Here is a 576,716-nt window from a genome sequence, read left to right on the forward strand (position 1 = left end):
TCCTATGACCCTGCCAAATCCCCCTCTGTGAGAAACACCCAAGAATGATCAATAAAAAAAAAAAAAAGAAAAAGAAAATATCCCTATCTTTAAGGGACATATGACTGTAATGGTAATAGTTTGCAAATGGCAGGAAAGAACGCAATGGATAAATGTATGCAAAATTATAGACATGCTTAGCTTTGGTAGTATGCAGTATGTAGTATAAGGTGATTTAAAAGGACTCTATTTTGAATCACCTAGTTTCTATTGAGCACCTACCAAGCAAACATCCTTCAGCCTTGTTGGGCTTGCAGTAGCAACCTGGTGGGCAGAGTTGCTGCATTATTAGAGACCCGGTTGCAGGCCAAGCCAGGAGTGAACAGAGGGCCATGGGAGACGGTACAGATGCTCCGGCACTGGTTTTGGTTCTGAGTTCTGTGAGTTTTCAGGGGAGAGTCCACACTGCAGGAGAATGGCTACTTTGTGAAGCTTGTGGTATTTGTAGCAAGTATGAGTATGACTTCACAAATTCATTTTCTTTAATTCAAATTAAACCAGGCTCTGAACCCTCCTCCCCTGCCTCCATCCTGAGATGGATTTATTCTAAGGTATCATTGGTGCATTCCTCCCCACCCCCAATACCATGGCCACCATCATGACCACCCACCCACCCACACCACTGCCACCATGAGTGGGGGTTGAACGACAATCCAGCAGGCCTAGAAGGTGCCTAAAAAGGGGCCAGGCCTCTGATAATCAGTTCCTAAGTTTTCTGCCAATACCTGTATCATCCAAATACGCATAGACACTTGAGGCTTTGCATCCTCACAAAGTTCTTTGAGGAACTTAGCCAGTGCAGGGCACCCTGGTACTGGGGCAGCCTCCTGGAAGTACCATGAATCATCAAGTCCCTCTGAGCTTTAGTCACCTCCCCGGGCTGCTGCATGGGGAGGCCTGAATGTTCAGTCCTCACCCAATGCTCGGCTGCACTCCTCTTCCTCCCCATCGTCTCCCAGCATCACCTCTTACCAGTGAGAACAAGGCAGGATCTCAAAAGGCAAGATAAAGCATGCCAGCAGCTTCCATCCTGTGCTTAGAGGATGGATAGGCGGGAACCCTAAAGGGCCTCACTAACTTCTTGAAATCCAGGAGAGGAGCAGGTGGAAGAAAAATACAGAGAACTCAATGCAAATTAATATATCAATCAATCATCCTGCTACTGATCATGGTGTCATTTACAGGCCATGCAGAGAGCAGCAGAGCATGGTAATGAAATTCTTGGAATCTTGGTTCTACCTCTTGCTAACCATGTGACCTTGCCCCAGTTTCCTAATAAGTAAACCAAAGATGGTAATCACAGAACACAGGCCCAGTGTTGCTGAAGGATCAGAGGAGTTAATACATATACAGCACTCAGTACAATATTGAGACACAGTGACACTCGGCCAATGTTAGCTCTTATTATTATTATACTTTTTTTTTTGAGACAGGATTTCTCTCTGTTTCCCAGGCTGGAGTGCAGTGGTATGATCATAGCTCACTGTTGCCTCAACATCCTGGGCTCAAGCAATCTTCCTGTCTCAGTTTCCCAAGTAGCTAGGACTACAGGTATGCACCACCACACCTGGCTAATTTTTTTACTTTCTATTTTGTAAAGATGGGGTCTCACTATGTTGCCCAAGCTGTGTTATTGTTACTATATCTCTATTTCACTGGAGCAAATATTGACCCCCCTCATAGCACACATTCAATACATTACTTCCACAAACAATATCTTCTCTTTTCTCAAGGATGTCAATACACCCTTCTCCACAATCAGTAAGATAGGAAGATAAGGAAAGAGGGGATGAGGAAAGGAAGACTCATACTGTACTAAGCTTGCTGACCACAGGCATGAGCTCCAAACACTGCCTGCCCGGACGGCTGGTACTCCCAGGAGAAGGGACTATTCTAGCTGTGATGACGCTCCTAACAGAACGATTTTAGGAATCTTACGGGAAAGGAGTGGGGTGTGCTCTGTGCGGGGGAGCTCACCACCATTAGAGGTGTGCATCTTGCCAGTGGAAGGAGTCCTGGACTGGCAGTTGTCTCCCGACTCTTCATCTAGCTTCATCTCTTGACTAAGTATCACTTCCTCAGATGTCCTCTCTGCCCCCAATCTAAATTAGCTCTCACCTGTCATTCTCTCTTATAATTTCTTCTTTGCTCTTATTAGCCTTTATTCAACTTTCAATGACGGACATTTTGTGTGTTTATTTGTTCAGCGTCTTCTCTCCCAGTAGATTATTTAGCTGTAGAGGGCAGAGATTAAGTGTGTTTTATTGACCAAGTATAATCGCTTAGCTTTCACTTTTTAATCTGTTAAATGAGGTTGGTAATACTGCTTTTGCCCACCTCACTGAGCTGTGAAATTAAAAATGTAATACACAGGAAACTTCTTTGTAAATCATAGAACATGGTGCACATTGAATTATGCTTAGCGCCATGTCTATTGGAACGTACATCACAAACTGAACACTTGTGAAATGAGCTCCTAGACAGATTAGCATTCTGTTAAATGAGATAATAGGGAAACATGCTCAGAACAGGACACACACTGTGAAAGCTCTTATTGTGTAAGGTCAAAAATAGCAGCCCCGACCTCTAAAACTACCATATCCATGGAGTCCACACACAGTCGGCTGGAAAGAGTTAAATAGGAGCTCCCACAGCCAAAGATGTCTAAACACATGTGGGAGTGAGTAACCCAGCGCCAGTGTGTTCTGGAGCTGGGGGAGGTTTTGCAGGTCACTTTTCAAGCAAGATGTTCCTTTCCTACCAAGAGGCAAGGATGGTCAACATCTATCTTCCCCTGCTCCACGTCAGTGAGACTGCAGAGGGATGGAAGACGATTCCAGAAAAATGCCTGCTGCCGCCAGCATTTCACAGACAGCAAACGGGAGGAGGGTGAAACTCCTTAAATTCAAAAATTGCACTGATATGTGCATTACTATATGTGGAACCGGGGGAGAGCTGGAGCTGGAGAGATACAGTTGATGAATACCCCAGTGTTGGGATGCGACTCCTCTGCTTTTCATAGACAAACCAGAAACATGAAATTATCCATCCTGACAGCCGGTGTGGTGTGGGAATCACAGGCTGGTACCCACAGACCAATGGTGATAACCAGGAAGATAAAAAGACAAAGATCAGATTGGACACTGATGGGTCTTGACTCTTTATCCAATTTGCCAGTCTGTGTCTTTTAATTGAAGCATTTAGTCCATTTACATTTAAGGTTAATATTGTTAAGTGTGAAGGTTAATATTGTTATGTGTGAATTTGATCCACATTATGATGTTAGCTGGTTATTTTGCTTGTTAGTTGATGCAGTTTCTTCCTAGCATTGATGGTCTTTACAATTTGGCATGTTTTTGCAGTGGCTGGTACCAGTTGTTCCTCTCCACGTTTAGTGCTTCCTTCAGGAGCTCTTGTAGGGCAGGCCTGGTGGTGACAAAATCTCTCAGCATTTGCTTGTTTGTAAAGGATTTTATTTCTCCCTCACTTATGAAGCTTAGTTTGGCTGGATATGAAATTCTGGGTTGAAAATTCTTTTCTTTAAGAGCATTGAATATTGGCCACCACTCTCTTCTGGCTTATAGAGTTTCTGCCGAGAGATCCGCTGTTAGTCTGATGGGCTTCCCTTTGTGGGTAACCCGACCTTTCTCTCTGGCTGCCCTTAACATATTTTCCTTCATTTCAACTTTGGCGAATCTGACAATTATGTGTCTTGGAGTTGCTCTTCTCGAGGAGTATCTTTGTGGCGTTCTCTGTATTTCCTGAATTTGAATGTTGGCCTGCCTTGCTTGGTTGGGGAAGTTCTCCTGGATAATATTCTGAAGAGTGTTTTCCATCTTGGTTCCATTCTCCCCGTCACTTTCAGGTACACCAATCAGAGGTAGATTTGGTCTTTTCACATAGTCTCATATTTCTTGGAGGCTTTGTTCGTTTCTTTTTATTCTTTTTTCTCTAAACTTCTCTTCTCGCTTCATTTCATTCATTTGATCTTCCATCACTGATACCCTTTCTTCCAGTTGATCGAATCGGCTACTGAAGCTTGTGCATTCATCACGTAGTTCTCGTGCCATGGTTTTCAGCTCCATCAGGTCATTTAAGGACTTCTCTACAGTGAGAACACTGGGACACAGGAAGGGGAACATCACACACCGGGGCCTGTTGTGGGGTGGGGGGAGGGGGGAGGGATAGCATTAGGAGATATGCCTAATGCTAAAGGACGAGTTAATGGGTGCAGCACACCAACATGGCACATGTATACATATGTAACTAACCTGCACATTGTGCACATGTACCCTAGAACTTGAAGTATAATAATAAAAAAAAAAAAAGAAAAGAAAAAGATCAGATTGGACCAAAACAGACACATTTTCTTCACTACTCCATTATCTGGTTTTGTCCTATTTCTTAGGGAGGCAAGATAAGGCGTTGGCATCCTAACTGCAGTGGGTATTCCTTGTTGTTTGATGTGCATATACTTACAGTTTAATGACTCCTTAGTAAGCTCTGTGTGATCTGCAGGTTTTAGGGTGTCCATGGTTCTCCAAGGACACCAGATTCTCTGTGGTGGAGGACAGCCTCGTTTTTCCCAGGCCCTCAGCTCAGGCCTAAGCGAGGCTTGATGTTGTCTTTATACAGTAGTGACTGCCTTGAACAGTAACAAAGGTGAGCAATCGGTATAGGATAGGTAAGGCAGCAGGAAAAGGAGGGATAGGTAACTGATCAAAGGAAATAGAAATAGGCCTTGGGATGGGGGCAGGCAGGTGGGACGCCTCAGGGACCTGAGAGGGACAAAGCACCACGGCAGCTGCAAATGAAGATGGGAACACAGACCCAGGCTGAGAACATGGAGAAGCGAAGGTCCCACATGATGACACAGGAGGAGATGCGCTGGTGGTCACACCTTTCAGGGAGGTGAGTATGAAGAAGAGGAGTACAAACCTGTCAAAATTTTATTTTTAATCTTTTTTTTTTTTTTGAGAATAATTCTCACTCTTGTCCCCCAGGCTGGAGTGCAATGGTGCGATCTCGGCTCACTGCAACCTCCGCCTCCCAGGTTCAAGCGATTCTCCTGCCTCAGCCTCCCAAGCAGCTGGGATTACAGGCGCCTGCCACCACACCTGGCTAATTTTTGTGTCTTTTTTTTTTTTTAGCAGAGACGGGATTTCATCATATTGGCCAGGCTTATTTTTAATCTTAATTCATTAAATGAATGATTGCTACCAGTGTAATTGTTTTATTTTAGGCCCGGAAAAATGGAGGTTAACTTCATTGTCATCTGTCATGGAACTGTGGCCACAAAAAGAGGCGTCTCTCAGGCCAGGTACTGTAGGAGTCCGCCCCCTGCTCCATCTGTATTTTTTCCACTCACAGTCCACCTGGCATGAGAAAGGTGTTGGGATAAAGGTGAGCCCAGGGCACTGTGGGTGCCTCCGAGAGAATCTGAGCTGGGGGAGTCAGGGTCCTTCGAGAGCCTGCCATTAATATGGAGGGGGAAAGCCAGGGCTAGGCTGCGATGGGTGCTGTTGGTGGGGGGGCCAGGCCTGCACTCTGTACGTGAGGGTGAAGCTGGAGAAGGAAGCAGCCTAGAGAGGACCCGGAGCAGGGCAAACACAGATGGAGAAGCTGAGGGCAAGGAAGGGAATGACGTGGGACCCCACCCGTTGTCGGGGGCAGGCTCTGCTCTCCAGGAACAGGTAACACAGTCACTTAGAGAACAGTCACTACTTGCCCTGCCCTCCTGAGTCCCGGGAGGAAAGTGCTCGCCCATTCCTGACCTGTGACACGCTCACTGCGAAGGCAGGTTATTAGAAGAGTCCCATGAAAGTAAACAGGGTATTAAAACGGATCCTTAAAAATGAAAGTGCAGGCTGAAAGTTGGTAGTGTGGGAGGTAGAGGGTGTGTGTTCTTGTGCAGAGGAGCGTGGGGTTTGCAGAGGAGACAGGGGAGCTTTGTGTACCCGGAGCAATGAACAAGCGGCGACTTCTCTACCCCTCAGGGTGGCTCCACGGTCCCAGCGACATGCAGGGGCTCCTCTTCTCCACTCTTCTGCTTGCTGGCCTGGCACAGGTAAGTCCTCTCCCCCGACTCTTTCCCTTCCGGAGGCTATGGCCATCCTTAGTTCTTCAGGCCCAAAACTAAACAAAACGAAGATGGAGGAAGAGGGAGGATCAATGGCTTGTGGAACTACTTCATGAGAAATAGGAAGCCATTTTTCTTTCCAAATAAAGTTCTGTGTTCGTTCATGAGCTTCATGAAAGAAATGTAAAACATTTCTCCCTTTCAGGTAATGGCACCGAAGCCTCCTTTCGCTATGTTTGAACAGCGCCACGCTTTCCTATATATTTTTATAGCAGAGCCTAAGGCACAGCCTGGCACAGTGCGGGAAACAGTGTCTCTCCATGCCAGCTCCAGGCGGAGGCTCAACTTTCCATTGCTGTTTGCAAAATGTGCAAAGAGCCCCTGGAAAAACGAATTTTGACAGCGACTTTTTCCAGTTAAGTCTGTCCTTCTTTGAAAGGGGCACTTTGGAATAAACATTTACATTTTTAAAACATTCTCTTACTTTGTCTTTTCTCAGTCCATGTGTTTCTCACTTCCTGAAAGGGAAGCAGTCCATGGAGGCTTGGAAATATTTCAAGCAACAGACCAAAGGGAAGTTTAACTTACTATGAGCAATTCATTGCCTTAGTCTTTTTAAATAAGAAGATGAAAACAAGGTGACTTAATTGTTGATTTATTTACACGGTAGACAGGAGACAGAGCTTTTGAAATCTGGTGATTTAGGAAACATGGGTGTGTCTGTGAGTTAGTAGTTGATTGGGGCCATAAGTAGTAGATACATCTTAGAAAACAAGGAATTGCAAATTGTTATACCATATAGAGAGAGATTTACGATTTCAAAAGAATCATGACAAGAATGTCAGTGGTCCAGGTCATTGCTGCTGTTCTGTGGAGGGGCTCACTCCCCTGTCTGTGTGCCTCCTATTCCACTGTTCTTGAGAAAAAGCCTGTCATTGTGGATTGAGAGCAGCTAGATGTTCTTAGACAGCAGGTATTCCAACACAGAGAGATGTGTACAAAATAAACAACAACAAACACAGAAAGGTGTTACACAAAGAGCGGTAAAAATGGATTATTTTGTGCTTAACTTTGCTTTTATGAATTCATAAATTCATGAAATAGCTGATAATACCTAGCATTTACTGAATAGCTGCTATATGCCAAATACTGTGCTGGGTGCTTTATTTATTTATTTATTTATTTATTTAGAGACAGAGCCTTGCTCTGTCGTTCCAGGCTGGAGTGCAGTGGTGCAGTCTTGGGTCACTGCAACCTCCACCTCCTGGGTTCAAGCGATTGTTGTGCCTCAGCCTCCCAAGTAGCTGAGATTACAGGCCTACACCACCATGCCTTGCCAATTTTTGTATTTTAGTAGAGATAGGGTTTTGCCCTGTTGGCCAAGCTGGTCTTGAACTCCTGACCTCAAGTGATCCGCCCACCTCGGCCTCCCAAAGTGTTGGGATTACAGGTGTGAGCCACCACCTCCGGCCCAAGGGTGCTTTAGTTATTATCTTAATTATCAAAACAACTTTACAAGGTGGTCATTATTAATCCCATATTACAGAGGAGATCAAATGATGGGAAGTTCTGTAAGATCACAGAGCTGTTGCAAAGCTCGGATCTGTTGTCAAAATGCTTATTCTTTCTATTGCACCATTCTAGTGATGCTTATTGTCCTGAAATTTTGCTGTTGAAAACAATCAAAATATGCCTGAGGAAAAGTGAAAAATATAAGATTCTTTATATTTACCCACATATTGACTATGTCCAGGCCTCTTCATTTCTTCCTGTATTTCTAAGTTACTATCATAACAGAAGATCTTCAGACCGAAGATCCTCCTTTAGTATTTCTTGTGAGGCAGATCAGCTAGCAACAATTTCTCTTAGGTTTTGTTTACCCAGAAACGGTTTTTATTTCACCATCATGTTTGAAAGACAGTTTCACTGGCTATATAATTCTGGATTGACAGGATTTTTTTTTTTCTCCGTTTAACATTGTCTCTGGGCATCTTGTTCTTCTCCATCTCTCCCTCCTCCTCCTTCTTTTGATGAGAAGTCAGATCTCAGTTTTATTGTACTTCTGTATGTAATGCTTCCCCCTTTTCTCAGTCTACTGTTATGATTTTCTTTATTTTGAGATGGAATCACCCTCTGTTGCCTAGGCTGGAGTGCAGTGGCGTGTCTTGGCTCACTGCAACCTCTGCCTTCTGGGTTCAAGCGATTCTCCTGTCTCAGCCTCCTGAGTAGCTGGGACTACAGGTGCACGCCACCACACCTGGCTAAGTTTTTGTATTTTTAGTAGAGATGGGGTTTTGCCATGTTGGCCAGGCTAGTCTTGAACTCCCCGCCTCAAGTGATCCACCTGCCTCGGCATCCCAAAGTGCTGGGATTACAGGCTATTTCAGCTTCATTTTTGAAAGATGGTTTCACTGGCCATATAATTCTGGGTTGACAGGTTGTTTTTTTTTCCTTTCAACATTGTCTTTGCACATCTTCTTCTCAATCTCTTCCTCCTCCTCCGTCTTTTGATGAGAAGTCAGATCTCATTTTTCATGTAATTCAGTATGTAATGCTTTTCTCAGTCTACTGTTATGATTTTCTCTTTATCCTTGGATTTCAACAGTGTTACCTTTTGACCTCAGAGATTATCTGGAAATGCTTCAAAATTGGAAAGTTAAAGAGGCATCCGGGGGCAGTTTTGGGAGTGTGCATTTCATTAGAAAGAACACATGAAAAAGCAGGGAGGAGAAAACCAACCCAGGGAGTCCAGCAAATGGCAAGTCATGGAAGGAGAGTGTGTGAGAGCTAAAGCTCAAGAGGTAGGCAGGAGAGGGCTTTGGATAACTGGCTCAGAAGTTTAGGCTGCACAGTATGGACTATGGGGAACCCCTGATGGGCTTTAAGGAGAGGAGTAATACAACCAGACATGTTCTTTAAAGAGATTCCTCCAGGAGCAACATAGTAGATGCACTTGAAAAGTCATTCTGGAGGGAGGAAGGTCAGTCAGGAACTCGTAGTGACGGTGCTTACTTAGTAGCAATGAAATGGGGAAAAGCATCTAGTTCTGGGAAGACGAGGACAATACAATACATAGGAGAGGGTCACTGAATCGTCATAGGAGGTGAGAGGGAGGAAGACAACCCAGATGAATCCAGCTTCCTGACTCCAAACTTTGAAGAGTGAAAAATGATGACTTTTGGACTTGAGTATTTCCTGGAGGACATTTGGGTGGAGATGTCCAGTAGGTAGTTATCTCACGGGTCCAGGGCTCAGTGGAGAAGTCCAGGCTGGAAATTTAGTTTTGAAACTTGCATAGGATGAAAACTGAAGGCAAGGGTGTGGGTGAGATTGCCAAGACACAGTGTAGAATGAGGCAAGCAATACATTAAAGCTATGAAACACCAATAGGCCTAAATTTAAGTCAAATTCAGGGTAACAGGAGCCTGCGGAGGAGATTGAGAAAGTGCGTTGAAAAGTAAGGGGAGGACTGGGGGGACCAGATGTAATGAAATCCAAGGTAGAGGAGAGTTAAATGCCTTAGAGAGGTGGGGCAAGAGGAGGACTGAAGAGGGTTCACGGATGTGAGACCAGCAAAGAGGCCACTGAACCTGGCATCCTGAATCACTGGTGGCTATAGCTGAACCTGTGCAAAACTGAGATGGAGGCAAAATTTTTTTAAGTTTAAAATTTTTTTAGGATTCTAGCTTCACTATTTCTACTCCCTTCTCCATTTTGATGTTTCCTTTTCCCCTGCTCCTTCTCCAGAAGCCCAGCAGTGTCCTATCCTCCCCATCAAAACCCATTCTCACGTTGTGCATGTAACTTTTGAATCACAGCTGAAACGTTACTCTTTACTGAGGCATATGTGTTTTACCAGTAGTAAGAAAAAAGGCTGAGGGTTTAATATTGGGTGGAATTTCCTACAGATACTTCTAAATGTAGAATTTTTGAGCTGCAAATGGACTTAGATCTAGTAATCAATTCAACAGTCCCTGGTTCCATCAAATAAACATTAAGAGTTATTTACATAAGCAAATTGCCAGGCACTGTGCTAGGTGCTGGTGGTATACTCACAAACAAACCACAAGCACCTGAGGTTGGGTGGCTTTACGGCTAGTGGAAGAGATAGGCACTTACATGGGTAATTTCAGTTTAAAAATGTGTGCAAGGCAGGGAAGTTATAGGAACCTTTCTGGAAAAGATGATACTGAAACAGAACCTTGAAGTATCCTTTAACTAGATGAAGAAGGAGCTGGGTCTGGGCAGAATGTCCCAGGCAGGAGGAACAGCATCATATATGCAGGGAACTACAGGCACTTTAACTTTCTGGAACCTAATGCATACAAGAACTGCAAGACACGAGGAGGGCCCTGAATGCTGTGCATAAGTGCTTGCACATTTCCTGTAGGTCAGACACTTTCACGTGTGAAGGATGAGGGAGAGGAAGAAATCCAGATGGTTTTCAGCTTCCTGACTAGGGGACCTGAGTGGATGGTGACGCCATTCACTAAAATGGGAACTGCTAGTTGAGGAGCAGTTTGTCAGGGGGAGGGTACTTGTAGAACCTCAAAGTGCATATGTACCATAGCAACTAATAAGTTGTAAGCTTAAGGGATGAGGTCTAGGCTGGAGAAATAGATGCAGAGATTTGGTGATTTGTTCTGTATCAAAGCTGGGTTGCAGTATGATTTGGACTAGGAAAGGAAGGAGGGTAAGTGTTGAGAGCTTAGGCTCTGGAACCTGCCTGCCTGATTTAAATCAGTCTTCTATCACTTACTTGATATGTCACATAGGACAACTTAAATAATTTGAGTCTCAGGGTCCTCATTTACAAAATGGAGTATACAGTTTCCTATTGCTGCTGTAAGAAATCACCAACTTGAATGGCTTAAAACAACATGATTATCTACAGTTCTGGACATCTGATGTCCAAAAATGGGTCTTACAGGGCTAAAATCAAGCGTTGGCAGGACTGCCTCCCTTCTGGAGGTGGCAGGGGAGAATCCATTCTTTGCCTGTTCCAGCTTTTAAAGGCTGTCTGGCTTCCTTGGACCATGACCCATTTCAGCAACGGCATCGCTCCTACCTCTGCTTCTGCCATCACATCTTCTCTGACATGCCTGCCTCCTTCCCCAGTGGACCCAATGTACTTGTGATTACCTTGGGCCCACCTGGATAATCGAGAGTGATAACCTCAAGATTCTTAAGTTGATCACATATGCAAAAATCCCCTTCAATGTTTTAGGTAACATATATGCACAGACTCCAGGGATTAGGACATGGACATCTTTGAGGGGACCACTATCTGCCTATCACATGGTATAATCACCACTGCACGCTGTTGCTATGAAGTTTGATTGAAATAACCATGTAAAGTGATTTATAAAGATGGCAGTCATCAAGACAGACATTAGGCAAAGATCTTGCTTTCAAGATGCTCACATTCTTGGTGCAGGTATCAGAAAGTAAACAACTGAAATGTGTAGGTAATAAGAAAGGTGGTAAACTCTACGGTGAAAGGACTGGGATAGGGTGCCCTTTCACAAAGAGTGGTCAAAGAGGGCCTCACTGAGAAATTTGAGCACAGACCTAAAGAGAGTAAAAGAGTGAGCCATGAAGATATCTAGGGGCAGAGTGTGCTTGGAGTCAGAGAACAAGGACGCTGGTGTGGCTGGTGTGGAGGCAGCAAGGGGGTGAGTGGCAGTGGGCAAAGTAATATGGGGAGGGGGGACCACAGGATGCAGGGCCATGGTGGCACTTTGAATTTTACATGGAAATGGGAGGCCATGAGGAAGTCACTCCATATGAGCAAAGAGTGATATGAACTGGCTTATTTTTAAAGAATCATTCTGGATGTCAAGTGGACAAAGGAGCAAGGAAGGTGAACACTCAGGAGGCTATTGTAATCATCCAAGTGAACAATGATGACTTGGATTATGATGGTAACAGAGAAGGTATCAATAAATGATCAAGGTGGGTATTTTTAAAGGTGTAATAAACAGGATTTACTGATGGAATTAGATGTAAAATATGAAAGAGAAGAGTCAAGCATGATCTGATCTCAAGGTATTTTGGAAATATATTGGCATTTGCTTAAATAGGGAAGTGTGTGGAAGAGCAGAGTGGAAGGGGAAGCTTGGGAGCTTGTTTTTGGTCATATTAAATTTGCTATACCTATTAAACATCAAAGTGGAGATGTTAAGTAGGCAGTTTGAGTCTGAGTTCAGAAGAGGGGTATGAGTTGGAGATAAGAGATATAGTGAGGGAAGATACTTTAGAGGCCTTATCCATGGGGCTCTGAGGTTTACAGATTAAGAGGATGAGAAGAAACTGACAAAGGAGAGTGAGAAGGAGCAGTCAGTGATAAAGGAGGAGTAAGAGTGGAATAAGAGGAATAAGAGCCTCCAACAGTCTTGGAGGCTGAGTGAAGAATAGTTTAAGGAGAGTAATTGTGTCAAATGCTGATAGGTGTTATTATAATGATTGTAACTCACCACTCTGTATACTACCTGTTTGGGGGAAATCTTCTATTCCTGTTATACTATTACATAGAGAAGCTATTTCTAACATCACCTTTATTATCAAATGAAGTTCTGCTGCAGGGTACAGGGCACTGGACCATTAGATACAACACCTGAAGGAAGGCCTGGAGAAGTGTCAGATGCACCTCAGCGTAAACAGTTTTGTCACTGGCCCTGCAAATGCCCTCAGCAGAAGCCCCGTTGCCCTCCTGGAGTGAGCCTGGTGAGAGATGGCTGTGGATGCTGTAAAATCTGTGCCAAGCAACCAGGGGAAATCTGCAATGAAGCTGACCTCTGTGACCCACACAAAGGGCTGTATTGTGACTACTCAGTAGACAGGCCTAGGTACGAGACTGGAGTGTGTGCATGTAAGTGTCTTCTTCTGGACCTGCTGGAAAAGATTGAGTCTAGACAGAATTTTTTTTTCCTGCAATTGTTAGCTTGGAGTGATCAGCTTAGTTTGGCTAAATATGAGGTGGGTTTAGTTTTCATGCACCAGTGGGACTGGCTCCATTGTATTGGATACTATGTGAAATTAGCAGATGCTTACACACATTCAGAAGCCCATTATTTTCATTGCACTGAGGTGATTTTGCAGTTCTTCTCAGGTAATTGCTTTTAATGATAGAAAATAAAAGGAATTATCTAGAGTCTGACTTTTTAAAGAGCTACAAAATGACAGCTTTTGTTAATACTGTCAAAAACAATCCGAATTCGGCCTTTTCTGTAACAAAAAATGATCTGCTTAAAAATACTAGAATGTATACCCAGTATTCAGACATACAACTTTAACCTCAGCTTTCCCAACTAATGACCGAGTTGCTGTGCTTTTTACTTCAGCAGATTTGTAAAAAAAGAAGGTGAGGTCACCCCAAACCACAACCTGACCCTCAGCCTTATGTGACTAAGTTCTGGAGACTGATTCAGACCATCTAAACATTGACACTAATTCAGGGTGCCAAATTATTTAGGATTAAACAAATAAAATTTATAAGGGAAGAGAAACACTCATGTCACCTGGGCAGTTTAGTCCGTCTGTAGAAAAGTCAAAGTAGGAAGGCAAATTACTATCAGAAGTTTGGTTATGAGCCATGGAATGAGAGCCTACCTTTGGAGTCAGGCTGAATGTGTAGAGCACTCAAGCTTGATAGCCTGATGCCCCTGCCAGCACTGTATTGTATGGTTAAAAATGTGGGATCTAGGTTCAAGTCCTGACTGCTCTGCTAACTAAATACACTTGATCAAGTTGTTTATTCTCTGTGTGTCTCAGTTACATAATATGTACTTCCTAGCTTATAGAGTTGCTGGGAGGATCAAATAAAATAATGACATAAAACGCCTAGCACAATAGCTGGTATTCAGTAGGATCCCAAAAATGTTATTTATTGGAATCCTATAATGAAAACATGACCTATCAAACAAAGTGGCATTCAGGACACCCATTTTTCCCAAGCTAGGCAGGTTATTTCATTAAACCAACAAACACTTAGTGACCATCCACTACAGAGCCAAGCACTGTGGCCAGCAACTGAGGACACGACAGGAAAAACAAAAGATATAGGCCTTGGCCTCAGAGAATGAAATATTAAGATGTCAGACCTTTCTGTAAGTAATTTCACACAAAATGTGATGAGACTTTTAACAGGGCATAGCCACGAGGATAGGAATGGGGATAATCTATAACTGGAGCCCCAAACTATGACCTGAGGGTCAAATCTAGCCAACAGCCTGTTTTTGTAAATAATGCTTTATTGGAACATGGCACATTAATGTAGAGTCTTTGGCTGCTTTGCAATGGCAGAGTCAGTAGTTTTGACCAAACACTCTCTGGCTTGCAAAGGCTAAGATATTTTCTAGTTGGCTCTTTTCAGAAAACCTGATGATCCCTGATCAAGAGCAACATTTTAAAAGCTTTTTGATCTGCGGACCCCTTTACAGTCTTAGAAATTACCCCTTTATACTCTTAGAAATTAATGAGGACCTAAAGAGGTTTTATGTGGGTTTTATCATTGATATTTGATGGATTAGAAATTTAGAAATATTTATTCACTTAAAAAGAATAAACCCATTGCAGATTAATAAGAATAACGTTTTTATGAAAAAACATGTAACTTATTTTCCAAAGAAAAATTTAGTAAAAGAGTGTCATTGTTTTACATTTTTTGCAAATCTCTCTAGTGTCTAGCTCAATAGAAGATAGCTAGAGTCGCACATTTGCTGCTTCTTTCAATCTGTTACTATGTGTTTTTCTGGTTGAAATATGTGAAGAAAATCTGGCATCACACAGATATGTAATTTGAAAAGGGAGGAATATTTTAACAGGCTTTTCAGATCATTGTGTATATACTTTTATGTTTATTGATATTATATTAAAACTTGGCAAGTGACAGTGCCTTAAAAATTAGCTGCATCATGGAATCTGAAACCATATCAATGAACTTTCGACTCTGTGACATTAAAATGCATTGGTCTATCCAAGACCCATTTGGAATAGATCTTTTACTCATGTATAATTTTGCCATTCTATGCATTGTTCATTTGGAAAATATGTTTACTGTGTTGTAGAGATGTTCAAAATATTGATACACTTAATTATGTAATATCTAAAAAAAATCACATTAATATCATCCTCACCAGAAAAGTCTACATATTGGATAAATATAAAGTTTTCAGTGATGGATACAAGTTTTCCAAAATTCTAATTTTTCCTTGAAATCTTGAATTCTCGCATTGGCAAAAAATGCTGTCACAGTTGTTTTCCTTGAAGTGACAGGCTCAGTTTGCTCATCTTCAAAAAAAATTTCCAAAATACACAAGTCTGAATAACCAGTTTATCATCAGTCATTTCTTCAAGTAAAATTCCCACTAAAAAAAGTGGTTAGCTCAGCTCACAACTTTACCAATGACATAGTTCCTTAAGTTTCCCTGAGAGAGCAGTTTGCTGAAGTTTCAAGACAGCTGTTGCACTAAAATATTCTATGTATATTTCCTATTTTGTCACGTAGAATATTAAAGAGACCAGTATTTGATGATTAAGATTTAATAAAATTAATACTTTTTGCTGTGCCATCAAGGACATTCTTAGGTAAAACTTCCCCCACCCCTTTTAAAGTATAAGTACCTGGCAAGGAAAAATACAAGATTACCTCTACAGTTTGATTCATGCCAAGGCACCAGCAGTTCAGTTTTAGCCACAGTTGCTTTTGTAGCACCGGTGCAAATACCAACACAGTGAAAAAGGCCAGCCACATCTTAGTATTTGGAAAAGAGTTTTGACCTTGCAGATCCCCTAAAAGTGTCTCAGGTACTGCCAAGGGATTAGAGGACCACACTTGGGGAACAGCCTATCCAGAAAGTCAAGAATACCCATCAGAGGAAGGGAAACTCTCCTGCAATCTCTTAACAAAAACCATCAGTACCTTGCGGTTCTGTAGTTAACTAACGTATAGTTTCTTCAGACATTCACTTATCCTGTCTTCCTAAGACTATATCCTAGCCTATTGTTGGATGTCTGAGAAAACCTGTCTCACTAGGCATTAACCTGTCTCAGATTTATTATCAACCACTATACTTATGGTGATTTTACAGGGTCTTTACTTGGTCTTAATTCTGGAAGTGACCATGTGGGGTTTATAGCCTGCAATATAATAAAAATGCCTCACTTTAGAAACCTTTCTACAGATGTCCTGTGAAGGAGGTTCCAAATGGAACCTAAGAGGTTGAGAGCTATACTTCATACAGGAGATGATCCGTTTCTTCTTAGGTTTATAATTGGAGGTCTAGACTATCACAGATCATGGCTTCTTTGGCAATTTTGCTCTTTTCTCTTTTCAGACCTTGTAGCTGTTGGGTGCGAGTTCAACCAGGTACATTATCATAATGGCCAAGTGTTTCAGCCCAACCCCTTGTTCAGCTGCCTCTGTGTGAGTGGGGCCATTGGATGCACACCTCTGTTCATACCAAAGCTGGCTGGCAGTCACTGCTCTGGAGCTAAAGGTGGAAAGAAGTCTGATCAGTCAAACTGTAGCCTGGAACCATTACTACAGCAGCTTTCAACAAGCTACAAAACAATGCCAGGTGCTCAGAAGTAGAGCTATTTTTCACGTATGACCTTGGTGGTATTCCTTCATGTTCCTTTTACGTATCATAGGTACTCAGTAAGTACTTGTTGATTGGTGGTCAGAGTGAGATATAGTTTGAGTGTATCATTTTACTTAATCTTTGCCTCAGACAGGGATAAATATCTGCAAAGGAAATTTTATAATGTTTTAGAATTTTCTGGTAAAACATTTAAAAACATTTTTAAAAGATCTACTAGGTCAGGAAGCTCTACTAAAATCTTACACCTCTGCTTATTTCTAACCTCTTCTCAGGAAAATTGACCAAATATTGTTCACATGTACCCTAGAACAACTTATTTTTATTGTTCTATTATGGGCAAGAAGTTTGACCATTCACTTCCCCAAATTTTAAAAGGTAACATTTCTATGTGATACAGGCAGAAATGGGAGGCTACTGCTGAAAAATATTTAAGAACTGACACATATTTTGAACTTGTAAATATTATTTCTAAAAATAGAAATCTCGTAGGAAGTCCTTTCCCTCACTCTGAAATTGAAGCTCAATTGTTAATCTCTCTGTAAACACACACACACAAACACACACACGCACACACACACAAACACACACGCACACACACACGCACGCACACACACACACACACAAACACACACATGCACACACACAGGCATTTTTAAGTAGGTTACCCATGTATCTATGTTCTCAGAAAAATGAAGTGTGATCCTTCATTACTCATCTTGTGTATCTGGCCATTTCAAACAGCTTAAGTATACTTATAAACCTTGTATTCTGGTCTGCTCTAAGTTAGCATTTTATTTAAGCATCAGCATATTTTGGGAACAGGAGTTTCAGAACCACCAGCAAATAAAGTATAGAGGAGGAGGGACTCAAAAGGGGCAACATCGAAGTCTGGTTCTTGTTCACATCTCTGTGTTCTCATCCAGAAATCAAGAATGCCTTTTTCTTAAAGTTTAGAGCTTAGTGAGAGGTGCCATGGAAATGCAGAATACTTGAATATGTTAACAACTCATGAGTTCACTTTTATTAAGTGGATATTTAATAAAGGCAACTATAAGCAGAGAAATGAGTTTAGATATTTAAGAACTAACTCTATGAAAGGAACATCCTCAGCAACTCCAGTTTTGTCAGTAAATTAGAAAAAAAATTTACTAGGTTGTTGTGAATTTGCATTTACTATACATGTTCAGTTGACAGCATGACACTGTTAATGCTCTGAAATCTCTGAAATTATAAGCCATGTCCTTATTTTTTTTTTTCAAAATGTACAGAACAGTTGGTTTTCTGCATTGGATTTTAGTCATTCAGTATAAGGCTCTTAGAACCCACACATAAACTTCCCTGGGAAGACTACCTTAGAGCAGTTTTCCACAAGTGAAGCCCTTTGGATCAAGTTCAAGTTGGTCTCATTTTAGAAGTTAGAGCAGTTCAGTGGATTCACTTTGACCTTGGTTGGGAGAGGCATCAGATAGTCAGTCTTAGTAGTTAGTGTTTTGTCAGGTAAAACAAGAAAATCTCCTGAAGTGTTCTCTGGTATTTATGATTTAGACCTAGGTGTGTTTCAAATGAAGTATACGTTCAGTCTAATGTCTCTTCTTTGCTTAACTGTGAAATTATATTTATGGCCCACACAGGAATTTGGCTTTTAAAATTAACCATAATGACAAAAACACATACTTTTAGATATATTTGTGACAGTAATTTATAGTCTATGGTTGGAATCTAGCTTTTGCTAGGTCAGTATGAAGCACGCAATGACATAATGCCCTCATGCTTTTTTCAATGCCCTCATGCTTTTTTCAATGCTCACCAAACACTAAGCTTTGTTTAAAAAATCTCTTCTAGTTTTCTTGCTTTTTAATGAATGGTAAATTCCTGAACTACAGCTGTCGGTTTAACAAGTGGGATTACTGGTAACACGGTAATCTAACCTGCCTTTATTTATTGCAGATGTGTGCCAAGCTTCTAATCTGCTTCCTGCATTGAGGTCTTTAAACTGTTGTCTACCTTCCAGGTATCTTCACGTTTCTGCTTCCTCTCCTCAGTTCTATGTGCAATTGCAAGAGACTCTACTGTCATAACACTGAAAGCAGTGTCACAGTATCAATTAAAATAGAGCACATACTTTAAAGAGACTATTTCCTATGAAGAAGGCTTTTTTTTTTTCTGGGTGTTTTTCGAGTTTTAAGTTGATTTTTTTGAAGTAATATAGCCAGAATTTTGCTGTGCAGACTCAAATCACAACCATACTCCCAAAGCATCCATTTCAAGATGCACATTAACCTTAAGGAAATGCCTTGAGACAGTAAGTCAATATGTAGTTTGCTTAAAATGAGCCAAGGGCCTGATTCATTTATAAGAAGAAGCTCCCAGTGACCTTACATGGAAATGGGAGCATTATTAGACCCTCTTATATTCTCTCTTCCCCTCCTATTTCTCCTTAGCAGCACATTGGAAGGGCTCTATCTACTCACTCACTGACCCATCTATTGATCCATCCATTCTGTTTTTTCATATGTAATTCGAAATCTTAGCCAATTGGAGAGTACTTTGGGCCTAAGAACATAGGGAGTGTGACAATTAAGTTGAATGAATGAAATTATACGCTTGCAATGACTTTCTATATAAATGATTAGTTTAGTTCAGTGTAGTATTAATTAGACAGTTTTCTAAAAGACTAGATTAAAACAAATGGAAGAAATCTGGTCTCACTGATAGTCTCATTCTCAAATATAATTTTTGTATTTTAGATTTTAACATATTATGAAAGTTAACATTAAGATCACACTGTTCTGATCAAATTCCCTAATTTTTATTTCAATGTCTGTTAGAAATGATGAGGCAAGAACAAGGGAAAAGACAACTCAACAGGAACATAAGCTTAGGTTTAGTATTCAGAGGACAGGCAAAGCAGAAAAATGCAAATGAGTAAATCTTCTCAGTTTTTCAAAGATAAAGTATTTTTATTCCTCCTAAGAGACTGGACTGTAATACTTGATTGAAAGTTAATTTTGGGGTTGGGAAAGAGGGAGATAGAGTGATAAATTAGACCATCGGCTTCTTTTATTCTGAGTTATATTATACAAAAATACTCAGATTTCTTAAACATTAAACATGATTAAAAATTATCTATTTATACAAGTACATTTATATGTATACATATGTACTTTTCTCCCTTTGTTTTAGCTTATAGAAATCTCCCACTTATTTGGAAAAAAAAATGTCTTGTGCAAGCAACAAAATGGACTCCCTGCTCCAGAACATGTGGGATGGGAATATCTAACAGGGTGACCAATGAAAACAGCAACTGTGAAATGAGAAAAGAGAAAAGACTGTGTTACATTCAGCCTTGCGACAGCAATATATTAAAGACAATAAAGGTAAAGTTTAAATATATTTAACTTAATTCAATATTAAGAGATTCCTGAAAAGTAAGCATGTGTGTGTTTTGGAGGGTGGGATGGTGTTTAGTTCTTAGAAAAATAAAAGCATCTCATTATAATGCTTAAAGTCAAACTATTTCAGAGGAAAACAGGTATTAACTGCATGTTGTGGGGAAAATTTTACCAACCAGAGCAGATTCTAACTTCTTTTTTCTATGTTAATGAATAAAAGATTTTGGTTGCTACACTATAATTATGAAAACAGATATTATGAACATCAGAGTAGAGAAGTCCTGATCTTAGTTATATATCACTAACTTGGAAGGAAGCCACACCATTTCCAAAATGCTCTATGCTTACATAGTAAACTTGCTAAAACACTATGATAAAATATTTACCCTAAGATTGTTTGGTATAACTAGAGCTGGTCCTGCTTCTTGAATGAGGCAGTAAGTCTGTCTCAAAAAGGGTAATTTTTAGAAATGCTACACAATCCTTCTACCCCAAAGTTATTCTCTATCATATTAGCAAGTTGACAATTCAGTTTTAAAGAAAGATTAGGATAATTATTCATCTATGCATCCACTGAAAACTGTCTGGGCTGTGTTATGGAATTTGCTAAGTCTTAGATAAATATTTAATAAGACATGGCTCTTGATATTAAACAAAACAGAAATTTCTATTTATTGTAAAATTGAGTCAAGAATAGATAGCAAAAAACATTGAGGAGTACGTGCTATAATATGATGAAGAATAGAGAGGACAGACCTCTGATAAGAAGGGGATCTTAAGGGTAAAGAGAGTGCTGGAAATCACTACATAGCAACTTTTATTAATGCCTCCAAATACTCAGATTTGTACTATAAACTATTCTACATGTTTTCAAAACTATTGTAATAAAATTTAAAGAATGACTTCATTTTATCTATCTTTTCAGATTCCCAAAGGAAAAACATGCCAACCTACTTTCCAACTCTCCAAAGCTGAAAAATTTGTCTTTTCTGGATGCTCAAGTACTCAGAGTTACAAACCCACTTTTTGTGGAATATGCTTGGATAAGAGATGCTGTATCCCTAATAAGTCTAAAATGATTACTATTCAATTTGATTGCCCAAATGAGGGGTCATTTAAATGGAAGATGCTGTGGATTACATCTTGTGTGTGTCAGAGAAACTGCAGAGAACCTGGAGATATATTTTCTGAGCTCAAGATTCTGTAAAACCAAGCAAATGGGGGAAAAGTTAGTCAATCCTGTCATATAATAAAAAAATTAGTGAGTATAAAATGGTGGCAAATCTACTTTGTTTAAAACAGTATGAATGCCTATTCTCAGATCACTACATTTAAGGCATTAGAAACTTTTAAAAAGTTATCTTAAAAATATACATAAAATTTGAACAACTTAAAAATTGAACTAATTTCTAAAATATATCCTATAATTATATAATACACAGACATTTGTTACCATCTAAGCATTTTGTATATGAAAAAATTATGCAATTTACAAGAAAATATTTTACAAAATAATCTGGAATACTTGCTAAAGCTGTATAAAAAGTATACTAAATTTTAGGCTGGGCGCAGTGGTTCATGTCTGTAATCCCAGCACTTCGGGAGGCCAAGGTGGGCAGATCATTTGAGGTCAGGAGTTTGAGACCAGCCTGGCCAACATGGTGAAACCCTGTCTGTAATTAAAAAAATACAAAAATTAGCCAAGTGTGGTGGCATGCGCCTGTAATCCCAGCTACTCGGGAGGCTGAGTCAGAAGAATTGCTTGAACCCAGGTGGTGGAGGTTGCAGTGGGTCAAGATTGCACCACTGCACTGGCACGGAGAAGCGAGACTCCTTTGGGGGAGAAAAAAACATACTCAATTTAAAAAATTTAATCTATATTTGACAATGTAGCCTAAGGTGCCCATTAGTTGATACATCATTATAGGGCAAGTGAAATTCTAGATTAATTCTTGAACAGAAATAAGATTAAGCTGTAAATATATTTAGACTTTTCACTGCCTGATCTTGAATATCAGTTTCTTTTGGAAAGGAGAAAATGCAACTTTTCTGGCCACTGTTAACAACTGCAATCTAAAATTTTTTACATCAAATATTGTAAAAAGTTAAATTTCCAAGACAAAGACCAAGAACAGTATCATTACTTTGCAAAGGAAAGAAATATAAAGAATACAACTTAAAATTAACCTGTGGATCTGAAATATAAAATGTTATTAAAAATAAATTAATGTTAAGGCTAGAACTGAAGATTATAGTAACCGGAACAATTATAGCCATTTATTGCAAAGTTTGGAAGATATCAAGCTTAGTAACATTCTGTTCATTTGCATAAATGTCATGCAGAACAATAACAAGTAGCACTGTTGAAAAATATAGACATTTATTATAAAATCAATTGGTTTGATAAGAAAGCAATTATTTAAAAAGTTTAATACAAATACATGTTAAGTGTACAAATTAGGATTCTTTTGGGCAAACAAGTTGTTATCTAAAGAAGAAGCAAAACCTCCTTAACAGTTGTAATAAAACCTATGCCTGAAAAGTTGGTGGCTATTACACGGAAATATTTATATTGTGTTCTTCTACTCCCAATAACTACTTTTAAAGAATCAGGATAACTTAAATAGAATATCAAAATATAAATTATAAATAATTATAAAAATATATCTGTACAAGATTTTTATTGAAGACACATCAGTGCATAAATGCCTAAATATGAGGCTATAAATACAGCAAAATATTCAAGAACTATGTTATCTCAATTTTAGAAAAGGGAACTTTTCTGAAGAGAAATGTTTGAAGTTAAGGTACTAAGATTTCACTAATTTCACACATTGGTATTACCAACAAATTGCGATTAAACAGAAATCACTCTTTTAGACAAAAATATTTCCCGATAATATGAAAAAACTGGAGTTTCCAAATTACAAAAATGTTGAAACAGAAAGGTCAGAAAAAACAATGTGAAATTAAGAAAGTATTTTTGAGGGTTTCTTTTTCACATAGCTATGCTTAGTCTGGGTAAATCCTGCACAGGCATGTTTTTTGTGGCGTCCAGTTGGTCATATTCCTGTATGAGTGCTGATAAAGATGACACAGCTTCTGTGAAACAGCTTTCTTCCATCCCTTCAACTTGTAGATAGTGATGAAGGTGAGCCTATAAATTAAAAAATTAGGTAACGTTTACCATTTCAGGAACTTTAATACATAAGACTATCCTAAAAGGTAAATATTCCTTATTAAAATTAGAGTTCATTCAGCTCTACATTTGAAAGAGAACTTGTGTCAAATTGAATGAATCCTATAAACTCATGAATTTTCTCATTTAGAGTAAAAGTAGCATGAGTAAGCCTCTCCTCTTCAGTTATAATCAGTACAACGCACATAATAGAAAACATCACCCCTGATTTGTAATAGTGTAATTTTTAAGAATACATCTTAAATAGCCAAAATAAACACATACAGTTACAAAGCTGTACAATAATTACCTTTTTCTTGTAGAGCCTCATGAATCTCTCTTTCAGTTCCATGAAGGTGGGCTTCACACATGTGTTATTTGCTAAAGCTAATAACGAATGAGAATGGCCCACAGGAGGTACGGAACACAGGCTGGTCTTCCAGCCTTCTTGATTCCAGGAGACAAATTGTAGAGATGGTTTTAATCTGAGATTAAAAAAAAAAATCTCAGAAGGTGAGAACTAAGGTACTAAAAATGTCTGCCATATAATGGCAGCTCATATTAGTTAAACCAGAACATTATGGATGGTATCAATCTACTTGCTTAGTTTAGACGCTAAGTTATCTATTTTTTACTATTGGCAGTAACATGGTACAGTCTGATAGTGAACTAAGAGACATTTTGTAGGGGAACATTAAATTGGCTGTGTTGTGATTCAAGAAGCTAGAAACTCATTCCTTAAGAGTAGAAATCTAGGGATATAAAGAAATGAAGGTACTACCATTTTCCTTACTTTGTAATTCAACAGACTAGTTTTCTTACAAATAGAATGAAATAGTAACACAAAAATCAGAAGTAGTAGTAGTACTACTATAGTAGTACTGGTGGCAGTGGTAATAAAAATAGTATAGCTACGATTTTCTGAACACTTTCATAAAATAAAACATGTCATATATCATTTAAGACTCCTAAATAAAAACCATGTACTATTATTATCCTTATTTTACACTTGAAGAAAACAAGGCACAAAGAGACTAAGTAGTTTGTTCACAGTCACACTTTAGTAAGTGGCACTGCTAGAATTTGAAGGGCGGCTGTTAACTAACTACTATGCCACACTGTCCCAAGCAGCACACACAAATTATCTTTAAAAATATAAACCAAACCTTTCAATATTTCTACGAAGATCTGAAATTTGTACATTTCCTCTAACCATGAGTGCACAGGCGAGGTAAAGACTGTGTTTGGGGTCTGCCCGAAGCAGCTGGTGATCTTTACTAAAGGCATCTGAAAACATCTGATCCAATCTGCAACAATGAAATTGTCATTGTTTATACAAAATATTACTTCTTTCTATGTATAACTATAAAATGAAGATAGTCCTCTATAAGTAAGAAACCACACTAAATATTACACTAACAAAATATTAGATTATATATATTCTAAAAATATTAAATAACTATACTTTTCTTGAAGCAATCTTAATGATATGAGAAGAGAAGAAATCATATAATATTTTCTTTTTCTGGGGGAAAAGGCTTCTGCAGTATATGGGTGATTTCAGGTAGCTACAAAATGTTGACTGTAGCATTATGAACTCTATGTAGTACTGATTTTTGAAACTTGTATTATTATTACTTAGTTCGGTATACCTTATTTATTTCATAGTATCCAAACTACTAAAACTAATTAAAAGCCTAGAACATTAAGACTATTACTTTGTAAAGTATATTATATCATAAATTTTGTTAACAGGAGGAAATTATCAAAGGACAATGTGAAGCTCTCCTATAAAAGATGAAACTCCATAGTAGTTCTCCTAAAAGTAGAGACTTTTAACCTAAGTCTTTTAACTGAAGGATAAAAGACAAAAGAAAATAAAGGTGACTGACAAAGTTTATATCTAACAATACACAGACTCCAATGCTAGGCTGATGCCAATGGACATTTAATAATCACCATGTTGCATACACTGTGTATGTTGCTTAGCTTGTTAAGGTCATCAGCATCCCATGCAGAAACGGAGTCCTATCTATTAGTTGGCAAAGTGGTCATTTGCTGTTGGCTTAGATGAAAACTTACCAATATCACTTGTGACATTCCTGAAGTATAGAATTATCTTGTCAAAACTTTAGTTATAAAAAAGAATCTTTAGTTTTCTTTAAAAACTTTTAAAAAATTATTTTCAATCTGTTTTAGAGACAGGGTCTGTCTTCCTTTGTTGCCCAAGCTGGAGTGCAGGATCAAAATTATAGCTCAATGCAGCCTCAAACTCCTGGGTTCAAGTGATCCTCCCACTTCAGTCTCCAGAGTAGCTGGGACTACAAGTGCAGACAGGGTCTCACACTATGTTGCCCCGGCTGGTCTTGAACTCCTGGGCTCAAGTGATCCTCCCATCTCATCCTTTCAAAGTGTTGGAATTACAGGTGTGAGCCACTGCACTCAGCCAATTTAGTTTTCCCTTTCTTATTTACATACTGTCTCCTTACAGAGTTTGGCAGGACTTTTTCCCTCAGTCAACTGTGAATGCCACTGTGAACTTTTCAAGCTCATCATCAGTATACATGCTAAGAGTATCTTTCAAAACTACATTTTTTGTTAAGTATACTGATGTAATCTTTATGCTTAACAATGACACACAGTTATAAAGCAAGGTGTTCTGGAAAACATACAGAGTTACATCTGAAATTCTTCTATGGTACTGGGCTGTGACAGTAGCTTTAAAACAAACTCTCATTTAATCTACCCAATAAGTATATGAGGTAGGTACTATTTCATTTTTACAGATGAGAAAAACTAAGAAAGTTTAAGTCACTTGCCCAAAGTCCTGTAGCTAGCGACAGTTAGGATTCAAATGTGTTTGTCAGACTTCAAAGGACTTTTCATAAGCCTACAAATTTAATCATTAGATTTAAGTTCAAATAGTTTAATACTGGCATTTTTCAACAATTACTTCTAAATAAAGATGCATTCATCTAATGCAAAAATGGATGTCATCAACTCTCACAGATAAGATGATACAATTAAATAACTAGAGTTATTGCAAACTTTTTTCTCTTAAAAATGTTTTTTAAAGTAATTTGAGGCCTCAAAAAATTGAAACAAAGTTACACCTTACCTTCTAGGAGGAATGTTAACATCTGTCAGTGTATACAGAGGTGTTAGGCTTGACACGAGATAATGAAGTTGAGGAAAAGGAACTAAATTCATGCTGATTTCATTAAGGTCCATATTAAGGGACCCTTCAAATCTTGCAGAGCTAAAAAGTTAACATTAAAATGAGAAAATTTTTAATTTTAAAATTATACACTTTAAATGTAGCTCGATTTATTCAGCAGGTAGTTTCTTAAATTCTTTTGTACACTGTTCTTCAGTGCAGAACACATGCTTTTCTTCCATATTAGTGAAAGTTAGTATCAGAACAATCATGTATAAAATAAAATATAACACACAACATCTACATTTTTTTTTTCTTTCTTTTTTTTTTTTTTTTGAGACAGGGTCTCGCTCTGGTTGCCCAGGCTGGAGTGTAGTGGTGTGATCTCAGCTCACTGCAACCGCCGCCTCCCATCTCAGCCTCCTGAGCAGCTGAGACTACAGTAGGCATACAACACCTTGCCTGGCTAATTTTTGTATTTTTTGTAGATATGGGATTTTACCATGTGCCCCAGGCTGATCTCCAGCTCCTGGGCTCAAGCAATCTACCTGCCTTGGCCTCCTAATGTGCTGAGATTTACAGGCATGAGCCACCATGGCTGGCCCTACAGTCATTCTTTCTGGATTATCTGAAGTGTAATCAATATACTATTATAGTTGCTCATTACACATATAAAAATATCCTATTTAAAACAAACTTTATATTTGAGTTAAACACATATAAGTCAATAATTAGTAACTGTAGAAACAACTAATTTCCTCAAGAATCTGCTTAATATACTCTATAATCTAGAATATAATAATGTCAAAGCAATCTCTGATACCAAAAAGCCACAGAAATCTTTTGGACCAGTTAATGAGGAGGTACAGATTAGTTGGTTTAAATGATTAAGACATTCTACAGCTAAAAAATGTTTAATTTTGTCTACGTGTTTTACAAGTGTGTCAACCACAAAATCTTTTACATCATATGATATCTGTTCATATTCCATGGAACATACTTGGGGAAATGCTGCTTTGGAGTCATAGAAGGTAAAATTCTGCGTGATCACTCCAAGAAAAGATAGAAGACAAAATAAAAACAGAAGCAGCTTCTACAATTTAGAATAACTAAAAAATGCTACTACAAAAATTCAAAATATCTCCAAAAGCACAATAAAGTTTTTTGACTATCCCTGGATAGAATTACCTCGTTAGGTTGAGGAGCAAATTTGCCACAATGTTATTCATTGCATCAAAGGGCTTCTTATGCTGCTTTTTTAAAGCCCCAGAACTTGAAGTAACCAGACTCTTTGGCTTCACAGTTGTACCCAACTTTCCAGAATTCACCATGAGGTCGATTTTGCTAATGATGTCAAATAAAGACTTTTGAGGGAAAAACATTGGGAGAGAAGCTATTAAGAAGAGTGGATGTAGATGATATTCTACTAGGAAAGAGAAAGAAAAACAATTTAAACTGATTTTTTCTCTAAGAAGGCTGAAAAGTGAAGAGAACGTTTCATATAAACACACATACATAATACAGGACTGAATATATATAACATTTATTCATAAGTTCCAATGTCATTTCTTACTTGATTGTCAATGGGCAATACACAGTCTGCATGCTCATTAAGTTCCTTCATTGCCAAGATGCTATTATAAGGTGAGGTTATGACATCATCCTCACCAGAAGGATAAATGGAAGTCACAAATCTGTATACTTCTGGGAATTCGTCTTCAAGCACCTTTAAAAGAAATGTGCCAAGTCCAGATCCTGTTCCTGAGGATTAAAGTGTTTTTAAAAATTAGCATAAATGATTCAGAATATAATTGTGAAGAATTTGAAACTTTATTTTTTTTGAGACAGGGTCTTGCTCTGTCACCCAGGCTGGAGTGCAGCAGCATAATCAGCTCAATGCAGCCTTGACCTCCTAGGGTCAAATGATCCTCCTGCCTCAGCCTCCCAAGTATCTGGGACCGCAGGCATGAGCCACCACGCCTGGCTAACTTTTTAATTTGTGTAGAGATAGGGTCTACCTATGTTGCCCAGGCTGGTCTTGAACTCCTAGGTTCAAGCAAGCTTCTGCCTTGGCCTCCCAAAGTGCTGGAATTACAGGCATGAGCCACCACACCTGGTCAGAATTTATATTTGTAAAAATAATTTTCAGCTTATTTCTGTGATTATATATTAACTAATCTAATTTTGGATAAGGAAATGAAGGCAACATTCAGGAAATGAAGTCCTGAATTCCATCTTTGGTTCTGACAGTGAGTTTGGGAGGGCCGTCTATATCTCACTCCTTTTCATATTTAAGTTATACCTATATAATGCCACAAGAACCAATTGCACATGCACAAGTAAAAAATTCAACTAAGACGGTGTTCAGTCTACATTTGATATTAAGCAACTTAAGAAAACTAACTTGACAGCTTTAGTGTAGTGTGTATATAATCTTGATGAAAAAAACTATCATGTCATCAAGCAACTTAAACAGAGTTAAAACTGTTTACAATTAAGCATGCCTACCTCGAATTTCAAAAATTTTCAAATATGAAACACTACTTATTTAAAAGCAGAAACTCGAGGAATCTCATTAAAGATAACTTTCTGATACATCAAGTTACATTTACATAAATTCAGAAATTTTTCAGAACTTAAAACTGGAATCCTCTAATCCGATGTTTTTCAAACTGGGTTCTGAACTATTAGTAGGCTATGAAACTAATGAACAGATTAGTACTGTTTTCTTAAATGAAACAGTAGAAAATAACATGTCAGATGTAGTATGAGTAAATAACATTTTCTTAATATATTTTTTCATGTGTGTATGCTGCATTGTGATATATAAAATGTATTTCATACTATTCTGGTTAAAAAAAACTTTAAACACCAATGTTCTAATCCATGCAGATAACTATTAAAAGGCTATGATGCTAAAAATACTAAGTCAAAGTGAGGGAGATTCTTGGGGTGATCTTTAATGAGAAGGACTTTCTAAGCGTCACAAAAAAACCAGAGCCATTACAGAAGAGACAGTTTTGATTTCATTAAAAATAAACAAAACTTCTATATATACTTAAAAAAACCCATAAAAAATAACAAGACAAACTTACAAAAAAACCCTTCAATACATATGATGGGAAGGACTAAGTTTCTCTAAGAAAGAGTTCCCACAAATCAACAACAAAAAATACGAATAATGCCACCACGAAATGGGCAAAGGATAGAAACATTTAACTCATAATAAAAGAAATACAAATTGCAAATAGAAGTAAAGATGCTCAACCTTTCTTCTAATTAAGGAAATACAAATTAAAACTAAATACAATTTTGAATATAATAGATTTATGTCTCATGATACTCAGTATTGGTGCTAGTGTAGGGAAATAGAAACTCATACACATTGTTGCCAGTAAGAAGCACTGGTGCAATATTGTAGGAAGGTATATAGGTAATATCAGCCAAAATTTAAAATGTACATATGCTTTGGTCCTATCTTTTTCTTAGGAATACTGTCTAAAGCTATAGTGGCACAAATACAGAAGTATTTGTCCCAGACTTTCACTGATGATTGGATGTAAAAACTAAACACCATAAACACTTAATACCCATAAATAACAAACTCACTTTAAACTGTATAATTGATTCTATGACAGAGAGCTGATATGGAAAGATGTCTGAGAAAGAGATAAAGTGGAAAAGTTACAGTATAGTATATATTGGATAATCTTGTTTATGTAAAAATATACATACATGCTTTGATAGGCATAGAATATATCTGAAAGAACAGACATAAAAAGACCCTGCAAACCTGATCATCTGTAAGGACAGGGAGTAGGCATTAGATGTGGGGAAAAAAGAACTTTACTTTTAACCTTTAGTATTAATATTTATTTTTGCTATTTTAAGTGAATTGTAAGTATGTTCTTCTGAGATGTTGGGTAGTAAAGGTATTTTTTAAAAAGGTATAACGAACTATAAATCAAATAAAAAGCTAGCTCAAATTTGCAGGTTAATTATACTAGCACAGAAACAAATTTGTTTCTTAACCGATGATTATGAGGATCTTTTAAAGACATGGTTACACAGCAATTTTAACTTTTAATCTTAAAATGCTATGTCAATGAATAATATGTATAAAAATCAACTGTACATACACCTAACTTGCTGAATATAAAATCTTAATCTCAGGTTGGAGGAAAAAAGTGTGACCATTTTGTTCTTTTAAAATTTGCTAAGCGTATTTAAAAATCAGCAAGTTACATTCTGTTTCTATTTTTACAGAACAGGGGAGCAAAATACTTCAGTTCTAAGGTATAGACTTCCCTGGGGGAAGAAAGCAATGCCAATCATTTATTTTTACTTCAAGTTGATTAATTGCCATGTAATAAATGATCTAAAGGAATTGACTAAACTAGTTTCCTTTTTTTTCTCTTTTTGGAGACAAGAAAGGTTTGAAGATGGTTAAAGAAAGGGTATTAATATCCTTTGGCAAGCACACATCATGAGCACGTCAAAAATGCTTCACTCTAGGAAATAGGACTGTACAGGCAAACTCTAAGGAGAAAGTCAGCATTTCTCAAAAGCTCATACATCCTGAAAAGTATCTGAATGTTCTGTAAAAGAAACTAAAGGTACAAGAAAAAAAATTTTCCAGTATAGTTCTGTTGACTCTTAAGAGGGCTTACATTAAAAAAAAAAAAAAAGAAAAGAAAAGAAAATAGTGACATAATTCCACAAAATTTTAAGATAAAAAGGTGTATGTTTATATACTCAAACTACACACCCTCCGAATAGTTCTATCTTTATCAAGCACAGGTCTAAAAACAAGACTTACGTTTGCAAAATGAATTCCCACTTATCCTTTAACACTGTTACAGGCAAATGAGTGAAAAATTTTACCTCCTCCCATGGAATGTATTATAAAGAAACACTGCAAGCAATCACAGTGCTCTGCCGACTTTCTGAATTTCTCTAAAATCTGGTCTTGGTAAAGACTGCCGAAAACTTTGTGACCCACGGCCCTGAAAATTAGAATATGGATTTTAAAAATTCCTTGCATTTATTTTTTTATTTGATTAGTTCTAATCTAAATAAAAGGATTTTAAACAAATTTGAAAAGTATTCTTATTGAGCTAAGTAAAGTCTATTCTTGTTTCATGTAAATAAATCATACAATATCCTGAAGATACTAGATAGAAAACTTAACAAATATTCAGTATCTATAATCCTCAAATATCTGGATAAGTAAGCTCATTAGTAGTGAATATTAAACTATGATTTTCTAAATTCATCTTAACCTTCTCTTAAGGTACAATTCCAACAAAACAAGATTGCAGTTACATAATTTTTTCTTCTCTCCATTTAAGGCAAACTCTGAATTGTAGTGGATTTTACATACTAAAAAGCAAAATGTGGTAAACTACAGAGACACTGAAAATCAAAAATTTAAACAAACCTATTCTGGTTTCATATATGAGAAAAAAAAGGTCACATCATGTTATTAGATGAAATGGTACATGGTAGAAATTGATAATCATGCAGCTCTGCAAGTCTTTTTAAGTTGTCCAAATTTGCAAATATCACTATGATGAATTAAAACAAAAGATTTTCCCATAATATGCATTTCAGGTATAACTCAAAAGTTACATAATAAGTTATACAACAATTAGTAAAAATGCAGTTAGGTGGTCAGATGGGCTCACTTACTAAGTGACTGGTTCTCTGGGAACACAAGATTCAAATTTATGCCTTAGTAAAATTACATATTATTCCGCATTATGAACCTGAGGGACTGGCTGCAAATAGTGAAAATAATGAATATGAGAGATTTGCAAATAACAAGGAGCTAATTTCTAAAAAACAGCAACAGTCTCAATGTGAATTCTTAAGTAATCACTGTTGAAGCTTTTTTCACAGTAAAGAGAAGAGACCATTATATACTCAAGGGCCTAAACAGCCTTAGGCTCAGCTTGAATGCTAGGATACTGGTCTGGCTTGCATCTCTACCAATTGTATTACATCTGACCAATTGGACAACTTGAGAGTGAGTCAAATAACATAGATAACAGTTAATGAAAGTACTTAAAACATTTGTCATTATTTAATGTTCTTCAAGAATTTATGAAACGGAATTTAGCAAATTAATTTTTCATAATTCTTCTTTTTCTTTAAAAAAGTTAGAAAGAACTAGGAGTAAATACAGGTGGCTTCCAAGCCACTATTTATTAAGGTGGTGGGCTGAAAGGCCTAGCATTATGTGGCAAATTACATCCTGTTTCGTATCAGCAGAATCTCACAATGAAGAAAGATTGCTCATTTTTTTCAGAAGATATTCAATTTTTACGCTGTGTATTCTCACCAATTATTTCCTGAGCCAGAAATATCAGTGATGAGCTGTTTCGTATCAAATACATCTCTCAGTGGTCCCTGCAGAATTTCATTCACTACCCCTTCTTCCATATCAATCAAGACTGCCTGAGAAAGAAAAATAAAATATAATTAATGTATTTTCTTTTAGAGTTATTCACTCTGTAAATGAAAAGAATTTATGCGCTGAATATTGCACTGTTCTCTTTATAGTTTAAGCTTAATTAAAATCTTTACGTAGAATCTGTTGTAAAAATTAAAAAAGAATTTCACTCTGTTTGAAAGGTGGAATCCAATTAAAAAATGGATTCTAAATTCTTTTATCCTACTCCAAAATGCCTAGTTGGGGGAAAAAAGCCCAAGAATAATCCCCTCAACTGTATTTCTAACAAGGTCTCAGAAATGTAGAAGGTATCCTTAACCAGAACAAGTTCTCAATACAGGATGCATGAATGTACTTGCATACTAGGAACAATCATGCTGCTCTTTATGAACCACAGCTCAAAACTGTCCAACTCAAATGAGTAAATTTACCATTACGTGCAAAGCAAAGGCACTGGATAGATGTAAAAAATGACAACATGGTCCCTTCCCCCAAGTAATTCACAATCTAATTCATTACTACAAACTTTAGCTGACATGACAGAAAACATACACTCCTAAGAAGAAATGAGAATATAAAACACAAAATTAATTATGGAAAAAAAAAAAACAGAAAAAAAAAAAGATGAAGGACATCTAGTAAAACGTAAAGCAGGGATAGCTTGGCAGTAGGATTACATGTCCCGTCCTCCCACTTCCCTTACTTTCCATATATTCTACAGCGAGGAAGAAGAGTAAAAAAGTAAACTAAGTAGAGTTAAATAAAAAAAGCAAAGCTGAAACAAATTCTTAGGGTACACTAAACAATGATTTGTTAACTGTTTGATTCAGTGTCACAGAGGAAGTGCTCGGTTTATGGCTTTCAGTTCTGTTACCATATAACATTAAGCAGTGAGTTTAATCATGTGTGTAATTAACCATGCTACTTCAAGATATTACAATTAAAATAATACAGCAGTATATCATAAAGACTATAAAACTATGTTTTACAAATGTGCTCCTTTATATAGAGCAATCATATATACACTTTACATACAGAGGACTGTATAGGATTATGTTTGGCAATGTTAGGTATTTTCAAGCATATTTCTGACAATATGCAATTTTGACCTCAAATGCTGACTTTAACACCTAAACAAACCAAAGAGAGACTTCACTGTATGGGCAAATTTTAGTACTACAAGTTGTGAGATTATAAAAGAAAAAGCAAATTGGATTATACTGGCCTTGTTCCAAAATAGATTTATTGAGGTATGTGGAAGATTAAACATACATAAATCATACCCTCAATTACTCTGCTATCTGGCAAGGGAGGCAATATGCAAATACAAACTGATATTCAGGTACCTCCTGAAATTAGTTTTGATAGAATCATCACTGTCCTAGTCACTTAACATTAAAATCCTGACATATAACTCTTCCAGACCTCCCTTAGTTACATCAGGCCCTTGTTTTTCCTTTGGAAATTAACTAAACTTTGGGAGAGTATTTTGGGTTCTTCACTTAGGCATCCAAGGTCTGGAGTCACAACTGTTCCAGGATTTGATGTTTGTACTTCCTTTCAGAGCCACCTGGCTTTACAATTGTAACAGGATTTATAAAATTCTGAGTATTTATTAACCTAAGAAACTGAACACAGTGAAGGGACCCAAGCACCAAGTTATCTTGTGAAGCCTGGACTCTTCAGTGATCACAACCACATAATACCAAGAGCTCTTAAGGAGAAAATGGAAGAGTACCTTCTCGGAAAAAAAGTCAAAGGCTACAAAAACACGCTGATTTATTTTTTCCTAATAGTGTTTCCTTCACCTCTCAATCTGCTTACTGATACGGTTGTAGGAAAAAGATTCAACTGGGAGTAGTCTAGGAAATGTCAAAGTCTCTTTTTCTCTAAGATTTGGATTGGGATACCTGCTCTCTCTACATCACAAAGCATACTGTGTTAGTCAATTATTGTAACAGCCTGCAAGCACATGATCTCTGCCCTAAATTTTGTTTTCCAAGGACATCGGAGATTGCAGATACTAGATGATTCCCAGATGTCACAAAACTATTGCTCACCAGTCTTTAAGCTACTACACCAGGTCTGATCCTTGGCATCTCAATTCCTTCCATAACATTTTTTTTTTTTTTTTTTGAGACGGAGTCCCGCTGTCGCCCAGGTTGGATGCAGTGGCGCGATCTCGGCTCACTGCAGGCTCTGCCCCCCGGGGTTCACGCCATTTTCCTGCCTCAGCCTCCCGAGCAGCTAGGACTACAGGTGCCCGCCACCTCGCCCAGCTAATTTTTTGTATTTTTAGTAGAGACGGGGTTTCACCATGTTAGCCAGGATGGTCTTGATCTCCTGACCTTGTGATCTGCCCGCTTCGGCCTCCCAAAGTGCTGGGATTACAGGCGTGAGCCACCGCGCCCAGCACCTTCCATAACATTTAAACTTTCTTTTCTATTATAGTCAAAGATCACTGATCAAAAATCAGAAAAAGTAGTTCGTTACAGACAATCACAGAAATATTGTTGGAATGATTAAGACTGTAAATAAGACTGTAAATATGGGCTAAGAACCTGAAGTACTTGGTTCAGGAGAACTTATATGGTGAATGGTTTTTATTCACTACAATGTGGCTGGTTCCATGTTTTTTATTGGTAGTAACTTTGATGCAAATAAATCTTCCAGTATCTTTAAATAAAACATTAAACTGTACTAGTACGTATTTCAGGTCCTTAGAGTTAAGAATGCTCCTTTTGTTATCATTTATCTAGACACTATTTCTCCTGAAAACAGGCTAACTACAGTGTTTTAAAGTATGGGCTTTTCCCCCTAATGTGTTAGGTGGACACAAATGTCTGCTTAGTTATATTTATATTAAATGTGGCTTAGTAATTTTTTTCTACTTTGAAAAGTTTAAAGTTTTATTCTCATGATAGTTACTGAGAATAGTTATTTAAAAAATACATGTAATATAAGAATCCAAGCATATGTATCTTACTCGTGCTTTTAAAGAACATATTTTTCCCTTGGAAATACTTCCACCATCACCAACCACTCTGAAAGATAAAAAAATGAGAAATGGTCATAAGATCTTCCATGGCTAATAGCACTATCAGGTGATAAAGTTAACTTCCATTTATATAATAAGACTGCTTATAGGCCAGGTAAGGCAGACACAACAGCTATTCCTAATCTCTTTCTTCCTTGCTTACCTCCCATTAGGCTGAAAAAGTGAGGTACTTAGTTTCCTGGCTTTCTTTGTAGTTAGGGCTGGCCATGTAATCCAGTTCTAGCCAATGAGATAAAGGGGAAGTATTCTGGGAAGCTTTTAAAGAAGGACCAGATGCAGTTGGTGCCTATCTTCTTTCTTTTTCCTGCCTCAAACTTGAATATGGATGTGATTCCTGGAGAAGACTGCCATTTTATAGTCATGAAGTAATAATACAAGTACAAAAAGCCAACACACTTATGGACAGTGGAACATATATAGTATTAGATCTTTGAGGCATTCCTTTAAACCTAGAACATCTGATTTGCAGATTTGTGAGATAAATGAATACCTTTACTGCCTCAGCCACCATTAATGTAGTTTTCTATTGCAGTTAACACCCATCAACTGATATAACTGGTATTTACCATTGAGTATCTAAGGTTGTTCTCAGAATTTCACGTTGGAAATAAGTTGCCAAAGTACTAAAATCTAACGCAGTATATGGGTCAATAAAGACAGTTCACAAGACGGAATATATGAAGGGTAGCCAATCATCAGGCCAAATTCAACTAGCTGCCTGTTTTCCTAAATAAAATTTTATTCAAATGTGGACACACCCATTCCTTTATGTATTACCTATGCCCACAATCATGCTACAGATCAAGTAGTGGTGCAAAAGACTTTATGGTTCACAAAACCTAAAATATTTACTGCCTGGTCCTTTACAGAAAATATATGCATGCCAACCCATGCTGTAGGTAAATTCCTATCATGCTACTCAAAAGGTATAAAAATTTGATAAGAATAGTACACAAAGATATGGTTTTACTTTGAAAAATATTTTTTGTACTAAGCTGTGGAACAGATGCTGCATGTGTTGATAGTACACAGAAAGAAGTGCAAGATGCCACAACCCTGTTTGCCAAACTTACCGGGAAAATAATAGTGCTCTCAGGTTAAAGTATAAAACACACAGAGTAGATGAGAGTGTAGTTATGAAGAGTCACCTTATGAAGAAAGAAAAGCTCCCAGGCTGAGTCTCAACTATGTAATACTCAATGTAAGCGTTGGGTAACAAGAAGTAAAGAGGTGGGTGTAGGAACTTAGCAAGAGAAGCGCCGGAAAGGAAGTATGACAGAAGCAAATTTGAGTCTCCTAAGAGAATTTAGAGGTGAGGATATTGTGGGCTACAAATAAGAGGGAATCTATAGTCTATATGACAGATATCTCCATAAAATAAATATAAATGATACCAGCCATTAAAGTAACTAACTTCCTTTGGTCTGATTCCATGGTCACCAAGCAACCTTCAGATTATTACACAGCTTTTCAGTTAGATTTCCTACAAAAGATAAAGTAATGTGCCTATGAAAATGAGAATTTGGTCTTTGGTTAACCTGGCTGTACTGGAGAGCACTGAACCCATCTCGAGATGCCAATGACACTTCTGAGTTTGCAAGCCAGTGCCCTAGATAGACTCTGGAATTCACCCAGGAAGCGCGGACTAATCAGCTTTCTCTGAAGATAACTGCTCACACACCCAGCCAACTATTTTAAACTAGAACTGATGTTCCTATTGGATTAAAGCCTGACACGAAGTATGTATTTTTCAGTTTAAGCACAGGACAGTTAGTTTTATGAAGTATTTTGAAAATGCATGAACTTAATGATTTAATATTAAAAGCTTATGGAGATATCCTAAACGGCAACTTAAATTACTCTTCCAGATAAAACATATATGGTACTTACATATACTCTTTATTAAATAAACAAAAACAATCCAACAACTGCTTGTCACCTTTTTAAGTATATTTTTATACTTACAGCATATATGTAAACAATATATTTTTCTTTCAAAAGTTAGTTATTACAGGATGCATTAACAAGATGCCCTCTGGGAAAATTTCAGCTTTCTTTTAATGAAACTTATTTCAAGGTTAAGTTAAAAGAAGTCACACTAAAGGGAAATCTGTTGTCTTCTTCGGGAAAATGATATAAGAATATTAATAATCTAATAGAATAAATATGCTTTCAATAATGAAACAAAAAAACACAACTTCGCAGCTGGCTATTTTTATTGTCCTTTGAAGAATTCTCTCCCAAGCTACTGAAACTTAAAGTATCACACTGTGACAGACTTTAATCCCATCTTACCTGGTGTCCACATTTCTAAAGAAGCTGCTTATTGCCTCATCATAAATTCCTTTCTAAAAAGAAAAACATATGTTAATAGCATTTAGGTTTTGCTTCTCGCCCAAATCAAGTTCTTTCAATTTTAATTACATAATACTGTAATGGCTAGGATGAGACTCTGATAAGAAAAACCAAGTATCACAAAATGCGGAGCCTGACTCTTCCCAATCTCCTTAGAAGAGTAAATGCCAGATCTACAGATAAAAAGTTCAGCAGGGGGTGCTAAAGAAAGGATTTCACCCATAGGACTGTAGGACAGGTCCATCAAATGAGCGTTCTCTGGATTCTTCGTAATCTTTTTAAAAGCTGACTGGTTAAATTAAGGAATACAATAACCACACGTGTTATCTATTTTACAAAGTACTTTCCCATATACAAATCTCACTGTTCTGCACACGAACACCAATAAAGAGGAGACCCTGAGAATCAGGAAAAACGTTAAGACTAAGGTCGCTGGCCAGTGTTCTTTTAGTTTAGTGTGTGTCTGACGCAACATGTTTAAAAACCAGTACGTTCTTTACTGGGAAGATCCCATGCATCTTAAACGGGTCAGATGAAAGCTCAAGTCGATTATTTCCTGCGTATGGGCTGGAAGACCTAGCTGACAGGCGAGGGGGCTCGCGGCGGCGGGCGGGTACCTGGTTGACCGCGGCGTGCTCCCTTAGTGCCAGGTCCCAGAAGCAGCAGCCGATCTGGTTTCCGCACTGGCCGACTGCGACCGGAGGAGAGGAAGGAAAGAGAATAGGACATTAAGCAGGAAACATGGCCGCTGGATTCCGCGGCGACCAGGTCTCTACCCGCCCGGCGTAGCTTACCCTGTACGACCACCGACTGGGTCATGGTGGTGCGCCGCCGGCTCCGGGAGCTTGCTAGCCCGCGGCCGCTTCTGCATTCCCCCAGCAACGGCGCTCTGCTAGAGAGCTGCCGTAAGTCACGCTACTGCCGCAAGCCTCTGCCGTCGCTAAGCACGTCTGTAGGTTCAGGCTAAGGTTTTCCGTCAGAAGGCCGCGCAAGTGCACTTGCGTGTCACCGTTACCGTAGCGACTGGGCTTCTGGACTGTATATCCTAGCTGCCTTGTCAACATCTTCGAGCATCGGCAGCTCCGGAGGCCGGGGTAACTGGCAGGTAACTAGGCTTTGGAGTGGTATTTTAAAATATGTGTCGTTAAGCTGTTCGTGGGCTATCAGAGGTTTAATTTTTGTTCACAGCCTCAACACCCGGGGCGGTGGATCAGTCCGTTTATTCAGATTCCACGGGACGCTGCGTTGGCATCTCTGTTCAACAAGCCCTTTATTCTAATAGAAAATGAACAATGGCGTTGAGCAAAGAGAAACCCCAGAGAAATAGTCATGTCAGGGCACAATTGAAACTAGATGGTTATACGCTTTGACAAAAATGGCAAAGCTAAGGTCACAGACCCAACCAGTATTTGTTGAACGCTGTATACTCCCCAAATTAACTTGTAGGCTCGCTGGGAAGATTAGAAAGAAATTAAGGCATAGATCCAGTTCCAAGAAGCTTACAATCTAATTGAAGACATACACGCGAAATACTTAAAGAATTGTGTGGCGTTGACTATAAGTGCAATAGGATTCAGTGGTTGAGGATGTAGATGAGTATGTAGAAGTCTGATAGAAGACACGAGATTAACACTAGGCATTTAGATGGGTATTTAGATGGGATAGGCAGGAGAAGATTAAAAAGTTAGGCATTATGACAATTACCAACTACTTAAAATTGTCAAACATTAAAATATGTAAACTTCTATTGATCAAATTAGACCAGATTTTAATTAAGAACTCAAGTACTTCTTTAATGAAATTAATATTTTCCACAAAAATTCTGAAGAACTACGAAACTCTAAGAAGTCTTCTTTGTTTAATAAAAAGTTATATGGTATGTGCTATGAATATGTGCTAATATGAACTGTAATATTCAATGGATTAGAACACTTTATTGTCCCACCAAGACACGTAGTAGTTACTATTAAATTTCTCTGGTAGCCGGTAGGTTTAAAGTTGCAATGGATTTTATATCTTTTGGTAATAGGCAGCTTTCGGTCAGTAAATTTTTGTAGGCTGGATTTATTCTTAACTTCTTACTGAGTATGGGGTCAGTGGTAGAGGTAAAGTTGGGCATTTTAGGTCTTGATGCTAAAGTCCCAACGTCTGGGGCTTCCAAAATTTGCAAGTCTTGGTCCAGTTTGTAGGCAGTGATGTGAATAGGTCTGTATCAGTGTGTTATCAGTGCTAGGTGAGATGATACACTGGCCTTTGCAGAGCCCTACCCTTCATGCAGTCCCAGTCATTATTCCCCACACAGGAAAGAAAAGTCCTAACACATCTTATTAATAACTTCAGTCTCTAGAGAATCAGACTGAGAGACAGTTCTGCTTAAGAGCCAAGCAAGGTAGAGCCTCACATGCCAGCCACTCCAAAACTTCCGTATATGCAAACCCGGGTGAGCCAAGTTGAGATCGGTTGAACCGCAGCGGGCTATTCAGAATATTATAAGCAAGAGAAATGTTTTTGGTTGAAATTACTGAAATTTTGGGGTGCAGTTTTATTGTAGTGATAGCTGACCAACATACAGAGCAAATAGAGTGAACAGAATTCCACATGCTGAAAATGAAAAAGAAAAAAATTATTGGGAATCCTATGGACTCCTAAAATTGAAGGAAGGAAGACAAGGATGGAAGGGAGAGAGGGAGGGAAGGGGGAGAGGAAGGAAGGAACGATGTAAAAGATGGATAAAGTACAAGACCTTGGGGTAAAACCTAGCCTAAGAGGGGAGAAAAGAAAATTCATCATATCTACTTTGTGCTGAAGAAGAACTTAAGAATATGAATGCAATAAAACAGGAACTTAAAGACAAGATACTAAAATAATAAGACTCAAGCTCTATGAGGGCTGAGTCTTGTTGTTTTATCCACTACTAGGGATAGTACCTTGCATATAGTAGATAGTAAATAAATATTTGATGAATAAATGAAATAAAATGGAGATAAAAGAACTAAGGAAATTAACTGAAGACAACAACATCCACCTTAAAGGACTTAAAGAAATAATTTTTAAAAGCATTTAAGAAGCAGACTAGAGAGATGCACATCAAATTATAATGTAGAGGAAAGTCTTAAAATAATAACAATACTAGGCAAAACCCAGAGATATGAAAGTTATTAAAAATAATATGTATGAAGGAGACAAAGATGGCTCAACATAAGATTAACATGTGCCCACAGCAAATGGAGGAAAAAATGTACTTGATAAAAAAAAAGGAAGAAAAATACATAGATTAAAAGGATACACACTATGTTCTATAGGACAATTTATAGAAAAATCAACACCAAGACATGCAGCCTCATTAAGGCATTCAACTTTTCAGAATAAAGAGAGAATTTTTTAGGTACCTAGGCATGAAATGAACGGGGGAGTGGGATGAAGAAAAAACAATTAATTAGAGTACTTTAGACTCATCTATATAGCACATTCAGTACTGGAAGGCATTGAAAACATGCTGCAAAGTTCTGAAGGGGAATAAAATGTTTTAGAAGAAAATTATTCTGTAGCTTTTGTAAGTTGTCATTAAAATATAATTCAGAGTTGTGGGTGGTCTGTTTTTATTCTTGCTTGCACACCGCCATTTCTGAGCTCATCTCTTTCTCATATAACTTGACAAACAGTAGCAACTGACATGTTATTGTTTTCCAGCCTCTTCTCCCAACATTTAAATTCATTAGTTAAATCACATGCCTTCTAGGTTATCACAGAGTTTTCCAAAGATTTTTCCCAATAGGTTTGTTCCTGGGTGACATAGATCACTATCCTTTTAGCTTTCCACAACAGTTTCCTTGTTAATTGCTGCTTGACCACTTAGGTATGGTGACTTATATTTTAGATTTTTGTTATAGCGGTACCTAAGTCTGGACCAAAGTCTGTATACATCAGCATAAACTTTGTTGTGCTGTGGTAACAATCAACCCCAAAATCTCAGTGGTGTAAAACAACAATTTTTTTTTTGTACATGATACATGTCCATTGAGGGGTGTCTGGGGGCTATGCTTTATGTTATCCCCCTTCTGGCACTCAGGCTGATGATCTGCCATTATTTGGTCCATTTTTGATTTGTTTGATTTTAAATTGATTAATTATTGTGTATATTAATGGGGTACAGTTGATTTTTTGATAAATATTTACATTGTGGAATGATTAAATCAATCTGATTAACATATCCATCATTTCACATACTCAGAATTTTTTTGTGATGAGAACATTTAAAATCTGCTCTTTTAGCAGTTCTGAAATATATATTATTAATAACTAGTCACCATGCTATGTAATAGATCTATAAAACTTATTCCTCCTAACTGAAACTTATTGTATCCGTTGGACATCTTTCTGATCTCTATCCCTGTCCCACCCTCCAGCTTTGCTACCCTCTGGTAACCACCATTCTACTCTCTACTTTTATGAGCTTGACTTTTTTAGATTCCACATCTAAGTGGAGTGTTTCTCTTTCTGTGGCTGGCTAATATCACTTAGCATAATGTCCTCCAGGTTTATCCATGTTGTCACAAATGACGGCATTTTCTTCTTTTTTAAGGCTGAATAGTATTCCATTGTGTATATATACCACATTTTCTTTATCTGTTTCTTTATTTGTTAGAGAGTATGCAAAAACAAAGCTCTGAAAATCTTTAAGGAGTTCCTCATGAGCCTAAACTGAGTGCTGATCCTTGCATGGATTCATGGAAACTATGTAAGACTGAGGAAAGAACCACTGGAAATAAGCGGGCAGAACAATTCCTAGGGTTCACATAGGGCTAGGACTAATTCACATTCCCCGTATCTTGAGTGGAGAAACCTTAAAATAGCTGGAACATTGAGTTGAGTACTCAGAAAGGTACCTCAGTAGTGAAGAAAAGTTAGCCCTGGATGAAAGGCTGTTGTAATCTAGCTTAAGAGAGCATGAAACCAAGCCTCCAAAGAACCAGGCTGTTTCCAAATAGCTGTGTCCCAGAACAAAACTTAAAAATACTTAGAGGAATAAAAATAAAATTGTTTAGCAATGTAAAATCACAATGCCTGGCACCCAAGTCAAAAATTGCCAGATATGCAAAGATGAGTCCCATAATGAGGTGAAAAATTAGTTAAAAACAGAACAAGAAATGGCACAAATGAAAGAATTAGTAAACATAATAATTACATAAAATTAAAAGAACATTAAAGCAGTATATGTTCAAGAGGACAGAAGGAAGCCCAGGCAGACTGAGAAGGGACAAAGAAATATGAAAAAGAGATCCCAATTAGACTTCTAGAGATGAAAAGTACAATATCTAAGGTGAAAAATGGATGGAATAAAGAGCAGATTAGACATTAGGCAAAAGAAAAGATTAGCAAACTTAAAGATGTAGCAATGGAAACTGTGCAAAATAAAACAGAGAACAAAAAGATTTTTTTAAAAAGGAGAACTAGTGCACTGTGGGACAACTTTCAACAGTGTAATATACATGTAACTGGCATGCCAGAGGAGGGAACAAAAAATACTTGAAGAAACAATGCCTAAAAAAATTTCAAATGTGATAAGTATTATGCACCCACAGATCCAAGAAGCTCGGTGAACCTTAGGCACAAGAAACAGAAAGAAACTATGCCAAGTACATTGTAATCAAATTGCTTAATATCAGTGATAAAAAGCAAATATTAAAGCCAGCCAGATAAAAAAGACATATTACATATAGAGGAACAAAGATAAAAAAATCAACAGACTTCTTGTTGGGAACAATGCAAGCTGGAACATAGTGGACCCAAATCTTTAAAGTACCTAAAGAAAACAAAACTGCTAATTGAGAATTCTATACCCAGTTAAAATATTGTTCCACAATGAATATGAAAAAAAGAGATATAAAAGCTAAATTAATTAATCACCAACAGACCAGCACTGTTAAATGAAACATTCAGGCAAAGGGAAAATTATGTTGTAAGAAAATCTGGACCTACTCAAAGGGATAAAGAGCACTGAAAATGATAAAAATGTAGATGAATATAGAAGGCATCTCTTGTTTTAAAGACAATTGCTTAAAGGAAAATGTATAACGACATGCATGGGGTTTGTACTATAGATAGAATTAAAGTATATGACAACAAAATTATATATAGTGGGAGAGGGGAAATGGAATATACTTTTATATGGTTCTTCTAGTATATGTGAAGTGGTATAATGTTATTTGGAAGTGAACTATGAAAAGTTAAATATGTATACTATAAACCCTAAAGTAACACAAAACAAAACACAAAGGTGTATAGTAATAAACCAATAATGGAATAAAATAGATTCATAAAATATATTCATTGATCCAAAAGAATGGAATAAGAAGAAAAGGACACAAAGAACTGATGGCACAAATAGAGTACAAAAAGCAAGATGGCAAATTTTAATTCAACCGTATCTATCATATTAAATATTAATATAAATGATAAAAATACCCTAATTTCAAGATAGAGGTCATCACAGTGGGTAAAATAAGCAAGACTCAAATATATACTGCTTACAAGAAACCCACTTGGAATATAATAACCAAATTGGTTAAAAATAAAAGAATAGGAAAAGATATGTCATACTAAAATCAATGAATGAAAAGTATCTATACAAGTATCAGAAAAGTAGACTATAGAGCAAAGATATCAGACATATTTCATAATGATAAAGGTGTCATTTCATCAAGAGGATATAACAATACTAAATATTTATGCACCAAATAATAGCTTCAAAATACCTGAAGTAAAAACTGCAGAATAGAAAGGAGAAGTAAATAAAATCACAATTATTGTTGGAGATTTCACACCCTTATTTCAATAGTTGATAAACCAAGTATATAGAAAATCAGTAAGAATATGGAAGACTTGAACAGTTCTATCAATCAACAAATCACTTACATAGAACAGTGAAGCCAACTATAGCAGCATGTACATTCAAGTGCGTGTGGAACATTTACCAAAGCAGTTTATATTCTGGCTATAAAAACAACTCTAAATAAATTTAAAAGAATTCAAGTCATACAACGAATATTCTCTGACAAAAATGGAACCTAATTAGAAATCAGTAACAGAAAAGTAGAATATTCCTAAATATTGGAAAATACTTATATAGAACACTGAAGCCAACTATAGCAGCATATACATTCAAGTATGTGTGAAACATTTACCAAGGCAGTTTATATTCTGGCTATAAAAACAAGTCTAAATAAATTTAAAAGGATTCAAGTGATACAAAGAATGTTCTCTAACAAAAATGGAACCTAATTAGAAATCAGTAACAGAAAAGTAGAATATTCCTAAATATTGGAAAATTAAACAATATAATTGTAAATAACCCATAGGTCAAAGAAGAAAAAGCAAAAAAATTTTAACTGAAGGAAATGAAAATACAAAATTAAAAAATTTGTGGAATGCAGCTAAAGGAGTGCTTTGATGGAAATTTATAGAATTAAATGTTTACATTAGAAAAGAAGAAAGCACTAAAATTAATGACCTAAGCTTCTACCTTAAGAAATTAGAAAAAGAAAAGCAAATTAAGCCCAAAGTAGACAGAAGAAAAGAAATAATAAAGATTGGAGTGGAAATAAAATAAATAGTAAATAGAAAATAGAGAAAAATCAATGAAACCTAAATATGTGTCCTGAGAAATTAAAATTATTTGATAGGCTTCCTTGTTCATAAGATAAAGTCTAAAATTTTAACTTGAGTTTTTGCTCCTGCGTGATTTGGCCTGTGCTTATGTCTCAGACTCCATTTATTTTCTGTTTTCCATGCTGTGGTTATGCTGGCCTTTCAGATTTTTTATTGTCTTTACTAGCATGACCTTTCCACATGCTGTTTTCCTCTTTGCCCCCTCCTCAACTGTGTCAATGTTTTTGTCTCCCACTCATTTCCACCTAATTAATGCCCCCCATCTCTTAGATTTAGATTAAATATCCTAGACTAAAACAAATCCTATCGTAACCTACAAACTCTACCACAACAGGAACTGTGTTTGTTTTTGCTTAATCTTTTATCTTTAACACTTAACACATGCCTGGCTCATGGTGGATTCTCAGCAAATATTCATTAAATGAATGAATGAATGAAGTCCATGGGTCTTTTTTTCTTAGAACATGACAAGTTCAAATATCACTCATTTTCTGCATCTCATGAATTAATATCTTGAGAATTGAAAGACTATTACTCTTGAGCTTGTGATACTTAAGGGGGTATTTGGATACTTCATCTTTTTATTCACCATTTGCATTGCTCTTGTTTATCTATTGCTTTATGAAAATATGCTGGAGACTCAAATTCCTTTTGTCTTCTGAGGTATCATTCTAATGTTGTAAAGTTTCATCATTAAGACTACTGTTTGGTTTGTTTCATTGTATCACCCATTCTAAAGAAGCATGGTATGCCAAATGGACTAGTTAAAATGGTAAATTACAGGATTTTAAGAATACCCCACTTACAGATATTTTACTTCATATATATCCATGACTAAAAGGTGAAATCAGTGTCTCAATACTCTGATTTCAAGAATGACACAAAAATATGTAGGAAGTAGTGCTGATTGAATTCTTGTGTCCCAGTTATTGGCTTTATACATGTTAGATTGTTTTTAATTCCTCACGACAACTCTGTAAGGTAGGAATTAATACCATTTTACAGACAAACTTTTAGTGATTTGCTTAAAATCTCAGAGCTAACATTGTGTCAAAATTCAAACCTGGCTGGGCACAGTGGGCTCATGCCTGTAACCTTAGCACTTTGGGAGGGTGAGGTGGGTGGATCACTTGAGCCCAGGAATTTGAGACTAGCCTGAGCAGCATGGTAAAACCCTCTATCTACAAAAAAATACAAAATTAGCTGGGCATAGTGGTGTGCACCTGTAGTCCCAGCTACTTGAGATGCTGAGGCAGGAGGATTGCTTGATTCCAGGAGGTCGAGGCTGCATGCAGTCAGCCATGATCATGCCACTGCACTCCAGCCTGGATGACAGAGCAAGACCCTGTCTCAAAAAAAAAAAAAAAAAAAAAAAAACCAAAAAAAAAAAAAAAGAAAAAAAAAAACCTCTAACCTAATTCTGATGCTAAAACCCATCATTCTCCCCACTGCTACCACCTCTCAAACATGTAAACTATTACATTTTTTGCCATCCTAAGGACCAAATGTTTAGGTCCTAATGATACCTTAGCTCACAATGGCCAGCAATTATTTGTTTGTGTGACTGTGACACCGTCAGTTATTTTTCCAAGCTGAAATGGTGATCAACTTATTCACAGATAGTACCCTAGTAAGAAAAAGAAGGTGGAGGTAAGATTGTATCCAACATCAAGTTAATTCTTATGTAAAATGCCAGTTTTCTATAACTTGAGTCATATGAAAACACAACAGTGGTAAAAATGCTCACTAACATTTAATAGTTTAGTCATCGGATATGAAAATTGAAAAACTGCTTAGCTGAAGAGTTATGTTCTGGTATAAGGGTTAAACTAAACATTACTGAGTAGAGGAGAAGTTCATGAGGTGGGCTATTGATCTAGAAGCCAAGAATGAGTTGGGAGAGGGAGAGCAGTTAGAGAAATGAGCAGAGAAGCAGCCCAGGGCTCAGGGAACAGAATAATGAGGACAGTACAAGATGTATTCTTCCTTTCGGCCGGGCGCGGTGGCTCACGCCTGTAATCCCAGCACTTTGGGAGGCCGAGGCGGGCGGATCACGAGGTCAGGAGATCGAGACCATCCTGGCTAACACGGTGAAACCCCATCTCTACTAAAAATAGAAAAAATTAGCCGGGTGTGGTGGCGGGTGCCTGTAGTCCCAGCTACTTGGGAGGCTGAGGCAGGAGAGTGGTGTGAACAGGTGAGGCAGAGCTTGCAGTGAGCCAAGATAGCACCACTGCACTCCAGCCTGGGTGACAGAGCGAGACTCTGTCTCAACAACAACAACAAAAAAGATGTATTCTTCCTTTCACAATTGTAATTATTCCAGCCATTTGGGAATTTGAAGACTCTCTTGAGGAAACAGGAAAAAAAAATAAAGTTAGTCCAGGCATTAGAGAGAGGGTGTAAAGAATCCCATGTAAGAGTTATAGAGAAATTTGTAAAGGTACAATTTGGGTTTGAGGATATTGGAGTGAGATGAGGATGTAGACAGATGGGATTTATTTGGGATGTTATAAGAGAAGGTCTGGGAGAGAAAGGGAATGAGGAAAACAGGATATAAAATGAGAAGAATCTCAATTCTGATTTACTACAGGTGGATTAGACTGTAGGTCCCCACTCATGGATGAAAATACTAATATTGTAGGGAAATAAGCCAGTAAAAACAAGAATGAAACTCTCCAAAAAGCTTTAGAGAAAATTTTTAGCTAAGCCTCAGCTTGTTGTTGGAGCTATGCATTGAGATGTTTGATTCTTTAGCAGGTAGGAAACTATGTGAAAGAATCTCCTGATGTCATAATTTCCGGGTGTCACCGGAACATTTGATCATCATTCCTTTGGCAATTCCAGCCTTCTGTGGAAAGGCCAGTAGAAAGCATTGATTTATTCACCTCTACAGGAATCAGACTCAGCCTCTTTTGGTAAGTCTATTTATCCTTGATCAAATTAGCTAAATGTTAATACCTGCATAGATAGGTAGTTATACTAAACCACAGAGTTTATTATGGTTTCACTAAATCATCATTGAGCGAAACACTTTTTTCTTGATATTGAGACAGTCTATAAAAGTTATCATATTCAAATTTTTAAACCTTAATTTAGTTTTATTATTAACACCAATAAACATTCACTTTTAGGCATAGAATACTGTACTAGGCATAAGAAATAGTTGCACCATTTTAAATTTTTCCTACCCTTTGTGTACTAATAGTTGAATACATTGTATACTAATAGTTGAATACATTGTGTACTAATAGCTGAAAACATTGTGTACTAATAGCTGAAAACATTGTGTACTAATAGTTGAAAACATTGTGTACTAATAGTTGAAAACATTGTGTACTAATAGTTGAATACATTGTGTACTAATAGTTGAAAACAGTGTGTACTAATAGTTGAAAACATTGTGTACTAATAGTTGAATACATTGTGTACTAATAGTTGAAAACATTGTGTACTAATAGTTGAATACATTGTGTACTAATAGTTGAATACATGCAAGTTATTTCAGGGTAGAGCTATTAAATGTCCACTGTGTGACAAGCACTGTTCTAGGTATTAAGTATTCAGGGATGACAAAGACAGACTTGGAATGAGGGGGGATATTAAACATTTACAAAAAATGAGGGTAGTGTTTCTCAACAGTGGGCAGTTTTGCCTCTCTCTCCCACCAGGGGACATTTGACAATGTCTATAGACATTTTGGGCTGTCACAATTTTGGGAGAGGGGTACTCTTTGCATCCAGTGGGTAAAGGCCTTGAATGCTGCGAAACATCCTACAGTGCACAGGACAGTATCCTCCCTCCCCAGCTAAGAACTATCTGATCCCAGCTGTGAATAGTGTCATGGTTGAGAAACCCTGAATTAGAAGGATAACTGTTACGAAGGAGAAATAAAGGTTGCTATGAAAACTTAGATAATGGGGGTTATAAAAGTAAGTTATAGAGTAAGTAAAATGTAAATTCAGACTTAATGGATTGCATTGGCCATAGCAAGTGAAGGGTGGGAGCAGGGGGTAGGGAAGTGTTCCAAGGTAGGCAGTAAGGAGTTCATTTATATGTGTTTGTGTGTGTATTTCATAATAAATTTCATATCTCAGGTATACTTGCAGACATTTATATATACTTACTAATGCTCAGTAGTACCTGCTAAATAATAATAGTTAACATTTACTGAGCACTTACTGTGTGTTAGGCACTGCACTTTACGTGTATTACCTTACTTAATCCTCACTATTATCCTAGAAGTAGAAAATATTATCACCAATGTACCCTTGAGAAATATAGATAAGTACCTTGACTGAAGATCACATAGTTGGGAAGGGCCAGAGCCAGGGACTATACTGTGACTATAGAGAAGCAGTGGGGAAATGAATAATCCCCTGGAACTGAAGGATTAGCTAAAGATATCTTGGTGAATGTGAAACTGTGCTCCAAAGGAAGAGAAGGGCATAGATAGGTAGAGAGGTGCTTGTTGATTGCAACAACCATTTAAAGGCATACAGAATTTTGTTTTCACACGGCAGAAATGGTCTTCAGTTATGTTAACCATAGAGTATTTTCCTTGCGTTGCTTGGTGGCTATTTTGTATTTTTTGCAAGACTTAAATTGTACATAAGGGATAGTTGTGAAATACAGTATTTTAAACACTATTTTTAGCTATTTAAAAATAGAATAACATTCAGAATGTTTCTGTATGTCTATAACAAAATAGTAATATTAAAAATTCCAAGGGCAGGCACGTTGTGTGCACCTGTAGTTCCAGTTACTCAGGAGGCTGAGGCAGGAGGATCACTTAAGCCCAGGGTTTCAAAATTGTAGTGCACTATGATTGCACTGGTGAATAACCATTGCACTCCAGCCTGGCCAACATAGTGAGACTCTGACTCTTTAAAACATTCCATGCAAGTCTTTGAAGACAATCTATCTCCACCCCCAATATTTTAATTTTCTAATCTAGGTTTTCAATATTTTAACTTTCCGATCTAGGTTTTCAGTGAAGTATGCCTTTTCAATTTGGAACCCAGCCAAGGAGGTTTCCAGTGGAAGGAGGAGATTCTTCAATTGAGCTGGAACCTGGGCTGAGCTCCAGTGCTGCCTGTAATGGGAAGGAGATGTCACCAACCAGGTAAAGTCTTCTGTCCTCACAAGTGAGGAGATATGTATTGGCTATCATCAATACAACCTTCAGCTGATATTCATTATTAGCAAGAAAAAACTCTCAGCAATTCAAAAACATTGTTGTTTCTAAGTTAGCGTATTAACAGAGCCCAGTTTTCCTTAGTGTAGAGTCTGTATTTTGTATTTCTGTAAGTCTTGATGATAGAGCAATTCATTCTCTGTCTTTCTGGTACATTTTTAGCTATTAACAACAACAACAAAAACACAATTACCTTTGCACCAACCTAATAGATTGTTTTGTTGATAGCTTCACGATTAGATAACATTCAATTAAACAAACAAAACTTCAGTGCTAGTATGCACAGGGCACTGTGCTAGGCATAAGGCTAAAAATATGAAAAAGACTTAGACCTCAGAGTTAATGTCACTTTGGCTTTGATTAGTATCACTTTGGCTTTGCTGCGACCTTTGGCAGAAAGAGTGATATAGAATCTGAAGATTCTGTGAGACAAAGTGTTTTTGCAGAATGATTAGTTCCATTTCTCTGATGTTTACCATAGCAAAACCTTAAATACTACATTGTTAGATTCTCATGGCTTGGAAATTTTGGGAACACAGATTTAAGTTTAACAGGTGTAGGTATTTAAAAATCGGAGTTAGTCAAGGATAAAATGGGCTGCTTTGGGAAGTAGTGAGCTCCCGATCTTTAGAAATGCTAAAGGCTGAATGACTATTTGGTGGGAATGTTGGAAAGGAAATTCATATATTCGATGTATTTTTGAACTAGGTGTCATTTAAGGGCCATTTCAAATCTGAGATTCTATCAACATTTGAACAGTATGTGGAATACTATGTTCAGTTTTGTATTTTACCACAAACATTCTTGTTTTGAAATCACTCAACTAAGGTGATTTAGGGTGCAAATGCACATGAATTGCCACGGTATTGTCACTTATGTTTGTAACTATGCACTTTTGTTTTGCCATTTAGCAATCATTGCATACCTTTCAAAATCAACATCCGGAGGATTATCTTTGAATATATGAATTTCCTGTGATTAAATATGTACGTCAGAGGCCACAATTTCTTTGTTATATCCATCTAAAATGGGTGCCTCGTCAGCATCACCATGTTGTACTCATTGTATGACATTCAGAGATTTCAAAGTGATTTAAAACAGTTAAATATACAATCAAACTTTGGTGCTCTGAAAAAAAATATTTCCTCTTTTTAGTATCTAACTACATGTCATCTGCTTTTTTATTCAGGCAACTCCGGAGGTGCCCTGGAAGTCATTGCCTGACAATAACTGATGTTCCCGTCACTGTTTATGCAACAACGAGAAAGCCACCTGCACAAAGCAGCAAGGAAATGCATCCTAAATAGCACCATTAAGTCTTTTGTCAAGGTCTGACTAGGTCAAGGGTAATGGACCAGTATCATCTGGTGATCTGGTAAACAAATAAAAGTGGTGGCACCTTTAGATGATGACAACAGTTGAGCTCTTTACTTTTAGTAAGACCGACAGAAATGTAGTCAGTAAAGCACATGTAGTGATAGGCTATCAGTTATGTCTGATACATAAGACAGAATAATATTTCACAATTAGAAAGTACCTTAGAGATCATCTTGCTCACAGTAGATCATTAATATCAATAATTAAAGATGAAGCTTAATCCACCATGGTCATCAGTCAGGTGGGGCTTATTCTAAATGCTTAATGTGTCTTAAGCTCATTTCCTTGTTCATATTTGGGTTGCTACTTGGCTAAATCCTTTCACCTTAGTACCCTAAGCCAGTTTCCTGGCTTGATACTATTTGATAATGCTCTGCTCAGGAATGATTATATTGGGTGAGAAATGGAGCCCTGGGGTTGTGTGTTTTGGAACAGTATTCAAGATCAAAGAAAGTTCTTAGTCCATGGTTAATCTGCAAGGCATTTAAGCCACTTCCATAGAGGAGCCCAGATTGTTGGTTAAATATATTGATAATGAAGTCAAAGCTGTGGTTCCAACCCCGATTTTTCCAAGAAAAATGACGTCTGGTTATCACTTTGTACACGAAGTGCTAACCAGGTATCTTGATAAATTGTTTACAGTAGGTATTGAGAAACCTCATGTGGATTTTTTAATTTGGTTAGATGTGGGATCACTTTTGAGGATGAGGCCAGCTCTCTATGTTCTCTTTTTCTTCTTGCAGTAGTCCCCAGAAACTCAGTCTGCTTTCCTTTTCTCTCGATGGCTGTCAGCACCCATCTAATGAAATTGTCTTCTCCAAAAGACTGACTTTAGGATCAGATACAATTTTCACCAGTGTTTTTTGTCTACCTTGCTGCTTCTGAAAATATACATATAAGCCTTTTAAAATGAAAAGTTTATTAACTTATAATTAAATAGACGTAGATGCATATGTGTTGCATTAGGTGAAAAGAAAAACTGCCAGGGAGTTATAAGAGGAAAAACTCTCAGAGCTCACACTGAGCTGGGAGAAGTTTGAATGCCAACCAGTTAAAGTGGAAAGATCTTGAACATGTGGGGCATTGAGTAGAGACTCAGAAAGGTTGTACTTTCATAAGAGATCCAAACTGGAGCTAGACTAAAGGCTAATGTATACCAATTTTAAGAAAGCTTAAAAATAAGCCTTGAGAGACTCAAGATGATCTCTAAGTAACCTCATTTTATCTGCCAAATAAAAATAGAACATTCCTTAAAGGAAGAAAACAAAATCGAGGCAGGAAATTGCCTGAGGCTGGAGAAAAAATGACAGGAAGGAGAAAGGAGTGATGAAAAATTCCTCAGAGGGCTGGGCTTGGTGGCTCATGCCTGTAATCCTGGCACTTTGGGAGGCCGAAGTGGATGGATTATCTGAGGTCAGGCATTCGAAGCCAGCCTGGCCAACATGGTGAAACCCCGACTCTACTAAAAATACAAAAATTAGTCGGGTATGATGGGCAGGTGCCTGTAATTCCAGCTACTTGGGAGGCTGAGGCAGGAAAATAGCTTGAACCCAGGAGGCAGAGGTTGCAGTGAGCTGAGATTGCATCACTGTGCTCCAGCCTAGGCAACAGAGTGAGACTTTGTCTCAAAAAAAAAGAAAAACAAAGAAAAATTCCTCAGAGCTCATACAAGGCTGGGTAGAATATGTGTTTCAACAATAGTGGATCTTTTAATATAGTACATGGATCATTGAGTAGAGTCTTCAGCAAAATATTGGCAAAGTAGGGTTAGGGTTAGGTTAGGGAGATGGGAATAGACTGAAGACTACTCTGGACTTGCCCTAACAGAGTTTAAGAGCAACATTTGAAAGGATCAAACTGATTTCAAGTAACTTGAGTGCATCCAAGGGGAGAAAACCCATCAAAATAAAAATAAAAACTACAATAAAATCCAGCACCAAAAGTGTAACATTCACAATGATTAGCATCTAATAAAAAGTTACCAGGCATGAAAAAAAAAAGGAAAAGGCAATCCACAGTCAAGAGAATCTTTAGTCAATGGTAATAGACTGAGAATGACAGATGATGGCATTAGTAAATGATATGGTTTGGCTCTGCGTCCCAACGCAAATCTCATGTTGAATTGTAACCCCCAGTGTTGGGGGAGGGACCTGATAGGAGGTGACTGGATTATGGTGAACACCTATATGGATATGAATATGGAGTATTCTCCATGGATATGGAGAACACCCCTTGGTGTTCTCATAATAGTGAATGAGTTCTCATGAGATCTGGTTGTTTAAAAGCGTGTAGCACTTCCTTCTTTTCCCTCTGTGTCTCCTGCTCCACCATGGTAAGATGTGCTTGCTTCCCTTTGCCTTCTGCCATTGTAAGTTTCCTGAGGCCTCCTAGCCATGCTTCCTGTTAAGCCTGTGGAACTGCATCATTTAAACCTCCTTTCTTCCTAAATTACACAGTCTCAGGTAGTTCTTTATAGCAGTGTGAAAATGGACAAATACAGTAGATCAGCTACCATAAATATCGTTCAAGTAGTAGATAAAAACATAATGAAGAAATAAATGGAAGGTATAAAAATGACCCAAATAGAACTTTTAGAGATGAAAAATACAATATCTGAAGTAAGAATATACACTGAATAGGATTAAGAGATTAGATACTGGAGAAGAAAATATTAATGAACTTGAATATATAGCTATATAAATTATCCAACATTAAGTACAAAGAAAAAAGCGTATAAGTTTTGTGTTTCATTATCAAGCAGTCTAATATATATGTAAGTGGCTTCTCAGAAGAATGGAGGGGGATAGAAAAATATTTGAAGAAATAATGGTCAAATTTTCCCCCAATTTGATGAAAACTATAAACTCACAGATCCAAGTATCTTAACCAACCCTAAGGAGAAGCAACATGAAAACAAAACAATGACATGTCCTAATTAAATTGAAGAGAAAAATCTTAAAACTTGATAGTAAATGACACATGCATTCAGAGAAAGAAACATAAGAATGAGAGCACACTTTTCATCAGAAGATATGAAGGCAAAAAGGCAATGGAGCAGTATCTTTAAAGTATCTTTCAAAAATGAAGGTGAAGTAAAGACTTTTCAGCCAAACAAATGCTGAGAGAATTAATCACTAGCAGATCTACACTATAAAAAATGTTCAAGGAAGTTTTTCAGGCAGAAAGAAAATGGTACTAGATGGAAATTTGGATCTTTAGAAAGAAAGAACACAAGAAATGGAAAATATGTGGATAAATATATAGGCTTTAAAATTTTTTAAGCACTAATAGATAACCGTTTAAGGCAAACTATGGCAATGATATTTTATGTAAAAGTATAATGTATAATACTAGCAAAAAAACAAAGGAGGAGGAAAATAGAAGTTTACTTTTGTAATTCTTAGACTATTTGTGAAATGACATAATGGTATTTGACAATAGACTGATGAAGTAAAACTTGAGTTATCTCTAAAACCTAACAAACAGAGTTAGAGCTAATACAGTAGCTCTAATTATTGTATGGTGGAGAGTAAATGTAATAAATATTACTCATTTAATTCTAAAGAAGACAGGAAAAGAGGAAAGAAGGAACAAAGATAATACATTTAAACCATATGATATTGATATTTGCATTAATTACAGAAGGTCTAAATTTCAGTTAAAAGGCAGAGATTATCAGATTGGCTAGAAAAGAAGATGCAACTATGAGCTGTCTACATGAGCCCACCTTAAATACTAAGACTCAGATAAATTAAAAGTATAAAAGGATAGAAATAGATATGCCATGCAGACATTAATCTGAAGAAAGCTGGAGTAGCTATGTTAATAATAGACAAGAAGATTTCAGAGCAAAGAATTTACAGAGGTAAAGAGAGACAATTCATAATGATAAAGGGGTCAAGACATCAAGAATACCTAACAATCTTAAATGTTTATGCCAGAGCTTCAAAGTACATGAAGCAAAAACTGATGCAATTGAAAGAAGAACTAACTCCACATTTGTAGTTCAGGATTTCAGCTGGTAGAACAAGTAAACAGAATCAGTAGGGATATAGAGGACATGACAATTGATATAGAACACTTTACCTAGGAACAGCAGAATACTGTATATTCTTTTCAAGTGCACATGGAAAATTTACCAAGTAGAACATATTGTAGGCCACAAAACAAGTTTCAATAAATTGAAAAGTATTCAAAGTATGGAAGGGTAGGCAAAGTATGTCCTACAGTAGAATTAAATTATAAGTTAACAATAGAAAGATACCTAGAGAATCTCCAAATATTGGAATACTAAGTGATACACTTCTGAATAACCCATGAATAAAAGAAGAAATGACTGAATAAATTAGAAAGTGCTTTGAACTGGATGAAAACAAAAACACAGCATATCAAAATGCATGGGTAGCGCTTAGAGAGAATTAAGGCAATAAATTATTTCATTAGAAAAGAAGAAACATCTCAAGGCAATGATCTAAGCTTCTACCTTAAGAAAACAGAAAAAAATGAGCAAACTAAATCCAAAATAAGCAGAAAGAAAGAAGTAATAAAGAGCAGAAACAATGATATAAGAGCAGATAAATAATAGAGAAAATCAATAGAAACAAAAGCTGGTTCTTAAAAAAGATCAATAAAATTGATAAACCTCTAGGTAGAATTATCAGGAAATAAAAAGACACAAATTATCAAATCAGGAATGATAGTAGGGGCATCACTACAGATTTAAGAAACTACCATCAGAGTGAACAGGCAACCTACAGAATGGGAGAGAATGTTTGCAATCTGCTCATCTGACAAAGGGCTAATATCCAGAATCTACAATGAACTCAAACAAATCTACAAGAAAAAAACAGCCCCATCAAAAAGTGGGCGAAGGATATGAACAGACACTTCTCAAAAGAAGACATTTATGTAGCCAAAAGACACATGAAAAAATGCTCATCATCACTGGCCATCAGAGAAATGCAAATCAAAACCACAATGAGATACCATCTCACACCAGTTAGAATGGCGATCATTAAAAAGTCAGGAAACAACAGGTGCTGGAGAGGATGTGGAGAGATAGGAACACTTTTACACTGTTGGTGGGACTGTAAACTAGTTCAACCATTGTGGAAGTCGGTGTGGTGATTCCTCAGGAATCTTGAGATATAAATACCATTTGACCATTTCACCCAGCAATCCCATTACTGGATATATACCCAAAGGATTATAAAACATGCTGCTATAAAGACACATATACACGTATGTTTATTGTGGCACTATTCACAATAGCAAAGACTTGGAACCAACCCAAATGTCCAACAATGATAGACTGGATTAAGAAAATGTGGCACATATATACCATGGAATACTATGCAGCCATAAAAAATGATGAGTTCATGTCTTTTGTAGAGACATGGATGAAGCTGGAAACCATCATTCTCAGCAAACTATTGCAAGGACAAAAAACCAAACACCGTATGTTCTCACTCATAGGTGGGAACTGAACAATGAGAACACATGGACACAGGAAGGGGAACATCACACATTGGGGCCTGTTGTGGTGAGGGGGGAGTGGGGAGGGATAGCATTAGGAGATATACTTAATGTTAAATGACGAGTTGATGGGCTCAGCACACCAACATGGCACATGTATACATATGTAACTAACCTGCACATTGTACCCTAAAATTTAAAGTAAAAAAAAAAAAACATTAAAAGGATAAATAGAGTTTTCAGCAGTATGAATTCTTTAATTCTTTAGTCTTCCAAGGCCTTTACCCTGAATAAATTGCCTTCCCACATTTCTTACATTTCCAGGTGTAAGCTTTCTGTAAGGGAATATTACAAATAGGTCCTAGGGCAACCTGGTGACACCATGCTTTCATAACCTTCCATCTGGCTGACATCAGCTCATTAATCAACAGTTTTTAGACAGGATCATTTGACAACATGTTCTGTTGAGGTTGCTGGTTTAGCTCTCTGTAAACTATGGTCTGGCTGGGCTGGTGAGGGACTCAAGCCTGAGCAGCCACCATCACTACACTTGAGAAGTTCCTTGAGAGATTCAACTGTTTCTTCCGGCTGCTAGGGTCATGCTACATTCCACTTACGTTTCTGCCTTCCTGTCCCATGCTTTGGCAGATCATCAGGCTTTCACCCCTAATCTCATCTTCCTTGTGCCCACCTCATCCTGTCCTCTAGCAGTCTTCTCTGGGAATGGTGTCCTTGGGTGCTGTGATGTTTAGAAACTGAGTGGTCCTATTCATGGTAGCCAAACTTCTTACCTACTTTTTCAGGACTTAAAAGGTTATCAGAGAGACCTGAGGGAGTGCTTTTTGTCTCTCTGAGGACTTCAGGCTTCTCTCCCACACCTCCCTCTCTCCCTCAGGCTTCTCCCTGCACCCTCAGGCAAGCCAGAGATTTCTGGGGCTCAGTCGAACTCAGATGGAGAAGTCACTGTCCATTTTTCCCTTTTCTCAGACTTCCAGGAAATTTACAAGTCAAGTGATTGCCTTAGGAGGTGAGGTGAGGGGATAACTTTATGGAAACTGGGCTTCCTTTAAATGCTCTCGTTATGAGCATATACTTACCTGCCAGGCACTGGTCTCAGCTCTTACAACATATCAGTGAATAACACAGATGAAAATTTATGGTGCTCACATTTTGGACGGGCATGTTCAGTTGGCTTTCTATACTCTACATAGACTCTGTGTGTGCCATTTGCTGCAGGTTTGTGTGTGTGGTGTTGGGGGCATCATGGTGTTGCACTGCCAGTTGTGCTGAAATGGTTTCTCTCACCCAGTCCTAAAGAAGGGATTGGCCCCTAGAAACCTGCTGCCCTTCTAGATGAGTCAAAGCAAGTGCCCTCTTGATTTTCCCAGTGAGACCCTGCCAGCTCACTACTTTATGGTACCTCTCTGGCTCTGGTCAGCTGGAAGGCAGATAGTCTTTGGAGGCAGGGAACCAAGGTGACAATCATGCTGCTCCTGGAGGCAGGCAGTCTTGTTTTGACTACCGGCTTCTTGGTCCAGCTGAATGACAGTGGGCGAGTTATCTGAGCTGCAAATATTACCTCAAAGGATTAGTGGAATGAACAAATAAAATAATTAACTTTAGCTTATCATGGTGGCTGGCACTTAGTAAGTCCTCTATGAACAGACATTAGCTATGTTTATCGATATCTTCAACATTATCATTATTTGTATATTTCAGACAGAAGGGTAGCAGGGGATATAGGTAGGTATGGACATATATACCAATATGTAATATATATATAATCATTTCAAGGTAACATTGTTTTATTCCCCTTGGTAATTCCTCAAAATATTTTATATCCTCTCCCCTCAAAAGTTACTCCTTTTATGTATTGTTAATTCTGTTGATATCAGGGCCTATTTTCTCTTTTTCTGTCTTCTGAGTTGAGGTTTTTAGATATAATTCTTTTATTTCATTTCTATATTTTAATATTCTACCAGCTATTCAAGTCCATTTTTTTCTAGACTATATTAATGTAGCTACTTGGAAAAAAGATTATAACATTTTAGAAATAAGACTAGTTGTGTTGCAGGTATGTGGAGAGCACACTTTGTTTTTGAGACAGGATCTCACTCTGTTGCCCAGGCTGGAGTGCAGGTACAGTCAGCAGTCATAGCTCACTGCAGCCTTGAACTCCTGAGCTTAAGCGATCCTCCCGTCTCAGCCTCCCAAGTAGCTGGGACTACAGGTGTATGCCCATGTACAAATTTTTTTGCAGAGATGGGATCTCATTATGTTGCCCAGGCTAGGAGCAAACTTTTAATAAAAGGACTTGTGTACTCTTAAATTGAATTTTATGATTTTGTCCTACTGTTTTTGCTGTGATATCCTCAATGATTCCCATAGAACACACAATAATGGTAATAATAACCTACAGAAGCCTCCTCTCATGTACAATTTTATTTTTCTTTTAAGGAGATAAGGAAGGGGAAAAAGTAGTTGATTTCCTGTGTTTCTTATTTAGAAAAAATTAAATTATACTGCATTTTTCTAGTATTCTGTTAGAAATTTACTTTATTAAACCTTGATAACTTCAGCTATAAACCTAAAATATTCTTCTTATACTGATAGACCAAACAAAAGGGCTAAAAACAAATCTATCATCTAATTTAGATTATATGTAAGTTAGTAAGTCTCTTCAAAATAAAGAAAGGTAGTTTTAGGACAGAGATTTTTATATAGATTGAAAGTTATCTTCCCTGGAAGAAAGGTGAATCTGAGAATCTAGCCGCACTTCAAAAATGTGTGCAAGTGTTTATTTGGAATCCCTTCTATTTTATTAGAAACAGAAACAGTAATTTCACCAGTAGGAATTGCGTGTGCTCTCAATACAAGTAAGTTTGCCACTCCTTCAATTGTTGTCCATTGCAGACACTTTGGATTCAAGGTTAAGAATCCAAATGAGAAATAAGAAATATCCGGTCCCTGATGATTCGTTTAAGTCCTGTTCAACTCGATGAAAGCTTCCACCCGAAGGAAGAGTTACTGTTCCTCCTGGCTGGCTTTGTGTTTCTTTCAGTGCTCTAAAGAACTTTGTATTTGGGCAGCTGTGCTCTGTCATGTCAGGCTGCTGGACAGGAGTTGATGCTTACGGCGCCGCTGACCAGGGCTGCTTTACTGAAGCTCACTGGGTGTCCATCAATCACAAAGTGGCGTATGCAGCCTGTGAAGGGTTTGCTGGGGGCCAAGCGTGGTGTCAGTAGAGATTCTGAAAAGAGCAAGAAATAAAAACAAAGATTGCAATTGAGGTATTCCAAGCCCAAATATTACTTCCTGGTAAAAGTATACATATTTGCTCATATCATCAATATGATTTACATTTCAAAAATAGAACATAGTTATAATTGACTCATTTCTCAGTAACATTATTTGCTTGTGAAGTCCTATGGACATGTGGTAATTTTAACGTTTTGCCATGTTTTCCATGATCACATTTCTGTGTATTGTAGCTGTCTTTCAAGGCTGAAATTTACCACTTACATGTAAAGCCTCAGCAGTGAATTTTCATGATCTACCTATGTTTTTTAAAGTTAATTTCACCTGGGCCTCACTTATAATGTGTACTTTGCTAAGAAGGAGGAAAGAAATTTTAGCTTCCACACTATTTTTGGACTTGGTTAATATTTCTGTTTAATTCATTACCCTTCACCCTTAAGCCTCTACATTTTTGCCTGTTCATAAAATATAATGAGAAAGTAATGAATTCGAATAAACTAAGATTCAATTTTTCTGAGCTCAGGGTTTAAGAACTATAAATAGGGTAATGATAACTCGCTTAGTCTTTGTGTGGGCACAAGTGCCCTGTGGTATGCCAAGGGAACTTTCTCCTCTTAATTAGAAATCTAGAAGAAGCCTTATGCTTATTAATTGTACAGACACAATTAAATGTGTTAGGATGATAGAAGCAATATAATTTAAAGCGATTTAGAGAGCTTAGAAATATAAAATTAAAATCCATTTAGCCAAAGCTTATTATTATTTACAAACAGCTATGTGAGCAGTAGCAGATAAAGGATGGAAAACACTTAGAAATCAGTAATTCAGGAAAGAACATAGAACAGCAAATGAAACATCAGCAAGCAGCTGTAATAAGTTTTCTAAGCAATGTAGGGTAAGAATATGCAGAAGCTGTGTACTGAAAATAAATCATGGAAATAGCATTTTATATTTAGAATGATAATCATAAAAGTTTTAGATTTGGAAGGGGCCTGAGAGATCAATTCCCTTTATTGTCTCTAGATTAGTGTGACTATTCTTCAAGCCTGCTCAGTGTACTTCATCATTTGGGTAAGAAATGAGTGAACAGGAATGCTTATAAGAGGTAGAAACATCTAATACTTCTGCTTACTTTGGAGACCTGACTTAGAACTTAGGTTTTGATTCTGCCCAAGCTTACCATCCTTTGGCTTATGAGGGAAATCATCTGGAGGTAATAATTCATGTAGCAGTTAGTGGTCTGAATAATTCACCATACAATTAATTGTAGGTAGTGACAGTACAGTGCCCTAGGATCCTAAGTAATTGATTAATGAAATTAATGCATAATTTTTAGAGAGAATGTTTCCCAGGTTGAATGCTTGACTATATACAAATAATGCAGGATTTTCAGTAGAGGAATGAATGGTTAGACCCATGGGTGGGCTACATTAACAAAACCTTTTTATTTTATTATTATTATTATTTTGAGACAGAGTCTCACTTTGTGGCCCAGGCTAGAGTGCAGCGGTGTGATCTGTGCTCACTATAGTCTCCAGTTCCTGGGTTCAAGCGATTCCGCTGCCTCAGCCTCCTGAGTAGCTGGAGGGATTACAGGCACTCACCACCACACTCAGCTATTTTTTGTATCTTTAATAGAGATGGGGTTTTGCCATGTTGGCCAGGCTGGTTTCCACCTCCTGAGCTCAAGTGATCCACCCACCTTGGCCTCCCAAAGTGCTAGGATTACAGGCGCGAGCCACCATGTCCGGCAGAAAAAAAATTCTTTGATTTTTAATTTTGATTTTAAAACTATCACACACTAAAGTTGACTTTTTTGGTGTGTAGTTCTAGGAATTTTATGCGTTAGCTTTTTATGGATAGAAATAATGAGTCACCAGAGTTCTGAGTGGTATTCTTGGAGAATTCAGTGCATTTAGGGGTTTTATTTAGCCTAATTTCTTTAGCTATCCTCTTAATGCCTGGTTTCTGATGTGATTTTAGTGGAATTAATCTTGAACAGCTCAAAATGATATAATTAATTACATTTCATCTTAAAGTATAGTTGCTTTTATTCTAGGCTTGCTGGCATAATTCTTAGATGGACTTAAAAGCTGCAGTGGTGCAGTGGGCTGGTGGTTACGCCCTTCTGGCCTGCTAGCTCCTGTGCTGGCTCATTAACTAAAGTTTGCTATTCATTCTGTGTTTCAGGCAGGCTGAATTTGGCTTTAGGTACATCTTGCCTGTCCAGTCTGTAGGGCTTAGCAACTCTTGTAGTGAGGGATGATGGCAGTGTGTGAGGCTGGGATCAGACTGTGAAAGCAAACAAACAAACAAAAACCAAAGAGAAATATCTGTTTGAAAGATGTAGTAAGTACGTTGGGTGGCATAGTGAAGGACAAATACTCCAACTTCCATGAGGGAGGGCCATGCTTGTTTTGTCCACCTCCCAAAGCCTAGCACAATGCTTAATAGACAATCCATGCTGTGTGTTGGATATAGTCATGTTCCCTGCCATCAAGGAATGCACTTCTTAGTTTCAACAATATTCTGTGCTAAGTGCTACAACAGCAGTATGTGTATACATCCTAGGGGGAAAGGGGCGTGTTGTAAGTAAAAGTCTGAGCTGAGTCCTAAAGGTCAATAGGAGTTAGAATGGGGAGGAATAGGAGAAGTTGTTTCTTAACAAAGGTACTAGGGGAGGAAAGGAAGAACATTTCCCAGAAATTGAGGCCCAGTTCCCTTATGGAAAGGCCCGGAGCAAAGATACCATCGTTGAACATTTAGGAACTGCAAGTCCCAGAAGGTGTGGGGAGATCCCGAAGGCAGGGACAAGGAGGAGACAGATGATCAGGGAGCTTGCATGCTATGGTGAATTTAATCCTGGAGGCTCTTGGGAACCTGTGAAACATTTTAAACTGTGTTGTGATTTCTGGAGGGAAGCAATGTGCAGAAATATGCACTCATGTGAGACTTTTTCATGCTGCACCTGCATGAAGTGCAGTGCTGGCCTTTGCCAGAATCCTTTCAAAGCTGAAGTCAGGAACAGGGAGAGGACTGGGGAATGGAGAGGGGAGTGGAAGCAGGAGACAAAGGAGAAGAGTTGCTTTGCGAGGGTCTCAAATATTTTTTTTCACACCGGGTTACTATTATTGTCAATACTAGTATTTGAAAAATTCAGACAAAGAAGAGTGCTTAGTTGTTACTATTTTTGGAGTACCCAAGGTCAGATGCTTAATTTTATCTGTGCTTCTTGCTCTCTTCTTTAAAGCATTGTCTGTCTTTATGGGTCAGTTTAAAAATAATCTATTAGAAGATTATTAAAATCTCCACCAAGCCAAGCACAGAAAGACAAATATCATGTGTCCTCACTCACATACATGAGCTTAAGAAGTAAATCTCATGGAGAGAGGTAGAGAGTAGTTGGTAGTTACTAGAGGCTGGGAAGGGAAGGGGGAAGAAGGAGATGAAAATAACTTGGTTAATGGATACAAAAATACAGTTAGATAGAAGGAATAATTTCTAGAATTTCATAGTACAATAGGGAAATTATAGTTAAGGATAATTTATTGTGCATTTCAAAATAGCTAGAAGAGAAGAATTGTAATGTTACCAACACAAAGAAAAGATAAATGTTTTAGGTGGTGGATATTGCAATTATCCTGATTTGATCATTACACATTGTATACAGGTATCAAAATATCACATGTACCCCCAAAATATGTACAACTATGATATGTCAATTAAAAACTCCCCACCAAGTTCCAGCTGCAAAAGCTGGGTTATTTCCCTTTTAAATCCCACTCCCCAGCCATAGCATTCAGGTTTTCCAAGTTAGTGAAATGTGTAAAAACAAATGCATTCAATATGAGGACATGGTCCTTGCTTCACAGGTTTAAAACAATTGGGGTGTTTGTGTGTTGTCCATAAGTGTCCTGTCACCATCCGGGATTATACACCATTCTTGGCAGATGACAGCAGCAGTGACTGATGATGTTTACAGAATTGCAGCTGGGAACCTCTCTGAGGGAATGTCACTACCAATGGACAACAACTTATGGTCTGCAGCTGTTTTTGCAGTTCAGACTAATCATGGACCGAACTGTGCATTTTTTCCTACTGAGGAAGGGGAGCAACTAACAGCAAACTTAATCCTCCAAAGTTCTCAGATCCTACTGTAGTGTTAGTCAATGAGTTTTCTTTGTGTTAGAGATAAAATAAGAGTATGTGTGTCACTGTGTGTATGTGTGTGGCGGGCACTTAAAAGGGAAAGGAAAGAAAAAAATAAGCAAATATGGCAAGGGAGAGTAATAGCCACTGGCTGGAATGCTGGGGTCTAGTTCTTACATGTCACTTTATTATGCCTTTTCCATTTAAACAACACTGTATATAAAATCCTTTGAGTAACTAGGTGCATCATAAAAACACATGGCTCAATTCTACAATAACAATTGTGAGAACTCAGTTTTTTGGATTGGGAACTTTTCCTTTTTAAACAACACTTACCTGGAACACCTCCAACAAACACAGGCTCCCTGTGATCAATTGGTTTTGGATTCAGGGGTCCAACCACATGGTTCACTTCAGAGTCCACATCCAACTGAACCACATTAGAATCTCTAATAACTGAAATGCAGGGCAAAGACTGGTCATAAGTGGCACTGGAGTGATGAATTTTTAACCTGAGAAAGACTATTTATCACAGCAATTGCTTTTATTTATTCCAGAATAAAACCCACACTTTCTTCTATATTATTAAAATCATCAATGATGTCTAACAATGTCTAACCAAGAGATTACTGTAACATTTTCCTTAGAAAGGGAGAATATTTAGAATATTCTTGTGCTACTTTTTTTTGCCCTATAAGTTATGCATTATTGAAGCAACCCCTTAACACAATTTTGCAGCGTTCATATTTTGAAATCACATGTGGATTCAGTATACACATAATAGTATAATAACATGATTTTCTTTTCTTGGATACTTTTAGACTGTCATGCATTACCTATCATATAAGTGATAGCCTAAGTTCTGCCAGATCATAATCTTACAGTTGGGTGTGCAGGCTCCCCAGGGCAGTCAGTTTTCTCACCTGTAATTCTGTGCCATCTGCCATCACAGAGACTCTGCTTGGGTGTAACTGAGGTGGAAAAATCTCTGATGCCATTATTGACTTTCACTATGACCTGCAAAAGATAGGACACATTGTATGATTTAGTTTGTCCTCATTGTGATAAAACTGAATTTCTTAAATAATTTACCACAGTGAAGCAATACTTCAACAAATATTCACACATGATTAGCTTTGCAATTTGAACACAAGGGTCTTTGGCAGCCTATAGAAATAGGTTCAACTGGGGGTGCTCTTTGGGGAGAGAACAAAGTGACTTCATAGGGGAGAAAATTGCGAGAGAGGGACAATAAGAAATAGAATAAATCCCTTTAATTTCTAAAGATTGAGTGTGTTATACAAAGCAGGTTGAAGTATTGGTGAAGAACATGGACTTTGAAGCTAGACAGCCAGTCTCCTATTTAACTTACTCTCTGCCCCAGTTTTCTCGTTTGTAAATTATAAGCGATACTGTTACCTACATCATGGAGATAATTGGGAGGATTAAATGAGTTAATCTAGGTAAAGCTTAGAATAGTACCCAACAAATAGTAAACACCAAGTAGGGATACATTTTATTGTGATGGCTCAATATAATTTAATAGAATGTACTAGAACCCAAATAAAAATCTGTTATGTTAAGTTAGCAGCATCAATGAAAATATACTTTTTTCTTAATATTTATTTGAATACTTCCATGAATATTCTTTAGTAGTATCTTAGGATGAAAGTGGCATTACAACATAATTTTTTATTTCTATCAATTGAGAATAATATGTATAGTATATATACATATCTAGTACACATACATATATCTGATATACATACATATTATAGATATTTAGAAAGATGTTTTAGTGTTTGTTGATTTTGATAGTTATGTTTGCTGATTCCATTTGGTGAAAAAAAGTTCTTCTCATTCTTCTCTTAAAACTGTGTTGTTATTAGTGATTTTTTTGATAGTTTTGCCATATTTTTATGACTCTTTGTTTTAACCAAATCAACTTTCAACATAGGAAGCTGAATCCAAATATTGCCCACATTTACATTTCATGTTATAGCTTTCCTATATTTCTTTTCAGTTAGGAAAGATTGATGAAATAATTCTGTGAAATAAATCTGCTTCAGATCTAGAATCCAAGGTCAGATGAGACAAATTGTTAAACATTTTTCAGACACTACCTGTCCATTTTTCATGTGAACATTTAGGTACTCCCCATTGACACTGTGGCCGTGGACCAGGGTTCCGGAACTGCTTCTGGGACGGACTTCAAATGCAATTTCAAACTTCAATCCAATATTGAAAGATTCATCTGTGGAGAGAAACACTATAAACTCCCAAGAACAGCAAGATCATATTTGTAACTATGGTGTGATTTTGTAATTATATATATTTTTATCTGTTTTTGAAAGTTTGATGCATTTTTTAACAGATAAGTAGAAAGTGGCTTTTCCATGTCAAACTCACTGTGGAAAGCTCTGTGGGGAACCAAGATAACTAATGCATCAATCCTGTTGTGGGGTGTGAGGCTGGCAACAGCACACAAAATATGTGTTATGGGAGCTCAGGGGAGGAGAAATTAATTCCAAGTAGCAGCAGCACTACTGAGTATTTCACAAGTGAGGAGGACAGGGCAATCTGGGCAGAGGAAGTAGACTCAACACAGGTACAGAGGCTGGAATGCTTGGAGAGCACTGTGAAGGCCACTGTGGCTGGACTGTCCCTGCCAGGGGAGAAGGAGGCATGGTGAGTGGGAGCCACACTGGGAAGGGCTCTAGTGGTGAAGTATGGAAGTTAGGCTTTATTTTACAGTCACTGAGCAAGACAGCTGTCTTGATCGGACCTGTATTTTAAAATAATTATTAAACAGAAACCTAACTGGTGCCAGTGTTGTACAGCATTTCAGAGGAGAAAGAGCAGAGAAAGTATTTAGGAGCTGTTACTGAGGTGATCCAATAAAATTCTTATTAAGAATAGTTGTGTTTACTCCAAGAGACTCATTGCAAACCAGGGCATCTAAATAATGTTCATTTAATGTATCCTATAAATCATTTAAAATTTTTTCCTGTTATTAGTTAGTGCTCATGGAGTAGTATATAAATTGTGCAGTTTGCTCTGTATTCCCAGCTGTCCAAACTGTTAAGAGTTCTTATCACTGAAATTCCATGAAAGGCTGAGAATTGTAAGTGTAGGTGTTTTAGTGTAGGGGTAAAGATGGGTGAGGCAGGAAAGTAAAATCATGAGCTAAGCAGAGAGGAAATACTACCTCTGGGTGTTCTGCTGGATATGGTGGTGGTTTAAAAAGTAAACTTGGCTGCAGTGTAATTTCTTTATTCAGGGGATGTGCAAAGTACCTAAGTGCCTTGAGAGGAGGGAACATGCAGCTTTATACCCTTTCCTATCCTAATTCCGGGCACTTATTCTGGTGTCTTCCTCACACCCAGCGATTGCTCCATAGAATATTCTTGGAATGAATTAGATGATGATTGTGTGTAGTCTGCTAGGATTTTATTTATTTTTAGAACTGTTATGTCCCATCATCTGGCATAGGGACTGCCTTATGGGAGGCATACAATAAAAACTGAATGAGTGAGGGAGTAATGGTCAAGGAGAATAATAAAAAGCCAGAAATAAAAATTTCTGAAGGATAACGTTGTCTGCTGGTGTTGCAAGTCATGGGGAGAAAGTGGGACTTCCTTTAGTAGGACAATGGTTCATGCCAAGAAGGAGCAGAGCAAGACCTTGAGGAGCAAGGTGGCCAAAAACTGACATGGATCAGGCCACGGAGCAGCATAGACATTCTAAAGGAGCCCAGGTGGTCTTCATCCAGAAGTTTGGCAGCTGTGGAGAAGCCTGGTCAGGGAGAGTATACAGGGATGGGGACTGCATGTATGGTTTGGAGTGCAGGAGGGAGAAAGGTGGTTCTTGTGGGAAGAGGTCATCTTCTAGGGCTGAGTTTGGCATTCTTAAGTTTTAACTCTGGGCCTGATATTCCCTGTTAGCCATCTCCAGGAAGAAGCATTTCATGACTCATATTTTTAACATGACTAATGTTACCTAGAACCACGTATCCTCCTTCTGTTGAAAAGTAAGTTCCTGTTTCCATGGGGCCTTCAAAGCAAGGGGTCACACTGAATGTCTGAGAAGCAGAGGTGATGGAGGCCCCATTGAGCTGGAGATTGCTGAGACAGCCACTAAAACTGTAGATGGAGTTAATCTGAGGGAAGAAGATATTTCTTAAAATCAATTTTCTCAACACAAATGCACCAAGGGGAAGCAAAATGAGGGGGTTTGAGTCCTGAAGGAACCCACGTAATTCCTTGTTTCATTTATTTCAGATATCTGAATGATCAGTACTTTCCTGGATAGTTGCTTTCTAACTGGTTGTTTGAAGCTGGAATTTTGTATTTGATAATGTCAACCTGTAGTAATTAAGCTATGGACATTTTTATGTTACACTTTGACACAATAAGTTGCAGCTGTGGTTTTCAAACTGCATATTTAGAAGTATCCTAGTTTTCCCTCAAGAATGACAGCTGTGCCAAGATCACCTAAGGCTGATGAGGGCTAGCAAAGTTCTTTACTTAAATCTACCATAGCCAAATAAACAGCAGAAAGCTTTCATTTCTGGTTTCATGAGCTGTTTTTGTGGTTGAGAATTTATCATATCACAGGACATGAAACTTGGGCCACTTAAGATAACTGATTTTGTCCTGCATTTGGACATTTTAAAAAAGAGATTGCCATGGAATTGGGGCTGCTTATCTAAAATCTAATTATAATGTAAACCATCTTTTTTGCTTCATCTACATATATTAATAGGTCTTAGAAATTATTTTTAACATTGCTAAAATCCAACCTATATTTATGTTAAGAAAAATTTAGTCCTTTGATGCATTCCTTTTATTGCTAAATTTTTTATAAGTGCAATATTTTTAATTTTTAAATTACACAAATAATATTTTTCTACTATATTCTCACTTCTCCCCAGGGCAACCACATTTCCTTATACATTTACAAATTGTGTGTGTGTGTGTGTATGTGTGTGTGTGTGTGTGTGTGTGTAAGAAAAATGGGATTGTAGTTTGCATAATGACCTGAAACTTTTTTTTTCACTCAATAATGTATAATGCAATGATTTGCTTTCTTTTTTGTTATGTCTTTACATTAAAAGTATGGGTACTTCCTGAACAAATAAGATCTCCTTGAGACATAAATTTTCATGATAATTTATGCCTCTGAAACTTTTTCATTTGACATCTACCTTAGAATTGAAAGATTACTTCTGACTTTGTAATGCCACAGGGCAGACAGGCAGCCCATAAGACAGTACTTACTTTGATATCCCATTTCCAGAAAACTACAGTTTTACTGGTGCTAGTTTCTAGTTTCCTAATCTGTGAGACGAGGGCCTCAATTAGATGATCTTCTGGCTCTAATGGTCAATGGCTCTACCTGGTCATGCCTGGCTTACCTGAACATTTTTCACAGCCTTTCCAGGAGCCACACCTCCCAAATAAATGGGACCCTTGATTTTCCAGGTAGCTTCAGTAGGAGGAAGACTTTCTTCTAGGACTCGGAGACCATCAATTACCAGTCGGCCACTGCTCCTTTCTCGAATAAATATCACCTGGATGAAGAGAAGGACAATAGCACATCTCAGGTACATTCCAAGATTGCAGAAAAGGCTGTGTTTCCTCTTCTTCCAACTTTGCTATTGCAATGCTGTGGGAAATCTTCAGAAAGTTTATTTTTAAAATGGCCCCATCTCTGAAGGTCAGGAGTTTATCTCTTCTGTTTAGTAGGCTTCTGGCAATGCAGTTTTTGGAATGGCAGAAACTTTATCCCTCATTTGATTCTGTTTTGTTATACAGCATATGCCTTTATTGTGAGCTGTCTCCAGGCCCCTTTGCTTTATATGCATAGGTGTATTTTTTTCATGATCATCTTCCATTTACCACTTCAGGTATTAGAGGAAGTGATCTATGTATTTTCTGACCTCTAGATAGAATGATTTAAAGCTTAATTTCTGAATATAGCTTATGTTTTTCCATGTTCTCTATGAAGCTTTTCCCAGTTAACCAGGCCACATATAGACAGAACAGGCCATATGTTCTCTCCCAGTTAAACTTCTTGTGATTACTTGTAATGCATGTTACATTGCTTACTCTTGACATTACATACCCACCAATTTCTTTCAATATTTATCTGCTCCCACTGTGGTATCCTATCTTCCTCACTGATTTACTCTTCACTTTGTATCTTCCACAGCTTAGCCAATAAAAGACACTCAATAATAATTGCTGAAAAGTAAAAACCTATTGGCAGTAGAAAATAAGTGAGAAATCATTAAAAACCAAATTTCAGTTTATGTTGACCACTGATCCTTTGGTTTAAATAATTACGCTCAGCCTGTGTCTCTTTTTAAATAGTATGCTTCAAGACTTTTATAAGGAATACAATTTTTTGAAATTGAATTCTGAGTGTGCAGCAGCAGAATTTTAAAATGGATATTTCTAGAGAGAGTAATGGAGGCCCATTAGTGTCCATTTGACAATGGTAGCTATTTGCTGGTAATGCTGTTCTCTGCCTTCAACTTACATCATGCCACAGGCCATCATTGTATTTCTCCTGGCTTCTAATCTTCAGTTTTTTGTGACCAACATTAAACATGTAAACCAAGCGGCCATGGGCCAAAAATAGAGTCATGAAGTCATTCTCTTCTTGATCTGAGACATAGAAGATCATGCCATGGGAGGAACGAGTTCTCAGACGAATGGAAAACTGAGATCTGGTAAATGAAAAGAAAGGGATTACCATATGTAAAATGAGACTGAGGATAATCTCTAACTTCTTAAAATAATACAGTGTAAGGAAGAATAAACAAGTAGCCATTCTATCTAATCCCAAGCAACATTATTCCACACTTAGTATTATTAATGAATATTAAATTAGCATGGCTAGTTCAAAAATGTAAATTCTTCTCTACTTCCTTATACAACAAGGATGTATCCCACATTTGAGGAAATGTTGTTTCAGTTAAGGATCTTACTGTGTCTTGGTTTGAAAATATGGCTGCAGGCTGGGTGCCATGGCTCAGGCCTATAATCCCAGCAATTTGGGAGGATCACTTGAGCCTGGGAGTTCAAGACCAGCAAGGCAGGAGGATCACTTGAGCCTGGGAGTTCAAGACCAGCTTGGGCAACATAGTGGAACCCCGTCTCTACAAAAAATTTTTAAAAATTAGCCAGGGATGGTGGTGCGCACCTGTAGTCCCAGCTACTTGGGAGGCTAAGGTGGGAAGATCACTTGAGCCTGGGAGGTTGAGGCCACAGTGAGCCATGATCATGCCACTGCCCTCCAGCCTGGGTGACAGAGCAAGCAAGACCTTGTCTCAAAAAAAAAAAGGCTGCAATTTAGTAAAAATATGTATGTTAAAGAAGCTTATCCATGTGGACAAAATACTAGTGAATAATACAAATAATATCAGTTGTGCACTATCTAAAACACAGACTAAAATTTTTTCCCAGTAAAAATTAATTAATGGATACCACATGTAAAAAGCAGCCACCCGAGCGTGTAGAAATTAAACAAAACCTTCTAGAAATTTAGCCCCAGGCTATGGATAAGATACATTTATTAGGTTAACTTCTAGTTTGATTAACTCTAAATTCTTCCTGGAAAATACAAAATACTGATTCTGCCTATTAGGCAGGTAGCAAATTATAAGGTATTAGAGATTTCTTATTGAATACTTTGCCTCTATGAATGTTTGACAGAGCTATGTAAGACCTATATAAAAATATTTGGGTGCTAAAACTGTAAAAATAATTCTTCAGTAATATCAGATAACCTGGAGATTTGTGAAATACTGGAAAGAGGCGATGGGGTTGGAGATAGCTGGAGGGTCATAGACATACAAGCATATTTGTATTTTCAATGCCTTTCCTTATTAACCTTTTAGCAGTTCAAATGCACTCCCATTTACAATCTGAAAGCAATTTGTATGGGAGAGGGAGGGGGATATCAATGTTAGATGATGAGTCATTTGAAACTTGCTCCATCTTCCTTTCCTTGATTGTCTTTTCTTTTTGATCAAATACAGTATCCTGGAAGAATACTGTTTTATGAACCTTACAATTGGAAAGTCACAGAGAATATAATTCTTTTGATAGCATAAATCATGTACTATTTAGTGTTTATTTTGGTGATAACATAATAGGATTAAGGTGGCACAGAAAGGAAAGATGGGAAAAAACGATGACATGTGACAAACAAAGATGGAGCCCAGCCATGTCATTAGGAGTCTAGGAGTATAGTGTGTTACTTTACTTGGCACCAAAATCTCCTTTTAAGTGTTCAAACTCTTGGCGGCTGTTGGCTGTTCCTCCATATTGATAGGCGTGCTCTATTGCTCTAGGGCTGTTGGAAAGGTGGCAATGAGAGTTTCTTGGAGTATTCCGCTCTGGGAGTTTCAGAGCAACAGGATCCCATGAAGGTGCATCTTTACTTTTCCCTCCCTATAAAAGTAAACCAAATTAAGGGATAAAAGTGACATACTAGCAGCAAAAAGTAATTTGTGATGTCCTCATCATTAATAAGGATAAAAAATTATATATTATTTGTGCATTTTCCATTCATGGAACATTAGGTCCCCTCTCTTTCCTACCTCTAGCCCCATGAGCAAATGACAGCAGTAGCTGCAGCAGTAACATCAACAACATAGCATGTTAACTAACCCCAAATTCTTCCGCATGGTAGTAAAGCAAAGTTAAACTGAAGCTATAGAGACAACTGCTCTATCATTTAAATTAAGTGCACATCTTAAATACTAGTGAAAAGTGGCAAAGTTGGCAATTAAAATGACCCTGAATCAATCAACAAAATCCTCATATAAGAAACAATATTAATGTTACTTTAATACACAGATTATTACTTATGCATGTTGTGTAAAAAGTTAACATAGCAACATCTTCAAAATACTTAAGGATATTTTTGGTGATAGGATATGTAGCAGAATTTTATGTGACAGGATATAAAACAATTTTTAAACACATTGTGCTCTTAAAATTGCATGGCCGATGCTAAAATTTAGAGTTGTGCAAGTATAGGCTAATATTTAATTATTATTTAGTTTCAATTTCTGAAGCAAAATAAAAGTAAATGCAAATAAATTCAAGTATTTAGTCATTTATTCAAGCAAATGTTTAGTGACTATTGAATGGGTAGAAGTAAAGGGGAAGGAAATCCATGATTATACATGCCTCCCGTGGGTGGCATGTAGTGGGGAATAGAAAGTGAATGAGAAATGATTCCTGTTTTTTAAGGAACTGAAAATTAATTTGGAGAAACAGTTATAATAGCAAATTGGAAAACAGGTTGGTGCCAGATAGGACCTTAGATGATTGCTGGAAGTTTTGTTTTTTAGGTGATGAGGAGCCACACATCCTCATCCTGCTTTCAAAGCAGGGAGGGAGTGGCCTGCTCTGACCCACCTAGGAAGACAGCTTGTAACAAGGAAGGCCTGATAGAAGAGGAAATGTGTGGCAGCAGGGAGGACAGAGGCAGGATTAGATACAAAAATTCAGGATTACTGAATGCACACTCACAGGCAACAGACAAGATGAGAGAGAGGATTAGATAAGAAAAGTTCTGGTTGAGGATTACTGAATGAGCATACACCTTTAGTCCCTGCCTCCCTATTCCCATTGAAATGTCAGAACTATATACATAAAAATAAATCCACAGCAGTCCTGGAAATCTAGGAGGGTTTTTACTGGCAGAACCAAGCTGTGTGGAATTTCTGGAAGATATAAAGTAGATTGGAACAGATGGACAATAAAACCCTTAATCTCATAAGGGCAAAAGACAAAATCCCCCCCACAAAAAAATAGTGTTTTAGCTAAATCTCAGAATTACTTTCAAAATCTAGATCTGATTTTGGGCAGAGGGCAGGTTAATTAATTAAAGGACAGACGAGCTGTGCCAGTGTCTCTTGCTCTCAGGGCAGCAGCTCGTGCAGTTGGATTTTGGCAGTGGAGACTCTCACAGTGGTGGTTAGGTTGGAGAGAGGTGGGAGCTCATAGACTCTCATGTCCTAAAGGAAAGCCCACCTGGTTCCACCATTCCCTCTTCCCTTCTTTATGCAGTTGTCAGGACTCATAACCTGATTTTTACTGCCACAGAAACAAGGTTTCTCTCTTGGATGGGGGAAATATACCCAGCTACCAATACTTTTTGGTCCAGGCTCTCACCTACAGATAATGGCCATAGCTTCAAGCCGTAGGTGGGCAGAATGGGCTGGAGTAGGGCTGCCAGGAGATTCTTTAACTCTAATGTCTTAGGAAAATTTCCCCAAATACATGCTCTATTTCAATCCCAGTGGAGTAATACACTTTATGATAGGAGATATGATCACTTTTGTCTCAGTGAAAGGCCCAGCTGGAAATACTTTGCACAGGGCCTGTAGTGAGGGTGAGAGAACAGAGTGAGAGTGAGGGTAGAGGACTTTCCCCAACTCTGGCTGCTTCCTGTTTTCTCCATTTGGATGGAAAGGATCTCACGCTTTCTTAGTCAGTGTATCCACTTAGCTCTAGGTGCTCAGTGAAGCACAGGGTTATTTGAAACAGAACAATCTCAATTTACCAGCCTTGCCTTACTCTGCTTCAGTGTGGGAATACATGACTATGTAGGCTGCATCACTCATCTGCTGCAAAAATCAATAAACTCGGGTGTCTTTATATATGGCAACCAAATATGCTAATTCTTCTGCAGATACACATTCACACTCTTAGTAATGATAAAATAGCCAAGTTATAACTTAATTACTTTATACCATACAACACTGAGACTCAGTTTATTATCCTAAGATGGGTATGTGTATGGTGATTCTCAATGAACTCCACTAGACTTTGGCTTTATCAGTGTAATTTTTTGTTTTCTCTGTGGGCCTATTAGTTGCAATCCTACTGATAGTACTAGTTCAATTTAGCAAGATTCTTTTGTGTCAGATAACAGCCAAGCTAGTTGAGCTACTGAAGAAAAAGACAGCAATGTGTTATAAGGATATAGGGGTATCTTTTTTTTTTTTTTTTGAGACAGTTTTGCTCTTGTTGCCCAGGCTGGAGTGCAGTGGCGCGATGTCAGCTCACTGCAAACTCTGCCTTCCAGGTTCAAGCGATTCTCCTGCCTCAGCCTCCCGAGTAGCTGGGATTACAGGCATGCGCCACCATGCCCAGCCAATTTTTGTATTTTTAGTAGAGACGGGGTTTCACCATGTTGGCCAGGCTGGTCTCGATCTCCTGACCTCTTTTTCCACCTGCCTTGGCCTCCCAAAGTGCTGGGATTACAGGCGTGAGCCACCGCACCTGGCCATCTTAAACAATCTAAGATAGGATAGTATTGTGGTGTCCCAGCAGGGGCTAGAATCAATTGGAAAGCTAGAAGGAATCAAGGCACTCCCTTTCTGGAGGTTTCTGATTTCTCAGAGCATCTCTTTTCATTTTTCTTTCTCAGCAGGATAGCTTTTTGCCTTTCACTCTATGAAGGAGCTTTTTTTCCTCTGTGTATAATTAACATAATGCCCTTAGGTTTACATGTTTTCTGTTCAATGGCCAGCTCAGGCTAATCTCTCTAGGTTTTAAGTTTCCAAGGAAGAGAATCTGATAGCCGAGCTTCGTGCACGTGATCTACCTTGGTCCAGTGATCTATATCCAGGGAAGTGAGGTCGTGCATCTAAAACACAGGGCCTGCCCACTAGCTCGGAAATCAGTTCTTAGAGAAGAGAGTGGTTTGCCAGATACCTTAGCATGATGTCTGTTACAATACCTGAAATGTTCATTATTAAACACCAAATGAGAAACTTTTCCCAGTTAAACTTGAAACATAAACATTGTTAAAAAAATTTAAGGCTGGAACATAGGTGATAAGACAGGTATTCACAAATACCATAGGGAACTAGAAATCAATGTTACCTTTTTGGAAAGCAATTTGCCTTGATTCAGTAATTCTGCCCCTGGGAATCTATCTTAAAGATTTGTTCAGCAACATACTCAAAGATTTACCTACAAAGATCTTTGGCTATAAAAGGAGAAAACTAGAAGCAACTGAAAGTCTATTAATGGTTAAGTGAATATAGTAAGTGAATAAAATGGGATATTAGGAAGTGATTGTGAAAATAAATTATTACAATCCCAATTGCTTTGATGCAGCCTTGATGAAAATTTAGGTCAGAGGCCATACATTTTTCTTGGTAGCTATTTATGAAGCTGTTGAAACAAGGGTCAATATAAGAAAAGATTAGCAAATGTTGACATTCTAGTTACCATAAAATATAATTGAAATCTATGGTGATTCTGTATCTTGTTATTACAAAGTCAAGTTTCTGTCTAACACTATTTACCATAAAGGTTAACAAGTTTCCTATAATATGGAAAAGCTTGTGTTAGTAGGGCTGTTGATTATAACCTTGAGATTGAATGTTTGTTGGGAAATCACATTTGATAGACAACTTAATTTAGAAAACTGTGTTTATTTAAAGGGGTAACTGTGTTTGCTTGAGAAGGTTGATGTCCCTCATCAGCCTGTAATGTTAATCTGCTGCCTATGAACCTCTGACCAGTGTTCAAGTGTCAGATAAAAAAATTTTCAGGATAAATCTTTTAGCATCAATGTATGAGGGTAACAGCAAGACTCTATTAGAATTTTATAGTATACTCTGAAAACTCCTTCATAGTATCTTCCAGCAAAATCCTTCATGAGAATCAATGAAATTATCTGTCTTCCATGTCAAACTCAGGAAGAGATCCTAAGAAACTACTAAGTTTTAATTATACACACACAAAATTATTTTGTTAACATTGATAAAGCAGTCATGTATGAACAAAGGAGAAGTTTCAAGAGGATTGAAAAAAGTAGTCCACATATGCTCAAATATATGGAAAATGTCAAGATATAATGGTCAGTGAAAAACCATCAGAATGGAGAAGGTGGTGGAGACACTTCCCTCTTGCTGATGGTCCAGAAGCCAGCCTTGGAAGGCAATCAGTTCTTCCCCTGAAAAGATGTTCAACCTCACTAGCATTCAAAGAAATGCAAACTAAAACCTCAATTTGTCCATCAGAATTGCAAAATTATAGAAATTTGATTATATTCATTGTTGACAATAGTGTGGGACAATATGTTCTTTCAAATGCTGTTTGTGGGAGTGTAAATTGGTATTGCCTCAATATTGAAAATGCATATTCCCTTGAGCCAAGCAATTTTACTTTTAGGAACCAATCCTCCAGAATACTCATAAGGCTCTATAGAGATATAACCACTAATATTCACTGAATCTTAACTATATGCCTTGTGCTATGCTAAGTGCATATAATTTCATGCATTAACTCATTTAGTTTTTGTTACAACCCTATGATGCAGATAGCTGTGTATGTATTGAACACCTATTATATGCATTGTTCTGAGTGCTTATTATATGTCAGGGAACAAAATGAATGAGCTTGCATTTAGTAGAGGAGACAGACAATAAATAATAAACATAATAAAGAAAGCATGCTAATAAATTACAATATAAGGACTATGAAAAAAGAATAGAAAGAGGCAAAAGAGCAGTATTACTGGTAGGAGGTAGGAGGCAGGCTGCAGTATTCAATAGGGTGTCAATGTAGGTCATTGAACAGGTGAGAGTTGAACAATTGTAGAAGGAGGAGAAGTTGTCTGTGCAGATACTTGGGAGAAGTGTGATCCAAGCAGAAGGGAAGCCTGAATAAAGAACCTAAGGTAGGAGTACACATGGCCCATTCTAGGAATAGTTGGGAGGCCAGTATGGGGAGAAGAGTGAGGGAGGTGGGCAAGTAGGAGGAGATGAACTCAGGGTAAGGCATGGATCACATAGGGCCTCTTACAAATTGTGGTGCCTTGGGCTTTTACTCGGAGTGTAGTCGGGGGGCCATTTGAGCACAGTAGTGACATGATATGATTTATGTTTATAAGGATCTGACTGTAGGGTTGAGAATAGGCTATCAGGGAACAAGGTGGAAGCAAGGAGACCTGCTGGGAGGTGATGCAGTTACTCAGATGAGAGTTGTTGGTGGCAAGGGCCAGGCTGGGAACACTGACACCTGAGCACACTCTTAAAATTGGATCATGAAAGAGGTGGGGAGGGTTAAACTGATAGAATTAGAAGGGATTAAGGGTCCCACTTGTAATGAAGGCAAATAATGTACACAGTTGAAGTAAATGAATGAGAAAGAATAGTAGTCAGGTTGGAATTTTAGAACTCAAGATTTTGATAATGGAGTAGCTTTAGCTGATGTCACAGACCAACTGTGCATGTGAGTGGTTGAAGTGAAGGTCCAGGAAGGAGGGGAAAAACCAGGGTAAGATCAGAAACTTGAATAATTTCCATGATTGTGACAAAAGCCTAAAATTGTTACACAAAAGCAAATGATACTAGAGAATTATAGTACTAAATAATATGTATTATTTATACAAACTGTTAAGCACAGGGACATTTCAACCATTGTAAAGGAAACCATTGTAAGTTGGAAGTATGAATAAATAGCTGATTCAGACTGTTCATTGGAACAAGAACTGATGCAACAAACGCGGATGAGCCTGGAGGACATTATGTTAAGTGAAATAAGGCAGGCACAGAAAGACAAATACTGCATGTTATCATAAGTGGGAGCTAAAAATGTTGAGTTCACAGGAGACTAGAACTGTGGTTATCAGAGGCTGGGACGGGCAGCGGCGGGAGGAGGATAGGCTGAGGTTGGTTAATGTGTACCAAATTACAGCTAGATAGGAGGAAATTGTTCTGTGTCTCTATAGTATGGTAGAGTGACTATAGTTAACAATAACTTATTGTATATTTCCAAATAGCTAGAAGAGATGATTTTGAATGTTCCCAACACAAAGAAATAATAAATGTTTGAGATAATAGACATGCTATCACTCTGATTTGATTTTTGCACATTGTATACATGTATTGAAAGATCACTCTGTACCCCATACATTTGTGCAATTACTACATTTCAATAAAAAATAAAAAATGCTTCTATAACAAAGAATTAATGCAACAAATCTGGTAAACTAGAATATGTGATACTGCAAGAATCCCATCTTTCCTATGTACGTAGTTGCAAAGTATCAAGTCAATTCTCTAAAACAGCAGTGTCTAGAACTGTGTGCATGGAAAATGATGACAATTAGGAAGTCAGAACGGCATTATCTTTTACCTTTTTATTCTGACTTGCTTTAGGCTTGGATAAATTTTTTCCTTTTTTATGGAGGAGAAACAATGGTGAAGACTCAATGGGACACTCATAAAGAGAAGTGTGGACCTTTTCAGTATACCGTTGGAAATCTTCAACCTCCACATCTCTATCCACCCTGTGTTTGTAACAGAGGAAAAAATAAATATTAAAAATATTGTTCAGAATTACATGATGAATATTATGGAAGTGAAAGAGCTTTGGCAATTAAAATGTGTGTGTGTGTGTGCATGTGTGTGTGTGTGTATGTGTGATGGGTCCTTACCCATCAACCACTCTTAACCAGAACCCTTTAAATTAACATTCAACCTGTTAATAACTATGTGCCTGGCATCACATATTTATAATAATGAATATCTTTTCCCTCAACACACTCTGGATGATTGGAACTGCCTCTGTTTCTTAATCTATATTAAATTCCTCCCTTGCTTGTTCTTGTACTCAAGGAACCCCTATTGTCTTTGTTAAGGACCTAGATTAATAGCTTTCTTTAAAATCATGCATTAAATTAAGAGTTTTGTAAACCTCTGGGTATGTTACTCTGTCATTAATGATAAGTACAAAAATAATTGCATCTAATATTTATAGCTTGCTGTATGCCAGACACTGTACAAGTTGCTTTATGTGCATTATCTTCTCATTTACCCTTCATGACAAACCTACCAAGTAGGCACCATTATTATCTGCATTTTCAGGTGAAGAAATGAAGGCTTACTTAGTCAAGGTCATATGGAAATTAAAGGGCAAAGAACCTACACAGAAACCCAAGTATGACAGTTTCTCAAGCACATAAAAGCTTTTAATTACTATCCCCTAATGCCTCAGATACATTTCATAGTTCTCAGTTTTAATATTTTTGCTGTTGTCTTGATTTTATTTATCAATCATGCAGATTCATTAATAATAAAAATATTATACCTGGTAAAGTAGGCATTACTTATGCAGCCAGTGAAATTAGCATACTGAGCACTGATTGGTGAGCCACCGAAGTAAAACTTCTTTTCACTTGCTTGTGTCTGTTCTATTTTCCCTTTGGTAGGATTCTTACTCCCAACTCTGCTTTTATCTACTATCAGTTCATATCTGCAAAAGAAAAAGGCTTCTTTACATACCACAGAGCTAGCATTTTACCTTGACCCACTCTAGGTTGGATAAGCAGGTTTTCTCATGAAATTGAAATGGAACATGTGGTTAATGAAAAGACAGCGAGTTGCCAAACTCTTCATGAGGCCCAGGATAAAATGGTTGGATATTTCTATATGCAAAAAAGATCCTCCAAACCAAGATTGGAATTTAAACCCGTAAGGCAAGAAATTCAGATGACTAGTCATCAGCATTATTTTTGTGTGTGTGTGTGTGTGTGTGTGTGTGTGTGTGTGTATAAAACAGAGCATACCTTATGATGATCACTTAATCACATTTGTGGAAGACCATTTTCATGGCAAAGCACATTAGATTATTTTGATCCTTACTGGAAGTGGGGCCCAGAAAAAGCCTACTCATGTTTTCTATGTCCACAAAAGTGGACATAGGATAGCAGCAGAGGTTCATTTCTTATTCCAGAAAATTTCTTATTATGAAAAATAAATTCAGTATTATCTATTTTAAAGATGAAGTTCGAGCTTTTAAAATGCCATAAATGTTGCATTCTCAACTGTTTGACTCAAGGTCTAAACAAGACCAATATTTGCTGAGCTCCTTCTATGTGCAAAATACTGCACTCTGTTCAGTAGGTAATATTAGTAGGCATTTCCCTCAAGGAGATTATAACCTATTGTTTTACTGGAAAAAGAACCCTTATATTTAGTTTAAGAAATTTCATAGTGATTTATTTTACATGTCTTGGAAACTAATAGCAATATTTTTTTGAGGAAGATAAGTTGTTCCTTCTAGCATTTTTGTTTTAACATTAGAAAAGTTATAGGACAGCCTATTATTCATAGTGGTTTTTGACATAATCATGTCCCACAAATAGACATGGTGGAAAGAATATGAAGTGAGGAGCTATACCTTGTGGGTGAGACAGAGCTAATGACGAAGTGGGACAGCCCATCATTGTACTGCTTATCTACTGACTGAACTTTGATTCCCTTTACATCCATGATGACAGTACCATTATCCAGTGAGATGGAGAACACGTCTGACTGAAATGCAAGCACAGGCATGTAAGTAGGGAGTCTAGGGATCCAAAAGACGGAAATGTTTTCAACATTTACTGAATGGTATTGCTTAAAGGCAATATAGTGTGTAGGAAATTTGCTTGTAAAATAATTTCTATAAATAACAACCAAGAATACCTTATTGCTTGTACTGGTATTGCTTATAAAATTAGACACATTTCAGTAGAAAAATGTATCTCCTATATTTCCAACTGAAAATTTTTGATGACTTTGTTATGCTGGGAGTTGTCAACCCAGTCTCAGTTACTTTCCTACTTTCAATCTCACTTTTAATCCCTTCGAATAGATGATATTTGGGTCTCCTTGGGGATGTAGCTAGATGACTAGGCAAGGGTTAATTTACTAGTTTGGCTTTTTAAAATCTTTCACTTTTTCATCTAGAGGCAGAAGAGACATTTTTAAAAGCAAGTTAGCTCTTCTTATCTGAATTTGCTTATTGCTTGTCTTAAAATATTTGGCAAGGGTTAATCTTGCTTCTCTTTCCTTATATGGGCACCAACTTCTTAAGTCTGCCCTCAAAATAGACTACTTTTTATGGGCAAAAAGTGTTATTTAACTAACCAGGGTAGTCTGAGGCAGGTTTGGGTCAGAAGTTCTACAAAATGCTTTGGGTAAATTCTCACAAATTCTACTGATTCCAATTAAATTGGATATAAATGTGTCAGATGCAGGTAATATATATGAAAAGTGAAAGCTGCTTTCAGAAGTTATGTGATGACCTGGCACATCAGTGTATATATTGATGATGACCTTTTCAGAGACCCATCAGTTGGATCTTACAGTCACCAATCCTCTACAGACCTTAGTTTATTCTTGAAATAACGTATCTTTATAAGCTGAGCTCAAATGCTCTGTAGCAAATCTAAGAGAAGTATGTATGTTCTTTTTACTCTTTTATAAATTAAATCACAAATGTGTTTGTTCATTGCATACAAACAGGGACTCTTGAGAATTTTTGTGCCAGAAACACCTTTGGCATTTTGGTAACAGATAGCGACCGCTTCACAAAATAATGTTTTTAAATGTATAAAACAAAACATATAATAATACAAAGGAAACCAATCATACTGAAATACAGTTTTCAAAATATTAAAATAATCTGTGATATTATTATAACTTTTTTATTAAGGCATTAAAGAATAAGATTCCATAGCAGACCTAATAACATTAGAAGTAGCAATGAGCAAAAATGACATTCTGAGATTTCTGTGACAATTGTAATGTGAAACAAAAAAATCTGTGATTTCTATTAATGACAAAGTCACAGGTACTGGTAATACTACTGTGGTGTGTTGCCTAGAGTCATAATCAAAGAAAATGATCAATTTCAGTGAGAGAAAATAAAGATGTAATCTTTTCGCATTAAGTCCACAGACCCCCCTGAATTCTATCCATGAACCCTTGGGGGTGGGTCTATGAATTCCAGGTTAGGAACTTCTGATATACAATACATAGAATATTTTATAAAGTGTTTGAAATGAGGCATTCTGTGTGTCTACGTGTGAGTCAAAATTAATCTGAATAGAAAATCACTTCTAACATGCATTACAAATTATTTTTAATAGGCAAAACAATTATCACAAAGAAGTTTCCTCAGAGAAAAACAAACACTTACCCCTGAAGCATAATAGAATAGTAACCCATTTGGTTGTAATGTTCGGAAATTAAAACCTCCTTCAAAGCCATCAAAGAAAGATATTTTCTGAATTGAAGCAATGAAGCTCTGTCCATTGAAATATGCTCTGCGAGATATCTGTGTGCCAGAACAAGTGGAGATAGTGTTTTTGAGAATTATCAAATGCTTAAAACTATCAATGTTTCACATACGGAAGGCCTTGCCTGTTAATTTCTACGTAAATAGTTTATTTTCCCACTTCTGGTCTATGTTGGAATTCAGGCATACACTAGGAGCTCCTCTGAGAGATGGGGTTTCATCTTCTCCACTGACTCCAACCTGAGTGAACAATGATGCTAGCACACCCTCTCTGGGTGTTAGATGCCCCACCCATGGAAAACTGAAGCAAACGAACAAGTCACAGAGGAACCCCATGCACAAGAGCCCTTCTAGCTTAATGGTTCTTCTTTCTGGTGGTGGCAGAAAGGAACCCAAGGTGTACCTAGGATCAGAGAGAAGCTGAAAAGAACTTTTCCAGCTTTTGAGAGTGATAAGTATTGTGTCTATTAAAAAGCTTTTGACTGAGTGGTTCTTACAAGTGAGTCTTCTGGGCATCCATAACCAACTCCCAGGGTTTCTGTCTGCTCCAGTAAATTGAAGTCCTTCTTTTGGAACTGGAAGCCCTTCATGCATCCTCTGAAGTTGATATCTAGGGGAAGGTGTGCTCTGAGGGCCCTGGAAAAGAAAGTCAGCCTCACTGATACAGCCATGATGATGATGTTACCCTGCATATGTAGGCTATGGAATTTGCATTTATTTATAGTCATTTGTAATGGCTTTATAATCATTCATATTCTCATGCTTTCTTTGATAGGCACACAGCAATGTCTAATCTTTGCCTATAGAAGAGTTTTGTTCTACGTCAAGCCAATTTCTTCCTTACAGTTTTCAAAATGCTCTAACTTACATTATCTCATTTTATCTTTATAACAATTCAGTGAAATAGATGGAGATGCTATGATTTCCCTTTAGCAGACGATTATTAGGTTGAATCATAGGAACTAACATGTTACACAGAAATATAATCAATTCTTAGTAATTTCACAGGGTTTAACGTAATGAAACTAAGAAATGAAACTAAGAAATAAATTATTCTCTTATGTCACAAGTGATGTTAGGATTTGAACACAGGTCTTCAGACTTTTATTAATCCACGTCATTAATGAATCCATTTTGGCATTATTTCCAACACATCTGTAATCAACAAAGTTTAGGGGAGTGTCTTAATGTTTCATTATACATAATACACAACCCTTTGGATAACCTTAAAAATTTGTGTAGCTCAGATGCTATTGGAGAGTTCAAAATGGGTTTAAGGCTAAAGCAAAAGTAAATGGACAAATGCTGTTTTGTCTTCACACAATACACATGTTCCACCGTTCCTATTATTGATGAGAAATACTGCATTAGATCATGTTCTAAGAGTAATACAATAATTGAAGAAATCTGTGATTACATCTATGCGATGCTAATTTCAGGAGGTCCTGAGGACTGACTGCAGAGGGCCTGAAGGTACATGAATGTGTGTACCTGTGCCTGTCCCTGTGTGTAAAAGTAGCAAGTAAGGGTGCGTACACTGTTACTAGACCTCTCCTGGATGTTGCCAGCCCAGTACATTGCTAGGAACAAACAGCTACTTAACAAAAAGCCTTACCTGGATTGTAAGATTTCTGGAGGAGCTCCTCCAATGTATATATCTGTAAAAGGTATTTTCATCTTTTCATTATCCATGCTCTTGACATGCCTTCTGTCAACTACCAAGATCATTTTCTTATCATTGTGGTAAATGATTGAGATCTGGGAGAGATAATATATAGTAAGCCTTGATTAACTATTTAATATTCAGTTCTTTGATGACTTCTATATATTTTAATTCTCCTGGTATACTAGCTGTTCTTCCATGCCTTTGTGCTTGTTTGTTCACAAAATGGGGAATAGATAGATTTTCTTTTCTCACAGACTTGAAAACTCTTGCTTCTACAAGCAGCAGTTCACACTTTCTGGGAAAGGAGGTCTGTATGAAGAGGAGCCAGCCCAAGAAAAATTTTGCGATTAGACCTATTGTTTCCTCCTGCTCCTTCTGAGAGGATTCAGGAAAGAACTATAAACAGGTGCCACCATTCTCTTTTTTTTTAAAAAAACAACTTTATTCAAGTCTAGTTGACATACAAAGAACTACACATATTTTATGTATACAATTTGATGAGCTTGGACATATGCAAACACTCATATCATCTTACAATCAAGGTAAGAGACATATCACACATTTCCCAGCATTTCCTTGTGTCCCTTTGTGGTGTGTGTGTGTGTGTGAGCATGTGTGTTACGCACACTTAACATGAGATCTATCCTAAATAAATTTTAAATTAGTTTTAACTATAGGCTCCATGCTGTACAGCAGATTTCGAGAACTTACTCACCTAGCACAACTGAAACTGTATACACATTGAACAGCAATTTCTTATTTCCCTATCCCCTAACCCCTGGTGACCCCTATTGTATTCCCAAGCAGGTGCCTTCTGGAATCTAGATTGCATGTTACCAGGTGTAATTTTTTTGGTGACACAGTGAGCAGTTCTAATGAATCTGCAAAAATGCTAGTCAGAGAAATAGTTAAAATATTCTTTTATTGTAAACCATTCTCATGAGGCTATGGACTTTGAACTGAAAAGGGAAATACAGTCTCCTACCCTTCGCATTTTGGTTCAACTTAAAAGATATTATGCCTTGTATACACTTTATTAAGTTGTATATTTAAAATAGTTAATGAAAATGGATGAAGTATATTTTCAGTAGTCTGCACATCTGTTTCAAAACTAAAGGGGATTCTTTGTGAGTTCTCTTTATAAGGAAAACTGTGCTAGTATTTTCTAAATTCTGGATAAGTGGTTTAAAAGGAAATTCTGTATTTACTTATATGTATTCTTGTTAAATTTGGTGGGGCTCAAAGGATAAGCAAAAAAAGGCTGTGTATCTACACTCTGGCTCATTCAACAAATGTATAGAAGTATCCTGTAGGAATACCAATTGAGATATTTAAGATTAATAGAAGCCTTCTGGTTAATTAAGCAATTAAAAGGAATCTTTCAGTGACTTTTAAATTGGAACATCAACAGGAAAAATACATCCAATGTTTTAAAGTAAATGTTTTCCTAGGGTTGAGAAGATGAGGGTCCTTCAGTTGCTCTTTAGATATGAAAGTTCTCAGTTTATTTACCATCCTGCCTGTCTCATTTGACTGCCTGATTAGATCAACAGATCTAAGTATAAAGAACAAAAACAAAACCAACCAAACTACAATGATTTGTACCTCATGGTATTTTGCATCATTAATTTGAGCTTTCTTTAACGTATCTTCAAGATGCACAGGGCCACCGCTGAATCCAAAATCATAGAACACATGTAGGTAACCATTGCGCATTTCCAGTCTGAAAAACATACTCTGAGGAGAGAAAGGAATTGTAAGATAGGAACATCTGTTATGCGAGTAGAGTCAGATTTAGCTGAATTTGAGAAATAAGACTGTATTCTTTATTACTGGAACTATTTGAAGACTAAGAAAGTCTCATGAAATTCTTATGAAATAAAAGTGACAGTGTCTGGGAGTGGTGGCTCACACCTGTAATCCCAGCACTCTGGGAGGCCGAGGCAGGTGGATCACTTGAGGCCAGGAGTTTGAGACCAGCCTGGCCAACATGGCAAAACCTTATCTCTACTAAAAATACAAAAACTAGCCAGGCGTGGTGGTAGGCACCTGTAATCCCAGCTACTCAGGGGGCTGAGGCAAGAGAATCGCTTGAACCCGGGAGGTGGAAGTTACAGTGAGCCGAGATCGTGACACTGCACTCCAGCCTGGGCTACAGAACGAGACTCTGTCTCAAAAAAAAAAAAAAAAAGTGACAACTACTTCCATATCAGCAGCTATTTCTCTTATTAATACATAAAAGTTAATATTTATACACAGTGTAAAAATTCTTCTGTTTTCATTCTACTTTCTGAACTAATGGATGAAGTTTTAAGTCTACATTATTGCCTTTTAAGAAAATCTTGAAAATAGAGTATAGTATACCATGTTTATTCAACTGCCTTGTCTTTAGGAAACTTTTAAAAATTATAACAGGCCAACAGATGTGTCTGCATTTATTTTAGGTGAAAATTAGTAAAATTAAAAAATAATTTCAAGGTATACTGAAAAGAATTCTTCCATATTATCAGCAAATATGGATTTAAAAAAAGAAGGCCATTGCTGTATTGTTTTGAAACACTGGATTTATGTAAATAAATATAGAATTATTATGCACTTGGAACACATGATGTTTAAGAATCAAAGAAATTTTGTAACACTCAAATAATTTACTGGAGTTTTGCTTGTTTCAGAAGATAGTTCATAGATACAAGAAGTCAATGGATTTGAAAAATAAAGCATTGTGGCAAGGTCCCTATTCTATAGGAAGTGATCTCCTGAGTGGAGTTTGTACATTCCTGGGAGTGTGGAAAGCAGCCTACTGGAGTTTAGGAAGAAAATATTTCAACTTCTATTTATACTAATTTAAAAAAACCTGAAATAGAGAAGAAAATATTTCAACATCCATTTATACTCACTAAAAAATCTAAAATAGAGAAAGAAACTAACTTTTAATATTTAACACATGAATTATTGACTCTGGGCCTTCATTTTATCCTTTTGTCAGACTTTCACAAAATTCACATAATATGTGTGGCTTCCCAAGAGGGGTTCCACACTTGAAGAGTTGAAGGTAGCTCCTCATCCATTTCTTTGCTTCTAGCCTATTGCAATTTATTGCAGTTTACGTGTGGCTAGTTATATGGATTTAAGGCTGATATAACCGAAATAATAGAATATTTACACTCATTTTGTATTGAGATGTAGAGTGATGTGAAAACATTTTGAGACACACAGATATTTGCTGGCTACTTCCTACAAATTTCTGAAAATGCTGTTAAGTTTATAGAGGGTTACACATTTTTCTTTGTAACATGAATTATTCTAAATTTGTTGAACTTTATTCGTGATGACAAATGTCTGACAGTAGTATGAATCCTACTAGTTATTTCAAAAAAGAAACATACTGTCACATCAATGTAAGGGTATTATCATAATAATGGATGAGAAAGTAACTTTTTCTCCTTTTTTTTGAGGACGGTTATACTGTGGAGAGATGGTTTTTAAAAAATATGTTTGGGAATTTTTCTATTGTTGCTTTTGTTGATGGGAACAATGTAAATGCAATCCTACAAAAACTCTCCTATCAGCTCTATTAAAACATTTGAGGGAAGAAATTTCTAACCTTTAGAAAAATATTTCAAATAAAGATTTTCAATAGCTTTGAACCCTTTTATTAAAGTTTACAAAATGATACCTGGTTAGCTTACAAGAACTAATATTAGAAAAAAGGAAATACACCAATCAAATCTCAAAGACAACCTTTGCCACTTGGTGAATGTGATTGAAAACTATTTGAGTTAGTAGGCACAGCTAATGATATGGTTCTTTCATTTTTTATTTTTGTGAGGTGTCTTGTCTAGTTACAACCACCAATAAAATTACTGTTGAAATAAACTGGACTTAGGACAAGACTTTTGAATCACTGTGTCACAAAGAGTTTAAGGATTTTTGAAAATATTTAGCATACTTAATTACATTTTCTCACTAAAACTATTTTCTTTGAGCTGTACAGTAGATAAAGTACTATTAAAAATAATTTTAGTGAGAAAAACATTTCTGTATCATTAATAAATAAGTCAATTTAATCTTCATTTTAAATATATAATCTTTTATTTTATCTTTATATAATTTGTCCTTTATTACAAGCTTTGACTGTTTCATACTATATTTATATCTGTTTATAGTACACATGTATCATTTATAAACAAAGATATATATGTGTGTGTGTGTACATACATATATACTTACATACACACATACATATATACAAAGCATGCAAGCTTTGCTTTAAAATTGATTAGGGCATATGGTTTGGAAAAGTTAGGAGCCCAGTGCAAAATTTCTGCAGACACCCTGCTCATCTAGATCTTGGTTCTAATTTCCTCAAAGTTCTCTTAGTTTATTTATATCCAAAAATGTACTGTGGGGAAATGCATCTCAGGGTTGCTTTTATTTATTGCTGTCATTACTTTCCTGAAGAAGAAAATCCAATTTGACTTTCTAAACTAGAATTTCAGTTTGATGGCATGACACACTAGACCTGGGAAGGTTCCTGGAAACATGAGTAGCAGAAAGTAAAGGAAATAAAGGAGAAGTAGTAGGACTTGTATTTTTACTCACTCCATTGACCATCAGGAGAATAAGGCCGTTGTCAGCTGGTGTTCGAACTTCTATGTCAAAGCGAGTCACCTGACCAAATTTCCCTCTCCTTGTGATGTCTCTCACCACGGCATAACCGGAGCCATCGAAGAAGTAACTGGCAGCCCGACTCTGAGTGAAGGCCAGCTTATCTCTGAAATGGAAACACAACGGTCATTTGAACACTACAGTTTCTGTTATGCTTTTCAAGTGAAGCCCTTTTAACCCATTCTTCTAACATCTTCTGTGGACCTTACAACATTTAAATGAAGTCCTGTTGTCTGCAAGGAAGAGATAAAGAGGTATTTGTAGGTATGTTAAATGGATTGTTTTCTTCTGTATCCTGTGTGCTAAGACAACTGAAGTCTCCAGGGACACCCTAGTCTCTGGAATCCTTAATCAAGGCTGCAAACAAGTTGTTTAACACTTCATACTTGGGCATGCTCATCTATGATAGAGAACAGGTGAAGAGTTTTTTGCAGGTATGACTTATGTAGTTTCAAAACTGGCTTCCCCAAAGAAAAGTTTGAGAACCTGAATATTGACTCATACTTGTTCTATCTGCTGCTCTTGCATGAATATCCAAGTCTTTAGTACTCTTAACTGTCTCTTACCGGGCACATGGCACTGATGTGGAGGGGTCCATATTATAGATGTGCTTAAAGTTGTACAAGCTGATCACATCATTATTCAAAGTGGCCAGTTCCAGGCAGCCAACAAAGCCAGGCAGGTTTAAGCTGGTAGGGAGCTATGCAATAGAAAAAGTAAAACCACTTGTCTCATGGTCATATTTTACTCAGACATCACAGAACAGACAATGCAACTAATAGTAGGTCAAGGAGACCTACCCCTTTGTGGAAATATCTTTCTAGACCCGAGTGTGTTTATGCCAAATCATTTAGATATGGCGTAACTTGTCAGTTGTGCAAATCTTAGCAGAGAAAGTGGGATTTACTGAGCATAGATTATGTGCTGGTCATAGGCTGTACAGTGAATTCATGACAAAAATCAGTCCTTGCGCCAGCTTTGTTAGGTAGGTATTCTTGTTCTCATATAATGAGAGGGAAAATAATTCTCAGATAAATTCCAATTATGTGCCCATAACTAGTAATAATAGTCCTGAAATTGGAACCCTAGATCAACTTCCCATCTTCTTCGACCTTTCCTTTATCCCCCTTCATCAGATTTCATACTCTCTCCGAAGTCTCACCCCCTCTCTCATCCCAGATACTTTATTTCATACCTGTATTAGGTGAGATAACTGAATTTTTGAAACCACCACTGCAAAGCTGAAGATTAGATCTAAACTGTGGTGACACCACAAGCTACGGACCTTCCTGTGGCAGGTGGGGGTAATATTAATTACATATGCATGTATCAGAATGAATGAACTGATCTTCAGGAGTTAGCTATAACTTGAAAGCATTTGACATTATGAAAATATGAGTAGCATAGACCAGATTTACACATCAGGTTTATAGATTCTGGTTCAGAATTCTACTCCCCCATGAACTAAGCTCTTAAAGTGATATCAGCAACCCCCAAGTCATTATAGGTTTATGGATTTATAAAAACAATTACTGTAGATTTGTAATAGGTCAAAATATAGCTGTATGGCTGACCTTGAAGTTGGAAGGCACTCCACCAACATAAAACACTGTGTCCTCAGGGTCCAGGTCCAGCAGAGAGTCATCTCCCGAAAATTCCCCCTTTTTAATGAACTTTTCCTCTGCTGTGCTACTTAGACTCGGGACTGTTAAAAACACCTTTCCATGTTTTCCCACCCTATTGAGATAAATAATTTTCACTTGTTATTATATAATTCATAGAAAATACTTTTTAAATGTCAAAATGTTAATGCTCCCTCATCACAAAATGGGTAATTTTGTGACACTAATAAGCATTTACAAAATACCACAATCAATGAGAAAGAGAAGAAAGACATTCCATTTTGAAGTTAATTCATGGATTGACCAGGTAAAATCTAATAATCAGATCGTGATTTAGAAATGACTTTTTTTTTTCTTTCCTACTAAGGTGTTTGGGAAAGAATATAAGAATAATGGAAGAAAACGGAGCAAGAATAAAGGGAGGAAAATGCTATTTATAACATCCACAGGAAGACTGTGTATGTGTGTGTGTGTGTGCACGCACATGTGCACGTTCAACAGGTTTCTTGTGATATGTGCATATATGCCCTGTGTCATGGATTCACTGTACCTTTCAATCTTGACAATGCTGAAGTAAGCAGGCCAGGAACTGACGGGCTTGGAGTCCAGGGGAATCTCCACATCTTTAGTTCCCAAATTATAGACGTATACCAGATTATCATTTTTGATTGCAAGACCCATATACTCTTTTTTGGCCTGAAATATCAAGAAGTAAGAAGTCATTTAAATAAAATTCATAAGAATGAACATCATCTTTTTTAAAGGACAATCAGAAATCCAAATATTTGGGTATATACAAGTGACTTCTGGCCTGAATTATTATCCGAAGCTCCTGTGAGCAGGCAGTGTCTCTTCCTTTCCAGCCTCCCTGTGGCCACATCAGAGTCTGCTGGCCCCATCTTGCTCAGGCTCGTGGAAATTTGTTGGCTGCCAGGAATGGGCTAATTTTGTGAGGCTAACCCAGGAATATAATACAGCCTGACAGTACCGATCACTATGCATCTCTAAACAGGATTCAGCATCAAACAGAATAGGCTTCTGTCTTTCTGAAAGTCTTTGAGGTGTTTCATTCAGACTCATCAAAGTTAGTAGTGTGATGGTGATAGGAAACAATCCCCACAATATCCCACACAGAGAAGAAATGACTTGTCCTTTAGTCATTCTTTTAATTTTGCCATTAAAATGAGATCTTCTGAGTTACCAGAATGGGCATTGTTTTGGTTTGTTTGCCTAGGTGGCTTTATTTTAGGCAAGAGAAAAAGCAGCTTTCCTTGTAAATATTATTCCCTCCTTTCAAACTCATGTGCTTACGTTTTTGCTTCCGAGGTACAGGATAAACTGATCTGCAGTCTCGGTCAGTTCCGGCCGCTTCACAGGGGGTTTCATGTACAGGCTCAGAGACGTGAAGGCCTTTAAGTCATCCATACTGGTTCTCGAGTGCACTTCCACAGCTGACTGGCCATCAAACATCATGGAGACTTGGATCTGGAGTGACACAACGGTTTCATTAAAAGTGCTTTGCAGAAATGGGCAGAGTGCTTTCCCGTGCTTCCCTCATTCGTGACAGGGGCCTATAAACTCTCTTCACCTCCATACCTGTAGTTATTTACCACATCCTCCCCTAGTTGAAGAGAAGACTTAGGGCAGATTGTGACACAGTAGTTTAAAGTGGGGTGAAAGAAAGCAAAAAAAAAGTGGTGACTAAGTAGATCCAAGAATGAGGATAAATATGAATTCCACCATGAACAGTATACTTGGTTTGGGTGAACTAAACAACTTGCTCAAGTTGTCTGGTCAGTATACAATTCACAAGGCTCATACAATTTATACAAAACTAATTGTTTGGGAGAAGTAGAACTAATTTTGGTTACTAATACAGCTGGGACTTTGTCCCTAGGGTCCTCATAAAAGGGACATGGGGTGAGGCTGTGAGCAACATCCTTGCCCTTGTCTACACAGTTGGGAGGGGTCTGGACTAGCTTTGTAGTCTCAGACCAGGTGGGCTCTACCACTTCCTAACTATGTAACCTTGAGCAAGTCACTTAACCTTCAGTTTCCTCATCTGTGAAATGAGGATAATAAATTTGTTGTGAGCATGAAATACGATAACTATAAAGTGCTTTCCAGTGCCTGGTCCTACCATTATAATAACTGTAATAATGAGTTCATAAGGTGCCTCTTATAATGGCTCACAGAAAGGCATCACAACAAAGCACAATTCAGTAAGTGCATTTCTAAGAGGCCCAATATGATATGCTGAGCTGGTCTGATTCAGGGATAATTTTTAGAGTATTTACAAGTGTATGGATTGTGTATACTTATGTCATTTATCTGAATCTTTCCAAATGATTAGGCATCTTTATATTAATTTATTAATATTGATTTGGCTAATGTGGGTGGTCAGTGAGCTCAAGGCTCTATTTCCAAATGACTGGAGTGCAGCTGTCCTATGTTATCAGTTGAGTAAAAACTAATACTTTTTTTTTTTTTTTTTTTTGAGACACAGTCTCACTGTCACCCAGGCCGGAGTGCAGTAGCACAATGTCAGCTCACTGCAACCTCCATCTCCCAGGTTCAAACAATGCTCGTGCCTCAGCCTCCTGAGTAACTGGGACTACAGGTGTGCGCCACCACGCCCAGCCAATTTTTGTATTTTGGTAGAGACAGGGTTTTGCCATGTTGGCCAGGCTGGTCTCAAACTCCTGGACTCAAGGGATCTGCCCACCTTGGCCTCCCAAAGTGCTGAGATTACAGGCATGAGCCACCGCACCCGGCCAAGACCAATACATCTTAATAAACAAGCAGTGTGGGGGATTAAAGTCTTACATTAATAAGTGAGAGTCTGAGAATAGTGCATGTCTGCATGAAAAGCATCCCACTTGGGGGCACTGAGTGAGCTCCCAACTCCCAAAGGTGGGGCTAAGTCTGTCTTTAGCAAATGGTCTTAGGTGATTAAGGTCCCAAAGTCATACTCTTTATAGAAATAATATTACAAGAAAGCACTCATAAAAACCTAGCTTTTAGAATGCCATTTCTTGATGTACCTTTAGATAAACCTTTTTTGAAAATGTTCACTGGGGCATCTAAATAAGGTAATTTGTCACAAGGGACCATTTATCATCATTTAAAAGTCAGGTCTATTTACCAAGAATAATCTTCTACATTACGAAATAGTTGATTTCTAACTCTTCTTTCTGTCAGTAATTAGGACCAGTAGTCTGCTCAGGCCGATTCTTAACTGAGAAAATAAAACCATATACTTTGGTCATAAAAAGTGAGTCTGGTCTATGAATCAATTAAAAAAATTCAAGAGGTCCAAGAACAAGCTCCACTTTGCCACATTGAAAAGTAATTGCTATGTCAGGAGATGTTCCTACAAATGCCAGCCCTAGTTATCTTCTGCTAAGTTGCTTCTATATGTGTCCCAAAACACATATAGTGTGTTTGTTGAGTTTATTCCTCTTAGCCAGTATGTGATTCCTCAGTTAACCCTGCGGGTGGTCAGTAAAAGCTTCTGCATAATTTGTGTTGTACCAGATAATTTCTTGAAGGGGTAGGACAGATGGGATAGATTATTCCATTATGGTAATTGCACTAAAGCAGCTGTTAAAATAACATAAAATATAAGAACGAATTGAGGCTTTTATTGAGGCTTTACTTCTTTTGCTATATTAGCTTTATTGACTAGTTTAACTCTGTGGTTTTTAAACCTGGCTACACATTAGAATAACCTGGGAGCTTTAAAGAACATACAGGTACTGAGCCCTTTCTCTACAGAGTCTGATCTATTGCTTTCAGGTTGGGACCAGGAATTGGTTTCGTTTTCAGTGTTCCTCACGTGTTTCTAATTAGCAAATGGGGCTGAGAACTACTGAGTTGGAGAATACAGCAGAAAGGTCCAGGCTCTGGAAGCTGCCCAAGCAGTTGGAGCTCAGCTTCGTGTTATTATTACCGCTGACTGACTGATGAGTCTTTTCATCAGTTACCTTGCTGGCAACACTTCTGGTCTGAGCAATGAGCTCTCGGATCCTCTGGATGCTGGCAGAAACGTTGCTTGCAGGTCGCTTCTGCTCAACCGTACGAAGCTGATCCAGGAGCTGAGGGACAACCTCGGTCAGATTTCTTACTGCAGTTAATAAAAATTAATCATTTAAGAAAATAACTCAATATTATATTTCAAGAATCAGATGTAGACAATAAACATGGATTACATATGGTAGAACTAAGAGAAATGATTTTTAATCCTGCAAAATTAATAGTAAAACCTGTAAGGTACACAGATGTGCTTTGATCAGGGAATAGGTTGAGGCAGACATCTGGGCCAGACGGACTCAGCTAGTTTAGGGCACAGGTGCATACTCCATTTGTTATATAACCTGTTTGTGTAAGCTCATACTTGGCTCACAGCCACTATTGTTTGAAAATGTATAACTGCCCTGCCGATGCCATGCACAGGATGCGTGCTCTTGCGCCCAGAGAAAGAGAGAATGCCAAGGCCGCCTGTCTTGCAGACGGACAGAGGGAGAGCCAGGGCTCAACATGGCTCAGGCGTGCTGGTGCCCAAAGAGAGAGTAACGCTACTGACCCCTGTAGGGGAGAGCCAGTTGCCTTGAAGGTAGGCATGGGGGAGCCAGGAACTGGCTTGTACCTGGAAAGAGAGAAAGTTAAGCTGCTAACCCTGAAGGCAAGAGCAAGCCGACTGCTCAGCTGTGTGTGGGAGCAGCCAGAGCAAGCAGCCGAGACAGAGCAGGCAGTGTGAGAGAGCTTCTGATGAGAGAGCTGCTGAACAGAACTATATTTCACCTGTCTACATCCCTCAAGTGTTCTTTCAGCCACCCACCCACTCCACTCAGACCTCAGTATGGGCTCGAACCTGACCCCGAGCATGACATTTGGCATAGTCGTGGACCTAACAAAGCCCAAAGCACAGTTTGTTTCTATTTTTGTGACATTTATAGTACTTACTGATCTAAAAATTGTATCTAGAGCAGGCTTTTTCTAAAGGGCAGGGACCACGGTATATATACAAATGTTCCTTTAACCATATAGCACAGGTTCTGCTTGCATTTCTAATATAACTGATATAACAGGTCAAGAGGAATACTGGGAAAAAAGGTAGGAAGATTGTTTTCCACCTTTTTTCCTTTTCTATGTTTTCTTCCTCTTCTATGTTTTCTAAACATAGAAAAGAGCGCAAGTCAGATGGGCTTGATGGCTCACACCTGTAATCCCAGAACTTTGGGAGGCCAAGGCTGGTGGATCACCTGAGGTCAGGAGGTTGAGACCAGCCTGGCCAACATGGCAAAACCCCATCTCTACTAAAAATGCAAAAATTATCCAGGTATGGTGGTGCACGCCTGTAATCCCAGCTACTCGGGAGGCTGAGGCGGGAGAATCGCTTGAACCCGAGAGGCAGAGGTTGCAATGGGCCAAGATCGCACCACTGCACTCCAGCCGGGGCGACAGAGCGAGACTATGTCTCAAAAAAAAAAAAGCACCAGTCATAAGAATACAGCTTGATGAGAGAAACTCAAAACAAAGAGAATGGCATAAATTTTTCCAGAGTTTCATTGACTGAACAGTGGTTCTTAAAGTGTGGTTCCCAGACAAGCAGCAGCAGCATCACCAGGAACTTGTCAGAAATGCAAGTTCTTGGCCCTGTCCCGAGCCCACTGAATCAGCAGTTCCTGGAGTGGGATCCAGCAGTCTGTTTAACAAGGCCTCCAGGTGATTCTAATGCACACTAGTATTTGAGAACCATTGGCTCAGAGACGAAATACTTTTGAGGTATTCTCTTTCCTAAGGGCAGGGCCATGGTCATTAAGCATTAGTAGCTGGGCAAGAGCAAGCGTCTTCCTAGAGAAAAACTAAACTCACATTCAGGAGACTATGTCAGTGCAGATCAAGGAAACATCCCTTCTCTGTACTTAGGACACACGATGTTTCTCCAGTGCAAGGAATAGAATTAAGTAAAATAATAGCAACTATCAGTTTATTATATTGATTAATACAGAGGTAAATATTTATTGTTTGGATCACTGACAACGACATTTATTTTAGAGTATACTAGTCTTTAAAAACTAGAGATAATATACTTAATGAATTATGTTAGATATTGATTATGGAAATGTTTATAAGACAGAGTCCCCCTGCTCCCTACAATCAATTCTCTTAGAAAAAGGGAGCCACCTTATATTAGAGTACTTATAAAGTGTCTTACATTATGGTATCCTCTTTCATTTCCTTTGTTTTGAACCACAAAATGCTATTTGAGAAAAGCACAGTAAACAATTTCAATTTTTTGAAACTTCTGGATGCTTATTGGAATCACTTGATAAGACTGGTAAAAAATGGGAAAAAAATGTAACAGATTTGGTACATATTCCCGAGGCAATATCATTATAAATGTAATAATTGAATTTCATATAGGCAAATCTTTTAAAGACAAAATTTTAAAAGCACTTCCTTGAGTGGTTACATGGAAGAAATGAATATATACTTAAAAGATCATTATAAAAGAGCTATTTTACTGTTATGGGAATGGGTATTTGTAAATTGGAATAAAATTTGTACTGACAGATCATATATGGATTTATGACCTTTCTTAATTCAGATACAAGTGAAGGTAGTATTGTTTGCAAAACCATATTGGAGAACAAAAAGTTCTAGTCATGATTTGTCATGATATTGACAGACATTGCTGTTTAAGAAGTTATGAAGGGATTGGATAAAAATGTGAGAATGGAAAAAGCGAAATTTCACAAGTACTGCCTGGTTCTAATATCTACAAAATAAGTTAGGTAGACATGAAAATATTTCATTTTCATTTCTATAGAACTGTATATTCAAGTTGGCCAACACGCTGTTCTTAATAGAAAGCTGGAGTTATGTTTGGCCATATTCAGTACTTGTTGGTAATAACCTAATTACTCAGATAAAGAAAAAGCAATGTTGCCTAGTAGAAGCAATGCCATTTAGTAATTTTTTTTCTAAAAGCTAAGCAGTATTTTGTTAAGATTATTTACCCAACATTTGATTAACCTTGTTCCCTAAAAGATAAGTCTTACGTTGATACAATTGCTACCATAATTTCACATAGAAAAAATTATGACTCTTTACCAATCCATCTAGTGTTCATACGAAATATATGTATGTTTCTCATATGTATTTAGACAGGTATAGATAGATAGATAGATGAACAGTGCAAAAGCTTTTCTTTTTCTAAGCTAACTTCTATAATTTTCGAATCCAAAACCCAAATGAAGAAAACTGTTTTTTGACAAAAGATGTATAGAGTTTAATGGCCAATTCCTTAATTAGATTCAAATTGTGAAATTTCTAAGTGATACCTGCATCCCTAGCAGAGTTCACTGCAGTGTTGTAAGCAGAAGAGTCAAAATGTTGAAGATTCTGTGACCAGTTGGTTAGATTGTTGGCCATGGGGGCAGTGGCCTGCTGCACCTCCATCGTCGTCCTGTTGGCTTCCTCGGTGATCAGTCTAGACTGCCCCAGGCGCTGCTGGGCATCCCCTTTACACAGAGCACAGGGTCATTCACTTTGCAGAGAAGCCGGATATTTGTTGGGGAACATTAACACCCCTTTAACCCTTGAATGAAACAGATCTCACATTTTGGGCTCTTAAGCAAAAGTAAGATTTTTGGATAACCATGTGGCTCACCGAAAACATTTCCAAATTAAGAGGTAAATTTAAAAAGAAGAGTAATTGTATTTCCTATAACCTGGTAAGAAAGCCATAGAAAATGCACATGAGATTTTAACTCATAAGAGGTTTGTGTCTGAAATTAATTGCAAATATCACTGTCTTTTATGAAAAAGTAGGCTTGTGGAACACTTCTGCCATAAAAATGATTCTATAGAAGTTAATCAATAAAGAAAGATATTTTTTTAATAGAAAAAAAGCAAATTTCAAAGAGTTTTAGTAGTGAATTCCCATTTTTGTTAAAAATTACATCTTTAAAATAACCATGATGTAAATTTACAACAAAAAATTTTGTCTAGGGGATGGGATTATAGGTGATTTTCTTCTTTTTTTCTTATCTGCATTTTCTAATATTTCTATGAGAATTATTTATTATTTTTATAAAAATAATTATAATTCATTTAGGTGACTTTATAACTTCAAATTTTATAAATTTGAAGTTGTGCCCTAATTTGGTTATTGGATTGGTTATATGACCTAATTTGGTTATTGGATTTCTTTGGCCCCAACTGTAATGTAATTAGAACTGTAAAACAATTATAAATTTGAAGTTATACCATCACCTAAGTGAATTATAATTATTTTTATTATAAAAATAATACTTAATTTAATAATATATAAATAATAAATAATTTATTAAAGTGAGGATATATTTCATTTAGCCTCACATATTCTGGATTCTGATAAATGCTAGTTTCAATCCTGAATCTGCTTCTTACTGGCTGTGCCTGTTGCAGCAAGTTCCCTAACCTTCATGAACCTCAGGGTTCATATCAGCCTGAAGGCAGTAGTGGTACTTATCCCCATGACATAAAGTATTAATATGGTTGGCTGTGTTCCCACCCAAATCTCATCTTGAATTGTAATCTTCCATAATCCCCATGTGTCATGGGAGGGATGGGTGGGAAATAATTGGATCATGGGGACAGTTTTCCCCATGCTATTCTTGTGATAGTGAGTTCTCATGAGATCTCGTGGTTTTATAAGTGTCTGGCATTTCCCCTTTGCTCAGCAATCATTCTCTCTCCTGTCACCCTGTAAAGAGGTGCTTTCTGCCATGACTGTAGTTTTCCTGAGGCCTCCCCAGCCATGCAGAACTGTTAGTCAATTAAACCTCTTTTCTTATAAATTACCCAGTGTTGGCTATTTCTTCATAGCAGCGTGAGAACGGACTAATACAGCTATGTTGAACACTTAGGACAATGCCCAGCTCACACTAAGCATCAATAAACAGTCATTCTGATGACGGTGATGATGAGGCTTCTCCATGAAGGACCACTCTCCTGGCCAGAGCTTTGGTGCACTGTAGCACTGTAGCTAGGATTTGCTCATTCTAGTAAAACACCCATATGCTGCACTAGTTTTTTAACTTTCACTGCGCGAAGGAAGGCACATCTGCTTCCAATCACATCTATCTAAGATACCACTGCAGTCCCAGATTAAGCAAAACGTGTGCTTTTGTTTCTCTATTTGGGCTTGTTGGTCTCCCTGGTTTCTATTTGGTCTCTGGGCCTGTTGCTTATATGGTAAGAATGACTTGACATGTAACAGAGGGAAGCTGTTTACAGCTGGGCCAAAGAAATCCAATAACCAAATTAGGGCATATTGTTATGAGGAAGGATGTTCATAAGAAAGCCATTACCAAACACTATAAACAGCATGATCCCATTAAAAGACACACACACACACACACACACACACACACACAGACACACACAGACACACACACACAGAGGCAATGCTGGAAAAAAAGGCTCTCAAATCTAAAGGTCACCTCTACGTGGTGTGATTACAGCATTTATATTTAGTTTCTTCTTTTTGTTTTCTAGAACTTTTTTTTGTGATGAACGTATTTTGTCATCAGAAAATAACATTTATGTATAAAATCATTGACAAACAAAGAATTACCTAATCCTTCCTTGAAGGTTTACCTTACACTCCAGTGAATCAACAGATGAGACTTCAATTCTCTCTGATGCTTACCTCTCTCTGCTGCTTGTAGTTGCTTAACGGCATCACTGAGTCTGGTTTTAAGGGCACTTTTCCTTGCTAGGGCTCCACCCACACGCCTGCTAGTGTCAGCCACTGCTTCATCACTGCCTGTGGAAGAGCAGCAGAAAGAAGTACTAGTGGAGCCAAGATGCCTCGAAAAGGATTCCATTTCAACAAGGAAACTTCTCATTTGTACGATGCAGTCATCTGCAGTATTTGCAGTATTCTGAATACTCTGAACATAGATCAACAATTCTGGAAAGTAGCATTTAAAATTCGAGGTACAGAATTGCAGAACACTTGTAATACTGCTTGTGAGTGACTTAGGATGCCATCATGGTTACTTTCTTTGATTGAAACATATAGCCCTGCCATGACTAATAACACCAAGCAGCACAATTGTTAAAGAGCTGAAAAGAAAAAAATCTCTCTCTCTCTACATATATGTGATAACGACTGGTTATAAAAATAATCCTTGTTTTCTTATTTGTTTCAATAAAATTTTAATTGCAATATAACATACATCTAGAAAAAGGCACCCTTTATAAATGCACAGCTTGACAAAAATGTTCACAAAATGAACACAAAACATAACCGGCATCCAAGTCAAGAAAATAGAAACTTATTACCACCTTTGAAGCTCCCTAGAGCCCCTGTGATAACCCAAAGATAATCACTTTTTTGAATTCTATCTCCATCTGTTTGTGTCTGTTTTTAAACATTATTCAAGTGAGGATATGGTATTATAATCTTTTATATCTGTCTTAATTATTACTATATAGAGCTATAATACACCTTGATAATGTAGTTTGTCTTCCAGCTTTGTTTTTATTCTTCAAGACAGTCTTGGCTATTCTTGGCTTTCCCCTCTCATTTCCATATAAATTCTAGAATATTCAGTTCAGGTACTTTAATTAATACTGAATTAAATCTGTAGATGAATTTGGGAGAATTGTCATTTTTACACATTTTAATCTTCTACTCAATGAATATGGTATTTATTTATCATTTATATATAAATTCTTGTTTAGATCTTCATTTATTTAGATCTTTATGCGTAGCAACCTTAGCTTCTTTTATCAGATTTATTCCTATGTATTTGATGCTATTGCAAACACTGTTATTTTTAAAAGTTAATTTCCCAATGTCGTATGTAAAATTAAATCGGATTTTTACACATTGAATTGGTAATGTAGGGTGTCCTTGTATTGTTTCTAATATTAGTGGAAAAGCATTCAATATTTCCATTTTAATTGCTGAATATTATTTTATTTTTCAGATTATGGAAGTTTCCTTCTATTCTCAGTTTGCCGAAAGTCTTTTTTAAAAGTCAAAAATCTTTTTTAAAAGTCAAGTTTGTTAAATAATTTTTCTGCATGTAGTGAGATGATCATATGAATTTCTCCTATATCCTATAAATGTGACAAATTACAATTGATTTTTTAAATGTTAAACTATTCTTGAAATCCTAAAATAAACTCAAATTGGTCATCATATATTGCACTTTATAGGTGTGCTAGATTTGATTTGCTAATATATTGATTAGAATTTTTGCATCTCTTTTTGTGAGAGAATTTGGCTTATAATTTTCCTTTTTAATAATATCCTTATGTGATTCAAGTAACCAAGTTTTGCTGGCTTCATAAAACAAGTTCCAGAGTGCTTTCTTGTTTTCTATTTTCTAGAAGAGCTCGTATAAAAGTGGTGTTATTTCTTCTTTAAATGTTTAAGAATTCACTGGGGCAGCCATCTGAGCCTTGAGATTTCTTTGTGGGTAGGGATCGATTAGTGGTTAAATTTATTATACATATGTATGTACATACAGTTCTATCAGATTTTGTATTTGCATCAGTTTTGAGAGTCTTTTGCTTATAAAATTGTTCTTGAAAGCACACTTGTGGCACAGTCACTAGACTGGTTATCTTTGAGCAAATCCCAACAGATCATGATGTAATTACCTCATCATCTGAACTAAAGGATCAACTTTGCCAGTAATTCTTCATTTCTGTTTGTGCTTTAATTCCAAAGCACTGAGAATTTTGTTTCTTAACAAACAGAAAAATAGTTTTATCACTTCTAATTACACTTTTCTCTTTCTCTCCAATGGGATTGTAAATATACACTCTCTGACGGCACCCCTTTGCTGTTCTATTAGGTAGTCTTGATGTGATTGGTTTAATGTTATCTTTCCCCCCCAGATATGTGTATAATGGGTGGTGGTGTCATGAAGTACAGTTAACCAAATACAAGCACTTCTTTCATATTTTCTCTGGGTAGTGTGAAGAATTTGCATTGCACCCTGCCTCCTTCCTCTTTTCTAATTTCAATTCCCAAACATTATAATACAAACAATGTTTTAGCTCTTATTTTGGGTCTCATGACTGCAAAAACAAAAAAAAATACTACCTGATATACTGAGAAAGAATATATTTAACTCTATATTTGGAGCACTTGATAAAAAGAGGAGGAAGAAAATCAATTTTGGGCTTGATGTTTATAAGAAGAAATGTTTCATAAGAAGTGTGTTCTATTTGGAATTTACTGACTTGCATAAATACTTTTCATTTTGCAAATGAGTTAAGTAGAAGATTCATTTAAATAGCAGCTTCCTGAGATTATATTGACTATCAACTATTTGATATATAATGAAAAGGAAATTTGGGAAATAAAGATTACTGATCATTGAAAGGAATTTGGAATGGAGAAATGTAATCTGAAATTATAATGTAATTCAGTAGATGACTATGGTTTAATTTGAAAACCTGAATGTACATCACAAATGTGTGTATTATCAAAGGAAGACAGTCCTATAAAGTTCTAAGCCACACAGTACTAACTCCCTGTTGTTGTTCCTTTTGCAAATAAATACAGAAAGGGATTTGGCCAAATGAGATCATGAAATAGGTGAACAGGTCTGCAAAATATTCAAACAGGCTAATGCAGAGAGATTTATCAGACATAAAATATGGAACTTTGAAGGGATGTGGGTAGGGATCGATTAATGGTTAAATTTAAAATAGAAAAGTTGCTTTTATGAGGTTCAATAACTCAATAATGACAAGACTGAGAGAATATATTACAAGTTATCAAAAAGAATAAAATATTTAAGTCACTGTGTCATGAAGACTGACACATTCTGATCTTCACAAGAAACAAAAGCAATACATAGATATAGCAACATTTATTTTAAAATATTTTACTGTTAATATTCTAATTCTTCACTACTGATATTCTAATCCATAGAGTATGTTCAGGATAGACTTACATAATAAATTAATTAGACATATAATAATTAGACTAGAGAAACAATGACACTTTTTATTGCCTTTGTTTGCCCAGAAAAATAAAATAACAGTTGTTTTATGGGAAATAAATAAGTATCTGTGTATGAAAAGCAAAGTGCATTTATCTTCTCTGTGTAATGGCTCTTTGCAAAAGATAAAGAAAATGCATGATTAAATGAGATTAATTACTTCAACAAAATTGGGTGAGGTTTTTAGTTTCAAACTTGGCCTTTGTTTTTAGGTGGCAGTTAGAAGTTCGCTAGATGATGAATTTCCAACCTCATTAGTCAATGTTCAAAAATCCTTGGGAATTAGTTCATTATCTCAGAGATGAATAATGTTTAGTGAATTTCTTAGTCCATTCGATTGTTTTTAAGAGTAACTCACAAGATTCAAAATTGTCTAATGCGATTTTGCTTTTATTTTTCCTTCCCTCCCTCACCCTTGGATGTGCACACTTCAGCAGATGCAAACACTGGCCTTTGGAAATGCTTCTTACCATATGCTTGTTAGGTCTGTCCTAAATACAGTAACCTATGTAGAACACAAACTACAAAAAAAAAAAAAAAAAAGAAAAGCAAATAACCAGATGGCTTTGTGGTACCCTGTCATCCTAATTGACTCACAGTGATGACTCGTTCCTTCATGGGAAACATTTTAAAAGGACTTCGAAATTGTTCAAGAAAGAGGAAATTTTGTGCAATATAGTTTTAGTGTTAAGTGTATTTTAGGACATTTTTCCCCTAAAAATTGGTATTTATGGTAAGTTTCTATTAATCAGCCTATTTGATTAGCAGGAATAGCCACAGTATGTGAGATAGCTATGTGTTTCCATGTAGTTTACTACATAGCATTTTTTTTTTCAATCACAATTTAAAGTATCAAATCTTTGCTCTTTTGTAACTTGACTCTGAGCAGGAACTACTGATATGTTATGTAGTTATAATACTATTCTTTAATCCTAGATTTGGAAATCTCTGTCTACGTGTATGAAAGGAGGGAAGCAGCTATAAATTAGAAAGGAGATAGGAAAGTGAAGATATTTACTAGACTCTGCCTTTGCTTGCAGTTCTCTGGCTTGATTGAGGAGGTTCTCACTTTCATCTTTATGGTAAATGATTTGAGTATCAATCCCACTCACCGCCTACAAAGGAATTGAGAGAAGAGGGTAAAAATGACAGCAGAAGAAATCAGCTATTCATAGTTGAAGGATTTAAATGACACAGTTTATCTGCTAAACACCAAGCAAAATGCATTTAGCTTTATTTTCACAGCTTAAAATTAAGGTCAAATATGTGACCATGAGGAAGTAATGCCTTTGGCATTTTCAAGGTAATGTTTTTTTGGGAAAGATTCAGTGAACCTAGAACAAAGCCCTGGCCAAGGCCCCACCAAAGTGCTTGCCACATAGAAGCCACACAATAAATAATTTTGAGTTGAAAAAAATATAAATGAATGCATAAAGTATCTTCTCTATCAGCAAGAACTAATTTTAAATACATATTTTTTTTTTCAGGGACTTTGGCTAAAAAAATAAACTGTCAAAGGAACTGGCATTTGCTGACTGGACTACAGCACATCTCGAAGAATCTGCAGACTGAAACCTTCAAGGCATTCATGAAATGGTCTTCCCTTAGTTCCCCTGCCTTTTCCACTCTTTCTGCCATTTGGATTTCACACTGGAAGTTCAAGAGATGACATCAGAAAACAGAAAAGCCAGTGGGAAAGGCAAGGTATAAAGAACTTTCAGGGAATACTCACATCATAAATTCGGTCAGTGGTGTTCAAAGCAAATTCTGCTGTTTCATTGGCTTCACTAACATAATTAACAATATTTTCATAGACATTTGATGCATCCAAAGCCTTCTGTACCAGCCCGTTCATATCTGAACTGTGCAACTTCCTGTTAATAAACAAACATTGTTATTTCTCCTTCTTACCTTCTTGGGGAATGGGGCCATGTTTAATGCTTGCTTTTTAAATACTTCTAGGATCACAGATGCTTCCTTCCTGTTATTCAAAGTCACCTAGTGTGGCAAGGTTTTCTTGAGGGTCACACCTCCTCTGCATTCTTCTGTCTTTGCTGAACAGCATTTTGGTTCTCTGACAGCTGCCTGTCTGGCAGTAGCAGCAGGAAAAGGGAATGACGATTTAAAAACAGCCCTCTGCACTTCTTCTTGCAGGAGTTTGTTTATGTGATGGAAGTCAGGCAGAGGAATGAACCATTATGATGACTACCTAGTGCTTATCCAAATCAGCATTGTTATTTCCTTTCTGTAGAGGAAGCCAAGGCTCTAGGAGAGTATGCAGAGCTTGGCCAGGGCACGTATTGTCAAGGTTTGTTTCACTCCTGAGGCCTGGCTGCATCCTGGGCCTCAGGAGTGAGACAGCCCCAGCCCTTCCTCAGCACACAGCCCCACCTCAGCCCACCCTCACCCCTGCCCTTTCACACGATAGTCTCTGCCTTTGCCCCTCTCTGGCCTGTGTAAGGTTCATCCAACATTTACTGAGTACCCATCACACAGGGTACTTGCACACTTGCACACAGGGGCTAATAATGTGAGATATAACAGGAATAAAATATAGAAATGCTTGGTATACCATGCCTGGCATCTGCTAATCGTCAGGGTTTATTATTATACCTACACCATTTCCTGAATTGGGATTTTAAAACTCTATGTGTACCCGCATAATTTATTTTATTGACAAATACTTCTACTGCCTCTGTAATATAAACTCTAACCTCCACTTCCGCAGTTCGTCTAAATCCTTTGTCTTAATTTTATTCAGTCTTAAATCCACCAATTCCTTATTTTTTTTTCTCAGTCCCAAACATCGATGATTAGTATCATCACCTCATTTGTCAGTAACTTCCAGAAGGTCCTCCGTGACCCAGTATATGACATTGCAGATCCCACACTGGCTCCTGTCTTCAAACCGCCTGACCTGTTGAGCTCGGTAATTGTTCCTCAATCTCCAGCATCCAGTTCCAGTCCCTGTGTGCTCCCTTAGAGGGACTTTCTCTATATTTCTTTGGCTACTTCCCTCTCTGTTAACCAAGTCTATAATCATTCTACCCCCTCTACAAAAGGGCTGACTCATCCATTAGGCACAGCGTTTTCATTTTTTTTTCAATCAGAAGGAAAAAATGAGGATAACAATAATAATGGTATTAATCTTTATACCAATGCAGACATGAAATAAAGGTTTTACTTTTTCTATGGAGAAAGGAACCCACCAAGGCAAAAGTGTCTAGGGCCTATAGAAGTCATGGGGCTCTGCTCTACAGAGGGGAGTCTAATCTAAATACTCACTACCTGTTCCTCCCCACAACCCCTTCTGAGAAAATGGCCTCAGATAGCAAAATCTGGGGAAGGCAGACAAGAAAACATTTTTTAAAAAAGGGACAAAAGAAACAAAATGTTACAAATATTTATTAATATTTTAAAATTTTGCTGGCGAGAGTGGTAAGATGTACCAAAGATCATGAAACAAAGCCTTTATTACTTTGCTTTTAATACTAGGCACAGAACAAGTACTAACTCAGTATTCAAATTAAACATGTGCTATTGAAATGGAAGCTTCTTAATGAATTTTGTTTATCTTTGTTCGAGCATAGCACGTAAATCATTGTGTACACCAGACAGATATGGAAGGATACTCACCTTTTGAATGAAGATGTCTCTAAGTTGAAATGCTTTCATGAATATATAGTCAGAAATATTCTAAATACAAAAGGACTTGAGGGTGATTGATATTTTGGATCATGTTTCACGTAAAGCATGTAGTAACTGTCTTAGAATCATGCTGGAACACTGTTTGTTGCAGAGTGGCATTATACACAGAAGTTATATTTTGGAATCCCAATGAATGGGATGTAGGTACAAAATGACAAAAGAATAATGAAGAGAGCCATAAGATGGATCTCAAAAACAACATTCTGCTAATATAGTATATTATCAAAATAGTGTTTTTTCTAAGCTCCATTTTATTGCCTTCATCAAAAGCTCATGTTTCTAGGGCCATGATACCGAGTGGGATATGGCACTGTCTCACCCACTGACACACCAAGATTTTATATGACCTCTCTCTTTCTTTTCTTCTCTCTTCGTAGGAGATTTGGAAGAGTGTTTGAAAATTTTGGCAATCAAGAATAAGAAGGTGATTTATATTTTGAACAGAAGTTAATATTGGTTCTTATTTTATTAATGACCTTTACTGGTCCTTTTTTCCTAGTCTTTCTCTATAATGATCTCATTATTTGCCTATTATTTCAGGGTCATGAATTCAATTCTGATCTTTCAGTACTTTTCAGTTAACATTAATTGAGTGTCCAAGAGGTGTGTGATTCTATTCTAGGTGCTGGGAGGAAAATTGCCAATTGATTTTCTCTTAACAGGTGTTGAAATCAAATAGTTCCTGCTGGGCACTGTGGAGTATTTATCAGAAGTCAGTTATATTGCCAATTCCCGACCAGTTTTACTTAAGACACTTGGGTGTGGAAAGATAATGCTGTCTATGAAATAAATAGGTAATGTTAGAATTAGACCTTCTAAAGGGATCTGATTTATTTGACAATGTTTTATACATTGTCTTTGGTCATCCTACTAAAAATTGTGGAACAGACACCCCCCTCTTCCCGGAACACAGACCTTTAATATGACAGATTTTTTTTAAATAAAAAAGACCAGCTCCCCCAAACAATTGCAATGAACAATGATGGACTCTCAGATGGAACAACCAACCAACCAACCAACCAACCAAGCAACCAAGGAACCAACCAACCAACCAACATATCAACACATAAGCATACCCAACCTTAATCAACCTGGTAAAATTGTATCCCAGTAGTTCTGACATATGGAATTGAATAGTAATATTTTATTCACCCCATGTAGATATTTGCATTTCTAAAACCAGGATATTACCTGCTCAATTCATTAGCTTCTTGTTGAAGGTCCTGTGCATGGTCAATAGCTTCTTGGACTAAATCATGGCTGAGGTTACTTAGGTTAGATAGTTTTACTTGTAGTTCACTTTTGGCTCCATCTATTTCTGCATAAATCCCTGACGCATTCTAAAGAAAAAAATTTTAATAAATACATTGAATTTAGAAGAACTTAAAACATTTTTCCTAGGCACCAAAAGATAATCTCTGTTCTTTCTTATTATGAAGGTCAGTAAATTTCAGTGCAGGACCACATAAGTCTAAAATACTGTAAGTATATGTCTATTTATCCCGCATTGCCAGCTCTTTCTTCTGTATTGATTGCTTCCCTAGCTAGCATTCACAACCCAGAAATGCTCTACCATTTCAGACCTAAAAACTAAAACTAAACTAAAACCTTCAATTATCCACACATGTCCCTAATGTTACTACAATACTTTTCTGCTCTCTTCATAGCAACATATTTCAAAAAATGGAAGTTGTTTATATATGTTGTCTCTATTTTCTCTCACTTTATATTTCCTATTTTGACCTAGTCCTGTCTGATTTCTACTCCATTACTCTACCAAAAGAGAAGTTAATTACATCTAAGTTACTAAATCTAATGGACATCATTCAGTTTTCATCTGACCTTTCAGTTACCTTTCAGGTGACTGACTACTTCCTAAAAATCACCTTGTAACACAGGCTCTCTTGGTTTTTAATACAACCACAGACCTACGATTTTGCTTAAAGATCGTGCAACTGTGTAGACGGATGTTCCTGCAAACCCGTGAGTTTCAGCCTTGGCTGGCCCCTCAATGCTGCAAAGAGATTTGTTCTCCTAGTCACCCAAATAGTGATTCTAAACATTGTCATGATTCCTAAGCCAACATTTCCTTCACCCACCCCCATCTGATTGTAAACAGATCACTTTATTTTCTTTTTTATTTGGAGGTCATAAACTGTTAGTGGGGGACACTTCTTCCACACTTCTGATGTCTCCTTTATATGCAGGGAGCACAGTGAGTGAAACTCCAGACCTCTCTACCCCTTTCCTCACTCTACTCCTGTGAGAGGGGAGTGGTTGATTTTGTGGGTAAATTTGGGAAGAATAACTCTATAGGCTCTGCTCAACTCCACCCTTCTTTGTCCTGGGAGCAAGCTGCCAGCAGAAAGCCTGAGTTTTCCTGTGTTCCTCCATGTTAAAACTATTCTGGGCAGAACCCCCATCTAAGCCTTACGGTGTTGCCTGTCTGGGTGGGCACAGCTGCTTAATACTGGGACTGAATGTCAGCTACCCCACTTGGCTAAGAGACCTAAAGCCATGCCTGCTGCTTAGCTGCTTCAGAAATAAGGCAACCTCCTTGGTCTCTGTATTTACTATTTTATTTATGTTTCCACCTGTTTAGAACTTGGGTTCTGGAAAGGGTCACTATTTATTGGTTAACTCCCTCAGAGACTCCAAAACCAATGAACAGGTATTTCCCCAGCTTTTTGCAACCAGCCCCCAGCCCTTCCCCGCAAACTCTATAGATGTATTTATAGCTACACCTACACAAAAATTTCTCTCCAATTTTAAGAGGAAAATGTTCATTTTCTGTATAAAGCATGCTGCCCCATTGTCTTGGTAACCCCGTTATTCATTCTTGCTTTCTAGCTACTGACTCTTCTCAGATATAAACATGCTCAAGTATCTCCCGTCAAAAAACAAAACAAACAAACAAACAAACAAAAAACCTTATTCTTTCACTTTAGGCTCCCTTCTAGCTTTTTCTCTTGCTTTGACACAGTGCACTTTACAGAAATGTTTCTTGCCAAGATCACCAACACCTGGCCCCAAATCTCCAGATCCACTTGACATTTTCCCATCCTTATTTACTGGACCCATCTGTGGTTTGCTACAGTGTTGGCCACTGTCTTTGCTTAAAACTCTTTTCTTTTCCTAGCTTCTGTGACTATGCTATCTCCTGGGTCTCCTCTTTCCCTGACCAAGAAAGAGACCGTGAAACTTGGCATTTGACTCCCAGCCCTTTCCTCTCCCCTGAGTGATCTCACTTCTTTCTCTGAGGGCAGTCTTTGAGTATTCTAATCCATTCTCCACTGTCTTGCAGGAAAGGTAATCTTCCTATTAAGAAAATCTGACCATGTTATTTCCCTTCTCAGAATCAGCCAGTTGCTTTGCAGGAATGAGTCCAATTTCTAAGCATGACATCATCAGCTGACCGCTCTTCTCTCACCAATTTCATCAATTCTCATGACCCCCAACCTGCTATATCCCATGGTCTAATCTTGACCAACTGGTTGTTGTTTTAATGCTCCACAATTTTTTCTGGTCTCTTACCTCTGCAAATATTTTCCCTTTCTGGAATAATTTTCCTTTATTTTCTGTCTAATCTACCTGGAAAGCTCTACTCCTCCTTTCAAATTCAGCTCAAATATCACTTCCTTTTTGAGGCCATCCCTAACCTCCTCAGGATGAGTTAAGTGTTGCCATGTGTTTTTATTATTCATTCATGTGTCAAATGATTGTAATAATTTTAAGTGATTATTTAACTCATCACATCATACAATCCTAGGAGGCAGGAACTGAGTTTAACTTATTTTTGTAATCCCAGAATGTAGCACAAAGGGTTTGTAGTACAAAGGGTTTACTTTTATGGAGGCAGTATTAAACCTCTAGCCATTTTGGTTGGTCATCTGGGGAACAATACTTTGAAAAAAATGTTTTTAATTGTATAAGTGGAAAATAGACCATGGACATACCACTTTTACTCATTCATTCCATCAACAAATATTCCCTGTGTGCTCATTATGGACCAGGAACTCTTCTGGGGGTAGAATACCTTTGAACACAGTCTCCACTTTCAAGGAATTTACAGTTTAGTGGGAGAGATACAGGTAATAAACAAGTGATCAAACAAGCAAACAAGCTAATTTCAGGGAGTAAAAGATATTTTGAATAACATATGACAGGTGGGGTGGGATGAGGAGTGAGTGGGGTAAGGGGTTCATTTGGATGTCAGGGTCATAAGGACACCAGCCATTTGAAGATCTGAGGGCAGCAGGTGCAGAAATCCTGAGGCAGGAAATAAGTATGGTATATTTGAAAAATAGAGAGGAGTTTGTTGGGCTGGAGTGCAGTGAGTGAGAAAAGAGTTGGGTATGTGGTCAGAAAAGTGGGTCTGAGCTGGGTCATGTAGGGTCTCATGGGCCATGACAAAATGAGCTTGTTTCTTACTTTAAGTGCCACTGGGGAGTGTCTATAGTAGAAATAATGTTGGTTATGTTTTTAAAGGATTGTTCTGCTACTGCATAAAGAATATGTCTTGAAGGACAAGAGTGGAGACAGTTGGATCAGCTAGGAGGCTCTGGTGGCAATTTAAACTGTAGATGAGGTGACTTGGACCAAAGAGCAGCAGTAGAGACAAGGAAAGTGGTCAGAAATCAAGATTCAAGGCCTGGTGTGGTGGCTCACGCCTGTAATCCCAGCACTCTGGGATGCCAAGGCAGGTGGATCATCTGAGGTCAGGAGTTTGAGACCAGCCTGGCCAACATGGTGAAAATCCATCTCTACTAAAAATACAAAAAATTAGCCGGGCATGGTGGTGGATGCCTGTAATCCCAGCTACTCGGGAGGCTGAGGCAGGAGAATTGCTTGAACCCAGGAGGCAGAGGTTGCAGTGAGCCGAGATCACTCCATTGCACTCCAGCCTGGGCAACAAGGATGAAGCCACGTCTCAAAAAAAATAACAATAAAAAAATAAATAAAATAAAATAGAAAGAAAGAAATCAAGATTCATTTTAGAGATAAGGAGAAAGGAGAAAGCAGTAGTGACTCTGGAGTTTTGATTTGAGCAATTGGGTTGTGCCATTTATTGAGATGGAGAAGACTGGGGAAGGAGTGGGTTTTATTTAAGACATGTCAAGTTTGATATGTCTATTATTAATACATCATAGATGAGACTGTGACTTTATTACAGTCGTACTGAGTTCTGACTTGAAAATGTCAAGTTAGCACTCGGATATAGGAGTTTGGAACTCCGTGGAGGTGTCATAGCTGGAGGTATAATTGTGTATTCATTGGTGTGTAATTGTTCTTTAAAGCCAAGGGAGTCAATGAGATCAGCTAGGGAGAGAGTATAGGTAGAAAAGAAGGCCTAGGACCAAGCACAGAGCCATTCATTATCCAGAGCAGAGATCAACATGGCCCAGTGTCAAGTGCAGCTCAAATCTTTTTTTTTTTTTTTTTTTTTTTTGAGACAGGGTCTCACCTTGTCACCCAGGCTGGAGTGCAGAGGCACCATCACGGCTCACTGCAGCCTGCACTTCCCGGGCTCAAGTGATCCTCCCATCTCAGCCTCCTGAGCAGCTGGGACTGTAGGCATGCACCACCACGCCTAGCTATTTAAAAAAAAATTTTCTTTTTTGTAGAGAGGGGGTCTCACTATGTTTCCCAGGCTGGTCTTGAACTCCTGGGTTCAAGCACTTTCCCCCACCTTGGCCTCCCAGAGTGCTGGGATTAGAGGCGTGAGCCACTGCACCAAACCAAAGCCTGTTGAGCTGAGAATATATCTTACATATTTAAACGGTTGTAAAAAAAAATTAAAAACAAACAAAACCCAGAAAAAAATAAGAGACAGTGGTTGTACGTGGCCTGCAGAGCCTAAAATATTGACCACTTAGAGGGTGTGCAGAGGCGAGGCTAGCAAAGGGGGCTGGGAAGAAACCGCTAGCCAGGGTAGAGGCCATGAGCGGTACCAGAGCAGCCAGGACAAGGGCGCCACCTGGTGTTTAGAGGAGGGAGGGCTGAGAAAGCCCGGGAGAGACAGGCGGGTCGCTGGTGACCTGGACAGGAACAGTCTCAGTGAAGGGGATGGAACCCCCTTCAGAAACGGCCGAGTATAGGGGACAGTGGGAGTCTGGGAGGTAGAAACAGCAATGATAAGTCACTCGAGACATTTTGCTGTGAAGCTGAGCAGAATGGTAGGGCAGAAGTTAGAGGGGATGCAAGCTTTATAAAAGATTTTTTTACAGGGCTTTTTTCTTTTTGATATTTAAAAGATAGGAGATAGTACAGCACGTTTGTACGCTGATGGTAATGATTAAGTAAAGAATGAGAACGGGATGATTCAGAAGAAAGGGCATAACTTGAGGAGTGAAACCCTGCAACCTGTTTTCAAGGCCGGGCAGGAGAAGGAATGCTTACAACGGAGGGGAGGCAGAGGTGTGGGCACAGATGCAGGCGGGCCGGCGGATCTGGGGAGGAAGGATGAAGGGAGTTCTCTTCTCTTTGTTTCTAATTTTTCAGAAAGCAGGAAGCCAAGTCACCAGGCAGAACTGATAGCATGGGAAGTGGGTTCCCACCAGTCGCATGCAGCTGCTCTGGTATGGCCATGGTGCTGGGGATGAGTCAGAAATCTCAGGTAGGTACAACAGAGGAACAGGCAGATATGGTAGTTAAGGGTATTTTGAAAGAATTATTATATTTGATAATTTGAGCTGCTTAAGGAGGGAAGAAAGGACATGAGAGGGGTACGGTAAAAAAGGCAGGGAGGTCTCCATGTGGCCAGAGAATTACTGGAGTGGGCATTCTAGAATAAGTGAGATAGGAGATGGTGCTCTGGGAGGGAGGTGCTTGAAACTAGGGTTTGGGAGGAGGTACTGTTACTGAGGACAAGATCTGGGTATGGCCATAGGTGGGAAAACAGAGGTGGACTGGAGGATAAGCTTGCTGGAAAGGGCAAGTTCAAGGAGCTGGAGGTCAGAGAGTCGGTGACTTCATCCATATGGATTTTGCTGTCACCAAGGAGAGTGATGGGAGTCAGTTTGGAGAGAAAGACAGTTTGGTGCTGAAATAGTCAACGGACAATCAAATGACCTTAAAGTGATATCTTTCGAAAGGTAATAAAATGAACTAAGAGTAATTTCATGATAGTTCAGTTCACTGCATTTTATTGGAAATTTTCTACTTTTACAAAATGTGACTTTTATTGATTTTGAATGCCAGATTTATCAAACACAACTTTATGAGTGAAGAGTGAGTAGGATGGATCGAGAGCAGCATTTTCAATAGAACTCTCTGCAAGAAGTTCCACTATATTCAGTGGCGCAATGCCTGTTTCTGCACAATGCTTGTGCCACTGAATATAGTAGCTGCTAGCTATGTGGCTGCTGAGGACTTGAAAAGTGGCTAATGTGACTGAAGAATTAAAATTTTAATTTTATTTAATTTTAAGTAATTTAAATTTAAGTAGTCATATGTGGCTGGTGGTCATCGTACAGTGCAAGAAACTAAAACATTCAGTCATCTGATCTTTATAATGCCTGCTCACTGGTTAGATATGAATTTATTATTATTCTGTGACACTGAGCTGCTGTTGTAACCTGCTGGAAATACAAACCTGAACAAGTCACGTGCGTCCTTACCTTTATTATATCATCAAGTTCTGAAAGAGTTAGACGAGGTGTTGTCAGAGAGTCCGCAGATGTGCTCAGAGACATGTTCACCACTTCCATTTGTTCCCTCACTCTTTCCTGTTGTTTCTGCGGGAAGGAAGAGTAAGGGAGAGTGAAGTGAATATGTCTTTAGGGAAAGCGTTGGGGAGAGCAGTAAATGTCAACTTGCTCTCTTTGGACTCAGACAAATCTGGGTTCATATCCCAGCTCCATCCTTGCTGTGTGCCTTTGGGGAATGCTACCTGTTTGATGCTGCTTTCTCATTTATAATACAGAGATAACAACAGTAAGAATCTTGGGAGATTAGACATACGGAGGATTATTATAACACCGTCATTTCAAAGAGAGCTAGCGCCTTAGAGAGGGCATTTGTCTCTTTTTCCCAGAATATAAAAGAGGACTATGGAGAAAGGATTGAACACAGGCTCTATATTTGCAGTGATTGGAATATGAATTAATTCAAAAAGTATTTATCATGTGCCAGCCTTGGGCCTGACACAAACAGCCCATTTGGACAGGAACAGAGAATATACAAAAATAATCTTATTATGTCCTTTTAAAAATTAAAAATGGCCCTACTATTAAAGCATCAAATTTTAATCTTGCTTCATACCTCTCAGAGCTCTTTATTGTAAATGCTCAGATGTTTTGAGAAGGGAAAGTAAATACTAATACATGTCTTGATGAGTACTTTAATTTCTACCATCACTTTTAGGTTCTAGAGGCAGGGACATTGTGATTCTGAAGAAATATTATGGGGCTTCCAATGAGTTTAGAGTTTGAAAGAAACATAGAAAGAAACTTTAGGAGGGAAAAGTAAAAGACTCATTTTACAATTTGAGTGAAAAATGAGTTGAAGTTACCTTAGAAATAGTAACAAGTCAGAGTTGAAATATACATTATAGTGTAATCTAGAATATCATAGAAATAATTATAGAAGCCTAGATAGAGAAGGAAATACTTTAAAGCTTTTTAAGTTCATCTTAATGTCCTTTCTTACTCCCTGCAGTCTTTTCTGGCTTAAAGAAAAGGAAGAATGGAACCCATCTTCTCCAGATATGTTGTTATGGGGTAGGTGTAGGTCTAGAGACAGAAAAGAATCACATTTGAACATCCTCTTAATGCAAGAACATTTTTAAAGAAACAATTTTCCCTGAATATCCATCAAGCCTAATACAGTGTGACTATCTGAGATCAATTATTCTTATCTTTACAAAGACTGGGAGTTATACAGCAAAAGCAATACTGTAAAATATGTGTATTAAAATATGTAAAAGAAGGGAGTTGAAAAAAGGTTGGTATTATTTACCTCTCACAGAACTGTTTTCCTTTTACAGTGTTCTTTACCCCTTCTGTAAGTTCTCTCTGGGTGACTGCGGGAGAACACTGCTAACACCCTGAAGTCAGAGACAAACTTCAAAGCTGTGTGCTAATAGCACTGTATATAAGCTTATTTGCAGTAGATGAAAAACAATATGCTTCAAGTTAATGAGTTTCTCCCACTTACCGTATATAGCATTAGACAGAAATGAATAAAATTAGCTTTGAAACAAATAAAGATATTTCCACAGAAAAGTGGTCAACTTGAACAAAGTAAAATGTTGAAAACTGATAATTATGAAAATGACACAATTGTCACTATTCAGCATGCTTCACTGTGCATATTACATATGCAAAAAAATAGAAAAAGTTCCACGGTCAACAACAACAACAGCAACAGCAACAGCAACAAAAACAACAAAAAACAGTCCTGGGAAGGTAAAGCTTGGGTATATAGTAATCCCTAAACAGTGCTTTTGAAGGAGTATTTTACTTACTTTTAAACTATACAATCTCATGTTCATCTGATAAGTTTTTAATCATTCTGTTACCCTTTGGAGATAGAGGTAAGATGACAAAATAATGTAATTGCTAGTTGTATGGCTACTGTTGGTACATGTCAAAATGATTAAGCTCTGTGGGTACTTTTTTGGTTTTGTATGATAACTGAAATTTGGGGATTATTCTTTTCTAGCCCATGCTGTAGGTGTAATAGTGAAATGTAAAATTAAAACAATTAAATTTGGGCCGGGTGTGGTGGCACATGCCTGTAATCCCAGCTACTTGGGAGGCTGAGGCAACAGAATTGCTTGAACCCAGGAGGTGGAGGTTGTGGTGAGCTAAGATTGTGCCACTGTACTCCAGCCTGGGTGACAGAGTAAGACTGTGTCTCAAAACAACAACAACAAACCCACTTAAGTTTGTTTTCTAAAACACAGAGTCAAATTCCAGTAAGGTCAGATCCATTCAAATCTATTTGTCGTAGGAAAGACTATAAATAAAACATTGGATTTTAAATTTTGTTGGAAGGAATTAAAATTTCATGATATTTTGCAAAAGTATGCAAAAGAATGGTGAAAGTAGTGTTTAGTAATTTAGAAGTCCAAGTTAATATGAAATAAGAGTATTTGTGATCATGAAGAACCAGTGTACATAAATCAAATCTGTATTACTTGACAGTGCTCCAAGCATTTGTCCATCCATCTGTTCATCAATAGATGTAACAAATGCAAGTTATTGTGTTTGGTGCTAGGAAGATACAATTTGTGCAAGGCTGGAGTGCTGCCCTTGGATGCTCACGGTCTAGTGGGGTTAGACTAGATGCATACCATCACACACACACACACACACACACACACACACACACACACACACACACACACACAGAGTTATGCATTCAGCAATCAAGAGTGACTCCACCAGGCGCGGTGGCTCACGCCTGTAATCCCAGCACTTTGGGAGGCCGAGGCAGGCAGATCACAAGGTCAGGAGATGGAGACCATCCTGGTGAAACCCCATCTCTACTAAAAATACAAAAAATTAGCCGGGCGTGGTGGCGGGTGCCTGTAGTCCCAGCTACTCAGGAGGCTGAGACAGGAGAATGGCACGAACCCGGGAGGCAGAGCTTGCAGTGAGCTGAGATCGCGCCACTGCACTCCAGCCTGGGCAACAGAGCGAGACTCCGTCTCAAAAAAAAAAAAAAAAGGAGTGACTCCTAGACAGGAACATAGAAGAATATATGCTTAGTGTGATGAAGCCTGGTGATCATTCCAGTGATACAACCAATGGCTGCACCAGTAGAGAGGAAGGAAGGACTCCTTCTGGCAGCTAGTGTTCTTTTTTTTTTTTTTTTTGAGGTGGAGTTTCACTCTTGTCACTCAGGCTAGAGTGCAATGGCACAATCTTAGCTCACTGCAACCGCTGCCTCCCGGACTCAAGCAATTCTCCTGTCTCAGCCTCCCAAGTAGCTGGTATTACAGGTGCCCACCACCATGCCCAGCTAATTTTTGTATTTTTAGTAGAGACAGGGTTTCACCATGTTGACTGGGCTGATCTTGAACTCCTGACCTCAGGTGATCCACCTGCCTTGGCCTCCCAAAGTGCAGGGATTACAGGCGTGAGCCACCGAGCCAGCATTCTTAACCCAGGGTTAAGGTGGACTACCTGAACTTGCCTGTCAATCTTATACATGCGAACAAGTGCACATTTTTCTCATGGCAGGGATATATATGTGTGTGTATGTGCATGTGTGTCTGTGTGTGTGTCTGTGTGCCTGCATATTCCATAGTTTTCACTGAATTCTCAAAAGGATATAAGACTGCAGGAACCACTGGACTGGAATGAGTAGGCGAGGCACTCTACAGAGGGAGACACTTAACCTGGCTTAAAGGCTAGACAGAAGTACTCATGGATGAGAGAGATGAGCAAAGGAGACACCATGAGCAAAGGCAATAAGTAGAAAATGTGCACGGTCTCCAGTGGCTAAGAGGCAGAGTTTGTAGGAAAGTCAAGAAATTCACTGGAACAGTAGGTGGACTCAGATCATGGGTGGCTGAGGAATTTACCTTTCTTAAGTAGGAAGCCATTGAAGGCATTTGATGAAGGTTGGTTACATAGTTTCTATACATTTAGAGATACCTTGAAATCGAATCTGGCAGTAATCTCAAGGGGAGAGAAGCTGGGACCCTAGGCAGGGGGCAGACCAAAATATCCACAAGTGAGACACAAAGGAATGGAGAAATCACTGGAGAACCCAGAGCAGGAGGGGCTGACTTAGACCCTGGGGACTTGGAGGGGAGAGGAGAACCCTGGACAAGAATAAGAAAGAATGAGAAAATAGGAAAGGAAATTGGAGGAAAAAAGGTGTTGGTTTTCAGCAGGTAATAGCAAGGCTAATCCACGTGGCTATTCCTGCAGAAAGACACAAATATGAAAGTTGTGCTGTGGGGCTCAGTTTTGAATAAGGATGCAGACCCACAAATAAATCCCTTTTAAGGACTGAAGCAGTGAGATTGGGTGAAGTCACTGAGGGAAGAGATGGGGGCAAAAGGGGTGCAACTGTGGCTAATGCCAGATCCAAAGATCAGGAAGAGGAAGGAGAACTGAGGTGGAGCAGGGCTTTCAAATTCCTCAACGCTATGCTGTTCCCTTCCTGAAATCTTGCTCATGCTGTTCATTTGTATGCAGTAGAAGGGTTTGTTTGGTAAAGTTAAAATGAGCACTACCATCTGTCTGAATCAAAAATGCCAAATTTTTGGTAGCCATATGCATGAAGTTTAAAAAAATCTGTATAAGTTTATTTAAAAGCTATTCTGGCATTCATTCACTTTTAGAACTGAAGTCTCTTCATATAGGCAACACTGTCCTCTTGCTTGTTACATTTACAAAGTCCACTGTGTTTTGCACACACCCTGACATTTACCAACCACCAGCAAATCGGCTGGTTTGTGCCTAAGCAGATACTTTGGTTCTCAGTTCATTGACTGTGTGCTCCCCTTCCTGATTATAAAATTTACAAAGGACTTTTGGAGGTAAGATCTATTCCTAAAAATAAATCAGAAGAGAATGGAACATGTTAACACACAACATATGTGTTCTCTAGCACAAGGCTATGTAGAAGACAAAGCACTTGGCTGAGATCGAGAACTCACAATCTAAAATGAGAACCAAATACAGTTTATCATTATCGGTAGTATTAATAATAGGTCTTGCTTTTTTCTCAGCAATAAACATTACTCCCTGTGGCTAAGGGCACAGCTGTGGTCTGGATGGGATCTCCTGCAGGCCATTGCTTGCCCTTGTCCTACCAGGACCGGTCTGGGTTGGCAGGTCCACTTCTCATTTCAGGGCTTGCAGTACGGAACATAGTTCTGGGTCTTCACTGGTGAACCCTGAGAATTGTTGCATGAGGTTGCAGTGTTGTTTCTGTCTTACTTAAATGCTCTTAATCTTCTTTGGGAGTAGAATAGTGTTATCCTGCAGGCTAGGGGTATGGGCTTAAATCTTTCAGGATGAGAAGAATCACTTATTACTTAGCACTGAAAATGCATCTTCAATAAACTTGGGCACAATCTGACAAAACTACAGGATCCCCAAATTGGAAAGTCCTTAAGGTTTTCATTACATCAACCCAGTTTTTACTGAGTTGTTACTTTGTGTCAGACATTGTGCTAAATGCTCCATGATTCAAAGATAAAGAAGACAGATTCCCTTACTTTTTGGAGCCCTGAGTTCAATGGGGAAGACAGATTCATTAGCAGATGATCACAATTCAGAAACAGAGCTGTGCAAGACATGTTACAGGATTGGAGTATAGGGTAGGTCTCCTGGAGGAAGTAATGCCTGAGGTAAGACTTAAAGGATAAGTGAGGTTAGCCAGATGAGTAGAAAAGAAAAAGCGGTTTCCATTCCAGGCAGGTGAGATTACTGGTTGTGTGATATTGCCTGAACCTAATGTGTGAGGCAGAGAACAGTAAGAGGTGAGGCTGAGGAGGCTGGTAGGGTCAGATCAGAGGGAGTCCTGAATGCCACGTGAAAGAGCATAGGCTGTCCACAGGATAGTGTCTTTCAGAGGTTAACAGAGAATTGTACGTTGCAACCTGGTACACATATATAAGGCAGAACCGTGATGAAACCACACCTTACTATATATGTGTACTTTGATATTTTCTATTCCCTTGATTTCATTTCCTTTTATCTGTCTCTCCTTTTTTTTTTTTTTAAACTACTGGTTACAACCCATGAAACTTATTTTCTAACCCGCGAAATGGCTCACAAGTTGCAGCGTCAAAAGCACTGTTATAGGTGATGAGGAGAAATGAGAGGATTGATAAGCACATGCAGTTGCAGTCAGACTGTGACTAAGGTGAGCTGCTCTGGCAGGGTGGAGAGGATGTTTTGGAAGGACGCAAGAATGGAGGAGAGAGAAGGGGAGACTGTTTTGGTTGAGAAACAATGAAAGCCAGAACTAGAGAAGTTGTAGAGGAATGGAAAAGAAGGAAGAGAGCTAAAACATGTCAGATAGTAAACCTGGGAGGAACCTGCGGTTGACTGGATGTGGAGGAGGGAAAGGGGGACACTTCAAGGGTAAGGAGAGTCCCAGCGACTATCTTAAAACAGTATTTTGTGTTATACTTTTATTGTATAAGATAATCATGCATTCATTTAGCAAAAAAAAAAAAAAAAAGTTATCCCAACCATATTATTCTAAAAAATATTGGCTAGGGGTTTGCTCCCATTAGCAAACAGTGGTGATGAGTGTAATTAACTTTTACGGAAGAAATTTTACAAGGATTCTTAGTGAGGGGTAATGATGGCTGAAAATCAGGCTAGAGAGCCTAGTTTAAGTGGCTTTTGCCAGCCACAATAGTACATAACCGAATTCGTGAATTTGCTCATAATTGGTTTCTATTTGTTCACAGTATTCTTTTCTCCCTAATCTTTTAAAATATGTTTGAACATGCATGTGTCATCCTATCAAAAGATGGCCCCTCTTGATGCTGGCGGCTGTGAATACATGCATTGCTTGAAGCGGACACATGACCACTACCAGTTCTCAGCTTTGTAGGTGTGGGCATGCACGAATTCTGGCCCCATGAGATGACCATCTTTGCAAGCTATGATCACATCTGGGAATCCTCCTCACCTTCCTCTTTGCATTTGCATGGCCTTGGCAATTAGTCTCCTTATCCCTGCAGCTGCTGACCAGCCAGACTGTGAGATTTGCTTATCGTGCCTTTCCAAAAATTATGCATACCCAGAACCCATGGTTTTGAGATGCTTTGGCCTTCTAGTGCTCTCAGTATAAAAAAAGCTATGCATTGCTTACCCACTTGCAAGAATAACAGACCCATACACATGGACACAAGCATCAGAACTACTGCGTTCTTATCAAAGCAAGAACTAGACAATTATCCTAGTTTCAACTTGATTTTAGGAACACACAAGTTAGTAATTTATAGCACCAAAAAACACACCAATATTTTAAAATATAAGTATTTAACTATACCAATATTTTAAAAAAATTTATATCAACAGCCCCTTCTTGGTGTACCATCACACTGCTGATGCTGAAATGCATTGATGGTGAGTGTCCGCTGTACCTCATGGTCCCGCTGCCTGGCTGCTGTGGCCCTGTTCATGTCTTCGGCATCCCTGACATAGTTAAGGGCCTGGTCAAGTGCTTCCTGGAGATCTGACAACTTAGCATTGTAGTCATCCAGCTGCTCCAGGACGACAGGAAACAGAGTGCGGGTCTCATTGTGCAGCCGCTGCCAGCTCTCAGCCTGGCTCAGTACTGGGAAGAAATGGAGATAAAGGCTCAGTGTGGCTTTCTCCTGTTCGCTTCCATTCCTCCCAGCATTTTGCAAAGTTGCAAAATTCTCAGGCCATGCCTTCTTTAGCAATGGAGATTGAAGCTATTGTTCACAAAATTAGCTCCACCTTTTAGATTTGAAGTAAAAAATGCTACTTTTTAGAGTTTGGGAGTCCCTGGATAACTGTCAGTTGAAAGAAGGGTTTGATTAGTTTTCCCACAGAGGTTGTGCTTTTTGTGAAAACCATATCATTATACTATGCTTATTATTATCCAGATTATTAATAATTTTACTGTGTAAAGGGGACTTGGGTATAGTATGGTTTTTACTATTAAAAATAACCAAACTTATCTTGTCGGTAATAAGGCAAAATGATGTTCATACCCACTCATTTTCTGTAGTTTCTCTAGGCAACTGTTTTTAGTTAGCTCCACTGGGTCAAATCCAAACCATGATTTTGGTGGAAAAAAGATTAAATGGCAATGACATGATATTCTTAAACTTTGCATGTGTCTTTTATTCTCTGCTCAAAGGCACATGTGTTGAATATGTTGAATATGTTAATTTCTGTTTTCTTCAGGGAATATTAGCTTGTCTTGTTGAGATTTTCTTCCATCACTGTAAGCAGAACACAAAAGTTCCTGGCTGAGTATAGAAAGTGTTGGAAAATGCATTCTAGGTGGAAGGAGGCCGAGTGGGAGATGTGATTGGTCCCACTTCTCCAGGGAAGTCTTGTTAAATTCCACAGGAGGTGACAAGCTTGGAAACATCTGGCATTGACTGACATCTGAGCTCTAGCCTTTCTGAGTCTGACTCAGAACTGGGGCCTGAGATTCTTCTTTGGTTCTTACTGTTTCTAAGACTTTACATATTTGCCACCATAATAAACCTGTATGTCAGTAATGTCTTTCTACAGTATCCACAATAATTGTTAGCAGAAGTTGATAGTGACAGTTGTAGGAAAACGACCTACTGCCCTTTATCCCTTTTTGTGTCATTAGTCCCTTTGTAATCTAATGAAGCCTTCAGACTGCTTCTTAGAGTGTGTTCTAAAATGCATACAATAAAATATATAGAAATTAAAAGGAGACTAATATATTTAAAAACCAAATGTAATATAATAATGTATATGCTTCTTTACTAATCCCTTAACTAACAAGATCTAAAGGTGGATCTAATAGTTACCATAATTTTGAGTTATTGGTGAATTTAAATAGTGTCATGAGATATCAGCAGCAGCTAAAATATAATATGCAAATCTGTGATTTCTTCCATTGATTGTGTAGATTAAACCAATTGTTTGCAGCTCTTCCAATCAAGAGTGGAGTCTATCTCTCTACTCCTTGAGTCTGGGCTGGTCTTGATCAGTAAAATGGATATGACATTGCTGAGCTCCAAGCCTAGGCTTAAGAGACCGTGTGCTTTTCATTCTTGCTCTCTTAAAGCTGCCGTTATGTGAACAACCTGGACTAGCCTTGTTGAGTTAAGACCCCACATGGAGGGAGAGGCCCAGCCTTCCCGGCCAGCCCCAGACATCTGAGTGAGCTCAACCAATATATGTCACATGGAGCAGAGATGAGCTGTCCAGGTTGAATCCAGCCTGAATTGCCAACCCATGAAAGCATGAGCAATAAATGGTTATTGTTTTAAATGAATACATTTGGGGTGGTTTTTGTTTTGTTTTGTTTTGGGACAGAGTCTCACTCTGTCACCAGGCTGGAGTGCAGTGTGCAATCTTGGCTCACTGCAACCTCCGCCTCCCAGGTTCAAGCGATTCTCCTGCCTCAGCCTCCCTAGTAGCTGGGACTACAGGCACATGCCACCACGCCCAGCTATTTTTTGTATTTTTAGTAGAGATGGGGTTTCACCACACTGGCCAGGCTGGTCTCGAACTCCTGACCTTGTGATCCACCCACCTTGGCCTCCCAAAGTGCTGGGATTACAGGCATGAGCCACCACGCCCGGCCTGGGCCTTGTTATAATAGCAATTGATAACTGATACAGTGATCAAGTGATAGATTCAATAATACTACTGTGATTTGGTGCCTACACTCATTGCTGAAGGAAATGTTAAATTTCCACTGGAGGCTAAAAGATATTAAAGTCATTCATGGTCTTCACAACATGAATGTTTCTGGCCTTGTAGCATTCCTGCCTTCTCAATAAAATTTCTTTAAATGTAGTTCTGGGAATTGGTTTCCTTTAGTCTTCCTTCTACTGTTTTATACGTTTTTCACCAACTGCTATAGATTCCTTGTGGCATCTCAGTTGTTTCTCAGGGGCTCAGAATTGGGCCTGAATCTAAAAATCTTGGTTATAAAGTCAAGTTGTCCTGAATGATTCCCTGTGGCCACATGTAGATTCTAAATAGTTCTGAACACTGGAAATTGGTTGCTTTGATTATATGTTGCCCTAGGTTTAATGTCTGCTATTGGACCCACAAAGAGGGCAAACATGTGCTGGGTCAGCTATGAGAGGAATACACCTACGTTCGTAAGCCTCATCTGCCTCCTCATCCACGAGCTCCCGTTGGGTGAAAAATGGTTGACGGCTTCTAATCTCTTCAAGCATCTTCTGGGCCAACACCAGCTTCTCAGAGATTTCCTTGGGGCTAAGTTCATGCTCTTCCCCATAATAGAGCATCTTGTTGTTGATCTCTGAAAGGAAGAACATGGTGAAACAAGGCAGCAGGGAGAGATGACCAGGCACTAGAAATGCAAGGGAGCAAGGGCTGTGGGCAAAGGGCAGGGCTGATCCTGAAATGGAAAGAGAGACTCATTCAAAAGCAGCGTGCTAGTGTTCATGCTGTGAATCCCAGCGAGCATGGAAGCTCATCATCTATTCCACGAAGGAGAAAGACACGAGGAAACCACTCTTCTCTGCTTCCCATGCGGGGTCTTCAGAATGGGAACTGGCTAATGCAAAGCCTGCTCTGCTCTCATCCTCATCTGGTTTCCACAGTGATTTGAGAATGCTAATATTTAGCGTTAAATATTGTAACTTGATATTCAAGGCATCCAAATCTACAGTCTTTGATCAGCCTTTTATATAACATACTTAACTTGGAGAAAATGCTCAGAGATCACTCCTGTCATGGGTGAGATTATTAATGTGTGGAGTTATTAATTGTATTTTAGACAAAGATTTGATCAAAGCTTTAAGCCCAAATGAGAGCATATTGATAGCTGTCCAAATGAGTCTTTCAAATTATTTCACAGGCTAAATACAAAATGAGGGTTTGTTATAATATGATGTGAGCTTTTGCTCATTGATAGTTATTTTTTGGCAGTTGCTGTTTGCCTTCTAGAGCGTGACTACTCTAGGTCATTTTCACCCCACTTCCATAAGTCAGGTGGAGAATTTTAGAACTGGAGGGACCACTGAGGCTCAAAGGGATTAGGTGACCTGTCTAAATATTAGCAGACTGAAATACGTCTTTGAATCCCTCATTCCTACTACATATGATGAGAAGGAAGGTATGTAATTGTCACCTTGTTCTACTGCAGCTCCAAGAGGAAGCATTTTATCTTGCTGGCATAAATGAAATTGCGTGTCTGTGGTTTACTATGATCTATGTGGTTGACCAGACAAGATGGGTAAACAAACATTGGTGTCACATAAATCATACCAGGATAAGGGGTTGTATTTTATGTGGATAATAGCTTGAAGGTCGCCAGCGGTTATTTTAGAGATGGTTGGGAATAAGGAATGACATGTAATTGGTGTCTTACAGCATTCCAGAATTATATAAAGGGATTAAACATCCACTCCTCAAGTAAAGTCTAAAATATTAACCTGCGAAATAAACTAAATGTAAATATTTTTTCCTCAGCTCTAGCACTTGTGATGCTGAATTCTCTGGCATTTTGGTGCAAGTCTTATATTTATAATTTTGGCCTGTTTTAGTTTAGCTACTTGCAGTATAGATTAGAAAAGGGAAATACAGACAATAGTATTTTTGCCTTTGGTTTTTGGAGACGATTCACACATTATTTTAAAAATTTAAAAGCTGTTAGAAGTTATTGTTTCCCATTTACATTTCCTTTGCATTTTTTCATCTTTTCCCATGCTTAAAGGATCAAATAAGAGGGTTCAGATCCTTTGCAAATGAAACACTTTTGAATCAAAACATGGGTTATAATAGCAAAGGTGAATTATTTTCTCTGAATGGCTTACTAGGGTCCTGGCATTTGCTGCCTAAAGAGGCATTTATTTCTTAGTTGGATAAGGTCATGTTATCTTCTAGGTTCAATCTCACTTTTTGAACAAATCAATAGTAACTCTAAAATGCTATAGAAAAAGAATATTTTGTCAGGAAACTCAAAAATATGAGCCATGAGAGAGTATGTGAGTGAGGAGTGTTTGGATTGCATGTCATTTGCTTTTATTGTTTATAATAGACATCAAAGGAAACATGACAAATGATTAATCTTGCTTTTATGTATCCCTTTGCATGCAATATGCCCCAGTATAAAGACATGAATCTTCCACTGTGGGTCCCTTTATCGCTACTGTGCCCTGGGATGCACTTGGTGTTGTCATCCAGCCCTTAATATATAGTATAATAAAAACTATGGAAATGCAGATACTGGATCTTAGCAAACTCTCACCCAAGGAAATCTTCTTTATCCTATAACAGATGAAATCTGCTGTTTTCTGCTGGTAAATTGAAGGCCAACTATTAGTGCACTATTAAAATAGTCTTCAAGATTATCCTGCATGTATTGCAAGTGAGAGCACAAATTAAGCAAACCTCCAAGAGGGAAGGTACAATCATTCACAATGCTTTAGGACAAAGAAATCTCCCACAGCCCCGCTCCTTCCTTTTCTTCTGGGTTGGGGCCCAAGCATGTTGCCTGATTGGCCTTTGGGAAAGCCCATCATAGAAAGAGCTTGTGATGATTTGGGTCAACTGATAGTTTACTGGCATTCTAAAAGCAATGTTTTCTCTGCAAATAACTGAGAAAAATCTGTGACTCCTACTCAACTCTTGCATTTTAGAGACACCACAGCATGCAATCTCCTCTGTCAGAAGGTTATTCTGTGAAATGCCTAAAAAGGGAATGATTTTATACATTGATTATTGAACATCAACAGATAGTAAGTAGGGATGAGTGCTCAGAAATTCCAGATAAACAAACTTGAAATGAAGACCTTATACAAGTTTAAACCTATAATACTGTACCAACAAGTTCCTGGCACACAGCAAACACTTAACAGTAGCCATTATGCCTACTGATGTTAATAACATAAGTGTTTCCTTGATATTAAACTGAACCAGAAGAGAATATATTTACCTTGGATTTTATCCCTCATATCATGGGCTTGCTCTACCAGCTGACTTGCGTGGTTAATGGTGTCCATGCTTTCCTTCTGAACAAGTTGTCCTTTTCTGGAGGCTTGATTTTCCTACAAATAATCCGTATAAAGGCTAGATTAAATGTATGAGAAAAGAATGTTGTATAAGCACAGATAGGGGTGGGTGGGCATAATGTATTTCCTAAACGTAAATCTTCCTGGCATGTGAAAGTTCTATAACACATGAAATCATCCCAAAAATAATGCATGAAAGGTAATGTGATGGCCAGTTTTACTTTTAAAAAATTTTTTAATTTTTCCGTAAGTTATTGGGGTATAGGTGGTATTTGGTTACATGAGTAAGTTCTTTAGTGGTGATTTGTTAGACTTTGGTGCACCCATCACCCGAGCAGTATACACTGCACCATATTTGTAGTCTTTTATCCCTCCCCACTCCACTCTTCCCTGCAAGTCCCCAAAGTCCATTGTATCATTCTTATGCCTCTGCGTCCTCATAGCTTAGCTCCCACGTATCAGTTAGGACATACAATGTTTGGTTTTCCATTCCTAAGTTACTTCACTTGATGGCCAGTTTTAGAATGACAGAATGCTATAAAATCTGGTGCTATTCCTATATCATCAGTCACAGTTCAGTCCCAACCAACTGCCTTTCATATGTAATTTATTCTTCAAATTTTTACTGTATCTCAAGTTGCTGGACTAGAAAATTGCCCATGTCTGCTTATCATTTTGACATTGTGCTGACTGAAGAGCTTAAAGTTTCAAAGAGAAAATTGTTGAAAAAATAGGCAGACCTTGAAATGCACCATGCTTCCAGTGGCTCCTGGGTGGTCCAACCACTGCTGAAATTGAATTACCACAGAGATTTCAAGGATTATTCTCACTGGCCTAACATGCTGTTTTCAGTGCTTCATTCCAAATTCCCATCAACATTGATGGCACTTGTGTACAAATAACTGCTCAAGCAGATTTGGCTCAGCGTGAATGGAGCTCTTCTCCGAGAAGCTGATTCCATTCTCTCAACTTGGGAGATTCTGTTTCAGAGATCTCACACAGTATTTGTCAAAAATAATGCCCAACTCAAATGTGGCCTCTGAAGAAAGGGTTTGTGTGGGCGTCTGTGTGTATGTGTGTGTTTTTGTGTGCGTGGTGAAGGACAGAATGTGATCTAAGAGCACAGAAATGATTCAAGGCTAGGACACCACCCTGTATGCACAGCATGGGCGACATGTACTTACTTTTGGGATTTGAAGGACTGATCTATGGGTTATATTTAAGAGGAAGAGAAGTTCTTTAGTCTGGCATTTGGTCGAATGCCCACTTGCCTTGTCTGTTGCTTTTTTGGCTCAGCTCTTTAAAAACTGCTACAATACGTGAAGGAGCTGTGGGGTGATCTGCCACACAGAGCGCTGGTAGACCCATTATACAGAGTTTCCTGAGGATAGGGAAGTGGTTGTTTTAAACTTCTCTCCTTTCATCCAGTATTCTACCCAGAGGATTATGCCATGATTTTACCGGGAACGTTTTTACACTCTCCAGGAATAACCCAAGCAAGTGGCCCTCTCAGATGGTCAAGGAAGAGAATGCAGAAATGGTATTATAACAAACACATGCCCAGAGGCTTTTTATTGGAGAAGGGTAATCCCCTCCCTACAGAGCAAGGCTCCTGTAGTCACAGAGCCCACTGTGCAGCGGCAATGTGGTCATCAGTCCCTTCATAAACTGTGGGCTCTCTGAATGGACACTGTCTTCTGAGTCATTATACTCCTTCCTGCAATTCCAGTCTTCTTCTTGGCTTGTTCCAGTGCTTTCCAGAAAAACAGTATTTGTGGTCATTTTAAAATTAAATATGCAGAAACTATAATAAATCTTAATATTACTCCTCCCTGCTTTTAAAAAATACGGACACAAGCATTTAAAATTTTAGAATTTTTAATGAGTTGATCTTTGATCCAGTTTAAGTTATATTTGCAAAGCACAACACCCCTAGTTTTTACTTTGGCTTGATACTTCAGAGTAAAGCTCTATTGTTATTCCTATGTCATTAAACTTATTATTTTTTGATATGGAAACTTCAGTTGAAGTGATGAGAGACAGCTGAAAAATGTCATGCCTATAAGAAAACCTCTTCTTTTTGACAAACGCCAGAGGGCGCTAAGATACAGGTAGATAGAGATATATAGCTATTGATATACTGTATATATGACTGGATCAGTGGCAAAGAGGAACATCTATTCCTTTACATTGTAAGATGACTGAATTGAACCTATAGTGATGGCTTATATGAATGTTTATTTTTCCTGTAACTTTGCCTGTGGAAGGAAAATAATGATATAGGCACGTGGGAAAACAGGTGCGCCTCGGTTTAAGAAAAGCTGAAATTAAAAAATTACCTTGTAACTGTAAACTAGTTGGTGGTTTACATTACAAATGTATTAGTCATTTGCTCATCTCAACAGAAAATTCTTCTTGTACATATTTGACATAAAAGTGGCAAGGATGTCTTGGTAATATAGTACATAAAAGGTAGATGACGTGAGGATGATAACCAATATCTAGGGTGATCATATATTTTATGGTTCAACCTGGGGCATTTTTGCACATGAAAGGGAGAACTTTTAGTAATTATTCTGGGACACAAGCATAAACAGCAACAGTCCTGGACAAACCAATAGTAGGAATATTGGTGTGCTACTTCAGAATTTGTACAGTAATATCTACTTCTGCCTACCTCCTAAACATTAATGACCCTAAATTCCTTTCCAGCCCTGATTACCCTCTGAATTGCAGATTCACATCTCTATCTGCCCTCTGTGCCATCACAGATATTTCACTTTTAAAATGTCCAGAGTAATCCATTCGTGTTCGTAGTCTTAGTCATCCACGTCTCAGGATGGAGCTTCTCTCTTTGCCATTTCTCACCTCCAACTGGTCACCAAGTCTGTTTCATTCCACCTGCCACTCTGGCCTCTCTTCCTCTTTTCCATGACCACAGTCTCAGTTCATCCTTGTTCTGTGCAAATTCTTTTCAAATGAAGGCAAGACAGCAACCCACTGCTCTCTTCTCTAGACCACTGTGGCGGTCTCCTAAGCAGTGCCCCTATTGTCAGTCTTCACTGGCTAGTCTATCATCCACACTGCAGAGGGACGTTTCTAAAGTGCAAATCTAATCAGCTCATTGTTCTGGGTAAATACCTGAATGACTTCCAGAGTCCACAGGCTGAAGTCCCCATGTTCACGAGCGTGTTTGGGAAGGTTCTTCACAATTGGGCCTCTGACAGCTTCTTCAGCATTATCTCCTCCTCTCTCTGCCTTACAATGAATCTTCCACAAGGCCACAGTTCCAGTCCCAAGAACTTAGCACGCTGCTTCACATCTATCTGTTCTCATAGTACTTACCCCTTGCTTGGGAGTATCTGATAAACTCCTACTCATTCTCAATATACAGGCCAATACTCACCTTCTCTGAGAAGCCTTTCCTAGTGTACCCATGCCAAAATATTTCACTATTTCTTCCTTAGAGTTACCGTTTAGCCTGTACCATGTTTCTCTTATTAAATGCTGTATCATAATTATGTTTTTACTTATCTGTTTCCCTGCTAGACTGAAGCATCTTGAAAACAGGGCCTTATTATATTTCAGGATACCTAGCACCTAGCACACTAACTGTCACAGGCCGGGCGCGGTGGCTCACGCCTGTAATTCCAGCACTTTGGGAGGCCGAGGCGGGTGGATCACGAGGTCAGGAATTTGAGACCAACCTGACCAACATGGTGAAGCCCCATCTCTACTAAAAATACAAAAAGTAGCCGGACGTGGTGGCACATGCCTGTAATCCCAGCTACTCAGGAGGCTGAGGCAGGAGAATTGCTTGAACCCAGGAGGCAGAGGTTGCAGTGAGCCGAGATTGCGCCACTGCACACCAGCCTAGATGACAGAGCGAGACTCTGTCTGAAAATAAATAAATAAATAAATAAATAAATAAATAAATATTATATACAGATGTTCAATAATGCTTCTGGAATAGAAATGTAAACAGTTATCCCTCAGCATCCATGGGAGATTGGTTCCAGGACCCCACAGATACCAAAATTCATGGTTGTTCAAGTTTCTTACATAGAATGGTGTAGTATTTGCAATACTATAACCTATGCACATCCCCCTATATATATTATATCTAAATTACCTCTAATACCTAATGCAATGCCTATACATCACTTCGTTCATATGGATTCAAAGTAATACTCAGCATATGGTAAATTTGTATTTTGCGTTTTGGAACTTTGTGGAATTTTTCCAAATATTTTTAAGCCATGATTGAATCTATGAATACAGAGGGCCAACTGTACTTAATTTTCTCCTGCCTTTTTGGCAGGACCAGAGATGAGGTTCAGATGCTTTTGATGCTTGGAGATAGCCTACTTTCCTTTTAGTCCTGTGGGTCTCTCTGCATGAGTTGTCATTCAGGTAGCTTCTGCTGTGGTTCAAGGAGTAGAAGTGGAGGAGATGGTGCAGTACCTCCTGAGCCGCCCTTGGAGACTGTGCTTTGTAACTCTGGGCTCTGCAGTGGACCTTCAAGATCCAGATGGTGAGGGGCAGCACTGAGATTGGGAGAGGGCCACATCTCACCTCTGCTTGTAGCCCAGTGACACTCTGACCTTGAGCACAGTGGCTCTGGGAACATGGAAAAGTAGAATCTTGGCACGATCTTTGGAATTTTCATTGCAGACAAGATCAGCAGCACCAAAGGGAGCATCTTTTGAGCACTGGGTATTTATGAACACAGATGGATGGGCATCCTTTAGGGGAATCCCAGACATAAGTGGTGGGAAAGGGCTGTAGGACTTCCCAGTAGAAGGCTGGAGAATTTAGAAAGGGAAGTTCAGACAAAACCCGTAGCTAGGTGGATGTAACTTGTGAGATTTGGGTCACATGAAATCCATGTGGCAGGTAATTTGCAAAAAGTGGTATTACTTATCAAGTTCAAGGGGCAATATTACTGATTTTTATACACAATGAACTCCTTTACTCTATTTAAAGCCAAATATTAGTTACTTTCTTGATAGAAGGCTTTCTAAGACACAGCTTTCCTTAAATCTAAGAATCAGTCATGGACTTTTCTAGAGCAAGGGCTTGAAGAATGCTTAAAAAGTCATTAAGACCAGCCCTGGGCATTTGTTTTGAAATGTTTCAGCAGGTTTTTGCACCATCAGGACTGTGGTCAGAACATTATATTCAATAAAAATAGATGGAAACAGCTGGGTGAAAGTTCCTAGTAGCTTTATCATCAACCTCCTGTGTTGGTGGTCTGCCCTTCTTGTCCGGGAGCCTTTTCTACTGTGATGTTAACTTTCAAGCGTACATTATTTCCTCTCCACGAAAGCCTGCATTTAGCTTACATTAGAAGTGGGGAAATTGTACAACAAAAGGATCAGGAATTCTGCCTGGGCTGTGGGAGGAGCTAATCTTGGTGAAAACATTTCCTCAGATGTTTTCTTGAAAATTCTTTCCTCAAGAAAGAATTAAGGCTGGGCGTGGTGGTTCATGCCTGTAATCCTAGCACTTTGGGAGGCTGAGGTGAGCTGATCACCTGAGGTCAAGAGTTTGAGACCAGCCTGGCTAACATGGTGAAACTCTGTCTTTACTAAAAATACAAAAATTAGCCAGGCGTGGTGGTGTGTGCCTGTAATCCCAGCTACCCAGGAGGCTGAGGCAGGAGAATCACTGGAACCCGGGAGGCGGAGGCTGCAGTGAGCCGAGATCACGCCACTGCACTCCAGCCTGGGCAACAAAGCGAGACTCCATCTCAAAAAAAAAAAAAAAAAAAGAAAAAAGAATTAAGATAGTTTTAGCAAGTTTCAACCATATCTGATACCAACATGAAGTAACAATGAGTTTCCACAAATATTTATTTCTTGGTATTTCCTTTACTATTTAAGAGATTTCACTGCTCTTCAAGCACTAGTGGTTGGATTAATATGTGCCATTGCCGGGAACTAGGGACACAATTTTCATGATAATCTCTTAAAGGGTTTGGGGTCCAAGGTCAAAAGAGAATACTATTGTTATTTTATTTTTTTAAAATTTTTGTTGATCATGAGAATTGTTTATAATGTCAACTACCAGTTTTGGAAAGCGGCAATTCTGAAGTACTCTGGCCAGTACTGGTGGAATATCATTAGAAAAAAAAAAAAAAACTGTGTTAAACATTCTAATATGCTAAATATGGTGCCTCGTGACTTAGTTTGTAAAATTAGTATAGCACATGGATGGATGTTTTTCCATTAGGCTGTTGCGGAGTGCGTTGAATAGCCTTTCACATTGACTCTGCTCATGTTTTAATGTTTTTCCTGTTAATTCCTGACAGCTTTTACAAGTTGTATTTTTCTCAATATTTTTCTCTGTCTAGTTGTCTTTTTTGTTTATTTAGTTGTTTTATTGGATATTTGAAATTTTATCTTGTCAAATCTATCTTTTTATTGAAATTCTTTATGTTGTATTTAAGTGTTCTGTTATTCCCTTTGAAGATTTAATAAGTAGTTTGTTCTATTTTCTTGTGGATTTGAGATTTATACTCAACTCTTTAAACGGGCTAATTTATTTTAGTCTGTGGTATAAAGTGATGGTTGAAAGTGGTTTTTTCCCTGCCAAAGAGCGAAATTGCTTTCTCAGGACAATTCCCTTTCTTTCCATTTATCATTTAATGTATACTTTAACCAATATTTAAATTTTATATTCTATATAATAAATTTTAATTCTGGATGCTCTGTAGCTCTTAGTCATAAGATGCCTTGGCAAACACCTGAATGACCATCCTAATTAAACAAATCAACCGTATCAACCCACCGCAAATACACAGAAAATTCTCCACAAACATAGCTTTTCAAGAAAAACAATCAAAACGAGAGGAGACGGTAGAGACTGAGTATGTTAACTTTCTCCACAGGTCTGGTCTTGATTTATTTTAAGGCACATGGGTCACTGCATTTTTTCTGGGCTGTGTTAAGCCTCAGTCGTTTGTGACCAGCCAGCCTCACATCAGCTAAATCCTTTCTTTGAAGGCTGTCCCAGAAACTGAATACATACATACGTACCTTTTCAACTAATTCCTCTACGTCAGACAGAAGGCTTTTCATCGTGTTCTCAGCATTGTTGATTTGTATCTTTCTTAGGGCGTATTGGTTTTCTCTTTCTGACAATTTTGTCTGCAGAAGAATGTGTTTTGAGAATAGTCAATGGGCACACCAGGTTTTAAAAAATGTACATAAAACTCTTTCAGTGTAAGAGGACTCAGAGTAGAGTGTGAGGCTCTTTTCTCAAAATAGTGGGGTCCGCAGGCTGCTGCAGCCTGATATGAAGGGTGGGGTCTGCAGAGGGGACTGAGGCCCTTAGGGGCTAAAATTCTGCAAGCTCCACTCACTAGACCAGGGATGCTGGTCAGGGGCTGGGTTGACCATGGGGAAAGGGCTCCTTTTTCTAATTTGTACAAAGGTACAATATAGGCTGGTGGTGGCCCTGGGTGTCTGAGCTTTAGAATTTTAATTTTGTTAGGTCTGGAAGAACTGACCAACCCATCAGTATTGATGTAAATGGAGTATAGAAATTAACTTTCCTCATTTTAATGCAAGTCTCTTTATTTCAGACCCCTGGCTTTCTCCTTTTTCATTTTCGAGGAGTTGGGTCTAAATGCGGCTTTACTGAGATTACTTGGGAGTGAGCCCTTCAATCTTGACACTGACTTCCTGTCTGCCATAATGATTCCTGTCTTGAAGTTGTGCCTTTGAGGAAAGAGAATCTGAGTGGTTTCAGGAGGCCTGGATCTGGGTGACTCCCCTGGGGGGTAGTGTCTTCATGTGTTCCAACAGGTAATTTTGGACAAGAACAATTTCAAAGTTTAGAATAAAATTCACACCAAGATTCTATCCAGGCTACAATACAATTTTTGTTTTTGCTTACACTTTACATATTTGGCCAACTGCTATGGATATCATTTGCACCTCCAAAAAGCAATGAGTACTTAGTATGCCAGGTACTGTTCTAACTTCTGTACATATATCAATTCACTGAATTCTCTCAACAGCTCATGAGATAGAGGCAATAATTATTCAGGAAACTGAGGAATTATAGAGGTTAAATAACTTACCTACGGTCACACAGCTAGTGGGTGTCAGAGCTGGGATTTGAATACAAGCAACCTAGTTTCAACGTCCATGCTCTCAATCATTTTCCTAAATTGACTAACAAAGCAAAACAATGTGCTGGTATTGAATTCCATTTTCCCTCAGCTAATGATTATTATTTTAAAAATATCCTTTTGTTGTGATAGAAGCCCATGATTTAGTGGGAAAGAAAACTTGTAAATCTTAGCTATACAAGGACCTTTATATAGTCATCCCTTGGTAGTTGTGGGAGATTGGTCCCAGGACCCCGTGGGGATGCTCCAGTTCCTGATACAAAATGGCCTAGTATTTGCAGATAATGTATGCACATCCTCCAGAATACTTTAAATCATCTCTAGATTACTTATAATACCACTTATAATACTAACACAATGTCAATGCTGTGTAAATAGTTGTTACACTGTATTTTTCTTTTTTAATTGTTGCATTATTTTTTATTGTTTTTATAAAATATATTTTCTATCTGTGATTGGTTGAATCTGAGGATGTGGAACCTGTGGATATGGAGGGCCAACTGTATTACTGTTTTTGTTTTTTAATCTGTTGGCTGCTTTTAACTTGTTTACTAGGTATTAACCAGTAGAGCTATGAGGAGAAACAAGGTGTGTGTGAATGTCTGCGTTTGACTGTGAGTATGAGAAAATGAGAGAGAATGTGTGTAAATAAGAAGGAAAGGTGGGTGGGTGGTGGGGTGAGGAGAGACAGAGAAGAAGAAGGATGCTTCTAGACAAACTCAAAACCTTGCAAATTAAGGCTAAGGAAATGGTAGCCTTGCAGTACCTTTTGTGGTAATGACTTAAACAAGTAATGTATGGCTGCGCCAAGGAAATAAGTGTTTCTCTTTCCTCAGTAGTTTTGGGCATAGATACTAGTCTTTTAGTCATTTCATTTCCCATATAACCTCTTTTGTAGACAGTAGTTCTTGTTTTGGCCCAAGCTCATAGTTACAATCAACTTTTCATAATTTCCTATGAAATTACTTATGTTTTCTATGTTAGACCTACAGGTCTAACAACCTGTAATACAGGTATGAGACTCAGATACAAAAAGGGGTAGAAGGAATTACTAGCTGCGGGCCTGTGAAGCCAGGATGAAAACAGAGTGGAAAGTAGAACATTCCTGCGTACTTTGAGGAGGTAGATGGTGGCGTTGATTTCATTCACGTGCCTATGAGCGGCGGCCCCAGAGGATACGCTCAGCACCCCGGATTTGCCTTCCTCGATGGAGAGCGCTGCTAACCGCAGGTCATCAGTCAGGTCCCAGACGCACTTATCACAGCCTGGAGGTGAAACATTTCTTCAGAATCACAAGTCAAAAGCATGCTAAAGGCAGGCCGTTTTAGCAGAACATAAATCTCTATTTCCTTGGTTAATACCATTTTTATTTTTGTCTCATGAAGAGCTGTAATTCTATTCTTGTCAGGCTTTAGTATCTTGCTTGGCATTAGCTAGTGAAGATGGCTATTGGCTAGACGCTCCTCCTCTCCTATTAGCTTTTCTCAGTATTCAGGGGCTAGCACCAGCCTTCTCCCCACCCCAGGGAGGGCACAGCTCCTCCTCACAGCCCCACTTCCTGGCAGGATGAACACTTCAGCACCGGGAGGTCTGAGGTTATCGCTGCGAGAGTCGCTTCCTGACATCTGATGAGGGTACCAAAGTTCAGGCTGAACGTGGGCACATGGGGAGGCAGGTCCCAGTTCCTCATCACTTCTCACTTTTCACATTTGAGTTCCTCTGACCACTGTCATCACCTCCAGAACCCAGGGCCCTCCTGTGACACACTCACAAGGATGGCACTCTGTGTTTCAGAACTGCCTTGATCACCTTTTGCAACGTGCCTGTTCCCGATCTCTTTCCCTCAGATGGTGCTCTCTTCTAGAGACGTGATAAAGGGAGACTGGCGTGTTAATGGTTGTTAATATGTTAATTTGTTATTTGAAGTTTAACATGGTTTTACTTATAAGCTCTCTCAAGGGAATGATTCCCAGCCAGTACTTCAGGCTTGGTGGGGGAGATGCTTAGGACCAGGCAGGCATCTTGATGTTCTTAAATTGGCCTTGTCTAGGGGCCACCTGTTCAATCAGGGTGTAAACTTGGCATTACTTGTGCCTCACATCCTATGGCATCTTCTAAGATGTAATCCAATGGTAAGGTTAATCTCGTCTGCTCCGAGGGACTGAGAGACCAAGATACATCTGTTTGGGGGAGGGGATGCCTACTATTAAAATAGTTTTTAAACCAAAAGTTTTGTTCCTAGTGTAACTCCTCATGATTTAATTAACAGGAGAGCCAGAGAAAACCAGGAGAGATAAAAGGCAGTTCCATTTTGTAAAGCCTGAATATTTACTTCTGCTCCCACTTCAGATTTGAGGTAACTTGGGAGAAGCCACTTAAATCTCTTGGTATCTCAGTTTCCCCAGGTGTTGTAAATTGTTTGTACGTCGTATTTTCAGGGACCTGAAGAGACGATATAGGAAAAGGAGCTGAAAAGAGCTCTGTCACTGGGAGTTGTGTTTCTGACTTTGCCTTTAGCCATTAGGTAAGATTCTGAATGTAAAGACTGGATAAAATAGAGCTATGCAAATGTAAACCACCCATTTGCCCTAGGGAATCAAGTGGACCACCAAGTACTTGGTGCAGGCTCCATTTGCTGAGGTGCAGAAAGGGTTAAGTCCAGGGGTGGGACTCAGCAGTTTCTAGAGAGTGATATTGCATAGCTTTTCTTAATCCCACACCTGCAGCACATTAGAGAAAGTGGGGTTAGTCAATCATGTACTGTTATTTTTACTTATGGTTGGGCAGTCCATGCCTGTAGGGGGTTCAAAACCTTCTTCCAAGCATTCTCCGGTTACACTGTCACATGGGCCTCCCCCGCAGTTGCACACTGTGGGAAACAAAAACAAGAGACGAGAAATGCACTTCTTAATGCTTAAAATATGGCAATATTTTCCTGGTTTCTAGAAACACTAGCTATCAGTGTATAATTCATCAATGGGAATTAATTACATTCTTCCTTCAGACTGTGTAGAATCTACGATACAGAGATTACGCCCTTCATCCGATTAAGCTCCAGCCCAATGAGATTTTCAAAGGTGACCCTGGGCAAAATTGAATCTAAGTTTTCTAGGATTTCTCTCCCAACTCTTTGGGATTCTGACATGACAGTGCAATTGCTTTAGTCCAAAAATGTCCTGGTAAGTTTCACAAGATACTAAATGACCACGAGCTCATCATTCAACTGGAAATTGAAAGCCATCCCTTCCTTGCAGACTGATACTCCAGTTTAATTTAACTCGGGGGTTGATCATTGCCAGGTGTGAGGGAGGAGCAGCTTAGCAAGGAGTGAGTGAGGAGGCCCAGGAGCGATTCTTGGCTCCCACTGCGCTTGACCCTTGGCAAGACAGACTCCAAACCTCCAAATGACAGCTATGAGTGCAATAAGAATAATGTGCTGCAAGGAATCAGGAACATTTTTACATGAATTTAGAAGACGTGGGAGCCCATTATTCATCTACTGATGATTTTCTGTAATGCCTTTTGGAAAAAGCAAAAACAAAAGCCCAATCTCATCAGACTGTTCAATTTCCACTGAGTTTCTGGGTGGGAACTAATTTGTAATATTTAAAGAGGAATTCTCTTACCATCTATGCTAGCAATTAACTGGAATAGAATTGTGCATTTCCCCCCACTTCTTAACTGTCTTTACAGAATAATCATAAAAACCAGGTTCATGGGAGATCTATTTATTACATTTCATCTGTTTAATGTTCCACAAAATGCAGATTTATTAAATCTTTCAGCAAGATCATGCTTTATTGCTTCTAAAATTAGCTTCTCTTCCAAGAGTGACCTGCATCTTTATAGTTTAAACACAAATTTAGTAAATGTTTTGAGAATCAGGATGTCAACCTTTCAGGCTTTGATTTTGCCAACATTATTTCTGCTGTCCGCCTTCTCTCTCTTTAGCCTGACTAGACACAGTGCTCCTTCCTTTCTGCTGTCATTCTCAGTGTTATGCCTCTATGCACATTGCTTTTTTGTAGACATGTTTACTTTTATTGTGACTTCTGCAGAACATATATGTTGCATTTTTTTTATTTAAAACTCCTTACTCCTTGAATCTTTTCAAGTGGAAATCTGTTTCAGTGAAAGAATTCCTTATAGAGGCATGCCACAGGAGTACAATATTTCCTGCTCTCCCACTCTCCCCTCAAAGTCACATAAGAGTAAGACATACTCAATCTCAGCCTTCCTGTACTCTTAGAGGAAAGCAATGTCACCTCACTTTTGAAGAGCTTCACTCTATGTGGCAAATGGATGAATAAGATCTGTGCGTTTCAGTCTAACTGAAGCCTAACCAGAAAGTTTTCTATGCTATCTTTGAAATATTTACCTCTTATAATTTGAGGAAATTGGAGGATGGTGGTGATTAAATGGTACCCTTGACTTGCTAATCTATTTTATGGAAATCTTGATTTTACCAAACATAACTGAACGAGAGATATAGCCCTCTGAATAAGAAAACTGATTTGAACCATGCAAGGTTTCTTTTTCTTTCTTTCTTTCTTTCTTTCTTTCTTTCTTTCTTTCTTTCTTTCTTTCTTTCTTTCTTTCTTTCTTTCTTTCCTTTCTTTCTTTCTTTCTTTCTTTCTTTCTTTCTTTCTTTCCTCTTTCTTTCTTTCTTTCTCTCTTTCAGAGAAGAATCTCTCTGTCACACAGGCTGGAGTGCGGTGGCACAATCTTGACTCATGGCAACCTCTGCCTCCACCTCCTGGGTTCAAGGGATGCTGGGTGGGACTATAGGCACCCACCACCATGCCCAGCTAATTTTTGTATTTTTAGTAGAGACAAGGTTTTGCCATGTTTGCCAGGCTGGTCTCAAACTCCTGGCCTCAAGCCATCCACCCACCTCAGCCTCCCAAAGTGCTGGGATTACAGGAGTGAGCCACCATGCCTGGCCTGAACCATGCAAGATTTCATTCAGTCTCCTGGTTAATGGCAGGTAATCCATAGAAGTCCGATTTATTTCTTTGATTAAAACTAGAAGGATATAAGATGCTAAGACAAAAGTTCATTTGTTGTGTTTGTGTCTCCTAGTTTATTCCACCCATGAGCAAAATTATATTAGTAGCCTTGATAAAAATTTCTATCCCTGATGGGTTTGGGATGCATATTCCTGAGAATGTACATTGCCCTGGGAAAGTGACAAGGGGGCACTCACAATACTTCCCCAAGAGAAATTCTTCATCTAAATTCAGTATTGGCAGAGGGTCATGCTGGCCAGGCAGCTGGCTTAGTATTTATGATACTGCACCTGCACAGTTCTTGGCTATCCTGGCGTCCCCATAGTAGCCAGGAGCGCAACGTTCACACTTGAATCCGGTGGTGTTGCGTAAGCAATTCCTACACTGGCCAGTGACTTCATCACAATCTTCAAAGATCAGGTTGGGATCTGAATTTCCACTGCAGTCACATTTCTTACAGGTGCTTCCAATGAGTAAGGGGTTTCCATAGTAACCGGGAGCACATCTGAAGAGGAATATCACACATTTAAATATTTAGCATCATGGTTTTTCTTCCTTTTAATCTTCTTTCCTACAAAGAAGAAAGATGTAGTGGATATTTATTGATTTCCCTCCCAGAATTCATTTGCACTCTCTCATCTTCTTCATAGGACCAGATTTCGTTTTTAAGGAACTACCCCTCCCCATTATGTTATAGATCATTTGGTTCACTTCATCTGTAGGCCATTCAGTTCAGCCAGGCTTCCAGCTATAGGATTGAACTGGTATATCCAGCCAGGGAACTGGTGTACACAAATGATATATGATGGGTGGGACCAGATATGCCAAAGGTACTGCAATGAGATGTACCTGTAGCGTACAGCTGGGAAATGTCCTAGCCACAACGTTAATAGCACCTCTATTGAGAAACATTGATCAGTCTAGTCACAATGAATTGTTTAAGTAACTAAGCTTGAGCCATTCAGTGCCTGCTATTCTCCTGGCTGAAAGGGATTGACTCAGGAGTGTAGCTTGGGCTCTTGTTTGAGGGTCATGGGGTGGCATTCTCTCCATCTTCAGGTGAAGGAAGAGGCAGCAGGTAGTACGCTTAGCTCCTGGCAGCAACTTGTAACTGAGCAAAGCCAGCCTGGAGTCAAAGCAGATGGCAGAGCTGAGAGTACCACAGATCAATGGAGTTGGAGCCCAGACTGCCATTCTTCTGGATGTTTTAGATATGCGCACCTACAGAGGCCAGGTGCCTACCTGCATTTATTGTGTGGGCAGAGCCAGTGCCTATGGTCAGGCTGGCTGGGCCTTTGATGAGAGAGCCCAGCTGAGTTGGAGAATGGAGACTGAAATCCATCTAGCCTTTGCTTGCCTTGCCAAGCTGTGCACTCTAGGTGAGGCTGTCTCTGCCCAGAGGAAGAAATGCCTTTCCCTACTTTTCCCAAAGCTGCCGTGCAGGGCAGCAGAGGCCCTGCTGTGAGTGGTGGGCCTGTAGGCCCCATGTAAGGGAAGAGCTGTTACTAGGCTCAAGTTGATTGTTGCCAGCCTAGAGCCTTGAGAGGATGAAGGACCTATGTTGCCATATTTTATTTTTGGAGAAAAAAGTGGAAATTTGGATGTTTATGTGAAATTGCAATTTTTAAAAGTTGATTCAAACCTTGTAAGAGTACTGTACAAGTCAAACTACATGCTTGTTGGCTGATTGTGCACTCTCTTTTGCTGTGGACTCTAAACTAGTGTGGAAGATGGGCCAACTGGAGCTGCAGACACTTTGAGAGTAGCTGGAAAGAACATGTGGTCACACCATAATGGGATTGAAGGTAGGGTAGAGAAGTTAGTTCTGTTGCATGAGAGGGAAAAAGAAAGAGAGCCAGCAAAGGGTTTTGAGCATGATGGAAGTGGTAGTGAAGGAAGCTGGTGCTGGCTTCAGCATGCAGGATGGACTTCAGGCTGGAGCAGAGGGATGGGGTGGGGTATAGAGGGCCTGGGCTGGGGTGTTGGCCTTGGGAGTGGAAAGGAAGGGAGAGCTTTCCAAGGAAATCAACAAGCCCTGGCCAGTAATAATAAAACACTACATTTTTTTTAAAGGATTCCCTTTAAAGTAAGGGAATCATGATTCAGAACATTTGAAAAACAGATACATAAAAAAAAATCACATCTGTAATCCCAGGACCCTAAAAAAGTCACTGTCAACATTTTGTGTATGTTCCTTCAGCCTCTGTTCCCATGTCTCAGTTTCTTGGTGTAGTTGTAGTGATAGGATATGGTCAGTCTTTAAACTCTTTACCTGCATCGAACCTCATAGCTTCATCTATGTGAGTTTATTTAGTTACCACAGACACCCTGGGAGGGAGGCCACACAGGCCTGGCATTCTGGGAGGCTACTTCAGTTTTCCAGGGTCACATAGCTGGAAAGTCACAGTGCAAGGTCCAAACCTTCTGACCCTGGAGTTCTTTCTTTTGCTCCACCCTGGACCACACTGCTGCTGCTATAAATGAATGAGTGGATTCATCCAACACAAGGACAATTCATGTCCATTTTATGTAAGACATAGAGGGAGACAGGATGAAGAAAAACACATAGCCCATTCTCTGAAAGAACAGGAAATAAATTAACCATAATGATACAGAATATGAACTCTAGAAATCTGGTCTATGAAAAAGATGGGGATGAATGTAAATTCTACACAACCCACAAAGAGACACCCCAAGAGGAAATATTCAATGAGTGTTGTTATTCGCACTTTCTCATGTCTTTGCACCTCAGATTTATAGGCCTGCAGGTCCCTAAGCCAGCATAAATTATTCCTCTATGGAACTTGTGGCTGGATTGAATTTCTGGCCTTTGCTGAAGTTCACCAAACAGAGAATATTAGGCTCTTTGGCCGACTGAAATGAGACTCAGATCTACCAGCTCAATGTGTGGCTGGGAATCTTAAGGTCTGGGAGTGAAGGGGCTTGCCCAAGCTCATAGAGGTCAGATGCCAGTAACTTTTTCATTTAATTCCACTGCATTTGCTCTCCATAGGAGGTCCCCTGGTCTTTTACAAGAGAAAACTCAAATTTTCTATTCTGTAAGTTGGAATCTCTATCACAGTGGAAACCTACTTTGAGTTACTCTGAGTCTTAAGAACATCTTCTGGTGGTAGGTTTAGAGGAAACTCTGAAGTTTTAGTCAAAACTCTGGACCCTATGGATTTAACAAAATGAGCATACAAAAGTTTACTTATGATAGTCCCTGACAAACCCCTACTTTTATATATAAGAAAGCTAGAAGGCAGAGAAGCTAAATGACTTGTTCATTGCTGCATAGCTCAAACCTCTGTGGGACTCCAGGCTTAATGTTCTTTCCACTCCAGCAGTCTAGCATTAAAGAATGAACTAATTAATAAATTAGTGATTATAAAAGTGCCCAAGCCTGCCCTCAAAGAACTAACAACAAAGACACAAAAGCACCAGTATTTGAGTTTAGAGTAAGCATTGGAGCCCTGGTGCCCAGTAGCCTGGTCCTATTTTTTCTTCCGTAATCTCATTTCTAGTCTATTAATGACTTGATCCATCCAAGGAAAACAGAACTGGTAAGTTTATGGCTCAAATGAAAGGATTGTGGCATATGAACTTTGTCATTTTGGTTAGTGATTTTATTATTTGGGCAAAATGGAAAACCAAAAGATATGATGTTTAGAAAAAAAGATTATTTTGACCAAAAACTGTTTCAGGAATGCTTGAAGCTCCCCCTGCTCTGCCTGCCCTTTCTCTTTCTCTTCTGCTCCTCCTCCCAGGGCTATACAGCTGGCACTGAAAGTCTTTGTCAAGAGTGCCCAAACTCCTGGGCTAGGTGGCTCAGAAACCTTTCTGGGAGGGATGTCACTCTGTAGCTGTCTTTGGGATTAAATAAAATGACATAAAAAAAAAGAACTTGTTCCAAAGTAGGTGCTATGTAAATGCTCTCCACTTCTTTATGAAAGACTGAGAAATAAGGCTAGGAAAACGTATGTAACCTATTCAGGGTCACAGGGCAAGAATTCAGGAGTTGAGCAAGCTAGAGAGTAAGGAATCATAAGAACTCTATGCAAACAACAGGGTCTACGTGTGAAAAACTTGATGTCTTCAGAGAGAATTAGACTAAATCCCCGCATCACAGTAAACCTCAATAAAGGTTAGCTTTCTCTTGTTCTTCTTCCTTATTTTTCTTTTCCATTATCAAGGCCATCATTGAAATCATTATGATTATCATCTTCATCTCTGATGATACTGTGTTCTGCCTTTTCTGTTAGGGGTTTAAGTCACTTTGGATTTGCTTTAATTTGCCCCATTCTTTTCTTCTGATCTTTAAGCAACAAGATTCACATGATCAATCATCATGTAGTCTTAGCATGTTTCTCACTCCACCACCAAATTTAATGCATGAAAGTATACTATTAAAGCTGCTATGGGAGGCAGTGTGGAATACTGAAACATTGAGATCATATGACTGAAAATGGTATTGAACGTTGAGGGTCTTGGGTTTTAGTTTTGGATTTCTTGCTAACCCAATTGTGTGATGTTAGATTAAGTCACTTCATGGCTCAGAGTCTCAGGTTCCTCATCTTTTTAAATGAACTAAGTACACACACACACACACACACACACACACTACACACACTGCTATATATATTTGGGGGCAGGTGAAGCTGGTGAGTCTTGGGCAAGGATTTTTTTCCCTTTTATTTTTTTCTTGACAGGTAATGATACATATTTATGGGATACAGAGTGATATTCCCATACATGTGTACCATGTATAATGACCAAATCAGGGTAATTAATATCTCATCACCTAGAACATTTATCATTTCTGTGTATTGTGAACATTCAGAATCCTCTTTTCTAGCTTTTTGAAAACAGAAACTAAATTATTAACTATATTCACCCTAGAATGCTGTAGAAAGCTACAAATTATTTCTCCCATCTAGCTGTAAGTTTGTGTCCGTTAACCAGCATTTCCCTATCCTTCCCCCATCACTTACCACCTGCCACCTTTCCCAGCCTCTAATAATCAGAATTATTCTCTCTACTTCTATGAGCTCAATTTTTTTTAGCTTCCTCATATGTGGGAGAACATGCAGGATAAAAAATGTGGGCTGCTTCACGATTCTGCACATCACCCTTGCACAGAGGCCATGCTAATCTTCTCTGGGTTGTTCCAATTTTAGTATATATGCTGCCCAAGGGAGCACCTCATCTTCAAAATGTTCTTAGTTGTTCCTACTGGGATGAGGATGAGAATTGCAAAACTCTACAAGGCTTGTGCATTTTACAATTATTTGCATCAGAAGACAACTTCCATTTGCAATCTCTATTCAGCCAGACTCAGTCAACTCTGGGTCACCCTTTCCATTTTCCTGGAATGGGGTGGGAGATTGGGGGTAAAACAGGGCAAGGAATGACTGACTCCTGTCACTACATAGTACCTTTTTTAAAGGAACATGAAAAGTGCTGTTGCTATTTCTTATTGAGAAAAAATATTTTTACTTAAATAAAAACAACTGAGGCCTTCAACATGCCAGATAGTGTGCTGAGGGAAGAATAGACAGAGGAGGGATAAGGGATATGATGCTGTGTCTGTCAAGCAGCTCATAGTTTCACAGATAAAGAAGCCATTGTGTGATTCTGAGCAGGTGACTTAAATTATGTCGCATTTCTTCCTCTGTAAATAAGGATGAAAATGGTATTCCATAGGATTTTTGGGGCTCTTTTGAGGCTTAAATCATTGTCTGTAAAGTTTTTACAACAGTGCCTGACATACCACCCAGTAAGTACTTAATAAATGTTATTATTTTTATCATCATGATCATGGTCTAAATACAATACAATGTGGAAAGCTTGCCAGCTGATCTGGTGGATTTGGTGAGTAGCATGTCCAACACGGGGAGTTTAAAGTGTGAGGTGGGAGAAGGTTTTTAGGGAGGAAAGACAGGTAGGGCCCAGAGCAGGCCAATATTCATGGACCTAATTGTTAAGACAAGGCAGGTGGGCGTGTTTGAGCTGTTTTTTTACACAGTAGTGTAAGAGGTAGAGTAAGTAAAACATGTTTTATGTTTTAGACCAGTGTTTCGCGAATTTGCATGTAACATGGATCCTTTTAAAAGGAAAAGCATTTTCATGTAATACCCCTTCCAGTGTTAGCTTAAATTATCTTTAAATATTTCAAACATGAAGCTAGGTAGAAACTCCTTATGTCTATGGTTTTTACATGTCTTGAAAACCAAAATAAATTTTCAAATACAACATAAATAAAACTATGAAACTAATCAATTTCAGATTCACATTAATTCAATAATTGATGTTGTCTTATAACCAAATGTCCACTTGCAAAATGATGTGGTAGAGACTGCCTGTGTTCAGCATGCAAATCCAGCCATGTGCCATGTGACGACTCATGTCTCTCACCAATTTTCATTTTGGAATCTTTAGTTTTACAGTTTGCCTTGATGTCATGCCACTTGACCTCCAATTGTCTGTAATGTGTCATTGACAGACTGTCACCTCTGTTATTTTCTCCCAGCACTGAGGGAGATCTTCTCTTATTATAACGTGACACAGCAGAAAGTCCAGAACATGTTTCAATGAATGTTTTCCTTAAAGTTATTATTAAAATTAAACATAAAATTAGGAAAATATTCACTGAGAACTCCTGAACCTTCATTTCCAAGGACAACCAAGGTTCTTAGGTCACGGTTTGAGAAATACTTCCCTAGTATGAGAGTGTGGTATTGAAGGTCAAGGTAGAGCGGTAGTTCACAAAGCAGTGAGAGTCCTGGTGCATGAGAATCCGACGGGAAGTCAAAATACAGGTCCTGGGCCTCAGCCCTGGATATTCTTTTTCAGTGGGTGGTGAAGGGGAGTTGGGGAGGGCTCAGGAATCCAAAGTTTTCCTGGAGACAGTTGGACACAGATTTTAAAACCACCACTTGACTCAATGATCTCTAAAGTGCAAAAAGACCTAGCAGGTTCTTGGTTTGGACTAATTATTACCTTTGTTTAAAACAGATATCCATACAAATCAGTTGCATATTTAGAAAAGCTCTTTTGGAGAGGTTCAAGTTCACAAATACATTGAAAGCACAGATTAGGCGAAGGTTAACTCAGGCAACTTAAGAGCTTGGCTGTTCAAGCAGAAACCCTCCTCTTAACCCCAGGGTCAAACAAATCAAAAGCAGCAAAGACCACCGCAATTTGGAAGACATAGCTCTTCTGGCTCAGTTTCCTCATCTGCAAGATGACAAAATACAACCTTCTCTAAGGTGGCTGTGAAGATGACAGATGAAGAATGTAAAGCAACAAGGACATAAGTGATAATTAATCAGTGGCACTATTTAGCTCAGAGCTGTAATTTCTAGCTAAGGAAACCGAGACTCAGGGAAATGAGCCAACGTGTCCCAGGAACACAATCGGCAGTGGCAGAAGTTGGACAATGACCACCATGACTCATACTGTCACCTGTTAATTCTTATTGAGCATTTACTCAGTGCCAGGTCCCACACTCAAAACTTTGCAGTATTATCTCATAACAGTTTTATGAGACAGGTAACTTTATTTTCTCCATTCTGTACAAGTGGAAATTGCCACTTGGAGAGGTCAAAGAACTTGCCCGGGTGGGTCACAAAGTGGTGGAGCTGAGATTCACACTCACCCAGGCTAATGCTCAAATCTCTTCTTTTCAACACTCTACTTTCACTTTCCAAACCAGTGCTCTTGTCTGGAGCCTTCCACTCCAGCAGCAGATCTGACCCAGCCTTACTGGGTAATGGCAGAGCTCATGAGCATCCTATGTGGGCTGAGGCATTTATCATCTGTAATTCCTTGTCAGAGGTGGGCGTGCAGTCCTGCTGATGGTTTGGGATGACAGAACCCTTCTCTGCACCCCTGTGTGATTTTACAGGACTGTGCCCTTAGGGTCCAGGTGATTTCACTTCTGCGAGCTTTGCATTTGGTCAGCAGGGCTCTATCTAAGGCCATTAACTCTCCCCGTGGGGGCCATTGAACACCCATTAGCAATACTGCTTGGTCATTATCAAACTAAATTGAATTTAACCTCAGACACTGAGGAGAAAAAACTCCATCCTGGCTGATTAACAACCGCCACAGACCTCCAGTGAGCCAGAAAATGAGTAAATCAGGTGCCTCCTATTCCTGTGTCTCCAAGTAAGGAAATATAGGATAAGTGTGTCACAAATTTCAATCAACCCAATGTAATCGATCATCTCTGTCAGTCCCTCCTAATAGATGAAATTCATGTGGACCCTAAGCTCGCTTTCCCTCTTATGGCAATAAATAAATAAATTCAAAAAAATCCACAATCCTTTAGTGAAATAATTATCCACATTTTGCATATTTAATAATCATAATAACAATGCCTTCCAAGTGCAAAGATTTTTCTCTGTATCACAGATACTGTGGCTTTTTTTTTTTTGAGTTTCAGACCCACTTTTTGAGAGATAGAGGGTGTTTTCTTTGGAAGTGAGATTGCTTATAATTTAAAGTTTACATTTTAAGCCCCAGGTTGAGTTTGTGAGCCCATCTGTGCTGTTGAGGGCCTGCAGATGAGTGACTGGGTGCTTGACTATTTCCGCTTGGCTCTTCCTTCCCTGTCTCTAGGGCACTACATATCGTTTAGCTGCCTAAACACAATGGTGAGGCCAATGCTAATGGCATTTCTGTTAAAAACAAGAAAACCTGTCTGAGAGACTCTTTGAGCAAAAGCCATTTTATCTTACAACACTGCGAGCAGCTGGCAGGTGGAGGGAATGGGAAATATCTTACCGAGTCATTCAGTGGAAAGCCTCTCGTGCTCTGTGGAGAAGGCCTTTCTTACATGAGCAAAGCCCAGAGCAGTTTAGAAAAAGAGAGAAAAGAGTGTCATGTGCTTTTCAAAAGAAGACATTTATGTGGCCAACAAACATATGAAAAAAAGCTCATCATCACTGGTCATTAGAGAAATGCAAATCAAAACCACAATGAGATACCATCTCACACCAGTTAGAATGGCAATCATTAAAAAGTCAGGTAACAACAGATGCTGGAGAGGATGTGGAGAAATAGGAATGCTTTTACACTGTTGGTGGAAGTGTAAATTAATTCAACCATTGTGGAAGACAGTGTGGTGATTCCTCAAGGATCTAGAACCAGAATTACCATTTGACCCAGCAATCCCATTACTGGGTATATACCCAAAGGATTATAAATCATTCTACTATAAAGACACATGCACACATATGTTTATTGCAGCACTATTCACAATAGCAAAGACTTGGAACCAACCCAAATGCCCATCAATGATAGACTGGATAAAGAAAATGTGGCACATATACACCATGGAATACTATGCAGTCATAAAAAAGGATGAGTTTATGTCCTTTGCAGGGACATGGATGAAGCTGGAAACCGTCATTCTTAACAAACTAACACAGGAACAGAAAACCAAACACCACATGTTCTCACTCATAAGTGGGAGTTGAACAATGAGAACACATGGGCACAGGGAGGGGAACATCACATACCGGGGCCTGTCAGTGGGTGGGGGGCAAGGGGAGGGATAGCATTAGGAGAAATACCTAATGTGGATGACGGGTTGATGGGTGCAGCAAACCACCATGGCACGTGTATACCTATGTAAGAAACCTGCACGTTCTGCACATGTATCCCAGAACTTAAAATATAATTGAAAAAAAAAAAGGAAAAAAAGAAAAGAGTGTCATATGTAAATACCAGCCAGAGATCCAGAAAACCTAAACTCCTGTGGAATTTGTTTACTTTTTAGTATGGTATAAAGCTGGTATAAAGAATGGGCGAAATAACAGCTTTGTGGGTTGTTTTTTTCTAATTTATTGCTCTATTGACAAAAGGTGATTCACATTTTATTTACTGAGGAAACCTCACTCTTTTCTGGGGAACACTAATTTTAGTACTATTTCTCATTGATGGAGAGAGAAAAGAGTACTACCAAAACCATCTAGAGAATCTTTTCAAAATACACATCCTCAATTTCCTTTTTCCCTGTGTGCTTATCCTGAGATGTGGCCTTGGCCTGAAGCCCTAGGAAGCATATTGTTATTTGCTGTATCTGGGGGATGGGATTTAGGAAAACTTCCCTAAGGGGTTTTGAAATGCAGTCCCTCAACCACTCTTAAGCATCTCCTTCAGGACCCACTGAATGGGAGTATGGCAGAGCTGTTGAGTGTGAGAAACAGAAAGCTTCCTTTGACCCACACAGAAAATAGAGAATTTTATTGGCTTACCTTTCACAGTTAGGTCCAGCATAATTTTCGTTACAAATGCACCGAACAGCTCCATTTTTCCTATAGCAGGATTCTGCAAAACTAAAATTGGAAGCAAATATTGGAAGTCAATTCCATACATCACCAAAGAGACTGTCTTAACTTTTTATCAGATTACCTCTATGTTGGTCCCATTAAAGTTCTAATGGGTGCAATCATTTTCTTTATTTAAACTTGTACACATTTACCTTGCAGGAAAGGTTAGGCTAGCAGGCCCCAAAAGAAAATGCCACTTGTTGGTGGGACCATTTCCCAGGTCCTATATATATATTTCAAGCACTAGTCCAAAACATGTATCCCAAAGCTGGAAATAAAATGATCAAATTCTACCTGCAATTTTGGATTTATAAGAGAATCCCCTTTTATTTCCATCACTGTCTATGTAGTCATTTAAAAGTTTCCCCTTTTTTTCTGCACTAGAACTTGTCCAGTTTTAAAGGGAAGGAACCAGTTCTAAACTATATAATCTCCACAGAATTATAATTTCTTTCATGTGTACTTTAAATATTGGAAATAAGGTTGCTGAGACTGGCTGCGTCGATGAAAGTCCCAGTCAAGTACTGCAGCAAAACATAGGACCCACCATAAAAGGATTTTATCCCATGGAACCCTCTCTCTTTCTTCTTCTTCCTTTTTTAAAGATAATAAAAATTAGGACACAGGACAAAAAAGTAATAAAAATATTGGTTTAGTGGAATACATAAGTCTCCTCACTATTAAGGCAAGGGAAATGGGGTTATGGTCTCCACGTGTTTGGAAAATTCTTCATAGACACATGAATTGTGTGGGGCATAGGGGTGTGTGTGTGTGTGTGTGTGTATGTAAAATTTTAAGGACTTTTAAATTAGCTTTGGCTTTGGTACTATACAACCAATAAAGTGTGACCCGCTGCTCTCTTGTTCCTTTATGTATCAGCATTTCTTACCCTAATGGTGTTTGGAGGAAAGCAAATAGATGTGTTTATTTGTTTGAAGACACTTAAAAAATCAGTCAGAAAACAATATGTGCTTCTCAGTGAAAGGCAACACCCACAATTTATTTTCGCAAACAGTTGGGTAAAAACATTCCAACAGAATTACATTTCTTTGGCCTTTTACCCTTTATTTTGCTTGTTCTGATTTCTTAGCCTACTTAAAGAACCACTGTCAGTTAAGAGTCCAGAACAGGAACCCGCGCTTCCATCTTTCTTTGAAGGTGTTCCACCCAGCAGCCTGCCCACGCTTGAAGCATGCAACATCTGCTAGGGGCATCTGGAGTCATCCGCCTGTAGCTGGTGTCCTGCTGTTTCAAACAGATGACATTTTCCTTAACTGGAGCGATTTCCATAGCTACTGGTAGAGATGGAGGACGTCTGGCCAACCCCCAAATAAATACATGAACATTATGCAAATGGTCCCTGGGAACAACTGCATGACCACTGGTCTCTGTGGCGAAGGCAGACTCGGTGGCAGGGCCAGCCCTCAAGGGTTCGTTTTTGTTTCTCATCAGCATTAACTGTTTATGTTTTGTCTGGTTTTGGCTAGGGAAGTGAAAACACTGCGTCTCTCTCAGCCCACTGTAACCACTGTGGTGCCCATTTCAAGTGGAAGGGTGCCTTTTGCTCTTAGAAAATCCTTAGGAACTTAGAGAAAAATAGACTCGGCCCTTTGTTTGCTTAATCCCCTGAAGCATTATTTCCTTGCTTTCTTGTAACTGGAAATCCAAATCCTGCGTCTGTGGGCTCAGCTTCATCAATGTTTCAAAATGTAATTCAGAGTCTAAACTAGACGCCTTTCTGAAAAGTCCTGGAACTTTCATTTTATAGAAAGTAGCAATATGAATTTCTTAAAAAGCTGAAAGAGGCAATGGGCATTTGATTTTTGATAAGATATTTGATTAGTATTTGAGATTAGCTAACTAAGTTAATAATAAGTCCAGATCAAAGGTTAGAACTTTTTAGGACCCAAGAATATTTGTTCTGTTCCATGACCACAGATGAACCCCTCCTCTCCTTTTTTGCAGCCAGTTTCCCCAGCAAGGGATTCAAGAAGTAGAGCTGTTGTCACTACAGAGAAAAATCTGTAAAATCCCTTGGTCTCTCACACCCTTACCAATTCCTCCCTACTCCTACATGATATTTACTTATAGGTGACACACTTTTTACTTCATTTTCGTTTTCAGTAGGTTTTTCAACCTCGAATCTGTACTATTAGAGACTTGAGTTTTCGTGTCTGTGAATATGCATCTAGATTTAGAGCACATTCTCTAAGTCCCTTCAGTGCTCCTTTGAACCCTGGATCCACTTACACAGAGAAAAAACATGGGCAGACATGGTGCCTTGATGCCTTTGGAAACTGTTTCCTCTTTCAGGAAAGGAGACTCATTCCACAGTTGGCAACTTTTGACTTCATTTCTTAAAGAGTTAACAGCATTCAGAAACGCTTCTTGCTCAACTAACATACCGGATACTGTGATTCAAAAGGTAAAGGGTCATTTGCTCTAGGAGTTTCAAAACACTGCTGTATTTTGACCTATCTTAATAAAGGTGAGATTTTTGACTGTTTTACTCACTGCTGTGTCACCAGTGACTAGTGCATGACTGGCACATAATAAGTACTGACTACCAGTTTTTATACCAGTGTATAATAAGTGCTCGATAAATATCTGATTGCATGTAGACAAGGCTTCTCAGTCCATAGGGAATGATGTTCTAAAGGTCTCATATCCCAAGACCAGGTAATTTAGATAAGAAAGTCTTGTCATGCAAATGGGGTGAAAAGTGCAAAAGTGGAACAGCATAATTAGAAAGAACCATCTGAGATTGCCTGCCTAATTCATCTGCTACTGCCAAAAAAAAAAAAACAAACACTGCAGCTCGACGCCTATAAACCTTTTCTGAGCAGATGAGGCTACACAACATGTTTATGAGAGAATGAGTGAAACCAGCTATGAGGAAGTTGGAGGTAATATATTTAACAATATATACCATGGCAAGAGAACTGTGCTAAATATCTCACCAGACGTGATTAAAACGAATGCTTGAGAGCAGAATATTAATGAACAATGAAAAAGTATACCAAGACGGAGTGAAGGGAGCTCATAAATCAGGACATACTTGAGTGAAAATAACAGAACAGTTAATGTTTGCGTTTTCTACCCTCACTGTGAGTACCATCCCTTTTGCACATGTTATTAATACTATCATACATGAAAAATTACAGAGCAAGGTCTGAGGCAGTTTAACAGTTTCTGAAGAAGGATGGGACTGAAACTCGTCTGACTACTCTGACTGTTAGACTTGTAGTATTTGAATACATCACAAGCTATTAGGTGAAATGTTAGTTGATATTGGTGTTCAATTAAGGAAAAAACATCGGGGGAATCTGATTGCCATCTGTCTTTTTCTTTTCTGTTTATCAGTAAGTGTGTGAGTATGAGTGAGTGCGTGTGTGTAGTAAGCATTCAGATTTTAAAAAGTCATTTTATGTGTATCATTTAATCTTTACAACAGCTATCAATTACGTAAATATTACATCGAAACACTTAGAACAATGCCAGGCATAGAGTAAGAAAAATCCAAGTGTTAGAAAAAATATAGCGGTATGTGTTCAGTAAAGGCAACATCTACCTTATGCCTTTCCATGTTTAGGGTACAAACCCAAATCCTCCACACATATTATCCTAGTCCAGTCCTCACAACTCTATGATGCAGATCCTTACTTCCTAGTTTGATTTACTGTACTAAGGAGAAAATCTGAAATACTGGGCTGGTAAATGAATCAAGGAGTAGAGCCAAGATCTGAACCCAGGCTTCTTGACTTCAAATCCCATGGAAAGTGAGATCTAGGGAGAAAGTAACTTTTCTGAGATCACACAGGTATTATGTGTCCAAATTTGAATATGAACCTAGATTGGCTACTCTTTCTACTTGTGGCATAATAAAAAAAACAGTATTTAGCCTTTGGTTCCTGGCACAGACTCCTGTAATTCTTGGAATTTCCTGAGGGAAAAGACTGTCTTTTGTTATTCATAACAGGCACCTTTCAACCATATCTGAGTTTATGCTAATGAAGTGACTCACAGTGGACCCCTGGATACCTTGAGAGTGGGAGCCTATGACCAGAGGCACCACCGAGGAACCAAACATGTAATTGGACGTTGTGAATTTCAACCCTCCCCACCCCCAACCTCCAGGGAGGAGAGGCTGGAGATTGAGTTCAGTTACCAATGGCCAATGATTTGACCAATCATACCTACAACATGAAACTTTGATAAAAACTCCTGAGCAACAAGGCTTGGGGGGCTTCCGGTTGGTGACACGTGGAGGTGCTGAGAGCATGGTGCTCCAGCAGAGAGCCTGGAGTCTCTGCACGCACTCCTTCTTCACTCCCACTTCTCCATATCCTGCTCTATGCATCACTTCCATGTAGCTCTTTTGGAGTTGTAACCTTTTAACAAACTGACAGTCATAAGCATAGCACTTTTCTAAACTCTGTGAGTCATCTTAATGAACTGTCAAACCTGAGGAGAGGTTGAGGGATCCTTCTCAAATTTACAGTCTTCTGGGAAGAAGTGTGACTAGCCTGGGGACCCCATTTTTGGCTGGCATTTGTAGTGGGGGCATTCTTGTGGAACTGATCTCTTAATCTGTGGGATCTGCACTGACTGTGGAAACTTAGTGTCAGAACTGAATTGATTGTAGGACACCCAGTTGGTGTCAGAGAGTTGGTCATTTGGAAAACCATATATCACTATACCTCTTAAATTCCATATTCTGTCATTTTAAAGAGAATAAAATGGCCATTGATGACTTAATTACTGGATTTACACATATTCCATTATTTCCATTAAAATGTATGTCTCTTTCCTTTAACTACTCATTCAGGTCAAAACGTAGCCAGAAAGTGTTCCTGTAAATCTTCTGTGAGCTGATTGGCCTAAAGCATGCATTCTGTTGATCTGTGTTCTAATTCTGACTGAAAAGCCATATGTAGGGAAATGTTTCCTTTGTGAAAGTCAGAAGAGGCAATATTACTGAAAATATGATATTATAATGAGTCTGTTGGGATTACCAGTTGTGATTGCTCTAGGTCAAGAGAAAGTCAAGAAAAGATGAGACTATCCTTGCTTATAAAACTTAGGAGACTTTATTGACCTCATGATGCACCCCAATATTTCGGGAACACAGTCATCATCTATATTGTAAGTGCTTAAGCATTCCAGGTGGTGTATTTGGACTAGAAACTTTTTCTATATCTTTTCCAGTCTCATCTCAATATGAGGTTTTGCCTGTGGAGAAACCTCAGAACTCTGGGATAAGGCAAAACAAAACAAAACAAAACAAAACAATACATAGACTGATCATTAGAAGAGACCATCCTCCTTTAGGACTTACTTGGCCAAGTGGGGCAGGGGACAGGGGCACGGCTGGCAGAATTGGGGTGCTCCCCTGATGGAATCTCCGATATAACCATCCAGACACTTTTCACAGTGCTCTCCTGTTGTGTTCCGCTGGCAGTGCTATGAGACAAAAGACAAGAAGATTGACAAGGATGCGAAAGAAATTTTAGAGACAGCACATCTAAGCATCATGCAATACTTTTTCAAGCAAAAGGGACATCAGATCAGACAGCACAGACTGTATGCGGCAGTACAGATTAGCATGAGGAGTCACACTGGCCCCAGTCAATGCCAGAAAGTGTGGGTAAGTGGTGAATTAATTTTTCCTGGGCTTTTGTGTGTGTGTGCTAGTAGCCTGGGGACTCTAGAGTTTGTGTGCAGAGGAGATTATTCATCAGTTACTTATTTCAGTTCAGAGTGATAATCAGAATGATCAAACCCTGGATGTTCCAGAAATATTGGCTTATTGACTTCGAATGAATATGAAATGAGAAACCAACCAACCAACCAACCAAACAAACAAACATCCCCCTGGTACTTATCCATGGCAATGGGAACAATAAGGATTTATGGTCTTGGAAGGATAAAATGTGTCAGACTGTAGTATAAATGGAGTAGAAGGTAGATAAAGAGCATTCTGCTCATGGGTTGGTATCTTGGATAGTGACATAGAAGAATCAGTAAGGAGGTTTTTTTTTTGTATGATTTTCCCACTTGTAGTAAAGATTATAGGAGTAAAAGCACAAAGCAGGCTGACCCTTCTGTCTGGAATGCCATTCATCATTCAAGATCACACTAGGCTGCAAAATCTCTTGAAAGTACATCCTAATTCTCCCTTTCAGGATCCTTCCTTCTTTTCCACTACCCATATTGTAGTGCTATTATCTATTCTCAGCCTCATCACCCCTCCCCAACTCTGTGTCTTTCAGCACTGTATTGCCATTAACTCGAACGGAGTAGGCACTCAGTAACTGTCAAACTGATGGATTAATTTCTATAAGGGGCAGTGAGCTAACACACAAACAGCTTTCTTCTATGGGACTATACTAGTGGTACAAGGCAAAGCCATTAGCTCTATTTTTTTCATCTTTACATTCATCAGAGTGTATAAAGGTTGAATTGGGGTTGCAGTGAAAAATTATACTGTTAGAATGTCATTGAAGAAGCACCCTCCTATTTGAGCAATTGCCTTAGTCACACCGATGCATAAGAGCTTCAACAGGACAACTTTTTTAAAACAGTGGAGGAGCCTTGGGAAAGCAAGATGGAGTAGCAGTAGACTGAACTCTGAGGTCCTTATTTTGGCCTTTATGCTTTATTTGAGGTTCAGAATAAAAGAATAGCAAGGCCCTGCTCTAAACATTTTGTATGGATTAACTGACTTAATTCTCACAACAATCCTGAAGTAGGTTCCTATTTCCCCTGCCACCCTCACCCCTGCCATTTTACATCTGAAGAGATGGAGGTGCAGAAAGATTAAGCAAATTGCCCGAGGTCACACGGATAGTAGGTGTCAAAAGTGAGATTCAAATTCAGGAAATCTGGCTCCAGAAGTGAACTTGTTAGTTTCCATATTATACTGCTTCTCCAGTAATGTTGAAGAAAAGGCTTAACAAACAGTAGTAAAATGAATGCATTAGAAGGCATCAGTGTTACTAACACTTTGAGCTTCAATTGAAATATAATATTAATACATTAGTCAAAGGGGAAGAATCTTAATAAGGGCAACTAGCTATCCCGGTTGAATGTTCTTCAGGCATTTGATCAGCCATTAGGTATGAGCAATCTTTAGTCCCTGATTAAAATTATGTCTGCAAAGTAGAATTTAGGGGCTAGTTCAGATTGCCTGACAGATCAATGAGAAACTCTGAAAAATAAAGTATGATATGCAGACAACAGGATGTTAACATATTTCCCTTACAGTTCTTAATACTGTGTCTTGTGCTAAGTCAGTCTTTGGAAATATTTATTGGGGAAAAATGAAGGAAAAGGGAAAAGCATGGATTAATGAATTTGTGTCTGGAGCAAATAAAGGAAATTAACATGAACCCAAAGCTAATACAAAGTTGCAGCAATCTCTCATCCCAGGAAAAACCAATGAGCCTTACCCAACTACCATGAAACTAAGCCATAAACAATCTGGCAGGGCTGCTTGTAGGCTGGGGTTAAATTTGTCTGAGTTCTTGCTGGACGGATGAAGCCCCTCTCTGCAGAAGAAAACAGGCCCATTGTAAGATGTTAGGCCATTCTTTGTGCCCAAAGTGACTACTGTGTTGCAAAAATGAGCTAATTCCCAATTCTGTCCCCTTATGGCTCGATAGATGCTTTAGATTCCTTGTCAGGGCTTTAATTCTGCCATGGCAGCCATGGGAAGCAGTGACCCTCAAAAGCAAAGCCACCAAATTTCTTTTGCCCTCTAACTGCTCAGAATGCAAGTATGAACTTTCCTCATCTGCCTTCTTTCAAAAGGTTTATTATGAAACTCCCTAAAAGGCTTCAATGCACATTCTGGGAGATTGGCAGACAGAGTGCTGGAGGCAGGGAGAAAAGGTCCCTAGCTCTTCCACTTTCTAGCTGGTCAACTTTGAACAAGTCTCTTGACCTTCCTGGTTTTCTATTCCCTTATCTGCAAAGTGATGATTTAGACTAGATGGCCTTTCAGGTTTCTTCTAGCTCTGATAATTTTTTACTTTGAGATTGCAAAATGTCTTCTGTTTTACCTTCAGTGCTCTGGCATTTAAAAAACAGAAAACAAATATGACAACAATAAAAAAGGTATGTTGTTGTGAGGTGAATGGTTTGGCTCTGGGTTCCCATCCAAATCTCATATTGAATTTTAATCCCCAGTGTTGGAGGTGGGGCCTGGTGGGAGGCGATTGGATCATGAGGGTTGTTTCTAATGGCTTAGCGTGATTCCCCTAGTGCTGTCTTGTAATAGAGTTCTGAGATCTGGTTGTTTGAAAGTGTGTAGCACCTCCCCCTTTGTGCTCTCCCTCTCTCTCTCTCTCTCCCCCACCTCCCACTGCAGGCCATGTGAAGATGTGCCTGCTTCCCCTTTGTCTTCCATCATGATTGTAAGTTTCCTGAGGCCTCCTCAGAAGCAGAAGCCTGTACAGCCCACAGAAGAGTGAGCCAATTATGCCTCTTTTCTTTATAAATTACCCATTCTCAGGTACGTCTTTTTTTTTTTTTTAATCAAAAGAGTAAAGTGAAAGCAAGTTTATTGGCAAAGCATAGGAATAAAGAATGGCCACTCCATAGACACAGCAGTTAGGTATGACTTTATAGCAGTGTTAGAATGGATTAATACAGGAGGAAAAGTTCATTTTTTAATAAAACTGACTCCACTTAAAAATGAAATTAGCATTCTGAACTTTTAGCCAGTGGTTAAGAAAGCTATATCTAGATAATCGATTGCAGATAAGTGTTGGGATTGCCATTTGGACACCAACTGTGTCTCCCCAACATGAGAAATGATATCTCTCATGTGCTTGGTCACAGGACCAGAATAATGTAGGAAGAAGGCTCAAAAGAATCTGGTTAGCCTTCCTGTGTTTGTCAGTGTGCTTTATGCAAGACTAGATCCATGGATCTCTAAGTATGCCCAGGGAGGTCAAAACTGTTTCTAAATAATACTAAGATGTTTCTTATATTTTGCATTCTCATTTTCTCATATGTGTAAGGTGAAATTGTGTAGAGGCTACACAACACAAGATATCACACAGATTGATGCAGAAGCAGATGGCAGAATCCATCTTCTTCTATTAAGCCAGATATTAAACATATTTTCAAGTTGTAAAATATGTTTGTTTGATAAAAACATATTGTCTTAACATGGAATTGGTATATTATTGCTATTTTCAAATGAATTTATAAGGATTAGAAAATTTTTCAGTTTAAATTTCAAATGCCGTAAATATTGGTATATATAGTCCACATTAAAAAAAGCTCTCTGGTATCTTTAATAATCCTTAACAGTGTAAAGGTTTATGAGATCATAAGGTCTGCAAACTGCTCTCTGTGTAGATCAATACTTAGCCAACTTCAATGTGCACGTGAATCCCCTGGAGATCTGGTGAAAATGCAGATTATGAGTCAGGATGTCTGCATCCTGAGGGTCTGCATTTCTAACAAGCTCCCAAATATCATCCATGCAGCTGGTCTGGATTACACTCTGACAAGCAAGGGTCTAAATAAAAATACCTAATATTGGCAGCACTGTTTGCTAGTTACATACAGGGTTGGGCCTGAGCCTCAGTTTCTAGCATAAGACAGTACATCTTAAAGAAGTGACCCAAGTATCTCATAACAGTACCATAAAGAAGTGACCCAAGTATCTCATAAATTACAAAATTAAAGATTTTTGCATTTAGGGTAGCTTGTTATTTTAGTAACCTATTCATTCATTCACTTAACAAACCTGAATTAAGCAGATATAATAGACAATGAGCCATATCTGTTATTAAAATGAAGAAGACCTGGTTCCTGCCTTTGAGTAACTCACAGACTTGTGAAGAAAAGAGACAGGTCAACAAAGAACAATACAGTGTGTGAAGGCTATGTCTGAGGTATGCAGAAAGTACATACCTGTTATGGGACAAAGATGAGGGAAAGGCAGCTTTTAGCTCTTCCTGAGAAAGTTGGAGAAGGCTTAATGGAGGTGGTGACATTTGAACTAAGCCTTAAAGTTGTCTTTCAAGAAATCTCAGGTAGAAAACAGGGGAACAAGTTCAGGCACAAGAGAGTGAAAGAACAAAGTATGTTTAGGTGGCAGTGTGCTCAGTGTGGCTGGAGGAGAAACTCCTGGAGGATTTTGGAAAGTGGGATGCCTTGATTGGGTTGTGTTTTTGAAAGACGTCTCCATTGCTGTGTGGGAGACAGAGTAGAGGAAGGAGAGTCTGGAGCAGGGGATGGATGATGAGTTGTTGGGAAGCTGTGTCAGTGGTCAGGGAGGTTGTGGCTGTGAATTAAGGCAGTGGGAAGGGATAGAAGAGAGCTCTCTCCTAGTTTGAATTGGTAGGATATGATGTGAAACTGATGGTTGGGGAGGTAAAAAAGGAGGTCGATGGAGCATGGGGGACCAGCAGAGTAATGCTGTCACCAACTCAGGTGAGGAGTATATGGGGAGGACCAAGTTCAGGTTGGGAGAGAAAGGATGAACAATGTATAGATAACTCATTACTTGCATTCAGTTTCTGTCATTTTTTTTTTTTTTTTTAACAGAGTCTTGCTCTGTTGCCCAGGCTAGAATGCGGTGGTGTGATCTTGGCTTACTGCAACCTCCACTTCCTGGGTTCAAGTGATTCTCATGCCTCAGCTTCCCAAGTAGCTGGGATTACAGGCGCCCGCCACAATACCTGGTTAATTTTTGTATTTTTAGTAGAGATGGGGTTTTGCCCTGTTGGCCAGGATGGTCTCGAACACCTGACCTCAGGTGATCCTCCCACCTCGGCCTCCCAAAGTGCTGGGATTATTGGCTTGAGCCACCGTGCCCGGCCAGTTTCTGTCATATTCTTATGTTGATGGGCACACAGCAACAGGGGACTCCATTGAGCTGTCCAACCTTAGAATCCTTTGGACACGAAACTTTCTGACTTTCTTTCAGAACTTCAGTTATCATGGAACCAAACTGATGATGCTTTCCAAAATTTCAAATTTTTCCAGGTTTGCAACAGATGGAAAAATTGTCAAAGTTTTCATGAAAGGATTATGCACTTGATCTAGATACCAATTTACAGTTGCAAGAAAAACAGGAACAAGAAGTCTCTATAATCAGTTTCTTCCTGTTCTTCGACACCTGATGAATATGCTGGTTTATTGATCACACATCCTTAGTCTTACAGGGACTTATATGGTTGATTTCTGCCTTACACAGTAATAAAATAGAGTTCAAAAATCATGAAAATGCTAGTGTCTGCAGAAACTGAGATGTAATACCTTTGTTTTCCTGAATAGGGTTTTAATTAAGCTCTGAGACTAATAAGAAACAAATTAGCCTTCAATATATTGGATTGCTTCCCTTCTCATTGTGCCTAGGGTAGGCTGGAAGTTCATCTGGGTGAATTAAATTAATGGACAAATTAATGCTTAATCAAAAGGAAAATGAGGAGCCCTGTGCCTGTGGTGAACTTCAGGTCAGGTTTGTCCCATTCTAGTTCTGGTCATTGGGCTCCTGGCTTTCTCCTAATGACAAAGCACCCATTCTTTAGATGGTAACTAACCTTAGTTAGAGCTCCTTCTGGGTTCTATGTACTTAAGCCTCTAGGGCTGGGATGAAATATGGATTATCTGTGACCAGGCATTTCTGCCACCAGCCACCTATCTGCTTCCACTTGTTTTTTCCCCTCAATTTTTATCTTGTGCCTCCTTCTAGTACCTTTATAGAGAGCCAGCCATATCCACCAGAGTTGCCTGCCTTTGGGGCCCCACCGAGCTGACTCAGCTGAGAATCCTGTCCAATGTGTTCCAGTTCTCATAAGATGCAAAGTGGCCCATTGGAAAGACACTCAAAACATAGTAGATTTCTAAGCTGTTTTATTTTCATTTAGCCACTATTCTATATTTGAAAGATTAGTGTTCCACCAGTAAAAAAAAATCTCTTTGCTTGCTTGATATGTGTAAAATGGTAGCATAATTTTGTATACTCTATATTTTGTGGCTGAATGGCTTAGGTCAGCTTTACCAACAGCTTAGTTAAAATCAGTCTGTAAATTTTAATTTCAAATTGACATTGGACACTGGAATTGAGGAAGAATTAGAAGCAGTTGAAGGTGAACAAGGCAGATACAGAGGTCTTATATGCCTTCAAGATAAAAGCAAAATAAGACAAAATGAAATAAAAGAAAGCCTTTTATTTTTGGTTGCTTACAGGAAATGAGAGAAATGAGGTAAGTCAGGCAACCTGCAAGAACTGACTGAAACACTGGTCATGACAGTGAGCTACAAGAAGTGTTCATGTTGGAGCCCTGGCTTCTCTGGCTCCCTGAGAGCTGAGAATGAACGATAGGGCAGAAGCTGAAAAACCTGGGTCTTCTCCGTCAGTAGTCTGGGATAGCGGCACCAAAGGAAACAGAAAAAAATGAGTTTGATTCCAGTGTGACACCACAGACTTAACATATTTGCAACTAAGTGAAATAAAAAATTCTTTTTATATTCATGTGCAAGCATTTTCTGCCCCTTCACTTACATTTAATTAAATATAAATATATCTTTTTTCTTTTTTTCTTTTGTTTGTTTATTGTACAGATGGGATCTCATTATGTTGCCCAGGCTGGTCTTGAACTCCTAAACTCAAGTGATCCTCCTGCCTTGGCCTCCCAAAGTGCTGGGATTACAGGTGTGAGCCACCATCCCTAGCCACTATATCTTCTTTCTTTCTAAATTAAATTTATAAGAATATATCTATATGTGTCGCTCTGGGGGATAGGAATGTGGGTGATTTTTACTTTGTACTTCAAGCCATTTATAATTAAAATAATCTGTTTAATAGGAAAATTATACTAATGTATCTATATTTTTGGTCTGTTTTCTTACACTGAACATATATTACATTAATGAGGGAAAAAAGATATTTTTCTCCGGACAGGATGAGGTGGAGAAACCATCATTAAGATGAATAAAATGGCTATTTCTTTTTGTATTCATTTTCTGCGTTGGAACAAAGTAGTTGGAGGAATGTTGGCAGCTTCACTGAGTGCACATGTAAATGTGTATATGCTAGCCCATCCCTAAACATTTATTAGAACCTGTTATGTCACAGGACCTTGGAGGGAATCACATGATGTTTGTTCCTCTCACCACTAGGTCAGAGATAAAGCCATGATTGCTCCCATTCTGACAATGTCATTGTAAAAAGAGTGGCTTAGTCATTTCTTTCAATAGACTCTAGCAGGAGGGACTTCTTCCCTCTTTAATTTATCTCAGTCTTGCATAATATTGACTGCCTAACAGCAGCTGATGTGCTTGACAGTCTCCACTGCTTTATATTTTAATAAATCAGATAACAAACAACCTTTAATTGGTCAAATTATCAGAGATGTACGTTATTAGTTCAAGTGTATCCATGGGATTTTTCCCCCCAAATGTCACTGGGATTAAAATAACAGGAAACCGGAGATGGAAGCATTAGAAAGGAGTAGACTTTGGCAGCTGCAGAAGCCTACACTGTGACAGAGGACATCCTGGTTGTAATGCTTATTTAAGAAGATGGGGGAAGGGAAAACAAATATCAGGACTAAATAAACACTACAAAGAGATAGCAACATTAGTATTTTGTCACTTAATTCTCTGTCCCTAGAAAAATGGCAACTTCTAGGGTTAAAGATCAATAAAAACATTTGCATTTGCATCTTAATGTGTGAATAAAATATCACTTTCATGTACACACCTAAGAGGCCATTTAAAATAAAAATTATCTAATAGGGACAATTATGCAAATGTTGAGTGCATTTAAATAAGTATTCTTATAGTTTATGCAAAAATACTCTTGTAGTTTTGGAAAACCTCTTTTTGCCAGATGGGAACTTGAAGAATTTTTCTGCTGTATCACACAGCTCACGAAGGAAAACATGCTATTTGAGCATAAGTTCTTATAAATGCCCTCTATGACTTCCACTGAAGCCACTTCTGGTAAATATTTCAACACCCATTTTCACTTAAGTTGTCAGTCCATTCATTAAAAATGGGAAATATGTAGCAAGTACTTTTCTGCTGGAAGACTTCTCAATCTTTCGCACAAGGCTCTATCATGCTTCAATGAAGAACAGTCTATTGGAGAATTCATTTCAGTTAAGGAAAAAAATAGTCTCCTGGGGGCTTAAACACAGACTTGCAAAGACCACAAGGGCAAAGCTTTCATTTTCATCAGCTATTGGGTTCAAACTTAAATTTCTTTTTTAAAAACTAATTTTGATCTATAGACCTGGTTATTTTAGGTTCTAAAATAGGCTAGGCAACAACTGTTTCATTCTCCTGGTTTATGTGGAACGAAGCCAAACATATGGCAAACTATACGATTACAGAGGAATTTGGATGTATGGGTTCCTCCTCTATGTATCATTTTCAATCCCACCGCCATTGGTCTACAGCAGGCAACCAGCTGCTGAGGGTGGTGGGGCAGGAGCCTCCGGGTGCACGTGCACACTCATGCATATGCCTTGGTGGACCCTTAAAATCAGAAGTAGTTTATATGAGTTGTTTCACAGGAAAAGCTGAAGGGTGAACAAAAGCACTTGATTAGCAGTTTGCTCCTATGTGGCTCAAACATCCGAAAAATATTTTATCTTCACCCAAGATGCAAATGCCCAGTGAAGTACGTGAAGTGTTATAGGTGCCCCAACTTACCACACAGTATCCTGAGCCGTCCAAACACTCGTTGGAATTGCCATTACAGTCGCAGGGCACACATTCTCCCGACAGGGTGTGAAAGAATCCAGCATTGCATTTCTGCAACAGACACACCAAACCATTTTGATTATTGAAAAGATTGATTTTGGTCAATATTTTCTGAGAAGAAATCAGAGAAAGTGATTATTAAACAATCTAAACATTTCTAAAATGAATATACTAAATGATACATACAAAACATACTAAAATAAACTATTTATACTACCATTCAGTGATAGATGATGTATATATAATCTTCTTTGTTACATAACTTTTTCCCTCCTTTCACTTTTCAGGAGAACAGAAATGCCTTTAACACTGTCTTATCATTGCAAGGAAGAATAAGAAGGTATTACGTAACAGTAAGGGAGAAAAAAATGCTAATGTTTTCTTCCAGTATAAGCAAAACAAAACAAGACCACAATTAAGTATTAGTCAGGGTGAGGTCATGCTCCCTATAAATAAAGAAAGACTTCTCGTTTCAGCAATCACTAGCTATAGGAGAGCAACTTAGCTATAGGATAGCAACTGAGTCTTTCATGAACTTCAGTTCTTAAAAGCATCTGTTTCTTCAGATGCTAACATGTTAAAGGGAGGGATAAGGAAGTTAATGAGTTCTTACACTTGTCAAGTCCTGTGTGGGTGCTGTTCATATATGTATTTCATTTGTCTTCAGAATGCTGCGAGGAACACATGACTTTCCCTTATCCTAGTGATGAGCTCATGAGATTGAGAGGTGCTAAGTGGCTTTTGGGGATGTTAAACTATCCTGTCATGCACCAATTGACCTGCACAATCATCAGCTGCCCTCCCCAGATATCATTAGTGTGCCATTTGAGACACATTATGAGATTGTTCCTGGTTTATGTGATTAGGCTGTGGATATGCATTTGATATTTCTTTGGAATGTCTCAGTGATGAAGGGCAGAAATGGCATTATGGGCCTGGAAATCCGCTCCCCGCCCATCAGACAAGTTTATGTCTAAAGAATTCCAGACAGATAAGAATCTGCTTTGTTTCCACAGACTTACAGAGTCCAAGATTTCACATCATACACCCCCATTGACCCATTGTAGTTTGCACTTCCCTGGCGACCAGGAAATTTTCATTATATCTGGCTGAAGTCCCTCTGATTGCTATGCAAACCTATTTCCCCTTGCTTTTTACTCTGTAAAGAAAGAGTCACTAAACACCATTCACAGTATTTAAAAAAAAACACACACATCAGTTCACACTTTAAAACTAAAATTTAATAAACCCCATTTGGAGGAAGTTTAATAAAGAATAACAACATTTGTCTATGAAAAAAAGGCAAGGAAATTCCACATTTCCAAGTTAGAGAAATAAGGCTAAGAGAAGATCAATTTATAATTTTTTAATGGAGAGTTGTGGTTGATGGTAAGCTTCTTAGTTTCCACTAGAAAACAAGAGAGGGAAGACACTAAGATTGCAGTAGGAAGCATTTAATTTAGACCATTTAATTTCACATTTTTAGTCTTTGCCGCAAAGTAAAACATACATGTTTTCATTGTGATGCAGTACACAGATTGGTATCTATATCTATATTGGTGTAGATATGGAGATAGATATAGATATCCATATATATGTGTCTCAGAGAAAAGATTCACAAAGTAATAATGTACCTAAAACTTCTCTATTGTATTTAAGAGTATATCCTGGTCATGACCCATAAAATTGATCTGATGACCCATGAATGTGTTGCAGTTTTGCATGACTGCAGGGTTTTCTTTATAAGAGTAGTGGGTAAGAGTAGTGACGGTCTTAATATTAGTTATCTTAGTAGCCTCTTAAATGGTGGTTTCTGAGCTCTCTAAATGACCATATTACAGTCTTCTGGGGAGCTTCTGATTCAGTGAAACCAAAGGATCTGCATTTTAAAAAATAACTTTTGTGTTTTAGAATAACTTTAGATTTACAGAAAAATTGTGAAGGATCTGCATTTTTAAAAAGCTCCCCAAAGACTCTGATATTTGGCCAGGTTTGGAAGCATCTCTCACAATGCCTTGTATATATTAATTGCTCAATGAACTCTTGGTGATTTGGGTGGTTTGGACAAGGACAGCAAACTGGAGACATATATACTATTGGGAGCCCACAGAATATACTGATAATCCATCCACTGCTCTCTCCTAAGGGTGGATTTCATCTCAACTCTTTGTCAACAGTCCAGCAGCCAGTGCCTAGGTTGGACAGCATGCAAGATGAAATCTTTGTGATGTGCCAAGTTTAGGAGGAGAGTTCACTGTGAGAGCCTGTCATTATCCACTTACCACTCCCCAATCTGAGATTATGACCTTGGGTGAAGGATAACTTGGCTCTGATCTCTTATAATGTGGGAGATGGGAAGAAAAGGGAGGTACGAACAGGGCTGTGTTGAGTCATTTGGCCCCCCGCCGAGAGGGCGAGGAGGGCTGGCAGGGAAACCTGGCACACTACGTTCCTGCTGGGCCTTGTCCACCTGAAAGAATTATATTTTTCAGTCATCTATCTGGGGGCCCTGGGCATGCCCTGCTAGAGCACATGTCCTGGGTAGCTTGCGTCTGGTGTTGTGGAACTTTGGAGGACTCCCTGGAATGGAGTTTTTAAGTGGTTCAAGAGAAGTTTGAGTGTACTGAAGGATGAGCTGTTAAAGATTGTTTCCTTTAGGTGGAAATATTTCATCATGGCTCCAGTGAGTCCTGTTATTTATTTATTTTTACTGAATCTTTCTTTGAAATTTCGAAGGACCTGGCAAAATTGGCCTTTTTGTAATATCAAAAGGCCGATATTTCCAAGTATGAAAGTAGAACGATGTATTTTTAGTTTTGCTCCTGGTTAATGTAATCGTTATCCTTAGTAATTCTAACACCTGTGCTATTTAGAGGCCTGTGAAAGCTGAATGGATTCTCCAAAAATTAGTGTCTATTTTCTTTTGGAAGAGTCTCCACAGTTTACTAAACAAAGATGGTGTTTGTGAATGTCTATGTATGAGAGAGTAAGAGAGGAAGCCTTCCAATCAATTTTTTGATACCACACTGAATCCTCTTTTCCACATGAGAAGCCTGTCCTATACTAGACAACTGTAAAAACACAATCTTAGCATTCAGAGGATCTGTACCTTCTGGGGTGCCATGGCCTTTTTAAAAATTGATAGTAATAACAAGGATAATGATGATGATAATTATAATATAGTGGCCAGCAATGTCATACAACTCCAAGAGTTCAGACTGATCCAAATCTTGTTCTTTCTTTGCTATAACTTGCTGCCCCTCATAAATAAATACATACCTAAAGTTTATTTAATTGAACATGAATATCTACCATGTTTAAGTCACTGTGTCAGTTATGTTGCACAATTCTCTCACTTGACACCACAGTAGCCCTATGAGGTAGGTTCCCTTGTCTTTGTTTTACTGGTGAGGACTTTGTGACTTACAGAGATGTATTACTGAAGCCGGCTAATACAGATAAGAAATGGTGGACCCAGGATTTAGATCCTTCATTTTTTCCCTCAAGTTTTAGCTCTTAACCATCTTGCGTGCCATTAATATATTGAACCAAACATTTCTTGTTGGACATTTAGGTTATTTCCAAATTTTTGCTGCTATTAACATTTCAAAGCAGGCTGAAATGGATAAAAAATGTAAAATGCCTCCTTTAAATCCCAGAAAAAAATCTTTGCTAATAGACACAATACTTAAAAATACATAGTTATTAATATATGAAAACCATTGAATGGGATATTGACTTTTAAAAATATTTATTTTAGCCAAATTTTCTCTTTGACCAATTACCTTCCACTAAGTTACTTGTAGATCTTTTACAGCTCTTTATTATTAAGAGACTCCTATTATCACAGCTTGCCTCCTGCTCTACCATTAAGACTGAATTAATCCATACCATTTACTTCTGCCTTTGAAAAATAAGAGTGAAAATTCCCATTTGCTTACTTTGTTATATTTAGTATGAGGTCTGGCTTGGAGTAAAATCATTGTATGTGTACTTGCCTAATTTTACATTTATGGAAATGAGAACTAGATGTAACTTTATGAGGAAATGAGTGTGGTGTATCTACATGTGTCAATTACATTTAAAGGAACTGGGATGACAGGACATGTTGTTATCACTGCAGAAGGAATTATTTCCAGAGGTTTATCATATGATCATAATATTATTTATTTCATAAGATATAGTTATAATGAATTAAGATTGTTTAACAAAGAGGACCAAGTGAATGACCTTTATACGAGTATCTGATTATTTTTGTCTTCATTTGAAGAGCCCCTTGAGAGCACTAGAGTCATACCAACAATACTGTCATTGGATATAACATTTTAAACATTTTCTAAAAATATTTAAATCACTTTCTTTTGAAGGATAGTCCAGTATGCATGCTTTGGCTATGGCAAACTTTTAAGTCATTTGCAGTTATTAAATAAAGTGGGTACCAATCTAAGTAACAAAATTTTAGTTAAAAAATTTTCACAAAAATCTCACCGTTTCCCAAACACTATCACAGAGGAGCTAATTAATTGCCCACAAGCCACTACTTTTGCATAGATACAGAATCTCAGAGAACTTCAGAATTTCTGTTGAGAAGCCTGATTTATTAAATCACTTACATACTCGAATAGATCTTCTAGGGATCTAAGGTCCCTAATTACCCATTTAAACAAACCAACAATGGCAAAACTTGATGGGATTTAGGAAGAGTTTGAAGTTGTCATCGGAGAGTATGAGATAAATTCTGAGGTTTCTGAGTCCCAAAGAGGATCAGACCCAAGTCTCCAGCTCCAGCGAATGATGAAGAATTAATTATAACAAAATTCCATCAGAAAGAACACACTCTACAGCCCTAGTGTCTATTCTCATAGGAGCTGATTGGAATAGTTATTTGCATTGTGTTTCCAACCAAAGATCTACGAACATATGACATATATTGACTCAACTCATCTTCCTTTCTGAATTAGACTTAGAATTTGATTCAACAACTTTTGCTTCAGTTTATTGAGGCTCCAAATAGAAAGGATAAAAACAAAAACAAACCCAAAATCCCTCTAAATTCATTCACTGGTGTTCAGAATCATTGCTACCATCCAAATTAGTCTTCTTCAAATTTAACAGCCCACATTACATTATCTTTCTGCTTAGGTTTTTGTATGTATTTGATGAATCCACTTTTCTCTTGTTTCCAGACAACAATGATTTTTAGTTCCAGTTTAGTTATAGTGAGTTCCATGTTTTGTTTTAGCAAATAATAAAAGTCAGCTTAAGATAGAATGTTATGCTCAGTTAGGAGCTAAAACTGTGTGCCCTTACTTAAGAGTCTGTGGTTTCTGCACAATGCTGACTTCCATCTGCCTAAAACTTGGGCAGACTTAAGAATCAGATAGTATTCAAGGATTTTCTAGTGGAGAAAAACATGATTTAATCTATTCAAAAATTTCCAAAATATTCCACCCTTTTCTAAGGAGGAATGACTTCTGAGAACATATGAATATATTAAATGAGTAGGTATTTCACAAGCCATTTTTTTCTGTGTCAGTAAAAATAAAATATGGAATATCTGAAATGGCAAGCAGTTCTGAATTTAAGCTTTTGCTAACTTTTGGCTCCATATGTTTTTCAGATCAGGCTTAACATGTCCTGATTTTTAGTGCACAAACCTATAAAGTGCCAAAATGAGCTAAATGGATTATGTGTTGCAGTTACCAAGAAGTTGGCTTCTTGATTGATTTTACTTGAATCTGAAGACAATTACTCACGCATCCTCCCTTGGGTATCTCTAAGCTCTTGTTTGCATAATTGAAATTCCCCACATTTTAATAGGCAAAGTTAATTTTTAGATTTTGACAGCGATTTCACCATAACTCAATTAGGAAAGTGGTTTCAACATTCTTCGGAGGTTTATGCAGTTCAAAGGCATTTTTTTCTTAGGTTGGCATAATAAAGCTAGGCCAAAAACCAAACACAGACTATGGTGCTGGTTTCCCCTACTTGGCCTAGAGAGTTACCTTTGTGCTTACTGCTCAGGCCCCATATCCGCCATGCCTTGCTCAGCTTACAAAACACTCCAGTTCTCAATTTAACCATCAATAAAATAGAGACTGTGACTTAGAGCCTGAGGAATTCCAAGGAGCACAGAGCCATCCTAACCACTCTTAAGCCAAGTCCTTTAATTTTGTAAAGAGTGGAGACAGGGTTATCACATGTTTACATCACATTTCTGTGGCTACTCCTCAGCACTCTTCATGGGCTTCATGGGTGGAAACCAGTGCTCCACTCACAGCTCTCAAATAACAGTCCCTGAACCCTGTTCATCAACTATTTGGACTGTAGATACCAACAGCCTTGGCGTGTGTTGAAGTACTTGCTACGCTTGCTAATAAATAGCCCTCTTTATTTGTCTAATTGAAACAATAAACTAAGAAAATCCACAGCCCCTACAGCCGTACAGGTTTTCTTTTAGAAATGTTGGGTTTGAGGATGATTGTATTTATTAATACTAATGAACATTTCTTTAATTTGCTTCTTGAAAATTATTTAAAGTAATTGTCAAGTCACTTGTTTATAGTAGAGATTGTTGCTTATATAACATAACGAGGCTTCAGTGCTGCCTTTTTTCCTTTGGTTTTTCTAGAAATAAATCTCCTGCTAACATCTGGCTTTCTGCTCTGGGTTCATCTCACATCACCTCCTGTAACTGGCTTGTTCTTTTCACTCCTCGCCTTCCAAGCTATGGTTACACAACATAGCCTCTGATGCTGCCAGATTTTTTTTTTTACATCTGAAAACTGACTCAGTTTTATTTAATTTACTGGGGCAAATGCCTTGGACACATTTCCAAGAAAGGAAGAGATGCGGCACACAAGGGTTAGCAATAAGAATGAGTAGAGAGAAAGGACTTCAGAATTATAGGCATTTAGGGGATTTTGATTTGACTCCTTAGCTACTTAGAAGGAATCAATGTTGTGAGGTGAAAGACATCTCTGTCATCTTCATCTGGTTTTTATAAATCACAGCTAATAATTTACTGACAGACACCAAGCACTGAGCTAAGTGCTTTTTATGGATGATCCAGTTTGATCATTACCATTTAATGACCTACAGTCTTGCAAAAGTCTGCCTAAATTACTTTTCTTTTTATAAGAAGTTTGGAGGATGAACTGTCTATAAATGACAACAGCTTCTCTTCAGTGTACTCAGGGAAGGCAGTTGGGTTGTTTCATCAGCGTCCATTGCTGGTAGATGACCCTGCTTCTGTCTTGAGGTCCTGTGGGTATTTCAGTGCTATTCTCACCCTAGATTTCTCAAGATGCAAGGCACAAAGTGAAAGTGACTGGCAGGACATGTCTTTCCTTCCTTTTGCTCTTCCTCACAGGTTTTTGCATCACTGAAGAAATGCTATTGTGAATTAATAGGAAAAAATAAATGTATCCCAAACTTCTATTGTACCCTCTTACTCTCAGCAGCTAATCCTGCTTCTTTAGTGAAAACACAGAGGCTATTGGGTGGGAAATCTCATACTGTCTTTTTTTTCTAAATTCCCCTTTGTCTTGACTCATCCTTGTGTCCTCTGCCCATCTCAGAAGCAGTACTCTTTTCACTATAGGAAAGAGAAGCCTTCTATCTGTGCTCTGGGATCCACGCATCTCTGGCCATCACACCTGGCCCCATCATCTGGCCTTCCTCTCACATACCATGCACTTTCACATCCACAGGGATGAGGGGAGGCAAAGAGAACACTTAGGTGCTTCAACCTGTGTTGGATGAGCCTTGACATCTTTACCTGGGCTCAGATCCAAGAATATCCTCCCTCCCCTTTATTATCCTCCAAGAATATCCTCCCTCCCCTTTATTATCCAAGAATATCCTCCCTCCCTTTTATACATATATCCCTCCCTTGGGTATATATCCAAGAATATCCTCCCTCCCCTTTATTGTCTGCCTCCCCTTTATTTCCTTCTTCTTGTCCAGCAGATCTTGAGTGAGAACTTAATCGCACTGGCTCTGCTTCCTTCATGCTATGCTGATCCATGCCTCCATCCATCGTCTGGCTCTGCTTCCATTGCACACTGAAATTGCCCTCACAAAGATGGAATTCCAGTACTTAACATTGTTGATGGCTGGGTGCGGTGGCTCACGCCTGTAATCCCAGCACTTTGGGAGGCTGAGGCAGGTAGATCACTTGAGGTAAGGAGTTTGAGACCAGCCTGGCCAACATGGTGAAACCCCAACTCTATTAAAAATATAAAAATTAGCCAGTGGTAGAGGTGTTTGCCTGTAATCCCAGCTACTTGGGAGGCTGAGGCAGGGGAATCACTTGAATCCGGGAGGCGGAGGTTGCAGTGAGCCGAGTTTGCGCCATTGCACTCCAGCCTGGGCGACAGAGCAAGACTGTCTCAAAAAAAAAAAAAAAAAAAAAGCAAACATTTTTGAAATTTCTTCCCTCCTTGAAGTTCTCTCTTCTCCTGATTTCCAGGACAACTCTTTCTTCTGGCTTTTCCCCTGCCTACCTTTCTTTCTCAGTTTTTTTTTTTTTAATTTAATTTTTTTTTGGCAGGGGACGGGGAAGGGGCAGAAGCAAGTGGTTCATCTTCTGCTGCTTCTACATTGCTGGTGTTCTCCAGGGTAACCTCCTTAGCCCTCTTTTCTATCTATACACTTTTATGTATGGATGAAATTTGTGGATGATGTTAATCCCTCCCCCAATTTTATCCTCCAGCTATATTTTGGTAATTCCTAAGTCTCTCTACATATCCCTGATCTTAGTTTTTTATGCCACCCCCTTGTTTCTAAGTGCTTGTTAGACAAGCCCATCTCCAATTTTATAGGCACCTGAAGTTGAGTGTGTCCCACACTGACTTTATCATAGCCTCTCCCAAATCTCTTTTTCTCCTTATATTATGTTTATATTATGTCTCAGTTAAAGATAAAGAATATATAACATAAAAAGAAAAGGTAATGGGCTAACACTTTTAAATTACATTAATGTATTTTGCATTAAAGTAATTTTTGGAAATACTTCCAGAAGAGGGAATTCCTCAAGGATCAGAGGATGGTTTGCACATAGAATGACACAATGTAAGCACTCAAGTTATCTTACCTTTCAGAGTCACTGTGCTATTATCGTTTATTTCGAATCTGAGGTTTAAATGCAGATATATGAAGTACCACAGAGATTAGAGTCTCAAGTGAGATTGACCTTACACAGTTCTGAACTGTTATAAACTTACTCTCTAAACTGATACCCCTACCTATGCTGGGGTGGGCTGTAGGACTAGGAGTTCTCCAAATGTAGTAAACAATGTTTACTAAAGGTTAAGAAATTGGAATGTGCTAATTTGAAGTTTACATATTTGTTATATTATCAAAACTCAACAGTAACCACAGCAACTGCTTAGACCTTAAACAACAAAAGAGTTCTCAGGGAGGATAATTTTGTCATTGACATTGTTTAGAATTGCTGGCACATGGTGATAATAAAAAGCAGACTGAGTTTTAGTAAGTTTTATTGTTGTTTTTAAATTCTCTACACATAATGCATGCCCTTGCGTCCTCCTGGGTTAGGCTGTTCCTACCTCCTGCCTCCCTTTGTAGGCTGCTGCCTTGTAGAGTTTATGCTCTGCCTCTGAAATACTACCAAGGAGATTCTTCCTCCTTGTTCCCAATACCACTATTTAGTTCAGGATCTTGGTGTTTCTCTCTCGGATAATTATAATTCTCTCCACTCTACTCTCTCCATCACCAGAAGTTCTTCCTTCCAGTTCATTCTTCATTACCAGAATTAATTAAAAACTCTTATCGTACTACTTTTCTACTTTGAACCTCTCAGTGGCTCTTCATTCATTACCTACATGAATATGTAAAATTCCTTAGCATGACATACAAGGATCCAACCTTAAACTATTTCTTTAGGATCAACCTTGGCTCCCTCTGCTCTAATGCAATCACATACCCCACAACCCTCATGAATATCATGCTTTGGCCCGCCTTGCCTTTGCATATACTATTACATACGCTACAGAGGCCTGGGATGTCTTTCCCTACTTCATCTCACCTGGGAACTATTTCCCTAGACTTTCAGACTCAGTCACTCACATGGCACCTTGCACAGACTTCATCAGAGCACACGGAACATGACATTATAAATTTTAATTTATACTCTTGCCTCCCTGAAATCACTGTGAACTCCTTCAGAACAGGGATAGTGTCTTACTCATTTTTGTGTCCTCATCACCTATCATAGTCATTCGCAAATAGCAAGTCAATGCCAAAAATATGCTAGCAGAAAAATGGGTTTGAATTGGTAAAGAATGAGGCAAGTGAGGGCAAATTGTGCCAACACTTTGGAGAGCAATTAGGCAAATTTCACAAGTGAAGATATCTCTAACTACAAATGAATCTTTTAAATACAATATTGAGGAAAAAGTCAGTTGCAAAGGAGAAACAGTATGATGTTTATACTGTATTTTAAAACATGCAAAATAATATGATGTAATAATATATTGTGTAGGGATACACATATATAAAGAAAAGTATGAAGAAAGAAATAGGAATCTGAGAAATCAGGCCAGTTAAGGGTAAAGGAGTGGGGATGAGACTGAGAAAGAGTCTCAGGGCTTCGACTATTTTATTTATTTATTTATTTATTTATTTATTTATTTATTTATTTATATTGAGACGGAGTCTCGCTCTGTTGCCCAGGCTGGAGTGCAGTGGCATGATCTCAGCTCACCGCAACCTCTGCCTTCCAGATTCAAGCAATTGTCTGTCTCAGCCTCCTGAGTAGCTGGGATTACAGGCACCTGCCACCATGCCAGGCTAATTTTTGTATTTTTAGTAGAGACAGAGTTTCACCATCTTGGCCAGGCTGGTCTTGAACTCCTGACCTCGTGATCCACCCGCCTCGGCCTCCCAAAGTGCTGGGATTACAGGGGTGAACCACCGTGCCCCGCCTGACTATGTTATTTCTTAAAATCCATGGAGGACATACACGTTCTCATGAAAGAATGAAAGAAAGAGGAAAAGGAGCAAATGAGGAAAGAAAAAGAAAAGAAAGGAAAACAAAAGATCCTACTTAGGTTGTCTGGATATAGGATTTCCATGTCTATACCCGGTGAGATCTCTAAAACATCATCTCTAGGAAGTGACTAATGTGGTCTTGACAATAGATTGAGACGCTTGTGTATAATTTCCCCAACTTCCTGGTTATTCACTTTATGTATCATTATTATTAACACAGTTTAAAAATAAGCAAAATAACATTCCTTACTTAATTTGTCCTTCCTTTGTTTTTCACCTTACAGCTAGCAGCTGCCTCATCCCATGTGGCACATTTCACACATATCTGTCTTAGTTAAAGCATACATCAGCCTTTAGGTTCTTCTATAATATTTGAGTGGCTACTAAATCTGATTTCCACTAATTATTTTATGCTAGCAGTAAAGCTACATGTCCGAGGCTACATGTGCAACTCAAAGGACTTTTACGGTGCTTATTTATTCTAGTTGGGCCTTACTATTTAAGGCAGAGGTAAAAGATCCTCAAAATAGTGCACAATACTCTCATTTTCCAGTTGACTGAGAAATTACAATATTAAAATTTAAGTAAGAGGGTTTAGAGGCCAGTTTTCTGTCCTAAGAAAGGATCTATGACCCAAACTCAGACAGTCTTGCTTCCTTAGGGATCAAGAGAGCTAATAATGGGAGCCCTAACTATCTGTGGCCTTAGATTGGCAGAACATGACAAGAGTAACCCACAAGCTCAGGCCAAAGGTTGCCCTGTCCAGCTGGCCTGGAGTTGAAATGGGGGAACCAGGAGAAGATTGTGCAATAATTCAAATGAAGCTGAACTACGGAATTTAGATTATGTTCTTATAGTTTGCTAAAAATTTTTTATATAATCTCTTCCTTTATGTGAAGGTAAAATAATTTGTCAATTAAAGCAGATGGTAGTAGATGCTTTTGGGAAGGCTTCCTCTAGACAAAAGGAAATGGAAAAAGCCATGAATTTCAGGAGGGGGCTTGTCACTGAGGTAGTCAGGCCCAGCAGGAATAATCAAAATTCACCTAAGAGAGTGTAAATGAAGAGAAAGAAGAGAATTAGAGTTTACCGAATTGTGGGCAGGTTAAGGGAGCAAGGAATGGAGAGGCCATAAAAGCTAGAAACAGTAAAATTTGCAAAGATCTGCTCCCTCTAGGGCCCAAGGGGATAAAGAAAGCCTGTTACACAAAGCCAGGGAAAGCTGGAACTGTGGAGGAGGGGAGCTTGCCGGCGGGAGCTGCCATCTTGGGAGTCATGGCTTCTGCCTGAACAGCCGTGCTGAGGCAGAGAGGAAGTGGAGCAGAATGGCCCCAACTTTCCCTTCTCCTATTACTTTCCCTGAAATGCAAGGGAGCTTGTGTGCTGTAGCCTTTGGGCATCAGTCTCTTGAGGCAGGGGCAGATTCTGGATCTGGGGGGACAGGTGCAGAGTCACCAGCACACCCTCGTTCTCAGGGTGCTCAAGCAGTGGTAGGAAAGACCAGCTGGCTCTTGATCTGGGGACTATTCAGTGGTCCAGCAGATGTGCGAAGTGATACCTGATTCACTTTCTTTCTCAGACAGTCCAAGGTCAAGGACTCTTTCAAATAATCAAGTTGCCTTTACCAAATTTCAAAGGCTCATTGAAAAATGTTAATTTACCAACTAGGATGGTTTTAAATCCTAAAATAAAAGCACAGTCAGCTTTTGTTAGAAAATTATTAAATACGACACCAGAAATCCCTGTGGCTCATAGACTGAGCTAGAAATAGGCCAAAAGTTTAGGCTTACTTATATTCAGCTTCTTTCAATCATGTCTTCCTCATGGCCCCATTTCTCACTTTCTTTGTTGGTGGAGAGCAGCCCATCTCCCTTGCTTTCCTCTCCTCCTCTTTAAATAACCCTAATCCTCCTCAGCCTTCTTCAGGCAAAGTCTCTGAAAACAGCCAAAACCATACCAACACCCATTATCTCCTCCAACATCCTGAACTCAACTTTCCATTTCAAAAAGTTGAGTTCAACTCTTTGAAGTCATCTCTTGCAAGATAATTGTTCTTTGTTGAAATGGAAAGGTCTTTTTAGCTGTAACTATTCTAAGCCTTCATTTAGTGGTGACAACAAAATTTCGCATGGTCTCACTGGGGGCCATAGGTAGGAAACGGCATGGACATAAGTGCTTCTTACAAGGCATATTTCTGGAATAGCTAGTAGAAGACTGAACAGAGCTAACAAATGGAATTCTATCCATCTGGGGATTGAAGTTGCACTATCTAAAGAAAGATGATTGCACTATCTAAAGAAAGATGGATTTCACTCCGCGTATCATAATTCCTCTATCATAATTTATAACAACTTGAGCAAAATGACATTTTCCCCTGTTCAATTGATGGAGCATATTTTCAGAGAATCAAAATAGATAAGGGTTTGTATTCAAAGGTGGGATCCATGTCAACTAGTCAATTTTGATAGGTTTCTCAATACAATTGTAGTGAATTAAATGTTAAATGAAAGAATCAAGAACGTTTCATATGTGGGGAACAAATTTCTTTAAAATTCTTTGTCCTTTTTTTTTTCTTATGCTTCTAATAGCTCTGTAACTACTTCTATTTCCCCAGGAACATGCACATTTAGGTATTACTTCTTTAGCATTTACATACAAAATGGCTAGGATATGATAAATCTACTTTTTGCCATTTTAAGAAATGTCCATGTATGTCTGTGTTCAGTCCCCATTTGTTCACCATGCACCTGGCAGCTGTGCAGTAAATGCTTGTTGAGTGAATGAATGAATTTCTCCTCCAAATGTGCTTACATTTAAGATAGCACAGCCTCTAGACCTAACTGATTGATCTGCCATGGGCATGACATGACACACTGCAATCTGTTCCTTGCAGTGGATGTAATTTCCTATAGTTAAGTCCTTTGGAGACAGCCTGAGGCAGCAGAAAGTCTGAGATCATCAGTATTTCAGTTCCAGCTCTACCTGGGTGACCTTGCCCAGATTATTTAACTCTAGGCTTTGGTTTCCCTTTCTGAAAAAATGGGGCTGCTCACCTTATTACCTTCTAGAATGGTTGTGAGGATCAACTAATATTTAATGCATTTAATGTTCAATATAAAGGCATAGAAATTGTTCTGTAACTATTAGTTTCTTCTCTTCTTTTTGGACTTGTCTGTACCAGGGTTATTTGTTTTAACTGGTTCTCCTGAGTGAGCTGCCATTCTTTTTTTCTTTAGGGCACACAGCTTAGCAATGTTTAAGTTAGTAGTTCCTTGTCTTTCTTCCTTGGAAGACTTAACTCCCTGAGCACAGAAACTGGATTCACCTGATTTGTTGCTGAATCCTCAGTGCCTTCATAGAGCAGATGCTTAATCAATATGTATTGGATGTGTCTTGGCATTACAGAAACACAGAATGCCAGAGCTGGGAAGGACTGTATCTAATTCTTAATTTTAAATTTGGGAAAACTGAGGCCTAGCGAAGAAGCAACTTGTTGAAAGCTGTTTACATAGAGCAAGGTGATGCACCATTAGTGCTCTAGTCACTCAACCACGCTTCTTGATGAGGATGATGATGAAGAAGAAAATGATGCTGGAAAACTGTGGCGTTATTGCTGAAGCTCACACCTCTTTTGGGCCTGCAAACAAACTTATGCTGTCCATCTCTGCCTTTCCCTGGAATACCCGGGATAAAAGTCATCTCTGTTCAAGTTTATCAAATTTATCAAGAGTCTCATAGAAGATATCCCATTAGTATGTCTCCCTTTTTTCTCAGGAAAGTGCCATTGTCATCAAAAGGTCTTAATACCACTCCCCAGTCATCTTGGAGGGGAGAATGCAGGTGATGGATGGGGTAAGGTGGAGTGACCTCTCTTAAGCAAACTCAGGTTTGCTCCATGAGTGTGTGTGGCTGAGTCCATATGGACACCCAGACTATCAGATAGTCCTCAGAGACAGCCCATTAGGCCTCTCTTATTACTTGGTTTGACATATGGCAATTATTCTCAATTTAAATACAATAATTTATAACTGATGTTTTAGTTTTTAACAGTTTTTATATAGTGTAGATAGAAATAGACCACGAAGCAAATAATGCAGATCCCTCATTAGCAAAGTCAACCTCAATAGAAGCCAGTCGTATGACATCCAGCTGTATCCCTGACACCTCCTTTGTTCCATTTGAGGGATCTGACAATGGGCCCTGGAAAAGGATGCCTCTTTGTGTAATATACACCAGCATGTGTGCAGGTGTTTCCCTCATGAATCAGAGGCAGATGTCTGCTCAGGCAGAATATGTGGCAGCTTGACATATGTCTGGCCCCACCTAACAGGAAAACTGTGGCCCATAAATTGTACTAATAAAATACCATCACTGCAATTCTGACTGAGCCATGAAACCAACACCTTCATCCTTCAACACTAAGGAAGGCTATACCCCACAGAGTGTTTGTAACCCGTTCCAAACTTAGGATTGTGTGTTGAACTCCCACTCTGTCATGTGTTTTATGAGTCAAATTTTATGAGACAAATGATAATGAAATTCGACTCCAAGTGCTCTTATTTGTAAAATGTGAGCAGTAGAACCCATTTAGCAAATATTTTACAACTCTGCTATGTGTCAAACACCTAAAAAGCCTCAGAAGAATGGATCTTTAGGCTAAAATCCAAGTATTTCAGAGTGGCAGTCGGCTCAGGGACACTGGTAACAAGGCCATTTCCAAATAGTTCATTAATAAACAAATACACCAAGCACCAACTGCTTACAGAAAGCAAGGCAGATGAATTACCATCCTGAACACTCAGCTCCTTAATTTGGGGAGCTTATTTAAAAAACAGATTTTGCAACAAGTGGTAAATATACAGGAATATAATTTTAACTACAGTATCACAAACCATTCATAAGCTACTTCTATTCCTTTTAAAGCATGAATGGTATTCAAAATTGCTACAGAATTTCCATCCTTTTCATGTTATTTAAGGGTATTTTGTATTATTTCTTCCCCTAATTTCCCTTCCCTAAGATTTCATTTTTAGATTTTTGTGAAATACTATTTAATGTAAATATGTATTTTCTTTAACTTTTCATTTATAAATAGCATAATGTGTACATTTCTTTTGAGTAAAAATTTTGGAGGATAGTTTCAGAATTGCTTTACAATATACCATCATTTTGTAGCTTTGAAATTTTGCCCCCAGATAACTGTTGTGATCGAGATAGCTATTCTGTTACAGCACGTTTCTAAAAGTGAAGGTAAAGAACACAAACTAAAGTGAAAAGAAAATGACTGCAAAGGGAATGGCAATGTCTGGGGTGCAACAAATCTAGTATTCACACTGCCATTTTAATGACAACAAAATAATACACATTTATGAAAGGAAATGAATGGGGAAGGCTGAGAGTATTTGATTTAAAGCAATTCTGTTATCTGTCATTTGAAGAAAAAAATTGTGCTGATTTTAAAACAATACTTTCATTACAGATGTTTCCAGACCCCTTCCCTGATCCAAGGAAACAAAATACCATTCAGCAACAGCCCAGATTTAGAGATGGGACTTGTTCCAATATAAACATTTCTTAGCTAGACCTTCTCCATGAAAGTGCATAGTCAATTTTTCCATATACAGTGGGAAAGACAAAGCTTTTAGCTTAAAAGGCATTCTCACTCGCAGCACGGAGCTCCTGGAATGAGCAGCCAGGGACACCGTGGTTGACTATTGATGTCACGCCAAATGCTATCTTGACTTGTTCTTCAGAATTACACAACAGAATCGTATCAGAGCATACACATACCATGAGCAGAAAAGTAGGCACTGTTTTGGATTTCAGTATTTGGTATGGTCATTTATTCATTTTGTCTCTGCTTCATGTACCACTGGCTATCCAGGGCCCAGCCCAGGGGCTGGCACAAAATGCGTTTTCAACAAATAATTGTGGAATGCATAAACAATTTTTTTTGAGCACGAATTTTAAAAGGAACTTGCACAGGCAATTTGGGGAATCAGAAGATGAATCATGGACCCTTCTGGCCTTCAGGGGTTCAATGGGGGAAATTTAAGCTGTATCTGTAACTTACTAGAATATCTGGAAGAAAGTGCTAAGAGCTATAATATCATGAGAGGTACAAAGAAATGCTGAGTGAGCTAAGAAGAGCAAGAGATTACTTTTAACATAGGGAAGAGCGGGAATCAAAAATGGTTCTTTGGTAGATGTGCGGTTTGTGGAGGATTTTCTGAAAGGAGGAAAGCTGAGGCTGAAAGAAAGCATAGGGCAATTTTTAGTTTACTCCTCATAAGGTAGAGAGGCTAAACTTATATTCTGTCTGTTGTTTCATTGCTTCAAGCAGGCATCTTTCACTCCTGGTAATCTCTCTCAATAAAAACACCAATGAATTTACTTTTTTTCTACTTGCTGGGAATTTCTTTGGAAGGATTAGTTTAATATCAGCAATTAAATTTTGTGACATCTTCAGCAACCTTCTGGCTTACAGTATACTCACATGGACACGCCACCCTCTCTCCACACATTGTAGATAATATTGGAGGCTTGCCCTAGTTCCTGAAATAAGTGTTAGGCACATCTGGAAGCCTTGTTAATCCTTTGGGGCCACCAGGATCCCATGAGTCACTCTCATGTGGCTTGAAAGTTAGGAATCTTGGAAGCAGTAATAATTTTCAAGTTATAACTTATACATAGGAAGAACGTCATTCAACTATAAAAACAAATTTTTTTTTTTATTTTTCATTCTGCCGTTTGATGCATTTTACCCAAAATGAGCTAAGCAAGATAATAAGAGGAACACTTGGTTTTGTGATTCTCTGAGTAACTGCGAGACTGGTTTAATGAACTTAGAACCTATCAAGAATGAAAACAAGAACCTGGTGCACCTGGTTTTTCAATACTCTACTGTCATCGGTATATGACAGTAGGTTTATGTCATAGGTTTATGACAGCTACTCAGTGACTAGCTGAGATATAGCACATAAAGTATTCTTATAAAGCTTTGACTACATTTTAGTATATTTTTTCTTTTTTGAAATTTGTTAATTTCTGGATGATTTGAACTAACTCAAAGGAAATTCATGCTGATTCATGACTTTGAGGAGAAAGCGCATTTTCTAGATAAACATGAGCTTGTGTTAGCAGATTAAAAAAAAAAAGAGATTGTAATCAAAAGAAAACCAACGTAGTTTAGATAATCTCAGATGAAGATCTAATGTCATAACTAAAAAACAGATCCAACACGTAGCTTTCAACATAACTGAATGGAAGAGAAGACAAAAAATGTGCTAAGAAAAAAATAACAGAATGCTTATTTCCACCGAACACTTTGATATACTGCATGTCCAAAAACATAGGGCACAGGAAAAATGTGCTTCATCTGCCAAAGTAACCACAAATACTGTTTGAGACCAGGAAGAGCCCAGCCCTTTAATAAAAACCTAGAAGTTTGGAGAACCTTACAAATATCTTTGGATATCCAAATATCTTCGGATATCCAAATATCTTCGGATAATACTCATAAAGATGATTACTCTGACCTTACACAGACATCAGCTTCATCTTAAATACAGTATTATTCTCACCATACTGAGGATCCTCCTGACATCAAAGACTAGGGTGAGAATGAGGCGTGAAAGTGCCCACCATTTTGAAAATGGACCATGGAATGGGCAGGGTTAGAACTGTCCTGCCTCCCAAAAACCTTCCTATTTTGCAGACCATGTGGGGCTGCCCCAAACCCCTGAAATACCCCTTTTTCCTTGTCCTCTATTAGGTTCAGGGCATATCTCAGCAGATGCTGTTCATAGCAAAGTCCCTGGATTATATCATAAAGTTCTGTAGTTCTGCTGGGAATTGGCAGATTTTCTCGAGAAACAGGTATTATATATATTTTTTTGCTGTTAGAAGACTAGGGTGATTTCCCTGTGACATTAACAGTAGAAAAATTCTACATATAAAAATGGAGCTGCTGAAACTCAGAATTGTTATAAATCAGGTTGACAAGGTCATGGAGGGGTACAAGTGCCAGAGTGGACCACTTTGGTGCTATCAACGTTTCATTTTCTTCATTAATTTCTCACATTTCAATTGTTTTGGTACATGATAGGGAAGTTTCTTAAGGTCATGTGGAAACCTGACCGATCACTGTGTACAGGAGGAATACCAGACATGATATGGTCTAGGAATTTTAAAAATTAATTCTTAAACTTTTAAAACAAAAATGTTATTGTTCATTTTTGAAATAGATCTTTCTTTCTTCCTTTTAAGATCAAGGATGTTTTGTTTATTTTTATGTGACCACCAGAAAACTCTAGCCGGAAATTCTGAAATTTTAATGCACTTGAATGCTTACTTTCTAAGTATAGGTGCTGAGAGCATGGTTTAAGGGGTTGATAGCATATGGGGCCAAGGCAAAAAATGCTTGAAATGAAAGAAATGGGATGCATGATTTGGTTATAAATTAAATTCAAAATTGAGATAAATATAATGACCAAAGGCGAAGAGAACTTTCAACGTTTTAGCAATTGAATTACTTAGTTCCAGGACACAGATGACTACATAAGTTATAAGGCGAAGGTAAACATGGATATATTCTTGTCTGATCCAGCTCACTTAATGTCTCAACACCCCCGTGACGGCGTCCCTGCTCTGTGATGCAGTAGAGAAAGACAACTGACCTCAGAGCCAGGAAACTTGGTTGTGGTTCCAGTTCTAGAAACCCTGTGTGGGAACTTGGGGAAGTGACTCAACTTCTAGCTCTGGTTTCTTCCTCTTCAATGATGTTAGCAGCATGATGATTTCCAGGCTCTTCACATTCTAACAGTCTAGAACTCTGTGAAACTTCCTGCTGTCTCAACAAGTTTCCACGCTAGGAGACTTTGGGCTTATCATTTAACATTTCCATGCTTTCATAAATTAGATGAATAACCTCCGGACTGCCTGGTTTGTAAGATGGTTGTGAAGATTAAAGGTGGAAATATATAGGAAAACACTTTGTAAATCATGAAAGCTTAATAAGTATCAACACTATTTTCTACCTGAGTCAGTAGTCATTGGAAATTCCAATATTTGGCAGTTGTGAATAACTGCCAATTTAACAGTTGTTCAATATCAACAGCTTTTTAAAAGCTGAGGTCTTCAAGCTACAGGTAGAAGGAGATAAAAGAAGCTTTCCTAATTCATTAGAACATCAGTTCTCCCCAGGTATACTGCAGATATGTTATAAGGCAAATTAAAACAAGCTGCAGTTTGCCTTCATGACACTATGAAATGCTTAGGTTGCTGCTTTTTTAATTCGCATGGAAAACTAAAGTTTTTGATGCTTATTTTCTTGATTTTTATAGACATAATGTTCATCATGGAAGTACTTTTCCCCTTTGGAGATCACTGGAAACAGCTTCTGGACCACAAATGGGGTGAACTACTGTATCGAGAAAGGAGAGAGTAAGACTTGAGAGCTATCTTTTTAGCTCAGGGTGCAGGTAAGAAACTGTGGTTTATGTTTCAGAATAAGATGATATTCATTGCGATGGAATAATTGGTTTAGAAGAATAAAAACTGAATGAACATCTGGTCCTTCCTATGAAGATCAAATGATAGTGGTTATCTGGTCTACCCACTACCATCCTATCCTCTCTCCGAAGCTCCTTTGTTGTTGTCCTCAGTACTCCCAGGTTAATGACCGAGACAAAAGTGGAATTTCCTAATTTCCTTGAAAAGGGCCAAAAATACCGTCAGACAGGGAACAGGAAGCATAAAAATATCTCTCAGGAGAGCACCAATTGTTTAAAGATTTCTAGCTCATGTTTGGAGCTATTACAGGGGTGCTCTGAGCATCAGCTGCTCAATGCAACCAGTGACAAGTACTGGCCCAAGGCAGACGTGTGTACTGCTGGGAAACTGCCTAGGAGGCACTGATTTGAATAAGATTTTGAGTAACATTTTGGAGACTAGTCTTGATGTAGAATATCAGCTTGGGAGGCCCCAGCATAGTGGTTCTCAAATATTTTAGAGCAGAGAATCCCTTTTTTAAAAACCAGTAAAATTTCATGTGAAATTCATCTATAAAACAGATAAAAAAGAGGCTGCTGTGATTGAAGGAGGTAGGGAGCAACCTCCCGCTGCTCCGGAGGACTTGAACCCTCAGGCATTTCCATGGAGCCTCAGTCTGAGAGCCACTGATTTAGTAGGTTTTATGTTGAAAGGTCTCTGCAGAGACTTCTCTCCCATGATTTAATACATTTCTACACACATCAGCAGCAACTTTGACTTCTCCTTCATCCTTACTCTTCAAACATATGACAAACCATCTTGACAGAACCTTGGCGATGATCCCAGCATCTGTTCTCTCCTTTCCAGACCACAGCTAGCATCCAAATCCAGGCCTCCTTAGGCCCTCCTGGATGGTTACCAATGCACGACATGGGTTATCCTGATTCCAGGCTCTCTGCCACCTATTGCCCAATCTAGCCAGGAGACTGTTTCCCGATTAATGTTGACAAATCATGATTCTCACTGTGTTTCTCTTTCTTCTGCTATGAAGTCTTTGATGGATCCCTGTGGTTCAGCCCAACAAACTGAGACTACTTCCCTTTCCAGAAGAAACTCTGTGTCTTTTTATTTACTCATCCTGTCCCCTCAGCTTGTATTCTTTTCCTCAATCTCAAAGATTCAACTCAAATGCCACCTTGCCCATGAAGTCACCTGGGAATGTTCCACCAGGAGTGAATGTTCCTTCTATATCCTTGAAGAGTTTTTGTAACATAAGAAATTAGTTGTATTGCATTATTAGTGTGCTTGTTTCGTCTGTGTTTTACTCATCTTTGTAGGATACTTGGCACTTGCTGAGGTAGTGTGCACCTTTTTGCTAAAAAAGAGAGTGAAGATATTGATACTGATCAATCGAGTGTCCCTGGATACCTAAGAAATACAATGTGGCAGTACAGAGCCTGACACACTATTTTCCATATTTCAAAATATTGAATTAAAAGTTGGCCAGGCATGGTGGCTCATGCCTGTAATTCCAGCACTTTGGGAGGCCGAGACGGTTGGATCACTTGAGGTCAGGAGTTCGAGACCAGCCTGGCCAACATGGTGAAACCCTGTCTCTCCTAAAAATACAAAAATTAGTCAGGCGTACTGGGCACCTGTAGTCCCAGCTACTCCAGAGGCTGAGGCAGGAGAATAGCTTGAACCCAGGAGGCAGAGATTGCAGTGAGCCGAGATCACACCACTGCACTCCAGCCTGGGCGGCAGAGCAAGACTCTGTCTACAAATAAATAAATAAACAAATAAATAAAAGTAATAGTGACATATTTATTAAAAATGTATAATTAAAATGAAGTGCTAAATATGGCTTTTGCTTAAAGTTAAAACAGGGCAATTACACGCACTATCTTATTTTCTCAGAAGATTTCTTTTGTGGTTATAAATTACTTTGCCTTATTAAGAAATGAGTTACTACTTAATACATTTCACTTCGTAGGTGTGATGAACTGAATTGTGTCCCCTCAAAATTCATGTTGAAACCTAACCCCTAATGTGACTGTATTTGGAGATAGTGCCTATAAAGAGGTAATAAATACAGATAATAAAGATTAAATGGGCTGGGTGCGGTGGCTCATGCCTGTAATCCCAGCATTTTGGGAGATCGAGGCAGGTGGATCACTTGAGGTCAGAAGTACAAGACCAGCCTGGCCAACATGGTGAAACCCTGTTTCTATGAAAAATACAAAAATTAGCTGGGTGTGGTGGCAGGCACCTGTAGTCCCAGCTACTTGGGAGGCTGAGGCATGAGAATAGCTTGAACCCAGAAGGTGGAGGTTGCAGCAAGCAGAGATCATGTGCTACTGCACTCCAGCCAGGTGACAGAGTGAGACTCCATCTCAAAAAAAAAAAAAAAAAAAAGAGACCTGAGTCTGGAGTATTTTTTATGGCATTTTTTATTGACCTTAAGCCACTCAGTCTGGATTATTTTTTATGGCAGCCCCAGCAGACTAATAAAGAAGGAAAAACATTTTAAAACATGAGGCTAGAGGAGGAGGAGAAATAGCAAAGAGATGCCTGCACATTAAAAGTTGGGGTAACATTATTCTCACACATTCCCCCATTCAGGTTACAATGCATTTCACAAGTGACTGCTGCTACAGTCCTTCTCTTAGTTCAGAAGGCCGGAAGACTACCTGGGTCTGTTCCAGATCAAGTCACTACTACCTTGAATGGTACCTTTCAGCACTACACTTGTATTCCTTGGGGTGCTGAATGAATAACTCACTATTTCAGACAAATTGTTTTATATAGTGCTTAAAGGAGTTAGCAGCCTATGTTTCTTTAAGTCTGACTTTTGAGGCCGGGTGCGGTGGCTCATGCCTGTAATCTCAGCACTTTGGGAGGCCGAGGCGGGCGGATCACGAGGTCATGAGATTGAGAACACCCTGGCTAACACAGTGAAACCCCGTCTCTACTAAAAACACAAAAAAATTAGGCAGGCATGGTGGCGGGCACCTGTAGTCCCGGGAGGCTGAGGCAGGAGGATGGCGTGAACCCGGGAGGCGGAGCTTGCAGTGAGCCTAGGTCGCGCCACTGCACCCCAGCCTGGGCGACAGAGCGAGACTCTGTCTCAAAAAAACAAAAAAAAAGTCTGACTTTTGAATCCTTTTCATTGTTAAATTTCCTTTCTTTTTCTATTGTCATTTGTAAAGAAACATTTTAAAAGGTAAACTGTTTCTAAACCTTCGTTAGTTGTCCTGATTGACATACTCTGTCTAATCATTTCTCCTGAGGTCATTTTTTTGTTTAATTGTTTTATTTTTAATCTTTGTATTTTTTTTAAAATTGTTGTGGGTAAATAGTAGGTGTATATATTTATGTGGTATGTGAGATGTTTTGATACAGGTATGCAATGGGAAATAAGCACACCATAGAGAATGGTGTATCCATCCCCTCATTTATCCTTTGAGTCACAAACAATCCAATTACATCAAGTTATTTTAAAATGTACAATTAAGTTATTATTGACTATAGTCATCCCATTGTGCTATCAAATAGTAGGTCTTACTCATGCTTTCTATTTTTTGTGTGCCCATTAACAATTCCCACCTCTCCACCAACCCCCTACTACCCTTCCCAGCTTCTGGTAGCCATCTTTCTATTCTCTATGTCCATGAGTTCAATTGACTTGATTTTTAGATCCCACAAATAAGTGAGAACATGCGACATTCATCTTTCTGTGCCTGGCTTATTTAACTTAACATAAAGTTTCATCCATGTTTTTGCAGATGGCTGGATCTCATTTTTTTATGGTTAAATAGTACTCTATTGTGTATATGTACCACATTTTCTTTATCCATTCATCTGTTGATGGACACTTAGGTTGCCTCCAAATCTTTGCTATTGTAAACAGTGCTGTGACAAATATAGGAGTGCAGATATTTCTTCTATATACTGATTTTCTTTTTTTCAGGTTATATACCCAGCAGTGGAATTGCTGGATCATATTGTAGCTCAATTTTTATTTTTTATTTTTTTTAGGAACTGAGGTCATGTTTTTACTACTGTGTCAGCTCTTTCCATATCCTTTTCAAGATCTTTTAAGTTGTAGGTCCACAAAGTAGACTCAGGACTCTATTGAAAAACCAATGCTCAGCATAGCTGGAGTCACATGAATATATATATATATATGAATATATATATGAATATATAGGAATATATATATGAATATATATATGAATATATATGAATATATATGAATATATATGAATATATATGATATATATGAATGTATATATATGATATATATATGAATGTGTATATATATACACATTCAGAAATCTCAACGACTGTTACTCCTCCTATGTTTAAGGGAAGGACTCCCCATTGTTACTGAGATGATACTTACTCTATAACTTAAAAACAAGGCCAAAGACCAAATATACCACTTATTTAAATGTTCTTTACAGACTTGTCAACTGCTAAGACTACTGCAGTAGTACGGGAAACCTTTATTAGCTGGGGTATTGCTAAGGCACTCTGAGACTTAGAAACAGATGTTAGAGGGTCATTATAATGTGAAGGTTAGGAGCTTGAGGTCAGATTTCCTAGCTATGACCATGAGTTACTTAACTGCTATCTGGCTCATTTTTGTCATCAGTAAAATGGGGTTAATATTAATGCCTTCCTCTTGGGGTTGTTATGAAGAATAAATGAATTTATAATACACATAAGTACTTAGAACAGTACTTGCAACACAGCAAGTGCTAATCAAGTGCTTAGTAATTATAGCTAAAATGCTGCATCAAGGATAGCTGGAGTCTGCAGGGAGAATGGGGACGTCGGCTCTGATAGAGAAGGAGACACAGACCTGACTCAAAAGCACTTTCCTGCAGATTTCAATCCCTATAGAAAAGGACCAGCTGGAGGAAGAGCAATTGGCAATTTTCATTTTGGGGAACTGGGTCTTCCCTGTCTCCTAACATTATCTTTCTAGTCTAGGACACAGACTGCACTCCTCACTCCCTGAAGACACATCCTGAATCAGAATGACTCCCTTGTTACCAAGAAAAACATCACAATCCCACTATTCCCTGAAAAGTGTGAGCAACATCCTATTTTTGAGCAGATTCCCCAAGTAAATTCTTCCCCTGCCTCTGCTCTACTTCCTTCAAGGACACAGAGTCTTCAGTGTTTTGGTATCTGGGCTATGGGTGCTGAGAAGAGTTAGGTGGGAGTAAAAAAACCTGCCATGTCATTTCATGTCTTTTCTCAAAAAATATGTTCTGAGCACCCAGTGTGTGTGTGCCATGGTTTCAGGAAGTGACTTTATCTTATCAGCTTCCTTTAGATGCCTCAAAGTAGCAGTTTGCTTTGAGGCTTGTGTTTTATTCTGAAGTACACATTTTCAGGTAGTATGGGTGAGCTTGTGAACCCCCTTACTAGACTTAGCCATAATTTATGTTTTTTGGGTCTTCCTCCATAATTATATCAAACATTTTTGCCATTTTCTGCATTTGCAATTTCCCCTACATCCATTCAAAATTCAAGCCCACCTGTATTTGAGAGCCTAGCATTTCTCATATTTTAATGTGCAGATAAACAGCCTGGGGATATGGTGAAAATGTAGATTCTGATTCTGGGGTGGAACCTGAGGTTCTGCATCTCTAACACATTCCCAGGTGATGCTGATGCTGCCATCTTTGGACCACACTTTCAGTAGCAATGTTTTAGACCCCTCTTCCCCATAGCCAGCGACAATCAGCGCATTTAGACACTAGTGCACACCCCTCACACACCAACAATTCTGACTTCGAGACAGTTCCTTGAACATATTTGCTTCCACATGTTGTGTTCTGCAAGATTCTTCTTTACATTGTTATTAAGATTTAGTGGACAGCTCTACTCTGTATAATATAATGTGAGTATTTCATGTTGATGTTTATAATGATTAATAATCTGTCACTGGCTTTCCCTTCCTTTCTCATTGAGTAAAAATACCTTCTCCTCTCTGGACCCTCTGCCATTTGGCACTGAACTGTTATGTGTTGACATGAGTCTCTGCTCAGTAGGTCTCCAGTCCCTGATCTCTTCCATTGTCTACTTTGCTGTCTCTCTGCAGTGGGGATAGGTTTAGGGTCATTCTGGAGGGTCCAGATAGAGTAGGGGGTAGCACCCTTGGACCCTGGCATGGGAGACCCATGAACATTCATTGACCACATGGAGACACACTTAGGCTGTCTGGGAAGCCTCATTGTTGTGTCACCTTGGAGAGGCTCATGTCTGTGGCTGGGTTGGTAACCTGTGCTGCAGATCAGCCCCAGCCCCACATCTGGAGTTGTTAGGAACCACCCCTCCCCACCCCCTACCACAGGCCAGGGCCCTGTGTTTCTTTCAGGCTCTGGACTCTTAAAGTCTTGGGTTCTAACTAGGGCAACAGCTATGACTATGTGATTCAGTATCTTAAGCCAGGTTCCCTTTAACTGGCGTAAATTTTAACTTATTTATTAAATAATTGTAGAATTTTGTTGCTAGAAGTAATCAGTTTTAATTTTTTTTTAGTATAATTGAGGCCCCAGCAGTTATACTAAAACTGCTGGGTAGAGGAATTGACCAGGTTTCTTTACCTGGCAAGGGTGATCTGGTTGTTAGTGATGGAGCCAAGAATCAGAAAGTTACAGACTCATAGTCTAGCTCTACTCAGCTCCATGAGAATCTCCTACTGATGACTCAACTTAAGGATAAACAGAAACAATAAAGAGTAAAAGAGTAATAATATATTAGAAGTAGATATCTTTTACAAGATATCTAGATATGCTCAGGTAATAATCACTAGTTCTAAAGCTAGGATGAGGCTGGGCATGGTGGCTCATGCATGCAATCCCAGCACTTTGGGAGGCCCAGGCAGGGGGATTGCCTGAGGTCGGGAGTTCAAGACCAGCCTGGCCAACATGGTGAAACCCTGTCTCTACCAAAAGTACAAAAATTAGCTGGGCATGGTGGCGGGTGCCTGTAATCCCTGCTATTCAGGAGGCTGAGGCAGGAGAATCACTTGAACCTGGGAGGCGGATGTGGCAGTGAGCCAAGATTGCACCACTGCACCCCAGCCTGGGCAACAGAGCTCTGCCTCAAAAATAAATAAATAAACAAAATAAAGCTAGGATGATTCAGTCCATTAAAACAATTGAAAAGAACATAAGGCAAAAAGTGAGAACCAGCAGGACTGGTTTCACAAGGTAACAGGTCACAAAGACCCCGCAGTAAAGAAGCTGGCCAAACCACGCCAAAACCAAGATGGTAATAAAAGCCACCTCTGGTCTCTGTCACTGCTCATTACATGCTAATTATAATACATTAGCATACCAAAAGAAACTCCCACCAGCACCGTGACAGTTTACAAATGCCATGAAATGTCTGGAAGTTACCCTATAAGGCCTGAAAGGTGGAGAAACTCACGGTTCTGAGACTTCCCCATCCCTTTCCTGGAAAACTCATAAATAATCCATCCCTTGTGTAGCATATGATCAAGAAATAACCATAAACACAGACAACCAGCAGCCCTCAGGACTGCTTGTCTATAGAGTACGCACCCTTTTATTCCTTTACTTTCTTAATAAACTTGCTTTCATTTTACTCTGTCGGCTGGTTCTTGAGTTCCTCCCTGTGTGAAGCCAAGAACCCACATGGCCTCCCAGGCTGAACTCCAATTTGGGGGTTTACCCTGTGACACGTGTACTACTGCTAATGGGCATTGTGTCCCGGGGTCAAGCACCCACACCTCCCCTCTCTTCTCACGTACAAAATGAGAGAGTTGAATCTCTAAACTTCCTAAGTCTGACATTCTATGATTCCTTTGATTTCATGGCTCATATTGCAAGGTATGATAGATTTATGTAACCAATAATAACCACCCACTGACTCTGCTTTCAAACAGGTCTCCTTTATGCTGAATTCTGTGCTGCAGGAGAAGCTTCAGGTCTCTTATGAATGGAATTTCAGGGTGTCTATTGGCATTAATGGTGGCAGACAACAATTTCAAAGGAACAATATAAAATGAGGCAATTATTCATGTACTACAATTAAACCGCAGCCCATCTCCAGATATTCAGACCATTTAATCTCCAAATAGCAGGCATTTAACACCTCATCTGTGACCTGGGGGTTGACAGAACCACCTAGGACTCAGGACAGATAGCAGGAAAAGAGGTAACACTTAGGTAACACCTTCAGCTTGTCAAATTGTATCACTGTTCATCAAAGGGAAACACACACATGTAGCCATGAAGTTTGAAAGGCATCCTGGACTACCTCTGCTGTGGAAGAAGAGGCTTGCCAGGGTTTTCAGAACCCGAATTTGTGCTGTGGCTCTGTGTTGTGATTCTAGAGGGTTCTATAGTCCTAGCATCCCAGGGCCTGAGGCTTACTAGACATTTCTCTTCCCTTTGGCTGGTGTCTATGTTATGTGTTTCTTTGGACTGACATTTGGCTTTCTAGAGCTGCTTGGTTCAGCATGCCATGTTGCATTTCACTTTGTACATAGACAACAGTGTTCCATGTAATAGTTGTGTGTGTGAGGGAAGTTTTAGTGAAGGTACTTTTGATTCCTAGAGTCCTTGATTTCCTTTGAAGCAATCATGCCACTCCAAAATGGCATAATTTCAAAATAAATATTAATATGCAAAGTCTTCATCATGCTCAGGGGCCCTTTTAGCTGTAGAGTACAGCCTGGATGACTGGTCTACTCTGCAAAGACTTGTGCTAATGCAGCTGTTAATGTTACGGGATTTCTCTAACTCATCAGTTCTCATGAAGTAAAAAATGTGTATACTTCACTCCATTTAGGTAAACACGGATCTCTAGCCTCCACCAAAACACAACATAAAAACTAAGAAAGTCCTGGGAGTGAAAAGAAGGTCATTTTGCATATTACTCAAATTATATTCACCCGTCTCTCCTCCCGCTTTTAACAGAATTTGTTTATGTATTTTTTTCTTTATGGAGAGGATTTGGGCTGAATATGGAAATTTTCCCATTACCATTCAGCTTCAGAATGTTGTTTCCCCCAAGTTTCTCATGATAAAAAGACTCAGATTCAGAGCCGAACTGCTGGCAGCTGAATTTCATTAAGACTTTGATGGGAAACTTAAGTTGGAATTACAAACATCTGTGGTTAAACTTCCCTTTAGTAAACCATTTCCCAGAATTTAACTTTACCACACCAAGAGCCAAAAAGAAAAACAGTTGAAAAAAGAATGCTGCTCTTTTGCAAATATGAGTAGGTATTTAAATATTCTTCTGTATGGTCACTATACATCAATAGACTAGGTTTACTTATTTTAGAAAAAAATGATTGTTTGGAAATGCTAAGGTTTGGACTCAAAGCATATACTAGCAATCTGGTTTTAATGGCTTTTAACCAATCAAAGTTCTCAAAATTATGTCTGGCCATCATTATATTTATGTGGTTACTATAAGCCAGAAAAAACTCTAAAGTAGGGGAGTGTTTTTGGCATTTTAATTCAAGAAACTGTGACAAGTCAGATTTAGTATTTAATTATGAGAGGAAAAAAGGTATTATCCTTGTCATATCAAAGCTGCTTTTTTTTTTTTTTTTTTGAGATAGAGTCTCGCTCTGTCGCCCAGGCTGGAGTGCAATGGCACAATCTCCGCTCACTGCAACCTCCGCCTCCCGAGTTCAAGGAATTCTCTGCTTCAGCCTCCCAAGTAGCTGGGATTACAGGCACCTGCCACCATGTCCAGCTAATTTTTTTGTATTTTTAGTAGAGGCGGGGTCTCACCATCTTGGCCAGGCTGGTCTTGAACTCCTGACTTTGTGATCCACCCATCTTGGCCTCCCAAAGTGTTGGGATTACAGGCGTGAGCCACCGTGCCCAGCTGCTGTTGGCTTTTTTCTTTAGCTTTTCTAGGGATTTAGCATTCATTTCTCTTAACTGCTCAGATCCTCCTATTGCTGGGGAAAGGCTGTTTAAAGAACCATAAAAGACACAATGATTATAAAAACTAAATGACAGCCTTCTTCTCCAATGTTGGATAATCAGCAAATTTTAAGCAAAAGTTAAAAGTACTCGAATTTATGGAATAAGTAAAGAGTTTGATAACAAAATACTTTTAACAAGATAGTGTAGAGCTTTACCTGAAGATAGACAGAGGCAGAGAGTGGAAAAATGAGGGAAAGGAAGGAGGGACAGACTGAGAGAAATGAGGGCTAACTTTGTGTTGGGCAGCTTACATATATTATTTCATTTAAATTTCACAAGAATTTTGCAAGGCAGGTGTATTTCTATTTATTTTACAATCAAAGGAACTGAGTATCTAAAAGATGGTCCAATTTGCCCAAAGTCAAACAGCTAGAAAGTTGTGGAGCTGGATTCACAGCGCATCTGTCTGGTTGTAAGCCCATATTCTGCCTGTAACGAAAGGTGAACTTCAAAATATTGTAAAGCAGAGGCTGCAAATAAATGATCTTTAGGCTGAATCTGGCCCTCAGATGTACTCAGCCTACAGGGCATTAAAAAAAATTTGAGTCAGCAATTTCACTTATGAATCCAAATTCTGTCTTCTTTTGAAAAAGACACAACAAAACAAAACAAAACCAGAAGACCTGGCAATGCTGAGAGGTGGCTGCCACTCTGGAAGAGGGATTCTTCCATTTCCTGTTATCGAGGCCCACCACTCACAGGATGCGTTTCTTTACCGAGCTAGATTCACTCAATTCTTTTTTACCTGGCCCCTATAAGACTCCAAGTCTTAAAACTTTCTCTGTACCATATGATCCAGCAATTCCACTTCTAGGTATACACTCCCAAAAAACTGAAAGCAAGAACTCAAACAGAGGCTTGTACAGCAATATTCATAGCAGCATTACTCACAGTAGCCAAAAGGTAGAAACGACCCAAATGTCCATCAACAAAATGAATGGACAAAACATAGTGTACATATAAACAGAGTATTATTCAGTTTTAAAAAGGAATGCAATTCTGACACATGCTACAACATGGGTGAGCCTCAAAGACATTATGCCAAATGAAATAAGCTAGGCACAAAAGGATAAGTACTGCATGATTATGTATATGGAGTATTTAGAGTAGTTAAATTCATAGAGACAAAGTAGAATTGTTGTTGCCAGGGGCTGGAGGAAGGAGTTAATCGGAAGTTATCATTTAATGGGTTTCAGTTTGGGAAAATGAAAAAGTTCTGGAGATTGATGGTGATGGTTTTATAACAATGTGAATATAGTCAATGCCACTGAACTGTGCCCTTAAAAATAGTTCAAATGGCCAGGTGCAGTGGCTCATGCCTGTAATCCCAGCACTTTGGGAGGCCGAGGCAGGCAGATCACAAGGTCAGGAGATTGAGACCATCCTGGCTAACACGGTGAAACCCGTCTCTACTAAAAATACAAAAAATTAGCCAGGCATGGTGGCACACGCTTGTAGTCCCAGCTACTCGGGAGGCTGATGCAGGAGAATTGCTTGAACCCGGGAGGCAGAGGTTGCAGCGAGCCAAGATAGCACCACTGTACTCCAGCCTGGGTGACAGAGGGAGACTCTGTCTCAAAAAAAAAAAAAAAAAAAGTTCAAATGGCAAAGTTTCTGTTATTTTTATTTTATCATGTTAAAAGAAAAGACTTCCTCTGGTTAAATCAGAGAACCCTGGAACACTAGGGAATGGAATTCTTTACTTTTTAGCAATGTTATAATAAATTCCATAACATAGACCAGGTATTCCATAGGTAATACTGTTATGAATTTCCTACTTATTAATCTAAATCAACAGCTTTTAAGATAGACTGTAGCATCACGTGGAGGACACACCCTAGAATATCATTATAAAGAGAAAATAGGATAAGGAGACTCTATAGTTGAAAAAAAAAGTGCTCTATCAGGAAGACTCCCTGGTATACAGAAAGCAGAGAAAGGAATATGAAAATTTGGTTAAGGTAATTACCACTCTTAAATGTCAATGAACTCATCTGTAAAATGGGTATAATTTTCACTATTTAGTATTAAGACAATTCATGGAGGTTGATGGGACATAGTAGAAGTCAACAAGTATTAGTTTTTTTCTTTCTTACGTGAGTAGTTTTAAAAAGTAGTCATTAGGCTAGACGGAGAAGGGAAGTTATCTCAACTTTTTGTAACTTATGCTACTCATCTAACAAGCACTGCAAAAATGGTCTTTAAATTGCATTTTATATTTCTTCATTTAAAGAAATTCCCAGCAGGGTGCGGTGGCTCACGCCTGTAATCCCAGCACTTTGGGAGGCCGAGGCGGGTGGATCATAAGGTCAGGTGATAGAGACTATCTTGGCCAACATGGTGAAACCCTGTCTCTACTAAAATACGAAAAATTAGTTGGGCGTTGTGGCATGTGCCTGTAATCCCAGCTACTTGGGAGGCTGAGGCAGGGGAATCGCTTTAACTCAGGAGGCAGGGGTTGCAGTGAGCTGAGATCAAGCCACTGCACTCCAGACAGGCAATAGAGCAAGACTCTGTTTCAAAAAAAAAAAAAAAAAAAAAAAAAAGGAATTCCCAAAACTTTGACTAGAAGTATTCCTATATATATTTCTATTTACCTAATCACCTCTTCCTAGCTACTTTTGCACAGTTGAACTGCTTTTATAAACTCCTTCCTAGCTGTGCTGCTTACAAGCAGGGGCCTGGGCAAATGCTCTGTGCCTCGGTTTCTATGTGTATCAAATGAGATAATAACGATACCAGTCACATTGATTTGTCATGAAAGTTACTGGAAATTACTCATGGGAAGTGTTTACATCAGTATCGGCATGTGGTAAGTACTCAACGAGTATCAGCTATGAGCCATACTATTATTGCTATTACCACCACTGCTATATTCCAGTTCTTCTAAAATAAGGTTTTTGAAGCCTATTTTGGTGTTTGGCAAGTAAGTTTTGTGCCCTACTGGTCTAGCACAGGAATAATACTTTTTTCACATTACCTCCATGGCACTTACCTTGTAGCCACTCTTATAGAATGTTAGTACATTGTTCTGTATATAATGGCCACTTATTTTTTTTCTCTCTTCAATTGCTCACCCCTGAGGGCAAAGATGAGACTATACCTTCTTTCTATTGCTCCTTGTACCTATTTTATTGCTCTTTCGAGGTAAGGCTCCAAACCAGCTTGTTGGGTGAATAAATGAATGAAATAATGACTGCATGTAAGGGGTTCAGATTACCTAATTGAATTGTTGGAACAGCAATGTAGAGTGATAACCCAGGCTAGCAACTGGAGGTCTTAGTGTGATCTCAAGGGACCTTTTTCAAAGCAAGTGACCAAGATAAGAAAAAAGAAAGCAGATGGTTAAAGAGATCTAAAATGTTTTTATTAAACATTCTGCAATCTTTTAATGGCAGGACCCTAACAATGTGCTGGGACATGGGGTCACGTATCAACAAGGAAAAAAGTCAAGAGGAAAAGTCCCTCAGAGTTAGTCTGCTTTATAGAGTTTCTTTTTAGCAAGTCAGTTTTTCCAGTGTAAGGTATGTTCATGGGCACTGATCTTCTTGGAGTGAAGTTAACACAACAATAATGACAACAATAGCAAAACTGAGGTTTCTAGGAGAGAAATTCCTCTTTTCCCCTCTGAGGGGCAACTCATTGACAACTCAATGTTGTCAATTGTATCCCTTATTCTATCATTTATCTGTGAAAGCCAGTAATAGCACCGTCACCTCCTCCACCACCTTCCACCTTGCCCTGTCAGAAGAGTCCTTGCCTTCTCAGTTTCTCAGTCTCTGTGTGGCTTCTTTCCAGCCACACAATGTAACCTCCAACCTCATGTTCTTGACCTTGTTTAGTTCCTACTTCTTTTTGATGGACAAGAATCTCATTCTTCCTAAGGACATTCTGTTACTGGCTTCTTGTGGGGGTGTTCCCATCTTCATTCCTGCCCCCACACCAGTTCTTTTCCATATCTACCATATCTATATTGGTCAAGAAGAGTTTGGCCTAGTTTTTCCTGCTATAGTGTGTGTGGTGGAATGAATAGACTTTCTTTTCCTTAATGTGAAATATTAGAATACTGATTATCATTATTGAAACTGCCCAGTCTTCCCTTTTGAGAATCACCTGTTGAGAATCACTGTTCTCACCATAAACTCAGCAATAAAGGACTCAGTAGATTAAGTGTCAAGAAGCAAAGGTGGGAAAATCCTCCCCACAACTAGTACGGAGTTACCCACAGGTGCTCTTCTTTTCAAATACTTTGCATCTGGGGGGAAGCTTTGGCTTGTTTTACAAGGAAAAGAGGAGACTTCCTTTTTGGTCAGCCAACAATCTCTATCCTTTTATTCCGTGCATATTTCATGTATTTGTTCCCCAGCTCACATGGAGCAATACAGCATGCCAGAGTTTGTGTCTTGGGCCAAGTACTCAGGGATGGAGAGTCCACAAGCTGGGCTATTGAAGAGCTTAGGAGAACCTCAGGAAGGCCTTCAGCCAAGCACCTCCCACTGCTCCATGCTTGCCTTAATATTTTTCTTCATTCCCTCTGAAGGAGAATTGCAGAATAACCATTCATATAAATCCAAGTAAAGAGAATGTATTTTTAGAATATCTTCCCATCCACACATTGAACCTCTCCCATGAATAATGTGTCCGTGTTCTCTTTCTCTCTCCACATATACACAAATACAGTCTCCTGAGCCAACCCAGTAAAGTGTTTGTACCATGTTATTAAGTCTCCGGAATGTATTTGGTTTAAGGTCTGGTTACTGCTATAAAGAGCATGGGAAACCTGATGGTGGGGCGTTGGGATCGCCATGGGACCGCAGGCTAACTGGAGGCATTATGTGAAACTATGCAGTGGGAACATAATTACCTCAATCTCACCCTTTCTACACCATATACTTTGACCTTCCTGGAATGACTAATATCTTCTTTCTGTTTTTCAAAACTGAAGGCCTCCACTGGCATTCTGAACCTATTAGACTCTGACATTACTACAAATTTAATTCACTACGTGACATTTTTTTTCCAGCTGGAAGAATATAGATAAACAGATATAATAATATTAAGTAAAAGAAAACCATAAACATAAGGTTCTAAGGAATATTCTCAAATAAGGGTTTCTTTTAATCTGATCATCATCCACATTTTTTATAGTAACAATTGTAACAACTCTTGGCATATATAGGGCATTTATACTATGTCAAGCACTATGCTAAGCACTCTATTTTATCTAATTTCATTACAATAAAAGTATGAGGTATGAAGCAGGCATCAATAAATTCTGTCAGTATCAGTTTATCTGCAGTCTGGGGATCTGTAACTTGACCAAGGTCAAAGAGCTTGAAATTTCAACTTGGGACCATCAGACTGAAAACCTGCAATCTGAAACACTTTGCTGTGCTGCCTTCCTATTATTTCACCAAACATATGAGCACATAAGAAATTTCCTAGGGTCTTAGCATTAATTTTAAGGTTCTCTAAAACTCAAAAAATTACTTTCCTATTTTTTTTGTGGGATGAGAGTTACAAAAAACAGTTGTATATGGCTTGTCTCTTTAGACCTAACAGATACAAATACAGGATGCCCGGATAAATTTGAATTTCAGATGAACAATGAAAACAAATTTTAATATAAATATGTCCTCTGCAGTATTTGGGATGTGATCAAAATTCATTCATTATTTATCTGAAATTCACATTTGAGTGTCCTGCAATTTATCTGCCAATTTTACTCTTAAGTAAAATTAAGCATTTCATTCAGGGACTTTACGTGCTCAAAGCAACAGGTGGAGATAATGCTTCCCTGGGGTTAATTCCAAGCCTGTAGAGAAGCAAAGCCTTCCCATTGCATGAAGTCCCTCCTGGTCTGGCTTCTCCCCAAGTTTCTGGGTATGAAGTTGACCAGAAGCCATGCTCCCTCTTTTTCATGGAGGCTACATTTTATACCACAGTGAGAGGTTGGCATATTCTGACCCTGTCCACTCTCTTTTTTGGGGCAATGTGGGTAGGGCTTACTCTGAAGAAGGACCATGTTCATGCACCTTATTTTTAATCATCAATAATTAATAACTATAATTGTACTAACAATTAACAGAATTCATAGCAATAATCCATGCATCAGTGATGTTAGAAATGGTGTCAATCCACATAACTGTTTTAGTTGTACAGTTGCTGTAACCATAGCTATAGAGTGTGGTGTTTGTTTTGCTAGGTCAATTGCTCCTTCCTTTCCCATGAACTTAGGTGACTTTATTTTCCTCCCTCTTAGCATGTCCCATGCAATGGGCATGCTGTTGTCTGTTTCAGTTCAGGGGTTCTTAAATCACTTGTTCTGGATTCATTCTCCTTTACCAGACCTCTACATTCTGGTTTTGTTTCCAACTTAAAAGCTATTGTAAGGTATTCAAACAGCAGCTCTTTGAATAAACATATTATCAATAGCATATCCTGAGGCTTGATTTTAATGGAAACATCTTGTTTCTGGAATACAATGGCTCGTTTCTACTTAAGATACCCTCTCAGCAGTTGTCTAACAGCTCCTTTCATGACCAGCCACTCTCACTCACCCCCTCACCTTCCCTGCTGCAGAAGACTTCTTGTCTAATATGAGACAAAAAGATCCTGCAGTAGTGTTCCCACTGTCCTAACAGCACAGAGGAGCAGGAAGCCAGTGACAGGGCACACACGTTAAGTGCCGTGGCTTGACAAAATGACTACTGGGACACGCAAGTGGCAGAAGTCACCGATGTGCTGCTGCAGTCCCCGGTGAGAGTCTAGCGGATGAACTCAGAGCACCAACACATGCACTCTCACCCCTTTGAGCAGACACATTCCGAAGCCTCAACTTTCAACTCTCAACATCCAAATGCAACTTACAAAGGAAAACTCTTTATTTCAAGTTTCCGAACTGACCTAGCCCAGGTGAAACTCTCAAGGCACTGGGGAGAGGAAAGAGGCGGAGAGAGAGAGAAGGACGAGTGTGGCACAGCCCGCGGGGGCGCAGGTGCCCCAGCAGGGTGGCAATGGCAGGGACACTGTACCTCGGCCGCAGGCGGCAGGCGTCCCAGAGCCACGCGGGGTTCGCTCGTCTCAGGCGGGTCTTGCCTGCCAACCGCTGAGCTCCCTTCAATGTCAAAAGGAAAAGCGTTGTCGTCCCCGGACGCGGCGCGGGAGCAGGCAGCGCTCCAGAGGAGCCACAGAGGCAGAACCGAGCGCCAGGCTGAGCTCAAAGCCATTTCTCCGCTGACATCCAGTAGTGCTCTTCCAGGGCTCGGGCGCTGTGGGTCTCCGTAGGTCTCCCGCGTGGTGCGGCGGTGCCTCGCTTATTTTCCCTCCTCTCCGTGTGCAGTATCCCGAGGTGGCTGCGCAACCAGCAGCTTAGGAAATAAAGGGAAAGTGCGAGAGTAAGGGAGAGTTCCAGCCTCTCTCTCCCTCTCTCTCTCTCCCCTTCTCCCCCTCTCTCTCCCTCTCCCTCTCCCTCTTTCACTTTTTCTCCTTCCCGCAGAGGTTCTGGCTCAAGAACCTACAGATGGACGGAGCTTACAGTACGGCATCAAAAGGCAGACGGATTGGGGTGAGCCCCGCCAGCGCTAGGCCACCTCCTCTCCCTGGCCGTTCGGGACTGGGGACTGCGCTGTCCTGGCTTCCTTCTCACATTCATTCTCACCACTCCCTTTTTACCTTCTACTCCCAGGCCCTCCCACTCTAAGCTGGCTTTTCAGACACTGAGGTCCGCCTTTCCCTGCGGTCTTCCCTCCCCTCTCAGTTTGGAGCCCCTCCAAGGGCTCCAGAAGAATATTCAGCTTTTGTGACGCTTCCTCACCACTCTTATTTATGTAGTCAAGGTACCGGATGTCTTATCTATATTTACATAGATATTTTATGTGGCCCCCGCTAGTTTGCAGGAAAGTGGGTGGAAAAGGGATTCCAGGGCAGGAACCAAAGGTAGATGATCTCTGAAGGCAGAGGGTCAGGGTGCCCACTTTCTTGAGCAAGGTTTCTCGGGTTTTTTCTGGGGGATAGACTGTTGCACTCTTTGTGCTAATATCTTCTCTTCAGATTCACTGGCCACCCCTCTTCCTCCCTCCAGTCCTCACCCAGAGGGCTTGGGAGAAGAATATCTTTCACTGCAGCGCTGGAAAATGACTTCATTACCCAAATGCATGAACTTTTATTTACAAAGACCATCTTGTTTTCATCCTAAAGAGGTGCTTTGTAAGGGGCCCGGAACAAGGCTTGCAGTGTATGAGCCTGTCAAGTATACTGCCTACAGCCCCGGCCTCTTCCTCTTGGCCTGTAATCTCATGCCTACTACATCTGTCTGAATCATGTAACCTTTCCAAGACTTCAGGGTGAAGTTGGGCTACAGCTATGTCAGGGGTGCCCCTGTGGATGGGATAGTGTCTGCAACAGCTGATAGGTACCTTTGTTTACATTGGCTTCATAACGAGCTCTAAACATTTCCACAAGATCCAACCATGGTTTAAAAATGGTCAGATGAGACAACCATAAAATGACACCCAGGTAAGCTTCCAGGTGAAATAAAGCATTTTTGTATAACCTAATCATAAAATAAATAAATAAAGCCTTTCCATAAAACCTAATCATTAGCTCCATTTCATAGAACAAAAGTCATTTTATCTAAGTGTAAGCAAAACCATTTATTTTGCACCTAACATGTGCCAGATACTTGGCATATGCTATTTGTAAACCTCAGCATTCCTGCAAAGTAGTACCATTATTTTCCTTTTACAGAAGAAGAAAGTGAGGTTCAGAGAGACTAGGACATTTGCCCAAGGTCGCACAGCTGGTGGAAAGCAGAGATGGGGTTTGGATCCAGGCCTCACTGATTCCAAAGCTCTCTTTTACATCTGTATACACGACACTGCAACTTTAAAATAAAGAGTATGAATTCAGAGGTGAAGGAAATGGACACTTTTATTTTTTGAGTGCCTCCCATGTGCAAAAAAATCACATAAATTGTCTCATTTAGGGCTGGGCGTGGTGGCTCATGCCTGTAATCCCAGCACTTTGGGAGGCCAAGGTGGGTGGATCATGAGGTCAGGAGTTCGATACCAGCCTGGCCAACATGGTGAAACCCCGTCTCTACTAAAAATACAAAATTTAGCCAGGCATGGTGGGAGGCGCCTGTAGTCCCAGCTACTCGGGAGGCTGAGGCAGGAGAATTGCTTGAACCCGGGAGGTGGAGGTTGCAGTGAGCAGAGATTTTACCACTGACTCCAGCCTGGGTGACAGAGAAAGACTCCAGCTCAAAAAAAAAAAAAAAAAAAAAAAAAAAAATTGTCTCATTTAATTTCATCTTTATGATAATCTCATGAAGTAGGGATTGTCATACACATTTGGCCATGGGTAAGTGGTAAAATTACTACTATAGCCCAGGTAAATCTGATGGTAAGATCTTTGATTTTAAATGATAAAATTGTATGATACAAAAGAACCAAAGCCAAAGGAAGCAAAAATAATTCCTATAGGTTTTAAAGTGATATTTTGATTTTAAAATATTAAAATAGTATTGCAAGGGACTATTAAGCTAAATTATGATACTCTTCTTTTACATAGACTTGTTAACCTACTAAATTAAGTGGGAGAAGTTAAAAACATGTTTGGTTTAGTTGAGAGACTGATATTGGGAAAAAAGATAGCCAGACTCTGAGACAAAACAGATTATGCTCAGTTATACTGACCCAGTCACCCTTTAAAAGAACATTAAATAATAATAATATTAATTATATATGATGTATATTAAATATTCTGACTTCAGATACAGATCTCTTCAGCTCACCAAAACTCATATATTTGTTTTCTGAAGGATTTCATCTTGTTCTTTACTAGCTGCCAATTAATCACACACTTTTTAATTTAATCTGGGCCCTCTTCTGTCTGCCTGCCCAGTGCTGGTAGGAGTGTATTCGTCCAAGACCTATGGACTTCTTATTTTTGGTTAAATATGTGCTCCCAGCTCTTCCTCTTCATCTTCTTTCTGTGGGTACTATTATTGTTTTTGAGACAAAATGGCATAATATGCAGGGGGATGGGTTTTGTATAAAATAAAACAGGGTTCAAATCCTGGGTCTGCATGTAGTACTTTTGGGAGCTTGGCATGTAACTTAGTCCCTCTGAAAGTTTCCTTCCCTGTAAAATGGGCATAATGATGCCTTTTTGTCATAGGCATTTCAACTAGAGCAATTCCATCTTGAATAGGGGCTGGGTAAAATAGGACTGAGACCTACTGGGCTGCGTTTGGAGGAGGTTAGGCATTCTAACTCACTGGATGAGACAGGAGATCAGCATAAGATACAGGTCACAAAGACCTTGCTGATAAAACAGCATGCGGTAAAGAAGGCAGTCAAATCCCAACAAAACCAAGGTGGTGACCTTGGTCGGACTCACTGCTCATTATACGTGAATTATATTGCGCTAACATGCTAAAATACACTCCCACCAGCACCATGACAGCTTATAAATGCCATGGCAACATCAGGGAGTTACCCTATATGGTCTAAAAAAGGGAGGAACCCTTAGGTTCCCAGAAATTGCCGACTCCTTTCCCAGGAAACTCATGAATAATCCACACCCTGTTTAGCATATAATCAAGAAATAACCATAAAGATAGGCAATCAGCAGCCCTTGAGGCTGCTCTGCCTGTGGAGTAGCCATTCTTTTATTCCTTTACTTTCTGAATAAACTTGGCTTTACTTAACTCTATGGACTCGCCTGGAATTTTTTGTTGCGTGAGATCCAAGAACCTTCTCTTGGGGTCTGGATTGAAACCTCTTTCTGGTAACATTTTCACTGAATTATTATGGGTAGTAAATGAAAGAATATAAATAAACATTAACACAGACTAGCATGTAGTCAGAGCTCAATAAATACTATTTAATTATACAATAAGCCCCCATTTAACATTATCTATATGTTCTTGGAAACTGCAACTTTAAGCAAAACAACATACAATGAAGCCAATTTTACCTTAGGCTAATTGACATAATTAAGATTTATTTAAATTCCTATGACATAGTTCTGGTCACAAAAACATCACTAAACTTCTAAAGAAAGACCAAAATGCTTCTAATGGTAAATATGAAAATAAATGTGAGCTATACGTACATTTCAGAAAGATTAATAGAAACAAGTGTGAGAATTATTTACCCAATGTTTGGTGAATCAGTGAGTGACAGCAGTCATAGTGGTGGTGGGTTAAAGCAAGGAATAAATGTTTTAAAGCAAAAATTATAAGCACCTCCTACCACCATGCAATTCAAAAAAACCCAACAACAAATATGATGGGCTCGCTGAACGCTTCCATGCAGCATCATTTATTGTCATATGCCTGTATGATTATTGTAGACTTCATGAATTTTTATTTGATAACAATTTTTGTTCATTATTCAATCATTTTCCAACCTGCTTTTTCCAACTCAGAGTGTTGGGTGGCTGGAGCCCATACTGGCAGCTCAGAGTTCAAGCTGGGGACCCTGGACAGAAGGCCATTCCATTGCCGGGCACGCTCACACACACACAGCCACACTCACTAAGACTGGAACCATGCAGACGTACCAAGGAACGAGGATATCTTTGAGATGTGGGAGGAAACTGAAGTACCTGGAGAAAACTCACGTGAGAACTTGCAAATTCCACACAGACAGTGGCTCCAGCCAGGAATTGATTTTTTTTTTTTTCTCACCAATATTATGACAAAGCAACATTGAAAGAAACAATGTTATTCTGGGACCTGCCTTACTATATTTTCAAATCTTAAAGAAGAACAAAATGACTATTGTAAAAGAGGAAAGGCAACCATTTTATTTATCCTGGTGTAGGTAACCTCCCATGTTTGAGAATAGCCATTCACATTTCTGGCTGCTACTGGGCCCTTCCTTGCATTAACCAGGAATGAGGCAGTCATGGGCCACAGAGTCATAGGTCAAGCAGATGAGGAGAGAGCACGGCTGACTAATTTACAGCAAGTTAAAAGGCAGCAGAAACCTTTGGTGAGTTACCTCCTCACCAAAGGGCCACTCCTTGACCACCAAACACCTGAGTGTAGGAGGATTTTATTCCTGCCACAAGGGCAACTGGGAAGCATTTCTAGTGCGGCTGCTTTCTTATCACGGCTCTCCCTTTCTCTCCCTCCTGGGATTGAGGCTTGGTGTTCACCCAGTCTTTTCATGGCTGTCATCGTTTTCGGGACACCTATCTACCCCGTGATGACAGGGGTGCTGCTCCATCATCCACAATGCATAGAAGACAGCACGGACATGCAGAGACGCTCACAGTGCCTACAAGGACACTAAGCCCGTTAGTACAAAACGAGGGCCCCCACACCATCCAACTCCCAGACCAATACTTTCCCAACTAGGCCGAGCTATTTTTGGTTCTGGCAGCAGCAGATCTGATGATTTTGAGGTTTTATCAAAAGAAGCTTCTGGAATTCCCTTTTGAGGACCCTAGTGTGATAATCAGCAGATAAATATCAGGGCTGCCTACCCCTTCAGAGCTTGGCTGTTAGACCTGTCCTCAGCATCCAAAGCCCTAAGGAGGGTGTTATTAACACATCCCATGTGCCCTTCTGTAAATAGAAAGTCACGTCAGATGCTATTTTGAACTTGTAAGTGCTAATCTTGACATAACTAGACAGAGGATTGTTGTGGGGACTGTGTACTAGTGACAATAATTTTGTGATGAGATGAGTCAGAGAAGCAAGTATGAACTATCCCCCACCATGAGGTCTCTAACTGGCACTCAAGTAGCAGGACCAGAAAGTGTAAGATGGCGTCTCTTTTTTTCTGCTGATCCTGCTGTCCTCTCAGACCAAGATTCCCTTCTATGAACGACTCTGGTGGATGTTCAGTCTCTGTGAGGAGGAGCAGCAGCGAGAGTGCTAGGAGGTGAATAGGGTTTAAAAGTTGTTCTTCCTGGCTGGGCATGGTGGCTCATGCCTGTAATCTCAGCACTCTGGGAGACCTAGGCAGGCGGATCACCTGAGGTCGGGAGTTCGAGACCAGCCTGACAAACATGGAGAAACCCCATCTCTACTAAAACTACGAAATTAGCCAGGTGAGGTGGTGCATGCCTGTAATCCCAGCTACTCGGGAGGCCGAGGCAGGAGAATCGCTGGAACCCAAGAGGCGGAGGTTGCGGTGAGCCGAGGTTGAGCTATTGCGCTCCAGCCTGGGCAACAAGAGTGAGATTCCATTTCAAAACAAAAAACAAAAAACTTGTTGTTTCTTCTGTTAGTTTTCTCAGGCTTTTGCCCAGGACATGAATAGTATGTGCTATCTATGCTTCCTCTGCAGTCATAGACTCATTTGGCTTTTAGTATATGCTATCAGCATTCTTCATCATTCATTCTTTCATCCATCCATCTATTCATATATTATTTATTTAATCATCATTTGTTAAGTAGCTCAGTACACCAGGTTTAGATGCTGAGGATAAAATGCTAAAGACATTATTCTGTCAAGTGTGTTAAAAAAATATTTATTTATTTATTTATTTGTTTTGAGACAGAGTCTCACTCTTGCCCAGGCTGGAGTGCAGTGGTGCAATCTAGGCTCACTGCAACCTCCACCTCCCAGGCTCAAGAGATTCTCCTGCCTCAGTTTCCCGAGTAGCTGGGATTACAGGCGCATGCCACCACACCCGGCTAAATTTTGTATTTTTTAGTAGAAACAGGGTTTCACCATGTTGACCAGAGGCTGGGCTCGAACTCCTAACCTCAGGTGATCCTCCTGCCTTGGCCTCCCAAAGTGCTGGGATTATAGGCGTGAGCCACCACGCCCAGCTGACTGTCAAGGAGTTTTTTAAGAGTCTGGTTGGACTCTGTAAGGAATGCAATGATTAACAGGAGTTCAAAGAGAAAGTGCAGAAATGCTTCTGATAAAACATATCGAACAAGCCTTTTATCCAGATGCACTTCAAATAGGAAGTGCAGAAAGGCTTCTGATAAAATATATCAAACAAGCCTTTTACCCAGGGGAAGTCAGAGAGGCTTGAGAAGAAGAGAGCAACCGGGCTGAGTCTGAACTGATGGGAGAAGGGGAAGGATGGTGCTCCAGAAGTGAAGTGCAGATGCAGAAGGACAGACAAGTCTGGGCACAGTGGCTCATGCCTGTAATTCCAGTATTTTGGGAGGCTCAGGCGGCGGATCACCTGAGCCCAGAAGTTTGAGACCAGCCTAGGCAACATGGTGAGACCCCATATCTACAAGAACAAAAAACAAAAAAAAACCAAAAAACAAAAACCCCAAATATTAGCCAGGCATGGTGCTATGTGCCTGTAGTCCCAGCTACACGAGAGACTGAGGTGGGAGGATCACCTGAACCTGGGAAGTCAAGGCCGCTGTGAGATCGCACCACTGTACTACAGCCTGGGTGACAGAGTGAGAGCTTGTCTTAAAAAACTAAAATAAAATAAACCAGAGGAACAGACACATCAGGGAACATGATGCCATGGGAGGGTGAGAAAGCCATATGATTTCTAGTTGCTCTCTGAGCCCCGCCAACCGTTCACAGGGTACCGTCCCTGCTGTCAGGCCCACAGAGCCTGCAGGAAAAGAAAGAACTTCCCCAGCCTCCTACTGCTCTCTCAGCACTGCACACCAATCCAGGCCCAGTAAGTAACAGAGGATCCTTCCCCATTGCAAATCTGAACACTGGGAGCTGTTAGGCCTAGTATTTACACCCTGAGCAAAAACCCAATAAAACTGATGGGAGAAAGAACAACTTTTAAAAGGCCTCCATGCCTCTCCTAGCACCCTTGCTGTGCTGTTGCACCTCAAACAGCCTGAACTTCCACCAAAGTCAGTCATAAAAGAGAATCTCCATCTGAGAGGAGAATCAGCAGAAAAAGAGACACTGTCCCTCTTAAACGTTTCATTCCTACCATTGGGTACCAGTTAGGGTACAGGGTGGGGGAGAGCTGGTGCTTGCATCTCTGACTGATCTTACCATAAAATTGTCTTCACTGTTTTTTAGGTGAATAAATTTAAGTGTAGAAATGACATGATCATATTTGCATTAACTTTATTTTTTTTGTTTTGAGACAGAGTCTTGCTCTGTTGCCTGGCGCAATCTCAGCTGGCTGTAGCCTCTGCCTCCTAGGTTCTAGTGATTCTCCTGCCTCAGCCTCCCAAGTAGCTGGGATTACGGGCACACGCCACCATGCCCAGCTAATTTTCTAATATATGTAATTTTTAATTTTACTATAATTACTTTATCTGGTACATTTAAAATTTTATACAAAAATTAGCTGGGCGTGGTGGCATGCACCTGTAGTCCCAGCTACTCAGCGAGGCTGAGGCAGGAGAATCACTTGAACCTGGGATGTGGAGGCTGCAGTGAGCCAAGATCATGCCACTGCACTCCAGCCTGAGCGACAGAGCGAGACTCCGTCTCAAAAAAAAAAAAAAAAAGAAAGAAAGAAAAAAAGGAAAAGAAATTACATGTATCACAAAAGGTGGAAATAATAGTTACCAGAAATCATACTATTCTGGGGCAATAACTTACAACACTGAAAACGTTTTGGTGTAAATACCTTCAGACTTTTGTGACATCTATATTAATGTGACCCATCTATTTTTATATTTTATATATTTTATTATATATTATATATATGTTTTGTACGTATTCATTTTGTCTATTCCATCTATTTTTTTTTTTTTGCAAAAATGAATCCAACTGTACATAATATATTTCAACTTTTTCTCCATGTCAGTGTAACTCCAGTATGTTACCATGAATAGCTTGCAGTGTTCAGATTTGAATTTTGGGAAGACCTCCTGGTGTGGATGGGGCCTGGAATTGAGGACAGTGCTAAGAGACCAGTTAGGAGGCTGGGAAAGCCCTTGCTTCTCATGCAAGCTCTGTTAACCCCAAGGGCAGGGACTATACTCATGAACTGGGGACTCAGGAAGCTTTTGGGGATGATAGTAGCAATGATTGGGTTGGCCTGATGGAGAGTGAAACAAACAGATGAGAGCATGGTCCTAACAAGGATTATTGACCAGCCTCTGCTGTGGCCATTCCTTTAGGTCTAATAGGATAATTACTTCATCAGCAATAAAGGAAAGTGATGGATGCTCCCGGTAATGTTTTCAATAGAGAACAGCAGGTGTCAACATCAATTAGCTCAGTTGATGAGATCAATATAACATAGGAGCTCCTGGGACCTGTTAATGAAATGATATAATTAAGAAGAATGGAACAACTTTCAAAAAAGGAGGCCTAAGAAACTGACTTTTGTGTCCGTACATCCACCCCCACTCCCAGTACCACAAAGGAACTATCCGTTAAGAACAGGATTGCTGTCAGCATGGTGGGAAGATACACAGAATGAAATGTTAAAATCTGTTCTAACCTGCTCTGTGTGAGCAGCTGCAGAAACTAGTCTGTGAGATTTTAACTCAAAAGCTCTATAATGGAAAATGCATGCTGGACATGCTCACTTTAGGATATCAACTGACTTCAGAAGAAACTTTGGAAGTAGGGAGGGCATAACCATAATAGTGCTTCAAATTTTCACAGTGCCTTATGATTTGAAATTGATATATAGTTCTTTCTTCTTCTACAAGTGAGACTGATCTGGCTTTAAATGCCAAGCATAGACTCAGACTTTTAGGAGAAAGATTCCTATATCACAGTCCACCACATCCCTTATTCCTTGAGTATTTAATAATCGAAATAAGATGTTAAATTCACCATCCATTCATTCAACATCAATTCACCATCCATTCACCATCCATTCATTCAACAAATATTTTTCAAATGTCTACTTTGCAACCTGCATTTTTCTAGGCTCCATAGCAAAGAAGAAATCAGACAAAAATTCCTGCCTTCATGGAGTTTACATCTAACTGAAGCAAGGTAGAAGACAGCTAAAGAATAAACAATCAGACAAGATAAATGTATAGTAGGTCACATGGTAAATACTTTGGAGAAAAATAGAGCAGAGTGGGGGTGGGGGTGGTAGAGCATGTAAGCTGAGAAAAGTGGGATGAAAGTATTTTAAATTAGGTCATCAGGGCCAGGTGCAGCAGCTCACACCTGTGTTCCCAGCAATTTGGGAGGCCAAGGTGGGTGGATCACTTGAGGTCAGGAGTTCGAGACCAGCTTGGCCAACATGGCGAAAACTGGTCTCTACTAAAAATACAAAAATTAGCCAGGCATGGTGGCACACACCTATAATCCCAGCTACTCAGGAGGCTGAGACACAAGAATCTCTTGAACCTGAGAGGTGGAGGTTGCAGTAAGCTGAGATGGCACCACTGAACTACAGCCTGGGTGACAGAGCAAGACCCAGTCTAAAAAAAAAAAAAAAAAAAATTGGGTCATCAGGGAGGCCTCACTGACAAGACAATATTTGAGCAGAATCTGGGATATGAGGGGGCAATCCAGGCAGCTATTAATGTAGAAGAGCAGGGCAGAGAGAAGAAACAGGAACTGAGTAATAGAAAGGAAGAAGGTGTTTCTCTCATTGAGGAAGAGACTGGAATGAAGTGATGGAAGTAAAGCATAGCTGGAGATAAAGTCAGAAATGTAGGAGCTGTGGGGAGGATGATTATGTAGGACCTTTGGGATCATTATGTACAAAGACTTTGGCTTCTTCCCTGAGTGAGTGGGGAAGAATTTGGAGGGTCTTGTGCAGAGAAGTGACATGATCTGACTTATTCTTTCTGTGATGTGGGGAGTAGATTGTAGGGAAAGAGGTAAGGAAAGAGGCAGGGAGGCTATTTAAAGGCTATTGCAATAATACAGTTGAGCCATGATGATGACTTGGGTTAGGATGTTGGCATTATGTATGAAAAGTACTTAAATTCTTGATTTATTGTGAATGTTAAATCAATGGGATTTGCTGGATATGGGGAATGAGAGTAAGAAAGAAATCCAGGCTGCTGTACATGTTTTGTCCTGAGCAGGCTGGAATGACGAATTTGCTATTAAGAGAATGTGAAGGACTATGGGAAGAGCAGGTCAGGGTAATTGAAACACGAAAAGTTTAGTTTTGAACAAGACTTTTTTGAGGCTGTGTGCGGTGGCTTACGCCTGTAATCCCAGCACTTTGGGAGGCCAAGGTGGGGGGATCATGAGGTCAGGAGTTTGAGACCAGCCTGGACAACATAGCGAAACCGCGTCTCTACTAAAAATACAAAAAAATTAGCCGGGTATGGTGGTATGTGCCTGTAGTCCCAGCTACTCAGGAGGCTGAGGCAGGAGAATCACTTGAATCCAGGAGGCAGAGGCTGCAGTGAGCTGAGACTGTGCCATTGCACTCCAGCCTGAGTGACAGAGTGAGACTCCATCTCAAAAAAAAAAAAAGGCTTCTTTTTGAAATCTAACTCAGATCATATTCTTACTAAGAATTCCTTATTGTATTCCTTACTTAAAGATACTTACTTTTAAACATTATATATCCATACTTATTTTAAACATTATATATCCATAATATGTAAGGCATACTTTTTTTCTGGAATCTATTACGGGCAAGGAACTGTAGATAAAACTATAGGACATCCTTATTGTCTAGTAAGAAAGATTTGTAGCATGAACTCCATTACCTACAATTCAAATCACCTAGTGCTCAAGATGGGCAAAAGTCCATTGCCTTTGGGAGAGATAGCAGGAAGGGATCACTTTGAACTCCATGAGAAGAGAAGGGATTAAAGATTTGAACTGGGGCCAGGTGCAGTGAGTGGCTCATGCCTGTAATCCCAACACTTTGGGAGGCTGAGGCGGGCAGATGGCTTGAGCTCAGGAGTTGAAGACTAGCCTGGGCAACATAGTGAAACTCTGTCTCTACAAAAAACACAAAAGTTAGCTGGATGTGGTGGCTAATTTTTAATCAGCCTGTGGTCCCAGCTACTCAAGAGGCTGAGGTGGGAGGATTACTTGAGCCCAGGAGGTCAAGACTACAGTAAGCCGAGATCATACCACCGTACTCCAGCCTGGGAGACAGAAGAGACCCTGTTAAAAAAAAAAAAAATGAGCAGGATCTCTTAAGTATAGGAATTAGATGTGGGAAGATGGGTGTGGAAGGTGCACAAGGAAAGGAATTTCTGGCAAATGGAACAGCATAGGCTCAGGTGTAGGAATGGAAAAACACATTCATGTTCAGGCAAAGGCAAGTTGATAGATGGCTGAGCACTGCACAAAGCTGGTTTGGGTGAATAATGGGAGGTAATATAGGTAAGATAGGTATGGCCTGATTATTTTATAGTTTGCTGCTAGAAGAAAGAGAGAAGATCACCAGAGAGTTAAGAAGGGTTCATCGGATAACCATGTGGAGGTTGCACTGCAGTGGAGAGAGACTGGAGGCTGGTCCAGCTGGGAGATTGCTGCAGTAATAATGTAGGCCTCAAGTGGGGACAAAGAATAACGTTTATGAACTGTCACTGTCCACGAACACAATGTCCCATCCCTGAGTTAATCCAGGTGTAATGCAGACAACTAATTTTGTAAAACTACTATTTCCTTGAAACCGACATGAATTTTAGCTTGAATGGAATCAGTCAATGGAAGGATAGGCCAGGAAAGAAGGCAATGCTTGATACGGGTGTTTCCCAACCGACACACACTGTGTGGCGTCTACTAAGCCACAGGCTGGCTCCTCCGCCAGGGGAAGGTTTTGCCTGACAGCAATTCCTATGAGATAGCTTCTTCCTTTTTTTTTTTTTTTTTGAGGGGGCAGGAAGTAGGAGGGGGCAGCATGGCGGAAGCCCTTGTGAGTGCAGGGGTCTTCTGGAAAGAGAAGTTCTCATTCTTTGGAGAGAGCTTCCAAAGGTGGACAGCTTTTTTTTCTGTTTTATGTGGAAGAGAGACTTTGTTGCCCTTGGAGTTGTTGACAGTCCGAGGGGAAGCCAGGTTTAGCAGAAACTGACTCCATAGAAGGCAGAGTGGAAGGAGAAGAGAAAATGGGTCCCAGAAGATGATATTTAGCTGTGGAATCTGAACTTTCCAATTTCACAAGCCCAAAAATACCCTTTATTGCCAAGTTGAGTTAGATTTTCTGTTAGAACAAAAAGGTTTCTAACTGATACAAGAACAGTAGGGATTTGAGAAACGTGATTTTGGAAGAGACTGTGATGAGTGAATTAGTGAGAAATAGGAGGTGGTTTGTTGAACAGAAATGTCTTTTAGAGGAAGTCCTCAGGAAAGCAAAACTAATATAGAGAATATCTTGATTTTCCACAATTCATCAATCTGTAGACATTTATTAGAAGAGAAGTTAGATGTTAAAAACTCAGCCTATGGATTCAGACTGTGAACCTGTGTATTGTAGTTTGTTTTTATAGCCTTTAATTCTCCAACTTATCAACTCTGTGAACTTGAGAAATTATTTCATTCTCAAAACCTCAGCTGCCGCATCTGTAAAAAGGGAACTGTATCTATCTCCTAGAGTTTTTGTGAGTGTAAAATAAGGTTGTGTATGAAAATTGCCCAGAATAATGCCTGGCACATAGAGAATGCTTAATAAACTTTAGCTGCTATTATTATTACTACTACTACTAATATTAACAGTTAGATGTCTAATTTGTTCTGGAGAAAACTAGAAGACAGACAGGTAGGTTGATAACTATAAAATTAATAGAATTTTCTGTTACCTGTAGCATAATGCATAAGTATTCTTGTTTTCTTTCATTTGTTTTAATATTCAGAAGCTATAACAACAATTATAGACACATTATTATCAACGTGGTATGTAATATTTGTTAAGGTTTCTCAGAGGCTGCTAACCAGGCTTCCACAGGGTTACAGTCTCATTAGGGGCCGAAGACAACATCTAGCCCTTGGCTACAGGTCCTATCTTAATTCTTAGCACCATCCAGGTAATTCACGGCTTCAGCTACTCTGTCCTTAATTACTTGGCTCCTTCAGTCCATAGTTATTTTAGTATGAGTTCTCCATCCTTAACGGACTCAGTTCTGTATTTGAATTTCATTTGTAGACTCAGACGTAGTAAAACTCCCTAGGAATAAGTGCCTAAAAATGAATAGGCTTTTCTAGGAGACTGGACCATAATTTGGAGGACAGTTTTCTCTCTGGCATTGTCAGGCACTGATTCAGACTCTGTAATTACTAAAGGTTTTTCAAATTATGGCATTTTACATTGGTTTTAATTTTTCATCATTTTGAGTATGCAGACTACTATCACGACATTGTCTCAAATAATTCTCCCGGCATCTCTGTGAGGTAAGCATAATTATCCAACTTGAAGCTAAGAAACAGAGTCATGGGTGAGCAGTGGAAAATGACCCAGTGACTGATCTTCAGGCTCCCAGGCTGATGCAATTTCTTCCCATTCCTCCTGGCTCCTGGAGTTGTCAACCTTTGACATTTTAAACTTTACAACCCAACTTAAGTAACAGCTGAGCAGCAGAAATACAAAGACAGCAGCATTCAAAATTTCTGTCCCTCAGATTTTGAGGAAGAATTCAATTATTATCATTCTTAAATTAATAATTATTAGAAAACAAGAACACCAATGACAAGAAGTCGATTGTGGGCTAGAGGGAGAGAAGGATCATATGGAAGGAGGCACATTTCATCTTTAAATAACTGAATAAAAGTGAAGGCTTGTTTTCTCTGTCTTTATTAACTAGAATGTCAGAGCACAGAGAATTTAAAAATTGGGCTTGCCATGGCTCAGGCTTGTAGGGAAGAGATCTTCCCAGTGAATACGATTATGTATCAAAGACCTTGAAATGAGCATTTCCTCCAGCCAGCTACTAAAAATGGGCCTGTGGCATTTCTGTGCTTAATTCAGCTGGATAGCCTTTGGGAAAGGGCTGGTGCAATTTTAAATCTGGTGTTAAGATGAGTGATAAAGAACAGTTCCATCGAGGGCATGGGACAGAGCACACAGAGGAGAAAAAGTTCTGGACTGGGGCCTGGAAGCCTGGTATTCTCATCCCAGGGCTGCCTCTTGTGAGCCACAGTCTTGAGCTAGTTTCTTAAGCTCCCTGGCTTTCACTTTCCCCACTGTATGAAAATGAAAAGTGAGACAAGATGAGCCTGGGGTCCCATTCAGCTTCGAAGCCCTGATGTTCTAAAAGCACCTATCCCCAGACACTGACTGTTCTGGCCATGGCCAAGAGCAGATGGATGGTTTAGAAAGCAACACATAGAGGACTATTCCATGGCGCTACCTGCTGAAATCATTAAACCCAGGGTCTGGTAATTTGTGCCCAAAGCTATATTTTAGGTGCCGAAAAAAGCCTGTGGACAGTTCATGTAACAAATTAAATGCAACGAAAGGAAGAGAAATATGAGTTATTACTTTAAACTCTGCCAGATTCAGAACTGTAGGCCAGAAAAGAGATAATGCTGCTTGAGACCACAAAAGGAAAAGAATTAGGAAATGCGTCTCCTTTCCCTGATTCACCCCTCTGTGATATCGCCCTCCACTGGCATTGTGGTGTGTGCTTCCTAGAACAATAGGCCATCAAATCATGTAGTGCCACAGATGGAAAAAGACCAGACAAACTACACAGGACACTGAAACAGGAACTTGTGACTCTGCCAGCAGAACACGGTAGTTTCTCTCAGCCATTAGTTCACCTGCAGGGTCATTAAAAAAAAACATTTATTGAGTAACAAGTCTTTCAATGAAGTTGAATTTTATTTTCTTTATTTAGCCTCTATTGTTCTTAGCTGTGAATAATGTTATTCTTGCCGTTTGCAAAGACCCTAAATGTATTAGGTTGGTGCAAAAGTAATTGCTGTTTTTGCCATTGAAAGTAACGGCAAAAGCTGCAGTTACGTTTGCACCAACCTAATATAATTACAAATGGTAAAAAGCAAAAGGGAGAACTATGACAAAATGTACGTGAACTCCACAAATCCAAGGCCCAGTGTAGACACAAGCCTGGCTGAACTGTGTAGGACAGGGAGCACCTGCTTTTTGCAGGATGCTGAGGAACATGGAAGATTAGTATGTATGTAATTTTAGCTATAGATTCCTTGCTTATTCATTGATTTTACATAATCTATGACATAGACTAAGTAGAACACAATCTTTCCTGGAAAATTTTCTTATTTAACCCTATGAAATAGCTATGAAACCCAGATCATTAAGCAGTTTTGAGTAACATCTATGTCCAAAGTAGAACACAGGCAAACCCAGCCCTTCTGGTCTACGTGTGACACAGTCATGAGGACAAACCCACAACAAGAAAAGAAATTTAAAAATAAACAAAAAACCACAAGCCAGGAGCGTTAAAACACAAAGCAATCACACAGAGATCAGAGGAACATTGTCTGTGCCTTCCGTCTCCCCACTCCCAGCCCTTTTAATAACTTAAACAGTTGCCTCTGATCCTTCCTTGGATGGTGGACAATACCAAAAGCTGAGATCCACCCTCCACCCTGGCAATTCCATTACTGCATCATGGCTGGACATCTGAAAGAGTCTGGGAATAGCCAGCTGGTTTTAGGCAGAAGGCCCAATATCAACAGTGTGTCTGGTGGGCAGCTGGAATAAGGCTGGTGAGTGGCTGAGCCTCTATTCCATAAACAACTGGCAGGATGTTTTAGCCTTTATCAGCCACTGCCTTAATGAAGGCCTGAGCTGCTAATAAAACCTACTCAAAATGGTAGGTCAAAGTCTACCCCCAGGATCCTGGGAATTAGCAGACATTTTGATTTCATGTTTAAATAAGCCAATGGGTACTGCTGTTACAATTGAGGCAACACTTCTATCCACTTACCTAATCATAACATTAGCAAAGCTATGATGCTTTGGATGAAAGTGGGGCAAGCCAGTGGCCTGTCGTCTGAGTCAATCAGTCACTCCAACAGCCACTCTGTTGGTCATCAGTGTAACAACCAACCTCTCAGTTTGCTGCCATTTTCCTAAGCTTGGCATTTTTCTCATTAGCTGACAAGTTTCAGCTTCTCACTCTGTCATTTATTATTATGAAACACTTTTCACCTCCCAGGACTCACCACCAGGCCCTCTCACCATCTTATCTACTCCCCACTCCCTTTTCCTGCTTCTGCTCTCATTCATAGGTTTTCTGGCATTGCCACAGAATGCTATGGAATAATATGGACTTAATACCACTATTCTTTGGTTTTAACCTTATCAGCATCCTCACAAATGCCTGGCGATCCATCTGTTCATCTGTTTTGAATTTTTTTTGCATATTTTTAGAAGCTGTTGTACTGGACTGGCACTGTCACTCACAAATTGTGTTGTTTGGCAAGTCCTTTAACATCCTCTTCTGTAAAGTGGGTGGTTGGACTGAAAGGTCTTCAAAGTCTCCCTGGATGTAAAACAGAGGTCATGTTCTGAACCTTCTCAGTCTTCCTCAGATGTCGGTCCTTCATCACTACCCTTATTCTCACGGACCACCCTGGCTTCTGCTTTATTGAGGCACATGTTTGGTTCCCTAGTTTTGACTCCTTTCTATAACTTCTCTGTCATTCACTCCTCTCTTTCAGGAAGAGGGCACATGACTCTTGCAAAGGCTAACTTATCCTCCTGCACTCTTTTTCCCTTTTCTTCAGTGATTTTATATATTTTATTGATAGATTGAAATTATGAATGAAATTCATATTTGTAAACATTTAATAATAATTAATTAAAAGAATGACTTCCCATCCAATCCTACTTTATAAAGATAACCATTTTAATTTGCTGGGTATTCTTCCAGAATGTTTACACATATGTATCACATTTATCCAATATATATATTATATATTATATAATGTTTTATATATATAAATGTTTTAAATATATATCTATAAAACAAATGTGAATCATGTTATACATGCTATTCTGCAACATATTTTAAAAACTCAACATTCTGCTTCATCCAATAAGTATTTATTGAACATTTACTAACTGTGGGTCAAGCTCTATGCCAGGGCATGGATATACAAGGATGAGAAATACAAGGATGAGAAAGCAGATATGGTCCCTGCCACAGTGGAACTCACAATGCAGTGGAGGGATATTTTGAGCTTCATTCCATTTTAGTACATACACATTTTGCTCATTGTTTCTAATAATTGCACGGTGTTCTGTAGAAGAGGTTTACCATAATTTACTTAAACATTTGTCTATTGAAGGACACTTGGGTTCTCCATTTTTTCCTATTGCAACTAATATTATAATGAATACCCTTGGACATTTGCATGAGTTTTTCTGTGGGACAGAATCATATTAGTGAAATTGCCCAGGTAGAAGGCAATTTAAAATTTTATGCATATTTAAGAATATACATATTTAAAATTTCAATATTTTCACATTACTTTATAAAAAGGCTGTAGCAATATATCTTCCCTCATTAGCAGCCAGACTTCTGACCCCAGTCCCCCCATCATCTTTGAAATTTTACTTATCAACTATTCTCCCTTTACTTGCATCCACAATCACTCCGTTAACCTATAAAAAAGCTTAGGCAATCCTGCCCCCCTGCCCCTTTTCTTTTTTTTTTTTTTTGAGATGAAATCTCACTCTGTCACCCAGGCTGGAGTGCAATGGTGTGGTCTCGGCTCATTGCAACCTCTGCTTCCTGGGTTCAAGCAATTCTCCTGCCTCAGCCTCCTGAGTAGCTGGGACTACAGGTGCATGCCATCACACCCGGCTAATTTTTTTAATTTTTTTTTTGTATTTTTAGTAGAGACGGGGTTTTACTATGTTGGCCAGGCTAGTCTCGAACTCCTGACCTTGTCATCTGCTCGCCTCGGCCTCCCAAAGTGCTGGGATTACAGGCGTGGGCCATCACACCCGGCCTGTGATTTCTTAAGTTACCTATCTTTCTCATTTCCTCTTGGCCATTACTTCCCTCAATTCATAATCCTTTCCATAAGGTTTAGGTCCGCATCATAATGCCACAGTGCTCTCAAGGAGCTCCCCAGTCACCTCAAATCACTACGTCCAATGAGGGCTTAGTCTTTTTAACCCCCATGGAACGTTTCTTCCTTCTCAAGACCTTCTCTTTTACAGAAACATTCTTCTGTTTTTCTCTTCCTAGCTTTCTGATGTGGCCCCCTTAATACAGGGAGACATTTGGCCTTTGGCATTCTTTCTTCTCCCTTTATCATTTCCTCCTGATCTAATCTACTGCCCTGGCTTTCATTATTGCTTCTGTATGTGTCTGAACTCTTCATCTCTGGTCAAGGTCATTCTAATAAGCTCTAGACCTGAATTTCCAACTGCAGAAATGTTATACCCAAAAGACACCCTTACGCCAATCTCAGTATGCTCAGAATGGAATTCATTTTCTCCACCTGAAACCTTCCTTATGCTTGTTTTTTTTTTTTTTTTTTTTTTGTGACAGAGTCCAGCTCTGTCGCCAGGCTGGAGTGCAGTGGCACAATCTCAGCTCACTGCAGCCTCTGCCTCCCGGGTTCAAGCAATTCTCCTGCCTCAGCCTCCCGAGTAGCCGGGACTCAGGGGCGTGCCACCACGACTGGCTAATTTGTGTGTGTCTGTGTGTGTGTGTGTCTGTGTGTGTTTTAGTAGAGATGGGATTTCACCATGTTGCCCAGGCTGGTCTCAAACTCCTGAGCTCAGGCAATCTGCCCACCTGGGCCTCCCAAAGTGCAAGGATTACAGGTGTGAGCCACCGTGTCTGGCTGGCTGGCCGGCCGGCCTGCCTGCCTGCCTGCCTTCCTTCCTTCCTTCCCTTCTTCCCTTCTTTTCTTTCCTTTCTTTCTCTGTCTTTCTTTCTTTCTCTCTCTCTCTTTCTTTTTCCTTCCTTCCTTCCTTCCCTTCCCTCCCTCCCTCCCTCCCTCCCTCCCTCCCTCCCTCCCTCCTTTCTTTCTTTCTTTCTTTCTTTCTTTCTTTCTTTCTTTCTTTCTTTCTTTCTTTCTTTCTTTCTTTCTTTCTTCTTTCTTTTCTTTCTTGCCTTCTTTTTAACAGAATCACTATTCTTCCAGTCATCTAGGCTCAAAATGTCAGCGTGTTTTTACTACTATCTTGTTCTTGACTCTCATTTCCCATCCATTGCCAAGTCAATAGATTCTACTAAGGCTGCATTTCACACACCAGCATCTTACAGAATAATGGGTTAAACAAAGTTAAAAAACATTAAACTGCAATACCTCTTATACCTTTGCATCATGAATCCCTAAAAAGGACAGTTCCTATGCATTTCTCCCCTTATAGAGCAAATACATTTTTATTTTCAAGAGAAATCTATTGAAGTTTCTCAGGAAGTTAAGGAATATATTTTGGTAAATGCATGCATAGAAAAAATGTCGTTCTCTAAAACAGCATTTTGATGTGTCATTTCACTGAATTCATTCAGAAAGAAGCTATATGAAAGGGCCAGATCTGGTGAAAGCCATGCAGAATGGGTGGTGGGCTTCTTCCTAACATTGTTGCTGATTCCAGACAGTAAACATCCGTGCAGTTCATTGCAAGTGAGTTTCATAATTGGTGTAAAAGTAATTACAGATGCACAGGCATTTAGAAATGGGTTAAAACAATTTTGTGCTTACTCAGTATCACTCTGGCTCAAAATTCTTTTAAGTGTTCATCAGACATCTCACTCTGTCTATAATTTGGTCCTGCTTGGGTTTTAAAAATAGGTGTCTTTTAAGTGGTATATATTAATTTCCTTTGAGAGCCACTATTTCCATGTATCATCAAGTAAAAAAAACTGTGCTCCAAAATTATTCAAACACACTGATACATTTGGCTTCTATAAAAAGTTAATTACAAGCTGACATAGATAAACAATATCTTATACTTTCTTTTAGGTCCTAGAACTGACTTTGGTTATATCTACATTAGCCGATATGTAGCTCTAAATTATAGCCTAGAAATGATATTCATTGCTACTATGGCATTATTTTATGTTTCTTTTCACATCAGATAATATTCACAAAATGTAATAAAATAAAAATGTATGAAAAGAAGGAAAATAACTACCTCATTTGTATCTATTTCTCTTAACAAATGATATGAATTTTATGCAATGGCTGTAAAATGTTTAATGCAAGTGACACATTTCTAGCTGCCAGGTGGCATGTTCTGCTGTACAGGAAGTGAGTGCCCAAGGAAGGCAAAGTATGAGTTAGAATGCAAGAAACTGAACACTCCTACTCACACTGGCATGGACAACAGGGAAATTCAGGTTCTCTTTAACAAGAGGCTTGGAAGTGGCATAAGCACAGGATGTGAGAGCTCCAGCTCTGCTCTTCTGAGAATGTTTGGGTTCTTTCCTCTATATGTTGGTTTTATTCTTAGGCTGGGAACAAAACGGCTACAGCAGTTCCAGGTCTCACAGCCAGACTTGACATTATTTAGAAGCAGAGAAGCATCCATTCCTCCAGCAGACCACCCCTCAGATTTCACTGGCCAAAAGGGATCACTACTCATTACTCACCAAGCAATGATAATAGATCAGTTACAGCCTGTAGCTATCAATGGCTTAGGCAATGTGCCACAAACAACAAGACAATAGATCGATGGCTTAGATCAATCAAGACTTAGTCTTAGAGAAGGGAATTAGGTCACTATCCTTTGATTTACTTGAATTAATTTGCACTCTGCTAGCAAGAAAGGAGGGAGAATGGATGTTGAATGTATGAGTGGCCTATGATGGAGTAATAAACCACCCAAAACATAGTGCTTAAAATAACTACCATTTATTTAGTTCATTTTTCTGGGGTCAGCAATTCAGGCTGGGGTCAGCAATTTAGGCTGGGCTCATCTGGATGGTTCTTTGAATTTGTATGGTCTTTCATGTATGACTGAAGTCAGCTGTGGGTTGACTAGTGGCTCTGCTTTTGTGGGTAGGCTGGCTGTCAGCTGGGGTACTTGGTTCTCCTTCAGAAGTTCTCTCATTCTCCAGAAGGCTAACCTGGACCTCTTCACATGGTTGAGGCAGGTTACAGGAATAAGAGGGCAAGTTTCAATGTGCAAGCAAGGGCAAGGAAGTGGATAAGTCTCTGGGCATATTTGCAATATACCATATTGAGTTTGCCATCATCTGGTATGGCAAAATTTAGTCAAAGATCATTAAAAATATATGCTGCTCTCTTTGTCCTTTTCCTTCATTTTACCCACTTAAACACAATAGTACTTTATATAATAGTTTAAGCAAAACTTAGAAGATATCTAGATATCCAATATTTTGGACTTTTTCTCTTCACCCATATATCTGCCTTAGGACCTGGCATGATGTTATTGTACCAGGTAGAATATTTGTTAGGAAAGCCCAGCTTCTCGGCCCCTTGCCTAATGAAAGGCTTAGAAACTTGAGACTTTTTTTCTAGAGATTTCTAAGCAGAGGCCAACATGCCCCAAGGTATTCTTAATTCTTTAGGATAATGCTTTGTGGTGGGAAAGGCCTTGCAGTGGAAGATTTAGGTACACGATGATGATCAAGGCTTTAAAAAAAAAAAAAAACTTTTATTTCAAGTTCAGGGGATACAAGTTCAGGTTTGTTATGCAGGTAAACTTGTGTCATGAGAGTTTGTTGTACAGATTATTTCATCACCCAGGTATTAAGTCTAGTACCCATTAGTTATTTTTCTTATCCTCTCCCTCCTCCCACCCTCCACCCTCCAATAGGCCCCAGTGTATGTTGCTCCCCTGTATGTGTCCATGTGTTCTCATTATTTAGCTCCCACTTATAAGTGAGAACATGTGGTATTTGGTTTTCTGTTCTTGTTAGCTAAGGGTAATGGCCTCCATCTCCATTACCCTTCAAAAGACATGATCTCATGCTTTATATGGCTGCATAGTATTCCATGGTGTACATGGTGTATATGTAGCACATTTTCTTGATCCAGTCTATCATTGATGTGCATTTAGGTTGAGTTCACATCTTTGCTATTGTGAATAGTGCTGCAATGAGCATATGGGTGCGTGTGTCTTCATAACAGAATGATTTATATACATTACTGGATCAAGGCTTTCTATACCTGAAGAGAGGTGGCTGTTTAATTTCATAGATGCATAAACTGAGAGGTATAAAGGATGATATAGTTGCTTAGTCATAGCCATCAAATGTCAGAATTGAAACAGAACCTGAACTGTGGTCTAAATCTTCTGTCCAACCATCTTAAATAGTTGGAATTTGGCTGTTTAATAAACTCTCTCACCCAAAACACAACTAGGAACAAAAGCATGAGCAAAAGGAGCCTTTAACCCTAAAAAGTATGTCATAAAGTCCATGAAATTCACTTTATTTGGAAAAAATCCTCTTCGGATTGTCGATCAGAGTCTGTTTACTCTTATGCTACACACAACTATAACAGTGGCTTTCTTTCTTTCTTTCTTTTTGAGATGGAGTCTTGCTCTGTCACTCAGGCTGGAGTGCAGTAGCGCAGTCTCGGCTCATTGCAACCTCTGCTTTCCGGTTTCAAGCTATTCTCCTGCCTCAGCCTCCTGAGTAGCTGGTGTACACCACCACGCGGGGTGAATTTTTTTTTTTTTTTTTTTTGTATTTTTAGTAGGGACGGGGTTTCACCATGTTGGCCAGACAGGTCTTGAACTCCTGACCTCAGGCAATCTGCCTTCCTCAGCCTCCCAAAATGCTGGGATTACAGGTGTGAGCCACCATGCCCAGCCCTGGCTAGTGGTTTCTAAGTCCACAGTGTATTAAAAAAGTACTTCAAAGGGGGAAAAATAGACATAATTATAAGAGAATGTGAAGTGATATTTGATAATTTGACAGGAGGGAGAAGAGAGAAAACTTTTAAAAATAAAATTCAGGGATTAAAAAATACAACATTTGGAGCCTTTCTTAAAAATGAAAATAGCTCTCTCTATCTAACTGGAATGGAGGGGCATCACTATAATTGTGGTTCATGTAACATACACACATAAATCTATAAGGCAGTATCTATAGACAGTATAACTTATCTAATTGCTGGCTTCAGATACCAGAATTTTGTTACATATGTTAGTGTCCCTCGCATCTCTCCCCTAGTACAAGGATTAACCATAGCAATATTTAGAAAAGCGTCTTAATTTGGAGGTTCATAAAGCAAGAAAAGAATTTATTGAGAATGATTGAGCCTGCACACTACAGAAATAACTTTCCTCAGTTTATGAAATAGCTAACTTAATCATAAAAGATACACCACAAAACACAGCTTTTCACCAACATGCTTCCAATGTTAACTTTGAGCCCCTCCACACCAGAATTAGCAAAGCCCTCTGCTATCTGTGACCTGGGGCCCATCACCATGCTTGGATGGCCACTGTTTAGAGTCTGCATTGGCCACTGACACATCTTCTTTAGGATGGGGCCCCTTTTTGAATGTAAACTAAGGGGCACACTTGCCTCAGAATGTTTGACTTTATGTTGTGAGGCTGAACATCCTCACACACTGTGGCCCAGCTGTTCTACTCCTAAGTATATCCCCAATGGAAACTCTGTCACATGCCTCATAGGACATGTGCATAAGAATATTATACTGCTCATAGCAAAACAAAAACACAAAACAGTCCAAATCCCCTGCCAATGGGATACTGGGTGAACAAACTGATAATGCTTAGACACAGGAAGATGACCGTCTAAATGAATGATTAATTTTAGCCATATAATATTAAGTTAAAAACATTAAGTCCCCAAAGAATACCTATGGTATGTTACTCTTTTTTAAAGTTAAGAACAAGTGAAATAAAAATATGAATTTTGGAATGTGTATAGATGTAATAAGACAATTTTAAAAAGGAAAGCAAGGGAATGATCAACCCTGTATTCAGGATGAGGTTATTTGGTGGGGAGTGGGAGTTGAGATGAGGAGGAGCCATACGGATATAGGTAGGTTATTTCCAAAGCTCTAGACTTTTAAGGGTAGCGATAGTCTCATAGGCACTTATTAAATTATTTAAAATATTAAATTAAATAGATAACTAGGTAAAGAAAAGCAGGACATACATATATCACTGAAGAGAGTGTGTCAGCAAACAGGATTACAATTAATATAATTATTTGTATCAGAAGGCCAATGGAAGGTCCAGGAAGAAACTTAGGTAAATTAGCAGCTGAGGTTTCCAAGAGTCAATTTGTGGGAGATCTGTTCTCTAAATTACCTCGCCTCTGCGCCACTGAAGGAGGACAGAGAGGGAGGTTTGCAATGGTGCCTTGGTGAAGTGGGAAGGAAAGGGCATGGTATTATAAAGTGGTAAATTCACAGCCATCCCCAAATCTTAGCTCACCAGTAGGTTGCCTTGCTAAGTGCAGAGGCTAACTCCATTTCCCCTATTGCACATCAGAAGCTCACCAGAATCCATGCTGTGTGCGATTGTGACCCTGGAACCCAGCCCATTTCAATGTATTTTGCATGTCCTCCTCTGAAGCATGCTGGAGATAAAGAATGATGAACGAGCAAGAGTAAGTTTAATTAGCACATGACTTGCAATATTTCCCCACTCTGAGGACTAACCATGCTTTTTCTGGTTTTGGACGGAATCTTAAATCCAAGTTTTTAAAAGGGTCTTACTTTCTTAATATAGTTTTAGATTAGATTTTAGAATCAGCACATTATGCACGAATCTAAGAAATAGACATTTTGCACAATCCAAGGTGGAGGTTAGTCATCATTTTGCCTCTCTCTACAGTTTGTGAGAGAGAAATTATAGCAACCAGAACAGCACTCTAGTCCTCTAGAGAGCAATGTTTCTGCTAAAATAAAAAGGGAATGGACTACAGGATAAAGATAATTATGAACATACAACAAAGATGCAAACCTTGGCTCCATCTCCTCCTGCTTCCCACCCTGTGCTGTTCTATTCCTTGGAGAAACAGCTAAAGCAAGGCCCTGCCACTTAGCAAGACTCAGCCTGTGGCTCGGCAGCTGTGTTTCTTATACAGCATATTTGCCTTACAGTATTTGTACTAAAGCTGTATCTTTTCCCTTCTCCACCCAAATGAAATCATTTCCTTTTACCATCCTGCAGCTTAATTCTTATGGAAGAGAGGAGTTACATTTGTAAGGGAGACAGGGTGGGATGGGCAGGGAAGGAACAGCCAGCTTATAAACATGCCAGGGCTTAATATGGGAGCCAGGGAGAAAGCTCACACTTGCAGAAAGACGACAGTGCTTAAGGCCTGCAGCCGCTGTGTTTGTGAGGGATCACTTTTCCCATCTTCACCAAGCCAGACCCTGAAAATGTACCACACCATCCTCTGAAAAGAATTCTTGTTAATTAGCTATGTTTTATTTTTGGAGCTTGACAATATCAAAATCTTTTTGGGAGTTAAGCAATTTTCAGTCATGTTAAAGCACAGGATGGAGAAAGTACTCCCTAATTCTCATAAACTTGCAAGAATGGAAAATGGCAAACTTTGCCTTTTATCTACAGCATATGAAATTTGAAAAATAGCATAAATAAAGACTGTATCCAAGCCCCTTCTGTGCCCTAAAAATGGCATTGCAATGTAGAGAATGAATATATGCATTCACATGTATTGTCAGCTGTCTTGATAAAATGATGTTTTCATAATATAGTGTTATTTCTTTAAACCACATTCAATATTCTTGGCTGCCAGATGACAAGATGGAGAAAACAAAATACGTTTTGGGCAGAGGACAAAGACTTAAGGACTGAGTGGGTCATGGGAGGGAGTCAAATGATAGTTTGAAATTTGCTGCTCTTCTTGCCTGTTCTATTTAATTTTTGAGATGAGTGGGGAAGAGACACATAACACAGGAGATTTGGGGAAGACCAGTTGTCTCAATGTTGGCAATGATTTGTAGGGCATTTTGCATTTATTCTAACAACAAAATCCAAGGGCCAAAGTTGGGTGAGTCTGGACAGATAGCAAGAGAAAAAGACTCTGCTACTTCTAAGCAGCCTTCAAGGAGGTGCCCCGGTGACTGATGTTATAAGGGCTGGCCTCTCCAGAATTTACTTTCAAATAGGGCAGTCATGAATGGAATGAGTTATTGGCTTAAGATATTTAATAAGGATGTGGTAGAATCTGAGCATTGTATTCCAAGTCTGACCTCTCCTAGTACACACACACATATATACACACACACACATGCATGCACACACACCCTTTAGTTTTAATTCTGTTTAAGAGAGAGTTTTATTTTTTATCCTTAAATACCATACTTCATGCCAAATTATTTTCAGTTTTGTTACATACAATGGCAAAAGTGAGTAGCTTGAGAAGCTGGCCGGTGGAGGAGCCTTTTGAAGATTCCCTTTTATTAAAGAGTTTAGAGGCTTCGAAGGACTTGAAAATTGTTGACAGTGAAAAAAAAAGTTAATTGAGACTATAAATTCTTAACCCTGTTTATTATATGTTCAAGGAAGATTGTTCCTTTGGCCTCATTTTCATCCATGTCAACACATTTTGGATTGTAAGTCATTTGGGAGTAGGAGCAGTGACTATGTGCCCTAGATTTTCTAAGATATCCCTGAGTTCCCATGTTCTGCTCTGTGGTCCTTGAAATGCCCTCAAATTGATGTGAAGATTTTTCCCCCATAGCTACTCTGTTTACACAGTCTCATATTCAGAAAGGGTCTTAAAGCTTTGCAGTGGGCCAGGCGCGGTGGCTCACACCTGTAATCCCAGCACTTTGGGAGGCCAAGGTGGGCGGATCACGAGGTCAGGAGTTCGAGACCAGCCTGGCCAATATGGTGAAACCCCGTCTCTACTAAAAATACAAAAATTAGCCGGGTGTGGTGGTGCACACCTGTAATTCCAGCTACTCAGGAGGTTGAGGCAGCAGAATCGCTTGAACAAGAAGGCGGAGGTTGCAGTGAGCCAAGATCATACCTCTGTACTCCAGCCTGGGCAACAAGAGTGAAACTCCATCTCAGAAAACAAACAAACAAACCAAAAACCTTTGCAGTGATGTAGTGGTGTAGGGAGCTTAAACAGCATGTCCTAATTCATAGCTGGTTAGTGGGGACACCCAGGTTAGGGTCTCCTGTTGCAGTGCTGAACTTACAAGTGGACACTTCAGTTTTGTTGCTATCAGTGATCCAGAGGAAGGAGAAAAGTCCCACAAAAGCACCAGAGTTAATTTTATTTGTAAAAAATTGTGAGCCTAAGCAGTTTTTCTTGATAAAGTAAAATTTACTCCAGTGTTGGCAGGGATTGTACAAATGTCTTATTTTCAGGAAATGATCTTCAGCTCATAAATTTTGCCAAAACATAAATATAATTAAAATATATCCCTAAGTGAACTTAAAATCATTCTGGAACAACAAAGTTCCCCAGTGAGATGAGATGTGCCTTTTCTCCTTTTCTTTTTTTCAGTTAATCATTGAGAATTAAATTTTGCTTATTTTCTTTCCCTCTTTAGTTTTCTTGATAACTTCTTCTGCAGTTCAGTGGAAGAATCATCTTTTTTTTTTTTTTCATTCCAATGGAATACTACAATGATTTAAGAACTTTACTTGCTTCAATTTGGATCTTATGCCTTAATCCACCCCCGGCCTCTCCTCCCCATACACACACACACTGGGAATGCGGCTCTCTGAGTCGCTGACTCAAGCAGCAGAACGACATCTGCTGTGGATGTTCAGCAGCACAGCTGACATGTATTTGAAAAGTGAAGTGTTGGAGTCATTTAGGGAGCAGAGCAATTTCCTCTGTCAGAGATGAACACTTGGATTAACAGAGAGTACTTCATTCCCATACAAGTTGATTCTGAAAGTGCCTGAAGCAAATCTCTTGACCCTGAAGTTGAGGCTAACCACTCCTGGGCAGGGTCAGAAGTTTAAAAAAATGCTGTTTTAGAGGTTAATGGGGTGAGGGCTATTTCCAGCTGAGTCTTCAAAAGTGCTTCAGACTGCAATTAGCATTTACTGTTTGCTTAAAAAAATGACTTCACTCATTCACAGCCATTGATTCTTATTTATGAATATTACTTTTTAAAGAGACATTAAAGTAATATAATTAAAATACTTAATGTTTATCTTTAGTCTTTTCCCTTCCTGCTCTAGCAATACCAAAGTTCTTAAAATTTTCTGAATAAGCTATGTCATTTTGTTGTTAACCTTTAAACATGCTGTTTTTTGTTTTAGGAAAACTATATTTTCCCCTGCTTCTCTTTGCCTGGCTAATTCCTACTCGTCTTTTAGGTCTTGAGCTTCCAGCTGGGTGGTGTGTTGCTCCTGTGAGCTCCCTGGACCCCACCCCTTTCCTTACCCGCTACCCACCTTGTCACATTTTTTCTTGTCTACCAGGACCTTCCACCACTGCACCATAGCTATCCACTTGGCACACATTAAGTACTCAACAGATATTTGTTGGATGGATGGATACATGAAGAAAGGAGGAATAGAGGAATGAACAAATGGGTAAATCACTTTCCAATTAGTGGAGGTAGAGTTGCTTTCAAATGTTATTGTGCTTCACAATCACTTGGGGTACTTTGATAAAAATGTGTATTCTCAGGTTCTAACTGCAAGGATTTTTCATGACATATAGGGGTATATGTGGCAAGCCTCAAATAATTCATGACTACAGAACATAATATGTGAGACAGAAAGCGGGGAAGAGCCTGCCAATGAGCCTGGGTTAGATCTGCAGTACAGATGATGGGGAGCCAGCAAAGGATTTCAAGGATGGTCACATTTCTGGTATCTGTGTAGAAATTAGATTCAGCATTGATCTTCAACCTTGGCTGCATGCTGGAATTACCTGAAGAACTTTAACAAGTAAGTAATGATGCCTGGGTCCACCTCAAGAGGTTTGTATTTAATTGGTCTGAGGTGTGGCCTGGGCTCTGGAATGGTGTTAGAGCTTCTCAGGTGATTCTAATAGAACACCAAGATTGAGAACTACTAGAAGAGAGGAGAAAATTCATCCATACAATTTGGCAATCAATCAACTCTCCTCTGACATCTTTTAAGTATTGTGTATTGGCAAAAAGCAGTTAAAAACCACAATGCGATATTACTGCATACCTACCAGAATGGCTAAAATAAACAATGGTGATAACATTAAATGCTGGAGAGAATGTGGAAAAACTAGTTTTCCGATATGTATGGCGTACGTATGGTGGGAATGAATGGCAATTTCTTAAAAGCTAACCATGCAACTATTATGTGACCCAGAGTAGGGTAAATGCATCTGATCACAATAACTTAGGCATACTCTGATAATGACCCTGTGTGGCAGAGACACCTGAATGTATGTTCCTAGCTAGGGAAGCTGGGAGCAGACAACCTGAAGATTAATTCTTTTTCTATGTGGAACGTCTGGGTCTCCGGCTCATCCCATGGAACACCAGCCACACAGGATATTGAAGCTCCAGGTTTTGGGTTGAATGAAGGTTGCCAGGTGGAAGTTTTAGAGAAAGGGTGCTAAGTGAAAATGCTGTAATAAACTGGATGCTTTTTGCAAGCTGTTGCAGTTTTCTTGCCCAGCCCACCTCCACTGGGCTGTGTAGTTCTCCTGTCTAGCCTGCTGCCACGGGACTCTCTCCCCTAAATATAAGCCCTAAATAAAACCCCATGTCTCATTTGCTGTCTGAGTCTCTTCTTCAGCCTCTTGAACCTGGTGCCATCTCTATTGAGGTTAATAGGTGTTCAGCCTGACACCCAGCATTTGCACTCCTGGCATTTATCCCGGAGAAATGAAAATGTAGGTTGGCAAAAAAATAGTACATGAATGCTCATAGCAGCTAAACTGTAATAACCAAAAATTGGAAATAACACAAATGTCCTTTAATGGGTAAATGGTTAAACAAACTGGTGTGTCTATATCATGGAATACTCTTCAGCAATAAGATGAACAAATGATTGGCACATGCAACAACTTGGAGGGATTTCATGGGCATTATGCTTAGTGAAAAAACCAATCTCAAAAGTTTGCATACTATATGATTCTATTTATATAACATTCTTGAAATGACAAAATGATAGAAATAGAGAACAGATTAGTGGTTACCAGGAGACAGTGAAGAAGGTGGTGTGAGTACAAAGGGGTAGGCCCTGCTCATTGCTTTATGGCAATAGAACCATTCTGTATCCTGATTGTGATGGTGGTTACAGGAATCCATACAGGGGATTCAATTTTGCAAAAGACTATACTTACTCACACTTACTTGTTCATACCCCCACACATAATGCCCCCTCTCCCCAACTGAGTGGCAGGTAAAAACTGCTGAAAACTGAATGAAGCCTGTAGTCTAGTTAGCATTATTGTGCAAATGTCAACTTCCTGGTTTTGATATTGTACTACAGTAATGGAAAATGGTAGCTTGGAAGCTTGGGTAAGAGTTCACTGGACTCTGTGAACTCTTTTTCTGACTTCCTATGTGTCTACAGTTATTTTAAAATAAAAAAATGATAGTTGCATGTTTTTATTTACTGGCTGTATTTTAAAAAATGTCACGCATATATACATACTTTAATTCCATGGCTAGACTGTAGATTTTAGTATAGTGGCAACGTCTCATTGTGCTCATTCAAGTAAATTTAGCTCAATTCAGTTAAACTCAGTTCATCTCAATAAATATTTGAGGGCCTACTAGACACAAAAGGAATGATGTTAGTCCTCTTACCCTTAATCTTATATTGTCCATCCAGACTATGTACACTGATAGGTACACAATAAGACCTCAAAAAATGGCATCTAGTGATTGGACAATTGCCTTATTAATTTTTATGGTGCTGTGTGATACATCCCTTATTCGTATAAAGGCTGCATTTCTTTTACTTTGTTTTCTTTCTCTGAAAAGACCAAAATTTATGTAAGGAAAATACATTTTCCAAATTAATTTCTTATACCTCATTACCAGGATTGATGAAAACATTAATATACTCCACAAATTTATTTCAGGTTTTAAGCTGTAAGCATGTTTTAGTATATTATTTTACATCAAAAGACATGTGGTGCCTTGAAACCAGGACAAAACAGCTAGACTACCAAATAATATTCTTGGTCTTTTTTTTTTGAGATGGAGTCTTGCTCTGTCGCCCAGGCTGGTGTGCAGTGGCATGATCTCGGCTCACTGCAACCTCCACCTCCCGGGTTCAAACAATTCTCCTGTCTCAGCCTCCTAAGTAGCTGGGACTACAGTATTCTTGGTCTTTTTTATTTTTATTTTTAACAATCACCAAGCTTAAATTTGTGGGGAGGAGTGCAGTTTCCTTAATGTTTTCTACTTGGTTCAACATTCCCAGACAGCAATTACAAGGCAAATATCATTTCAGTAAATGAGAAATTCTTGTTTTCATGTACTGATTGGCTTTATGACACACTAAGGTTAATTGGGAAGCTTCTCAGGCTTATCTGAGTGATAACAAACAGCTGCAATAGATTGCACTCCCTTATCCCCCACATCATTTTGACAGAGCAACACCAAAACAAAACCTCATGAAATGTGTCATTAAACCGCACCGCAAACCTGGTTGCAATTGTGTCTGAGATAGCATCACAGGAAGCCAGAAGGAAACCAATAGCCTGAGAGAAAATGTTTAAATTAGCAAGGGTAGCCAGCCACCCTAGACCACAGCAGCTATAGGATTTGGTTACTGGAGTTCCAATATATGGCAATCTAGATAGTTCTTTATCTCACATGAATACATAGTGCTACTCCAAGCAAAAATATACTTGTCTAATGCAAATGCCCTAAATGCCAGATTTTTATATCTCTAATATAAGAATCACATTGCTGATTTCACTAGTAAAGTAAAAATGGATATCTTTGACTGCTTTGAAGAGCTTATAAAGGGCTTTACTTGCCATAATTTTTAAGTAACAACAGCTAATCTGTTTGAGCACTTATTAGAGCCCAAGCACTGGACTGTTTCTCATGTATCATCTCAGTTAATCCTCCCTGTAATCCTAGGATAGAATTATTATGCATGCATTACAAATGATGCCTAGCACACATACGAATCTTGTTCAAGGTCACAGAGTCAGTAGGTGTTAGAGCCTGGACTTGAGTCCAGGTACATCTTTTCCCAAAGACTCACTCTTATACTAATGAGTAGGTTAACAGAGAATGTTTTACAGGGAACTCATTGAGAGAAAGTTGCCTGGTAGAGTAGTTTTTAGGTCAGCAGATGTTTTTCCAGTTCAGTTGCCAGTTGGCCAGGTCACCAAGTGGATAACCAGTAGTCTCTCTGGTTATCTATGTGCATATTTGGGATGAGATTTCTTCCACTGTGTGGTATGATGCTGCTGCAGTGTTTTTAGGGAGTGTGTGGGTCAAAGCAACTTGCTCAATGATGGAAAAAAAGAGTTAGCCTGTAATGCTTTAGTTGGAAGATGGATATGTGCCATTGGTGTCCCTTTACTGGCTTCTGCTCATCCAGAGGCTCCTCTTTCTTGCTCCTACCTCTTTGTCCTCTTCCACACAGTCTGGTCCAATCATGCTCTTCATTTGGGCCTTGAAGGGGCATATCAACTAGTTGTTCATCCTGCTGTTTGTTTTTCAAATAGCCCCATTTGTGTCTCTTACCTTTCTGGTGTACAAAGCAGGGAAGTGGAGCAATAGCTTAGGACTGCCGATTTGGAGTCAGACAGACTTAGGTTCAAATCCCAGTATAGGCACTTGCTGACACTTACACATGAATTTTGGTCAAGCCATTTAATTTCCCTGAGCCTCCGTTTCCTCATCTGTAAAATTAAACAATGACACAATCTTATTGGGTTGTTGTGAGACTTAAATGAGATAATTTATGTAAAGCTGAATTCTTGGTATTGGAAGGGCTCAAATGTTAGTTATAATATGTTAGTTATAAATAATTGTCATCAATAGTTCAACCTCACTTATTTTTAATCCATTATTACCGTTCTTTCCATAATTTGGAATTTCTTTTTGCTTTGCTAATCTTTGAACTGCCTTAGCCTCAACATACTACAGTCACCCTTCTGTATACATGGGGGATTGGTTCCAGGATACATTCCCCATCCCTCTTCTTGGCTAATACTGTACTTTTGTTAGTGTTTGGTTGGGAAAAATCCCAGTAGAAGTGAACTCTCATAGTTCAAACCCGTGTTGTTCAGTGGTCAACTGTATTTAGTACCATGAAGGCTTTCAAAACTTACATTGATCTATATTCCAGTTGTCAAGCATGTAATAATCTTCACTTTCTTAATTTTTCTTTCCCTGATATGCTATTTAGCACCTGTGTAAACCTATGCAGCTGTGCTCAGCTATGTATAAATGTTTGCTTATGTGCTTCTGTTATGTTTATTTATGTGATGCTGTGGAGAGCCAGTTGCTCTATTAAATTATAAGCTCCTCAGAGGCCAAGGACCACACTTTCTGTTTCTGCTCCAAGTCCGGATGTCCTTCCAAGGACGGATTTTAGGAAGGCTGAAACTCAAACATACAGAACAGCTTTAATAAGATGTTAATGACAAATTTTCAAACATTGTGTTCTTTTCTAGGGTATCATCTCTTAAAGTAATTTCAGTCATAGCTTATAGAATTGTTCAACTTGGGGGCCTTTAGTGGGTGACTTTTTACATTTAAAAATTAATAAGTCTACAATTTGAGAAACAAATGAATAATAAAGAATAAAAAGGATTTAGTAACTGTTACTCTCCAGAAAATTTCAGGCCATATTTCCTTTGATCGGCTAAGTGATTGATACATTAGATTAAGAAAAGATCAAGTCATGCATAATGGAAATAATAATAGCTACACTTTTAGAACACTTAGTAGATACTAGGTACCTTGCCAGGAGCTTGGTTTGTCTTATTCAATCTTCCTGCCACTATTGTGAGGTAGGTACCATGTTTCTTTCTGTTTTGCTTATAAGGAAACTGAAATTAAAAATGGTGTGACTCATGTCTGTAATCCCAGTACTTTGGGAGGCCCAAGGATCACTTGAGCCCAGGAGTTCCAGGCTGCAATGAACTATGATTATAGCACTGCACTCCAGCCTTGGTGGAAAAAGAAAAAAGAAAGGCTACCCTTTGTCCAGGATGCAGCTGAAAAGTGATGGAGCCAGGCCCAGCACCCAAAACCCATGCTAATCACTAAACTTTGTTGCCTGCCACAAAAGAGAAGGAGTTTCATAGATGCATTACAAAGATAATTATAATATTCTTTTTCTTCTTCTACAACACCATTCCCTCACCCCTCCACCCTAAGGAAAGGAAATTCTATTAGTATATAAAATTTGATTAATGTAGACAAATACACTGCAGAAGTTTTGGATAGTTTGCAAGAACAATTTAAAAAAAATTATCTCACTGGCTGTTTGCCTTCATATGCTCCTCTTCTCCAAAGGCCCAGCTCTTGCTCACTGCCTAACAGTGGAGTCCTCAGGGAGTGTTGTCTCTGTCAGAGTGAAGCCATTAGGGACAATGTCTCATTGCCTTTCAAGAGGACAGACAGGAAATATATTTTGCTTCCCTCTCTCTTACCCAATCCTCTATCTTTTCCCTTCTCAGCTATATTCTTTTGGCATAAATAAAGGCTAACTTCTCCCAGGAGTTCAGTAACTTGAGCCCTCCCCAAGCACTGTCTGAGAAAGCTGGCTCTAAACACACACACACACCACAGGCAGCTGCTTGGGGGCCCTGTTCTTTGGCAACATCACAACTCCCGCCTGCTTTTTCTGGATTTCAGGACCCAGCAATTACAAAGCCGGCCTCTGGGCCTGCACGTAGAGCATGCTTTAATAGTAAAAGCATCTAGTGGGTCTCTTCCAACTTCGAGCATTCTGGGAGTCTCTCAGCCTTGAATCTTACAGGGTCCAAGAACCTCTCAGTGGAGTCAGGATTATGCTGTAGCCAATCTGTAGCAGAATTCTTACATTTGTTCTGTTTTACAGCAAGGGTACCAAGAGAGCTTCCAAGTCACTGCAACATGCTGTGCATATAATGTGAAGGAGGAGCGCAGAGGTGGCTGTACCTGGGGGCTGATGATGCCTGGGCTTCGGGCTGCATAAGTGCCTGGATTCTGGCAGGCAGCGGCCCTGTTGCATTCATAATTCATCATTCTGTCTTCAGTTTCTTAAACATGGCCTCCCCAGTTGTATAATCTTTAAGCCACTTCGAACATTAACCTGCCCCTGGTTGAGTGTCTTTTTGAGCAGTAGTTCAATCTACGCCATGTTTGACTAACATGTTCCTATTGCAAGACATTGAAGCCATTGAAGATTAAATATAAGAAAGCTAGTGCAAATAATATGGAAAGTTAGTTTTTTTGTCTTTTCATGTATGATCATTTTTCTTATATTTACCATTTTCTTGTAAGCATTTTTTTCATATTAGCTCCTTGAATCCTCACAACAACCCTAAGCAGTAAAATCTATAATTACCTCATTTTTGAGATGGGAATACGAAGTTAAATAACTCACACTAGGGCTCTAGCCAGTAAGTGACAAAGGCTGGATTTGAACTCTGGCAGTGCAGAGCATATCCTGTTAGCCACAATGTACAATGCTGGTGTTGACTGACAGCTTGTGTTTCGCCTCCATCTCTCTTGATGTCTTTGTTCTTTGTACTCAGTCAATAAACTTCTTTTTTTTTTTTTTTTGAGATGGAGTCTCACTCCATCGCCGAGGCTGGAGTGCAGTGGCGTGATCTCGGCTCACTGCAACCTCCACCTCCCCGGTTCAAGTGATTCTTGTGCCTCAGCCTCTCGAATAGCTGGAATGACAGGCATGCACCACCATGCCTGGCTAATTTTTGTATTTTTGGTAGAGATGGGGTTTCACCATGTTGGCCAGGCTGGTCTCAAACTCCTGTCAGTCAATGAACTTCTTTTTGCCTTACTCTCCCCATTAGAAAATGTTATCTCTCTGCTTCTCGGAAAAGAGAATGGATTAACATAATACAGGAGATAGTGTTTAATATAGGAGACAGCAATAAAAAAATCTGGAAAATGTATTTCAACTGAAATCCAGAGAAGGTAGTGGCTTGCCACTTGGCAATGGAACTGGAATTAGACTCAAGTCTCTACCTCTCACTACTCACCATGGAGGCTCTTGTACAGAACATACTTCCGTCGTAATAAAGTATGGACTGGTATAGTAGAGTAAGTGAGGAGTGTAGAGAAGAATTTCTATTTGTGTTCAGTTAAGGTTTGATTTAAACCAGTGTTCGTACCTTAATTTGAAAAAGTAAATGTAATTTAAATATTTCTTTTTTCTTGTAAATAAATGTATATTTGTTCGCATCAAAACAAATTTCAAGTTGCACTGCAAAAGGGAAGAGTAAACTTCTGTAACTCACATCATTGTTTTTTTAAAGAGCCATTTAATAAATAGTCTATATTTCAGTTCAGTATTATTTATGTTTTCAATATGTCCTTCTATAAAGTGTATGAATCAGTTGTTGTTAGTTCAGACAAGATTAAAACCTTTACTCCCACATGAAGAATGAAATGTCAATTTTTCTTTTGATATTTAGATGTTGCTTACAGAATTATAGTGGCTAACTGGAGTTCCATCCATAGTCAAGGTCATTTCATTTTTGAAACCCTCAGGAAACACATTGTATTATTGTTCTTGAACCACTTGAACATTATAGGTTGACTGACTTCAAAAACTGTATCATGGGTAAAAAGCATAAAGTTGTATTCTTATGCTTTTTTTTTCAAGTAATCCTAGATTTTAAAATGATAGCTTCAATTTTGTATGACAAAAGCTTCCCCAAACACTAAACCTTTTAAATAAATGACATTCTTTATTATTTTCTCTTTTATTCCCTACGGGTAATTGTGAAATCTCACAGTATCTTCTGTTAGCTCTGCTTTTGCCTAACCCACACTAAGAATTTCCTTTTTTTTTTTTTTCTCATTGCACAATTATTCCTCCCTAAGCTTTTGGGCTACAAAGGTAACTTGAAAGTCAAGAGACACAACTGTCCTGGTCAGATTTCTGTCAGCCTTCTGAGCCTTCTCACCTCCAACCCTTTGGCTTCTCAGTCTCCTTGATCCTAATGAGGAAAGAAAGAAAGGAAATAATATCTCTTTTCTACCATAACTTCTGCTCAAGATGCCACACTATGCTTCTGGTTTCTTTTCACCTTCACATTCTTAGAAGGAGGGGTGACATTTGTTACCTTAGTGTCCTCATCTCTTTTGGTCCTTTGGAAATTTTTTTATTTTTTATGACAGCAGCACCCCATTCTCACAACTCTCTGCTATGTTTACTTTCTAGACACTACTCATATCTGGTTGTCTTCTTAGCTCTTGAACTACTTTTTTTCCTCCCTGTATCCTTTGCTAGTACCTCTTTCCCTGCCCAAATCTTAAATGTTATCTGAATTTCCAACCTATTTGTTGTTCTTTTCATCAGCTTTGCAAGTCCCCCTGAGTGATGTCACCCAATCTCTTGGCTTGAGCGCCACCATTTTCTCTACAATTCCTGCCTCCAGCTTGATCTTCTCATCTAGGCACCAGACACAGACTTCCAAATAAGTGTGGAACTGCTTTAGCTGGAAGACCTGAAGCACCTCAAACTCAGCACAGCCAGAGCTAAAACCATTATCTTCTTTCTAAAGCCTGTCTTTTGATTTGTGCTTTTTATGGACATTGGTAAATGTTCTCACTGTTGACAGGTCTATTGCATCTTAAAACATCAGAGTCCTTCAAGTCTTCCTTCTACCTCACTCTAATATTTAATCATTTCAGGGATTCTTTTCCCAAATCTTAAGAAAACTTCAGACACACCGAAATTGAGGGATGTTCTACAAAATATCTGACACTCCTAAAGAGTGTCAAAGCCAGTAAAAACAAGAAAGATTGAGTAACTTTCACAGATTGAAGATGACTAAGGAGGCACGATGAATACAAGCAAGGTCATACCCTGGACCAGATCCCTTGAAAGTAAAGGACATTAGTGGTCAAATGTGAACGAAATCTGTAGTTCGTTAATGGTAATGTGCCAATGTTAATTTCAGTTTTTTACAAATGTTCTGTGGGTCTAGCAGATATAAAGATTAGGGAAAGCTGGGTGAAAGGCATAAGGAAACTCTATGCTATCTTAGCTACATTTCTACAAATCAACAATTTTTCTAAAACAACAACTAAAAAGCAAAACAAAAAGCATGGCTTCCCACTGTTTATGCGGTGTTTCTCAACTTATTTTGAAAAACTCATCTGGATTTTTTTTTTTTTTAATATATGTGGCTGGGCCCCACCTGGGATATTTAGATTCAGCAGGACTGTGGTGGAGCCAAGGAAGCTGCATAATTGTCAGGTGCCACAGGATATTTTTAAATACTCCAGGTATTGCAAAATTACTTGTCTACAGGACAAACAGAGCTTGCCTATGACATTTCCTTGATATAGACTTCTAAATTTTTTTTATAGAGAGCATTGCTCAGATATCATAGACAGCCAGAATTATCTTTTGTAATAAAGAATATACTACTGGCTGGGCACTGTGGCTCACACCTGAAATCCCAGCACTCTAGGAGACCGAGGCAGGTGGATCACTTGAATTCAGGAGTTCAAGACCGGCCTGGCCAACATGCTAAAACCCTGTCTCTACTAAAAATACAAAAATGAGCTGGAGGTGGTGGTGCATGCCTGTAACCCCAGCTACACGGGAGGCTGAGGCAGGAGAATGGCTTGAACCTGGAAGGCAGAGGCTGCAGTGAGATCATGTCACTGTACTCCAGCCTGGGCAACAGAGCAAGACTCCATCTCAAAAAAAAAAAAAAAAACAGGAATATACTACTTAATAAGACTGAAGTGATCCTGAGTGTAAGGAATAAAACTGATATGTTGAATAGTTTTTCACTTAAAGAATTGCATGAAACCCATATATTTTATTTTTAAATATAGTATATTGTAAGTTTGCCACTTGATTTCAATGACTCTAAAGGCTTATTAAATATTTATGAGTGAGGGAATTATTTCCACAGCATTTTGCATTCCTTTTGCTTTGAAGTGAAAATTTGCACATGATACATTTCCAGCAGGATTTTCATATGGTCAGCGTATACTTGCAAGCTTCTTGGGAAATGGAAACACTGCAAGGTTATTTCAATAAACAGGAAAAAAAAATGCCCAACTTGGAAAAATGTTACAGAGATCTTTAAAAAACATACGAGTAATGAAAGAGTGAAATTAGAGAGGTCATGTGTGTATGTATATGTCTCTGTGAGTGTATGTGTGCATGAAGCCTCTCACTGGGCTGCATGAGATTTATGAGGAGATGTCAGGAGTTCCTTGGACTCTCTGAAATTGAAGGAAAATACATGTATGTACATATTGTTGAGGATTCTCAATAAGGACAGTGAGCAAAAAAGCAGTCAGAAACACTGACCATGGGGAATCTTTTGAGAAGCAATGGCATAATTTTAGGTGGCCTAAATTATTGTTTTAAATCAAATAAGTAAAAGGTAGAGGCATTGTGATATGATCTTGTAATAAGACCTATTGCTAATGTACAGCTTATTTACTTTTCCCAATAGAGGATTGAGAAAAGTCTTAGAATGCAATGAACATTTCCTGAAATGATCCAAACTGAAGCCTTGGTATAAGAATAGGTTATTAAAATAGTTTGTCAAATGTTTATTAAGACCTTACTATGTACCGAGCGAAGTTCTAGAGCTTTAGTTCACATTAGTGAACAAAACAGACAAATATCGATCTCTAATCAATTTTACATTCAGTTAGGGAAGATAGACCTTAAAGAATAAACAAAATAAGTAAATTGCATAGTATGTTAGAGTGTGATATAAATGCTATGGAAAAAAATAAAAAAAAAAAGAGCAGGGTAAGATGGGTTGGACCAGCCACTTGGGGGTATGGAGAAGTTGCATATTAAATAGGGTGAAAGGATGGACCCATCTGAATAGGTAAGATTTGAGCAAAGATTCCAAGGAGGTAAGAGATTTAGCTCAGTGGATCCTGAAGTGGGGATAGGGGTGGGGTGGTGGGACATTCCAAGTAGAGGGAAAGAGCAATGGTGACATTTGGGGAGCTGTGAGGAGGCCTCACTGTGAGGAATGAAGTGATCAGTAAGCTAGGAGAAGAGTAGGAAAAGAAGCCAGAGGAGTAACTGAGGCAGTGAGGGCTTTGCAGCCACTGTAGGACTTGGGCTTTCTCTCTGTATGTGATGGGAACCAGCACAGATGTTTTTTGTTTGTTTTATAGATCCACAAGTATAAACTTCAATATACTTTGGTCAGAAATGGATAAATCAAGTCAACACAAAATATGTAAATCCAGAGGGAATTTGATAAAATTAACATAACAACCAGCTCTAAAAGTAGACAATGTGGCTGGGTGGCTCATGCCTATAATTCCAGAACTCTGGGAGGCCAAGGTGAAAAGATCACTTGAGGCCAGGAGTTTGAGACCAGCCTAGACAACATAGTGAGACCTCCTGTTTCTATAAAAAAAAAGAAAAGAAAAAATAGCTGGGCATGGTGGTATATGCCTTAGTTCCAGCTTCTTGGGAGGCTGAGGTAAGAAGTTCGCTTAAGCCTAGAAGTTTGAGGCTGCAGTGAGCTATGATTGTACTACTAGCACTCCGGCCTGAGCTACAAAGTGAGACCCCTGTCTCTTAAAAAAAAAAAAAAAAGTTGAGAATGCATTTGCTTTCAAACACACAGGGGCAGTTTATAAACATTGTCCATGTATCAGACCTCAAATAAAGTCTCACCATGTTCAAGAAGAGACCATGCACAACATATTATCTTACAACAGTGCAACAAAAGTAGACGTTAACAAGATTTGAATAGTTTTTTTCTTAAATATAAATATTTAAAGATTTAAAAGCACGCTTTCACATATCTCTTGGTTTAACAGGCATATCAAACCCGAAATTACAAACTATGGAAAAATTAACAACAGAAAATACAGTGCAGTTCGAAAGTAGCCTGGCCAACATGGTGAAATCCCATCTCTACTAAAAGTACAAAAATTAGCTGGGCATGGTGGCAAGTGCCTGTAATTCCTGCTACTTGGGAGGCTGAGGCAGGAGAATCACTTGAACCTGGGAGGCAGAGGTTGCAGTGAGCTAAGGTAGCACCATTACACTCCAGTCTGGGTGACGAGAGCAAAACTCTCTTTCTCTCAAATAATAATAATCATAATAATAATAATAATAAAATAAAAACAAAAACATTGCACAGTGAAACCCATATGATATAATTAATATGCTGCCCAGAAGTAGTAAATTGAATTCAAAACCTCTCAGGATATCTTACATTGAAATTTCAGTATTATTTGCGAAGCAGTGACCGGCAAAACTGGGATGAGAACATGCAAGTCAACTCTAATGTAGCTGAAGAAATTGAACTTTTGAATTCAGCTTACGTTACCAGTAGAAGTGGCTTTTCTTCTTTAACAGAGAAAGCATCTCCCCTGGCTTGAAGAATCTGCACTAGCCTCCCTTGAGGAAAGAATTGTCTTGCTAGGGAATTTGTAGGACCGTAGGTTTTTGTTACTGTTGTTGTTTTAAAAGAGAGAGTCTCGCTCTGTCACCCAGGCTAGAGTACTGTGGCATGATGACAGCAGAGGATAACAACTTGTTTCAAATGAATCACTGGCTGTTGTGTTGCAGAGGACACTAGGGGGCAACAGTGTGGATGCCAGGAGACTAGGAGGCTATTATAGTAACCCAGATGAGAGAGGACAGCAACTGGGACAGTCCTGGGAGCAGTAGGGGTGGTGGAAAGTAGTCACTCTTGATATATTCTGTATGTAAAGCCAGCATGATCTCCTGATTTGTTGTGAGGGGATGTGGGGAGAGAAGAAGAGTCAAGGATAACTCCAAGGTCTTACCCCACAGAGATGGAGAAGATTGCAGGCAGGAGCAGCTTTGGAAGGAAGATTACGAGCTCAGTTTCAAATGTTAAGTCTGAGAAGTTAAGCTCCAAGTGGAGATATGGAGGAGACAACTGGCTATGTGGGCCTAGAAATTTGGAGAGAGATCTGCCTTGGAGATATAAATTTAGGAGTCATCAGCATGTAAATGATGTGTAAGGGTCATAGGACTAGAGATCACCAAGGGAGAGAGGGTAGCTGGCAAAGAGAAGAGGCCAAGGACTGGGTCTTGGGGCTCTTTCTAACACTAAGTCATCAGGGGGAAGCAGAAGAACCAATCAAGGAGACTGAAAAGAAGCAGCCTGGTAGGAAGAAGGAAAGCCAAGAATGTGTTGTCCTGGAAACCACACAGAGTAACTGTATTAAGGAAGAGTGAAAGACAGACTTTGGCACATACTGACCTGACAGATCAAGTAAGATAATCAATGAGCACTGACCAATGGATTCAGTAATATGGCTATTACTGATGACTTTGTCAAGAACAGTTCAGTTGAGTGGTAAGGGCAAAAGCCTGATTGAGTGGATTCAAGACAGAATTTGAGGAAAGAAACTAGACAGCCAGGTGATTTGCTGCCAAGGGGAGCAAAGGAATGGGGCAGGAGCTGGTAGGAAGGTGAGGCCAAACGAGTGTGTGTAGTTTTTTTTTTTCTATTTAAGGTAAGACAAAAAATAGCGTGTTTGAGTCCTGGTAGAATGACCCAACAGACAGTGTAAAATGAATGGTGTTGGAGATAGAGAGGAGAACTGGCAGATTGATATTCTCCATTAGGCAAAAGGGATGGGATCTATTACATAAAGGGTGGGTGGGGCTCACAGAAAAACGGAAATTTCATCTATGGAAGAGACGGGAACATGGAGAATGTAGGTAGATACTTTGGTAGAAGCCTGCGGATATTTTCCTCTAACTGCTTCTATTTTCTCAGTGAAGGGAGAATTAAGGTGAGCAGCTAAAAGCAAGGGTAGTCCAAAAATTCTATGAAGATATAAATATGTCAGAAACTTATTACTGTGGTGCTCCTTCTATTAAACTGTTTATTTGCCAGAGTGTCACTTGAGTAGAATTAATGAAAGTGTATTAGTCCATTTCACACAGCTATAAAGAAATATCTGAGACTGGGTAATTTAGAAAGAAAAGAGGTTTAATTGACTCACAGTTCCGCATGGCTAGGGAGGCCTCAGGTCACTTACAATAATGGCAGAAGGCGAAGGAGAAGCAAGTACCTTCTTCACAAGGTGGCAGGAAAGAGAGAGTGTGCAAGGGAAACTTCCACTTATGAACCATCAGATCTCATGAGAAATCACTCACCATCACAAGAACAGCATGGGAAAAACCACCCCCATTATCCAACCACCTCCCAGTGGGTCCCTCCCTGGACACCTGAGGATTACAGTTCCAGACGAGATTTGGTGGGGACACAGAGCCAAACCATATCAGAAGGCAGAAGAAGTACCATAATAATGTGATACAAAGAACATCTGCCCTGTGGTACTCCTGTCTAGCTGTTTGATATATAACTAAATGCTACTCTTCCCGAACTCAGCATACAGGGAGGGAAATTTCAGGGCCTCCATCCCTGGGAGAATATTCTGAAAGAAGGGTAACCCTTAGCAACTGCACAAACTGCTCCCAGATGACTCACCAGAGAGCTTCTGGGTGGAAATCCAGTGGAAATAATGCAAACACATTCATCTTGACCCCAGAGGTCTAACTCCACCCAAGGCTTAAGTTTCTTTCCTCTGTTGTACCCTGTGAGTTTCCTGGAGCAAATATTCATGCTTAGCTCCCATGTCTCTTCCCATTTAGCTGTCAGTTCCACTTAGGTATGCAAAGGCACTCAGTTCTCACTGCTTTTAAAATTTCATGATTTTCCCCTGGCGTTCTCCTGAGATTCCTCCCAGTATTGCACCTTCATGCTCGCCTTCATAGGCGAGCAGCATTAACGCCTGGGCTTCCTGAGCATCAGCAGCAGCTTTCAAACAGAGAAGCACATTAGGAAAGCGAATTCACTCAGTCATTTAACTGTTCATTCTTCTATTTAGAACTTAAGAATGTACAAGTCACCTCAGACATTAAGGCCTTCTTGAGAAACGAGGGGAATATTTAAAAGCAGTTTTAAAAAAGAAAACATTAGCTCTGCAATTTTTATCTGTGTCTTGGATAGTTAACCTACAGAGAAAATTAATTTCTTACCACATTATATTTCTCTCTCTCTCTCTCTCTCTCTCTCTGTGTGTGTGTGTGCGTGTGTGTGTGTGTAAATCTGGGAAGATCCCATGAACTTTTACTTACTCTGGTAGAACAGGCAGTTTAAGTCACAAGAAGTCTCAAATTTCTAAATGTCTAGTCCAAGGTATGAATCAGCACACCATTTCCATTCTAGGAGAAGTCCCTTCTCCTCTCCCTCCCAGCCGCAGATCTGTTATGGAAGGGCAGGCTTCTGCTCTCTGCCCCACTCCTTCAGGCTGGCTGATTCCTCAGGGTGGAAGGTGGAAGGGAAGGTATGGGGAAGTGGAGGTGGTTGTGATGTGTGAAAGTATTGCCTCCTGAGAGCCACTTAAATATCAGGAATGTTATAAGCTGGTTGTTAAACTGCTGGTAGCTTGAGATTAGTCATGGTGGGTGTATCTACACCACAGAGACTAGCAAATATTTCAGATCAAGGCTTCCCCATCCCTGCCCTTGGAGAGCTGTTTTATTAACACATCACTGGCTTAGGGAATAGGAAATTCTTCCGGGGTTTAGGTGGCTTTGAGTGCTATAGTCTTGGCAGACAGTTCACCTGAGTCTTTCCCTACGTGTGAGTTCTTTGGAGACCACTATCATCAGGTACCTCTCTCCAGCCCCTGGGATACTATGGGCTGTTCATGTTGTCCTTGGGCAGGCTGCTTCCAATTCTCAGTCAGCTTCTGCTTGTAGAAGATGACCAGCCCCACACATTTCCTGCTGTTGGGACCCCTTTGGGCTCTGGGCAGGATTCACTTTGATACTATCCCAGAGCAACATTCCTTTTATATTAGTTTTCTATTGCTGTATAAAAAGTGACTACAATCTCAGTGGATTAAAACAACACATATATATTTTTTAATCTCAGTTTCTGTGGGTCATGAGTCTGGGCCTGGCTTAAGCAGGCTCCTCTACTCAAGTCCTCACAATGCTGCAATCAAGATGTCTGATGGGCTGCATCCTCTCTGGAGCTTGGGGTCCTCTTCCAAGTGCTTGTGGTTCTTGTTGGAATTCAGTTCTGGGCAGTTGTAGGACTGAGGTCCTTGTTTTCTTGCTGGTTGTCAGCTGGGGTCTTCTCTCAGCTCCTGGAGGCCACTTGCAGTTCTTTGCTCTCTTAGCTTCCTCTCTTAGGTCCTTTGATCAGATGTCTTGCAAAGACAGAAAGATAATCTAACTGGTTTACCTATATGGATGTAATGTAATGATGGGAGTGACTATCCTATCACCTTTGCCTAACCAAGGTAGAGACATCCCGTTCCTTTTCCACACCATGTAACATAATCAAGGGAGTGACATCCAACTACCTTTGTCATATGCTATTGACCAGAAGCAAGATACAGGCTCTGCCTACATTAAACAGGAGGGGATTGTACAGAAGAATCATGACTCATTGGAGGTCATCTTTGGGTATGCCCACCATACCTACTACATCTGGTCCTTGAATTTCACAGACCTGTGATCATCTGTCAGAGGGGAGCCAGTTTCTTCCCACAGAGCCTCAACTTTCTGCCTGTTCTGCCATGAAAGCCGCCTGCTGACCTCTCTCTCTCCTTCTGGATTTCCAGAAGTGCAGCACATGTCTATTGTGTTCCCGCTGCAGGGTCCTGTGGATCCCTCTGATGGTCACTTTGGAGCCTACTGTTTTTAGACTTGAGGCAAAGCAAGTTGAAACTGACATAGCATTCCTGTCCTTGAGGTGAAAAGGGGGCTAGTAGTCACAGCACCAATTTCTCCAAAGAATGCTCCTGAAATTTTCTTTCCTCTTCGTATTCTGAGTTCTTTGTGTAAATTTGATCTTGTCAATGGGCTCAAAAGTCAGTAGAATCTCCAACTTTCACATAGGAAATCAATAGAGTACAGTGTAAACTTTATAAACAATGAATAGCAGCATGTGTAGAATGTTTAAAAATGTGAAGGTGAATATTAGAAAAAATAGTTAAAAGAATAAAAACTGGTGCCATTGGAAAGCAGGGCAGGATAAGGGTGGGGCAGATATAGTGCTATTTTTCTTTATATTCCTTTTAGCATTACTTAATTTTTTCAGATATCTTCCTGTATTGTTTGGATTTTTTAAAATATATGCCCAAAGAGGCACTGTTTTCATCTAGTCTTTGTACTTGTATATCCTACTGCAGGACTAGACATAAGAATTTTTATACTTCAGTTTACTCATCTGCTAAATAAGCACAGTAATGCTTTAAAAATTAAGAGATGAAAACTCTTGATAAAATATTTTGAAACCTCTAAGGAAATATGCTTTAAAATATCAGTTGTGATGAGCCAATTTGCTATCACCAAGTCTTCTAAACATTGAATCAAATAGTCTTTGTCTAAGTTATTTCTGTGCCAAAGTTACCATTCAGTCTCAGCTGAAAATGTATTTACTAAACACAGCTACAACTATGGCTTGTATTTATTATAGCTTAATGGTGAATTGTGGATTGCATGTTTGACATTTTTGGAAGTCAATGCTCACTTTATTGAAATATCTTCTGTCTAAAATGTATACCAATGTTCTTCATCATACCAATCTACATTAATATCTTAGACATATTGATATACAGACATGTTGGGCACATAGACCATGTGGAACAGGAAACCAAAGAAAATGTCAGACTGTTGAAATCAGCATTCAGAGATGAGAAACAATTGGCCAGTGTGGCATGGGGCAGCCTGTTTCAGAGATTACAAGGATTAGACCAAAGTCACAAACAAGGATAGTCCCTGGCATCAGCAGCTAGAATTGTCAGTCAATATCCAGGCACGAGGGGCTGCTACTCAAGGGAGTCTTTTCTGAGCTGCACTTTTCAACACTTGAAAGGCAAATTAGAGAGTAGCAGCTCTTCCTATTAAACTTAATTATGGATAGCAAATTGATCCATGCCATTTTAGAAATGCTCACCTCTTCAGTTATATTTGGCAGAAAATAGGAGGTTCCAACAAGTTCGATGTGAGTGAAGTTTAGTTCTTCTCTCACCACCTTAACATCATGTGCTGATGAAATAGAGTCTCACAATTCCGAGTCACAATTCTGAGTGGAGACATTTGTTACCATTGATTACAAAGTGAGGCCAGGCCGGTTCATGCCACCTATTGTTTTTTTCTTTAAATAAATCTTATTGTGTATATTTGAGGTTTATCACATGATGTTATGGGATACAAATAGATAGTAAAATGGTTACTGTAGTGAAGCAAATCAAAACATATTCCTCTCACATTACTACTTTCTTGTGACAAAAGCAGCTAAAAATCTACCAAACAGAATTCCCTAATATAATTTTATTAACTGTAGTCCTCACATTGTACATGGAATCACTAGACTTGCCCATCCTACATATCTTCTACCTTACATGCCACCTACTGTAAGTCTCAGGAGTTCCTAGGTCTTTTCTTTAGGTGATTCATCCACTTGTTACATGGAAGGTTGATTTACTTGAGGCAGACACACTGATTTCCCAAAAGCAGAATCGTTTTATCCTGAGAGTTGACATCAGAGAAACAGAAGTTTTATGACCTTTCAACAGGATTCAGGTCACAAGGGCACAGGCCACAGGCCTTATCAGGTTCTTATTCTAGTGTGAGGAGTATCTTGAAACCATTTCCTTGGCTCATCTGTATATCTAGCATGTCATTAATTCATCATTGAGAGCCTATTTCTGATATTCTTTATGATAATTTCCTAAGCCTCCGTGCAAGAAGACTTGTGCTAGCCTCTGGAGTGCAGACTTCCCAACTAACTGCTGACTAGCTAACTAAGCAACCCGAGGGCAGAAATTTCTGCTTCAGATAACAGATAATACCTAAGGCTGTACTTAAACCAATACATGCTGTTTGTGCTGAGGGTTTTTTTTTTTTTTTTTTTGTAAGACAGTTTTGTTGGGATGCAATTTACTTTCCTTTAATATAAACTTTATCTATTGTAAGTGTACAATTTAGTAATTTTAGAAAATGTATAGGGTTGTGCACCCATCACAGCAATCCAATTTTATAATATTTTTGTCACTCAGAAAGATTCCTCTTGCCCATTTGCAGCCAATTTCGAATTCCATCTCCAGTTCCAGGCAACCACTAATCTATTATCTATTTCTATAGGTTTGGATTTTCTGAATATTTCATGTAAGTTGAATTATATAATGTGTGGATTTTGTATCTGGCTTATTTCATTTAGCATAATCTTTTGAGGTTCAGCCACATTGTAACATGTATCAGTAGTTCACCCTTTTTGGTTGCTGAATAGTATTTCATTGCATATACACACTGAATTTTGTCATTCATTCACTATGAACATATATATATATATATACATAGTGAATGAACATATATATAGTTGTTTCCCCTTTTTGACTATTACAAATAATGCTGCTATGAACATATATATATATATATATATATATATATATGTCTTATATATATATAGGTCCTTGAGTGAACATATGTTTTCATTCATTTAGGGTAGATAGCTAGGAGTTGGACCAATGTTAAAGTGAAGTTTAAGCATTTTAAGAAACTGCCAACCTGTTTTCCTAAGTGACTGCACCATTTTTACATTCCATCAACGATGTAGGATGGTTCCAGTTTCCCCACATCTTCACCAGCCTTGTTATTGTTAAAGCAAACTAAACATGGCCTGAGAAGGAATCCGTACTTCCATATTTGAGTCCTTGTGGATGAACAGGAACCTAACTTAATAGTTAGACAAGACTGAAAATCTAACTTAAGAGTGTGAGCCTGTAATAATAGCTAGGTCTTGGCCAATCCCAGTGGCCGTACTTCAACCATTCATACACTGCTGAGTGTTCAAACTGTGTTCAAATAAGGCAAATGCCAACCTGTAACCAATCCAGCTGTTCTGTACTTCACTTCCAATTTCTGTACCTCATTTCCTTTTTGTTTGTCTATAAATCTCATTCCACCACTTGACTGTGCTGCAGTCTCTGAATCTGCTGTGATTCTGGGGGCTGCCTGATTCGCGAATTGTTCATTGCTCAGTTAAACTCCTTTAAATTTAATTTGGCTGAAGGTTTTCTTTTAACATTATTATTTGTGTTTTTTATTATAGCCATCCTAGTGGGTGTGAAGTAATATCTCATTGTGATGTTGTTTTTATTGTATTTTTAAAAATTTCCTTTTAAATTTAAGATTCAGGGGGTACATGTGCAGGTTTGTCACAAGGGTATATTGTGTGATGCTGAGAGTTGGGTGTCTGCTGATCTCATCACCCAGATGGTGAATATAATACCCAATAGGAAGTTTTTCAGCCCTTGCCCCTCCTCTTCCCTCCCCAGTCTAGTAGTCCCCAGTGTCTGTTGTGCCAATGGTTATGTCCATGTGAACCCAAGATTTAGCTCCCACTTATAAGAACATGCGATATTTGGTTTCCTGTTTCTGTGTTAATTCGCTTAGAATAACAGCCTCCAGCTGCATCCATGTTGTTGCAAAAGACATTATTTCATTCTTTTTTTTATGGCTGTACAGTATTCCATGGTGTATATGTACCACATGTTCTTTATCCAGCCCACCACTGATGGGCACTTGAGCTAATTCCATGTCTTAGCTGTTGTGAATAGTACTCTGATAAACATACTAGTGCAGGTGTCCTTTTGGTAGACCGATTTATTTTCCTTTGAGTATATACCCAGAAATGGTATTGCTGGGTTAAATGGTAGTTCTGTTTTTAGTTGTTTGATGATCTCTAAACTGCTTTCCTCAAGGGCTGAATTAATTTGCATTACCACCAACAGTGTATAAGTGTTCTCTTTTTCTCTGCAACCTCACCAAAATCTGTTATTTTTGACTTTTTAATAATAGCCATTCTGACTGTTGTGAGATGGTATCTCATTGTGATTTTGATTTTCATCTCTCTGATGATTAGAGATGTTGAGAGTTTTGTCATATGTTTGTTGGCTGTGTGTATGTCTTCTTTTGAGAAGTGTCTGTTCATGTCCTTTACCCACTTTTTAATGGTTGTTTGTTTTTATTTCTTGCTGGTTTGTTTGAGTTTCTTACATATTCTGGTATGCTGAAGTATTTTAAAGAAAAACACAGACATCATAACAACACCCACTCGATGGATTATATGCAGCTGCATTTTCTACTAAACATCAGTTCTCCTGGAGCAGGCAAGCACATTAGAAAACAAAACACTTGAGGGAATGATATTACATTAATCTCCAACACTGAAGCTTGTTTCAGCTATGGACTAAGGGAGAATATAAATTTTGTTGTTGCACTTCATTCTTTTTCCATTTCTGATATAAACTTGGCAAGAAGTCTGTGCACTCCTGATCATCACTAACTAAGGTGCCTTGATCCATTGGAAGTTCTTCATCTTTTCTCAGTGGCATTAGCAGAAAATTGATGTTTCATACATGGCATTAGTTGGAGCATAATGCCATCTGTCAAGCAGAGGCATACTCTTTATTTCATTACTGTACTCCCAGGTTGACTAAAGGAAGAAACTAGTCTCTCTCTTTCTCTTCCTCTCTCTTCCTTTCTCTGTTCCCACTTCTTGCTTCTCTTTTCTATATCCTGCATTGTTATAAAATTTTTCTTCTAATAAGATAATTGATAGCTTGGTTCTTTGTAAAAACAAGATTGAGCTATTTTTACAAAGAAAGCTGGTTAAATTTCCATTATTCCATGCCCTAAGAAAGATCTTCCAACTATAGCAGCTTCTGTTGTTTCTGCTACATGTTTTAAATGTTCTGCACCTACAGGTTACCCCTTGGCCAATAACATGGAATCTGGGTTAGCAGCACCCCTCTGCAGCCTTTTCTTTTTTGAGACGGAGTCTCACTCTGTCACCCAGGCTGGAGTGCAGTGGCACGATCTCAGCTCACTGCAACTTCCACCTTCCGAGTTCAAGTGATTCTCCTGCTTCAGCCTCCCCAGTAGCTGGGACTACAGGCGCCTGCCACCATGCCCGGCTAATTTTTTTGTATTTTTAGTAAGACAGAGTTTTACCATGTTGGCCAGGATGGTCTCGATCTCCTGAGCTCTTGATCTGCCCTCTTCGGCCTCCCAGTGATGGGATTATAGGTGTGAGCCACCGCAACCGGCCTGTCTCAGAGATTTTTCTTGGCGTCTTTGTTTCCTTCCACCAGGTGTTATAGATCATTAGTTCCCACAGGCAGGCACTTAAACAATCAGGTTGCTTTTGGTCATTTATTTATTCTTTCACTCATTCATTAAATATTTACTGATCATATCTGCTCAAGACGAGGAGAATACACATATAAATGAGGGAAATACACCATCTAACCACAACGAGAGAGTTATTAACAGCTTTTTAACAGTAGTGCTTGAATACTTCTCTGGCGCTCTTTCCCCTACAATATTGAGCATCTAGTGAATGGCAGGCATGTTAATTCCCCTTCAAAAAGCTATGGGTTGAGACAGTAAACCTAGGGACTAGAATTAACCTTAGCCTTTTTTTCCTCCTCCCTCCCTCCATCTCTTCTCCTCTTCCTCTTTCTCTTCCTTCCTCTCTTCCATCCATCCTTCTTTCCTTTCTTTTTAAAAAATCTGGTTTTAGGACTGGACTAAGAACTCAGTTAAGTGAAGCAAGCAAGAATTTCCCAAGTGATGCCAACTCAAAATGAATTATATCAAGAAAGGAAAAGCAGCTTTTTCATCTGGAAAGAACTGGAGACCTTGAACCTAGGCAGCATGTGCCTTGAACCTAGGATCAGTAAACAACAAGGATGGAAAAGACAGTAAGAATTTGGTCAGATCACCATATCTTTCCGTTGTGCCTTTAGAACAAAAGGAAAGAAAATATCTCTTTGGCTCACAGAGAAAATATGTTGAGAAATGAAGTACAACCCCTCACTGTGCTGGGCACAGAGCAGGTGCTCGGTAAATAAATAGTGTACGTGTTCGCTGAGTAACATTTGACTTGAATTGCCTTTAAGCACTTTGAATGATCCAGTGGTATTTATGGACCTCCCAGGCACAGCCCTGCACCAGCTTTCTCAGAGTAGTGTCTCCATACAGGCAAGCCTTTTAATCCCCAGTAAAACAAAAAGATGGCGATAAATATTCAGTATCTTAAAAATTTAAGTAAATATGCAGTGTCCTACCTCTCACTCACATCGCAAATGATCTTAGTTTGTTCCTTGGAGAGGAACCAAATGCTTTAGTGGATGGTAGCACATTCTCTCTCCCTTTGCTTGTATAGACCTGACCTAACTTAAAAATAAATGTTTAGTTAAGATGATCTCCAGCTTAACCTCTCTGAAGGTATAGGAAGCTGGATCAGGTGTAGCTGTCCCTGGCTATAGGTTGGAGTATCTTGATGTAGGTGAAGCAGTGTTCCTAAGGGGAAGTCCTTCCTTGTTCACCAACTGGTTGTGTTCATGCCTTTTAGTATTTGCCCAAGTATTCACCAAGTCAAAGTCTGTGGGGTAATAGGTACATTGAATAATAGGGATTGGATTTTAATTTTTCTCTTAAACTAATGTGACACATTGAGATGCTTGTAACTGATGAGTGAGTTTGGTTCAGCATTCAGTATGGCTAATGATAACAATTTGTAAAAAGCATGTAGGGGTATTCACTGGGATAGACTGATGGCTGTGCTTATGAAATGTGGCTGTTCCCTTTCATTTTCCTGGAGTAATCTAGTTCAAAAGCTTTCAGGTTGTGTATAGGTAAATTGACTTATCAAGAACCAGTGAAAGGAGGATGATATTGGTATTTAAATCCTATCTCTTATTTAATATGTAAACTTAGGGAAACATCTTCCCCTCCTTTAGAATTAATTTCTTAATCTTGTAAAACTGTGACACCAGGGTTTTCCCTGGTGTCCTCGGATTGTCAGTAAGGCTAAAAGTAGAGAATATGCCCCAAATTCTAAGCCCCAATAACTGCAGCTACTGGGGCCCACTAGCTCCTTGCAGGGTTTTCTGAGAGGCATTATTCCAACAGGCTTGAACACACTGCTTCACTGTCGCTTGATCCCTGCTGACCTTAGAAAACTGAGAAGAGAGTCATCTGGGGGAAGAAAAGTGTTCATTTCCCCTCTTCATCTCCTCTGTTAGAGGCAAGAAGGGGAAGTCCAAGAGAATCATTCATAAATGTGGGGGTGGCCAAAAAGGGCAGGCAGACACTTCATTCCATGGTTGAGTGCCTGCTTAGTTAGCAGAGCTGGTGGCCTGCCTTTGAACTGCTAGGGTGTGTGTGTGTGTATGTGTGCGTTCACACATGGGCACGTATGTGTGACCTTGAGTTTAAAAAAAGTTAATGGCAGCTACTTATAGGATAACTTGAAATCAGGAGAGACTGGGGTAGGATCGAGGTGGTGAGGAAACACAGGGTCACCAACTTGCATGTTGGGAAAAGGACTATCAGGTGGAGAGGTCACCAGGATTTCTCACTGCCCCCCCTTCCCCGCCCCCATTAACATAGGCCCCTTTTCAAGAGATACTGACATGGCTCTTCCTTGCAGACTTAGGAACTGGCCACAGGGTATAGATGAGGTTGCAGTGTTAAATAATTAAATGGGGGTCATTAGACTGAGGTGACTCTAATGCCCTGGGTTCCTATGTAAGCAAACCTAAATCTAACTCAGAATTTAAAAGAAAATAAAACTTAAGTTCATTCAATCACAGGCAGCCAAATGGGCATTAGCTGTATTGTCTTAAACTTCCCACTGGGCTAGTTCAAATAAGGCAGTTGCTCAAACTTCAACCAATCAAACAATTTCTTTGATTCACCTCATAAAAACGTCCCCTCATGTCTCTTTGTCAAAGCTCTGAATTACCTCTGGTTTGGAGCTGCCTGATTCATGAATTGCCATGTGCTCTAATAAACTCTTTAAAATTTTAACATGCCAGAGGTTTTCCTATAACAGGGGCAATTATCTCTAGAGCAATTCCCCAGTGAGGGACAAAGAAATGTGATGCAATAATGTCAGCTGGGGTCAGCCAGAGATGTGGCCAAATTTCTCAAGGAGCTTCCAGTGTCAAGAGCTGCTTCATGGAGGGAGCATGTTGGAGAAGGTGAAGCATGGTGGAGCCACAGACAAGCAGAGGGGGCTGTGCAGGAGAGGTCTGCAACCTCACTGTCCTGCCCCAATACTCAAGGAATAGCTCAGGGAAGAGGGAGGAAAGGGAAAGCATGTGATAAAGACTACACCCCTGGCTAGGGAAAGGGAAAGGAAGTTTTGAATGAGATACAACATGCAATCTAAATGAAACAAAGAGACTAAGAAAACATGGAATAGGGCTCAGGTGTTGTTAGGGAGGATTTGATCTGGGATTATTGGGGACAGTTATTGGAAGAAAATAAAATTTGTATTTATAGCTGAATGAATTGAGACTCTTTAATACCACCTCCCTGATTATAGTCCACTGTTCTTTCTGCCATATGGTGCTTTACCGCTGACGTTCTCTAAATGTCTTCACTCTCATAACCTCATCCTGTTCATAGCATCTTGAATATTTGATCCTACACCTCAATTTTACAAACTCTTGGAATTTGTGTCAAATCTTGCCTCTTCCCAGAAGTCTTCCTTAATAACCCCAGGTCCACATTCCTCCCTGTCTTTCCCCCATTGCCCTCCACCATTTCAGCATTTTCTAGAATCCATCCTTGCTTTTCATTCCAATCTTCCACGCCCTAGTTCAGGATCCCATCCAATCCTCCTTCTGCATGGTTGCCACACACTGCCTGAGGACAACTGGCTGAGGCCCTGCTGCATTTGGCAAGCCACCTGCTCTGAAACAGGGTGGTGTCAACCCAGAGGGGCACCATTTTCTCAATTGCCCAAGGGCTGTCTTAGTTCACCAGGTGTGCATGGGGTCCTGTAGGCTCAGAGGGAGTGTCTTTTCCTAAGTTGCACGAAGGTGACACTGTATTTCCTAACCACCTCGATCCCACCCCAGTCTCTTCTCATTTCAAGTTGTCCTATACATAGCTGACATTAATTTTTTTTTAAACTCAAGCAAATCTCCTTTTCTACGTAAAAGCCACACTCTAGGGCATCATCAATATCATGTGTATTGGGAACTGTCGAAGGGCTAGGATGAAACAGCCTGGATGTGGACTGTGAAGAGAAATAAAAAGCTTCCTAGCACCACGAATCTCAAACCTTCATGTGCACACAAATCACTATTGGATCTCATTAAAATGAAGATTCTGATTCAGAAGGTCTGAGTGAGACCTGAGATTCTGAATTTCTAGCAAGTGCCCAGGTGATGCTGAAGATGTTAGTCCAAGGACAACACTGTAAGTAGCAGTAAGTAACATTTAATTTAATACACTGTGAGTAGCATTTAATTTTCACAAAAATCCCTATAGGGTTATTATTATTATTATTGTTATTATTGCAATTTTTTAGAGACAAGTTCTTGCTCTCTTACCCAGGCTGCAATACAGTGGTATGATCCTGGGCTCAAGCTATCTGCCCTCCTGAGTAATTGGGACTATGAGTGGGCACCACCATGCCACCATGCCTGGCTAATTTTTTTATTTTTAATTTTTTGTAAAGATGGGGTCTCCCCGTGTTGCCCAGGATGGTCTTGAACTCCTGGGTTCAAGCAATTCATCTGCCTTGACCTCTCGAAGTGCTGGGATTATGGGAATAGGGATTTAAATTCATGTCTGCCTGATTGAAGACTCCTTTTTAGCCACTATGGTGTATTCCCTCTAGAAGGACTGGAGAGGAGAGAATGGACTTGAGGGAAGAATTTCATTCAGGAAGTAAAACAAGAAAACTTGGGGATGGGTTGGCCTTGATCTTCTCAGTGGAGTTGGTGAGAAGGTCACTTAGCTCTGGTGGTGGGAATGAAAGGCCTAAGTGATCTGGGGGAATTGGGGCTAGCTGCAGAGGGCCATGTGCTGGAGGAAGAGCAAAAAGGGCTGCCAGTAGAAGGGAGCGCCCAGATAAAGCTGGGAGGATTGAACTTGCCAAAGCACTAAATCAGTGGTTTCCAAACTTCACAGTAGAATCACTTGGGGATCTTTTAAAAGTTCAGGTTATTCCCCAGGCCAATTAAGTCACAATCTCAGGCAAGGACACAAACATCAATAATTTTTGAAGCTACCCAGTAATTCCAAAGTACAGATTATTTTGGGAACCAGTGCTGCAGATGATTAGGTTATAGTGTTAAAGGGGCAAATCTTGCATTATTTTAAATAACCCAAGGAGCATTGAATAATGGTTTTGGCATTTTGCATAGTTCGGAGTTTGGCAAACTTTTTCTGTATTAAGTCAAATGGAAAAAAAAAAAATTAAGCTTTGTGGGCCAAGAGGCAAAATTGAGAGTATCATGTAAGTACTTACATAATAGGAGAAGAAAACAGATTTCCACAAAATTTTTATTGATGAAATTTGAAACTTTATGAATACTGAACTTGGAATTTTATATAATTTTATGTGTTATAAAATGTTAGAATTCTTTTGATTTTTGCAGTCATTTAAAAATGTAAAAATAATTCTCAGCTTTCAGGCCGTACAAAAACAGGCAGTGGCTGGGTTTGGCCCCCACTATGTTATAATTTGCTGACTCCTAGTGTAGTTAGTGATATACCTTGTGATGAATCCAAAGAAGCCATCAAAAATATGCATCTCCATAAAAATAAATCAGCATTCAAATGAGTGCTTGATTGACCTACAACAAAACTGGCCTTTGAAAAAAATCATTGCATTTTCTATGGACAAAGTGCAAAATGAATGACAACACTTTGAGGCAAAGGCTACTTTAACTCATATTTCCATAATAAATAAAAAAATAGCTGGTTGAAAACATGGATGACCTACACAGAGTCTACTATATAGAGTACTGTTTTCTGTAAATAACTCAAAATACTTTCAAAATATCTTTTAAAAGTATAAATAGTATTTTGATTTATTTTGAAACCATTTTGGTGTTTCACCAGATGTCAGTTCTCCTCAAGGCCTCAAATTATTAAAGATTCCTAGCTGTTGAGTACAGCTCCCTTGCGTTTGTAATGTCTACATTTGGATACCAGGATTATAGGTTAAAAAAATGGCAATTTTCTGGAAATGTTGTTTATGTAATCAGGTGGATAATCTGAAATACTTTAGAGAGGCTATAGAAATCCCTCTACTGTCTTTGGGCATTTTACATCCAGAACCTTCTGAATTATTGCATTAATAACTTCAATAGTTTCTGATTAGCAAAAAGCACAGTGAGGAAAACAAAATTAAAGAGAAAAAGGAATTTTAGCACCTGCAGGTCTAAATATTGTATTTGTAATTTATTTACTAATGGATAGTTGTTTTTTTTTTCTCTTATGTATAGAAAATTTCGAATGGAACCAGAGGTTACCAGAAACGTGCCCCATTTGTAGTTTCTCTGCTTTGAGAATTTGCCAGGCGTTGAGGGGAGCCCTCTGCTGTTAGTTTTATTTATTACAGTAAAATTTGAATTACATTTGTTTTATGCCCTTCCTTGAACCTTCTCAGGTTTTTGATGTTTCTGTTATGATTGTACATTTTACATAACAAAGAAAACATAAATTCCACGATGCCAGTTGGCATAGTTAATAATCCATCAATTCTGCCCTTTTTGAACTATATCAGAGCATTGAAAAATCTGGCGGTTTCCAATTTCCATGTTAGAGTAGGGTTTTGACCTCTATTTCACTTTCAAATGGGTCTCCTTGGCAGAATAACTCGGCTTTCTCGATTAATTTTACTGTTCACCCCCTTAACAGTGAATATGGAGGTTTAAACCTGATGCTTTAGAAGGTAATTGTACAGTTTTCGGAGAGTCAGAGGAAACTGACTCTCCCCTGCTCCTTAATTGCCCTTGTTACATTCTCTCATCCACTAACTGTGAATGCTCCTTGAATCTTACTTCTAGGACCTCTAATTTTGTTGTTGTCATTGTTGTTATTTTTACATTTGTTGCATCTGTGGACTCATCTATTGTCACAATCCTAGTTATAATGTCTAAATTAGTAACCTCTTAAGCTGTGTTGTCTTGGAGACTAGGCAGGAAACAAACATTTATTGGGTGCCTGCTACTTGAGCACAGTGGTAACATATATATACATATATATACACATACATATATATACATATATACATACACATACATATATACATATATACATATACGTGTATATATACATATATACGTGTATATATAAATATATACGTGTATATATACATATATACGTGTATATATACATATATACGTATATATACAAGTATACATATGTGTGTGTAATATATAGAAAATATATACATAAATATAATATATAAGCATATATAGATGTATTTTATCTAGCCCTTTTTTCCAACTTTTTTTCCAAATACTATATGTCCCCACAGTTGTCTTGGTCATTTCCCTTCCTAAGCAAAACTCTCTCTTTGCCCATCTTCTTTTCCTGGCATCAGAGTATCTCCACTTCCTGGTGCTCAACACTTGGGAACAAGATTTTCAGCATTTCTGATTTGAAATTTACTTCTTTTATTGTCTCTTTTTTTTTATCCCCACTACCATCATAAAGGCCTCGTCACTTCACATCTGGATGGCTGTTTTCTCATTTTAACTATTTTTTCTGGCATCTTTTCCTTCTATCTGTTCAGCATGTACTCATCATACCCCTTTTTTTAAAGAACACTCTTTAATCATTTCCCTCTCCCTTGTAAAATAACTGCAATGCATCTCCATTGCTCAAAGGTTCAGTTTGAAAAATTTCACCCTGATATTCTAGGCCCTTCAAATCCTGATTTGATTTATCTAGCCTAATACCCTGCTCCTAACAATGCTTATTCCAATCAGGTCGGCCTCCTTCCTGCCCATACCAGGCTGGCACTCCTACCTCAGTACTTTCTCATCCTCTTCTGTCTGAAATGTTTTCTTTCTCTCTACCTGCCAATATCCAACTCCCATTTGAAATACAAATATTTCCATCAAATCTTCTTTAATAATCCAGCCAACATTGGTATAATCCTTTCTCAGTTACCTGTTTGGCGTTTATTATTAGTATGATGCATTATAGTATTTTATTGTATTTATGTATTAATCTTATTAGTATTTAATTTGTGTATATTCTCTTGAGTACTCTTAATTGTTCCTTCAGCTTATCCCAACTGTATGTTTCTGATGATAAGAATATAGTCTAGAATTTCACTCTGGGATACCATACTGGGTTTAGTCAATTAAGCTCTCTGAAATTAATTTTCTTCTTTTGTAAGATGGAGATAATAATACCCCTCTACTTGTCTCATTTTGACACTTGAGGTTAAAAATAGTATGAAGAAATGCTTCAAAGTTTTCAAACTAATTTATTACCATGGTGGTGATGATGATGATGATCCAGAATGTATTTTCCCCCTTGAGATACCACCTAATATAGGGTTGTAGGGGTGGAGAGGATATGATCTCTTTCCTCCTTATCATAAAGGGTCATGACTGACACCCCATAACAACAAAAAACAGGTTAATCAAAGAAAAGCATAACAAGTTTATTATAGTCCTATTATGTGCACACATGTGTATGGGAGTCATATAAAATATGAACTCAAGGAGGGACCAGATGGTTTAGGCTTAAGTGCCCTCTTCATAAGGGAGAGGGAAGTAAGATGTATCGGAGTAAGTGATTTTCAGGGGAAACAAAAGGCCCAGTGCTCAGACAATGGTCCACAGAAACAGCCTCTTAGGTAATCTCTTGAAGCTGCCTTCAGATGAATTGATGAAGTCTGTCTGGGTATGGTGATGACTCCCAGTCTTCTCTGTCCTCCAGTAGTTGATCTTTCCAGGTTATTTGATGAGATCTCTAGGGAATGAGTCTTGAGACAATTGCATTTCTTTTGGAAAGAAGCTTTCTTGGTCAGACAAGAAAATTTCAGAAAGAGTCCCTCATTGACTTGTAGGGTGAGGAAAAGACAAGGTTGAATGGACCTTGATTCTGAGGCAGCTTTTAAGGCCTCCCAGCAGGCCAAAGCACCAGTCTTTGGGGTATCACATTCTGAGGCCCAAAAGGGTCATAGAGTTCCTTTCTGAGGATAGAGGTTGTAACCAAAGATGGTCACTACCACCATGAGGAAGAAACATCATCTCTCTGAAGGCATATCTGATCTGCCAGAGTTCAAGATCAAAGTCAGTACCTTCACCTTAACTTTTACCCCCACCTGTAGCCTATGATGCTGCCAATTTCCCTTCACACAAAAGCTTGTGAACTATTGGTCTGCGCTTATTGCTTATACTCTTGCAATCTGGGGTCAAAGCTCACAAGTACAAGAAATTTCTTCTAAAAGTGCTCAAAGACATTCTAATTGTTTAATCAGGTAGCTGCTTTTTGGTCATCTTCCTAGACCTTTCTGCAGCATTAGATGTCATTAAGAAGAGTTGTAATATAAGGTTTTAAGGAAAAGAGAGATGTTTCAATGAAAGGGATAACAAAAGAAAAGACAGATTTGACTACGTTGCATTTCCCCAAACTTAGAACATATTTACTATGTGTTTGGCAGCCATATCACTATTTCTAACATTAAAAACTCTGAATAATACAGAAAAGGATAAACACTGTAATAGAAAAATCGGCAAATGTCATGAACATACAAATCACAGAAAAGACATAAATGCACATACAATATAATGTTCAACTTTAATAATTAAAAAGTATGTGGCCAGTTTTAGGTCCCACTTTTTTCTTTTGTAAATGTTTCAGGAGTATATTCAACTTCTTTTGAATAGTTTTCATAAAAAGTTCTGATTAACCTGCATGGAGTCCTTTTTCTTGAGCCCAAAATGGTGGATCATGCTCACTATGCTTGCTGGAATATGTCCACTGGGTACAAGTTTTCTTTTTTTTCCCCAAGAATGTGATGGAACACTTGTATCCTAGTAACAATCCAGATGATAGCACTATCTTGCAAAGACGTGTTTATATCAAGCTATGCTATGAATAAAGTATATATGCTCTCTCTCATTCAACAAAGAATAGAACCTAGGAGAGACAGACAAAATTGTGTTAGGTCTTGTTGAAAGAATGAGTAATGGGTTGTTTAGAAAGGCAAAGAATGGAACAATTATTTTCCATCTGAACATTGCTTATGTCAGTATTGCAGGTTTTTATCCTTGGTTCAAGGTTACAAATCTTCCTCGGGATACATCAGCTGCCAGACATAAAGTCATATGCCATGCTGCGAAGAGTTTTTTTTACAGACTTCAACCTGTCTCCCCATCCCACACCCAATATTAAAATATGCCCTTTGGGACATGAGTCTAGAAAAACATCCCTTCTTTTAGAGCTAATCATTACAAATGGAGCGAATATTGCAAAAATCCTACAAATGATCTCTTCTGCCCTTGCAACCAAGGCACTGTTACTGAGTGTAACATGCCATGCATGTTACATAAACAATTCATTTAACTTTGTGGGGCCTCTTCAGGATAGGATAGGATAGGTATTTTTTTTCTCACATTTTGCAGAGAAAAATTGGTGCCTCAGATAAAATAAATAACTCACTGAAGTTTATATGCTACTAAGAGGGCTACTCTCAATTGAATTCAGTTATACCTGACTCCAGAACCCCTGATTCTTACCTCATTTTATTCTGTGTGTTTCTTTCAAAATGTAACTTTCATACCATGTTCATTTTAAAATTAATGCAAGGCTTACCATGCTTCTTCAGTGGTATGGATTTGTATCCCATGTAAGATGCTTTGAAACTCTGTATATGGACACCATTCCTGATGGTTTCCACTTACCCTATAAAATGATCTACCTACTGCATCTGGAAGCACCTGGAAGTTCTTATCATGAGAAAGTTGAAGAATTCCCATTCTAAAATGAAAAATAAAACAGGCTGTTAGACCTCAAAACGCAGTGTGATATTAGAATTATTAATGGTCACAGCTAGATGATCTGATAAACGGGAAGTTTATGTTATGTTCTGAGTTCACACAGGAGGCTTTGTGGCAAGGTTCTGTAAACAACTCTTGCTCTGGAATATTTGTGAATGGCCATCCATACAATTGATATTGAATGCTCTTGCTTGACTTTTATTTATTTATTTATTTATTTATTTTGAGACAGAGTCTCACTCTGTCGCCCAGGCTGGAGAGCAGTGGTGCGATCTCGGCTCACTGCAAGCTCCAACTTCCCGTTTCACGCCATTCTCCTGCCTCAGCCTCCCGAGTAGCTGGGACTGCAGGCGCCCGCCACCATGCCTGGCTAATTGTTTGTATTTTTAGTAGAGTCGGGGTTTCACCGTGTTAGCCAGGATTGTCTTGGTCTTCTGACCTTGTGATCCACCCGCCTCTGCCTCCCAAAGTGCTGGGATTACAGGCGTGAACCACCGCACCCGGCCGTTTGACTTTTTTTCTGGGGAGCTGTCTTTAGTGTAGAGATTCTAGTGTCATTTGGACACTTTCGATTTATAATGAAGAGATCAGTGTCTTCACCAACCCATGGGTTGCCTAGTGAGGGCAAGGGAGGTATTAAGTTAAGTAAGCAGGAGGCCATTAGCCTGAGGCTGACTCCATACTTTGAGTTCCTACATAGCAAACCATAAACTGAATAAATAAACAAGCTAAAACCTAACATAAGAGTATAAAAAATGACGGAATTTTAGCCAATCACAGGAACCCCAGGTTTTAGCCAATCACAGTAGCCAACTCATCACATCATGCCCAAATAAGCCAAATGTCTCATCACACAATGTCCAAATAAGGCAGGTTGAGGTGGAAGGATTGCTTGAGCCCAGGAATTCAAAACTTCAGTGAGCTAGGATCATGCCACCGCACTCCAGACTGCGCAACAGAGCAAGACTCTGTCAAACAAACAAACAAACAAACAAACAACAGCTTACTGCTTACACTGCCAGGCAGAGTTCTTTGAACCTCTCTTCTGGTTCTCAGTGCTGTCCCATTCATGAATTGTTCTTGGCTCAAATAAACTCCGTTAAATTTAATTTGTCAAAAATTTTTCTTTTAACATAGGATACAAGGGAAATTGTCTTTCTTCCTTTCCTAGAGCTCATGGTTATGGCAGGGGAGATGCCTCTGCTAGGTTCAAGTTTTGGCTTTGCTACTTGATAGCATGCTTGGTTCACTTAGTTATCTGATGAGATTTGTTCAGTCAGTAGCAAATTTAATCAAGGTAAATCTTTTTTTTTTTTTTTTTTTTTTTTGAGGCTGGAGTGCAGTGGCGCCATCTTGGCTTACTGCAAGTTCTGCCTCCTGGGTTCACGCCATTCTCCTGCCTCAGCCTCCCCAGTAGCTGGGACTATAGGCGCCCGCCACCACGCCCAGCTAATTGTTTGTATTTTTAGTAGAGTCGGGGTTTCACTGCGTTAGCCAGGATGGTCTCCATCTCCTAACCTCGTGATCCGCCCACCTCGGCCTCCCAAAGTGCTGGGATTACAGGCGTGAGACACTGCACCCAGCCCGGTAAATCATTTTTAATTCTCAATTTTTCTAAAATAGTTTACTATAGTTTCTGAGGGAATAAATCTGCTCTATGTCCAGAATTTTGCTCTTAGGATTTATGTTGTTTGTAGGCTCCTAACTTAAAAAAACGTTATCTTAAAAAACAAAGCAAAACAATTCTGTCCATAGCAATTAGTTCACTGGACTGTAATATATTTTTATTTATCTTCTCTCAGTGCATTGCATAGTCTTCAAGGATAAGGAGTTGTGTTTTATTTAATTTTGAATCTCGTGGGCTTGACACAGTCAGGGCTCAGCAAGGGTTTTATAGAATAATGAATAAGTAAATGAACTCAGAGCACAAGGTGAGCAGAAATACGAATATTTACCTGATAAACTGGGACACAAAGATGGCCACTCTGATTTGAGTGAGTATTACTCAGAGCCGGGTAGGCTGAATGTGGAGGTTTTCAGTATTCACAAGTTATCTTCAAGGGCCCATGGCAAGTATAAATTTGTACTCAGTTTGAATTTCACAGGCTTTGACAAAAACACATTTGTGAGAGAATTTCTTCTCGCATGAGTGCACGTAATTGGCCACCTATCAATTACATTTAAAACTGGTGTACAAGTATCCAGTTAGCCTTTCATTGAAGAAAGAGAGGGAAAATAATTTTTTGTAGTAACTGCGTTCCAGAATTTGGAGATGCTAGAAGGCCTCCAGAATCATCCTTTGAGAAGTAGTGATGGTCTACACTATCAAAAATGATTTTTAAAAAAGTTTAATGTAAAATAAATATAAAATTGGGATTGTGACAAGATTAGGTAGATTAGGGGAAAATGACCTAGACAAGTTGCTATGAGACAGTGAGCAGGCTCCTCCACCTTACAACCTGTAGTGTGTGTAGGGGTCTCATTGGAATCCACTGTCACTCCAGGTCTTCTTTAGTAAAGGGATCAGTTTGCTTGGACTTATCCAGCTGTATCACATGCCCGAGGCTGTCATCCATTGTGCCATCTCTACTCCTCCACCACCAGCTGAGAGTGTGTGAGTGAAACTTGGTCCAAATAGGAAAACTGAAAAGGGCTAAATTGCAAAGGCACACACTTCTGGCAGACAAAGGTGCAATTTGTGGGTCGAACTGGCACAGTTCACAGTCCACTGATTCCTGCCTCTCCTCTTTTTAATACTTCTGACAACAGGACAATTTATGTGGTAGAGGATGCCTTTCTTTTTGTTTTCTGCCGCCCGAAAGAGTAACACTTTACTTTTCATCTTTTATTATCTGGCTAGCTGTTCACTAGTGAGGCCAGTGTCCTGTCATCTTTCTATATTTGCAGAGCATAACCTTGACATATTGATACCTTTGAAGGCCTCCCTAAGTGTACGCACTCATTTATGAGTTGAAACTGCATTGTTTCTGGCTAATTTATCCTGAACCAGATTTTACACACTGACCCAGTAACTTACTTTGGGCATATTGAGGAATTTGAGTTTCTTCAACGCTATTCTATTATATTATAAACAACTATATTTTCCTGGGATATGACCCAGGCAACATAGTTCTTTTATAATTTTCTTTGTAGTCAAAGCTTCTCCTCATTGGATAGGAAAACTCAAAGTACTAGGTAGGAATCAAGACTTGTTGGATGGAAAAGAAGCAGAGAGAACAATAGTCAGCCTCATTCGCTAAGTGAAGACACCAGGTTTAATCAGCTGAAGTGCCCCTTAGCTAAACTAAAGCTGGGTTGAAGTTCATTGTAAGGGTAGAGCAGAAACTTGGTCTTATTTACTTACTGCTTAACAAGTATTTATTATCTGTTTAGTGACTGGGATTATTAATAGGAGTAAGATTAATTTTTTGCTCTTGAAGTGTTCATGATGCATTGAAGAAGATAGATAAGAATCAACAGTGCCCCTATGTACTGCTGGTGGGAATGCAAATTAGTACAGCCACTATGGAGAACAGTATAGAGGTTCCTTAAAAAACTAAAAATAGAATTACCATGTGACCCTGCAATCCCACTGCTAGGTATATACCCAAAAGAAAAGAAATCAGTAAATCGAAGAGCTATCTGCACTCCCATGTTTGTTGCAGCACTATTCACTACAGCTAAGATTTGGAATTAATCTGAGTGCCCATCAACAGACAAATGAATAAGAACATGTGGTACATATATACAATGGAGTACTATTCAGCCGTAAAAAAGAATGAGATCCTGTCATTTGCAAAAACATGGATGGAACTGGAGGTCATTATTTTAAGTAAAATAAGCCAGACACAGAAAGACAAACTTTGCACGTTCTCACTTATTTGTGGAAGCTAAAAATTAAAACAAATGAATACATGAAGATGGTAGAATGATGGCTACTAGAGGCTGGAAAGGGTAGTGGGGAGTGGGGGAAAATGGGGACGGTTAATGGGGAGAAAAATGTAGTTAGATAGAATGAATAAGATCTAGCATTAGGTAGAAAAACAGGGTGACTACAGTAAATGTAATTTATCATACACTTTAAAATAACTGAAAGAGTATAATTGAATGTTTATAATACAAAGAAATGATAAATCCTTGAGGTTATGGATACCCTCTTTACCCTGATGTGATTATTGCATCATATGCCTGTATCAAAATATCTCATGTACCCCATACATATATACACCTACCATGTACCATAAAAATAAAAAAGAATCAACGGTGCTGGGTGCTGTGAAAGAGGCAAGCTGTGTGCGCTGACATGGGGCACGGGGTGGGGACATCTCACACTCCAGATTGGGAGACTGATGGAGGAGAGACAGGCACATTTAGGGGGCCCTCACCACCATCTGATGGCTAAAGTTTAAACCTTGATGTTCGGAGATGTTAGGAACTTGATGTCCTTGAGTCTTAAATGTAAAGAATATGTGCTCAGAGGTGAAGTTTTCCCTGCTGATTCAGAGGAAGCTGACTCTCAGCCCCATGGAATCTTTTGAACTGGGAAGTCATTACTATTTGATTACTCTGTTATCACAGAAAACTTAAGCAAACATTTTTTGGCAAGAGTAGCAACAACAATAGCTGTTTTGAAAATATTCTTTCATTTCATCGTCTCTGTTAAGGACGTTGCTTATAATTTTTGTAAAAACCGTATAAAATAGTACTAAAATAGTATTACTCTACCTATTTTGTGAAAATGAAAATAGACATATAGAGATGTTAACTTAATAATTTAGGCACTCAGGTAGTAAGTTTTAGAGTAAGGGTTTTAGTCCATAATATACTGCCTTTTTGCAAATCCCTGTTTTTAGCTATATTAAATCTGCAAAAATTGCAATCTCTTACTTAGCCCAACTTATCCTTGCCAGAAAATACTTCTTGAATGATGTCTCTGGCTAGCTTCTAAAATTCTTTAAAATGCACATTTTTAAGTGTTTAAGGAATAAGACTCACATAAACAATTTTAGAGAAAGGAAACAAAAAGATTACATTCTAATATGAGAGATAGCAGGATACAAGAGCAGAATTAGATTCTTGTTCTGAATGTTGCTGAAAATTCTTTACCCCCTTGGACTGGAGTTTCTAGAGAGTTTCCTCCTCTACAAATTAAAGATGTGACCTACCTGATCTTAGCTCTCTCTTCCAACTCTAAAATTCTTTTTAGGATTTTAGATGTCATAAGGAAGTTATGACATTTCTGTCATGATTTGTGAACCAAGGAAGAACTTTGTTTCTTTGGAGAGATTGTCAAAACTGGCCACATTCTTGTCTGTGACAGTCGGGGAAAAATTCCATCTCAGGGCCATACCACAAACACTGTTTTGAATTCAGAGTATGCCCATCCATTTTCTCCATGGGATGTGTAGGGGTTAATGCATATTTCTTGGTTTCTAATGTTTTGCTGTAAGGATCTGATTTAAAAGCTCATTTCCTTACACACCAGGAGCAATGTTTGTAGGTCAAGCTCCCACACTGTGAAATACTTGAACTCTCTAGGAAATATCCTGGGCGTATGATTTAACTTTTGGCTCAACTTGGTCTTGAATAGGGGTGTTGGAAAATATGGAACAGGGAGAAAAACCTCACCAACACTGGTGCAAGAGCCTCAGTTTATTTCTGGCCTGCAATAATTCTTGCCAGTCACCTTGCATCTTGATTACTACATCGTTTCACTGCTTTCACAAGCAAAACTGAACGCTGGCTCTATCTGCCTGCTCTGCTTTCCTGCTCAGGAGAGTAATCACTCTGGATGAAAAGACACATCTCCTGACAGAATAGGGAATGCTAAACAACTGACTGCGAGCCTCGAGCCTTCACAGAGTCCTTAGCAGTTCCTGTCAATGCTTTCACTTGTTCGTAAGTTGTTGAACTCTCCAGTTCCCTCAGAGATTTCCAATGCTCACCACACTTCTGCCCCCTTTTAGTGCCCTCTTTCTCAGTCTTAGCAGATGATCTTGCTGTTCCTTTAGTGAGGACAGTTAGGTCCCAGGTAAGCCCTCTATCAGCCAACAGCTGGTACCTACCTGCTGTCCTTCTTCACATTCACGTGGGTTCCCATGATCTGTCTTCCTGTCTCAGAGGAGGGCTTGCTCCTTTTTCAGGTCGAAGTCCTCTAGGCCACTGACCTAAATCATGAATCCTCAGGTCACTCTGAACTCTGACATCTCATTCCTATAGTCATTGTCCCTGTCTTGTGTGCCTCCACCCTCTCCTCCACAGGTTCCTAAAAAGGGAAACTGGCTTTGGTGCTATTTGTCCTTCTAGCCACCATCAAGTCTCTCTCCTCTTTTTGAGAACTCAAAATTTCCAAAGGAGTGGACTGTACCCCTGACTCTGCTTTCTTACCTCATACAGGTGTCTGGCTTTTGACTCCACCATTCCTTAACTGCTTTCACTAAGGTCACCAAAATTCCCTTTTCATCAAGATGTGATTGGCCTTTTGTGGTCCATGCCTTCATGGGTCTGTGTGTGGCACTTGGCTAAGGTGACCAATCCCTCTTCTTTAAAACATGGTGTTGCTTCCTTTTTCTGACATTATGTACTTCTTTTGGTAGTCTCCATCCCAACCGGGTTGTGCTTCTCTTGCACGCAGGCTCCCCTTCCTCTGCCATTATGGAAAAGTTCACCGAAGGCTGGATTGGGTGGTCATTATGAGTGAAGGTTTTTGAGTCAGATTGTCTCCTTTTTTTCCTTTCTTTTTTTGAGACAAGATCTTGCTCTGTTTTGCCCAGGCTGGAGAGAAGTGGCCTGATCACAGCTCATTGCAGCCTTGACCTCCAGGGCTCAAGTGATCCTCCCATCTCAGCCTCTTAAGTAGCTGGGGATACAAGCATGCACCACCATGCCTGGATAATTTTTTTTTTTTTTTTTGAAATGGAGCCTCACTCTGTCGCCCAGGCTGGGGTGTAGTGGCGCGATCTCGGTTCACTGCAACCTCTGCCTCCTGGGTTCAAGCGATTTTCCTGCCTCAGCTTCCCGAGTAGCTGGGACTACAGGCATGTGCCACCACACCTGGCTATTTTTCTTTTTTTTTTTTTAATTTTTAGTAGAGATGGGGTTTTACCATGTTGGCCAGGCTGGTCTCGAATTCCTGACCTTAGGTGATACGCCTGCCTTGGCCTCCCACAGTGCTGGGATTACAGGTATGAGCCACCATGCCTGGCCCAGCTCATCTCTTACTATCTGTGCTTCCATAGGTTCTTAGTAAACTCCTCTGTACCCCAGTTTCATCATCTTTTAAAATGGATTTGATAATATTTCACATTGTTAAGAGGATGATTAAATCAGATAATGCAGGAACAGCACTTAATGTGTTCTTCTTTTTTTCAGAAAGAAAACTTAATCATTATGAGATAATTATATAAAGCAGCATTCAGAAATGAAAGATCAGGTTTCCAATTTGCAGTTTTACAATAACAGCACGCCGATATTCCATCATGCTTTAGGCTTTTCCAACTGTAAATATTATAGGAACTCTTGGAAAAATAAAAGAAAGGTGCTTTTCTGAATTTGTCATGAAAGAGCCAATTAGAATTTTTAGTTATTGAGGGACATTTTGAGGGATTTTAGAGCATCTAAGACTTAAAATAACAGGACATCCAGTTTTGATGACTACTGGAGATTTTTTAATAACGTTACTACAACTAAAATGAAAATTCAACACCACAAAGAATCTCAAAAGCACCTGCATTATACAATTATAATATATAATAATATATAATTATATACAATATATAATATATAGTATATAATTATATATACCTGGATTATACAATTAAAGCAAGTCATGATTAGATTAAAAATAGGTAAGTTCAGCCTTTATTTCTGATAAATTAATACAATTACCAGGGATTTTCTGGCTTCTAAATATAAATATGATAATAAAGTATACCTGAACCAAATAAGGTTGATTTCAAACTTAAGTGTGGAGCCCATCATAAATTACAGCAAATGACCATTAAAATTCTCATAAAATTATGATACATGAATTTTAAAAATCTTACAATTTTGACTTGATATTTTTGCTATTTCTTATTTGGTTATCCTAAAAAATAAAAAACCTATGTCAATATTTCAGATTTCTGTTGCACTTTTCCCCCCAAATCTCTATTTAACTATTTTGATCGGAAGTTTACAGAGTCTTCTGAAGGTCATTAATCCTGCAGAATGTTAAGCTATTGCTTAGTAAATTTTTTTTACTCACTAAATAATATTTTGGCTTTCTAATTTTTTGAATCTGAACATCAATTATAATTTTATGTATCAGTGTGAAATGAAAGATTAAACTTCATAAGTCAACTATACTATTAGATGGCATAACTTTTGATGTAACACCAATAAGGAGATGTAAATTTATCTGCATATATATACCATATATGTGTATATGTGTATATATATAAATGCACACAATATTATTTACCTATATAATCAAATGTCATGATTAAATTATCACTTAGATAATTAGATAGGTAGATATTAGTTTGGTGCAAAAGTAATTACAGTTTTTGCCATCACTTAATGGCAAAACTGCAATTACTTTTGAACCAACCTAATAATTAGCTATGTACATAAAGACAAAACTATATACAAGAGCCAATAGAACACTGTATTGCTTATCAATTATTTCCAGGCTCACTTTAGACCGACTGCCTTAGTACTCAAAGATGTTTAATATTGTTAACATTTATTGCTTGGTTATTGTCTGCAAACCACTGATCCCAACACAACAAGCCAACAAAACAGGTGCTGTTAATAACCTTATTATAGGCAAGAGGAAAGGGAGGCGGAGGGAGAGTAAGTAATTTGCCCAGCATCACATAACTAGATGCTGGTGGAGTCAGCATTAAAAAGAAAGCTGCATGGCTCCAGAGACTATTTTTTTTTTCAGAGTTTACAAAAATGTATTTGTTTATGAAAGCCATGATTTAGAACATTTAAAAAAAGCCCTCCTGGGAACATAACTTGGGGAGAAATGTGGTGAGAGGGCGAGACTCGGCCACCCACAGGCATGTCACAAGATGTGCCCCGGCTCTCTGGGGTGAACTCTGCTCTGACTTCAGGCCAGAGGTGTCTGCCCCAGCAGCGCCCTGACAAGCTGAGTGGTCGGAAGGCCCTGGCTGGAGAGAATTCATTTGGAACCTTTCTTCTTTTTCTTATTTTTCATTGGTGTTTCTTTCAGCGTAGTGTCCATTGCTACCTCTACTGGCTTTGCAGCTTTTTTTTTTCCTCTTGTCTTTTTGGGCTTCAGGGTGAAATCCTGGCCATCAGGTGGCTGCACACAATTCCCTGCACCCTGAGCAGAGGCCTCAGAACTCTCTTCCCAGCAGAGGCCTCTGCACTGTCCGTCTGTCCGTGCTCTTTTCTCCTTGGATGCCGACTTCTGGACCTTGTCTCTCTTAGGCTTTCCCTCTTTAGGCCGCTTGGCCTTAGGCTGTGTTGGGGGGTAACTCTCCCCATTTTTACCTGTTGCCTCTTTGTTTCTTTTCTTCCCCCTTTTGCATTCCACTTGGGTCTTGGAAATGTCAGGCCCTGGAGCTGCAACCTGGGGCTTGTTCTTCAGTGCTGCCATTCGCTTGGCAAAACGCTCCTGGATGGTGAAGGCATGGGTTGTCATCGTGGTTTTGTTCTGTCTGGAGTGGAGGGACTGGAATTACCCTCGGGAGTCTTCTTACTCTGTTTTTTCCCAAAAATGCAGTCACGATCTGTTTTGCTCCGAGATGATAGATCCTTTTCTTTTGTAAATTTCCTATGATGAACACAGTTTTTGAAGATTTTGGAATTTCTTCAAGACTAAAATATTTCTTTTTCTTGTTGTCTAAGGAGTCTGCTGTTTCCTGCCTCTGACAAGTGTTCAGTTCCGCCAGAAGCCAGTTAAAATCATCTTGATGGGCAATCCAGTTGGCTTCATTATTGATTGTAGCTTGAAGTCCCAGGTCGTTATTTTTAACTTGAACTTTAATATCATCTGGGCCTCCTTGCTCCTGAACCCCTAAACCCCTTCCTTTAGACCATTCCATCTTCTCTAGTATCCTCTGGCCAAATTTAGAATCAGCATTACTCCAGGCAGTGTTTTGAGTATTCACAGCCCACTTCTGCTTCTGCTGCTGCTCAGCCAGCATCAACATGTCATGGAGACTGTGACACCACGACCTCCAGACCTGAAGGACTTCGGCCACTGGGCGGGCAGCAAGATCTGGGACAATCTGGACAGATGGGACTCCCTTGCCAGGTGGACAGCAGCCCAGAGACTATGTTCTTAATTCCTAGGTGAACTGGTTCCCTTATTTCACTGAATCCTTGTAACAACCTTAGGGGTAGGTGCCCTTTAGGTTGAGGTATATGAAATTGCTAATATTTACCCATTTTAACTTAATACACAAACAGCACTTTCATCTGCTACAACCACATAGCATTCCTATTTTATATTTTATTTTATTTTATTTTATTTTATTTGAGACAGGGTCTTGCTCTGTCTCCCAGGCTGGAGCGCAGTGGTGTGATCATAGCTTACTGCAATCTGGAATGCCTGGGCTCAAGCAGTGCTCCTGTCTCAGCGTCTTGAGTAGAGGGATTACAGGTTCAAGCTATGGTGCCCAGCTTATCCTCATTTTAATAAGTGGAAACAGTAGCTTACATTGTTAAGTAACTCACCCAAGGTCAGGTTGTGTGGAATGGAGCCAGGATTCAAATCCAGGGCCGGTGGATTTCACAGCCCATCCTTGCCATTACTCTATATCACAGTAGTATGTTTTCTCATTACCCTTGTGATCTAATCTCTTTGTCCTCATTCCTTGCACTCAAACCACTAGGCAACCAGTGTCTTTGTAGTCCCCAGATTCAAACTACTTTTGGATAAGTACCTGTTGTTCTACTACCACTTCCAATCATGTTTAGCTTCAAATTTTATTGTCACTTCCTTTTCCATTGACTCTTAGACCTTAATGGCTCATGCTAATAAATTTTGGTTCTCTTCTGCTTCTCAAATTGTTTAATAAATTTTCCTTACAAGTAAAGTATCATATACTATGTGAGCTCTAGATGAAGACTAATTGGGGTACTTAGTAATTTCTGCAAGAAGCAGAAGTCCTATTTAAACTTTTAATGAAGAAGACACAGTATATCCTTATTAACAGGCGATAAGTAGTTTTGCTTTGATATTTTCCTCTATGACTTGTTTGGCTCTCATATAAATTATTGAATAGCTGTCAATATTTCCAATTCCTATTGAACATTTTCCTCAGGGACCCAGCCTCACAATGGATACTAAGCTCTGGTTGAAGTGCAGATTCTTATTCTAATTAGGTTAATGGAGTATATGTTTTGTGAACAGGAAGTTCTTTACTGTAGAATAGTTATCAAAAATTCCCTGTGGGACCCAAGGACAAAAGAGATCAATATTTTACTGGCAGAAAATTTCACTAGAGGAAACTTCCTTTCTGTGTCTGCTGATTTTTCTGTGGTCATTCATTAGAAAGCCTGACCCAATGGGGTTATAGACTTTGGGATGGTTATTGCTCTCAGCATAAAGGAAGAAGTCAAGAAGAAACAAATCTGTTTTAACTTTTCTTAGAAGGAAACATCACAAAACAGCTCTTGGAAAGGACATGGGTATTAGTCTTTTCCACAAGCACATCATGTTAAATCCTGTCATCTGCATTCATGGACATTCATATTTATACAGCGCTTTCTGCAGCATAAGTCCAATAAATAATACATCTCTTCCATTTCACTAATTCTGAGGTAAGTTTGCAATTATAACAACTAGGCAATGGATTCATGTTTTAAGCAAAGGGCACATTTTAGGCTTGCTAGGGTGACCAATTGCGGTAGTTTTTCCATATCCATCCTGGTTTCAGCACTGAAAGTCCCTTGTCTTGGGAAACTCTTTAGTCCCAGGTGAATTGGGACAGTTGGCCACTGTAGGTTTGGATATCGGGGGACCAGCCCCCGATATTTCAACATAGGTTCTTTTCTATTTTCTCTAAGTGTTGGCCGGTCTGATAAATAAAGGGAAAGAGTACAAAAGAGAGAAATTTTAAAGCTGGGTGTCTGGGGAAGACATCACATGTTGGCAGGTTCTGTGATGCTCCCTGAGCTGCAAAAGCAGCAAGTTTTTATTAGAAATTTTCCAAGGGGAGGGAGTGTACGAATAGGGTGTGGGCCGCAGATATCACATGCTTCATAGGCCAATAAAAGATCACAAGGCAGAAGGTCAGAGCGAGATCACAAGGTCAGGGCAAAACTAGAATTGCTAATGAAGGTCCATGTCCTGTTGGGCACACATTGTCATTGATAAACATCTTAGCAGGAAACAAGGTTCAAGAGCAGAGAACCGGTCTGACTAGAATTCACCAGGCTGGAATTTCCTAATCCTAGCAAGCCTGGGGGTGCTGCAGAAGACTAGGGCGTGTTTCATTCCTTATCTACAACTGCATAAAGCAGACACTCCCAGAGTGGCCATTTTAGAGACCTATCCCTGGGAATGCATTCTCTTTCTCAGGGCTGTTCCTTGCTGAGAAAAAGAATTCAGCAATATTTCTCCTATTCACTTTTGTAAGAAGAGAAATATGACTCTGTTCTGTCTGGCCCCACAGGCAGTCAGGCCCAATGGTTACCTCCCTTGTTCCCTGAAAATCACAGCTATCCTGTTCCTTTTGGATGCCCAGATTTCATATTGTTCAAACACACATGCTGTACAAGCAATTTGTGCAGATAATGCAATCATCACAGGATCCTGAGGTGACATGCATCCTCAGTTTACGAAGATGATGGGATTAAGAGATTAAAGTAAAGACAGGCATAGGAAATTAGAGAATTGATTGGGGAAGTGAAAAATGTCCATGAAATCTTCACAATTTATGTTCAGAGATTGCAGTAAAGACAGGTGTAAGAAATTATAAAAGTATTAATTTGGGGAACTAATAAATGTCCATGAAATCTTCACAACTTATGTTCTTCTGCCATGGCTTCAGCCCGTCCCTCTGTTCAGGGTCCCTGACTTCCCACAACATTTGGACAAATCCACCATGTGGGCTGATCAAAATTTTCTCTTTGTGTCAAATAATAATGACAACAACAAAAACCCCACAAAACCCCAGTGCTTTCAACTCTTATTTCCTTAATTAGAAACAGTCAAAGACACTGATTTCAAGTTGCAAGGAGCACAGCCAGATTTATTTACATACTTGATTTCATGTTTATTTTTCTTGTAACCTGAGGCTGAATGGTAGAAGTAAACATTCTCAGATCAAAATGGATCAAGTTGGGTCTACATTTTGAACATCAGATATTTGAATACATTCCATATCTGTATCAAGAGATCGTTTATTTTTGCCATCTCCTCATTGCTTAGAAATAGGACTTACGACAAAAGACTCAAGCATCTTTACATTTGTAGGACCACAGTACCATGAGAGGAGATTCAACTCTTGGCTTCACTATTCTCATTTTGGTTTATTTCATTTACAGTTTATTCACCCACTACACCATGCATCTTTTACTCCCCCTCTGGGAAGAAGTAGAAAACTGCATCAGTTTCTAGGACATTCCATATCAAAGAGACACAATGAAAACTGGCAGCAAGTGGCACTGCCATTGAGTGACTTCTCCCTCAACCATCTCTGCTGTGTGGTGCAATTTAAGGTGGATGAATGGCATACTCTGGGCTCCAGGCCAGCTAACTGGCCCTGGGGGAAATCATTCACACCCACGCTGATGCACACACCCTTTAAACTCTCTTTCCTGCCCTGCAGCCCCCCAGATGAAATCCTTATACTCCAGGAAGCAGCAGGTCCTTTCATTGCTGTCTCTGGGCTACAGGAATCAAAGAGCAAAATGAATGTTTTCCTCTGAGAACTGGCACTGAATAGAAGGAAGGAAATGCCTACTCCAATTCAAGCATGTTTTAATCTCTGGAGAAGTGGGTACTGGGGAGGGGCAATATTGGCTGAGGAATCAGTGGGAAAGTCATAAATTTTGTCTCTTATCCCAGCAACTAAAATTCTTCCTTTAGAGTGCCACCCACTCTTTTTTTTTTCTCCTAAAAGGATTTGGATAATGAACAATCACTTTCTAAATTCTCAAGTTCAAAAATCTCTCAGTGGAGGAAGAAAAGGGAGTTTTTGAGTAAATCTCCAAAGGCTAGATGAATCATTGAAAAACATGCTCAGAAATTTCAAGATTCACACACACCTCATGAATATACCATCTGAATCTAATCTGAAGAATCTGGCACTAAAACAAATCAACAGTTCCTTACCTCTTCCTCTCTTTGACACTTTTAATATCTAACAAGGCCAACTCATTTAATTTTTTTAAAAACAATTATCTCTCATTCAAAGATACAGATGAATAGTAAAACACCAGTGTGATCGACTTCTCAAAAGTCTGACCCACAGTCAGACAAAAACAGATTGGTGGTGGTGTGGGGGGAGGGGATTCTACATGTCAAGTGACATGGACTCATCACAATGTCAGTGTCCCGGAAACCTTAAAAAAAAAAAAAGTGGTGCTTGTGCTGGCTGTTCTAAAGTAAATGAGATTTAAGGGACATGACAAGCAAATAGAATGTAGAAACTTGGAGCTTAATTCTTAATTGTGATAGTGTGATTATAAAGGAGAATGCCTTTTTTCTTAGGTGCTACATGCTGAAGTATTTAAAGACAAAATGTCTTGACATGTCCAGCTTATTTTTAAAAGTTATCATCAATGAGAGACAGAGAATGACAGAAAGAAAAGGAGGCAAATGTTAAACAAACAAACAAATTCTGGGCTAAATATTGATTTGGAGCTCGCACTGGAAAATTCCCTGTTGCTTGTTCAAGTCCAGGCAAGTCTATGAGTTCGCCAATTGGCTTCAGGGTATAAATTGGACTATTTTGACACGTTCTAAAGATCTATCGTTAGCCTGGCTTCCATTCAAGTTTTAGCTAACAGGAAGCACTTGATTCTCTGAAGAGGTGTGTCAGAGCAGAATTACTTACAGATGTTCCTTACAGACATATTCCAAATTTGTTTCTCTCAATTAATTTTTCAATCAATTTCTACACCCACTTCATTAGATTTTACATTTAATTTGCAAGTAAAATGGCATTTGCATTTTCTTGAGTAACTGTGTCCCTTCTATTCCCTCCCATCCCCATTTCTAGAATCTCAATTATGTTATGATACGTCCCACAATAATTGCATTATAAAATGTCATGAACCATGATTATAGGGAGGCTATTCAGAAAAAATTCCCTCACTGTCTATTCACACTAAAGCCTTGATTCATAAATTTGAAAAAAAAGTTCCATGGTTATATGAGCCAGTGGAGAATCTTTGTGTTTTAATAGGTCAGATTGCCCAGGGTATTGGACCTGCTCATATATGGGAGTTTTTGAACATGATTTTAAAGTAAGTCTTTGGAGCCTCTTTTAACAATATCAAAAGTAGTTTGAAGGAAATTTACTTTTTTTTAAAAAAGAATCCTCATTGCAAATTTGACCATTTTATTCTTTTGTTGGGTCACCATTTTTGAACATCTGGCAGTCAGCACATGGGTGCAAAAGGCTCATCTTCAGCAGTTCCTTGGCAAGATCAGTAACCTAAAAATTCGGCCCTAATTCTTTGATATCTTTGAAAGACTAACCTCTCTGTCCATTGCTTACTCTTTCGTTCCACTTGTACTTGAAGTTTCATTTTTTTTTTTCTCAAAAGCATTCTGTAATTGAAGTCATTCCAATGGAAATTTTAGTGATGCTATGCTGGGCATTGTGCGGGGCAATGCAGGCGAGACATGGAGGAGTAGAATGTGGCCTCCTGGTTTGTAAGGAGAATGTGACCCAGCAGGAAATAGAAGACACATGTGCTAATTACTCTTATGTAGTGTATGGAATATTCCACATGGGAGTTGTAAACAAAGGATTCCTTACCCATGACTCCAGCACAATTAGAGGCTCTTTCCTCATGATTCAAGTGTCCATCTTCCTCATCCCCCAACATCCGGAGTCAGGCAACTACCTACTCTATTAGGGTTAGTTGGGTTACCAGTCTAGAGTGAATTTCTTGAGTCAAAGTCAGTGACATTCATTTTATACCTTTAGCACCCATCAGTGTTTTTGGTATATAGGAAGGCCTTGAAAATTATTGTAGCACAGAATGGGTGGCTGGCAGGATGATGAATGGTTATCCCAAAAGCTGACATCTCTAAATACTTCCATAATTAGACTGATACAAGCTTCAGGGTTTGGAGACCTTTGGTTTCAATCTCTTACCGATATTGCTTTATGAACCCAGGGATGAAATCACCATGGTGAGAAAAATGACAAGGAATTAGATTCTCTCATGTATATATCTGCTATTTTTTCTTTTGTAACAAACTGAAAAAATACAAGAGCATATCTTCATCTCTACTACCATGATCTTAGAAATTAGCTTCTGTACCTCCACTCACTACTTGCTCAATCTCTGGCCCAGTTTTATCATTTTATCACCAATTCCCTCTGGGACCAACTGTATCCTAGGTCAATAATTCAATTCTGGGACAACAGAGCTCCTTGCTCATCTCTGCAGGTTAGTGAGAAGATTGTAACACAGTCACTCATTAGTAAGTAGAAATAAAGTCTAGGTTTAATGGACACACTACTTCCAGTGATAAAAAGTAATCCTTGAAATATTTTTAAAGTATAAAGAGCTTTGGCTAGGAGTGGTGGCTCACGCCTGTAATCCCAGCACTTTGGGAGGCTGAGGCGGGTGGATCACTAGGTCAGGAGTTCGAGGCCAGCCTGACCAACATGGTGAAACCCTATCTCTACCAAAAATACAAATATTAGCCAGGTGTGGTGGCGTGTGCCTGTAATCCCAGTTACTCAGGAAGCTGAGGCAGGATAATCACTTGAACCCAGGAGGCAGAGGTTTCAGTGAGCTGAGATTGTGCCACTGCACTCCAGCCTGGGCGACAGAGTGAGTTTCTGTCTCAAACAAACAAACAAACAAACAAAAAAACAAAGAAACCCTAAATATATATATATATAATATATATATACACACACACATATATATACACATATATACACATACACACACACACACATACACACACACACATATATATATACACACATATATATAAAGATCTTTGAGTCCGTCTGATTACTTCCACAGGATGGGAAAGGGTTAACTCACTTTCAAACCACTTGGATTAATAGTAACATTATTTGTATAATATAAAGCCAGCTTCAAATAAATATCAAGAGGTTAATTCTATTAAATAACTTCTAAATTTTGTTACTCAGTACAATCAGTAAATGGTAAATGAAGCAAGGAAAAATACTTTTTCTTGAGTAAATGTTAAGCAAATGGTGGTATACATATAAACCCCACTGGTGACTTCTGCCTCTTTTTAGTATTATCATTGTGATGATTTGAGTTGTGACTACATGCCAGAATGATAAGTGCTTTACAAATATTATCTCTAATCCTCACAGTACTATAAATTAGGCTCTATTTTCCCTAATTCACAGATGAGAAAACTAAGTTTCAGAGGTTAAATAACTTGTCTTGGATCACGCATCTAGGAAAAGCCTCCTGGAAACCAAATTTCACTATATGAGTTAATAAAATTCATGTCTGACGTTGACCTAATCAAGGAATCTAGTGGTAGTACATGCTTGACAAGTGATAGAGTAGGTTCCATGTAACACCAGAAAGTAGATGAGGTCTGACTTCAGCACTTTCAGCCTTTTGATAATGTTCAGTATAGGACTGGGCCACCATTCTTTTCCTCTTTCCTCCACAAGTCTTGTCTTAATGAAAATCACAATAACAGAGCTATATACCTCAGTGAACTTGTTTTGTTATTTCTCTTAGGGAGATCAGAAGTTTTAGCCTCCGTCTAATTGTTAATAAAATGTTTTAACTGTGTTATGAGGATTTCAGGTGTAAGTTAGTAAGAGACAGGTATATTTTGAAGGGCCTTCCTTTTGCACATGAAATTCACAAAGATACAAATTTGTGAATTTCATGTGCAAAATTGGCTGCATAGTCATCTGTGTATTAGTTATTCTGTAGATAATCATTCATTGAAGATATATTTATTGAGTACCTTCAGTATGTCAAGCCCTATTCTAGTTGCAAGATAGACTACATAATTTGCAGGTCTCAGTTCTAAATTAAAATATGGAGTTCCTTGTTCCAAAATTAAGAATTTTAAGACGGCGACAGCAGAGCATTAAACAAGGCATACAGCCCTTCTAAGCTCTTCTATGTAACTGTGTAGCTCACACATCCACGAAGCTGACCCTGGCTGGGTGCTCAGGATATAACGGTGAGTAGAAACTGTTTATCCCCTCATGTAATTCATAGTCTATTAAGGGAGACAGATTGTAAACCAATGATCACATTAAACAATTTGATTATTTGATAAAAATAAAAACACACTAGTAATTATATACCAAAATAATTACCCCAAAGGGAAAGAGTGAAGTTCCAGAAGACAGTTTGTCAAAGAAAGATATCTAGGTTTATGCTCAGAGAAAGCTTTCAGGAGAAGTAATGTTTAAAGGCTAGGGAGAAATAAACTAGATGATGAGGGGAGGGAGGTGACCTCCAGGACAAGAGAGTATTTTATCAGAACACGCTCAGGTACTGTGGGGCAGGGTGTAGCATGTCATAGAACTGAAGGAAGGATTGTGTATGGCGAATAAAGGGGGAGTGTGGTGGGAGCCCAGATCAAAGAGATAGACACACCCAGACACTGAGCAAAACCTGGCCTTGTAGGCTTGTGTAAGGATTTCAGTCTTTATCTCAGGGACAATGGGGATCCACTAAAGAGTTTTAACCAGGGGGCTCAGAGTAAAGGGTCTGAGGCTGAAAGGGGTACAGAGTGGATACAGAGCCACCATTTAGGAGGCTGCTGTGGCAGTTAGGCTAGAGATAATATTGGCTTAGCCTGGGATAATGGCCAAGGTGGTGGGAGATGTGGGGAGTTCTTTGGGCAGGCACATACAGAAAGGAAGGAAAAACAGAAGACTTGGAGAATTTCTGGATGAACTTGTATAAGCATGATGCTAGCAGAGGAAGTTTAAAATGAGAGCCCAAATCACAGTTTGCTTGGCCTTGCCCATCCTAGAAACTAATTAGAAAAATGAGATAAATAAATATTTTGAAGTATGAGAAAGAGCAAAACACTTTCCTCTTCTACAAACCCATCTCACTTTGAAGAGGAGAAAAATCAGTGATTTTGTTTAGTCCCTTGAGTAATGAGAGCTGTGGGTGGTCACAGTTAGAGGTCTGAAGCCTCCTCTAACTCTACAGGAGCTGGATTGTACTAAAATGTCAGATCAGTCTGGAGGGGAAATGAATCAGAACAGCTGAAATGCAGAATTTTTGCTGTGTTCTCCCTTACCTAAGGGACAGCCATGGCTTTGCAACCGTTAACTTTCCTTGAAAAGGAATTCAGACTGCCTCTGAAAGATCTGCAGAGCTGTGAAGGCTGAAAAGCAAGTTATTCTTGCAAAGGTCTTTAAGTAAAACTGGCTGCTAAAAAACAACAACAACAAAACTATTCTTCCCTTGACATAGTCAACTTAAAAAAATTGTAATGGAGCCTTCTTAGCTTTTAAATTGAGGAACAAGTGGGTAAGAACAAACCAGAATCAAATAGTAAAGCAGGAGTTCCTTCTTCCTTTTCTTTCAATGCCCTTGCTTTCTCCCCACTATGCTGCCACAACTCCTACATCTTTTTAGATGCTTTTGTTTTCCAGGGACTGAATTCTCACTTCCCTGCTCAAGGGATCATCTCAACTTGTTATTCTCCTTAGAGTAATTTTTACAAGAACATGTTTATCATATTAGGAACAAATGTGTTTGGAACTGGGGTGTTTTAAACTCTCTGTTAATGCACAATGCTTTTCGGCAGCTGGCTAACTCCTAGCAAACTTGGCCTTACAAGAGGTCACCAGAATTAGGTACTAGGACTATGTACCAACCATGTACTAGGCACAGCTTATAAATACCTATTAAAGTGAAACCCACCCAGTATTCAGTTAGCAGTATGGGTGATTTGGTGAATTAAATCCATAATGAAATCCTATCAAAATCTCTCCCTCCCCACTGATCTATCAGAATTGCTAAAGAGCTCAGCTAACAAGCCTGTGTGCGACAGTTCAGTGTTATGCACAATCTGCTTTCTTTGGTCTTACTGTTGCAGAGAAATGGCAGGAAGTTAGGTATAAGGATTAAAAATAGGAGCATATAGACCAAATGTAGGCTGTTGACCTTTAAAAAAACTGATGCCTAGTTACACTAGAAGAATGTTATACAAGTATTTCTTTTATAATTGAAACATCTGCATGAATGCTTTCTTTTCTTCCACATATACATAATTTAGACATCTTAATTACAGTTGTATGCTTTGGGGTTTGATTGTAAAAAAACCAGGATGTCTTTTTGTCTGTTCTCCCTGATGTCAAAAAATTGATTACAAATTTTATAAACTGGTTTTTCTCAGTGAGGAAATTTCTTGTCTAATTTTAGCACCCCCCAACCATTCCTAAAACCATCGTCCCATGGATCTCCATGAATCGAACTGCATACGTGCACATCTCTCATTTGCATCTTTTCCTGATATTCATAAAACCTCCCACAAGTGAAAGGAAGGAAAGTGATACTCATGGATTGGTTTCCTGCCCACCATCAAGGCCTGGGATCATAAATAAAGTCTGGGGCTCCACTTGCTGCAGAGACACAGTAGATGGCAGTGTGCAACACAGAAGTGTGAGATTCCCGACCGTCTCAGCCTTGGATGGGCAACTGACTGGGAGGAGGTTGAATCTCTGGGCACGGATGCTGTTTTTCCAGCCTAGTCAGAGAGAGAGGTTGTCTTCCTAGGAAATGCTTTTTCTGCATAAACTTGGTTTTGCTGATTCAGTCAACTGCAGTTATTTGGGCTACTTTGGCACCAAAGAATGTTAAGCTTCTTTAAGCCTGAAAAATGTCTGTACTTCAAAACTCTACTTAAATGCATAAAATAATCTTTCACTTATATGATATGCTTCACTTGTCACTTATATGAACCTCCTTGTGCTTCATATTTTATTAATTTTATTAAAACAAGATCACTATGGATAACCTACAGATAAGCACTCTGGACATTTCATAAGCACATGTTGGATACACCAGGACTTGGTGGTTTGACTTTTCAGCATCGTAGGTGGACTAATATGAGTACCCCCATATACTCTCAAAGACCATATTTAATTAGGTGACTGTGTTGGATATTTTAAATCATTTTTATATTTCTGCATTATATGTTCCCCAAAATTTAGTAGTAATTCCTCAATAGACTTAAAGTATATTTAAACTTTTTTTTATTATAGAAGGTACAGGCGACTGGGGTCATTTTGCTGAATATTAAAATTACTTTCTTAATATAATTACTTTCTTATTATAAGCAAATAAATCATTTCTAGTATGATACTTATTATTAAACATTAGCAAAGGAGACCTTACTCAGCACCAGTAACAGATATTTTTAAAAAGAGAATTTCCCGAGAGGAAGAGGTCTCAGAGGAAAGGAGATATGTCGTATACAAATCATGTACAGCACTTAATTACCTTGAGATTTATTCATTTCAATAGACACACACCCACACACATTTTCTCAAGCCTTCCCTCCTGGCTGGATTTGTGTCTTAGGATTAGGGGCTTTGCTCTGATCTCTGTTTTACAGTGTTTGGCCTGTGTAGACTTTCCTACTTGGACTAATGTGCTCAATTGTATTTATCTTTCCAGACCTCTTGTTCATTTAGATTTCAGAGTTCTGTCCAATTCCATGGTCTCTTGGAAGTCCCAGCTTTGGCTTTTCCTGGCCTGACTCATTCTGTTGGCACCCAAGGCTGGCCCAGTTAGGCTGAACCACTGGGCATTTTCAGAGTTGCCACCATTTGACTAGAAGTCTTGGAATTCCAAACTTGGGTTGTTGACTGCAGGGTTCTCCTTCCTCAGTGTCTGAGACACAGGCTTTTGGTGATTGCCTTTCCCCTTGCGTTAAATGCTGCTGTTTCTCAGGGCTCTGACTCTAGGCCCTTCTTTCTCACTCTGCACAGTTTTCCTGGGCCGTCTCAACCACTTTTCTGGTTCCCAGTTGCCATTCCACTTCCGTGCTGATCACTTCCAAGTCGTTGTTGGTAGCCTAGATCCCTTGCCTGACCTTCAGAACTGTAGGCCCTCACATCTACAGAGACACTGACATGTCTCACTGGCACTTCCGTAAGACCAACATTTCACGCTTTGTTTATCCCACATATTGTTCTTCCTGCTTATCCCACTGATGTCAGCATCCATATCTGTGTCTAGGCCAGAAATCTCATATTCATTCTTGATTTCTTTTTGTTCCTCCAAAGAATGACTAAGTCCTGTTGATTCTGGCTCCTAAATATATTGGGAAACTATTGAAATTTTTTTTTCACCAGTTTCTTCTGCTGTTTCCTTCTATCAGGCCACCATCATCTTTTACTTGGATCTCTGTGACAGCCTGCTGACTGATCTCCTTGACTTCAGCCTTGCTCCTTTGCAATCCATTTCCCATGCTGCAGCTGAATTATATCCCTTGAATGCTCATTTGACCATGTTTTTTCTTGCTTAAAAAAACCAAAAAACTCTTCTATGGCTTACTTCCCTTGCTCTGACTCCTTCTTCTCAGCCATTAGGCCTCCACCTAGTCCACCTAGATTCCATTTTCTCTCTCTCTCTCTTTTTTGTTTTCTGAGACAGAGTCTTGCTCTGTCTTGAGTGCAGTGGCCTGATCTTGATTCACTGCAACCTCCGTCTCCCAGGTTCAAGCGATTCTTCTGCCTCAGCCTCCTGAGTAGCTGGGACTACAGGCGTGCGCCACCATGCCTGCTTAATTTTTGTATTTTTAGTAGAGACAGGGTTTCAACATGTTAGCCAGGCTGGTCTCAAACTCCTGACCTCAGGCAATCCACCTGCCTCGGCCTCCCAAAGTGCTGGAATTACAGGCGTGAGCCACCGTACCCAGCTGATTCCATTTTCTCCTAATACCTATCCTGATCCTTTCAAGCTTGTGCAAAGCACTCTTTCATCTGCTCTATAGCACGATGTGCTTTCCCTACCATAACATTTACAGAACATGTTACATTTGCTAGTTTACTTGTCTCTAACCCTCACTAGTCTGCAAGTTCAGGAACTATACTTAGCTTGCTCATCTATTTTATATCTATAACTTAGGAAATTACCCCAAATATTGTAGGGACATGGGATACAGGGGTATAGTAGTGTATTATTTGTGGTAAGAATACATGAAGAAATAAACTCATTGCAAATTATCAATGCATAATACTTGTTGGTCACTTCCCGTAGGACGGTTATGGTAATGGGTAATTGGAATTGTGTTAGGGTGGGAGGAAGGCTTGTTTAGAAAAGTAAAGCTATAGCAATTATCTTGAATCCATTCATGTAGGATAGGTTCATTAACACTGGTTTGGAAGGTCTTTGATGATTTTTTTTTTTTTTTTTTTTTTGAGACGGAGTCTCGCTCTGTCGCCCAGGCTGGAGTGCAGTGGCGCGATCTCGGCTCACTGCAAGCTCCGCCTCCCGGGTGCACGCCATTCTCCTGCCTCAGCCTCCCGAGTAGCTGGGACTACAGGCGCCCGTTACCACGCCCGGCTAATTTTTTTTTATATTTTTAGTAGAGACGGGGTTTCACCGTGTCAGCCAGGATGGTCTCGATCTCCTGACCTCGTGATCCGCCCGCCTCGGCCTCCCAAAGTGCTGGGATTACAGGCGTGAGCCACCGCGCCCGGCCGGTCTTTGATGATTTTAAGAAATAAACGTAACTTGTATGGAGGTTCTGGAAAGAGAATGTCTGAAACAAGTCAAAATACATTCTCCTTTTTTATATATATGTAGATGTGATTAAAAAGGTATATATGTAAGCAGCAGTCCACTGCAACATACTATAGACAGTCTTGTCTACTTCACAACATTATTTCCCTTCTCACGTACTGGTCTTATCTCCCTTCATCATGCTATAACACAAAGGACATCGGCTGTGCCATTCCATGATTTTTTTCTGGAAGGGATCCTAGTACTTAACGGAGTACCTCAAAGATAGTAGACGCTCAATAGATGTTCATGTGCTCTTGGGTGTTGCTGGCTTTCCTGGTAACTTCTGAAGAAGAATATTTATTTTGATTAGTTTATTTTGCCTAACGTCCTGACAATGGGCAACATGCTACTAAGATCATGTGTTGTGTTTAGATGACAGTTAATTGAAAGATTTCACTGCATAATTGAAAGATTTGACTCTCTCTACTGAGTTCACAGGACTGTGCTGACTCTGCTAATTAGTTATTATCTTTTCTTGTTTTGCAATAATACCATGCTAGGGAACCCACTAATAGAATTTTTTAAAAGCTGAAGAGCTAGTCAGACAGCCAAGTACTGACAAGGACATTTAAAAGTATAGCAAAAGATCAGGCACAGTGGCTCATCGTGCTGTAATCCCAGCACTTTGGGAGGCCAAGGCAGGCAGATTACTTGACGTCAGGAGTTTGAGACCAGCCCGGCCAACATGGGGAAACCCTGTCTCTACTAAAAATACAGATATTAGCTGGGTGTGGTGGCACGTGCCTGTAGTCCCAGCTATTTTGGAGGCTGAAGCAGGAGAATCACTTGAACCTGAGAGGCAGTGGTGGCAGTGAGCCGAGATTGCGCCACTGCACTCCAGCCTGGGTGACAGAGTGAGACTCTGTCTCAAAAAAAAAATTAATAATAATAGTATGGTAGTTCTAATGAATCATATCTGTCTCTTCAGTTAGGATGTAAACTATCAGTAAAATATAAGATATGAACCAGGCATGGTGGCTCATGCCTATAATCCCAGTACCTGGAGAAGCTGAGGTGAGAGGATTGCTTGAGCCTAGGAGTTTGAGACCAGCCTGGGTAAGACTCTGTCTCCACAGAAAATAAGTAAAAACTAGCTGGGTGTGGTGGCACACAACTGTGGTCCCAGCTACTTGGGAGGCTGAGGTGGGGGATCTCTTGAGCCCGGGTGATCGAGGCTGCAGTGAGCTGAGATTGCACCACTGCACTCCAGCCTGGGCAACAGAGAGAGAGACCCTGTCAAAAAAAAAAAAAAAAAAAAGATACAGTAGAAAATGAAGATGGGATTTGTGATTCTGGATTTCCAGGTTCATGGATGAAGTCTGATGAGTTGCTATGACTGTCAAAATAGCATAGATTCATAGTTCCATGAAGGTAAAGGAATTAGGTTAGCATCTGGTTTAATTAAACTTTGATTGGATTGAATGCACAAAATAGAAAAATTATAAAATACACTGGTTTAAACAAGATAGAAGTTTATTTCCATCTCATGTGAAAGATGGCCAGAGCTAGGCAATCCAGACAGGTGTTAGTAACACATCAAGATCACACAGCTTGGGGGTGGCGCAACCCTTAAATTCATTATCCAAGAGATTAAGATGATAATAGCACCTACCTCATAGAGCTAAGAGGATTTAATAATAAAAACCATATGAAGTACTTGAATAAACACCTGGCACATATAACATGCTCAATAGGTGTTATGTATTAATGTGAGGGAGCCACAGATTACTCAAGTGATGAATAAATAGTAACTAACATTCTGATAACTTACATGGAGGAAGGATGAGGGATCTAGGAGAGGACATCACAGGGGTTTCTCATCTAGTTTGGAGGCTCTGGGAATACTCTTCTGAGGAACTAATGCCCCAGATATATCTGAAAGATGACTAGGTGTTAGTTGGGTGGCCGGCTGGGGATGGTTCCAATCAGAGAGAAACCACCTGTCCTGGATTAGGAGGGGCACCAGAAAGTAGTGAAAGGAGGCTTTGTGTCTTGATTTCAGAAGATGAGGCTGGAGAGCAGCAGGGCCAAGGCCAGGATACCTGTTAGGGATTTGGGTCCTTATCTGGAGACTAATGGGCAACCACCAACGAGGATCAATCAGTTGGAGGAGGAAGTTACCATGAGGCTGGATCTCTGCTTGTGTCCAGAGCTCCCAACCCCCAGGGGCTGATGCTCCCAGGTGGGACTGACCGTAGACAGCTTGCCTCGATGTATCTTGCATCCTGGAGTAGGGGTGGGGCTCCAGCCATTTTGAGAGATTCATAGTGTGCATTTGATAACACATTGAATGCCAGATAGCTGGGTGGAAAGGAAGCTTATTTTGATTCACACTTCCTCATTCACACAAAAATATTCTGAAAGCCCTAAACTAGAGGAGAGAATGTATGCATAATCTGAAAACACTTATATTTGGCTCTAGAAACCACAAAAGTAAAGAGTTCAAGTGGCATGGTCACCTGTGTGTCCATATTCTTGAACTCCTCAAATTCCCTTGGATTCACACTGTCCCCCTCTGGCCCCTGCTTGGGGTCTGGGACCTATCAGTGAAAGAAGGGTGCGCACACTTGGGGTAACTGAGCACTACTCATTTATTCCACAGTGGCTATGGTTGTTGAAACTTACATAGGGACTCAGGTGAGAGCAAACTATTCTTGCAGATAATATGCTGTAGAAGTGGAAATCTGTTGTTGGTTCTTATACAGCTATAAGCACACCATGTGCATAAAATGCACGAACATTATTCAATTTTTTCTTAACATGTTTGACAAAAATTTTAGAGGAACAAAAATAAAGGAGTTCATTAATAGAACTATAGTAGGAACTACATGTTATCAAATATGTAACTATGGAGTCTAATCATGTCATCTCTGGTTTTTACTGTAGTCTGTACTCTAAAACAAGTGTGGAAGTGGAGCACTCTACATATCCTAAGTGCCAAAAATATTCCTCTTCATGAAATTCGCCAGATCTGCAAAACACAGCTCCTTTTGAAGAGAAGAGCCAGGGAACTCCATTAGCAGGCTTTGATGGCATTAATAATTCAGAGAGATGCCCTCTATCTTCTTTAAGATAGACAGAAGGGTCCCTTTTAATGTATAACCAGGCAGAAAAGAGGAGAGGACACGGGTGGGAGAGAAGAGGAGGTTGCAAGCCAGCACCTGCCCCACACCAGGGGATGGAAGCTAATTGTGAAAAGCTGCCCCACTACAGCTGCTGCCTCTTGAAAAATGCAAACTGTGTTTTGAGCAAACATATCATCCACTTGTAAGTATCTTAGATTCCTGACAGATCTGATTATTCCCTCCTCCCCACTAGTGGCTTCATCTTATCTAATTAGCATGTGTGAAAGTTGATTCCTTTTTTAATCAGGAAGCTATGGAAACAAAATTAATTTGTGATTTAATCTTAACTCATGGAAGCATTAATGATAATTAAAAATTATTTTAAAAATTAAAAAAATTTTCATGCACATTTTTGATATGTTGTCATGAGAGTATTAAGATATCACAGATAAGTGGCTTCCAATATTTCCAGCACTTGAAAATTAAAAAAAATGGTGCTTCTCTCTGAATTCAGTATTCCTGTAATAATGGAGAATCTGGGAATCAAAGTGAGTACTTCTGGGAAAAAAAATATTTCTCCTGGCAGACAAAAGCTTAGAGGCATGAAGTCAGTGTATGGTCCAGCCACAGTCAGAGCTGGCTGAAAAATGTAAGAGTCAGTAAGGAATGATGTTTTTTGTTATTATCAACATCTGTTGAGGGCCTAGTAGGTGTTATTCAGTGATAGAGAAAAACTTGATTTGGAATCATCACTGCAGTTAAATAAATTAAATGGAAAAGTGAAAAAAGCCTCATCATTATTGGAAAAAGGAGAGAAAATGTTCCATATTTAGCCATATCATATGTATTAGTTTTGAGATGGCAGAAGCCAGACGAAAAGATGGCTGGATGCATCATTAGAGTTTTTGGTTACCAAGGAACTAAGATTTGCTGCTGCCACTTAGAGTTATAGAATTTGTAGTAGGGCAATGATCTTTGAATAGTTTAGAGAGGTCCTGGAGGTCCCTGAGACACTTTTAGTGAGTCTGCAGAATCTTCCCTTTTCCAACTAAACATCTGTGGGAAGCCACATTTTTTTTCACATATTTAAATCAAAGCAACATATCACAACAGGTTCAGCAAAAGTAGATGTAAGAATCCAGATGTCTTTTATTAAGCAAAAATTACAGAGGTTTGCAAACATTCAAGACAATGGAACTCTTCTAAGTAATTGTTTTTGTTTTAGAAAATAGTTATTTGTTTAAATAAAACTATATTATTTATGTTAACATGTAATAGTTTTATTTTAATTAATTAGAGCTTTAAAAAATTCTCAGTTTGAATTTCTAATATTGTAAATATGAAGAAATATAATTCATATGAACAAAAAGCTTTTTGGATTTCTCATTTATGTATAAGAGTGCAAATGATATCACCTTACACCTGTAAGAATAATTTTTTCTTTCTTTCTTTTTTTTTTGAGACGGAGTCTTGCTCTGTCTCCCAGGCTGGAGTGCAGTGGTGCGACCTCGGCTCACTGCAATCTCCGCCTCCTAGGTTCAAGCAATTCTATGCCTCAGCCTCACAAGTAGCTGGAATTACAGGTGCCCGCCACCACGCCTTGCTAATTTTTTTATTTTTAGTAGAAACGGGGTTTTAGCATCTTGGCCAGGCTTGTCTTGAACTCCTAACCTCGCGATTCACCCGCCTTGGCCTCCCAAAGTGCTGGGATTACAGGCATGAGAAAAAAGTAAATAAATAAAAAAGAGAAGAGATAACAAATGCTGGCAAAGATATGAAGAAAAGAGAAACCTCGTACACCATTGGTGGGAATGTAAATTAGCACAGCTATTATGAAAACTAGTATGGGGGTTCTTCAAAGAACTAAAAATAGAGCTACTATGTGATCTAGCAATTCTACTTCTGAATATATATCCAAAGAAAATAAAATCAGTACATTGAAGAGATATCTGCTCTCCTATGTTCATAACAGCATTATTCACAGTAGCCAAGATAGAGAATCAACTTATATTCATCAACTGATGAATGCATAAAGAATCAGGATATTCCTCAATAGATGAATACATAAAGAAAACATGGTACATGTACATGATGGAATACTATCGAGTCTTAAGAAATTCTATCATTTTCAACAACATGGAACCTGGAGGACATTATGTTGAGTGAAATAAGCTGGTACCGAAAGGCAAATGCTGCATGATTTCACCTATACGTGGAATGGAAAAAAGTAAAAAAAAATGAACTCATGGAAGCATGGAGTAGAATGGTGGCTACCAGGCACTGGGATGAAAAGAAGACTGAAATGGGGAGATATTGGTTAAAAGGTACAAAATTTTCAGGTAGATAGAAGGAATACTCTTTGGAGATCCATTGTACATCATGGTGGATATAACTAATGATAATGTATAGCACACCTAAAAATTGCTAAGATAGTAGATTTTGAACATTTTCATGACAAAATGATAAGTATGTGAAGTGACAGATATGTTAATTGGCTTGATTTAATCAGTTCACAGTGTATACATACATCAGACAATTAAAAAACAAATAGTAAATCTGGGTAAAGAATATATCTCTTTTTACTATTCCTACAAATTTTCTGTGTCTAAAATTATTTCAAAATAAAATGAAAGAAAAAATAAAATGACATTTTTGAATAATTAAAAAAGAGAGTGTAAGGATTCTTGAGATTAAAATCTCAAGTTTAAAGGGTCTTGAGATTACAATTTAAAAAGTTTGAGCTCCTAAACTTATGTGATCTGCCCACCTTGGCCTCCTGTAATCCCAGCTACTAGGGAGGCTGAGGCACAAGAATCACTTGAACCTGGGAGGTGGAGGTTGCAATGAGCCGAGACTGAGCCACTGCACTCCAACCTGGGAGACAGAGCAAGATTGTGTCAAAAATCAAAACAAAAAAAAACCCCAGCAACGCTTGAGACCTGCTCCTGCAAGTATTTAACTCACAGAAAAGGAGATAGCACCAGGTAAAAATGAAGTAAAAGCTGTGTAAGCTGTGTGTTGGGCCTTGCAGAACAGGAAGCCTGAGAAAGGAGAGGTTATTTAGAATGCAGCCTCTCTTGGGGAAAACGTATATTCCAGCGATCCTCTCTACAATGGGACTTCATTCACCCTCCAAATCCTTTTTTGGAAGTTTGTGTCTTAGCTTTCCTCTGTTGTGACTTTTACTGCTCCTTCTGCTCTCGATACAGACACCATAAAATTTACCGTTCATCCAAGAACACTTTTGAGAGTAAAAAATGGAATTATTAATAATTACAGGACAATAGCCTTGCCTAGCTGCCATCTTTCTTATCCTGTCCAGTAAGTACCCCTAAGAGTAGAATTGTTGAGTCAAAGGACATGAAAACTGTTGTAGATCCTGTCCGCTCATGATTCTATCAGGAATAGGAACACCAATGATTACATTAGCCACGAGGTGATTAGGTTTCAGCAGTGCATTTCTGTATTTGATCTCCAACACATTTTGCTTTTTAAAGTTGAGTTCTGAAATTAGAGACAAGAGCAGATGGCAGTAGATTCACTCTAATTCAGGGAGTTATTAAGAAATTTTGAATTTTTTTACTATATAATTTGAAGCCTGCTTTAATGTCATCATCATAAACGGAAGGGTGGGTTGATGAGTTTACTCAGATTAGAGTGGTACAACCTTTGGGGCGGAGCCTCTGACTCTGATTGGTTGGACAATGTTTTCCAGGCAGTATAAAAACGCTGGTGTCTCTCCGCGGAAACTCCGAGAGGAGCAGAGGTCTGTAGAGGTAGAGACGTAGGCTTCGGATCTTTTAGAATTCTGCTGGAAGTCTCCAAGTCAAGGTAAGTTATACCTTCTGTTTAAGCTATTTCCAATGTCCTATTCTGTCTTTGGCTACAAACTGGTGTTTTCGAATGCCTTTAACTATTTATTTTAGAGGAGAAAGAACTAGTTTTTTCCTGTGCCAGGGAGCTTTCTTCACCTTTAACTATAACTTTGCCATTTAAATTTTTACATATGAACCTCAGGTCACTCTTTGCATGAACTTGTATTTTTATGTGTTTTCAACTACAATGGATTTAAATGGTTTTAAAATGGTTTCTTTTTATTTTCCAACATTTCTTAAAAGATTTCTGGGTTTTCGGCCGGGCGCCATGGTTCGCGCCTGCGCTTTGGGAGGCTGAGGTGGGTGGATCACGAGGTCAAGAGACCAGCCTGTCCAACATGGTGAAACCCCGTCTCTACTAAAAATACAAAACTTAGCCGGACGTGGTGGCACATGCTTGTAATCCCAGCTACTCAGGAGACCGAGGCAGGAGAATTGCTTGAACCCGGGAGGCAGAGGTTGCAGTGAGCCGAGATGGAGCCACTGCACCCCCAGCCTGGGCGACAGAGCAAGACTCCGTCTCAAAAAAAAAAAAAGACTTCACTTCGGGTTTTCACTTAAATATACTTGGCCACTTTTAGTAGTTGTGTCATAATTAGCTGAATCATTTTATTATTGTTAGATAATTCGATTGTTCCTGATCATTTGGGATGGTAGTTAACACTGAAATGAACAACTTGTGAATAAGTGTAGCATTTTTTTTCTTTTGTAAAATTGTTTTCTTAGATACATTCCAAGGTGGGTTAGGCAATTAGATTTCCAGCACCATGTTAAATTTCCCATTAAATTGAAAAAGATAACAGAATTTAAGAAAGAGGTAATCTCTGGTTGTCCGCCAGCCAGGCACCATGAGATTGGAATGCTGATCAGGACTTGGAAGACAAAGTTTTATGTGGGCAGATACCCTGTTTATTACACACGTTTGTGTTTCCAGAGTCCAGTTGAGGCCAAGAGCACAGAAGGGGCTCAATAAGTATTTGTTGGAAAGAGATTAGAGAATGTGTTCTGGGATGTAGGACAGTTCTAGTAACTCAGTCTTAGGCTGGCCTCATCGGTGTTCATCACTTCCTCTCTCTGGTAATGTTGATGCTGCTCCTCTTTCTGTCCCTCATTCTGTTACTACTGTCACCACTGAATGTGTGATTTGTGGGTTCTTGGTAAGGAGTTCTGCTAGTTACTGCTCAGTGCAGGCTCTTATTGGAGAACAGTCCTCTGTTCACATAATCTCAAAGGTGCTGTCCAGCTTTGCGAGGCTGTCTTTGGGTCATGGGTCTAGCCTGGTCCAATATGCTGTGCCCAGCATGTCAGAGACAGCTCACTCAAAGAATAATAGCCATGGTGGGAAGTCCTCTGGGAGCACCAGAGGCTCTCAAGCTTTGGGAGCAGTTGGGGTAACAGGAGGGCATCTTCCTTGTCTGGAACATCTTTTTGGTTTGTATTCAGGCATGATTATTTTGGAGAAGTTGATGACTATTATATTTTTATTCACATTAATTCAAGCCTTAATTAGTTTTCTTAGAGTGCTTTAAAGCATTTCATCTAATAACACTTTGTCCTTAAACTTGATTCTTTTATGGGCTTCTCATTTTGCAGTGGATTTTGCTGGCTTTACTCACATGTGGTAATTTTCCTGGAAATTCTGAGGATTCCTTAGAGTCACTTTTCTGTGATGATTAATGTAGAATTGGCTTTATTTTCATTATTGAATTTAGACATGAACATTCTTTTTCCTGAACTGCAGAGGATCTACAAAGAAATACTGAGTGGAGACTATACTGAGATTCTGTTAAAGACCCACTTGAATTCAGCCCCCATTAGGAGAAACTTTGGCCGGAGCAGCCAACACATCACCTGGAAGTCTTCAGACTAGGTAAGCTGCACTGTCTGAAAAGAAAGTTTCCACTGTCCTATTTCTGTCTTGTGATTATCTAGAGTTTGAAGAGTTTCGAAATCATTTTTATCACCATGACTACATTACTGTGATTCTCTAGCAATTTAGTGTCACTTTCATACACAAACTGCAGAAATATTATTTTTTTGTTATTCTTAATTTCTTAGTTAATAAATTTATTATTATTTATTAAATAATATAATTCATTTATGTATGCCAATAACTTATTTATTAATTTATATTATTTAATCTTGGATTTAGACTATTGAAGAGTGGATTGTGTACTGAGGGCTCCCAAGTGCTTCCAGAAGCCAATAAAGGATCACTTCAGTTTACTTCACGGCTAAGGAGTAACCCTTAAGAACCATGGCCAAACGCCTGCAAGCAGAGTTGTCCTGTCCAGTTTGCCTGGATTTTTTCTCCTGTTCCATTTCTCTCTCTTGTACACACGTGTTCTGCTTTGATTGCATCCAGAGGTATATACTAGAAAACCATGATTTTAGAGCGATGTGCCCCTTGTGTCGAGACGTGGTGAAGGTACCTGCTTTGGAAGAATGGCAAGTGAGCGTCCTAACACTTATGACCAAGCAGCACAATAGCCGACTTGAGCAAAGTCTGCACGTGAGGGAGGAGCTCCGGCATTTTCGGGAGGATGTGACCCTGGATGCAGCCACTGCCAGCTCCCTCCTTGTCTTCTCCAATGATCTAAGAAGCGCTCAGTGTAAGAAGATCCACCACGATCTGACAAAAGATCCCAGGCTGGCCTGTGTCCTGGGTACTCCCTGCTTCTCCTCCGGCCAACATTACTGGGAGGTTGAAGTGGGAGAGGTGAAGTCATGGTCCCTGGGCGTCTGCAAGGAGCCGGCTGACAGAAAGAGCAATGATTTATTCCCTGAGCATGGCTTCTGGATCAGCATGAAGGCAGGAGCAATCCATGCTAACACCCACCTGGAGAGAATTCCTGCAAGCCCTCGCCTTCGCCGTGTGGGAATTTTCCTGGATGCTGACTTAGAAGAAATCCAGTTTTTTGATGTTGACAATAATGTCCTCATCTATACACATGATGGTTTCTTCTCTTTGGAGCTTTTGTGTCCATTCTTCTGTCTTGAGCTCTTGGGAGAAGGGGAGAGTGGCAACGTCCTGACCATCTGCCCATGAGAAAGTCAGCCCTTCCTAGAAGCTTTCTGAGAGGTGAAAGAGAATTTTGGCCTGAGAAAGGTCAGCATGATTGAGGAAGAGATAATGTGCTATAGTGCAAAGACTTGGTAAATTTTTAAAGTAGATTTTGTAGACTTTGTAGCAAAACAATTTTCGGATTTTTGGGGTAAATTTTGTGGAATTTGTAGCTAGGTAACTGGGGTCTTTAGGGATGTTATTAAGTACTGTAAGCTTCAGTTTTCTAGTCTGTAGATGCGGATAATTGTATCTCAGTCAAACAGCTGTGGTAATTAGAGACAATACTATGCCTTTGTCTTATAGTAAATAACAAATAGAGAAATCTTAGATTGTAAGTAAGCTAGATATTAGGTTTTGTGGATAGACAATATCTTTTTCATTATTTCAAGCTGTTTTGTGTAATTCCTGATAATGTCTGAGGAGGAAGAAAAATTCAACAGCCAGTGTGAGTTATTTTGTTGATACAGCATGAAATTTCAGAGAGACAAACTGATATTGGGGAAGAACTAAGTTTTTCATTTTTATTTTCTTTGAAACACAGCCACATAAGTTTTCTTGAAAGACAAAGAACTTTGACCAAAATGCATTGTTAATGGTGATTCATATTCTTATGGGAAGTGTCATTTACCCATCTCAATAATTGGACTATTGTGATTTATAAGAATTCTTATCAACCATGTTAACTAACACATATTCATCAAAAATTGTTTTCAAGGTTGCTTTTGGATTTTTTATTTGTAGAATTTATTTTCTTGCAAATAAATTTATAAAGCATTGGATGTGTTCATGTTTATGCTGTTTGGTCCGTCTCTCACATACAGTCTGAAGTTGGTACCCCTCTTCCTCCACCACAGCTACATGGTCCCAGACTGTGATTTCCAATATGTCATCCTTATACACTCATGATGGCTCCTTTTCAAAATATTCAGGTCTCTTAGGGTTGTATTTTTTCTGATTTACTGAGTCAGCCACTTCTGAGATTACAACTGCCCCAAAAGGGCTGGGGTCTGAGCATGTTCTGGAATCTGCCTTTGACTTCCTTTCTAGAGAGACCCAGAATTGTCATTTCCCTTCTCTTTCCAACTTCACTGGGAGTAGGGAGATAGCCATTTTCCTCTCTTTATTCTCTTTTGATCTCTACAACTTTATTTCAGGGGACTCATTGCCCTTCCCTAACACTGGGCAAAATTTCAGGATACAAAATAAATGTACAAAAATCACTAGCATTCTTATATGCCAACAGGAGTCAAGCTGACAGCCAAATCAGGAATGAACTCCCATTCACAATTGCCACAAAAAGAATAAAATACCTAGGAATGTAGCTAACTAAGGGAGGTGAAAGATCTCTACAAGAACTATAAACCACTGTTCAAAGAAATCAGAGATGACACAAACAAATGGAGAAACATTCCATGGTCATTAAAAGGAAGAATCGATATTGTTAAAATGGCCATACTGTCCAAAGCAATTTATAGATTCAATGCTATTCCTATTAAACTACCATTGAGACTCCTCACAGGACTAGACAAAACTATTTTGAAATTCATATGGAACCAAAAAAGAACCTGAATAGCCAAGGCTATTTTTTAGCCAAAGCTAAGCAAAAGGAACAAAGCTGGAGACATCACAAGGCTACAGTAGTATAGTTTGTATCAATACCAAAACAGCATGGTATTGGTACAAAAACAGACATATAGACCAATGGAACAGATTAGAAAACCCAGAAACAAGACCACATACCCACAACTATTTGATCTTTGACAAACCTGACAAAAGCAAGCAATGGAGAAAGGATTCCTTTTTCAATAAATAGTGCTGGGATAACCGGCTAGCCATATGCAGAAGATTGAAACCAGACCCATTCCTTACACCACATACAAAAATCAACTCAAGATAGATGAAAGATTTAAATGTAAAACCCCAAACCATAAAAACCCTGGAAGACAACCTAGGCAACACCATTCAGGACATAGGCATGGGCAAAGAGTTCATGACAAAGATGGCAATTGCAGCAAAAGCAAAAATGGACAAATGGGATCAAATTAAACTAAAGAACTTCTGCACAGCAAAAGAAACTATCAACAGATTGAACAGGCAACCTAAAGAATGACAGCAAAATTTTGCAAACTATGCATGTGACAAAGGTCTAATATCCAGCATCTATAAGGAACTTAAGTGTACAAGAAAAAAACCAAACAACCTCATTAAAAAGTGGCAAAGGACACTAACAGAAGTTTTTCTAAAGAACACATGTGGCCAACAAGCATATGAAAATAAGCTCAACATCAATGATTATTAGAGAAATGCAAATCAAAACCGCAATGACATACCATCTCACACCAGTCAGAATGGCTATAACTAAAACATCAAAAAGTAACAGATGCTGGTGAGGTTGTGAAGAAAAAGGAATACTTATATACTATTTATGGGGGTGTAAATTAGTTCAACCATTGTGGAAGCCAATGTGGTGATTCCCCAAAGACATAAAGACAGAAATACAGTACACTAAAAAAAAAAAAAAAAAAAAAAGAAAAAAAAAAGAAACTGGCTGCTTATTGTAATGACCCAAATGTTTATTCTCCTTAATATTGGGATTTAGAACTTTCTGTAAGACAGAGGCTGTTGTGCAGGCCTTGCTCTTTTCATAGGAAGCAACCAGGAAAAAATGGCGAAATCTTCTACCCCTTAAGAGGTTACTGTCTTTGGACAGCCTGCAAATATTGGCTAAGAATTTGGTGGAATGCTGTTGCTTCTCATAGGTGGCAGATTCAGTTGTGCCTCTAAAATGTATGTATAGATGCTGCATGCATCTATCTCAGCTCTTAGCATGGCAGCTTCTAGGAACCTCCCTTAAGGGACAGCTGGTTCTCTCTCCTTGCCTACTTTTAGTTCTCTTCCTGCACCCCTGCTGCCTGGAGTGCAGACAATTGGGCCACAGGGATGAGGGGCCTGAGAGAACAGTGAACTGGAATAGGCCTGCACTCTTGAAGGCTACAGGGATCCCTGAGGGCTACAGAGTCACTCTGACAGCTCTGGGACACTTACCTCTGTCTTCATTAATGTGATAAAGAAACCCCATGAGGCTAGTTTACCTGCATAACAAACCTGTGCATGTAACCCTGAACTTAAAATAAAAGTTAAAAAAAGTATTCTATATCTCAGCAAAAATAAATGAGAAATATTTGAGGTGATGAATGTGTTAATTAGCCTGATTTGATCATTCCACAACGTATACATGTATCAGAACATCATGCAGTACCCACAAATATATACAATTATTTGTCAATTAAAAACAAAACTTAAGAAGAGAATAAACACTTTCTGTTTTAAGCCACTGTTATTTTTTGTGTTCTGCCTGCCCTTGAACTTATTCCTAACTCCTGTTCTATTGTACCAAGAGTTCTGAAGACCTGCTGGGCAGCCTCAAAAACGCTTTCTATTTTGCTTTGCCCTTCTCAGCTCTGGCCATTAGAACTTTGGTGAGTGTCTTCCAAGTGTCTCACAGTTTGCCCTTGGCTTCCTTCTCCTACCTTTCTATGACCAGCTTCAATAAATTAAAAAGTAGAAGTAAAACTTGCCTCAGTTGTATTTTTTAATGGAAAATTTTAAACATACAAAAATAGAGAATAGTATAATGAATCCACATGTACCTATCACTCAGTTTCAATAATAGCAACAATGGCCAACCTCCTGCCCCCAGATTATTTAAGATCAAATCTTATACATCATATCATTTCATTCATAAATTCTTATGAATATCTCTAAATGAAATGTACTTAGGAAAATGTAATTATGATGCCATTATCATAGATAAAAATGAATAATTCCTTAGTATAATCAATGAATAATTCCTTAATATAATCAAATATCCAATCAACATTCACAGTCCTTTCTGATTCAGCTGTGAGTGTTTCCATTTAAGCAGTTCCAGCTTTTCTGAACTGGTCTAATGAGTGTTTGCTTGCATTTGACTCTTTGTGTTTTCTGTATTTAAGATTTCCAACCTCAAAATAGGCAGTCACTTTCTATTTTCCAGTCCTCTTTTCGATACTTAAGAAAAACCAACTAGGGCTCTCCTCACCTCCTCCTCATCCCCAAGTCATTATACCACCCTAATGCCTGCCTGGGGCTCCTGGGCATCCCTGCCACAGTCACCCAGGTATAGTTTGCTTTAAGGACACCAATGATCTTAAACTTCAACTTTCAAATTTGCGTCCAGGTGAAAATGTGAAAAATTCACATTCATAGATAGCACGTATGTGTCACATTCTGAGACACGTTACTTAGGCAACATCTAAGTTCTATGGACTCCTCATTTGGCTCTGGGGTAGCATTGTCTGAAGATTGTTTCTATTTTCTTTATAAGTTTCCTCAGTAATGAGGGAGTAATTTCTGGGATTAGTGGCCAGATCCACTCTTTACTGAACCTGTGGGCTCTTAGTGTGGGCAGATTATCTAGCGGTAAATGTTCTCCCTCAACAAGTGAAGACATTCCTTTTAAAGAAATTGCATTAGAGAGCATAGGTTTGTGGGTGATCTTCCAAATCAATAGCAAGGTGAAAATGAATCTATATTTCTTCCTAGGAGAATGATTTAAGTATCAAAGACTAAGAGAGGCCTTTGGAAAAATGGAAACGTTCATGCCAAAAGCATCCTGTTTATGGTTTTGCCACTAAAGTTAGCCACAAATTAGGATTGGAGATTTTATCCAATTATGTTAGAAAAATTACTTGATTCAGTCTTTGCTCAGTTGAAGGAGTTGTGCTCAGTTGCAATGATCATCTAACCTATGTTATAGCTAAAGTAGAATTAATCTAATTTTAATAGTCTTTAATTGTTTAAGATGACATTTCAAACAAAATTTTTATTATTTTTCTATAAAAAAGTTCTTCCTCTTTAAACTTTATTTTCCATAAATATTTATAATCATTCATTTGCTATGTGCATATTTTGGGATTTTTTTTCTTTTTTTTCTTCACCCAGGCCGGAGTGCAGTGGCGCTATCTCGGCTCACTGCAAGCTTCGCCTCCCGGGTGCACGCCATTCTGCCTCAGCCTCCCGAGTAGCTGGGATTACAGGCGCCTGCCACCGCGCGCGGATACTTTTTTGTATTTTTAGTAGAGACGGGGTTTCACTGTGTTAGCCAGGATGGTCTCGATCTCCTGACCTTGTGATCTGCCCGCCTCTGCCTCCTAAAGTATTTTGGGATTTTTTGTGCTTCAGACTTTTCTTTTTTTAGAAACTGATGTTTATTTTCCATTAACCTTATTTCCATGTTGCTTAAGAGCCCGTGCAAGGGCAGCTTAAGACCATTCAGCGGTTGCTTCTACCCATTCAGTGATTGCTTTTACCCATTCGGTGGCCTGAGACTAGAAGCTGCAGACCAGTCTTCTGTGGCAGGCTGAGCATTTCACTCTTCAGCAGGGAACTGCTGAATAGTCACAGAGGGCACCTGCATGCCTTCAGACCAGTCTGCAACCTCAGGCTGAGTAGCAGTGAACTCAGGAGCTGAAGCAGTCCATTCACCCTGAAATTCTTTCTTGGTCACAGCTTTTTTAGCAGCAGCCTGCTCTTCTTTTTCAATCTCTTCAGGATCTCTGTAGAAGTAGAGATCAGGCATGACCTCCCACGGGTGTTCGCAGGAAATGGTGCCACGCATGCGCAGAACTTCCCGAGCCGGTGTCCACCACATCAAACCCACCGAGTGAGCTCCCTTGTTGTTGCATGCGATGGCAATGTCCACATAGCACAAGGAGAATCTGTGTTACAGAGCAATGGTAGGTAGGTTAACATAAGATGCCTCCGTGAGAGGCTGGTGGTCAGCCCTGGGGTCAGTAACCACAAGAAGCCGTGGCTCCCAGAAAGCTGCCTGGATCTGGTTAGTGAAGGTTCCAGGAGTGAAGCGGCCAGCAATTGGAGTGGCTCCAGTGGCAGCAGCAAACTTCAGCACAGCCCTCTGGCCAATATTCCTGGAGGATATAACACTGACATCTGCAGGGTTTTCAATGGCAGCAATGGCATGAGCTGCCAGCAGAAGCTTCTCCCAGGTCCTCTTCAGATTTATGATGTAGATGCCATCACTTGTCCTTTTACAGATGTACTGTTCCATCTGGAAGTCAAGATTGGTGCCACCTAAGTGGGTTCCTGCTGCAAGGACATCCTCCTCCTTCATTTGCAGGACATCAAGGGCTCTGGACGTTGTGAAAGTTTCCCTTTAAGTTACAACAGGAATTCAGAACAATGCTGTATGGACCCCTCTGTGGGTAGCGTGGAAAGGCTTCAGACTTTTTTAACCAGCTAATAAACGCATGGGGTCCAATATTTAAAATGCCACATAGTGAAACTGTTTCCTGACACTCCCCATTTATTCATTCTCCCTGAAAACGACTCCTGTTACCAATTGCTTGAGGATTCTTCCAAAGGTATTCTATATGTGTATATATATGTATGTATTTCGCCTATATATAAATTTAGTACTACCTATACATTAGTTTGCACCTTTTTTTCACTTGAGAATATTTAAGGAGATTGACTTCAAACAGTCTTTTTTCAGGACTCAGATAAAACTTTTTGTATTACATTTATCAACTTAGTCAATTTTGTGCTAACAATTCTCAATCAGATTTATAAGATAAATTTTCCCTTAAGCTTTCCAGGAAGTCATTAACACCTGTCACTCCAAAATGCATGACATCATAGCTGCCATCAAAGGACTTCTAGAAGATCTAATTCCTACAAAATATCAGTAAAATCAGATTGACCTCAAACCCTGTATCTTTCAAAAAAGACATAATTTTGTTTTTCAAGCATTGTTATTAGGTATAGTAAAAATGATTTTTTTTCTTTGTTTTTTTGTTTTGAGACAGAGTCTTTCTCACTCTGTTGCCCAGGCTGGAGTGCAGTGGCGTGATCTTGGCTCACTGCAACCTCCACCTCCCAGGTTCAAGCAATTCTCTTGCCTCAGCCTCCCCAGTAGCTGGGATTACAGGTTTGTGCCACCACACCCAGTTAATCTTCATATTTTTGTAGAGAAACGGTTTTGCTATGTTGGCCAGGCTGGTCTCAAACTCCTGACCTCAAGTGATCTGCCCACGTAGGCCTCCCAAAGTGCTGGGATTACAGGTGTGAGCCACCATGCCCAGTCTATAGGTTATATCTCCTTAATGTTACAAATTGATGAAGATTAAGTAAATAAACCTCAGCAATGACTAATACATATTTTTAAACATCTACTTTTGCTTCTCATAATCACTGAGCATCCATTTGAGCTTTATTCTTCTTTTCTTCCTTTTTTTGATAATGCTGGCAGACTTGATGAACCAATAGCATCTGACCTTCACAAACTAGGCAGAGTTTCAAAATAAGGTGACTCGTTACATTTGTTTGGATTACTTTTTGAATCCCCACATTTTCTCACGTTGGCACAATTTTGCTTCAAGTGCATCATGGAATAGATGAGACAACAGGAAGCGATAGGCTTTCCCTATTCAGTGAGTCAGGCAGTAACCAAGAGATTAATGTGAATGAATTCAGGGCTTGTGAAGGCATCATTTCTCATCAAATGGAACTGTACCCTGCTGGACGGAAGTCTGAATATGTGTGATCTAATGCAGAGGTTCCAACTGATGTGACCCACAATGTTGTCACCACCACCTCCCTCCTTGTCCTCGCTAATGACCTAAGGTGTGTCCACCATGGAAAAATCTTTCTGTTACCAGAAACGGATCCCCATCCAGACTCTAAGAGAGGGTTCTTGGACCTTGTGCAAGAAAGAATTCAGGGCAAGTCCATAGAGCAAAGTGAAAGCAAATTTATTAAGAAAGTAGAGGAATAAAGAATGGGGGCTGGGCGCGGTGGCTCATGCCTGTAATCCCAGCACTTGGGAGGACGAGGCAAGCGGATCACGAGGTCAGGAGATCGAGACCATCCTGGCTAACACAGTGAAACCCTGTCTCTACCAAAAATACAAAAAAGTTAGCCGGGCGTGGTGGCGGGCACCTGTAGTCCCAGCTACTCGGGAGGCTGAGGCAGGAGAATGGCATGAACCCGGGAGGTGGAGGTCGCAGTGAGCTGAGATCATGCCACTGCACTCTAGCCTCTAGCCTGGGTGACAGAGCGAGACTCCGTCTCAAAAAAAAAAAAAAAAAAAAAAAAGAATGGCTATTCCATAGCTAGAGCAGCCTTGAGAACTGCTGGTTGGCCACTTTTATGGTATTTTCTTGATTATGTGCTAAACAAGAGGTGGATTATTCATGAGTTTTCCAGGAAAGGGGTGAGCTATTCCCAGAACTGAGGGTTCCCCCCATTTTAGACCATATAGGATGATTCCCTACATTGCCATGGCATTTGTAAACTGTCATGGTGCTGGTGGAAGTGTCTTTTAGCATGCTAATATATTATAATTAACATCTAATGAGCATTGAGCACAACCAACAGTGACTTTCATCTCCATTTTCATTTTGGTGAGATTTAGCCAGCTTCTTTACAGCAAACCGCTTTGTCAGCAAGGTCTTTGGGACCTGTATTTTTGGCTGACCTCCTATTTTATCCTGTGACTAAAAATGCCCAGCCTCCTTGGAAGGCAACCCCATAGGTCTTAGCCTCATTTTACCTAGCCCCTATGCAAGATAGAGTTGCTCTGGTTCCAAAGCCTCTGAAATTTCATGTCTAATTGATGATCCCAAGATATTCAACCGTGTGTTCTGTGTCCTGGATGCTCCCCCTTCACCTTTGGCTGCCAATGCTGAGAGGCAGAAATAGGAGAGAATAGGCTCTGGGGGTCTGCTGGGCATTCATTCACGGAAACTGGAAGGATGGCTGGTCCTCTAAGGACACCAATTCTGGTCCACAGGCCAGACCTGCTAGCCCTTACCTCCTGTGATGGTTACTTTCAGGTGTTAACTGACTGGATAGCTGGTTAAGCACCATTTCCGGGTGTGTCTGTGAAAGTATGTTTGTGTGCGAATCCGGGGACTGACGGGGGAAGATCGGCTCTCATTGTGGGTGGGCATCATCCAATCAGCAGGGTGCCTAGATAGGACAAAAAGGCAGAGGAAAGGTGAATTTGTTTTTCCAAAAAGGATATTCTGGAACTGGGATGTCTCTTTTCTCCTGTCCTTGGACATCAGAACTCCAGGGTCTTAGGCCTTTGAACTTGGGAACTTGCGCCAGCAGACCCCTGGGCTCTCAGGCCTTCAGCCTCAGACTGAGAGTCACATCATGAACTTTCCTGGTTGTGAGGCCTTCAGCCTTGGACAGCTATGCTGCTGGCTCCCCTGGTTCTCCAGCTTGCAGAAAGCCTATCATGGGACTTCTCAGGCTCCGTAATTGCATAAGCCAATCAATTCCCTTAATAAATCCTCTCTCTCGTATACCTATCTATACCTCTCTACATATTAATATATCCTATTTGTTCTGTCTCTGGAGAACTCTTAACTAATATACTTCCATTACGTGGGAATTTCCCAGATGCTGAATTGAGGAAAATGACATTTTTTTTAACGTTACTGTTGGTTACCTCCCTATATAGTCAGTTCTTTTGCATCTGTTTGTTTGGATCAGCAGAAGGCAACAGTGAGACCCCACCCAATATCTTCTCTTCTCTCTAGAAAGTACTCTGAACATATAATGCTGTGAACATGGCAGGTCTTATCATGTTTTCAAGATGATGAGATATGTATTGCATATTAAATATTCATACCTGGATATTAAATACTCAGGTTTTTAAAAAATCTTATAACCATTCTAACTGACCATGATCCCAGATGGAACCCCTGCCCGCGTCATTGCTTTTGTCTCTGCCACCTGGCTGCCCCTCTAGACAGCTTCCTTTCCTTCCTGGGCTGCTCCCAGGCAACTCAAAAAACTCAACTTCCTCCCCCAAAACTCAAATTCTTACTTTTTACGTAGAGCAAATGAAGTCTGTCTCAGCTTTCTTGTGAAGGAAAAGCTGCTTCAGTCAGTTGTGTTTTTAAATAACACCCCTTCCCACTTTGTGTAACAGAATGTTTTAGAAGCTTATGCTTAAAAATTTTTTTTCAGCCACAAATTGAGGCAGACTCCTTTGATCAAGGTATTTTGTATTGGCTGAAAGTGTGCTTCTGTGGAGGGCTGGTGCAGGGAGCTGTAATTGAGAGAGTGGGAGGAGTAGCCAGGAAGGAAACTGTTGATGAGCATGACTGTATGGGGGGGTCAGCCCAGCTGGAAAAAGGCCAGGACTTATGGAGAAAGGGCATGTGAGGCAGAGAGACGAGGGGGGAGTTTATTGGCTTCTACTGAGTTACTGAATGTTCTTTCTTCTTAGATCTATAAGAAAAATTAAGTAATAAATCCTAAAAAGGCAAATGACAAAATTTACATTCTTTATTTTTCAAAAAGAACTTAGAAAACAAGGACAAGAAGGATATTTTTAAAATGTAATATAGACCATATTAAACCAATATTATGGTTGACAGTATTTAAGAGAAAAAGACAAATGACTAAAATTGATATTAAAACATTTATTGAGCATTTACTGTGTGTGAGGCATTGGATTTGTTGCCTAACATGAATTAGTTCATTTAAACCTCATAAAAGTCATACAAGGTATATATTCTAATACCCCTATTTAAATAATTAGGAAACTGAGGCAAAAGGAGTTTAAATAAGTTGCCTAATTATTAAGTCTCCTCACTTCCTAAGTAGTCTATAGCCTAGGAAAGATAAAAATAGACTGTGGATCTCAACAGTTCACTCAGAGAGCATAGTCTTCATCGTGGGGCAGATGTGGGGCACTGCTGTGCTTAGCCATTTTCTCCTCCCCAGTCCTTGGTCAGCATCTCTAATTGACAATGACACTCCATCTTTCTTTCTTTCTTTTTTTAACCTCTGAATTTTTATTGGCGTCCTGCTCCCTAAAGGGTCCCCTGCTTCTGCTGGCTTAATGTCTCAGAACTTTGGTGTGGTTGGTCTCAGACACAACTTTGCCATCCACTATCCAGCGGCTGTTGGTCTTTTGGATGGTTTGCATGGAGGTGCTGCTGTCCAGGGCATTAAGAAGATTGAAGTTCTTGCCATCTTCCAGCAGGTTGTTGTAGGTGGCTATCTCAGCCTCCAGCTTGACCTTAATGTTCAGCAGGGCCTCATACTCCTGGGCCTGGTGCTGTCCCTCTGCCCGGGTCTGTGCCAGCTCTGACTCCAGGTGCAGCAGGATCCCATTGAGCTGTTCCATCTGCAGGGCATAGCGGGCCTCCACCTCCCTCAGGCTGTTCTCCAAGCTGGCCTTCAGATTTCTCATGGAGTCCAGGTCGATCTCCAAAGACTGGACTGTACGTCTCAGCTTTGTGAGTGTCATCTCTGCAGCTCCAACCTCGGTGGACTGCGTGGTGACCACTGTGCTGCTCTCCTCAATCTGCTGAGACCAGTACTTGTCCAGCTCCTCTCTGTTCTTCCGAGACAGCTCGTTATATTGGGCCTGGATGTCTGCCATGATCTTGGAATGGTCCTGAGATTTGGGGGCATCTACCTCCACAGTCAACCCAGAGCTGGCAATCTGGACTTGTAGGCCTTTTAATTCCTCTTAGTGGTTCTTCTTCATGAGCAGCAGCTCCTCCTTTAGAGCCTCGATCTCTGTCTCCAGCTGCAGCCAAGTGACATTGGTGTCATCAGTGACTTTGCGGAGCCCATGGATATCGCTCTCCACAGACTGGCACATGGTCAGCTCTGTCTCATACTTGACTCTGAAGTCATCAGCAGCAAGACAGGCATTGTCTGTCTGCAGAACGATGCGGGCATTGTCCACAGTATTTGCGAGGTTCTGAGCCCTTAGGTCCTGGATAGTCTTGAAGTAATGGCTCCAGTGTCTGATCTGGGGTCCCTTCTTCTCCAGGTGCTTCCGGATTTTGCTCTCCAGCTTCCAGTTCTCGGTCTCCAGGCTCCTCATTCTGTCCAGGTAGGAGGCCAGGCGGTTGTTTAGGCTTTGCATGGTCTCCTTGTTCTGGATGCTTCCCATTCCTGCCAGACCCCCGGCCATCCCGGCAGCCAGGGCCCCAGACCCCAAGCCGCCCCGGAAGCTGGTGGAGCAGGACACGGAGTTCCCGGAACCAGAACCCCCGGCGCCTGCATAGACGCTGGCTGTGCTGCTGACTGGCCGGGCGTGTAGCTGGGCACCTGGACAGAGCCCAGGGAACGGTAGTAGGTGGAAAAGGTGGAGCGAGTGGTGAAGCTCATGCTGTCCGGGGAAGAGAACGAGGGGACAGGACTCAGGCTTTGCCGACGACCGACATTCCCTTTTTCTAAGTCCAGATACAGAGCTCCAAGAACCCACTAGCATGTAATCAAATGGAGCACACAGGGAGCAAGTTATTTGCGGCTGGATACTAAAGCATCAGGGTGAAGGAAAGGCTGCTTGCTGCTATCATTGCTATTTAACATTGCTCTCTAAATAGAGGCTAAATAAATTATAAGCAGCACTGCCGGCTCCTGTTTGTATGGGCTCTAGACTGCTGACTGGGTCCCAACTCTGCATTCAGTGACGTCATGTTGCAGCTTCACATTGGTCGTGTTAGAGGTAATTATACTGGCAAACAGGCAAATGTTACAGTTAAAACCTTTTTTCTTTTTCTTGCTTCTCTTTTCTCTTAATTTTTGAGAATCAGTTGTTAGACATTTACTAGCATGACACTGATTTATAAGCTAGTAATAAAGCTAACTATTGAAAAGGGGAGATCAAATGATCATCACTTAGAGAACATATGAGTTCATACACTAAAAACCTTAGAGGGGAAACAGTTCTCTCAGAGGTAACAACATTTCTGTACAATATTGTTACAGACTGCTGATTCATTCCTTCTAGACAGACAACATTCCTTCAGCATTGGATGAGTTTGCAGGTTGCAAATCTTGGTGCAGACAGCATCTGTGATTTCCATCATGTGGAGAAGGCTCATATCAAGGGAGAAAAAGAAGTCAGCATTTTGTGAGAGGCTGTGGTGGTGGGAGACTAACTGTGACATTTCACATCCCAGGTTCTAAAAGGTCTGGGGCCCAACAGCGTCCTGGCTTCCTTTGTTCTTTGGCTCTGCCCTGAAACACTGTAGTGTCCCTTCCTCTAAACTCCACTTTTTGTTTAAGCCAGTCCAATAAGAGGTTTCTTTCATTCCAGTCAAAATCAGCTTAATTAACAAAGTCATCTATTTATTCTTACTGAATCTATAAAGGAAAAGCCTCTAACTTCCTCCCTTGCCCCGATACTCTCCTTGCAGAAACATTAATGCTTTGCACAAGGATCAATAGGACTCTTCTTGTAACAACCTCAATACAAACTAGGTATTTTCTTAAGTTTTCTGGAATGATGTATTTAAATGTTATATAAATTGACATTGATTTGTGGTGATAAATGTAATTAATGAAGTTGGGGGACAACACTCTGATGTTAAACTAAGGGATCTGATTTTAAAAATACTGATCTCTAAAAAGACAGATATCTCATTAAAAACAGGCAAAAGATTTGAATAGACGTTTCTCAAAAGAAGACATACAAGGCCAGGAATGGTGGTTTATGCCTGTAATTCCAGCACTTTGGGAAGCTGAGGCAGAAGGACTGCTTAAGCCCAGGAGTTCAAGACCAGCCTGGGCAACATAGAGAGACTGTGTCTCTACCAAAAATTAAACAAAAAAATTAGCTGGGCGTGGTGGTGAACACCTGTAGTCCCAGATACTCGGGAGGCTGAGGCAGGAAGATTGCTTGAGCCTTGGAAGTCGAGGCTGCAGTGGGCCATGATGGTACTACTGTAATCCAGCCTGAGCAACAGAGCGAGACCCTGTCTCAAAATAAAATAAATAAATAAATAAAAAATAAAAAAAGACATACAAACGGCCAAGAGGTATATGAAAAAATACTCAGCGTCACTAATCATCAGGGAAATGCAAATTAAACTACAATGAGATATTGTCTCACCCCAGTTAGAATGCCTATGATTAAAAAGACAAAAAATAACATGCAAGCAATATGCAGAGAAACGAGAACCCTTATACTCTTATACACTGTTGGTACAAATGTAAATTAGTACAACCATTATGAAAAACAGTATGAAGATTTCTCAAAAATCTAAACATAGAACTACCATAAGATCCAGCAACGTCATTACTAAGTATCTATCCAAAGAAAGGGAAATCAGTATATCAAAGGGATAGCTGCACTTGCATGACTACTGTAGACCTATTCAAAATAGTAAAAATACAAAATTAACCTAAACGTCCATCGATGAATGAATGGATAAAGAAAATATGAAAATGTGGTATACGTACACAATGAAATATTGTTAGACCATAAAAAGAATGAAATCATGTGATTTGTAGCAACATGGATGCAAATGAAGGTTGTTATGTTAACGAAAATAAGCCAGACATAGAAAGACAAAGACTGCACGTTCTTACTCATATGAGGGAGCTAAAAAACTTGATCTTATGGACACAGAGAATAGAGTAATAGATATGAGAGACTGGGAAGGGTAGGTGGAGGGGAGGGGGAAATGAAGAGAGGTTGGTTATGGTGTAAATATACATTTAGATAGAATAAGTTCTAATGTTTGATAGCAGACGAGGGTGACTATACTTGGCGGCAATATTAAATATATTTCAACATAATTAGAAGAGAGTACTTGAAATGATGCCAATACATGCAATTGATAAACGCTCAAGTGATGGATACCCCGAATACCCTGGCTTGATCATTACACATTTTAAGCATGTAACAGACATATGTGCCCCATAAATCTGTGAAATATTATGTATTAATAAAAGAAGAAATGACTGATCTCTGTAGTGATGATAAATAACTGACTACTAGTCATGTCTTCATCATCAGCACTGTGCTGAAAATTTTGAGATTCCTTCTTTCTAGACCTGATTTTCTTATTGGCAATCAAACCCTCCCCTCCTCGTGGAGCCTCCCCCCATTCCCCACTCAAGGTGTACATTGGTGACATTCAAAGAATTTCCACCTCAGTCTGCTTCTTGATACTGTATCTAAATATATCTGCAGGTGTGAACAAAGCCTTCTGGTTAAAGTTCATAGGCCCAGAAAACATGTTACCATCTCTTGGAATGATGAGAAAGAAGTACCAAAGAGACCGAACTTGTAACAATTTTGAGAATGGGCAGCTGGAAAACTGTATGTTTTATATGGATTTCTGAAATTTAGAAAAAGCATCTGGGCTCTTTTTAGCAAATAATAGAACCGCGTGCAGGGAGGTGAATCTGCCTCCATTTGTGGTCCACATTTGTGGTGTCCTTGCCCACAGCCATGTGCAGAGGGGTGAAGCTGTTCTTGCCCCTTGGTGCACACTTGAGCAGGTGGTAGATGGTCTGGTGCTTCAGGTGCTCCTGGCTAGGGGTGCACTCCACTTCCTCCAACAGATACAGAAGGTAGAGGATGATGTCCAGCGCCTTGGTGAACTGGGCCGCGTCTTCAGGCTCCTTGGGCAGCGGCAGCTCCTTGGGTCCTGGAAACGTTCCATTTGCCAGACCCCTTTCGTGAGAACCCCTATGAGGTCTGCAAAGCCAATTTGTATGCCCAAGCTGCTTTTGGCCGCCCGGTCCTGCAGCACGTAAGGAAAGAGTTCCGCGAAGGAGAGGAAGCTGCTGGCGGTCATGGGGCTCAGAGGCTGGCTGACCTGCTGCATGGCCAGGTCCCACTTCCGCAAGTGGATGCAGCGCTGGAAATTGCCGCAGGCCGCCTACACCGCGCCCCAGTAACGGATGTAACAGGAAGTGTCGGAGTGAGAGGCGCAGAGGATTCGCTAACAGATCAACAGGGTCTGTATGCGCATCTCATCTGGGTGGTTTATCAGAGCTTCCAAGTCTTCGGTGGTGTGGATCTCCCTGGAATAGCCATAGGCCAAGACCAGCCTCTGGGGTTCTGGTTTGGGCAGGTGACTCCATGGCTCGTCTCCAGTGTTTAAGGATCCCAAGCAGATCTCGCTTCTTTTCCACATACGTGGCTCCCAGAAATTCCAAGGCTTCCAAGGCAGCTTCCAAGGCAGCTTCCAAGGCAACTTCCGGGCTGGTGGGACAGCAGCTTTCATAGGATTCCCCGTTCAGTGGTTCCTCCGCGGAGGAGCTGCAGCATGGAGTCCCTGAGGCTGCGTGCACCCCTGGCTGGTGGAGGGCCTTCTTGAGGTAGCCCTGGCTGAGCCTCTCTCCCGGCGTCCTGCTCCTGGCTGGGCTGCTCCTGGATGAGGTACTCCACTATGCTAGTGTGGCCCGTCACGCTGGCAGCAGCAGCGGAGTCCTGCGAAGGCAATCCCATGCGGGTCTGCCACCACAGCAGCAGCTGCAGGCTCTCCAGGCTGCCAGACTCGGCTCAGTAGTGTAGGGCCGTGTTGCCACTGGCGCTGCGCCGGTTCACCTGGGCGCCCTGCTTCAGCAGGTAGCGGGCGATCTCTCGGTGGCCCTTGTAGCACAAGATCATGAGGCACATGTGGCCGTGCCGGTTGGCCACCTCCGGGTAGGTCTGGTTCTCGCCAGTGGCCATGGAAGCAGGCGGCGCTCAGGGGCGTGGAGTTGGTGCTCCTGGTGCGGTTCGCCGAGGCCCTGTGAGGCAGCAGGCTCCGCATCACGTCCAGGTGGCCGGCGGCAGAGGCGGCCCACAGCGGCGGCGAGCCCTCGATGGTCCCGCCACCGAAGGGTCCCTAGCCGTCAGCCTCCACCCTCGCGCCGCACCGGTTCACCGGGTATCCTACTGCGTCCAGGTGGCCGGAGCGTGCTGGGGGTGCACTCCACTTTCTCCAACAAGTAGAGCAGGTGGATGAGCAGCGGCGTCCCCCGAGCTGGCCACCTCGCCTGTCAGCTTGTCCAGCTCCTCCGGGCTCCGGCAGGTGAACACCTTCTAGAGCAGCTGCAGCTACCGTTGCGGGCGGCGTCGTACACCGCGGTGCGGAGGTACATAGTCTGGGCGCCGCGGGACACGGAGACAGCGGATTAGAGCCGGGATGGGCTGGCGGGCGGCAGCCTTCACCGTCTCCCCCGCCGCCACCTGAGGGGTTCCCGTATCATTTCGTCTATACATATTTACTGTATATATCTCTTAGAGAACCAAATCCTTTAAAAATAATCAAAATATTATCACATCTAAAAATATAGTTTTTAAAAAATATCAAGCGTCCATTGTTCACATTTCCTAAATTGTCTTACACATTGTTTATCCAGTGTGTACGTTTGAACTGAAATCCGAGTAAGATACAAACATTGCTGTTGGCTGATGTAGTTATACATTTTCCCCTTCACTTCTTTCCCTTGAGAGTCTTTGGCTGAAGAAGCTGGGTTGAAGAGATCTCAGTGTCAGGATTTTGCTGAGTGTGTCAGTTATAAAGATTACTGATAAAAAGACTTCAATGTCCGGTGGATTTCAGTGGGTTCCTTCTTATCGAGCTTTGCTTTTGAGGATGTGAGGTGAGGAAGAAACCCCCTTTACAGGGACCTTCTCTCTTTGGCCAGAACTGGCCTCCCTTGTGGAAGGAGGGGAAAAAGTGATTTCAAATGCTTTTGAGTATTAATCCCAATGTCCAGTTACAAAATCTGTAACTTATCTGGGAATTACCTTTAAGTGCATCATACTTATATAAGTAAAGTATATAAAAGAAACATAAAAAAATTGGAGGTAAATCATGTTCATGGATGGGATAATTTAATATTTTAAATATTTAAGGCAGTTGAATTAAAATCCCAGTAAACTTTTTTTTTTTTTGCGTTTGCATCTTCACTAGCTGATTTCCAGATGAACATAGATGAATGAATGTGTATAAATAGCTAAGCTAATTTAGAAAATGAGGAGTAGTAAGGGGGCAAAAAATTATCTGAGTTTAATTTATTATTCAAAGAAATAGAAATGAAAAAAATACACATAAATACACTTAGAATTTGATCTTTGGAAAATGAATGAGTTACTTAATAAATAGTGTTGGGAGACTTGGACAGAATATAAAGTATGGAATAGGAGGAAAAATTAAGTTAGAGAAGCAGGTAGATTTAAAAAATTAAATTTGAAAGCTAAAACTGTAAAGCTAATAGAAGAAAATTCAGAAATTTTTCTTTGTGATTGGGCATGTAGATAGATTCTAAAATAAATCCATCAGATAGAGTGACCTTGGACCATAAATAAATAATAAATCCTTCAAGTATAAACTATAAAGAGAAAAATTAATATATTTCATTACATCAGAATGAACTGTTACCTGGCTACCCTAACTTCTAGAGTCTGGAAAGGTGGCATTTTAGCTTTCTAGTCAGTACTTAATAAAGGACAATCAAAAACACCACAAACAAAATTTAGGAATGGGGTTTCATTTGGAGAAAATGAAAACAAAACTTAGGATAAGTGACAGTTTGAGAGAAGATCTATAATATATTTATCACCAAGAAATAATTAATATTTAGAATAATAAAATAAATTTTTGTAAATAAGCAAGAAAAAAACAACATAAAAAGTCAAAGATTATGATTAAGACATACCCTAATGGCTGACAAATGACATGCAAAAATGAGTTGTTTAACTTCATTTTAATCAACAAAATATAACTTAAAACTCTGAGATACTGCTTACTGAAGTGCAAAAAATTAGAACATTGCATATCAAATGCTGGTGGGACTATGGAGAGATGGGAAACCTCGTGTACTGCTGGGAGATATGGACTGGTATGGTCACCTTAGAAAGCTATAAAGCAGTACTTAGTGGAATTGATTCATTACTCTGTAGACCCTAAACACTATAGAAATTCTCACAAGCATGCACCAGAGATATTTAAGAGGATGTTTATCTCAGCATTATTTGTGCTAGCAAAGAACCAGGGGATACTTAGGCTAAATTTAGATTATACAGCAGTCACAAGAAATGAACAAAGTAGATATTTAGCCACATGAACAGATCTCGAAAACATAATTTTTGTAGTCTAGCACTATTTATGTAAATTACATGTACACAAATATTAATGTTCATATTTTAAAGACATTCACAGATATAGAAATATATATATTGGAGGTTGAAGGTACAAATAAAAATATTGGAGGTTGAAGGTACAAATATGAAATACTTTAGGTTGGGAGCCTGTGGAGGGGAAGAGAAATTGGATTGTATAAGATGGAGATAAAAATAAGATAAGAAACAAAGATAATGTGTCATGAATTGATGGCATGATTAATCCCATTAATCCCATTCTACCCATCTGACATGCCTACAATAAACAAGCTTATAAATCCACCAGCTTCTCTTGAGAAATAGGAAGATTTGACCACGTAAGATCTGGTATGGTGGAAGCCAGGAGGTGAGACAGATGTGGAGCAAGGCTTTGCAGCTCCCCTCCCCGTTGTCTATCACCAGTCAATGGAAGACAAGTTTATTGGTCTCTGGTTTCTGTAAGCATTTGTACTAAGGCCTCTGCTCTACAGAGGTGTGAAAACTTTATTCCAGAGGGGGTTTCAGGAGTAGGTGACCTCATGGGCATGGACCAGTTTCATAAGCCTAATGGAGTGAATTCATTTATCCTAAAAGCTGTTGCTATGCTGTTAAGTTGCCTGGGCTGAGAACCCCAAAGACAGAGCCATTCAGAAATTTTATAGGCACTGAAGTCAATATTCACCCTAGGCAGGACTCCCCCTGAAGATCCAAATAGATTAAGGGAAATAATTCTAAATGAAGTCCATAAGGAAACTTTTATAAGAGTGTAATATCTTCTTCCATCATGAATAATTCAGTTAAGAGACCTATGAAGAGCACACCTCTTTTCCCCTTTGACCGTTCTGCTATTGGAAATGGTCGAACTTTCAGTCCCTGATTAAAGTTTTCAATTTACCCCACTGAAAATGTGCCAATTAATTCTGACGCCTGTAGGCCCATGTCAGAAAGTAGCAGCTTTTCCAGTCACGACCTTGTTTGGTTAAAATGCTAAGAATGTTCTATTTTAGAATAGCTAATAACTTGAGACCACCTTCCAAAATAGACTCTTTGGGATGAAGTAAGAGAAATAATCTCAAAACAGCTTAAAAAAGATATTTTCTTTTTGAAAGAAAAGGGTTTGTCTGTAAGCCATAGGTGAAATAAGGTTAGTTACTACATTCATCACTGATGTATAACAGGTGGAAAAAGATTAAGAGAGCTTCAATAAAAGTGCTTACTTAGGGCAAAGGAAAGTCAAAGCAAACACAGGACCCCTCCATACATTGGTCATCTGTAGAGAATGTGTATTACTTTTCATAGGGCAGTATTAGCAAGAACAGTGAATCTAATGGACTTCACCTTATTGAATATCTTCTTTGTTAACAGAGACTAACAGCCAAGGCCCATTTTGCCAGAGTGTGTTAATATATTTTTTTTTAATGCTGTGCTTGATAATGTAAAAAAAAATAAATAAAAAATAAGTCTGCATTTAGCTATGTGTAGCTGTGGTCATATTATGGACTTGTGCCATGTTAGGGGAACCATTTTCTGAATTTCAACCCACTTTGCTGCCACCCAGGAGAGCAGTGACGTCAATATGCACTGGAGGTTAACATGCTTTGCAATAAACACTCACCATCATGACCCAATCCTGGTGAGCACCAGTTACTCCACATTGATAGCTGAAGGACTGAATTTGAAAGTCTGCTCTTACGTTACTAAAAACACATGGCTTCTAATATGAGGCAGTTTATTGCCAGTGGTGGTGTAGAATGATATAAAATGCAGACAAGCACCCAGATTTCAGGACTATGTATCATCATTCCCCGAAATGAACCAGTTCTCCCTTGAGGGGAGCGACTGCTTAACTTGGGCAGGAAGAGCAAGATAGATCTGGAACATCTTAGCTGAATGGGAGTGATGATGATACTTTCAGAAATTTCTGGGGTAGTGTTAAGAGGTGAAAAGAGGTCAGCCTTATAAAAATGAATAAGTGGCGACAAATGAAAGTCAACTATTACCACAATGTGAAACAGGTTGAGTTTAAACAGGAGCCTTGGTTTTATATATATATATCTCACACAAAATACAACAACAAAAACAACAGGTGTCTTGGCATGTGCTAAGAGGCTATGGAAAGACAATTGTATTAAACACAAGCATGCATTTTCAGCTGAAGAAAATATAATATATGGAATGAGGATATTGTGAGGATTATACTAAAATTGCTATTGGGAAAACGTTTTTGTTCATTTACTTAATAATGAATATCAGTAATCTCAGATGTCCAACTTTGGATTTGCCCCTTCCCACTCTCCTTATGAAAGTTTGCATGGGGTAACAGGTAACTCTGATCTGATGTTAAAGCCTCCACTGTTGGGTTGGCCATAACCTGACAGTTAACAGCTTCCCCTACTGATTCTTCATTGACAAGGAAGCCTGCTTGGAGTTAACAAGCTCATGGGAACAACTACCCTCCTCTGATATAGTAGCAAAGAGACAAGCGCTACTATAAAAAGGGCCAAGCTTCTTTGGTCAAACAGGGTTTTGCATAGCATGTCATAGCTATTCTGTCTGGTTACTATCCTGAGGTGCATCTCTTCCCCTCCATCTTTTCTCCAAGAAGCTTGGTTGTAGTGGGGAGTGTGTGTGTGCATGTGTGTGTATGTGTGTGTGTGTGTGTGTGCAGAAAGCACAGACCATAGTGCATATGGTGCCAGCCACATTCATCCTAAGGTTGAGAATTCCAGATGAAGAAATTATTCTGCCACTGGACTAATGGTAGATAGTTGTTGCTACTTCCATTTTTGTCCACTAGACCCACTAAATATGACTTTTCTGGCTATTATTTTTCTTGAAATCTAATGTTGAGGACTTAATATAGTGGAGCATTTGAATAGATTGACTTTAATATTACTATTTAGGAGTCATCTTCAATAATTTGGAAAGAAATAGTGCACCCTCTAGTGAACATTTTAAGGACTAGCATAGACCACTGTGCAAAACAGGTTGCATTTGGGTCAGTTAATGGGGAGTAACGTTACACATCCTTGGCACCCTTTAGTCTGTAGCTTACTGGTTGCCGTCTTTGTGGTAACATGAGGAGTATGAAGGACTAACCACAGGACCAGAAGACAACAATGGTTGGAAGAGGGGAGTGTGTATGTAGAATGTAGTAGAGTCCTTGCTGCTTCACTCTACTGCCCTTTGCAGAGTGTAGGAAGAATAGGGCAAAGTTTTGCAGGGAATTTGGAGAGACACTCTCACAGAAAAGAAAATCGGAGCATCTGGGTATCATGACATGGAAATATAAAAACGTGAAAAAAACCTGTGATCGTGAAATTAGAAAAATTATTTTAATTCTTATTAGACTAAAGTCACTTGGCATACAGAGAATTGGCTAAGTTGTGAAAAGCAGGAAGAAATTTTGCTCTTGAAATCCTATGATTTTGTCTTCACCGACCCCAGTCAATTAACTTTGGGAAGACTGTGGAATGGCAATATTTCCATGGAATGAGATAGAAAGTGTGATGGATAAAAGTGGCAGTATGGTTACCTAATATCCTAAAAGCCATTACTAGCAGATATTATTCTTTTCTATTTTTTAATTTTTTGAAGTAATGTTTCTTTTGACAATGTCCAAGTATCAATTTTTTTAAAATTCAGACAGATGTAATATATATGAACTAGGTTAAAAGTGTGCTCCGAAGGTAATAAAAATAGATCAATTGTTAGAAATAATAAACCCCATATATATAATTTGAATTGTTTGATTTGCAATGTATGTTTATTTATATTTTGAAACTAGTAAGGGCCTTTTTACTTTGTTCTTGTGTGACATTTCTGATGGGCTTGCCAGCAATTTGTTATTTTTGAAATCATGGTTACTTGCTCCAAACCTCCAAACAAGAATCTTTGTGAATTTGATTTATTAGAAAAGTTTTTGACTATATATACTTTGCAATTTATTTGGTTTTCTCTTAAAGCAAAATGTAAGATTAAACAGAACTCTATGCTATAAGGTTAAACATATAATTATATAGTATTTTTAAACAATCAAGTACTTTATATAAATTAGATGTAATAACTTTTAAAGAAATGTTATCCTGAAAGTGATTTTCTGTGACTTTGCCAGGAATTCACTGGGAAAGGGCACTAAAGAGGAAGTGTGCTCAGAAATCGAGATAGCCAGAGATTCTTTTTAATCAAAGGTACGTAGAAGCTCACCAGTTGCCCCAGAGACAGAAGTGAAAATCTTGCTAGACCACAGTAAAAGTTGGCTCAAATCTTCTCTAGGGTGAGAGGGAGAAACACACACAGGGGGATACCTAGTAGCGTTGGTAAAGTTCCAAATGGAATTAAATAAACTGGCCCTTTGAAATCAGAATCACAAATTAAATTATGCATTTTGGTTTTGTTTGGACATTTCCATACTGACTGATTGCTTTTCTTTTAAAGGACTCTTTTTTGGTGGAGGGGGTGAATTTAAACTGAGAAATTGTATATACTTGCTGGCAAGCTGCAGCTTCACTAACCATGTAACGCTAAATTTTGTGGGATGGAGGCATGGAGGTATACAGCCCAGTGACTCCCAGACTTAGTGAGCTTAAATGTTATGTGGAAAGACTGTCACAGATGTGTAGGCATCAAGCCCAGGGGTTCGGATTCAGTAGTTCTGAGAGGGGGATGAGAAGGCATCATTTTAAACAAGAACCCCAACCCCAGGTGACTTGGAAGCAACTGGTCTAGGGATTATCACTGAGAGAAACACCAGCTGACCTGAGGTCAATAATGTGGAGGTGTGCAACCATTTATAAATGAATTTATTGAGAAAAGTTCAGTGATAGTTATTTCTGAGAAGTCTGCACGTGTTTTGGAAAAATTGGGAGGTGGGCCAATGATGACTGAAATATAATTGCACTGGTATACAAATCTGAATGCATTACAAAATGCAGGCTCTTCAGGGCATGTGCTAGAGCCAGGGCAGAACTCCTCAGCCCCACTCTGCATTCTTGCAGCAGGGCTTCCATTCCTGCTCCTTCCTCTGCTGGGGATGCTCTTCTTCTTGTCCTCCTGACTTTCTCTAATCAGTCAGACTCTGCTATCTTGTCACCTCTCAGGAGCCTTCTATGAAACCATCAATAAAACTCCTTTCCCAGCCACTACCCTTCCCTTTTCCTACTTCATCTTTCTTTATAGCACTTGCAATTTGCTGAAATAATATTGTTGATCTGTTTACTTTTTTAGTGTTTCTTCTTTGAGACTAAACTCCAGGAGGTCAGGGATTTTGTTTGTTTCATGCGTAGCTGTATATCCAGCACCTAGAATTAAGTAGTGAAAGAAATCCAATTCCTTTTCCAATCAAAATTTAACTGGTTTTGTGGCCTATTTTCCAGGGGTTTGTGCTCTAATATGGGAGAATACACTGACTCCCTGAACAAGTCCATTCTTGAACCATGGGGAGTTCAGTGTTATGCCCATTTTCCCCAATGATTGAGAAACTTACTTTGATATTCCCTTTTACTCTTGATAGCTATCACTTTTTGAAAACTTGAGCTTGGTAATAGACAATGTATTTCTCACTGTCTTTAATACAATAGGTTAAAGATTAATGAATAAATATGGCATATCTTGAAATGAGATGTGTGTATTTAGCATTCATCTGAGTGTCACCACACAATGGTAGACGATGGATGGGATTAAGAGAGAATATTTGTCAGTGCTCATTCAGGAAAACAGCTCATGCCAACTAGTTCAATAGAAGGCATCCAATATGGGAAACTACAGCAGTGATGCAAGATCCAAAATGGCAGGAAGGGAAAAAAGAGGCATTCCCATTATTATCCACAGCAGGAATTTCCTACCAGCTTTAGAATGGAGGAAAGGGGGAAAAGGGAGGTAGTACGGCCAGAGTCTAGAGGGGCTGGGAGCACAGAAGGAGAGGCTGTCCAGAGGAATCTGGAAGTCCTGGAGGATGTCCAGCCACTTCTGAGGATGCCTCCAAAACAGAGAGGTAGGTGAAGAAATGCCCTGGCCTCTTCTTTTTTCACCCTCAAATATTCTGCCAGTGTTCCCACTGCCTGAACCCAATTACAAGGCAGTAGGAAATGGAATTTGCAGGGATCAGCCCAGGCCACTACAGAAGAGATTAGAGAAAGGGCTGGAATGGGTCCGAGAGCACACAAGGACAGAAGGAATTTGGAGAAGTGTAAATGATATAATCATCTTGGTTCAGGTTTGTGCTGCATATGAATTATTCTAACTGCGTGGTGTGAAGCTCACCATGTGATATAAAATTTCCTAAGATCCTGCCACAAAGCTGTCTTATTTGCATGAGTCCAAAAACTGCAGGCTAGAAAGGTGACTGAAAGTTACAAAATGGTTACATAAATGATCAGCAATCCACATGGGCTTGTTTTGGATTTAATACCATTATTTTTTATTTTATTATTTTAGTGCTACTGTTATACTGCATCAAACCTTGTTTTCCTGTGGGGTCTTTGGCTCCCTTAATGACAACTCAAGTCATTTCTGTAATCTTTCAAACACTTTTAGTTATTAAGAGAGGTGAATTTCAAATATTAGACCTAACCTTGTGCATCCTCTGTTCCTCTTCCCATGAATACAGGTGGACTTAAAGCTTTACCAGCTGGGAACTGTGGACATTGGTATAGTTATTCTCTCACTCACCTTCTTTCCTGCACTTGCCCTCCTGGTGTTGAGAGGAGAAGGAAAATGAGGGAGGGAGGTTTCACACATACCTGCAGGTTTTTTCCTCCTATTGTTCATCAATGAGTCCAGATGGGACTGTCGGTTTCCTCAGAGCAGCAGGCTGTCCTGGGTGGTGGGTTGTATGTTTGGCTCCTTGGAGAGGCAGTCCCTTCAGAGGCCCTGGTAAAGGACCAGCAATTGAACTTGTGTTTTTCTCACCTGTAGCCCCTACAACAAGTTATCCAGATTATCTTGTTGCTGCTAGGGTTGCCTCACCCGGAAGTGGCTCTCTTGAAGGGGCCAGTACAATGAGTGGCTGAATCCCTACCACCTGCTACAGGGTTTGCTCGAACATCTGTAGGAAATCCACAGATGTTTACACATCAAATGGTAACGCAGTCCAACTAGGTTCTCTCTCTGCACCAAGGCCACTCTTCTGCCCATTTCTTTATGCTTCCACCATCAGACTTGGGGAAACAGGCACTGTGTGAGAACAGAGGTTCAGCATTTTTACACGAAAGATAATTGAAAATCTTGAGCCCAGTGGCTTAGGTATCTCCAGTATCACACGGCTGGCACAGGGGGATTGATAGAATGGCCCTATCCTGAAAGATAGAAGAGGAGGAATGGATGGTTTGCTACTCCACAAATTATGCATCTCTATTCTCCCGACCTGTGGCAAACTTGCATCCCTTCTCTAGTCCTCTGGTAGTTTTATATTAATACAGATTCTGCTGAAATGGTCCTTCTGTGTCCAGAGTTGGTTCCTTCCGGTGGGCTCATGGTCTCACTGACTTCAAGAATGAAGCCGCAGACCTTTGTGGTGAGTGTTACAGCTCTTAAAGGTGGCACGGACTCAAAGAATGAGCAGCAGCAAGATTTTCTGTGAAGAGCAAAAGAACAAAGCTTCCACAGCGTGGAAGGGGACCCGAGTGGGTTGCCTCTGCTGGCTGGGGTGGCTAGCTTTTATTCCCTTATTTGTCCCCACCCATGTCCTGCTGATTGGTCCATTTTACAGAGCGCTGATTGGTCCATTTTACAAACCTCTAGCTAGCTACAGAGCACTGATTGGAGCATTTTTACAGAGTACTGGTTGGTACATTTTACAAACCTCTAGCTAGCTACAGAATGTTGATTGGTGTGTTTTACAAACCTCTTGTAAGAATTGTACCTCTTAAAAGAATTCTTTAACTTATTAACTTATTCATTTTAACTATCCAGCACTTAACAATTGCTAGGGATTTAGCTGGTCATTGAGGATAAAATGAACAATGTACGGTTGCTGCCTTGAGAAGCCTCCAGATGGATAAATGGATAAATAACAGGAACTAATTGTGGAGCATTTATTCAAGGCCAGATGGTTTGTCAACTTAGTTTAACTTCTCATAGTTCTGTTGCAAAGCGAGAATTATTATCACTAGTACACCAATGAGGAAATGGTTATAAAAGTGATATAACTCATAGAGTTTAGATAACTTAACCAGGACTGCTCGGGCGTTGGGAATCATGACCAAGTGTTGGTCCTGGAACCATCAGTGCACCTTATTTCCTCAGGGGTCCTCACTTTCCTCAGAGTCAAATGTCTCTTTGCTTTCAGAAAATTCCAGAAACTGTAGTGATGATCAGGGTTTGTGACTTAGTTTTATTTATTTTGGGAGCAGGTTCAGGCATGTGTATAGACTGGAGGCGGTCAATGGTATGAAGACGTTGACAGAAAATGACCAACGGTGAAATTGTTCAGCTCCTGTGGACAAGACTAGCTAACTCATAGCTAAAACTCCCAGATGTGAAAAATTTAAGGCCAGGGTTAAATTTCTCAAATTTGAAAATCTTATAAACTTAAGAAAATTTGATTTTGTAAACTCATATCAGAAAATGGCGTTCAATTCTTAGTTGTAAATTAACTCAATTTGAATTGAAGAATAAAGCAGAGTTAAAAAATAAAATAACTTATCCTTCCAAAGCAATTAGCCTCTCAACCCTGCAGATATAAGGAAAACAGATAAAAGTACTTTAAACATTTGATTCACCTGAATTAGCAATTTAATTGAGGATAATGGCTTTTTTGTGGAGCCACAAAGGCAACTTTTTTTTTTTTGAGAAGGAGTCTCGCTCTGGAGTGCAGTGGCGAGATCTCGGCTCACTGCAAGCTCCGCCTCCCGGGTTCACGCCCTTCTCCTGCCTCAGCCTCCCGAGTAGCTGGGACTACAGGCGCCCGCAGCCACGCCCGGCTAATTTTTTTGTATTTTTAGTAGAGATGGGGTTTCACCGTGTTAGCCAGGATGGTCTCGATCTGCTGACCTCGTGATCCGCCCGCCTCGGCCTCCCAAAGTGCTGGGATTACAGGCAGGAGCCACTGCGCCCGGCCACAAAGGCAACTCTTTACTCAAATACACACATAAACACACACACTAGCTTCTTATTGATAGAGACGATGTTATCTAACACAGCAAGGTGTCATAATATTCTGCTAAGAATATAGACACTGTCCATGTAGCACAGTATTTTTAGTTGTTTAAATTGAGTCTAATACACATTCAGCGAAGAGTACAAATTACGTGTTTTTTTTTTTTTTTCCAAAATGAGCACACCCATGTAAACAGCCAGATCAAAAAACAATCAAGAGCTTGAAGTAAATGAAATCAGTATTTGCTCTTTTGTGTCTGGCTTCCTTCACTTGGGATTATGTTTATGAGGTTTATGTTTATTGTTGTATATAGTTGTATATACTCTTTCTGAATAGTATCAATGGGGAGTAGAACTACATAGTATTCTATTATCTGAATGTACCACAATTTATGTTTCATTCTTGATGGACATTTGGGTATATTCCAGTTTTTGGCTACTATAAAAAGTGCTCCTATGAACATTCATTTTGTATCTTTTGGTGAACATATGTATACACATCTTTTGTGTATAGAGGGTCATAAGACAGGCATATGTTCAGCATTAGTAAATACTACCAGATAGTTTTTCCAGTATGTTTGCATCAATTTTCACTCCCACCATCAGTATATGAGAGTTTAGGTTGTTATACATTCTTGCCAACACTGGGTATTTCTTTCTTTGCGTTTTGCTTTTAATTTGCATAGTCATGATGCCTAATCACATTGTGTACCTTAAGTGCTTAAGTCATTTTCTCCATTTTCCAACAAGTTGTCTTTTTCTTATTAGTTTGCAGTTCTTGGTATATTTTGGATGCAAATTCTATATTGGGTAAATATATTGCAAATATATTACATTATGTGGGTCGCCTTTTTATTCTCAATAATGTCTTTTGATGAACAGAGTTTTGTCTTGGTGCAGTCCAATTTATAATCTTTTCTTTATTAGAGCTCTGTTTGGAACTCTTTGTCTGCTATGAAAACATCCTCCAACATTTTCTTCAAAAACTTTTATTGCTTTAATGGTTACAATTATATTTGCAGTCTACTTAGACTGTGTTTTAATGGTTTGAGAATGATATACGTTTTGTTTTCCATATGGATATCCAATGAATTAAACCTGGTAGCACAATTAAAAAATATGTAATATGTTTTAATTTGAATAATGGTACTATTGTTACAAGGAATGGATTGTATCCCAAATTATTCTGTAAGTATTTAAGTAGTTAAATTTATGGAGTCTTTGTATCACATACTATGAATATTTCTTATTAATATGCTTTCACATGATCAGATCCTATCAAATAAATGAAACCTTGGGTGATAAATAGCTTTGGAAATACTTTCTCAAATCCATTATATATATAATGAGTAGATTAGAGATAGTGAATCCAGAAACCTTCAATATTTAAGCATATTGACTCAAATAAATTAACATTCATTATTTGCTATAACACTTTATAGAAATGTGCAGAAAACATTTGAAGCAACTTGAAGAAAGTAGTTTATATATATCATATAAAAAAACCCAGACAATGAAAGTTGGGCAGAGATAGTACTTTTTCTGAGGGATTTAATTAGAAAAGGAAGAGAGGAGACAGTGACAAACAGTGCTAAATAGAAAACATTTGCATGAACCTGTGATTTTGAAAAATTCTTATTCAGTAACAAAAACAACTTTTTCTACTCTGCTGACACTCTATCTACTTCAATATGAAGAGAGTAAAAAGGCAACCTGCAGGATGGAAGAGCATCTGTTGCCAGTACTTGGCTGGAATGAGATCACCTGCAGGTAGCCCCCAGATCACGATTCTTTGCATGGGCTTTTACTAAAAGCAGAGTGGGCTCTCTAGAACAAAGCCATTATTAGCTCTAGAGTCAGGAAAAGCAAGACAGTCCCAGACTATCTCATGGCAGAGAGGCAAAGATGGCTTGGCAGATATCTGGAGTAAAACTGAAATGGTTAAAGGTGCCAACCCCCAGAAGAAGGCTTTGCTCAAATTGTAAGAATTCTCTACTACAGTTTTTAATCAACACCAGAGTTAATTCACTCCTTGGACTCAGAAGGCATTTTGTTCTTTAGAAGGCTTTCTTTCTTTCTCCACTGGCTTTATTGAGGTGTAGTTGAGAAATTAAAAAAAGTATACTCAGAGTGTACAATGTGATGCTTTGATATACCTATACATTGTATAATGATTTCCACAAACTAATCAACACATTCATCACCATGCATACTCCTTTTTTGGGGGTGTATTTGTGGTTAGGACACTTAAGATCTACTCCTTCAGCAAATTTCAAGTAAATAACACAATATTAATCAGTCACCATGGCTAACCATTAGATTTGCAGAACTTATCTATTATACCTGAAAGTTCGTGCCTTTTGACCAACATTTCCCCACATTCCCCCTACAACAACATGGATGAACCTGGAGGACGTTCTGCTAAGTGAAATAAGCCAGACACAGAAAGACTAATACTGTACAATTTCATTTATATGTGGACCCTAAAAAGTCAAGCTCGTAGAGAGTAAAACGGTTGCTGGTGGGGCTTCTGAAGAGGGGGATTCTTCTCTGGTGTGGCAGATCTTGCCTGTTAGCAGAATGGGAATTTAATGTGTAATTCTAGTTTACCATCACATAGGGCATATTGCAAGCTTTATTTTGTTTAATTTTACTTATGTATTTTATTTTATTTCTATACATTCTGTGCCCAGGCTGGAGTGCAGTGGCACAATCACAGCTCACTGCAGCCTCCACACACTGGGCTCAAGTGATCCTCCTGCCTTAGCTTCTCAAGTAACTGGGACGGCAGGCGTGAGCCACTGTGTCCAGCCCTGTTTAATTTTCTAGCAGGAATTAAGCACCACATAGAGATGATTTTTTTGATTATTTAGGAACAAGGCAGAGTCTTTGGTGAATGAAGGGGAAGCACTCTGCAAGATATTAACAGGCCAGTATAGTGTACTTTCCTAAGAACGGAAATTACAAGTGTTTCATTAAGAAATATAAATTGTTGACATAATTTTAATCCACAGCATTATTTAAATTGCCTAGTTCAAGATTATTTTGAGAAAACAATTAACTGTGGCAATTCTAATTAAATTCCCTTGATGTGTATATTGGAAAAATATATAAAGCACAGATTGTAAAATAAAGAACAGCATTGGAAAGTTTCAAAATATATATTTTTAAGAAAAGCTAAAATAAGAGTCAAAATGAATTTGTTTGGATTCAGATTTTGAGTATATTTTGGTTCAGAATTTTCTGCTTGAAGTAAATAGAGACAGTTTAAAACTGATTAACATAATCGAGCCACCAAAATACTTTAAATTCTGTCACTAAACTGGAATTTAATCTGTGTTTCCTGAAGTAAGATAAAGCAATCCAACTTTTGATAATTAGACTGGTACTTCTTGGAGGAGTAAATAAGCCAAGGATAAGTAATTCCCACCTCTGCTCTAAGAGTCTTAGCATGTGGAATACTGAGGGGAGAAGACCAGGCCCTGGTGGACAAGAGAGAGTGGGAGATGGGAACTCTACTGAGTCTTGGTCACCAGGAACAATGCTGCCTTTAATCTACTACCTGAGTTGGCTGTATAATTTCTGGTACCCAATGCAAAATGAAAATTTTGGGCCCCTTAATGAAAAACAGGAAAAAAAGTGCTTTTAAGGTTCTAAAGTATAAAGCTTTGTTTCTGTATTCCATGGGCCCTCTCTCTCATCTTCTCATGGTGGTTTTTGTTATTTAATGTCCTAAATGAAATAAATTATTAGCATAAATTTTTACCATTCATCTTTATAATGTACAATGCCCGTTTTAAATGCAAATACAAAAGTATTTAACTTGGATGCAGAATCACTGAACTCACATAATTTGAATTTTATACATGCATATGTATTTTGTTCTTCCCAGCATAGTGGAAAACCTGCTGAAAATAACCCAAATGTTTTTATTTTACTTCTTGATATGTGTACAATATGGGTTACCCTGTCTTTCTCTTTCTTTTCCTTTCCTTCTGTATCATCACTTTCGGTGTAAGTCCTTGAATAATACAGGAAAGTGATACAAGTAAGAAAGAATATGATAGTTTCTTAGTCATGAATGTTCTAGAACATCATTGCCTCCTTTCTGAGATCTGGGTTGAAGGGAAAATGTGGCTATCAATGTCCCATTTACTCAGTCGTGGATATAACACATTCATCCTGCACTTTGAGTGTTGCTGGACTCCCATGCATTGCTGGTCCACTGGAACTTTACACTCATGGGACTCTTGAATGCTATATGCAAATAGGGCAGCAAGGCATGCCCTAAATGCAGACTGTGTGCAGCTCCTCTGCTCGTGCTTCATTGTGTTTTCAGACTTCACTTACAAAAAAGTTCAAAGATAGTATCATTAAGAATCCAAAGACGGTGACAGCTAGAGCATGAAACCAAGTGCAGGGCTCTTCTGCACATGGCTTCCTGTACAATTGCACTGGTTATAAAGCCATGGAACCAGCCTTGCCTGCAACAGTCAATTTGTTCAGATAGCACCTCGAGATTTACACTATTTGTCTTTAGAGTAGCAGGCCTTCCAGGGCATGAGGCTCAGTCAAAAGGAGGCCCACGAGGAAACATTCACAATGCATTTAGCACTAGCTCCTTCACCTCAGTGGTGAATTCCTACACTACACGATGATCTGCCCTTGTGCCCAGGCCACAGTCCAAACTGTGAGATCAGTTGTCAAAATGTCTGGAAGTGGGTGGGACATGTTAAAGATTCCCAGGGGATTCCAAAGTGTAGATTATGTTAAGAACCACTACTTCACTGCTACTTCTTCTTGTTACTGAAAGTATGACCCCTAGACCAGTAACATCAGCATCAATCACCTGGCAGCTTGCCAGGAACACAGAACCTCAGGCCCCACACCTACCATGTCAGGTCAGAATCTGCATTTTCATCTGCAATTACACTTTGAGAAGCATGGCTGCAGCTGGATGGGCCCTTTGTAACACCTAGAAGTTGACTCCTTAGGCTCTTCTATAAACACTGGTTATTAGCCCTGGTTGTACATTTAAATGATCTGTTTTATTCTAGCACCTAAGTATATACATTCATTACATTTATTTTTATGTTTAATAATTGTTTATCAGAATTGTGCAATTGGATTATTTTAACCAATTGAGTTTTATTAACAACAAATGTCATTAAGATTTATTTTAATGCTTGGAAACATATAATCATAAAATTAAAATATGTTTTAATGTTTTAACCTACATATGAAATTTGGCTACAGAGAAATATAATGTGTGACCAAAAAAACCTATAAATATATTAAAGCATAAATTAGATTTCAGTAGTAAAAAGTATGTGAAGAAGTAGATTGGAAATATGAAATAAAGGAGAAAATGCGCATAAAAATTTTGACTGTTCAAGATGGACATGTTCATGTATTTTTTAAGTGGCTGATGATAGATGTAAAATCCTGATGGTTTTTTCATTCCATTGGATACACTTAAAAGAGTAATATAACAGTTTTATTTTAAGATATTAAAAGGTCAATACTTGAAATAGGCCAACAACTAAATTACTTCTAACTGTTTACATTTATGATGATGAAAACACTAGACAACAATGTCTTTATTTTGGTTTCAATATTTATAATATACCAGGGATTATGTTATTTGCAACAATTTAAATTTCTGATGAAACATATTAAATGCCAGTATGTGAGAGGTACATAATTTTTCAAAATTCTACAGATGTAAAATAATTTGAAGACCACTGAGATACATGGGAGGACCTAAGAATCTCATGGGCATCTTTGAATTTCTCAGCCTGCAGCCTCCCTGTGGTCCACTTACCAGCACACATTCATTTTCTAGTATCCTACGCATCACTTTGAGAGGAACATGAAGGACAATTCTTTTGCTGAGTCTTCTGTGTTGCCTAAACTTTTCCTTCTCACTGGTGAGGCTACTTAAACCTGGGCATGGCCTGAGTTGTTGAACAATCACAGACTTACTTGTTATTGTATTCCCCCGATGGCAATGCAGCTTAATAGCCTAATGAGTCCCTTGTCACCTTGATTTTGGGAGATTCAGTTATCTAAAAATCATGTTCAGCCAAGCCTTTGAATCTTTATTCTGAACTTAGAGTTTCCCTTTCTTAATACTAAGCTTGTGGGCTGTGCCATTCACAGAACAGGGAAAGAAAACCACAGGCTGTGGTGGGGAGAATAGAATACCTTAGATTGTTGTCACTCAGAGTCCTAGTTGAATGCAACTCACAAAATTTAATTTTTGTTTTTATCGAGTTGTTTCTTCATCAAAGTAATGTCAGCACACAGTTTTCAAATCAAAGAATTACCAAAAAGCTCATATTAAGAAGACTTTTCCCTTCCTATCTCTCTCCAACTTTAATTCCACTTCTAGAGGTAACTACTTTCAACTCTTAGCCTTTTCTTTTGGGATTTACATTTGTCTATTTACAAAAGTTACTTGTTGGGCTCCTTCTTGATTTATTTAGCTGATTTAGACTTTATTTGTAACTTTTTTATCGCAGCTGAGGCATTGACTCTTACAAGACATCCTTTTATCTTCTTCTGCCAACCAATACAGTCATAACTCAAATTTTGGTTAATATTTTTGTTGCATTATTATGAATATACAAACTTTTTCACTGATGAGTCAGAATGCTGGGTTAAAAGTAATTTTCACTCAGAAGTTGAACGGTACTCCTGCTCTGTGCTCTAGCATTCAGTGTTGCTCATGAAAAGTGGTGTTATTATCTTCCTGATACCAAAGCCTGGCAGAGATACAACAAAAAAAGAAAACTTCAGGCCAGTATCCCTGATGAACATCAATGTGAAAATCCTCAATAAAATACTGGCAAACCGAATCCAGCAGCACATCAAAAAGTTTATCCACCATGTTCAAGTTGACTTCATCCCTGGGATGCAAGGCTGGTTCAACATACACAAATCAATAAACGTAATTCATCACATAAACAGAACCAAAGACAAAAACTAGATATTATCTCAATAGACAAAGAAAAGGCCTTTGATAAAATTCAACACCCATTCATGTTAAAAACTCTCAATAAACTAGGTACTGAAGGAACATACATTAAAATAATAAGAGCCATTTATGACAAACCCACAGCTCGTATCATACTGAATGGGCAAGTGCTGGAGGCATTCCCCTTGAAAACTGGCACAAGACAAGGATTCCCTCTCTCACCAGTCTTATTCAATACAGTGTTGGAAGTTCTGGCCAGGGCAATCAGGCAAGAGAAAGAAATATAGGGTATTCAAATAGGAAGAGAGGACATCAAATTGGCTTTGTTTGCAGATCACATAATTCTATATCTAGAAAACCCCATTGTCTCAGTCCAAAAGCTTCTTAAGCTGATAAACAACTTTAGCAAAGCCTCAGGATACAAAATCAATGTGCAAAAATCATAAGCATTCCTATACACCAAAAATAGACAAGTAGAGAGCTAAATCATGAATGAACTCCCATTCATGATTGCTACAAATAGAATAAAATACCTAGGAATACAGCTAACAAGAGAAGGGAAGGACCTTTTGAGGGAGAATTACAAACCATGGCTCAAGGAAATCAGAGAGGACACAAGCAGATGGAAAAGCATTCCATGCTTATGGATAGGAAGAATGAATATCATGAAAATGGCCATATTGTCCAAAGCAATTTATAGATTCAATGCTATTCCCTTTAAGCTACCATGGACATTCTTCACAGAATTAGAAAAAAACTATTTTAAAATTCATATGGAACCAAAAAAGAGCCTGCATAGCTAAGACTATCCAAAGCAAAAAGAATAAAGCTGGAGGCATCACACTACCTGACTTCAAACTATACTACAAGGACACAGTAACCAAAACAGCATGGTACTGCTACAAAAACAGGCATGTAGACCAAAGGACCAGAATAGAGAACTCAGAAATAATCCAGAAATGTACTGTTATCTGATCTTTGACAAACCTGACAAAAACAACCAATGGGGAAAGATTCCCTGTTTAATAAATAGTGCTGGGAGAATTGGCTAGCCATATGCAGAAAATTGAAACTGGATCCCTTCCTTACACCTCACACAAAAATTAACTCAAGATGGATTAAAGATGTAAATGTAAAATCCAAAGCTATAAAAACCTTAGAAGAAAATCTAGGCAATACCATTCAGGACATAGACATGGGCAAAAACTTTATGATGAAATTGCCAAAAGCAATTGCAACAAAAGCAAAAATTGACAAATGGGATCTAATTAAGCTAAAGAGCTTCTGCACAGCAAATGAAACTATCATCAGAGCAAACAGGCAACCTACAGAATGGGAGAAGATTTTTGCAATCTATTCATCTGACAAAAGTCTAATATCCAGAATCTACAAGGAACCTAAGCAAATTTACAATAATAAAAAAACCCCATTAAAAAGTGGGCAAAGGATATGAGCAGCAGACACTTCTCTAAAAAAGACATACATGCGGCCAACAAACATATGAAAAATAGCTCAACATCACTGATCACAGGAGAAATGCAAATCAAAATCACAATGAGATACCATCTCACACCAGTTAGAATGGCGATTATTAAAAAGTCAAGAAACAACAGATGCTGGTGAGGTTGTGGAGAAATAGGAATGCTTTTACACTGTTGGTGGGAATGTAAATTGTGGAAGACAGTGTGGTGATTCCTCAAAGATTTAGAACTGGAAATACTATTTGACCCAGCAATCCCATTACTAGGTATATACACAAAAGAATATAAATCATTCTATGATAAAGATACATGCACATGGATGTTCATTGTAGCACTATTCATAATAGCAAAGAGATGGAATCAACCCAAATGCCCATCAATGATAGGCTGGATAAAGAAAATGTGGTACATATACACCATGGAATACTATGCAGCCATAAAAAGGAATGAGATCATGTCCTTTGCAGGGACATGAATGAAGCTGGAAGCCATTATCTTCAGCAAACTAACGCAGGAACAGAAAATCAAACACCACATGTTCTCACTTATAAGTGGGAGCTGAACAAAGAACACATGAACACAGGGAGAGGAACAACACTTACTGGGGCCTGTTCGGGAAGGGCAGTGTGAGGAGAGCATTAGGGAAAAGAGTTGATGCATGCTTGGCTTAATACCTAGGTGATGGGTTGACAGGTGCAGCAAACCACCATGGCACACATTTACCTATGTAACAAACCTGCACTTCCTGCACATGTACCCCGAAACTTAAAAAATAATTAAAAAAAAGAAAAGTGGTGCTATTTAAATTTCCATTCCTTTATACATGGGCTTCTGTTTGCTTTCTGCAGGTTTTTAGGATATTCTGTGCTTCATATACTGAGTCTTTAATTTTATTATCTTTTAAAATTTTCTGTTTGTATTTTTATTCAGCTTCCTGGGAGATTTGTTGGAATTATCTTTTGATTCTTCTACTATATTTTAAAGAATGATTACCTTTTTTCTATCTATAAGAGCTCTATCTTATTCTGATTGGTGAAACTTGTTTTATTGACACGCAGTAGTTTCTTATGTTATTGCATTGTAGTGTGTGGTTAAGAGGTAGACCTGCAGTCAGACCACCTACGTTCAAATCCCAGCTCTGTCATTTAATGGCTGTGCAAACTCAGACAAATTACTAAATTTTCTCATCTGTAAAATAGGATAAGGCCTTCATCATAGGACTGTTGTGATTATTCAATGAATGAATACACTTAAAGCACTTAGAACACTGCTTGACCTGTAACAAGAGCTCCATAAGCATTTGCTGCATTCTTTAACTCTCTGAGGTTATTAGTTACAGGATAAAAAAAAGATTTTCTGGTTTGTCTCCTTCCTTTGCATCCCTTTTGTTTAATTTGGTGCCCATCTTGACACTGGAAGATTTTCTCAAATGTCTGGTGATCTCTGGCTGTTCATAATTAAGAGTCACTAAAAAGTTGATTGTAAATTGTAAATGTGTGTATCAAGCACCAGAATGTTTTTCTGATGGAGTTCACTGTATGATGTGAACATGATAAACCTTCTCTTTTTTTTTTTGGCAGGATGCTGAAAATCAGTACATAGATATCTTTCATCTAGAGCTGTTCAGTTTCTCCAGAGAAGAATTCTGGGAGCAATGAAAGTTCTTGGCATCCAATAGTTCAATATGTGCATTTTCATTAATCCCCATTTTTGTCTCATACTTTGCCAACACTAAAGGATGTTGTGCATCCTTTAGTCTGGACCCTCTCTGGTTAGGTTTCTTCAGAGAAAAAATATTTTATTTTCTTTTGGAAAATTGTTGAAGGGGTGGTTATTTATTCTCTTTGAGAAGGAGAGATAGGACTTCTAGCTACTCTTTATTTAAATAAATTGTCAATAAATCCATCAATTGAAATGTGTTTAACTACATTTAACACTTATCTGGTATCTTCAACCCTGAGCCTTTCATGGGTGGGATATGTTAGCTCATTTCCTGTTAGTATCTTACCTCTATAAGCACTTAAGTTAAATATTTCTCAACTCTGTTTAGTCAGTTAGTTACTACTGCTCTTTCCTCTTTCTACCTTTGAAAATTTTATTAATATATTTTCTTTGCAGTTGTCTTCTATCTCATTCTTTTTGGCTTTAGGTTTATATATTTTTATTTCTCTTAGTAATCACTTGGGTGGTGCTCAAAGAAGTAGGCACCTAGGATTAATTTGTCATGTTTAACAAGAACCCAAATACATTGTTTTAATGGGAAGCTTTATCACCTTTTTCTGGGAAAGGTGAGGAATCAGTGACTACTAATAACTCTAGATCCTCTGGAATACACCTATTCCAATTTCTAGGAGCTAATATTCTGCCTGTCAGCTAAACACTTCAGGGTGAGAAAGAGTTTGCTGCAATTCATCAAATTGTATTATTATCTGATCTCCAGAAATTTCATGTTATGGAGTCAATATTGTCTTATAACAAAGCTATCCCACATGCTTTTTTGTTCTCTGTCAGTTTTCAGTGAGTCAGCTTGTCTCTCCCATACTTTATTTTTGTGAATGCTGAAGGAAGTGGCCAACACCCTATGATAGTCATGGCAGCATTTTCCTATCAATCTCCCTAAGGCTCAAGTCTCCGTGATTACTTGATCTGAACCCAAGAGCTGACAGGCAGTAGTTTAACCAACTGCTTTACCACCTTCAAAAAGTGTACATAGTAATAAAAGTGTTCATATGGAATTCTTGGATTCCAAACCTCAACCTTCAAAAATATACTTATTTACATTTTATTTGGATTCAGCCACATCAAAATTTTAGGTTCTATCCTTGTGAAAACCTTTTTCTGGATAATAACTTAAAAATATCAGCCTGGATTCTTTGGGTTCTAACTAACCATAGTCAAACTAAAAATTATCTGTCAGAATCCATAGAAGAATTCAACAGTAAAGCTGAGAAGCATCTGGTTCTCATAAGCAGTCGTGACCAGGAACCTCAATGACAGCAGGACATAACCTGTCTCATCTTTGCTATTCTGTATATCGCCATCATCATTTCTAGTTTGCACGACAGAGGGCTGAATATAAGCCACAAGAAGTTCATGAGTTTTCGATACTATATCTTCCACCAAAACAAAAGACGTTCTACTTTTTCAGTTTCAGTCCAAAGATATCCCTGGGAAGGGCTTTACTTGGCACAGCTTGAATGAAGTGTCTATTCCTGAGCCAATCAACTGAGGCCATAGCATGGGGTCAGGTAAGACTGGGTTATCTCCCAAGGGAATCATTTAGATAGGGAAGCTGTGGTGACAGTGGCATGTCCTCAAAAAAGTTGTGGAGCATTTTTTTTTCTCTAAGTTCAAAATACAGGTAATGCTATGTTCCTTATACACATCAACTTAAAGTGTAGCTATGAGAGGCAAAGGAAACCTTTTTGTCATTTCAAACCCTTCACTCTTTTACTCTGAAAACACCAGCTTATAGCAACAAAACTGATAGTTCACTTTAAAAAAAGGAAGTCTGAGAGCACTTACTGACTTCAATTCATTCAACAGGAAAACTTTCTTGTGGTATTGACAACCAGAACTATGAGCAACAGAGTTAAGGATGCTGGATTGAAAAATACTTTTAACATAATAGACCTCAGTAAATATTTTGGATATTGATGGTAGTGAAATGTCCAACCTAGAATTAGAATCACTTTAAAACATGATAGATAGCCATTAAGTCAGTCACTAAAGTGATTTCTGACAATATGATTGGTGTATGCATATGAATGATTTAATAAAATTACATAAATTGAAATAGAAGATTTGCATCTTGCCTCAGCGCATACAGTTTGTCAGAGCTAGTTATTGATACCTTGCAAAGGAATTGACACAAACTTGAATTTGAATTTCTTCAGTTGGTTTGCTGTCACACAGTGATTTTTACATTCTGATTGTTTAAAAATACGTGTAAGAATTACAATTTGCATTTGAGCTTGTTCAAGCAAGTGCAAACAATTCAAGTCTTATAATTTAATACTGAGTTATCCTTCCCTGCAATTTGAAGATGAGGAAATTGAATTATTTACTTTGTGTATCAGTGCAGATATCATAGACCTGATTTATTGCTGATAATGATAGTAAGTAGATTAGCCTCTGAATATTCAAAATTTAAAACACATCTTTTTTAATTGTTAAAAGTCTCCTAAGAATTAATGCTTGACTTTGAAAAGCAAGAAAACATATTTTGGTAAGTGCAAGTTTTCAAAAACATTAATGGAGACTAGTCAGAAGTATTCCCTACTGTTATAATTTTCTCTGCTTCAAAATTTCAGAAACTCTCTGACCCCAAATATACATGCACGGTGATTTCAGATAATTTCACCTATGTGTAAAGTGTGATAGATAGCTGTGAATTTAGGTACATTATTTTAAAATTCCTCTTTTGTGATATTCTCTTTAGGGTAATGCATTAAGAATGCATGCGTATTCATGTAGATTACATTGTATATTTGTCTAACATAAATGTGGATGATAGAGTCATTAGAGCCTTATTCATTTCAACTCACATTAAAATCTTTGAAATTTGAAACATTCAGGGATGAGACAGAAGGTGAGTGTGAGGACAGAAATGTATGAGGATGTATCTCCTGTTTCCGTTGCAGCTTTAACTTTAGCAGCGTCACAGTGCCCAGGGAACAGAAAGGAAGATTAAAAGAGATGCTATGAGCTAGGAGTCATATATTTTGCCTTCATCAGTGGGATATGAGCTCTGTTAAAGCTGGTAGACTTCAAATAAAGTCATACTACACCAGACTGTAGAGGGAGCATTCCAGAGAAAGTGGCTGGTAAAAAGATAATTTGACAGTCTATATTTAAGAATTATTTATAACTGTTTCTCAGAGTCCTTATGAATACCAGGGTTGTAAAGGTGTGGAAGAAACTAGGCCAAATGAAGCTGCGTGTAGATTAATTAACCTAGATTCAGGAAATACATGAAGATGTATCATTGCCCGGTGTTGTGTGTGGGATGTTCTTGATCATTTAATAGAGAGATGGTGGTTTTCAGAATCAAGGTTTAGGAGTCAGTATTATCAGATATGTGCCCCAAATTAGGTGTAGATGATAGGATGCTTTAAGGCACTGCCTATGTCCCCACTTTGTGTCTGATAGAAAGGGTGACTGGGATTATGGAAGATATGGAAAGGATAGTGAACTTTGATATACCTTGGTACTTTTCATGGCTTTGAAGGAGCCCAAGCAAAACCTTTTTAAAGGGTTAGTTGTCCAATATCAGTGAAGTATGTGGAGTGAAGATCAGGAGGAGTAAGCTTTCCCTGAAAGATTTTTGCTCTCACTACAGACATTGTTCTACTAAATTCAGGGACTACAACATTTTTAGACTTTAATAGATAATATGAGTGACTTATAAACAACTATGTCCAAATTTCCAAGCTTTTCTTGATTTAACTCAAAGTTATCAAATGCAGGAATGTGGGTTAGGGTTCTTACTGGAGGGATGGAAGCCCTGGACAGACCCACACACTGAAGGAGGTGAAGGTCACTAGTCCACAGACTCGAGGTCCACATAACAACATGCTGCGGTGAGTCAGTTGCTCCTCTAGGAGAAAAAAGCTTTACCTCGATGGTATTTTTCTGGCTGTCACACACCTCCAGTTGAAAGGCAAGTTGTCATGAATGTTCATCTGCAGAGCACTACTGCTTGCCTCAGAACCTCCAGCAGAGGAATGACCTGGGTCTATTGTTTCATCTCTACTCCATCATGGACTCTGGGATACTTGGCAGCATCTCAGTATCTTGCTTCCCTTCTGTGTCTCTTCACTTCCTTTTGACTGTGATGAATGTGTTTCAGGTACTGCCTGTAATAAGAATGAAGAGATCTACAGCTCATCTTCTGCCAAGTGACGGGATTATTATAAACACTAAATATTAAGACTCATTTGACTGTCTGCTGCCTTCACTACCTGCAACCCACCCTACTCTACCCAATCCAAGGAAAGAAAGAAAGAGAAGAAGGAAGAAAAAATAAGGAACAAAGAAGCAGAGAAAGAGACTTGCATAGTTCACATGTGAATCTATACAAAAACATTTTAATAAAATATTTAATTTCACCACACAGAAAACTAGAACTGTCAAGCAATTTACTGCTAGACTCTGTGAAGAGTAAATCTGTGAAGACTTTTACTCATAATGCCAATGGAAATAGATTGAGAAAACGATCACTGATTTATGTAAGCTGGGATTCCAAGCAAATCTGCTGGTCTGAAAGATATCAGGATGATTGTTGCTGTCTCATTGGTTGTCAGAACTCTAGTTTGGGAACACGGGATCCGCTTAAAACCTGGACTACTCTCTCGCTGTTTGGGGCAACTTGCACCAACATCTAGGCATTAATTGGCTGTGAAAATAAAGACCATGAGACCCCTGCAACCCCAAACCCTGGAGCCTCATCAGTCAGGCTCCTTACCATTATTTCCCTCCTCTTATAAACCTTTCCTTCATTTCTGTGCTTCCAAACCCCACAAAATAGAAAATTATCCTACAATTGCAGTTGCAGTTGCAATTAATTATCCTATTAATTGCAGTTGCTGATTAATTGTTGATGGCAAAGTGAAAGCCATTGAAAAATAGAGTGAGTGAATATTCAGGATATTTGGCTGTAAGACCATGATGGTATCTCAAATAATGGGGATTTATTATTAAGTTACTGATGTGGCAGTAATGGAGATGGGGTTTTACAAAGTCTGTGAAGAGCTAGGTCATTCCAAAGGAACAGGGGCCATGCTTACAGACACAATTTAGAGGCTACACTAGAAGGAAGAGTCATTCAAGATTCAAGGCTTCTCTGTGGAACCAGGCTTTATGGGGCCTGCTCAGGCCTTCAATTCTCTGCTGGGTTCCCTCTGATTTTGTGACTTCTGCTTAACTATCATCCTCTACTCACAGATTTACTCTATGGTATACTTTTTGTTGACTCAAAGTTTCTGCTTACTTGTAATTTGGCTCCTCTGTGGTTCTTCAGCTTCATGTCTGCTTTTGCTGTTTTTCTTAAATTTCCTGCTCCTGCTTTTCAGAGTCCTCTGTCTTTCACACTAATATTTCTGCCATATTAAAGGAAGATACTTTGCGCAAGACAATTACCATGATTCCTGTTGAGCAGAACGTTTCTTTTGGTTTGTTTTTGTTTTGACGACAAATGGTTTTTTAAAAATTGTGGTAACATTTATATAAGGTAAAACTCATCTTTTTAGCCTTTTTAAAGTGTATAATTCATTGACATTTAATGCATTCACAATTGTTGTACAAACATTACCACTATCTAGTTTTAGAGCATTTTCATCACCACAAATGGAAACCCCATACCCATTAATCAATGACTCCTCATTTTTCCCTTCCCCAAGTCACTGGCAATCACTAATCTTTTCCTTCTCTGTGTATTTGCCTATTCTGGACATTTTATATAAATGGAATCATACGACATGAACTTCTGTGTCTGGTTTCTTTCACTTCACATAATGTTTACAGGTTCATCTATGGAGCATGTGTCAGTACTTCATTTCTTTTTTATAACTAAATAATATTCCATTGTATGGATATTTTGTTTGGCCATTTATTGTTTTGTGGATGTTTGGATTATTTCCACCTTTTGGTTCCTGTGAATAATGCTGCTATAAACATTCATGTACAAGTTCCTGTTTGAACACCTGTTTTAAGTTCTTTCAGGTATATACCTAGGTGTAGAGTTGCAAGGTCATATGGTAGTTTTGTTTTTAACTTATTGAGGAACTGCTGAACTGCTTTTCAAAGTAACAGTACCATTCTACATTCCCATTAGCAATGTATGAGAGTTCTAATTTCTCCATATACTTACTAGCACTTGTTACTTCCCACTGCTTTTTAGAAAAGAGCCTTCTTAGTGTGAAGTGGTATCACCAAGTACTTTTTCTAAAGCTTAATTTAATTTTTAAAAATTGACATTCAATAATTGTACATATTTATGTAGTACATAGTGCTGTTTTGATACATACAATGTATAGTGATCAGATGGGGGTAATTAGCATATTAATTCTTTTTGTTGAGAACATTCAATAACTATAGTCATCCTACAGTGGTATAGAACAGTAGCAATTATTTCTCCTATTTAGTTGTAATTTTGTATCCTTTAACAAATCTCTCCCTATTCCCCCATTTTCTCTACTCTTTTCAGTATCTGCTATCCTCTGTTCTACTTTTAACAGCTGTTTTCAGCATCTACATATGAGTGAGAATATGCAGTGTTTAACTTTCCTTTTGTGGTTAATTTCACTTAGCATAATGTCACCTAGCTCCATCCATATTGCTGTGAATGACAGTATTTATTAATTTTTTATGGCTGAATGGTATTCCATTGTGCATATACACAGCATTTTCTTTATCCATTCATCTCTTGTTGGACACCTAAGTTGATTCCATAGCTTGGCTATTGTGAATAGGGCTGCGATAAACATGGAGGTACAGATATCTCTTTGATATACTAATTTCCTTTTCTTTAGATATATATACCCTGCAGTAGGATTGCTGGATCATATGCTAGTTCTATTGGTAGTTTTTTTGAAGAACCTCTATACCGTTCTTGATATTGGTTGTACTAGCTTACATTCCCACCAACAGTGTATGAGTTCCCTTTTATCCACATCCTTACCAGCATTTGTTATTGTTTGTCTTTTTGATAATAACCATCCTAACTAGGGTGAAATGATATCTGTTGGCCATTTGTATGTCTTCTTTTGAGAAACGTCTGTTCAGACCATTTGTCCATGTTTTAATTGGATTTTTTGTTTTTTTTGCTGTTGAGATGTTTGAGTTCCTTGTATATTCTGGATGTTAATCCCCTGTTGAATGAATAGTTTGCAAATATTTGCTTCCATTCCGTAGGTTGTCTTTTCACTTTGTTGGTTGTTTTCTTTGATGTGCAGATGTTTTGTAGTTTTATATAATCTCATTTCTTTCTGTTTGTTTTGCTTTTGTAGCCTGTGCTTTTGAGGTCTTATTCATAAAAATCTCTTCCCAGACCAATGTCCTAAAACACTTTCCCTATGTTTTCTTTTTAATTATTTCATAGTTCCTGGTCTTACATTTAGGTCTTTGATCCATTTTGAGTTGATTTTTGTATGGAGTGACAAATGGGGTCTAATTTCTGCTTAGATTAAAAGAAAACCCCGGAGTTGTCTTCGATTTTCTTTTGATTCCATATAGCTGCATCACCACAAATGGCCCTACTTTGAATATATACCTGGAATTTGACCAGCTCTCCTCACCTCCACTGCTTCCACTTTGGTCTGAGTCACCATCATCTCTTGCTCCTCTACAGTTGTTTCTCTATCCTGTCACTCCACTGCTGGCAGCTGCCTATTAGCTTTCAGTCTCACTAAAAATAAACATTCCAGATTCCAAATCATAAAAGTCCCTGATTGGATGCCAACCCTTTCTATGATGTAATCTCCTCTCTTTCTCTAACTTCTTTCCACCCAGGCAGAGTAATCTGGATTTTACTTAGGCATAAACTTTTCCTCCATCTATGGTTTACTTTTGCTTTTCTCTTTTCCTGGAACACTTGTCTTCTCCCATCAGCTTCTTTTTTTTGTTATTCAGGTCCCTGTTCAAATATTATTCCTCAAGGTGGCCTTCTTCAACTACCTTAGATAAACTTTTCCTTTCCCAACCTCATTCTCCTTTCTTATTTTAATTCATAACACTTATTACTATTTATTTATTTGCTTAAATAGCTATTGTCTATTTCTCCTACTAGAATATAAGCGAGATGAGGTCAAGTTCTTTGTTGTATTTATCTCAGCTTTCCTAGTGATTATCGTAGCATCTGACATATAGTAGCTATTCAATAAGTATTTATTGCATGAATGAATGAATAAAAAAAAATCCCATCCTTCTGTGGTGCTCTCAGTAGAGTCTACAGCATGAAGAGGGGCTGGGCAGGCAAAATTAATAACAATTTATAAGTTCAAAATATTTTGCCTCATTCGTCTTCAAGAAAGGACTTTATTGTCTCATTTATTTTCTACTGCTTATTGAAAAAAAATGGATTATTTGTTTTTCTATTCATTTTGCTGTCCTTATGTAATTTTTTTTGGTACAGCTAAACAGACCACAGTTTCAGTTTTAGCCACTTTTGGATGAAGGCAACCTTGTTTTCAAGGACTTTTTGCTCAGTCCTTAACTTTTTCAGAAGAATGGTATAACACACACGTAATTCATATGAGGCTATATATTTCCCTGATGGGTTTACTAGTTTTAATAAATTGTAAGTACTATGAATCCAGCTCTCACCTTTTAATTTCATTTTTGATACTATGAATTTTATCATCAGAAAGCATATTCATCTTTCCATAACCTTTTCTTCTTCATGTTAAGTGAGTTCTGTTTGTGTAGTACTGCTTCATGGTGGGTGATCCTCAAAAGAGAAAACTCTCTGATCTGTCATAATTGAATAAACATTTTCAAATTTGACAAAATATGTTCTGGCATAGTTATGACCAAATCACAATTGGCCATTTGTTTTTTCTTGGCCAAAGCTCTGATGCCAATGAATTAGGTAAAAGAAATTTTAAGAGCATAGGCTTTGGAGTTGGTCAACATGGGGTCAAATCTCAGTTTTGCCCCTTGTATCTATAATGAACAAGTTACTTAACTTCTTTGAATTTCAGTTTCTTTCTTTGTAAAATGGCTAATACAGTGCAAGGCTTCAGTGTCATGAACATGAACAATGATGCATGCAAAACACCTGGCAGACTCTAGCTGGTAAAGATGGCTGGATAACTGATGTTATTGTTTAGCCATATTTCTTGAAGGTTTTACTTCATAACCATAGGTTTCATATAAAAATGGAAAATCCCTAGTCATTATAATTTTCTTTTTAAAACTAGCATTTGTTCTATTTTTTAAACCAAGGAAGTATAATCTGGTTGACTATTTCTCCCTGTCCCACTCTTAGAAATTGCCTACTGTCTTTTTGGATAGTATTTCTACTGTTTGAAAATGTAACTTAGCAGAGTAAAAGTTGAGGGCTTTTGTTTGAGACAGATGGAAGATAAAGAGTGCCTGTATGGAGGTAAGACAGATTATGTAACCTAGTGTGACTAGATCTCAGGTTCCCTTGGGTATGTGGTAGGATATGTGGCTGGTTGCAAGATTTGCAAGGCCAGATCTCATTGGGACTACTGGTGCCCGCCAACACGTCCAGCTAGTTTTTTTGTATTTTTAGTAGAGATGGGGCTTCACCCTGTTAGCCAGGATGGTCTCGATCTCCTGACCTCGTGATCTACCCGCCTCAGCCTCCCAAAGTGCTGGGATTACAGGCATGAGCCACTGCACCTGGCCTTACTAACAATATTTTTTCTTGGAAAAAATATTTTTGTGGATATGTTAGATAATACAATGAAAAAGAATTATCTGAGAAGAAGAAAATACATTAAATGTCAGCAATTGTTGTCTTTGAATAGAAGGATTATGAGGGTGATTTTAATTTTCTCTCTACTTTTCAGAAGTTTCCAAATATTCCAAAATGAGCATATATTACTTTTACAATCAGAAGAAGTCAAAATGCGCAATGAAAAGAAGATATCACATTTCATTTTATTGTGGGAAAGTTGAAGAAGCAGGACATCTTCTAATTTTCTTGGCAAAACACCACATACTCATGAAAAATTGCTTTTGGTGAGAATAACCAGGGGACATACAAACTCTGTCTCAGAATATGGTCCTTTCTGAAATACGCCAGGGGACAGGGGCAACCAGGGTCATACTCGTCCCTGGCCTTTAGCTCGTGGGTTCATTTCTATCACCGCTGCTTGTGAGTCCCTCTGCTGTTGCAACTGTGCTTTGCAATCCCCAAGGCGGGAAAAGCACAGGGAACTGAGGCTCCTTGAGATGGTTAATTATAGGTGTCAACTTGGTAGGCTATGGTGCTCGGTTGTTTCTTCAAACACTAATTTAGGGGTTGCCATGAAGGTGTTTTGTCTGATATGATTAACATTTACAATCAGTTTACTTTCAATAAAGGAGATTATTCTCCATAATGCGGTAGGCCTCATTCAATCAATTCAAAGCCTCAAGAAGTTTTCCATAGAAATTCCACCTTAGTTTCCAGCCAGCTGTCCTGCCCTACACACTTGCCAGCTCCCATTGTCAAGTGAGCCAGTTCCTTAAAATCTCTCTCTCTCTTTACACATATGTTACCTACTTATATATATATAACATATATATTAACATGCATATAAAAATAAAAAGACTTTTACTGAAACACACCTCTAAGCTCATTTTTTTCCTGGAGCCCACACAATGACCAGAGAGATGTTACTGATGCAGGAGTTTTCTTGGCCACTTTGCCAACCAGGGACCTCCATAGCCAGTAACACCCCTCTGCCAGGGCCTTGCTCAGCCCCCAGCCTGCCACTGGAGGTGCCCCACCCACTCATCCCACTTGTGCTATAGCTTGTATCTGCATTCTGTGGTTCCTGAGCTCTTGTCTCGAGTCCAAGAAGAATGAGGATACTCTGATAATTGAAAGGTGAGGATGGGCAAAGGAGGATAATTTTATTGAGTGATGGAACAGCTCTCAGTGGAGAGGGCATCTGGGAGGGTCCCCCACACCCAGTCAGGTGATTTCTCTCCCAGTGTGGTTGGGTCCAGGGCTTTTTATGGACTCAGAATGGGGAGTGCAGGCTGATTGGTTTGTGAGTAGGCAAAAGAGGTTAAAGTGAAGACACCACTCTAAGGTGAGCACGACAGTGTAGAGAACCAATTAGGAATGGGTAGGTATATGTAAAATAGGTGAAGGGTAGGATCAATCAGAGGAAAGCACTGCCAAATGGGAAGACAGGTTCTCAATCCAATCTGTGGATTTACCCGAGACTTAGGTTTTAAATTGTCTTCAGCTTGAAGGTTAGGTTTCAGCTGGGACCCATCCATATCTGCCTAGGCATTTGTCTGCTTCCTGTCTCTATCATTACTGTTCTTTATCCAAGTCCCTCCTGTGTTCTGAGGAGCTAGTCTTCCAGAAACCAAACAGTCATATCTAACTGGAGCTCTCTCACACTCTTTTACAGACAGTCAGAGACTTCAGTTATACCTAGAGGATATGGGTTGAAACTTGACAAAGTGACTGAGTCTGTTGGAGGGAAATATTGGACTTTGGGCCCGTGAAAGTCCTCCCACCTTTCTATCCTCTCCCCTTCCTCATTCTCTAATTCCACATGTCTTCACAGGAGGTGTTTGATCTGTCCTTTTGGTCTAGTCTTGTGAATTGAAGACTAGAGAGATTCAGGCTTTGATCAGATAATAAATGATGCCTCTCTGCATTTCATGTTTGCTGATTCTGAAGGCAAAGGGGTGACTAACTGTAGTGGTTTGGACTCCTCAATGTACAGGAGCAGGGGTTGTAGGTGTCTCCCTCCTTTTTTTTCTTTAGATAAAAGAAGAAAACACATGTAACCACAGAGAACAATGTTGTTGGTTTTGCTTTTGTTTTTGCTCCAAAGGACTGCCTGGTCTTATATGAGGAAAGGATATTTCTTCTATTAGCGTAACTTAGACTTTCCCTTTGTGAAATAATAACCCTAGACCTGTAGTATTCAGGGGCATGTGAAACTTTTCTGAGCTTGACTTTTTAATTTTTGTTGGTTTGTTTGGGTTTTTATAATTGTGACAAAATATACATAACATCACATCTACTGTCTTAACAGTTTTTAAATGTAAAGTTCAGTAGTGTTAAGTACATCACATTGTTGAGCAACCAATCTCCAGAGCTGGCTCATTTTATCAATCTCTGTACTTATCGTAAGCAGCTATGTTTAGTGATTTGGTCTCAGCAGCCCCTGCTGTAATTGAATTCTCCTTGATGCCTTGGAGGGTGGGCTTTTTCTATTCATTTAGCACTGTAGTAGTTTTCCATGGCTTCAGCAACAAATTATCACAAGTTCAGTTACTTAAAACAACAGTTTATTAGTTCTTGAGGTCAGAAGTCCAGCACATGTCTCACTGGGCTAAAATCAAGGCCCTGGCAGGGCTGTGTTTCTTTCTGGAGACCCTAGGAGAGAACCATTTTCTTTCCTTTTCCAGCTTTGAGAGACCACCTGTGTTCCTGGACTTGTGATCTTTTCCTCCTCTAAAACCAGCCATTTAGCATTTCTCTGACTTTTTATTTTTAATCACATCTTTCTCTGACTCTCCTCCTTGGCCTCCCTTTTTCACTTTTAAGGCCTCTCATGGTTACGTCATCCTCAGATAATCCAGGATACTCTCTCTATTTTAAGATCAGCTGATTAGCAACCTTAATTCCATCTGCAATCTTTTTTTTTTTTTTTTCAGTTTTTATTTTAAGTTCAGGGCTACATGTGCAGGATGTGCAGGTTTGTTACATAGGTAAACATATATCATGGGGGTTTGTTTTACCAATTATTTTGTCATGAAGATATTAAGCCTAGTATCCATTAGTTATTTTTCCTGATCCTCTCCCTCATCCTATTCTCTACCCTCTGATAGGCTCAAGTGTGTGTTGTTCCCCTCTATGTGTCCATGTGTTCTTATCATTTAGCTTCCACTTATAAGTGAGAACATGTGGTACCTGGTTTTCTGTTCCTGTGTTAGTTTGCTAAGGATAATGGCCTGCAGCTACATCCATGTCCCTGCAAAGGACATGATCTCATTCATTTTTATGGTTGCATATTATTCCATGGTGTATGGAATACATGTACCATGTTTTGTTTATCCAGTCTACTACTGATGGGCATTTGGGTTGATTCCATGTCTTTGCTATTGTGAATAGTGCTGCAATGAACATATGTGTACATGTGTTTTTATAATAGAATGATTTATATTCCTTTGGGTACATATCCAGTAATAGAATTGCTGGGTCAAATGGTATTTATGACTTTAGGTCTCTGAAGAATCGCCACACTATCCCACAATGGTTTAACTAATTTACACTCCCACCAATAGTGTGTAAGTGTTCTTTTTTCTCCACAACCTATTTTTGACTTTTTAATAGTAGCCATTCTGAATGATGTGAGATGGTATCTTGTGGTTTTGATTTGCGTTTCTCTAATGATCAGCAATGTTGAGCTTTTTTTTTTCTAAATATGTTTGTTGGCCACATGTATGTCTTCATTTGAAAAGTGTCTGTTCATGTCCTTTGCTCACTTTTTAATGAGGTCGTTTGTTTTTTTCTTGTAATTTTTTTAAGTTCCTTATAAGTACTGGGTATTAGACCTTTGTCAGATGCATAGTTTGCAAACATTTTCTCCTGTTCTGTAGGTTGTTTACTCTGTTGATAGTTTCCTTTGCTGTGCAGAAGCTCTTTAGTTTAATTAGATCCCATTTGTCAACTTTTTCCTTTTGTTGCGATTGCTTTTGGTGTCTTTAGTCATGAAATCTTTTCCCATGCCCATGACCTGAATGGTATTGCTTTGGTTGTCTTCCAAGGTTTTTGTAGTTTTGGATTTTACATTTAAGTCTTTAATCCACCTCGCATTAATTTTTGTATATGGTGTAAGGAAGGAGTCCAATTTTAATCTTCTGCATACAGCTAGCCAGTTATCCAGTTATCCCAGCACCATTTATTGAATAGGGAATCCTTTCCCCATTGCTTGTTTTCGTCAGGTTTGTTGAAGATCAGATAGTTGTAGATGTGCGATCTTATTTTTGGGTTCTCTAATCTGTTTCATTGATCTACGTGTCTGTTTGTGTGTCTGTTTAGTAACCAAAACCATGCTGTTTTGGTTACTGTAGCCTGTAGTATAGTTTGAAGTCAGGTATTATGATGCCTCCAGCTTTGTTCTTTTTGCTTAGGATTGTTTTGGCTATTTGAGCTCTTTTTGGTTCCATAGGAATTTTAAAATAGTTTTGTCTAGTTCTGTGAAGAGTGTCAATGGTAGTTTAATGGAAATAGTGTTGAATTTACAAATTTCTTTGGGCAGTATGACTATTTTAACAATATTGAGTCTTCCTATCCATAAGCATGGAATGTTTTTCCATTTGGTTGTGTCATCTCTGATTTTTTGAGCTGTGGTTTGTAGTTCTCCTTGTAGAAATCTTTCACTTCCCTTTTTAGTTGTATTCCTAGGTATTTTATTCTTTTTGTGGCAATTGTGAATGGGACTTTGTTTGTGATTTGGGTCTTGGCTTGACTGTTGTTGGTGAATAGAAATGCTAGAGATTTTGGCACATTGATTATGTATTCTGAGACTGCTGAAGTTGCTTCTGAAGAAGGTTTTGGGCTGAGACAATGGGGTTTTCTATGTATAGGGTCATGTCATCTTCAAACAGTGACAGTTTGACTCCTTCTCATCCTGTTTGAATTCCCTGTATTTATTTCTCTTGCCTGATTGCTCTGGGCAGAAATTTCAGTAATATACATTGAATAGGAATGGTAAGAAAGGGCATCCTTGTCTTGTGCCGGTTTTCAAGGGGAATGCTTCCAGCTTTTGCTCATTCAGTATGATATTGACTGTGGGTTTGTTACAGATGGCTCTTATTATTTTGAGGTTTGTTCCTTCAATACCTAGTTTATTGAGTTTTTAACATGAAGGGATGTTAAATTTTATTGAAAGCCCTTTCTGGATCTATTGAGTTAATCATGTGGTTTCCATCTTTAGTTTTGTATCTGATGAATCAGATTTATTTATTTGCTTATGTTGAACCAACCTTGCATTCAGGGTTGAAGCTTACTTGATCGTGGGTTTTAAGCTGTTTTGTTTGCATGAGTATAAATCTAACTTTATAAAAACTATAAATGGAATTTACAATCATGGTAAAGTGTGACATTGCTACTTAGAAAACATCTTAGATTGTATCCAGTTGAAGTACGGAAAATTCCAGTTTCTTATTTTGGGGGGAAATGAAATGCCTCATAAATAATACTCTAGGAAGGACAAGAAACTCACCTACAGATTTTTTTCTTCTGTACATTTTTCTAACACTTGAAAAAATGCTGACATTTTGTGACTATGAAATTGATGGAAAGTGAATAAAGAACTGTAAAAAAGAATAGCATATCATTATACATTCAAAATTGTTCTTCATTTTAAGAGTAGAAAACTGGGTAGGGATCTAAATCACAGCTATTTGAAATGAGATACGTGATATGTATTGTCTAAGAATACTTATGTCAGAGAGCCACAATTTTGCAAATTTCTTAAAAGGAAAGAATTATGTTTTACTATATCCAAGAGGGCAGAAAAGAAACATCAAGATACCACATGAATTCTAAGCTACAGAATAATGAACTATCCTTTGTATTTAAAGATGATACAGTCAAGTCACCGTTGGCAGAAAAGATATTCTAAGCTAATAAAATCTGAACCTCCATCTCTCCCACAAGCTGTTTTACCAGAACTAAAGTTCAATAAGTCAATCAGACAATATTGCCGAGGGCCTTCAATGCGCAAGTTACTTTCATTTGTTCGGAGAAGCAAAGAAAAAGTTGTCTTTTTGAAAGACACTTGCTAAAATAATTCTGTGCCATATACTGAAAGAATGGTATAAGTGGAAAGAGTATCTCCTGGTTTAATTTAGTAGTTATTCTGTGGTATGCCACAAAAATTAGCATACTCATAAAACTCTTACCTTAGGCACTGGGGTCATCAAATAGAGACCTGGAGCTTATACTGCAGAGGAAATGATCACCTATAGCCCAAGTATCTCTGGAAAAAGTGAAATGAGTTAGATTTCTACATCTAACCAACATCAAATTTAACATCTCTTGGATCTGACATGTGTCACAGGCCTTCAAAGTGCAGGTTGACTTGCCTAACTAATTTACACATTATGAAAAGAAGCCAAACACTTAGAAATACTCTATTAGACACTGCTACTTAAAAACCCCAATGTGCCTCATTTAAAAAAGTGCTTGCTGAGATTCTTTTGAAGTGTGATTATTATTATTCATTCAAAACCCCTCTTAAGTTTTTATGAATGCATAAAATGATTTATCAGCCTTGTCCATGGGCTGCTCCAGATGTTGCTTTCCAGGCTGTAATTTTTATGAGTCTACTTTATAGGTCAAAGAGCTGGGAGTCAGGGTGACTGCTTATAGCTTACAGTCTGGAGAGGTGATAATCATTTAGGAGACAGGAAAGCAATGAAATGACCATTTAAAATTTTTGCATTTTAAAGACTATGTGAGATGTAAATATAGGCAACAACAAACCTAAGTCACCAGTCAATTGGAGATATATTGACTTAAGTCTTTTAGCTCTTGTGTTTTTTTTTTAAACAAAACAAAACAAAACAAAATCTAAATCCAATGGAGGTGGTAGTAGTGTCTCATAAACTTCAGTGTGAGTTTCCACTGCATCTTCTTATTACCAGCTCTATCTTTAATCCTGAGGCTTTGATGCCCAGGGAATGTGACATGCTGAGCAGTCTAAACAAAGGAATAAAGCTGACCTGGATTCTTTTTGAATCCATTAATTAACTGATTTATTTATGCAGGAACATTAATAGAGCAGTTATGGGGCACTGTTGGTATATAAAGATGCCTGGGACACAGCCCTGCCTTCCAGTGGCAAATAATTCCTTTGTAAGGAATAAGAGATAAGGAGGGGCCAAAATGAAGGTAAAGAAAAGCGGCAGGAGAGTACCGAAGAAAGATGAGTGGAGATTTGGAAAGACCGTCAGGATAACTGGATTCACTGAAAAGAAAGCAGGATAGGGTAGAGGTGAAGCCTGGAATTTGGAGTCAGATAGACCTGGGTTTGAATTTGGCTTCTATAAACTTCCAATATCTGTGACCTTGCTCAGGTTATTAGCCCCCAAGCCTTTGTTCCTGGACGTACCGGTAATGGCCTTATGAAGCCTCTATGGAGCCTTATGAAGCCTCTATGAAGTTCTTCATACAGGATCAATAATGTTATTCTAAAGAACTGCAAATCTTGGCACATAAAGAGTGATTAGCAAGAGGCAGCTCTTATTTTTATGGTTGTTTTCATATAAGACTGCTCAGAGGTTTGGAATATTTCTTGCGTGGGGCAGAGAATTGGATTCACAAAATTTCTCTAGCCAGTAATATGATAGATATCCCCACACAAGCTCATGAAAACATGCTGTGATGTTTTCAGGAATTTTGCAAGCTGTTTGTTAAACATAGCTGTCCTTGAAATCGCCATGGTGGGAATATTTACACTATGAAAACCAGCAAATGCTACAAATCTGAGCTCCCTGGTGCCCACTTGATTTACCAGCACATCATTGCAAGCAAATTTCAATCCTAGCAGACCTATGGGGCTCCAGGAGTGGAGGGGTGTAGGTGTAGATTTGGAGTGGGGAGAGAGCCTCCCCATAATTCAGGGTTTTAAGTCCTGTCTTGAGGGAACATAACCAGGGTCAAAGGTGATGCCAGAATGAGAAGAAAAATGCGGCGGCGAATAAACTCTCTCTTTTTAAAAAAAATTCCTTAGAACTTGTAAACACGTTAAAACTCTCTTGTAATTTAAACATTTTATTTAAGCCTTTGAAAGCACTGTTTAAATGTCATATTTATAGGTGCATTCTGGAATTGAAAATTACAGCCCCAGAACGGCCCAAATGTTTGTTCCTTGATAGCAGCTGTTTTCAATATAATTAGAAGAAATGGAGCACACGTGTAGTAATAATATTTATAAACACTTCTTTTTGTGCTATCCAGATCTCCACAGTGAATAACAGTGCTCTGGGTTCCCAAGTGTACCCAAGTCAATCATTTCCCTCTTTTCTGAACTGTAACAGGAGGATCTTCAATGGTTATGAGGTATTTAAAATCCAGCCTGGTCCTTATTATGGAGAAAGTGTTCCTTGTACCTAACCTAATCAGTATTGCTTGAATTGAATCTCATTCCGTCTTTGCCTCCATTAGGGATGGAGAACGGCTGGTCAGTATTTTCATTTATTCCATCATCAAAGCTGGTGATGCTGAATTTAAACTCCTGTAAGCCCAGTTTACATTTAGTCTTTTAAAATTTCTCTCTGTAGTACTGTTTTATAAAATTTTCACTGTCTAGATTTTTTTTTCTATCTCTGTTTCTTCCATGCCTGTTATGTCTCCAACTGCAAAAGCATTCTTTGTTCCATTAAGTCCCGTATTTAGGGCCACTGCCGCCTGTCTATTCAAGTAGTAGATCTCTATCTGATAAATCCCCCACCCACTGATCCTTTTCTACCTCTAGATTATACCTGTTTTGGAAGGAGCTCCATGCACCTCTGAGGTTAGGCACTCGGCAGTTTATTTTTAGCTCCTTCATTTAATTGGCCTGCTAGGTTTTGCAGCTTGCTATTATTGCGTTCCAAACCGCAGTGACCAATGAAGTGTAAAGTCATCAAAAGTCTCTTAATTTTCTCCCTGGGTGAAGCTGGCATTAGAAAGTTTAGAGTTATTAATGGTTGTTTTGTCAACGACTAAACCGCATTTGCTTGGCCTAGGAAACCTTTTTGGGACACGGTAGACATACTATTAACGTTTCAGAGCCTGAGTTTTCAACCAGCTGACAGCTGAGAGGCAGTAAAATTGGAATTGAGGTGGAAAATCTCCAAAGAAAGTTTTTCCAACCCTGCAGAACCTAGGATGACCAAAACTGCTATGCATAATGGAGGAGAAAGAACAGGGGCTTTAATGCCAGGGACAGTGAATGAACTCTGCCCCTGGATTGACTCTGTGACTGTGGCCAAGTGCTTAATTCCTCCTGATGCTCAGTGTCTTTATTTACAAACTTAGACAATATTATTTATTTCATAGGGATATATGAGGAACAATGTAATACTATTTAGAGACTATAATTAGGTGACTATCATTTATTATCCAAACCAAGACAGTTTTTAAAATGAAAGGGGGAGCTTTTAATTATGCCATGAAAAGAGACATACGTTGGGGCTTTCCGAGGCAAATGTGGATGTCCAGTTATGTTCGCTATGATTTCCTCAGGTGGAGAGGCTGTGATACATTTAAGTGAATTCTGGTTTAGTGTAGGAACTAAATAAATGTTTTGCAGAATTAACAGAGGGCTTTTTGCCCTGTTTCCTTTTATCTCATATTCTTCTCCTTTGGTGCATAGCATGACTCCGGGAAAGAAAGTGCATAACAAAAAATGAGGCCAGAGGATTTTTGGGAAAGGGCCTCATTCCTTCTAAAATGTAAGCTTTGTCTGGGAGTGGTTGACAATAGTGATACAGAAACTCCACATGGGTTTGGAGGATGCAAGAGCAGAGGCCAGCAGATCAGGTATTATCCAGGAAGGAACTAAGACTCCAGTGAAATCCTGATTCCAACACTGGGTGAAAACAGAAACAACATTTGCATTTTTTTTAACCCAAAACTTAAGTGTGGGGTTTGGGTATTTAAAATGTGGCTAGTCCAAATTGTGCTGTCAAGTGTGAGATACCCAGGTTTTCAAGACTTAGCACAAAAAGAATGGAAACTATCTTATTAATAATTTTTTATATTGATTACATGTTGAAATGATATCTGGATGTATCACATTAAATAAAGCACATTATTAAAATTAATTTCAGCTGTTTCATTTTATCTTTTAAATGTGCATATTAGAAAATTTTAAATAATGTTTGTGGCTTGCACAGGTGGCTTGCCTTATATTTCTACTGGACAGTGCTGATGTAGACCAATGGGGTGAGACAGGCCCCTTGAGCTCTGCACATACCTCCCTTGTGTAGGAGCAGCAGGATGCCTTCCATGTTCCCAAGAGCAGTTCAGGGAAGCCCCAGAGAGCTTGCATACTAGCTGGGAATAAGAGAGGAGGCTTACGCCTGTAATCCTAACACTTTGGAAGGCCGAGGCGGGTGGATCACGAGGTCAGGAGATGGAGACCATCCTGGCTAACACGGCGAAACCCCGCCTCTACTAAAATGCAAAAAATTAGCCGGGCGTGGTGGCAGGCGCCTGTAATCCCAGCTACTCAGAAGGCTGAGGCAGGAGAATCGCTTGAACCTGGGAGGCGGGGGTTGCAGTGAGCCAAGATCACGCCACGGCACTGCAGCCTGGGTGACAGAGCGAGACTCCGTCTCAAAAGGAAAACAAAAACAAAAAAAACCCAAAAAACAAAAAACAAGGGGAGGCAGTAGGGAACTTCCGAGATCAATAACCAGTAACCATTGACCCCAACAATGTGAGGGTGTCTTGGTGGCTGCTATATAGACAGAAAACAATACTAAGGGCAAGATTCTGCCACACTCATCTTCAGATGAGCACTGGCCATATCCAGTGCTTTTGTCCTATTTAAGCTTTCTGGAACCTAGGTAAACCCCCCTGGGAAAGCAGATGGGGACCTTGGCGTAACTGACACTGTTTCTGCCACTCAGTGGAATGGGAACTAAAAATTGAAATTAAATTTAAATAAAGGCAAGGGTAATATTAAATATTTAGTAACTGTGTAACACCCCTACCAACGAATCAGATCAGAGGTTGGCTGAAAAATCTTGGCAGCTGCCTGCTGTGCCTGACATCATCTCTCAAATTTCTGGGACATTCAGAGAGCTGGGGCTTTGTGGAGTAGGGCTTAGGGTGGCAGTGACAGTGGAGAGGAATGCTCTTGACTGATAATGGAACATTTTAATATTTAACATCTGTTATGCTTGTGCTGGTGCACACCAGCTCATATCAGATCTGGTTAAAAAATGAAGTTACATTTCTTGATCTTCTAAGTTTGTGAGTTGATTAATATATGTTGCATGTAAATTGAATGAAAGTTCCTTGCACACAATTCTTTGCCCTCCAACTTTTTTCTCTATTGCAAAGATTTGTTTTAATCCCCATTATTGTTGCCATTTATTTTATTCTTTAAGCCAACACACGCACACACACACACACACACACACACACACACACACAGAAACTACCTCATTGATTATAGTGAGCTCTTCAGATTTTTCTTTTCCATCTTGATCTGGTTAAATATCTAAGTCAATGAGGACATTATTTTCATTTTAAGGAAGCAAAATTACTTGTTAGAAGAAATAGTAATTGAAGTTTCACACCATACCTTATAAATGCACACAATTATTATATGTCAATTAAAAACAAAATAAAACTTAAACATCTTTTAAAAAGAGTAATACTGAAAGACTTACTATATCAGTTAAGTTATTTGGCTGTTTTAAAGGAGGTATAACATAGTATAAAATGATCTTAATAAGAATGGGAAAAGCCCTAAATTGGAATACAGATGTAAACAAATAAACTTAACTAGACATTAAATAGATAACATGGCCACAGAGAATAAAATAAAAAGGAATTCAATTAACTTTTGAAAGGAATTCCTTGTACACTTTCAGTGGGAATGATGAACAAGAGGAAGAATCCTGTAGTATTGGATTGGAATTAGAAGTATCAGTGATTAAAAACAAACAAACAAAAAACAAAACTAACAACAAAAAAACTCTATTAAAGGGATCTAAAAGCAAAAACAATCTTTGTTGGTAAGCTCATCAGATGGCCAGATTTTGGTTTCTAATACCATATCTCAGTGAAAAGAACATGGAGAAATGATCAATTCTAGGGCAAAGAGGAAGAAAGTGTAAGGTGAGTACAAAAAAAAAATTGCTCAAAAAAAATAGGTCTTAGTCTACTGGTATAAAAAAAATGATAGGGACATGTCGAAAGAACACAAGAATTAGCTTAACAGGTTCCCATTGGACAATTTTGGAAAATGTGAACATCAAAATAAATAATAACAGGAATAAATTTGATGAGTCTATGATGGAACTAAACCAAAGTGAAACAAATCTTAAAGCCCATCTATGCAGAAGAATACCAAATATAAATGTGGAAGAAATGAATAGTATAAATATAATAGAAAAATTACTCTTTTGCCACCACTGTACTAATAATTTGATTCAGGCAAGAATCATCCCATATGCTAAAATCATGAATGAAAGTATTTTCATATAGCCTCAAAATATTAACCCTCAGATTACTGATTACAAAAGCAAAAAGCTACTTTTATGGATATTGTAGACATCTGGCAGATATTGCCTTAGCCAAGTGATCAAAATATCATCAATGAGGGCACAAACATCTCTGATGTAATGTACTAAAAAGAATAGAGCTATTTTCCCCAAAATATTTGATCTGTATCTAATTTGAAGACAAATGAGACAAATCTACATTGAGTATAATTTGGCAAAACTACTGCCTAGACTCTTCAAAAATCTCAGTGCCATGAAAGGCAATGAAGGTAGAGAAACTGCTCTCAATTAAAGAAGACTAAAGAGACAGGAAAACAAAATGCAGTGTGATCTTTGATGGAGTCCTGGATCATTACTGGGACAACTGGGATAATTGAATATAGATCATCTAATAGATATTATATTAATATTATATTTCCTGGTGATAATTGTATTTGGTTATGCAAGATAATGCCCTTGTTCTTAGCAGATACAATCTGAAGTATTTGGCATGATGGGTAATGTTGATTGTTTGCTAATAACTTTTAGATGGTGTCAGATAAAATATGTACATTCATGTAAAACAAACGTGTGTATGTTTATGTGTCTATGTATGTCTGTGTATATACATGTATAGGTATAAATATAAAGAGACAAAATCAGATGTGATAAAATGTTAATAATTGATAAATCTGAGGGGAGGGTATAAAAATGTTTCCTTTTCCTTTTACAACTTTTCTGTAGGTTTGAAAATGTTTAAAATAAACCCGAGGAAAGGTTTGAAGCTTACATTTTGGCATGACGGTAATAGAAAAACATATTTTGGGGCCATGTGTGGTGTCTCAAGCCTGTAATCCCAGCACTTTGGGAGGCCAAGGTGGGTGGATCACCTGAGGTCAGGAGTTCGAGACCAGCCTGGCCAACATGGTGAAATCCCATCTCTACTAAAAATACAAAAAACTAGCCAGGCATAGTGGAGGGTGCCTGCAATCCCAGCTACTTGGGAGGCTGAGGCAGGAGAATTGCTTCAACCTGGAGGTGGAGGCTGTAGTGAGCTGAGATTGCACCACTGCACTCCAGCCTAGGTGACAGAGCAAGATTCTGTCAAAAAAAAAAAAAAAAAAAAAAGGAAAAAGAGAAAAATACATTTTAATAAACAAAGTAAAAAGTCTAAGTTTTATAGCATGGCCAAGGTGGATTCTAGTCTTAGTAGTACCACTTGCTCTGCTTACTAGTGATACATCCAAAAGCAAATTTCTTAGATTTTTCATCTATAAAATGGAGATAAACAATGGAACTGACCCTATGATAGAGGCAGCAGGCTGCCTAACCAATATCTATTCCTCCATTCTTTCTTATTAAAAGAATCATAAATTTGATGACATTGGCCATGTGCCCAGCTATATAACTACATTTCCCAGAATCCTTTGCAGAATGGTCAAGACATGGGAGTGGAAGTTGATGAATTAGAGCTTTGACAGCTTTGACACTTAGCCGGCTGGTGCCTTTTTGCCTTTACTTCTTTCCCTTCCTCTTGTTCCTGCCTAGAAGATGAATGCAATGGTTGAAACTTCATGCCATTTTTAAAATATGAGATTGTGGATCACAACTGCATCTGGAAGGAGATGGAGTCACTGTGAACACAGCGGAACTTCTGCACCAGCCTGAGATCATGTTTTGGATCTCCTGTTAACATGCAAAAACCACATCATTATTTAATTGCCAGTATTATTTAGTTTTTTTTTTTTTACTAAATGCAATCAAATGCAATTCCTCATTTACACCCTATCTTAGAGAGTTATGAAGATTGAATTTGGTAATACATGTAAAGTGTTTAGTATCATTCACAGTGCACAAAAAAGGCTTATGAATATTCAGCTATTATTATATCAATGTAGTACAAAGAAATGTACTTTCCCATTGACCTAGAAGCAGAATAGATATTTTCTTTTCTTTTGTAATTCTATTTTAAAATATTCTTTTTTCAGCTAAGGAAATACATAACAATTCAGAGTTCCTCAAATATCTTGTCTATTTAAACATAATTTCTTACAGTGATTATCATAATCAGCCCATATTCAAAATGAAAATAGTAAATAGGTTTCTTGAACTAATGTAACCAAGTCATGTTTGGTGAATAATTGCTGTTCTACAAGTTGAATAATTTGTTAAAGTTATGAAAATGATTATCTACCAAATATGCTAGATGGATTCTAAACATATGAAAAGTATTTTGTAATATGTGGGCTCAATAAATAAAAAAGCATAAATGGGTAGCAGTGTTTACAAATCCTGGGAAAAATGTTTAAGCAAATTACATTCTATATTTAGGAGAAATTCTATATTTATTTTGTTTTAAAATAATAAATCAATATATTTAACATATTTTAACTTGGTTTGAAATAAAATATGACTATGGTTGTTGGATTCAAAAGCCAGAATTTATCTTAACAAACTGGTATTTCTTGATGATAAAGAACAATGGAAATTTTTTTAACTTATGATCTGTAGTAACATGTAACCAATATCTAGATTCAATATATCTCATAGCATAATTTTCGTCTCTTTCATGTGGTTATTCATACTGCCTGTGTGAATAAGAATCTCTCCTTCTATATATAACAAGGTATTGTGTGACTAGAAAACAAAATGCCTGATTTCTGGTAAAGTAGGATTCCTCCTGAGTCTCTAACACTTGATTTTTCAAGTCTTTGTAACACAGAGATATCACATTGATTTTTAAACCTAGGATTCTGACAATCCATCCTTTAGCATATCATAAATTCATTTTTGCATATAATGAACATTTCTAATTGAGCTAAAGAATTATAAGGACCACAAGCATAATAAATGCAAAGGAAGTGCCCAGCCCTGCTCACATTTATCTTTTCCCTCTTTACAATAATCCAGTGAGGTGGGTGAGCTTGTCCTCATTTGTACAGGCTAGGGAACTATACCGGTCAGGGTTTCAGCAGGAGACAGATGGCACTGCTGAATTAGATAAATGAAGGATGGCTAAAGAAAGGAATTCTTCAAAGATGTCCTCAAGGTGCAAACTCCTGCAGGGGATAATGCAATCTCCCAGGGTGAGTCATAGCAGAGCTGTTACCACACCCTGGCTCAAAGGACAAGGGGAGAAAGTGGTGGTAGTCCCTGGACCCTAGAAAGAGAAGGATATCTTGAGAGAGGTTGTGACTTTTAATCAAGAGACAGAGCTGCCCAGAGGTGACTTCACTTCTTTCCTTTCAATCTCCTGTCAGGCTTCTCATAGCTGAACTTGAAGGGAAGCCAGTGGGCAAGGATGTCTGACAATATAGTCCCTGCTGGTCTTCCATGAGAGCAGGGTGGAGATGAGGACAGTACATCTGGGAGGACACAAAGAAGGTATCCAGCACAGGAATTGAAGCTCGGAGAGGCTAGACACATTATTAGAAGTCACACAGCTAGGAAGTTTCAAAGGCTAGATGGGAACTCAGATATGACTCTCAAACCATCTATTCTTTCCATGATATCAGGTGATGGCTCCTATGAGGAGTGAAATCACATTTGCAATGTCTTCTCTAATCTAGTCTATGTGAATTTATCCATGTGTTCAATAAAAGTATCAAAAGAAGAAAATTATGTAAAAGTTTATGGTTTACATGGTGAAGAATATACTTTATATAGACGAGGAGCAGATGAATTGTCTGTGGACATAGTTTGTTCAAATAATTTACAAAGAGAACAGTAGTTTCATTCTTTCAGTTTGATTCCCCTTTACTGCATACGTCATCATCAAAACCCGAATTAGGGTTACAAACCAGTGTCTCCAGAAGAAGGTCATTAGTTTGTTAAGGTCTCCATCAATGATAGGATATCTATTTTTGCTTAAGTTTCAAATTGCCTAATAGAAAAATCAGTTTTCTTGAAAAAGAATTAAATTGCAAGTCAGAGGATTTTCTTTCCCTTTTTATGAGCATCAGCCATTTTCACTAACAACCATATAGTAAAACTGAAATGAAATGCTTGCTATTTGCAGGAATAACTGAAAATTAATCTCATTTTTACAGGCTTCCATCAGATTTAAAATAATTTTACTTAAACACCACAAAAGCCATAGTCTGGAAATATGAGAATACAATAATGGTTCTGTTCTTCTAGGTTATTTCTTATTTTAATTAATTGAGTGATTGAGGACAGTTTTGTTGAGTAATTTCCTAAATGAATCATTTAACTTCTCAATGGAACAACCTATTTTCTTAAAAAATTGGATAAATTCCAGAAGTTTATAATTCATAATTTATTATTCTTAATGAGCTGGTTAATACGAAAGTGATAGGCTATAGAAATAATATGGTTACAAGTGTAAAAACCAATTATTTAGCTTGTGACTAAAATTTCAATCAAGCTAACATTGAATTCTGCATGTTATTTAACAGAGTGACTTAGAATAGTTTTGATAAAGGATGAGAATAGTTTTCTAAAAGATTTTTGAAATGCTAACACCATGGAATGGCTGACGTCTCCATAATCTCTTGGACTGTATTCAAGGAATCCAGTTAAAGTGTGTTTAAGAATTTTAGCTAAAGTTGACTTCAGCTGTGGTTCAAGATCACAGTATTAGTTTAGGCCGGGCACATGGCTCACACCTGTAATTCCAGCACTTAGGCAGACCAAATCAGAGGGATTGCTTGAGGCTAGGAGTTTGAGACCAGACTGGGCAATGTAGCAAGAAAGACTCCAGTCTCTACAAAAAAATTTTAAAACTTAGCTGGGTGTGGTGGTGCATGCCTGGAATCCCAGCTATGTGGGAGGCTGAAGCAGGAAGATTGCTTGAACCCAGGAGTTTGAGGCTGCAGTGAGCTATGATTATGCCACTGCACTCCAGCCTGGGTGACACAGTGAGACTCTGTCTTTGAGGAAACAGTATTAGTTTATGTATTCATTTTACATGCTTCTGAGAGGTAAATTATAGGTAGGATTTTAGTAGGTAGAGATTTAGGAAGAATCCCATACATTATATTTTATCATTTTATGTTAGTGTCCTCTTTTGGTTGGATGGAAAGTTAAGAAAATGTATTTGTTTCTCTGCCCAAAGGATATTTTTGCCTATTTTAATTTACTAAATACTAACAACTTGTATAAAACAGGGCATTTAGTATACAAACTTGGGCATTGGATTACTTGAATTCAAATTCCAGATCTGCTACTTACTAGCAGTGTAATGTAAAATAGTAGTAATAATACTACTGACCTTACAGGATTGTATGAAGAGTGTATGAGCTCGTGTAAACCCTTCGAACAGTGCCTGTCACATAATAGGCTTTCAATAACTTTCACAACAATAAGATCTGGGTTTAAGGCACTCCATTGCCTTTCCCTTGGTGTGGGTCATATTTACTGCATGCTAATCTTTTATATAATGGTGCGTATACTATATATTGTAAGACCTGTTGATAAAAGCCTATACAAAAAATTATCACAAAGAAATCAGGGTGATTTTAAATCTACAAGTTTCATATTGCTATTGTTTTCAGAATTATAGAATAGAGAAATTGGAAGGGTTTTTAACAGCGATGGATGGGGCAAGAAAATGAAATAATTATACTCTTGCAGCTAGGAAACCTGTGTTTTATTCTGAACTTGGCCATGAATTAACTGTATTATCTTTGGGGGCATCACTTAATCTCTTGGGTCTCAGTTCCCTCAGCTAAATACAATGGGCCTAATAATACCATTTGAGATAATGTACATTCTCAGATTGTAAATTGTGTTCTTATTATTAAAGATCATTTAAATCTGAACTTTGTATTTCAAAAGTGCCTGAAAACATTTTATCCCTCTCTGAACTTTGGGATGTCTACAGAATAGTCAACTTCCTATTGCATTCCCATCCTTTAGGTCATGTGAGTTGAGAATTAGGAAGGGGGCTGAGAGAAGGAGGCCTGGAGAATCACTTTCATAGGAACTAGAAAACAGTTAGGTTATTTAGATGTGCAACACACAGGGGCTCAGCAGTTTTGGAGGCAGAAACCACTCATTTCACCTTTCTGGAAGCAATTGTTTCTCACTTCATTAGCCCAAAGTTCATTTTGATCTGGGAATCCCACGCCAGGAACACAGTTCATTCCACTTCTAATTAAAAACGCCTGGAGTCCTTTGGCTAGAGGCCACATACTGGGGCTGGCTCATCTTTCTCTGGCAACCTGGGTCTTGCCTCAGCCTTCGCTACAACAGCAAACACATCATGAGGAAAGATTAATTTTAGTGGAAGAGGGTCAAGAAAAACAAACTGACAATTTAAAATATTAAAAACCTATTAGCTGAGACAATGGGAAGCCAACATTAGCCCTGACGTAAGAAACGTGCCTACTTAAGGGAGCAAGAGCTGTTATAATCAGCCTACCAATTACTGAGAATTAGAGCAAGATACCTTGGAAGGGTAAAGTGATTGTAATAAAAGTGTTGTCAGAGCTTAATTAGATAAAGAAAACACACAGTTTGCATGCTCATAGCTTTGATATTTACTCTGTCCCTGTGACCACAATGATGAAGAAAGCAACCCCATCCTGAGTCTCAGGGTCACCTGTAGACCTGTGGAATGTGTACCTTGATTCAACTTTTTGAAGACAATAAACAACGAAAAATAGGAGGTGTGAATGCCAGCTCATTGATAATAGTAGGTTTTTTAATTATTATTATACTTTAAGTTCTAGGGTACATGTGCACAATGTGCAGGTTTGTTACATAGGTATACATGCACCATGTTGGTGTGCTGCACCCATTAACTCATCATTTACATTAGCTATCCCTCCCCACTCCCCCAACCCTTGTTATTCATTCATACCATTCAAACCAAAGACCTTGTTCATACCTTGGCACTGGCCACCCTGCTAGTCATTGTTCTTCACTCACACAGTGTCAGTGTGCTTCTTTCTTAGCTGGAGGCTGAAAGTCTAAAACACTTGCACTGTTATCCGCCCCCTCACCACTAGTCTTAATATAAGGCCCTAAGGTAATTATTGGTTGTAGAAATAGAAGAAGAGAATAGGTCAAATATGATTTTTTATTATGGACAATCGACTTGGTTTTTTATACAAATTGACAATTGTTTCAGCTACTCAGGAAGCTGAGGTTTGGAGGATGCTTGAGCCCAAGAGTTCAAAGCTGCAGTGAGCTATGATCATGCCACTGCATTCCAGCTTGGGTGACACAATGAGATTCTAACTCTAAAAAACAAAACAAAACAAAAACAAGATAACTTGTAGTGATATTTCCATTAAAAATATATTAAATTTCAAAATTTTTAAATCCATGAAGTTGCTATTTTTTGTATGTTAGATGTATGATAAACCAAAATTAAAAAAAAATTTGTGGATACATACTAGGTGTATATATTTATGGGGTATATGGGATATTTTGATACAGGCATACAATACATAATAATCACATCAGGGTAAATGCAGTATCCATCACCTCAAGCATTTATCCTTTGTGTTAGAAACAATCCATTTATACTCTTTATTTTTAAATATACAATTACATTATTTAATTGCAGAAGCTTTTCAACTTGCTGTAATCCCTTTTGTCCATTTTTGATTTGGTTGCCTGTGCTTGTACAGTATTACTCAAGACGTCTTTGTCCATTACAATGTCCTGTAGAATTTCCCCAATGTTTACTTTTAGTAGTTTCACAGTTTAAGTCTTTAATCCATTTCATCTTGATTTTTGTATATGGTAAGAGATAGAAATCTAGTTTCATTCTTCTGTCTACTGATATCCAGTTTACCCAGTACAATTTATTGAAGAGATTATTCTTTACCCGATGTATGTTTTTGACACCTTTGTCAAAAATGAGTTCACTGTAAATGTATAGATTTGTTTCTGTGTTCTCTATTGTGTTCCATTGGTTCATGTGTCTGTTTTTATGCTAGTGCCATGCTGTTTTTGTTACTATATCTCTTTAGTATAATTTGAAGTCAGGTGATGGGATTCCTCCAGTTTTGTTCTTTTTGATCCGTAGAACTTTGGCTACTCTGGGTCTTTTTTGGTTCCATATAAATTTTAGAATTGTTTTTTCTATTTCTGTGAAGAAAGTCATTGGTATTTTGATAGGGATTGCATTGAAACTGTAGATAGCTTTGAATAATATGGGCCTTTTAAAAGTATTGGTTCTTCCAATCCATGAACATAAAATATTTTTTCATGTTTATGTGTCCTCTTCAATTTCTTTCATCAATATTTTATAGTTTTCATTGTAGAGCTCTTTCACTTTTTGCCTAAGTATATTCCCAGGTATTTTATTTTCTTTTGTAGCTATTGTAAATGGAATTACTTTATTTCTTTTTCAGATTGTTTATTGTTGGCATATAGAAAAGCTACTGATTTTTGTATGTTAATTTTGTATTCTTCAGCCTTAATGAATTTGTTTGGCAGTTCTTAGTTTTTTGGTGGAGTTTTTAGGTTTTTCCAAATATGAGATCATATTTTCTCCAAACAAGGATAATTTGATTTCTTCCTTTCCAATTTGGATGCCCTTTATTTATTTGTCTTTTCTGATTGCTCTGCCTAGGACTTCTAGTACTGTGTTGAATAACAGTGATGAAAGTGGATATCCTTGTAGTGCTCCAGATCTTAGAGAAAGGCTTTCAGTTTTTTCCCATTTAGTATAATACTAGCTGTGGGTCTGTCATACATGGCTTTTGTTATGTTGAGGTATGTCCCTTCTAGACCCAGTTTTTTGAGGGTTTTTATTATGAATGAATGTTGAACTTTATCAAATGCTTTCTCAGCATCAATTGAAATGATCATATGGCTTTTGTCCTTCATTCTGTTGACATGATGTATCACACTGATTGATACGCATACGTTGAACCATCCCTTCATCCTTGGGATAAATCCCACTTGGTCATAATGAATGATCTTTTTAATATGTTGCTGAATTCTGTTTGCTAGTTTTTTTTTTGTTGAGGATTTTTGCATCAATATTCATCAGAGGTATTGGCCTGTAGTTTTCTTTCTTTATGTGTCTTTCTCTGGTTTTGGTATCAGGGTAATACTGACTTTGTAGAATGAGTTTGAAAGAACTCCCTCCACCTCTATGTTTGGAATAATTTGAGTAGGATAAGAATTACTTCTTCTTTAAGTGTTTGGTAAAATTTGGCAGTGAAATTATTAGGTCCTAGGGTTTTCTTTGCTAGAAAACTTTTTACTATGGCCTCCATCATATTACTTGTTATTGGTCTGTTCAGGTTTTGGTTTTCTTCATGGTTCATTCTTGATAGGTTGTATGTGTCTAGGAATTTATCCATTTCTTCTAGACCTTCGAATTTATTGGCATATAGTTGCTCATAGTACATACTAATGATCCTTTAAATTTCTGTGGTATCAGTTGTAATATCTCCTTTTTTATATCTTATTTATTTGGGTCTTCTCTCTTTTTTCTTAGTCTGGATATAAGTTTGTCATTTTGTTTATTTTTTTCAAAACCCAACTTTTTGTTTTCTTGAACTTTTATATTGCTTTCTTTATTTCAATTTTATTTATTTCTGCTCTGAACTTTAATATTTCTTTTCTTTGATTAACTTTGGTTTTGATTTGCTCTTTTTTAGTTCTTTGAGATGTATCATTAGGTTGTTTATTTGAAGTTTACTTTATTTGATGTAGGCACTTATAGCTATAAAGTTCTCTCTTAGCACTGCTTTTGCTGTATCCCATAGGTTTTGGAATGTTGTGTTTCCATTATCATTTGTTTCAAGAAGTGTTTCAGTTTCCCTCTTAATCCCTTCAATGCCCCACTGGGGCTTCAGGAACATATTGTTTAATTTCCACGTGTTTGTATAGTTTCTAAAATCTCTCTTTTTATTGATTTCTTGTTTTATTCCATTGTGGTCAGAGAGAAGAGATGGTTCATTGGCCATGTTGGTCTCAAACTCCTGGCCTCAACTGATCCACCTGCCTCAGCCTTTCGAAGTACAGAGATTACAGGCACGCACCTCCACCCCTGGCCTCAGGCCAATAACTCTTAATTTGTCCCTTTGAGGCTATTTTCTACATCTTGCAGGCGTTCTTCGTCACTTTGAATTCTTTCTTCTTTTGTCTCCTCTGACAGGTATTTTCAAATAGCCTGTCTCCAAGCTCACCAATTCTTGCTTCTGCTTGATCAAATCTGCTATTAAGAGACTCTGTTTTTTTCTCGGGCAAGATGGTCGAATAGGAAATGCTCTGGTCTGCAGGTACCAGCGAGACCAACACAGAAGGCGAGTGATTTCCGCATTTCCAACTGAGGTGCCTGGTTCATCTCATTGGGACTGGTTAGACAGTGGGTGCAGCCCACTGAAGGCAAGCAGAAGCAGGGTGGGGTGTCGCCTCACCTGGGAAGTGCAAGGGGTCAGGGAACTCCCTCCCCTAGAGGGACTGTGCCGTGAGGGATGGTGCATTCTGGCCCAGACACTATGCTTTTCTCATGGTCTTCACAACCCACAGGCCAGGAGATTCCCTCGGGTGCTTATAACACAAAGGCCCTGGGTTTCAAGCACAAAACCGGGCAGCTATTTGGGCAGACACCGAGCTAGCTGCAGGAGTTTCTTTTCATACTCCAGTGGCACCTGGAATGCCAGTGAGACAGAACCACTTACTCCCCTGGAAAGAGGGCTGAAGTAAGGGAGCCAAGTGGTCTTGCTCAGCAGATCCCACCCCAATGGAGCCCAGCAAGCTAAGAACCACTGGCTTGAAATTCTCCCTGCCAGCACAGCAGTCTTAAGTCGACCTGGGAGGCTCAAGCTCGGAGCAGGGAGGGGCCACCATTACTGAGTTTGAGTAGGTGATTTTCCCCTCACAATGTAAAGAAAGCCACCAGGAAGTTTGGACTGAGTGGAGCCCACCAAAGCTTGGAGAAGCCACTGTGGCTAGACTGCCTCCCTAGATTCCTCTTCTCTGGGCAGGGCATCTCTGAAAGAAAGGCAGCAGCTCCGGTCAGGGGCTAATAGATAAAACTCCCGTCTCCCTGGGACAGAGCACCTAGGGGAAGGGGCAGCTGTGGACACAGCTTCAGCAGACTTAAACATTCCTGCCTGCCAGCTCTGAAGAGAGCAGCCATCTCCCAGCACAGCAGTTGAGCTCTGCTAAGGGACAGACTGCCTTCTCAAGTGGGTCCCTGATCTCCTTGCCTCCTGACGAGGAGACACTTCCCAGCATGGGTCGACAGATGCCTCATACAGGAGAGCTCTGGCTGCCATCTGGCAGGTGCCCTTCTGGGAAAGAACAGGCAGCAATCTTTGCTGTTCTGCAGCTTCAACTGGTGATAACCAGGCAAACAGGGTCCAGAGTGGATCTCCAGCAAACTCCAGCAGACCTGCAGAACAGGAGCCTGACTGTTAGAAAGAAAACTAAAAAACAGAAAGCAATAGCAAAAACATCAACAAAAAGAAAGACCACACAAAAAATCCATCTAAAGGTCACCAACAGCAGAGACCAAAGGTAGACAAACTCACAAAGATGAGGAAAAACCAGTGCAAAAAGTCTGAAAATTCAAAAAACCAGAACGCCTCTTCTCCTTCAAAGGATCACAACTCCTTGCCAGCAAGGGAACAAAACTGGACGGAGAATGAGTTTGATAAATTGATAGAAGTAGGCTTCAGAAGGTGGGTAATAACAAACTCCTCTGAGCTAAAGAGCGTGTTCTAACTCAATGCAAGGAAGCTAAGAACCTTGATAAAAGGTTAGAAGAATTGCAAACTAGAATGACAGTTTAGAGAAGAACGTAAATGACATGATGGAGCTGAAAAACACAGCATGAGAACTTCATGAAGCATACACAAGTATCAACAGCTGAAGTGATCAAGTGGAAGAAATGATATTAGAGCTTGAAGATCAACTTAATGAAATAAAGTGTGAAGACAAGATTAGAGAAAAAAAGAATAAAAAGTAACAAACAAAGCCTCCAAGAAATATAAGACTATGTGAAAAGACCAAACATACGTTTGATTGGTGTACCTGAAAGTGATGAGGAGAATGGCATCAAGTTGGAAAACACTCCTCAGGATATTATGCAGGAGAACTTCCCCAACCTAGCAAGGCAGGCCAACATTCAAATTCAGAAAATACAGAGAACACCAAAAAGATGCTCCTCAAGAAGAGCAACCCCAAGACACATAATCATCAGACTCACCAAGGTTGAAACGAAGGAAAAAGTGTTAAGGGCAGCCAGAGAGAAAGGTCAGGTTACCCACAAAGGGAAACCCATCAGACTGACAGTGAATGTCTCTGCAGAAACCCTACAAGCCAGAAGACAGTGGGGGCCAATATACAACATTTTTAAAGATAAGAATTTTCAATCCAGAATTTCATATCCAGCCAAATTAAGCTTCAGAAGTGAAGGAGAAATAAAATCCTTTACAGACGAGCAAATGCTGAGGGATTTTGTCACCACCAGGCCTGCCTTACAAGAGCTCCTGAAGAAAGCACTAAATATGGAAAGGAAAAACTGGTACCAGCCACTGCAAAAACAAATCAGTGTAAAGACCATTGACACTATGAAGAAATTGCATCAACTAATGGGCAAAATAACCAGCTAGCATCATAACGACAGGATCAAATTCACACACAAAAATAATAACCTTAAATGTAAATGGGCTAAATGCCCTAATTAAAAGGCACAAACTGGTAAATTGGGTAGAGTCAAGACCCATCAGTGTGCTGTATTCAGGAGATCCATCTCACATGCAAAGACACACATAGGCTCAAAATAAAGAGATAGAGGAAGATGTACCAAGCAAATGGAAAGAAAAAAAAAAGCAGGGGTTGCAATCCTAGTCTCTGATAAAACAGACTTTAAACCAACAAAGTTCAAAAAAATCAAAGAAGGGCATTGCATAATGGTACAGAGATCAATGCAACAAGAAGAGCTAATTATCCTAAATATATATTCATCCAATACAGGAGAACCCAGATTCATAAACCAAGTTCTTAGAGACCTACGAAGAGACTTAGATTCCCACACAATAATAGTAGGAGACTTTAACACCCCACTGTCAATATTAGACAATATTAGACAGAAAATTAATAAGGACATTCAGGACTTGAACTCAGCTCTGAACCAAGTGGACCTAATAGACATCTACAGAACTCTCCACCCCAAATCAACAGAATATACATTCTTCTAAGCACCACATAGCACTTATTCTAAAATCAACCACATAATTGGAAGTAAAACACTCCTCAGCAAATGCAAAAGAATGGAAATCATAACAGTCTCTCAGAACAGAGTGCAATAAAATTAGAACTCAAGATTAAGAAACTCACTCAAAACCACACAGCTACATGGAAACTGAATAATCTGCTTCTGAATGACTACTGGGTAAATAATGAAATTAAGGCAGTAATAAATACGTTTTTTGAAACCAGTGAGAACAACGACACAATGTACCAAAATCTCTGGGAAACAGCTAAAGCAGTGTTTAAAGGGAAATTTATAGCACTAAATGCCCACAGGAGAGAGCAGGAAAGATCTAAAATCAACACCCTAACACCACAAGTAAAAGAACTAGAGAAGCAAGAGCAAACAATTTCAAAAGCTAGCAGAAGACAAGAAATAACCAAGATCAGAGCAGAACTGAAGGAGATAGAGACATGAAAAACCCTTCCAAAAATCAATTAATCCAAGAGCTGGTTTTTTGAAAAGATTAACAAAATAGATAGACTGCTAGCCAGACTAATAGAGAAGAGAGAAGAATCAAATAGACAGAATACAAAATGATAAAGGAGAAATCACCACTGATCCCACAGAAATACAAACTTCCATCAGAGAATACTATAAACACCTCTAAACAAATAAACTAGAAAATCTAGAAGAAATGGATAAATTCATGGACACATACACACACACAAGACTAAACCAGGAAGAATTCGAGTCCTTGAATAGACCGATAAGCCCTGAAATTGAGGTAGTAATTAATAGCCTAACAATAAAAAAAAGCCCAGGACCAGATGGATTCACAGCCAAATTCCACAGGAGGTACAAAGAGGAAATGGTACCATTCCTTCTGAAACTATTCCAAACAATAGAAAAAGAGGGACTCCTCCCTAACTCATTTTATGAGGCCAGCATCATCCTGATACCAAAACCTGGCAGAGACACAGCAAAAAAAGAAAATTTCAGGACAATATCCCTGATGAACATCAGTGTGAAAATCCTCAACAAAATACTGGCAAACAGAATCCAGCAGCACATCAAAAAGCTTATCCACCGTGATCAAGTCAGCTTCATCCCTGGGATGCAAGGCTGGTTCAACATACGGAAATCAATTAGTGTAATCCATCACATAAAGAGAACCAATAACAAAAACCAGATAATTATCTCAATAGTTGCAGAAAAGGCCTTCAATAAAATTCAACACCCCTTCATGCTAAAAACACTCAATAAACTAGGTGCCGATAGAACATATCTCAAGATGATAAGAGCTGTTTATGACATATCCACAGCCAATACCATAATGAATGGGCAAAAGCTTAAAGCATTCCCTTTGAAAACCAGCACAAGAGAAGGATGCTCTCTCTCACCACTCCTATTCAACATAGTATTGGAAGTTCTCACCAGGACAGTCAGGCAAGAGAAAGAAATAAAGCATATTCAAATAGAAAGAGAGGAAGTCAAATTATCTCTGCAGATGACATGATTGTATATTTAGAAAACCCCATCGTCTCAGCCCAAAAACTCTTTAAGCTGATGAGCAACTTCAGCAAAGTCTCAGGATACAAAATAAATGTGCAAAAATCACAAGCATTGCTATACACCAATAAGAGACAACCAGAGAGCCAAATCATGAACAAACTCCAATTCACAATTGCTACAAAGAGAAAAAAGTACCCAGGAATACAGCTTACAAGGGATGTGAAGAACCTCTTCAAGGAGAACAAACCACTGCTCAAGTAAATAAGAGAGGACACAAACAAATGGAAAAACATTCCATACTCATAGGTAGGAAGAATCAATATCATGAAAATGACCATACTGCCCAAGGTAATTTATAGATTCAATGCTATTCCCATCAAGCTACCATTGACTTTCTTCACAGAATTAGAAAAACTAATTTAAATTTCATATGGGACCAAAAAAGAACTTGCATAGCCAAGACAATCCTAAGCAAAGAGAACAAAGCTGAAAGCATCATGCTACCTGACTTCAAACTATACTACAAGCCTACAGTAACCAAAACAGCATGGTATTGGTACCAAAACAGATATATAGACCAATGGAACAGAAGAGAGGCCTCAGAAATAACACTACACAACTACAACCATCTAATCTTTGACAAACCTGAGAAAAAAATAAATGGTGTTGGGAAAACTGGCTAGCCATATGCAGAAACTGAAATTGGACCCCTTCCTTACACCTATACAAAAATTAACTCAAGATGGATTCAAGATTAAAGCATAAGACCTAAAACCATAAAAACCCTACAAGAAAACCTGGGTAATACCATTCAGGATGTAGGCACGGGCAAAGACTTCATGACTGAAACACCAAAAGCAATTGCAACAAAAGCCAAAATTGGCAAATGGGATCTAATTAAACTGAAGGGCTTGTGCATAGCAAAAGAAACTATCATCAGAGTTGTAAAAAGTAAAGTAGAGGCTCCTCTTCAAAGACTTTCCTCTCCATCTAATTAGGAATAAATAGTAACTTCTCTTAGAAGCAAAATTTATTCAAAGACCTGTGCTAACATTCTTAAATATCTGCTAGCTGTAATAAAGAAATCAATGTACTTTATGTTTTTAGCTCTCACAATTTAGCCTAAATATTTGCCCTGGCATGCTTATACTAGTCCAAGCAAGCATTAGGTCATAGCCTGTTCCTCTTCTTTATTTGAAGGTGTTTTTACATTTCTCAGCAATCCATAAGTTACTTCCTCCTTCCTTTGTTCTCCTCTGCCTTTGCCTCTTTTAAAAAGTTCTAAGTTGCTAGCCAATCAGGACAAATACAAAATATGAGGTCCCTTTCCAGCCAATGGAGAGAATGTGGAGAAATAGGAACGCTTTTACACTGTTGGTGGGAGTGTAAATTAGTTCAACCATTGTGGAAGACAGTGTGGCAATTCCTCAAGAATCTAGAACCAGAAATACCATTTGACCCAGCAATCCCATTACTGGGTATATACCCAAAGGAATATAAATCATTCTACTATAAAGACACATGCACATGTATGTTTATTGCAACACTATTCACAATAGCAAAGACTTGGAGCCAACCCAAATACCCTTTAATGTTAGACTGGATAAAGAAAATGTGGCACATATACAGCGTGGAATACTATGCAGCCATAAAAAAGAATGAGTTCATGTTGTTTTCAGAGACTTGGATGAAGCTGGAAACCATCATTCTCAGCAAACTAACACGAGAGCAGAAAATCAACACCGCGTGTTCTCACTCATAAGTGGGAGTTGAACAATGAGAACATATGGGCACAGGGAGGGGAACAGTACACATTAGGGCCTTTCAGGGGGTTGGGGACAAGGGGAGGGATAGCATTAGGAAAAATACCTAACGTAGATGATGGGTTGATGGGTGCAGCAAACCACCACGGCATTTGTATACTTATCTAACAAAGCTGCACATTCTGCACATGTATCCCATAACTTAAAGTATAAAAAAAGATTTCAATTTTGATAAAATCCAATTTATCTAAAAAAATGCACCAGTTGATGGTTTGCTTAAATGGAGCACAATTTAAGCACTTTTTATCTGTACTTTCACTGAAGGAAATCTCACTGTCTATGTGACCTGAATGCATATTACCTAGTGGAAAAATTCCATAAATGCAGAATAGCCTAGAGCACTCAACTTCTGCCTTGCTTTTTTTTTTTTTTTTTAATCAAACACAAGGGATTGCCAGGGAATAGCTCCCAAAACCATGGAACCTCTTTACAATTCTCTCTCATTTTTGTCTATCTATATTAATTATGAAACTGCATCCATTCAAATTGCTATGCTTCAACCCTGAGGAATGTAAATACAGAGGCAATTATAAAGCTGTGTTTTCTGGTGGTGCACATTTAAATGATTAGCTGAAAGTCAAATGTTAATATCACAAAATAGAAAAGTAAAATATAGTCAATGTATTTTCCCCATAGTTAATAGGCTAAATTAGAGCAAGCAATCTAACATTGCAAGAAAATTTGAATGTGGAGACTCAAAGTGTTTTTTTAACAATCTAAATGTACAACAGTAGATATATTTCATTCGCTTTAGCCTCCAGGCAGAACTGGAGGGACTGGAGGGGCAAAGATGGAAGAAGAAAATGTATGGAGATGGATTGTAGGACAAAATGTGAGTGTACAATTAGGGAGTGTAGTGAGATGAGAAGACAACTCAGGGTACAGTCCTCAACCTAAAGCTGCCAAGAACTCACAGACAGCAAGGAAATTTTTTATTTTGTAGAAATTAGCTATGAGCTCTCTTGGCCCCCTTCCTTCTCTGGGTTCCATTTCTACAAGTTGCCTCTCCTCCTCCTCCTTTTTACACCCACCCCTTCCTTTAAGTCAATTTGAACAAGCATTAACTTTAAGTTTGTAACATCTGAAATTACACCCCAGTTTTTATTTCTCATGCATTATGAAGCTATTCTGTTGAGTAATTTCACAGAGTCCAATATGAGTTGAATTGTGTGTCCTCCCAAAAATATGTTGAAACCCTAACCCATAATATCTCAGAATGTTATCTTATTTGGGAAGAAGTTCCCTGCATATGTAATAAGTTAAGATGACGTCATAGTGGAGTGGGATGGACCCCTATTTCCATATGACAGTGTTTCTATGAGAAGACAGCCATGTGAAGACACAGAGATACACAAGCAGAAGCTGGAGGCAGAGACTGGAGTGATGCATCTACAAGCCAAGGAACACCAATCATTGCCTACGCTCATGAGAAGCCAGGACATACACATGAAACAAGTTCTCCCCCAGAGCCCCTGGAAGGCACCAGTCCTGCTGACATCTTCCTTTCACACTCCTAGCCTCCAAAACAGTGAGAATAAATTTCTGTTGCTAAAAAAAAAAAAGAGACTCTGAGGCATTCTTCAATATGTCAATTGCATTTTTCAACTCCAGAATTTCTCCTTGATACTCTTTAATTATTTCAATTTCTTTGTAAAATTTACATGATAGGATTCTGAATTCTTCTCTGTGTTATCTTGAATTTCTTTGAGTTTCCTCAAAATAGCTGTTTTGAATTATCTGTCTGAAAAGTCACATCTCTCTCTCTTAGATTGGTCCCTGGTGTCTTATTTACTTCATTTAGTGAGGTCATGTTTTCCTGGATGCTCTTGATACCTGTGAATGTTTGTTGGTGTTTAAGCATTGAAAAGTTTGATATTTATTGTAGTCTTCGCAGTCTGGGCTTGTTTTTACTCATTCTTCTTAACAAGGCTTTCCAGGTATTCCAAGGGACTTGAGTATTGTGATCCAAGTTTTCGGTCACTGCAACTGTGTATGCTTTAGGGGGCACCCCAAGCCCAGTAAGGCTGTATTTTCTGCAGACTCATGCAAGTAATGCCTTGTTGGTCTTGGATAAGATCTGGAAGAATTCTCTGGATTACCAGGCAGAGACTCTTCTTCTCTTCCCTTACTGTCTCCCAAACAAATGGACTCTCTCTCTCTCCCTCTGTGCTGAGCTTCCTGGAGATGGGGGAAGGGTGACATGATCGCTCCTGTGGCCATCACCACTGGGACTGTGGTGGATCAAGCCTGAAGCCAGCACAGCACTGAGTCTTGCCCAAGGCCCACTGTCACCACTACCTACATACCACCTATGTAATAAACCACAATTTTGTGTCTAGGAGACAGAATAACTAATGAAACAAGCATAAAATAAATAGATTTTATTATATATAGGGAAATAAGTAAATGCTTATTAAGCTTCTAAATCTCAGGTATAATCCTTCACACAGATATTCTTCTGCAGGTGAATATGGACAGACTGGAGTGGCGGTTGAAGTATTTGTCTGTACTAGTTGGCCCTGAGCCTTCTAAATATGTTTTCCCATGCAGTCTCCTAAGAACTTGTTAGGACTATCCCCCCAAACTTTCCCAAATCTGGCAACAGAAAGGCAAATTCCTGGCTCAGTGGGTATTTCCAATACTTGTCCCAGCACTAAGGGTAACATCTCCTGTGATTGTTGTGTACCTGAGGAAAAAAATGTATGTGTTTTATATGAGTATTCCCCCAGTTACTCCATTTCACAATGTGGAAGGCATAGTCAAGTAATTTGCTGGTAGGGATAAATATAATTAGAGGTGGAGCTGAATTTTAAGTCAGGTATGACTCGAAGGCTATCCCACCAAGCCATACTGCCTCTCCAGGAAGTAGAGCCAGGGCTGTAAAAATTCAGGGGATGTTGGAGGTCACTCACTTCTCTTTGCCTGGCTGACTTTTCTCTTCATAAAAAGGCATGTTAGCTGTCAATTTAAGGATTTAACTGGTATTTCTTTATGTGTGGGGAACATGCATAGGAGAGACTGGAAAAGGACCAAAACCACATGTGCAGTGATTTCCTAATGGGAATTTACATGTATGTGAAAAGGCATGAACCAGATTTGTATAATAACAAAAATATGAAAACTTTTGAAATGCCCATCAATAGGGAGTGGTTACATTAATTAAAGGGCCTGTATAGAGTAAAATATTATGCAGCTCTTGAAAAAGGTAAGGTTGATCTATACGTGCTGATATGGAAATACGTTCAAGATAAATTAAAGAGCAGGACAATAAGTCTAGCATTTTCCTTTGGGAGTTAGAAAAAATGGTGGAGTAAGAGGAGTAGCAGCTGAGGTAGGGGTTAGCATAGTGTGAGAAGTGAGAAGCTTGCAGGAGGGCTGGCAGCACAGGGACCAAGTCCCCTGAAGACACTAGGTATTTTCAGGAGCTACATTCCTGTGCAAAGTCATTGTGTGTCTGATCTTTCTCAACTCAATGATGACACAAATATAGGTGGTAGACTATGATATTCACACTTTGCCATAATGAGACACTAGAACACACTTATTGGAATGGATACAATTAAATATATTGATCATACCAAGTGTTAGTGAGAATATGAAGCAACTTGAACTCTCTTACACTACTGGTGGAAATATAAAATGGTACAATCACTTTGGTATACAGATTGGCAGTGTCTTAGAAATCTAATCATATGCTTATTATATGACTCAGCTATTTCACTTCCAGATATTTACCCAAAGAAATAAAAGTATATGTTCATAAAAAGATTTGTACACAAATATTGGCAGCAGTTTTATTTCAAATAGTCAAAAACTAGGAAGATCCCTATTGTCTAGAAATTGATGAATGGACAAACATATTGTTGTGTATCCATATAATAGAATACTACTCAGCAATAAAAAGAAATGAACCATTCAACATGAATGAATCTCAAAATAATTATGCTGTGTGAAAGTCAGGCAAAAATATATACAGTATGATTCCACTTATATCAGATTCTAGAAATTGCAAACTCATTTGTAGTGATAGAAAACAGATCCATTATTGCTTGGAGCTAGAGGAGGGTAGGGAAAGGAGGAAGGGAAACATTGAAAAGAAGTATGATGTGACTTTTGGGGGGTGATGAAAATTTTTATTATCTTGACTTTGGTGATGGTTTTAGTGAATACATATTTGAAAACTTATCAAATAGTATATACTTTGGTGCAATTGCTTGTACATTAACTATATCTCAATAAAACTGTTTTAACAAGTAAAAAAATAAGCAGAATTTAAGAGGAGTTTTGATTCTCCTTTGGCAGGTAAGTGGGTAATTATACTTTTTTGTAAATTTATAAACGTAAAGTGGTTTAATACATAGGTGGTATGTAGGTAGTGGTGACAGTGGGCCTTGGGCAAGATGGATGAAAGGTAGGGTGGGGAGCTAGAGAATATTTACGGTCTTCTAGAAATCCAAGTCTATATATGTCAATGAATCAAAGAAAGGCCTAAGTGGATGTTAAACATTTCCATTATTTGATTAAAATTATGACTTTGCTCCATACTGATAAACCTTTGTGTAAACACTTGAGCATGTTCTGCTTGTGATTGGATAATGAAAAGCACACTCTGAGTTTGTGGTGGAGGAAGGGTGTGTTTGGTGGCTAGTGGTGAGGTTGGCAGCTGGGTCTCTGAGGAACTCTTTAAAGATCATTTATGATTTGTTTCCTTTAATTTTCATAAACAGAAAAAAGGAGCTTATAAGTTTTTAACAGCCCGCTTTTCTCTCCATAGGATTGCATTTTCTCACACACAGATTTTTGTAAGATTCTTTAACATCTTACCACCAACTGAGCCAGATTGTGTCTTAATGCTTTGGTCGGAATAATAGGTTCATTTTTTTTCTCAAACACAATATTTGGAGATTTTCTGAAAGAAGAGCCCCTCAAAATATTAGCCTGCTTCAAAGCACCATGAGCAGAAAGCAGAGCTCTACTTTATTTTTTTTCCAACGAATATTAGAAAGAAAAAGATGTTTCATTTCTATGTTATTTATCTTATTCCTGTGGATTGTTTCTCAGAAGTTTACAGTAGTGGTACCCATGAGACCTGAAATGGATCCTCATGGCAAAGGTGGTGATTTCATCCCATGTGGAATATAGTCTTGGAAAAGACCAAAAGCTAATGGTGGCTTCATTAGCCATGATTTTGTATCCTTCATTTTTTCATGTAAGAATTTTCCTAATGGGATTCAAAAAAAAAATAAAGCAGAATTCAGGGTCACAGTGTAAAACTGGGAGCAAGGTACATTATTTAGGCACGTTGCAGGGTTGATAAATATGACAGTCAAGCATCGTTGGTTGCATTGCACATTCATCTCAGAAGATTTTACCACCTGCTAATCTTGTAAAACACAAATTAACTTTTGTCTAAGTAGGGAGTGAGAATGTAGTCATTGGCTATCAGTCTAAGTCAGTTCACAGATTTTAACCTGTGGCATAACAGAGGAAATTTTTAGAGGCATAAAATCAGCCTTATAAACAGAGGAAATTTTTAGAGGCATAAAATCAGCCTTATAAAGATTACTAATATTTCAAGAATTTCTTTGTCATTGTTTCACTTTCTCAAAAATAATTGTGCTCTTGCTGCCCTGGAAGACTTATAAAACACATAATCCAGGCAAGAGGCTTAGCACTAGAGGCTTCTACAGATTCCAGCCCAGAGAGTTGTTACTGAGGTCATCTTCTGAGTCTCTATCAAGATGAAGGGGAAAGCAGGCATATAGGGGTGATGGGCCAGGAGATTTGGGTACAATTTCAGGTCAGAGTCCTAATGAATAATGAGAGTACTTTGTGAAAGAAGCAAAGGGGAGAGAGAAGAAGCATGAGCAAGGGACCAAGGTCTTGCCTCTGGGGAAAACTATAACAAGGTGAGGCTTCCCCACTCTAAAAATGGGCATGGCACCTTGTCACTTTGCAGCGTGGTGCCACTGTCATGGTAAAAGAAAGCATTTTCTTCCTAGAAAGTTTCCTCCCATATGTCAGGTACTGGAAGATAACTTAGATTTGTGCTTTACAATTTACAGAGTACTGTTTCCCTATGTACTTGCCTTACTCCCTCAAAACCAGGTTGAGGTTGGTGCCATTGTCATCCTTAGTTCACATAAAAGGAATCAGATACAATTTTAAACTGTTTGCTCAGGAGCACATGGCTGGAGAAGGGAAGAGCATAAACTTGAGTCTGTGTTCTCTGATGCCAACCCCAGGTAATGTTTGGTTTACCATTTTATCACCCTAGAGAAATAGGTTTACTTTTAGAATTTATTGCAGTAACCTGATACTAAGTAACAAGTGCTTATCCTAAGAAGTTTAGCATGATAGTAAAGTGAGTAGACTTTGGAGTCAAAATTGCTGGAGTTCAAATCCGAACTCTATCACTCACCACAATGTGACCTTGGGCAATATTTTTAAACTGTTTGTTAATAATATTATTTATTGCACAGAGTAGGTGTCTAAGAGTAAATGAGTTAACAAGCACAAAGCACTTAGAATGCTGCCCGGCACCTTTTACCGTCTGCCAATTAGTTCTAACCACAACAGCAAACACCGTTGTTACCATAATTGATGCTTATTGTAATAATAATGAAAAGCATTTATTACATTTCTTCCAGCTCTGTGGGAATAAAATTTAGGTCTGAATGGCATGTTTTCAATGTTCATTTGAATCCTGCCAGGAATATATTAGGCACTGGAGAGCTGCGGTACTTTAGTAAATTATTGTTTCTATTCCCAGCCAATACCTTAAGGAACAGGAAATGTATATTCATTTTCTAAGGTGTTTTATTTATACCTCCCAAGCCATATCTAGGGATTCCTGGATTTATTGAGTTCTCTTTACAATATTGAGTTCTATACTATTTGAGAGGGCTTGGAGTAAGAATGAATATTAATTCTAGAGATACACACATGTACCTTCCTCAATATGTTTCCCCCGCCTTATTTTATCTTCTGTGCTTCTCAGGGCTCAACCCTTGGATTTCTTCTCTTCTCTACCTGCATCTACTTCCTTAGAGTTATATTCCAGTCATATGACTTTAAATGGCAACACTATGCTAATAACTCTCAAATTTATGTCCTGGCTGGATTTTTCTTCTGAACTCCAAACTTGTATGTCTAACTCCACCTCATCCCTTGAAAGTCTGATGTGTCTCAAACTCAGCATAAGAAAACAACCCCTCCTGACGGTCCCCTCCAAACCTGCTGCACCTTTAGCTTCCCCCATTTCAGATGGTGTCATCTCCATTCTTCCAATGGTTCAGGCCCCAAATCTGGGAGTCATCTGTGACTCTTCTCTTTCATACCTACATCCAATTTGTTAAAAAGTCCTGTTGACTCTATCTTCAAAAGCAGTCCGGATTCTGGCTACTTTTCACCATTTCCATTACCACCACACTGGTCTGAGCCACCATATAAATTGGGAGCCAGTGTCCTCCTAATAGGTCTCCATGATTCTACTCTCATTTTCCTGTAGTTCATTTTCAACACATCAGCTGGAATGATGCTTTTAGAATGTAAGTCAGATCAAGTTACTATGTTAGTGAGAATCTAGCGGCCTAGAGATCTGTCTTTTTTGAGCACCACCTCTTACCTCTCTGACCTACTTTCCTTCTCTTCTCCTTATTTATGTCTCTGCTGCTTCCAGCACCTTTGACCTTTTGTTTTTGCTGCCTGGAACACTCTTGCTCTGGCTGTCTGCCTGGCTAGCTCCCTAACATCTGTAAGTGAAGGTGCTGAAATCCCACCTTCCCAAAGAGGCCTACGCTGATCACCCTATGTAATGCTGCACCCATGTCCCTGCTTGCTTTCCTGTCTTCCAGATTTCCCTGACCCTGATCCTCTTTCTTTTTTCCCTGGCACTGCTCCTAACAACAATTTGTGTCCACAATCCCCATCAAAACCCCCTGGGAACAGATGTGCTTCAGAATTTAGTCTTTTTCATATTTTAGCAGAGAATGCAGTGCATATACCATGTATTATATCTTAGTGAGTTGTGTTCTCAAATACATTGGTATTTCTGAAGCAAAACACAGAAATACGTACATTAACTACAATAAGGACTGTACATAACTGCTTGTTACTTCAGGTCAGGTCAGTTTCACTGACAATTAATTTAAGAAAAACTACCAATTTTTAGATCTCTTTGGACTTTGATTTGGCAGATAAAGGATTGTGGGCCTGTATATAATTATTTGTTGTGTTTGTCCCTCCACCGGAGTGGTAAACTCCTTGAGGGTGGTGTTCATGTTCTTTAAATCACTGACATACCCCAGATGCTGAGAACACCTTCTGGCACATAGTAAATGCTCCATGTATGTTGCTGGAATGAAAGAATTTGTCATACAACTCTTCCTTTCTTTCTTCCGGGTTTAATGAGCTGGTCATTGTTTATTTAACATGTATTTATGCCTTACATATATGCTTTTCCATCTGGACTTTTCTTTCCTTTGATCCTTTAATTCTTCCCTTTGATCCTTTAATTATTCCCTTTTTCTACTTTTATGAAAGCAGTTCAGTCTTTCACAGTTTAGGCCAATCTTACCCTCTAAGTGTTTCCTTGGAATGCAGTTTTTGATCTCCTTTTCCTATGAAATACTATGGTAATTGTTTTTCTATTAACACAGCATTTATATTCTATACTCATATACTTCATTTCTTTTATTAATATCTTTGGGGGTAAATAATCTTCACTCTACCTAAATTGCAAGCATCTTGAAAATAAGGGCTATAATCACCACCACCACCAGCAGGGTGTTAAGTAAAGCTCTTATTTCACAGTTGTAGGCTCACCATTTAACAAGCTATTATGTTTTGTGGTTTTTGTACTAGATGCTGGGACTGTAGTGACCTATTTGATTCACTCCTTACCCTGACAAAATATACTTACTGACTAGTGAGGGGAAAAAAATAGGCTATTACAACAGAATTGCTAGGAGCTATGGTAAGGGAAGAATTGGGGACTATGTTCAGTTAGCCCTGCCTTGGAGGAACAGGTATCCTCCTTAAAGCACTGGCAGCTAAGATGCAACATAAAAAATAGAAGTCACCCAAAGGAGGAGGAGAGGGGAAGTGGAAAGAATGTTGCAAGCAGAGGGGACTCCATCTACAAAGACCTGGAAGTGAGAGAGCGAGGGTATGTCATTAGATAAGGCGCTCAGTAGATGAACTAAAGGCATTTTGGGTAGTTGGTATACAAGTCGCGAGGGAGGTGAGGGGTGGATTGAAAGATAATCCTGGTCTTGAGGGAGGCAGAAGCCAGACTGTAAAGGGTGTTGAACATCATCCTAAAGAATTAAGGCTTATTATAAGAAAAGTGGTGAATTATTCAAGGGCCTTGATGTGCTCAGACTTGCATTTTTGAAAGATGACTCTAGCTGCACTCTGAAGAATGAATTGGAGAGATGAAGGCTGGAAATAGAGCAGTTTTTGTTTTTTTCTAGTATTTGTGGAAATGCCTTCCTGAATAAATATGCTTGATGTTCATCAAGCCCATGTAGGATGGAAAATAAATCTTAATGATTATGCTGAGGAGAGTATAGGAATATGGTTATGCATTTATTGATTAAAAGATATTGGCTTTTATTTTATGATCTTTGGAAAATAGATTTCCCCAAACTAAAAGTAAAATGCATCCATGAAACATCTGAGTGGCAGGCATGTGTTCTACAAAACAGGATGCAATACAGGTTGAGCCAACCCCCTGACAGCAGAGATAGAGACTCCAGAGGGTAGGGAAAGGACAGGTCAGATATGCAACAGAAAGATTGACAGTGACAAATGGGGTGTGAACTCTGGGAGAATGAAAAGCCCAGTGCACTTCACACTCTATCCTGATGAAAGCAACCCTCAGAGACCCTTAAAGAAATGAATCTGTTAAACAGATGCCTTCAATGTGTCACTTGCAGACAAAGCTTCCTTTGCTAAAACCCCTCTTAGACGATGAATAAGTCTGGTGAGAGGAATAATTTGTCAAACTAATTTATTATAGTCCAAGGAGGTCTCTGAATAATAGGAGACACTAGGGAATAGAAGGTAGTCATCTAGTGGATTGTTAGTAACTCTCTTCCCTCGAGACTGAGGCCTCTGTTTATTTATTTGTTTTTGGTTTTGTTGCCTGCATGAGGCTAACATTGTTCTCAGCAATTTGGTTTTGTTAATAATAGTCTTTTGTTTGTTCATTTTGAAAATGAGAAAATGTGAACACTGTGTGGGAATGCTGTATTTCAAATAGGATTCACAAGGGAAAATTGGGTCTGCAACTTAAAGCTATGGAGAAAACAGGAAATGGTACAGCCTGCTGCTGCTTCGTTGCTTGGGTATGAATCTATAGGATTCTCAGGGAAAGGACAACTAAAATTGGGCTTGTAAGGCAGTATCTTCTGCTAGTGAGCTCCCTCAGAAGAGCTTGCAACCCAAACCCAAACCACTAAGCACTGCAAAGGAACTTTTATTTTTTGCTTTTGTACAATAAGAAAAAAAATCACCCTGCCAAAACAAAACAAAACCAATTTATCAGTAACGAAATGGGAAAATTATCACCATTCTGATAGAAATAATCATGTTTCAAGAGAAATTGTTAACATATCTGTATCGGGCTGCACATTTCTGAAGGAATTATTTTCCTTGGTCATGGTAATGGCTGTATTTGTCAAACTATTATAAAGAAAAAAGAGAAAGAAAATCAGAAAGGGAGAGAGAAAAAGAGAACATAAGTGAGCTTATTCCAGTGAGATGCTCCACGAACATTATTTTCAGGTGTGAGGTTGTCCGTACTGTATCCAACCAGTATTCAGCCCAGTTTTTTTTAGCCTCAGTTTTCTAACATGCATATTTCATGATCTCCATAGCAGCATTTTAGGAGTTAAACAATTAATGTCTCACAAAAGAATTTAACGATTTCAGAAGTTAATAGAAAACCTAAAATAAAATTATTCCCTAACTATCAGGGCAAGAAATACCAAGACAAGGATTATAAAGAAATCTTCACAGCATGGTAGAAAGATGTAAGGGCTCTGAATCTGTGAGTTGTAATATTCTAGAAAAATATTCTATCAAAATTTATTATTCTGCCAAATGAGAAGTTTGGACTAGATGATCTCTCTGGCCCTTTTCAGATCTAAAAATCATTATATGAAGTGGACATATTTAAATCCAGACAGGATTGCCAGGTTTTGGAGGTCCTATAATGAACAGGATATGGGCCCTATCTTTGCAGGTTCACATAATGTGGCATGAAGGTCTCATTTTGTGCAGATGTGCAAATTGAGTAGTATTCTTGCTATTTGTTTCTGAAACATATTAATGTGTTTCATACAAAGGCTTTCCAGTGAAACACAAGTAAATGCTAATCTATATGGCCCGTTGGTGGATTTTTCATGCTTTTGAATTTATAAGGGTCTCTTCAGCCTGTGTTGATGTACAACTGGGGGTAGACTTTTAGAGTAACCTCATAGATACTATAGCTCATGGAGGTTTGTTTGTATGTGTTTGCACAAACATGTACAAATTTACTCTTTAATTTGGCGCTAAGTCTCCCAATGCTGAATTATACTCACAACCACTCACTCTACCCACACACATACTTTCAGCACAAAAATTCTTTGAACTCAACTCTAAATGGTCAAGGGCCTGACCAGATGATTCCGTAAGAGAAATTTTATCTACTTTCCTCCTGGACCTCAAGAGAAGAAGCACTGACACAAGCAGGGAAGAGCATTCTAATCTGAATTCTGAGAGCTTTGCCTGTTAGTTTCCTGCCAGGCACAAGTTTGAGTAGACAGTGCTGTCCAGCACATGCGTTGTCTAGGTCTGCCGGCCGTGGCTGTCAGTGGGTTCTATGGTTCTAAGGTGAGCCTCCTAGAATGGCACATTTCAATGTCCACACGACAATAATTTGTAATACTAATCAAAGTCTTTTATTCTATCTTTATAGTTTTAGAATGTTCTGACTCTCATGAAAGAGTATTTCCTCTGAAAATGCATTTCTGGGAAAATGCCTAATACTCCAATGTTACTTTTTTTTTCCCCCTAAAAGTTCACTCAGATAATACACAAGACCTTTTTGGACTTTGAACATTCCTTAGCCAGATGTTCAACAGCAAATATTTTCTCAGCTGGAAAAAAAGAAGAAAAAAACAGTGAAACTTGTCAGCAATGGTGAGAATTATCAGTATCAGTGAACACTTTTTTTTTTTTTGCTTTTGCATGGGAGACTGGCAAAAATATTTGAAATATGACTCTCAGACCTATCCTTAATATACCTTAATAAATTCCAGCTCTGGAGTAGCAAAAGAAAACTGAAACTGGAGACTGCAGAGCGTACAAAAATATGGAACATATTCAGAAGTTATTACTATTCATTCTACTTCCAATCATACATTCTCTCAACCTCTATGTGATAAATGAAACTTCAGTGTATGTTTGCATTGCCATTTATGAGTTTCAAGAATAAATGACCTGATTTTTTTTGCAGAGGTGTTCCCTAGAGGACTTAAAGGTAACTGAAATATCTTTGGCCCAGAATGTTTCTTCATAGCTTTGATGCCAGAGAATTTAATTGAATATGAAAACCCACTTAGGAATAAAAATCTGAAGGCAATTTGGGCATTGCATTATGGGGCTAAGCCAAATATTTCAAAAATACTGTACCTCAAATGAAATTTTCATACATTTGGCTGGTTAACTAAATATGATTAAAAAATTTCCTGGAGAAGGAACTGACTTTTTGAATCCATGATATTAAAAAGAATGCTAAATAAATTGGAACACAAGAAACCATTGGTTTGGTTTGAAACCAATGAAAAAGCTTGAAAAGTAACAGCTTTTTATCAGCAGAGGAAATATATTAATTCCCTTGGTCTGGTCTTTCCCTTCTTTGCCTTGAAGCTATTAGGGTCCACTTTATGGTCTCTCCCAGCCTGTATGATCACTCGTTCCCCAGCTAAAGTGATTTGAAAAAGAACTAGAATCCACTCTGCTGCTTTCTCCCACAATGCTCAGATTCTAAAGGGTTCTCAAATAAGAATAGGCAAAGCAGTGTCCTTTTAACTCAGAATACCTACGGATTCAGACTTGGGTTCTTTCAATTATTGACTTGGGATCTTTCCAAATCTGAATCATCCTATAGATAAGGCTCCTTCATTGTGACATGGTAAATTATCTTATAATTAAAAACTAAGTCGTAGGCCAGGTGTGATGGCTTATGCCTCTAATCTCAACACTTTCAGACACCAAGGTGGAGGATGGCTTGAGCCCAGGAGTGCAAGACCACCCTGGGCAACACAGTGAGACCCCATCTCTAAAAAAAAAAAATTAAAAATTAGTCAGGTGTAGTGGTGGGTGCCTGTGGTACTAGCTAATCTAGAGGCTGAAGTGGGAGGATTGCTTGAGCCCAGAAGTTCAAGGCTGCAGTGAGCTGTGATTGCACCACTGCACTCCAGCCTAGGCAAGAGAACAAGATCCTGTTTCATAAGAAAAAACAAAAAAACTAAGCTTTTATCTTAGAAACATTTTAAAGAAACTACAGTCAAAACTGGCATACCAGTACACTATAAACCACCATTTAAAATTTTGGCATTTTAACTTTGAGAATGTGACATTGGTTACTTGAAATTTGAATGTTAGGACATAAATCTTGGAAATATTTGGGCTTAGTTAAAGAGCAATCTCAACTTATAAAATGTTATCACCATGAGCTTTTTGGTAGATGTTAAAAATCCTTTAAGAAATCGCTTGAGTTTAATGAAGATACATTTTTTAATTGAAAATTTGAAAAAATGCCCCTTGCTTGAATGAGTAGAGTTGATGATGCTCAGGTTGCAAAGTTAGGGAAATGTGGTCAAGGGAGTCACCTACCTGCTCAAATCCTTCTTATGGTAAAAACTGAGTGTAGGGAATTACCATTATTTATTCTCATCCCATCTCTTTCCCTCAGTAGAAAGAAAAATTGTTGATTAAATTTTATATTTATTACCCAAGCCATATTTAAATTATTATATTATATTAAGTTACAATACATAACTTAAGTGGAAATATCAGAAGGCTTATTTGTTTTGAAAGGGATTAGCAAAATATTTGGAAATTTCTATTGTATTATTCACTCTTTGAATAATGCTGGTATCTGTGATTTGATTGAAAGGAATGTTTTCAATTATGATTGAAACACCTAAAGTCAGCAAAGCTGGATGAAATTGTGCCTTTATTACACCTTGATGTTATATTTCTACTGGAAGGGTAGACAAGCAATTGACATACAAATAATTGAATATTCATTTGCTGTTCACACCAACCTGAAGCCTGATTACTTGCTAGAGAGCTGCCTTTCACTTCCTCAAACCATTTTCCAGCACCTTTTGATTTCAGAATTGGCCCAAATGCAAGGAACCAAAAGTACAGAATGTACTGCCAGAAAATTTCTTTGCGTTTCTGCTACTGGAAGCCAATAGGCTTAAAACAAATATTCTAAGGGAAATTGTAAAGGACATACCACATATGTTTATACATGATATAAAATAAAGCCACATACTATTATTAAATCTTAGAGTGACACTTTCTCCTAATATTACCTGGTTTCAAACTGGCCAATTAACAATTAGCTATTCACAAAACTGCCCAATTACTAACATCACTTAGGTGGTATTAAAAAATACACAGGTCAGGTCTTTGAGTAAGTCCTCCTTACTTCCTTCTTAAGAGTTTCTAATTCAGTAGCATTGGACAGTGTCCCAGGAAGTTTTTAAAAAGATCTCTGGGTGGTTCTGAAGATAGACCACATTTCAGATCTTCTCACTTTAACCACCTATTAGCCAGGTACCTCAGCTCCTTTGGAGATGGAGTGAATAAAGTGAATCTTCCACTTGCATACCAAATACTAGAGTGCACTGCTTTAAGACTAATCTCTGGTATTTGCAATTATATATGCAAATACCAACATAGATGAAAGAAGAACCTAAACAATTATAGTAACGGGAAATCCATTCCTGAAGCTGTTGACTTCAATCTTAGAAATGGCTGGAAATTTCTTCCTAGAGGGATCAAATTTAGGTATAAAAATTGAAAGTTGTCCCTCAGTGGAATGAAAGTGTCCTGGGAGACCAAATGCTAGAATTTTAACACAGTATCTTTTATTTCCTTATGAAATTCTATTTTCTTATTACAAAAGTAAAACTTAGAAAATAGAAAAAATATTTTTAGAATTAGAAAATAAATGAAGGTACAGTGTTTGAGTGACTTTGCAACTACCACAAGGAAGCAGAATTCTAGCCCTGCTGCAGAGCTGTTGCTCTCAACAGCCATGGAGGGCCTACTGGGAGGATGAGTAGACAGGTTGTGGATGTGAACTTGCAATTTCCTAAACCTCCCCTCTGCTCCTGCATTTCTGTTTTAACATAAATATTTAGGTGGTAGAAAATTAATTAGGAAATCTTTAGGTTAGTTGGAGACATGCTGTGGTACTACAAAAATAGCTTAGGAACCATAGATCTCAATTTACCTATCAGGCTGAGTTTTTGCCTCAGCTTTTTATTCTTTAAACATTACCAAAGGGAAAAGAGAGAATTTTACAAATAACTAGAAACTTTTACCTGTGATGCATTTTATTTTCCTTTCCTTGGTAAAATAATTCTGATTTTTTTCTTTAGATCTGAAAACTCCCCTAAATGACCACTGTAAATTTCTGCAAATTTCCAGATATAAGCAAACATCCCAAGAAAATATCTTATTTTTTTCAGACTAATTTAACAATTGGATACCGGTTTCTTATAAACAGTCACTTTTAACTCAGGCTGTGAATTCAGAAAAGAAAAATATGAGCCCTCTCAACAGGGTTTGCTATTTTAGGAGTCTTCTAAGCTTCTGTGCTCTGTCATGCTTAGCTAACACAAAGCTCTCTCCCCGGGAAATCAGCCATCTTAATTGCTCAAGCTTTCATTGAAGAATATTGAAAGTGACCAGAGCCCAGAGGGTCAGAGTCGTAATGATGAATATTTATTACTATTCTTATGTCCTCATTGATTAGTGACACACAGAATCATCTCTATGTTTTTAGTATCATGTAATCTGCATCGAATCACTTTCTCTGGAAACCTTGACCCCGTTTCTGTTAAATCACATGTACACTATTAAATGATTTACAAGCTGCCCAGTTTAGCTTCATCTTTTACATCTCTCTAGTGATTGCATTTCTATTTTTTTAACAACAAACTTCTCATAGGTCAAAGAAAGCCTCACCTCAAAGAGGTGAAACTCCCTTTTCCTTCTCATTCAGTTTGATGAAACAGGATTGGAACTCACTGTTTCTGAACTATCATTCTCAGTGCTAGGTAATATGGCAGCCCAGTGCTGCTGAGTGATGGAAACCTCCAGGCTGACATCTGGTGTTGGATCATTTTAGACACAAAGGAAATCCACTTATTCTGAGGCTGCTGTGGAGGCAGCCGGCCAGCAGTTAAGCAACAGCATAAAGATCATGCTTGCCCAACTTTGAAATTCTAAAAAAATGAAAAGAAAAAAAAAAAAAGGAAAGGAAAGAAAAGCATCTGTCCAGCATCTGTTGTTAGAAACTTTCTCCCTGTTATGAACCTCAGGATGTCTGTTTCTAGAAATGTCAGTTCACCAGGTAACATTGCTAAGACCAATATAATGTAGGATACTGATAATGTGGGGAAATGAAGTAATAAAAACAGGAATCCTGTCTCTGTTAAGGTAAAATCCTATCTAAGATACAGAGATCCAGTTGTGTTTTAGGGTACATATCAAGACATCTAGACTAATAAGCCCTCTGTTTAGTTTCAGATTTCTTCCAAATAGTCTTTTTATATCCTCAATAACTAGTTTTTCCCATTCCCAGTACCCCTTGCATAGTTTTTCATATATAGGGGATATTCAGTCAATCATTTTTGAAAGACACTCAATCTGTTAAAGTTTGTCAGATAATTTAAAAAAGCTTTAGGGTGGGTGCAGTGGCTCACTCCTGTAATCCCAGCATTTTGGGAGCCTGAGGTGGGAGGATTGCTTGAGCCCAGGAGTTTGAGAGCAACCTGGGATTGCCTTTATGAAAAAAAAAATTAGCCGGCTGTGTTGGCACATGCCTGTAGTCCCAGCTACTTAGGAGGCTGAGGTGGGAGGATCAGGGAGGTCGAGGCTGCAGTGAGCCATGATTATGCCACTGCAATCCAGCCTGGGTGACAGAGTGAGAGTGAGACCGTATCCCCCCACTCCCCCAAAAAAGAGCTTTGATCTGTTAGATTTCTTTTGTTTTTTTCTTATGAAAAATTTCCAACAATCTGCAGTTTCTATTGAATTTGGAAAAAACTTTGGTTTGCTTTATTTATTTATTTAGAGATAGAGTCTCTCTCTGTCACTCAGGCTGGAGTACAGTGGCGCAATCTGGGCTCACTACAACCTCTGCCTCCCGGGTTTAAGTGATTCTTCTGCCTCAGCTTCCCAAGTAGCTGGGACTACAGGCACATGCCACCACACCTAGCTAATTTGTGTATTTTGAGTAGAGACAGAGTTTTAAACATATTGGCCAGGCTGGTCTCGAACTCCTGACTTCAAGTGATCCACCCGCCTAGGCTTCCCAAAGTGGTGGGATTACAGGCATGAGCCACATGCCCGGCCTGGTTTGCTTTCATGTATTTTATGATGAAATATTTCAAACATAAAAGAAGATAGACAATAATATAATAAACACCCACATACCCATGAACAATCATTAAAAAGAAATAAACTTTGTCCCATGTTGTTTGTTTCAGATATCTTTTTAAAAAGAAGCAGAATATCGCAGATAGAGTTGAAGCTCCTAACACTCCAGGAATCTGTTCTCTTTTCTTTCCTCCCTTTCTCAGAGGGTGCTGCTACTTAGAGTTCGATGCATGTCACGCTCATGCATGGCTCATCAGTACATACTTACACCTTTTACTGTATAAGTTGCATATATTTTATTATTTCATTTACTATATAAGCAATACATATTTTACTATGTATATATTTACTTACAAGATAGTTGGCAACACACTGTATTTACAATTTTCAAATTTTCTCTTTTTACTTAATATTATATTTTTGAGATTTACTGTCTATTCATCTAGCTTCTCCAACTTTGGAAAAGAAAGTTTTTTTGTTTTTAATAATTTTCAATTTATTATGAACCAATGTCTTATTAAAATGTAATAAAATAAATTATTAGAAACGTAATAAAACACATCAAACTTTTTTATTATTTCATTTAACAGATAAAAATTATTCCAAGTTGCTATAAAAGTTTCTAAATATTTCCTCTCAATTTTAGTTCTCATCTTGACATAGATTGATAACAAATGACTTATGAACTGACACTGATCCACAGAACATGCTTTGAGTATAATAGGTGTATATAATCTACTTTCACCACTGTACATTAGTTTATGGTCTGTAATTGTACCATTTATTTATTAACTACTCTTTTAGTAAGTGCTTATTTCTAGTTTTTTGCTATCCCTAACAGTGCTCCAATGAATATTGTGACCTAGTATATGGCTCCTTGTGCCTAAGTCCCAGAATGCAATTGTTTAGTCAAAAGATATTATTGCCTTCTTCCTCAGTGGTCTTAATACATTTTGCTTGCATTGTCCTAAAATAATTTTGAAAACCTAAATAAACTCTCACACATCTAAATATATATATATACACACATATTAATAAATGTTACATGATACCATTATATATAAATATATGTGTGTAATTTTAGAAATGTGTGTATTCACACGCTAGTATACACACATGCATTTTCTAGCTGTGATCCCTGAGAGAGTCTAATAGCAATGACATACCAGAAAAAACAAATGCACCAAGCATGTGGATCTTGATTTCTATTACCATTTTCCAATAAAAGGAAGCAGGGCTTTTTGGAAAAATGGCTGATTCTAGAACTGAGTCACGGAAAATACAAGAATGGCCTAGAGAACTTGAAGGGTCAGAAAGTAAGAAAGTGCTTTGAAGACAAAATGATGAGGGTCAAAGTGACACAGGAGTCAACTTGAAAAGCTCCCAATGGGCAAGGCTGGGACAATTTGAGCAACAAAATAAATAATGTAGTATTGGATTATAACCCAACATATAAAATGAATACCCATGAATTCATAGGAATAGAAATACATAATCAAACAAATAAATAAATAAATGAGGAAGAGACAAATGTCCCATATCGAAGAATTTCAAATAATTATATATAAATATAACTCCTTCTGGGAGCAGAATGCAGCTCCTGGACCCCTTAAGTGAGGGCTGTGCATCGTGACTTCCTTCCAAAGAGTACAATATGGATTGGGGTGGGGAAGTCAGGAAGAGCAACTTTACCCTAGAGAGATCTGACGAACACGACCGCAATTGGGCTATCAAGGTGAATATCCTCTGTGATGTCATGTTGATAGAATGTATCTTTGATATGATGTTATGATAAGGACAGTTTATCTTTGTGATCTTCCTTCACAAAATGCACGACCACAGTGTAACCATGAGAAAAACATGTAGAAAAACCCCATGTGAGGGACATTGTACAAAATGTCTGGCCCGTAAGCCTCAAAACTGTCAAGGTAAAAACAAACAACAATAACAACAACAACAACAACCAAAGAACAAGGAAAGATTGACAAACTGTCACAGTCTAGAGGAGCCTAAGAAGACATGGTGACTAAATGTAATGTGGTAACCTGGATGGGATCTGGGAATAGGAAAATATATGAGGTACAAACTGAGGAAATCCAAATAAAGTATGGAATTTAGTAATAATCATTTATTAATATTAGTTTATTCATTCTGACTATAGTAATGTAAGATGTTAACGATAGGAGAAACAAGGTGCAGGGAATATGAAACTCTCCATGCTGTCTGTAAATCTAAAATTATTCTGAAACAAAATGTTTATTTTTATAAAAAGGCAATTGAGAAAATGAAATAGAACAAGGAACATAAACATTTACATAAATACTTGTACCCACAAAATAAAATAAATGACCATACATGTAAAAGGTTATTTTGGGATTTTCAATTCTGATCCACGATTTAGATGTCTCCTTACACAATACCTCTCTAACTTAATTTCTGTAGTTTTGTAGTACATCTTGAAATCAGGTAGTGCAAATCTTTCAACTCTTATTTTTCAAAGCTTTTTTGGTATTCTGGGTCCATTGCTTTATCATTTATTGTTGAAATACCTTGTCAATTTCTATTAAGAAAGACTGCAGAAATTTTAATAGACATTAGATTAAATAAATACATACATTAACCTAGGGAGAACTGACCTCTTAAGATATTGTCTTAGAGTCTATGAATAGATAATAGCTTTTCATTTTGTTAGAGGTATTTAATTTCTCTCAGCAATCCTTTGTAGGTTTTTGTGTACCAGTATTTCATTTCTTCTGTTAAATTTTTTCATAAGTATAGTATTTCTTTTCGATGCTATTTTGAATAAAATTGTTTTCTTAATTTCAAGTTTTGATTATTGCTAGTATTAAAAATACCATTGATTTCTCAATTTTGGTTTGTATCCTGCAACCTTTCAAAGATGTTTACTAATTGTAGGTTTCTTTCCTTTTTATGTTTTCTTAAGATTTTCTACACACAAGATCATGTTGTCTGCAAATAAAAACAGCTTTATTTCTTTTTATCCAATCCATATCCCTTTAGTTTATGTTTATGGCCTGATAGCATTGTCTGAAACCCCTGGCACAGAATTGAATAGAAGCAATGAGAGCAAACATCTTGGCTTTGTTTCTGGTCTAATTGTGAAAGCATTCAGTCTTTCACTATTAAATAGGTTGTTAGTCCTAGAGTTTTTAAAGAGTTCCTTTATAAAGTTGAAGTTGTCTTCTATTCACTGTTTGTTTAAAGTATTTTTTAAAATCATAAGTGGATGCTGGAATTTCCTCAAATGCTTTTCTGAGTCTATTGAGGTGGCCATGTGGTTTTTGCCATCTATTCTATTGATATTATGTATTATACTGTTTGATTTTTGGATGTTAAACAAACTTTGTATCTTCACATCCAAGTGGGTAAATCCTACTTGCCATGATGTATAATCCTTCTGACCTGTTAACAAGATTTGGTATTGCTAATATTTTGTTAAGGATTTTTGTATTTGTATTCATTAATCCTAAATGAATTGGTCTACAGTTGTTTCTCATTTGATGTCTTTGTCTGGCTTTGGTATCAGAGTAATGCTAACTTCATAGAATAAATCAGAAAGTGTTTCTTCCTCCTTTACTTTCTGAGTTTGTGCAGGATTGGTATCCTTTCCTTTTTCTTCTTTAAATATTAGGTAGAATGCACTAGTGAATTCAGGCTTTTCTTCATGGGAATGATTTTTATTACTAATTAAATTTCCTTCCCTCCTTCCCTCCCTCTCCCCCTCCCTCCCTCCCTCCCTCCCTCCCTCCCTCCCTCCCTCCCTCCCTCCCTCCCTTCCTTCCTTCCTTCCTTCCTTCCTTCCTTCCTTCCTTCCTTCCTTCCTTCCTTTCTTTTTTTTGGCACAGTCTTGCTCGGTCACTCAGGCTGGAGTAAAACAACACAATCGCAATCACTGCAACCACCACCTTCTGGGCTCAAGCAGTTAACCCACCTCAGCCTCCCAAGTAGCAGGGACTGTAGGTGTGTGCCACTATGCTGGGCTAATTTTTGTATTTTTTGTAGAGAGGGGGTTCGTCATGTCACCTAGGCTGGTCTCAAACTCTTGGAATCAAGTGATTTGTTTGCTTCAGCCTCCCAAAGTGCTGGGATTACAGGTGTGAGCCACTGTGTCTGGCCTAACTTAATTTCTTTACTTGTTGTAGTTCTCTACAAATGTTCTATTTTTTCTTGACTCTCTTTTGCTATTAATAATAAGTATCTTTGTCTCAATTTTTCCATTTTATTCAAGTTGTTAATTCATTGGCATAAAGCAGATTGTAATATTTTCTCATAATCATTTAAATTTATGTGGAAGTTACTGATGCTCCCATTTTCATTCATAATTTTATTAATTAGTCTAATTCTTTATCAGTTTTGCTGACTTTTCAAAGAACAAACTTTTGGTTCCATTGATTTTCTCTGTTAGTTTTCTATTTTCTTACTAATTGATTACAGCACTGATCTTTATGATGTCCTTCTACTTAATTTGGGTCTGGTTTGCTTTTCTTTTCTTTAGGTGGAGAAAACTTAAAGTTTTTTTCATTTCTAATATGTGTTTAAAGCAATTAATTTTTCTCTAAGTATTACTTTAGCTGCATTCCCAAATTTTTATATATTTTCCTCTTCATGCAATTCAAGACATTTTCTTAGTTTCAAAGTAGTTTGTTAATTGACCCTTGGGTTATTTATAAATGTGCTGTACAATTTCCAAATATTTGGGATCTCCCAAATTTCTTCATTAACAACAGAAAATGAACAATTTCTAATTTAACTAAAATTAAATTAGGGTTAACAATTATAATTAACAACTTCTAATTTAATTTTATTGGTCTCAGAAAGCATATTTTAAGTGATTTCAATTCTTTTAAATTTATTGAGACTTATTTTATGGCCTAGAATATGGTCCATTCTGGGGAATATTCTTTTTGTCATTGAAAAGAGTGTATTTTCTGCTGTTTAGTGGGGGAGTGTTCTGTAAATGTCAGGTAGGTCAAGTTGATTGGAAATGTTGTTTGTTTCAGTTTTCAATATCTGTAATGATTTTCTGCCTTGTTGTTCTATCAATGACTTAAAGTGAGGTATTAAAATTTGCACCTGTAATTGTTGAACTGATTTATTCTTTCAATTCTGTTTGTGTTTGGTTCATGTACTTTGGGGCTCTGATGTTATGTATGGTAAATTTAAAACTTCCATATATATTGACCCTTGTATCATAAAATGTCCTTCCTTGTCACTAGTAATTTTTTTATATTTCTTTTTTTGAATTTTATTTTTAATTGACATGTAATAATTGCACATAGGTAGGGAGTACAGAGTGATATTTTGATATCTGCATGCAATGTGTGTATGATAAAATCAGGGTAGTTTGCATATCTATCACCTCAAATATATATCATTTCTTCATGTTGGGAGTATTCAAAATCCTCTCTTCCAGTTATTTGAAAATATACAATGAATTATTGTGAACTATAGTTATCCCACAGTGCTACAGAGCACTAGAACTTATTCCTGCTATCTAGCTGTACTTTTGTATCTGGTAATCGACCTCTCTTTATATTCCCTTCCCCATTCCTCTTTCCAGGTTCTAATAACCACAGTTCTACTCTCTACTTCAATGAGTTCAACATTAATAATATTTCTTATTTTAGTCTCTATTTTGTCTCATATTAATAGCCACTCCATATAGTCTACTATATGCAAGGTATATCTTTCCTCATCCTTTTACTTTCAGCCTAGTTGTCTCTTTAAATTCAAATAGTGTCTCTTGTAGACAACACACCATTGGATCTTGCTTTTTTATTCAGTCTGAAAGTCTCTGCCCTCTCACTGGAGTGTTTATTTAGTTCATACACTTTAAAAGACACTATTAATATAGTTGGATTTACATCTGTCATTTTGCTGTCTATTTTTGATGTATATCATGTCTTTTTTGTTCCTCTATTCTTCCTTTATTACATTTTTATATTGAGCAAATATTGTAATGTGCCATTTTACTTTCTCTGTGTTTTAAAATAACAGCTTTATTCAGATAATTCATATACTATAAATTCACATATTTAAAGTGTGAGATTCAGTTGTTGTAGTATATTCACAGAGTTGAGTAGCCATCACCACAATGAATTTTAGAACATTTTCATCACCCCCAAAAAAATCCCTGTACTAATGGGACAGATTTCTCCATTTCTCCCTAAACCTCCCCCTGCCCAGACCTCAAAAATTATTATCTACTTTCTGTGTCTACAGATTTTCCTATTCTGGTAAGAGTAAACATTCTTATATTGTTTCTGATCTTAGGAGGAAAGTACTCTTTCACTGTTAAATATGATGTTAGCTGTGGATCTTCATAGATGCCCTTAATTAGATTGAGGAGGTTCCCTTCTGTTCCTAATTTGTTGAATGTTGTTGTCAGAAAGTGTATGAAGTTTTATCGAATGCCTGTTCTGCATCTATTGAGATGATAATGTAATTTTTGTTTTTAAGCCTATTACTGTGATGTGTTATACTAATTGATTTTGGGTCTGGGGCAGTAGGAGGTTTAGAGGGGAATGGGAGAGGCTGTCCATGAGTACAGGGATTTTTTTAGGGAGTGATGAAAATATTCTAAAATTGATTGTGGTGACCACTACTCAACTCTGTGAATATTTTCATAAACTTTATATTTCTGAAATAAATTCCACTTGTTAATGGTATATAGTCCTTTTATATATGTTGCCAGACTCTGTTTGGCAGTATTTTATTGAGGATGTTTACGTCTATATTCATAACAGATATTGGCCCATAGTTTTCTTTCTTTGTGATATGCCTTTCTGATTTGAATATTAGGATAATACTGGCCTCATAGAATGAGGTGCGAACTATTTCCTCTCTTTCTGATATTTGGATGACTTCGTGAATAATTGGCGTTAATTCTTTTAGTGTTTGATAGAATTTACCAGATAAGCCAATTTGTCCTGTGCTTTTCTTTGGGGGTAGTGTTTAATTATCTATTCAGTTTTTTACTGTTCTAGGCCTATTCAGATTTTCTATTTTCTTTTTGAATCAATTTTAATAGTTTGTGTTCTTCCTGGATTTTATTCATTTTGTCTAATTTATGTAATTTGTTGGCATATAGTTGTTCATAGTATTCCTTTACAAACCTCTTTATTTCTGTAGGATTTGTAGTAATGTCTCGTCTTTCATTTTCATTTTTCTAAGTCTATATTTGAGTTATTTTCTTAGTGGTTATTGTAGACTATTTTAGGGATACACTATACATTTTAACTATCACAGTCTGGACCAGGTAATACTGATTTAATTCCAGTGAAATATAACAACTTTGTATATGTTATAAACACAATACAGTGCTGCAGTTTTGCTTTTATAGTTTTATATTTCTCTCATTCTAGTGTTTTTCCTCAACTGGGATTGCAAACTCAGGCTAGTTTAGCCTAATGCTTTCTCAATTTATTTCAATAATTTTACTAACAATGCTGCCATCCACAATTGTTGCCCTCTGCTCCAAATCAGGTTCACTCCTGCTAGCAGCAAAGCTGCTGGTTTTCCAAACCTGTCCTATCCTTGTAAAATGACCATGCCAACTGACTAGGTATGTGTGTGTTTATGTGCACGTGTGTGTGAGTGTGTGTATGGGAGAAAGCAAGCTAGGTAAACAAGGCTGCAGGTAGAATCCCACTGTTTTTACACAAAACATTGGTAATCTTTTGTGAGTAAACACTTCTTACTTTCTTGTTCACCACTGGCTAACTATAGCTCTGAAATGTTTGTTTTTAACAATTTTTCCAGTTTTAGACTTGTTTTTTTTGGGGGGGAGAAGATTCTCCAACATCTTCATGCCACCACCTTCAGAAAGTCAAACTTTCTGATTTATAAAGAGAACATTTCTTCTTGTAAAATAGTTAAATAATAGAGGCATAAAGAATAAAAATCAATTCCCCTGTATCTCAGCATCCAGTTACAACCCCTGTTAACTTCAATGTGAATATCCTTTCAGACTTTCTCGATGTATTACCATAGAATTTTATATTAAGAAGATTACACATTACAGAATGTTTTACAACCTGCTTTTTCCATTCAATAATACAGTAAATAAACATTTCAATGTCAGTATTAATAGACTTACATCATTCATATTGATGCCTGCAAAGGATGTTATTTTATGACATAGTTATTCAAAAATTCATTACCCATTCCTTCTTGAGGAGTTTTAAGATGATTTTCTCTCTTTTACTTTTTCTCATTTCGAAAACAACATGATAAAAGTACATCTGTACTTATGTGTGTAGGTATCTCTTTAGGAAAAATGTCTATAGAAAATATTACCTGGCTTCAGGATGTGATCATTTAAACTTTGGGTGCATTTTGTCAAATTGTCTATTGATTCATACCCCCTCCATCAGTTCATAGGGATTGCCATTTCCCATATTTTCATAAGCACTTGGCATCACTCATTACTTTCACATTTCCTAGATAAAAAATTGAGAAAGATAATTCCTATTTTTGTTTTCATTTATTTGATTACTTGTATAATTGAACATGTTTTCTGGTATTTATTGAATATTTCTATCTCTTTTTCTGTGTGAAGTTCCCATTTCTATTCTTTGCCAGTTTCTTTAATATTAGGATTTTTCATATTTATTAAGATTCTTCCATTTGTCATGTTAATATTTTGCCTGCTATCTTCATTATAAATATCTTCCCCATTTTTTTCATGTCTTCAACTTTGTAATATGTTTTTTTTTATTCACCTTAAAAAAAAGCTCATTTTATTTTTATGGTAGAGCACAGGCTATGGAATCAGAATGTTGAGGTTCCAATTCTAACCTATTTATAAGCTATGTGACTATAGATAATAAATTACTCTATGCCTCAGTTTCCTCACATGTAAATTGTGAATGATAGCACCTACCTTATAGAAATTGTGTGTGTCAAATGTTACAATATATGTAAAACATTTAGAATATTGCCTGTAAGTTCTTAATGAATCTCACCTATTATTGTTTTTATATAATAAAATCTTAATTAGTTTCTGGCTTTCTGGTATTCACAGCCGCCCTCACTATAAGATTGTGTAATATGCTAAATGTGCTTGGTTGGTTTAAGATTTTAAATATATTTATTCATACTTTATTCCCATACTTCTATAGTATTAATATTTATATACTTACATATTCAACCTATTTGGATTTCATTTTGGTGAATGAGATGTGTATCAAGTTTTTTGTTTATAATCTATTTTATTGAATAATTGCCAGATAAGTTAATAATTTGTTGCATATTACATTTTTGTTTTATATTAGATTGAATTACAATATATAATTAGAAGTAACTCTGCCCTCTCTATTTTGTTCTAATTAAGTCTGTCTACTTCTGCATCAGGATTATACCACAACTATTTAATTATTGAAACAGTTTTAACAGATTTATGTCTGTGTGATCCTGTTCTCTCATTTATAAAAGTATGAAAATAGTGGTACCTATCTCAGAGAGCTATTTGAAAATTAATATATGTTAAGTATTTAGAACAGTTGCTTTGCTACATGTAAATGTTTCAATACATATTAGCTGTTGTAATTATTTTTTTCTGCAAGAATAGTTTTATTTCTAGAATGTTGGATTGTTAGCCCAAGTCAAGGGTAGAATCTATTTTCCTACCTCTTGGATCAAGTAGGCTTGTGCTGTGTCTTGATCAGTAGAATGGTAGAAGTGACCTTGTGTGATTTGTAAGCCTGGGCCTCAACAGACCTTAAGGCATCTACTTTCACTGTGTAGGAAACTTGGGCTCTCTTGCTGTATAGAATATAACTGAGGTGCCCTGGGTGGCTGTTCTGGAAAACCACCAGAAACATGAACCATTTTGGGCCATTCATTCTTAGTAGAAATCTCAATGCCAGCAAGCTGTAAGAGAGGCCCCCAGGTGAGCTTAGCAGAAAGACTATCCAGCTTAATGCAGCTAAAATTGCAGAACTGTGAAGAAATAAGTGTTTTAAGCTTCGGTTTTATAGCTTTCAAATGCCACAGTAGATAACTGATACACACACATTAGTTTTCCATTTTATTTTAAAATCAAATAATTACCTAAATATCTCAATAATTGAAGTTTTGCATTCTACAAGAATGCTTACTCTTTTGTAATCTGTCTTTGAATCTAAACTTTAGTCATTATTCTAGCAACACAAATATCTATGAAGATATAAGAAAATATGAAAACTCACAATAATAACTAAAAGAAAAATTGATGAATTATTCTCATAGTCTGTGAACATTTTTTCTGTTAAATACATAGAGGACAGAGCTATAGTTAGAACAAATAATGGCTTATCTTTGCTTGAACCCAGAAGTCCTGGTCATCTGAAATGGCAAGATGTTCAGTCCTTCTCCCAGCCTACTATCAGCCCCTAACCTCCCAGCCCCACTATCTAGAAACCTGGGATCAGTACCAAATACCGAACACTATTTTGCACAAAAATGTGTAATTTTTTACTTGTAAGATACATTCACGTTGATTGTGAAAAAAATTGTAACCCTCTGCTGCTTTAGAATACACACCAGAATAAAATATGATAATTAGTACTTCCAAATCAGTAGCTATTATTTTCCTGTGGCCAAATCTATTTAACTGTGTTTCTTTATTATGCATAAAAGATGTTTTGAAGTCCAAATCCTAAGTATATTCGCATACAGTTTTTCCTCTGGTACTGTGCCAGTTACTTGGTGTGTGACATATTTTATTTCAATAATTAGGTAAAAGGATAAATAGCAGACTTAAGGAAGTCAGGAAGAAAATTAAGACCAACACACACAGAAATTTGTGGATTGCAATTTTTCTTTAATGTAGCTTCTGAAATAATCAGAATGGCTGATCTCTGGCATATCTAAAGAGAAGAAAACCTAGTAAATGAGCAAAATTAGTAATGATAAAGTTGTTTGGCAACAGCTACTGAAAAGATGGTCCAATAATTCAACCATAAGGATATGACATTTTAAGCTTTTGTGTTTGTTAAAAAAAGAAGGTAAATTGGCTGAAATTAAATCCCCTAAGTCAAAACTTTTACATTTCTCTAGTTTTCAGCAGTATAATTCTCTTGTATAGAGAAATATTTAAAATAATAGTAAATGCGGTTCTGCTCTTTATGCTAGTTTTTGACATTTCTCATTTTTCTAGGTGTAAATCATGGGAAAAGTTATTTTTGTAATTTATCTGAGAAAGTACTAACCTAGATTCTTCTAAGTCAGGATGAGATGGTAATGTTTTTTCCGAATCTCACCAAGAAAAACCGTTAGGGAAACACAGTATAATTTGATGAAATAATTTTATTTTCTGCCACAAATGCCATTTCTAGCAGTGCATGGTACAACGTTCTACCCTTCTTGTTCGATTTGTTCAACATATTAAGAGAGATTACTGGTAAGATACAGGCCAGGAAATTGCTGCAGTCTATCAGACCAATGGATCTTCCTTCCCCACCCCTCCAGTACCTCTGATGATCCATACACATGCATAGTGTGCATCACATACATGGCATGGTTTCCAGGCCTCTGTGTGTGTGTGTGCATGCACGCAGACTTGTGTGTCTGAAAGCATTTACAGTATATGTGTGTATATATCTAGACCAGCATATAATGACTGAGAAGAATATTTATGATAACTTAAATGTGTGTAGCATTTTGTAGTTTGCAAAGTTTTTTAACAACCATATCATTTACACTCACATGTATTTAAGGTCAGAAATGCAGGAAGTAAGTGCCTCACACTACAGAGAAACAACCATGAACAAAGAGGCTAAGTAACATGTCTGAGGTTATGGAGGAAAGGAGAGGACAGACGGGAAGCCACAGTCCCTCACTAGTGCCCTCTACCCAGCTTCGTGCTGGCCCCAGCTTGAAGAAAATACATTTTCTTTATGTCCAGTGAATGCAACTGAAGAATGATACCCCAGTTTTTACTATTTTTTTTTAGGTACATTTCCTTGAGAAAAATGTCCAGTGTAATCTGGGTAGCATTATATAGGAAAACATAAGGATTAAGTTTCAGTATATGGCATGTATTTTGTTATTCTGCATACTGATGCCTGTTTTAAAAAAAATAGGCTCTGGAATACCATTGGCTTATGCAATTTTGAGAGTTCTAGAATAGCCTGCTATATCACTCCCTCCTAAACATACACACATACATACATACATTCTATATAATGTATCAGATGCTAATCATTAATTAATTAAGCCCTTTAGGGTTAAATATTTAACCAAATACCTATCTAATTTAGTCTAAAGTAAAAATAGCAGAATTCATGTTTCCCCTCCCCATCACATTAGAAATCTATAAATGGCTATCTTCTTAGCTATCTTATATAAGAACAGAGAAGTTACAGGTGATTAAAGAGATGATTAAAAATGCAAATATAGCCTTTAAAAAATCATTGATCATATAAGCAGAAATGACTTCACCTTCTGTGAGTGGCTTGGATGTAAAACACCTATTTAATTTTAACCATCATTATTGTGAGCCAGCCTTGTGGAAATGGGAGAGAGCCATCTGCTACAAAAAGGTGACTATAAATAACACACAATGATAATAATTCAGTCATTATTGATTGGGGTAGAATTGCATGGGGATCAATGACAGAGCTTGGAGATCAGAAATATGGGGTTTGAATGGCGACTCTCCCACTTTTTGCCACTGTGACTTCACACAATTTAACCTCTTTTAGTCATTGTCCTTTTATCTGCAAAATGGAGATAATTCTATCTACTTCATATAGTTCTTGTGAGGATTAAATTTAAAAACACATTAATAGCACTGAGAATGGCACATTGTTAAGTGTTCAATAATTGGTTTTTATTACAAGAAATTTGGCAATGATTTCATAAGCAAAATTTCCCACTGATCCAAGAACTCAGATATTTTTAAAACATTCCTGAGATTTTTTTTTGCTATAAAACCTACATTAAACACTAATAATGTGGATACTTCTGTCTGTTATTATGTTGCTGTTAGAAACATCACAGAACTTTCCAAGCTGACATGTCTTACATCTTTCCTAGTCCAAGCTTCTGGATGTCCTGCCAAGTGCCTCAAATCATGACTCCCTCACTTTGAGAAAAGATCTATTTCCTATTCTTCTGCTTAGTGTCTTGGGGCCCTGACATTTGCAAACTTTATTTTCTATCATCCGTCTACCAATTGCTTTCTGCTTAGATATGGATAATGGGAAGCAAAACCGGGAAGTTGGAGGACTAGAAGAGGAAGCCAGGTTATTTCTGTGCCTTCTCTCTCATCTTTGGGCTGCATTTCTAACATAGGCTGATTCTCCTCCATAATTCCATCTCTCTCTGGCTGACCTTCTCTCTGTACTCACAACTTCTGTTGGGCAAATGCCTGCCATCATCCCAGTTCCCAGTTGGGACCCTCCCTCCATGCGTGGCTGCTCCTCTATGGTTCCACTACTGTCTGTGTCTGAGTGTTCTGGCTTCTGGACTCATCACTTCCTTTGTCTCTTCAGTTCTTGAGTAACTTTTGGCTGACACTGATCTCTGGGTGTTGATGCTTAACTCTGGGTGTCCTTACCATTCCCTAATTGTCTTTCAGCTCTTTCTCTTCCTTTGTGACTCATTGCCTGTATTAATGTCCTGTATTAAACTTCTTGATTTAGCATGTCCTCCTGATTAGATCTTGACTTATCAAATCATGGTGATTCCACAGCTATTTTCCAAGCAGCTGAACTAGCATAGAGATTTGATTTTTAGTGAGTTCTGGATACCAGAGAACTTTATAAACAAGCAAATATTAAACTACGACTAATTTCCTTTTTTTATTTAAAAAACTTAAAAAACACTTGCTCCAGACTTTGATAACTATTTTTATTAGTAAGCAGCTATATAGTAGAAATTCTGTGTCCAAAATCTGTAGGTGAAAAAAATACATGAAATCCAAGACATGATATTTTTCTTTGTTTCTATGCTAGTATTATAGCTCCTGACATTTAGGATTTTGAAGCAGGAATCATTAAATTACTTTCAAGTTTATGCTAAATAAATGAGCTTGGAATTCCAAACAAAATCCCAAACTTGATGCATTAAGATGTTTCCCTCTGTTTCTCATTGATATAATTACCAAAAATTAAATTGAAACAAAAGAAACAATACAAATTGTTACGGCCTGAATGCTTGTGTTCGCCTAAAATTTATATGTTGAAATCTAATCACCAACTTGATGATATTGTCACCAATATAGGCCTTGGGTGGTGATTAGACCATGATGGTTGAACCCTCATGGGTGGTATTAATGATCTTATAAAACAGGCCCCAGAGAGCTGCCTTGTCCCTTCTACCATATGAGGACACAGTGAGAAAGTGCTATGTACTATGAAATTGGCTCTCACCATACACCAAATCTCCTGATGTCCTGATCTTGGACTTCTCAGCTTCCAAAACTATGAGAAATTATATTGTCTGTAAGCCACCTTTTTGTTATAGCAGCCTGAATAAACATAGACATCAACCAAATATTAAAAAAAAATAGCTAATGGTAACAAATGTATGTTCTACTTAATCACAGGGAATCTCATAAAATAAGTCAGATATTTTTAAGTTACTGCATAAGTCATGAAAATAATCAAACTTATGACTTCTTTCAGTGTTGTAGTTCATCTTTAATTCAAGGGAGAAATAACTGACCAAAGAAAAAAAGGTGAATTGAATTCTGAAGTTTAGGAAAATCTATTAACATTTCAAATAAAACATAACCAGCTTCTCTTAGGCAATCAGATGGGTACATGTATGTTTTCATTTTTATGCAGGTGGGTTGCATTCAAAAAGAAAGACAGCATGGGATAGTCAGCATGCCCTGAGACATGTCTTTGTTTAATTGCTTTTCTGTTTCCCATGATCGTTGGGAAAATATCATCAATCAGTTAGGGTTATGGAACTTATCTAAAGTTGTAGAATATCTGCTCTGATGGATTTATGTGACTACTATGTTCATGTAAATAAAGAAATTTATTAAATTGACCATTTCAGGGAAATGTGAATTGAGGCAAGACAAGAATTATCTCTCTGAGGTGGTGCAGCTGGTGCTTAGAAAATGTTACTGACCTTGACAATGCTGCAATTCACCAACAATAATGAATCTCTGACTTTAAAAAATGATTTTCAGGAAGGCAAACCTACATTAATGAAAGCATTTCTCAAAACGGCCTATCAAAGTAATATTAGTAATAAAAATAAGTCAATTAGGAAGAAAACTTGTTTTAATAATACATACAGAAATTATAAAATAAGAAACTAGGTCCAGGACTTAGACAGTTTTGTATTCCATCATTATAAATACGTAATGTAGTAGTGGAAAAAAGTGTTTAAAGGTAATTCAATAATAATAGAAACCAAAACCATCATATGAGAAGGGGTAAATTAACACAATGGATGTTTATTTATTTAACTTAATAGACTGTTTTTAGTGCAATTTTAGGTTAACAGAAAATTGAGTGAAAAGTATGTGGAATTACCATATGACCCCCTCTCCTCTGCAGATAGTTTCTTCTGTTATTAACATCTTGCATTAGTGTGGTACATTTGTCACAATTGATGAACTAATATTGATACATTGTTGTTAACTAAAGTTTATAATTTACATTATGGTTAACTCATTATGTTGCACATTCTATGGACTTTAAAAACTCTAAGGTGACATGCATCTAACATTACAGTATCATACAGAGTAGTTTCACTGCCCTAAAAATGCCCTGTCCTCTATCCCTTTTCCAAAACACTTGAAATAGTTGATCTGTTTACTGTCTCCAGAGTTCACCTCTTTCAGAATGTCATATGGTTGGAGACATATAGCCTTTTCATTTTGGATTATTGCACTTAACAATCGGCATTTAAGTGTTCTTTGTCTTTAATATAATGGTTTCTATTTTATTATTCAAGTAACCTCAGAGGTTGACATTTTATTTCTAAAATGTAAAAATAAAAATATGTTGGAAGAACAGGAAATAAAAATGGCAAATGAGATGTTTTTGTGCAACATCAAGAATTGTTTTTCTAAGGAATAAAACATAAAATACGACTCACTTGGTTTAAAGACTTCCTTTACTCCTAAAAAAGTAGTAAAGTTCAAGCCATTTCTTAAAGTGTAATGCTTTTTCTTTGTAAAGTATTGCGTTTTGTACCAAAAATTTTAGGTAATTATTTTTATATGTTCAGTTTAATAATGTAAAAGTTGCATACCTAAGAAATTGTGTTTTATCCAAACAATTGTTAGTTGGGGAAAGGGAGGGTAAGGACTAGATAACTTTAATCTTGCAATATCAAATGAATTTTACTATAGAAAGTTCAACAGTAATAGTGTTTTAAGGGCTGTTATGGATTCAATGTGCCCACCCCATTCATATGTTAAAGCCCTAATCCTCAATGTGATTTTATTTGGAGATAGGGCCTGTGAAGAGTGATAAATGTTAAATAACCTTGGAAGGGCCCTAATCCAACAGGGCTGGTGTTTTTATAAGAAGAGGAAAAGATACAAGAGCTCTCTCATTCTACCACATTAAGACACAATGAGAAAGCAGCTGTCTGACCCCATTTGGTCATCCTCTTCATTTTGAGAAATAGAACAAAACTATAGATATTGATGTCACTCTATTATCATCATAAATGTACTTATTTGGTTTCAAATTCCACTGGTAAATAGCAGAATAGTGGGTTTTATAAGGTGGGGACAAGAATTTCAGGCATTTTTTTTTTTTTTTTGTGAGGGTTAGAGCAGACCTCCTTGTATTAGAATATACCGTTTACAGGAGAAATCCAAAACTTGGTCTATTTTAGTTTCTATTTCTGACCTATCTGTTTCCTTAAAGTTTTAGTTTGATTATGTTACATTTGGCGTGAGTGACTCCATTTTGGTTTCATCTGGTTTGTTCTGTTGGAGCCTAGTGCATGACTTCCATCAAAAACAATAATCTTCCATAATTTTATTTAAAAAATCCACCCCCGTCCCCTCCCCCCCACTTTTTGGCAGATTATCACTTAGGTAAAGTTGTGACCAAAAGCTTAAGGCCTTAGTATGACCTTCAGTTACCATCATTTTGGGTTTCTGGTTTCAGTTTGTTATTTTTAATTTATAGTGTCCTTGTGTTCACACATTTCTTTGAGTTTTTGTTGCTCCAGTTGAAGAGAGATCATTTGACATTCTAGACATGGCTGTATGCAAACATTTAAAAATTTTGAGAGAAGATAATGCAAGAGGGAGACTACTATTATAGCTATCATTAGGATAATACCAAAAGTTTGGAATATGCTATTTAGTTAGGGTACCCGTGAACCAAACCAACTATAATCAAATAGATCAAATGATGAGCCAGATAGAGTTTACCCCTTTTAAACAAGCTGCCTATACATTAATTCCTTACAACTGAATCTCTGTAATACCCAATATATTTTTCCATATGCAACTAGAAGTATCAGCAACTACACAGACACTTCTCTGTTCAGCCAGTAAGTCATCTAATGGGAAAGCTATTATACTACCAGAAAACATGCATTAAAAATGGCAACTGAATGAAATTCCTCTATAGATCTTTAAATGGCCCACTGGCCCATCTGGTAGCAGAAATGTAGCTGAAGTTTTTATTATTAATATTATTCCAGGACTATGAGTTTGAGAAACCAAACATTGGTCATGAACTATTTTAGCAATTTTGAACAGTCACCACACACAGACACATATACACAAGTGTGTGTTTGTGTACAAACATATATATTTATTTGATTTGGATTATTTTATCTCTTTCGTGATAAGTCATGGACTGCAGAGCTTTTAGTGATGAAAGCTTTAAGGACTCAGGAAGGATCAGGTGGCCTTTTGGGTTCTCCATGAGCCTGTACTTAATATTGGATTTATTTTCTCTTAAATACCAGGTTTGTTTCTGCAATTCATGTGTATAACACTGATAACTGATGGGTTATCATAGGTAATTTGACTTGGACCATGGAGTTCATTCAAATTGCATATCTTAACAATTTCAGTACTGGCTGATTTAGCATGAAAATCCGGCAAAGTATTTCCTTGGTATTCAATTATTTTTTGTCCTGCTTGGGTTAACAGTTTTATAAACCATTCACTGTCTTCACTGGAATTCTGGGAATTTTTATGCAGTCCAGATGATATGATCCTAAAGTTATCAGATACGTTTTTTAACAAACACACATTTGTATGCCTTTATAACTGCTCATCAAAAACATATTTTCCTTTTGTTTATAACTCTGTATATGCAATTGTTTATTCATATTTAGTAGTTTTAATTATATATAAAAATAATAATTTTAACTCTTAGTAACCTTAATTTATAGTGAAAACACTAGAAAGAAATTTTGAACTGTTTTGTATCAGTATTTGTAGATGAAAACTATTTTATAATTATTTAGAAAGATGTTTCCTTACATTATTATTTATTAACAGATCTAAATATATTTAGCTTTTCTATATCATATAAAAATAAGATGTCAAAATATATAAACATAAACTTATGTTTAATAATTAATGTTTCAGTATTTTAACTTACAAATGACTCTGAACTTTTATGATTATCTATTATTTAACATACCGTGACTTTAAGATTTTAAATTACTGAAAATAATTTTGAAACTGTGACACAGTGATATGGTTTGACTGTGTCCCCACCCAAATCTCACCTTGAATTGTAGCTCCCATAATTCCCGTGTGTCATGAGAGGGACCCAGTGGAAGGTAATTGAATCATGGGGGTAGGTTTTTCCAGTGCCATTATTATGATAGTGAATAAGTGTCATGAGATCTGATGGTTTTATAAAGGAAAGTTCTCCTGAACACACTTTCTTGCCTGTTGCCATGTAAAACGTGACTTTGCACCTTGTTTGTCTTCAGCCATGATTGTGAGGCCTCCCCAACCATGTGGAACTGTGAGTCCATTAAACCTCTTTCCTTTATAAATTACCCAGTCTCAGGTATGTCTTTACCAGCAATGTGAGAACAATCTAATACACACAGCTACATTCCCTAATGTCTTTTCTGGTCATCTTCGGTCTCAAGTAGCCATGTGGTTTCCAAGATGGCTATGAAGGGCAGAGCCTTTCTGAGACCTGGATTTACATACCAGGTGTAGAGCTCAGGACAGAAGATAGATCTGGGAAGACTGTGCCTCGAGGATCTGATCCCTCCCAGAATAGCCAGGAGGCAAAGCTAGGGCAGGGAAGAAGGGGCCACATTGGACTTGACTCTGACTTGCAGCAGCTGGTCTAGACACTGAGAAAATGTCTCCAGGCCTCATGTCCACCTATCCAGACCCCCTAATCCAGGGGCTCAAAACCAAAAAGATAGGCTCACAGTCAAACCAATCAAGTGTCCAATATATTTAACCAATAATTTTGAAGCCACTCCTATTTTATCAACAATTCAAAAACTAGCTGTATTTACCAAATATTATCACCTATATATAACACATACATAGACATAACAGACACACAGACAGAAGCAGATCTTATAGATTTATAAGATTCTTCATTTGCCAGTTTTCAAAGTTTCCCTCTCCACCCCCATCAACCTCTTGATTACCTGTAAGTTTCCTGAGGCCCCCCCAGCCATGCTTCCTGTACAACCTGCAGAACTGTGAGCCAATTAAACCTCTTTTCTTTATAAATTACCCAGTATCAGGTAGTTCTTTATAGCAATGCAAGAATGCATTAATACACCTTGAATCTTGTCTTTGGCTCTTGGATTCCCTTGAACAACTTAGCCAGTGATTCTTCTCTATCTAGGCAGGCAAGAAAAAAAATAAACAAAGTGGGTAGAAAATAAAAATCTCTGTGAATTTCCAAAAGCCAAAGTTTACATCCCCTTCAATATTGCTGTTTACTACCAGTTTCTATCTGACCCAAGGAGACATAGGATGCCTCTAACTGAGTCCAAGCCAGTTAATTTTAAATCCATTCAGTCCTGAACCCAGTCCAGTTTCTGTTGCAACTTCGAAACCCAGTTTGGCTCGGAAATTTACTCAAACAAACTTGGAGAGCTCAAAACGCAAATCTGCGGAGCTTTGGAATCAGAGAGAACTTGTAACAATCCCCAGTTGCTTCAGGAGAACAGTAGACACAACGGGCTCAGTAAGTACCTCACTTAGTCACTTGATGCTTCTGGGGGTCACTAGAAGCTCTACATCAGATCCCACTTTTGACACTATTTATTAAAAAGAAGAACCTTAGACAAATTAAGTTTAACAGACTTTAATTGAGCAAAGAACAATTCATGAATTGGGAAGCCTCCCAAGCCAGGATAGACTCAGAGAGACTCCAGTACAGTCACATGGCAGAAGAAGATTTATGGACAGGAAAAGGTATGTGATGTCAGTCAGATTGATTACAGCTCGGGATTTGCCTTATTTGAACGTGCTTCAGATAAGGCAAATAAGCTGGCCGCCTATGATTGGGTAAAACTCAGTGATTGGCACAAGAGTAGGTTGCAGTATACAGTTAAGTTTCAGTTTACTATGTATGGGGAAACTCTTAGGCTGAACTCAAAATATGTAAGAGCCAGTTTTAGACTAAACTTAATGTAACAATTGTCAATTCAAATTTTTAAAACCTTCCAGAAACAAAATCTTAGCTGCTGAAGGATGACAGTTTGTTCTATTCTTTCATGAATTGCCCTTATCCACACCTGAAACTCAGAGGCAATGAACTTTCTTTCCTTTTCTTTTCTTTCTTTCTGTCTTTTCTTTCTTTCCTTCTTTCTTTTCTTTTCTTTTCCTTTCTTTATTTCTCTCTTTCTGTCTTTCTTTCTTTCTTTCTCTCTCTCCTTCCTTCCTTCCTTCTGTCCATCTGTCCTTCCTTCCTTCCTTCCTTCTGGCTATACTACCATTTATTTTCTTGTTACAAGAAGAAATGTAATCTTAAATTAGCTGTCTTAGGCTGTTGAGAATTTTTAGAAACCTTCTCTAATTAGCATAATTTTCAAAAAGCATATTTTGAGGCTGAAATAATGAAGCAATAAAATTTTCCCCCAACCCCTAAAACAGTTTTAGTTCAACAACTAGTATGTTCAGTCTCAAGCAGTAACAAAAGTCCAAACTTTTTTCTGGGTTAAATCTTCTCTCCTTGTATTAATCAGGTTAGACCAGGTTATGCTTTGGTAACATACAAACCCCAAACAAGTTTGCTTTTTGTTTGTTTGTTTTGTTTATCCTAAGTCCTCTCAAGACCACAGGACCCTCTAAGGCAGTAACTCCTCCCAGTAGAAACTGAGCAATTAAAGTTACTTTGCTCTTGGGACATTACCTTCTTGACATGGGGGTTCCTTGTTGCTATGAAAGAGTGAAGAATGAAGAGTTATCCAGGGACTTCTTATGGCTGTAGTCTGGAAGTGATGCATATAATTGCCATTCACAGTTCATTAGCTGTAAGTAGCCATATGCCCCAGATAGCTGAAAGGAGCTGGAGAGTGCAAATCTTTCATAATTCAGGAATGGAAAGACAGTGATTGGTGAGTATTAGTACCATGTACCACACCTCCCTCCCAGTTTGTGCCTGCTAAGGCTAGGAGGTGTGGGCAAGTTTTTATTTTATTGCCTCATGTTTCTGTCCCTGTCCCTTCCCCAGTGCCCCCACACAGTGGTCTTAAAACCATGGTAAGCTGTCATTGCTTCTCCCAGATAGAACGGGGACCAGAAAGGAAAAGTCAGGGATGACAAAGTTCTTACTTTACTAGGATTACTGTGAGCTCACATAACACTTTCTGGTGTGGCTTGTTAAATTAAATTTAGTCCAAAGCTGCCTCCTTACATATTTTGAGTTTGACTCATAGGTTTCTTCATACATAGTGAACTGTACCTAACAGGATATATAAATAGACTGTAACCTACTCTCATACCAATCACTGAGTTTGGCCAATCAAAAGTGGTCAACTGTCAAACTCCATTCAAAATAATGCAAATGCTGAGCTGTAACCAGTACAGCTGTTTCTGTACCTCATTTCTGTTTTCTATACATTACTTCCCTTTTTCTGTGCATAAATCTTCCACCAAATGGCTGTGCTGGAGCCTCTCTGAACTTATTCTGGTTTGGGGGCTGTCTGACTTGCAAATCATCACATCATTCTTTGCTCAGTTAAATTCTTTTTTTTTTTCTTTTCTTTTCTTTTCTTATATTATTATTTTACTTTAAGTTTTAGGGTACATGTGCAGAATGTGCAGGTTAGTTACATATGTATACATGTGCCATGCTGGTGTGCTGCACCCATTAACTCGTCATTTAGCATTAGGTATATCTCTTAAAGCTATCCCTCCCCCCTACCCCCACCCCACAACAGTCCCCAGAGTGTGATGTTCCCCTTCCTGTGTCCATGTGTTCTCATTGTTCAATTCCCACCTATGAGTAAGAATATGCGGTGTTTGGTTTTTTGTTCTTGTGATAGTTTACTGAGAATGATGATTTCCAATTTCATCCATGTCCCTACAAAGGACATGAACTCATCATTTTTTATGGCTGCATAGTATTCCATGGTGTATATGTGCCACATTTTCTTAATCCAGTCTATCATTGTTGGACATTTGGGTTGGTTCCTAGTCTTTGCTATTGTGAATAGTGCCACAATAAACATACGCGTGCATGTATCTTTATAGCAGCATGATTTATAATCCTTTGGGTATATACCCAGTAATGGGATGGCTGGGTCAAATGGTATTTCTAGTTCTAGATCCCTGAGGAATCGCCACACTGACTTCCACAATGGTTGAACTAGTTTTCAGTCCCACCAACAGTGTAAAAGTGTTCCTATTTCTCCACATCCTCTCCAGCACCTGTTGTTTCCTGACTTTTTAATGATTGCCATTCTAACTGGTGTGAGATGGTATCTCATTGTGGTTTTGATTTGCATTTCTCTGATAGCCAGTGATGGTGAGCGTTTTTTCATGTGTTTTTTTGGCTGCATAAATGTCTTCTTTTGAGAAGTGTCTGTTCATATCCTTCTCCCACTTTGTGATGGGGTTGTTTGTTTTTTTCTTGTAAATTTGTTTGAGTTCATTGTAGATTCTGGATATTAGCCCTTCGTCAGATGAGTAGGTTGCGAAAATTTTCTCCCATTTTGTAGGTTGCCTGTTCACTCTGATGGTAGTTTCCTTTGCTGTGCAGAAGCTCTTTAGTTTAATTAGATCCCATTTGTCAATTTTGGCTTTTGTTGCCAAAATTGTTCATTAAAATAACATAAGCTATTGATTGAATATATATTTTTCTTTATATCACAAATTCCAGAAACATGAAGATAATGAGTGAGGGTCACATTGTGCACTTTATGGTAATGTGTTAGGTCATTTATGAGTTAGTCTGAAAAAGGAAAGGAAAAAGAAAAAAACATTTTAAAGCTATGCCTTTAAAAATTTCCCCTGGGCATGGCTGCAGGGGACGTGACTGAAGTCTCATGCTCCTGTCTCTTTGGGAGTGATAAATTTTGCATACCTTACATTCCTCAGACTGCTCTGAGCCACTTTTTCTGCGTGCTTTTAAAAATCCTTATGACCAGGTTGTACACTACGTCACTTACATCAGAATGTCTGAGGGTAGCAGTCAGGCATCATTATTTAAAAAATATATGCTATGATTCCAATGTGCAGCAGAGTTTAGCAATCACTGTTTTACACCATTTTTCCTTTCAACAATTTCTCAGTGAAAATTCGGATCCTTCAAAATGCTGGATTAAGTATTACATTATTACAATGCCCTTTCTTCTCATAATATTCTTTTACTTCATAGATTTTTATTGTACCTTATAAGTATATGTGCATTTGTATATCAATCTCCTTCCCCAGGCTGTTGAGTTCTATGAGATTAGAAATCACATTTATTTTCTGTTTACTATTATATTTTCTGTTTACTATTATCCAGGAGTTGGCAAAGGGCCTGAGGTTTAGGCACTCAGGGTTTTTTTGGTAGGCTTTTAAGCAAATCTTCAGTTGTTAAATGAATAAATCTTTCTTATTACTCAGAAACCACCTCTAGATTTAGAATTATGTACTGAAAATAGCATGGGTTTTGTTGCTGTACAAAGCTTGGTTCAAATTCTAGCTGTGTTCCTTCACTAGCCTGTGAAAACTTAGATAACTTTGGTCAACTTTTCTGAGCCTAAATTTTCTCCTCTGTAAATTAGAGGTAACAATTCTTATCTCATAGGATTATTAGGAGAACTGAGGGAAATAACAAGATAAAGCATCTTATAATGTACTTTCAAAAAATTTAGTTTTCATTTTCCTTTGTGACCTCCCAAGGATTAAAATTTCCACACTCTTTTCGTCCCTATTCTGCAGATACATATTTGTTTGATTTTCATTCCCTCAATTCCAGACTTTTTCCCTCAAGGCTATTTTTTTTTATCTTCCAAAGGAGGAACAAGCTAATCAGACATCTGGATTCCTCACATAGTGGGGTGTTCCCTCAGAGGCCCATCTAATAACTCATGTCTACCTTCACAGTGTCTCCTGAAGAAGATGACTCCACCTCTGTCATTTTACATTGCATTTTATTGAAGCAAAAATATTTTGCGACATAAAAAATTGCTTTTAGTCACTTTTATTGTTATGTAAAATGTACAAATAAATATCAACTCCTTGTCATAGAATTCTTAAGTAATTATACAACTAAAATCATATGTTAAATATAATTAAATCTATAAAACCAAATTCAAATTTACAACATGAATTTAATGTGAAGATAATGTGTGTTCTGAAACACAACAGCCTCTATTGATTTTAAGGATAGACAATTGAACACTGAGGGTCTTCAAAGCATTCATAGGAAATGCATATTATAAAAATTAAAAAAACTTTAAAGGGTACTTAGTTTTCTTCAGTTAATAATGTAAAAAAGGTGGCATTGATGTAGTCAAACTCTTAGGACCCTCAGTTCTTTCGAGATGGACTAAATGGCTGTTATAATCACATACAAAAGTGTCTTGAACTTCCTAGAACTTATGTTGAGAACAGAAGTTTATATTTGTATTTATATTTTTAATTCCATTTTCCACAAGCTTTTTGAAGTCCTTCGTATATCCTGTGTTTAACTTCATATTGACTTGAATCTTTTGGTTTTGCTCATGATAAATTATAGAGTCATTTTTTTCTAGTTTTTTTAATAGTAAACTTATTTTTAAACACCATTTAATTATTTTTCTGGGCAAATCAATATAAACATGTACTCTTCCATATAATGCTAAAAAAGAAAAAAGAACAGTGGTAAACAAAAAAGTCCTCTTCATTGAATTTGTATATTTACTACTGACAATCTATTGCAAGTTGCCATATGGAGTGACAGTATCTCCACAAAGCAATATGAATGTGTTGCTGCCCTCCCAGTATACAGAAATTTTCTGGTTTGGCGTGTATACAAGGCCACGTTCCATATAATGAAATCCCTACCCCACCATCTTACTCTTCTCACACCACAGTAAGGTTTTACTCGCACACTGTGTCCTCATACTCTCTGGCCTTCTTTTGGCTCTATTCCTCTCCTAAACATACTTTAGATGTGACTGCTGAAGTCACTTGGCAGAATTCTCTTGTAAGGTGCTCATTTAGATCAGTGGTCATTGAACTACAGCCTGCAAACCCAATCTGATTCCCCACATATTTTTGTAAATAAAATTTTACTGTACCATACTCACACCTAATTGGTTTTGTTATCGCCTATGGCTTTTTCCTGCTACAATGGAAAACTAAGAAGTTATGATAGACATTGTGTAACCCACAAAGGTAAAAATATTTTCATCTAGCCCTTAACAAAAAATGTTTATTGAGTCTTGGTTTACATAACCAGGATTAATCACTGAAATAAAAGCACACACACATATACAGATGCCAGAGAATATGTCTGTGGATTCAAGGTGTAGAAATATTCACCTATTTCCTTGAAAGAAGTGGGTTTGAAATGCTGAGAGGGGACCAAGTTATGAATCACTCATTAGAGGTTAGATGCTTCAGGTATCTGTCTTCCTTGCTTCGCTGAGGCCTGCTTAGACTGTTGCAGAACACTTCACCACTCTTCTATTTATGGTCTATAGATCAAACACAGTGCTAGGCAAATTGCAGGGACTTAGCAAACATTTGTTGAACAGATGGTATTGAGATAGTGACACTGAACTAGGAGTTACCAAGAAATATTGGAGTTCTTTAGGAGAACTACCAGGTAGATGCAGACCAGAGTCACCCTTTAGGGCAGTTGTGGGGACATCTGTGGAGCAAACAATAGGAATTATGTAGAGGGCCTTTGCAAGGAGTGGACCCTGCAAGAGCAGTCACCCTGGAGCTGCTGCCAGCAGAGCCCAGAGCTGCCCTGATGGAAGATCTTGCTGTGGGAATTGCCTTAACAAAGGCAGAAAAATATCTTTGAAGGTCTCCAGTTCATGCTGTGTTGTGGAATATTTGCTGTCCTCCCCGCTAGGAGGAAGAGTCACAATTTACTCCTTATAGCTACATACATGAGTTGCTCACACAATCTATTCTTTGTTACTAGATATAGTTACCTTGCAGCTAGGAGAAACGAAATAAAAACAGTAACAAAGAAAAGAAATTGTTAGAAAGGACTCTCGGGACAGTAGGGAGAAACTATCTGTGTGAAGACACTTGTGAAACTCAATAGTTTATTTTCTAACTTCTTTTGAAGGAGATTTTTAGGGCAGATACTTGAGACATGTTTACAGAAAAATCCTCAGCATTCCCCCTTTACATCTAGCTTAACACATATTTGTAAGGGAGTTTATGCTGAACTTATGGTAGTAATAGGATGAAAGTTTGGCCTTTATTTTCTAAAATTTTTCTAAAATGAAATATATATGAATTCCTGAGAAACTTGCTTTAAACCTACATTTTTTTTTAAGATCAAAGGAATATTGGCATTATTTGTTGGCAAAAAGTGAAGTGACTTTCCAAGCATCAAAGCTGTTTAAAGTGTTTTGAAAATACAATTGCACTCTTCATCTGTTTCCCTTTAGAACCAGCGTATAATGCATGCCAGTTATTGTACTGTGCCTTAGATGGGATGTTAAAATGTAATCTTAGTTGAAATAAATTGAAGTTCCTCATTAGATATTGAACAGCAACATGAGGGAAATTGGTTTCCTCTAATCTTCCACATAAGGAGGCAATCTCTTTATATGCAAGTAAAGGATTTTGCATATTGATTGCATTTTCTGATGATGAACTTACACATTTATAGGCTAAATGGCATTCTCTAAAGAGAAGATGCAGAGTAAATATCTATTTTCATAATTTCCTCTAACGAGTTACCACTCCAGCATGCCAAACACTGTAATAGCACGATTCATATCTCTCTTATCCAAATAGTATTATTCTCTTACATTGACTTTATGCTTCCATAAATGCATAAAAAGTTTACTATTCAAACAAAACAGCAAGAAAACCCCTGTCTTCAATGCCCAATATGAAATTTCACTCTGTACTTTCGGGATGAAGGGGGAGGCAGAGTGACCAACTTGCTCTGGTTTGTCTGGGACTTTTCTGGTAATAGTGATGACAGCTTTAGCCCAAGGAAGGCTAAACAGATGATTGGAGCCCCTTAGTCCTGAGCAAAATGGATGGTTGCTAATTTGAGATGACCAGATTAGTAATTGTTTAATTTTTTTCTCATTTGTTTAAATTTTCTCTCTTTATTTATGTATGTTTACTGAACCATTGGAGAATAAGCTGGAGACATTATGCCACTTTACCTCTAAAAACTCAGTGATTATTTCCTAAGTACGGTCTCTTTCATGACCACAATATATTCAGTATATTTATTAAAATCAGGAAATTTGGTGTTTATAAAATACTCTAGTCCACAATGCATATTCAAATTTCATTGAGTATCTCACGAATATCCTTGATAGCTTTTTTTTTTCTCCTGGTCTAGAATGTATCCCAAGATCACATATGTCACATCATTGCTTTTTGTCTTCTTTAATCTAGAATAATTTCTATACTTTCTCTGTGTTTCTTGTCCTTAATATTTTTGAAAAGTATAGGCCTGCTACTGTGTAGAATATCCCTCAGTTTGGGTTGGTCTGATTTCCTCATGATTATATTCCGTTTATACAGTATTTAGGCAGGAATACCAACAAGATGATGATGTGTCTTTCTCAGAAGACACATGATATTAGTCTGATATAATATTGGTGATGTGGCAAAATACTTAGATTTTCACTCTGTAGTTTTAGTATCTATAGAAAATGTTCTAATGTCATCACTATTTTTATATTCATTGCCATTCTATTGTCATTTTTTAAATAAGAAAGAACTTGCCACACATTTTTTAATTTACAGGGAGACCCTCAATTCAGTGTAAAATTTATTGTTATACTTGTCCTATGACCTAGCTTTATTATTTTCGCCCACCAGTAGTTCCACCAGGTAAATTCCCTGAGAAATGCAGTGATCTCTGGACCCTGAGTCTCCTGAAAACAGGCAAAATCCATCTAGTTATTGCCCTTTTGTAAAAAAAGAGGACGTTTTGTGCTATCAGAAAACATCTTTGAAGACTTTGCAGAATAGAGTTTATGTATATTCCGTAGGAGGACCCTTTCACAGCTTAATAGCCAACCACATTTATTGACCATCTTCTGCCTGCAGCATATTTTACCAAATGCTGCTTTATAGAGCATTATCTCTAATCTATACCAGCACAGACTATTGGCTCTCTTTGGAGAATAGAGTTTGCCCCATTATCTGCCTCTCAATGATTTTTATTAGTTTCCAAATGCTACCTGCATAGTTTCTAAGACTCAAAGAGCCAAATACATCTAGTAACGCATACACATTATATATATGGGATTTTCTTTGTTGTGCCATAGATCATCAGAAGACATGCTTACATAGGTCAGGCTGAAGGCAATCAATGCTCATTTTGTGAACAAAAGAGTGGCTTTTTGGACTTAAGAAATTTATATGCATTTATGTCTTGTTTTGCCTCCCAAAGTCTTTTTAGTTGATTGTTTTGACATCTATAGGCATACTTAATTCAGGAAGCAGCATCAAAACTGTACTATTTGCCAATTGACTTAGGTCGAAAAGCCCTTAACTCAGTCTGTGTCATGGATTCCTCATCTCTAGGGTTACATTAAAGAGAACGAACTCTTAACTTTTGAGTCTTAGAACTCAGATCATTTCTTTGGGTATGAGCATTATAGATAGTTATGATGTGAAAAGTAATAAATTTCAGTAATGGTACTGAGAATAGATACAGCTGTCCCTTGGTATCCATAGAAAATTGATCCCAGGACACCACATCCCTCGAGTAACAAAATTCACAGATGCTCAATTCCCCAATATAGAATGACATAGTATTTGCATGTAACCTATGCACATCTTTCCATATACTTTAAATCATCTCTAGAATACTTATCATTAACAAATACAATGTATATGCCATATAAACAGTTGTTTTATTTATTTGTTTTTTTTAGTGTTATCTTGTTTCTTTTTTTTTAACTTATCTTTTTCCAAATATTTTTAATCCTTGGTTGGTTAAATCTAGGAATGTGGAACCCATGGATTCGGAGGGCTGACGGTAATTACTAATTACACTTAGCTATACTCTCTGGAAATTTCAAAAGTTTTCTTGATTTCCTTATGCCTTTGTTTCAGGGACTAATACCCATCCTGGTGCTGTAGGAAACTTACATAACAGGTATTAGAGTTTTATCATGAACACAGTAAAAAGAAACCACTATATTCATAAATAGGCTGAAAAGAAACCCATGACTTAGTTTTTAAAGAAACTTGAGACATTTAAACAATCCTAATCCATTTTCTATACTAAGATGGAAAATAGAATCCATTTCTTCATCAGTAAATAAAAACCAATGAGTACATTATTGAATTAGATGAGCTCTTTGCTTTCAGTTAAAAAAATACTAGATCAATAATTGTCAAATAATTAGATGTTTCTATACCTTGCACATTAGAGTTAGACTAAATTAAAGATAACCCTTTGTTTTTGTCTGTAGGCTTATTTCATAATAGAGGTTCATAATAGAATAATCAGTTTATACAATTAAAATCTACTTCTTAGGATTTATAACTTAGCTTTCTTTTCTAGTAGTTTATAGTCATATCTTCACTTTAAAGACATATTGTTGGTCATGTCTATGATTCATTTGAGGCTGTCTTTGGTTAGGAATGAAAACCCCAAACTGCAAACATTTTCCCATGGGAAAATGCCATCTGCTTTAGAGTGATTTGCTTTATGATGTGGATTCCAAACTGCATTGTATTCATCTGCTTATAGCCAAACACACTGAAGTTCAGCCACAAGCAGAATTCTCATGAAAGATTGCATGGGAAATAATAGAGAAAACAATTTAGCAGTAGTCTCCCATAGTGAGAGAAAAACAGAAGAAAAAAATAGTAGAGAAAGAAAAAAAGCATTTGAGAGCAAAGGAGAGTATAGTTAGAGAAAGAACTCCGGGGAAGACAGGTGAGGTGATGGGTAAAAGAAGGAAAATACTTTCAGGGAAACAACTTATCTTTCATCAGAAACTCAGTTTAGGCTACTTTTTGAAAACTACCTACCCAAGAACTTTTCCACTTTTAAAATAATCTGTATTTATTCTTCATAATCATCTCTTCTTACTCACTCCACTTTGTTTTATGGCACCCTATACATATCAGTGTAGGCATATACCACAGACAAAAGGAAGAAATGAGGGAAAAGGAAAAGGAGCAAAAACTGTGTGGTACTCTGCAAAATGTCATAATAATAAGTGTATTAGCTGCATTTTATTATATCACAGATGAGGAAAAAGAATTTAAACCAAAGATTGAAAAAATCCTAACTAGTTTGATTGATAAGGAATGAATTATAAAACCCATGGAGATTTATAGGGCATTATTGTTTTTTAAATTTTTGTGGTAACTTCAACATTTTACAGGTATTGGCATGTTTGACAATAATGCCATGTAGCTAGAACCAAGCTGATTTGTATGTGGAGGGTTACTATTAATATGCACACAGTTCCTGTTTAAAGAGAAAGTCTGCCAAAAGCAAAATACCCTATTAAATAGCTGTCTCAAATATGCCCAGATGGAATGAGCACCATACATTGTTCTTTATTCTGCTTAGTCTGTTTTATCTGCTTAACTAAGGACCATCGTATTTTCACCTCATTTTTCTCTTTCTTTTTCCTGAGGATAATCCCCATCACCTCCCTCTTTGGTTTAATCACATTTCTTCTCTTTACACCGTCACTGAAATACTATAGCATGAGACCGTCATGAAAAGATTATTACATGAAATATGGTACGCTGATGTATTGTATTCACACAATGCCTATTTTGAGGTTTTGTACAGAAGGTTTGGTCAATGCCATATGCTCAGAATGTTCCTATTCTTGGACTATGAATGTTATCTCTGAGGGTGTAATCAGAGTCTAAACTGGGTGAGCAGGTTCCTCATTACCTCTTGATCACTGTCATTATGGTGCTGTGCTTTATTTCCAGATCTGGGCATCTTTCCTTAGGCTACCACAGAACACAGAAATTGTACATAATGTACACCCATCTCTTCCATTATGCCTAGCAAAGGGTTCTGACCTATTATGGGGATTTAAAATAACAGAAAACCTCACAGCTTTACAAAATGCAGTTGTTGATCCTTTTGCAACTTATGTGTGATGATTGGGTATTTATACTCATGTGCGAGATATGCTGCCCTCCAACCTTGTTACCACATTTGCACATTACCCATCTGATGTAAAAAAACCAACCAACCAATAAAAAAAAGGAAAAACCTCAGTCGTTAAATCATCTTCTCTTCTTCCCTAAAGTTATTGTGCTGGAACCCTGTAGAGGAAACACGGATTAGCTTCAGTTTGGTGTTGTATTTTGAACATGGAGGTATTCTGTGGTTCACATTCTTCTGGGAAAAGTCCCAGTCACCAATGGGGAAGGATGTCACAAGTCTCTAAGGTCCACTACATACTGTCCACTCAGGGAGGGGCAAATGGATGGGTTGGAGGTTGCTGAGGCCAAAGGAGGAGGATAACAACAGGCTAAGTTTTTTCCTTTCCCATCCCCAGCCATAGGCCAACATTTTTTCATAGAGAAGTCACTTCATAGCATGATGTACCAACTTCAAAGATTTTGTGACACATTTTTAAACTCCTCCGAGAATGATATACAATATACTTCTGGTGCCTTAGAGTTTACTATATACACTTTCACATATGTTGCCTTATTTGATCTTCACAAGAACCTTATGAGTGATCTCTTATTCCCCTTTGTGGGGGAGGAACAAAGGCTGAGAAACTGTGACGTTCTCAAGGCTGTACGGTAAATCAACAACATTTTCATTGGCACCCATTACGTGTCAGGGATGATGGTAGACCGTAAGGACCAAGCCAAGATGAGGACTAAGGTTTCAGAATTCTCAGTCTCCTGTCTGGCCTGTCCCATGGTGTCTTCCTTCCTGATGAGGACAGTTGATAGAACCCGGCATTAGCTTCCAGCTGCATCTCTTTTCTTCCAGGTAAAATGTCCTCTTCTTCCCCACTGAAACACACTCGTAGTCAAAGCTACTTTTATTTCTGTCTGCATCATTTCACCTATTAGAATGTTAACTCCCTGAGGACAAGAATCATTTTTGCTCTTTGTTGTTGTTTTGTTCTGTCATCTTATAGCCTACATGGTGCAATTTTGTTCAGATAAATTGTGTAACATAAAATCCCCGTGATATATAAAGTTCTACAAATATAATTAGTCTGTGGGTGACTATAAAGTAAATCATGATATTTTTGAGGGGAGGTGATGAAAATTAGCTTGAACTTCTCCTTTTCCATGCACTTAGTTATTTTAAAGTGATTGACATTAAGTTATGAAGTACAAACTAGGTAGAAGTAATAGATGTGTCACAATATGTAGGGGAAATAAAAGCTTACTCATAAAATATAGTTAAATTATTTTGAATACTCAGGCTTGTAGTTTGACATTGTGTGTGTGTGTGTGTGTAAAGGAAAAGAATATAAAGCTAATTACATCCAGAAATGGAAGAAATGGGAACTAGAGACCGGGAGGCTGCAGCATTTTTTCATCCAAAACAATCTCAATTCCAACAACAAACCTTTATGAAAGAGTTTAGTTTCCTGAGTGAACTGATGAGCTCACTTTTCCTTTTCATTTTTCTTTCCAAACTGCACAGCTGAAAAGCATTGTCAGTGGAAACACCCTGTTAAGTCAGTGATTTATACACCCTATCTGTTGGTTTTTTTCTTAAGATTCTATTTTAACTATTATCTCTTCGAGAAGAGAAACATGACATTCTAAATATAGTCCTCAAATTTTTATATATTCACACTCAGTGCAAAACATTTCTGAGTTATATGTAATTAATGTACCCAAAGAGAGATTGAAAAAAGTTCAGGGGTTTCTTGTCCACACTTATCCTAGCCTTTATATACCATAAGAGGGTTAGCTGGATCCCAGAACATCCACCAACAGCATTTGATGTTTAAGAGGTCTAAAATTAAAGCTATGTGTGTGTGTGTGTGTGCGTGTGTGTGTGTGTGTAAGATGAAAGTCTAGAAAGGGGTGGAGATGAGAAAGCAGAAAAAAAAGTCATTATATAAAAGTTCATTTGTGATAATGACATTATTTAAGAAATACATTGAAAATGAAATTCGAATATTCCACTGCAATTAAAATGAATAAACAGTCTGTATATTAAGATGGAGAGATAAGGTAAAAAATAACATTGAATAAAAAAAATCAGTCTGGGCAACATAGCGAGACTTTGTCTCCACAAAATAATAAAAAAAGTTAGTTGGGTGCCTGGAGTCCCAGCTACTCAGGAAGCTGAGGCTTGAGCCTAGGAGGCTGAGGCTGCTGTGAGCCATGATTGCACCACTGTACTCCAGCCTGGGCAACAGAGTGAGACCATATTTCAAAAAAAAAACCCAAGTTGTACAAAAATATTTAACAATGACAACTTTTATGTAAAATAAAAAATAATACAAAATATAATATATGAATTCATATATGTATGGTATGATTATTTTTTAAAACACATATATTGCATTTTGGTTAATAAATTTCTATGGAGAGGTAGGATAGAGAAGGTAACTGGGGAAAGATGAATTTAGTTTTAATATTTTATTTCCTTTAATGAAGAAAATATAAGAACCAAATATGGCAGATTATTAATAGTTCAAAGGGTGGTGTTTGCTCTATTATTTCCTATTTCAGTATATACATAATTTTCAAATTAACAAGAACAAGTAAATTTTAGCCTTTAAAACCATTTGTATATTGAGAAAATCTAGAGTAATACAAATTTGGAGGTTTAAGATGTACATCATAAAATAAGTGATTGAGCTCATTTTTAAGTGTTCTGATTACACTTGCATCATTTATGGAGATACAATGTTTTCTTTAAAAATGTTCACCACATTACTATTTGAGGTCCACTAATATTTTAATATTGTGTTAGCAAAGATTTTTGGTATTCCCTTTAGTGCTCAACGTTGGTACACTAACTCAGAGGTGTTTTGATTTTTTCATTTTCAAAATGAATATATTTTCATTTTCATGAATTCAAATGAATTCATTTCAAAATGAAATATTTTCATTTTCATTTTCATGAATTCAAATGAATTCATTTCAAAATGAAATATTTTCATTTTCATTTTCATTTTTTCATTTCAAAAAAATTCTTATTTCATTTCACTCACTGATATGGTTTGGCTCTGTGTTCCCACCCAAATCTCATCTTGAATTGTAATCCCCATAATCCCCATGTGTCGAGGGAGAGACCAAGTGGGAGGTGGTTGAATCATGGGGCGGGTTTCCTCCATGCTGTCCTCATGAAAGTTAGTGAGTTCTCACAAGATCTGATGGTTTATAAGGCAGTTTTCCCCGCTTTTGCTCCCCGTTTCTCGCCTACACCATGTAAGATGTGCCTGCTTCCCCTTCTGCCACAATTGTAAGTTTCCTGAGGCCTCCTCAGCCATGTGGAACTTTGAGTCAATTAAACCTCTTTCCTTTATAAATTACCCAGTCTTGGATATTTCTTTATGGCTGTGTGAAAACAGACTAATATACTCACTATCTGTGCAGTTGTGAAATTTGAAATAAATGTCCTTCCTTCCTCCCTCCCTCCCTCCTTTCCTCCTTCCCTCCTTCCCTCCCTCCTTTCTTCCTTCCCTCCCTCCCTCCCTCCTTTCCTCCTTCCCTCCTTCCCTCCCTCCTTTCTTCCTCCTCCTTCGCGCCTTCCCTCCTTCCTTCCTTCCTCCCTCCCTCCCTCCCTCCTTCCTTCCTTCCTTCTTTACTTCCTTGTTTCTCTACTTCCTTTTTAATTTTTTCTTTCATTAGGGAGATAATTGTTTTACTTGTTTGTTGGCCATCTCTCAATTGAAATATTTAGCATACTGTGATGTACTTTTTTCCACAAACCTTTTCCATTTCTACGTTACTACATCCTTTGCATATTTGAAGCTAATTTTCCCATTAGTTTTTTTAAGTGACCTGTTGTAATTGTACATATTTATGGGGTACCAGAGACTGGGGAAGGGAGGAAGGAGAAAAAGATGGGGAGATGTTGGTCAGTGAGTACAATGTTTCCATTGTTTTTTTCTCCTGAAAATTACTCTGGAACTTGTGTAATAGTTATAATTGTGACTAACTGCACTGTGACTCACCTGACCATAGCAGCATGCATTTAAAAGGAGGAGACGGTAATGTAAATGAATCTGGAGAGTGCTACAACTGTGTAGAAGACATTGCTAGTGGTCTATCCAATATCCATACCCCATTGTTAATGAACTAACAGAACATTGATTTCTTGAAGGTCAGCAGTGTGTCCAGTCAAAAAGCTTACTTCCTCAGCCTCTTTTGCAGCTATTGTTGAATATGTGACTTGGTTTGAGAGAATAAAAATAATTAGGAGTCATTGAATAAGTATTCTAGAAAATGTTTTGAAAGGTACGACCTTAATGGGCAAAATTCCTTTGCTTTTCCCCCTTTCTCTTCTCTCTTCCTTTCTGAAGTGCAAACTTTATGCCCATAGGTATGGTAGCCATCTTGCAAACAGGAAGATGAAGATCACATGTGAAGGAGAGCAGAGCTGAAGAGCAGCAGGACCCCAAGGCCCGGATGCCATAATCTAGAAGCTGGCTTAGATTGGGCTTGTCCACTAGTAGACTCATTGTTACATGAAAAATGCTCAACAATAGAAGATCCATGTGTTTAAGCTACTGTTATTCAGGTGTATCCGAGCCAGCTGGAGGAGAGCCTAGGGATCCTTTATTTTAGAGATGATGAAACTCAGATACCAAACAGGTTAAGCAGTACACTTTATCTATGGTCTAACTGCACAGCATCTGCACAACATCTGCATTCTATAATAATTATTGTTTTGGAAAGACAACATGTTGAAATGTTTTAATGGTTATTTAGCCATACCTTTGGCAATCAACAGTGGATTTGCATAGTTCTTTTTTTGCAGGATTCAAAGGACTTCCAACATGGCATTCTTAACCTTTCTTCTTTGTCGTCACTGAATGGCCTTTATACCTCAATCTGAAGCTTGAATGTGTTCTTCACAATCCCCATATTAGGTATTTTGTTAATTCATCCTTACAGTTTAAAGAAAGGATAAATTCACAATCATTTGAGGTATGAGATAAAATATTTTCTCTTTGATTTTATAGTATATCCCAACAAAATAATACCAGAGAAATAAAATTTTTCAGAACATTCTCTATTTCCTTCTAGATATATTTAATCAATATACCAAAGATCTTTGCTTATAAAACTTAATTTTGAGTAGGGAAATCAAATTGCACTAAAAGTAGATCTAATAGTCTCATCTTATTTAATAAGAACTTCCATTTTTAAAAAACAGACATTTATTATCAGTTATGTGCTGTCAGGCACCGTTTTTTGCTTTCAATGAAAAAGTGAATGTGAACGTGTCTCTACATAGGGAAGGATCAAACATAATGAAACAGATAAATAAATGAACCAATGATGACGGCTTAGTGAGAAGAAGGCAGTGAGAGAGGTGTTTATAGAGTCCGATGGGAAGGGAGAAGAAAAACATTGAAATCAAACTGTCAGTTAGGTGAGACATCCTAGGAGAGATGATACCTCAGATATGTCACTATGGAAAAGTAAAAGTTGGCCAGGCATAAAAGGAAGGAACATTCTAGCTGAATACAATATGTTTAATGATGATATAAAACAAGGCAAGCAGGACTAAATTGAGGAAAGCTTACATAATTTAGGATAGCTGGAATAAAAGTTTATGTGGGAGAGAGACACTAGATAAAGCTAGGAAGCTAAAATAAGGCAGACCAGGAAGAATATTACTCAGTTAAATTAATATCAATTCAACAAGCATTTTGAGTATCTCACTGTGTACCAGGCACTGCCCTGAGATGTGGATTACAAAGGCCATAAGGATTTACAGCTTTGTGCTAAATTGAGTGGGTGTGATTTTTTTTCTCGGAAGGTTCCTCTGGATATTTCTGAGGCCAACCTGTGTCATGAGTCATAGAGGAAGAAGAAACTGGAGGTGGGATGGAGAGTGAGCTAAGCAGTGTCTGCGGTCCTGGGGAGCATTACTGCACCTGCTAGCCCACAGAAAGCTTGCTGGCTATTGATGATTCCTGGCTTTTCCCTGAGAGCAACTGGATGCCACTTTCTACGTGAAACCGTGTTACTTAGGGATGGAAATGAAGCTAGGAATGGGAATGGGAATGGGTTGGCTCCTACTTGTGTGAGGTGAGATAATGAGAATGTTGATATAATGGAAGCTCTGCTTGTTTGAAGCTCTTTATGCTGCTCCCTGTGTTACCTTATTTGGATGATTATATTTTGTTTTTATTATAGGATCGAGTCAATTATCAACTATCACTGTCTTCCATTTTGTGTTCCAATTTAGCATTTTCAGAAACTTAAGTAAAATGCATTTTCATTACTGTTCATGGTATTGCATCCTTTTCCTTTCCATGTAAACCATCTTGACTTCCCAAGACTCTGTTTCGCATCATCTGCCTCTCTAGTGTCTTCTGCAATCTTATTTGCCATTAATTGTTCCGTAGCTGAAAAAATTCCTGCATGCTCAGAGATGGCATTTTCTAAGGAGGTGAAGTTTTCAGTACTTCTCAATTCTGCATCATCTTCCCTTTCTGTCCTCTCCTCTCTCATCAGTTTAAGTAAAGAATCTTGTTCTTAGTTGGTTTCTGTCATTTGACATTACTTCTACCATCAAGTACTTACATTTCTGATAGGACATGCTTCAAGAAAGAATCTTCTTCAGGACCCAAAGGAATGATGCTATTTATAATAGTAAAGGGATAGACAATGGGGTCAAATTTAGTGTCACTCACTGGCATTGCTCAAAAGTCACTCAGATCTCACCTTAAGTCTGGATAAAACCCTCTCCTTTTGGCGAAACCTATTTTTAAAGGTTTATAAAATCTAAGAAATTTAGAATATTTGTTGAAGCTGAGACCTCACCATAGAAGAAAAGGCATTTTACCTTGCAGTACTTGCACTATTATTATAAAAGAAAGAAAGCATGCTAGTAGTGCTAGCATTGAAGAAATTAACAGTCTAAAGAAAGTAGCAATCTTTAATAATTTGTTTCTTGACTTCTTTCATATTCTGACCAGCAGATGAGCAGTTGTTCATGTTTTTAATTTTAAAAAAGGAGGCCACCATTTTTTTGCTGTGTTACAGATACTACTAAATACCATACTTTAATAACTCAAATACTTTTAATAGAAAGAAAAATCTTTTATATACTATGTATGTCAGTATTAGCATATAATAGTAAAATAGAAGTAGTTAAATTTTGTTTAAACAAAGGTCTTGATGATTTCATATATTTATACTGAAATAGACATCTAAACACAGGAGAAAAATTAATAACATCAACTACCTTATATTGACGTTATATTGATAATAAATAGTGTGTGTGCCTTGTCACCCTACCTTCATCTCTCTCCAGCAACATCTCTTTCTGTGCTGTCTTCAGTGTCCTTCCAATTAGAATAAATCCTTATGTAATAATGATACTCCAAATATTTACTAGCAGACCTTTTACAATTAGAAATCATTGTAGTTTATAATTATAGTTTATGAAACATATTACTTGCCTCTGAATTTCCCAGTGTGTGTGTGTGTCGCGGGGGCGGCGCTGGGGGGTTATTTATTTTTTTTCTGAGACAGAGTCTCATTCTGTTGCCAAGGCTGGAGTGCAGTGGCACGTGATCTTGGCTCACTGCAACTTCTGCCTTTTGGGTTCAAGTGATTCTCCTGCCTCACCCTCCTGAGTAGCTGGGATTACAGGTGCGGGTCTCCACTCCCGGCTAATTTTGGCTAATTTTTTTTGTATTTTTAGTAGAGACGGGCTTTCACCATGTTGGCCTGGCTGGTCTCGAACTCTTGACTTCAGGCACTCTGCCCACCTTGGCGTCCCAAAGTCCCATTGTGTATTTCACAGAACATTAGAACTGAGAACAGTTCATGAATATCAGGGTCCTAGAGCCAAAGGAATGTGGGAAATAGTTCCTATCACGTTTTTCTCTTGAAAATTTATAATGATCTTTGGTATACATTAAGAACTGATATCTGGAGTATAGAAACTTGTTTCGTTTGTTTAATTACTGCTTTCCCAAATAATAGACTCATTTGGGTTAATGTTTTGGGATCAGTGTTCCAAGAGCCATCATTCAGGAAGCAGTGGATTAACCAGACTTTCAAATATAAATGGTTTTAGAAGTCAATTTTTCAGGCTTGCTCTCTTAACTTGCACTCTTTTTTCTCTTGTTATATTTGCAAATTGTCTCCAATGTGGGGAAATTATTTTTAGCAAAATGTAATTTAAAGCAGATACTTCAATTTCAGTATTTACTAAGCTACCACTTGCAGCTTCATCTAAATGAAGAATCAATACCATCAAAAGCAAGTATTTCCATTTAAAAAAACTATTGCTATTAATGCATTTAAAAAATTTAGGACAATAGCACTCGAAATTTTAAAACTTTTCTGTTGGCAAATATACAACACTTTAAAAATGCAAACAATAATGGAAATAAATGTATTACAAATTACAGCCCAGGGAAGGTTTCTAGGAAGAAGTAAATGCCTATTTCTTGGATTTTCAAACATAATATGTTACTGTGATTCAAAGGAATACTGGCAAAGAAATGAAACTGAAAACATTAGCTTGGCCTTATTCAAAGTAAAAGATTTTTGTAATTCTGATTTGCCATGTGTTAAGGGATAAGGAATGTAAAATCACAGAGAATAATTTGAAGAATAATAACAGTGTGATAAAGCACTCAAAGGGTTCCATGCTAATATAAATGGAAAGAAAACAGGGCTTAATTTTAAAAATTGAAAGGAAATACAAGAACAAATGGAGACCTACAGACATTTTAAATTCATGAAAGATGTGAACAGCATTCTCATTCATCAAATACAGAACACGTGCAATAAAGGGGCTCTATCTGAATCTTGAAAGTTGAAATATGAGTACTACCAAAAGGGACACTTTACATAACACGTCCTGACAGGCAAAGGATGTAAAATAGTTCAAGGAAGGTTTTAAGATATTCATAAATAAACCGTGATTTTAAAAAAATGTTGTTGCTACTTCAAATAGCTAAGGGAAATGGATTGCTTGTAAACAAATATGAATGTTGACTTTCTAAGTCAATATAATAAAGTATTTAAGAGTGTGGTATCTGGAATTTAACTGTATCATTCGTCATCACAACTTCTGCACTTATGTTTTAAAGTTACTTAATGTATCTAAATCTCACTTCCATCTATAACATTTGGCAAATGACAGGACCTATTTCACTGGATTGTTGTAAAGTTTCAGCACAGCTCTAGGTACAGAGGAAGTAGATAAAAACTGGTAGCTATTGTAATACTGTGATAAAATGCATATTTGATGACACATCATTGAACTTTTGGGCACAGAGAAATCCCCAGACACTTCTCAGAGCTATTTTAAAAGAACAGATATTAAGCTTGGAGGAAACTGGCAACATCTCCCATATTTTTAACCTCTTAGTCAATATTCCCTATGGTACAATTTTGAAATTATATAATGATTTTAAAGTTTATTATATGTCTAAATCTGCCATCAAATGTGTTTGGTGATTTTCTGTGCCCATAGTTTTGTCAACTCAAATATTTATTATAAAAAGCATTCCTGAATATTTTATTTAACTTTTATGACTTATTTGCAAATGTTTACTTATCTCGGAACTAGAAGAGAATCCTTCATCTTGCCCTAATGGTCAAATTCTTGTATTTTTAATTTTGTCTGATGTGATGGTAAGAGAAGAAAGTTGTTTTTCCTTAGCTATTGAAGTTTTCTGAGTGTACTTACTGTAAGTAATGAACTTTAATTACTTTTGCAATTATAGCTTATTTGATTGAATTTTCCACTGACTGCACAAAACATCTGTCCTGCTGGGACCATACATCGTCTCTGGTCTGGGTACAATATGTTGTCAAAATATAGTAACATTTGCAGTCCATTAATTTCTGAAGCAATAGGCAAGTTAGGCTTCCAAAAGGGCTGAGTTTATACTTGGGAATTCTGTTCCTGTGCTTTCCATCTAAGTGGACCGAGACCATTCATGCTTTCCGATTTGTTTTAGTCTCTACTTAGTGTTTAATAAACAAATATAAACAATTAGCACAGTATTTGGCTTGAAACTCTGTTTTATTCTGACTATACCAGCTGTCCTCAGATATTATAGAAATAACAATGGTTAGAAGGCACTTCATTATGATTTTGCAGACATTAGGATGCGGTTATTGGAATTAAGTGATAAGATATTTTTTGATAACAGCACTTTTATGTGAACTTCTTTGAAGACTAAGACTAAAGATACTTAAAAGGTGGAAAAGAAGCTCCTAGGAATACAAAAACTTTTGATTTTGCCTGAAAGTACAGTGAAAGACTGTTATTATTGTTACCATCATTTCTTGTTTTTTACAGAAATGTATTTCAGAATATGTGCTCAGAATATTCCTCTAGTAAGGTCTAGAGACCATTTTCTTATGTTTCAGATAAAACAGGTAAGGCATAAATAAATCACAGAGAAAGAATAATGTTGAATATGTATAAAGGCTTAGGGCAGTCACCAGTAAAGGTCATTAATTTCTATAAAGATTTTGGAGCTACCGTATCAATTTACTCAAGTTTGGTTTGTGTTTCTCAATCAACAACAATTGTTACTCCAATTTTCAAAATAGAAAATATTGTCCATCCAAGTCTCAGTCAGAATTTTATGGTTGTAGAAACCATTCATGTTCACCCACATTTTCCATACGTCCTTGCAGTCTTTTGCTTATGATTGGTTTCTGGTCAGAGAATGGGTCAGAAGTAATGAATACCATTTCCAAGGCTGGCTCTTCACCCTTCTCTTTTTCTCTCCCAGGTCAACCTTAGAGGTCAAGTGTTTCAGATGGCAGAGCTACAAGATAATGGGGCTGCTTTGTCCAAATTAGGCAGAGCCACCAGTAAAAGACAAACATTTTTAATCTTAAATTTCTGAGATTTAGGCCTGTTGCAGCACCCATATTAAATCATTACTATACCATTACTAAGTGACTTATGCAAACCATATCTAATCCCAGTGAGGTAGTTGCCATTGTACCTATGAGAGTGAACATTACTTCAGGAGGGCTATCTATGACTCTTTGGCACTATCTAAACTATATATTATGTCCATTCCTCAGCTCAGCAAGATACAGCATTTATAGTCATACATACTTACATTCATATGTATAGCTTATTCAACTGCTAACTAAGCAGACCAATGACAAAAATAGTACAACATGAACTGTTTTTATGAGGGAGGAGAGAGAGCCTAGGAGTAGGCTCAGGAAGCCCCACTGGAGGATGACCAGGTAAACAGGCAGGGCTAAGAACTAGGGAATCATCAAGGGTTGAAGAAGGAGTGAAACGACCTTTCAAAGAGCATCCCTGAGAAACAGGCTTTCAACATCCAGAGCAACCATGGGGCTGAGAGGAAAAATTGTGACCATGCCATCATCACAGTGGGACCTGCTGAGTACAAACTGCTAGATTCCTACTGAAGGCTCCTTCCTCCCTTTCCTATCACAGACATAGATGAAAACACACTGGTGGGGAAGGGTTGAGCCCTGCGAGGTTATCTGATGCACCCTCTCTACCACTTTTGTGCATCTTAAATGGGGTTTAAACATCCTAAAATGTCTGCAATGTGTTCATTTCCTGTGGTAGATCTACAGTGTGTGACAGGAAATCTATTTCTTTTCCTGTAGATGCTAAATTCATTACCTTGACACAGAATTTAGACACACTCTTTGCACTAGCTTCCATAGCAACCAGTATCAGGCATTTTTTTTTTCTCCTTTTTCTTTCGCTGGAAGCTGGGTAGTTAAATGTAGTGGCAAGAACAGTACTTAATTAAAAATTTTGTAAAAGGCACCTAATACTACTGTACCAAGGGTCTCTTCATACTGTCACCTCTGTCATGACATACTTCATAAACCCATAATCACGTTATAGACCACAAGCAGAATTTAGGCTAGTAGAATATGGGATTCTTTAAGATCATTTTATGAAGGAGTTTCCTTTTCTCTTTTTCAAATTCACAGCATTGAGAGCTATTTGAGATAATGGATGTAATTGATTATTATTGAAGGCAAGTCTTGGACAGGTACTAGACGTAAGTGGCCCAAATGTTGTTACGGCTCTGAATAACCCTACATTAAAATTCCACATGGGTTGGAGTGGCATCTGTTTCTGTCTTCAGTAAAGAGAAGAACACCACAAATTCATCATGGCAACAAATTGTCCTCGTTTCCTAAAGAGCAAAGTGAATGCTTATAAATAACAAAACAATGTTAATGTTTTTCCTACCTTAAATAATAGCAGGGTTGGTTTGAATTGGTGGCTGAAAAGGAAGAGACAGAACACCTGTTTTTAAGGGTCCAACATTTATATGCTAACACATATCAAAAAAGTGAGGCTGTGAGCATACAGAAACTGATGCCCAGAGAAAATTCTTAAAACACTTGGACATTTTGAGGCTGTGTCAGTGCCAGGCTAGGTACTAAATAGCAACAATCATCTAGCATTGTACATGCTCAGGGCTCAAACCACCCAGCCCATCTGGTTTAGCTTGCTTGGACTGTTTAACTTTTATTTTAAACGTAGTGTTCAGAAACTACTTTGAGGTGGGAGAATGCTCTAAGGAAAAACCACTACGTTTTACAGCTCAAAGCAAATACATCACAGTGACTGAAGAAGGGGTGATTGTTTATAATGTTTCTTATCTTTTTTCCTCTCTCTTCCTCATGTTCATTCTTATCTCCCTTCACCACAGAGATACTTTGCACTTAGTGATTATCTCATTTCTCTCCTTATTCTTAAGTCTGAAATAAATCCAGGTCTATACAGTAAGATTCTACCATCATGTATTCCTTTTTCTTTCTTCCTCAAATTATTTCCCTTATTAAACATTATTTTGCTTACTTGGTAAATTAGGGTTGAAGTCTTAGTAATGTATTTTGGTAACACATAGCCAGATAATGCAAATCCTGTGTAAAAGTAGAGCACTTTGGCCGGGCGCAGTGGCTCACGCCTGTAATCCCAGCACTTTGGGAGGCCGAGGCGGGCGGATCATGAGGTCAGGAGATCGAGACCATCCTGGCTAACACAGTGAAACCCCGTCTCTACTAAAAAATACAAAAAATTAGCCGGGCGTGGTGGTGGGCGCCTGTAGTCCCAGCTACGCGGGAGGCTGAGGCAGGAGAATGGCGTGAACCCGGGAGGCAGAGCTTGCAGTGAGCCGAGATCGCGCCACTGCACTCCAGCCTGGGCGACAGAGCGAGACTCCGTCTCAAAAAAAAAAAAAAAAAAAAAAAAAAGTAGAGCACTTTAAGCCCTGCATTAGAATTTTGTTCAGCCACCCAAATTATACTAAGGCATTGCATTGATTGGCGAATATTTCATTAAGTAGCATAATAGGACACTTGAACAATATAACTGACATAGACAGAAAATATAAGAAAAGTAGAATGAAAGTAAACTCAGCGTCAACAAGTGCTTGAAGAATGATAGACTAGGCAGATATTAGACTAGGCAGATATTAGACTAGGCAGATATAGACTAGGCAGGGGATACAGAAATGTATGAATGGAGGCACCTTTCCTCAGGCAACTGGTCTAATGCTCAATAATTGCAATAACAAGATTTAGATAATGTGCCACCGATTATATGTGCTAGCAGGGGAGAGGTAAACTACTAGTAACTGACTAAATAGGAAATGCTTCACAGGTGAGTAGAACTTGGTAGATGTAACTAAAGGAAGGGTTCAGGGCTTAACAGCAGTGGTATGTGAAGGAGAGGCATTCTAAGATAGACATGAGAAATGCAGGAATTTTTGCCCTGGGAAAGAAGTATTCCTGGATCCAGGTTTGACTAGGGCAGGGTATAGTGAGAGTGACACTTTAGGGAGATGAAGGAAGACAATTTGATGTTTTGGCTCTCTCAGGGAGTGGAAATGGGTCAAATAACAAGGGACTGTATTAGGATAGTGGTCATAAAATGAGTTAAGAAAGTACATTCTTTTGGCTGGGCGCAATGGTTCACACCTGTAATCCCAGCACTTTGGGAGGCCGAGGCGGGTGGATCATGAGGTCAGGAGTTCAAGACCAGCCTGACCAATATGGTGAAACCCCCGTCTCTACTAAAAATACAAAAATTAGCCAGGCGCGGTGGCAGGTGCCTGTAATCTCAGCTACTCGGGAGGCTGAGGCAGGAGAATCGTCTGAACCTGGGTGGCAGAGGCTGCAGTGAGCCAAGATCATGCTACTGCAACTCCAGCCTGGGCTACAGAATGAGACTGTGTCTCAAAAGAAAAAAAAATAAGAAAGTACATTATTTTAATAAAAAAGTTGAGGGAACTAAATGACTAATTAAATATGATGATTAATTTCCAAATCAGTATTTTATAATAGGAAAAACTCATCTATGGTTGATATTTTTTATTTTGTTTGGAAAGCACCAAATCTCCCATTTTTTTTTTTCTGGAAAAATGAGACCATTTCAAGGGTTCTGTGATTTTAAAACAATTTTTATAACAACACAAAAGTTTTCTGAGTTTATTATTATTATTTTTAAATGAACTGATAACAATTTTTAAATATTATCAGTCTCAATTTCAAATATGGCAAATAATGACAGATATCTATCTATTTACTATCTATCTATCTACCTATCATTCCACTTAAAAGCTCTTTGGAGTTCTCAGTAATTTTTAAGAGTATAAAGGGATACTGAGACCATTAGTACGAGAACTCCTGATGTTTTACAAAGTATTAGTGTAGTCTTACCCATTAATATGGAAAAGTAGAGATAAGCACTTTGATCAATGCATATCTCTCATGATCAATGAAGTCCAACAAAGGACAGTACAAACTATGAGAGATCCTAGTGATAAAATGGAATCATTTTTTAATTGAACTGCATGAGGAAGCTCTCACACTCCAGCATCCACCAATTTTAAGCATGCTTATTTTACATTGCATTAGTTACAAGCCATTTAGTAGAGGGTCTTCCTTTTCCCCTTCTCCATGTTGTTACATTCAGATTTCAGGATGTCCACTGAAAAAAATTCTAGTTTGATAATTATAGCTGACACAGGAATTAGTCCAGGCCACATAACTTGCTGTACATTTTGCCTTAATCCTCTAGTGAGCAAAAGTAGAATGCATGTATCAAAATATCACATGTATCTCATAACTACGTATAATTATTATATATCAATAAAACTAAGAGACTGTAAAAAAATTTTCACCTTCCACAAAGTAGGTAATAATATGATATTGACAAATAATATATTTAAATAGGAATTGTGTATAATACCCATATCACAATAGAAATACGATATTTAATATAAATATGTATGGCTATGGTATTTAATTTATATGGTATTTAATATAATATGTGGTATTTAATTTATATGGTATGTAATTTATTTGGTATTTAATATAATATATGGTATATAATTTATATGGTATTTAATTTAATTTAATTTATATGGTATTTAATATAATATGTATGGCTCTTATCCATGCAGGAAATTCATCTGCAGCCAATTAGCTGGGAATATTCAGGAGGAACATGCATAGGAATGGAAACTAAATTTCTTCATATGCCTTACAACATAGTTGTTTCAGGGCAGAATGCTTTAGAAATCAGATTCATGTAGATTACCCAGCAGAATGAAATATTTCTCTAATTCATTGTAAACCAACAGTGCTCTGAAAAAGGAGTGCTGGTAGGGGTAGGGCAGGCGGTGGAGAAGGCAGTAACCAGTATCAGTCTCCACAAAGCTGCTAGGTTCTGGGATCCTCCCCGAGAAGCTAGGTTCTGTCTCCCATCAAATATAGGTTTAGTTGTACGTCGTCCTGTGTCTCTATGTGATTTTGAAAGAACTTCCCACTGATTAGTGTCCAGCTTCCTCCACCTTAAGATTATTTTGGGCACTCAAATGAACAGTCAACAAAGTAACAGGGTCAAAGTTTAAAGGTCATGAAAGACAAAGGCTGAAGAATTCCAGATTAAGGGGACTGAAGAGACATGAGAAGTAAATGTAATGTTTGGTCTGGGATTGAATACTGGATCAGAGGAAGGACATTAGCGTAATGCCAATTGGCAAAAGTGTAAATAAGGTCTGTAGATTTGGTGATAGTACAGTACCAATGTTAATTTTCTGATTTTGAATTTTGTACTGTGGAGAATCTGGGAGAAGGGAATGTGAAAATTATTTGTACTATTTCATAACATTTTTTATGTCTGAAATCATTTAGAAATTAAAATTAATGATAAAAATTATAGATAAAAATGTTACAATTGTGAAGGTGCTTACTATTAAAATTATATTTCACTATGGGTAGTGATTGAGAATATAGGTTGGGGCATCAGAATTCAGGGGTTTGAATCCCAGCTCCATTACGTAGTAGTAGTATAAATTTCAAATTAATTAATCTCTAGGTACTTCAGTTTTCTCATCTGTAAAATGGAGAAAACAGTGCTTTCTACCTTTCAGTGTGGTTGTGAATATTGAATGAATGAATGTACGTAACGTGCTTGGAAAAGTGCCAGGTTCCATAAATGTTTGTGAGAATTATGAAAATTATTTGGATGGTTACAGCTGTTATGTATGGAATAATATTAGAATGAAATACAATACTGTAAATTCTATCTCTAGGTGAGATACTAAATGTAAAGCCAACTATTTGTCAGCTATGCAGAAGCTTAGACAAATTATTGGTCAAGAAAGAAGCAAGTAGATGCAATGTTTGAATGTTTGACATTGCCCCAGGAGGGCACGTGAGTAGACACAATTAGAAGGTCAGGGAAACCTGTTAATGAGACATTTTTAGGAGATTTGAACTCCTGGCAAGCTAAGTCCCTATTAGCTAAAGATAGAGTGTATCTGAGAAATAATGTGATGTAGAAGAAATGACTTTCTATTCAGCATATAGGCCCAAGAAAAGTTTAAATTTTATTTCTTGAAAATGTTAGTTTTCACATGTGAATCCATTATAAACCATTGCAGTGCAGCATGAAGAGGGGAGAATGTAGTTAAGATTAGCATTAGAAACCTAGTATTCCAACAGAGCAAGGCCTGCAGGAATGGGAGAAGAGTTTCAAACAATGTAAGTTATTACCTATAGAATGATATGTTGTGGAAAAATTGGACTTTGTATCATAAAATCTAGTTGGTCTGATGCAGTGTAGCTCAATGTACACAACTTCTACCCTGTAAATTTGCGATTAAGCCCAGCTGTGGTATCTTGGACTCACCAAATTTTATATTTTCCAATTTTGTTCATTCTATGAACTCAGAACTTCTCTAAGAAACTCTGAAATGAAGCATTAGGCTATGAAATTAATATAATGAAGACTTGATTTTGACAAAGTATAAGATTATATCATTGCAACTGAATAGATTTCTGACTTTATTTCTTAATTTCAGACTATCATCCTCATCTATTTTTCAAAGATAGTTGAGACTAATCATGACTGTCTTCATCAGGGTCCAACCAGGAAACAGGAATTGCTAAATATTACAAACAGAGGAAAGAATCTCAAGACATCACTCTACTTCTAGGGGCAGAGGGACACAGAGAGAAGGTGGTATTAGCAGAACCCAGGACTAAGGATTTTCTCTTGTAATAAACGACACAGGACCATCAAGGTAGGTGGTATCTGGCAGGGAGCTAGAATCATGTAAAATGGTGCTTGATGAATGGAAAAAAGATGGAGAAACACTCTATTTCTCTTCCCCTTCTACCCTTAGTCTTCCACCATTGTCTCTGGTGGCCAAACATGGCAGAAAGCCAGTTAGTGAGGGAACCTGGAAAACTTAGTTTGCAGGTAAAGGGCAGGAACAGATCTGTGTGCAAACAGGCAATGACCACCATAATGCCTCTGTCCATGCCTAAAACAGAGATGGAAACCGAGTCTCTGCTCTGGAACAGGCAGTGTTCAGGAGAAGCTTTTCCATCTAGATGCTATTTCTTTAATTTTTCAGAGCAAGTCTGTGAAGTTGTTATTATTATTTCAATTTTGTAGATGAGGAGACAGAATCTTGAAGGAGTTCTGGTCTCTGTTTAAAGTTTCAGAGCCAGAAAGGAACAGAGGCCACCTGGTTCTACACATACTCATTTTTCTTTTTTCTGTGTCTGTTCAACACTTGAAAGCTTGCTTGATATTATGCTGAGACTGTAGAGTTTAAAACTCTGGAGCTAAAAGAGACAACAGAATTCATCCAATCTGACTTTAAAGATGCAGAAACTGAGGACTGGAAAGCTTTGCTTAACACATATCTTGACCAGAATAGGAACTATAACTTAAAGTTTCCGTAAGACACTGAGTAATTACATCAATATTTAACATGAATGGCATCTGTCTTCTTGTTCTCTACTCAGTCATTGAGGATCTCAGTGGGGAATGGGATGAAGAGCTCAGGTGGAAGGGATTTGCCTTGAAGAGGAGGATGCCTGTCGTGCATGTTCTACTCTATTTTTTTATGAAGTACGGATCTATGCTATCCACAGGGTTGAGAGGGAAGGAAGACATTAGGAGCATGCTATAAGTTTGGACTGTCTGCTGAGAGAATGGAAAGTGAATGTGCCTAGGAATGAATACAATGAAGTGAATACATAGTGGAGCATTGAAGACTCACCTGGGCGTGAATGGAAGCAATGTGAGATGGTACTAATCAGCAAGACTATTTTTTTTTCAGTAGTGCTCATGGTTCTGGAGAAGAAATAGAAAAGTGAGTCCTTAAACTGATCCCACATTGTAGAAGGGTCTGGCAAGCGAGGCCTACTGGTTAGAGAGCAAGCAAACCGAGAGCTTTCATAACACAGGCAAGAGGGAATCGATGGATCCTGGGAAGGATAGTATCACAGGATAAAGGAAGGACTCCATGAAGTTTAAATTTAGAGTTAATGAGAGAAAAATATTGGAAGGAATGAATGGACAGAAAGTTCTGATCAGAAAATGTGATTTCTAAGCTTGAGCTTTCAGGACCATGTGGTTCAATACAATAGCCACTGGTCACATATGGCTACTCCAAACTGGGATGAGCTGTAAGTGTAAAATATAGCCCAGATTTTGAAAACTTAGAATGAAAAAAAGAATGCAAAATGTGTTACTATTTTAAATATTTATTCCATATTGAAATGATAATATATGGGATATATTGGGCTAAATAAAATGTTATTAAAATTAATTTCACCTGCTGCTTTTTAAAATGTGGCTACTGGAAAAGTTAAAATTATACATGAGGCTTGCATTACACTTATATTGGATAGCACTGTTTTAGCAGTTGTATAGTTACAAATCAAAACAGAGCTTTTCAAAATGTGATCTTCAATCATTTAATTGATATTTAGGGCATAAACGACCAATATTTTAAAATAGCTAGAAAAATTATCATGGTATAAAAATTAAAGAGTAAACAACATTTTAATATGTGTTAATGAAAGTGATCATGGCTTAATTTAAGAGGAAGAAATTTTCCTAGTTTTTCACTGAATTCATGATACAAAACTCATTTGCAGATAGATTAATACATTGATTAGGAAACACATTCAATAGTTTTCTATTCTTAGTCTTTATATATTTGTATTAAATTAGTCATGAGTTGGCAATATGGAAATAATTAGTTGGTGACTGTCAAATAGTGCTGAATAATCAGCTTGTCCCGAAACTCAGGGAGATTTCTGTTTAAAACCACTTCCAGTGTTGTTGACAAACATTTCCCACTCAAAGTAGAAGTCAAAAGATAAATGCAAATGGATTTCTAATCCATTTTTTAGTCGCAATTATCTCTAGAAATTTTATTGCCTTTTTATAGAATTTGAATGTGGTTTTAAAATAAAACTCTTACATAGAGTGTCAAAAGATCTTTGGCAAGGGTGCCAATAGGGAGAGGTTAGTCTCTTCAATAAAAGTGCTGGAAAACCTGGATAATACATGTGTAAAAGAATAAAGCTGAACCATTATTTTATACCATATACAACAATTAAAATGGATTAAAGATCTAAACACAAGACCTGAAACTATGCAACTCCTGGAAGAAAACATAGTGGAAAAACTTCATGACATGAGATTTGACAATGATTTCTTGGACATGAAACCAAAAGCACAGACAACAAAAGCAAAAATAGAGAGATGGGACCACACGCAACTTAAAAAACTTCTGTAGATTAAAAGAAACAGTCAACAGAGTAAGATGGCAACCTACAGGATGGGAGAAAATATTTAGAAAACACACATGTGATATGGGCTTGGGTTAGTATCTAGAATATATAAAGAACTACAACTCAACAAAAAAATCTAACATCCAGTTGAAAAAATGGGCAAAGGACTTGAATAGACATTTTATCCAATAAAATGTACAAACTGCTTGCAAACATATGAAAAGATACTCAACATCAAAAAACACTAGGAAAATGCACATTGAGATGTCACTTCGCACTCATCAGGATGGCTAATTAAAAAAAAAACAAAATAAGTGTTGGCTAGGATGTGGCAAATTGGAACTTGTACACTGTTGGTGGGAAGGCAAAATTGTGCAGTCCCTATAAAAACAGCATAAAAGCTGCTCAAAAAATTAAAAATCGAATTATCATATTTTCCAAAAGAAATGAAAACAGGTTTTCAAGGAAATATTTGCACACCCATTTTTATTGCAGATTAACAATAGCTAACAAGTGAAAGCAACACAAATGTTCATTGACAGGTGAACAGATAAAGAAAATGTGGTCTATACATAAAATGGAATATTATTCTGCCTTAAAAAGGAGAAAATCCTGTTACATGCTACAACATAGATGAACCTTAAGGACATTGTATAAGTAAAATAAGACAGTAAAAAAAGACAAGTATTGTATAATTTCACTTATATGACATTTGTAAAATATTCAAACTCACAGAAACATAAAGGTCATTGCCGGGGGCTGAAAGGAGGACAAACTAGGGAGGTGTTTCATGGGTATAGAGTTTCAGTTTTGCAAAAGAAAACGTTCTGGTGATCTGTTTCACCATAATGTAAATAAAGTTAACAATACTGCACTGTACACTTTAATCTGGATAAGTTGGTAAATTTATTTTTTGTGAATGGTGAATTTTTATGTTTCTTATCACAACTGAAAAAAAAACCTTGAAAATATAGTATCAGTTGCTTCAACAAGTGAAACAAATTGTGAAGGGTTGGAGAAGCATGAAACTTTCAGCAATTGACCTATTAATAAAACAATTCCATCTTTGCAAGAAATTCTCACAATTTTTTCAAAATATTCCCAAGATTAAAGCATGGAATGTTTTATATTCAAGTGATAAATGCAGGTTAGTCAAGATAAAGTATTTAAGAAAGCTACTTGAGATAGCTATACACAGAATTAGGTCATTAAGAAGTGTTTATATCTTTGTTGATATTTTTGAAATCAACACCCAGTGAACTTTTAATAGTTACTGGCCTTCGGATATCTCCTTAAAGTATTGAAAAAGCATATGCCCAGTGGTCCTATTAATTATGTTCATATAGTTTTATGTTTCTTTCAATACTGAGTATACATCAGGCAATATTTTGCTCATTATCAACAGTTCTCTGTGAATGAAGATGTGTATTGATTGACATGAAAGTGCAATTAGTTTTATTTGTGTAGTAACATATTCTGTTGCTCTATACATAGTTGAAAATTTGTCAGTATTGATCTAAATGAACTTTGCTAGTCAATACCTTGCTTACAAAGTAATCATTAGGTACCAAATTACAGCTCCCTTGGTGCAAATTTTCAGAGGTAAACAGAACAAATAATCACCTAGTACTCATTCCTCATGTAAATCTCACACATACTGGGACCTAATTCATGCTCTACATGTTAGACGCTTGTAGAACTATAAAGCAAAATATCTGTTAGCACACAAATATAACAGCAGTTGCTCTTCTAAATTACACAACATTGATATTATGCAAAATACACTGGTGTATTTTGTGTGCAACTCGTTTTGCTTTCTTTCCAACACATATGCGTATTTTAAATTAACTTTGCTGGTTGTTATATAAACTTCTCAGCAATGGTATGCCTTATACCTTTTTGCGCCCTGAGGCTTATAACTGAATGCTGCCTCTTTTGTTTCAGTTTCTTCTCTGCTTTTGGCAAGCAAACTCATTAATTCTATACTGGAAAACATTATTTCGTCTTCATTTTGGAAAAACTCAATTGGTTTACCAGAGAAGTCCCTGTGATTTTTTGTAAATGATGTAAAAGGTTTTATGACTTGATACCAGTATTTGATATACTTTCAATAGAAACTGCAGATATAAATCCATCACTAGTTCAATAAAATTCAGTATTCTGATTCTCATTATTATGCAGCCTATTTTCATTTTATCCTCCTCTGTTTATGCAAGTGATTGCACTTGCAGAGTCACTTGTCCTGGAGTTTGGTTCACTATTTATGACTTTCCTGATTTTAGTAATTTATTGATTATTTTGCCACCTTTATGCTTCAATAAACAATATTGGAGCCATTGATCTATTTTTTCCTGAATTTGCAATATGCTATAGAGTAATAACTGCAAATGAAAACAGATAAATGCTGAAACAATATATTGTTATGCTGAGATAATTCTAAAACTGAATGTTAGATAAAATGTATATTGACTGTTTAAGTTGTTGTTGTGTTATGGGTAAACTTCAAGCATGTGATTAAGAACTTAATACAATTTCCGGCACTTCTCATTCTTCAGCTCTGACGTTTCACATTTCTGAAGGGTTTTGCCCCTAGCACCATATTTACTCTCTTTTTCCCAGCCCTCAAACATTTACTTATAGACTTACTTATTCATTACTTGCTTACAGATGAGTTTCACCACAGGAAAAGATTATTGGGGCACAGGTTAGTATTATACTAATATGTCTGCGCAAGGTGGGGGCATTGACATGCCCCAAAATGTTGGCAATAGAGTCTTACAAGTCAAGGGCAAGAGTCTTCAGTGAATGTGGGGAGTTATATGGAGATTGGAAGATGGCAGAAATGAGGGTGGAAAGAGGTTAGTATAGCCAAATAGAACATGGTGCTATGAAGAGAACCTCATTTGGGGGTTCAAATTCCCACTCCACCTCAAAAACTAGGTTAATTATTTAACCTGTTTGAAACTTGCTTGGGGTGTTGTGTGTATAAAACCACTGCTTTTTGGAGTGGACTTAAGAATTATGGAAAATAAAACAATGTCTTGAGACAATGCCTGTCGTGTTATTATCTGCTTATAATGAGTGAGCACATAAATAAAGATGAATCCTACAGTCTCAAACATGAGTGAAAGAACAATTGTTGAAAATGTTGGTGGGAACTTGGGAGTGTTATGACCCTTGAAATGCAAGGAGAAGGAAGACAAACAACCTCTATTTCAGAGGAAAAGGATCATTAGGATATACTGGAGAGATTATTCTATGAAGACACTAAGTTTGTAGTAAAATCTACTGACAGTTGAATGGAGGTTCCTTTGGATTCACTGGAACTAATTTTTAAGGAGGCAGACAAAGGGAGGATGAGGAAGGGAAGGGGTTGAAATGAATTTGGATAAGGCTTTGCTGGTCCGAAGGGGCTTAGTGTTGGCTGAAGTGGCTTGGCTTGATTATGAAGTGTGGGAAGCAGCATTTAGGTAGTAGAAATGTGGGCTCCTTTAGGACTTCAATAGAATTTGGGAACACTATATATATATATAACTTCTACAGTGTTTTAATCCCAGCTATACATGAAGGGCTTAGAGTTATACTTGGTTAATTCAACTTTGGATTTCAGTTTCTGGCCTCTACTGGCTTTCAAGGAGCAGTACTGATGGGACACCAAAAGGATGGCACTCTGGGTTTTTAGAGGGTTCCCAAGAAGAGTGATGAGTATGGCAAGTGAGTCCTTTGCACTTCAGTTCTTCCTATTTGGACAAAGTGGGCTCTACTCAATGCTGTCTGGTATAAAGTAGTCAGTAGAGGAAGTTGAAAGATCATGAATTGCATATTTAGACAGGACTAGGCTTGAATACAAGCTTTTTCAGTGGTGTAAATTTGAGGAAATTACCTAGATGTCCAGAGATTCTCTTTTCTCATTTGTAAAATGGGGATAATAATGAAAGCATTTGCAGGTATTTGTGAGTGTTAAGTCAGATAATATGAGCATGCTGCTTGTTATATCGGAGATGATGAATGAAGATTCATTTCTTTCCTGTGCATTTACAAATTGTCTCTCCCAATTTTGAAAACGGTTTGTTTTATTCATTCAGTAGTCAACAAATATGTATTGAGCATCTGCTATATGTAGGTTTTGTGGTGGTTGCTGAGAAACTTCACACTATTATGTGGAAAAGGTAAACATAGCCACTACCTTCATAGAATTTATAGACTAGTATATATTATGAACCAGATTTTTAATTGTTAAAACCATCAGGCAATGGTGTAAGTTTAATTCTTGTGCAATCAAGCCCACATTTTGGGCATTTCTACTCAATGCTAATTTGCACTATAATCTGACCTCCAATGAAAGGGTTTTTCCTTAGTAGTAATATGTTGATTTCTAGAGCATTGAGGAGAGTTAGCTCTCCATCTGTCACCTCTTCTTGGTGTCACTTTGTTTTAATCTTCACATTGTCATTTATAATGGGATAAAATATTAATAATGATTTAATTTAAATGAGATAAGTAATGTTATCAGTTAGCTTTTATACAGTCTTATTCCTTACGTGTAATATTCTGCCTTGTGACACATGAAACACTGTTGTCGTGATTGTGAATAAAGTTTCACATTTAACACTATAAGAAACCACATCTATCTGCCTTTTAAGCTAAGAGAAGGACATAAAAGGTTTTTTTTCTCCCATATAAACTTGACTCTCAGGTATAAAGATATGGAAAATCCATGCAAAATTCTATTCTAGTCACCTCATGCTATTCTATTGTGAAGGCAGAGGACAATGTATGCAACAGGATGAATTCAATATTTTTATACATCCAAAATGGATATTGTAAGATAAATATATATTCCCAGGCAAAATGATCTTTAATCATTGCTTCAGTACATCACAAGAGGATCTCAGGTCTCTCACAATATATACTCTGATATAGATCATGTCACAGTTTTACACAAAACACTTATTCAGCATAAACTGGCCTTGCAGAAGCTACACTGCCCTTCCCCCTCCATTTCCACTTTCCGTGCTCCCTTCCTCCCTTGGGAAGATGCACGCTTGTTCCATTTGCACGCAGCACCAGCGTTGCCATGGAAACTCGCCTCCTTTTCTTCCCCCTCCCCAGTTACCAAGCTCAGCTTCTGGACTCAGTGCCAAGACCTCCTCTGTACAACCTCAATATTCTTTCAATGTTTAGACAAATCTGTTGGAAAATGTTGTTTACATTTTTTTCACAGTGCTATAGCTGCGTGTTTTGTGCAATACATTTCCCATGGATCCACCTATGTTCTAAGAGAGATTCCTTTTCCCCCTTCTTTTCAATAACTTTAAAAAATATTTTATTATTTGGTTTGATTTCTAATGGAGCATGAAAGGTAACTCAAGATCACAAAAATTCCATCCTGTGGTCAATTCCATCAAGTCCTGAATTTAATACTTTATGTGTCTGAGTTTTGTACTTTTACAGAGGATTTCTGTTTTGCAAAATTTGTAGCATGATGCCTGTTTTTTTAAAAACCCTAAACACTTATTAAATTAGTTTTCATACCTTAGAAGTTCATTAAAGTGCATATGTGGACCTTACGTTATTCCAGCAGTTATTATTCTGATGTTTAAATGATATGTTTGCGTCCTCCATTATTTGAAGTTACAGTGAGATGCCTTACATAGCAAATTTTATGCAGACTTGTAAAGTATTGTATGGAGTTGAATTAGTCATTCTAACACTCATGTGTGCTGGCACAAAAAGTTCTGTTGGTGAAATGACTGTCCCTTCCCCCACCTGTAAAATGTCAAATTTTCTTATAAATTTCTTAAACATTATAAAGTAGGCTTAGCAAAGTATTTATTTATTTAACTTTTTTATTATAAATAAATCATATAAGCCAGCCTGGCGTCTCACTATGCTGATGGCGTGTTTCTTCACTGTAAACATTTATATTTAAAAATGTAAAAAGACGACTTCTATTTGGAAAAAAACTACCTGTGATAAACAGAAGAGGGAGCAATATTTCTTCCTTTTCTTGGACACAGAATGTGGTGGTGGTGTTTTTCTAATTACCATTTCACCTTTTTTTTCTAAATGGAAACCTCCTCTGTTATAATCTCTGCTGTTGATTTTCTTTTCCTTTCTTTCAATTTTTTACGGGAGGAGGGGTGTCTAGTGATGGTAGTAGTAGGACCACCCATTTCGATCAAAGAAACAAAGGTTAAATTCTTTCTGGCTTGCTACTTTCTCTTAGGATATAGTTAAATATTAGAAACCTTTGTCTCCTACTGTATATTTTTACTTCCAACAATACTTAAAAAAAAAATTCTACCGCGACACTTTACAAAGAAGCTCTGGCATTGTGTAGTCAAATGGAGTGAATGAGTGCATTCTCCAGGGCCTGCCCTGTGAGAGACTCTGTCTCCCTGTTGTTCTCACTTTGAGCTAAGTAGGAGCCGTGCACATCTGAATAACAGTCTTTTCTGCCTAGTGCAATCCTGGATTGTTACAGTCTAGAGGCCAGCCATGCTGTCACCGGCACAAATTGATTTAACCATCAATTGCTGTGGTCATTAAAGCTGTTAAAAGTCCCCGCCAAACTGATGAATTGCAACTGAATGTGAAATGAGTCTCTGAGTCTGTTTCCCACCATCTCATATCAAAGGCTATTGTATCCCTGCAAAGTAAAGGGTCGGGGATTCAGGCTGGGGTTCAACAATGGGCTCTGTCAAAGGATAGAGCTCCATTCACTCTGGCACTCCCAATTACAGTTTGCTTTCCATACCTTATTGTATAAAATTTGCATCCAACTAATACATTGAATTATTGACATACTTTGGGTGTCAAAGGAGTCGTTGAATGGTTTGTTTTTAAAATACATGGAATTCTAAGCATCTGGTGGCTACTGGGTCGTGACAATGAAATAATTCCCTGGTTTTCCATTGTTTGCAAAAGAACTAATTTTCTCTCAGCTCAGATTTAACACTTTTAAACACTATGCACAACTCCTTCCATATTCACAGCCATTGCCCATTTCTGAATTTTTTAAAGGGAAGGGATAGAGGAATAATGGTACTATTCCTGCCTAACAAAAACGTAATAAAAATGATTAATATATAATATAATTTAAATTATTCACTATCATCTCTTTGGGGCCAAAATAACTGGGTAAAATGGAAACTACAATTTGATTTGATTATTTTTTACCTGAAGAAAAATGAAAAGTAAAAAAATGTGATATGAAACTAAAATCACATTTAGGCATAGGATTTTAATGCCCAGAAAAACTTTCATTAGTTTTTTTAGAGAAAATAATAGACTAGATTTTATGTTTTCATGGTTAAGCCAGTGAAAGGGCTATGAACCAATTTGACAATGAACACATATATGTTGCTAATAATGATTATTTAGTTAATAAGTAAGTATGGGGAGATGAATGATCATCAAAATTCTTCGAGCTCTGACACTGCAATATTAGCAGGGAACTTCAGAATATTTTGAGTTTTGTAGCAACATTAATATCCTCCTGTTGGTGATAAAATTTTTCTTTTTCCTATTAGACACTCATCTGAAGAGTACTTTAAGTCTTGAGTTAAATATATCAAACAATTCCATTTCTACACGCACTTGCATATGCAATTTGCACGAGTTCACCTGAGGATTTTAAAAGATGTTTATTTTAATATTTAAGGACTGCACAAGGAGTCTTCATTTCGAATTCCAGAGCTTTTAGTTGTCTTTTCTTTCTCTTTTTCTCTTCTTAAACTTCACGGTGGTGTGACTTCAGCCCCTAATGCTTTCCATGATGCATAGAGGAAACTCTCTGTAGGAGAAACACGACTTTGGAGATCAAAGGAAGAGAGCTCCATGTCTATTCCCAGCAACTCCACATGCCCTGCTTATTTTCTTTCCCTAGCTCATCTTACCATGAAGTGCTATCAACAGGGCTGAGAAGAACAGATGTGGAAACAAAATAAATCTGAGTTAATATTGTAATGGAGGTTACATGAATACAAATTATAGAGGAAAGTAAGCACAGCCAGCAACCACCAAAGTGTCATACTGAGGAGAGAGGAAGGAGGGAAGTTGTGCTTACAGATTCACTGTGTAGGTCAGGGGTCCGGGCCATTCACATGTATTAATAATGAGTTGGCAGACAGATCCAGGTTTGTATTTCCCTAGACCCTATTTACCATAGACGTCTCTGGTAACTGTGTATGAAAGTCCATCAGTAAGAACTGTTACATGTTACCCAAGGTTCCAAATGACCCTTGAAGAAGGTCAGTGGATTCTTGTCTTTAAAAGATCTATTGTTCAGAAAAAGGGGTGGAGGGAGCACAAGCTCTCTAGGTGGAGAAAAACCAAAAACCAAAAAAACTAACCTCAAACTGATATAAGCATTGCAAACCAGATGGAGCATCTATGTTTCATGACCCAAGAAACTATAGTACATTTTAGATGGAATTTAATATGAAAATCAATTCTTTTGATAATCCTCACTCAGAGGACAGCATTGGAAATATTATACTTGTTGTGAGATGAAATGTAAAAGTGATACAATTTCCCAAATTCTTTAAAGATTATTTGCCCCAGCTATGCATTCTGGGTTAACAGAATTGTTTTCAACATTGGGTGATAGCAACATTTCTACATTTATTATTAGTAATTTATGTCCTTATTTATTTAAAAGTTCTTAAGCTGTTGATAGGAGAAAGTCTTGCTTTAGTGTTATGTAATTAACTTTAGGTTGTCTACTACCTATAAAAGTACACACTGAAATATATGTTCTTACTGAAAATAAACTTACTGGATAGCATGGCACAAGAGATGTATGAAGCCTGTAATCAGGTTAAAGTTTTTAACTTAATTTAATAGCATATTTTACTCACATACATATATATATATATATTTAAACCATTTAAGTAAGAGGTCTCTAACGGGTGCTTTATCATTATTTCCTTTCAGTAGACTCAGGAGACCAGCCAGCCTACAGGCTTTGTTTAAGAATACTGAAATGCAGCGCGTGTAATAGGTCCTTGATAAATCTCTGCAGGGTGCGTGAATACAGTCTCACAATACTGCTGTAAGATAGAACAGAGATTTATGCCCCTTTTACAGCTGGGGAAATTGAGTCAGAATTTTGCTTAATTTTCTAACGTCACATGATTGAGAAAACTTAAACACTAGTCTATTGTGTGCAGAAGACTCATTGATTGTACTATAGCATTTCCATAATAACTTAAGGTTGAAGACATGACAGAGATAATCCTTTTGCAAAAAAAAAAAAAAAAGAGCCATTTTCATAGCACGCATAGACTTCAATTCTCAAATTAGAGAGCATTGTGTCTTTCTTTCTGCATGGGCATGTTTTCTCCCAGACCAGAACTCATAGTATTATATTGTATGCTACTTTATTTAAAATACCATATCGCATATTCCTAAATTTTAATGTTTTTTATTTAAATTCAATTTAAATATTATTTCTTTGTTTCTTCTAGCCTAATAATTTCAATTTTAAAAGCTCATCAACTTGTTTCATTTTTATTTAATTCAATTTTTTTTTTCAATTTCTCTTGAGATTTCTTCTTTGACTTAAATGTAATTTAAAAGTGTGTTGTTTAATTTTCAAGTATTTTAGGATTTCCCAGCTAACTTTTTGTTATTGATTCCTATTTTAATTCCACTGTAGTCTGAGAGCAAACATTGTATGAATTGTATTCTTCTGAATGTGTTCAGGTGTGTTTTATGGGCCAGAATGTGGTCTGCCTTGGTAAATGTTCCATGTGAGCTTGAGAAGAGTGTTATTCTGCTGTTGCTGGATAAAGTAGTCTACAGATATCAATTATGTCTAGTTGATTGATGGTGCTGTTTAGTTCAGCCATGTTCTTACTGATTTTCTGCCTTCTGGATCTGTTTATTTCTGACAGGGGGGTGCTAAGTAATTGTACTAATAGATTCATCTATTTCTGCTTGCAGCTCTATCAGTTTTTGTCTCACGTGTTTTAACACTGTTGTTAGGTGCATACACGTTAAGGATAGTTATGTCTTCTTGGAGAATGGACCCTTCATCATTATGCAATGCCTCTGTTTATCCTCAATAACTTTCCTTGGTTGAGGTCTGCTCTGTCTGAAATGAATATTGCTACTTTTGCATTCTTTTGATTCATGTTAGCATGGAATATCTTTCTCCATCCATTTATTTATTTATTTATTTAGAGACCAGGTCTCACTCTGTTGCCCAGGCTGGAGTGCAGTGGCGTGATCTCTGCTCACTGTAACCTCTGGTTCCTGGGTTCCAGTGATTCTCATGCTTCAGCCTCCTGAGTAGCTGGGATTACAGGTGCATGCCACCTTGCCTGGCTAATTTTTGTATTTTTAATAGAGATGGCATTTCACTATGTTGGCCAGATTGATCTTGAACCCCTGACTTCAAGTGATCTGCCCACCTTGGCCTCCCAAAACTCTTGGATTACATGTGTGAGCGAGTCCTTTATTTTTAAACTTTATATATCTTTATATTTAAAATGGGTTTCTGTAGCCAACATATAGTTAGGTCTTGTTTCTTGTTCTACTCTGATAATGTGTTTTTTAAATGATGTACTTAAACGTTGATGTTCAAAGTGATTATTGATACAGTTGGATTGATATCTACCATATTTGCTGCTATTTTCTATTTCTTGCCCTTGGTCTTTGTTCCTCTTTCTGTTATGGTTTTAGTTGAATATTTTATATGATTCTGTTTCCTCTTCTCTCCTAGCATATTAATTACACTTTTTAACTTTTTGTGTGGTTGCCCTAGAGTTTGCAATATACTTTTGCAACTAATCCAAATTGACTTTCATATAACACTATATACCACTTCATGCATAGTATGAACCCCTTATGCAAATTTTCCCTTTCTGTTCCTTGCATCACTGCTGCCATTTATTTCATGTATACATAAGCATACATGCACATAAGCAGATGTAATTGAATATATTGTTGTTATTACTATTTTGAACAAACTTTAGATCAATTAAGAATAAGAAAAATAAAAGTTTTTATTTTACCTTCATTTATTCCTTCTTCAATGCTTTTCTTTAGTTAGATCCAAGTTTCTGAACTACATCATTTTTCTTCTCTCTAAAGAACTTCTTTTTTTTTTATTTTTTATTTTTTATTTTATTTTATTTTTTTTTACGAAGATCTTATAGCTTTTATTTTAAAATTTTAGTCACGAATCAGTAATACAATTGGCTTATCTCCACTTATATTTTTATTCAAATTGTGCTTCTGACAAAAATCGGACAAGTTAAGGCTACTTGCTCACACGGCTAAAGCATATTTTAAAAATAAAATTTGTGGAAAAGACAATATTTTTTGGTTGCCAGTTTCCAAATAGTTTCTCCTCCTTTTTTAAAAAGAAAAACCAAGCTTCTTTTTTTTTTTTTTCATTCTATTTCATTTTATTTTGTCTTTTCTTTTTTTTTTTTTTTTTTTTACATTTTTTTTTTTTAAATTTATTTTTTTATTGATAATTCTTGGGTGTTTCTCACAGAGGGGGATTTGGCAGGGTCATGGGACAATAGTGGAGGGAAGGTCAGCAGATAAACAAGTGAACAAAGGTCTCTGGTTTTCCTAGGCAGAGGACCCTGCGGCCTTCCGCAGTGTTTGTGTCCCTGATTACTTGAGATTAGGGATTGGTGATGACTCTTAACGAGCATGCTGCCTTCAAGCATCTGTTTAACAAAGCACATCTTGCACCGCCCTTAATCCATTTAACCCTGAGTGGACACAGCACGTTTCAGAGAGCACAGGGTTGGGGGTAAGGTCACAGATCAACAGGATCCCAAGGCAGAGGAATTTTTCTTAGTGCAGAACAAAATGAAAAGTCTCCCATGTCTACTTCTTTCTACACAGACACGGCAACCATCCGATTTCTCAATCTTTTCCCCACCTTTCCCGCCTTTCTATTCCACAAAGCCGCCATTGTCATCCTGGCCCGTTCTCAATGAGCTGTTGGGCACACCTCCCAGACGGGGTGGTGGCCGGGCAGAGGGGCTCCTCACTTCCCAGTAGGGGCGGCCGGGCAGAGGCGCCCCTCACCTCCCGGACGGGGCGGCTGGCCGGGCAGGGGGGCTGACCCCCCCCACCTCCCTCCCGGACGGGGCGGCGGCAAAGACTGAGACAGCTCCGCTGCCCGCTGAACTCCATCCTCCCGGCCAAAACCAAGCTTCTTAACAAAGATCCTGAAGTGTTGAGTTTACTAATTTAGTTCAAGAACTTCTTTTAACATATCATACAACTCAGATCTCCTGGCAACAAAGTCCCACAATTTTTGTTTGCCTAAGAAAGTTTTATTTCTTCTTCACTTGTGAAGAATATTTTTGCAGGGCACAAAATTTTTGGCTGGTGTTTTTTTTTCAACATTAAATATTTCACTTCACTTTCTTCTTTTTTTTGAATGGTTTCTGCTGAGAAATTGGATGTAATTCAATTTCTATACCACTTCATGCGTAGTGTGAGTGCCTTGTAATAGTAAGGTAGTACTCTTCTATAGGTAAGGTTATTTTTCCTCTGACTTCTTTCACTAACTTTGATTTTCTGTAGTTTGGATATGATATACTAAGTGTACTTTTTTTGCCATTTATTCTGTTTGGTATTCTCTGAGCTTTCTGGATTAGTGTCTGACATACATTGGTGGGAAATTTTTACTCATTATTGTTTCAAATATTTCTTCTGTTATTTTTTCCCTTTCTTTCCCTTCTGGTATTCCTATTATGTGTATGTTATACCTTTTGCAGTTTTTCCACAGTTCTTGGATATTGCTCTTTTTTTTTCTTTTTTTGATCTGTTTTGCGGTTTCAAAGGTTTCTATTTAAATATCCTCAAGCTTAGAGATTCTTTCCTTAGCTCTGTCCAGTCTGCTAATAAGCTCTAAAGGCAGACTTCATTTCTGTTTCAGTGGCTTTTTGTGTATGTGTGTCTCTAACATTTTTTTTTCATTCTTTCTTAGAACTTCCATCTCTCTGCTTACATTGCCTGTCTGTTTTTGCTTTCAATCTACTTTATTCGTCAGAGTCCTTAGCATCTTAATCATAGTTATTTTAAAATATCTTGTCTGACAATTCCAACATCCCTGCCATATCCAAGTTTGGTTCTGATGTTTGCTTTGTCTCTTCCAACTGTGTGTTTTTTGCTTTTGTTTTGTTTTGTTTTTGCCTTTTAGTATGCCTTATACTTTCTTCTTAATAGCTGGACATAAAGTAAAAGGAACTGCTGGGTAAAAGGAACTGCTGTAAACAGGTCTTTAGTAATAGGCGAGTTGGTGTGAAAGGAGGGGACGTATTCTATCGCTCTATAGTTAGGTCTCAATCTTTTAGTGAACCTGTGCCTCTGGACTTTGAACCTTACAAGTGATTCTCAGCTGTCTGCTTCTCCCTTAGCTGGGAAAGAATGCCTACAGTGGACTAGAGTTTTTCCTTCCCCTGTGTAAGTTAGGCATCCATAAAACCCTGGCAGGTTAGCCTCTGGTTAAACAGTTTCCTCTGAGGGCATACCTTGTTAAGAACAGAATGAAGCATTTATTAAGCTGACCAATTTTGTTCTTCATAGCATTATGTGATTCCGAAACTTCCAGTTAACTTCAGTTTTTAGCCCCACTTCTTACTCCATCTTCTATGCTAGCTAATTCTGAGTTTGGAGACGCCCTAGATTTTTGCTGGAAAGTCCTCCTTTCTCCACTGTGGGCACTCAATATGTTTTAAAAGCTATAGCTTTCTCTACCTTGTTTCATTTATGAATAACTTCATAATCTTTTTTCTCTGGAAATGGCTTTCCTCATAATCTACTCATCTTTAAAGGGTACATCTTTAAACATATACTTTAAAAATTACTTTACTCTCATTTTATTAAGATTTTCTCATTTGCCATCTTGAATCATGCTGTTTTTGATTCTAAAACAGTGTTTATTGATTGATTTATTGGGATTGACTCAATTTTTATTTTATTTTACACAGTCTTTTATTATTACAGAGGTACAAGTACAGTGCAGAAAATTAGAAAACACAGACAAAAGTTTAAAGAAATTAAGATAATTCCAGAAATCACCTCTGTGCATCCTTCCAGATCTAACTGTCTTTCTGGCCACCTATCTACCTACTCCTACAACAAAATTTTTTAAATTAAAAAAGACTATGCAGTACATACCTACATACCTTTTTTGTAACTTATTTTTTCAATAAACTCTACCCTTCTATTTTAGTAAAATTTCATTGCACCTCATACTGAGACCATATTCAAACTTCTCCAGCTGAGTCCCAAATATTCTTAGTATTGCATCTGATCTTTAAGTTGCTTTAAACTCTTTTGATCAAGCACAACTTCTCTTTCATAACACATATTTATTATATGTGTTATTATATGCGTTATGTAAATATGACCAGAGACCTGGTCAATTTCCTTGAAGAATGTTAAAAACTCTGTGTTTATAAACTCTCTGGGTCTATCTGATGGTGTCTTCATTTTCCTCCTGATTCCTTTCTTCCTTTATCCTTCACTTCCTTTAATTATTTTACTTCCTTTATTCCTCTTTAGTTTGCTTTTTCTTTCTTCTTCCTGTTCTTGTTCTCCTTTCCGCTCCTCCTCCTTCTGTAATTGAATTTCTCTATTCCCTCTGTATCCTGAAAACAGGAATCATCCTTGGAAAGCTTGATGAATTCAAGTTAAACATCTTTGTCTAGAATACAATGTAGGTGATTTTGTGGGTTTCTTGTTGAATCATATCAGAGGACACATTCTATCTAGTTGACTCACCAATAGTAATGCATAGGTGGGCCACTGGATCTGGATGATGACAGTCTAATCCTTTTATTGCACAGGAGTGTTTTGCCCTGAGACACTAGAAAGTAACTTGTGTCAAGTGTGGTTCTTGCTTTCACCTAAGTGATTTTAACATGACTTGGTAATACTTGCCTAGGTCAATAAGAGGGTTTGGAAAATTATGTTTTTAAAATCCTATAATTTCTTCTACATTTATTAGCTTAAGTGTTCTGTAAATTAGACAAATCCATCATCAGCTGTGATTAGTTGTTACTTTGAAAGGCTGGATAAATGCTCAGTTTCTTTCTTTTAATTACCAATCATCAAAGTAAAAGTAGTTTGAAGAGTTACTGCTGATAGCAATATGAAATTTTCCCAACTTTTTCCTTTTTGATTATTGTTATTAACTCATGAATTTTCATTGACTCATAGTATTTATATCCACTACAATCTTTATTTCTGGGTATTTTTCTGGTCTCTTAACCACCTCATTATTCTAAAAGACTCTTTCCCACAGCTCTTCTCTGTTCAAATCTCTAGTGCCTCCACCTTCATGCTCATTCTCAGACGATGGCTGTCTTTGTTTCCTATTTCACTGAGGAAAAGGAGGTACCATGAAAGTAATAGGAGTCCTTTCATCCTGGTTCCTGCATCCTTTTCACATGGCCCCATTATTTAGTCCAATAGCTTCTTGATTTTTGACATAAGATGTTCTAGGCTCACCTTGAACCACTCATGCTACTGAATTGAACAATTTTAAAGTGACCCCTGGATGTTTTCAGTGGAGAATGATGTTAGAGACAACAGTTTGTATGCTAGGTCTGAATATTAATATTAGTAAATATTAGTTTAAAATTAAATTATTTGAATTAAATATTAGTTGAAATACTAAACTTCTATCTTTAAAAATACATTAAACTTAAAAGGAATGAAGTACTAATACTTGCTGTAACATGGGTGAACCCTGAAAACATTATGGTAAGTGAAAGAAACCAGTCACAAAAGGCTTCATAGGAAAGGGATAGAGACTTTCATGAGTATGGGATTGTTTTTTGTGGGTGATGGAAATATTCTAAACTTAGTGGTTATGGTGGCATAACTCTGGAATATATTAAAATTCACTGAGCTGTATACTTTATGTGGGTGAATTGTACACTATGTTAATTGTATCTCAATAAAGCAGTTATAGAAAAAGTAAAGATTCAAAGTTGGTCTTGAAAAAATAAAAAAAGAATATGAACTTAGTTTCAGCCTTTCTCAGTAATTCAGAACTAAAACTATAAACATCACTTATCTGTGCTTTGTTTTAGTATTTTTAGATATCCTTTTGGGTTGTTTGTCCCTATGCTTAATTGATTATAAAAGTTTTCCCATTTTCTCGTTTAGTAAGATTTTTGAACACATTTCCTCCTGCTGGTTTGCCTACTTCTATAGCCACACTACTTTTATTCTGTTAAGGGCTAAGTACAATTGTGGTACAATTGTAGGAATTGTATGTAAAATAAGAGTTCATTGGTTCCATGCTGAGTGTAATTAATAAAATATAAAAATATATAATAAATGCATTGCTTTACTTTTTAAAAATATTAAAGGAAGTTGCCAAAACCTATTCTGTTTATGTTAGTCCTTAGTTGGGTTCAAGCAAAGGATGCTGTAGAATGATCCTGAGATGAGATTTATGACTGAACACATTACATGAAGCCTCTTCAAACCTTCCCAGTGATGAATCCCTGTAGGCAGAAGGCAATGAATGTAAAACTATATACAGCCATTCTGTACTCCCCAGGGGTAGGACATTTCTGTGAACCTCATGTTCATATTAAAAGTTAATATGGCTGTTGCATTTTAATCATTCAATCAATAAATATTTATTGCCAGGCACTATTCTAGGTACTGAGAAAAAAATAGTGTATAAAGCTGCCCAAATATCACCCTTTGTCAAGCTTATATCCTAGTGGGGAAAGACATAATGAACAAATAAATAAGTAAAATACAATGTGGTATTGGATAGTGAAAAGGAGAATGGAAAATATGAAGGCATGGAAGGGAGACAGGCAGTTCAATGAGGAAGAGTGTTGCAATTTAAATAAGACCAACAAGGCAAACCTCATTGAGAAGACAGCATTTCAAAATCTGAAGGAGGTGAGGGACTAAGACACATTGATGTCTGGGGAATAGTGTTCCAGCCAATGGAAACTGTGCAAATACATGAGACTCAGGGAACAGCTATGAGGTCAGTGTAGTTGGAGCAGAAAGCAAGAGGGAGAATAATAGTGGTAGAGCTGAGAGAGAGATTGAGGTATGAATGGTGCAGACCTTGTGGGAAACTTGTCTTTTTCCCTGAGTAAACTCCTTGAGGGTTTTGATCAGAAGAGACTGTTGTTTGGCAGGTTTTGAAAGCATCACTTTGGTGATTGTCAAGAAGAAGCAGACAATACAGGGCAAGCAAGGAATCATGTAAAGCAGTTAGGTGGCTATTGCGTTAATTTGAGATGGTGGTGGTTTGGATTAGAATGGGACCTTGGAGCTGATAAGAAGTGCTTGTTGTCTGAATACATGCTGAAATTTGAACTGACAGGATCTGATGATGGAATGAGATGTATGGTAGGGGAGAAACAGAAATTAAGTATTATAGAAGTTTTCAAATTTGAGACACTGCAAAAATGGAGATGCTATTTCCAGCAATGAGGGATAACAGATTTGTTGAGGGGAAATGCGGGGTATAGTTTGGATGGCTTGAGTTTATAGTGCCTAGTAGATGTCCAAGTGGAGATGTTGAGGAGCCATTTGCATTCACCCAGGAAAAGAACCTAGATGTAGAGAAGAAATGATCTAAGGATTGTGCCCAGGGCAGCCAACTTCCTTTATAGCTGGAGGACAGCAGAGAATTTAGGCATAGATGCAGATAATTGGGTAGATGTGGTGCTGGGAGCTTACGAAAGCTTCTCTCTGAGTGCTTCTGTTTTCCCATTGAAATAGAAAGTAGGACCATCATCTGAGAAAAAGGATGGGGGTACAAGTATAGGTTTCAAGGGAGATGAAAAAAAGAGTCCTTTAGAAGATAGAAGAATGAGAAGGTAAAGGGATCTGAGTGGCAGAGCCAGAAAGCTCTCTGGGTGTACCTGAATTCAAAGTTATGAATTCAACATCGGACCATTCAGTGTGATTGTATTGTTTACTCCAGCAATGTTCAGCTGTGGGAATGAAATCACAAAGTGGGTGCAAGAGTAGGATTTAATCAGGATTAGTCTTTTTACAAGGGAGAACATTGAGCAGGAGGGGGCAAAGGAAATGGGGGAATGCAAGGGAGTGATTATAATGAAGAACCAGGGAACTTAAGCTGAGTTAAGAAGAATTAGTTGACAAAGTACTAACATACAATTAAAAGAGAGCATGTAAAGACAATTGCATGAGAATTTGCTGTATGAAAACGTCACTCTATGTCTTTGAGTGTCCCTGGGGTTATAAATACTCTTTCTTTAGAGAGTATGGCTTCATACTCCAATATCACTTAGAGTCACTTTATTGTGACAATTTTGTTTAATGGGTTCCAAAACACCGTAGAGGCAGGAACAAATATTTCAAATTCACAGTACTTTTCCTGCAATACTGAAATTGAAAAACCACTACAACTTGGAAGCTGATTTTCTAATTCATTTGGTAGCAGAATATGACCTCACCTGAACTCAACTGGTGGCAAATTGTTGTTTATTTATGTAATAATGTGAATAATCCTACATTATCTGCTGAAATATTAGCATGCTTTATTAAAGGGAACTGCTGGAGACTCTGGCTGGGATGTCACATAATATACAGAATATTTCTCATTAACATTCTAAAATCTGAAAAAGCCTCAATCTCAGAACCCATTTCACCTTAAGGATTTTGGATAAGAGACTATAACCTATACTAACATTCTACTTGAAAGAAAACCGATGTTTGGATATTTAAGTAACTTGTGTAAGGCCATGAGTTGTAAGTGGGATAGCCAGGTTTGAACCCGATGCTGTGTGAGTCCAGGGTACAACTATAGAATCCATTACTGCATCCCCCTCAGCAACTTTCTTTCAATGGTTGTAGAGTTGTTCATTCAGCCACTTAACACTCATTGTGCAACTGGGGACCACAATGTGGAGGAAAGAGAAACTCTATGAGGATTCATATAATCTCCACTTGGCTATACTCAAAGAATATAGAAACATGTTAATGAGAGAGGTATCAGTCTGCCTGTTTGTCTGTCTTAACCAGGAAGATGGGTCAGAGTTGGAATGGAAACACCTTTTTTAATGTGAGGCAAGAAACTCAAAAGCAGAATCTCTCCTGTTGAGTGAACTGACATGTTCAGCCAGTACCTGCTATCACCGAAATTGCCCAGTTGAGTGGCTGCATGTATAAAACATTTGAGTTCTCAATCAAAATAAACTCATTTTTGAAAATCCACTCTTTCCACGCTACAACTACTGCCGATAATAGCAAACATTGACTTCGTGCTCACAATTTTTCAAACACTGTTGTGAACACTTCATGTATTTCATTTCATTTAATGTTTAAAACAACCTTGTGAAGTAGGTAATATTTATTATCCTTCTTTTATGGATGAAGAAATCAAAGATTAGAGAGGTTTAGCAAATACTCAAGGATATGTAGCTAGTAAAGGGAAATAAAGGCTTCTAATCTATGCTGCTAGGCTTGAAAACAGTGGTTTATAACCATTTAGCACCTTGCGTTTCAAAAGTAAGCAATGATAGCAATAATAATAGCTACTACTTTTTGTAAGCCTACTATGGGTCATATACTTTATAAACATTATCTCATTTTGCTGCCACAATAATCCCAAAAGCTTATTAACTGGGAGAACTAAGATTCAGATAGTTGTACAATTTGACTATGTCTGTACAGCTGCTAATTGCTCCTTTCTGTTACCAAGCCAAGACATTCAAGTCTGAGAAAGAAAAGGCTTCTATATGTGGTTTATCATACTGCTGTACACAAGGAGGGCAATTTTAGTTACTGGGGTGTAGTTTTTACAAAAGTTCAGGGTCAAAAGCAGTGAAAACTACGACAACTTACCCTTTTAGCCTCTAGTTTTGTAATTCTGTAAGGTTTTCTTACATACTTTTTCCCCTTTTTTTCCTTTCTTTCTTCTCCTCTCCTTGGAGAATACTTTATAGTGAAAGAGAAAAAGAGTGACTTTGTTGACCCAGTGACTTGTTATACTGTTGAAATTCTTTTGGTAATGGCAAGAACAGGTATGTTTGTCTCGTAGGTATTTATCCCTGAAGACATTGAAGGACTTAAAGCCACCTCCAATAGAGTGGAAGACTAACTGGATCTGCTTTTTTTCCCCTCCATGGAACATGAAAGTGGGATAGAAATAGAATAATAATGAGAGGGGAAAAGAGTGGGTAGACTAGGAGAAGAAAGTATTCCTGAATGCCTATCTGAAACGGGTCCTCTGCAGGCTGAGAACTGACTCAATAGATGAAATAGGAAAATGTTTGCCACAACCCTTGTGTCCCAAGGGTAGGAGAGAAAGTCTCATGGTAAGACTTCCTTTCTGGCCATGGGATGTTGTTACCTGTCTTTCCTGACATTATGGGTACAACAAAGGGATTACACATAGGGGTGAAAATAAGGACAGTCAGTTGGTCTCTTTCTCTGCATTGATACCATGAGCAGGGATTCAATAAGAACTCAGGTAAATACAGAGGGTAGCATTTTCTTTTGGAAATATTTGAACATAAATGGGGGAAGGGATGGATATAGATGAGTAGGATGCCCAAGACAAATTGTTAGCCTGCAAAGTGCCTTAGTCAATCATTTTAGAGGAGGGCCAAGATAAATGTGTGAATGCTTCAGTGACAGTTGGCGTTGAGAAACCTGACTGACAAAAATAACATCAGATGACGTTTCAAGAATCAAGTTCCTTCGAAATTATTGCTTAGAGAAGTGTTTCAAAGCCACTTAGGAGCAATAGTAACTTTCTCAGTGCAGTGCAGTTCTGGCTATACCTGGAGTTAGGTTCAATATCACAGGTTTAGGGCAAAATTCTTATGTTTGAAAAAGAAGAAAGGAAAACTTCAGCTGAATTAAATTTAAAAGAGTTTACTTGAATAAGAAATGATTCATGAATGGAGCACCCCCCCAAGCAAGAGTAGGATCAGAGACTCCAGTGCAGCTACAGGGTGGAAGAAGATTTAGGGATAGCAAAAGGAAAATGACTTAGAGAAAATGGAAGTGAGGTACAGAAATGGCCAGATTGGTTACAGCTTGGTGTCTGCCTCATTTGAACCTGGTTTGAGGAGTTGGCCACCTTTGGCCAAAATTCAGTAATTGGCACTAGAATTGGCTGTAGTCTGTATACAACTCCATTTAGGTTATAGTTTACAATGTATAGAGAAACCTTTAGGCTGAACTTAGAATATGTAAGGAGGCAGCTTTAGGCTAAACTTGATTGAATAATTTCTGCGTTTTGGTCATCCTCTCATCTTTTAACCACACAAGATTTCCATAAACCTTTCATTTCACATTTTCCCCAACTTGTAATATTCATCTTGTTTTATCTATTTTTCTTTTACCCCTTCAGTTTGAAGCCTTTATGTAAATTTAAACCAGACAAAATTTTTAACAAGCATATTTATGTCTTTATAATTTTTCTCATTAAATGCATATCTTACTTTTGTTTATACACTTTGTATACAGAATTGCTTTTTTCATATCTAGTAGTTTTTAATTTTGGTAACCCTAATTTCTAGTGAAAACCATAGAAAGTAATTTTGAACTCTTTTATATCAGTATTTGTAGATAAAAATCATTTTATAATTTTTTAGAAAGACACTTCTTCAAATTATTGTTTATTAGCAGATGTGAATATATTTACCTTTTCTATACCATATAAAAATAACATGTCAATACATATAGGCTTAAACTCGTGAGGAACAATTGATATTTCAGTATTTTCACCTACAGAAGACTTAGACATTTTATGATGATCAATTACTTAATGTGACATAACGTGACTCCAAGATTTTAAATTACTGAAAAGCATTTTGAAAGTATGACACAGCCTCCCCAATGTCTTCTGCCAGTCATTCTAGGTCCCAAGTAGCCACATGGCACCAAGGAGGACTATGAAGTTCAGGGCCTGTCTGAGCCCATCAGGACAGAAGACAGGGCTATACCTGAAGGACTATACCTGGAGGGTCCAACCCCTCCCTAAATAGCCAGGAGGCAAAACAGGGAAAGCAGAGGAAGAAAGGGCCATAACTGGGCTTGATTCTGGCTTGTAGCTGCTGGTCTAGGCATTAAGAACATGTCACCAGACCTCATGATGGCCACCTGAATCCAGACTCTAAACCAAAGGCATAAGCTCACAGTCAAATCAAGCAAGTACCTAATTATATTTAACTGATAATTTCAAAGCCATTTCTGTTTTCCTAACAATTTAAAAACTAACTTTACCAAATATTATCACAGACACATAATGCAGATTGACATGCAAACACAGGGAAGCAGATGTTGTAGCTTTCATAAAGGATATTCATTTGTCAGCTTTTAGTTTTTCTTTTCCCCATTTGATCTATCAATCTTCCAGTTACCTGTTTCATTGCCCTAAGGACTTGTTAACTAGGCAATAGAGTTTCATTTCTAAAGGGACAAATCTTAGGTAGAACAAAAACAAATTTCTATTTCATTAGCATAGAGCTAAGATTTTATGCCTAAATATTGTATCATCGTTTGCTCAAACCAGGGGGAAACAACTGGTCAAATAAAAGTTTACTTAAGACAAGATGGCCAGAAAAGTACCTTAAACAAAGGTATGACTTATTTTGTAAATCTAGGAGGATAGTAAGTATTTCTAATGTACATAGGCAGACATTCTTAAAAATGGATATTTCCCTCTTAGATTTAAATTTCTTTTACAAAAGAGTTTCAAGATAGCCAATTAAATTCCAGAAAGGTGTATTTTAGTCAATAGGGTGTTCTTTTCAACTTAGCTACCATTTCTTAGCTAAAATTATTGAGTTCAGGGTGAAGCCCCTAAGGAACAGCGCAAAGAAAGCATTCTCTATGCTTGGCCTCTGCATCAATAGACCTAAAAAAGAAACAAGCCTATTATACCTGAATACCTACCTTTTATAAACACTTTATCTAAGATAGCTTTCTTTCCACCTTTGGAATGGAATAGTATCTAAGCCAAAAGTTTAGCAGATTTAATTTTTCTTATCAGTTAGTCACAAGCTTTTTATTTATCTTTTATAAAGTCTTTAAATAAAAAATACTGAAATCTTTTTAGAAGCTTCTGCATGTCAGTAGGCATCCCTAGATGAGACTAATTTGGGAGTCCTTATTTTCAAATGCACTTCTTCAGTGCGGTATTGTTAATTTGGAATGTTCCACTGTAACTTCTCTTTAGAAGATTTTGCCATTTCTGTAAGAATTTGCTGCTTCCAGGGCCTAATACGTATGCGTGTGTAAGCTGGAAGTTATTCAGTTCTTCAGAAACTAAGGATTTCATTTTTGCCTCAAATATATTTGGCACTCAAGTCACCTTGATCAATGTAGCCAATGATTTTTTTCCCTACCTAAGCATGTAAGAAAAATGAAACAAAGGAGGTAGAAAACAAAAATCCCTATGAATTTCCAAAATCCAAATTTTATACCTCCTGCAGTACTGCCATTTACTACCAGTTTCTTTCTGACCCAGTGAGACGTAAGAGGCCTCTAATTGGATTCAACTCAGTTAGTTATCAGATCCAATCTGATGCTGGACCCAGTCCAGATTCTGTCACAACTTCCTAACCCAGTTTGGATTAGAAATTTGCTCAAAGAAACTTGGGGAGCTCAAAACCCAAATCTGTTGAGCGTTAGAATCCAAGAGAAAACTTACCATGATCCTCAGTTGCTCTGAGGGAGCAATGGACACAATGATACCTCACTTGGTCACTCAGCACTCCTGGGGGTTGTTAGAAGCTCTCCTTTGGATTCTACTTCTGACACCACCTGTTAAGACAAAAACTTTAGCCAAATTAAATTTAAAAAAGTTTAATTGATCAAAGAACAATTCATAAACTGAGTTAGTCTCCCAAGCCAGAATAGGCTCAGAGACTCCAGTGCAGTTATATGGTGGAAGATTTATGAACAGAAAAAGGAAAGTGAGGTACAGAAAATGGAGGTGAGGTACAAAAACAGCTGAATTGGTTACAGGGTGGCATCTGCCTTATTTGAACATTGTTTGAAGAGTTGGCCACGTTTGACAGTCCAAAACTCCGTGATTGGCACAAGAGAAGGCTACAGTCTGTTTACAACTCAATTTAGGATAGTTTACAATGTACAGAGAAACCTTTAGGCTGAACTCAAAATATTTAAGTCGGCAGCTTTAAGCTAAACTTGATTTAACACCTATATGACTACATTCACTTCGGACACCAACTGCGAATTTAAGAGTTCTTGGGCCATCTGTACTTCTGTCAACTGGTTACTAATTTGGGGGCTCCCACTACCCTGTCAGGTTGATAATTTGCTGGAATGACTCCTAGAACTCAACAAAGCACTATACATATAATCATAGTTTTATTATAAATAATACAAATCAGGACCAGTCAAAAGAAGAGATGGACAGTGTGAGGTCTGGGAAGGTCCCAGATGCCAAGTTTCCTTGTCCTCAGGATATATCACCTTCTTGGCTCATCAATATATATTACTAACCCAGAAGCTCATTCAATCTTCAGGTGTTCAGAGTTTTTGTTGGAGTCTTTCCACAGAAGCATGATTGACTGAATCATTGGCCATGTGATTGAACTCAATCTCCAGCCCCTTTCTCCTCCTTGGGATTGGGCTGGATCAAAGTTTCGACCCTGTAAATGGGTGATTGGCCTTTCCAGCAAGGCCAGCCCTATTCTTGAAACTATTCATGGGCCCACTATACGTCATCTCATTAGCACAAACTCAGACAAATTTCCAGGGGCCATGATTAATAACAAAGACATTCCCTATAACTTGGGAAATTCCAAGGGTTTAGAGCCTCCCTCCCAGGAACCAGAGACAAAGACCAGCAAAATTCTTTATTATACTCACTCAGGTTACATTACAGAACAGAGTACCAATAAATACACTATTTTCTGGGGTTTCTCAGAAAAGTGCTCTCTCATTTCCTATCCCATCACCCCAGTCACTTCCCACTTAATTTTTTGGTTAAAGAGGGATACTCCAGCAGTTCCTACCTTCCAGGAACACCTGTAGGGAGAGGCATGGGACTTCACCTTCCCTTCCTGTTGCTGATGTGTGCCAATGCTGCCTTTTCCTCTGGGTCCACACGGTTGTCTGAATCAGGCAATCCTTATGCTGATGGCAGGGATGGAACTCGTAGAAGCTCATCTGCCTTCCATTCCACACAGGGTAGCTTTTCTCTCTCACTCTTCTTTCACTTCTTCATTGAGTCCTTGGGGAAAGAAATCCAATAAGCTCCTGTCATCTGCCCATTCGCTATCAGAAACTGATTTGTCTGCTTACTTTAAGAAGGTGCACTTTGAAAGTGACCAATGAGCTTTTTCACCCTATCTTGTGTTCCATTTAGGACTCCTTTCACTTCTCAACCTTCTGTTTATTCTTATGGAAATGGTCAAGAGGAAGTTTTTTTTTTTTTTAATGGAGCTTTGAAGTTATTATATAGTTTGGTTGTGCTACAAGCCCTCTGCTCTTCACTTACACTGAAACCACCTTTGCAAAGAATATGACAGTAAGAGAAATATACCACATTGACTCCATCTTCCTTCTAGCCTCACAGGCTGGCTGTCTTCAGTCTTTCCTGGGCACAGGCTAAGCTAACCTTGGGAGGAATTTAGTTTATAGTTTTACTTGGAAGCAAGGATGATAATAGTCCCTCCCTAAAACTTTTCCCCTCCTTGTTTGGGGGCTGAAACCACCTTTGTAAGACTAATATTATAAAAAACCACAAGATTATGATTATGGGAGGGGTCTGAATTCTGCTAATATGTAGGCGTAGTTTCTATAATCCCTTACTGTTCGGGAGTCATGTGGTCAGAGGTCGCAAGATTTTTGACTTCCCCAATTGTTCCTGTAGATAACATCACCATGGTAGAAACTAAGATTAGTCTTTTGAGATGTTTTTCAGACACATTCTGACTCATAACCCAGTGTGTTCTGTGATTCCCTACCCAGAGGTGGACTCATGAGGACAGTTTTCTATACTCCTATGAGTGCATCCCCAACCAATCAGCTGCATCAAACTATCTTTGAAAAACTCTAACCTCTGAGCCTTCAGGGATGCTGATTTAATAACTTTGTCTACTAAATGGTTAGCCGGGTGTTAATTAAACTCTTTTTTTTACTGTGGTAAAAATACCATGGTCTCAGTGAATTGGTTTCATCTGTGCAGAAGGCAGGATGAACCTGTCAGGGGATTACAATAATGAAATGGTAGATGTGGCTATAAGATTTGAGACTCTGTCTCTTTAAAAAAGCTACTCATGTTGAGTGTATTGTAACCACATTAGTTCTAAAGACAGTGAAGATAATCCTCACTTTATTGGTTTCACCTTGGTTTTTATTGATAGGAAAAAAGAAGAATAACCATATACATGGCTAATCCCTTGGAAATCTAAACCAGTAGAGTGTTGACCATTAGTTAACACTTTTGTTTGCTTTTTCTAAAAGGCAGTTCATTATAAGGGGTATTTTAGTATCTTTCTTAAGTAAGTGGTAAACTCTTTCATCAAAAATTATTGTGAAATATTTCAGAACGCTTACTTTTCTTATCATTAAAACAGTGGAGGTGATTATATTCAGGGTTCCTATTGTGATATATTCTATTTCCTTCTCATTCCATATTATGGGTTAATTGTCTAGTTGCCTATATTTTTCCCTATAGAGGAAGATATGAAATCATAATTTCACTAGCTCTGCCAAGCCATAATGCAATCTAGATTTTTTAGCCTGAAGTCCTCCTGAATTTTCAGTAGCAGTGATTTGGGATCAGGTCATCAAGTTTCTCCATAGGACTGTCTTTATGGTGCTGAGACAATCTCACTCCAGAGTGGGAGACCTATTTGGGTTGCCCTTGCTGAGCTAAGCTGCTCTGTCTCATCAGGTACATTAACAGGAGTGTTAATGCCAATGCTTTTTATCTAGTAATTAAAAAGAGTAACTAAAAGAAAAAAAATTTTAAAAAGAAATACAATATCTAACTTAAAAAAGTAAGAAAATGTTCAGTTTTATTTTTATTAGTATTAGCATTAGAAGTATGATTCAGTATGAGTACTTTAAAACTTAGAAACAGCCACCAGATGCTAAAGGTTCACCTGTGACCACAAACCTAGAACTCTTAGCAAGAAAAAATGTATAGAAAGGATAGAATTGAAAGCTGAGAACCTCTGGAGAACACATGGTTGAAGGGTCACTGGCATTGAAAACTGAGGCTCTTTACTAATACTATTTCCTATTAGGAAAGAGCCTCAATTAAGACAGACGTATTATATCTGAAAGAAAGAAACAAAGTGTATTTAGGAAAAAGAAGAGTTAGCTGATCCATCAGTCAAGCTAGCCTTCTGGAAAATAACAATCCACACATTAGGTAAGGAGAATGTTTTCTCATGTAAAAGGCAACTTGAGACTAACCAAGGCTGACTATAATGCAAATGCAAAAAAGGATTACAAACATATTGCTGGATGATACGGGATTATGGCCTAGAAAAGTGACTACCCTTTGTTACTAGGCAAAAAGACAAAAATATCAATTGTTTATCAAGAGGGTGGGAATTAGGTTAAGAGAGAGATAAACAGCATGTAATTAACTTTATAATTACTCAATTTGTTTAAGCCATTTTATATCTACTTCTGTTTGACAGTTTTTAACTGTGCTTAGAAATGAAAATAGAATTATAACTTTTTTAGAAGGCTAATGGAAATTAATATATAGTCTTTTAGAAAATTTGAAAAAATACAGAAAAGTATAGAAAAACAAAACATTCACCTTCAGTTTACCTTTAAGGGTAAATGCTATTAACAAAATATTTACATATAAATATTAGTTTGGACAAGAATAGGGTTATATTTTACATGCTCCTTTGTAGTTTATTATTTTTTCTTGATATAGCCTGGATTTTCTGGAGACCAACAGATAAAGAAGCTATGCATAATTATTTTAATACCTGTCTTTTATCCCATCATCCATTTATATCAATAATACTTTTTAAAAAATGTTGTTCTTAAAATTATCGGTGTCTGTAATTCTAATCATTCTATTCTTGGTGTCCACTCCTTACCCATAGATGCGAGTGGTTGGGAATCAAGCCTTCTTCTTGCTTAAGGCCAATGTGGGTATTTATCAGAGTCCTCTTTTCTCCTTTTCTTTCTTTATTTTTTTACCAGCTATATGGCTTAAAAGATCATCTCAGGCTGGGTGCGGTGGCTCACGCCTGTAATAGGAGTTTGAGACCAGCCTGGCCAACATGGTGAAACCTCATCTCTCCTAAAAATACAAAAATCAGCCAGGTATGGTGGCAAGTGCCTGTAATCTCAGCTACTCAGGAGGCTGAGGTAGGAGAATCGCTTGAACCCGGGAGGCAGAGGTTGCAGTGAGCCGAGATCGCGCCACTGCACTCCAGCCTGGGCAACAGAGTGAAACAGCATTAAAAAAAAAAAAAAAAAAAAAGGGAAGGTGATCTCTTCCTACTGTGAAAATGTAGGAAGACAATGGCTGATTAGTTGGACATTGTTATGGACAATACTTGCTAAATGAGAAAACCAATGACAAGGCACCAAGGAATTATATTTAAGAAGAATAAAACACTGAAGTTGTATATATTCCTGAAAGGATCCTTGAATAGAAACAGAAATATTCTGAGAAAGTTTATAAAAACACTCAACTATGGGGAAAACAAAGTTTAAAGTATACATGACTTCTTACAATTAAGGATTGGCTAAAAAAAGAGTCAACAGCTACTTGAATTTTCCTAATTTGGCTCTATTTGCATCGTCTGTTGGAGTATACTAATTGGAATTATTAATATTTTTATTTAGTTGTATTAACAAAGAAAGGCATTTTTGATTAGTACAAATTTAAAAAGTAATAAAGGAAAAATATATTTCACTTACTTACCAAGTTAACGCCTTAGAGCTTGATGATTCAGACCAGAAGTCAGTTCTTATAGCAATATTTATCTCAAGAACAGGCTATATAATCCTATACAAAATATCTATAGAAAAATAAACACACTTCAATTGTAGTGTATAATTGTCAATAAATTTTATTGCTGTTTTATCTTAAAATTTTATGGCCTCCATGAACATAGCTGACAGAGAAACTCTCTTAATTTAATTAATGCTTTCTCTGCAATCACTGTGAGTACATTTTAAATTGTTAACAAATGTCACATAGACAATTCACTAGAAGTCCTCTTTCAGAATAAGATTGCCATATATTAATCTGCAGTGAGTTTACCACACTTTGCCTGAATCTTTAAGGTAGTAGAATTCTCATGTGGTGTTACCTATCAGATAATGTTAGTATTTCTATAATCAAGTAAAGGTTTTTATCTTGTAAACAAATAACGATACTCAGGAAAACATGAAATGCTCTTCCAAAACTTTCCATTTTTCATTAATCAAGGAGAAAGGCCTCTAGCAAACAGACCCCATTGCCTCTTGGTTGTAGCATTAACATGATTACATAGGAATGCACAGAAACATGAAATCTATGACGTGTAAACTTGTCAACAAGGCATGTTTATCAAATGCTATAAAGCATCCATGTGGCCAAATATATTGCCAGGATGCTGAATGGCTCCATTCTTTTCTTTAGGTAGAAAGCATTAGGAGGCATTTCTGTGGATGACAAGATTTCCTGTAGTGGATTTTTGCCTGGTGATCATCTGTTACCCCTTCCCCTTTCATTATGGTAGTTAAATGTTCATCCAGGAGTCTAGTTCTTGCCCATGGGGCACCGAAGCTTTAGGGGAATTCTATCCCTTCCTTAGTTTTATGGGTGGACCTGATTTGTTGAAGGGCAACATATTCCTTTTCGAAGTGAGTAATTCAGAAAATCAAGCTTTGGCTCTTCAGAAAACGACACTTCCCTCGGCCAAAGGAATTGATTCATGACTGGGCATGTGACCCAATTCAGGCAAATGGGAATGAGGAGGAGGCTTTCTGGGTTTTCTTAGAATGCAGTTTCCGCATGCTTAAGAGAGAGGCATCAAAAGACGGACTTTCTTTTCCTGTTACTGCCATTGCCTGTAGAGATAAGGCCTGGAACTCTACACCCATTTTCCTCCTCTGAGAGAAGTCAGCAAAAGTCCTCTTTGAGAGAAAACAAAGAAATTAAGCAGATGCTAAGTTAAGCCAACCCTGAAAACCTCCCTCTCTCTGAACTTCCGCTTACATGAATAAACAAATTTCATACTTATAAATCAATCTGAACCAGGTTTAATACTATTTGTAGACAAAAAATTTCTTATATATTACAAAACATTTTTTCCCTAAAATGTGGCATATTATTTAATATAATGCCCTCTTCGGAGACATTGTCAAATTTTCCATGAAGATTCTTCTTAAATGTGAATAGGTAATCATTTAAAACTTTCAGAATGTTTTCCTCTCAGGTGATACTATAGGACTTTGAAGAATTCATACTTGTCTTTGTTGTTTTCAGTAACTGTTATAAACTCATGAAAGGAAGCTAGTCTTCAGTGGGTTTGCATGGAATGTGATGAAAAGATTGATTTATTTTCCTGTTATATAATCCTGATAAATCCGGGTCACCCATGTGTCTCATTCCCTATAGAAAAATCACATAAAAAATCCCTAAACAATGCCTAGGACACAGTAGGAACCCAAGAATTGTTTTTGAGGGTATGAATAAAAGAATAGATGAATGAATATGAACATCATTTATGTACAAATACAATCCCAGCAACCTGAAAGAATAAAAGAATAATAAAAGAATAATTTTTTTATAGTTTATCTCTTTAAAGGGACTGACTCTAGGGTTTTTTTTTTTTTTTTTTTTTTTTTTATTGATCATTCTTGGGTGTTTCTCACAGAGGGGGTTTTGGCAGGGTCATAGGACAATAGTGGAGGGAGGGTCAGCAGATAAACAAGTGAACAAAGGTCTCTGGTTTTCCTATGCAGAGGACCCTGCGGCCTTCCGCAGTGTTTGTGTCCCTGGGTACTTGAGATTAGGGAGTGGTGATGACTCTTAACGAGCATGCTGCCTTCAAGCATCTGTTTAACAAAGCACATCTTGCACCACCCTTAATCCATTTAACCCTGAGTGGACACAGCACAAGTTTCAGAGAGCACAGGGTTGGGGGTAGGGTCACTGATCAACAGGATCACAAGGCAGAAGAATTTTTCTTAGTACAGAACAAAATGAAAAGTCTCCCGTGTCTACTTCTTTCTACACAGACACGGCAACCATCCGATTTCTCAATCCTTTCCCCGCCTTTCCCCCCTTTCTATTCCACAAAACCGCCATTGTCATCATGGCCCGTTCTCAATGCGCTGTTGGGTACACCTCCCAGACGGGGTGGTGGCTGGGCAGGGGGGCTCCTCACTTCCCAGTAGGGGAGGCCGGGCAGAGGCGCCCCTCACCTCCCGGACCGGGCGGCTGGCCGGGTGGGGGCTGACCCCCCCACCTCCCTCCCGGCCGGGGCGGCTGGCCGGGCGGGGGGCTGACCCCCCCACCTCCCTCCCTGACGGGGCGGCTGGCCTGGCGGGGGCTGACCCCCACCTCCCTCCCGGATGGGGTGGCTGCCGGGCAGAGACGCTCCTCACTTCCCAGACGGGGTGGCTGCCGGGCAGAGGGGCTCCTCGCTTCTCATATGGGGCGGTTGCCAGGCGGAGGGTCTCCTCACTTCTCAGATGGGGCGGCTGGGCAGAGACGCTCCTCACCTCCCAGACGGGGTCGCAGCCGGGTAGAGGCGCTCCTCACATCCCAGACGGGGCGGCGGGGCAGAGGCGCTCCCCACATCTCAGACGATGGGTGGCCGGGCAGAGACGCTCCTCACTTTCCAGACTGGGTAGCCAGGCAGAGGGGCTCCTCACGTCCCAGATGATGGGCGGCCAGGCAGAGATGCTCCAAACTTCCCAGACGGGGTGGCGGCCGGGCAGAGGCTGCAATCTCGGCACTTTGGGAGGCCAAGGCAGGCGGCTGGGAGGTGGAGGTTGTAGCGAGCCGAGATCACGCCACTGCACTCCAGCCTGGGCACCACTGAGCACTGAGTGAACCAGACTCCGTCTGCAATCCCGGCACCTCGGGAGGCCGAGGCTGGCGGATCACTCGCAGTTAGGAGCTGGAGACCAGCCCGGCCAACACAGCGAAACCCCGTCTCCACCAAAAAAATACGAAAACCAGTCAGGCGTGGTGGCGCGCGCCTGCAATCGCAGGCACTCGGCAGGCTGAGGCAGGAGGATCAGGCAGGGAGGCTGCAGTGAGCCGAGATGGCAGCAGTACAGTCCAGCTTCGGCTGGGCATCAGTGGGAGACCGTGGAAAGAGAGGGAGAGGGAGACCGTGGGGAGAGGGAGAGGGGAGAGAGGGAGAGGGAAAGGGAGAGGGAGAGGGAGAGGGAGAGCGACTCTAGGGTTTTACACAATGCACCATGAAGAAAACTTCCCAGAAATCATAAACTTTCTACAAACTTTCATACAAGCAACAGCAGCTAAAGATCTCTCTGGTTTTCTCAGGCTTAGTTAACTCATTTCCTTTTCTCCTTCTTACTCTCCATACAGCCTGTTCTAGTACACCACTTTCTAGTCGTAAGTGTCCGCTGGGATTCGTACTCTTGACACCCTGATCTGCAGGGCTTCCTAAGATGGTTGAGGACCAGGTGACTCCATGTTCAATGACACACATATTTTTTTGCTTACGCCGAACACTTTCTCATATAAAATCCTCAAGGTGCATTTCTGATGAATACAATTCCCTACCTCATTTCAATATTTCATTATTTATATCTTTGAGATCTTCCACATCAAGAGGAAGGATATATATTTGGGTAGCCTTGGGACTTCTTTTATTTAGAATCCATTTCCCTCATCCCCTCCTTTACTCCTTCTAGGGTGAGCATAATTCATCTTGGAAACCCTGGAGATAGTGTCAGGATCAGACTATAGCCTTCAGATTTCCATGTGCAAATCTTAGAGATGAGGGATAGGGAAAACCTGGAGATTTAAACTCTTTTCTTCCAAGGTTTATATCTCTGGTTGTGGTAGAAAAAGATGCTTTGGATCAATAAGACACTAAATTTACGTCTTTGTCACTACCAAAGTAATGCTGTGGGAAGTCACAATGGGGTCTGAAAAATGCAAGAAGATGAGAGGACAAACGAGGGCAGTGATCTGGCATATACACCACTATATCATATATATTAGCAGTAATTCTGTGGGAAGTCTTCAGATGTGACTGGGGTACTTATTCCCATGCACTGGGACCTGCTTGTCGGGCTTATGTCTCCAAGGCATAGACTTGTATTACTTCCCTTTTCCTAAGATACCTTGGTGTCTCAGGCCTGGTTCCCATTTGTCAATCTTTCTCCCTGATGTCTGCTTAATTCAACTAGTTTTCTTACTCTCCCTGGTTAACTTTACCATCAGTGAGGATTTGGAGGCCTCTTTAAGGTGACCATGCAATTGTTTATTAGTTTCTGTCTGTAAATCACCTTTATGCGAACTGAACTTCTGAGCCTACACATCTCTTCCACTGCGTTGAGGAAGAGAGCTTGCTAGAATTGTTCTTCTACCCTGAATGTGAAATTAGAATATATTTTCACACTCCCTACACAAGGCTATAAATCCTTGTCCCTGAACATCTGGCTGTGCACTCCTTTTAGGACAGGGAAACAATCCTGCACAGAGACAACCAACTTCAGGATTTTGAATTCATATAAACCCTCAGTGCATGGCCTTTCACATAAGTGGCAGCCATTTTTGACCTTTGAATCTGTCCATACTGCTTCTATGACATGTTACAACACAGTACAAGTTCTCTCTTGTTTATGGCATACTACTATACATGCATTTCTCCAGTTTATGGTTGCAATTAGCCCATAGCACAAGATTTAAGGTCTGCCTAATTCTTGATCCTGATTTGTGATCAAGCCTAAAGGATCTGGTTTAGCTGGTGGAGGTGAATGGAAAGCTGTAACAAACCTGAGCCCCTCAGAAACTGATCTCCTCCCACCATCCAATTTCTACAGAAGCCAGGTAACCATGGAGGATGGCAAAAGAATTAGATAATCAAAACTCCAGTTGACCATTCTATGAGGAAGTTTTTCTAGATTTCTACAGTTAGTAAACTCGTGTACCACTGCCTCTGTTTGGTTCTCTGGGTAGTTCTATAATTCTGACAGCATCCCCCAGAGTCGTAACCCCAGTTTCAGAGCCATCTCTGTATCTTTATGAATTTCTACTCTTATTCCAATAATCATTATAATTGGAACTTACCTGGCCCTCATTCCTTCATTATATTATCCCACCGATTTGATGGTCGTGTTGAAAACATACTCTAGGAAAGTCTGATAATTTTATTTTATTGTTTCTGGAAACCGGCTGCCTGGTCTCTACTACAGACCAATTGAATCAGTATCTTTCAGAATGATAATCTGATACATTTATTTTTTTTGGAATTTTCTTATGTGATTCAAATATAACCAAGTTTAAGGACACTTATTTTAATTCAAAGCACAGTAGAGTGAGGTGATGGAATTTAGGTCTAAAATCCTTGATAATTGCTCCCATCCAAGTATGACACACACACACACACACACACACACACACACACACACACACACTCACACATATAAAATATATATATGTATAATATATTGCTTATATATACATTATATTGTATATATGTATAATATATTTTATATATATATATATGTGCTGAATTCTAATTTGAATAAATCTGGGGCTGATTCTGGCTGAAATCATGTGTAAAGAAGAAAAACACCACAAACAGAAAGTATAATGTTTATCATTCCAGTTGGTTTACTTCTAAGAGGTTGCCTTTGGTTATACATGATGTATCCTACAGAAAGTTCCCTAGAATTTTTTTCTAGATGTTATTTCTTTTTTCCAAAATTTTATATTCACAGAAACCACAAAGAAAAAATTCTTTTATACTCTCTTTCATTTAGGTACTCTTTGTCATTGTTTCTCCTGATTCAATTCCCATCTAATTCTTCCCTCTCCAGGTGTCTAGCTATGCTGGGTGCCTAGAAGAGCTGAAGGGACCATGTTACACCGGGCCTCCTGATGCAGGCAGCCATGGAAAAGTGGAATTTTTAATTTTTTTGTGTGTGATACTTTTGTATCACACAGATGAAAGGCTTCAAAAGCTTTGCTGTTGAGCCCTATGGAAAGACTCAAAATTAAGGTATATGCTAAAGCAATGGAATAAAGCAGCATAATCATTTTGAGATACATATTTTCACAACCAAAGAGTAAATTGTTAATACCGTCACTTAATTTACAACTGCCAGGTTGAGCTGGAAAAAAAGCACATAGGGTAAGTAGTTAAATTTGAATTCCAGATAAACAATGATTATTTCTTAGTATACTTATGTCCCAGGCCATATTTGGGACATACTTATACTAAAAATTGATTTTTTTAAAATTTTTTTATTTTTATTTTATTATTATTATACTTTAAGTTTTAGGGTACATGTGCACAATGTGCAGGTTAGTTACATATGTATACATGTGCCATGCTGGTGTGCTGCACCCATTAACTCGTCATTTAGCATTAGGTATACCTCCTAATGCTATCCCTCCCCCGTCCCCCCACCCACAACAGTCCCCAGAGTGTGATGTTCCCCTTCCTGTGTCCATGTGTTCTCATTGTTCAGTTCCCACCTATGGGTGAGAACATGCGGTGTTTGGTTTTTTGTCCTTGCTATAGTTTACTGAGAATGATGATTTCCAATTTCATCCATGTCCCTACAAAGGACATGAACTCATCATTTTTTATAGCTGCATAGTATTCCATGGTGTATATGTGCCACATTTTCTTAATCCAGTCTATCATTGTTGGACATTTGGGTTGGTTCCAAGTCTTTGCTATTGTGAATAGTGCCCCAATAAACATACGTGTGCATGTGTCTTTATAGCAGCATGATTTATAGTCCTTTGGGTATATACCCAGTAATGGGATGGCTGGGTCAAATGATATTTCTAGTTCTAGATCCCTGAGGAATCGCCACACTGACTTCCACAATGGTTGAACTAGTTTACAGTCCCACCAACAGTGTAAAAGTATTCCTATTTCTCCACATCCTCTCCAGCACCTGTTGTTTCCTGACTTTTTAATGACTGCCATTCTAACTGGTGTGAGATGGTATCTCATTGTGGTTTTGATTTGCATTTCTCTGATGGCCAGTGATGGTGAGCATTTTTTCATGTGTTTTTTGGCTGCATAAATGTCTTCTTTTGAGAAGTGTCTGTTCATGTCTTTCGCCCACTTTTTGATGGGGTTGTTTGTTTTTTTCTTGTAAATTTGTTTGAGTTCATTGTAGATTCTGGATATTAGCCCTTTGTCAGATGAGTAGGTTGTGAAAATTTTCTCCCATTTTGTAGGTTGCCTGTTCACTCTGATGGTAGTTTCCTTTGCTGTGCAGAAGCTCTTTAGTTTAATTAGATACCATTTGTCAATTTTGACTTTTGTTGCCATTGCTTTTGGTGTTTTAGACATGAAGTCCTTGCCCATGCCTATGTCCTGAATGGTAATGCCTAGGTTTTCTTCTAGGGTTTTTATGGTTTTAGGTCTAATGTTTAAGTCTTTAATCCATCTTGAATTAATTTTTGTATAAGGTGTAAGGAAGGGATCCAGTTTCAGCTTTCTACATATGGCTAGCCAGTTTTCCCAGCACCATTTATTAAATAGGGAATCCTTTCCCCATTGCTTGTTTTTGTCAGGTTTGTCAAAGATCAGATAGTTGTAGATATTCGGCGTTATTTCTGAGGGCTCTGTTCTGTTCCATTGATCTATATCACTGTTTTGGTACCAGTACCATGCTGTTTTGGTTACTGTAGCCTTGTAGTATAGTTTGAAGTCAGGTAGCATGATGCCTCCAGCTTTGTTCTTTTGGCTTAGGATTGACTTAGAAATGCGGGCTCTTTTTTGGTTCCATATGAACTTTAAAGTAGTTTTTTCCAATTCTGTGAAGAAAGTCATTGGTAGTTTGATGGGGATGGCATTGAATCTATAAATTACCTTGGGCAGTATGGCCATTTTCACAATATTGATTCTTCCTACCCATGAGCATGGAATGTTCTTCCATTTGTTTGTGTCCACTTTTATTTCATTGAGCAGTGGTTTGTAGTTCTCCTTGAAGAGGTCCTTCACGTCCCTTGTAAGTTGCATTCCTAGGTATTTTATTCCCTTTGAAGCAATTGTGAATGGGAGTTCACTCATGATTTGGCTCTCTGTTTGTTTGTTATTGGTGTATAAGAATGCTTGTGATTTTTGTACATTGATTTTGTATCCTGAGACTTTGCTGAAGTTGATTATCAGCTTAAGGAGATTTTGGGCTGAGACAATGGGGTTTTCTAGATATACAATCATGTCATCTGCAAACGGACAATTTGACTTCCTCTTTTCCTAACTGAATACTCTTTATTTCCTTCTCCTGCCTGATTGCCCTGGCCAGAACTTCCAACACTATGTTGAATAGGAGCGGTGAGAGAGGGCATGCCTGTCTTGTGCCAGTTTTCAAAGGGAATGCTTCCAGCTTTTGCCCATTCAGTATGATATTGGCTGTGGGTTTGTCATAGATAGCTCTTATTATTTTGAGATACGTCCCATCAATACCTAATTTATTGAGAGCTTTTAGCATGAAGGGTTGTTGAATTTTGTCAAAGGCCTTTTCTGCGTCTATTGAGATAATCATGTGGTTTTTGTCTTTGGTTCTGTTTATATGCCGGATTACATTTATTGATTTGCGAATGTTGAACCAGCCTTGCATCCCAGGGATGAAGCCCACTTGATCATGGTGGATAAGCTTTTTGATCTGCTGCTGGATTTGGTTTGCCAGTATTTTATTGAGGATTTTTGCATCAATGTTCATCAAGGATATTGTTCTAAAATTCTCTTTTTTGGTTGTGTCTCTGCCCAGCTTTGGTATCAGGATGATGCTGGCCTCATAAAATGAGTTAGGGAGGATTCCCTCTTTTTCTATTGATTGGAATAGTTTCGGAAGGAACGGTACCAGTTCCTTCTTGTACCTCTGTTAGAATTCGGCTGTGAATCCATCTGGTCCTGGACTCTTTTTGGTTGGTAAGCTATTGATTATTGCCACAATTTCAGAGCCTGTTATTGGTCTATTCAGAGATTCAATTTCTTCCTGGTTTAATCTTGGGAGGGTGTATGTGTCGAGAAATTTATCCATTTCTTCTAGATTTTCTAGTTTATTTGCATACAGGTGTTTGTAATATTCTCTGATGGTAGTTTGTATTTCTGTGGGATGGGTGGTGATATCCCCTTTATCATTTTTTATTGCGTCTATTTGATTCTTCTCTCTTTTCTTCTTTATTAGTCTTGCTAGCGGTCTATCAATTTTGTTGATCCTTTCAAAAAACCAGCTCCTGGATTCATTAATTTTTTGAAGGATTTTTTGTGTCTCTATTTCCTTCATTTCTGCTCTGATTTTAGTTATTTCTTGCCTTCTGCTAGCTTTTGAATGTGTTTGCTCTTGCTTTTCTAGTTCTTTTAATTGTGATGTTAGGGTGTCAATTTTGGATCTTTCCTGCTTTCTCTTGTGGGCATTTAGTGCTATAAATTTCCCTCTACACACTGCTTTGAATGTGTCCCAGAGATTCTGGTATGTTGTGTCTTTGTTCTCGTTGGTTTCAAAGAACATCTTTATTTCTGCCTTCATTTCATTATGTACCCAGTAGTCATTCAGGAGCAGGTTGTTCAGTTTCCATGTAGTTGAGCGGTTTTGAGTGAGTTTCTTAATCCTGAGTTCTAGTTTGATTGTTTATCTGAAATTCAAATTTAACTGTTCTTTTGTTTGTTTGTTTGTTTTGAAAAACGTTTATTTTAAGTTCAGGGCTACGTGTGCAGGTTTGTTTCATAGGTAAATGTGTGTCATGGGGGTTTGTTCTGCAGATTATTTCGGCACCCAGATATTAAGCCTAGTATCCATTAGTTATGTTTCCTGATCCTCTCCCTCCTCCCACTTTCCACCCTCTAATAGGACCTAGTGTGTATTGTTCCCCTCTATGTGACCATGTGTTCTCATCATTTGGCTCCCACTTATAAGTGGGAATATGCAGTATTTCGTTTTCTGTTCCTGTGTTAGTTTGCTAAGGATGATGGCGTCCAGCTCCATCCATGTCCCTGCAAAGGACATGATCTTGTTCTTTTTTATGGCTGTATAGTATTCCATGGCATGTATATGTATGTATGTATGTATGTATGTATGTATACATATCTCACATTTTATTTATCTAGCCCATTATTGATGGACATTTAGGTTGATTATATGCCTTTGCTGTTGTGAATAGTGCCACAATGAACATATGCATGCACATGTCTTTATAATAGAACAGTTCATATTCCTGTGGATATATATATCCAGTAATGGGATTGCTGGGAGGAATGATATATCTGTCTTTAGGTCTTTGAGGATCACCACACTGTCTTCCACGATGGAGGAACTAATTTAAACTCCTACCTTTATAGGTAGGTTACCTAAACTCAGTTCTGAAAAATCAGTTTCTCTCTTTCCCTTTGGTTGCTCTCATAGATATTAATGCTGATATATAACCTCTAGCTCAGTGATTCTCAAAGTGTGGTCCCTGGGAACCTTTTATAAATGCAAATTCTCAGGTTCTAAGAACTGTTAACAAAAACTTTGATTCAGCAATTATTTTGTTTTAACAGACCTTCTAGGTGCTTCTGATACATGCTCAGATTTGAGAACCACTAATCTGTCTCAATCTGGATTGCCTTTCTACCAGTATAATTAATTTCTACAAGTCTACATCCTAAAGGAGCCAGGTTAAAATAAAATAGGATGAGTGTGGAATTCTAACAACTTGAACTATGAAAGAAGTACTCTCAGTTTTTGGCTACATAAATTATATAATGAGAAAACTTCAAATAGTTAAAAATTCCTCTTTTTATAGCAATCACCACAAAATTGGCACTCATAATTGAGTATAGCTGTTTTATTATGAGTGTCATTGTCATTCTATATGAGCATAATTCACACTCTTTGATGAATGGTGTGGAGTCACTCAGTCCATGAGCTTGTCTTCATCATATACTTAACAATTAACTATAGCCAAAAACATTTGAATCTAATATATGCTTTGCTTGAGTTAATGAGGACCTTTAGGTCCTTACTTCTTCTTTTTTTTTTTTTTTGACAGGATTTTGCTCTGTCACCAAAGCTGAAATGCAGTGGTATGATCATAGCTCACCGCAGCCTCAAACTCCTGGGCTCATGTGATCCCCCCACCTCAGCCTCCAGAGTAGCTGGGACTATAGGCATGCACCACCATGGCTGGCTAATTTTTTAAAAACCTTTTTTTTTGTGGAGATGGGGGTCTCAATATTTTGCCCAGCCTGGTCTCAAACTCCTGCTTCAGCATCCCAAAGTGTTGGGCTTGCAGGTGTGAGCCAACTCTCCTAGCTCTTTGCCTCTTAATACCTGAGTTCCAAGGAGAAACACCACAGTCAGTCCCAAATTATGATTTCATTTTCACAAGGAAAAAAGTGAATAATTGAAAACTAAATGATAGTTTAAATAAAATACTGACTTTAATAGAGTTTTTTAAAATAAAACTATATCAAATTATGTCACATGAAACTGATTTTATTTTATTTTATATTTATTTTTCTTTTTTTCTTTTTTTTTTTTGCATCCCTGGGTGGGCACAAATTAATTTTGTTTTGTTCAATTCTTCTTACAAAGCAAGTACTCTGGGCAACTCAAAGACTCACTACATATCATGGAGTCAGAGGAGGGTGTAATTTGACTCGTTGTTTAAATTGCATTTTATATAAACAGATCTCCCTTTGTAGAGACACAAACACAAACCAATATGAAGTGGGGTTTTAACTACAAACCAGGGCCTGAAATAGTGTGTTCCGAATTAGAAGAAATGACTGCTTCCTTCTGGGAAATATCATGATTTTTGAGAAAGAATGCCAGAACTTATTCTACTGTAATTTAGATGACAAGAACAGGCAAGTTTCATAATTTGATCTCTGAGTATTTCCATCTGTAAAAATTAACAGAATAAGATATTTGCTATCTATTTCATAAACAAATTGTTAAGATAAGTCATGTTGTTGCAAAAAGATATTAGTTTCTGTTTCAGTTTTCAGGGTCCTTTTAGAAGCCTGAGACTAGAATAAGATCTGCTCTTGGGTGAAATATGGATGGACACAGACTAGTTGGTCCAGGACATTTTGTGAAATCTGATTTTCCAGTAGGCTCTGCTGTGTAGGGCCTCTACAATATCCAGATTTCTCATACAGGGCTAAGCCCACTGAATGAGGGCCTGAACAAATTGAAGTGGGGACCAGCTTGGGAATATTGCCAGCATTAGGAATTTTCGTTGTGATTGAACTGAGCTTCATGAAATTGTATTAAACTACTCCATCCACTCTCTTTCATGTCTTTTCTTTTCCAGGGTAATTCTATAAACAGGAACCCCCATTTTTTTTGGAGAGGCACTGTCTCGAATGACCAAGCCATTCCTGGGTTGCAGAAAGGTAAAATGGGCCCTTTCTGCAAAAAATCAGGATTGTCTCTAAATTCTTGGTATTGCTTTAAATATATATTTGGAGTCATCAGAATTTACTTTTCTCCTGGCTTGGACTCTTCAACACATAATTACTTTCAAGTTACAAAATAAGTTTCTAACCTAAGTGAATATTGTGCCACATATCTCTGCACCTGGAATCCCAGGCAAGGAAGGGATACTGCTTTCAAGTGCGCAATGGCTTTACTTAACATAAATGTCAGAGATTGAGCTCTTCAATACCAAATGAAATAAATCCTTTCTCCATATATGCAGTCCAAGCTTTTCTCAAAGTCTCATTCTTTTGTTTATTGTCAAATGACAAAGTCTCATTGTTGGAGTTAAAAATAACTTTAAATAGGTAATGTGGCTATGATTCAAAGATAATTAAAATCAGACCTGTGAGTTATCATAATTTCCTCCAACTAGAATTAGAGATTATTACTAAGGACAAGAGATTAGTATCATTGGAAGAAAATACACAAAAATGCATAGTCATATCTTGAAGTTTTAGAATTCAGCCCAGTTATCATAGAGATGAAAATCAGGTAAGTTTAAATATCAGTGTATAATATTAAAACAATCTGATTATTTTAAGAAAGGGATTTATTTGTAAAACCATATTTATAAATTTGACTTTTAATTTATTTATTCTTGCCATGTCTTTCATAGTCATTTAACTATTTTATTTTTGTATTGAGAAACTATAACCTCTAGTCTCTATCCTCTAAAGAGTTTTGCTAATCTTTCATTCAAAGACTATAGGAAAGAAAATAAAGTAACATTTATTTGAATCTCACATGTGTGGGTAATTTGATAATGCTTTTTTAATGTAAAGGTTTCATATAACATCATCATTAGCTCTGAGAATAAAAGCAGACACTGATTTCTGCACTTAAATATTAATATAATTAGACTTTAGGCTAGCTATATTTTCTTTGGTTTCTCTAAAATTAAATGAGTGCATTGCACATTCCATTATTTTAGAATTCTTTTCTTGTATTAGGACATATGCTGCGATAAAAAAAAATGTAGCCAATGGTTAATGATATGCTCCCAAAATAGATATCTAGGCCCGATTTTATTACAAACCACACATATGGTGCCCATCTATTCCTCTCCTTGTACAGTCAGAGGTGCATGGCCTCAGGCAGTTGTAAAGTCTGGCAGGATTTTATTGAATTTATGGTGAAATCTTGTGTTGATTATAAGAATTGATGTCTTTGGCTTTCAGGTTTTCTGTGAGTTTAGGATTTTTATGCAGTAAATCTATATCACTCCTTCAAAATTTTCAGAAGATTCTTGAGATTCCTCTAGGCTACATATATGTATATATGCTGGCCATATTCATTTTGTATGTCATTTTTTGCAACTCTCACTGAGCCTCAAATCAAATCAAACATTGAAAAACATTTTTTATCTTGCCATTAGTTTTATTTTTAAGGGATGGGGTGGGGTGGGTAGGTTGCTACTGCCTATCTCAAAATATTTTATTATTGAGAATAGTGTGATTTCATACCCACAAATCTTAAAAGGCTTCAAATTCTGAGTGTACAAAAACATTTAATTTTGGATTGGGTGTTTACGGCAATTCAGTTAGCTCAACCAAACAATGGTTAGGCACCAATTATTGTAGAAGAGGTTCATTTGATTATAAGTAAGAATAATCTACTTGAGCAGCCTTAAGCAAACATGAGAAATTTACTATTAGTATATTTAACTGACTCTTAGAACTCGAGGGCAGAAAGTGCTCTCAAGTCTTAGGAGAGACGGGACTGGAAACTATAGATTGTCAGCATCTAAGGCATTTACTGTTTCAGTCTTTTCCGCTGAGACCACAGCGTCGCTTGCCTGTGTTTTTCTCTGTAAAATTAGCTCTTTCTCCAGTCTCTTTCTGCAGAATGGCTTTCTGTGCTTTTTTGTATGTCCATAGCCCACCGCATCCAGTTTTACATCTCTGCAGCTCATTAAAACATTATTTCCACATGTTGAAAATTATTATGTGTGGGAAGAATGTATTACACTTATTTTAAAATTAGAATTCCATGGAGGGTTTTTATTATCCATTGTAGAGAGGAAGCTTTTAAGTTTAGAAGAGGTGGAAATTGTGATGAAAATGTTAGAACTAATAGTACCTGTGATGAAATCAGTTACATGCTTTCGGATAGCTGTGAGGACAAAATGAATGAATTGGCCCAAATCTTGTTTATTGTAAAATGACAAGTAAAAATAAAATTTTTGACAGATTTAATGAAAATTATTTGAAATGTGAATGTTTATTAATTGGTAACAAAGTGAGCATGTTTGATTATGTTTAGGGACACTCAAATTCTAGTATAAATCCATCTCAACTCAAGTGTAATTTTGAAACACAAAATAAACACCAGAAAAAAAATAGAAATTTTATTAGCCAAAAAAAAGGACAATCAAGCTTTCTGATGAGTAATGTATAATATAACCAGGATGAAAATATAAAATCCATGGCTGCTTTTTAGTAGTGTCACATAAAATAAAACAAGAGCCCTGGTGGCTGGCAAGATGGCCGAAGAAGAACAGATCCAGTCTGCAGCTCCTAGCAAGATCAATGCAGAAGGCAGGTGATTTCTGCATTTCCAGCTGAGGTACCTGGCTCATCTCATTGGGACTGGTTAGAGAGTGGGTGCAGCCCACGGAGGGTGAGCAGAAGCAGGGTGGGGCATCACCTCACCCAGGAAGTGCAAAGGGTTGGGGAAGTCCTTCCCCTAGCCAAGGGAAGCCATGAGGGATGGTGCCATGAGGGATGGTGCCATGAGGAATGGTGCATTCCATCCTGTGAGGTGCCATGAGGAATGGTGCTTTCTGGCCCAGATACTGTGCTTTTTCCAGGGTCTTTGCAACCCACAGAACAGGAGATTCCCTCGGGTGCTTACACCAGCAGCGCACTGGGTTTTAAGCACAAAACTGAGCGGCTGGTTGGGCAGACACTGAGCTAGCTACAGGAGTTTTGTTTTTTTATTTATTTATTTTTTATTTTATTTTTTTTCATACCCCAGTGGTGCCTGGAAGGCCAAAAAGATTGAACCCTTCACTCCCCTGGAAAGGGGGCTGAAGTCAGAAAGCCAAATGGTCTAGCTCAGAGGGTCCCACCACCATGGAGCCCAGAAAGCCAAGATCCAATGGCTTAAAATTCTTGCTGCCAGCACAGCAGTCTGAAGTTGACCTGGGATGCTTGAGCTTTGTGGGAGGAGGAACCTCTGCCATTACTGAGGCTTGAAGTAGATGGTTTTCCCCTCACAAAGTAAACAAAGCAGCTGGGAATTTCGAAGTGAGTGGAGCCCACTGCAGCTTGGCAAAGCTGCTGTAGCCAGACTGCCTCTCCAGATTCCTCCTCTCTGGGCAGGGCATCTCTGAAAGAAAGGCAGCAGCCCTAGTCAGGGGCTTATAGATAAAACCCCCATCTCCCTGGGACAGAGCACTGGGGGAAGGGGCAACTCTGGGCACAGCTTCAGCAAACTTAAACTTTCCTGCCTGCCAGCTCTGAAGAGAGCAGCAGATCTCCCAGCACAGCACTCAAGTTCTGCTAAGGGACAGACTGCCTCCTCAAGTCGGTCCCTGACTCCCATGCCTCCTGACTGGGAGACACCTTCCAGCAGGGGTCGCCAGACATCTCATACAGTAGAGCTCCAGCTGGCATCTAGCAGGTGCCCCTCTGGGAAGAAGCTTCCAGAGGAAGGAATAGCAATCTTTGTTGTTCTGCAATATTTGCTATTCTGCAGCCTCCACTGGTGATACCCAGGCGAACAGGATCTGGAGTGGACCTCCAGCAAACTCCAGCAGACCTGCAGCAGAGGGGCCTTACTGTTAGAAGGAAAACTAACAAACAGAAAGGAATAGCATCAACATCAACAAAAAGGACATCCACACAAAAACCCCATCCAAAGGTCACCAACATCAAAGACCAAAGGTAGATAAAACCATGAAGATGAGGAAAAAACAGTGCAAAAAGGCTGAAAATTGCAAAAACCAGAACACCTCTTCTCCTTCAAAGGATCACAACTCCTCACCAGCAAGGGAACAAAACTGGACAGAGAATGAGTCTTTGATGAATTGACAGAAGTAGGCTTCAGAAGGTAGGTGGGTAATAACAAACTCTTCCAAGATAAAGGAGCATGTGCTAACTCAATGCAAGGAAGCTAAGAACCTTGATAAAAGGTTAGAGGAATTGTTTACTAGAATAACCAGTTTAGAGAAGAATATAAATGACCTGATGGAGCTGAAAAATACAGCACGAGAATGTCGAGAGGATACACAAGTATCAACAGCCAAATTGATCAAGCAGAAGAAAGGATATCGGAGGTTGAAGATTGACTTAATGAAATGAAGTGTGAAGACCAGATTAGAGAAAAAAGAATTAAAAGGAATGAACAAAGTCTCCAAGAAATATGGGACTATGTGAAAAGACCAAACCTACGTTTGATTGGTGTACCTGAAAATGACGGGGAGAATGGAACCAAGTTGAGAAACACTCTTCAGGATATTATCCAGGAGAACTTCCCCAACCTACCAAGACAGGCCAACATTCAAATTCGGGAAATACAGAAAACACCACAAAGATACACCTCGAGAAAGGCAACCCCAAGACACATAATCATCAGGTTCACCAAGGTTGAAATGAAGGAAAAAATTTTAAGGTCAGTCAGAGAGAAAGGTCAGGTTACCCACAAGGGGAAGCCCATCAGACTAACAGTGGATCTCTCTGCAGAAACCTTACAAGCCAGAAGAGAGTGGGGGCCAATATTCAACATTCTTAAAGAAAAGAATTTTCAACCCAGAATTTCATATCCAGCCAAACAAAGCTTCATAAGTGAAGGAGAAATAAAATTCCTTACAGACAAGCAAATGTTGAGAGATTTTGTCACCACCAGGTCTGCCTTACAAGAACTCCTGAAGGAAGTGCTAAATATGGAAGGGAAAAACTGGTACCAGCCACTGCAAAAACATACCAACTTGTAAAGAACATCAACACTATGAAGAAACTGCATCACCTAATGGGCAAAATAACCAGCTACCACCATGACAGGATCAAATTCATACATAAAAATAATAACCTTAAATGTTAATGGGCTAAATGTCCCAATTAAAAGACACAAACTGGCAAATTGGATAGAGTCAAGACCCAGACCCATTGGTGTGCTGTATTCAGGAGACCCACCTTATGTGCAAAGACACACATAAGATCAAAATAAAGGGATGGAGGAATATTTACCAAGCAAATGGAAAGCAAAAAAAGCAGGGGTTGCAATCCTAGTCTCTGATAAAATGGACTTTAAACCAACAAAGATCAAAAGAGACAAAGAAGGGCATTACATAATGGTAAAGGGATCAATGCAACAAGAAGAGCTAACAATCCTCAATATACATGCACTCAATACAGGAGCATCCAAGTTCATAAAGCAAGTTCTTAGAGACCTACAAAGAGACTTAGACTCCCAAAAAATAATAGTGGGAGACTGTAACATCCCACTGTCAATATTAGACAGATCAATGAGACAGAAAATTAATGAGGATATTCAAGACTTGAACTCAGCTCTGGACCTAGCAGACCTAATAGACATCTACAGAACCCTCCACCCCAAATTAATAGAATATACATTCTTCTCAGCGCCACATCACACTTATTCTAAAATCAACCACGTAATTGGAAATAAAACACTCCTCAGAAAATGCAAAAGAACAGAAATTGTAACAAACAGTCTCTCAGACCACAGTGCAAGCATATTACAACTCAAGATTAAGAAACTCATTCAAAACCGCACAACTACATGGAAACTGAAAAACCTGCTCCTGAATGACTACTAGGTAAATAACAAAATTAAGGCAGAAATAAATAAGTTCTCTGAAACCAATGAAAACAAAGACACAATGTACCAGAATCTCTGTGACAGAGGTAAAGCAATGTTTACGGAGAAATTTATAGCACTAAATGTTCACAGGAGAAAGCGCGAAAGATCTAAAACAACACCCTAACATCACAAGTAAAAGAACTGGAGAAGCAAGAGCAAACACATTCAAAAGCTATCAGAAGGCAAGAAATAACTAAGATCAGAGCAGAACTGAAGGAGATAGAGATACAAAAAACCATTCAAAAAATCAATGCATCCAGGACCTCATTTTTTTGAAAAGATTAACAAAATACATAGGCCACTAGCAAGACTAATAAAGAAGAAAGGAGAGAAGAATCAAGTAGACACAATAAAAAATGATAAAGGGGAGATCACTACTGACTCCACAGAAATACAAACTACCATCACAGAATACTATGAACACCTCTACACAAATAAGCTAGAAAATCTAGAAGAAATGGATGAATTCCTGGACACATACACCCTCCCAAGACTAAACCAAGAAGAACTCGAGTTCCTGAATAGACCAATAACAAGTTCTGAAATTGAAACACTAATTAATAGCCTACCAACCGAAAAGCACGCAGGACCAGATGGATTTACAGCCGAATTCTACCAGAGGTACAAAGAGGAGCTGGTACCATTTCTTCTGAAACTATTGCAAACAATGAAAAAAAAGGGACTCCTCCCTAACTCATTTTATGAGGCCAGCATCATCCTGATACCAAAACCTGGCAGACACACAACAACAACAACAAAATTTTAGGCCAATATGCCTGATGAACATCAATGTGAAAATCTTCAATGAAATACTGGCAAACAGAATGCAGCAGCACATCAAAAAGCTTACCCACCATGATCCAGTTGGCTTCATCCCTGGGACGCAAGTCTGGTTCAACATACGCATATCAAGAAATGTAATCTATCACATAAACAGGACCAATGACAAAAACCACTTGATTATCTCAATAGATGCAGAAAAGGTCTTTGACAAAATTCAACAGCCCTTCATGCTAAAAACTCTCAATAAACTAGGTATTGATGGAACTTATCTCAAAATAATAAGAGCTATTTATGACAAACCCACAGCCAATATCATACTGAATGGGCAAAAGCTGGAAGCATTCCCTTTGAAAACTGGCAGAAGACAAGGATGCCCTCTCTCACCACTCCTATTCAACATAGTATTGGAAGTTCTGGCCAGGGCAATCAGGCAAGATAAAGAAATAAAGCATATTCAAATAGGAAGAGAGGAAATAAAATTGTCTCTGTTTGCAGATGACATGATTGTATATTTAGAAAACACCATCATCTCAGGCCAAAATCTCCTTAAGCTGATAATCAACTTCAGCAAAGTCTCAGGATACAAAATCAATGTGCAAAAATCACAAGCATTTCTATACACCAATAATAGAGAAAGAGCCAAATCGTGAGTGAACTCCCATTCATAATTGCTATGAAGAGAATAAAATACCTAGGAATACAACTTACAAGGGATGCGAAGGACCTCTTCAAGAAGTACAAACCACTGCTCAAGGAAACAAGAGAGAACACAAACAAATGGAAACACATTCCATGCTCATGGATAGGAAGAATCAATATCATGAAAATGGCCATACTGCCCAATGTAATTTATAGATTCAATGCTATCTCCATCAAGCTACCATTGACTTTCTTCATAGAATTAGAAAATCTACGTTAAATTTACTATGGAACCAAAAAAGAGCCTGTATAGCCAAGACAATCCTAAGCAAAAAGAACAGGCTTGGCATGGTGGCTCACGTCTGTAATCCCAGCACTTTGGGAGTCTGAGGCGGGTGGATCATGAGGTCAAGATATCAAGACCATCCTGGCCAACATGGTGAAATCCCATGTCTACTAAAAATACAAAAATTAACTGAGCCTGGTGGCGTGCACCTGTATTCCCAGCTACTCGATAAGCTGAGGCGGGAGAATAGCTTGAACCTGGGAGGCAGAGGTTGCAGTGAGCTGAGATCGTGTCTCTGCCTTCCATCCTGGGTGACAGAGTGAGACCCTGTCTCAAAAAAACAAAAAAACAAAACAAAACAACAACAACAACAAAAAACAAAGCTGGAGGCATCACACTACCTGACTTCAAACTACACTGCAAGGTTACAGTAACCAAAACAACATGGTACTGTTACCAAAACAGATACATCGACCAATGGAACAGAACAGAGGCCTCAGAAATGACACCACACATCTACAACCATCTGATCTTTGACAAACCTGGCAAAAACAAGTGATGAGGAAAGGATTCCCTATTTAATAAATGGTGCTGGGAAAACTGGCTAGCCGTATGTAGAAAGCTGAAACTGGATCCCTTCCTTACACCTTATACAAAAATTAAATCAAGATGGATTAAAGACTCAAACATAAGACCTAAAAACATAAAAACCCTAGAAGAAAACCTAGGTGATATCATTCAGGACATAGGCATGGGCAAAGATTTCATGACTAAAACACCAAAAACAATGGCAACGAAAGCCAACATTGGCAAATGGGACCTAATTAAACTAAAGAGCTTCTGCACAGCAAAAGAAACTATCATCTGAGTAAACAAGCACCATACAGAATGGGAGAAAATTTTTGCAATCTATCCATCTGACAAAGGGCTAATATCTGGAATCTTCAAGGAACTTAAAAAAACTTACAAAAAAACCCATTAAAAAGTGGGCAAAGGATATGAACAGACACATCTCAAAAGAAGACATTTATGAGGCCAACAAACATATGAAAAAATGCTCATCATCACTGGTCATTAGAGAAATGTAAATCAAAACCACAATGAGATACCATCTCACACCATTTAGAATGGTGATCATTAAAAAGTCAGGAAACAGGCTGGGTGCAGTGGCTCATGCCTGTAATCCCAGCACATTGGGAGTCCAAGGCGGGTGGATCACGAGGTCAAAAGATCGAGACCATCCTGGCCAACTTGATGAAACCCTGTCTCTACTAAAAATACAAAAAAATAGCTGGGCGTGGTGGTGGGCACCTGTAGTCCCAACTACTCAGGAGGCTGAGGCAGGAGAATCACTTGAACCTGGGAGGCAGAGGTTGCAGTGAGCTGAGATTGCGCCACTGCACTCCAGCCTTGTGACAGACCGAGACTCCGTCTAAAAAAAAAAAAAAAAAAAAAAAAATCAGGGAACAACAGATACTGAAGAGGATGTGGAGAAATAGGAATCCTTTTACACTGTTGGCGGGACCGTAAATTAGTTCAATCATTGTGGAAGACAGTGTGGTGATTCCTCAAGGACCTAGAACTAGAAATACCATTTGACCTAGTAATCCCATTACTGGGTATATACCCAAAAGATTATAAATCATTCTATAAAAACACATGCACATGTATGTTTATTGCAGCACTGTTGACAATACCAGAGACTTGGAGCCAACCCAAATGCCCATCAATGATAGACTGAATACAGAAAATGTGGCACATATATACCATGGAATACAGTGCAGCCATAGAAAAGGATGAGTTCATGTGGTTTGCAGGAACATGGATGAAGCTGGAAAGCATCATTCTCAGCAAACTAACACAGGAATGGAAAACAAAACACCACATGTTTTCACTCATAATTGGGAGTTGAGCAATAAGAACATATGGACACACGGAGGGGAACATCACACACCAGGGCTTGTTGGGGGTTGGGGGGCTAGGGCAGGGATAGCATCAGGAGAAATAACTAATATAGATGACGGGTTGATGGGTACAACCAACTACCATGGCACGTGTATGCCTATGTAACAAACATGCACATTCTGCACATGTATCCCAGAACTTAAAGTATAATTAAAAATAAAAAATAAAGCAAGAGCTACTGACTCTGGCTAGACCACAAATACAGTAAAAACTGACAAATAATCTTGGTTTTGTGCTAGGCTTTTTTGGGGGCTGGGAGAATAGATGTTGATTATTAAAAACTGGCATAAACTTTAAAAGTCATTAAAACTGCTGCTTGTTTTATATTTACAAAAATATATTAGTCATCAAAATTTCTAGAAAATAAAATGCTGGGAAAAATGATCTAGGCATTTTATAAAATAACAATGAATGGCCCAAAATAAAGCAATAGTTGTTAACTTCTATGCCATAGACTCACTGCAGACCGAGGGACTCATTTATGAGTCCCAAATATGGGAGTTACAATTATGGCCCAACATAAAGCAATAGTTGTTAACTTCTATGCCATAGACTCATTGCGGACTGAGGGACTCATTTATACTTTGAACTCAGCCTTACACATTTTTTTTCTCAAATACAAGCTGAAAATAGAAGCATCCATCAAAACATGTTTAGCCACATTTCACAATTCATGCAACTGAAGAAGAGAGTTTTAAACCCACTGGCAAGTTTATGATGAACGACAATGTAGAACATAGATTGTGAGTGAGTAATTTAAGTTTTCTTAAGAAGACATTTCTCTGGATTCAAGCAGACGTACCTGGAACAAATTCTACTTATTGCATGCACAAGCAAGCTTTCCCTTCTTGAATAACCCAGAGGAGTTTTTAGAGCATTTAGTGAAGCTGTTAAACTCATCAGTCAAATTAAAGGCAGGCCTAGGCATCTTTGTTTTTTTCTCAAAGCAAAGTGACTGTCGTTAATGTTTTCTCAGAAAGACTTCTCTCATTTACACAAATTGTCTGAGGAAATTAAAATTTTCCTGGAGGGAAACTTGTGTGAGATCATGTGATACCAGAGTCTTGCTTTGCAATTTACATCACTTTGAGATTTATTTGCTTATTTAAACAACCGAACATCTATGTTTCAAAAGACAAGATTATCAGCAGAATACTCACCTTGATCAAGATCAGTTGGATTCTTGTATTTTTTTGTCCTGGACAACCTACTCATGACATTACCTAAAGAATGCACTAGGCTGGGCATGGTACCTCATATCTGTAATCCCATCACTTTAGAAGGCTGAGGTGGGCAGACCGCTTCAGGCCAGGAGTTCAGGACCAGCCTGGCCATCATGGCAAAATCCTGTCTCTACTAAAACTACAAAAATTAGCCAGGCATAGTGGCACATTACTGTAAACCTAGCTACTTGGAAGGCTGAAACACCGGAATTGTTTGAACCCAGGAGACAGAGGTTGCAGTGAGCTGAGATGGTGCCACTGCACTCCAGCCTGGGTGACAGAGCCATATCCTGCCTCAAAAAAAAAAAAAAAAAATGAATGCACTAAACATGTTTCACACGCTCAAGAAGCACTAAGGAACACTTGATAGACAAACTTTCTAAGTATTTTCTCTAACAAGACTATATCCATGGGTGGCTAAGTGAAAAAGTTTTCTCACTTTTTTTTTTAACCAAAATTTCACACATTTATTCTAAATGTGTCTATATGGGACAGATTTTTTTCAGTTAGTTGAATTTAAAATTAATTAACTTTAGTATTATATGCCTTTTGTTTATTTTATACTTTAATTATAATTCCTGTTTGATAACATTATCATGTTTTTATCTCACTTATTTTTATAGTTATTTTCTATTTATAATAAATGTCAGTGATTTTTCAGTTACACAGCAATAAAGATTTTTTCAAAAAGAAATGTGTTCAAGGTAATTTCATTTACAGAAAAATGTAAATGAATATTACTTAAGTGATGATATGGCAAAAATTGTGAAGATAGAAATGTAAATAACTAAAGTTTCAAAAACATTGCTAGATTTTCCTAAGGTAGCAGTTGGAGAAAAAGAGGAAGAACCTGGAGTTCAGCAGATCCTACCACAGTCACAAACTAGCAGTGTTTACCTTGGCGCACTACTTAGATTCTATGAACCTCAGTTTCTTCACTTGTAAAATGGATATAGTGATAATGATTTTCGAGACAGTTGTCGTGAGAGTTAGGATTAACATATGTTAAAGTACCTAGTCTAAGAAATGCTAGTTATTTTTCAGGCAGTTAAGAAAACTTTAATTGAAAAGTGTATTAAGATATATATATATTTGCATCTGTGTATTAACTTTTTCATGGAAAAATAGCAAAATAAAAGATTAGCTGCAAAAGTATCTTGAGATTTTAGAAAGACTTTAGAAGGGGACAGATGAATTACATGTCATCTAATTCAAAATGTTAGGATAGTTGAAAGTGAATACTAGTATACCAGCTTTATCCCACAGACCTTGAAGTGTGATGTAATAATTAGGTTAGTTGTGATAATAAATGGCAGATAAATTTGCATCTTAGATTGAATCAAGAAATGGAGGCCAAGAGCTATGACATTCAGTCTTCGCTCTGAAACTGAACCTTGGCTCTTAATTTCTTTTTTTTTTTATTATTATACTTTAAGTTCTAGGGTACGTGTGCACAACGTGCAGGTTTGTTACATAGGTATACATGTGCCATGTTGGCTTGCTGCACCCATCAACTCGTCATTTACATTAGGTATTTCTCCTAATGCTATCCCTCCCCCAGCCTCCCACCCCTTGACAGGCCCTGGTGTATGATGTTCCCCGCCCTGTGTCCAAGTGTTCGCATTGTTCATTTCCCACCTATGAGTGAGAACATGTGGTGTTTGGTTTTCTGTCCTTGTGATAGTTTGCTGAGAATGATGCTTTCCAGCTTCACCCATGTCCCTGAAAAGGACATGAACTCATCCTTTTTTATGGCTGCATAATATTCCATGGTGTATATGTGCCACATTTTCTTAATCCAGTTTATCACTGATGGACATTTGGGTTTGTTCCAAGTCGTTGCTATTGTGAATAGTGCTGCAATAAACATACGAGTGCGTGTGTCTTTATAGTAGCATGATTTATAATCCTTTGGGGATATACCCAGTAATGGGATCGGTGGGTCAAATGATATTTCTAGTTCTAGATCCTTGAGGAATCGCCACACTGTCTTCCAAAATGGATGAACTAATTTACACTCCCATCAACAGTGTAAAAGTGTTTCTATTTCTCTACATCCTCTCCAGCATCTGTTGTTTCCTGACTTTTTAATGATTGCCATTCTAACTGGCATGAGATGGTATCTCATTGTGGTTTTGATTTGCATTTCTCTGATGACCAGTGATGATGAGCATTTTTTCATATGTTTGTTGGCCTCATAAATGTCTTCTTTTGAGAAGTGTCTGTTCATATCCTTTGCCCACTTTTTAATGGGTTTTTTTGTAAGTTTTTTTAAGTTCCTTGAAGATTCCAGATATTAGCCCTTTGTCAGATGGATAGATTGCAAAAATTTTCTCCCATTCTGTATGGTGCTTGTTTACTCAGATGATAGTTTCTTTTGCTGTGCAGAAGCTCTTTAGTTTAATTAGGTCCCATTTGCCAATGTTGGTTTTTGTTGCCATTGTTTTTGGTGTTTTAGTCATGAAATCTTTGCCCACGCCTATGTCCTGAATGATATCGCCTAGGTTTTCTTCTAGGGTTTTTATGGTTTTAGGTCTAACGTTTAAGCCTTTAATCCAACTCGATTTAATTTTTGTATAAGGTGTAAGGAAGGGATCCAGTTTCAGCTTTCTACATGTAGCTGGCCAGTTTCCCCAGCACCATTTATTACACAGGGAATCCTTTCCCCATTTCTTGTTTTCATCAGGTTTGTTAGAGATCAGATGGTTGTAGATGTGTGGTGTTATTTCTGAAGCTTCTGTCCTGTCCCATTGGTCGATATCTTTGTTTTGGTATCAGTACCATGCTGTTTTGGTTACTGTAGCCTTGTAGTGTAGTTTGAAGTCAGGTAGCATGATGCCTCCAGCTTTGTTCTTTTTGCTTAGGATTGTCTTGCCTATGTGGTCTCTTTTTTTGTTCCATATGAACTTTAAAATAGTTTTTTCCAATTCTGTGAAGAAAGTCATTGGTAGCTTGATGCGGATGGCACTGAATCTATAAATTACCTTGGGCAGTATGGCTATTTTCACGATATTGATTCTTCCTATACATGAGCATGGAATGTTCTACCATTTCTTTGTGTCCTCTTTTATTTCATTGAGCAGTGGTTTGCAGTTCTCCTTGAAGAGATCCTTCACATCCCTTGTAAGTTGGATTCCTAGGTATTTTATTCTCTTTGTAGCAATTTTGGATGGGAGTTCACTCATGATTTGGGTCTCTGTTTATCTGTTATTGGTGTATAAGAATGTCTGTGATTTTTTCACATTGATTTTGTATCCTGAGACTTTGCTGAAGTTGCTCATCAGCTTAAGGAGTTTTTGGGCTGAGATGATGAGAATCTCTGGGACACATTTAAAGCAGTGTGTAGAGGGAAATTTATAACACTAAATGCCCACAAGAGAAAGCAGAAGAGACCTAAAATCGACACCCTAACACCACAATTAAAAGAACTAGAGAAGCAAGAGCAAACACATTCAAAAGCTAGCAGAAGGCAAGAAATAACTAAGATCAGAGCAGAACTGAAGGAGATAGAGACACAAAAAACCCTTCAAAAAATTAATGAATCCAGGAGCTGGTTTTTTGAAAGATCAACAAAACTGATAGACCACTAGCAAGATTAATAAAGAAGAAAACAGAGAAGAATCAAATAGACACAATAAAAAATGACAAAAGGGATATCACCACCCATCCCACAGGAATACAAACTACCATCAGAGAATACTATAAACACCTGTATGCAAATAAACTAGAAAATCTAGAAGAAATGGATAAATTCCTCGACACATACACCCTCCCAAGACTCAACCAGGAAGAAGTTGAGTCTCTGAATAGACCAATAACATGCTCTGAAATTGAGGCAATAATTAATAGCCTACAAACCAAAAAACGTCCAGGACCAGATAGATTCACAGCCGAATTCTTCCAGAGGTACAAAGAGGAGCTGGTACCATTTCTTCTGAAACTATTCAAAACAGTAGAGAAAGAGGGACTCCTCCCTAACTCATTTTATGAGGCCAGCATCATCCTGATACCAAAGCCTGGCAGAGACACAACAAAAAAAGAGAATTTTAGACCAATATCCCTGATGAACATCAATGTGAAAGTCTTCAAGAAAATACTTCCAAACCAAATCCAGCAGCACATCAAAAAGCTTATCCACCACAGTCAAGTTGGCTTAATCCCTGGGATGCAAAGCTGGTTCAACATACACAAATCAATAAACGTAATCCATCATATAAACAGAACCAATGACAAAAACCACATGATTATCTCAATAGATGCAGAAAAGGCCTTCGACAAAATTCAACAGCCCTTCGTGCTAAAAACTCTCAATAAACTAGGTATTGATGGAACGTATCTCAAAATAATAAGAGCTATTTATGACAAACCCACAGCCAGTATCATACTGAATGGGAAAAAGCTGGAAGTATTCCCTTTGAAAACCGGCACAAGACAAGGATGCCCTCTCTCACCACTAATATTCAATATAGTGTTGGAAGTTCTGGCCAGGGCAATCAGGCAAGAGAAAGAAATAAAGGGTATTCAATTAGGAAAAGAGGAAGTAAAATTGTCTCTGTTTGCAAATGACATGATTGTGTACTTGGCTCTTAATTTCAAAGAGATTTCAATGAGGCTCTTTGTTTCTGTGTTTGAAGTATGCAGTAACTCACAGGCTCATCATACAATTTCTCTTCTTTTTTAGCATTAATCATGCTCCCTGATCTCTGCTTAGGGTATTGTATCATTGAAAAACATTTGTCAATCATTTTAGAATATAAGTAGAGGTGACAAGGCCTTTCATATTAGCAGCCCAGGCATTGGTTCCACTATGAAATTCAAAGCTATGTATTCTATCTGGATATTTAACATAAAATAGTTACATTTTATAGAGTCGGGCGCAGTGGCTCACACCTGTAATCCCAGCACTTTGGGAGGACGAGGTGGGTGGATCACAAGTTCAAGAGATCAAGACCATCCTGGCCAACATAGTAAAAACCTTGTCTCTACTAAAAATACAAAAATTAGGTGGGCTTGGTGGCAGGTGCCTGTAGTCCCAGCTACTTGGGAGGCTGAGGCAGGAAAACTGCTTGAACCTGGGAGGCGGAGGTTGCAGTGAGCTGAGATTGCACCGCTGCACTCCAGCCTGGTGACAGAGCGTGACTCCGTCTCAAAAAAAAGAAAAAAAAGTTACATTTTATAAACTTTGAACCTGTGAAATGGGCTGCATTGGTGGTTATATTATTCTTTTCGTTCCTTAGGTGAAATTTTTATAATCCTAAATATTATTGAAATTTTTTTTTCATAATATGGTCCTGATATTACTGATAATAGTACCAGGCCAGGTTAGATATTTAATTCATTCATTATTAATTTGTGCTGAAATCTTAGATATTAGGTGTGTATAACTCTGGTCCTGTATTGAAGCTGCTTATGATATGTGTGGTGAGGCATCTAATTAGACCAATGACCACAGGAGATGCCATCCATATGGACAGCCTCTGCTCTGCTCTGTCTGTATCTGGACACCAAACTGGCTCTCTGTCCTGGCATCTGTGAAGCATCAGGGCTGATTGCCAGATCCTCTTATGATCAGCCCTGCTCACTAGAAGCAAAATAGAGGGCATCTTCCACCTCAGGACATCCTTATTCCACCTCTTGGGGCCTTGCTTGTTAGAAATCCTGTCTTGATTACTGTAGCTTTATTATAAGTCTTGTAGTCAGATAGTGTTAGTCCTCCAACTTTGTTCTTCTTCAATATTGTGTTGACCATTCTGGGTCTTTCACCTCTCCATATAAACTTTAGAAACAGCTTGTTCGTATCCTCAAAATAATTTACTGGTATTTTGATTGTAATTTAATTGAATCTATAGATCAAGGTGGGAAAAACTAACATCTTGACAATATTGAGTCTTCATATCCATGAACATGGAATATCTCTCCATTTGTTTAGTTCTTTGATTTCTTTCATCAGAGTTTTGTAGTTTCCTTCAAATAGTTCTTACACATATTTTGTTAGATTTATATCTAAGTATTTCATTGTTGCTGGTGCTAATGCAAACGGTATTTTGTTTTTAATTTTAAATTTCACCTGTTCATTGCTAGTATATAGAAAAACACTTGACTTTTGTATAATCACCTTGTATCTTGCACCCTTGCTATAATCACTTATTCATTTCAGATTATTTTTCTTTTTCTTTTTTTGTGTGCCTATTTTGAGATTTTCTGTGACAGTAATGCCACCTGTGAATAATGGCAGCTTTACTTCTTCCTTCCAAATCTATATACCTTTTAGTTCCTTTTCTTGTGTGATTACATTAAGCAGAACACAAACATTTATTTTTTGCTCATATTACATGTTAGCAGTTATCATCTGTTGCCATGGATCTGGTCTATGTCTTTGCTTCATTCTGGGACCTAGATGGAAAGAACCAACCCTGTCTGGAGTAAAAAATGAGCAAGAGCTCTAGTGGAATCACAATTTCCCTCACAGATTCTCCTCAGAACAAGCACATCACCACTTCTGCTCACATCCTATTGGCCTAAGCAATTATCACATGTCCTGAGGAGGCATTATGAATCACAGATCAATGAAACTCTTACATATAAAGGGGCAAATGTTTGGAGACAAGATTAAGGAATTAACATACCTATAGTGTCTAATATCTATCATATGGTAAATGCTAAGTATTATTATTATTTATTTTATTTTATTTTTGAGACTGAGTCTCGCTCTGTTGCCCAGGCTGGAGTGCAGTGGCACGATCTTGGCTCACTGCAAGCTCCTCCTCCTGGGTTCACACCATTCTCCTGTCTCAGCCTCCCTAGTAGCTGGGACTAGAGGTGCCCACTACCATGCCTGGCTAATTTTTTGTATTTTTTTTTTTTTTTTTTTTTAGTAGAGACGAGGTTTCACCATGTTAGCCAGGATGGTCTCAATCTCCTGACCTCATGATCCACCCACCTTGGCCTCCCAAAGTTCTGGGATTAGAGGTGTGAGCCACCACGCCTGGCCTACTATTATTATTATTATTATTATTATTACTATTAATTTCTCTTTCTCCGTACTTGCCAGAAAAATTCCCAACCCTGGATTAGTGGTACTGTTTACTTTTCTCTACTTTAGCCAATCAGTGAAAATGACTGAAAAAGCTACATCAGCCTAAAATGATGTCCCTATAAAATCATGACCTCAACAGCAGTCGGGTCTCTGGAGCTGGAGATGCTTACCAACATTTTCACTTTTCCTACTTCAATATCCCATTCTATTCCCCTCAATGTCTACTTTAAACTTTCACTGTTTTCCTCCAAGTTAACAAAAAGATCCTCTTCCACTTGCTTCTCTACAGATGACTTGCCCACTTGACAACCACAATTGGGAAAATTGAGCTCATTTGATGGAATCTCATTTCCATTTCCTAGCTTGGCAAACCAAACTACAAATTTAGCAAACCCCATTATCAGACTTAATTCTCTTTGTCTAAGCTCTAATGATTAAATGTCTATTCTGCCGAAGTCCAACTTCATCTGTGTTCTTCATGCTATATATAGATTTCTGCCTTCTCTTATACTTGATCATTTATCCCCCATTTTCTGTTTTCAACTTTTTTCTTATTCTTTTCCTTCCCATTAATTCATTAAACTTGTTCTTGACCTATTATTATACATCTGTTATAATATGTATCCTGATTTAGACATGGTACTTGTACATAACTTTTATACCTCTATTTATTGTATGGTCTAAAGGATGTTTGAACCATGTATTATCTAGCTGCATATCCCCTGTACTGCTTAACATAGTATTGTAGATATTGTTTCAAACATATTTGTTGAGTGAATACACAGTGACCCCTAGAAGCCTCCAGTAGTCAGCAATGCCTTCTCAAGGTCAGGCTACTTACTGCCAGCCCTCCTGCTAACTTTATATTCTATACTTTAGGTTGACATTGTAAATGACCATAGTCTGATTTGATAAAACAGTTAATACTTATTATAGCAGTTACTGTCACAGATTCCATTCTAAAAGCTTTACACCTATTAACTAATTTAAATCTTTACAGTAACCCTAAGAAGTGGGTGTTATTATCTTCATGTCTGAGGAAATGCTGATACAGAGGTGTTGTTGTGTCTTTTTTAACATCAATGTGGAAAGAGATTTAAAAATATAGATAGATGATAGATTAAAAATAGACATAGGTGTAGATTTAATCTTATTGTAGCTAGTAAACAATAAGACTTTGTATCCTGCCTCTTAGATTTATTTTTATAGTAATTGATGAAGTCCACATATAGTTATCCTTAAGGAACCTGAACCTTATCAGAAATATCACTTAACTGTGTGTGTATCAGAATATAAATGAAATGCTCTTCTCCCTCCACTCTTGTGAAATGCCTGATGAAGCTTAAGCATTTAACTTTCCTGTTGCTCTACTTATTCTCCTGTTGCCACAGCAACTAAAAATGTTCATTCCACTGCTCTTGCAGGTACCTTGCAAATACAGTTTTTTTTCTTTTTTTTTAATAAAAGACAATGAATCATATTTTAAAAAAACAATGTGGTCAATATGGAGAGCTACCATTCATGTGTTTCTTCAGCCCCAGTGAAAAAGTCTTAACTTTTCCTAGTAAAATTCTGTCATTTTAAGCATCATGTCCTGCATAATATTGGAACTGGAAAAATCAGGCTTTTATTATTCTAGAATTAAGACATGTATAGAGACTCACAATGTACAAAAGCCTATTTAGTCAGGGTTTTCCAAGAGATAGACCAATTAGATAGATAGATAGATAGATGATAGATAGATAGATAGATAGATAGATAGATAGATAGATAGATAGATAAAAGATAGATATGAGTAGGGATTTATGAGAGGAATTGGCTCACATGATGATGGAGGCTGAGAATTCTCATGATAGGCTGTCTGCAAGCTGGAAAAGCAGGAATGCTGGTAGCATGGCTGAGTCTAAGTTCAAAGGCCCCAGAACCAAGGAAGATGGTGATGTAACCCTCAGTTTTGAGAACCCTGAGGCTGCTTGTACAAATCCAAGAGTCCAAAGGCTGGAGAACCTGAAGTTCTGCTATCCAAGGGCAAGAGAAGGGCTCCCCAGCTCTGGGAGAGACAGTGAATCTTCCTTTCCTTTGCCTTTTTCTTTGAGCCCCCTCCAGATTGGATGGTGCTCACTCACACTGAGGGAGGATCTTCACCCACTCAATCCACCAACTCACGTGCCAATCTCCTACAGGAATATTCTCATAGAAACACTCAGAAATATTTCATCAGCTATGTAGATATCCTCTAATCCAGTCAAGTTGACACCTAATATTAATCATCATATTACCTATAACTTACCTGTAATATTTCTATCATCTTGAAAGGGGCGTTAACTCTCTGAAAGTTTGCCTTTACAATCTTATGTTCCATGATTTAGGAAAAAGACATATATAGTTCCTTTGCCATTTTCAAGCTTTTTATTGTCTTCACTTAGCTTTTTAAAAAAGATTTTCTAGTGTATTAGTAAATTATAAAATTGAAATAAGTTATAGCTGAAATACTGTGGCTTTAATTAGGGCTATTTTGGTTGCAAATGGCACAAATATAACCCATGCTTGTTTAAGAAAAGGGAAATGTATTATAAGCCAGCTTGGGTACCCCTGGAACCCAAAGGTAAAAACATAGAAAAGTGAAAAAGGAAAATTGAGTGATGATCTCAAACAATGCCTGGATGCTCTCTATCACTTATCTCCATTTTCTTTGCTCTTTGGCTCTGTGCTTCTCTCTCACTGCAGAGCAGCTTTAGACAAGTGTTGGAAACATAGGCAATGACAGCATTGGAATTTTACCTCTTATGGCCTAAGTCAGTAGAGAGATATTGGGCTAACTCTTTTTCCTCCAAGCTAAAAGAAAAAAAACCAACAAAATAAAAAGAGGGGAAAAATGTCTCATTGGTCCAATTTGGGTGAGATGCCACCAAAAGAACAATCAGCACTGTCCAGGAGGCAGGGTCACATAACTTACATGATAGCCAACTTGCTTTATCAACAGCAGGATTGATATTTCCACCTCTTCAAAATTCATCTTTCACTTGGCTTCCTAAACACCATTCACTCTCTGCTGTCTCTTTATCCTTCTGTATGTGTGTGCTCAGTCTTCACTGTTTGTTTCTCCATATCTTCCTGACTGATTCACACTGCAGTGCAGTGCCCAGGGCTCAGTGCTCTTCTTGGTTCTACTTACATTCACTTCCATGGTGGTCCTAAACAGGGCCCTATTATTATTAGTATGTCATCTACATGCTGCATTTTCTATTTTTATTTCTACCTCAGATATCTTCCTTTCTTTTATTTCTTTAAGTTTGCTGCCTTCAGTTGATGTTTCCAACTCAATATATCTAAAACAGTATTCTTTAATCACCCCGACCTCTCCTTTGTAACTTTTGAGCTTCTTGTTCTTCCCATAATCTTAGTTAAACATAGGCCACCCATCCTTCCATTTCTTCAGGCCAAAAATATTGGAGTCATCCTTGGTTTTTCATTGCCTTTGTGTTCTATTGTCTTCTGATATAAATAAAAGTCTTAGGCCAATCTGATTGTCATTTCTTCATAACTTAACTGGATTTTCCTCACTAAAATTTCTAAGATATTTTATCTTTCTCCTTGGTGTTCTACAACTTCACACTAATTTGTCCAGGTGTGTGTCTGTTTCTTTTTATCATGGTCAGTGGTACACAGGTCATTTCAACCTTTAAAACATGCTTCTTTTCACTCTGAGCAACTTCTTTGCATAATTTTATAATTTCTTCTCTCAGTTCTCTTCATTCTCCTTGCCTTTACTCCTAATATTCAGATACTATATCCATAATTGAGTGTTTATGTCTTTATATATTTTTTAAATTTTTGTACTATATTCTGGTTGACTTTTCAAATCTTATCTTTTAATGCCTACAATGACGGAAGAAAAAGTGTTTCTGCTCTAGAATCCTAAACATAGCCAGAATACCATTCAAGCATAATAAGATAATATAGCTATAACCAAGCTTAGAAAATTAATATGGCAAATGTCCTTTCTTTGGAAATCTCCTGAGGATTCTCTTCAAGAAAATAATGGTGACAACTAAAAACAAAAATGAAAACAATTTGGGCAACAATTTCTATATCAAAGAGTAATAAAGGTAAATAATTAACAGCACAACTGGTGTGTGGCAGCCTAGAGAGCTGGCACTCAAGCTTGGAGAAGGATGGAAGCTATGGAAAGGAGGTCCCTGAGAGGGGAAAAAAAGGACACCACATAATTAACAGTAGGTAGAGAGCTTAGAAAAAAAGTGAGGATATAATACAAGTACACAATTTTAGAATTAACACCCTCCTCACTACCACCATAAAGTTGGAGTATGGAATAATTAGGGACAGAGACTAAGCAGTTAAAATAAATGATCTCAAAGGGCTGAAATTTAGACTTTGAGTGCTAACTTACTTATATGGTTAAACTCAACCAGTAAAAAACTAGCATAATACTCAACCAATCAATAGAAAACAGCTATCAATTTCATGCCAAGATTGGTTCCAGAAGCACAGTAATAGTTCCTTTTTCTGAGTAAACTACAATCTGGTAGAGAATCAAGACGTGAATGAGATGATACCATTTGCCACAAGAATTTAGAGAAGGGAGACCCCATGTGGCACAGGGCTTGTGCATGTACAAGTGAACCTTTCAGAGCTGGGCAGACTTCCTAGTGCAGGCCAATGCCTGTGAACTAAGCGTCTTTCTCATTGGCCACTCCATCCTTAATTCACAGCAACACAGGCACTAAATAAAGGTTTAATACCATATTGTCTTGTCTTGGAACTAACAGCTTTCCTATTGTAAGTATCAATTTTCTTTAAACTTCCAAAGTTCTTCTGCGTGGGTCTTCATCAGTAATTTCTGGAGAAAAGCAATATTTTAGGATCCGAATACACCACTATGTCTTGTGGGATTCCAATTTGGGTCCTATAAGGAGCTCTTAAAAGTCTGACATTTTAGACTCTGCCTTGCCCTAACCCAGTGCTTTCTATTTCTAGGCTTTCAAAAGATCTTTCTAACTCCACTGTCCCTCTTCTTTTTGTTTGTGATATAGATTGATTTTCTTTAATATCATGTTTCTACTGTCTGTCTTTTCTTGCCCCAGCCTGGTTCTCCTGAGGTTACAAACCTCTAACAATCTTTAATATCTAATAGTTTTTAGTCTTATATTCAGCCTGTGCCATTTGTTTCTCTTTCTTCTTTTGTCCAGTCTTTTCAGCTTTATTTGCCTTGCTCTTCTTTGTCCTGCTTTGTTTTTCATTCATTCATTTATTCATTCATAAATATTAAACACTATACTAGGAGTGGGAATACAAAATCAATAAGAAATAGTCGTTCTAAAATATTTCATAATCCAATAGATCTTTAAGTGGAAGTTAGAGTAGATGTAAGACCTTCAATTGAGCTAAGAAAAATGGTCTGGCAATGCCTAATACTTAACACGAAAATGGGAGAAACAAGTTTTGCCTAGGATGCCTGAGTAAAGCTTTATAGAGCAGGTAAAAACTGAGCTGAATTTTGAGGGATGAGTAAGAGTTTAAGGAAAAAACAAAAACAGGGACTAGAGTAAGAAGGGAAAGGTATTCTAGGTGAAGGGAAGAGAATATACAGAGTTATGGAATGAGTTAGATGTTTGTGAATATCTTACTACCAGTAGTTACTCTAGCTATATTTGATTCTTTTCTTCCTGGGAAAGCAAAGTGAACCCCATCAAGGTCTCTAATGTTGCTGGTGGAGTGGTCAAGGACATTTTTTAAAATAGCTTTCATTTGGATAGTTTATATCCACTCCCATTGAAACTCCTCATTCTTCATCCTCTTCTCCCCAGGATTTCTCAGGGGTACTATATTATTACCAAATATTGGATGTAGTGAAATTTGTTAATAAACTCATCCTTTGCAAATATTAAACAGGTTATTTGTAATGACAGTTATTAAGGGGGATTTTCTAAGCCTGTATTTTGAGATGCTCAAACAATAGTCTTTGAGGGCAACTTACCAAATGCATTAAAGGAAGTCATTTGGAAACTTCTTTACTGCTTTCAGAAATAAGAGAATTGAATTTCTCTTTTGCAGCCAATTCTCTTCAGCCACACACACACACAAATGAAGGTTTACTAACACTCTTTCTCTTGAGAACACTATCTACTGTGAGTGGTGCCAACAGCTGAAAGCATCGAGCCTGCCCTTGCACTGTGAGAACACAGCTCTCTCCCAGGGTCTGCCCAGATGCTCATTAAAATCCAATGAGTACCCAACAAGGATGTGTTGTTTAGTCCAACATCATAGTTTTTATAAATAAAAGTATTTCAACTCGGTGTGGGAGGATGGACAAAGTCGAGCACCATGGTAACTGGGTCAAATGAACTCTTTAAACAGACTACCCACAAATGAATGGATGTTGACTGTGCATGCCATTTAAGGCATCACAGCTTAACATGCTCCTGCCCTGTGTAACTTCTGCTGGTCCCCAACCTTGAAAGCTTTCATGTTTCCTTCTGTACTCACTCCAATTTGTGCCTGTCATAATTGACTCTTTCACTCCTCCGTTCTTTTTCTATTTCTGTAAAGTATGACGTTTTTCTCTTATCAGTTTGGCCTATTTAAAGTATCTCATATTACTATTCAACATGTTTACTTCTTTCACAACTTCTGCATTCATAAGCTGTAACTATCTTTTCCCGTGTTTATTCCACAAATGAGAAAAAGCCACTTGACTAATGTCCTTGTCAAACAACACATATTACCAGCATAATATTCTCTTCCTAAGCACAGTAGAAATCAGGGGGAGATTAGTATACAGGAGGGGACTAAAAATAGTCCCTGCTTTTAAGGAGCTTAAAATCCATTGGGCTGTCACAAAGAATACTTTTATTAAGTCTCACTGTGTGAGGAAAATGTTTATTTCTCCCAAAGAATGGTGTGTTTTCTTTTGGCAGATATTGGAAATTATAGTATTTAGAATCGTTCTCTTGTTTGCTCTTGCTGCTAGAATGCTGAGCACCAAATGTAACGTTTTCAGACTATAATTACTTAAGCTTCAATTGCTTCCTTTTCTTTGTATGGCTTTGACTTTATACGGTTATTATAAATGGATACATATTATTGTAGGGTTAAACTTTTCTTATGCTTTTTAGGAGTGACATTGGTTTTAAATAACTACACAAACCTTTAGCTTTGACTTGGATAAAAATATAAGACATGCTCATCAAATTTGCACATGAGAAGAGGCTAGGAAAGAGCATTGCAGTATTTGGTATAATGCTGGGTCAATAGGGGCTTCATTCTTCAGGATTCCAGAGAAGTGACATCATGAGAAAAGCAGTTAGAGTGGGATGAAGCCAAGGTTACACAGTAGGTGATGGGCGGTGAAGGAATGTCAGTGGGTAAATAACCTCGTAGAGAGGGGCAGGGATTTGCATGAAGTAAATTATAGTTGTATGGGCCAGGAGTGAATTCTTAAGGGACAGAAAGTGAGATTTTAAATACTTTCCAGGTGTGTAACATTCGGGGGAAGGAAGATGCTTTTAGTAATGATTTTAAGAAAGTTTTCCTTTCAGATACTTTTTCTACAAGGCTTTTGTGGTCAACCTGATGTTTATTTGAATTTGGGGATATATTCAGATGAAAAGAAAGCTGCTTGGCTTTGGGACAGTAACAGTACAGAGACTGAGAATGTAGAGAGGTCTCAGGGGCTAGAAGAACAGTTTAGAACTGATGCAGGGAATACTAAAAGGAAAAACAACACATTGGTTGGAGTTCATGTTGAAAATCTAAATAAAAAATTGTGGATTGGGGTAGACATAGAAAAGAATGGGAGGTTTTCATTAATGCATGAGTTAAAAGTATGATGTGCGTTTCAAAAAGTGGACACCTTCAGGCAGTTTGCTGAGAAGGCAGCAAGTAAAACAAACAGGTGTTGGTCTGGGTGTACTGCATTCAGTTCTGAACACACAAAAAATAAGAGAAATATTTTTTGTAAATAAGCACATATAGCATATAGTGGCCAAATGGAAAAAGCAATTATAAATAATGTTATGGTAAATAAGGAATGGTTAAGCCACTGTATACTTTTAACTCAAAGAAGAAAAAAATGGAATGGGAGGTAAGATCATTATTTTTAAGTATTTGAAGAGAAATAGTCTGGCTTCAGGGAGGAAGCATATGATTTGAAGGCAGAGAAAACAGTGACCAGATCTGTGATCCGTCACCTACCTACCACCTACCCAGTATTGCCTCAACAACACCCCTAGGCTCTGTGATAAGTGGAGAGAGAGCATCTTGTTCGGCACATGGCAATTAGCAGGCCCTCCACGAATGTGATTTTATTCCTGTAATTAAGAAAATATGAGAACTCAATATGCATATTCTCTACAGTCCCAAAGAGTTAGGTCTAAAACCAATGTATAGTACCTACAAGGAGAAAAGTTTTGCTGAATTAAAAATATAAAATATACACTTTTGAAAATAAAGTGAGCTTTCTCAGCAGATGATTTTGTTTTCCGGCCCAGAAAGTGTTCAAATCCAAACTTTCTTATGCCAAGGTAACCTAAGAAATCTGTGATCTAAGTGACAGCTCCTATTTTGAGACTTCTATTAGGATTTAGGTAAAGGGACTTTTTTTTGGTCTTCTCTTAGAAATTAGAGATGAAGGAGATGAAGAAGGGATGGAACTGAACAGGTAGAAACAGAAATTGGGTAAAATCAGAAAAAAAGAATGTGTGGCTCTATGAATCTGGTACCAATAAAGAAACAAAGGCCCACTTGAAATACAGTAATTTGAGGAAAAAGTTTACAAAGTTTTCATTTACAAAGTTGAGTTGTTAGTGGCAGAATATATCAGAGTCATGAATGTGCCATAGTATGTTAGCAGTGGAATGTATCCAAGACACGGCACCAAAGTAAGTTACCAGCAGCTAATTCTTACAGGTGTGTAGCTACCTCAATTCTTGCCCCTCAGAAGAAAGAATTCAACTGACGGGCATAAGGCAGAAGGAGAAACTGAGGCAGGTTTTAGAGCAAGAGTGAAAGTTTATTAGAAAGCTTTAGAGCAGGAATGAAAGGAAGTAAAGTACACTTGGAAGAGGGCCATGTGGGTGACTGGAGAGATCAAGTTTGCAGTTTGACCTTTTGACTTGGGGTTTTATATGTTGGCATATTTCCTCGGTCTTGTGTCCCTTCTCTCCGGATTCTTCCCTTGGGCTGGGTGTTAACATGTGTAGTGGTCTGCCAGCACTTGGGAGGTGTGCATGCACAGTGTGTTTACTGAAGTTGTACCCATGCTTACCTGAGGTGTTCTTCCCTTACCAGTCAAGTGTCCCTAGGAGGTCATATACCAGTTAAACTCCACCATTTTGCCTCTTAATGTGCATGTTTGAGCCCACTCACCCAACTCCTGAGATCTTATCAGGAAGCTGCTGATCAATAGTTTCAGGTGTTTTGGTTTATTGGGAGACATTTTGCTGATCAATAGTTTCAGGTGTTTTTGTTTATTGGGAGGTCTTTGCCTGATGTTGGGAAATTATTATTTTAGAGAGACAGCTCACAACCACCTGACCATCACGTGATGGTCACCTAACATTCCTGGTGTGTGTGTGTGTGTGTGGCGCGTGCACGTGCACGTGTGTGTCATGGGGAGCCGTCTCCTGTTCTGCTCATGTCTGACTAGCTACCAACTGTAACAAAGTGAGAAAGAACCACAATCCAACATTAGGGAGAGAAAGGAACAACCTTCATCTGGAAAGGGAGCATCATGTGGAGAAGATCACCTTGAAAAGAAAAGGGACCATTGTTCGAGAGGCTACAGCTCTAGGAGACCTCACAGGGAGGGCATCAAGGAAAGTATACCTTGACCTCACTCTCCTCCTTCCTTGGGGTCCCTGTTAGCCAAAGACAAGTGAAAGCTGGTGGGTAAGGAAGCATGTTGATGTTTTCCAAATGGGTCATCTTCCCAGGGCAGAGAGAAAGGTAGATCTTCTTAGTGAAAAATGTTTAAATAGAGCAATACAATCTTTTTGTGATGCTTTTCAAAATCCTTTTCTAAAGGCATTCAAACTAGAAACAGGTAGTGAAATAACTCTTGACAAAAGAAAAATATTCTTATGTTTATCTCCCTTTTCTCTTTCCAAATTACTTTCTCCTCTTGAGTCAGCCACTACTATCAGTTCCACCACTGTCCTCAGAGCTCTGTGACTGGATCTACAGATGGGACTCCATAGCTGATTCAGGTCTGTAGCTGTTCCTGAGAAATTTCCAAGGAGCCAAGTTGGGTTTCCGTGAGTTCTTTCCCACTGCTCAGATTCCCTTTTCAGTTGGCTAGTCACAGGGTACCATTTTTTTCCTTCTGATACATTAAAACTGCATCCCTGCATCCACCTTGTGATTCTAGGAAGCCATGCAGTTCCTGAGCCTTGTTACTCTCTCTCTCTTTCTTCTTGTTGTCACTGTCATTCATTTATTTATTCATTGATTTGTTCTTTTAAAACAGATTGAGAACCTACAATATGTACACATTGGGGATACAGTGGTAGATATACCAGGCATGTTCTTTAACTTCATGCAACTTATTTTATCATATTCTTTTTATAATATTTAAATATCCTAGAAATTTTCAAAATGTAACCATGTTCAAGACTTCCTTTATAAACTTAAGATATACAAATATTCATTTCAGATCAGGTATTCTAATTTTTGACATGGAAAATATGTCCCCATTGCAATTTGAAGGGCAAATATGTCTGCATTAGTGGTCAAACAATAGTCTGAAATGACTGCTCCCTAATTAATTGTCAGTGTTAGCTTACAGTTTTATTTAGTTTGATGACAATAAGGATAGAATGTAAATTTAATTGAAGTACCATAAAATTGAGGTATTAGAATATTTTATGAATAAGAGCCAGTTCTTAGAGTTTGCCTGTAAAATATACTCAGAGTTATGTGTAAGCTCTAGAGAATTAGGATGTGTATTAAAAATTTATCTGGTCCAACAACCTTTCACAGGTCAAGAAATTTAATTTCCATGGATATAAACAGAGAAAACAAGATATTCAATAGAAGCCCCCTACATTACTCTCTATATCTAAAAATCTTCCTTCAGGATTTTGATTTTCAGCAGCAGGTATATAAGGCTGAGTTGACCTTGACTTTTTTATACCATTATGAACTTGGGTTGTCACTATTGTTTCTTGCCTTTACTGAGTTGTATATCCATAATTTCTGGGATTAATGGAACCCCAGGAGCCCTATCTGTAGACCCCATGAAACTTCTGTTGAGCAGAATCTATAGATTTCCTGAAGGAAACAAAGAATTTTTCTTTCAAAGACCAACATTATGCATAGATATTGTATACCAGTATCTCCCAAATGGGCTAACTGACTTCTAGGAAATTCTTAAATATACTAGCTTTGGGGATTTAATTCAATTTAATTTTTTTCTGGCTTTAACTTTAATGCTCATATAAAAATTAATATAAGCTAATTCATAGTCATTTAAATAATCACCATACAATGGAGCACTGCTATGCAATATTAGATTCCCTATTTGTCTTTGGTCTAAGATTGAACTTGCCAAGTGACATCTGCTATAGGCACTGAGATTGTAGGTACTATAGCTATTTTTTGAAAAAATGCATTAGATAGACCTTATTCGTATACATACCACTTATATAATGCATTATTTCTAAGTATGCCAGTAAATAAGCAATGAGGTTGCTTTTGTGCCTGATTTGAGCCATGATTAAATTGTGCATTAATTCATTCAAGTATTCACTTGGCTAGGAATGGGGCTAGGTGAGGGGATACAGAAATAATGATGAAGTTTGCATTCCATTGTGGGAGTGATTGAAAGGATCAGAAAATATACAACTAAGTAAATAAGAAAATAAAGGCACATAACCAAGAAAATATAAGTTAGTAATACTTGCTGCAGATTTCAATGGAGCCACATGACAACCTCATCTTAACATGAGAACTTTAAAAAGTTATTAAGTGACACTACAATAAAACTTGCTCTTGTGGATAGCTTACTGGCAGAATTTTAGTTAAATGTGGAGTCTGATTATCATGAACCCAGAAACAAAACTTTGAAATTATGTATACCATTCTGTAAAGCATGCTAACATAAACAGGCATTCTTTACATTAGTATAACTGAAATGAAAACAAGGAAACTGATTAAATGTAGAAATAGAACTGTCTACATTTCTCTAATATTAATTCTGACTTCTGCTATTTGTTTTAGCACATCAATATCATCTGTCACATTGAATTAATGTTTTAATTATATTGGATTTTTGCAAATTTATATCTAATTTGTAATTTTGATTCTATGTGATAGTTGTATAAAAGCTCTAGGCATGAGATGCTTATGCCTTGTCCTATAGATGTTTATTAATTAACATAATTTATGTCAAAACTAGAGGTTCCTAATTTTATTTTCTTTAATATGAGTTATTAACAAAAATACTTATAACATTTATTGTTATTAAGCATGGCAAAATACTTTTAGAGACTAAGGAAAGAATGAATTACTACAACTTTTTGAGATAATAATCTGGCAGAATCTATTGAAATTCAAAAGACTCATACCATTCAACTCACTTTTGGGAAACAATTTATCAGAAATAAAAGCATCTTCATATGTAGTTTTATAAAGATTATCATTGCAGCATTTCAGGTACTGCCAAAAACTAAAAAGCAAAACTTTAGCAAATCAAACTTAACAATCTATAAAAAGAAAAATACGTCATGACCAAGCAGACTTTATCCCAGGATTTTAACATTCATTTTGCCTTTTTTCATTTTTATTCTTTTGTGAGGTACAATGGACTTTTCTAGAGGCTTTGTCATGTGTGATAACAACAGTTCTGATGGCTAGTAGAATTTGTGATTGTGTGCTCTTGTGTTTTAAAACTTTCTCAGTTTTAATTTATACTAAGGCAAAAGTACTTGTAGATATAACTCAAATAAAAAAAGCACTTTGGATCCCACAATATTTTTTACTATAAAATGTTTTTTATTTTAGAAGTTTCTAACAATTATTATTGCTAGTGTTTGTGAATCTAAGAGTTGTAATTTCTTTCAATCAACTGACTTTTAATACACTAGCTTCCTTTGGGTACTTTCTGATAAAGATTATTCTTTAAAAATATATTTATTTTGAAATATTTCAAACACATTTATAAATATGGGAATCGTATAACAAAGAGGCTTGTACCAACAACTCAGCTCTAGAAATAATCTTCCATATTTTCTTCTGATCTTTTAAAAATCAACCTCATCTTTTAGAACACTATTTGATTTACAGAAACATCGAGAAGATAGTAAAGAGAGTTTTCATATATCCAAATTTAGTTTCCCTTATTACTAACATCTTACATTTGTCACAATTAATAAACCAGTGTTGATACATTATCATTAACTAAAATTCATCTTTTGCTTCAAATTTGAAATAATGTGATAAAAATGGAACTTTATATCTGTTGTCTTCATCCCAAAATTATGTAACCCCAGTCTAATCATGAGAAAAACTTGAGAAAAATTCCAGTTGATAGGATCTTACAAAATACATCACTAGTATTCCTCATAATAGTCATAGTCATAAAAAAACAGAAATGTCTAAGAAAATGTCAATATTTGTTAGTTTTTTAAAATCTTTTTTTCTATTCCAGGATTCCATCCACAATGCCACATTACATAGAGTACCATGTCTCCTTAAGCTTCTCTTGGCTATGACATTTTCTTAGACTTTTCTGTTTTTTATGACCATGACTATTTTGAGGAATACTTAGTGATGTATTTTGTAGGATCCTACTATCAATATGATTAATATGATTTATCACCTTTGATGTTGACTTTCATCACGTGGCTATGGTGGTATTTGCCAGATTTCTATAATGTAAGGTTACTGTCCCCACACCCTTTTTTTTTAATGGTACTGTATGGAAAAAACTCATTATAAGAGTTCTCCCTCCCTTCACCTCCTTGAAGGTGAAGTGTCCATATAAATTGTTAGGAATTTTTATTTATGCACAGCAGATTTGTCCTTTTGCCTCTGTGTATTGATTTAATCAATTATTTATTCATATGACTCATTGCTGTGGTTTGAACGTGTCCCCAAAATTTCATGTGTTGGAAACTTAAGATCTAAATTCATATGCTGTTTGAGGATGGGGGCTTTGGGAGGTAATTAGGATTCAATAAAGTTTTCAGAGTGGGACACCCCACCCCCCGTGATGGCACCGGTAGCTTTACAAGAAGGGGAAAAGAGAAATGACATGCACGTTCTTGCTTTCTGGCCATTTGATGCCCTCCGTCATGTGATGATGCTGCAAGTAGGGTCTTACCCAATGCTGTCACCTTGATATTAAACTTCCCAGACTCCAGTACTGTTAGAAATAAAGATACGTTTATTATAAATTACCCAGTCTCAGGGATTCCGTTTTACTAACAGAAAATGGACTAAGACTTATGGATATTTATTTTATATGATGTGTTACAAATTTTTACTACTTTGCTTATCTTGTTGCTCTAATTATTCCAAAACTTGGCCATTGTGTGTTATTTATTTGGTTTCTATGTGCCTTTAACATACTTCTATCAATGTGTAGTGGGGTGCTTTATTGGCGTGAGGGTGGAGAAGTACTTTCTCACTTTCTGGCACTTATGTGAGATGCTACATCATCTCGTTTTGCCCCAGTCCTAGAACTGGCCATTTATTCAAGGAGCTTCCTTTTACTGGAAATAGTATTAGAAACCCAGACCTGGCTTGTTGAGTTCCAATAATTTTTAAGGGTTTGTATTAACTGGTGCAAAATTCATTTAAATATTGTGTATAATTATCCCTACAGATGTTTGGAAGAAAGCAGTGTATTGAAAAGAGCACAGGCAGACTTTGTTTTGAGTCAAAGCTCTTTATTTTAGGGGCAGTATGACCTTGAAATACTTAGCTACTCTTCTGATTACTTCTTCCAGCTTACTCAAGCCAGACAAACAAACTTGTGTTTCTTTGTAACTTTCCCAAAGCAAAAGAAAATCTTGTGACAAATACCATGCAGAAAAAAATATATATGTGTGTGTATATATATGTTTAAAATAAAATACTATACCTTAATGGTATCTCATAATCTACTGTAATTATTTACTCAGACACTGTAATATTACATACATTTTATCCTTTAATTCTTACAAAAACACTATTTGTATTATCTGTATTATTCTTTCCTTCATTTTAGACATAAGGAAACTGAAACCCAGGTTAATTTAACAAGTGTAAAGTTTCTAACATCGTGGCAGTTACATATTCAGTTCTAATTAATGTTATTCCTCTTGTCCTTTACTAATGTGAACAAACAATGATTAAAGAGTAAACGTTTGGCCTCTCTCATGGGCCAGGGAGTTGCTTGCTAGATCTTACTTGTTTGCCAGAGTGTCTCACAGAGTCAAGCATGCTGTGGGGGTTAGTGAGTCCGCTGGCTGGAAGCCATCCCCTTCTTGCCAAAGTTAAATGGCCTATATAAACTTTTTTCTAGAGCTGGTACACCAAAGGCATAAGTAACAACAGCAGTCATCAAAGTAACAATAATATTTGACAGTACTTGAGATTTTACTTTATACCAAGCACTATGTTAAGTTAATATTAATATTCATCATCTTATTTCATTGTCACAACAAATTTGCAAGGTCTTACTAGCCCATTTTTTTTTTAGATGAGAAAACTGAAGCTCGGAGTGATTAATTTTATTTCCCTAAGTAATGCAAATTGTAAGTTGCAGAGTCAGTGTTTGCAGCCAAGATTGTGTGATTCCAAACCTGTTTTCTTAGCTATTACACATGGGAGAACAGCACTTGTTGGCAAGTGAAGGATGCTATGGGCATTTTTTAGAACTTAGTAACAGCAACAAGCTTCCCTTAAGTTCTAGGGTTGCAAATATTTGTGCAATGCAAATGAAGAGCAGGGCTTGTGAGGATTGTAGAAAGGTAATTGATGAAGGCTTTACGCTTAAAGTCTGAACACTGAACAACTGTAGAAATACCTGATAAGAACTTTCAGCAGTAGGCACAGAAGTTCTGATACATGGAAGCAGAGATCACCTGGCATAAGAAAGGAAACCAATGTACAACACAGAATTAGAGTAAAATATGGGAATTTAGGTAGGACTAGGACAAAGATGTATCCCTCAACCATTCCCAGCAAAGTACATCATCATTTTTATTCTGAAAACAGTAGATATTAACATTTGACCTATTTGTAGTCTTTTATTTGTAGTTTTGGTATATGCCTTGTAGTGGATTATATGTTTTAAAAAGACTTTGTGATGGTTAATTTCATGTGCTAACTTGACTGGGCCATGGGATGCCCAGACATTTGGTCAAATATCTGTCTGGGTACATCTGTGAGGGTGTCTCTGGATTTGAATTCGTAGGCTGAGTAAAGCAGATTGCCCTTCCTAATGTGAGTGGGCCCCACCCTGGTACCCACCCAATCAATTCAAGATATGAATAAAATAAAATAAGCTGAGCAAGATGGAGCTCCTGTGACCTGACTGCTTTGAGCCAGGACATCAGTCTTTTCCTGCCTTTGGAATCGAACTGAAATATTGGCTCTTCTTGGGTCTTGAGATTGCTAGCATTCAGACTGGATCGACACCATCAGCTTTTCTGGTTCTCTGGCTTTCAAACTCAGATTTGTACTTATACCATCAGCTCTCTTGCATCTCCAGTGTGGGACTCGTCAGCTTCCATTATAGTAAATCTTTGTAATTTTTATAAGGATTAAAGATTGTCATATTAAGGATTATTATTATTCAAGGATTGAATACCACTACTAATAATATATTATATTATTAATTAACATGTCATTATTAATTAATATGTTATATTATTAATAATATGTTATATTATTAATAATATGTTATATCATTAATATGTTATATTATTAATATGTTATATCATTAATATGTTATATTATTAATAATATGTTATATTAATAATATGTTATATTATTAATGTTATATTATTAATATGTTATATTATTAATAATATGTTATATTATTAATGTTATATTATTAATAATATGTTATATTATTAATTATTATGTTATTAATAATAATTATATAATATATTATCATATAAGTATTATTATTGTATTAAGCCAATTACTTATAATAAATATCTCTTGATATATGATATATAATATATAGTATATATTAACTGTATATTTGATACATAAAATATGTAAAATATATATTATATATTTGATATGTATTTTATATATATAATATATATGCACACACATACATCATACACATATATTCTATTCTGTTTTTCTGGAGAATCCTGACTAATGCAGACTCCAACAATATTTCTATTTTCATACACTCTTACAGAACCTTACCATTCCTCTATTAAGAGTGTGTTCCCTCCTCTTGAACCTGTCTGGGTTTAGGACTAATAGAATACAGCAGAAATAACACTGTTTGAGTTTCGAGGCGAGGTCATAAAAGGTGACACAAATTCCAACTGCCACTCTCCCTTGAGACACATGCCTTGGGAGTGTTGAGCTTCCATGGAAGAAGTGCTTGACCAGATATGTGAGTGAGGAAGACTTCCAATGATTTCAGCTCCAGCCACTGCACAAAACAGCCTGAGAAAAAACTGCCCACCTGAGGTCAGTCAACACCCAGTACCTTGTGAGAAAGGTAATAATAATAATTCATTATTGTTTTATGAGACTAGCATGCAGTTTGTTATACAGCAAGAGATAACCAAAATATGTGCACGGAAATAAAAATACATAGAAAGCTATAAACCTAAGTATATGAATGCATAAGGATGTAAATTGGAAGTTATAATTGAGTGATTAAGATATAATAACTATCAGATACAAAAGTGTGTTGTGAGATAGGTGTTTCTATAAACATTTTAGAAACATATAACCAAAAACTGGGTTACACAACTTATAGGTTACTCTCTCATATCAAAAGTTTAAAGAAATTTAATTGCTGACATTTTTAGGTAGAAGTGTGAAGAGAATTTCTTTGGACAAAGCTGCCCAGTGATGGCAACCCTCCCTGTCCTCCCATCATCAAGCAGGAGGGAAAAGGTGCTTCCACAATCTTAAGTCAGTTAGACAGCCCCCAGCGGAGCCACTCAGAGGACTTAGTATCTTACTGCAGCCTGGGAAAGCTAGAGGATGAGAGATGGGCTGGTTAGCTGCTTTAGTGGTTGAGTGAGAAAAGCCTGACGCTAGAATAAGATCAGATAACACTCCTACCCTTTGTTGGGACAAATAACGCTTATTTCCAGTGGACTAGAGGTAGGCTAAGTGGAGACAGACAGTGCTATCCTGTAGATATTTTTAATTCTTTCTAAGAGAGTTACCTGAAAGAATGATAGAGAGTCTGTTTAGAATAAGCCTTCAATGCAAAAAGTGATGAGGGATGAACATGTACCCAGAGGAAAATGCATCACCTATACCATAGGAAATACATTAAATGCTCCTGGGAATTTCTAAAGAATCCACAAAACATACACATAGTCGGCTTCACACATCTTCTTGGCTCAGGGTGCTTGAAGCCATCTTAATATAAGAATAGTCAACTAAGTGATGGCCTGCTCCTCTCTCCACACAGGCCCAGACTCTTTTCTAAACTTTGCTCCAACCCAAAAGGGGTGAGGAAACTTGGTGAGCTAAATGTGGTAGAAGTGGGGAAGATAGGGGAAGAGAGAAGGACTCCCTCACTCCCTGATCTTCTACCTACAGAAGACACTAGCTAAGGGAGAGAAAACAATTTAAATAATTTTAAATTCTGATTATTAAATGAGAGTAGACATTTTACAATTTCTGAATTGAAATTGTATTTCAATAGATAGTTAACCAATAATTATTAAGCAACTATTATGTGGCAGTCACTGTCAGAGGTTTTGAGGATGAAGCTGTGAACAGAACAAAGAAAATCCCCTGCCCTCATGGAACTTACATACTAATGGAGAGATGCAGACAATAAATAAATGAATAGGTTCCATTTATGGTATATTGGATGGTGATATGTGCTGTGGAGAAAATATAACCTGGAAGGGTGGAGGGAGTGCCAGGTGTAGGGTGAGTAGATGATCATAGAAGGCATCCCTGAGGAGATAACACTTTCCATTAATGCTTTATGTTGAAACTATTTTAAAAAATTGAAAGCGCTTCTTCTGTTATTTTAAAAAATTGTATTAGGGGAAATATTGCTAGCAGTTATTCAGGTGAATTGTGCAATCTCATTCTCTTGACACAATACAGATTTATTTTTGGCTCATGTTATAGGCCGACATGGCTCATAGACTTTCAGTTACACAGGCTGTTTGCCTTGAGTGGCTGCTACAGCCCCAACCCCCAAGCCCTTAGAGCCCTGCACTGAATTCGCCTCCCTGGGTCCACAGGTGAGGTGAAGGAGTACATTTGGAGAAAGCACAGCTGTGTTTTATTACTTTAGCCCAGAGGAGACACACATAACTCTCACCCACATCCACTGTCAAGGAGGCACTTGGCCATGCCTAGATGCAAGAGAGTCTAGTAATGAGTCCACAAAGGAGTAGTAAAAATAGATTTTGGTGAATACTATGAGTCTTGGGCCCATATAGCTTCTTGGATTGAGTGGAAGCAAACAGACAAAGAGAAATATTGGGACGCTGGTTGGGCTGGCTAGGCAGGGAAATTGCGCTAACCAATAGTGCCTGATAGAACAGTTTTGGATTATGTTTAATAAATGCTATATGTAATATATAGCATGTAATGTTCAGTACTATAATGGATTTGTTAGGGTAGAATAATTATGAATGACTTTTATCTTGTATTTAATTTTAAATTAATTCTATTTACTAAATAAAAAGGGGGAAACGCAGTTCAAAACAAAGTACAAGATTTGCTTGAGTAAATGTTTGCTATGGTTTTATGGAATGTCATCAAAGTGGCAGAAATGTTTCATTTTAAACCCAAAATATAATTTTCATCTAAGAATGTGCCTTAGGGATTCTTATTCATTGGACAATTTATCAAGAAGTAAAAGGGTATATTTGCAATATGAAGTGTGCTTAAGGCATTAACTAGAGAATTATTAACATACCCAACATGTCTTGTTCTGTTTTAATATCAGATTATTTGTAGACATCATTTATTTAAAAAATAACAAAAGTGTTAGGAATTGAAATAAAGACTGAAACTACATAGATGAGATATAAAGGGATGTATCATATGGTAGTTCTATTTTTAGTTTTCTGAGGCCCCTCCAAACTGTTCTCCATAGTGGCTGTACTAATTTACATTCCCACCAACAGTGTATGAGGGTTCCTCTTCTCCACATCCTCCCCAGCATTCATTGTTTCCTGTATTTTGGATAAAAGCCATGTTAACTGGGGTGAGATGATATCTCATTGAGGTTTTCATTTGCATTTCCCTGATGACTAGTGATACAGAACATTTTTATATAGCTGTTTCCATTTGTATGACTTCTTTTGAGAAATGTCTATTCAGACCTCTTGTCTGTTTCTAAATTGAATTATTATTTTTCCCTATTGAGTTGTTTGAGCTCTTTATATATTAATTCCTTATCACATGGATGGTCTGCAATTTTTTTTTTCCTGTTTAGTGGATTGTCTTTTCATTTTGTTGATTGTTTTTTCATTTTATTTTGTTTTGGTTTGGTTTTTGCCAAACCAGGACAAAAACCCTGGTTTGACAAAGCCCAGGGTTGGGGCTGGAGCGGCCACTCAAGGCAAAGAGCCTGTGTATCTGAAAGTCTATGAGCCATATTGGCCTATAACATGAGCCAAAAATAAACATGTATTGTGTCAAGAGAGTAAGATTGCACGATTTGCCTGAATAACTGCTAGCATTATTTGCCCTAATACAATTTTTTAAAATAACAGAAGTTCTTTCATTTTTTTCTTTCTTTTTTTTTTTTTTTTTTGGTTTTTGCTGTGCAGAAGCTTTTTAGCTTCATGTGATCCATTATCCATTTTTCTGTCTGTGCTTTTCAGGTCTTACTCAATAAATCTTTGCCCAGACCAAGGACCTAGAGTATTTCCCAAGTGTTTTCTCCAAGTAGTTTCATAGTTTCAGATCTTGAATTTTAGTTTTTCTTCTGCATATGGTTATCCAGTTTTCCCAGCAACAAATTTTGAAAAGACTCCTTTTCCCATTGTATGTTCTTGGTACCTCTGTGAAAAATGAGTTGACTGTAAATGCATGAATTTGCTTGATATATATTCAATAGAAAAGAAATCAGTGTATCAAAGAAATCTGTGCACTCCCATGTTTATTGCAGCACTATTCACAATAGCCAAGATAGAGAATCAACCTAAGTATCCATAATAGATGAATGGATAAAGAAAATGTGGTACATGTATACAATACAGTATTATTCAGGCATGAAAAGGAAGAAATTCTGTCATTTTCAGCAACATGGATGGAAATGGAGGACATTATAATAAATGAAATAACCTAGGCCTAGAAAGACAAGACAAATATTGCAGTTTTCACTCATATGGGAAAGCTAAACAAAATTAATTCATGGATATAGAGAGTAGATTGATGGTTACCAGAGGCTAGGAAGGATGGTGGGGAGAGGGGAGAGAGAGGAGAAGGTTAATTGGAACAAAAATACAGTTAAGCAGAAGGAATAAGATCTAATGTTTTGTAGTAAAATAGGGTGAATACAGTTAATATTAATCCATTGTATATTTTACAATAACTAAAAGAGTAGAATTGGAATGTTTCCAACACAATATGTACCCACTGTAAGATATAATTGTTGTATTCCATGTAATAACTGTCCCAGCACTAGTACTGAAAATGTTATTTCTCCATTGATTTGCAGTGAAAGCCCTCTCATTCATCCTTTATCAGGATTCTTTATGTGTGTGGATTGTTTCTGGCTCTTTGTGAAAAAGTTTTGGAGTCCAGATGCAGCGCTGAGATGTTTGATATGCAGGGTATTTATTAGGGATCAGCACTTGCGGAAGGGAGGAAAAGGAAGCAGGATTGGGCAGATAAGAAGTCAACCTGTGGTACAGGGCTAAAAAGAAGACTCAGCCAACCTTGCAGAGAACGTGGGATAGGAATATAACAAGCCTTGAGAATTGTCCCATGGGTAGCTGAAAATCCCTGGCCCTTTTACTTCCTCAATCAGTCCTGGGATGTGGACCACTCTGGGAGGGATGTGCTGTGGAAAGGCAGGCCTCTGCCCAAGGCAAACCCTGAAGAAACTGAGCTGAAGCTATAAGCACACAGCATCAGCAGCAAGTCCTTTCTTGAAGATGGAGGGTCTCTTTGGCCCGTCTCCCAGTCCACTACCTTATTCTCTTCCATTTGTATATTATCATATCCTTAAATCAATAATTAATACCCGGGCGCGGTGGCTCACGTCTGTAATCCCAGCACTTTGGGAGGCGGAGGCAGGCAGATAACCTGAGGTATGGAGTTCAAGACCAGCCTGGCCAACAAAGGGAAACCCCGTCTCCACCAAAAATACAAAAATTAGCCGGGCGCAGTGGCGCGCGCCTGTAATCCCAGCTACTCGGGAGACTGAGACAGGAGAATCGCTTGAACCGAGAGGTGGAGGTTGCGGTGATCTGAGATCGCACCACTGCACTCCAGGCTGGGTGACAGAGCAAGACTCTGTTTCAAGCAAACAAACAAATAAAAAGAATTAATATCTGGGAGGGCGAATCTACCTACCTGACAATTATTCCTCAAAATGGAATGATCTATTATCAGCCTTTTTGTGTCTATTTTAATTTTAGGGTTTTTATACCCAGTTAGAAAATTGCATGAACTTATAATTCAGGAAGAAATAGTATCTCTGCAATATCACCTTACTGTAAAAATATATAATATGCTTCTATTAATTTACAGTTTATTTTATGACCTTTATAAGGCTTTACAATTTTCTCCATAGAGAATTATCATCTTTTCTTAAGTCAATTTCTACTTAAAGTTTTTGCAGATATTTTAAATGGATATTTTTTCCTTTGACAATTTCCATAGCTTTGTTTCTAATATATAGGAACACTTGATTTTGTTTATTCATTTTACATCTGGAAATTATTTTGAACTGTTAGCTGTATTCATTTGTCTATGGATTTTTTTCATAATTTCTGTGTAAACATATCATCTTCAAAATACTCTGTTTTGGCCTAATTTTATCTTTTGATTTTGATGCTTTTAATATGTTTTATTAAAAGAAATTATTATGTAAAAATTATTTTATTTCAAGACCTAAAATTTTCAGTACAATGTTGAATAGAAGCATTGTTTGGTGTCTCATTTTAAAAGGTATGTATCTAAAATTTTACCATTAACTTTTACTTTAGATTTAGGTTATTCATAGATGATTTTTATCTGCTCAAAATAGTCAATAATTGCAGTTTGCTTAGGTTTTTTCTTTTTTTCATAGAAGTGTTGAACAGTATTCAATGCTTATCAACATCTAAGATGAACCTTTGGAGTTTTTCTTTTACCATCTTAATGCTGTATTTTATACTAGATTTTCTGGTGTTGTACTCTCCTTGCATTTCTGGCTTAAAACCAAGTTGCTTATGACTCATCTTTCTTTTTATACATTTTATGTTAGAGTTTTATATAGAATATTTGCATCTGTTCAAAAGTGAGATTGATCTCTAAATTTCTTATCTTGTACTATATCTGTTTGATTTCGGTTTGAAGTTATTCAAGCCTTATAAAATGAGGCATTTCAACTGTTTTTGTTTTCTAAATTGTTTGAAATAATTTTTTAGAATAGAAATTTTTAAAAATTTGTTCGCTTGGCAAAATAAATCCCATATAGAAATAATAAAAGCCTGGAGATTTTAGGGGAAAGGGAGATTGGGGGTACAATTTTTTATTATAAATTCAATTTATTCACTAGCCTTTAGTTTATTCAAGTTTCTAATTTTTCTTGAACAGACTTTATAATTTGTATTTTTTCTAGATAATTATCTTTTTTGTTTTTATTTTTGAATTTATACACAAAATTATTTCTTTAAAGCTTTTGAAATTAAAAAAATCTTTACTGTAGCTGTCTTTTCATTCATAATGGTTTGTCATTTTTAGATAAATATTCATAAATATTTATTTATATTAGTTTAATTTTTTGATATAATATCCACTTCAGTTTATTAAATCAATTGATCAATTGTTATTTTCTAAATTAGCCTTTTTTTTTTTTTTTGTATTTTTAGTAGAGATAGGTTTTCACCATGCTGGCCAGGCTGGTCTAAAACTCTTGACCTCAGGTGATCCACCTGTCTCAGCCTCCCAAAGTCCTGGGATTACAGTGGTGAGCCACTGCTCCCCACCAGTTAGTTTTTACGCTTAATTGTCTCCTTTGTTTTGGTCTTTCTATTATCTCCATAATTTTTTTGCTAGCTGCTTGACTTAACTGCTGAAACCATTTTTTAAATCTTTCTTGATTTTTTTCATAGCCTGTACTTTAAGCTATATTTGTTCCATTAAGACAGCTTTAATTAACAGAAATTTATAGCTTCTTTACTAAAATTAACAGGAATTTATAGGTCCTTTTACTTTCAATTTTAAATGCTTTTTCATGACTGCTATGATTTGACCTTTATTACATGAGCTATTTAGAATTGGATATGTAAGTTTCCAATTGTGTGCGCTTTAAAAAAATTATCATAAATTACTGCTGTTGTATGCTGAGATGCAATGATTTTTTAGAGGAAATAAATGTCAGAGGAACCATGTGCTTAATGACATGGAATTGTGAATTAGGTAAATGCTACTGTGTTCATCCAAATTATTCTCTTTATTATTTGATGATACGATAGCTGATCATAAACAACTATTAATGCTTGCTGATAATGACAGTTTTCCAGGGTAAATGTTCTGGTAGAAGTGTTAGAACCATAGCAGGATCTCCTAGTGCTCCTGAAAGATTAGAAACCTATTCAGTCTCAATTTTTTAAATATGCAAACTGGACAATTTTGTCCTGCCTAATTGTCTAAGTCAGTATTTTAATGATGTCAATACTCACATGTCAAGGAGGAAACACAAAATATTTTTTAACTACAGATAAGATTAAAGGCAAAAACAAGTTTCTACTGCTTATGATGGCAAATTTCATGATTTAAAATTATGTATCAATGAAACAAGTTATTGTCTTGCTATTGCACATCTGCAAAAATGTATCACCAAACGTCATTGGATTTAACATATACATTTTAGCTTAAATTCCAGGCTTCATTTGGATTTTGCTGGTTTTTTGCCAATGTCCTTTTTCAGTTCCAGGATTCAACCCAGAATACGGCGTTGTATTTACTTGTCACATATCCTTAGTCTCTTCCAGTTGGGACAGTTTCTCAGTCTTGCCTTTTCCTTTTCTTTTTAAATATCTTTGATTACTTTGAAGAGTTTTGATTAGAGCAGGTATTTTGTGGCATGTCCTTAAATTTGAGGCCATCTAACATTTACTCATGATTAGACTGAAGTAATGTGATAGAATGTTTTGATTTTCTTTTTTTGTTTTGTTTTTTGAGACGGAGTTTCGCTCTTGTTGCCCAGGCTGGAGTGCAATGGTGTGGTCTCGGCTCACTGCAACCTCCGCCTCCGGGGTTCAAGCGATTCTCTTGTCTCAGCCTCCCGAGTAGTTGGGATTACAGGTGCCCGCCACTACTGTGGCTCATTTTTGTATTTTTAGTGGAAAAGGGGTTTTGCCAGCCACTGAGTCCGGCCGATTTTCTTTGTTTAGTAAAGAGAAATGCATGGTTAGAAAAAAATTCATAGATCTAGAGTCCATTTCTTTCATTGGAAGGTAATTTAAAGTTAATTATTATAATTTTGCCTTATAAATTGTTGGATCTGGATAGTAATGAAAAATTGACGATGATGTTTGACAATAGTGTCATTTGTTTCATTTTGGATGAAAGCTAAAAATGAGTGTCATGAGATCTCTTGTGAATGTGGTTCCTCTATTATAAGTGATATTAAAACAAAACATAGAAACATTGTAAATGCACATTATGCCCCGTGAGGAGCATTTTTGCTAATATATTCCTAAGTAATTCATAAGCAAGGAGCAAGCACACTTGTTATATAAAAAACTTCAAATGTTTATTGATATATATTGATGTCATTCAAAGTGTTTAAGAAAAAGCATCACTATTTTACTAATAACTACGGAATGGTTGTAAATTACTAGTGCAATAATGACTCCATATATTAATTGCTTTCAAAGCAGATGTATAATATTCAAAATTATTTTTTTTTGCTCTTATTTATTAAAATGTATTTTATGTCTATTGAATATAAAGATTGTGCTTGCACTTTGCACATTGTTGTAGTTTTTGTAATTTAATTATTTTATTTTATAAAAATATCAAATTGGAAAAGAATGATTTTTTACCACAAATAGTTTAAAATGCACTCATCTAGACTTTATCTTATCTATTGCTTTCATGATTTTTCATGTTTTCTTGTTCTTATTTCCTTTCCACTTTAAAAAATATTCAACAGAACTTTAAAGGAAGATGTGTTTTCATTTTTCTCTTTTAACATAGAATACATATTAATTTTAAGTCATCTGTAAAGACTGTTTCATAAAAGTAATTTCATCTGAAGTAAATTCCTGAACTGCTTGGTGATTTAAAAATATATTAGCTTTAGACATTTTGAAATAGTAGTTTCTAGAGTTATTTCAAGTGGGCAGTGTTTTCAAGTGTTTGCTTTTTTTTCCTTCTATTTTTATTTCTCTTGTTCTATCTTACTCTCTGCAGACACTTCTCCGGCTGTGAGTTTTCTGTTGCATCCCTGGAGTTTGCCAGACCTCTTGTCCAGAATTAGGTTCTATAAGAGCATCTGAGATCCTGCACCATTATAGTGGGATCATGACAATAATATTTTCAAACAAATGAGCAACTTGCCTCAGTTCTTGAATCTGTGCTTTCTTATTTCTTTGGGACTGCATCCTTCTACAAACCACTGAAAATTCTTTCAAGTGACACTCTTGGTCTTGGGTTTAAAGAGAAAAACTTTGACTCTGGTTTTCTAGTTCCCCAATCTCCCACCCACTCAATCACTTTTGCTCTTTTCTATCTCTCAGGAGCCAACACCTAGGCCCAACTCGCTACTCTTGGTTGAGGGGCCTAACTGGATTCTGCCTTCTCTTCAGCTTATCATTTTAGGCTTTTGTTCTTTTATGGACATTGAAGATATTTTGAGCCTAGTTTTACTATATCTATAATTACTATCAGAACAACAACAACAAAATATTAAACCATAGTGTGAATGTATAGATCTATTTTGATAAGAAGCCTTCCATTTTTCCATCTCAAATGTTTTATTAGGAAAGCAAAACTGCAACTTTATCAGACTAACATTTTGTATATATTAATTACAATAGTTTTGAGGGTACAGGGGATTTTTAATATAAACAACACATAATTATTTTTGGTTACATGTATAAGTTCTTTAGTGGTGATTTCTGAGATTTTGGTGCAGCAGTGTACACTATACCCAATATGTAGTCTTTTATCCCTCACCCACCTCCCAGTTTTTTCCCTGGGAGAAATCCATTATATTATTCTCCAACCTTTGCGTCCTCATAACTTAGCTCCCAAATATAAGTGGAAACATATGACATTTGGTTTCCCGTTCCTGAGTTACTTCACTTACAATAATGGCCTCCAGCTCCATTCAAGTTGGTGCAAAGGCCATTATTTCATTCCTTTTTATGACTGAGTAGTATTCCACGGCGTATATATACCACATTTTCTTTATCCACTCATTGGTTGATGGGTATATAGGATGGTTCCATATTTTTGCAATTGTGAATTGTGCTGCCATAAACATGCAAGTGCATGTGTCTTTTTCATATAATGACTTCTTTTCCTTTGGGTAGATAACCAGTAGTGGGAATGCTGAGTTGAATGGTAGTTCTACTTTTAGTTCTTTAAGACATCTCCATACTGTTTTCCATAGTGGTTGTACAGTTTACATCCCAGACAGCAGTGTAAAAGTGTTCTCTTTTACCACATTCATGCCAACCTCTATTATTTTATTTTTTAATCATGGCCATTTTTGCAGGAGTAAGGTGGTATCTCATTGTGGTTTTAATTTGCATCTCCCTAATAATTAGTGATGCTGAGCATTTTTTCATATGTTGTTGGCTGTTTGTATATCTTCTTTGGAGAATTATTTATTCATGTCCTTTGCCCACTTTTTGATGGGATTATTTGTTTTTTTCTTGCTAATTAGATTGAGTTCCTTGTAGATTTTGGATATTAGTCCTTTGTTGGATGTATACTTTGTAATTATTTTACCCCACTCTGTGGCTTGTCTGTTTATTCTGCTGATTATTTCTTTTGCTGTGCAGAAGCTTTTTAGTTTAATTAGGTCCCATTTATTTACTTTTGTTTTTGTTGCATTTGCTTTTAGGGTCTTAGTCATGAATTCCTTGCTTAAGCCAATGTCTAGAAAAGTTTTTCTAACGTTATCTTCTAGAATTTTTATGGTTTCAGGTCTTAGATTTAAGTCTTTGATCCATCTTGAGTTGATTTTTGTATAAGGTGAGAGATGAGGATCCAGTTTCACTCTTCTACAAGTGGCTTGCCAATTTTCCCAGCACCATTTATTGAATAGGGTGTCCTTTCCCCACTTTATTTGGCTTTATTTCTGAGTTCTCTACTCTGTTCCTTTGGTCTGCATGCCTATTTTTATACCAGAATCATGCTGTTTTGGTAACTATAGCCTTGTTCTATAATTTGAAGTTAGATAATGTGATGCCTCCAGCAATACTTTTTGCTTAGTATTGCTTTTGCTATGCAGGCTCTTTTTTGGTTCCATATATATTTTAGGGTTGTTTTTTTCTAGTTCCGTGAAGAATGATGATGGTATTTTGATGGGGATTGCATTGGACAGTATAGCCATTTTTACAATATTGATTCAATAAATCACTCTGGACAATATAGCCATTTTTACAATATTGATTCTACCCATCCATGAGCATAGGACATATTTCCATTTGTTTACGTCATCTGTGATTTCTTTCGGCAGTGTTTTGTAGTTTTCCTTGTAGAAACCTCTCTCCTTCGTTAAGTGTGTTTCTAAGTATTTTATGTTTTTTTGCAGATGTTATAAAAAGAGTTGAGTTCTTGTTTCGATTCTCAGCTTGGTCATTGTTGGTGTATAGCAGTGCTATTGATTTGTGTGCATTGATTTTGTATCCTAAGAGCTTACTGAATTTATTTCTTAGATCTAGGAGGTTTTGGATGAGTCTTTAGGTTTTCTAGGTATATAATCATATCATCAGTGAACAGTGACAGTTTGACTTCCTTGATTTCTTTCTCTTGTCTGATTGCTCTGGCTAGGGCTCACAGTACTATGTTGAATTGAAATGATGAAAGTGGGCATCCTTGTCTTGTTCTAGTTCTCAGGGGGAATGCTTTCAGCTTTCTCATTCAGTCTGATGTTGGCTGTGGGTTTGTCAGAGATGGCTTTTATTACTTTGAGGTATGCCCTTTCTATGCCAATTTTGTTGAGTGTTTTTATCATGAAGGGATGTTGAATTTTATCGAATGCTTTTTCTGCCTCTACTGAGATGATCATATGATTTTTGTTTTAAATTTCATTTATATGATGAGTCACATTTATTGACTTGTGTGTGTTAAACCATCCCTGCATCACTGGTATGAAACCCAATTGATCATGATGTATTATCTTTTTTATATGCTATTAGACTCAGTTAGCTAGCATTTTGTTAAGGATTTTTGCATCTATATTCATCAGGGTTACTGGTCTGTAGTTTTCTCTTTTTTTTTTTATGTCTTTTCCTGGTTTTGATATTAGGGTGGTGATATTGGCTTCATAGAGTGATTTAGGGAGCATTCCCTCTTTCTCTATCTTTTGAAATAGTTTCAGTAGGATTGGTACCAATTCCTCTTTGAATGAGCATCTGATAGAATTGAGCTGTGAATCCATCTGATCCTGGACTTCTTTTGGTTGGCAATTTTTTTATTACTGTTTCAGTCACACTACTTGTTATTGATGTGTTCAGAGTTTCTATTTCTTCCTGATTTAATCTAGGAGAATTGTACATTTCCAGAAATGTATCCATCTTCTCTATATTTTCTAGTTTGTGTGCATAAAGGTGTTCATTGTAGTCTTGGATGATCTTTTGTATTTCTGTGATATTGATTATAATATCACCTGTTTCATTTCTAATTGAGCTTATTTGGATCTTCTCTCTTCTTATCTTGGTTAATCTTGCTAATGGTATCTCAATTTTGTTTATCTTGTCAGAGAAGAAGCTTTTTGTTTTATTTATCTTTTTGTATTTTTTGTTTGTTTCAATGCATTTAGTTCTGTTCTGATCTTATTTCTTTTCTTCTGCTCGGTTTGGGTTTTATTCTTGTTTCTCTAGTTTCTTGAGGTGTGGTATTACGTTGCCTATTTGTGCTCTTTCAGGCTTTTTTTATGTAGGGATTTAATGTTATGAACTTTTCTCTTAGCACCACTTTTGCTTTATCCCAGAGGTTTTGATAAGTTGTGTGTCACCATTATTGTCCATTTCAAAGAATTTTTTAATGTCCATATTGACTTCATTGTGAACTCAAAGATAATTTAAGAGCAGATTATTTATTTCATTCCCATGTATTTGTAAAGTTTTTGGGGCTCATTTTTGTGTTGATTTTTAGTTTTATTCCTCTGTGGTCTGAGAAGATACTTGATATGATGTCAATTTTCATAAATATACTGAGACTTGTTTGGTTGCCTATCATATGGTCTATCTTGGAGAATGTTCCATGTGCTGATGAGAAGAATGTATATTCTGCATTCATTGGGAAGAATGTTCCATAAATATCTGTTAAGTCCATTTGTTCTAGGGTATAGTTTAAGTCCATTGTTTCTCTGTTGACTTTCTGTCCTGATGATCTGTCCAGCACTGTCAGTGGAGTATTTAAATCCCCCACTGTTATTATGTGACTATCTCATTACTTAGGTCTAGTAGTAACTGTTTTGTAAATTTGGGAGCTTCAGTGTTAGGTTCATATATATTTAGAAGTGTAATATATTTTTGTAAGGCTAATCTTTTTATCATTATATAATGGCCTTCATTGTCTATTTTTACTGTTGTGGCTTTAACATCTGTTTTGTCTGATATAAGAATAGCTGTTCCTGCTTACTTTTGGTTTCCATTTGCATGGAATATCTTTTTACACCCCTTTACCTTAAGTTTATGTGAGTCCTTATGTGTTAGGTGTGTCTCTAAAGGACAGCAGATACTTGGTTGGTGGTTTTTTTTTTTTTTTAATCTATTCTGCCATTCTGTATCTTTTAAGTGGAGCATTTAGGCCATTTACTTTCAACATTAGTATTGAGATATGAGATACTGTTCTATTCATCACATTAGTTGTTGCTTAAATATCTTGTTCTATTGTTTTCATTGTGTTATTGTTAATTAAGCCCTGTGAGATTTATGCTTTAAGGAAGTTGTATTTTGGTGTATATTGAGGTTTTGTTTCAAGATTTAGGACTTCTTTTAGCATATCTTGTAGTGCTTGTTGGGTAGTGGCCATTCTCTCAGCATGTGTTTGTGTGTAAATGACTATCTCTCCTTCATTTATGAAGCTTCATTTTGCTGGATATGAAATTCTTGACCAACAATTATTTTATTTAAGGACCCCAGTCCCTTCTGATCTAGTATGTTTTTAGTGCTTCTTTACTGAATGTCACTAAATGAATACGGACATTATCACTAGTAGTACCTAATTCAGAATTGCCATTTTTTGGTCTGTGAGGATACATTTAAATACAAAAAAAATTCTTCCAGACACTGAAATTTAGGTGAAATACAGCTTGGCTTCAAATTCTGTTTTATTGGTCCTTCTGCACTTTCAGTAACTAAGATAATACAATATAAAAAGACATGGCATCATAGAAATTCAATAAGTGAAATTCTTCTTAGTCATATCAGAAAAGAAGCAAGATACCCCTTTTTATGGTGAAGTTTGCTTTCTATTATTAGTAATTTTTCCTTGCTACCCTAGATTATCATTACTTTTTCTACATTTTTCTGCCTGTTTTCATACCAACTATATAAAGTTTGTGGTGCCTATAAAAACTTAAAGATATTTCAAGTCAGGCTTGACAGCTAGATTTATTTTTGAGAATGAGTAATATTACTACTAAAATAGTATTTTTCATTTTAAATATTAATAGAACAAAAGGATGATATGTTCACTATGTTTTATGAATGAATATAGGTTCTCTTGTTTTATACTGAGGCAATTAATTTGGGTTTAGCATACTCTGAATAGTGACTAAATACTTAGACAATTGATTTTGGAAATACATTAACATGTTTAGACTATAAAAATATATTTAATATTCTCAAATAAACTTATTTATTTGGAAAACATTCTCAAATTTATTGGGAAGAAATAATGCATTTAAAAAGATAATATTCTACCTATTTGCTTTTAAGATAAAATCCAGAGTGAAAACCTGAAATAGCAAACATATGAGAATGGATGGAGTCTGATAAGAAGACGTGTTTGTCTTTATGGCAGATATCAATGATTGCTCACCCAATGGCCATTTTCTCCTGCTTTTTCCATTCTGACAGAATTTGCCACCCACCATAGAGGCAGAAAAAGTCCAGATGTCCATTTTCTGGTATCCCTGATAGTTAAGTCCAACGGGATGGAAGAAGTGCTACATGTTTCTGGAACGGTTTTACTATTTTAAAATAAGAGAGACCAGTGAAAAGAAATACCTTCTTCCTTGCTGCTTTTGGACATTGTCCTGGGAGGATGAAATGGTGAAAATTATGACAGTCATTCTGTAATCATAGCAAGTAAGCCAAAGGCTCTAACAATTCTGGGCTGTGGAAAAAATAAACTTTGTAACTGCTCTCATCTGGACTTTCTGTTACATCATGTAATAAACCTCTGCTTTTAGTTAGGTACCATCTTGACTGAGATAGTCTCTACTGAAGAGCTGGATTAATTCTACTCTATGAAGATATTAAGAAGTAGCTAAAATATGCTCATGTTGGTGGTCAGTGCCTGATGTAGGGACATGAGTGGATGGGTGAAGGGTTAAGAATGTTTGTCTGTAAAGTTGAAATTATAATTTTATGTTTATCGGAACTAATATTTAGTAAAATTAAGTTTATTTTTTAATAGACTAAAGGAAACCTAATGCTGGTATTATGAATTTATGTGAGACTAAACATCAGCTTTTGGCATGGGCAATTATGGTTTTTAGAAAAGTAAGATGGCGGGGGAAAGAACTTAGGTAAAGCAGGAATGTTGAGAGTGAGTTATGCCTAATTTTGCCTCTGTAAGCACCAGAATCTTCTCTTTAATAATTGCTTAAATGTCAACCAATTCATGATGTTTATAATAACATTTAATTGTTTTTAAAATTTATGAATTTATGAAGGCAAGTTTATTTGAGAGTAAGAAACCACACTTCAGAGGGTTTTTTTTTTTTTTTTAATGAAGTCTTGCTTTTGTTGCCCAGGCTGGAGTGCAGTGGCATGATCTCGGTTCACTGCAACCTCTGCCTCCCGGTTTCAAGCAATTCTCGTGCCTCAGCCTCCTGAGGAGCTGGGATTACAGGTACCTGCCACTACACCCAGCTAATTTTTGTATTTTTCATAGAGATGGGGTTTCGCCACGTTGGCCAGGCTGTTCTTGAACTCCTGATCTCATGATCTCTCCACCTCAGCCTTCCAAAGTGCTGGGATTACTGGCATGAGCCACTGCACCTGGCCTAGAGGTTTTTACTTGTGCACAATTATAGAAAATGTATTACAGATCAATATACTGTGAGATTCCAGTATTAACATTTAAATCTATTCTCAGCATGGTCTCAGGAGGGAAGAATCTTAGCTTGGTGAGAAATATAATTCTCTAATCATTTAGCCTCCAAAGTTTTGCTGATCTTCTTGTGCATTCCTTCATTCTGCCACAGAAGGATTCATTGGGCAGGACTAACTGATGCCAGGGAACAAAAATATATAAACTTTTACTTAGGGATACAGATGCTTTTCAGTTGCTTGGCCCTGAGACATTCTTTCTATAATGACAATAGTCTTTACTGTTTGGAAAATTTTGAAAATTCTGATACTTATTATGCAGTGGGGATGAGGTTTTCTGGAAGGGAAATTCTGGATCTATGTCTTTCTGGAAAGACATATGGATGTCATTATGTCCTATGTAAGACAATTTGATGGCGCAAAATTAAAGAATGATTGTTTTAATTATTAACTCCTAATGTAATATTAGCATCATGGCAAAATGTGAATTTCTGGCATTGCAACTCCAGCCGTTTTGAGCTCACTAGAGAACTATGAAAGAAAAGTAGGATTTTGCTCCTATAAAACCTGAAGAATATAATATTTTCTCCCCCAACGTGGAATCCTCTAGAGGAGCAGCTTGATATAGTAGAAAAAGCACCAAAATAAGGTTTATATGTTTTAAGCTCTAAGTTTTGTTTCTTTTTTTTTTATTCACTGATCATTTAATTTGTGACAAACTTTCACCTTTCTTAAGCCCTGATTTTTTTCTTATATAATAAAGATAATAATTTCTTTCTTGCAAGAGTAGCATTTTGTGGAGATTCAAAGAACTAATATGTTTCAATGTGTTTCCAAAGCTCTAAAGCATTTACAAGTGTTGTCATCTTATCTTTTGGGCTGTAGAAATTTGAAAGCTGTTACTTGGAAAAGTGGAGCCTCTGAGAAGCAGGCATACTGATATCGGAAATGACAGGTGACAACCTGACCACAAAAATGAACTGGAAACCAAAGTACAACATTGGCAGTCATAATGGTGACTGATCATTAATGGAAAGGTGGATTATGTTTAGAATCATCTGTTTTTAAAAAGCACACAGATGTGCAGTCAAACAGCGTTTTTTTAATGGTTAAATAATTTGGATCATATGAGGGTGAGGTTTAGCTGATTAGAAAATGGACACATGTGTTTTATATTACTTCCCAAATGTCTTATAAATAGAGGCACTGATTGCCTTTGGTTCAGGCTGTATTTTCCAGGGTGAAAACACGTTTTGTTGCCCTGGTTCATGCACTAGGCACAAGGCAAAATTTAGCCTCTCAAAGTCTTGAATTAATCATAAATTTTTACCCAAGTATTTTTCTCCAAACTATTTCATACCCTGCACACCAAAATATTCAAACTCTTTGGGCTTCTTTTTGAGCCATGTTTTCCATTGACTTTCCCTCCCTCCCTCTCTGGCTGAACATCTGTCCAGTTATTCCCCTTATTATGCATTGGTCAAACATCTGTGAGAGATAAGCTCCAATATTCTCTGGTATGGATTCTGTGGTGATTTGAAATATTTTTGAATTTTTTAAAATACCACTCCCATCAAAAGGGTGTCCAATTGCCTTTCTTTGAATATAGAACCATCTTAACATGAAAAAAATAGAAAAGATCTGAGAGTTTACTCTACATTCAAGCTAATGAGTTTGCCTGCTACAGTTTTAGGATTGCTTGAAGCCTCCTGAGTCAGAAAAGAATTTTATAACAATAACAACAGCCCGAGTATCAGCATTTTCTGGTCCCTAATTACCTAAACTCTAATTCCCCCAGGGAGGCAAAAAGAGGATCAGGTGACATCTGCACACATAGGAAAGAAACTTGAGCTTAGAGAACTCAAATCTTTTAGAAAAGGTTAGTATGCATGTCTTCTTTTCCTTTGGAGGGAGTCATTATCTTTTATTATATTGGGTAGTAAGCATGACTGCCCATTTCTCAGGAGTGTCCACTGTATATTTTAATGCTGTCGACTGTATAAGCATTTTTGAAAAGATAGCCTAGACCAAAGGCAGTCAGAGCCTCTATTCACAAGACATGCAGAAACACAAGAGACTATGGTGAAGCATCTCCCAACACCTCCCAAAATAATCATGGTTGACTTCTGAGGCTAGGTGTACCTTTCACAGATTTAGTGGGGGTTCCAGCTGAATCCAGACAGATGAGTACTCAACTGCCAGACATGTGAGTAAGGTAGCCTTCAGTTGATTCCAGTTCCCAGGATTCATGCCATTCCAGCTAAAAAGTAGAGCAGAGATAAGAAGTTCCCCCCAGGCCATGTTCACATTGCAGATTTATGAGTAAAATAAATGTTTTTTAAGCCATTGTGTTTTGGAGCAGTTTTTTTATGCAGCAGCAGATAACCAGAACACACTGTTTAGCTTAATGCTGCTCTGTAAAGGCAAACCTTCCACTAGATTTACCCCAGCTGTGAGATTAGAAGCCCCAATGCAAAAATTCTGGATAAAATATGTTTTATTGTTCTTGTACCATATAAACAAATAAACAAAATAACATAGCAAGGGAAATTGTAGCTTTAATGAGGAAAATATATTAACATCAAGATTTAAAGGGATTGCGCTTAAGTGAGACTTTTTGCCATTTCAGTATCTACCTACATGATCTTTCCTCTATAGGAAGCCAAACGATATATTTGCTAATAAATTTTCCTCACAGCGCAGTCTTCCATAATCTGTGTTTCCTTGCCATAACCTAAAGAACATAGAGAATACAAAGATGTTCTATGTATGTAGTCTTGGGTTTGTCACTAAAACTACTTCCCACATACTGGGGTCTACAAAATATAATTTGTAAAAATGCTTTGGTGACCAACTCTGCCAGGCATCTAGCAAAGGAGGTAGCAGCATCACCAGGTCAGACCCAGTTAATTCTGACAAAATGTTTGTTTGGGGTGAAATTTTCTCGCCAAGAAGTAAACTTGAGAGAGTAGAGTTGTATCTGTTTTCGTCTCTAGCTTATCAAGTCTGTTTGTTCTCTTTTTTTTTTTTTTTTAATTTGAGACAGAGTCTCATTCTGTCACCCAGAATGGAGTGCACCGGTGCGATCTCTGCTCACTGCAACCTCTGTCTCCCAGGCTCAAGCGATTCTCCTGCCTCAACCTCCCGAGTAGTTGGGACTACAGGTATGTACCACCACTGCCCTGCCAATTTTTGTGTTTTCAGTACAGATGTGGTTTTACCATATTGGCCAGGGTGGTCTCGAACTCCTGACCTCAATGATCCACTCACCTCGGCCTCCCAAAGTGTTGGGATTACAGGCGTGAGCCACTGCACCTGGTTTGTGCTCCCATTCTTATAATGATATTCAGTCCTTGTTCCCTGAAAGCAGTCATGTTTCAGTGTTCATACTGAATTAGGTTCACTTAGATGAGAGAGGTATAAATTTGCTCTGTCTTCTTGACTATAAATTGACTTGATCTGGCCATTTCTGATTCTCTAAGCTCTATATCAGAGTATTGGTTTGCTATAAACATCTTGCAAGTCTGAACATACATAGAGCATATCATCTCTCTGCCATCTTGTAGTTATTAGCTCAACATAATTACCCCAGTGATCTCTCTACCTCACTGTGTTTTTCTTTGAGGGCTGTTAGGTATCTTTCCTCAGAGGTAGATGCTTTTGGAGCATTCAATTCAATTAATTCCAAATACTATATCTTGCAACCATACAGTTAATCTCTGACACTTCTCAGTCTCCGAGTCCTGCCATCTCTATAATATTACATGGGCTTTATTAAACCTTGAATGTCTTCTTTTATTAAACCATGCATGTCTCAAAGGCTGATACTTTCCTCCCTAAGGATGTCTTCAATTCTTGGCAAAATGTGACCGAAACCAGTCATTTTGAAAGTCTGTTATAAAATTTTAATTCGGCCTACAGATGACGTGGATTTTGTTGGTAATGTTACTCCAAAATACACCAAAGCTTACTGGGACACAGCTATATCCATTAATTTACGTATTTTCTATGCTGCTTTTGTGCTACAGTTAAAGAGTTGAGTCATCATGACAGAGACCATATGGCCCACAAAGCCTAAAAAGTTTGCCAAACCCTGTCTCATATGGCTGTTACACTTATTTGTGTGTGTTTTTCATCTTTTCTCACCCTCTGTGTCCTTTAGTCTGGATATTTTCTATTGGCCTATCTTTCAGTAAATGAATCCTCTAATCTTCTTTTCAGCTGGTTTTAATCTATGGCTAAACCCATCTATTGAGTCCTTAAATTCACTGATTATATTTTTCATATCAAGAATTTCTATGTAATTTCTCTTTTATAGAATTTTTTGATTGCTGGTGAAATTCTTCTTTTGTATTTATATGTTGAATATATTACTTAAAGTTATTTTAAAGTTCACATTTTGCAAGCCAATATTTGGATCACCTGTGGGACTATTTCTATTTTCTGTTGTTTCTCTTGGCCTTTGTTTATTTCATTTTGACTTATGGTAATTTTTCTTTGAAAATGCCAGATATAATGGTTAAAAAAGGACAGAGATATTCTGAATCTCTGGCTGAGATCATCTTCGTTGACAGAAGCAATTTCTTTCCAGTAGGCAGTTACAGTAAGAAAGAGTACCTTAATACCAGTCATGAGGTGGTTGAACACTGGTTTTGAGTTTTTCATGATGGTTGTTCAAGTTATCCTTACCCTTAGAGCGTAGCTCTTCTAATGTCCTAGTTGGATGACTAGGGTATTTACCAGAGCCCTTCCTACTTTGTGTGGCCTGAACTCCAGGTTTTGTCTTCTCAGCCCCTTGAAGTTTCCAGTAGTTCTGCTCAGCTTCTTGTCTCTTCACTGCCACCTTCTGATTAGTTTCTCAGTCTACCTAGCTACTTACAGATTGCCACAGAAAAAGCAGTACATAATGTTAGGCCTCTTCAAAGGAGCATTCATTTTCTCCAAGATCTTTGTCCTCTCAAGTCCTGGATGACTTAGTAGCTTTCTGATGGTTTCCAATGTATTTTTTTCATTTGTATGTAAATATTCTGAATAGCTTTTCTAGTCACTCTTGGAACAGTTCAGCAGGGGTTGGAGGAGTGGGGATGGTTCGTGACAAAGCATTCAACCATTACCCTCAATAAGCAAATTCTTATTATTTTTGATAAGTTGTTTAGTTCTTTTTCTTATTTCAGTGGGTTTAGGACCATGGATTTCTGTCTCTGGCCCCCTGTACTGGAAAAGAAAATTACCCTAAGATAGGTTTTTTTCTCCAGAACTTTGTTTTGTGTTGGTCGCCTGTGGGGGACACCTGCTCTGGAAGGAAGCCACACCACACAGTTTGTTGATTTATTTTAGCCTGTAAGAAATCCCTGTTGCACTGAATTTGCTTGTCTTGGCTGCCTGCCTTACTGCCTGTCTTTACCTTGCCAAATTAGGAGTTTTATATAGGATTCTTTTGAGATTCCTCCATTTATTTCCCCAACATTCTCTTTTTCACCTTCAGAGGAATTGTGAGTCAGTGAGGTGTGCCTGCTTCTACACTGAACCATACATTCTATAGTATGAAACTTCATGGAATTCATATACCATTTTTCTTTCTTTTTTAAAAAATTTCTCCATTTATTTTGACTGTTCACCTTTAGAAATCATTACATCTAGCAAAACCATTTCCTAGGGCTTCATTTCAAGTTTATTATTATTATTTTTAGCAATGAACATTTTTATAGCACTCTACATGTGCCAGACAATCCACTAAGCACTTGACATATATTAATTCATGTATTTTCCGCACTTTACAGATAAGAAAACTGAAGCACAATGATCTTAACCAACTTTCCCAATGTCAGAGCTAGTAAGAGCCTGGGCCATAGCCCCAGGAATTCTAGTTTCTTAACCCAGCTCGGAAGTTTGACTTGGATGTTCATGTGATAGAATGGTAGAGAATGGAAGAAAATAACAAATCACAAGTATTTCCCAGTTAGTAACTCCTCAAACCCAAGGATGACTAAGGTTGACTCCCAGCACTTGGCATGTCATGGTTCTATCCTGCTAATTCCATATTCTAAAGCTCATTTGTGGCTGGCTGTCTGGAAGGGGAGAAAAATCTCTCAGACCCTCTGTTGGCCGGAAGTGTTTGGCATTTTGGGTGAGTGAGGGTGTGAAGAGCAGCTTGTAATTCCATAGGATGTCTGGACCACACTGAATTTTTCTTACTCCCATTTCTAGTTCAGCTTTTCCTCCAATACATGCATATCTTTCTCCTTGACAATCTACACAACTTTGCTCAAAAGTCACCTTCTAAGCCAAGCTCTCTCTGATGATCTCATTTAAAATTGCAAGTGCTCTGTCCACAGACAACCAAACTCCTACCTTATTTATTATAACACTTATTGTCTCTGACATACAACACAGTTTATTTACTGTCTGTCCCCTACTCCAATGCTATATCATTACTACCTAGAAGATTGTCAGACACATATTAGATGCTTATTAAAATTTGTTGAATAAATGAAGAATAACAACTTTAAAAATCAGTTGAATATATTTTAAACTGCTAGAGAAAAAAGTTCAGTGAGGAAAAATTAACTGATTTCAGGGATCACTCTCTTTCATTGCCTGATGCTCAGTGTCTTGAAAACTGTTGTTTTACACATTTTCTCCATTTTATGATTGCTTCAAATGGGAGAACAAATTGATTTTCTTTTATTTCATCTTGGCCAGAAGAAGAATTTCATGCTTTATCTTTTATTTATTTGTTAGTTCCGTAAATGTGGGGGACTTTTCTGTTTGCTTCCATCAATATCTGTCCCAATGATTTGTATTCATATGTATTCTCCGTAACCTATTTTCTGTAATGTCCAGTTACCTAACCACTGGAAAGAGTTTTCTTTGCTGCAGCCCAGAGCATAAGACAGATATATGTTCTGAATGTAATTTACATGTGAATATCTTAATATTGTGTGACAGCAGTGACTTTAATCTTATAACCCTCTTTCTCCTAGACTAGGTGATTAGAAAGGGAATTAAGATGACTTTATTTCCATCATATTACCGGGGCTTAAATTGAACAGGAAATGCCAATATCTTAGAGTTTTCACTGTATAATCTTTGCATGGAGAGATACATGTTGAAAATACAGTTCATCTATAATGGGAGAGAGAGCAATCTGCTACTCCACTACTAAAAAATATAATTAAATTCCTTATTGCTACTTGCTACTTATTTTACATAGCCGAACATGAAATACAAAATGTAAGAAACAATCACCTCATTTGCACAGTCCATCAGAGTAGTTGTAATCTTTTGATTTGGAAACCTCATTAACATAATTTCAGCATGTCAGTGGAAGTCCATTTTGATAGCATTATTATTTGGCTTTTCTGAAGCTGTGCTAGATAAATTAAGTGACTCTCCACCTGTCAAGGGTTGAGTGTTGTTGCCAGAAACAATAGAAACAGAAACACAAGAATCAGGAAACCTTCAACATACACCAAATTTTCAGAGATTTTCCACCTGAATGTTAAATTTGAAAAAATAAATTCAATAATCTTAATAATTTATTAAAGCAACAGTTACCTATAAACAAGAATTATGTTTCATGAAGGACTCTCTTTGACCCAGGGGAATGAAAAATAGAAAGTGGATTAGATTACTAAGAATGGGAATTCCCTGCTTGGAGCATTAGACATATGCTTTGGGGTTTAGGAGACACAAAGCTTGTCAAGCTACTTTGTAATTCAGGCCTGGAGCTTCTTTAAATGCATGGCCAGTCTTTAGTTTCAGACAACATATTGCTCGTTAGCTTTTCCTCAGATACAATCTTAGTGTTCATTTCTTTTCAGGTGCTGAGTTCTGCATTTCGTGACACCAGTTATGGAATGGGTGACCTTAATTGTCTACTGCATGTTTCCTGGGCCGGAATGCCAATTGGATAACAGGAGGGTCATGGTTGCCCTGTGGACAGGTTGATGGAAAGTTGTAAGCCAGGACTTGGCTGACGCAGAAGAAGACATAGACTGCAAAAACTGATTGATCATGAAAAGTAAACTTGCAAAGGACAGCACGCATGCACTCTGAAGCCTACAGGAGAGGTGCTCACACTTACACCTCCCATGGCTTTATTGCCATGCTTTATTCATTCATTTCCTTAGTATGCCCCAATAGATGATGGTGGACACAAGCATTTGATGATAGTTTCTTAACCAATTTCTACCTCTTAAACAACTCCTGAATAATAAAAAACAATAAATTTTATCTATAGAGATGAAAAGATCTTAGAAATTATTTGAGGTAGTTCACCTTAATGAGAATGAGAAGGAAAATAAGTTGCCCAAGGTCATAGAGATTTTAAGGCACATAGAGTCTGTTTTAAGGTACGTAGAGTCTGTGTATGCACATTATCTCATTTAGTCTTCATTGTGTCTCTGTGAGGTAGTCGTGGAAACTGGCATAATTGCTATTTTATTGAGGAGAATGTTGAGTTTCAGAAATTTTAATACCCAACATAAGAAGAAAAGTGAGGTATAAAATCAGGTCTTGAACTCAGAGCTTTAACTCCTCCTGCAATATTCTGTGGCCTCTGAGTTGTGCCCAGAATGAGAATTTTAATAAACCCTGGCCTGTATTAGCTTCCTACTATTTTTACTAAACCATTACTTTTTTTCCTTGAATAAAACTTGGTATGTTAGCTCACAAAATCTGTTGTTCTATTATTCCATGTTCTGTGTAATTCTTACCAACAAACTTATTATTATCAATAAAGCAAACCAAAAAAAAAAAGATTCATGGAGAACTATTGTTTTTCTATTCTAATTCCTGCCATCATCTTGTGTAAATTTAATATCTACACAGATAACATTACCTTCACCTCTTATGCCCTTGGCCTTCGAACTCCTTGACTTTTTAACCTGTTTTCCTGACCCCATATTGGATTAGTCAACTATAGGAAATACGTTGCCTCCATAATGTTAAAGACCAACATCTTAAGGGGATAATTATACTAGGCAGGGGTGGAAGTGTTGGCAGTGGAAAGATAGTCAAGGTTGGCACTGGTCGTGTTACCAGTTGTGAATTTTATTTTTAATGTAACAGAAAACCACTGAAACGTTTTCAGTAACAGAGTGACATAATCAGATTTGCAATAAAAAAGAAACACACTGTTGTCTGGAAAACAAAATGAAGAGGGACAAAGGCAATTTCAAGCAATTAGATGATTATTAAAAGAGTTGATGATGGTTTGTATCGGGTTGATGGCAATGGGAATAGGGAGAATTTTTAGGAGCTAGAATTAATAGGACATGGTCATTGGTTGAATATAGGACTCAAGGGAAACGAAGCATTTAATAATAATAATAAATAGTGTTAGGCTTGGAAAACTAAGAGTAGCTGTGGAAATACTTACTGAGATAGGGAACACTGAAAAAGAAATAGGGTTAAATTTGGGAGGAAAGGCAGATGGGAAAATGGTGAAATTAGGATTCAATACGTTCATTTGTGGTAACATAGAGAAATCTGAGTCCTACAGGGAGTACGATACATGAGACTGAAGTTAAGAATAAGAGAGGTTCAAGAGCAGAAGGAGACTCTGGGAAATAGGTTATGACAGATACTGTAGGTGGTGGATGCTCCAAGGATGCAGATGTAATCAAATGATTCCAGCTGCAAAGTGAAGATCCATCGCATTTAGCAACATTGAAGTCAGATATGTTTTTAGTATGAGTTATTTCAATAGATTAGTGGTAGAATCTAGAATTCAGTGGGTTGAGGAATGAGGATAATGTGAGAAAATAGAGGGAGGAATTGCAAATACTTCTTTTAAGAAGTGAGTCAATAATCCAAATACAAATCTCGATGCTATCTAAAACTGCTCTTCGTACTCATTGCCTAGATAAAAATCAATCACTCAAAACTGGCAGCTCTACCTCTTCTTTTTCAGATTCATACCCACCATCTCTATCAGACTCCCTTAGCCTAGTTCCTCTTAATTTTTACTTGGGTCTCCTCATCTTCAGCCCTCTTAGGTACATCATTTGAAAGCTACTGGAATGACCTTTAGAAAACTCATATACTCTTCAAAATCCTTCCATTTCTCTCCTTGTGGCTAACTTCCATTCTCTCCAGCCTGACATGGCCATTCCTGGTGCATCTCACATTCTAGCTACAGAATACTATTTCAACTTCCTTCAAGTGTCTTCTTTGCTTGGCATATGCTGTTTATTTTCCAAGAATGCTTTTAATCCCTTCCTCATTCTACGTCACTTGGTAGATTCTTCTTCAGCCATCAAAATTCAGCTAAGATTTCATCTCCAGGAAGCCTCTTGGCTTCCCCCTGCTGTCTTTATTAAATGCTGCCACTGCACATGGTGTGTTCGCCAATTTTCACACAAACTATTTGTCTATCTTTCATTGCTTTATATCCAAAACCTTGTGCAAAATCTGAGACTAAATTGATATGTACTGAAAGAATGAATACGTGCTTTAGATACAAGGGGAAAGAAATACAGATGACCTATCACTCTCCCCAGATGCCCATCTTATTTATTTACGCTTCAATTCAGATGACTTGGGGAACAAGACAGCCTAATAGAAGGCTCCACGGATCATCACCTCCTGCAAGGATACCAAGTTAACAAATATTACACACAAAAAGAAACATCTTCAGAAGAACTAAAAATTAGGTGAGCACTCAATCCCTGGTTTTAACTTCATATCACTGGAAGAGCACTGAAAAAAGTAGGAAAGGTAGTCTTGAATCACTGACCCCTTTCCCATTCCCCCCTGACAGCAGACATATGGCACAGAGAGAGAGAGAGAGACGCTGTGCTCTCAGGGAAGGGAGAGCACAACAATTGTGAGACATTGAATTGACCTCAGTGCTGCCCTGCCACAGCAGAAAGAAAAACCGGGCTGAACTCATCTGATGCCTGCCCAAGGAGGGAGTATTTAAACCAGCCCTAGCTGGAGGGGAATTGCTCATCTCAGTGGTTGGAACTTGAGTTCTGGCAAGCCACCACACCACGGTGGGCTGAAATGTTCTGGGGCCCTATATAAACTTGAAAGGCAGCCTAGGCCACAAGGACTGCAACTCCTAGGTGAGTCCTAGAGTTGAACTGATCTCAGCCAGTGAACTTGGGGGGCACACAATCTATTGAGACACCAGCTAGGTCAGCTAAGGGATTAATTGAGCCACCCCTCTCCTACCCAGGATGCACAGCTTGTGGCTCCAAAAGAGACCCCCTTCCTTCATTTGAGGAGAGGAGATAGAAGAGTAAAGAGGATTTTGCCTTGCACCTTGGCTACCAGGTAAGCCACAGTAGAATAGGGACCAGTTAGAGTCATGATGCACCCTTTTCAGGCCCTAGCTCCTGGACAACAATTCTAGACACACGCTGGGCCAGAAGGAAACCTGCTGGCTTGAAGTGAAGGACTCAGTCCTAACAGGGTTTATCACCTGCTGACTAAAGAGCCCTTGGGCCCTGAGTAACCAGCAGCAATACCCAGGTAGTATGCTGTGGGCCTGGCATGAGACTCTGAGACTTGTTGGCTTTAGATGAGACCTAGCACATTCCCAGCTGTGGTGGCTACAATGGAAGGCTCCTTCAGCTTGAGAAAAGCAAAGGGAAAAGTAAGGGGACTTTGTCTTGCAGCTTAGGTACTAGCTTGGCCACCGAGTGGGGAAGAGCACCAAGCAGGCTCTTAGGGTCCCCAATTCCAGGCCTTAGCTCTTGGATAACATTTCTGGACCTACCTTGGACCATAGGGGAGCTCATTTCCCTGAAGGGTGAGTCTCAGGCCAGGCAGCAAGCTGAGTGAAGAGTCCTTGGGTCTTTAAGGGAACATCTGCAGTCGCCTGGCAGTACTCCCCATGGGCCTGTGGTGGTGGTGATGGCCATAGAGTGAAGCTCCTCTGCCTGTGGAAAGAGGAGGGAAGAGTAGGAAGGACTGCATCTCCTAGTTTGAGTGCCAGCTGAACAGAAGTACGGTAGAGTATCAGGTAGACTTCTAAGGTTTCTGAGTCCAGTGATTTGCTCCTGGACAGCACCTTTGGGCCCACTCAGTGCCTGGAGGAACTCACCACCTTGAAGGGAAGGACACAAGCCTGGTTGGCCTTGCCAGCTGCTGACTGCCACAAGGCATTTAAAAATCAAACTCCTAAAGGTCAAGGATAAAGAAAGGAACCTAAAAGCTGCAAGAGAAAAGAAACAAATAACATACAGTGAAGGTCCCATGCATCTGGCACCAGATTTTTCAATGGAAATCTTACAGCCCAGGAGAGTGACATGAAATATTTAAAATGCTGAAGGGGCAGGGGGAAAACTTTTACCACAGAATAATATACCTGGCAAAAATATCCTTTGAACATGAAGGAGAAATATAGACTTTCCCAGACAAACAAAAGTTGATCTTGTAGGATCAACACCAGATTGATCCTACAAGAAATGCTAAAGTAAAAATTTACTGAAACAAATGATAATGGAAACATAACATACTGCAACCTGTGGGTTAAAGTGAAAGCAGTACTAAGAGGCAAGTTTATAGCTATAAGTGCCTGCATCAAAGAAGAAGATAAGGTCAGACATGGTGGCTCATGCCTGTAATCCCAGCTCTTTGGGAGGCTGAGGCAGGTGGATCACCTGAGGTCAGGAGTTCAAGACCAGCCTGGCCAACATGGTGAAACCCTGTCTCTACTAAAAATACAAAAATTAGCAGGGCTTGGCGGCAGGCACCTGTAATCCCAGCTACTCGAAAGGCTGAAGCAGGAGAATCACTTGAATCTGGAGGGGGAAGTTTGCAGTGAGCCAAGATCACGCCGTTGCACTCCAGCCTGGGCAACAAGAGCGAGAGTTCGTCTAAAAACAAAACAAAACAAAACACAAACTTCAAATAACTAACCTAATGATGCATCTTAAAAACAACTAGAAAAGGAAGAAAAAACCAAACCCAAAGTTAGTAGAAGAAATAATAATGATCAGAGCAGAAATAAATAAATTTGAAATGAAGAATATAATACAAAGTATCAACAAAACAAAAAGTTGGCTTTTGGAAATGATAAATAAAATTGACCAACCCTTATCCAGGCTAATTAAGAAAAAAATAACAAAGACCCAAATAAATAAAATTCGAGATGAAAAAGGAGACACCACAACTGATAACTGCAGAAATTCAAAGAATCATTAGTACCTACTATGAGCAACTATATGCCAATAAATTGGAAAATATTTAAGTGGATAAATTCCTAGATGCATGCAACCTACCAATATTGAAACATAAAGAAATCCAAAACCCGAACAGACCAATAACAAGCAGTGAGATCAAAGACAAAATAAAATGTATTCCAGTAAAGAAAATCCCAGGACCTGATGACTTCATTGCTGAATTCTACCAAACATTTCAAGAGGATCTAATACCAATCTTACTCAAGCTATTCTGAAAAACAGAGGAGGAGAGAATACTTTTAAACTCATTCTACAAAACCAGTATTACCCTGATATCAAAACCAGAAAAAGGCATATTAAAAAAAGGAAAGCTGTAGGCCAATATCTCTGATGAATATTGATGCAAACATTCTCAACAAAATATTAGCAAGCTGAATTCAACAACACATTAAAAAGATCATTCATAATTGCCAAGCTGGATTTATCCTGGGTATGCAAGGGTGGTTCGGCACATGCAAATCAATCCATGTGATATATCATCTAAACACAATGAAGAACAAAAAAGTATGATCACTTTTATTGATGCTGAAAAAGCATTTGATAAAATTGAACATTCTTCATGATGAAAATCCTCAAAAAACTGAGGGTAGAAGGAACATACTTTAGCATAATAGAAGCCATATGCAACAGATCCACGGCTAGTATCATAATGAATGGGGAAAATGAAAAGCCTTTCCTCTAACATCTGGGATATGACAAGAATGCCCACATTCACTACTGTTACTCAACATAGTACTAAAAGTCATATTAGGGCAATCAGATGAGAGGAATAAATAAAGGGCACTCACACTGGAAAGGAAGAAGTCAAACTATCCTGGTTTACAGATGATATCATCTTATATTTGGAAAAAACTAAAGACTCCACCAAAAAACTGTTAGAACTGATAAATTCAATAAAGTTGCCAGATAAAAACCAACATACAAAAATCAGTAGCATTTCTATATCCCAACAGCAAACAATCTGAAAAAGAAATCAAGAAAATAATACATTTATAATAGTTGCAAATAAAATAAAATACCTAGGAACAAACTTAAAGAATTGAAAAATCTTTACAATGAAAACTATGAAACTCTGATGTAAAAAATTGAAGAAGACACACAAAAATGGAAAGGTATTCCATGTTCATGGATTGAAAGAATCAATATTGTTATAATGTCCATGCTATCCAAAGCAATCTACAGATTTAATGCAATCCCTATCAAAATACCAATGAAATTCTTCATAGAATTAGAAAAAACAATTCTAAAATTTATATGAAAGCACAAAAGACCCAGAATAGCCAAAGCTATCCTAAGCAAAAAGAACAAAACTAGAGGATCATATTACCTGACTTCAAATTACACTACAGGGCTATAGTAACCAAAATGTCATGGTACATAGATCAGTGAAACAGAATAGAGAATCCAGAGATAAATCCATACATTTAAAGTGAAATCAGTCTTGACAAAGGCGCCAAGAATCTATATTGAAGGAAGAACATTCTATCCAATAAACAGTGCTGGGAAAACTGGATTTCCATAAGCAAAAGAATAAAAGTAGACCCCTGTCTCTCACTATATACAAAAATCAAACCAAAATGTACTAAAGACTTAAATCTAAGACCTCAAACTATGAAACTACTAAAAGAAAACATTGGAGAACTCTCCAGAACATTGGGCTGAGCAGATTTCCTGAATAATGTCACACAAGCACAGGCAATCAAAGCCAAAATGGACAAATGAGATCATATCAACTTAAAAAGCTTCTACACAGCAAAGGAAACAATCAACAAAATGAAGAGGTAACCCACAGAAATGGGAGAAAATATTTACGAACTATCCATTTGACAAGGGATTAATAAACAGAATATATAAGAGCTCAAACAACTCTATAGGAAAAACAAATCTGATGATTTCATTAAAAAATGTGCAAAATACCTAAATAGATATTTTTCAAAAGAGGATATACAAATTGCAAACAGGGTATGTAAAGGTACTCAACATCATTGATTATCAGAGAAATGCAAAACAAAACTACAATGAGATATCATCTCACTTCAGATAAAATGATCTTTATCCAAAAGTCAGGCAATAACTAATGTTAGCAAGGATGTGTATAGATTTATCTCTAGATAAAAGAGAACTTTTTGTACACTTTTGCTGGGAATGTAAATTAGTACCATCACTATGAAGAAAAGTTCGGAGATTTTTCAAAAAACTAAAAATAGAGCTGCCATACAATCCAGCATTCCTACTCCTAGAAATATACCCAAAAGAAAGGAAATCGTATATGGAAGAGATCTCTGCACTCCCCTGCTTACTGTAGCACTATTCACAATGGCCAAGATTTGGAAGCAATCTAAGTGTCTATCAACAGATGAATGGATAAAGACAATGTACATATACACAATGGAGTACAATTCAGACATGTAAAAGAATGAGCTCCTGTCATTTGCAACAACATGGATGGAACTGGAAGTCATTGTGTTAAGTAAAATAAGCCAGTTACAGAAAGACAAACATTGCATATTTCATTTATTTGTGGGAACTAAAAATTAAAACAATTCAACTCGTGGAGATAGAGAGTAGAAGGATGGTTACCAGAGGCTGTGAAGGGTAGTGTTGGGGGGAGTGGGGATAGTTAATGAGTATAAAAAGTAGTGAGAAAGAATGAATAAGACCTCGTATTTGTTAGCACAACAGGGTGACTATAGTCAGAGATCATTTAATTGTACATTTAAAAATAACTAAAAGAGTATAACTGGATTTTTTATAACACAAAGGATAAATGCTTGAGGTGATTGGATACCCCATTTGCCCTGATGTGATTATTATGCTTTGCTTGCCTGTATCAAAATATCTCATGTAACTAATAAATATATACACTTACTGTGTGCTCAAAAAATTAAAAAGAGAAAAAAAGAAAAGAAAAAGAAAAACATCCAGATGACTTGAAAGGCAGAATAATTGGTTTTTGTATTTCAGGTAAATAATATTTCTAGAAATACATAAAGAAGGAATTTTCATGAGGTGTGAAAATACAGGTTTTAGCTTATGCAAACTTTGTAAATCAAATCAAATGGGATCACAAAATAAATATTAGAATTTTCATTCTTTATTGTCTTTTTCCATTAATTTTGAAGATTTTATGGGCATATGTATTTTTAAAATTCTGTTAAAGTAATGAGGCTTGGCAATTAACTTCACAAAGGATTAACTCTAGTACATATATATTAGCATTAATCCTTTTTGGAATAATTATTTATAAAATATAAATTTTTATATTTAACATTTATATATAATATATAATATAAAATTTATAAATTTATAAATACATAAATTTATATATTTATATGCATACACACAGTTTAGTAGTCTAGTAGTTCCTGTGTAATTAAGTAGGTTATGTAGGCAATATGAGGACTTCTGAATACGTCTTCAGTTGCTACCATGGAAACAATTTTTAGAGATGTTCTGCAGAGTGATGTGATGCTGATTAAAGAGTTCAAGCACTTCATTTTAAAATTAGGCCAGAGTCAGCCAGGAAGAAGCTGTACATTGCAGAGCTGGTCCACCTCTTGCTGCTGAGCTGGGCTGTGCTGGGCTGCTCCTGCCAGGTTGCCATGGCCAGCAGCACTTCTTTACAACCTTCTTGATCTAAGGAGGCCAGGAGGTAATTTACAGCATGGCAGCTCTGGTGATCCTTGTCAAAAGGTTAATAGTTATGAACTTTCCAGTTAAGAAATGTATTATGTACTGCTCTGTAATCTGTGAGTGCTTAGCCTTAAAGGGCTTGATGAGGATAATATTCTGGCATTTTACATTCTGACACGAACTTCATAACCATTAAAAACAAATGCTTGGCAAATTAATGGCTGTTGGATCTTTATTAACTTGCAGTGAAATATAATATCACTTTCATTAAAATATATTGCTGAAAAATGATGGTAAGAAAAATGTATTCTGAATGACAGTGAAGCTGTGAGATCCTAGGGCTGTTTATTTTATTACTATGGCAACTGTGATAAAAACATACACACTACCAATGTTGTTTCCTTTAGTGAAAATTCTAAATTATAAATCGACTTGCTAACTAATTTTAAATTCTTACTTTTCAAAACAAGGTGTTATTTTAGGGGTAAATTTCTAAAACTGAAATTTAGTCTCTTATTAGAAATACAGATGCAAAATGACTGCAGGACAATTGAAATTTAAAATAGTCTAAAACATTGAAAAAACTTTTCTATAGCTGAATTTTCCCCAGACCACTTACCCTTTATCCCTTTGCTCTTTTTAACTTACCAAGAATACAGTGCTGTGTAATTATGAAAATCTCAGTATTTGTTGCTATGAATCAGCGTAATGATACTTATCAAATCATTTAAAGAGAAATTAAATTTTTGCCATTTTAATGGGCATTCAAACAGTGTTTCACAAAACCATTAAGGTAAAAAAGCATCATGCCCATTTTATAGAACATGTTCTATCTGTTGTGCCACACTTAAACCAAGCTCTCTGTCAAAAAACAAACTGGCATATGTGAGTATTCATAAATAGACATAGATAAAGAATATTTTCATGTGTAGACACTTGTCACCAGTAAAATAAAGTAGTTTGAATTGCACTCAGCTGAAAACATGCTGAAATCTAGGTTCATTTCACTCATCGATTCATAAACTATTTATACCCAACTACTTCTGTGTAGTGTGGCAGGGATGTAAACTTGAAACATACACATCTAGGTACCTTTATACTCAATCATACTCTTTTTCTTCTGTCTTAATCTGTTTTGTGCTCTTGTAGCAGAATACTACTGGCTGAATAATGTATAAAAAGCACAACTTACCACCTCACAGTCCTGGAGGTTGAAAAGTGATATGGTTTGTCTGTATCCCCACCCAAATTTCATCTTGAGATCCCACATGTTGTGGGAGGTACCTGGTGGGAGGTCACTGAATCATGGGGCAGGTCTTTCTCGTGCTGTTCTCACAATAGTGAATAAGTCTCATGAGATCTGCTGGCTTTATAATGCAGAGTTTCCCTGAAAAAGCTCTCTCTCTCTTTGCCTGCTGCCAACCATGTAAGACATGACTTGTTCCTCCTTGCCTCCTTTCATGATTGTTAGGCTTCCCCAGCTATGTGGAACTGTAAGTCCATTTAACCCCTTTCTTTTGTAAATTGCCCAGTCTTGGGTACATCTTTATCAGCAGTGTGTAAACTGACTAATACAGTATATTGGAACCAGCAATGGAGTGCTGCTGAAAAGATACCCAAAAATGTGGAAGCAACTTTGGAAATGGGTAACATGCAGAGGTTGGAACAGTTTGGAGATCTCAGAAGAAGAGGAAAATGTGGGAAAGTTTGGACCTTCCTGGAGATATGTTGAGTGGCTTTGCCCAAAATGCTGATAGCAATAAGGACAATAAAGTGCAGGCTGAGGTGGCCTTAGATGGAAATGAAGAACTTGTTGGGAACTGGAGCAAAGGTGACCCTTGTTGTATTTTAGCAAAGAGACTGGCAGAATTTTGCCTCTGCCCTAGAGATTTGTGGAATTTCGAACATGGGAGAGAGTGATTTAGGGTATCTGGCAGAAGAAATTTTTAAGCAGCAAAGCATTCAAGATGTGACTTGGGTGCTGTTAAAGGCATTCAGTTTTAAAAGGGAAACAGAGCATAAAAGTTTGGAAAACTTGCAGGCTGACAATGTGATAGAAAAGAAAATCCCATTTTCTGAGGAGAAATTCAAGCTGGCTGCATAAATTTGCATAAGTAACAAGGAGCTGAATGTTAATCACCATGACAAGGGGGATAATGTCTCCAGGGTGTGTCAGAGACCTTTGTGGCAGCCCCTCCTACCACAGGCCTGGAGGCCCAGGAGGAAAAAATGGTTTTGTGGTTTGGGCCCAGGGTCCTTCTGCTGTGTGCAGCCTAGGGACTTGGCGCCCTACATCCCAGCTGCTCCAGCTGTGACTGAAAGGGTTCAAGATACAGCTTGGGCTGTTGCTTCAGAGGGTGGAAGCCCAAAGCCTTCACAGCTTCCATGTGGTGTTGAGCCTGCTGGTGCACAGAAGTCAAGAATTGAGGTTTGGGTACCTCTGCCTAGATTTCAGAAGATGCATGGAAATGCCTGTATGCCCAGGCAGAAGTTTGCTGAAGGGGCAAGGCCCTCATGGAGAACATTTGCTAGGGCAGTGCAGAAAGAAAATGTGTGGTTGGAGCCCCTACACAGAGTCCCTAATGGGGCACCGCCTAGTGGAGATGTGAGAAGAGGGCCACCATCCTCCAGACCCTGGAATGTTAGATCCATGGACAGCTTGCATCATGCACCTGGAAAAGCCACAGACACTCAATGCCAGACTGTGAGAGCAACCAGGATGGGGGCTGTACACTGCAAAGCCACAGGGGCGGAGCTGCCCAAGGCTGTGGGAGCCCACCTCTTGCATCAGTGTGACCTGGATGTGAGACTTGGAGTCAAAGAATATAATTTTGGAACTTTAAGATTTGACTGCCACACTGAATTCCAGACTTGCATGGGGCTTCTAGCCCCTTTGTTTTGGCCAATTTCTCTCATTTGAAATGGCTGTATTTACCCAATGCCTGTATCCTCATTGTATCAGGAAGTAACCAACTTGCTTTTGATTTAACAGGCTCATAGCTGGAAGGGACTTGTCTTGTCTCAGATGAGACGTTGAACTGTGGAATTTTGAGTTAATACTGAAATAAGTTGAGACTTTGGGGGACTGTTGGGAAGGTATGATTGGTTTTGAGATGTGGGGACATGAGATTTGGGAGGGGCCAGGGGTGAAATTATATGGTTTGTCTATGTCCCCACCCAAGTCTCATCTTGAATTCCCACGTGCTGTGGGAGGGACCTGGTGAGAGGTAACTGAATCATGGGGATGGGGCTTTCTCATGCTATTCTCGAAATAGTGAACAAGTCTTTATCAGGGGTTTCCACTTTTGCTTCTCTCTCATTTTCTCTTGCCACCACCATGTAAGAAGTGCCTTTTGGAGGGGTACGGTGGCTCATGCCTGTATTCCCAGCACTTTGGGAGGCCAAGGTGGGCCAATCATCTGAGGTCAGGAGTTCAAGACCAGCCTGGCCAACATGGTGAAACCCTATCTTTACTAAAAATACAAAAATTAGCTGGGTGTGGTGGTGCATGCCTGTAATCCCAGCTACTTGGGAGGCTGAGGCAGGAAAATTGCTTGAACCTGGGAGGAGGAGGTTGCAGTGAGCCGAGATTGCACCACTGCACTCCAGCCTGGGTGACAGAGTGAGACTCTGTCTCAAATAAAAAAAAAAAAAAAAAAAGAAGTGCCTTTCACCTCCTGCTATGATTCTGAGGCCTCCCCACCCATATGAAATTGTAAGTCCAATTAAACCTCTTTTTCTTCCCAGTCTCAGGTATGTCTTTATCAGCGGCATGAAAACGGACTAATATAGAAAGTCTAAAGTCAAGGCACCAGCGGTTCAGTCTCTGGCTCCATTGCTGTGTCCTTCAAACAAGGGGAAAGCTAATCCTCACATGGCAGAAGGTGGAAGGGCTAAGGGGCAAAAGGGGGCCAAACTTGTCCTTTTGTAATGGCATTAATCCCATCCATGAGGCAGAGCCCTCAAGGCCCAATCAGCTCCCAAAGGTCCCACCTCCCAGCACCGGTATGATGACAACCATATTTCAGCATGAGTTTTGGAGGGAATGAACATTCAAACCATAGCACCTTCTTTACTCCATTAAAGATGAAAACTCTGTGATTTCTGTGTTGAAATTGAAATTTTTTGGTTCTAAGGTTTTGTAATTACATGCACTCTTTGATTGACTGATCAATTTTACTGATGAGGAAAATGAAAGAACCTGTGGTTTCTTTTTAATTTTTCTTTTTTAAAATTTTTCCCTCTGCTCCAGAGCATGGTGTTTTCCAATTAGAGGTCAATAAAAACAGTGATTTAAGTATTTTTGAATAAATAAAAAGTAGCAGTTCCTTATTTTTGTCCTGCCTTTAGTCTACAGTCTACATTTTTGGCAAAAAGTTTCATTTTGCACATCTTTTTCCAGTATGCAGTGCCTGTGAGTTTCAAGTGCATTTGTTAACTTGTTGCATTTTCTTCTTTTGTCCTTTCTCCCCTCACCCCCATTTCATCAACAAGAACAACACATCATTTCAAATATCAAGGTATAATCATTCTCCTGCATGGCAAGTGTATTTGGCCATACTTTGGGCAGTATTTATCTTTTCTCAGAGAAGAGTCCCATTATCTTCATGGCAAGTTCACATTTATGACTATGGACTTCATGCCTATCAAGCAGCCCTGAGAGCCAAAAGACAGAATCAAACTGGATTCCCAACTTATTGTGTATAGCTTTTACCCAAAAAAGTTGTTGAGAAGATTGGAAAAGACAATATATATGCCTGGCTAAACAACTAATTGTTTTCATCTTTATTTTTCCCTGCTTTCATTTCTATTTTTTTTAAATAAAGCATTATAGTCATAATTTTCACTAGTGAAGAACTCATAAAGGTATGAAGGACAGGCTTGGCATGGCAGCTAGAATCCGATAGCACCTATATTTTTATGCACCACTATGCTTGGTGGATTGATATCTTGTATCAAGTCATGAGACAATTGCTCCAATTCTAGGCATGCCTCTCCTTTGAAGGGAAAAAATAGGTCAGTGAAAAACAGTAGGATCTAGTTGCACCTGTCCCCTTTTATTTGCTCAATTTTTATTTTGAAAGAATCTCAAGCCCACATAATACTCATAGACACAGTACAAATAGTAATCATTGTCCCCCTGAACTGTTTGAAAGTTGCTAATATGGTATCTAATCCCCTCTGACTATTTTAGTATGTATTTCCTACAAATGAAGACATGGTTCTACATAAACACTAATATTCATCATGAAATTGACACTGATACTGAGACATTACTGCCTTCTAATCATCAGACTCTACGTTTTACCAAGTGTTCCAGTCATATCCTTTATTACCAGATGATCTGGTCCAGTATCACATGCTCATCTAGCTGTCATGTTTCCTTAGTCTCTCTCATTGGGGAGCAGGTTGGCATTGGTCTGTCCTTGGCTTTTATGACCTTGGTGCTTTTGAAGATTACAGGTCAGTTATCTTTTAGAACATCCCTCAATGTGTTTTTATCTGAGGTTTCTTCATGATTACATTTGGGTTATGAATTTTTGGCAGAAATACCACAGAAGTGTTTTTATTGCATCTTATTTTTATTTGTACTATGTTATAGTGACTCTAGGGATATTAAGTTTGATAAACTTGATCAGGTGGCATTTCCACACACAATTACATCATTATTTTTACATCTATCCATATATATTGAAAATTGTATGTTCACACCAATGTCTCTAATTCCAAACCAAAGCCACAAGAGTTCTTCTAGGTTTTTCCTTTTCCATAATTGCAGCTTCTATCTGCAACAGCAAAAATCTTGGCTTTCGTAGTCCTTAAAATATTTACTTATTTCATCAATCTCCCCAAATGTAACTAATCTTAAGCCATATCCACCTCACCTCACACAAATGCTATGCTTCCTCTGCTCAGGCCCTACTACCCCCTATTGAACCACTCTTCTACTCTAATATTCTCCTCACACCCTTGGGCTGTCACATTCTGAGCTAGGCTGCCCCTCTGTGTGAGCCTCCATACCTCCTCAAGCTCTAACACTGATCTGGGTGCCTCCTCCCCTGCTTACCAATGTCTACCTTGCTTTACCTCCCCTAATAGCTTTTGGATTAAGTTATTTAGGATGGAAGAAAAGGAAAGGGAAGATAAGGAAAGAAGAGGGAGTGAAGCAAAGAGAAGGGAAAGGAGAGCAAGACAGGAAGAGGAAGAAGAGAAGGAAGTTGACTTTTGTATTACCCTGCTTTCACTCCCGAGTTCTCTCTGCTTTTGAATTCATTGCCTCCTTTACACCTGTTTTCATCTTCAATTAATATTATGTTTTTAAAATTAGAGGCCTCTACCTTTCTGCCTCTGTTTTTTAAAATTTTCCAGATTTATTAAGGCATAATTGACAGAAATGAATGTATGTACTGTATTAAATATGATATTTTGATAAACACATACACTGTAAAGTGATTATGACAATCAAGCTAATTAACATATTCTTCACTTCACATAGTTACCACTTTTTTTGTTGTTGTGAGAACACAAGATCTACTCTCTCAGCAAATCTCAAGTAAATAAAATACAGTATTATTAACTATAGTTACCATGCTGTACATCAGATCTCCTGAACATACTTATTCTGCATAACTGACACTTTTTACACTTTGACCAACATCTCCCCATTTCTCCCAATCCCTAGCCTCTAGCAATCACCATTCTACTCTGTTTTGATGACTCTGACGTTTCAAAATTCCACATGCAAATGAGATCATGCAAGATTTGCCTTTCTGGGCCTGGCTTATTTCATTCAGCATAATGTCCTCCAGTTTTATCAATGTTGTTGCAAATGGCAGGATTTCCTCCTTTTATCCATTCATCTGTCTGTGGACACTCAGGTTGATTCCATATCTTGGCCTTTGTGAAAAATGCTGCAATAAACACGGAAATGCATATATTTCTTTGAGATACTGATTTAATTTCCTTTGGATATATACCCAGTAGTGAGACTGCTGGATCTTATGGTTATTCTAAGATTTTTGAGGAACCCCAATATTGTTTTCCATAATGGCTGTACTAATTTACATTACCACCAACAGTGCACCAGGCTTCCCTTTTCTCCACACCCTCACCAAAACACTTATCTTTCATATTTTAGATAATAGATGTGAGTTGATATTTCATTGTGGTTTTAATTTTAATTTCCCCAATAATTGGTGATGTTGAACACTGTTTCATATACTTCTTGGCCATTCCCATTTCTTCTTTTGATAAATATCTATACAGGCACTTTGTCCATTTTTTAATCGTATTATTTGCCACTTTTCTTTGTTCCTGTTTGCTCAGCTCGAATTCTATTCAAATTTCAATTAGTTTGGGAAAATTATCCCTAGTGAAGGTAATGGTTTTGAATATCCTTTTGGAAATACAGTTCATCCTCACCCTTATATTCCTTTTTATCATTTCGGACAAATTATTTAATAGGCCAAAGCTTTACAAGTAAATTAATTGGCTAAAAGATGAACTCATATGCATTTTGATAACTTGAATGTGTTTGGCTACTTATACTCCATCAACAGAGAAAGCTGAGAAAGTAACTCTTTTATAATAAGCTTTTGAGTGGGGAAGGTCACATCCGATGGCCATGATAGAGTGGGTGGAACCAAGTTACTGTGTCATTTAGCACAGTCCTGCCCATTAGCTCTGAATCAAGTCTGTCTCTTAAATTACATTAATGTTGCTGGTAATTTCAAATCAGGAAACGTGGGTACTTTTTGAAGGAAGGATGTTTTGAATTTGTTGGTGACAAGGAAAGAGATAGCTTTAGCTCAGATTTGGAACAAAGAAGAAAACAATCTGGACCAAGGCAGCCTGTTTCAGAGGCCAGCTTGGTGTCTAGTGGCAATACCAACCTTCTGGGAGCACTTCTAGTTATGCTGGCCTATCTCAACTATACGAAAGGAAAGCACAGGAAGGAATTTTGCCTAAATTTGGACTGGAGTTTTAAAGGTGATCAGCAAGCCCTTGGGTGCTGTCTGTGTCATAGCAATGGGGCTTTAATTATAAAATCCCCAAGTGCAATACACAGATCAAGAGTTGAGTTCCAGTGTTCGATAGCCCAGGAGGGAAACTACTGTTACAATAACTTATTGTACATTTCAAAATAGCTGAAAGAAAGATTTGGAATTTTCCCAACACAAAGCAAGGGCAAACATATGAGGCATTGTATATCCCAATTACCCTAATTTGATCACTACACATTGTATGCATGTGTTAAAATATTGCATGTACCTCAGGAAGGTATATGATCATTATGTATCAGCAAAAAAAAGGTTTGAGGCCACTTGTCTAGTTCCTCAGCCTTTGTGACGATCTCTCCTAAGAAACTCATTTTTGTGTGTGTGTGTGTGTGTGTGTGTTTTTTTTTGAGATGGGGTCTCACTCTGTCGCCAGGCTGGAGTGCAGTGGCGCGATCTCGGCTCACTGCAAACTCCAACTCCCTGTTTCAAGCGATTCTCCTGCCTCAACCTCCCAAGTAGCTGGGATTACAGGCACACACCAACACTCCCAGCTAATTTTTGTATTTTTAGCAGAGACGGGGTTTCACCACGCCAGCCAGGCTGTTCTCGATCTCCTGACCTCGCAATCCACTCGCTTCGGCCTCCCAAAGTGCTGGGATTACAGGTGTGAGGCACTGTGCCCGGCCAGAAACTTTTTTTAAAAAAATTAAATAAAAGCATGTAAAATTTCATTTTATAAATAAGGCCATTTCTATTTTATTTCTATTATTATCCACAGATATTTATTTATTTATTATTTTTATTTTTATGAGAAAATTCAAATTTATTTTAATGTCATGTCATTTTCAATGTGCTTAAAAACCTCATAAATTAGTAGGAGCCCTAGTTTCCTGGGACAGCATGCCAGATGTACTGAAATTTGTCACCTTTCCCTACAAACCCCTAGAAATTTAATCCAAGTCCATAGCTTCAGAAAGCTAGGAGTTGTATCTTCAGACAGTCTACTCCTCTGGTTCTTGGTTTTTCTTTCAAGGGAAGGAGATCACAATATTTCAAACAGTGAACAAAACCAGTTGAGCTTCCAGCTCAGTTTTCTGTAGAATGGAGCAGGGAAGACCCCACTGACTCCAGAGAAAAGGGTGAGGTTGAGATGGATTATTTCTTTACAGCTTTGTGAAAATGGAAGAAAAAAGATTGACTAATTCAGATCCATTTCATAGATAAGAATCGCTTCATAAATGAAGGCTCCAGCTCCTAAAATGGGAGGGGCCTGGCTGGACAGCCTGAATCAGATGAGGAATTGGCCACACTGAATAAAAACAATCTGAAAAATAATCCTAATTTTGAAGCCAGATAAAATACTTGGGGAGAATGGAAAAAAGGAAAAAGCCCCAAACGGATGAAAAAATGCTAACATCAGAATGGTATAAAAAAATTTGGCTGAGTTTTCAGTGGTGGTGGCCAATTTAGCCTGGTTCTGTAGTAGGGTCACAAACCTTGACCAAGCAGAGAGTAGTAGAAAAGGCTAGAAAGAGGGGCTTGAAGACTATGAATTTTGACCCCTGATTTTATTATTCAATTTCTTTTTTTCATCTAAAGTAGTCTTCCGTGCCCAGGAAGCCTCGCCTCCCAAGACCAGAGTCAGTTGGAGCCGGTTGTTGTTGGAAAGGAGTGGGTTGGGTAACTGGGGTGGAGGCAGGGAGACCCCCACTCTGCTGGATGTCCTAGGTGGAGAAGAAGAACTGCACTTCACAGAGTCTGGGGTGTAGTGGGAAGGGGATGAGGCAGGAGCAGCAAGCTGGGGAGATGGGACCCACCTCAGTCCCCAGCTTCATTTTCTTCTAATATTTCCCCACTGGTGGCATTTTCTGCAGTCTTGGAGGCCTTCTTTTTTTTTTCTGGGTTTTTCGACTTGCAGAACTCGAGCAGGGCCTTTAGCTCTGCATCCTGGACCTCCATCTCAGACTTGTAGAGGTCAGGCTTGAGGGGACTACTGGTTATCCGCATGGGGCCACTGGGCATGAGCAGAACTGTAAATTTAAACTGGGCAAAAAATTCACTCTCCTTCTCATGGAGAACATTAAATGGTTGCAGCAGTTCATGTTTGGCACACTCCACCACACCTATCCGAGCCTTCTTCTCATCTTCAAATGCTCTTAAAGTAAACAGCATGACATCAAAACGCCTTTCCATCCACTGAAGAAGGCACGTGAAGTTTTCATTTTCAGTCCATACTCTTCAGGAGTGTCTCATTTGTAAATAGGGGTTCTCTGTCCTGCATCCTTGGCCTTGCCCTCTCCTGAGCTGATGAGAACATCCACAGCGTATACTTCATATACCTCAAATTCATCTTTTTCGTGGTCCTTCTTCTGCTGGTCTGTGGGATTCTGGATAACGGTTTTTTCTCCATCGATGACATGCTGCTTCAACTGGTGTGACAGCATACCTTCTATTGGCTTGTAGTTAAATTACTGGGCAACTTTGTTCCAGGCTTCTGTCACTTGTGTGTTCTGATTTCCAGGTTTGACCAGGCGTAGGGCAGCTTCAGCACAAAGGTGAGCTGCCTTAATAACATCTGCTTTCCTCCCTGTTACTTGGGTCCCCTGAGCCACATCAACCACAAAAGTATGAGCTACATTAGCGATGAAGCCATCCACATAGACCCCAAGGTCAATTTTTACCAAGTCACCTTCCTTGAGAATATAATCCTGGCCACTCTCCAAAGGGGAGAAGTGACATACACAGTTATTTACTGAAATACTGGTGGGAAAAGCAATGCCTTTCTTCATTTCCTTTTCTTTCTTGAAGATTTTCCCTGTTTCTTCCATAATCACGGCATCACTTTTCTCACACAGGCTCAGTACCAATACACCTGAGCTAGATGCTTCCACCAAGGACCTAAGTACCCGGTGGGCAATGTCGCCCCCCATCTTATACTTGGTCACAACCAGGTCTTCAGCGATAGTTTGCTTCTGCTGCTCGTCCTCACCCTACATCTTCCTACCACCACCACTGCAGCCTCATTTCTCCTGAGCCGCCGCCTCTGTCTCCCTTCCTTGCCGCAGGCTTTGGTCAGAGCCCCCTGGATCCTTGAGGAGAGGGTGAGCGAAAGCGCGAGCTAGCAAGGGAGCGGGCAGGCAGGCGAGCGTCATCCACAGATATTTAAATGAAAGAGACAAGCATACCACACCTTAAAATTTTGAGAATTGAGGAAAGAAAGACATTCTTTTTCTATGAACATGCCAAGCGGGATCCTAACTTAGGGTGTTTGCATTAGTTATTTCCTCAGCTGGAAAGCTGTTTCCCCAGAGCTTCCTTCTCATTCTTGACTCCTTCTTGCCATTCAGGTCTCAACTCAAACTTCGGTGAAAACTTTTTGATTAACTAAACTGCAGTCCCTTGGTGTTTCACTGGCATAGCACCTTAATATATTTTCACCTTGGCACTTTCATATTCTTATTGTATTCTTGATATATTGGCTATTTGCTTACTGTCTACCTTCATCAACGTGAATGTAACTACCAAGAAAGTAAAGACTTTGACTGTCTTGGAGTTGAGTGTTGTATTACTAGTACTTTGAGTATCTGGTGTCACATAATATCTAATCAATAAATAAATGTTTAAAGAATGAATGACATGAAAGCAATAGTGATTGAGTAGAATGAAGCCTCTTCAGATGAATTATATTGGACACAAGAAAAAATAGCTGGGATGTAAAATGAGCTAAAATAGCAGTTAAATAGGTATTAACAAACTGGTTCAAGAGTGTAATTCACTTCATATTGACCAGCCAGAGGTAATAGCAAGCAGCTTTCTAATTGAACAGGGCCCAAACAATATGGTTACTTATGACTAATTAAATTAATCATCTTCGACTTTGTTAAGTGTCTTATAGATGTTTAAAATATCTAAGAAGTATTTACTATATCTATATGATTTATTAGAGGTCATTCTCAATATTCACGGAACACTAAGGAGCTGCCAAGCTTCATTTGAAATGCTGGGGATACAATGGTGAATTAGAAAGCATTCACTGCCTTCAAAGAACATACTCTGCTGTCTAGAGTCTGGAGGAGGATACAGGACAGGAGACTGGTGGGGCCACCATGTGGCGAGTGTTAAGATATTGCCAAATAGTGTTACGGGAGCACAATGGAAGGGCATAAAAGGTCACAAAAACTTCCTTGAGAATGTAAAATCTAGGATAAATAAACTTGTAGGAAAGCTACAAATTAGCTAATCAAATGTGAAAGTTGGTAAAAGGGCAAATGACCCAAGGAGGTGAAAGATTCCAAGGTCACATAGGGAAGCTTAGGAACATACGTATATTTGTGCAATAGAGCATGAGGGAATGCAGTGAGCATACCCCACCAAATGATCATGTTGGTGCTTTGTTAAAAATGATTTAGTGCATCACTGCATTTACCCAGCGTTAGTGAACTATGGTCTTTCTTACTCTAATGGAAAATAAATTCCCAGTGTGTCACATAACTTGTGGAGAAGGACAAAATAACTTCATTTAAGAATTTTGGTGATTTAGAAAAAGCATCTAATTTTGAAAATCGGTTTTATTCATTGAGTATTGAATGTCTGCTCTCTGTCAAGCGTTGTGGTCAATGCTGAATGCAGGGTGGAGAACAAAACAGATAGAAAGCACACTGCTGTGGATCTTGAAGACTGTGCCATTGGAAGCATCTTTGGAAAGGGCTCTGCATTGTTCTGAGGGCCACAGTCAGTAGTAGCAATGGTGAATTTTTCCCCATGGCTTTATAGGCAGTAGATATCAATGAGAAAGCAAAGCAGATATTGTAGATGCCATGTGGTGGCTATGGAGCAAAGCCTAACTTTAAGGAAGCACATCAGAATCCTCCTTAGTGTTTCTTGGAAATACTTGATGAATTGGGGTAACTTTGTAGGGGAGATAGCTGAGATTCTTTGTAGGCAGAAACAAGAACAGGTCCTTTACTGAATGCTGACTATTAATGTTAAGGTGACTTAATTCATATCCACAGATAGGTAAGGCCTGATGATCTGCAGATTATTCTCATGATCAAGTTACGATGGATTCTTATACTTTCGTATACCATGACACCATGGGTAAAAATAGTATTAATGTCACGCTTTCAGGCACAGACACATTTGCTGGACCCTAGTGCACAATATTGGCATAATAATTTTATCTGCTGGAGTTGAGTGCTCCTTCTATGGGTTGCAGTAAGCAGACAGATCTCCTTTAGGGTAGCAATAAAAGTAAACTAGTGATTTTTCCAGCCCATTCAGGTGTAGGTTATTCATGTGATAGTAAAAGTTCATATGCACAATTTTAAAACACTAAAATGGGTCAAGACTGAACAAGAGATTTTGTAAAACACACAGGTGTTGATGATGGTATCTCTTTCTCTTGAAAGCCAGGATGGAAAGAATGTTTTTAATCAAGAATCTGGACAGCTTATTGGGGAGTGCTGGAGCAGCCTCAGAGAGTGGCTTTTAAATTTCACTTTATAACATTTTACAAAAATTAGATGGCAGAATAGAAAACTTCTAAAGAGGTACTAGAAGGCACTGATTCTCTTTATTTTATTTGATTGTTTTAAATCAAAATGATAAACTTAGAGCTCTATTCCATTATATTTTAAACCTGTCATTTTGAGCTAACTTGTCATTTATCTATCTTTTTATGCTGTAAAGTTTATTGGAAATAAGTTAATTCATTTTAATAAATGCTTTGTGCTTTTAGGAGTGAAAAAATCCCACTTGCATTAAATAAAAATACTATTATGATTGCATCTGTAATCATTTCTGTCATGGGAAAATGGTGTTTCTCTAAACCTCTAATGAGATCTGTGCAGGTGTTTGTATATTTGCCATAAATCTGTACCCACACAAAGTTCATTCTGTGGCATAAAAATAAATCATCTCATTCAGGTGGAATTGAGCTCTGACTCAAGAATACTCCTTCTCACTTCTCTTTCCAAAATCAAAGCAACACTTACATTTCCACTGCCATATGCTATCTTTCTCAGCTCTCAAACTACTTATATATACTGGGTTCTTTTCCTTCTGTTATTTCAAAGACATGAGAGAAACTGGAGCATGAAAATGGATTTCAGCTTATGTAAAACCACGGAGTAGGTTTCCTTAGAGACTTAGGGAGGGGGTTTGTTCTGAAGTTATGATGAGTCATCACATACAGGCCTCTGGCCGAACTTGCTATCATATAGTATTTGCATATGAGTAAACAGAGTTGTTCTTTTCATAAGATTGATAAGCACTTCAAGCTTTTAAATTGGGGCCTTCCCCAGTTAAAAAAATATATTTGTATACTATATATAGTATAGATATAGTGCATACATATGTAATTTTTTCCTCAAAAGTTGAATATTGTAAGGATAGGAATACTTGCTTTCCCAAGATGGTGGATAAAGGGGTGGTATGTGGTTTTTATAATTATTTGCTCTAAATATGTAAATTCTGGTTTCTGCTTGGGCTGTGCCTTACTGGGTAAGCTTGGGGAAGTCCCTGATGCCTCCAGTATCTCAAGTTTCCATTTATAAAGTGATGGACTTAGAATTATTGTAAATGAGAGTCAAATCACTTATTGAGCTATTTTCATATATCTGAAAACTTAGAACCATAAAGACTGAGAATCCATATAACAGGGAGGATCATTCGCTTTATGACCTGGAGGTTCAAGACTACAAAGACACAAAGCAAAACCTTAACAGAGCACCAACACCCATTTTCAGTCTCCCCATGGGCAGCCCCCTGTGGGGGTGGTTTGTCCGTGCTCTCTGTCTACTCTCAAAGCAGCATACGCTTCTATAACCAGGAAGTTCAGGAAGAGCTTCATGTGCTTGGATTGATGGCAACATGGTGAAGGAAAACTATTGACAGATATGTGAACATGTTAATTCTTAATTTTATTATGAAATGACCAGCCAATGTTTATATTGAAAGCTAAACATATCTAATATCTGAGCACAATTTGAACATTAATATAATGTGGAGAAAATACAGAGGCCAGCTTCTCTGGCAGAGTGGACATGATTTTATCCATCACAGGATAAAGTTTCTGAAATTGTTAATATTTATTAAAATAACTTTCTTCTGTCCCTAAATATATAAATACATTTCATCCACAAAATTTAAGACATATAATGTATCTAGAAAGTTACTAAAATGTTCTTATATCCTGCAAAGCAACTACATGAAAACATGCATCTAGCTAATGAATTCAATAAGTATGTGTAATTGTAGAGTTCCTTTTCTTAGTTTTCTGTCCTTCATTCACATTCTATTGGAGTAACTCAAAGTGAGGCTGAATAGCATTTCATGCCTTCACAGGTATTAAGCAATTTCCATGAGAAAAAGCAGCTAGTTCAGTTCTCAATTCCAAAGATCACACAAGTGCTTTTCCTCTAAACAGCCCTATGCTTTGATTGTGGCAGGAGTGCTTTATGTGTTCTTCATACTTCCCATTGCCTCACACAGAATATTAAAAAGACCATGCCCAGAAGTCTACATTTAATAAAATTAACAATCATTATTGCTTCATCAAGGGCATTCTGAAGCAAAACTGGCTTATTTTTAAACACCAGTGTAGAGCAATGGAGAGTACAGTTAGCTGCCTCTGCCTTGATTCAAGCTAAGGCACTGTGCTGCTTCTGCTATTACTTTTGAACCAGCAGTGCAGATGTTAACGCAGTCAAAAGGGCAAATAATTTCATTATATTATTATGAATAATTTGCCCATACAGACTCCCTGAACGTGTCAGAGGGAGACCAAGAGGTTTGCTGACTACATTTAAGAACTGCTAGTTTTCATTTTTGGTGTCCCTTTGATGAGTTTTACAATCAATAATATACTAGTTTAATAAAAGAATTCAAAAATGTTCCTTTATTTGCCATGTTCTTGGACCACTTTCAGTAACAATGAAATTATCTGAACTTAAAAGTTTAGGGACACAACCCTATTTTAGTGTCTTTTGGGGAAGTGTCGCTTATGATAACCGTGTGTATTCCTTCCAAATTAATTATTATATTTATATTTCCTAACTCTTAGGAGGTTATTTCAAGTAATTTATATTTGCTAGAAGACATTTCATCAGATGTTCATCTTTTTTTTACATAGAATTAATCAAAGTGGACACTTATGATTTGATTAATTCCTTCATTGTGGATATTTCTTTTTTAAAATCATTTTTATACAACAAATTGGGTATTTTTCCCTTTTATCTTCATTTGGTTAAGTCTCCTTTATAGTTTTGTTATACTTTAAATCAACATTGTTTGCTTTTTACAATTAATTCTACATTTTAATGTTTCAAATTAATTACTTTCTGCTTTAAAAATGTCTTCTTTTGGCCAGGCACAGTGGCTCACGCCTGTAATCCAGAACTTTGGGAGGCTGAGGTGGGTGGATCACCTGAGGTCAGGAGTTCAAGACAAACTTGACCAACATGGTGAAACCCCATCTCTACCAAAAACAAAATAGAAAAAAAACAAAACAAAACCAAAAATTAGCCAGGCGTGGTGGTGGGTGCTTGTAATCCCAGGTACTCCAGAGGCTGAGGCAGGAGAATTGCTGAACCCCTGGAGGCAGAGGTTGCAGTGAGCCGAGATCGTGCCATTGCACTCCAGCCTGGGTAACAAGAGCGAAACTCCATCTCAAAAACAAACTTTAAAAAAAAGTCTTCTTTTTTAAGTTTGTCTGATTGTTCATGTTCTAACCACCTTATATAGATGTTTCTTTAACTTTAAAAATTTTTATTAATATAAAGAGTTAAGGCTATGGATTTTCTTTGGACCTTTGTTTTAACTGTAAAATATATTCTGTTATTTTGGTTTCCATTTTCTCTTGGACAGCAGAATTGTTTAAGAGAAGACTTCTGGGTGGATAGGAGGGTAATAGTATAGTTTTGCAATAGTAGTTATTTTTGCTGTTTTTAAAAATTTGTTTTAAGTTCTATTTTTATTGCATTGTGATTAGGAAAGCTAATACACACAACACACACACAGTAAATTTATTGCCTTTTTAAACCTAATATAAATATTGTTTGTGAATATTCCATGTGTTCTTAGAAAAAAGTTGTTAACTTTGTTTTCATTCTACTGACTTTGATGTATATCAAGTAGACCTACCTTAAAAATCATCACTCTATTTGTGTATTCTATTTTCTAATTTTGTGTTCACTTGAACTATCATTGACTAAGAGAAGTGAATTAAAGTTTCCTGCTCTTAACAGATTTCTATTTCTCCTTGTGCTGTCCCCCTGCTATACACTTTTTTCCTTCATGTGTACTAATGCAGTGCAGTCCTACCTGATATAGATATATTCATACTGTTAGATATTCATTTGGTTTGAAACCGGAATTGTATCTTCTCCATCTCATTTAATACCTTTCACTCTGAATCCAATCTCATCTAATACTGAAATTGCAATCTCTGATTTCTATTTGTGTTTGTCTAATATGTCTTTTCAATTTTTAAATTTTCAATCTTTTCAAATAATTTCATTCTTCTGCTCCATACTGACATATCATCTTTCCAAGTAACATGGCTCTGACGACTTCCTTGTGTAAAACATATAGTTAAGTATTTTTTTTTCTTTTGACATCTGTGTTTAGTCTATTTAAATTTTTATATAAAAAAGAAGCTTGGTTTTATATAGTTCTGTTATCACAGCCTATGTCATACTTTCTGTTTTCCTAGCATGTGTGTATGTAGGGGTTTTAAAAAGTAATTTTGAAATTTGTCTTTGTCTAGTGATTATTTATTTATTTATTTATTTATTTAGTGAGACAGAGTCTCACTCTGTCGCCTAGGCTGGAGTGCAGTGGTGTGATCTCAGCTCACTGTAACCTCTGCCTCCCGTGTTCAAGCAATTCTCCTGTCTCAGTCTCCTGAATAGCTGGGACTACAGACATGCGCCATCACGCCCAACTAATTTTTGTATTTTTAGTAGAGACAGAATTTCACCATGTTGGCCAGGCTGTTCTCGAAGTCCTGTTCTCAAGTGATCCACTCACCTCGGCCTCCCAAAGTGCTGGGATTACAGGCGTCAGCCACCGCACCTGGCTAATGATTATTGTTTTAAGTTTTACTTTTTATTCATAAATGTATTGGTTTCC

General features: G+C 38.1%; 5 protein-coding genes, 4 long non-coding RNA genes, 1 other non-coding gene and 6 pseudogenes across 35 annotated transcripts, besides 15 other annotated features; 6 read left to right on the plus strand and 10 right to left on the minus strand.

The window, feature by feature from the left end:
- On the plus strand, nt 4,514–21,387 carry CCN6 (cellular communication network factor 6). Of its 8 annotated transcripts, none has more exons than XM_047419469.1 (7): nt 4,514–4,950; nt 5,282–5,359; nt 6,036–6,106; nt 12,692–12,989; nt 16,456–16,698; nt 18,670–18,733; nt 19,906–19,994. In XM_047419469.1, exons 2-7 carry the CDS (start codon nt 5,320–5,322, stop codon nt 19,910–19,912), a joined length of 723 nt encoding a protein of 240 aa, XP_047275425.1. In that variant the 5' UTR covers nt 4,514–4,950; nt 5,282–5,319; the 3' UTR covers nt 19,913–19,994. The 8 variants fall into 8 exon arrangements, 6 of the variants coding, with proteins under 6 accessions (XP_047275425.1, XP_011534524.2, XP_011534522.1 ...); XM_011536222.2 differs by having other exon boundaries at nt 16,456–16,487; nt 19,906–19,929; NR_125354.3 differs by lacking the exons at nt 4,514–4,950; nt 5,282–5,359 and adding exons at nt 5,805–5,862; nt 21,040–21,387 and having other exon boundaries at nt 19,906–20,099.
- TUBE1 (tubulin epsilon 1) lies at nt 22,364–39,183 on the minus strand. 3 transcript variants are annotated; one of them, NM_016262.5, is made up of 12 exons: nt 39,111–39,183; nt 38,934–39,007; nt 38,257–38,309; nt 35,890–35,947; nt 32,793–32,908; nt 31,334–31,455; nt 28,023–28,210; nt 27,638–27,813; nt 26,411–26,551; nt 24,459–24,599; nt 23,603–23,777; nt 22,364–23,271 (listed from the first exon to the last, which is right to left on the minus strand). In NM_016262.5, the coding sequence occupies exons 1-12, from the start codon at nt 39,133–39,135 to the stop codon at nt 23,113–23,115; spliced, it is 1,428 nt and encodes a 475-aa protein (NP_057346.1). In that variant the 5' UTR covers nt 39,136–39,183; the 3' UTR covers nt 22,364–23,112. The 3 variants fall into 3 exon arrangements, with proteins under 3 accessions (NP_057346.1, XP_047274810.1, XP_047274811.1); XM_047418854.1 differs by lacking the exons at nt 38,934–39,007; nt 39,111–39,183 and adding an exon at nt 37,376–37,444 and having other exon boundaries at nt 38,257–38,272; XM_047418855.1 differs by lacking the exons at nt 35,890–35,947; nt 39,111–39,183 and having other exon boundaries at nt 38,934–38,985.
- Nucleotides 38,713–38,762: an enhancer, noted in NCBI's record as "active region_24959". NCBI's record gives its function as "activates an Ori minimal core promoter by ATAC-STARR-seq in GM12878 lymphoblastoid cells {active_cell/tissue: GM12878}" and the evidence as "EXISTENCE:reporter gene assay evidence [ECO:0000049][PMID:35858748]".
- Nucleotides 38,897–39,428: an enhancer, noted in NCBI's record as "H3K27ac hESC enhancer chr6:112408399-112408930 (GRCh37/hg19 assembly coordinates)". NCBI's record gives its function as "activates a minimal SCP1, AML or CMV promoter by ChIP-STARR-seq in naive H9 embryonic stem cells {active_cell/tissue: H9 hESC(naive)}" and the evidence as "EXISTENCE:reporter gene assay evidence [ECO:0000049][PMID:30033119]".
- Nucleotides 39,163–39,352: an enhancer, noted in NCBI's record as "active region_24960". NCBI's record gives its function as "activates an Ori minimal core promoter by ATAC-STARR-seq in GM12878 lymphoblastoid cells {active_cell/tissue: GM12878}" and the evidence as "EXISTENCE:reporter gene assay evidence [ECO:0000049][PMID:35858748]".
- Nucleotides 39,292–54,491, plus strand: FAM229B (family with sequence similarity 229 member B). Of its 3 annotated transcripts, none has more exons than NM_001033564.3 (4): nt 39,292–39,421; nt 48,742–48,902; nt 50,971–51,109; nt 52,371–54,491. In NM_001033564.3, the coding sequence occupies exons 3-4, from the start codon at nt 50,985–50,987 to the stop codon at nt 52,486–52,488; spliced, it is 243 nt and encodes an 80-aa protein (NP_001028736.1). In that variant the 5' UTR covers nt 39,292–39,421; nt 48,742–48,902; nt 50,971–50,984; the 3' UTR covers nt 52,489–54,491. The 3 variants fall into 3 exon arrangements, with proteins under 3 accessions (NP_001028736.1, XP_016866663.1, XP_016866664.1); XM_017011174.3 differs by having other exon boundaries at nt 48,745–48,902; XM_017011175.3 differs by lacking the exon at nt 48,742–48,902.
- Nucleotides 51,944–52,733: an enhancer, noted in NCBI's record as "OCT4-NANOG hESC enhancer chr6:112421446-112422235 (GRCh37/hg19 assembly coordinates)". NCBI's record gives its function as "activates a minimal SCP1, AML or CMV promoter by ChIP-STARR-seq in primed H9 embryonic stem cells {active_cell/tissue: H9 hESC(primed)}" and the evidence as "EXISTENCE:reporter gene assay evidence [ECO:0000049][PMID:30033119]".
- On the minus strand, nt 59,632–206,686 carry LAMA4 (laminin subunit alpha 4). Of its 11 annotated transcripts, none has more exons than XM_047418770.1 (39): nt 206,439–206,686; nt 205,657–205,992; nt 168,069–168,170; nt 158,722–158,846; nt 153,309–153,389; nt 143,337–143,551; nt 140,832–140,906; nt 139,151–139,302; nt 136,938–137,048; nt 129,822–129,933; nt 127,014–127,181; nt 124,312–124,505; nt 116,861–116,977; nt 110,433–110,581; nt 107,266–107,407; nt 106,552–106,648; nt 102,212–102,328; nt 99,858–100,037; nt 96,495–96,634; nt 93,820–93,993; nt 93,059–93,204; nt 92,461–92,623; nt 91,453–91,586; nt 90,821–90,992; nt 87,824–87,955; nt 86,168–86,310; nt 85,050–85,188; nt 84,454–84,591; nt 82,669–82,802; nt 81,577–81,741; nt 80,623–80,776; nt 73,715–73,902; nt 71,984–72,173; nt 70,857–71,012; nt 69,440–69,599; nt 67,564–67,694; nt 66,364–66,457; nt 65,777–65,896; nt 59,632–61,283 (listed from the first exon to the last, which is right to left on the minus strand). In XM_047418770.1, exons 2-39 carry the CDS (start codon nt 205,849–205,851, stop codon nt 61,138–61,140), a joined length of 5,451 nt encoding a protein of 1,816 aa, XP_047274726.1. In that variant the 5' UTR covers nt 205,852–205,992; nt 206,439–206,686; the 3' UTR covers nt 59,632–61,137. The 11 variants fall into 11 exon arrangements, with proteins under 11 accessions (XP_047274726.1, XP_047274725.1, XP_016866343.1 ...); XM_047418769.1 differs by having other exon boundaries at nt 140,811–140,906; nt 206,439–206,667; XM_017010854.3 differs by lacking the exon at nt 206,439–206,686 and adding an exon at nt 206,297–206,425.
- Nucleotides 64,994–65,194: a silencer, noted in NCBI's record as "peak6040 fragment used in MPRA reporter construct". NCBI's record gives its function as "represses an SCP1 promoter by STARR-seq MPRAs in K562 erythroleukemia cells {active_cell/tissue: K562}" and the evidence as "EXISTENCE:reporter gene assay evidence [ECO:0000049][PMID:32103011]".
- Nucleotides 65,174–65,374: a silencer, noted in NCBI's record as "peak6041 fragment used in MPRA reporter construct". NCBI's record gives its function as "represses an SCP1 promoter by STARR-seq MPRAs in K562 erythroleukemia cells {active_cell/tissue: K562}" and the evidence as "EXISTENCE:reporter gene assay evidence [ECO:0000049][PMID:32103011]".
- Nucleotides 67,690–107,434, plus strand: LOC107986633 (uncharacterized). The gene is made up of 2 exons (XR_001744299.2): nt 67,690–68,128; nt 107,021–107,434. It is a non-coding gene; the product is annotated as an uncharacterized LOC107986633 (long non-coding RNA).
- Nucleotides 92,517–93,716: an enhancer, noted in NCBI's record as "MED14-independent group 3 enhancer chr6:112462018-112463217 (GRCh37/hg19 assembly coordinates)". NCBI's record gives its function as "activates an origin of replication core promoter dependent on BRD2, BRD4, P300/CBP and CDK7 cofactors, and independent of MED14, by STARR-seq in HCT116 cells {active_cell/tissue: HCT116}" and the evidence as "EXISTENCE:reporter gene assay evidence [ECO:0000049][PMID:35650434]".
- Nucleotides 115,293–115,342: an enhancer, noted in NCBI's record as "active region_24961". NCBI's record gives its function as "activates an Ori minimal core promoter by ATAC-STARR-seq in GM12878 lymphoblastoid cells {active_cell/tissue: GM12878}" and the evidence as "EXISTENCE:reporter gene assay evidence [ECO:0000049][PMID:35858748]".
- Nucleotides 148,141–148,247, minus strand: RNU6-1226P (RNA, U6 small nuclear 1226, pseudogene; annotated as a pseudogene).
- Nucleotides 150,424–150,927: an enhancer, noted in NCBI's record as "OCT4-NANOG hESC enhancer chr6:112519925-112520428 (GRCh37/hg19 assembly coordinates)". NCBI's record gives its function as "activates a minimal SCP1, AML or CMV promoter by ChIP-STARR-seq in naive H9 embryonic stem cells {active_cell/tissue: H9 hESC(naive)}" and the evidence as "EXISTENCE:reporter gene assay evidence [ECO:0000049][PMID:30033119]".
- Nucleotides 150,928–151,430: an enhancer, noted in NCBI's record as "OCT4-NANOG hESC enhancer chr6:112520429-112520931 (GRCh37/hg19 assembly coordinates)". NCBI's record gives its function as "activates a minimal SCP1, AML or CMV promoter by ChIP-STARR-seq in naive H9 embryonic stem cells {active_cell/tissue: H9 hESC(naive)}" and the evidence as "EXISTENCE:reporter gene assay evidence [ECO:0000049][PMID:30033119]".
- Nucleotides 154,938–156,137: an enhancer, noted in NCBI's record as "P300/CBP strongly-dependent group 1 enhancer chr6:112524438-112525637 (GRCh37/hg19 assembly coordinates)". NCBI's record gives its function as "activates an origin of replication core promoter dependent on BRD2, BRD4, P300/CBP, MED14 and CDK7 cofactors, with strong dependence on P300/CBP, by STARR-seq in HCT116 cells {active_cell/tissue: HCT116}" and the evidence as "EXISTENCE:reporter gene assay evidence [ECO:0000049][PMID:35650434]".
- Nucleotides 166,322–166,823: an enhancer, noted in NCBI's record as "NANOG hESC enhancer chr6:112535822-112536323 (GRCh37/hg19 assembly coordinates)". NCBI's record gives its function as "activates a minimal SCP1, AML or CMV promoter by ChIP-STARR-seq in naive H9 embryonic stem cells {active_cell/tissue: H9 hESC(naive)}" and the evidence as "EXISTENCE:reporter gene assay evidence [ECO:0000049][PMID:30033119]".
- Nucleotides 188,297–258,384, plus strand: LAMA4-AS1 (LAMA4 antisense RNA 1). Its single transcript, NR_121193.1, has 3 exons — nt 188,297–188,339; nt 188,480–188,617; nt 258,030–258,384. It is a non-coding gene; the product is annotated as an LAMA4 antisense RNA 1 (long non-coding RNA).
- Nucleotides 236,225–250,801, minus strand: LOC107986632 (uncharacterized). Of its 3 annotated transcripts, XR_001744298.2 has the most exons (3): nt 250,562–250,801; nt 240,730–240,816; nt 236,225–239,141 (listed from the first exon to the last, which is right to left on the minus strand). It is a non-coding gene; the product is annotated as an uncharacterized LOC107986632 (long non-coding RNA). The 3 variants fall into 3 exon arrangements; XR_007059712.1 differs by lacking the exon at nt 240,730–240,816; XR_007059711.1 differs by lacking the exon at nt 250,562–250,801 and having other exon boundaries at nt 240,730–241,017.
- Nucleotides 277,210–278,566, minus strand: LOC100128588 (PIN2 (TERF1) interacting telomerase inhibitor 1 pseudogene; annotated as a pseudogene).
- Nucleotides 280,356–280,941: an enhancer, noted in NCBI's record as "OCT4-NANOG hESC enhancer chr6:112649857-112650442 (GRCh37/hg19 assembly coordinates)". NCBI's record gives its function as "activates a minimal SCP1, AML or CMV promoter by ChIP-STARR-seq in primed H9 embryonic stem cells {active_cell/tissue: H9 hESC(primed)}" and the evidence as "EXISTENCE:reporter gene assay evidence [ECO:0000049][PMID:30033119]".
- RFPL4B (ret finger protein like 4B) lies at nt 299,031–302,995 on the plus strand. Its single transcript, NM_001013734.3, has 3 exons — nt 299,031–299,108; nt 300,894–301,022; nt 301,305–302,995. Exon 3 carries the CDS (start codon nt 301,410–301,412, stop codon nt 302,199–302,201), a length of 792 nt encoding a protein of 263 aa, NP_001013756.2. The 5' UTR covers nt 299,031–299,108; nt 300,894–301,022; nt 301,305–301,409; the 3' UTR covers nt 302,202–302,995.
- Nucleotides 307,453–308,494, minus strand: RPSAP45 (ribosomal protein SA pseudogene 45; annotated as a pseudogene).
- Nucleotides 313,084–314,476, minus strand: KRT18P65 (keratin 18 pseudogene 65; annotated as a pseudogene).
- Nucleotides 314,250–314,749: an enhancer, noted in NCBI's record as "H3K4me1 hESC enhancer chr6:112683751-112684250 (GRCh37/hg19 assembly coordinates)". NCBI's record gives its function as "activates a minimal SCP1, AML or CMV promoter by ChIP-STARR-seq in naive H9 embryonic stem cells {active_cell/tissue: H9 hESC(naive)}" and the evidence as "EXISTENCE:reporter gene assay evidence [ECO:0000049][PMID:30033119]".
- Nucleotides 317,436–318,968, minus strand: FEM1AP3 (fem-1 homolog A pseudogene 3; annotated as a pseudogene).
- On the minus strand, nt 344,064–348,101 carry LOC101927664 (uncharacterized). 3 transcript variants are annotated; one of them, XR_245572.4, is made up of 3 exons: nt 348,003–348,101; nt 345,698–345,854; nt 344,064–344,564 (listed from the first exon to the last, which is right to left on the minus strand). It is a non-coding gene; the product is annotated as an uncharacterized LOC101927664 (long non-coding RNA). The 3 variants fall into 3 exon arrangements; XR_942881.3 differs by having other exon boundaries at nt 347,978–348,101; XR_942882.3 differs by lacking the exon at nt 348,003–348,101 and adding an exon at nt 347,387–347,423.
- An 80,325-nt stretch (nt 348,102–428,426) lies between these two features.
- LOC124901541 (small nucleolar RNA U13) lies at nt 428,427–428,528 on the plus strand. Its single transcript, XR_007059972.1, has one exon. It is a non-coding gene; the product is annotated as a small nucleolar RNA U13 (small nucleolar RNA).
- Nucleotides 452,812–456,824: an enhancer, noted in NCBI's record as "VISTA enhancer hs1302". NCBI's record gives its function as "enhancer in: neural tube[4/4] | hindbrain (rhombencephalon)[4/4] | midbrain (mesencephalon)[4/4] | forebrain[4/4]" and the evidence as "EXISTENCE:transgenic organism evidence [ECO:0001131][PMID:17130149]".
- Nucleotides 567,391–569,731, minus strand: PA2G4P5 (proliferation-associated 2G4 pseudogene 5; annotated as a pseudogene).

Source organism: Homo sapiens, chromosome 6 (genome assembly GCF_000001405.40).
Source record: "Homo sapiens chromosome 6, GRCh38.p14 Primary Assembly".
Classification (NCBI taxonomy): Eukaryota; Metazoa; Chordata; class Mammalia; order Primates; family Hominidae; genus Homo; species Homo sapiens.

Excerpts from the sequence above, each read along its gene's own strand:
- CCN6 (XM_011536220.1), top strand. The coding sequence starts at position 6,059 with ATGCAGGGGCTCCTCTTCTCCACTCTTCTGCTTGCTGGCCTGGCACAG. Across the intron at positions 6,107-12,691 it reads TGCTTGCTGGCCTGGCACAG|TTCTGCTGCAGGGTACAGGG; the intron begins GTAAGTCCTCTC and ends TATCAAATGAAG. Across the intron at positions 16,699-19,905 it reads AAGCTACAAAACAATGCCAG|CTTATAGAAATCTCCCACTT; the intron begins GTGCTCAGAAGT and ends CCTTTGTTTTAG.
- TUBE1 (NM_016262.5), bottom strand. The coding sequence starts at position 39,135 with ATGACCCAGTCGGTGGTCGTACAGG. Across the intron at positions 26,552-27,637 it reads TTGCTCCTCAACCTAACGAG|CTCTGCAAGATTTGAAGGGT; the intron begins GTAATTCTATCC and ends TTAACTTTTTAG. Across the intron at positions 24,600-26,410 it reads GTTAACATTCCTCCTAGAAG|ATTGGATCAGATGTTTTCAG; the intron begins GTAAGGTGTAAC and ends TCATTGTTGCAG.
- FAM229B (NM_001033564.3), top strand. The coding sequence starts at position 50,985 with ATGCCTTTTCAATTTGGAACCCAGCCAAGGAGGTTTCCAGTGGAAGGA. Across the intron at positions 51,110-52,370 it reads AAGGAGATGTCACCAACCAG|GCAACTCCGGAGGTGCCCTG; the intron begins GTAAAGTCTTCT and ends TTTTTTATTCAG.
- LAMA4 (XM_047418769.1), bottom strand. The coding sequence starts at position 205,851 with ATGGCTTTGAGCTCAGCCTGGCGCTCGGTTCTGCCTCTGTGGCTCCTC. Across the intron at positions 116,978-124,311 it reads CCAGGCAGCGGGACCATGAG|AAACAACAGGAAAGAGTGAG; the intron begins GTACAGCGGACA and ends TCCTTCCCGCAG. Across the intron at positions 82,803-84,453 it reads TATTCTATTATGCTTCAGGG|TCAGACGTGTTCTCCATCTC; the intron begins GTAAGTGTTTGT and ends CTTGCATTTCAG.
- RFPL4B (NM_001013734.3), top strand. The coding sequence starts at position 301,410 with ATGGCCAAACGCCTGCAAGCAGAGTTGTCCTGTCCAGTTTGCCTGGAT.